Raw genomic sequence first — 470666 nt, forward strand, 5'->3', positions numbered from 1 at the left:
GAGGTATAGTCATACTTTCAGAAACTGTCAATCAAAAACTCCACGATGCGGCAAATGCACCCTTAATCATTCTACTGACACTCGTCCACAATTAGCAGTTAAATCTGTCCATTGTGAGCAGAATCAACAATAAGAAAAAGGAAACTATGTGTATTGAAAACATATCGTCGCTCCTATGCCAAAAGCACAAATGTTTGTTTTGTTTTTTGTTTTTTTTTTTTTGCTAGGGGCTTTACGTCGCACCGACACAGATAGGTCTTATGGCGACGATGGGATAGGAAAGGCCTAGGAATTGGAAGGAAGCGGCCGTGGCCTTAATTAAGGTACAGCCCCAGCATTTGCCTGGTGTGAAAATGGGAAACTACGGAAAACCATTTTCAGGGCTGCCGATAAAGCACGAATGTGACAATGCTCATCCATTACTTCTCTTAAGACTGGTCACGCCTCCCAGCCACATATTGATATGCAGTCCATCAGAACAATTTTCGCTGAGTTCATTTTCCTATGCGGATTCTTCTTCTTCTTCTCTTCTTCTTGATGCTTATGGACTCTTGATACTTTTAACCCAGCCACTACAATATTGAAAGAAAAAAAAAAGAAAACGAGCGCGAGAAAATATACAATTCCATAAAGTCAAACATGTGATAAAGCTGATTCTCACGTAAAAAACAGAAAAACTATTATGAAATGATCAGTATTACTATGAGATACAGAAGTCACTTAGAGCATAGATCGGACGTGTAAAGGAAAATGAACCTTACTAATACGCAGGGTGGTTTTTGCCGACTATGACAAAACACACGAGCGAGCGCGAGGCAAGACAAACTACAATTTTCAGACCACAATACAGAAAAAACATGGCTGCCGTACCACGCCCAAACTGACATAGCGAGGAGTAACCTAATAATGATGAAATGATACTTACCAATGATGCCGCGTAAATTCAGTAGTGTTAAAGAACCTTGATGCAACTGAATGCATGTATTCAATCTATGGCGCTAGAGCGCGCACAATGTCTTCAAAACGCTCGCTGCACCGCGAGCAATCGACAGACTGAGTCGGCAAATCTGCCGCCTGTCGGCGAGCACCGCTGTATCTGTTTCATCCCCTCTGATACAATAGAAACATGCTCCGACTCGGCGGCCGACTCGGCAAAAACCGCTTCGTGTGTCATCAGCCTAATGCGTCCGGCTCCATGGCTAAATGGTTAGCGTGCTGGCCTTTGGCCCAGAGGGTTCCGGGTTCGATTCCCGGCCGGGTTGGAGATTTTAACCTTAAATGGTTAATTTCCTTGGGGGTTTGTGCTGTCCCCAACATCTCTGCCACTCACACACCACACGTAACACTAATCCTCCACCACAATAACACGCAGTTACCTATACATGGCAGGTGCCGCCCACCCTCATCGGAGGGTCTGCCTTACAAGGGCTGCACTCGGCTAGAAATAGCCATACTAAATTATTATTAGCCTAATGCTACTCTCGATCGTTGAAAGATGGCGAATCGCGTGGCCGGGCTTGTTGGAAATGTGGGTTTGTTTTGGTTTATTGTTATCGTATGCAGTCGGTGTAATTTCATGAAAGATGACAGTAAATGTTAGTTTCTTTGTAGAGTATAAGTGTGCGAGTGTATTTATATGAGTCAGCGGACACTTAGGATCTGTAATTATACGAAGTAATGTGAGAATGTATTTGTTTCGATCGTGTTGTGAACCAGTTTTAAGTCTAACTATGGCAATGCCTCTCATACAACAATTCTTAAGTTCTCTACTGAATCTATATATATAAAATGAGAGTTTTGTCTGTACATTGCTCAGAATTTGAAAATAATGGTATTTCTGTATCAGTCATGTCCATAGTAACAAGAAAATGCACTTTTTACATTTCCGTAATTTCTGTCTGTCTGTCTGTCTGTCTGTCTGTCTGTCTGTCTGTCTGTCTGTCTGTCTGTCTGTCTGTCTGTCTGTCTGTCTGTCTGTCTGTCTGTCTGTCTGTCTGTCTGTCTGTCTGTATGTATGTATGTACAGGCATCACGAGAAAACGGTTGAAGATAATTTAATGAAAATCGGTATGTGAAGTCGGGGGATGAGCCTCTACAATCTAGGCTATAAATCATTTTACTCACGCTGAGTGAAATGGTAGTTTAGGGGAAGGCCTAAAATTGAATTCTTAACTATTTATGTTATTAGTGGTCTAATGAAAATCGGTATGTGAAGTCGGGGAATGAGCCTCTACAATCTAGGCTATAAATCATTTTACTCACGCTGAGTGAAATGGTAGTTTAGGGGAAGGCCTAAAATTTAATTCTCAAATATTGTTGTTATTAGTAGTCCTATCTTGATGAAACTCGGTATGCAAAGTCAGGAAATAAGTCGCTATAGTCTAGGCTGTAAATTATTTTATTCACGCTGAGTGAAATGGTAGTTTAGGGGAAGGCCTAAAATGTAATTCTCAAATATTTCTTATTAGAGGTGTAATCGATGAATGCTACATAACTAAGGTTATATAGTATTAAATGTCCTGTTGTTCATGTATTATACATTGTTACCGTACTGTCTATGATCACAAAGATATTCATGAATTTGGATTTTTGTTACTAAGTCCATGTCACCGCAGAGTAACGAGAAAATGGGTAAACAATATTTAATGAAAATCGGTATGTAAAGTCGGAGAATAAGAAACTACAGTTTACGGTATAAAATATTTCACAAATCACAGAGTCGAAAAAAACTAAATGTGTAGGCCTACAATATAGAAAGCTCATAACATTGATCAACAATAACATTACATTGACCATTGTTTGTCGTGATGTGCTTTGTGTCTTCTGTTGCCCCTCATCTCCGGTAGATAGGATTACTGCTGCGTACAGAGTATTTTTTTATTTGATTTACGTCGCACCGACATAGATAGGTTTTATGGCGACGATGGGATAGGAAAGGGCTAGGAGTGTCTTAGGCCTTACCACGGAATACCATCTTCAGCGCTGCCGACAATGAGGTACGACTCCACTATCTCTCAGATGCAAGCTCACAGCTGCGCAACGCTAACCACACGGTCAACTCGCCCAGTCGTACAGAGTGTAACAGCCTGCCTGAATATTGATGGGAAGTAGCTGGGGAGTTAGATAACTTTCTTCTTTAGCATGCCATTCCCCTGGTTTATAAATTTTCTGATACTACTGGTACGTAACACACTGGATCATCATAGCATTCGGGTTATTCAATCCCTACTCTGAGGCACGGATTGGAATGAACAGTGTGCATATTTAGCGAAATAATGGCAGATGAGTGTTCATGGCAATCTACGGCCTGGTCATCCCAGCTCTGGAACTTTGGACTATTAGATTGGCACCGCAATCTAACCGCAGCACTGTTCGTTAAAAGTGATAAAACGTGCGGCTTTCCATTTGATCGAGTATTTTATATGATAGCATTGCTTTTAATCGCTACATTAATACGTTTTGGAATGACATATGTTTATTTCAGTTAGGAAAACCACAAAGTCAGTCTTTCTGAGAATTCCGTAGCGAAGCACGGGTACATCAGCTAGTAAAACATTAAGAGAGAAATGGATTAGGAATATATATACATCGTGATTATTTTGAAGTCGATGACAAAACTGTAGTGTGCATACATCATTTTGAGAATAAGTCTGAGGTTACGGAAGACTTTTTTCTAGCAGCTGCCTATAATCGCTCGTTCATTGCGACGGGAAGTAGATTATGGAATTCTGTGAAAGTGGAGAAAACGTTATTTGACTAATTAAAATTTCTAAATAATCAGCTTGGATTTATCTTTTCTAGTAGAATAGCCTATATGTGATTCTAGTTGATTATATGTGGTGGGTACTTGTTGGCGAAGCGTTTTCATACGTAAAAAGTTATTTTTCCCATGATGCTATATTTATCATGTTAAATTACCGCCGTTTGTATAATAAGTACTGTACGTGATATTTTCGTGTTAGCCAATACCAGTAGCCCGGCTACTTTGGCCGCCATGTTGTTTTATATTGCAGTCTGAGGATTAGAGTTGGTCTTCCTTAAATACATCACACTTTAGGAGTGGGTAAATATGTCGTGCAAACATACATTCCTACATTACGGTACAGTAAGGAAAATGAATGAAAATGAAAACTGTTCTGATAGACTGTATATCAATACAGTATGTGGCTGGGAGGCGTGACCATTCTTAGGGAATAATGGATACGAAAAACATTGTCACATACGTCGTTTTGGCATAGGAGCGATGACATCCTACACTGAGATTCAGATCAATGCAATTTAATCCCATAACTGTACCTCAACAATTCCTATCTCTTCAAGAAGCATATGGAAGTCAGCCGTAAACGAAAAATCAGCCCTATAAAATCACCCCGACCTATTCCAACACCTGGGTATGACCAGTCTGCCTACAGGAATATTTTATTTTCCCCAGCACCCCCGCAGACAACATCTATTCATCCACCCAGCAATAATCATTCAGAAGAACCATCTAATAACATCCAATGCACCACTTTCGATCAGGATATCCAACAAATAATAATCATTACTAAACAAACCTCACACCCTCTCCAACATGGTTGCCCATTTGACAGGTTGTAGGGCGGGGGGCTAGATCTGCGGGTATGTAATATTTTTAATATTTTGGAAGATGAATGACGACTTGTATTCCGCGGTAGAATAACACCCACGGTATCCCCTGCCTGTTGGTGGGGGCGGTACTACAACTTCTACGTAATACCGACGTTTAAATCATTTTCTTGAAAGAAAAACACCTGACTATATTAGATTTTTCCTTTCCCTGAGAGCTTGAAAGAAAAACACCTGACTATATTAGATTTTTCCTTTCCCTGAGAGCTATGGGTGGGGGGGCGGCCCCCGCTTGCCTCCAGGCACGGGCACTCCTGCTCTCCAAGAGGAAATAAAACAGATTTTTACCAAACTTCTAGAAGTATTAGTATTAGGAACGAAAGCACGATGCAAACATCTTGTTAAAACTGTACATGATAAAGTCCTTACCATATTCAACAATGTTTGAAATTCTTCAGTGGAACTGCAGGAGCATATCAGGCAAAAAACATGAACTCCAAGAATTAATTAACGTAGCTTATCCTGGCGTTATACACTGACAGGAAACTTGGCTCAAACCATACAGGCCTAATAAATTTCACATTAAGGACTATAGTCTAGAAAGGCTTGATATAAATTGCCATGAAGGTCTGATGACATTAATACACCGCAAGTCTTTTTACTCACGTACAGATGCTGAATACCAAATACCATAAATATCCTCCAAATTTATAGAAATCCTATCCTCATATCTAATTGTTATTGTCCACCTGCTATTCAAGGGATCAACCAGGAAACTCAATCGTCAAAAGAAAACCAGTGCTTCGCCCCAGTGCGGCATGGGCTTATCAGTTGGATACCGCACCTTCCCAAGACACTGGCCGGCTAGCATGCCAGCAGCGACACCACATTCATTCATCATTCATTCCTTTATTGTCATTTCATTATCCCACGTGGGAGTGGACCATCAGCTCAACTTGGAGCTCTTAGGCCTAGAATTTAGAATTATTTTATTTTTATACATATCTATAGAGATAGTGTGCTGTGTCACACGTTTGGTAGTTTTGAAAGAAACACAAACATAGGCATATACTGTTTACATACATACAATAACATGCTTAAATTTAACTTAAGGTCTTCTACTTTGAGCAAGGATCTTTTGGCACTCATGAAAGAGAGAGAAAAGGAAACATAAACAATCTCCTTCGTGAGGATATAAATAAATATTGCTTCAAGTTAAAATATTTCCAAATCTGTCCGTATTCATAGCCGGGTCATAGTTCTTAGAGAGTAATAAGTCACTTTGTAGTGTTTACTGCTTTCCACAGATGGTGGTGGTATGGCCTTATACCTCTATAGTGTGTGCAGCCATGACAAATTATGGTTGCGATTTAGCCTTTGCCAAAGAACGTGCTACCTGCAGCGTCTCAGCAAACTCGTATTTTTTACGTTGTCTAGGGGCAGAGGCTGGGGTCGGGAATAGGTGATTGGTAGTAGGGGTTGGTGTGTTATGCCTGCCTCTCGTCCGGAGGCCCCGCGTTCGATTCCCGGCCAGGCCAAGGACTTTTACCTGCATCTGAGGGCTGGTTCGAGGTCCGCTCAGCCTACGTGATTAGAATTGAAGAGCTACCGGTATGTGACGGTGAGATAGCGGCCCCGGTCTAGAAAGCCAAGAATAACGATCGAGAGGATTCGTCGTGCTGACCACACGACACCTCGTAATCTGCAGGCCTTCGGGCTGAACAGCGGTCGCTTGGTAGGCCAAGGCCGTTCAGGGTTGTAGTGCCATAGGGTTAGGTTAGGTTGGTGTGTTATGTAGAATTGAGTGGGCGAGTGGGGAGAGGTCAATAGCTTCGAGAGGTTGGGGAAGATTGCAGGAAGTTGCATTTTGAAGGTATCGGAGGAGAGAATTGTTGGGAAAGTATATAGCTCGTTAATTGTTTCAATTCGTGTGTCTTTCCCAAGTCGATAGGCGATACGAAAGGCATGTTCATCAAGTTTAAGAAGCTCAAGGTAATGAATTGGGGAAACAGAAATCCAAGATATGCATATGTTATTACAGGTCGAACAAAGGATTTGTATGTATTTATGATTTGGGAGGCTCTTACTCCCCAGGTCTGATCTATCAACCGGCGGAGGAGGGCGACACCACCACCACCACTACTACTAAAATGTTTTCATTCCTCCCCTGAAGGGGGAGGTGGGCCTGTTAGATGATAACGCCGTCTCTCAGGCCGGGAGATTTGTTACGGTGAAGATATGCTCGGAGAAGGTGAGGAGGTTGGTGGCCGTGGCCTATATTAGGAACTATCGCGGCATTCGCCTTAGAGCAGGGGAATGGAAAAGCAAGGAAAACCATTCTTAGGACAGCTGACGGTTGGGGCCAGCCGTGAGGTCCAGCCCTTTCCCGTCTCCCGAATACAGAAGCGTGGAGCCACGGTAGAGCCGTGGCCACCCCTCCACTGCACGGTTGGCCGGTCGGAGTGCAGAGCTGTTGGACCTCGGGCCAGCCGTGGCCACTTGTGATCCGAGACCCACTCTGCATCCACCGACCCGCTACACCATTGACTGATTTACAAAGGTTTTTCATTCCTCACCCTGAAAGGGTGGGGCGGTCCATCTAGAGGGTTACGCCCTCTCACTGGCCAAGAGATGCGACCGGGTTGGGGAGATGTGATGGAGGAAGGAGGGGAGGTAAAGAATGTGAAGAAGTAGGAGATGGGAGAGGTTTTGGCTTCTTAGCTAAGGGGTTTGCAATGTTATTTCAGTATTATTTACAAAAAGTTGTTTCGACATGTACATTGATATGTAAATAAGCTCTACAGTTTGACAGCACTTGGGATATTAACATAAATTAAAGAGTTTTATTTTTACAATCATGTATGAAGGTCTAAAGTTTAACATAGTACTAATTAGAAAATTTTCCATTGGTTACTTCGCCAAGGTGTTCTCTTTGGAAGACAGAGTGGCAAATATGTGAAGAGTGACATAATATCCCTGGTGCACTCACAAACCTTTGTTTAACAGGATGTAAGTCCATTCGGTGAGTACAAATACTGGAGAGGACGCGATTCTATGATGTAGTTGCTTGAGCTGAGGGGGCTGGGAATGTGTTCAGACAAGGGTTTCTAATGGTGTAAAGTCTAAGTGCGAACTGAGGTCGTAATGGGTGGTTACAAAGTGAAGATTGAATGTTTGATTTGCTGCGGTTTGTAAGTGAGTGAGAACTAAGGGTCTGTTGTAGGGGTGGATATTTAGTAAGGATATTGTGACAAAGCGAATTAGATCCTCGACTGCAGGGGCTTGAAAAAGGGAACGGCTAGGTGATGTAGGTAGATCAACGGTTCTGTTAGGGGCTATAAGTTCTGGTTGATTTGAAAGAGTGCAGGCCGGCGACGGTAGCGGCGAGAATACACTGCGTGATTACCTCCACAGTTATGGCATTGCGGGGGTTGATGCGTGTTGGGACACGTGGGTGTATGATTATTGTAGATGAGACAGCGCTCACACCAGATGGCTTGTGGAGGTGGGGCGCGAGATTGTTCCACTTTTTGGTGGTGGCTATGTATGGAGAGTCCACTGGCAAAGACACGGTCGACATCTTCGGGGGATGGCAGAAGAATTCTCACCATATAGGCGGGACACGTGGAGTTCTTGATTCTGAAGACCTTCTTGACTGGGATGCCTTCCTCGTGGAGTACTGAGATTATTGTTTCTTCTGTAATAAAGAGTTCAACACCTCGTATTACACAGCTGGGAAGGTGGTAGCGTGGTTGTGAAAGGGGAGTTTTGATGGGAGCAGGTGGAAATAGTTGAAAAGCGGTACTTGATCACAGTTGGTGAGCTCCTATTGCCACAGTGCCCCCATTAACTTGAATAATGACTCCCGTTGTTGTCCGCCATATCCTCACAGCGCATATTAAATCTGAGCAAGGTGGAGAAAATGGCGGGAGGAGATCGGAACACGGGGGCAGGGTTGGGGAGTAGAAATTAACGCGTTCCTGAAGAACTAGGTTGGAGCAAACGGGAATGGGGAGTCTTGTGCCGGATACTGATGAACGTCCGAGCGGAGAGTGGGGGGAGTGATGGTGATGATGGTGGGGAGGGGTAGAATTGGGAGGAATGTGCTGATTGATAGCGTCCGTGAAGGCCGTGGCGCACTTGTAATGTCTATCGATGGTGCAGGTTCCGGGTCCAAAACAAGGCGTCGTGGAGCTTGTTCTTCCTCGGAGCAGGCTGTGGAAAAAAACCTTAAACTGGAATTGAACTCTAGTGTTGTACCCCAGCGGAGCTGGTGTCATGGGAAGAAATCTGGCCTGGTAGTCAGGAGATGCAAAACTAGACATTACGGCCGAGTGGTAAGCTGCTGCGGCTGTTTGACTGAATTCAGTGGCGGCGATGGTAGTAGTGGTTGTGGTTGTGGTGGTCTTTGCTGTAGTGGTGACAGGACAATAAGGTGAATAGCGATACATAGCGGAGATTTATTTTACTGGAGTCTGAGGAAATACGTTATTGCTGATGATGGGCTCACCCTGAGGTAGTACCTCTCGAGTAGTGGTTTTTTGAGAGTCCTGCGGCCATCACCACCACCCAGCCCCTGGGAGAGGCCTCCACCACCCGGAATGTGCTGACTAAGACTGCATGCTTAATCTCACATGACCTTACTTGGCAGGCGATTTGAAAAGTGAGGCGGTTGGCTAAGAGTTCACCCTTAACCTCACATGATGTTACACTAGTACGCGTTCAGGCTTAACCTTACAGGCCACGGGTTTGACCCTAGACTTAAGGGCGTTATCCTTACAGACCCAAGTTTGATGCCGAAAAGTGCAAGCTGTACCAACTACTAACGTGATTATAGTCAAGAGTGTAAGCTTAACCTAATAGGTACGGATTCGACTCCAAGCTTAACCTCAGAGGCCTTGGATTCAACCCTAGGCTTATGGGCGTTAGCTTTACAGACCCAAGTTTGATACCCAAGAATGCCAGCTTAACCTAACTCCCAGCGTGATTATGGACAAGAATACTAGCTTAACTTAACAGGCAGGCATTTGACGCAGGCTTAACCTTACCAGGGTGCTACAGTCTCAAGTTTGAGATTCGATCCCAGGCTTAACCGAACTAGACAAGATGAGACAAAGTCCAGGGGCTTTTAGAACTGAACTTGAAACAAGATGGCGGCTACACGTGGGACTAGGGAGTTGGTGTAAAGCTTAATACATGTACATTATTCATAGGGACGTAATGTTGAAAGGCACCCTCAGGGTCTTAGAGCTGAGCTTGATACAAGATGCCGGCACGGGACTATGGAGATAGTGTACGGCGTAATACATATGCTTTATTCATAGCGGTTGTAATATTGGGAAGCATCTTTGAGGCTCGAAGCTAAGCGACTGCGGAGTCATTCCTCCTCCTCATGGACTTAGTAGCGTATGATTATCTCCTCTTCCTCCTAAGTGCAAGCTTAACCTAACAGGTACGGATTGGACTCCAAGCTTAACCTCATAACATTGGGAAGCATCTTTGGGGCTAGAAGCTGAGCGACTGCAAAGTGATTCCTCCTCCTCCTCCTCCTACTTCTCCTCATAGACTTAGTAACGTATGACTTTGAGCCATTCCCTGAATGCCTCAATATATTTAATATGGTACTCTTATCAACGCATCAATTAAGCGCATGCATGAAGCAGGGTACGAACTCTGAAGTTCCGTTATATGCAAGCTGGGAGCGGTACGGCGTGGAATTTCCAGAGGGTAGCTCTCCAGTTTGAATTCAAAGCGAGTCGTTGCCATGGTTACTAGGCACGACACCCGCACTCCAACTTTCATATCCAACTGATTTGTGTGTGGGAGTGGTTAGATTCAAACGAAGGGAACTCCACAACAATATTCCAGGATGACCAACTTCGACTTCGCAGTAATGCATCTCGAGATTTTCAACGGTCATTTCCCCCACAAAGCTAAAATTCCACAGTTACCAACTAAATCTCACCTGCAGTTATAATTATCATTCACTCCTGGATCACAACAATGTCTATTTGAGTTTCTTTTAATAATTTCATTTGAATGAAACGTCGTTGAGAGGGAGAAAGCCAGTCAACCGTCACCCAGCCGGTGTTAGACGGGGAAGCACCTCGCGATACAAAGAGACAGGCAGTTCATTTAAGGAACCCTGGTGGGAAAAGCGTCCTCACTCTTCTGAACTTGGTGGTGCCGATAACACGTAGTGCACGAACGGGAAAATTTCATTGGGTTAACAAAGACCGTTATACGCCTGTGCACGTTTATACTTAATTATATATTAATCTCGAGCAAGACAATTGCCAGGATAGATATCATGTTCTAATTTATTATTCACCGTGTTGATAGACCACGATCTGGTCACGTGAATATTTGACTTATAAATTCAAATTAATTAGAGCCCGAGTGCCACGCGTGAGATTGACGAACACTCAAACTGTGACCGGTGTGTCACAACGGTTCGCGTTCGGGTTATATATATATAAATGATATGAGTAAAGGAGTGGAATCAGAGATAAGGCTTTTTGCGGATGATGTTATTCTCTGTAGAGTAATAAATTAGAAAATTGTAAGCAACTGCAACGAGACATCGAAAATGTTGTGAGATGGACAGTAGGCAATGTTATATTGATAAACGGGGTTAAAAGTGTTGTGAGTTTCAAAAATAGGAAAAGTCCTCTCAGTTTTAATTACTGCGTTGACGGGGTGAAAGTTACTTTTGGGGATCGTTGTAAGTATCTAGGTGTTAATATAAGGAAAGATCATCATTGGGGTAATCACATAAATGGGATTGTAAATAAAGGGTACAGATCTCTGCACATGGTTATGAGGGTGTTTAGGGGTTGTAGTAAGGATGTAAAGGAGAGGGCATATAAGTCTCTGGTAATACCCAACTAGAGTATGGTCCCAGTGTATGCGACCCTCACCAGTATTACCCGATTCAAGAACTGGAAAAAATCCAAAGAAAAGCAGCTCGATTTATTCTGGGTGATTTCCGACAAAAGAGTAGCGTTACAAAAAATGTTGCAAAGTTTGGGCTGGGAAAAATTGAGAGAAAGAAGGGGAGCTGCTCGACTAAGTGGTATGTTCCGAGCTGTCAGCGGAGAGATGGCGTGGAATGACATTAATAGACGAATAAGTTTGAGAGGCGTTTATAAAAGTAGGAAAGATCACAATATGAAGATAAAGTTGGAATTCAAGAGGACAAACTGGGGCAAATATTCATTTATAGGAAGGGGAGTTAGAGATTGGAATAACTTACCAAGGGAGATGTTCAATAAATTTCCAATTTCTTTGAAATCATTTAGGAAAAGGGTAGGAAAACAACAGATAGGGAATCAGCTACCTGAGCGACTGCCCTAAATGCAGATCAGTATTGATTGATTGATTGATTGATTGATTGATTGATTGATTGATTGATTGATTGATTGATTGATTGATTGATTGATTGATTGATTGATTGATTGATTGATTGATTGATTGATTGATTGATATGTGTATCGTGTGCGTCTCGTACGTATTTAGCCGCTACAAAAATAAACTTATGTCGACTGGGTTTGAACCCTTAATCTGATGTCACACATTTCAGACTAAAATCTGTGTGTAGGTTGAGCCAATTACAGCCTAACATCAGGATCGGCATTGTGCAAATTGTACACATTAAGCGGTGAAGAAGTTGGTGCTAATCTACTTGTTTTCTGCAGTAACCCAGGAGACAATAATGGATGAACGTGGTATCAACGCCAGGACCTGCCAACCAACGTGTATCACTGGAATCATGAGCAGCTAATCGGCCTAGACATATGGCTGTGGAAACCGGGATGAATGGCTACTGACTGCGAAAGATAAGAACCTAAATCCAAAGTAAATGGCATGAATTTAGTGTAGGCAAATACATTCAGGTTAGGGAAATTAGTTATTTTTTTATGTTAAAGGTCAGTTATTATGGCTGTCGTTTTGAGTTTACAGGTAACGTTGAAATGTCGTATGGCTTTTAGTGCCGGGATATCCCAGGACGGGTTCGGCTTGCCAGGTGCAGGTCTTTCTATTTGAAGCCCGTAGGTGACCTGCGCGTCGTGATGAGGATGAAATGATGATGAAGACTACACATACACCCAGCCCCTGTGTCATTGGAATTAACTAATTAAGGTTAAAATCCCCGACTCGGTCGGGAATCGAACCCGGGACCCTCTGAACCGAAGGCCAGCACGCTGACCTTTCGGCCAACAAGTCGGACACAGGTAACGTTAAATGTTTGGCAGACGGGCGGTGTGTATGCTTTATGCCCAGATAACTTGTACGTATTTATTTTAGTTAGAAGGGATAGAGGGTCACACCTGAGGATTATTTAGTCTGTTGTTTTTATTTTTGCTTGTATGTATTTTATGTTATTCCACGTTTTCTGTACTTATTTGGGGAAGAGAGTCATTGCTATGAACACAGGCCACCCGCCATCAGCGTTGGTTAAATTCACGTAATTAGCAGCATAATGTTAGTATGCAATATTAATATTATTTCAGCTGTCACGGGAGTCGCTGTTTGAACCTGCCCTTCGTTGAGAAAGTTTAGTTTCATTTTAATTTACAAGAAGGCAAGTCAGGGATGTAACTTGGGGATGAACCCAGGATATTTGAAGTTAAAGGCTTGATATGCCAGAGAGTTGAAATGAGGCCTAGTATTTGTGTTAAGGCAAGATATGCCATTGATAACTGAGGGAGCCTTATATATGTGAGTGCTAATTAGTCAGCTGAGAGATGCAAATAATGCATCGGCTGAGTAGAGAATGTGTTGTTCATTTGTTTGCCTCGAGAATATTTTTTGTAGCAAGCAGAAGACCTGACTACTTGCATCCCGTTAGTCAGTGAACCATTGACAGAGAATATGTTTCTCCTCCTCAGTGAAAGTGAAAATTGCCCTGAGGGTGTCTTCCTTCGCCAGCCAAGCATTTATATTCCTTTACAGCTGATAGTTAAAGAGCCGAGAATACTGACAACTTCGTGTCTGTAAAGACGCAAATCTGGCACAGCCTACAGACAACGACTTCGACTCCCAAGATATCATCATTAGTGTATATATATTGCGTGTTTCTTTCCATAAGGGAGCTATTTTGTGTGTTTAGTATATTCTATGTCTTGTTGTGTAATTTGGGGCATGTCAACTCGTCAGCTGATTTCATTATTATCCAGTTCTGTCTGGATTGTGATTTGTGTGAGCCTGTGAGCTCATGGTCTAGTCAGTGTTAGTATATGAGTGTTGATTATGGAACCACCCTATGCCATAGTGTTTTCGTATATTTGTATCCGCAATTAGACGGACTGTAAATATTTGTATTAGCTATTTACGAATGTATTAGCCTACCGGTTCATCATAGAGACGTTGTTTTACGACGATGCCCACGGGCAATAATATTGGATTTACGGTACACATCCGGAGCAGTCGATTATTCAAATACGATGGCTCAATTACTTTAGTCGTCAAATTTATGTTAGTCGGCAATTTTTGTCGTCAGTTATTTTAGTCGATGATCGCTTATTAAGTCAGCTTTTGAATCGTCAGCTTGTAATCAATTAACTTTTAATTGTTCATATTTTAATTAATCATCGTAACAATAATGACGACTAATCCCGCTGTATATTCATGAGGTTTCCCTGTAATTCAACGGGCCTGAATCCGATTTTGTTTGCCTGTTTATGTTGTAATATTTCTTGTAAGCGTTTTTCGCAATTTAATTTATTTTTTACGACTGATGTGAGGTCGATTTTCAGATATGTTTTTACTATTTCATTTTGCATGGATCATGTTATGTTTTTCTCGGGATTAATAAATCCATTTTACCCCAAAAACGTTTCTCATTTCAAGATATATGTCCATTCTTCCGGTCAATATACTCATTTGTATAAGTTTAGATTAGTTTTTGAGTCGCCCATATTCGTCGAACAGGACCACCGCGTTACCGAACCCTGAGTCTAGTCGGAACCAAAGACAGGAAATGGCACAACTACCTTTTACTATTCCTGAGTGCAAGTTTAACCTAACAGGCACGGATTCGACTCCAAGCGTCACCTTACAGACCCTAGATTCGATTCTAGGCTTAACCTTATAAGGGTGTTACAGACTCAAGTTTGATGCCCAAGAGTGCTACCTATCCGCTAACGTGATTATGGACAAGAGTGCTAGCTTAACCTAACAGGTACGAATTTGATGCCGGGCTAATCTTTGTTAAAACGTCTGCATGGAATAATACTCACCTGCAGCACAGTGCAAAACTGTTTTTTCTAGATAGCTGCACATATGTTCGTTGATGAAGGCAGAAATTGGATTGAGGTAATAGGAGTGATGATTAAAGGATAGGCTTATTGAAATAAATCAATAATGTTTTAGTTTATGATTTGTATTATCACAACTGAGATACAGATTTCAAAAGCGTTTACTACAATCCATAGTAGCGCTAGCTTAATATCTTCACAGATCTTGTATAGAATATATACAGTATATTTATAAAATTATGTATTACATACTAATATATATACAGTCATCTGTAAAGTAAGGCAGCTTAAACTTAGCGTTTAATACAAAGTACATAGATCTACTTTAATATTTACAAAGATTATTCACACACACACACACACACACACACACACACACACACACACTAAGATAAACTGCCTTATGTGAAGTAGTACCTATCAATACTACGATGCCCCCAGGATAGAGTGTTGATAGAATTTGCAATGACAAACCGTTTACAATCTTCATTCTTAAGTGCTTCGTTATTAATTAAATGTGTGTACAACTGATGCTTCTTACTTCTAATTTGCTTATGTAAAATGGGTGGATTATTATGTATACAATTTTAAAGATTTTGTAAACTTAGCTCATTCTGAACTACATTCCTTTTAATACGTTTTAATCTCTTTATTTGTTGTTTATTTAACGGCATTATGCAATATGATTTAGATTTAGTACCTGCAAATGAATCTATGATGTTTCCAGCATATTCGTCTTTCATTTTACCTAGAACGTTTTTGTTGACCAGTGGTAGATTATAGGCATTATTTGGAGGATTGTTACTGGTATCAAACCTACCTCAGTCTGGCTTTATATTGTGCCGCTTTCCCATGGTGTAGATCAGCAATAACCATGACGGAAATAACAAGAATGCAGGCGCGAGGAATCGAGCACGGCCAAGTTCTTCAAACATGGGGCCGGATTAGTCTAACACAGTTATATGTGACAGAATTAATATATACAGTATATTACAAATGAGAAACTGTTACAGTGAGATACGGACTATTGTAGCATTACAATAATCTAATTATGTGTATATTACTTATTCATTATTAATTTGTGTTCCTCTGATGAGGTTGACGTCAGGAAGGGCATCCGGTCATAAAAACCGCCACGACAAATTCATCTCACCTCATACCCGACCCCGTAGGGAAACGGGACAAGGGTTGGACAAACATTATTAATTTGTGTATTCCATATGTTGTACCGTAACTAACTTATTATATCAGACGAAACCAAAGAAAAATAGATAATGAATGCCATAGAAGAGTAAACCATCTAAGTCGGGATAGTACGATGGTGGCGTCACGTAGGCCATAATTATCGAAACTATACTCTTTGAAGATATATTATTTAGTAAACAATTCTTCACTGTATTATTATGGTTATGTCGTAAACCTGAGAATCAAGTAATTATTGTTATTGTTAACTGCAAAATCTTTTGAGATCACAGAATCAAGATTGAAACTAAACAGAAGGATTAAGGATAACTTATAGCAATAAATCGTTGTATACGAAAGTAATAACGTACGAAAAATTTGCTTCAGGCTCATTCTACGAGAGGATCATATATGTTGATTTGTAACCTGGTCCAGATTAACGGTATGGAGTGCTAAAATGCAAATGTGAGCTTTAATCGTCGCAAATCCCGTGGACATGAAGAGGAGACGAAAAGCCAAGTGCAATCTGGACCCTGGTTTCCAAATCAGTAAGTTACTATAAAATAGAGATTTCTTGACTCGTTTCGCTTTATGGCGAGTAGCCTTGATACACTTTCAAGTAATTTGCAACCAGAACAATTTACAGAAATTCAACGTACAGGTGCATTCCGTTATGAATATATAGTCTGTTTATAACGTCTTGAAGAATGATCCTTACTATTTTACTTTTATTTTCTTATTTTTTTAAACGTACAGTCACGCTTGTTTGCTACCCACGTAGAGGAGTCATGGGTTCGATTCCTAGTCAGGTCGGCGATTTTTTGTTGCTCGAAGGTTTGGTGTTTTGAATTTAACGCACAATTATTTACTTAGCATGATACTTAGCAGCCCAAAGGAATGTGTAGCATGTCATGTGTCATGTGTAGCGTGAACATTTCCTTTGGTTCTGAAAAAAAACCTCTAAGTGATGTCAACAATATTGAAAGCCACTATATGTCTCTAGAGTTCAAATCTATAATCACGAAATGTTAAAATCAAAAATTCAGTGTTCCAAACACTGAAAACCAATAGTGCGTTACGCATCAGTTCACACGCTAGGGTATAGGACCCCGCAGTCACTTAGCTTCGAGCCTCAAAGATGCTTCATAATATTACGCCCCTACGAATAAAGCATAGGGCCTATGTATTGCGACTTACACCATCTCCCTAGTCCCGTGCCACCATCTTGTGCCAAGCTCAGCTTCACCCCCCTGAGAGTGCCTTCCAACGTTAAACCCTATGAATAAATCATATGTATGACGCCTTGCACCATATCCATAGTCTTATGTGCAGCCGTCATCTTGTGCCAAGCTCAGCTCCAAAAGCCCCTAAACCATGTCTCATCTTGTCTTGTTAGTTCAAACCTGGGATCGAATCTCAAACTTGAGACTGTAGCGTCCTGGTAAGGTTAAGTCTGGCGTCAAATGCGTGCTTGTTAGGTTAAGCTAGTATTCTTGTCCGTAATCACGCTGGCAGTTAGGTTAAGCTCGTATTCTTGGGTATCAAACTTGGGTCTGTAAAGCTAACGCCCTTAAGACTAGGGTTGAATCCAAGTCCTGTGAGATGAAGCTTGGAATCGAATCCATACCTGTTAGATTAAGATTACACTCTTGACTATAATCACGTTAGCAGTTGGGTCCAGCTTGCACTTGTTGGCGTCAAACTTGGGTCTGTAAGGCTAACGCCCTTAAATCTAGTGTCGAATCCGTTGTCTGTAAGGTTAAGCCTGAACACATAGCCAGTGTAACATCGTGTGAGGTTAAGGGTGAACTCTTAGCCAACCGCCTTACTTTGCAAATCACCCGCCAAGTAAGGTCATGTGATGTTAAGCATGCAGTCTTAGTCGGCATATTCCGGGTGGTCCAGGCCTCTCCCAGGAGCCGGGTTGTGGTGGTGGCGGTAGAACTCTCAAAAACACTACTCTCTCGGATATTCTTCTGTCCACCTAGACAGAACTCTTTTTAATATGGAATGCCCTACGTGCCTGTGTTACGGTGTAGAGAAACCGTTGGACGACGAAGGATAGACACCACTGCAAACTATCCTGTGATAAGCAAAAATGCAGTGCCGACGTATTAGGGGAGAATTACATCTCCACTTGCTATATATGCCCTCCGGTCTAGCATGACAAAAATATGCCTCCCTTTGAAATAGCTAAATAAAATTCAAGAAAATATTCAAAAAATTAACCAGTGTTTCACCCCAGTGTGCCATGGGCTCATCAGTTGTCTTGGGAAGGTGCGGTATCCAACGCTATTCTCCAGCACAAGTCAGCTAGACCTGGAAATGTACGCCAACTCAAATATTCCTAATAACTCATCACACCCCGATTTCCCTCCACTCCCTGCAGCTCGCCGCCCCATTATCTCCGTCAGAACCATTCAAGAAAGACCACAAGGAATTCACTCCTTCCTTCTGGCAACGCCTCCTATCTACAATGCTCCAAAACTTTAACTTCCAACGAAATGAAATTGCAGATAATTGGCCCACCGGTAATGGAATGATAATCAAGGTAAATGGGGAAGAATCTGCGAACAAATTAACACAAACAGTGGGCTCTACCCGGTTAGATTCAGCAGTCCCCTTCATATCACTCTCTCCCAACCACACTCCAAAACCCCACCACTAGCCCAACATAGCCTGTACAGTTGCGTGATTCGTGGTGTCGACCCAGATATCACGCATGACGCGATTCCAACAGAGCTGAAATACGAAGGAGTTCCAGTACGGAAGGTATTATGCATCAAGAACGCATCTAGCCGAATGTTAATGGTAAGGATTCTCCTCCCAATACTGGATGACGTTGACCGCCTACTCAAATCAGGTGTCTCCATCTACCGTCAACAATACAGTGTAGAACCCTCGCGTGCCCCACCACCAGAACCGGTACGATTGCGAGCAGTGCCTCACTTACAACCAACACAGCACCCATCACAGCAAAGCACAGCGGTCAATATGTGCACACTCCACCAATAAATGCCACAACACCCATGCTCCACCCCAGTGTAACACATGCGGCCAGACCCATTCTACTTACTCCCGTTTTTGTAAAGCCTGATCCCCCTCCAGAAACCATCTCGATCTCGTTGCCCCCATCCGCACAGCAGACCCCCACTACTCCAACCAACTCTATGTTTCCCACACCCACCGTTGAAGATATAGTAAGATCCATGACTTCCCACATGAATATCTACCCATACCAACGCCCCTGTGTCCTTTCCCACCTCCAAGCAGCAGTCAACCAAGCACTGAACCAACACTTCCAAACCACGCACGCCGGCCTAAATACTTACTTCTTGTTTAAATTATGGCACAAAATCAAACACGTACCCACGGTTCCCCTCCGATATCCATCGTTTTCCTAAACATCCAAACGTTTCACACCAGAAGACTCCATCTACATATCCCAATCCTTCAACATCCTATCCACACAATCCTACTGAATGAAACTATGCTCCGGCGCACCCACATGGCTTCACCCTCCACCGTCATGATTATCCACATGACATCGGGGGCAGAGAAGCAGTCTTTGCCGTCCGCCTACGCCATCCCCCTATCTACTCTCATTCCTGGAATCGGTCATAACCACGATCTACTTCGGCTACAGAATCCTCCATCTTGTTACAATCTACATCAGACAGTTCCCATGTAATCCATGGCCCACCTACACAGCACCTTTCGCCACTTCTCTTACTGGCCGACCTGAATCTCCACAGTCGAACTAATCGATAAATTCATAACCCTCATACCTAACTCAACCACATCGATTCCTCGCTGATCCCACTCCCTGGACCTTCTCGACCTAGTTCGAAAACAACCCCACATGCCATTATCGCTCATAATTCCCTCATTCACTTGTTAAAAGTTTTATATCTACCAAATATAGGCAGCGACCACCTTCCTATCCTTCTTCAAATACCCACTCATAACCCTCGCCCTACCACACCTCCACCCATTTCTAGACCCAGCTTCTAAAAAGCCGGCCAGCCTACCGAAAACAAATTACCACATCCCTGGATCAGTCCCCACCTTTCCCCACAGAAACGAAATCCCTCGACACATATGCTGAATTTATAAAGAGAATCACCAAAGCAGCCGAATCGCACATTCCCACAACCATGTACTCCCTCTCCAAACTTCGAATCCCACTGCTCTTTCTTTACTTCCAGAAACTCTTTCAATCTTACCTCCTTGAATACTCCAGAACCCGAGACCGCTACTTTCTCCGCTTATACCAACAAACAATCCGAATCTAAAGAACTACCTGTCAGCCTACAAATGACGAACTTAGGCCAACACTTGCACATCCCTGAATTCCCTTCTTGCCCATCCAACTCAATTCTGGCGGCGGCAATCATCATGCAAGGACAAAACAGCTCTCCCAATCATCTCATCATGTACGAAGGAAAGTCTCCAAGTAATACAACGGAAAAACTGGAAATCCTTGCCAACCACTTCCAGAAGAGATTCACCAGCAGTATAGGCATAGACTTTGATGATGTCGACTCCAAACTGTACCAGTCCATCCAAGTCCCACCTCAGCTCAACCTTTCTTCAACCCATACCTTGTCAATACATCCTCCAGACGACCCCATTGCCGAGGCAGTCATAGCAGACGCCCTACGCAAAACACGAGACAAAAAAGCCCCCGGCTCGGACAGAATCAGGTATCGACATATCAAAGAAGCCCACCTGCCTTACTCACACTCGTAGCCCTACTATACAATTACATTTTCATCACAGGCTTTTCCTTGAAAGAAACCAACAGGTTCCTTTTCCCCAAAACCCGGAAAGGACAGGTCTTACAGACCTATCTGCCTTATTACCATATTGGCCAAAATTCTCGATAAGATCTTGGTCCGCCGACTCTATCCATACCTTCACTCGAACCACCTCCTTCCCAAATCCTAATGTGGCTTTCGTCCTAGTGTTTCTATCCACCACCAAATCCTCCGTCTCATCCAAGTCACTACCACAATTTCAACCTCGGTCGGCCAACACTTCTTTTTTTTTATAGGGGCTTTACGTCGCACCGACACAGATAGGTCTTATGGCGACGATGGGATAGGAAAGGCCTAGGAGTTGGAAGGAAGCGGCCGTGGCCTTAATTAAGGTACAGCCCCAGCATTTGCCTGGTGTGAAAATGGGGAACCACGGAAAACCATCTTCAGGGCTGCCGATAGTGGGATTCGAACCTACTATCTCCCGGATGCAAGCTCACAGCCGCGCGCCTCTACGCGCACGGCCAACTCGCCTGGTGCCAACACTTCTCATAACCTTCTATTTTAACAAAACATTCTATTCCGTCTGGCACCCTGCCCTCATATAAAACTTCACCAGTTTACCCTCCCAATTTCCTATGTCAGATTTGGCTCCGCCGCCTACCTAACAAATCGATCAGCTTACATCTCTATTCGAGGACACCATCCAAGTCCTTCCCCATGACGATGAGAGTCCCCACACCAGCCCAGCTCCTACAGTTTGCCGATGACACTGCCATCTTAGCGCAGATTCCCACCGACCAATCAATTAATAAACTTATCCAACCTTTCCTCACATAATTTGTGTCTAGGTGCGGCCGATGGCTTTTAAAACTCAACCCAAACAAAACCCAATCAATTCTCCCCCGACCCCGTAAGAGGCGCTTCGGCTTTTCCTATGATCCCGACCGCCTCCAACTATCTCTCGGAGAAACCCCTATCCACACTCAACCCACACTAAAATACTTAGGTATAACCATTGACCAACACCTTACCTTTCGGCCCCTTTTCCGCATCCCTAAATCCAAGTCCAACAATAGGGCCCAGCTGCTGGAACTAACTGGAGCCTCAACTCCCAGCTTTTCCTGCTCACCTATAAAACCTTCATAAGGCCTGTTATAACATACGGTAATTCGGCATTGGCAGCCATATCCAAACACAACAGAATCCTTTCTCTCCATCTCCTCTCCATGGAACGGCGTCTTGTGCGATCAGGCATTCGTCTACCACCCCGCTTTCACACCCATGACCTCTATGATATATTCCCTTTTCTCAAACTCGACACAAACATCTCCATCCTCTTCCACCGTTTTTTCAAGCAATCCCTTGACCGAAATAAAACCTCTCGTCGCCGAGCTCCTGCAGATCCTACTGAAATCTCCCCTTCGAATTCCTTCCCGGACCCATTACTTTCACACCCTCTCCCAGCCCAGATTGACCGCCCTCTTAGTAAACGCTATACTGGGGTGAATCCTCCCCAATAACAGTGCACTCAATCATCCTTTCATCCTCCGAACCACTGACTACCCACGCTCACATCCCCACTTCCTAACCCCAAAACTGTACCATGGTATATCGAACCTCATCAATACCGCTGGCTCACATCACCAAATTAGAATCTTCTACAGCAAATCAACGCAACCTACTCAACAGCAGAGATGTAGGCCTATGTATGTGTGTATGTGCATATATGTGCAGGTACGGTACAAGGCAGTTTCTTCCCCAACCTCTTTCAACAATCATTAATTACGTGTCGGAGCTGTAAAATATATATTGTGGAACAAAATGCTCTTTATATAGAAAATAATTTACAAATATATAGACTAAGTATACATACCCAGTGCATAATGCAGTAAACAATGTACGTAATAAAAATAATTAAATTAATAAATATGTAAATTCAGCAAGTATGTAAAATAGAAAACACCAAGCTCCTTGCATAAAAAATAATTTAAAAAACCATGTATGTATGTTTGCAAGTAGATTCATATACCGAAAATAACCAAACAAAAATAAAAAGGAATTATACATTGTAACAAATATATATATTACTAGCTGATGTACCCGTGCTTCGCTACGGAATCCTACATTGTACACAGAATTGTAGGTTAGGTAGTGTACACGTTGTGAGCAAGACTGTATTAAATTGCATAGCTCTTAACGTTACCCCAGAAACGCGACGAAGAAATCAACAAACGTCTTTTCTCATATGAAGAGTGCGTTAGGGAATTTCACTGCAATGGTAGGCCCGCTTGCCTACCGTCAGTCACAACCAGGTTGGGGAATTGCATTATGTTGGCAGACACTCACTCTCCACCTGCCTCTTTACATCCTCCAAAATACTGTCTTAGTGGTTTTCCCAACTGAAATGAACATAGGTCATTACAATGACGTCAGTAGGAATAGCGCGAGTAAAAGCAATGATTTCACATGAAATACTCGATCAAATGAAAACCACACATTTTCTCACTTTTAGCAAACAGTAGTTCACTGCTGATCTAAAAGTCCAAAGTTCCAGATCTGGAAAGACCAGGCGGCAGACAGCCGTGATCCGCGAACATTTTTCTTTTTCCGGGAAGGGGGTCGAATAGTGGAGAGTCCCAGGGCAAAAACTATGCCCTTTTACTAATCTGTTTCCTAGGAGTACCCGATGAGTCGGAAAAACTCAATTCACTACCCTGGCGGCGGAAAAAGGAGAAACCCCCTCTTCACTGCTAAGTTTGAATAAAATGATTGTAGAATTTAATAAATGTGAAGAGGAAGAAGCCCTTTTTAAGAAACGGCTATTTTCAGGGTAGAATGTTGAGTTATTTAGTGAATTTGTGGTGCTATAATTTGGAAAATTCCTAACTTGTAATTCTAGACCAGGTCATACTACTACTACTACTACTACTACTACTACTACTACTACTACTACTAAGTGAGCCTCTGCCTTAAGTGTGCACACTGCTCATTCAAAACTGTGCGTCGGAGTAGGGATCAAATAACTGGAATACTATGATGAACCAGTGAGTTACATACCAGCAGTACAGTGTCAGAAAATGTATGAACCAGAGGAATGACATGCTAAAGTTTTCTAACTCCCCAGCTATTTTCCGCCAATATTCAGTCAGGCCGTAATACTCGGTACGCAACAGTAATCCCATCTATCGGAGTTCAGCGGCAGCATAAGAGACAAAGAACATCAAAACAAACAATGGTCAATGTAGTGTTATTGTTGATCAATGTTATACGCTTTCAATATTGTATGCCTTCACATTATTAGTTTTCTTCCGACTCTGAAATACCGCTCTTATCATAGTCGGTACGGTAAAACTGAATAAAACATAAATGGTCAGAAATTGTATTCTCTATAAATTTTGTTATGTAGTACTTTTCGATGGGACCAATAACATAGATATTTACACTGACTGACAGAGCAAATGCAACACCAAGAAGGAGTGGTTCGAAAGGGACGAAAGTTGGGGAAAAAACAGAGACGGCACGGACGAATAACTAATGTTTATTTCAAACCGATATGCAGGTTACACAATGCGCACGGCATCGACTCAGTAGGATGTAGGACCAACGCGAGCGGCGATGCACGCAGAAACACGTCGAGGTACAGAGTCAATAAAAGTGCGGATGGTGTCCTGAGGGATGGTTCTCCATTCTCTGTCAACCATTTGCCACAGTTGGTTGTCCGTACGAGGCTGGGGCAGAGTTTGCAAACGGCGTCCAATGAGATCCCACACGTGTTCGATTGGTGAGATCGGAGAGTACGCTGGCCACGGAAGCATCTGTACACCTCGTAGAGCCTGTTGGGAGATGCGAGCAGTGTGTGGGCGGGCATTATCCTGCTGAAACAGAGCATTGGGCAGCCCCTGAAGGTACGGGAGTGCCACCGGCCGCAGCACATGCTGCACGTAGCGGTGGGCATTTAACGTGCCTTGAATACGCACTAGAGGTGACGTGGAATCATACGCAATAGCGCCCCAAACCATGATGCCGCGTTGTCTAGCGGTAGGGCGCTCCACAGTTACTGCCGGATTTGACCTTTCTCCACGCCGACGCCACACTCGTCTGCGGTGACTATCACTGACAGAACAGAAGCGTGACTCATCGGAGAACACGACGTTCCGCCATTCCCTCATCCAAGTCGCTCTAGCCCGGCACCATGCCAGGCGTGCACGTCTATGCTGTGGAGTCAATGGTAGTCTTCTGAGCGGACGCCGGGACTGCAGGCCTCCTTCAACCAATCGACGGGAAATTGTTCTGGTCGATATTGGAACAGCCAGGGTGTCTTGCACATGCTGAAGAATGGCGGTTGACGTGGCGTGCGGGGCTGCCACCGCTTGGCGGCGGATGCGCCGATCCTCGCGTGCTGACGTCACTCGGGCTGCGCAAGGCCCCTCGCACGTGCCACATGTCCCTGCGCCAACCATCTTCGCCACAGGCGCTGCACAGTGGGCACATCCCTATGGGTATCGGCTGCGATTTGACGAAGCGACCAACCTGCCCTTCTCAGCCCGATCACCATACCCCTCGTAAAGTCGTCTGTCTGCTGGAAATACCTCCGTTGACGGCGGCCTGGCATTGTTAGCTATACATGTGTCCTGTGGCACACGACAACACGTTCTACAATGACTGTCGGCTGAGAAATCACGGTACGAAGTGGGCCATTCGCCAACGCCGTGTCCCATTTATCGTTCGCTACGTGCGCAGCACAGCGGCGCATTTCACATCATGAGCATACCTCAGTGACGTCAGTCTACCCTGCAATTGGCATAAAGTTCTGACCACTCCTTCTTGGTGTTGCATTTGCTCTGTCAGTCAGTGTAAAAAGTAAATTTTTGGCGCCTTCCCCTAAACTACAATGTCATCCAGGGTGAATGAAATTGTTTATAACTTAGACTGTAGTTTTTTATTCCCCGACTCTACATACCGACTTTCATTTAATTCTGTTAACCCATTTTCTTGTGGCTCGACGTTGATATGGACTTGGCAATAAAAATACAAATTCGTGAAAATCTGTGTTATCAAAGCCAGTACAGTAACAATGTATGACATAAATGATTGGAAATTTAATTCTATATAACTTTAGTTATGCAGTATTTATCGATAGGACCAGTAAAAATATAAATATTTGAGCATTATTTTTGAGGCCTTCCCCTAAACTACCATTTCACTCAACGTGAGTAAAATGATTTATAGCCTACATTGTAGTGCCTCATCCCCCGACTTCACATACCGATTTTCGTTATATTCTCTTCAGCCGTTTTCTCCTGATGCGTGTACATACATACATACATACATACATACATACATACATACATACATACATACATACATACATACATACATACATACATACCGACAGACAGACAGACAGACAGACAGACAGAAATTACGGAAAAGTAAAAAGTGCATTTCCTTATTACTCTGGGCATAACCGACACAAAAATACCATTTTTTTTTCAAATTCTGAGGAATGTACAGGCAAAACTCTTATTATATATATATATAGATAAATATATTTGTTACAAAGTGAAAATAATGGGTTGGGGAGGGAATTCGAAGGGGAAATTTCAGTGAGATCTGCAGTAGCTCGTGACGAGATGTTTGTTTCGGTCTAGGGTTTGGTTAAATATATTTATATAATATAATACATAATATTATATACGAGGGTCAAGTCATAAGTCATGGCAACTATTTTTTTCTCGCGAACAGGAGATAACACGGAAAATCTAAGATATGCATTTAGAAATATAGGGCATGAACTTGTGCAAAGTGCCTGAAGACAAATTCTGACTTTAGGAGATTCTCGTAGGAAAGTGACAGAACACAGGTCATTGGGAAAAATTGTTTTATTATGGTATAGACAGTAAATACACAAGACTACGTACAAAGGACAAGTCTCAACTGGTTACAGACCTTCGAAATAATCACGCAAGGTTTCCACTGTGCGCTGCCAGCGGTGGGGCAGGCGCTGAACACAATTCGCTGCATGTGTATCGCTAACGTGTGACACCTCTCTCCGAAATGCTGTTACGATGTCCTCTTTGTTAGCAAACCGTTGTCCGCGTAATGGCTTCTTAAGTTTGGGGATTAGATCATAGTCACATGGGCTCAGAACAGGCGAATAAGGCGGGTGTGAAAGAACCTCCCATCCCCACCGTTGTAAGCGACGCTGAACAATGGCTGCTGTGTGAGCTGTCGCATTATCGTTACCCACCCCGCCACTGTTCTATAGGGCATGGCATGCACACCTAATGCTTCCTGCAGCTCTGCATGGCACTGGCGTGCATTTCTGCCGCGGATAACTGCCATTTTAACATACGATCGTTGCTCCTGCTTGTTGACTTCCATTTTGTGACGCTCCCGCTCACACACTGAACTTGGGGGCATGCTTCGACCCACACCGTTGTTTACATACACCATCTAGTGGCATCATACGCAAGTACATAACGTACGTTTCCAAGTCCATATCTTAGATTTTCCGTGTTGTCTCGGAAAAGCTGGGAGTTGAGGCCCCAGTTAGTTCCAGCAGCTGGGCCCTAGGGTTCGACTTGGATTTAAGGATGCGGAAAAGGGGCCGAAAGGTAAGGTGTTGGTCAATGGTTATACCTAGGTATTTTAGTGTGGGTTGAGTGTGGATAGGAGTTTCTCCGAGAGATAGTTGGAGGCGGTCGGGATCACAGGAAAAGCCGAAGCGCCTCTTACGGGGTCGGAGGAGAATTGATTGGGTTTTGTTTGGGTTGAGTTTTAAAAGCCATCGGCCACACCTAGACACAAATTATGTGAGGAAAGGTTGGATAAGTTTATTAATTGATTGGTCGGTGGGAATCTGCGCTAAGATGGCAGTGTCATCGGCAAACTGTAGGAGCTGGGCTGGTGTGGGGACTCTCATCGTCATGGGGAAGGACTTGGATGGTGTCCTCGAATAGAGATGTAAGCTGATCGATTTGTTAGGTAGGCGGCGGAGCCAATCTGACATAGGAAATCGGGAGGGTAAACTGGTGCAGTTTTATATGAGGGCAGGGTGCCAGATGGAATAGAATGTTTTGTTAAAATAGAAGGTTATTAGAAGTGTTGGCCGACCGAGGTGGAAATTGTTGGTAGTGACTTGGATGAGACGGAGGAGTGGGTGTTGGATAGAAAGACCAGAACGAAAGCCACATTGGGATTTGTGGAGGAGGTGGTTCGAGTGAAGGTATGGATAGAGTCCGCGGGACACACTGCACAACGGGATCACGAACACATACGTCGATCGCTCTGAATACGGACAGCTCCGACCTGTTATAAATATCTGAAGACTCTCCTCATCATTTTTGTTGCCGGCCGGGTGGCTCTACATCTTCTATTCAGCTCCCCGCTGGACTCAATAAAGCATATAGGCCTGACACCGAGTTGGAAGTCGTTCTTCCCAACACCTTGCGCACCTGTATCATTAGCGATGTTCATCCTGCCACATCCGAAGATGACATTTGCTGCGCACTCCGTAGCGCTGGCTTCCCAGTCCACGATGCTTACCAGATGTTGGACGCCTCCACTTCATCACCATCATCGCAGGTTCTTCTTTATCTACCTACATTGGACGACTGGAAGCTCCTCCTTGAGACCGGAGTGACTATTCACGACCAATACTACCAAGTGGAGCCTACTTGTCAACCCATCTTAGCTCAGCTTACAGCAGATCCCACCACAGTGCCCTTCATGAACGCGCCTCAACCCAGGCTACTGCTAGAACCAACATCGCCCTCCTTTCCCCATCATCACACTCCTCCCACTACTACCACCACGACCACTACGACGTCAGCCACTACCCCCTACCATATTCCTGTTACTAACGTTACGTCATGCCATCCTTCGCCTGTAATGATAGCATCCCTCCCTCTTACCCTAACTTCTGCACAAGCTTGTCCTCAGCAATTCCCCGACAACATCCTAGACTCCACCACCGCGTCACCACCAAACGACACCGCAGCAGCCGCCGCAACATTATCGCCACCGTCACAACCACCATCTCTCCACACTATGTCAAGCTTTGTCATCCGGGGCGTAGAACCTACCATCTCGGAACTGGACATTCTCCAGGAACTCAGGCAGCAGGCATCCCCGTTCGTCGTGCGATCAGGATTCACAGCGCCTCCGGCCCTACATATATGGTCCGAATACACCTTCGCACCGCAGATGATGTGGAACAACTTATCAATACTGGTGCCTACATCTTTCGACATTGCTACAAAGTGGAGCCCTCTCGTTCCCCACCCCAACCTCCTCGCCATACTTCTTCCAACACTCTCTTTCGTCGCCCCCTGCCAGCCAGCCCTCCATTTCAACCTAGTCAACCCGTCCGTCCACCCCTACCCCCTACTAATTTATTCTGTCAATCTCCTCCGCAACTTGAACTCCTCAGACTCTTCACCACCTCATTATGTAATATAACCGCAACACTACATCTTCTAACCCTTCAGTTCCATCCTAGCCCTCTCATCTAAACCTTCACTCCTCACACACACACATCCCTTATCAAATTATCGCAGCTTTTCCCACCTTCTTCATTCACGGAGATTCGATTGTTTGAAGCACTGATATTTTCCGTGTTTTTACGGTTGTGAGACATGGACGTCAAGGCTCAAGACAAAGACCAGATCGATGCCTTTGAGATATGGTGTTGGCTTAGAATGCTACGTGTAGCTTGGAGAACTAATGACTCCTTCATTAAAGAGCCAAGTATAGTGAAATATATCTTACACGTGTCAGTGAAAAATGCTTCAGTTCCTTCGATATATATTAAGGAGGGATGGAGAAAACCTGGAGAAGTCTATCACAGGAGGCTAAATAGAAGGCAGAAGACTTGGAAAGACAACAAACAGGTGGCTAGATCAGGCTAGGCAGATAACTGGCCTTCCTCTTCAGAACGTCCTAAGAAAATCTGATGATCAAGTTGGATGGCGACACTTTGTGAAGCATGTAACTATCCAGAGACAAAATAATGGGGTCATGGCACTGAGTAATGAGTAATACGACTGACGATGATGAATACTATGCTCACCCATAAAACTATTTGATTCACAATAAAAGATATGCATAACAGCGACCATTTTCCAATATGTATTCCTATCGGGCGGGGAACTATTCCACAGTGCACGGTCATAGATTGCTTACCTACACAAAATCTTTAAAATATCGATTATAGCAAATTTTACTATTATATACAGGGCAAACTACGAACCATCCACTCATCCACGAAATATAATTACGAACAACGTTTTACACATATTCCTAATTATGTAAACACTAGCCACTCTGTATACACACAAAATCACTCATCAGTTATCAACATGTACGATGATGGGATAATGAGGGCAAAGCCTGGGTTAAGAGAAGAAAAACGTTTCTTAAATATTTACAAAAGAATTTTACAATAAAAAACCACTTAATATATAAGAAACATATCGGAAAAGTAAACAAAGAATTTTAACAATAAGAGACGGGAAGTGGTGGAAATTTATCAATTCAATCCACAGAAACGCTCCTATTGGTGAGATATGGGATATAATAAAACGCATGAGTGATATATCAAGCCCAAAACCATCACTTGTTACAAATAAGAAATGCTTGCATCAATTTTATGAAAATTATACACCGAACTTTGTCCCACTCAAATGCCATTATCCTCTGACTCCCACTGATCATAGATTCAATACTTTATTGAATGCTATTACATGTCTGAATTTGAACATACCAGTCGTAATCGTAAGTCCACTACACCTGGTCCTGTCTATATTACATTTACTATGGTCGACAAACTTTCCTTCCGATCGAAACTAATTCTCATAAAATAATATAATCTAATTGTAAGACAAGCCAAAATACCAAAGAATGAAACAACTTTGAACTCATCCCAGTGCCCAAACCAAACAAAAATCCCCATAACACGATAAATTATAGGGGCATTTTATTAGGCATATGAATTCGGAAAATCTTCCAACGCATTCTCTTAAAACGTTTAATCTAGACCTTGGAATACTATAATTTGATGACAAAACATCAATTTTCTTTTTTACTAGGCCGTAGTACGCAAGACGCCATTAACATGGTTTTAAATGATTTTCTACTAGCTCGAAGTAGGAAGAATAATGCAATTGCGGTATTCTTGGAGGTACAAGAAGCATCCGATGATGTAGATATTCATATTCTACTAATAAAACTACAATCCCTTAAGTTCCCATACAACTTCATAGCAATTACTCGTCAATTATTAATCAATAGAATTTTACAAGTCAAATATCTTCCTGCACATGCAAATAATAGATGTACAAACAAGGTTCTCCCGCAGGGTGACATACTCAGCGGCATGGTTTTTGCGCTCTATACTAGTGATTTCGAGCAGTTGCTTATACCACACGATCGTTTCATACAATATGCCGATGATATTCTCATCTTTTCTAGTCAGGAAACTCTTGAACAATGAAGAACACCCATAGCATTATCCCTTACAAAAGCACACGAATGGCTATCCCAACAGGCTTAAAATTAAATAATGCAAAAAGTATTGCGATGATATTTACTGCCCACAGGCAATAAACAAAACACCGATTAAATGTCTTAATAATTCCATTTCAGCACAAGCCCATTGTATGTACCTCGGTATCATTATACCTCATTTTGAAACAATAAAAATTAAAGCCGAAAAATTAATACAAATAACACGCTCCCTTACAAAGACATAATTGGGGTTATGATCCCGCTACACTACTAACGATATATAAACATACTATCCGTTCCATAACTGATTATGGCAGCACCTTTTTTTTTATATTGCGATCAATACGTGTATTACGCAATTAGATAAAATACAATATCGAGCCCAAAGATTAATAATAGAAGCACTTCAGTCTATTCACATCAATGCTCTTTTAATCATTCCATCATTTTCTCAGAACCTCCTCTCATACTTCGAAGAGAAATGTTAGACACCAAGTATCTACTAAGAAAGATGGGACTTCCCAATCTTACACTCTTACCTAAAATTCAACTCTTAAATGTTTACAAAAACAGCTAATTACTTAAAAGGCACAACGATCCAGCAAATCTCACTGCTTACCGAAGATTATTTAATACCAGAAATAACATATTATTCACCACAATTTACCTACATACTCACACCCATATCAAATAGAGTATTTTAATCCCCATATCGTTACTCAAAGGTATCACCGTACCAACATAATCCCTCGTAACAAGGAAACTATCCTTAAGCAAATTTCTATAATAACTCAATATTCCAGTAAACAATACCTAAACATATTTACGGACGACGCTAATAATGAACATAAAGTCGGAGCTGCATTTGCCGTACCTGTATGGAATTACTCTCAGCAATTATCACTGCCAAGAGAAGCGTCAATTTTCACTGCTGAAGTTTTTGTCATTTGACAAACACTCCTGTATATTAAACAAAGTTATATTACACATGCAATAATCTGCTCGGACTCCTTAGTGTTTTACAATCCCTTACACCCACCATGGATCGGAGGAACTGGCATATTTTAAATATAAAACAACTACTCTACGATTTCAAAGCTCAAGGTAAGGACATCACCTTGGTTTGGATTTTAGGTCACACCGCTACAGCTGGAAATGAACAAGCCTATCAGTTAGCCAAACAAGCATCTATTACGGGTCCCCCATACAGATTCCTTTTGGCAAGAGCGTGAGTACATTAAAACTAAATGGCACAGAATGTGGCGAGAAACAAGTAAAACAAAGGTAACATTTCCAAATAATGTGAGAGTATGGGAAGAAACGAGTAAAAAAATGGGTAAACATTTCCAAATACAGACAACACCAGTACACGAACCCTGGTTTGCAGTTACTAACTATTCTAGAAGGCACATTCCCACTATCATTAGATTAAGAGGTAAAACTTCAGACCTTGTCACGCAAGTTTGTATCATAGTAATCATGGCTGACGGTGGGCGAATGGACACTGCCATTGGTTGAAGGCTAGTCCAGTGAAATGTCGTTCCCATAATTCAATACAGACAGAAGTTATGACCAACTTACGCGATGGAAAGACCTAAGAGTGAGGCAATGTCAAAGAATAACCATATGAAACAAATAAGAGTAAGAATATCTGGCTATGTTGAACTATGGTAGTGACATTTCATAGGGCAAATCTTCAGGCGATGCAGAGTCCATTCGTGCCAACGCCAGCCACGATTATATAACAACGTGATGAAATAGTTGAGACGTTTCGATGCAGTAATTACGATTCTAAACACTTGAAACCATAGATAGCGCTAGTTATGCTTAAATATGAATACGAAATACGAAATATAAAAAAGAAATAGATGCCTAATTATTAGTAGTACGTAGTGTTCCCGACACCGGAAGAAAAAATCACAAGGAAATGTAACCTGAATGATAAACAATGTATAATAGAGAAGAAGAATGTATGTAAATGGAACCAACCTTAATGTAGTGGAGGTTAGGCGACGACACGAAAAAACAACACGATTGAACTTCTCATTCACTAATAATTTGACGTGACGGCCACACCATTCACATACTCTGCTATTTGAAATCAAATTGTGACGTACATAGAATTGAAGTAAATCATTGAAGTTGTTCTTGTAATTCGCTGAAAAACTTGTTACATTAATAACACATCCATCACACGATGCCATGTCAATATAATTAGATATGTTTTCTGTATCAACAATGGCCAGATGCACTGGATGCGCTATGTACGAAGAAAGAAGTAGTAGGCTTTGCTTCTATCAATCCTATCATTTCGTGACCAGTAAGCCAGTGGCGGCCGGTCAGTACGTGCTACCGGGCTCCAGCACGTAGCTTGGAACTGTAAGGAATATTATTTATGTACAGTACAATTATCCTGGTGCCTTTTCGTTGTTTTGAGTACGATATGAATTTGTGTTTTGTGAAAATCAGGACGAGATCTGTCGAACACCTAGCGCCGTTCTCCCGGGGAACAAGGCTCGTGCTCATGTGAAGTGAGCCCTTGCCTGTAGCCTGAAGGAAGCAATACGCAGGCGCAGCCAAGCTTGCAACACTCCCCCTAGCCGGCGGAGTATACCGTAAACCGGGATCAACTTTCACTGATCCCGTTTATAGTTACTTCCTCTCCCGCAAGGGGGTAGAAGTACTCGATGCCTCCTGCTACCCGGAGCGCAGCGAGGGATCCAGTCGGCCGTGCTTATGTTGAACGTGGTAAGCGAATCTGCCACTAGAGGGTAGCATCGTCTGGGTTCGAAAGTAAAGCGTAAGTGGAGGCAATCCATCTCACACATGCTTATTAAAATATCCATCTTCCTTTTGTGTCAAAAATAAGGAATTCGTAGGTGAGTCAAAGAATCTTTGACTGACCCTAAATGTTATCCCGCATTACAATGTAATTTACTCTGGCGAAATGAAATAGCGTATGGCTTTTAGTGCCGGAAGTATCCGAGGACATGTTCGACTCGCCAGATGCAGATCTTTTGGTTTGACGCCCGTAGGCGACCTGAGAGTCGTGATGAGGATGAAATGATGATGACGACAACACGTACACCCAATGATGGTTAAAATTCCAGACCCTGCCGGGAATCGAACCCGGGATCCCTGTGACCAAAGGCCAGCGCGCTAACCATTTAGCCATGAAGCCGGACATATACTCTGGTAATAGGGGAGGTCTCAATGAATCAGTTGGCAGCTCTTTCAGTTGCTTTGTGCGGTTTTTAATCTCGCAGTTATATTACTGGTGCGTGTTTTTTTTCTGTCATTGTGTTAGTGCTAAAGTTTATACGAAGATTTATCAAATTATTTATCCACTGCAGTGTATATAAAGTGAAATTAAATTAGTGTTCTTAGTGGGGATCTATATTCCCACGATTCTATTTGCACTGATGTAAGTTGCGCCATTAGGTTAGTAAAAACAATATTTCTCCAATTATTTATCTCGTAGACAGTTGTCGAAGAATTCATCTGCTTCCAAATTATTGTTGTTTTTGTTTGTTCTGAGTTATAAATTGTGAGAAAAGTTGTATTAGTAGACTAGTAGTAGTAGTAGTAGTAGTAGTAGTAGTAGTAGTAGTAGTAGTAGTAGTAGTAGTAGTAGTAGTAGTACCAAGTTTGAAATATGCGTTGTTCATCATGGCAATATGCAGATTTAAAACAGCGTATTTAGCTTGTTTTTTGTAGCACGTAGGATGATTTTTTCACGAGCCGCCACTGCAGTAAGCGACATAGAATGCCGTGGTGTATTAATGTGAAGAGAAACGTCACTGTGGTCCAGGGCTAAGTCGTGCGAGTCGTCTGCAAGAAAAATAAACATAGTCCAGGGCTAACCTAACCTAACCTAACCTAACCGCGAGTCGTCTGCGAGAAAAATAAATAACCTAACCTAACCTAACCTATGTGAAAACAAATGTAATTGTGGTCCAGGGCTCAGTACCATTTAGTTCCTAAGTACAGTGGTTGGCAGCATCGGCGAGTCGTGCAAGTCGTCTGCGAGAAAAATAAACATAGGGCAGTCATACCGCGCGTAGATATTGCCGATGCAAGCGGTAACCATGGTACTAATGTTGCGTGACATAGACTGAAATTCTAATGATTAAGATTTAATCACGCACTTCACAAACTTCATTTAAGTGAGTCAAACACATGTCCGTACCAACCGGTGTTAGTACAGTAAATCACTTATTCTTGTCATGCCCGACTTACAAGCCTCAACGTTCGAAATTCTTTAAACAATTAATAGACAATCATATACCCCTACCAACCAATAGAGCGTGCTTGGTATCCACTCCTACAGCATCCAAAATTAAAATAATAACAGAATTTTTAGAATTTTAATTTTACCCTATAGTTTTTCATCACATAACCTAGTTTGACAAAAGCTTTGGCCTCTTTAATAGTAAAGAGTCCAAAGGATCTCAGAAGAACTAATACTAAAAGCAATTCCTTTTCCACCCTAGGCATCAATAATATTTACATAACGTCAATCAGATGCACAATAATATTAAAACATTCAAATAAAATAACACAATTTGGAGGTTCTCTCAATGTAAATGTAACAGAGAGCAAAGAAGAGGTGTACAAAGAGATAAACAATTCAAACAACAAATACAGAACATAGCGAATGGGTAAACGCACAAGCAGAGCTCAAAAAGATTCAAGAAGAAGACAACTTGCCACCGTGCACCTTCATAACCAACTACAATATTATACCTGGGGACAACACATGACGGCCTCAGTTCCTAGAAGCGAGCTGGAAGACAGCAGTCAATCACACCCTGCACCTTTCTGAGTTAACTAGTTCTAAGTGATCCTTGATTGGTGTGGAGAGGATGCCAGACCACTTTCTTCCACACTCTATTTAGTCTTTACCCTTTCTTCGTGTTGAATGCAGTAGACGATTTGGCAACTAAGCTACTGTAGTTGTAGTACATCCTATAAGCTGCTAACAGACACCGGGCTGCCGCTGGAGAGTAGTGGTAAGAGGCGAGGTCGTCATGTTTTGTCCCAGAGTTTATCAGACCTGAATGCATATATCGATACGTGATAAAATGACCGCCACATCGGTCTACGTGTAGTCTACGTTTGGGACCATGTTGACATTCAGTTTGGTTTATGGCGCGCACGTGTGTAGTTGACAGAGGTTATCTTGCTACTGGAATTCGCGATTTAATTTTCCACCGAATATTTTTGTATGGTAAATAGTGTTCCAATGTCCTTTTATTCGTTCTTTTATTGGTTATATAGTTATTTTAATGTGTTGTGATGTTTTTAGTATTTAGAGATTATTTCAGTGAGTGGTGTGAAAATGACAAAATTACAGATTGTATCGCATTCGTCTGTGAAGCTCAGAAGAAATGCGTTAAACCATTCACTGTAATAGTGAAGGAAGGTTACGTGTTGTTTGTGAAGGTGGATGATGAGTTAGTTACTAATTTTTCATCTATTTCAGTGAGTTTCAAGGTTTTACGTTCATTCGCAGTTCAAATGTTTCACAAAAATGTGTGTTTGCGTGGAATCTAATGTTGTGAAGACCTCGAATGTGACAGACGAAGTTTGACACTTTGGTAAGTCATCTCACAAGTTATTATGATGATAATATTGGTCTCACTGACACACTTTCTCTTTAGATGAACCTTTTGAAAAATGCACTAGAGTTAGACTGTGAGTTTGTTGCAGAGAGAACTAGTAATTCGCAGTGGCGGATCAGGAAGGCTGGAGATCCACAGGGCTCTGTCATTGGTTCGCTTCTGTTTGCCCTCTCTGTTAATGATATATCCTCTAAAATAAAGTATAATAGATATCACCTTTTTGCAGATGACATCCAAATTTACTGCCACGTTAATATAAAAGATATATCGCACGCAATAAGAGATATAATCCCCGAACTTCAACATCTGAGTGTGCACGTCAATGAAAGCTCTCTCCCCCTTTACCCAAACTCAAACAATTATATTCGGTTCTCAGAAAAGATTAAACGCAGTGTATAATAATCATACCATTCCTCCGGTGACATTAAATGCAACCATAATCCCCTTCAGTAAGGAAGTGAAGAACCTAGGTATAACCCTAACTGAAAATTTGACTGGTCTCCACGTGTAAGAAATACACGTAGAAAGATGTACGCGAGGCTACACCCTCTGAAGCAACATAAGGATATTTTGCCACAAGACGTAAAGATAAAACTTCTACAAACATTGATACTACCAATACTTGACTATTGCGACTTGTCCTCGTTGACGCGACACGTGAACAAACTACGAAATTTCAACGGGCATTAAACTCTGGTCTTCGATTTGCTTTTAAATTGAGTTATGATGCTCACGTAACTCCTAGCTACACAGCTCTTTCCTGGCTGAAACCCGAAAGGTGACGGAAGTTTCGCATACTTACGCTGATTTATCGAACTCTGAAGGGAAATCTACCCAAATACATTTCTTCAAACTTCCGTTTATTATACTCATTCCATAATTGTAACACTAGATCTGGCACTTCCCTTACTAATCCCATCAACAAATCTTCAATGTATAATAGATCCTTCGTTGTGGCTGCGTCACAACTTTGGAATTCAATTCCAGCTGCTATCAGGAACTCCTACGCAACAACAAATTTTAAAATAGCATGCGGAGATTACCTATTGAATACCGCTGATTGTTTCGTGTGATTGGTGACGTCTGATACGTTGTGTGATTGTGGTACGTAGGTTAGTAACATTGACATTTTACTGTACAACTGAAGAACACTTATTTTTATCACTCACAATCAATCACTACCGATCTGCATTTAGGGCAGTCGCCCAGGTGGCAGATTCCTTTATCAATTGTTTTCCTACCCTTTTCTTAAATGATTGCAAAGAAATTGGAAACTTCCCTTGGTAAGTTATTCCAATCCCTAACTCCCCTTCCTATAAATGAATATTTGCCCCAATTTGTCCTCTTGAATTCCAACTTTATCTTCATATTGTGATCTTTCCTTCTTTTAAAGGCACCACTCAAACTTATTCGTCTACTGATATCATTCCACGCCATATCTCCGCTGACAGCTCGGAACATACCACTTAATCGAGCAGCTCGTCTCCCAATTCTTCCCCGCCCAAACTTTGCAACATTTTTTGTAACGCTACTCTTTCGTCGGAAATCACACAGAAAAAATCGAGCTGCTTTTCTTGGGATTATTTCCAGTTCTTGATTCAAGTAACCCTGGTGAGGGGTCCCATATACTGTAATCATACTCTAGTTGGGGTCTTACCAGAGACTTATATGCCCTATTCTTTACATCCTTACTACAATCCCTAAATACCCCCATAACCATATGCAGAGATCTGTACCCTTTATTTACAATCATATTTATGTGATTACCCCAATGAAGGTCTTTCCTTATATTAACACCTAGGTACTTACAATGATCCCAAAAAGGAACTTTCACCCCATTAACGCAGTAATTAAAACTGAGAGAACTTTTCCCATTTGTGAAACTCATAACCCGGCTTTTAACACAGTTTATCATCATACTATTGGCTACTGTACATCTCACAACATTATCAAGGTCATTTTGCAGCTACTAACAATATTGCGACTTATATATAAGAAAATATAAAGGTCCAATAATACTGCCTTGAGGAATTCACCCCTTAATTATTACAGGGATGGATGAAGCTTCGCCTACTCTAATTCTCTGAGTTCTATTTTCTAGAAACATAGCCACCCATTCAGTCACTCTTTTGACAAGTCCAATTGCACTCATGTTTACCAGTAGTCTCCCATGATCTACCCTATAAAATGCTTTAGATAGGTCAATTGCGTTGACCTCATGAATCCAGGATATCTGCTATATCTTGCTGGAATCCCACAAGCTGAGCTTCAGTGGAATAACCTTTCCTAAACCTAAACTGCCTTCTATCAAACCCGTTATTAATTTCGCAAACATGTATAATATAATCAGAAACAATGCTTTCCCAATGTTTGCATCCAAAGCATGTCAAACTGATTGGCCTGTAATTTACAGCTTTATGTCTATCACACTTTCCTTTATACACAGGGGCTACTATAGCAACTCTCCATTCATTTGCTATAGCTCCTTCATGCAAACAATAATCAAGAAAGTCCTTCAGATATGGTACTATATTCCAACCCATTGTCTTTAGTGTACCCCCGAAATCTTATCAATTTCAGCTAATTTTCCAGTTTTCAACTTTTGTATCTTACTGTAAATGTCATTGTTGTCATAGGTAAATTTTAATACTTCTTTAATATTATTCATCTCCTCTATCTGGACATTATCCTTGTAATCAACAATCTTTACATAATGCTGAATGAATACTTCTGCCTTTTGAAGATCCTCGCATACACACTCCCCTTGTTCATTAATGATTCCTGGAATGTCCTTCTTGGAATCTGTTTCTGCTTTAAAGTACCTATATGTACTCTTCCATTTTCACTAAAAATACGTATGACTGCCAATTATGCTTGCCATCATGTTATCTTTAACTGACTTCTTTGAGATTCAATTTCCTAGTAAGTTCCTTCAATTTTTCCTTTCTTCCACTGCCATTTCTAACTCTATTTCTTTCCAACCTGCATCTCCTTCTTAGTCTCTTTATTTCTCTGTTATAATATAGTGGATCTTTACCATTTCTTACCACCTTTAAAGGTACAAACCTATTTCCACATTTCTCAACAATTGTTTCAAACTCATCCCAGAGTTTTAAGTTACAGAATCAAACAGAGGCACTGGTAGTGTTAGGATTTCAGTTAACTGAGAGTACCTGTTGATGAGTTTCAGTGTGGTGTGATTCCAGCTCCATGGCTAAATGGTTAGCATGCTGGCCTTTGGTCACGGGTCCTGGGTTCGATTCTCGGCAGGGTTCGGAATTTTAACCATAATTGGTTAATTTCGCTGACATGGGGGCTGGGTGTATATGTCGTCTTCATCATCATTCCATCCTCATCACGACGCGCAGGTCGCCTACGGGAGTCAATTCAAAAGTCCTGCATCTGGCGAGCCGAGCTTGTCCTCGGACACCCCAGGCACTAAAAGCCATACGCCATTCCACTTTTTTTAGTGTGGAAGTTGTAAACAATGATTAAAACCTGCATTAAGGTTTTAGCAAATGCTTTTTATCAATTACTAGCTGATGTACCCGTGCTTCGCTACGGGATTCTCAGAAAGATTGACTTTGTGGTTTTCCTAACTGAAATCAATATAGGTCATCACAAAAACGTAAGTATGAATGTAGCAATTAAAAGCAATGCTATCATATAAAATACCGTATTCGATCAAATGGAAAGCCGCACGTTTTATCACTTTTAACGAACAGTGTTGCGGTTAGATTGCGGTGCCAATCTAATAGTCCAAAGATCCAGAGCTGGGATGACCAGGCCGCAGATTGCCATGAACACTCATCTGCCATTATTCCGCTAAATATGCACAATGTTCATTCCAATCAGTGCCTCAGAGTAGGGATTGAATAGCCCGAATGCTATGATGATCCAGTGTCTTACGTACCAGTAGTATCAGAAAATTTATAAACCAGGGGAATGGCATGCTAAAGAAGAAAGTTATCTAACTCCCCAGCTACTTCCCATCAATATTCAGGCAGGCTGTTACACTCTGTACGACTGGGCGAGTTGACCGTGTGGTTAGCGGTGCTCAGCTGTGAGCTTGCATCCGAGAGATAGTAGATTCGAACCCCATTGTCGGCAGCGCTGAAGATGGTATTCCGTGGTTTCCCACTTTCACACCAGTCAAATGCTGGGCCTGTACCTTAATTAAGGCCTAAGGCACTCCTAGCCCTTTCCTATCCCATCGTCGCCATAAAACCTATGTATGTCGGTGCGACGTAAATCAAATAAATAATACTCTGTACGCAGCAGTAATCCTATCTACCGGAGATGAGGGGCAACAGAAGACACAAACCACATCACGACAAACAATGGTCAATGTAATGTTATTGTTGATCAATGTTATGAGCTTTCTATTGTGACCGTATCGGCACAAGTAATATTTATTTCAAGTGATATGCTTGGTAGGGAAGCAGGCAGCAAGCTTTCTTTGTGTGGGTGTTGGGAGTAGCATCAGGTTGTGCAATAGGACGCCCGCCAGAGAGGTGCCTCACACGCCCACTGGGTGGCTTAAAGAATCCCCGAACTAGGCACACGTCATAGAAGAAGCAGCAGAAGAACACTGTTTAGCGACTCCATATTGAAAAACAAATGCCAGCGTACAGCGATGCCAGAGCGATCGGGCCAAATTTAATGTGTTTTCGGCGTAAATAAGGCTTGATTAACAAAACTGCATCCGTCAGAGCAGTGTGCAGAATTTTGGTTGAATTATGAAGTCAGGAGTTCTGATAGAAAATACTCTCCAAGCGAAAGGCGTTGGTAAACAACTTATATAACTGCGTTAACGTACGGACGCGATGGCTGAAACCAGATGCCTTTGGGGATTCACTATTTCCCCTCCGATGTTATAAATTAATTACGGCAGATCCGCCGAACATAATCAACTCCGCATGGCATAGCGCACTTGTGCGTAACATAGTCACACAATCTAGCGTATTGCTGATGTCAACAGGCTGATTTATCCAGGAGAGATAAAAATCAGAGTGGGGACTGGGCACGCTTGCCACCCCTATTCCCAGCTTTGCTATACGTTGTTGCAGTTTCTCGGGGGAGTCAGTAGTCGAGAACGAGCTTCAGAAGGTGGAACTACGGGCGGTCCGCGAGCAAGGTCTACCCCTTCTTTGTCTGAATAACTGACACAAAGAATCGGGAGTGAAGTTCTAAAAGTGTTTTCCAGTGTGCAGTGATAGTAGGAAATGTAACTATATGACAAAGATATTTGTGCGACATCCGATCGCGAAGTAAAATCTGAATATTTGTCAGTATGTCGTAGGTAGTGACTGTGAAAAGTTGAGTCGCCGTGGGGATCAAACTCTAGACGGAGAACGCTCATCGCGAGGTTGATGTCTGTAGCAGTAAGGGAGCTCATCTTTCGAGGAGTCTAACTTTGGGATTTGGTAAACTTTGTTCCGAAAGAAAATCAGATCGTGTGAAGAAATACTATCAGTTTAAATCCATGTAACATTGAGAGCAGGATTTCCGGAACAGATTATCACACTAAGTAACGGGGAATGATAAGTACAAGATCTGAATGATTTAGGCAAGGAATTAGGAGAAGGACGGTTGATATAAGTCACGGAAGTAGGAGGCGATAGACTTGGGAAGGAGGAGATCATGAATTTTCAACTCGCCTAATTTGAACGAAATAGAATAGCTGAGATATCCATAATAATTAGCATCACGTAACTTGCATCGGTCTAGAACGATAGAGGAGAAGTTGGATGGTGTCGATTGATCAACAAGTGTGCAAGATTGTGTAAATATAATTGCAGTGATTTGTTTACCAGGAAGATGGATTACTCCAGCAAAGCCATCATACTCCTAGAACCAAGGACTGCACGAGCCAGCGACATGGAGTGAGCACCAATGGCAGGCTCCTGAAACTTCGGACGGGGGCCAGAAAACATCAAAAACTGTTGAGTATTGAGCTATTTTCTTCCAATGTTAGTATTTCCCTTGTAAATAGAGTTAATGTAAAGATAGGGTTAATGATGAGGTAATTGATAGGTTAATTACCTGGAGTGGTCGGATGACCCTTGTTTAATTTGATTTTTGTAAGTAGATATGGGAAGGAAGTGAACCAGGAAGGATGTATAGATTTTGGGACCCCTTTTAGAAGCTGCATGCGCATGCTATCTTATATATTTTGTTATGAGTGCTGAGAAAGATTTGAGGGGGGGGATAAGTAGAAAATTGAACAGGTTAATGCCGTAAATTTCATCTGCGTGACTGCATAATACGAGTAGGGATTAGTAGGTGTCAGGATCATTAACATGTGCCTATACAGAAGTTAATGTGGGATAGTGACAGCACTAAATTCATAAAAGTAGAGGCAGTAGTTTGTTTTGCATGCTAGTGTATAAGTTTGGCTGTAACTGAAGATGTTCGAGAAGATATGTGCGGAGGTTCAAACCTGGCCCCCCTACATATTAGCTAGGCTAATAAAGTACAGATTTTCTAGTTGAGTTTGATCATGTCTGAATATTATTATTATTATTATTATTATTATTATTATTATTATTATTATTATTATTATTATTATTATTATTATTATTATCATTAATTTCTTAATGTAACTGGATCAGTGTTTTATACCGATACATTTCAAGCAACAGGTCAGAGGATTATTATTATTATTATTATTATTATTATTATTATTATTATTATTATTATTATTATTATTATTATTATTTTCTTAAAGTAATTTGATCGGTGATTTTATACCGATATATCTCGAGCAATAGGGTAGTATATGACAGGTACACAATCTCGCCTCAAGGGGGAGAGATTAGGGGACATTGTTCTTTGGGTTAAAGGCTGACGTAACTGTGGTAAAAACGTACGACGGAAGAAATGTATGGTTGAACCCCAGACTCCTGGAGAGTTGACGGGATTTTTGGTATAAGATAGCGGCTTAATTTGAGAAATGATTCTTGGACATAATGATAGTATGAGCTGATTCGAGCAGGTGTACCCTGCATTAGCTCAATTGTATGATTTTGTTGACTCGGTTACTGCCGATATTGAGTGCGTTAAATGCTCTCTCGCCGCTGTGCGAAGGGAACGTTCACAATGGGTGATTTATGGCCCCAGAATGGGAAGGTCCTTGTGAGAGGGCAGCTGAGGGAAGTCGCTTGGCCGAGAAGTGTTTCTTTTAAGACGGTGCAGTCTTCTGTGAGAATAAAGAGAGAATATTTACGTAATTACCACACACGATCCACCAGCCACGATCTAAAGGCAATGTAGGAATTTATGATTGTCCTCTACATGATTAGACTAATTAGGGCTTGATTACAGGACCCTTGATAGAGACGACCAGAGTCTCAGGTTCGAACCTCAATAGAGCACAAAAGGGACCGATAGCTCGCTCAAGTAGCGGGTGCTACGAGATGAAATACAGCCATTTGTATTTTGTGTTGTTGTATAAATATGTGTTTCTTTTTCAGAGTGTAATCTTGTTTTGTAATAAGTACTGTTCTGCGCGAATTTAGACTTCGTGAATTTTCACTGGTAGTTGTTGGAAGTGACGGGTTCGTTGTCGAGCCTGTGTTCGTTTGATTTTTATTTCATTTGTCTTCCAATTGGTGGAAACGCGTAACCTTATTTTCTTTTCCTTGGTTTACGTAAACATATTTTATTTCTCCAGTATACTCTTATTCACGTTTAGATATTTGGTGGCGGTAGATGTAGGCTAAATGACCACTCCGGGGTAGTTGAATTAGTGTAAGTAAATTTTAACTTAATGATATGGGATTCGGTCCCAGGGGATACTGGTCTTTGGAGGAAAATGGTTCGTAATTGTAACTGTAAATAGGTAATCTGTGTTATAATTTGTTTTGTGTAACACTCAACAGTTTTGATATCCAACGGATGATAGACAGACAAAACCGATGGTATGAACGTAGTATGTCTACGAGAATGGTAATCCCTCGGGGATGTATATTTTTCTGTGTATGTCATATCAGGTATCCATCAGATTGTTAGTTCGGATGGAAGTCCTCTTTCATTTGAAATGTTTTAGGAACTGTGGTCATCCACATAAATATTCTTATGGAATGTGGATGAGGTTTAGCTGATGGATGGTAGCACGGATTTTACCGCGGCTAAGTATTTGTATTCAACTTGTCAATTTATATTAGTTTACCAAGAATGTCATAGTGTGTATAGATTTCAACGAGCGCCTTAGTAAATTTGGAAAATTTATTTGTGCTTATTCTTTGCCGAAAAACAAGCATCCAAAAACCTCTTCCGTTCATTGCAGGCCTTTAAGTTAGTTTAAGTTTGATAGCCTCTACATGCCACGAACGGTCTTCGACCCTGAGGAGTCCGTGTTCAGACCTTTGACCTGGCCGTGCTGTATGGCCGATAACTCCTCATGTGAGTGGATTAATGATACAATCCCAATGAGGGGAAATCGGCACAGGCCGAATAGGTCCCTTGACTATCGACTCCCGTGGAGCATGGTCCCATGTGTTCGTGACCCGAAAGGGTTGGTTTTGGTGTCACATGGTCCCATGAGTCATGGGGGACGGTGGGAAAGGTCCCACTATATTGTAGACCTACACATTTAGTTTTCTTACGACTCTGCGATTTGTAAAATATTTTATGCCGTAAACGGTAGTTTCTTATTCTCCGACTATACATACCGATTTTCATTAAATAATGTTTACCCATTTTCCCGTTACTCGACGCTGATATGGACTTAGTAACAAAAATCCAAATTCATGAATATCTTTGTGATCATAGCCAGTACGGTAACAATGTATAAGACATGAATAATAGGAAATTTAATACTATATAACCTTAGTTATGTAGCATTCATCGATTACACCTCTAATAAGAAATATTTGAGAATTACATTTTAGGCCTTCCCCTAAACTACCATTTCACTCAGCGTGAATAAAATAATTTACAGCCTAGACTATAGCGACTTATTTCCTGACTTTGCATACCAATTTTTATCAAGATAGGACTACTAATAACAACAATATTTGAGAATTAAATTTTAGGCCTTCCCCTAAACTACCATTTTTCTCAGCGTGAATACAATTATTGAAAGCCTAGATTGTAGCAATTTATTTCCCAACTTTGCATACCCATTTTCTTTTAAATACGGCCACTAATAACATAAATAGTTGAGAATTCAATTTTAGGCCCTCCCCTAAACTACCATTTCACTCAGCGTGAGTGAAATGATTTATAGCTTAGATTGTAGAGGATCATCCCCCGACTTCACATACCGATTTTCATTAGACCACTAATAACATAAATAGTAGAGAATTCAATTTTAGGCCTTCCCCTAAACTACCATTTCACTCAGCGTGAGTAAAATGATTTATAGCCTAGATTGTAGAGGCTCATCCCCCGACTTCACATACCGATTTTCATTAAATTCTCCTCAACCGTTTTCTCGTGATGCGTGTACATACATACATACATACATACATACATACATACATACATACATACATACATACAGACAGACAGACAGACAGACAGAAATTACGGAAAAGTAAAAAGTGCATTTTCTTGTTACTATGGACATGACCGATACAGAAATACCATTATTTTCAAATTCTGAGCAATGTACAGACAAAACTCTTATTTTATATATATAGATTATAGTAAAACTCTTGAGAAAAGAATAAGTGTAGGTTATTATTTTTGTATAGTTATAGAGTAAATCTACATGATGTATGTAACGTTTCATGACTTTTTCTGGTTATTTTTTAATTTTATGACCCGGATTTCTTATTACCGGTACCGCATCTTGTTTTTTGTTGAGCTTTGCTTTCATTTCTCTTTCTATGTTTTCCATATGTGTTATTTAGGTTAGTTATCCTTGATTTTATAATATAATCGTACATCTCTTTTATATATTTATTAAATTGTAATTTACGTGGTTAAGTGTGTAAGAGAGGCATGAGCCCTAATTTCGCCAATGCTGAAGTCAAATAAATAAATAAATAAATAAATAAATAAATAAATAAATAAATAAATAAATAAATAAATAAATAAATAAATAAATAAATAAATAAATAAATAAATAAATAAATAATGTCTGTGTTAAAATGTTGCAGGCTGAAAATGAATTGCTTGTGGATAGTGACAGGGAAATGATGATGTATTTTAATCAAGTGAACACAGGTGGTTTGAAGTGTCCATCAACGATGGTCATTTCCTTGTATTGTAACTTGTTCAGACTTTTCCAGGTGTTGCTTAATGACAGTTATGAACCAGCATTTCTTAAGTTAGAGAATCAAAGAGAGGCACTGGTAGTGTTACGATTTCAGTTAACTGAGAGTTAGTTGTTGATGAGTTTCATTGTGGTGTGAAGTTGAAAACAATGATTAAAGACTGCATTAAGGTTTTAGCAAATGTTTTTATCAATAATTATAGTAAAGCTCTTGAGGAAAGAAGTGTTTCAAAAGAACTTGCAAAGAAACTTCAGTCTTTCAAGAGAAGTACTTGTGATGCTGAAAATGAAGAACCAAGCAAAAAGCAAATTGGCACAAAGTGTTGAAACTTAGCAGTAAATGATCCTCTTCAAAAGGTAACGTGTCAGTTCAGTTATACTTCTGTCTCTAATTTTCAGTAGTATCATTGAAAATAACCTAATATCCTTATAAATAAACCTTTAATTGTATATTTCAAGTACCGGTACGACTAGGCTGGTGAATATGCATTTGTTGAGAATGTTATTTCAATGTACTGGGTAATTTGTGTTTTTCTTTTAATATATTGTGCATTGATGGGGTTTGCCAACGAATGTTGGTTTAATTTTGTCATCTACAAGTGTATTGGCTCTAAGGTTATGTTACTGAGTTGTGTGCGTATTTAAATTAGTCTTGGTTGCTGAATTTCTTATTTTCTGAGTATGGTATGCCATTTTAGTACTACGGGACTTTTTTTTGTAATGTGTTGTGTGTGCGTTGTTGTGTTTTACCAACGAGTGTTGGTTACATTTCGTCATTTTCAAGTGCTCGGATTGTAGGTTTATGTTGGTGAGTCATGTGCATATTTAAAGTAGTCTTGGCTGCTGAATGTCTCTTTTACTGAGTACGGTATGTCATTTCAACATTATGGATGTTTCGTGTTTTTATTTATTGTAATGTGTTATGCGTTGTTGTTTTACCAGCGAATATTAGTTACGTTTTGTCATTGTCAAATGTACTGGTGCAGGGTTATGGTAGTTGGACGATTACTTGTTTCGATTTTGGTATATTATTTTAAACCGTTTCGTGTTTTCTAACTATGGAAACATTATTTATATTTTATATACCGATCGTTGTAAGTCTCTGTGAGTGGTATGTTCCGAGCTGTCAGCAGAGAAATGGCGTGTAATGACATTAGTAGGCGAATAAGTTTGAGTGGCGTATTTAAAAATAGGAAAGATCACAATATGAAGATAAAGTTGGAATACAAGAGGACAAATTGGGGGCAAATATTCATTTATAGGAAGGGAAGTTAGTGTTTGGAATAACCTGCCAAGGGAGATGTTCAATAAATTTCCAATGTCATTGAAATCATTTAAGAAAAGGCTAGGAAAACAACAGATAGGGAATCTGCCACCTGGGCGACTGCCCTAAATGCAGATCAGTATTATTTGATTTGATTTGATTTATAATTCTTCTTTCCGAGAATTATGAACATTATCGGTGTTAATTATATTAGTTAGGAATTAATGTCCAGCTGCTTCTCACAGCAGACTGTGGCCCAATGTTTCCGCCATGTTCGATTCTGCATTAAGCCCTGATAGGTTGTAGATGGACTTGACACCTTGCGCTCTTGGCTCTACCAAGGTCTGTCTACGGAGGTCAAGTCACGAATGCTACTTATGGAGCCGCCATATTGGGTCTTTAAGCGAGCGTAACCAAAGGCCAATGTATTCGAATTTAGAGGATTTCGGTATCGTACATTGAAATAAAAACAAAATACCAACCCATTTTGATAAAGAATTTAATTGGGCATCTCCTGGCCATGTATATATAATTGTATAACACTTAAATTATATGAATACGTTCACAGCTGTTTGAATAGGAAGATAATTAACAGAGCCTGAAATTCTATTTCTTTTTTCTTTTTTGAGAAACAAGAATCAACAGAAAAGCTCATGTTCTTCTCTTTTATTTCCTTACAACTTGGTCTTACTGTGTTTCTTATTAATATCATCTGTCAAATACGTAATCTTATTGACAGAAACATAGAAATCTGTGCAGCAACTGTGTCATATTATGATTACCGGTACATGAAATACTGAACTTGAAGTACTGTATTTAAAGTACTAAACGACGGTTGTAATAAATTACCTTCAGCGTTTTCTTTATTAAGAGAGTAATTTCCGATACTGGGTTTCTAAAAGGTTACCCCAGTATGTTGACAAACTATGAATGCCCCTTGAGTTGAGTGCATTAAATTATGTATGGTAACTGTTGTTATCCATTCGTGTGGTATTTCTGTCGGTTCTAAGGCAAAAATATTCTGCACGTAAACAGCAAGAGTGATGTTCTTAGCTACTCTTAACTAGTTTATTGATAACCCATGCAGCTATATAGTACAAAATGGTGGTGGTGATTATTGTTTTAAGAGGAAGTACAACTGGACAACCATCCTCTATAAACACTAATCAGAAGAAAACAAATGGAAGGGGACCACAACTTCGAAAAATGAAGGTATCGGCAAAAGAAAGATGAAGGTCACGAAGTGCGTGGAAATGAAAAACTTCCTAGGCCTCGAATGCGCTAATGCCGTCCAGGTCGGAAAAGAACAACTGTTGACCAGGGGAGGTCGGATGGGCTAGAATAGTGAAAGCAATGTCAAGACTCAGCTAAGGGCCTCGTAGTCACAACCCAAAATAGATTTCCCCCGTGGGTGGGGGCAATAGAACAACAACCACGGTATCCCCTGCCTGTCATAAGAGGCGACTGAAAGGGGCGTCACACTCTCCTAACCAGTGAGCGTGAGTTGGCGACCATATAATAATAATAATAATAATAATAATAATAATAATAATAATAATAATAATAATAATAATAATAATAATAATAATAATAATAATAATAATAATAATAATGGTTAAGAAAATTAAAGCCATTGGTAGACACGACTTCGTAAGAAATAGAAATTCAGTCACTATTAAGTTGAGTTAACCTAGGTTAGACTATTTTAAGGATTACATTAGGATATTATGTTAGGCTACGGTACATTAAATTACATTAGTTGCTTAGTGCGAGTGAAGCGAGTGTTGTGATCTTTAAGTATTTGTCGAGCCATATAATGTACTCTATAGAGCATTTAAGATGAATGAAATTTAGCTGTAAATAATAACTACACTACAGTATAAGACTGCTGTTATCAATACAATTGTTGTAATGATCGCCAGCTGGACATAAATTGTTGATTTGAAGTGATAGGCCTATTGTTTGTTGTGATTATAATTGGTAACTGAACAGGAACAAGCATTTCAAATATCTGTGAAACATTTCTACGTTGCATGTAGGGTTAGAATGATAGTCTGTAGTTTACATGAAAAGGAATGGAATGAAATGGCGTTTGGCTTTTAGTGCCAGGAGCGTCTGAGGACAAGTTCGGCTCGCCAGGTGCAGGTCTTTTGATCTGACTCCCGTAGGCGACCTGCGCGTCGTGATGAGGATGAAGACGACAAATACACCCAGCTCCCGTGCCAGCGAAATTGACCAATTATGGTTCAAATTACTGAACCTGCCGAGAATCGAACCTGGGACCCCTGTGACCAGAGGCCAGCACACTAACCATTTAGCCATGAAGCCGGACACATGAAAAGGAAATTTTCATAAACATCAATACTAGTATTACACATTTCCTGTTACTTGTCTTGCTTGTTTTGAAAGACAATTCTCTTTCTTTGGGAGGTTTCCTATTATTTGTCAAAGACTTAGGTGGATTAGGGACTTTGAAAATTGTTGGGGTGGAATTCCACTCGAGTAGTTTCCGTCCATCTGCCCTCTTTAATTCAAATTGCGATTCTTCAAAATGATGCTAGAAGAAAATACACCGGACGAGTTGGCCGTGCGGTTAGAGGCGCGCGGCTGTGAGATTGCATCCGGGAGATAGTGGGTTTGAACCCCACTGTCGGCAGCCCTGAAGATGGTTTTCCGTGGTTTCCCATTTTCACACCAGGCAAATGCTGGGACTGTACTTTAATTAAGGCCACGGCCGCTTCCTTCCAACTCCTAGGCCTTTCCTCTCCCATCGTCGCCATAAGACCTATCTGTGTCGGTGCGACGTAAAGCCACTAGCAAAAAAACAAAAACATAATAAGACCTATAAATATAAAACATCTTCATATAAACATACTGTTATTCAGGAATAATACGAATGTATTTCACTAACCTCGCACAAGAAGCAATTATCTGTAGGTTGCCATTTGTCACGCCTACAGTTTTGTACCCACTGAGCTCTCCTTTGCTTATCTCTCGGGAAGCGAAACACTCTAATTCCGTCAGTTATCTTATTTTGACAATTTGGTGCGGCGTAGTATCCCGTTTTCCTTCAAAATACAAGTAATAACTCACATCATTACATCGGGCGCGCCAACGTAACAACGATATTTGAGACCCAATATGGCCGCCACCGCAAAGGATTGTGGTAGCGTGACCAGACCTCCCTAGACAGACCTTGGGCTCTACCGCTAATGGTGAGTGACATCTAGCGGCAAGTTGAGGTACTGCTATGAGTTGGGACCAATCAAAATGGTCCTGTTTCAATACAAACTAAGATCCCTTGGAAAATAGTGAAACAAAGGAATTTAAACATTTCACCATACCATAAATAACAACTAATTCTATCTTTTCAAAATGAATTACCGGTACAGGTACTATGTTCTATTTCTTGATTACGCTTCTCCATTTGTAATCAAAGTACTAATACCTTATTCGATGTTCGATAAATAGGACAAGAAACTTCGACAAGAAAGAAAGAGTACCGTATCAGCTACAATAATAAGAAAATTTGAAGCTCTCGCTAGTAATAAATAAGACAGATAAACTTTTGCTTAATAACACTCTCAATATGGCTCTTGGCAACCAGGGGCATTCCCTCTATAAAGTAACACCAACCTCACAGATTCGTTACTCTATGGTAAAAGTAGATACCGTACAGTTCGATCGACAACTTATTGTTTACAATAATACTCTGTAGCGAAAGAAAAAATTCAGTACAATCTAAACGAATTACGAATTTACCCGACACCATCTGGGAAGGGAGATGGGTGTGCGTCGTGTATGAGTAACAACACGATTTTATTCAGGCCACCTACCTGTACAGTGGCTGCTTCCTTTTTCTGTTATTTTTGAACAACGTCCGAACTTCCACATTCACACAAAAAGCACGCTATTGAGTACGGTATAGTAGGCCTATTGCAAACAACACTCCTCCTTCCAACGAGCTTCTACTTAGCTTCCTGGCTCCTGCCCCTAAATGATTACAGCATAACAGACAAAAGACTGTTGTGGTACAATAAATAATTCACAAAAACGGTAAAAGAGGGCGGTTAACTCGCACTTTTCCTTCGGAGGAATTGGGTCATGTTTTCTATTCGTTGATTCGTTCTGGGAATACCATAATCACCCACTAAGATCGGCTTACGGTAATAATTACACTGGTCTACAAAGAAAATTATTTTATTTTCTGAGTAGATAAGATGTAAGTGATGTTATGTAATCTGTGGTCACTGATTACAAACATGCAGTCAGAAATTGTCCACACGTCATATATATATATTTTTTTTTTTTTTTTTAAAGCACTTACAAATATTTAGGCTACTTTCATGATTTCCAGGAGCATACGTACTAATAAGTAGCACGAGCATTTCTTCAGGCAAAAGAAGTTCAGTGATTTATTAATAGTGTAATGATAACAAGGACTTGATTAATTTGCAAAATACACTAAGTTAAAAAGCACCTAGTATATTAATTATGAAGAATTTTTGCTTCTTTGATTTTCTGGAGTAACTGGAATTAGGGACGTCACACTGCAAACACCCAAAGTAGTCGGCTATCATCGTTTGTGCTCCTTCTGCTTTTATATATTTATTCAATGATGGAAGCGCAAAACCTGCTTTTCACTTACAGCACTAAGATTGGAGGGAAAGACATTCAAATGGCTGTGTAGGAAATGCACTTTGATACGGTACTCATATTTATTCCTATCATCTGATATGCTGTCAACAAAGTTTCAAACAGGCGAGTTGGCCGTGTGGTTAGGAGCGTGCAGGTGTGAGCTCGCATCCAGGAGATAGTGGGTTCGAACTCCACTGTCGGCAGCCGTGAAGATGGCTTTCTGTGGTTTCCCATTTTCACACCAGGCAAGTGCTGGGGCTGTACCTTAATTAAGACCATGGCCACTTCCTTCTCATTCCTAGGCCTTTCTTGTCCCATCGTCACCATAAGTGCTATCTGTGTCGGTGTAACGTAAAACAAATAGCAAAAAAAAAAAAAAAAAGTTTCAACTAAACCCTTGTGTTGTCTGCTCTTATGAAGCCAAGAAAGTTTCTTACAACATCTTTTTCCAAGGTGTTATTGGTTTCAGAAAATTTTAATCTTTCATTAGAAGCATTATTTGAGGGCCATTGATACTATGGCTTTCAACTCATTTGATGGAAATATTGAGCAGATATAGTTGAGGCAAGCACCATATTTATCCAGAGCCTTCAGAAATTGCTTCATCAAGCCTGTGCCTACTAACTTGATACGCACTGGGGGTAATAGTATTTTATTATGATCAAGAAGAGACTCGTGCTTAATATTCTTTCATAACATATAAACTTCATAACTGATCTGTATTGACAAGATTCATTCTATTTCAAGTGAAGCTAGGGTAGGGTCTGCCTATTCAATAGAAGTTCAACATCAAATTAATAGACCGTATATTTTAATAATTATCTTCACTTGAAATATATCTTAATATTCTTGTCACCAACTTGAAACATCTTCCTAGAGGCCACTGAGTTGACTATTTGAAACTACTGGCAGTGCCAATGCACTATGAGAGACTTAGTCTCTTTTGCAAATGTAAAAGCTTGCCAGGCTATCGGATGATGTAGATATGGGGAACCTGAATTATTTGTCCCGTTTTTGTCTTGTAGTTCATTGGCACTGCTGGTAGCTTCAAATAGCCTACACAGTGGCCTCCACGGTATGCACTACCCATGTGTCTTGGTAGGTGTGCTATTTACCAACTGACGAGCCCAAATTAGCATACTGGGACAAAATGCTGGCAACAGGAATGAGTTTGTCTGAAAATGTATTATGTTCAATAACTGACCCATTATACTGGTATTGATCCCAGCGTATACCCCTGGAAAAATACATAACATTTCTATTTATTGAAGCAAACGCGATGTGATGGTGCAACATGGTGCTTAATGATCTATCCAAAAAGCAATAATTCTTTCCTGAAAAGTAGGCCTACTAAGAGTACGGTATAAGTCAAAAGAGCTGATTTTTCAGGAGAGTCATATGAACCTTTCATTCGTCACCAGAAGCAGCTTTGCACATTGTTATGTAATATCTCCAAATGGTATAAGTTTTAATATTAACTTATATATTTTTGACTTATCTTGTTAGGATTGGTACTTCCACTGACTTGTACTGTTGAGTCCCACTTACATTTATTAAGACAGCTGGGCTTAGTCAAGTTCATTGGATCATCCTGGTTCAACTGTGTGATTGTGAGACAAGAAAGCATGTATGGTAGTACCATCATGCTTTCTCAATACTCTTGAAAGGCTCAGCTTTACTCACTCAAGCCGGAAAGCTTGGTCACTTATCTGAAAATTGGACTCGTCAAACAAGCCAGCAAGGAAGCGATCATCTATAAATTTAGAGAACATTGCCAACTACCTTGCCTCCTCATCCAGGCCCATGAAAGATAAGAAATACAGCAGAAAAATTTGATCTGGGCTCAAGCGGTTAGAACAAGAGGCCTCATGCCATCAACTCATGACCAATTTCCCCAGAGGAAGTACAGCATGGCCAGAAATCCATCCAGAATGGTAAAGCAGCTGGATTTGATAGTGTATGTCCAGAGCTACTGAAGAACTGTGGCCCCGCAACTGTACGCCAGCTGGCGTCCTTCTTTAGTAGTATACTGCACTCGGTTGTGTACCCCCAGTATTCAAGAGAACCAAAATCATCTCGATACTGAAGCCAGGAAAGGATCCTTTTCTACCCCAGAGTTACAAGCCAGTTTTGCTTCTGTGTGTTACATAATAAACTAATGGAAAGGCTAATTCTGAACAGGATAGCTCTTGCAAACCTGGGTTCTGCCCCAAGCGAGACTGTAGTGACCAAGTCCTTGTAAAAATGTTTCTGTCATCCTTGATCTGTCAGTGGCCTATGACACTCTCTGGAGAGAAGGGCTCCTCCTGAAGCTCATCAAGATTGTCCCTTGTCTTAGGGTGATTACTCTCATCAATTATGTATTGAGTAATCGATTATTCCAGGTATTCTCTGAAAATTCCAGGAGTAGATTTCACAAATTGAATAGCGGCTTACCGCAGGGTTCAGTCTTAGCCCCTATACTGTTCAATTTGCACATCCATGATATTCCAGAAACTACAGCACGGAAATTCATTTATGTTGATGATATAAACCTAACAGTACAGAGATCTACGTTCAAGGAGGCAGAGGATATACTGTCTGAAGATCTACAGGTGATGGATGAATACTTTAGGAAATGGAGACTTCACCCAAGTCCTTCAAAGACAGAAGAAGCCGCATTCCATCTCAACAACTTGGATATGGTTCAGAAATCAACTTTTGAAATACAATAGTACAGTACTCCAAAATACCTAGGTGTAACATTAGACAGTTCACTGACATATCAAAGTTACATAGAAAAAACAGCTGCAAAACTTAAGACCCAGAATAATCTGCTGAGTAAGTTGCCTGGAACTTCATGGGGAGCTGATGCCAATACTTTGCGAACTACCGCCTTGGCTATGGTGTACTCTGCAGCTGAGTACTGTGCCGGAATATGGTTAAATAGCCATCACTGCAACCTAATTGATACCCAACTTTGCCAGGCAATGTTTATTGTATCTGGCATGCTGCACTCAACTCCAGTGCAATGGTTGCCTGTCTTTAGTAATATATCTCCCCTTCATATAAGGAGATAACAAGCACTTACCAGCTTATGGTGCAGAACAGTGAAGAATGAGGCCCTTCCTATACATCAAGATATAAAGCAGCACACTACAACTAGGCTGAAATCAAGAAAACCAGCATGGAAGACAGCTTTGGACCTGTTATGTCCTTGGTTCAATTCCAGTAATGCCTGGAAAGAAGAGTGGAGGATATCGTCTCCCCATGGCTTATGTGATATCTCTGACCCTAGCATAAAACTGGCTGGCTTCAATTTGCCCCGTGCTGTCTTGTCAAACCTGAACAGGATCCGATGTTGCGTTGGTAGGACTGGCGCAGCCTTAGATCTATGGGGATAGGTAGATTCTCCCTGCTGTGACTGTGGTGCTCAAGTGCAGTCTATCAAGCACATAGTTCTAGACTTCCCCCCTATGTGCATTTCCTGATTCCATGGAGGAATTCAATGAAGTAACATCGGAAGTGATTATATGGATAAAAAATTTGGTCATTAAAATATAAAAGTGAAGTCCTGATGCTGTCACCAACTTATACATTTTGTATTTTTTTGTATATTTTGATTGTCATGTACATATCATGTGCTAATAATAATAATAATAATAATAATAATAATAATAATAATAATAATAATAATAATAATAATAATAATAATAATAATAATAATAATAATAATAATAATAATAATAATAATAACAATACAAATGAATAAACCAAGATAACCACTGTGCTTTGTTTTCAGAACCTTTAATATTAACAAGAAAATGAATACATAATTTTGTTAATAAATTGATTTCAAAAGTTTTGAATACATAGTAGCACAGCCCTCTGAATAGTTACTTAAATAATTGAACTGCCACAGAATATTAAAGAATGAAATCAAACAGGAATAAAGCATAAAACACAACTAAAATTTAATTTATGTATTTTCAATTTGTACACTTCACTTTCACATTGCACTTTTATTCTTCAGGAAAATCATTCAAAACTGGAAGGGTACCTGGTATGTTTGTTACCTTCAAATTCTTATAGAAGCCTTGAAACATGGGGTTTATTACTGGGAGTAGTTCAAGGAGATCTTTCTTCTTTTCCACACCTTTTCCTTGTAGCAGGCTTCAGGGTTCAATGAAATATCTTCAGTGCTCTGCTGGGTGAGATCCAAAGAATGAAATAGTAAATTTTCATCAAACAAAATCTTAAATTGGATTGAATTTGCCTTCCTTGTGTAACAGAGCCATCGTATGTATGTCCATTTGAAGGAATTCCCTTCAGTATCCTTTTTCCAAACAAAGAGTTTCTATGACCTGAAATTTTACCTTCTTCCCCACTGACCTCACTAATTAGTACCAATTGTTAAGATGGTACTTTGTATATTGGTGTCTGCAATAGGTTATTTTGTTTTTTAATAAGACAATGATGAATATCATATCACTTTTAAATCGAAGCTCAACTGTTGCCGAAGACTTCCTCTAACATGTGCCATAACATCCTCTCCAGCTGTGGATGGCAGTCCAAACAACCTTCCATGAATTCACCAAAGCCCTCAAAAGAATGAAACCAAGAAAATCTCCTGGATGAGATTATGTCACTCTGGAACTTATCAAAGTGGAGGACTATCTTTGAAGACCAGGATTTTCTCCCAAATTCTTGTAAGTTGGAAAATGCAGAAGGTGCCTGTCAACATGAAAAATGCCACAATAGTAACCATTTTCAAGAAAGGGGATTGAGGATCTGTGGCAATCACCGTGGCATTTCCCTGCTATCCATAGCAGGAAAAGTTCTGGCAAGGATTTTGTTGAACCATCTTTAGACTGTCTTGAAATGGTACTGCCTGAGTCTCAATGTGTGTTTCGTACCTCAAGAGGTACCATTGACATGATCTTTTGTACTAGAAAAATCTAAGAGAAATGCAGAGAACAACAGATCCCGCTTTTTTTAGTATTTTACAATCTGGAAAAGGCCTTTGATTCTGTTCCTAGAGAAGCTATATGGATGGTATTACAGCACTTTGGCTGTCCCGACTGATTTGTAGGCTTAATCCAGACTCTTCATGATGGAATGTTTGGACGAGTTCTTCACCTGAATGAGCTATCAGAAGACTTCTCTATCACGAATGGGCTTAAGCAAGGTTGTATGCTTTCCCCCACACTTTTCACCCTGTACTTGGCAGCTATGCTTCACAAGACTTCTACTATCGACCACATAGGTGTGGAAATTAAATTTCCATATGATGGTAGAATGTTCAACCAAACCAGGCTCTGTTCCCAGAGATTGCCTCATAATACTCACATAATGGAGTTTCAATATGCTGATGACAATACAACACCTGCCCATATACCTGAGGAGCTTAAGACATCCATCAACAGTTTTAAATAAACTTATGAACAATTTGGTCTGAGCGTCAACACCCACAAGACACAGCCAGCACCAGGTGGTACCATCCCTGAACTAAATGTTACCATAGCAGGAACACCTCCTGAACTGGTAGACCAATTCACCTACCTTGATAGTATTCTAACTACGCGCTGCAATTCAGAAAAGGATATGCAAAATAGAATACTCTCTGCCCATGCAGCTTACGGCTGCCTCTCCTACAGAGTTTTTTCTTAAATAAGGATCTCGAAATATATACCAAATTAATGGTGTACTGTAGTCTTAAAAACATTACTATATGGATGTGAAACTGTCATGACATAAAGAAACAGGAACGATTCCATCAGCAGAAACTTAGATCCATCATGAAAATCAAATGGGTGACTACGTAGGCAGTGTGGCAGTTCTTGACAAGGTGCATGTGAATAGCATAGAAGCCTTCATCATCACTTATCGGCTTAGATGGGTTGGTCACATCCAGCATGTGAATGATAGCAGACTACCTAAACAACTTCTCTGTGGTGAGATTTCTTTTTTTTGCTAGGGGCTTTACGTCGCACCGGCACAGATAGGTCTTATGGCGACGATGGGATAGGAATGGCCTAGGAGTTGGAAGGAAGCGGCCGTGGCCTTAATTAAGATACAGCCCCAGCATTTGCCTGGTGTGAAAATGGGAAACCACAGAAAACCATTTTGAGGGCTGCCGATAGTAGGATTCGAACCTACTATCTCTCGGATGCAAGCTCACAGCCGCGCGACTCTACGCGCACGGCCAACTCGCCCGGTTGTGGTGAGATTGGTCATAGCAAAAGGCCTCAAGGTGCTCCTTAGAAACATTATAAAGACCAGCTTAAGAAGACTTTAGCACCAACATAAATGCTAACTCCTGGGCAACAACTGCATAAAACCGTCTTCTTTGGCGCAAAGCTACTGCAGAAGGTGTCTCACTGTTTGAGCAGGCACGTCGCAGACTAGAAATTGAAACCCATGAAAAGCAGAAACTACGTTAGATCCAACCATGTCCTCCACCCACCCTTAGATGTGACCTGTGTAGCCACATGTTTCGTGCGAAGATTGGTTTGATCAGTCATCAGCAACATCTCCACAGAACCAACAGACTTTAAGAAGAATTGCAGGAGAAAATATCCTTCGAAATGAGTAGTGGCCAATGACAACAAGAAGTTTTGAAAATAGTTTCACTTGCATTAGTCACCTCTGGCTGTGTGACTGTTTTATAATGTCTTAATTCAGGTGCAGTTGATAAGCATTTTTTTTGTAATATGTGTTTTTGATGACATAATTTGCTTTGTTTAATTATTTATTGTATTTTACCAGGTTGGTTTCACGTATGTCAATCAGTTTTGGAGGGATGAATCATTTTGTTTCCAGAGCTAACTTCATTTAACCCCTTAAGTGTGGAATGTTTTAAAATATTTCCTCTTTCATGCCCAGGATTTAAAAATATATACTGCTGTTTGGAATTTTGCCTTTGTACATTAAGCAGTTTCAGAGAAATGAGTAGTTTTGTTTTCGGGTCTTCACCCCATTTAACACTCTTAGGGATTACTTTTTCCACACCAGGCAAACCTTAATTAAGGCCACGGTTGCTTCCTTTCCAATCCAAGCTCTTTCCTATCCCATTGTCGCCATAAGATCTATCTGTGTCGGTGAGACCATGACGAATATAAGACCAAGTATGAGGACTCAGCCATTATAGCATGGTAGTTTGTGGTCCCACCACTGCAATCACTGCAAGTGATTATGCGGCTGTGAGCTTGCATCCGGGAGATCATGGGTTCGAGCCCCACTGTCGGCAGCCCTGAAGATGGTTTTCCATGGTTTTTCCCATTTTTACACCAGGCAAATGCTGGGGCTGTACCTTAATTAAGGCCACGGCCGCTTCCTTCCAACTCCTAGGCCTTTCCCATCCCATTGTCGCCATAAGACCTATCTGTATCAGTGCGACGTAAAGCAACTAGTGGCAAGCGATTATTTCCAACACATGCTCCTGCAGTTCCAGCAAACCATGTATAGAAAAGTGCGGGAGACGTTGCTGTGCAAGATATTTCAGTGAATAAGTTGAATTTTCTTTGCTTTTGGTTTCTAAACTCAGTTCATTGTGTGTTGTGTACTTCAAACATGTATTGTATGAGGCTTGATTAATTTAATAGTTCAACATGCCGTACTGTTTTGTACCTGGCTGTAAGTCAGGCTATGGTAGAGTAGTTGATGATATGTGATTTTTTCACAACTGAAAAGACTATGTTTCAAGCAACAATGAAGTGTTTTTAACATGTCCTTCGAAAAGTGTGTGTGCCATTCTTTTTCAGGCCGAGAAAGTAATTAATGGAAAAGTGATCTCGAAATCGATCTGGGACGAACATTTCTTTGATTGATTGATTGATTGATTGATTGATTGATTGATTGATTGATTGATTGATTGATTGATTGATTGATTGATTGATTGATTGATTGATTGATTGATTGATTGATTGATTTCATAGAAAAAATTTCAGTTGATCCTTCAGGAGCTGGCTGTTGTCTTCAAAATGTTATTGATATATTCCCCAGACTTGTTTATCATTATCAGAAGAGCCGATTAGTCTTCAGAACTAAGGAAATCTGGCAAGATTTACAATCGCGAACATCCACCAAATCTTCATGAAAGCTTTCGAAAGTTCAGTAACCAACAAATTGAGCTGGTAAGTAGAGTATTATCTATATATTGTTCATGGGTGTTTGTTTTAATATGCTGGGAGTTACATGCTATTTATATGTTTATGTACTCTCCAGTAACCTGTGCTTTCCACAACATGTGATGAAGGCCGGTGCTCTTAATTCCATGTACGATTTTTTTCATTGTACACTACCTTGGTATTTTAATTGTAATCTCTCATTGTTTTTTAAAAGACACTGTATATACTTATCAGTTACGGAGTAATACGTTTCCTCCGGCATCATTCCTAAGACCAGCTGACCGGTACTGTGGACCTTGCCCACTTTAGCACTGCCTGGTGAGGCACGCTTGAACTTGAGGAGTCCTCATACTTGTTCTTATATTCGTCATGCTGAGACATAAAGTAAATTGTTTAAAAAAAAAAAAAAAAAAAACATTTTTTTTGAAACCGTCTGTTATTTAACACCTACGATATAATTTGAAATAATGTGCTCTTTGGTGGCATTATTTGATTCACTTTTCAGTATAAAATTCACAGCATTAAATCCATCATAAATAATAATAACCCTCAATGATACATGCTTACTACTTACATTCACAACTCGCAGGACTGGGCTACAAGGTAACTCAGAGAAGTCCACGAGAGCACTCTGCACGTTCCCCGTTGTGCTGGTTTTTGTTTTTAAAATGTTAGGCAAGAGAAAACAGGTTGGTGTCATTAAAAGGCAAACTTGAAGTTATGAAACGCCTTGATAAAGGTGAAAGTGGAACTAAATTAGCAGGCAAATTCGGTGTTGGAAAAGCAACCATTAGTGACTGGAAGAGAAATTATGACAAAATTGAGAAGTTCTGTCTAACATTATCTGATAAGACAATCGCTGAACAGCATACATCTAAACTGTCTGAATATAAAAATTCAGATGAAGCAGTGTTTGTTTGTTTTTTCCCAGGAAAGGGAAAAAAAGGCAGCTCTATTTTTGGCCCCTTAATTCAGGGAAAAGCTCAGCAGTTGAATAAATTGATGAACAGCGACCCTAATTTTACTGCCAATAGTGGACGGTTAGACCAACAGAGAAGGAGGCATGGTGAAATACCTCAGCTTTCAATTACTGGTGAGTCACTGTCCTCAGATCATCTGGCTGCATTAGCCTATGTTTCAGAATTTGCCAACATTATTTAAAAAGAAAACTACTCACATAGAAGAAGTGTACGGCTGTGATGAAACTGGACTTAATTTTAAGCAATTGCCAAATAAGAGGCTTTCTGCAAAGACAGAACTTGGTTTCAAGAAGAGCAAGGAGTGCAACAGTGTTGGCGTGCAGTAATGCAGCCTGGGAATAACAAGTTACCACTTGTGGTGAATGGCAAATAAAAAATCCGAGAACTTTTAAAAACAGAAATGTCAATTCACTTCATGTGATCTACATGCATGAAATAAAAATATGTGGATGATCCATAAATTATTCAAGGACTGGTTTCATAATCAGTTTGCCCTACAATAAAGAAACTAGTTTGCCACTGAGGGCATTACTTGTTCTTTAAAATGCCCCTGCACACAGCTGTATTTCTGTCACCTAATGTTACTCCATTGCTACAACCAGTGGACCAGCAGGTGCTTCAAAACATAAAATTGGCATGTAACACAATGCTTCTTAGAAGTTTGATTGAGAGTGATGACTAGGAGGCAGACGTTGTTGAAATGTCACCTTTTTCCCCTTTGCATTAGGACATTGCTCAGTACTATAGAAATCTATTCTACAATATAGCAAACGATAATGACACTTTTATTTTACATTATTTTGCATTTTCTGCTCATTTGGGATGATCAGTCATTATTTCAACATTCAATAAGGTTTACTGAGCTCGATAACTGCAGTCGCTTAAGTGCGGCCAGTATCCAGTATTCAGGAGATAGCGGATTCAAACCTCACTATCGGCAGCCTTGAAGATGGTTTTCTGTTGTTTGCCACTTTTATACCAGGCAAATGCTGGGGCCGTACCTTAATTAAGACCAAGCTTTCTTCCCATTCTTAGCCCTTTCCTGTCCCATTGTCATTATAAGACCTACCGGTGTTGGTGCAACATAAAGCAACTTGTAAAGAAAAAAAGAAGGTTTAATGTAAAAAATGTTGAAAATTTTCTAGATCTTTTTAAAAAATTCATGCATCTATCTTTATTGTCCACAAGTGACAACATAAAAATGATAAACTTTTCTTACATATGGTTGAATTTGCTAAATATCTTTCATGACCATGCAAACTGACTGGCAGTTGTTGGTGACTAAGAAAGGGTACCGTAAGCAGGCCCCGATTTCAAGTAGTTAGCGCCCTGGGCAAACAATATTTAGCCGCCTGCCCCTCTGCTTGTTTTCCTGTTCCTCTAGAAAATAAATGTTTACAAATTAAATATTACAGTCTTCAAGATTACAAGTTTTAAATCAGCACATTATGCAAACACAGTTAATTCTCATAATTAAACATATCAAGTCAAATAAAGATAACAGCCAAATGAGGATGAGGCTGTTTTTATTTTTATTTAAAAAGCCGTTGATTCAGTTTGATAGTTTGTAAGTAAATAATTTTAGAAATAAGACACATTTTCTTCATAAAATTTAAATATATAGGTTAAATTCAGGTTTTAAAGTTAGAATAGTTTAAAGTATTTTAAATAGTCTAATAAAATAATTGGAATAATTTGTGGAATGTAAAAGTAATTTTAGGGTAATGAATTTAAGACGTAATTCACACAGGCCATAATTACTCGATCCGCCAGCCGCCGCCTCTTAACCTGTGAGTTAAAATGGACTCACCTGATTCATCAATATCTTAAATTCTGCTGTCTACCATGAAGACCTCTGTCATGCTTCATTTATGAACTGTAATATTGCTATTCCCACCCACAACTAAGCCCAATAACCATTCCATCCTCGCTTTTTGCTTTTCGAAACTTCTCGCACCCTTGCAGTATGAGCCATCTCATCATGATTCAATATGATTGATATGATATTGAAATACAGGAATACTTATTAGGAAGTTAGTTGCTCACTTGGGGATTATTATCACACTTGCAAAGTGGTTCATGCCATTGGCATATAATTGTAAAAATGGTATAAAAGTAATATTATATGAGGCAAAGTTATATGGGAAGCTGGTTGCATGTTGTAATCCTGCTTGCTAAATTTATAAGTCCAATAGCGCACGTGTCAGGGTTGGCGGATATTGCACAAGACAGAAGGCAATGGAATCTTCCACTCTAGACAGAGAAATGTAGAGTTAGGCAACAGAGATACCCAAATTTAAGTTGGCAGAACTTTTGAACCAGCTAATCAAAGGATAGCATGCGAGGAGCTAGGTAAAGCAGGAGCATGGACACCAACATAAAAGTGCTACTATATTAGCTTAAATCTGCAAGGAGTTATTTTAAAAGACAATTTAGACCTTCACATAGTTGGAAAAATTAAGATGAAATATCCTGGTAAACTTCTGTAATTTAAATATGTGGCTACTGAAAGAGGATATTGTGAACTGGTCAGGGGATTCCCAGACGCTGTGCCACGTGGAAAGCAGACGGAGGACGCCAAGCATTTAAGAAGACACTCACTTCGCTACTTACTTTGAAACGGTTCAGTCGTGTAGGTGTGATCGCCGTCGTAGAAACGTGGACCTGAACATTTCTCGACCTAATGAATACTAACTTGCTAACGCAGAACTGAATCCATGAGATTCATTCCCATAAGGGAATCTAGATATTCAAATTTCCATAAATTTGAGACATTAAGTATCAAGTGCTGATAAACCTGTTCGCCAAGCAGCAATAATGTAATTATATGAAGTTGCGGGACCTTTGGAGTGCAACTTATCATGAAATCATGGATTATTGCTGAGATATAATACTTGTCAAACTGTTATGGGAATAGTACATGAATGACAAGATTGTAAATTTTGTGTATAATTGTAATATAACTAATTTGTATTTTCTTTGTGTATGCTCAGTGTCAAACATGTGTGGACAACATGTGTAATGCTGTGCATAGAACGTGTCAAGAACATGGACTTTAAGAAGAGCATTTGTACATACGGTAATGCAGTCGTTATGATGGAGTGAACCCAATACTGGTGGGCCGATCTGATGGCCAAAATGGTGTGTGGCTGAACATGGAATGGAACCGGACTTAGATAAGTACATTCTGATTTTATATAAAACATATATGCATGATCAGTTGTAGTTAAATTTGTACATAATATTTTCTTTCATGTGATGGTTAATTTCATTTTATTTTTCAAAGTAGCAAGGGTTAGCTAGTGATAGATAGTCATTTGCCGTACTAATGCCTTGGGGGAGTGAGTAATTTGTACATATGATTAGCGTGTGTTATGGTCTTCTACAATAATATATAAGCATGTGTTGATTTATGATCTTCTATAATAATATAAGCATGTGATCTTCTGAAATAAAACTCGTGTGTATAAATATAGTGATAAAGATAGGTGGCAGTCAGTACATTTTTGTAATTATCGGGGCATGTTAATTATAGTAACTGGCATGTTGCATGAATATTCCTAATCGTCGAGAAAGTTCATTGATATGATGAGGCGGATATGAACAAGTGACCAATCACATACATTACAGTGAATGTTCAGAGTTTTGTTCATCAATGAGTAACTTTATTTTGACAAGTGAGGTAATTTACATTTTATTTAATATACTTCATCTTGTCATTTGTTTCGAGCTTAGTTTTGGATAAGGCTCTTTAACATTCAAACGCTAGTAGCATGCAATGGACCAATGATATTATGGAACGAGATACTATTAAGAATATTGCAGGCAAGGAAATTAAGTGTTTCTCGATGAATGATGATATGAATCCTGGTGAGAACTGAACCAGTGGATATGTGAATTATATGTTATATATTGTGTATTTGAAATGCTGTATGCAAAGGAACAAATTATAAGCCGGGGAGGCTAAGTTATGTGGAGTACAATTTGAGAGAAACATATGAGTTGCCGAGAACACGGAGATATTAGTTGTGTTGACAGATATACTGCTGTAGGTGCGAAGTAAATTAATGTGCTCTAAAAGTGGCGGATTCGTGCGGATTCCGGAAGCTAATTGTAATTTTCTTCTTCCCCCCCCCCCCCCCCGATTTTCCCACATCTGTGGGGTCGCGGGTGCGAACTGTGCCGCCGCACATGTGGATTTGGCCCTATTTTACGGCCGGATGTACTTCCCCACGCCAACTCTATATGGAGGGATGTAATCACTGTTGTGTGTTTTTGGTAGTTGGTAGTGTAGTATGTTGTCTGAATATGAAGAGGAACGTGTTGGGACAAACGCCTAGTCCCCGAGCCAGAAGAATTAATCAGACGCGTTTAAAATCCCCGACCCGGCCGGGAGACGAACCCGGGACCCTTTGAACCGAAGGCCTCAACACTGATCATTCAGCCAATGAGTCGGACTCCGGAAGCTAATATTAATACACGTTATATATAAAATGCTTAATAAAAGTAAATTCGTTAAAACTCCTGGGGTGTCTGGACTCCTTGGACGACACCACGCCACCGCTACCTCTGTTACTCCCATCCCAACATAATTGCAGCATTTCATATATTCCGAGTACAAGTGAAATGAATGCAAGAATAAACAGTGTGAGTAAAGATGCAACATTCTGGTTTAGAATAAATACGGTAATGTTATAATAATGGTCATGTGATAAGGAATAAAGAAGTGACATTTTATACATATAATGCGGCAAAGAAATACACACACACACGTCGAATACAGGTTTCTCGCCCTTCTTGTCCATGGCTAGATGATGAAACCAAGAGAATGATGGACCACCTTGACTCGTTATTTCGACATTATAAACAAACCTAGATCACACAGACTTCGAATCTTACCGCATCTTAAAACATCGCACAAAGCAGTTAATCAGAAATAAGAAATGTATATATTTCCGGAATTGAGCTAAGAACTTAAATTCTAATCGCGCATGGGACCAACTTAGAGCTCTGGGAATAGGAAAACATCAACAGAGACAGACGACTTCTGACATTCCACTTGACGAACTGAACGATTACTTTAGTAGAATAAATATTCAACCTACCCCAATTTTGCACCGATTCACCGCCCTCCCCTGCAGACAATCCACCATTCACATTTCACAGTGTCACAGAAAATCAGGTTGAAAAGGCTTTGCATTTCATTAAATCAAAGGCTACAGGTGTAAATTATATTCCTATTACTTTTATACATAACATTATGGGTGCTGTCCTGCCTATACTACTAACGCACACACTGAACTACTGTTTACTAAACAGAAATGTCCCTACTGTCTGGAAAACAGCCAATATTATACCGGTATCTAAGAATTTAAACCCACAATCACACTCTGACTATCGTCCTATGTCTATACTCCCTGCGCTTTCTAAAGCCTTTGAACATTTAATATACGAGCAAGTTCTGGAATATCTAAATCAAAATGCTCTTTTGGACACTTTGCAATCTGGATTTAAGAAGGGTCACAGTACCGCGACAGCACTTTTGAAGGTTACTGAAGATATTAGAAACGCTATGGACAAACGACTGATCACTATACTTCTCCTCCTTGACTTCAGTAGCGCCTTTGACACTATAGTAATTCCGACTATGATAAAGAAAATGAAACTGGTAAATTTCGACCTGGCTGCGCTTAAGGTTTTTAGTTCTTTCTTGAGTAATCGTCAACAGCGTGTAATAGTAAACGTCAAGGCCTCTAAATGGAGAATAAAACTTAGCATTGCCCCACAGGGCAGTATTCCTGGGCCTCTAATTTTCTGTATTTATATCAATGACATACCATCTGTGACAGGAAATAACACACACCACCTCTATGCTGACGATCTTCAAATATATCGACATTGCAAGACAAGATATTAACAATGACCTCCGACGACTCAGTACATATGCACAACGAAACTCTCTTATACTAAACTGCACAGAATCTCAGGCAAACATAATTGGATCACAAAAATTACTGAACTGCTCAAGCAATGTCGGAATCCCGCCTATCTTACTGAATGGTAACATTATTCCCTACAGTAAAACGGTTTAAAATCTCGGCGTAATGATGAATGAAACAGTTGATTGGTCTGATTACACGAAAGAAATACATAAAATGATTTTTGGAGTGCCTAACCCTCTTAAACGGCAGAGGGATGTATTTCCATTTGAGCTACAGGCCCAACTCATAGACACTCATTCTCCCCATTATTGATTATTCTGACGTTGTTTTAGTTGACATGACGAGAGAAGAAATCACTTAAACTTCAACGAGCACTGAATTCCTGCCTGCGATTTATTTACAATATCAGGTACGATGTTCATATCACCCCATACTATCAGGCTGTCTCATGGCTGATGTCTGATAAACGTCGGCAGCTACACACTTTAACGATGGTGTTTCGAATGGTAACTGAAAGTCAGCCACTGAATATTTCTTCTAAATTCATCTTTTTATCATCATTTCACAACCTAGATGATGATGATGATGATGATGCTTGTTGTTTTAAGGGGCCTAACATCGAAGGTCATCGGCCCCATTTCACAGCCTAAATACACGTTCTAGATTCATTCTTTCTATTCCACTGCACCCCACAAATAAAGTTAATAGATCATTTGTGGCGGCTATCCCCAGATTATGGAATTCCCTGCCAGCATAGGCCAGAGAAACTAGCTTTTTTTTTTTAAATCACGATTTAAGGTCACCTGCCGAGACTACCTGCTGAGGACAGCTGACTTAATGGTTGAATATGAATGTGTGCGTGCCTGAGGATTAGTCATTTTTAAGAGTTTTTAATAATAATTAGTTTTAATATTTAGTTAGTAGTATATTTAAATTTATTTTAAATTCTATTAATTTATGTAGTTTTAACTATTTTAAGTATCTCAGTATTTTATTTAATATTCTGATTAGTATGTGGTTAAGTATACGAGAGGGCCCGGAACCCTAACTTCGCCACTGTACAGAAGGCACTAATAAATAAATAAATAAATAAATAAATAAATAAATAAATAAATAAATAAATATAGAATGTAAAGCGTATGGGTATATATTTTGTTAGTTGGTAAAGGAAAATTTCACGTCACAACATATGCTACGTAGGGTTTACCTCGTCCTATTAGTTTCCCTCGCGGTTGGGGCCGCGCAGGTGTGAGCTTGCATACGGGAGATAATGGATTCGAACCCCACTGTCGGCAGCCCTGAAAATGACTCCATGTGGTTTCCCATTTTCACACCAAGCAAATGCTGGGGCTGTACCTTAATTAAGGCCACGGCCGCTTCCTTCCCACTCCTAGGCCTTTCCTATCCCACCGTCGCCATAAAACCTGTGTCGGTGCGACGTAAAGCAAATTGTTAATCAGTTTCCCTTGCAAACCTCGGATACAGAATATAGTAGTATAAAGTCACAGGTTCGTGACGCTAATATTCGTATGTTTAATTTTTATTAACGCGCCATAACCAACGACACGGAGCTGTTGCCATTTCAACACCGTTTTAAGGGCCACCGACCCAAGCCGGGATTTGAATCTGCGAACTCGGACTCAGAAGGACAGCGACTCAACCAACTGAGCCACATGAAAAGGAGGCGTTTGTGATTATTGTTATAAATAGATGCCGTTAGTATTTTTACAAAGGTTTTATGAGCATTTATTACGGCGTACGTTTTCCAACTGTCCTTAATGTACGGGGCCGGATAGAAGAACTAGCTGGAAGCTAAAGAGCCTTGCAGGGGTATCGCTTCCTTCTCTGTTCACTTTTCTAAACCAAACTCCATGGCGTAACAGCCCCGAAGGGCCATCGCCTACCAAGCGACCGCTGTTCAGCCCGGAGGCCTGCAGATTACGAGTTGTCGTGTGGTCAGAACGACGAATCCTCTCCTCCGTTATTCTTGGCTTTCTGGACCGGGGCCGCCATCTCACCGTCAGATAGCTCCTCAATTATAAACACGTGGGCTGAGTGTACCTCGAACCAACCCTCAGATCCAGGTAGAAATCCCTGGCCTGCCCGGGAATCGAACCTGTGGCATCCGGTAAGAGGCAAGCACGCTACCCCTACACCACGGGGCCGGCTGGTTACTTTCAGGTCTCCTTATTTTAGAATTTGAATTAAGGCATCCTGCATTCGATTCCCGGCACTGACAGAGTTAAGAAAGGCATGGGATGGGGAAGACACAACCTTGTTTGTGGGTGCAGTACAGTTGGCCTTAAGTCTACCGTAACCGAAATATCTACGACCTGGAAGGTAGTCACCTTCATGGGGTGTGGTACCAAAGTGGTTCCTTTTTTTAAGAAGACAAATTAAATGAAAATTCTACTCCCTCACACACGAAGAACGATATTATCAATTTTACGAACAGTTTCAATAATGCAGCCGGTTTATGTTAAGAGTACAGAAGCTACATGGTAACAATCAAAACCATCAATATCTACTGAAGATCGTCACCGCACTCGGTAGGACCGGCTTTTATTCATATCCACCGGGCGAGTTGGCCGTGCTGTTAGGGGAGCACAGCTGTGTGCTTGCATCCGGGAGATAGTGGGTTCAAATCCCACTGTCGGCAGCACTAAAGATGATTTTCCGTGGTTTCCCATTTTCACACCAGGCAAATACTGGGGCTGTACCTTAATTAAGGCCACGGCCTCTTCCTTCCCACTTTTAGCCCTTTCCTTTCCCATCGTCGCCATAAGACTTACGGTGCGACGTTAAAGCATTGTGGGTGCGCCACTGCATTCACTCACCATTTGAGGTACAAAGTAAGCCCGAAGAATGGTTGGATACTCAAAATGCACCACCATAAATGACGCGGTTATGGTTCAAAACTATAAAGAAAGGTACGGGACGGGATCTAGTGTTTTAAGTAGAATCCATATCAATACAACGTAACTTCCCATTTTAAAAATGTTTCATGCATCGACTGCGATTCAAGCCTGGGCCGTCCTGATGAGAAAATAGAACCATTGGCACTGAGTTATCACGCCTGACAATTACAAAATATTTACCTGCACTTTTGATGGTGCAGTTTGAGATTCCAATCAGTCACCGGGCATTTGACAAAAATATATAGGCCTACATATCGAATTTAGGCACGCATCCGCGATTGTCATGCTACTGTTAGAATTTTAAAAAACTTTTTCATAATTTACCGAGGATGTACATTGTTTTGGCTTCTCAGTGACGAAATGGCCTCTTCAAAAAAATTGCTTATATGGCACAAAATGGGGAACTGACGTACAGCTCAAAATCCTGTCACAGTCCTCCCAACGCTGCAACTTAAACACAGCACATCTCTCAACCACGGTAAAACCCGATGATCCGTAGAACCGATGTGCAAAATCTGACACTATGTTGTAAGCTTGGAGCTGTTTCTGGCCGTGGTCCCAGTTATCTCGGTGGTCACGTTCCGGCCCCCAAAATATTTGGTTATTACCGTTTTCCTGTCCGGCTCCATGGCTAAATGGTTAGCGTGCTGGCCTTTGGCCACAGGGGTCCCGGATTCCATTCCCGGTAGGGTCGGAAATTTTATACTTAATTGGTTAATTTCGCTGGCAGGGGGGCTGAGTGTATGTGTCGTCTTCACCATCATTTCATCCTCATTTACGACGCGCAGGTTGCCTACGGGTGTCAAATCAAAAGATCTGCATCTGGCGAGCCGAACTTGCCCTCGGGCACTCCGGCACTAAAAGCCATACGCCATTTCATTTCATTTTTTTTTTGCCCTTTTCCTCATGTCTTGACATTTGTCAACACACGGTTACATTCCCAATACTGAGACATCTACAGGGAAATATTCCCGCGCATCACAATCCTAAGTGTTTTCCTTTCATTCAAGCAGTACAAATATCAGTGGCGAAACTACTTGGAGTCACCAGATCGTAACAAACGTATCTGCTGTTGTTATTGTCTTAAATCAACAATAATCTCTTTTTGATATGTGCTACATGATGATAGCAGATGATGTGCTTCGCTGATTGCCCCGCTAGATGGCGACCGCAGACTACTTGTTCTGACAGGGAGGCAGTCTCTAACTTGTCTCACCCAGGACTTTTTGTTTTATTTCGCTTCCGTCAGCTTGTGAACGGCGCGGGGTGGTGGAGGAAGGGTAGGTTTATCGCCCGCACTCCTCTCGCCGCAAGGTCTAGACCACAGAGAGGTAAGCCTCCTTGCTATTTGAGAGCGTAGTAACTCCCCGCGCGAAGGTGACAATGAAGTACCCTATTGTTAAGTGTGTGCTTTTCTTTTGAATTAGTAGACAATCCATGCATTATTGGCTGTATTTGTGACAATTCAGACATGGGCTGTTAGTTGTGTAAAACAAGACAATAATATCAGTCAGGCTCTTCATTCATAATCTGACAGCGTTTCATTCATTTTTAGTAGATCCTCAAAAAGAGCTCATCTTCTTGAATACGAATGCGCTACCCGTTGGAGCTTTCACTCGAGAGCAGTCCACACAATATTTTCACACTATGATGATCTAAGACAGGTTTTTGAAGACATTGCAGAGAATGATGATGGTTGGGACAGTGAGTCGTAAAATTCTGCTGTAGGGTTGCTTAACATACTCAAGAAGGCCCAATTCATTTATTTTCTCTGTCTCTATAGAGAATTTTTTGTTTATAGAGACCATCTCGTTGCTCTTCTGCAATATAAAAGCACACCTGAAGTAATTCTGTTTAATACTGAAATTAGAAAAATCACTGTATCCTCAAGGTCCTGCGATCAGAAAATACAGTATCATCTTTTGCGTTGTAAAATGTCGCAAAATAAATAACGAGACACTCGTAAGTGTAGACGACAGGACATTCCAAAAGCTTAAGATTTTAACATACGAAGTTCTTGACACCTTAATTATGCAAATGGAAATACGGTTTGGCGATTTTGAAAGCATCCAGTTTGCGTTATTGGATCCAGCTCAGTTCATAGTTTACAAAGAGAGCTTCCCTGCTATTAAACGGAACAGTCTTATGAACATTTACCGCTTTTTTTAATAGGGAAAGACTAGAAAGTGAGTTGCTTAACATTTATTTCGATATAGAAAATATTTGTCCCCTAAAACTTTTACACTATATTGTCCTCAATGACCTCGAACCAGTGTATGTGGAAATGTCAATATTGATTTCTTTAATATTAACATTTCCTGTGACCACTGAAGGGAGTATGAGCACTCTCAAGAGGATAAAGCGTAATTCAATGAACAATGAAAGACTCGGCAGTCTTAGTACCATTTCTATCGAGAAAATGCTTGTGAAGAAATTGGTGAGTGATCAAGTATTGAAGGACCGAGTGATTGACCATTTTGCAACCAAGACAACTCGACTTTGGAACGACTCTACAAGAAACTTTAAGGTAAGATTTCCTGCCTACCCATTAATTAACGAATAGCTTCGCCACTGACAAATATGGAGAATTTTGATTAGACCTATTGAGCCTTGCCAGTAGATTCTTTGTCGCTACGTTAATTTAACATTAAGGCGTAAGTTTTTAAATTGTTCGTACCGTACGAAAAACAACGGCTGATCGTCGCTCTAGTTTCAGGAAATATTTTGTGGGGGGGGCCTGGCCCCATTCCCCCCCCCCCCCCATGGCTACGCCAGTGCCATATGTTCATCATCATCATCTAAAGGCTTCGCCTTGTCGCTGCAACCATTGATCTCTTCTCTCTGCGATCCTTTTCATCTCTCCATAACCTTGGCATCCCATCATCTCAACTACCTCTTCAATGATCTTCTTCCGTGGTTTCCCTCTGCCTTTCTTTCCCATCACCTTGCCTTCGAACAAGTTCTTTATGAAGTTATTATGCCGGAGAATGTGACCGAAAACTGATGCTTTTCTCCTTTTTATCGCTGTTATTAAATGCCTCTGGGTGTTTATTTCTCTAAGCACTGCTTCATTAGTTTTCTTCTCAATCCAGCTAGTTCTAGTCATCTTCCTCCATAGCCACATTTCCACTGCCTCTAGTCGTTTCACGTCCTCCTTCAAGAGAGTCCATCCTTCACAGCCGTATAGCAGCACACTCCAAATGAACGTTTTGATAAATAATTTCTTTTGTTCAGTATTTAAGGATTTATTAGTTAAGAGCTGCTTCTTCTCCTCAAAGGCTTTCTTACACAGGGAAATCCTTTTTTTTTTATTTCCACAGTGCATCTGTTGTCATCGGTAATAACTGATCCTAAGTAGCAGAACTTGTGCACCTGTTTTATTAAAATATTTCCAATTCTGAGTTGTGTCTCTGGCTTCATTTTAGATTTGCTTACAACCATAACATTAGTTTTATTTACATTAATGTTAAGTTGGAAATCTTTTAAGATGGATGTTAATTTGTTGAGCATGATCTGCATGTTCTTCTCATTGTCAGCCAGAAGTGCAATATCGTCGGCAAATCTAATACAGTGTACAGTTGTTCCATTTATTTTAATGCCAGGTGTTTTGGATTTAAAAATTTTCATGGCCTCTTCAATGTACAGATTAAATAGAAATGGTGATAAGGAACACCCCTGTCTTACTCCTTTCCTGATTCTCACCTTGCATACTTTATCATTACTTTCGATGTTTATTCTTTGATTGATGTAGAGGTTGAGTATTGCTTTTCTGTCTTTCCAGTCCAAATGAATGTCCTTCATAATTTTGAACAGCCTTTTCCAATGAACATTGTCAAAAGCTTTTTCCAGGTCTACAAAAGCTATATATGTATTTCTGTTAAGCTCCAGTCTTCTCTCCAAGATGGTTTTAAGTGCTATAATAGCTTCTCTTGTTCCTACTCCTTTCCTGAACCCAAACTGATCATCATCTAGATTCTGCCATATGTTATACTATTATTATTAGTTATTATACATCGGGACCAGTTTTCACCTTTCTTTTCAGCCTATAAACATCATTCATGCATACACCCTACAAAACATGCATATTAGATTAAGTTAAGGGTGTATGCATGTTATACCTTCCCCAAAGGCTGAAGATGACCTAAAGGGAAGGTTGAAACTAGTCCCAATATATAATAAATAATAATAATAGTATAACACATGGTATCGAATAGGTGGACCTACGCCCATTCTGTTGAAAGTAAGAAGAATCACCAGATGGTTCATTCCAGGCTAGGTGTTAAGTGTCAGACTTTCATAACATGTGTACAACTGTTATACCCCCCTGATGACTGACTCACTCATAATCCTCTGTTTCTTCTACACACTTTCTTTCCATTCTTCAGCTCTATTCTGTTCTTCTATCCTGTAAGTCTTTCATTGCATGGCGTAAGTTGACACCATGCAACTCAAAGTTTTTAACATTATAAGGAAGTGGAGATTATGCAAATCTTATTTAGAATTCCTTTTAAAGGAGAGATGTGTTCATTGCGATGTCTAGGAACCCACCATCCTGCCCCCAGAAGTACATTTACTTTTATAACCTAATAAAGAGTAGCACCTATCATTCACCATTGTTAAAGCAGCTACTTGCATTCCTATTGGCCAGCGTGAAAATAATGTGACATCATTGCCATCAACGATGATAATTAGATGGCGTTACCAACCCTGGCTGAATAAAAGCACAAATATAAACACCACATAAAGGAAACAATGCAAAATACACAGCACCAATAATTTTATATGAAACTTACCTTAATGCAGTGGCGGATAAAGGGCTGCGGCAGCCTCAAGGAATTCACGCACCCTCGCGTCTAGGGGTAAGGAACTCTTTTGCTATTTGCTTTACGTCGCACCGACTATGGGATATAGGAAAGGCCTAGGAATGGGAATGAAGCGGCTGTGGCATTAATTGGGATAGGAAAGGCCTAGGAATGGGAAAGAAGTGGCCGTGGCCTTAATTAAGGTACAGCCCCAGCATTTGTCTGGTGTGAAAATGGGAAACCACGGAAAACCATCTTCAGGGCTGCCGACAGTGGGGTTAAAACCCACTATCTCCCGGATGCAAGCTCACAGCTGCGTGCCCCTAACTGCACGGTCAACTTGCTCGGTAGGAAGGAACTCTTAAATAGGGATTTGCCTGTAGCCTTAGGCGAAATAGAACACGCTCTTATTATCCTACAAAATGCTGGAGACCAAAATCAGAGGGTTCAACTTCAATAATACTTATGTATATCAGCCCAAGTAGGAACACAAAAACTAAGCCAACAGTATACAGATACCAGTTGAACCACACCAAAGGACAGCACAAAGCATTGAAACAGAAAGACTTCCATCTCAAGACTGTTTGAACGATCAACATCTCACAGTTTTTTTACTTTCATCATGTTTTCTAAAAAAAACTTTTTATCTAACATTTCATTTTGTGTCTCTCCTATGTTTTTCATGTATCATACGTCTTACTGAGGACGGCCAAATGGCAGATCAAAACATGTCTATTTATGTGTGAACTTTCGTCTTAATTAGACGTAAAAATATATAGTATTGACTAGGAGGATTAAAATAGTTTTGTACAATTTTGTAAGAAGTTCAACCGTCAATACGGATTCAACAATAAGATTCATAGTCTGTAACGTGTAATTGAGTCTAGTAGCAAGCGGCGTAGGGATGTGGCGATCCCATCGCCCAGTGGGTAACCATTGCAATTAGCCTCTCGAATATTGGCGGGTAAACCATAAAACTTACTGACATGCGGAAATGCATGTCAGGCACCGACCAGCTAGCGCATAATAAAATAGTAAAGCAAGGATCCACGATAGGCCTAGCAAGGCAGTGGTAGCACATTAACGCTTTCAACAATCAAACGAGCCTCGGATCGAATGTAAAACCAATACCAAAAGTGACAAGCCTTTCTGCAGATCTGTCAGGTATGACGGCCAAAACGGCTCCGATGATAGACAAAATATTTTCAAAGAAAAATATAAGAATTGGTACTATTAATGTAGTATCCTTAGAAAAGGATGCAAGAATTCAAGAAATCACATAGCTATGACAGAGAGAAACATACCAACAATGGGACTAAGTGAAAAAAAGGGAATGGTAGTAAGGTGCTGGAGGGGGTATATAAAATGTGGTCAGGAAGAGACAAAAGAAGAAATTATGTTGCCATAATAGTGGCTAAAGAACTGGCCGACAAAGTACTCAATGTGGATTATGTTTGCGACAGAATAATTAAAGTTCAGTTAATGATGGAAGGAAATATCCTTTATATAATCCAGGTTTATGCTCCTCAAATAGGTTGTGAAACAGATGGAAAGGAAGAGTTTCTCACTAAACTGGAGGATGCTGTAACATCTAACAACCTGTGGGGGTTTCTTACCTGTTCCCCTATCGGGCGTGTCCCATGTGGCAGGTAGAGGGGCCTCCGGACTTGCCTGGAAGGTCTGAGGGAAATAAAATACCCTCTCACGGACCAAAAACAGGCATTGCCAGAAAACGTCTTGACGCATTGTGATTGTTACTGGCCCAAGTCAAGGCTTGGAAGTGGAGGCCTCGCCTACACATGCTAGAGAAGCATCCATGGTTCCTCCACATGGGTGATACGGTGGTTCAGGTGAAGTGGGACTGGTGATTGAGGCTCACTGTAGGGTGCTGGAACCAACACATCACTCTGCTCTACGTAGCCTGGACGAGCCGTGGGTTGGGAATGGGGCGATCCCAACCTAGGGGGAAAAGTCAAGGCTATGAACTCAGTCATGATAATGCCAAGTGGAGACCACGTGGGTAGGCCTACTGAAGGAGGAACAAACCTGGCTAGGTTCGGGCCAAGGGCGGACCGCTGGATAGACGACTGAGGGGATGGTCTTTGCTACGAAGAGCCTGAGTTGCGGGAGGATAATGTCTGGCTGTTTGCCTCACCATGGATGGTGAGAATGATGCTCAGGACCCTAGAAGGGTCAAAACCCTTTGATTGAAATAGGGATGCTTATAAAGAACCAATTTAAAAAACTTCGACATCAAGGGAAGCCATGGAAGCTCCAGTAGAGCAGATCCGGGAGCAAGCCCAAGATGAAAAAATGGAGACAGAAGTCCCAATGGAACAGGCTGTCGCCGACTCAAAATAAGAAATGGCAACAGAAGCTCCAGCAGAGCAGACTGCTACCACAAGCAAACCAGGAATGTCCGTAGAGACAGAACTGAAGATTTCTGCATCGAAAATCAACAAATTTCATATCCACAGACCACTTCGCCACAGTGCATATTACAAGGAAAGGAGAGAGCAAGGAAGGAAGCCAAAATAGCAGCTGGAACTTGGACGGAGAAGAAGCCAAGGAACAGGGATCGGCGAGAGGCTATCCCTCCGACAACGCCCAAAGGCCAAGGTCGGGGGAAAGTACGCCATCAAGTTCTGCTACAAAACCACCCGCCAAGAAACAGAAAGAAGAGACGGTCATGTCCTTTTCGGAAAGACTAACTTCAATCAAGGTAGCTATAATACCTAAAACCTTTCCAGATGGGAAACTGGAGGAGGAAGACATGAAGGAACTTTCATCTGATCTGATAGCGCAAATGAAACCGCTGTCAGACGGATGCCTTCCAGGGTTCCTCGAGTCTCCAAGGCTGGGAAGTGGAGCATTGGTACTGATCTGTGCAAATCCAGAAACTGAAAGCTGGCTGGAACAGACAGTGGCCAATTGCAACCCTTGGAAAGGGGAGAATTTGGAGGTGGCAGAGGCCAAGAAGGTGCTGAATACTACAAAGGTCATCACCAAGTTTCCTCCTCCATTTGACAAGTTGAAGGTTGATGATGTGCTTGTCAGTATACATCAGCATGACACCAAACTTCTGACGAAAGTGTGGAGAGTGCTGAATGCAACAACTACTGATAACACAGGAAGGACAATTGTTTTGGTCCTTAATGAAAGGGATTTTGAAGAGCTCAAGAAGAGAGGCCTTAAGGCCAAGCTCGGATTTGGACAGATCAAATTTCAAGTAATTAAGGTAAAAACAAAACCTAGCGTTGGCAAGGATGGTACTGAAAGTTCTTACAGGCCAACCTACATCATAACAAATCAGCTGTTGCCAATTGCATCAGGAAGTTTAAGTCGGAAGCTATCGATGTGGCTCTTGTACAAGAGCCATGGGTAGTTAAGGGCAGAGTAGCAGGACTGGTGGAATCTGGGGGTAAACTAATGCATGATACTACATCGAATATGCCCAGAACATGTTTGCTTGTGAGCAGAAAACTAAAATGCCTTCTGTTGCAGGAACATTGTTCAAAGGACTTAGTGACGGCCAAGATAAAACTTGAAAATTGGGAAGATCCCAGAGAAATAATCATAGGCTCTGCATACTGCGCCCTGGTGTGGGTGTGATAGGCGTCATTCAATTGTAATTAATTATTGAGGAATATATATTTCATTTTCAGAAGCAAGAATATCATACTTTACATATTGTAAGTACAGACCAGGCCGAGATGGTATTGTGCAACCTGCCACAGACTGTTGTCTCCACTAAGATTAAGAAATTCAATGGCCAGCAAAATTTGAATTCTCAGATATTGTGACGAAGGGGAAGAGTAAGGCAGGAGTTATTTCCAAGTCAGTGGAAAGGTTTCAGGCCCAAGGGCGAAATTATAGTGCGACACACCGGATGAGGCCGTGTGCAGAGTTCCTAGAAATGACGTCAGGGAATCTCCAAGGTACTAGCGAGAGATGAACGCAAAGTCGGTACTCAAAGAAAAGAAATATGAAACGTCTCAGTCCCGCGTGATCTTGGACCAATCGTAAAATTCATAGACCAGAAGCAGGTACGACAACTTCGTATTGTAAGAAGCACTGTCAACGTTAACTCCACGGATTAAATTTATAGAAGGAAGTGATTTATAAATTCGAGATAAGGTAAAATTTAGAAAGCTAACCACATAATAAAAGTTATTAAAAGTTATTGATTGAGGGAGATTGACTGGAGAAATTCTGAGAATTCATGGGCACCATCCGTTGATTGGCTGCACGCAAGAGACGCTACAAAAGGGCGCGAAATCCCAGCCTGGAATAAAGGAGCTAAATTCACGATTATATCAATTACCAGCGAACGATATTATTTGAGACTTGGCATAGAGGCTAATATAAAATAATTACATCAGTGGATCCCAAGTTTAAGCCACTGGCTGGGCCACAAATAGTGGTATGAGGATATTGGAACTGCGTGCCCGAAGGTGACCACCGGTGAACTCGGAGGAGAGGGGAGTCGAATATAAATACATGGTCGTGGAGAAGGAAGTATCTGACTTGTGATAAATTGTTCGAGCTGTTACTACGCCAGGATGCGTACTGACTTGTAAAGAATTGTTCGAGCCGTTACTACGCCAGGGTGCAATCTTACTTGTGATAAATTGTTCGTGCTGTTAATACGCCAGGGTGCGTAACTTATTTGTCATAAATTGTTCGTGCTGTTACTACGCCAGTACGTGTGTGTAGTCACTCGTGGAATTGTTTGATATGTGATTAAGTTACGTAGCACAGTGATCCAGGACGTGCATGAGTTCGTATTACAGTCTTGAACAGCATACTAGCAGGAGTTCGAATATATACAGAACTCTTTAAAACAAAACCTACGGATAGAAGTGTGAGATTCCATATCATGAATAGGAAGTACGTTACGTGAGAACGGTCGTGGGTGTTCGACGGAATATCACCAAGTAAGCAGTCAATTAATAACTGATACCTGGTCAGCTACGCGAACGTGAGATGGGAGAAATCGAGTGCGCGCCGGGCCGCTGAAAGTGATACCGAGGTATTACGTGTTCCTAGTGTCCGGGGAAGGAACGAATAATGTATATCTCCATTAAGTGGGCTAGATAAAAAGCCAAGAATGTTAAATTTATATGTTAAAATTAGAGTGCAAATTATTACAAGTGCAAAAGTTATTTGTTTTGTTTTTATAAGATTGAAAATGTGCAATAATAAAAAGTGTCAAGAATTACCTCTTCAAGCTTTCATGGATACCAGTAGGATGCAGTACTAAAACCCGGATGGGACTAGGCTCCTCGTCCGGTTTAGCAAACTACAGGCAGAGATGAGTACCCCTTAATATATATTTGTGGATTGCTATCGTTAGCGGGAGGAAATCATATTCTTTCATTATGGTAACTTGATTGTGAAACGAACCGTTTCCGGTTCGTATAAATTCAGAGATAGATAGACAAAGGGACAAATTAATATGTACATAATTAGATCAAGCACTCTTCATAATTTTGAATATTTAATAGAGTAGAGTAGGGTTGATTTGTTTATTCAAGTGCTTGAATTGTTTGAAATTATATGGAGCACTTTCACGTAAAGATAAGATTAATATTCATTGTAGAAGTGCTCAAATGGGGTTTTCAGTTAACGGAAACTTTATAGATATTAAGGCATGTTGTAAGATTATCCAGACGTAAAGGGTTGCAAAGTGATTTTAATTGTTGTGGGACGGAATGAACTCCATTGAATTGTCTGTAAAAATCGATGATTATTTGTGCCGCGAAGTTTCGCCAGTGGACAGAAATATAATAATCAGTAGAAAATCGGAGTGATAAATGAAGATGGTAATTTGTAAATGCGTGTTTATGGTAATGCTTTGTGAATAATGACACGGCCTAAGTTGATGGAATGATCGCAAGTTAAAGTCATTTCAATGTCGAGATACCATATGGCGTGGAAGACTTTAATTCAGGCTGTAAATTTGATTTTAACCTTAATTGTTGATTTAACGTTTTTGGACTCCATAATAATCATACATATTTGTTTAGAAGTGATAGAGGCACGTGTATAGGATGGTCATGATATGTTGAAAGCCCAGAGTGGTTTGAGCCCATTTTTGAGATCGGAAGTCGTGCGGGACAAAAATCCGGCATGAGGTGAGAATTGAGCCGTACAGTGTTTGATGATGAAATAGATAAATCTCGATGCCTACGTCGATATAATATGCCGATTCGGTGTCACGAGTGGCAGGAGTCCACGCACCGAAGATTAATGAATGAATTAAATGTTTGAAGAGTTCCAGCGAAAAAATGGACTTCAAAACGAAAATGGAAGGAATAATTTAGCACTTGCAGAGATTGGATGTATTTGCCCAACTGCGAGATGCCATGGGATTTGAGATTTGTCTTGGGAGGACATGGTGTTCCAATAAATTAACGACAGTACGAAAATAAGGTTGCGGGTTCGAATACCGTCATTATGTCCCGAGCGATATGAAATCTGATCTTGGTGGTTCATATTTGGGAGTTAATCATCAATCAATCAATCAATCAATCAATCAATCAATCAATCAATCAATCAATCAATCAATCAATCAATCAATCAATACTGATCTGCATTTAGGGCAGTCGCCCAGGTGGCAGATTCCCTATCTGTTGTTTTCCTACCCTTTTCCTAAATGATTTCAAAGAAATTGGAAATTTATTGAACATCTCCCTTGGTAAGTTATTCCAATCTCTAACTGCCCTTCCTATAAATGAATATTTGCCCCAGTTTATCCTCTTGAATTCCAACTTTATCTTCATATTGTGATCTTTCCTACTTTTATAAACACCACTCAAACTTATTCATCTACTAATGTCATTCCACGCCATCTCTCCTCTGACAGCTCGGAATATACCCCTTAGTCGAGCAGCTCTTCTTCTTTCTCTCAATTCTCCCCAACCCAAACTTTGCAACATTTTTGTAACGCTACTCCTTTGTCGGATATCGTCCAGAACAAATTGAGCTGCTTTTCTTTGGATTTTTTTCTAATTCTTGAATCAGGTAATCCTGGTGAGGGTCCCATACACAGGAACCATACTCTAGTTGGGGTCTTACCAGAGACTTATATGCCCTCTCTTTTACATCCTTACTACAACCCCTAAACACTCTCATAACCATGTGCAGAGATCTGTACCCTTTATTTACAATCCCATTTATGTGATTACTCCAATGAAGGTCTTTCCTTATATTAACACATAGATACTTACAATGATCCCCAACAGGAACTTTCACCCCATCAAAGCAGTAATTAAAACTGAGAGGACTTTTTCTATTTGTGAAACTCACAACCTGACTTTTATCCCCGTTTATCAACATACCATTGCCTGCTGTCCATCTCACAACATTTTCGAGGTCACGTTGCAGTTGCTCACAATCTTGTAAATTATTTATTACTCTATACAGAATAACATCATCCGCAAAAAGCCTTACCTCCGATTCCACTCCTTTACGCATATCATTTATATATATACGAAAACATAAAGATCCAATAATACTGCCTTGAGGAATTCCCCTCTTAATTATTACAGGGTCAGATAAAGCTTCACCTACTCTAATTCTCTGAGATCTATTTTCTAGAAATATAGCAACCCATTCAGTCACTCTTTTGTCTAGTCCAATTGCACTCATTTTTTCCAGTAGTCTTCCATGATCCACCCTATCAAATGCTTTAGACAGGTCAATCGCGATACAGTCCATTTGACCTCCAGAATCCATGATATCTGCTATATCTTGCTGGAATCCTACAAGTTGAGCTTCAGTAGAATAACCATTCCTAAAACCGAACTGCCTTCTATCGAACCAGTTATTAATTTCACAAACATGTCTAATATAATCAGAAAGAATGCCTTCCTGAAGCTTACATAAAACGCATGTCAAACTTACTGGCCTGTAATTTTCAGCTTTATGTCTATCACCCTTTCCTTTATATACAGGGGCTACAATAGCAACTCTCCATTCATCTGGTATAGCTCCTCCGACCAAACAATAATCAAATAAGTATCTCAGATATGGTACTATATCCCAACCCATTGTCTTTAGTATATCCCCAGAAATCTGATCAATTCCAGCCGCTTTTCTAATTTTCAACTTTTGTATCTTATTGTAAATGTCATTGTTATCATATGTAAATTTTAATACTTCATTGGCCTTAGTCTCCTCCTCTATCTCAACATTTTCCTTGTAACCAACAATCTTTACATACTGCTGACTGAATACTTCTGCCTTTTGAAGATCCTCACATACACACTCCCCTTGTTCATTAATTATTCCTGGAATGTCCTTTTTGGAACCTGTTTCTGCCTTAAAATACCTATACATACCCTTCCATTTTTCACTAAAATTTGTATGACTGCCAATTATGCTTGCCATCATGTTATCCTTAGCTGCCTTCTTTGCTAGATTCAATTTTCTAGTAAGTTCCTTCAATTTCTCCTTACTTTCACAGCCATTTCTAACTCTATTTCTTTCCAGTCTGCACCTCCTTAGTCTTTTTATTTCTCTATTATAATAAGGTGGTCTTTTACCATTCCTTACCTTCCTTAAAGATACAAACCTGTTTTTGCATTCCTCAACAATTTCTTTAAACCCATCCCAGAGTCTGTTTACATTTTTATTTACCGTTTTCCACCGATCATAGTTACTTTTTAGAAACTGCCTCATGCCTGCTTTATCAGCCATATGGTACTGCCTAATAGTCCTACTTTTAAGACCTTCCTTTTTATCACATTTATTTTTGACTACGACAAAAACAGCTTCATGATCACTAATACCATCTATTACTTCAGTTTCCCTATAGAGCTCATCTGGTTTTATCAGCACTACATTCAGGATATTTTTCCCTCTGGTTGGTTCCATCACTTTCTGAATCAGCTGTCCTTCCCATATGAACTTATTTGCCATTTGTTGGTCATGCTTCCTGTCGTTCGCATTTCCTTCCCAATTGACATCTGGAAAATTCAGATCTCCCGCTACAATCACATTTCTTTCCATGTCGTTTCCCACATAGCCGACTATCCTATCAAATAATTCTGAATCCGCGTCAGTGCTACCCTTTCCCGGTCTGTACACTCCAAATATATCAAGTTGCCTATTATCTTTAGAAATGATCCTTACACCTAGAATTTCATGTGTCTCATCTTTAACTTTTTCGTAGCTTACAAATTCTTCTTTCACCAGAATGAATACTCCCCTTCCCACCATTCCTATACTATCTCTACGATACACACTCCAGTGCCGTGAGAAAATGTCTGCATCCATTATATCATTTCTCAGCCATGATTCAACTCCTATTACAATATCTGGTAAATATATATCTATTAAATTATTTAATTCTATTCCTATCTTTACAATACTTCTACAGTTCAACACTAACAATTTTATGTCATCCCCACTTGATTTCCAGTTCCCTGTTCCCTTATCACTGCTCCCTAGGCCACCCTGTTTCCCTGAATGTACCTCCCTATTACTCTTCCAAACAAATTTCCTAACTTATACGTACCTTGCGGTTTTAAGTGAAGGCCATCAGAGCGCAGATCCCTATCTCCTACCCACCCATTAGGGTCTAGAAATTTCACTCCCAGTTTCCCACATACCCACTCCATAGTCTCATTTAAATCCCCAATCACCCTCCAGTCAGTATCCCTCCTACACAGTATTCCACTAATAACAATCTCCGCTTTCTTAAACTTCACCCGTGCTGCATTTACCAGATCCCACACATCTCCAACTATGTTGGTACTTATATCAGCTTGCCTTACGTTGTTGGTACCAACGTGAAACACTACCACCTTCTCCTTCCTCTCCTCCCTCTCTTCTACTTTCCTCAACATCTGCCTCAACCTAATTCCTGGATAACATTCTACCCTGGTTCCCTTTCCTCCACACACTTTCCCCACGTGTCTAACGATGGAATCCCCCATGACCAGAGCCTCAACCCTACCCACCTCATTTGATACCCTCCCCTCCTGGTCAGCCCTATCTTTCCTGATAGCTGCAGAAGCTACTTCCTCCTCCCTTTTCTCCTTCCCATGACCCTGTTCCACCTGTCTTTTCCTATCCTCTACTCTACATTTCCCTTTCCTACCTTTTCCCTTCCTCCTGCTTCCACACATCTCAGCAACAGTTCCCTGTCCCTCATCTTCCCTCTGTTGTTCTACCTGGAGTGACTCGTACCGATTTCGCACAGACACCTGTCCTGAATTCTGATCCTGAATAGAGCCCTTAGCCTGCAATCTCCTTCCCCTTAGAACATTAGACCACCTGTCTTTTACAACTCTCCCCTTTCCTTCCCCTCCCTCTTGTACACCCACTGTAACCTGTACAGTGTTTGAGGGAGTCCTATCTTCCTTGCTGTCTTCTGTGAGAATCCTAATTATCTCCCTCAAACTCTCCAACTCCTCCCGCATACCCCTCAATGCCTCGCCACACCCAAAGTTCGTACACTCACGCTCCTTAGCCATTCTTATGGAAAAAATTAATATAAAAATAAAATAACTTATTTGCAAAAAATAAAAGAACGGATGTATATATTGTCTGGGATAGTACTCAAAGATCACACAACAATACGGTAATTAATATACGACTACACTACAATACTACTTAGTCGTACTCTATTTTTTATCCTACAACCCCTAACAGGAAAAGAACTGATGTTAATTACTGAATATTGAAAGTAATACACAAGAACTACACAATTCCAAACTGCAATTAAGCCTATCCTAATTACAACAACAGAATTTTAGAAAGAGTTTCTATGGATACCTCTACTACACCAGTATTACACAAATATTTTACAATAATAAAATAAGCACACTAAATTCTAAATTACTCGTATACTACTGTACAGTACACTACAGTAATTTTAAAACTACTTTCAGACATATCCTAATTACGATACCGGTACCGTATGTAACTACTAAGCACAAACAGAAATTAAATTTGCAAGAACTACTGTACTCAAAGATTACCAACAAAGCTAAATGCTTAGACAAATTATATTAGTACTACGTTCTAATAGATACGCACGAAGGATAACACACGAATATAGCGGGCAAGACACGGCACTATCTAAATGTAGGCTACTGTGTCTATACTACAGTGTATCTACACTACAATTTTCAGCTGAAGTTGGTTATATGAACTTTTACCGCTGGTGGATTAGTATTATTTTCCCTACTATGCAGGGCGGAGAATAAAACTGTCCTTAAATGCTGAGAATAAAAGGTTGCCTACTATAATATCTGTCAAAACCACGCCGGGGACTTGAAGTGCAATATTATTGGGATATAGGAATTTGATTATTAACTTTTACTAGATGAATAAACGAAGGTGGAAAGTACAAAGTATGCAGGGAACTATGAGTACAAATTATCGGAATAATGAATCAGCTGACTTTGTATTTATTTACACTATCATGTGCTTGTAGCAACAATCGTCAACAATCCAAGAAACTGTTAAGTACCGTAATTACCATGAATTCTCTTTAACTTCTCTTTAAATCGATGTTTACAGGTTTATCGTGTTCTTTAATGTAATAAATTACCTTCGGGATAGTTTGAATGGATATCTGTACGAAATATTGGAGAAGTAGCGGCGGAAATTATAATGAGTTACAACTCCTTATGATAACATATGTGACTAAGTTCTAAAGATTGAAATGAATATATAAATTTTCGAAATATAATAATAATAATAATAATAATAATAATAATAATAATAATAATAATAATAATAATAATAATAATAATAATAATAATAATAATAATAATAATAATAATAATCCAAGTAAATCACGTCTTAATTGATTAAGTGCCAAACTAGATCGGAATTGTAAAAGGGGTTATGCGTTAAACATAATAATAGTTAACTGCCATGTAACAATTAAAATTAAAATATAGAATTTTCAAATTAATAATAATAATAAATATAATAATTTGAATAATAATAAGAAGAAGAATTGATTAAATTAATTTTGAGAATAATAAGAATGGTGAAAATTGAAACATTGAGTCAGTGATGATTACGGGTTACGATAATCATGATCTCTACTAATACTACTACTACTACTAATGAAATTAAAATATTTTTTTTATGATTTCAGATGATGATGTTGAATGATACTAGGGAAGTCAGCTGGCGAAATAACATAATAAGGTCAAGTTGTAAATAATAAGTTAAGTTTGTTATTTGTAAAGTGATGGCAAATCCCTACATCTGAACCATTAGGTTAGAGTCGCTTTGTCGTTTCCTTCAGTTAACGATTAGCATATCTTGGTTAGGAACCCGGGGAGAGGTTTGTAGTATCCCGGGTTGGTCTCATCTCAATAAAAGTGGAGACGATGACATGATTCATGTGATCATGCCCACTTGGCCAACAGGTAATTGGTCCATGACCATCAATGGTCATTGTGTTAAAAAGGGTCAAACTGACACTTTCAGAAATCAACGGTTCCACCACCCAAATGAATGGGTGGTCAAAAGTGTAAAATATGATGTAAATTTTTCAGGAATGATTTGCCAAATAACTGGCAAATTAAGGGTCAACGAATTTTGTTGTGTGTAAATATTTTATTACTAAAATGCTCCTTTAGCATTTGCAAGGAAACAGTTCCAGGTTCTTGTTCTTGTAGCAGAGTAAACCCTTGGTGACCGTTTATATATCCGTCCCCATTCCTAGGGCGGAGCCTTCATATTTTTCCCTTTGATCTGATGTAATATATTTTTTTATGTTTTTCTTTCTTGATGAGCCTTAATGATTAGAGTGTCCCGTTCAACCCTTTAGTACTAATTGGATGGCGCCCATACATTTAATTGGAGATCTTATATCTTCATAATTTTTGTTATTGTTTATTAGTTGCGATAGATTTGGACCATAACACCCCCTGAGATAAATGCTGGTTGGGACTCGGGCTTTGAGCGAGTACAATACCTCCCATATGACAGAACTAATCTGCCCCCATCAGAAGAAGTTGAGAGCCTAATTTGCAATACAAAGAGGAAAGGCAAACACCTAGTTCTTGGAGCAGATGCAAATTCACACCACACGGCATGGGGCAGCACGAACTGCAATGCAAGAGGCGAGTCTTTACTAGAGTTTATTACTGGAACTGTGTTGACAATACTAAACCTAGGAAACAAGCCTACATTTATAAATAAAAATCGTAGGGAGGTAATAGACAATACACTAAGCGCTACGCATATTGCAAACTTTATTAAAGACTGGCAGGTGCTGGAGGAACCATAATTGGCAGACCATCAGCACATCCAATTTGCAATAGATACAAGACTGTGTGGGATTGAGATGTACAGAGACCCAAAACAAACTAACTGGGGTAGATACAGAGAAGTTCTAGGGAAGGCTGTACAAAAAATTCCAACTAATGTGAGAGGACAAAAATAATTGGATGAGGCAGTGGAACTATTAGAAGAGGCCATTATAGACTCATTTCATCACAACTGTCCTCTCAAAGAAAAGAAAAACACCAAAAAAGTAAGGTGGTGGAACAACAAACTAGCCAAAATGAAAAAAGAGGTTAGGATGTTGTATAGAATATCATCTAGAAATGGTATGTGGGACATATATCATAGGAAACTCACTGAGTATAACCTAGAGATATGGAAAGCAAAAAGAAAATCTTGGAGACTGTTCTGTGAGAAAGTGGAATCACACACTGAAACAGCAAGGCTCCAGAAGGTTTTGAAAGCAACCCATATAAATCAGGTGGGGACACTGGAGAAACCAGATGGGTCATTTACTCAGGCAGGGAAGGACACTCTGGAGATGCTAATGGCGTGTCACTTTCCTGAGGCTGAGGAGATGACAGAAGAAGAAACGGTTGGAACTGAGACTAGAGCTCGAAGAGCAGACTGGAACTGTGCCAACAGAATAATAAAACACAACCATGTAAAATTGGCAATCGACATGTTTCACCGTATAAAGGCTCCGGGGCCAGATGAGATACTTCCGATACTCCTACAGGCAGGGCGGGAGATACTCGTCAATGCCCTAACGGACCTCTTCAGAGCTAGTCTACCTTTAGGGTACATGCCAAAATCATGGTCTGAAGCTAAATCAGTATTCATACCTACGCCTGGTAGGGAAAACTATGCCCAAGCCAAAGCATACAGACCATTATGTTCAACCTCCTTCATGCTGAAAGCAATGGAGAAAATTCTGGATAAATATATCAGAAGAACAGTGCAACTGAACTCAATTTTACATGGAAATCAGTTTGCATATAGACCTGGCAGATCCACTGAAGTAGCACTCCACCAGTTGGTTTGTAAACTAAAGGAAGCCTAGAATATAAAGAAATTGCAGTGGCAGCATTTCTAGATATAGAAGGGGCCTTCAGCAATACAACCTATGACTCTATGATCAAAGCATTGGAAAAGAGCAAGGTGAGTAAAACAGTCGTCAAATGGATTAAATCCATGTTAGACGGAAGGAAGATAAAAGCAACCCTGTTTGAAGAAACGCTGATGGTTAGGACCACCTGAGGCTGTGCTCAGGGAGGAGTTCTTTCGCCTCTGCTGTGGAAACTCATGGTGAACAAAATCATAGCTATGTTCGACGAACAGGGTTTCTATACACAAGGATATGCAGATGACCTAGTGATTGTGGTACGAGGTAAGGTGATGAGTGTTATCCAGGACCTCATGCAAAGATCACTCAACCTTGTGGAGAACTGGTGTCGGGAAGAACAACTATCACTCAACCCGAACAAGATAACTCTGGTCCCTTTTACAAGAAGGAGAAAATTAGAGGGAAAGAGATCACTGAAGCTCTTTGGGCAAGATATGGAAGAACAGGCACTGCACCTAGGTGTAGTGTTAGATAAAAATCTAACCTGGAATCCACATATAGAAAGGAATATAACCCGGGCCAAGAACTTTATATGCATGTAAAAGTGCTTTTGGGAAGACATGGTAATGTGGATATACACAATGATCATTAGACCATTTTGGCCTATGCTGCAATCATCTGGTGCCAGAATGTAAGTCATGGAAAAGTCGGTAGTAGATTGGACAGCCTACAGAGAATGTCATGCATGAGGCTGGGACTATGAGAACTACGCCGATAGAAGCCTTGAATACTTTACTAGACCTTTCATCACTATGCAATTTCATAAAAGGACAGGCTAGAATGAGTTCATATAGATTGGCACAATCAGAGTTCTGGAAAGCACAAAGACCCAATCTAGAATACCGTAAAATTAACAGAGTAATAACAGAGGAAGTTCTACACATGCCTTCTGATCATATGATACCAAAGTAGAGCTTTGAAAAACCGTTTGAGACCCAAATAATAAAAAAACGAAGACTGCGATATCAACAAATGGAATACTGAAAAAGGAGATACAGTGTGGTGGACTGATGGCTCAAAGACTGTGGATGGCATAGGAGGAGGGATCAACGGGGGGAAGACCTGAGAGATCAATCCAGATGAGCCTGGGCAGACACATTACAGTCTTTCAAGCTGAAATGATAGCTATCACAATATGTCTTGAAGAAAATCTGAAAATGAACTATAGGAATAAGAACATTTTCATTTTTACGGACAGCCAGGCGGCCATTAAAGCACTAGAGGCAGTCCTGATAATATCCAGAATTGTCTGGTATTGCCACTCACTTCTCCTGAAGTTCTCAAAGTACAACATTGTCAAAATAATATGGGTTCCAGGGCATGCAGGTATAGAAGAAAATGAAAAGGCAGATAAAATGGCCAGGAAAGGGACAGAAACACATTTAGTAGGTCCAGAACCTGCATGCGGGATTTCCTATGGACAAGCCCGACACTACATAGGAAAAAGGGTACAAAAGAAACAAATGGAAAACTGGAAAAATACTTCAGGATGCAGGCTTGAAAAGGAACTGATAAAAGGACCAAACAAGAAGCATACTAAAGAACTGTTGAAACTCAGCAGAGAAAATATAAGATGGGTAGTAAGACTGTTGACAGGACACTGCCATCTGAAAAAAAAAAAAAAAAAAAAAAAAACCTACATAGAATTGGAGTAATAAGAGACAACATATGTAAGAAATGCAATGAAGCAGAGGAGTCAGCTGAACACATACTTTTCGAATATGAAGCGCTGGGTAGAATCAGACTCTTCACTCTAGGACTACCAGGTGAAGAGAGAGGAAAAAATTCAAGAAGACCCAATAAGAACAGCCTGCAGTGAAGGGAGCAGGTATATATATCTAAGTGGGAATGAAGGAAAAACATTTTAGAGGTCGACGCTAATTACGAACTAATATTTAGAGGCCCCATGAAGAAAAGAAGAAGAAGAACATCTATCAAGACTGTGATTATAGGATACTTCAATGCTAGAGTTGGGAATGACAGAGGAGGATATGAAACAGTTATACAGTAGCAAGTCATGGAGGAGATCATAGAAATGATGAAGGGGAGATGTTAGTAGACATGTGTCTGAGAAATAAATGGATCATTGGTAATGGATGGTATAAGAAAAGAGATAGTCACAAGTTTTCCAGATACAGTTGGAACTTGCAACAGAAATCCATAATTGATTATATAACAATAATGGAAGAAATCAGAAGATGCTTGACAGACGTGAAAGTGATACCAAGCATTAATCTTGACGGTGACCACAGACTATTGGTGGGGACATTGATGAAATTCAGAAGGGGTAAATGTGGGGGGGAAAAGACAGGCAAAAATCAAATGCTGGAAAAATCCAAGAGATATATAGGGAAAAGATTAAACCTCAACTTCCTAAAGATGAGAGGAAGAATAATGAGGAAGAATGGAAAAGGTTCAAACAGGCTTTAGTCAAAGCAGCAGAAGAAACCTGTGGAAGGACATTAACAAAAGTCAGACACAAAGAAACTCCATGGTGGAATGAGAGAATTGCAAATGCAGTCAAGAAGAAGAAGAATGCATGGAGAGAATGGTTCAGAAACAGAAAGGAACATAATAGAATTAAATGGAAACGACTAAGCAGAGCAGCACGGAAAATGATAGTATTGGCTAAAAAGATGTCTTGGGAAAAATTTACAAAAGAGGTAGAAAAGAATTATAAGAATGACAAGAAAATATTATACCTCATATTAGGTAACAGAAGGAAGCAAAAAGAAAATACTTCAAAAGTCATCAACAAAGATGGAAAACCTGTATGGGAAGACAAAAAGGTTTTAAAGTGTTGAAAGAATTAAAATCTATATGAAGGACAAAATGAAACAAATGAACCCAAGGAAATTGATGAAGATAAAATAAATATCACCATTACAGTGCAAGGGGCGAATAAATGATCAGATGAAATAGGAAGAGAAAATCTACAAATGTCAGATGTAGAAAAAGTTGTATTAGAAATGAAAACTGGCAAAGCACCTGGAAGAGATGACATCACAGTGAAAATGATTAAAGCTGCAGGACCTATTGGAATGCAGCGGCTGTATAGAATAATGAAGATAGCATGGACTAACGGAGAGATTCCTGATGATTGGACAAGGGCAATTATTGTACCTATTTTTTTAAAAGTTAATAAAGCACTTTGTGAGAACTACAGAGGAATAGCATTACTGTGTCATTGCATGAAGATTTATGAAAAGATAATCTTACAAAAAATCAAGAACAAGATGGATTCACAAATAAGAGAAGAACAACAAGGATTTAGACTTGGACAATCAACTATTGATGTCATCTTTACAGCTAGACAAGTAGTACAAAAGAAATGGGAATTTGGGAAAGACATTGCAGTTGCATTCATAGAGATACAAAAGGCTTATGACATGGTTAGAAGAGAAGAGAAGAGAAGAGAAGAGAAGAGAAGAGAAGAGAAGAGAAGAGAAGAGAAGAGAAGAGAAGAGATATGGCAAAGGCTGAATAGAATGGAATTAACAAGAGAAATGCAATTCAGAATTAGAAACATATATAAGAAATGTCTGAACTGTGTTCTTTAAGAATTTTTACTCAAGTAGATGCTTTTAAACACCTAGGAAGTAAGCTAACTGGGAAAGGAAACATCGAGGAAGAAATTTCAGAGAAATTTTATTACTGTATATCAGATGTAATTAGAAATTGGAAAGTACCTACTAAAGCAAAAATCATGATATATATATCATACTAGCAAGATACCCGTGCTTCGCTACGGTATTATACTGAAATTTATAATTGAATGCTTATTGTTTTAGATATATAATCCGCCGAAATTCGCGATCTGACTCGTTTTCTGCGAGAATCCTCCAAAATTCCCGATCTGACTCGTTTTCTATTATTTTACAGCACGCTTCCTCCCATTTTTCAATATTCCTTTCCAACAATCGATTTCGTACTTCCCGGGCTAGGCTCAGGTATTTCTCCTGGTCAGTTGGGTCCGTAAATCTTTGCCATCTTTTCCGTTAATCATTTTTAATATGGATAAAATCCTTCAGGAGATCCGGCGTGGTGTCATATTGGGTGATTTGGCGGCACTGAACCCGCGGCCGGACTGCATTCTTAGTCATTACCCGTCCAGGAGCCGTTGCCAGCGCGGTCCGCACATTTGACGATGGTCCGGAACATTATTATTATTATTATTATTATTATTATTATTATTATTATTATTATTATTATTATTATGTGTTGCTGGAATGGCTGATGACAGGGAAAACCGGAGTATCCGGAGAAAAACCTATCCCCCCTCCGTTTTGTCCAGCACGAATGTCACATGGAGTGACCGGGATTTGAACCACGGAACCCAGCTTTGAGAGGCCGGAGCGGTGCCGCCTGAGCAACGGAGGATCCTTATAAGTACATTAATAACAGTAAAATCAATTGGTCTCACCTCCTTCTACACCCCACCGCCGTTAAGTTTATTTACCGCCCCCCCCCCAAAAAAAAATTAAAAGGAGGCTTGTTTCTTTATGTTTAAGGGAGATTCCAAACACCAATGTTCACGTCTATTACCTTCAGTTTTGAGATATAAGTATCACCATAAAAGTAATTTACTTTTTTCACTTCATTGCACACTACTCCCCCCCCCCCCCTAAGTGAACTTTCCCGAAAAAAATACTTGTTTCTTTAATAGTAAAGGATCTTCTAAATACCAATTATCATGACTCTAACTTCTTCAGTTTTTGATTTATGTGTCCTCATGAAAGGAATTCAACTCCTTTACACTCCCGCCCTCCAAGATAGTTTCCCGCCCAAAACGCGTTTTTCTTTGTTTTTAAAGGAGATCCAAATACGAATTTTCACATCTGTAATAACTTTAGTTTTTATTAGATGTATGTATTCTCATACAATTAAGCCAATTAATTTTTCAATTCTTTCACCCCCTCCCCCCCCCCCCGCTTCATTGGATTTTAGAGAATACGTGTATTTTTACTTTTAAAGCAGATTGAAAATATCAAATTTCACGTCTGTAAAATCTGCATTTTTGATATATCAGTAGCCTAATTAAAAGAATTCAACACCAGTTTCAGTCACTTTTACCCCCCCCCCCCCCCTCCACCCAGGTGATATTTCCGAAAACAAAAAATACACGTTTCTTTATGTTTAATAGAGATAAAAAATACCATTTTTCACTTCTGTAACATGTTAAGTTTTTTAGATATACTGTAAAAATTCTCATTTCAAAATTTCACCCCTTTTGAGTTCCCCTTAAGTGGAGTTTCCAAAAACAAATCACCTATGTTTCTTTACATTTACAGGAGATTCCAAACACCCACTTTTTACGTCTGTAACATTTTACGATTCCAAGATATTCTGTAGATATAGTCTTTCAAAAAATTCACCCCAATTTGTCACTCCTGTTTAACCGCCATTAATTGGATTTTCCAAAAACTAAAAAATACGTGTTTCTTTATTTTTAAAGGAGATCCCATATACAAATTTTCAGTTCTGTAATATCTTTCGTTTCTGAGATATATGTATTCTCATTAAAGGCATTCAACCCATTTTTCCCCCCTTTTACACCCCTCCTATTGCAATTCACAGGAAACAAAAAAAATATGTGTTCCTTTATTTTTAGAGGAGATTCTAACTACCAAATTTTACATCTGTAAATTTTAAAGTTTTAAGATGTAGACACACTCATTTTAAAAAATTCACCCCCCCCTTTTCACCCCCAATATTTGGATTTTCCAAAAACAAAAAAATACGTGTTTCCTTACTTTTAAAGTAGATCCCAAATACCAATTTTCAAGTCTGTAATATCTTCAGGTTCTGAAATATAAGTAGACTCATGAAAAGCATTCGACCCCTTCTTCAACCTTTTCTTCCCTTCTTATTAGGATTTTCCGAAAACAAAATATAAGTGTTTCTTTATTTTTAAAAGAGATTCTAAATACCAATTTTCACATCTATAACCTTTAAAAGTTTTGAGATATAGATACACTCATTTTAAAATATTACCCCCTTTTCACCCCCTCCCTTAATTGGATTTTCCAGAAACAAACAATACGTGTTTCTTTATTTTTAAAGGAGATCCCAAACACCGATTTTCAGGTCTGTAATATCTTCAGTTTCTGAGATATACGTAGCCTCATTAAAGGCATTCAACCCTTTTTCCACCCCTTTTCACTCCTCCTATTGCGATTTTCCGAAAACAAAAAAATACGTGTTTCTTTATTTTTAATGAAGATTCTAAATACCAATTTTTACATCTGCAAACTTTAAAAGTTTGGAGATATAGATTCACTCATTTTAAAAATTCACCCCCTTTTCACCCTCCCATTAATTGGATTTTCCAAAATCAAAAAAATACGTGTTTCTTTATTTTTAAAAGAGATCAAAAGTACCAATTTTCAGGTATGTAAAATGTTCAGTTTCTGAGATATAAGTACCGGTATGCTCATTAAAGGCATTCAACCACTATTTCACCCTTTTTCACCCCTCCCATTGGAATTTTCCGAAAACAAAAAAAATGTGTTTCCTTATTTCTAAAGGAGATTCTAAATACCAATTTTTACATCTGTAAACCTTTAAAGTGTTGAGATATAGATACACTCATTTTAAAATTTCACCCCCTTTTTCACCCCCTTAGAGACGGAATATCCAAAAATCCTCTCTTAGCGAGCACCTACATCTTATTATGAATGTATCCTCAAAATTTCATTTCTTTATGTCAAGTAGTTTTCGCTCGGCGATGATCCGTCAGTCAGTCAGGACAAGTTACTTTATATATATATAGATTATTTGCCAATATTGACCTATGGATCAGAATGTTGGACTTGGACAAAAAAATATCTGAGTAGATTACAAGAGACAGAGATGCGCTTTCTACAAGGGATCTTGGGTAAAACAAGGAGGGACAACATAAGAAATGAAACCATACAGACCGGGCGAGTTGGCAGTGCGCATAGAGGCGCGCGGCTGTGAGCTTGCATCCGGGAGATAGGGGGTTCGAATCCCACTGTCGGCAGCCCTGAAGATGGTTTTCCGTGGTTTCCCATTTTCACACCAGGCAAATGCTGGGGCTGTACCTAAATTAAGGCCATGGCCGCTTCCTTCCAACTCCTAGGCCATTCCTATCCCATCGTCGTCATAAGACCTATCTGTGTCGGTGCGACGTAAAGCCCCTAGCAAAAAAAAAAAAAAAGAAACCATACAGAACACGCTACAGATCAACCCTCTAAAAGAAATAGGCTGAAATGGTTCGGCCACGTCAAAAGAATGGGACAAGAAAGATTACCAAGAAGAGCTCTGGAACGGACAGAATCTGGAAAAAGACCAATTGGAAGACCACGAACAAGATGAAGGGATCAGGTGGAGGATGACGTAAATCGGAGAGGACTACAGTGGCTGACAGTGATGAACGATAGAATGTGGGAGAAAAGAGAAGATTGGAAGAGGCTCTCTGAACGACCTGCATAAGCAGAAACGTATTAGGAAGAAGAAGAGCAAGCGGAAAATTTAAGACAATGTCCAAAACGCAACGTGTCGTGGATATAGGATTATTTTTAAGAGATGCCACATAGCTCAGTTCAATGTGTTGTTTGTCCAAAAGAAGTAAAACATGTCAGCAGAAATACTTCTGGGATGATCCGGCACTTAAAAGCACATATCACTGAAGGGTAATTGTTGCAGAGAGCATGTCCATCCCAGTATGCATCACAAGAAGTTACACTTTGACAACCGTTGCTAAGTAAATACAAAGTATGTTACAAGTGTGGATATAAAAAATAATAACACTTGTAACATACTTTGTATTTACGTACATTTCAATACGGACCTAACATGAGAATTATAACGTGTAATTGCTAAGTATCCAAGTAGGTGTACATCCTATCTACAGTTATTAACAAATTATACAGAGCTAAAGCTGATTCACCCACCTCCGCGCGACGGCACCTTCCAACAAAGTAAAATATTGTTGCTTTGTACACAAAGTGATGAGTTCCAACACTTCTGATGACAGCATTCACCGTGACATTCGGTGCTTCTCCGTGATTCATGCCGGCAAAACGTATTCGCCCATCAATGATATTTTCCTGTTTGCACAGACGTGATTTCTCGCCTTCCCGCTTCTTTCTTTTCTTGCTGTGGTTATCAATATAGATTTAGCAGAATTTGGGTCAAATTCAGTGATATGTGCTTTTAAGTGCCAAATCATCCCAGAAGTATTTCTGCTGACATCTTTTACTTCTTTTGGACAAACAACACATTGAACTGAGCTATGTGGCATCTCTTAAAAATAATCCTATATCCACGACTTACGTTGCGTTTTGGACATTGTCTTAAATTTGCCGCTTACTCTTCTTCCTAATATGTTTCTGCTTATGCAGGTCATTCACAGAGCCTCTTCCAATCTTCTCTTTTCTCCCACATTCTATCGTTCATCACTGTCAGCCACTGTAGTCCTCTCCGATTTACGTCACACGGCCCCTTCCTTCCCGCGTCTAGCCCTCTCCTATCCCAATGTCGCCATAAGACCTATCTGTGTCAGAGTGAGGTAATAGCAAATTGTAAATAATTGTCTAGTAGTTACCAATAAAAGTACACACTAATAATAATATAATAGATTATTCCCCCCACCCACCATCGCTGATGCCCCTCCGACTTCTGGCCAGGATGTAATAGTGTCGAGGATAGTAACAAAAGTATGTTCCTGCAATGGTAAAAATTACTTGCATATATACAAATAATGTTGTCGCAACATTGTAAGAACAACTTGTTGCAACGCGTCGTCTTTGTACTGTACATTCAAATGAAGTTCTGGAGCAGTCTGTATATTGGAGAGGCATTTGCAATGAATCGTCACACATACACAGATTTTGGCTATCCCTAAACTGCAGATACAGTTTGAAGGGATTATAAGCTCAAAATATACAGAAGTGCACAGCAAACACAGGACGAGGCAGTATCACCTAGCTCAGTAATCTAACACAGCCTTCTTGAGGTTTCTGGCCGATAACAAGCAAACCGCTAGGTCGCCGAGCGCCCAAAAGCTTGAGCAAAGCTCGAACTCTGACGTCATCTGTTCGAGCAGCTCAAGCACATTGCTACCCGAGACTATGCCGGTTAAAACTGAAAGGGAGATTTGCCAATATATCACTAATTAGTGTCCATGCCCCAATAGAGGTTGCCCAAGAGGAAGAGAAAGAACAGTTCTATGAAAAAATGGACCAAATATATGACAAGTTGCCCAAGTATGATGTTAAAGTTGTCCTAGGAGATTACAGTGCCAAAGTAGGCAAAGGGAAAGAAAACCACCCAGTGGCAGGATATCACAGTGAACACCAAGAACCCAATGAGAATGGATTGAAATTGATTGATTTTGCCTTTAGCAAGGAGTTGGTGATTAAGAGCACATGTTTTCCCCATAAGGAGATCCATAAAGAAACATGGATATCACCGGATGGCCTGACAAAGAACCAGATAGACCATGTGGTGATAGATGCGCGACATGCATCCAATATTATGGATGTGAGAAACATGCGTGGTGCAGACAGTGATTCAGATCACATACTGGTGAGGATCAAGTTCCAAGAAAGACTAGCAATTAAACCCAGGGACAGAGCTGAGCAGAGCAAGGTCTATAATGTAGAACTGTTAAGAGATGAGAAGAAGGAGGAAGAGTATAGAGACCTGCTGCAAAGAAAACTACAGATGGGTAGAAACGGGAATGTGGACATCAATACAACGTGGGAAGAAACCAAGCTAGCAATAAATACAACAGCGCAGGAAGTACTTGGAAGAGAAGGAAACAGAATAGAAATAAATGGTATGACGAAGAAGTGGGTAAGGCTCTGGAAGAGAGAAATCTAGCCCAACAAAGAACGCTACAGAGACCCACTCAAAATAATATGTCAGTTTTTAAAGAGAAATGGAGAATAGCAAAGACATTGACAAGGAATAAGAAAAGAATACAAGAAAGGGAGAGAGTGAAAGAAATGCAGAAGGATTTTGAAAACAAACAAGGTAGAAAATTCTTCCATGGGGTTGGGCAAGTAAAGAAGGGATATCAACCTAGAGTGAATATGCTTAAGGATGAGTCAGATAGACTGATTGTTGGGAAAGAACGAATTCTGGTAAAATGGGCAAAACATTTCGAAACATTACTTTATGTCAGACCAATAAATGAAGAAAGAGAAGGATCAGGTAGTATGGAAACTTCAGAGAGAGATGAGGAGGGGGAATGTGGAGATGAATCTGAGGGTGAAGAGAGGAATGATGAGAATGAAGACGATATCAGATCACCATCGATTGAAGAAATAAGAGAAATTATAAAACAATTGAAGAACAGTAAAGCCCCAGGGAATGACCTCATAATGGCAGAAATGGTAAAACAGGGAGAAGAAGTGTTGGTGAGGAGAATTAAAAGGAAAGAGGTAAAAGGAGAACTGAACGCTACCAAATACATGTCCTATACATAAGAAGGGGTCACGGATGTAATGCAAGAATTATCGAGGTATATCCTTACTGAATATAGTGCACAAAAGCCTCTCTACATCATAACAAAGAGAGTTAGTAGTAGAGCAGAAAGAATTATAGGAAGTACCAAGCTGGTTTCAGACCTGGAAGATCGATGATGGACCTTATTTTCACCATGAGAATGACTCTGGAAAAGACATACGAAATCAACGTTCGACTAGGACATCTTTGTATAAATTTTAAACACCTACTATGGCAAAGTAAAGAGATCTACATTATGGGAAACAATGAAGAAGTTTAAATTCCCACAGAAATTAATAAAATTGACTAAGATGACCCTGGAGAACAGCAGAAGTCAGGTAAAAGTGCAGGGAAGTCTGTCAAGATCTTTCAGAACCGAACAAGGCCTAAGGCAAGGAGATCCCTTATCACCAGTATTATTTAATCTAGTGCTGGAGAAAGCTGCAAGATCAATAACTACTAATCCAGATGGTAATATTTACAATAGACTGATCCAAGTTTTGGCTTATGCAGATGATGTGATGATTTCTGCTATAAGTAACGAGGCACTTACAACTGCCTTGAGGGAGCTGAAGGATGCGGCTGTGACTATGGGTTTGGAGATAAGTGAGGCTAAATCTAAATATATGGTAACGGAGAGAAGTCAAAGGAACACTGAAAAACTCCAAGTGGATGATTTACACCTTTGAAGCAGTAGATAGCTTCACATATCTTGGTTCAGTAAAAACATCAGAAAATAAAGTTGAGACAAATATTGTAAATCGTATCAAGGCTGCCAACAGATCCTACAGAGCACTGTAACCTCTTCTGAGAAGTAAAAAACTTCAGCAGAAAATTAAAACTGACTCTCTACAAAACAATAATTAAACCAGTAGGCTTGCTTATGTATGGGAGTGAGGCATGGGTATTGACTGAGCTCACAGAGAGGAGATTAAATGTGTGGGAAAGGAAAGTACTGAGGAAGATATTTGGACCAGTGAAGGAGGGAGATCTATGGAGAATCAGAACAAATAAAGAAATAAGATTACTGTATAAGGAGCCGCACTTGGTGACCTCAGTCAAAATGAGACGAATTGGATAGCTGGGGCATGTGCAACGTATGGAGGAGGGTGGTCAAGGAGGCCAAGGTCCTTAAAGGACAGTAGAGCCATGGAGTAAGTAAGTCAGTAAGTTGTTTCAAATATATACTTTTTTGTTACAATTTTTCTCGTAAATTTTACGTTTGCACATTGTACAAAATACTAAACTTGTGTAAATTTATATTAATAAAAGTTATCATGAATATGAATGTTATTCATTTAAGTGACTTACCTACTCTACAGTCCTTCCTTTGGTACAATTGCAGGTCTCCAGAAAGCGTCGTCCTTTGTTACTGAACATTCATTTTCTTCAAGAGCACAATGAATGCATTCCTGTTCATTTCATTTTGTCATCCATCAAGTGCTTACAATTCTTGTTTTAATCTTGTGCATTTTCATAGAGGTTGAACCCACTGTTTCTTCATTTATTCCTCGTCTTCATCAAAGATTATAGCTGTCCCTAACAGTTTGTCATGGTACACTTACCTACAGAGTTTTCTGCACAGAATTAAGTGTGAGAACAGACGTGAAAAATTAATATCGGAAAGGACGTATGCAGAAAGCACCATCATGTCCTGGAGATTCGGCTCAGATGAACACTTTAAATAACTCGTGAACCGTTTAATATACTGACATTCTGTTCTCACTTCCATTAATCATGTTAAGGGGCTCATAGTTGAACAAGCAGTACTTTTCCGGGATTTTGACAAAATTTATCGGCGCACACGTTTCCAATCAGATCCATATCTCAGCATCGGCAAGTCCTCATTTCCGCGTTGGACCCAGCAACAAAGGAAACTATCGAATCAGAGACTCACCTTTTGAACTGAAATATCACGGAATGGTTTTTAAAAAGATTTATAAACAATCAATCAATCAATCAATCAATCAATCAATCAATCAATCAATCAATCAATCAATACTGATCTGCATTTAGGGCAGTCGCCCAGGTGGCAGATTCGCTATCTGTTGTTTCCTAGCCTTTCATTAAATGATTTCAAAGAAATTGGAAATTTATTGAACATCTCCCTTGGTAAGTTATTCCAATCCCTAACTCCCCTTCCTATAAACTAATATTTGCCCCAATGTGTCCTCTTGCATTCCAACTTTATCTTCATATTGTGATCTTTCCTACTTTTAAAGACATCACTCAAACCCATTCGTCTACCAATGTCATTCCACCCCATCCCTCTACTGACAGCTCGAAAGATACCACTTAGTCGAGAGATGGCGTGAAATGACACTAGTAGACGAATAAGTTTGAGTGATATCTTTACAAGTAGTCCTATTTAGGAGTCTCATACACTTTCCTCTTTGATTAATTTTAATAGATTTACATGTGATTGGACCTCAAGAGGACTTAGAACATTTAAAAAAAATTATTGTTCACATTTTGTAATCTATTTTAAATGTCTCATTGTATTTTAATGATTTTTAACTTGTGTCTCACCATTTTAAATTGTGACTTTTGTTTTTGATGTATATTTATTTAGCACTCTAGCTGATGATGTCCCCGAGGGGATGAAACATCTTCTAGATTGTCCGACTCGTTGGCTGAACGGTCAGCGTACTGGCCTTCGGGTCAGAGGGTCCCGGGTTCGATTCCCGGACGGGTCGGGGATTTTAACCTTAATTGGTTAATTCCTACGGCACGGGGGCTGGGTGTATGTGTTGTCTTCATCATTATTTCATCCTTATCACGACGCACAGGTCACCTACGGGAGGCAAATAGAAAGACCTGCACCTTGGCGAGCCGAACCCGTCTTGGGATATCCCGGCACTAAAAGCCATACGGCATTTCATTTCATTTCATTTCATCTACTAGATTAATGTATTTAACATGTACTGAATAGGCAGACCGCTAAATAGAATATTTGAGTACATATTCTTAAATATTTTGCTACTTGATTTTCATACGAGAATGCTATTTCACCCCATAACTGCCTATGATAAACTATCAAGCTCACACTCGTAGTAACCATGAGGTTGCACAGATCACAACACAGGAGAATCTGTCTTCGTCTTGAGATTCTCGCGAGAGTTTCAAGATCTGTGAGATCAGTCTCGAGAGAGTGATAGAGAGAGAGAGAGAGAGAGAGAGCATTGTCCATCACTACCTCATCCATTCTACAGTTTTTTCAACTGATCATAAGGATATTAAAACATCACAGGGTTATTAAAAAAAATGTTAACTCTTAATGGTAGAAACAATTTATTCACAAACTTTTTCTTCTCTTGTAGATAGACATATGCACTGAGTGACGCCATATTGTAGATTCCATCGAAATCAACCACACGGTGCAGTTTGGAAACCAGGATTCTGCAATCTAGTGTGGCGAATCTTGCAAAAGGACCACATCCAATCCACCCAAGTTTCAATAGCAAATGTGTGTTCACGCGTAATGCTGCCAGATTTCTGTCAAAATGATGAATATCCAGCCAGATACTGTGAATGTGATGATTCAGTAATGAAGCCACTTTCCATGCAAGTGGACATGTTAACTGACATAACACTATCTGTTGGGTTAAGGAAAATCCATGTGTCATTCAGCAGCACAAATGTAATTCCTCAAAGGTCAATATATGGTACACTGTGACCTTCGCTGGGGTAATTGGGCCCCATTATTTTGACACCCCAGTAGTGAAGTTAAATGTCTACCGAACAGTGTTACAGCAATACGCCAATAATGAACTTCCAGATCTGATTGAAAGGGTATTTCCAACAAGATGGCGCACTGTCATATCATGCCCCAGTTGTCTTGACTGCACATTTTCAGATAGACGGAAAGGTTGAATGGACGATTGAGGTAGCCTCCTCAATTGCCTGACATGACACTTTGTGCTTTTTGGTCATGGCCATGGGGAAAGACTGCAGGTATAGCAGACCAGTTCATGTCTGATCTTGAGGAGAGAATATCGAGTGTGGTATTGAAATCTCGTTCCTGGTAAGTAAGAATGGGAATTGAGAGCACATCTCAAGAATTGCGAGAACTTCTCAATGCTTTTCTCACTAAAGCATGCCTCATGACACTCTCAGGAACATGATTCTAATGTCACGGTTATACGACACCCTGAGAACAACATGCTTTGACATCTTGCCCAATGGGACAACAGGCTAAGTCATGAACGGAAGTTTAGCCTTGTATTTACAGTTAATAATACAGAAACAAGCTAGAAGGTCTGCAACTCAACCCATGAGGAAAAATCTGTCATTGTATTTAAGCCTAATCATTTGCCTGGCGTGAATGCAGTACAGTACTTTTATTGAATATTGATGGCTACCAAGAGGAAATCGTGGGCTTATGTATGTTTCACAGATGTTTAAGAAAATAAACTGCAATTTTGTGTTTGTTCCTGGTGTATTTGTTTCAAATGCATGATTCGCCATTTGAAGAGCCATGAGATATTTGACGGGAGTCCAGGCATCGGTTAGTGGCTCTTCTACCTTGTCCCAGCAGGCTGCTAGCACAGGTTAGACTATTTGAGTTATTTAGTTTCAAAACCAGGCACATCCATTTTTTCGGATATGAAATTTATGGTACTGTATTTAACATTTCGAATTATGGTTCTACACATTCTCCTAAAATTGTGATCTCAAATTCTAGAGCTATTACTCAAACCCGTTACCAACATATTCACAAATTTTTATATTTTACCAATTTTTAGGCCTACTATTGAATATTCCTTTTGTGCTGTATCTGGTTTTGAAACACAAGGATTCATACGGTAGGATACATTTTTTCTGGGGGTGAAAGATCTTTTTAAGTACTGTATACGTCAAGCATTGAGAATTTCTCGTGATTCTCAAGATGTGCGCTTGCATTTCCCATCCCTACTAAGATTTGGTATCGTGTTAATGCCTAGTGTCAAAGTGTGTAAGTTTTGTATGTAAATCAAGTTATTTCTTTCATATTTTCAAAACAAAGTGTAAGTTTATGATACTTTTATTACATCATGTATTTAGAATTACGTTATTAACAATCTAACAAGTTTATGAAAGACAACAAAGACTTGACTCCATAATACCTCAGAACTCAGTGACAGCAAGATCACGTGGCCTGATTCTTCAAGTCAACATATTGTACGAATCAATGTTAATCATACCCACTGCATAGATATGTGTATAAATCTATAAAGCATATTATTTTCAATAGATTTTATACAGGGGGGAGGGGAGGGGGAAGGGGGGAAGTGGGAGTCTGTTTGAACAAGTGTGAAGCAGACATTTGATTCGGTGACGTCTGTGCTAGAAATACATACTAAGCAATTCCCATTATGTATGTACTAGACATACTTCATAACAAATATTACGTCGTCATAAGTCGGACTACCGGTATCTGATGTTGAACTGATGTTTAATGCTGAAACATAAAACTGCAAACTATCGAACTCTTTCCAGATGTCTTCACATCTTGTTTTCAGCTGATTTGCAACATCCAGTTTTTTAGCATCATGCAATCCTCTCGGTTTATCTATTATGGAAGGTTCATGTATGGTATGCACCAAAACATACAGTACTCATTTTCACGCAGTGCGCATGCGCATGTGTGAGCATCTGCGTGCTGTTACATCGCCAGGATGAATTGTTAATTGTGTAAAGAATGTTGTGCTCTGTGATTGGAAGTGACAATGGGTCTCGCAACGGAGGAAAAAGTGTTTATAGTGGAGTATTATTTTTGCTCGTACGGAATGGTTACCAAGGTGGGCCAAGTTCAAAGTTAGTGGCGGAACAATATCGTGAACACTTCAATTAGCCAGCACCTAGCAACACAGTTATGCTATCTATTGTTAAAAAATTTCGTCGTATGGGTAGTGTATTGTGTCAACGCAAAGGAAGGTCTGGTAGGCCAGTAACTGTGTCAACAAATGAAAAACATGGACCTGTCCTCTATCAGGTGTTGCAGTTTCCAAAGCAAAGTCTTCAGTGAACAGCCCTGAAATTAAACATCAACCCAATGTCACTTCGACGATTGTTTAAAGACATAGGTGGATTTCCATACTGAATACAGGTTGGGCAACGATTGACGGAGCATGATAGGCATGTCAAGGTGGAATATTGTGCACGATTTTTGGCTATGGTGTATGAGGATCCAGATTTCTTGTTCAACGTGTGGTTCTCCGATGAAAGTCACATTCACTTGGATGGTTTTATCAATCGCCAAACAACTCGCTTTCTTGGTTTCGAGAGGCCAGACACTATAGTCCAGAACCCGCTACATAGCGTGCGTGTGACGATTTGATGTGCGCTAGGTCCGTATTTCATAGAGAATGATGATGGTGCACCTCTTACTGTTAACCAGGAATGCTATAGGAACATGGTGATCAGGCCATTTATTCAGGATCTCAGAAAGTTTTGTTGTGCCAGGAACATGCACATGAATAGACAGTGGTTCCAACAAGACAGGGCGAGCTGCCACGCCACTCGACAGACTATGGCTTTGCTGCAAGAAACCTTTCCAGGACAAGTAATTTCCTGCGGGGATGAGTTCCCCTACCCACCACATTCCCCCAATCTTACAGCACCTGATGCTTACGTGTGGGGAATGTTAAAGGAGAAATTTTCAATTGTCCAGATCCACCCAAAACTGTGCCTGCATTACATCAGAAGATCATCTCGTTCTTCGGGACTCTGAAGCAACCTATGTTCCAGAATATGTTGGAAAATCTGCATGATCGTTATGAACACTGCCTACAGCGCAATGGAGCACATTTTGAACATTTACACTATCATCTCGATAAGTAAAGTAATGACAATAAGACTAACATAATTTCCAGTACAGTATATTTTGGCGCATACTGTACCTGGTCCAGCCTTATGCCTCATTTCAGAAGGGTTACAAATTGCTTTAAGGGGTCATCAAACCTATACCTTGGCTTCGTCTTTAATGTAACGTGGAAATGACCACTTTTCTCGCTTTTCTTTAGAATCAATCTTTCATTTCTTTAATCCTGCCCAATTTCTTAAAATACTTGGCGAGCATCTTGTAGTCCTTTACAACCTATTCTTTGTCTAGATATTTTACAGTCCCCACAGACTGACAGATCTCTCAGTATTCCTCGGGTGTAATGATGTCAGAGCACTTATGATGAGACTTTCCTAAAATACAAAAAAACGGTGTGTCTGTGGGTAAAAAAAGAATCTCCTCTCACACGAAAGATGACAACAATCATGGAAATGTTAGCACATGCTTTGTTTAGAAGCCAATAAACTAGAGCGTGGATAGCATGCATGTTCTTGTTTTGGCTTCCATATCCCTCTGCAAACATCCTTATACAGGTGTCCAAATTATCAAAACTGACTTCATCTAGATACGAAGTAACAGATAATGACATGACATTCGCCCCTCTTCCAGCCTCAGTCTCATTCCATAGATAAAATTTTGGATTCTGAATACTGAGACATTGGTAACCCAGTGTGTAAAATGATATTTGGTGCGAATAGTACACTTCACCAATTGATAATTTAGGCAGTGGTTGTACCTGTTGCAAATCAAAGCAGAAGGACATTATGTCATCAGGGTGTTCCCTCATAAGTTTGTGAAAGGCCTTTGATAGAATTTTATGTAGTTCCCGATCATGTTGTCTTTAACTTTTTGCAACTCTAATTCACATTCTACTTTGTTTCAAGGGTTCTCCTATGGGTACGTAGCCCTCCATGGTGATCGAAAGTGCATGGGCATGCAACCAAGACCACACTGTAAATGATGACATAGAAATAGAGGTAACAGCCAGAAAAAGAATGGGATAACAGGCTGGAAAACACATCATAAACATAATACGTTTTGAACCGTTTGCCGTGGTGCACATAATACGATTTGATCTGAATCATGTTTTTCAGCCCTAAATTCCTATGGGAAAGAATACGAAATGACCTGATCCAACTCAACAGTGTTAAGGAGCATTTCATAATTAGTGGGGAACCCCATCAATGCGTATTCTGGCTTCGAGTGCATTTAATATATTTTAAAATGATGTTCTTCATATGAATTGCCATTATTAAATGTAAAAGTAACAAAATCTTTCTTTTTCTTTGAATCTTTTTTTAGCATGGTGTTAAGCTTAGTTATTATTATTTTTTTATGATACGTTCAACAAAGCTTCTATTGTATCCATTATTCAGTGCTATAGTGTTGCTGATGATGTTGTTGTTTCTTCCTTGTAATTTGTATTGGATAATGGGATATTGGTTGCTCTGTACATCATGCTGCAAAAGCCACTTATTTTTTGAACAACACACCAATGTTTCCACAATGATGTTCATTGATCGGAAGTATTGTGTACAATCAAGGTCCATTTTAAGGAATAAGAGAAGTTTCCCCAAAGACAACATGTTCATCTTTTAAAATCAACACGAGAGGAGTTTCAACAATTATACAGCAAATTTTAACAAGGACTGAAGTAAGAAGATTTTATCATAGGCACTTTTCAGATTGCTTCTTAAGTAATGTTTTCATGCACACATACTCATCATTTCATTTTTTCAATCATAGATCTTAATGTTATTCCAATGTTTTTGTTAGTTGTATTTGGCTGATGATAACCACAATAGGTTAAAATATGTACCAAAGAAAATATGACCAAATTTATATCTTAAATTGCGAGTGCTGGTCTATTAAGTATTGAATGGTGGACCCATAAATAAAAATTCTTAAGAAATGAAACCAAGAGTTTGTAAGTCAATGTAGAATCATCATGAGTTTATTGTTTCCAAAGTGCCAACCAGGCAAAGAAGAGAACAAATCTTTTATCTCAATCTTAAAATCAAAATAGCAGAATTTAGAAAAGACACCTTATTTTTAAAACAATGTTTACTAAATGATTTTCCTTCCAAATTTCTAAAGTCCAATCATAAAAAGACTAAGAACACAAACTGGGCAAGAAAAACATAAGCAAAAGTTAATTTCATACAACTAAAGAGTAAAATAAAATTCTTACATATCAAGAAATCCATATAAAATGTCAAATTATACAACGTACATCAAAGTGGTCCCCTCCTCTTAGCCCCATTAGAATGGGACTCATTTCTAAACCATGTTAATCAAAATTTTTTGACATTTTTTCCAACATACTTTAACTTTCCATCCTCCTATCAAAACCCTCACCGAATAAACTTTAAATGAAACAGAACAATCTGGCTTAAGCAAGGGTCCCAGACATAATTGTAGTTTTTCTAATTCAAATAATTTAATAACCGCTGTAGCCAAAACAAAACTCACCATTAGTAAATTACCAATAGATAAACAAGATGAATTAAGATACGAAACTAAGATACAACTTAACAACATAATCAAAATCTGAAGATTACAATATCTCTAATGGACAGATAATAGAATCTCAAATTGAAGATAAAGAACAATAACATTGTAATCACCAAAGCCAATAAAGGGAATACCACATTCCTAATGAACAAAGATGATTATGTCAGAAAAAAAGGAACAATTTTTCTCAGACATCAATGCTAATAACAAGAAAGGATCCCACCAATATCATCCAAAAAAATCTGAAACAGTTTCTCAAGAATTCATCTCTTCTTATCAACGAACATGAAATCCAGATTAATGAACCTGAAACCCAGTCTCCCTACAGCAAAACATTACTTATATACATACATTATCATTATAGACTGTTATGCCTTTCAGCGTTCAGTGTGCAAACCTCTGTGAATTTACTAAACGTCACCACAATCCTCGATTTGCAACTAGTGTTGTGGCCTCATTTAGTTCTATACCACTTATCTTTAAATCGTTAGAAACCGAGTCTAACCATCGTCGTCTTGGTCTACCTCTACTTCTCTTACCCTCCATAACAGAGTCCATTATTCTCCTAGGTAACCTATCCTCCTCCATTCGCCTCACATGATCCCACCGCGGAAGCCGGTTTATGCGAACAGCTTCATCCATCGAGTTTATTCCTAAATTAGCCTTTATCTCCTCATTCTGAGTACCTCCTGCCATTGTTCCCACCTGTTTGTACCAGCAATCATTCTTGCTACTTTCATGTCTATTACTTCTAACTTATGAATAAGATATCCTGAGTCCACCCAGCTTTCGCTCCCGTAAAGCAAAGTTGGTCTGGAGACAGACCGATGTAAAGATAGTTTCGTCTGGGAGCTGACTTCCTTCTTACAGAATACTGTTGATCGCAACTACGAGCTCACTGCATTAGCTTTACTACACCTTGATTCAATCTCACTTACTATATTACCATCCTGGGAGAACACACAACCTAAATACTTGAAATTATCGACTTGTTTGTATCACCAATCTGGCATTCAATTCATTGAAAGACATTGCAATCACACCAATCATCAATTTTAGAAATAGTGCAACATACAGAACTTAATTTATTCAGAAATTTTTAACAAAACATTATCACTTTCAAGAGCATTCAATTAAAAACTCGATAGAATTTTGTACTATTTCCAAAAAACTTAAAATTACAGCCTTATCACACTTTATACTCCTTTTAACATTTCCAATGTGTATTCTAGATTTCCTACAAATGGTTGAAATAGTTATTAATGACCTAAATAAACACAGAAATATTAACAGATTAGAAACAGAGAAATTCTCAAATATTTTAAACTTCATCTTGGATAAAAATTATTTAACTTTTAACTATATGAAAAAAAAACAAAAACAACTACTCAACATCATCAAACATGACTCCCTTCATCCCAGCACTCAAAACAGGGCTGTCTTTTACAGCACAATTTACAGAACCACCAATATCCCACTATTCGATAAAAATGATAAAATCAAACAACATATACAATATAGCGTTGAATAATGGATACAATAGAAGCTTTATTTATATCATCAATAAAATAAAGCTGAATACCAAGCTAAAAAAGGATCCAAACAGAAAGAAAGATTTTGTTACTTTTACATTTAATAATAGCAACTCATAACAGATTTCCAACTTATTTAAAAAAAAAAAAAAAAACAGAACATCAACATCGCATCAGGACAAGTAACAATAATTCAAAGCTTTTCTAAAATACACACGCATTAAACTACATTAATAAACATTTCAATTCTAGCATTTATAAATTCAAATGCCCCCAATGTGACTTAAGATACCTATGCCAAATTGGAAGGAATCTTTTAATTTGGTATAAAGAGTATGTAAATGCCAAAAAAACATAAGTTTTCAGCTATGAGTGATCATATGGCTGACTTCAATCACTCATTTTCATTCATAGAATTGGATCTGGACATCATTTGCTTAGCTAATAAAAGGTATTCTACTAAATACACTCGTGTCCATAAGTTAAGGGATCTTGGAGATCCATGGAAAAACATGGAGCACGGTGATAATGTGTGCATTAAAAGGTTCCCTGGCAACAATTTGACTCATGATATGGTGTTACTGATGCCTTTGCTGGCAGGACCTAGTGTTTACAGTGCACTATGTCATCTGGTATGGGTAGAGCAATTTTGTTACTTTCATTGATCTGTCTCTGTCTTATCCTTGGCTTTGACCATATGAAAGTGACTGAGGTATGAGCGATGCTAGTAATGCCATTCCTTATGCAGCCAGTCCCTGCTATGAATGGTGTGAAAATGTTGCTCATAGGGTCGCTTGGTGCATGCATTTCAGTGGGCTTGGCAGACTGATATGTAATAGCAACTTCTGGCTCGGTGAGGAAAGCAACGGGAAACTACTTCACTCCTCATTTCCCTAGTACGCCTCTTCAGTGATGCATAGGCCATCTATGACACCTGATGGCAGAGCTGTTGAGGATCCAACCAGCCTTAGGGCTGAAGACTGAACATACATACATGGTGTTACTGATACCAGACACACAGAAAAATCAGACATGGCCAGTGGGTGGCAATGTGCATGGTGTCCCTCTGCCGACAGTATACAGAATAAATACAAAGTATGTTACAAGTGTTTATTTATATATCCACATATTCAATACAAAGAGATCTTTTTAGAAATTAAATATTATTATAAAATGTTAAGGGACATGTTTCGCCCATATTAAGGGCATCATCAGCCTCAAATTCAAACCTGTATGGTGAAAAATCAGGATCCTGATTGCTCTTACAAGCCATAAAAAGAGGATATCATTATAGGTGTCAGTCTAAACATACAAAATATTAGAATGTCCTTGGCTAAAATTGCAGTATCAAGCTGCATGTCATAAGTTCACATGAATATACTTTCCGGAGCGTTGAAAAACTTGTTGGGGTAGGGCAGTAAACAGCTCAGTCTTTATAATGAAACAGAAATGTGCCTCCTTGAAGATGATAAGAAAAAGCAAAGCTGATACACTGTTACAGATGTCAATATCGTATGTTGCGATAAGACAACAGATCTCTTAAATGGCTGTTCAGCTGCCTATAGTCTATTTAACTGGCTGAAGGAGTGAAAGTCGAATGTGTTATGATAAGATAACAGTCTTCCTTACGTAATTGTGGGAGCAAGGAAAAAGCATTCGGTTGTCTATAGATGTATTTATCTTATTTGAAGGACGAAAGTTGAAGGTTTATCGACGTTGATAGAGCTCTTTGGTGTGAAGTCTGTAACAAGAGGAGAGTGAATGCTTAGGAAGGTATTTTTGAAGAGAATGTGGGTTTAAAGAAAGGTAAAACATGGAAAATGTATAAAAACACTTACCCTTTCATCTGTGAAGATGTAAATCAGTTATGGAAAGGTTAGTTGAAGAAAAATAACGTTATGTGTAGGTTCATTTATTTCTTTGACTGTTAATGCAGTTGCTATGGTAGCGTTGAATGACTGACACTTGTACTTCTGGTATTGTATCGATGTGAGATTGGCGGAGGAGGGTGTGGTTGAGGGGAGGGGGTAGGCGGAGCGTTAAGTTTATGTGTTGTTGGTTGCAAGAGATTTACATGGTCGGACAGGGAGGGAGTCGTGTTGGGTTGCGGGAGAATTGTGGGGGCGGGCATGAAGGGAGTCAAGTTAGTTAACGTAGTGGAGGTTCTAGAAGATGTTAACTTAAGATTTTTAAGAATGTAGTTATGTTTTGAATTTAGAGTTTGCAATAATTTGGGTAAACTTTCGTATAATGGATTCTTGACTTCAATTAAATCATTGAGGTATAGATTTTTGTTGTAGTGTTGGTCCAAAAATATATAGATGGTTTCAAGTTCATTCATCAACTTTCCTTTGTCTACTCTTTTAATAATTGTGAGGTCTCTTTCTATTGTTGTGAAGTGATGTCCTGTTTCTTTCATATGGGAGCTCATTGCTGAAAATTTATTGTGCTTAATGGCATTATAGTGTTCTAAGTATCTAGTTTGAAAACTCCGGCCTGTTTGACCAATATAAGAGGCGTTGCATTGCGTGCATGTGAGCCTGTATATGCCTGATCCTGAGTAAATGTTTTTGCTTGAATTGACTGTGTTGTGATTAAAAAATAATTTTTGGTTAGTGTTTGTTGTTCTAAAAGCTATACTGGTATTTTTGTTTTTTATTGGGTTCAAGATCTGGTGAACATTTGGATTGTTGTAGGTGAAGGTAACGAATTTGGATTTTTTGGGTTTGTCAGGGATGAGGTTTGTTGTTAATATGAATTTGACCTTATTTATTAAACGGTTAATCATTTCAGGTTTATATCCATTGATTTTTGCTAAATCCTTCATATAATTTAGTTCTGTTTGAAGGTTCTTGGGTGTTAGAGGGATTTTTAAAGCTCTGTAAATTAAACTGTGAAATGTGGCCAATTTATGGGAGTTAGGATGTAAAGAAGTATTTTTGATTGTTAATGGGGTGTGAGTAGGTTTTCTGTAATTTTAAAATCGAAGTTGCCATTAATATGAGTTACTGTGAGATCTAGGAAATTTAAGGATCCACTGACTTCATCTTCCTTGGTGAATTTAATATTTTGGTCTAGGTTGTTTAAATAATTTAAAATATCGGTACTGTTAATGAGATCTTTATTGATTATTACGAATGTGTCGTCTACATACCTAAGCCATAAGCTAAGGCCTTTTATTTTATTTATTATTTTATGATGTTCTAAAGAATCTAAAATAGATGTCAGCTAAGATGCCTGATAAGGGATCACCCTCTAACACCCAAGAACATTCAAACAGAACTAAATTATATAAAGGATTTAGCAAAAATCAATGGATATAAACCTGAAATGATTAACCGTTTAATAAATAAGGTCAAATTCAAATTAACAACAAACCTCATCCCTGACAAACCCAAAAAATCCAAATTCGTTACCTTCACCTACAACAATCCAAATGTTCACCAGATCTTGAACCCAATAAAAAACAAAAATACCAGTATAGCTTTTAGAACAACAAACACTAACCAAAAATTATTTTTTACTCACAACACAGTCAATTCAAGCAAAAACATTTACTCAGGATCAGGCATATACAGGCTCACATGCACGCAATGCACCGCCTCTTATATTGGTCAAACAGGCCGGAGTTTTCAAACTAGATACTTAGAACACTATAATGCCATTAAGCACAATAAATTTTCAGCAATGAGCTCCCATATGAAAGAAACAGGACATCACTTCACAACAATAGAAAGAGACCTCACAATTATTAAAAGAGTAGACAAAGGAAAGTTGATGAATGAACTTGAAACCATCTATATATTTTTGGACCAACACTACAACAAAAATCTATACCTCAATGATTTAATTGAAGTCAAGAATCCATTATACGAAAGTTTACCCAAATTATTGCAAACTCTAAATTCAAAACATAACTACATTCTTAAAAATCTTAAGTTAACATCTTCTAGAACCTCCACTACTTTAACTAACTTGACTCCCTTCATGCCCGCCCCCACAATTCTCCCGCAACCCAACACGACTCCCTCCCTGTCCGACCATGTAAATCTCTTGCAACCAACAACACATAAACTTAACGCTCCGCCTACCCCCTCCCCTCAACCACACCCTCCTCCGCCAATCTCACATCGATACAATACCAGAAGTACAAGTGTCAGTCATTCAACGCTACCATAGCAACTGCATTAACAGTCAAAGAAATAAATGAACCTACACATAACGTTATTTTTCTTCAACTAACCTTTCCATAACTGATTTACATCTTCACAGATGAAAGGGTAAGTGTTTTTATACATTTTCCATGTTTTACCTTTCTTTAAACCCACATTCTCTTCAAAAATACCTTCCTAAGCATTCACTCTCCTCTTGTTACAGACTTCACACCAAAGAGCTCTATCAACGTCGATAAACCTTCAACTTTCGTCCTTCAAATAAGATAAATACATCTATAGACAACCGAATGCTTTTTCCTTGCTCCCACAATTACGTAAGGAAGACTGTTATCTTATCATAACACATTCGACTTTCACTCCTTCAGCCAGTTAAATAGACTATAGGCAGCTGAACAGCCATTTAAGAGATCTGTTGTCTTATCGCAACATACGATATTGACATCTGTAACAGTGTATCAGCTTTGCTTTTTCTTATCATCTTCAAGGAGGCACATTTCTGTTTCATTATAAAGACTGAGCTGTTTACTGCCCTACCCCAACAAGTTTTTCAACGCTCCGGAAAGTATATTCATGTGAACTTATGACATGCAGCTTTGTACTGCAATTTTAGCCAAGGACATTCTAATATTTTGTATGTTTAGACTGACACCTATAATGATATCCTCTTTTTATGGCTTGTAAGAGCAATCAGGATCCTGATTTTTCACCATACAGGTTTGAATTTGAGGCTGATGATGCCCTTAATATGAGCGAAACATGTCCCTTAACATTTTATAATAATATTTAATTTCTAAAAAGATCTCTTTGTATTGAATAGGTGGATATATAAATAAACACTTGTAACATACTTTGTATTTACGTACATTTCAATACGGACCTAACATGAGAATTATAACATGTAGTGTACAGAATGTCGAAACGGGGTGTGATGACCTTGCATGGCAATAAGTCACAAGAAGCACAATGGCTCGCTATACTCTGGATCACACCGTCAAGCATGGCTTATGGTAACGCATCCCACTGCTGGACAAGTGAACCTTGGAGGTCAACAGTGGTCCGTGGTAGCTGTGCGAGGGCAGTAATCCTTCGGCCTAAAGTGTCCCATGCATGTTCGATCGGATTTTAAGTTCGGGGCATGAGATGACCAATCTGGACGTATGATGTCCTCATGTTGCAGACACTCGTCCACCAGCCCTGTGTGGGTGGGCATTATCGTTCCATCATACATATGCACCACGACATAGTCGCACATACTGTTGCACGATATCATTTCTATAGAAGCACCAATCACAGTATCCCTAAGAAACACATGCAGTGGGGTATGGGCTCCAAACTAGTAATGGGCAGTCTGAGACGGGGTCACGAGACTAGCACAGACACTTTTTCTCATGAGAAATTTTGAGAGATCTCGAGTGGTGTTCCTGCACTGTGTGGCAAGCAGCGGGTCGTAGGCCTACAGATAGACGGTGATGAATGTTGTTTGTGCCGAGTATGCAAATAGCCAACCACGAGCCTTTTCCATTCTGTAAATACGTTTCAACAGGCGATTAGGAAGTTCGTTTCTTTAATTTCTACCGAGGTTTATTTTGACATAATATAACATAATTATAAAGGATACGCATTCTGGCAATGCATGCTGCAGTAAGTACACAAATGAGTACCGGTAGGCTAAGTACAGAAACCGACGGCTACTGTAGCTACACCTACCTGGATATTAGAGGCGTGCATGTCCGGCCCCGTGGTGTATGGGGCAATGCGTCTGCCTGTCACCCGGCGGCCCCGGGTTCGATTCCCGGCCAGGCCAGGGGTTTTTAATTGTACATTATTAATATCCCTGGCCTGGGGACGGGTGTATGTGTCATCCTTAATTTTCCTTTCGTCACATTCAACACTTTACACTTCCGCAATTTCCAAATACATGCAGGTTCATAACTAGGGGCAAAAGATCTTCTTAGATCGACGCCCCGAATAAATAGCATTTTTTTAAAAAGGAGTGAATTATTCGAACTCGAGACTGGGCAAAATGCGCCTTGTTGCATGTGCAACCACCATTACGCATGAGTGGAACGTGTAATCTAAAACGCCTGAGTTTACTCCAATTCTTTCGACAGGTAGGTGTACATCGTTATCAGACCCCACATTCAATATCATATGACCGCTGCTTGTGTTTACCAATTTTGGTGATGAAGGCAATAATTCCTTACTAGGTTATAGAGTATTTGTGTCATAATTAGGTACTTCAGTATATGACGGTGCAATGTGTAATTGTTCGCGATAACTTTAAGATGATGTCCGAAATGCAACATAAGTTGTGGATGTAGGTTATTTTGAAAATATGCCACATAACACAACCCGCTGTGTTGTTTATTCAAAAGAAGTAAATTACATCAGTAGAAATACTTCTGGGATGATCCAGCACTTAAAAAGCACATATCACTGATTTCCCATGGATCTCGAAGATCCCTTAACTTATGGACATAAGTCTATATTGCTATATTGGAGGATGTTTATATACACCTTGATCAAACAATCTCAATTTTAATATGAACAGGATTTCCACAAACAAACAACAAAAAACAAAAAAAAACAAGATATTTTTCAAAGAGTTAAATAAAGATTTTTTTTTTTTTTTTTTTTTGCTAGTTGCTTTACCACCGACACAGAAAGGTCTTATGGCGATGATAGGACAGGAAAGACCTAGGAATGGGAAGGAAACGGCCATGGCCTTAATTAAGGTACAGCCCCAGCATTTGCCTGGTGTGAAAATGGGAAACCACGGAAAACCATCTTCAGGGCTGCTGACATTTGGGTTCGAACGCACTATCTCCCGGATGTGAGCTCACAGATGCCCGGTTAAATAATAAAGATTAATTAGTCATCAAAAAAACCAATAAAGCAATTATAAAATGGGGCCAGTTATCCATCACTCACCTCCCAACCACTTTAACTTTTTTTTTTTTTTTTATTTTTTTTTTTTACAATTGGCTTTACGGTGTATCAAGAGAGATACGTGTTATGGCGATGATTGAAGACTACGAACAGGAAGGAAATGGTGTCGTGGCCTTTTGCCTGGTGTGAAAATGGGAAGGCACAGAAAACCATCTTCAGAACTGTCAACAGTTGGGTTCGAATCGACTATCTCCCACAATTGTTTTCACATAAGCTTAGTGGACAGTGAACCAGTCTTTAGATCCAGGTCAAAATTCCTGACCTGGCTAATAAATCAAATCCACAGCCTCTTGGTAAGAAGCAAGCTTGCTACCTCTACACCAAATGCATTATAAATTCGACACACACTGACAAAAAAAATCTTCACCACCCAAAATTTCTCTCTCCCTGTGGAACAATTAAGTATTATTTAACTACACACCACAACTTTAATTCTGGAAAAAAATAAAAAATCAGGATACAGAAACATACTGAGGGACAACAGAGAGTTCCACAGTTGATAACTCCAGTCAAGTGCTGGTCATGAGCTACAATTCATCACAGATTCTAGATGATGGTACCACGCCTGCTACAATATATAATTGTATGTATGTACACATGATTCACGTTAATGATTGATAGAAAATATGTTGCATATCATAATACTCCTCTAGGAAATCAATAACTTGTTACGAGAATACTACAAAGTTGACTGTGCAACATTACATGTCAGAAAGCTTTAGTCAGCAATAAAATTCAGTGTTCTTCAACTCTCAAGGGGATAACTTCTGAAGAGATTACGATGACATCAAGGTATTTTTGGTTAATAATACCTAATATTGAACTTAGTTCTGTGTGTAAACTAATACTACTTTCATTGTTTAGGCCTGCGTGAAGTCAAGGCAACCTTTAAATTTTGAGAAGTTGTATAGCGATTTTGTTGGAAAATGAAAACCTACAACCTGTTTTCCAGTCAGTGACCGGGTCACGGATGTAATGAATCATATATAGGCTATTATTACGATGGGGTTGCCACTCCCAAGGTGATATATTAATGAATGATAGATGCTACGAAATGAGAATGGAGAGTGTTGCTGGAATGAAAGATGACAGGGAAAACCGGAGTACCCGGAAATAAACCTGTCCCGCCTCTGCTTTGTCCAGCACAAATCTCACATGGAATGACTGGGATTTGAACCACGGTATCCAGTGGTGAGAGGCTGACGCGCTGCCATCTGAGCCATGGAGGCTTTAGCGATTTTGATTATATATTGTAAAAAACATATATTAGATAAATTCCATAGTTTTTTTTACAAATTTTAAGTTTGTTTTATGATGATAACTTATGGAATCCCAAACTACCTTGGAACACTTGGGTCTCTTTTTCTACCAATTTTCCCGCACCCCAGCTGGGTCATGGGTGAAAACTGTCTTGTACATGTAGATTTGGCTCGTTTTACAACTGGATGCTCTTCCTTACACCAACCCTATGTGGAGGGATGTGTTTACTGTTGTGTGAGTGTGTGGTGGTTGGTAGTCCAGTGTGGCATGCTGTACGAGAATATGAAGACTAGTACAAACACCTAATCCTGAACTCAAAAGAATTAATCGGACACTATTAGAATTCTCAAAACAGCTGGGATTGAACCCAGGGCCCTCTGAACCAAAGGTCTCAATGCTGACCATTCAGCAAAGGAGATGTAGTTGGAACACTTTGATATCAGCTTTAACACTTCATTTGAAGGGAGATTTTTTATAACATCAGGAATATACAGACATGCATTTTATAAGAAGCTTTGAATATTCACTGTATAGGCTATATTTCTGTACAAACATTACCTTATAAAGCTACAATTATTCAAGTGGTATAGCGATCTTAATGCCTTCTTATACACACTGCTGGAAAAAAAATAACATTGCAACACCCTAAGAAGTGATGTCTAATTGAACATGGGTTCAATAGATGCATGCTGGAGGATTGTTGTTAAACTGACAAACATTTCAAGGCCACCAGCCAACAGATAGTGTGGTACCATTTCCTTCATTCCGCAATGTCAGCCATGCACCAGCCATGCATTTGCGCATGGAAAATTGAATGTTGTTTACGTGTGTTTCATTCAAGCTATAGCCATGCCTCTAAGATTGTTGTACATCCCTGTTGTTGCAATTATAGCAGTTTGAAAAGGGTCACATAGTGGTCTTTGTGAGGAGGGATGCACATTGGTGGATTTTTGCATACATATATCATCATGAAGCTGTAATGCGGTGATGTTATCCATAGTGATCAGTTGAACAGATTTGCTCATAGACCAGGTTCAAGATGGCCGCAGTGTACAGATGTACGTCAAGATCAACTTATTAGGCATCACTGACAGACTGTAACTGTAACGCATTTGCAGCGGAGATCTGAGTGAATGTTGCCAAGCATGTGCACATGTACCATTAGGAACCATCTACTTTTAACAGGACTAACCAACATATCTTTGGCTCGGCTTTCAATTCTGTCACAACACCGTTGTATACATACTCTGTAGTGCTGGCAAGGATTACCTGGCAAATGGAATGGCAAGTGATGGCTGTTTACGTATGTGATGTACTCCTTCACCTTTTCTTTTTTTATTTAATAGTTATGGTTTTACAATTTTAACTCAAAGCAATAACCAACCCCTGGGTAACATTTGAGTAGAGGATTGCTGGTCAGAGCAAAGAAAAACAGAGACTTTATCCTGGGCATTCCTGCGATAGTTGAGAAGGTCTGGCAACTACCTTGAAACAAGGCAGGTAACGGGACTCTGGTGAAGTGTGACAGGCCTAGCAAGCTGGTAGTGGATATGATATTGCTTTCAAGACTAGAAGAAGAAGAAGCCTTGGAACACTGAGAAATCCCAAACATGACCCAAGTTCTCCCTCTGATAGTGATACTAATAACGGCTCACTGTTCAACGTTCTATCAGGATTTGGGAGGAGAGCAAACAAATTCCAATTTGTGACACACATCCTAATAGGAATCTTGAACATCTTAACTTTGACAGGGAAAGTTGAAGAATGTATCGATGGTTGCAAACCAAGAATATAGACATACTACTGTAGGACTGCGTGGATAGGTTAAGGATACAAAGAGCTCAGGGATGGATATTACTTATATAGATCTAGAAGAATCCTAGCTAAGAATGGAGTACGACTCTTAATAAATTGCAGAATTAAGGAGTGTGTGATTCTGATAGGTTTATTCAGGTGTGGCATGGGGCTACATCTATTTGCAATTTCTAAGTGATGTTGAGGTTAGAATTACCACAATAGAGTAAGGTTAAACATACCAGACACTCCGCAGGATACCAAACACAACACTATCAACTAATTCATAGTTCATGCCATGGAAGCAAAGTAATATCAGCATTGTAAACATAAGGAAAGATTGAATAGCATCAAACTTAAATGTCGTTCTGGGCCGAAGTCCCAGGAGGTTTCAGAGGATAGTGCCAAGATAAGGGTCTCGTAGATAAATAAACCCAAATTTAACTACAACAGTTTATTGTCAGAAATTGCTTAACCTCAAATATGAACATCATGAAAAAAATGGTAAAGATCATCGGAAATTATTGACAGGATACTGAGAGAGAAACATATGAAAAATTCTGTTACATTTCATTTTACACAAATTCTCCCAAGATAACAAAACTCAACTTGTGAAAATTTCATAAAGGTAAATACATTAGTGAGGTTAATGGCGAGACTTACTTTTTTTTTAAATATCGACGGGTATCAAAGATACTAATACAACCACCGTGGGCAAAAGATCAAGGTTTTTAACCTAGAAGTAATATTTTTGTTTAAATAATCAGGTACAAAGAGATCACTAGTTCATTATGAACACAATTTAGCAAAATATTTAATAACATTAGGCTTTCATACAAAAGGCTAAGTCTCCTTCTTCAATAAGATAAATAGACGATTATACAGGATAATTGTAAACATACTTATATTATTCACAGTAAAGAAACTTAACATAATGCAACGACCACCATCCATGGCAAAATTAGAAGAAAAACAGTAACGTTTGTTTGCAATTGAAAGCCATTACATACAAACACCACAGCCAGTTCCACCAACCTCAGAAGGCCAAGCGTGGAATTCATCTCAAAGAACATTCACACTGAAACCAGTATTGGGTATTTTGCATATTGATGCCACACACAAACAGCATCAGACACACCTGGTTGAATCACAATTTCAAATAGAAGAAAAGAAATGATATAAGTTAGACCAGAATAGAGTGGAATTACACAGGTTAAGCCCGGATCATTGGCCTCCTCCAAGTTAGGTGAAGATAGTAGAACATCATGAAGTCTTTTGCAAATATGATTATGAAAGGGGAAGAAAGTAATCAGATACAAACAGCCCGTAACGTAGAAGAAACCAGCTCTTAACAGGCTAAAGTGATAAGAGATCTCTCCCCAAAAACCTTGAAATTCTCATGTTGACAAAAAGACATCTGGTGAGAAGAATGTGGAGATAAGAAGAAACATTTCCATAGACTGAAGAAAGCAGACTACTCTCTACTCTTACACCAGCACTATAGTACAGGCAACAAGAAGGTGGTAGAGGCAGGTATATATATGGTTCCTATGGCAGGCAAGTATGACATAGGTAGGGGCGAGAGGGGATTTTTTTTTTCCAGAAATCATGAGAGTGAGATGGCAATGATGTAATGACATACAGGAATCAGCAGATGTCAGATTAGTAGAATGCAGGCCAATGTACATGAAGGAGAAAAAAATGATGAGTTGCAGGTACGCAATTTAGAAGAATGGTGGTGCAAGGTAAGAATAATATTACGAAGGCCATCCAATAAATAAGTTTCCCTATTTTTTTTTCTCTGCAAACCAGATGTTTTAAAATTAAGTTGCTACTGTAGGAACTTTCATTGGGGTATGGTGGCTGCGCTTGACCATCAGCAGCATGTGCTTGCTCTGCATTCGCCAGTACGGCACCAGCTGCCATGGAGCTACCACTTGAAGCGTCGACTGTTGAGCTGGCGACACAAGTGATACAATCTTGCCACATTAAACACAAGGAGACATTCTAACAACTTTATTTTCTCAGTGGACATTATTCTTGTCTTAAAGGCCATTTTTCGAGAGTCTCCCAATTAACCATACATTAGGATTGTGGCAGACAACATGCTTCGAACACTTTGGAATTATTGTTGATCTAACTATCTACATTATCTCATTCTCCAAACCATTACAGCTTATAAATTAGGTCGCCAGACAACTATAGATCATTTTTAAATAAGAATGAACCAAGTTCTTGGCTACAGTATTACTCACAGTTATTTCGATTTCACAATGTGTTAAAAGTGCCTTTTGTACAGAAGACTTGACCTAGAAAGAATAGGACTACGATATTAGAAACATCAAGAGGTTTTGTCTAATATCCTTTTGAATACTGTCGATAGATGTTGTCAGACAACAAACATTTTAATTAACATCCAGATGACTTTTATCTTAAATCTCTTTATTCGGTGACTGTATATAGTGTCCTAATGTAGTGTTTATTTTGTATCAACTGTTAATGTATCATTATGTGTTAAAAACTGATTTATAAGACAGAGGGTAGGGTACCTGACCTCGTAATAATTTTGATAGGAGCCAACATCAGATATTTTAATGAATTAATTTTAAGACTGCTTCAAGAACTCCATTAAATAATTGTTCACCTGTCAGTAATGAGATCAACACATTGTATTTTTAACTCATACTATTTTAGCTATTAAGATGGTTCAATTTGAGAATATCGGGATCCTGATAACATTTGATTTTGAGGAGGAATATTAGACTGAACATGACCACTACTAGGGCAAAACATGTCCCAATTTGAGTGTCATGTATAAGTTGTAAACATTCTTAAGAATGTATTGTATTGAATAGGTTGACCATTTTAATAAACTTAATTGTTTTAAGATAATAAGTTGTATGTTCCGAGTTGTCAGTGGAGAGATGGCGTGGAATGACATCAGTAGACAAATAAGGTTGAGTAGTGTCTTTAAAAGTAGGAAATACCACAATATGAAGATAAAGTTGGAATTCAAGAGGACAAATTGGGGGAAATATTTGTTTATAGGAAGGAGAGTTAGGGATTGAAATAACTTACCAAGGGAGATGTTCAATAAATTTCCAATTTTTTTGCGATCATTTAAAAAAGGCTAGGAAAACAACAGATAGGGAATCTGCAAACTGGGCGACTGCCCTAAATACTGATCAGTAGTGATTGATTGGGAAAAGAAAAAGGACAGAATGTTTCCTTGGCAGTAAATATTTTTGATGTGAAGAATATTGCAGCTCTAGAAGTGTTGAAGAGGGAAGGTGTTGATATTTCTATAGGCACAATTCAGTTCTTGAAGATGATTGGTAGGTGGTGGGCAATATCCAATGTTCAGCATCCAATGAAGGGAAAATATACCAGATGATGACTCAAATCACATTACTAGGCCTGATGAACCTAAACTTACTTTCCTAGAAAGTTTGAAAGTTTACACTGACGTTTGACACGTCGCATGGTGCAGGGAAACTGAGTAATGAAACTCGCCTTGCTTTGACCCATACTTCGACAGCATTAGTTCAGTTGTGCAGGTACATTTTTAGTCATTTTAACTGGTCATATGTACTTACAGCACAGTTACAGACAGAGTTTGGAAGGAAGGTTTGGAACCTATAGAAGGTTAAGTGGGTGTGCTTATAATGTTCGAGTTGAATAGATTCTTGAATCGGGGAGAAAATTGAAAGTGCTGAGCGTACAAAAAATGCAATTTGGTAAACTTGGTGAACTCACTCTCGATGATTTTTCAACTGAACTACACAACGTCCAGAGACAAGATGGAGTTAGCATTAAGTGACAGAATGTGTCACAATGCCACCCCACTCACAGACGATTCTCATTTGTATTGCCAGATATACTAGTATGAAGGTCACTGAAAAGCTTAAGAAATATAACTGTTCTGATTGTGTTGAGATGCTACAGAAAAGAAAAAAAAAAGTGATGATACACTGTTATGGTGATCAAATGCTCTCATATTTTAGGCAGGTAAACAGAGGTAGCTTGAAGTGCCCATCACCTTTCATGATTTCTATGTGTTGCAAAATATTCATGCTCTTTCAGGTCCTCATAAGTAGTGCTTATGAAGCAGAATTAGTAAACCAAAGGGATGCAATAATTGCTTTAGGAGCTGAAGACTTCAAAAGTAGTGTTAAGAATGGTAGTGATGAGTGCAAGTGTGGTGTTCCTTTGACCAGAATTATGAAGTAGCGTGTGAAAATTCTGGCTAATATTTTTATTAGCAATTATACAAAAGGTCTTAAATGAAAAGATCTCCCAAGAAACTTGAAAAGCAGGGTGCCAAGAGAAAGACTGATGAAACAACTCTCAGGCTGAAACAGCACATTAGGAAAGATTTGAAACTCAGCAGCAAGTAAATTTAAGGTAATAAATTAATTTTGAGTCGTTAACTAATGTTTATTTTCTGGAGTAGAAACTTCCTTTAAAATCATTTGTTGGATATGCACAGTGCTAGTGTAAATAAGTTTGAAGGAAAATTGGTTTTTTTTCTTTGCTTGGTGTTATGTGGCTTAGTGTGTAAGTTGTTTGTTGGATGTGTGCAGAACTAGTTTTGTCCGACTGCAATATTTTGGTGAAGGTTAAATAATGAGCTAATAGATATGTTATGCTAGTGTTAAGAGAAGGAAAACTATTTTTTTTTTTTTTTTTTTTTTTTTTTGTGTTGTGTTGCACAGTCTAATTTTCTTGAATATGTATTTAAATTTAAATGAAGTTGTACTTATAACTTGCTGTTTGTTGTAAAGCTTTCAAAGCCTGCTGTATGTGACATACTCTCCTAGATAAAGCACAATGAAAATTACCACTTATTTTACAATTCAAATATTGCACGTTTGATAATCATGGGTAAACATTTCCTTACTACAAATTTCTTAAGACTATTATTAGGTTATTTGTCGCCATGTCAACTTTGGCCCAGTATAGCAGCCATGTATTATCTGCATTGTGGTCTGAGTATTGAAGTTGGTCTGGATCACGGGTCTACATGGATGGGGACCATGAAACCCAGAAGATGACCGACTGACTACTGGACCTCTGTATGAGAAGTCTAGTGATTGGGTATACACGGTATTAGAAGCAAGAGAGTCACAAGATCACGAGATGGAAAATGCTATTGGTGGACAAACTACTTCAGGGAAGATTGTTGAAGTTTACATGCGATATATAGTGTGTCCCTTTATAGTGATCACAGACTGTTCACTGGGTCCTTTAGATATGTATTAATCCCGAAAAAGTAAGGTTGGCCTAAAAGAAGAAACTCAGGGTCTGGAGTCTTCAAGAGAAAGTAGACCCCCTTCCTAGATAATATCAAACAGAACCCACCACAAACAGAGGTGTCAACAGTACAAGAAAAGCAGAGAAAGTGGAGGAACTTCAAAGAATGTTTGATTTAACCAACTGAAGAAATATGTGGAAAGAACAGTGTCAAAGAAAAAAATGGAAATAGACAACCTGGCGGAGTGAAAGAACAAGGAAGGCAATACTAACTCTGGGAGGTCACCATGTGATTTTCTAGAAAAGTGTTCAAATTTTGAGGATTTGCCCTTCATTAAAAAATATTTTAGCCCTGTTTGAGCATTTTTGCCAATGGGCCTTGTTTTTTTTCAAAACTTAACGTTTAAAATCTAAAGAATATTTTTTATTCTTGCAGGTATTTCCGACTTGTCTCCGTGGCGGAGTCACTAGCGCATTGACGCTGGGAAGTGAAGGTTGAGTTTTGAGTCCAACCTTGGTCAGTACTTATTTTCCTTTTACTCATCCCTTATTTTCTTTTTTCAATGATTTATTTGCTGTGGTCTCTTTTGTTTTAGAACTATTTGCAATATTTAAAATCATTATGATGTTCATTCGCCCTGCGCTGAGTCTTAACGCAGCAACGCAGGAGCCCTTAACCTCTGTTCCACTCTGCTCCAACACCAAGCTAAACGTTCTGTATCCTAAACTCGATCGGGAATTCTTGTGAGTAACACTATAGTACACTCTTCGTCGCACAAGTACAGCATAACCGGCTTCGGTAAGTCAGAGGTATTGATTTATGCTTATGTAGATTCAGTATTAGGTGTGTGCGGTTTTCTACAGTCAACAGTAAAATGGGATCGACGCCACCTAATTCTACAATATTTACAAATGACGAAGACTATGAATTTGGCGTCCTTTGAGTTTAATCATGGCAGGACATTACAGACGTATTGCACGTATGCACGGACTATAAAATCGTGCAAACTTATCCTTGAAGATTTTAACTCAAATATCACACACAAAGCAACACTTATCAGAAACAGTTTTGCAGAGGCCATTATCAAGGTATTGCAAACAAATTGGATTTTGTGAAAGATAATGAACTGTTTGAAGAATTTTGAAATGAATTTCATTTTATGGGTCCGTATTGAACTTTGATTACACCAAATAAAAATAATAAGAGAGTTATTCCACCTTTTGAATACAAATTAAATCGTGTTTATTAAATAAACATTTAATGGGACTAGTTTCGACCTATTTAAAGGTCATCTTCAGCCATATCGCGTGCAGAAAAAAGTATTTGATACATATTTGTTCAATTCACATTTTACTAAGGCAATACTTTGCATATATGCTCAATATTACATCTCATCAAGATTAAGAATGATTTTAAAGTGTAATCTATGCTTCGCAGTGATAAGAAGAATATCATAAGACTTCTCCTCTACCACAACAATATGCATATATGTGCATTTACACATCTTATCGAGACTGTGAATTTTGAATTGTATCCACGTTCTTGAATACTACGAAGAATATTATAAGACTTCTTCTCATATATTCTTACAGCTAAGTGAACTAATTTCTTAAAACAAATGTGTTTTCAGGAAATTCTATAAACAATTTTTCTAAGTCTCTAACTTCTATGTTTTAAGACCATCTTTAAAACAACTGTGTTCTGCACGCGATATGACTGAAGATGTCCTTTAAATAGGTCAAAACTAGTCCCATTAAATGTTTATTTACTAAACACTATTTAATTTGTATTGAAAAGGTGGAATAACTCATATTTTTATTCTGTTTGAGGAAGGCAATGACCATTTCCAGCGAGAAGAACATTTGGAAAACACATATTCTAACAAATGGCAATAGCCTAGAAGCAGACCCATCATCTATGAAACTGATATATAAGATTATGAAGTCTGCAGGCGGACAATCAGGAATCACCTACTTTCATTCCTTTGGATGTAAAATTCAAAATAATCATGATCAAAGACCATCCTAATTGGTCTCAAAACTATTTCATCAGCATGGGGGAGCTGCACTTCAGAAAAAAGTCACATGAACAGATGGGTTGCAGAAATTTCAAAAGGTGGCAGCTGCAGAGAAATATATGTGATGATCGAGAAAAGGACCCTTAATCGATATCATGAGGCACGGGAGCAAAGAAAGCCAATGACTATGAAAATGCTACAGACACGGGGGCATCATAAGTTGCAGTCTAGCATCAAAGTCAAGAATTTCACTTCACAGCATCCGATACGTGGGTTAAGAAATTCATGGTGAAATAATAAATACAACATTAAGTAACGCGTTACATCAAATCAAAATGAGGTTTGAACTTAGATGCAATTTCGAAAGAAGCAGAAAGTTTTCAAAAATGTGTTTCAATGAAAATAGCCTCTGGAAAATATAAGAAAGATTTTGTGATTAATACTGATCAGACGGGTTGCAAGTACAGGGTAGATACCGTATATAAAGGATGTTATCTACCCAAGGAAGGAAAGTAACAGAAATTTACTTGGGAGATTTTAATAAGGTTACACATAGCTATAACGGCACAGTATGCTGTAAAACTATCCGGGAAACTTCTTCCCAAGATATTTCTCTGCATTCAAGAACCAAAGAACATGTTTGGCCCTTATATAGCCGTCAATGTAGAGAAATTATCCGTAGAATATAGCAAAGTTTTTGCAACCGCTTTAAAATTCAATATTCAACAGTAGATCACTTTAGAAGTTTTCTTGAAAATGAAGTAATGCAATTTGTGGGAAAATAATTTTTAATGATTTTGGATTCATGGAGAGGACAAACAGATCCATACTTAACTGAAAAGCTTTATGACAGAAGATGGCAGGTGCACGGTAGACGTAGAAATCATCTCACTGTATTGCACTCAGTTTTGCCAACCATGTGATATCTACTTTTTTTAGATAAGTACTGTAATAAAAAAACTGTCTATTGAATACTTTGCTTATCATATGAAATAAAGGTGTAAGCATACTCTGTTTTGTTTTTGCAGGTAAAAGGCCTTGTTGAAAAAGCTACAAAACATGGTCCATGGTCTATTAGAGGAAAAAGATGCTATCAAAATCCATTCCCTGATACATCAACTTTCATCTAATGCTTTTGTAGACATGATATTATTTCAGTGTAGAAAAGTTAAGGAAAAAAGAACAGTGTTCAAAAATGTGAACATCATCTGTTTTCAGCATGAAGTAATTACATCAAAGTGTTATTCTTGCTCTGCACCTGCATTTATTAAATGTGTTTGATGTTGCAAAATGCTTTGTTTCCAATGCTTCTATGAAAAATACCACCCAAATAAGTGTAATAGTGGGAGTTCAGACTATTCATTGTCACATGAACAGTGAAAATGCGACAAATAATGTAAACAATGTAAATATTTATTAATATTGTTAGTAGAAAAAACAACAAATAATAAAGTACTTGATGTAACTTAGCAAATGAAATATTGTACCAAACACATACAACTAAAAGAAAAAATTACAAGAAATAAAAAATTAAGGTTGGATTCAAACTGAAACTTCAACTTCCAATGGCAATGCGCTAGCAACTACGCCACGGAGACAAGCCAGAAATATGTACAGGAATAAGACTACAAAATTTAAAGGATGGATTTTTAACATTACATTTTGAACAAAATAAGGCCCATTGGCAAAAATGCTTGAAGAGGGCTAAAATATTCTTTCATGAAGGACAAATCCTCAAAATTTGAACTATTTCTACAAAACCAAATGGCGACCTCCCCTTGTAAGTTAAAAAAAAATCGGGATGTATTTTAGGAACCACAGTGTCCAAAATAAAGAAGCAAGCAGAAATGAAAATGAAGCAAACTGTGAGAGAAGAGAGGGAGAAGTGTTTGAATGGATGGAATGAGAAAACAACTGACAGTGTCTTCTCCAGGCCGTGGAACAAGCATCTGGTAAAGAGATGGTCTCCACCAGTTGAGGGAGAAGTGTTACAAATATGACAAAAAACTGTGGATAACCTTCCCAGATATTAAAAAAGACATTGCATGCTGTATACAGATCCAGAGTTTGGATGGCATTGAGGAACAATGATATTGTAGACACTATGGTGGAGAGGATTGATATCTACGCAAATGTCAACAGTCACGTCGGAACAAAGTTAGGAATGATAGACAACTTCCAAATAAAGAAGGGGATTACAATAAGGTGGATCGTCACCACCTCTTTTCTTCACAGTAATGAATGAGATCTAACGAAGAGTTAGTGTCATCATCAGTACAGACAAGATGTGATGTAGATGATATGTGTGTGTGGCTATTTAAAACACCAAGTTCAAGAACAGGTTAAGCCGTAGAGTGGGGCTCGCTTCAGGTGACGCAGTTGGAGCGAGCCCGCTGGTGGACGCGTGTTGTGTGAAGCACAGAAAGTTTTTATTTCTATTTCCGTTACGAAACAAGCAATAGGTTTGAAACTTTCTCCATGTGTTCCGAGAGTTGCTGCCATCTGAAAAAAAATTTCTTTTTCATCTTCGTGCAACTAAGCAGTTCTCATCTGGGAAACCCCTTGTTATCTGCTACATAGCTGTGTAGCACAAGAACAACCTATGTGGCACTTGGCTATTGCTGGTGCGAGAAGCTTAGTCAGTGTGCTGCGTAGAACGTAGTATTGCGTGTCTCGGTGTGAATATTTTCAGCTCTCATAAGTTGTTTTGTTGGTATATTAATCTCTCTTGTGATTTATTGTTTTAAATCTACATGTAACTTTTCCTATTTGTTGTGAACATGTCCAAAAGAACCGTAGATCTTCCAAGTGATGATATATGGGATATTCTTGAACTCAGTGAGGAAGATAGTTGCAGTGATTCTAGTTTAGGTAGTAACGGCGAAGCTATCCCGCTCCAAGCACGAGTGCTTCCGTCAGAGTAGGCCTACAGCCTAGATGCCACGGACAGGTGCCGAGTTCGAGCTCTGATGAGAGTAGAGAGTCAGAAAGCGAGAGTGATTTGCCTCCTACTCCACCTAGAGATTGGGATGCAAGGGGATGTAGGAGATCCCGATTTCCAGCTACATACAAAAGGGGAATCAGGACGAACTTATAAATAAAAAAGAACCGGACGAAATACTTGAGCATTTCATTGATGATGAACTGTGCAAACTTAATGCAGAACAAGGTAATCTGTACGCTTGGCAGTCAATAAAAGCTAGTATAGGAATGGCTAAAATGAAAAGCAGCAGAGAGAGGGATTGGGGTTCCTACTAACAAGGAAGAAATAAAACTTTTATTTGGGATTTTTTTCTTCAGGATATAATTCAAAAGCTGAAGCTACCTCATTATTTGCCATGTAATAGGTTGTTCGCTACGGCCGTGTTTCATGAGACCATGTCTGAGAAACGTTTTCCCTTCTTCTGAAATTTTTATATTTCTCCAATAATGAGGCTTACGATTGGCAAGTATCCTCGAACTCTACAAACTGAAGCCAGTTTTAGACATTCTTATATCAAAATTTAAAACTTCCCATTTGCCAGATCTATTGATGAAAGTTTACTCCTTTGGAAACGTCGCTTGGGATGGAAAATGTACGTTCCAAAGAAGAAAGCTCATTTCCAGATGGAATCCTTTAAATTATGTGAGGCTAAAACAGGATATGTGTGGAATATCCTGTGGTACACAGGCAAGGAAACTGAGCTAGTAAATGAGGTCTATGGGGTGAATATTTCTCAGTATACCAAGCCCTCGAAAGATGTTTGCTCTAGCTGAACCTCTTCTAAATAAGGGATATCTCATAGCTCAGGATAATTATTACAGTAGCCCAGAACTCTTCGATCAGCTCAATTGAGTTTCAGACAGAGTATCGGTACTGTAAAATCTAACAAATAATCTTCCGAAGGACGTCATAGGAAGAAATTTGAAAAAGGGGGAGGTGTCTTTCGCCTATAAATACAAACTCATGGCCTTGAAGTGGAAAGACAAGAGAGATGTCTGCACGCCGAGTAGCATTCACGATGCAAAAATGCGCATTGTTCTAAACAAGACAGGAGAAACCAGAGACAAGCTGGTCGTATGTACTTATCGGACCAATGTATTTTGACATACAGTACGGCGAGAAAAAGAATGAAGTATTACCACATGATTTTTAGACACCTATCGGACGTAACAATGTTCAATGTTTTCATGACATACAATAAACACGGTGTAAGTTCACTCAGCTGGAGTTTTGTATTGAAATTGTGCAGAAATTATTTCAGAAATATGTGAAAGCTACCCCTAATGCAGCTTGCCAATTCGATCATGAGACACGCACACGTTGACTGGTCAACTCAATTCTTGGGAAGGCATTTTCCAGATTTCTATCCAGCCTCAAAATCAAGACTGCATGCAAGTAAGAGACGTGTTGTTTGTATGGCGAAAGGCCAGCGGTGGGACACCCTGTATTGTTGTGTAGTATGCAATGTCGCTTTGTGCCCCTCTCCTTGCTTCAGGCTTCACCATACAGCTGAAGTATGGGCATTGCAAATATGTCAGTACCTCTCAGGTTCTATGCTCAGGGAATTTGAGAAGCTTGTAGTGTACACACTGTGACCTATGTTCAATCTGAGTGCCGACAACTATCAGGACCATCCTGAAAGAGGTATTTTTTTAAATTCTCCAGTCATTTGTGATAGCTATTGAGTGTAAATAGTGTTGAACAGTATAGTGTAATTTTGTATAATGTGGTGACAAAATTGTTATGAATGAACTCGTGGATTACTTGTTGCCCTCTACAATGGCAAGTTATAGGCCTAAGTGGCGAGTACATTTTTCTATTTTATTTCAGGAAAATGTGATATTTGAGTGAATTTGTCTATTATTTGGAGTATTTGATAATTTTTAATTTGTGTGTTATGCATTTCAATGATCAATTAATATGAGAAACACAAATAATACTCCAAATCAAAGTAAATATGAAATGGCACATGCGCAGTTTTTGCATCAACATTGGATTAATTAAAACTTTATTTTATTTGTAAACAGTAATGCAATTTACACTGCAACGTATAATTTTATGCAAAATTTGACATAATACAATATTTAAGGGGGTGCAGGTTGGCAAAATCTATTTCTTTTTAAAGAAAAATTTTACTGAAAATGATTCCCCCACTATGCAGGAATTTATCGTTTAATGGATTAATGTCTGGACAGCAACAGCGAAGGACTATGGCTTCATTTTTAGTCAAGAAAACAGTAAAGCGATGATTATGCAACCAATTCTAATGTATGGGTGAAACTTGGATGATGAGAACAAAAGAAGTGAGTAGGGTCCAAGCAGCTGAGATGAAATTCGGTTGGAGTATGGATGGAAAAACTAGATGCAACAAAACAAGAAATACTGGTTATTAGAAACATGGTACAAGTTTGTAGATTAAAGGATACCATAGTCATCCAGGCTCAGGTGGTATGGTCACATGCAAAGAATGTACTCGAATTACGAAGGAAAATGTTAGATTTACAACTTGAAGACATGAGACCAAGAGGAAGGCTTATAATGAAGTACAGTGACATGGTAAGGTCCACGGGATTATAGGTGGAGACTAGATCACTATTGAAACTAAAGAGAGATACAAGGATGAAAAAATAGGCAGAAGAGCTTCGTATGCAACCCGTTAAATGTATGAAACAGCACTGAGTATGTGTGTTTGAAATTGTGAATAATATGGAGTCTGTTTTTGAAGAATTCCTGAACTGGGTTTTATTCTTTTTCATTTCCTTTTGCAAATAAGCATTGTAATGACGATTTGTGCATGTGCTACAACAGATTAAATGAAAATCTGATCTTCACACTTTCTTGGGCTTTCCACAGCACTACATTCAGTCACTGCTTTGTTCTTTGAACATATTATATTGTAGTTGTATTAAAGTCTACTTTATTTTTGAAGTGGGAAGTTAGCTTATTGTCAGTCATGATTATTTTGATAAAAACAGCTCGAGTCCCACACTTTGCGAGAGAAATGTTCACAAGATGTGGTTTGCACATACGCACCTTGCATTTCTTTTTCCCCTGCCAGAGTATATAAAGAGAAAATACTCAAGTTGTATTAGATAAGAGACCAGTTTAACCTATCCATAATAAATGTGTGCAGGTGTGGGTGAGGTAAAGGCTACCATAACAACTGACTTTCCAAATTGTTGAGTACACCTCAAGATTGTTAATTAGCCGTATCACGATCTTAATTTTTTTAAAGGAAGTTTGTCTTCTTGAAGCTCAAAGTCTCTTTCAATTTCTGAATGGTAACAGGAGGGCAAAAGAATGAGCTTCAAAGTCCTAATACTTAAGACACTTCTTAAAACCATGAATAAAAATAGAGTATAAAAGTCTCAATGTACAATACCTGAAATACATGCAGGAACCTCTGAACTGACAGCATCATCTATAATGCTACAAGTGTCTTATAAAGTCACCAAAGTAAGTACTTTCAACCCGTTAGGTGGGCGATGCGGCGAGATCCGCGGCTACAAGTCGCTTGCTCGGTGGGGAACGTGGATATATCCACCAATTCAATTTTTTTTTCTCAGATGCCTGCCTGCAGAAGTTTATTTCCTTTTCAGCAGCGTATTCCGGATGAGCCTGCCCTCTGATGTGAATTTTTTCAACTATGTTCTCCCCATACCAATGTGTCATCCATGAGTTGCAACATAAAGAACGCAGCTGAGTCCGGGCAAGAACGACCTTAGGCCTAATAGCTCCGCGCTGAAGCTTTAGCTCATCGCCTAATCATCCCTTGGATGTAATAATATTGCTGTAGAAGGAATTTCTAGAGATTATAAGACTCAACAGACTTCTCTCATGACATTTTAGAACTGTGACCTGATTTATTATCCCCCATCTTGAGTTCTTCCTTCATGACTGGAGTGTGTGTTTATCGCGAGTTACACAACATTTTATTATACCAATGTAAATGGTCCATTATTGGACATTATAAATTTTCCAGCTAACTCATTCCTGGTTGCCAGCGTTTCGCCCTCGTGTGCTAGGCTGGGTTCATCAGTTGGTACCTAGCACACCTACCAAGACGCATGGCTAGTGCATACCATGAAGGCCACTGCGTAGGCCAATTGTAGCCACCGGCAGTGCCAATGCACTATGAGACACTGTCTCACTACTAAAAATTGATGCCTGCTTGGCCATCAGATAATACAGATGTTGATTCCCATAGGGAAACTGTAATATTTGTTCCGAATGAGTAAATTTATAATACCAATATAAATGGTCCGTTATTGGATATTATAAATTTCCAGCTAACTCATTCCTGGTTGCCAGCGTTTCGCCCTCGTGTGCTACGCTGGGCTCGTCAGTTGGTACCTAGCACACCTACCAAGACGCATGGCTAGTGCATTGGCACTGCCGGTGGCTACAATTGGCCTACGCAGTGGCCTCTATGGTATGCACTAGCCATGCGTCTTGGTAGGTGTGCTAGGTACCAACTGATGAGCCCAGCCTAGCACACGAGGGCGAAACGCTGGCAACCAGGAATAAGTTAACTGGAAAATTTATAATGTCCAATAACGGACCATATATATTGGTATTATAAATTTACTCATTCAGAACAAATATTACAGATTCCCTATGGGAATCAACACCTGTATTATCTGATGGCCAAGCAAGCATCAATTTTTAGTAGTGAGACAGAGTGTCTCATAGTGCATTGGCACTGCCGGTGGCTACAATTGGCCTACGCAGTGGCCTCCATAGTATGCACTAGCCATGCGTCTTGGTAGGTGTGCTAGGTACCAACTGATGAGCCCAGCCTAGCACACGAGGGCGAAACGCTGGCAACCAGGAATAAGTTAGCTGGAAAATTATAATGTCCAATAACGGACCATTTATATTGGTATTATAAATTTACTCATTCGGAACAAATATTACAGATTCCCTATGGGAATCAACATCTGTATTATTATACAACATTTTATTATCGTACGCATCCATAATACAGTCATATTTCATGACTTCCATACAAACTGCTGAGACCAGGGTTCTATTCGATCCTTTTTCTTATATTTTCACCGCTAAAATATCTGTTACGAATTACCGGCCCCCACTGTTAGGCTCGTTTCACTCTACACGGTTTCGACCGTACGGCAAAAAAAACGTACGGCTCTTTGCCGTGGGAAGCTCGGTGCATGTCTTGATGCTAGTCATACAAGAGAGTCATTTTAATAATAGGATGATTTCTTAAATTTAGTAGTTTGTGGCTGAACATTAAACTGTGAAATTGTATCATAAGTATATATTTGTGAATCTGTATTATGTAATATATATATATATAAAATATACTGAAAATACACTGAAGTTACCAAACACATTTTTTTCTTTGTCTTAAATTAGATCAAAATCTGGTTTCATTTCTAAGTAAACTTCACGCCAGGCATTTCTTGGTCGCAATCCGATCTTTATAAATGCAGTAGGAAATCTTTCTTTTATTTTTTAAAATTTTCAATACAATTATTAGTGGGAATACGCACAAAATGTAGTTTGTCGCGGCTAACCGATTTATATAGCGCCATACCAAGTAGTGGAGACTTTGCATGTCCTGTGAGGAAGGGTGGCAGGGGTATATTTTATTGCCAAGGTCATGGACACTGAGGTATGATTCACTCGCTTGCCATGCGCATTCGTCTATGTGGCAATCTCTTTAGTGTGGTGTTTAGTTTGGTGTATATACCTACTCCCACCCCCCCATGCTATACACCACAAACCCGGGTACGTTTTGTTGTTTGTACATTTCGCTCCCCCCCCCAACACACACATCCAATACCCAATCGCACTATTGTATAACTGTCTAGAGTTATGTCCCAGTATGGACCAGAGTAATAAGAATATCAGAATCTACGTCAGCTATTTCACAAAACCAACGATAAATCCTACAAATCAATGCACTGAACATTTTAACAACAAAGTAAAACAATAAAACAATAATGTTATTGGCTTTATGGCCCACTAACTACTTTTTCGGTTTTCGGAGACGCCGAGGTGCTGGAATTTAGCCCCGCAGGAGTACTTTTACGTGCCAGTAAATCTACAGACACGAGGCTGCCGTATTTGAGCACTTTCAAATACCACCGGACTGAGCCAGGATCGAACCTGCCAAGTTGGGGTCAGAAAGCCAGCGCCTCAACTGTCTGAGCCACTCAGCCCGGCAAACAATAAAACACTACGACACTAATGCGTATATAAGTTGTCTAGATACCCTCGCGTTATCTCCTCTGCAGCTGCTCGAGAACTGCCATACGATTAAAAAACCGCACAGTGTGAAAGCACGTATTTAGCTGTGTGCGCCACTGAGTCAACGGCAGCCGTCCATTCCAGTAGCAAGACACGGCTGCTACACGGCACGGCTGCCGTGCGGTGTAATGTGAAAGGTCTAATTCTCTTCTTTACGCCACTAATGGAATGTCGCCGTACGGTTCTTTTGCCATACGGTCGAAATCGTGTAGTGTGAAAGGAGCCTTAGAGGAGATGATTTACGGGTCATGATAAACGAAATGTTGGAATTTGATGGGAAGAATTGTGATATTAGTGAAGTAAGTTCTGCCAAAGGGAATTCGTGACACGAACATACCTGGAATAAGTACTGCAAGCTCGAACGTACAGGGTTCGGGCCCAGGTGATGCGAATGTTCAGCAGTCGAAAAAGAGACAACACGTGTTCGATTCCAGTTCAAGTAGCGATCATGACAGTGACAGTTGTAACAATAATACTGATTACAATCCAACCATTGCAAGTTCTTCGTCAACTTGTACTGAAAATAGACAAAGAAATTCCCGCTTTGATCCCAATTTCCACAGTGATGTAAAGAGAGTGTTTTTAGGTAAAACAAAACTGAGTGAAATATTTTAATTACTTTTTAATGACGAGATATGCCAGAACATAGCTGAACAAACAAAAGATGCCGAGCAGGAAATCGCAGATGAAACCAAGTTTAGTAAGACGAAAGGAAGGAATCGAGATCAAGACCATGACCGGACAAATAAGAACGAAATAAAGCTTCTTATGACCATACTGTTGCCGCAGGGGATTGTAGGGAAACCTAAATTAGGACACTATTTCTCTCAATCGCTTATTCACTACGCCTACTTTCTATGAGCTGATGACACAGAGGAGATTTTTTCCTCGCCAGATTGAGTGGCCTGGCCAGCCTCCTGACCCCAACTTAGCAGGTTCGATTCTGGCTCAGACCGGTGGTATTTGAAGGTGCTCAAATACGTTGGCCTCTTTTCAGTAGATTTCCTGGCATGCAAAAGAACTCCTGTGGGACTAAATTCCGGCACCTCAGTGTCTCCAAAAACCATAAAAGTAGTTAGTGGGACGTGAAGTCAATATTATTATTATTAATTATTATTATTATATTTTCCTCCACAGCTTCTTACATATCTCTGACAATGAGGTAAATAATGCACAACTTCCTCCCAAAATATACGAGATAAATCCAGTATTTGACCACCTGCTAGCAACATTTTCGGAAGCTTATACCCCTGATGGCAAAATGTCAATTGATGACAACCTCTTGCTATGGAAAGGGTGGCTTGGGTGGAAAGTTTACATAATAAGAAAACGATCGCGTTTCGGAGTGGAATTATATAAATTATGCGTAGGCGAGACAGGTTATATAACATGACCTCCTTCCGTGTGTATCATAATGAACAGCTGTAAAAGACTGTAAATACTGCAAATATTACCTGTATTGTAGAGTAATATAGTCCGTTTATGTCACTTATGAATTGTAGGGAGGCGATATAAAATTGATCCCTCGAAAGCGCTAACCAACAAAACAGAAAATTTTGTGAGTATTATAATTTTTAAGTACATGTAAACTTTGTAAATCTACAATTTACATATGCAGAAACATTTATTTACAGGCAGAGATTGATAGTAAACTGCCTAAAATATTCAGGTGAAAGTTACTCTATAAACAAAAAACCAGAGCTTTGCTGTTAGGAAGAAGCAATCTCGATTTCACAGTGTGAAAGCACTTAGTACGTTTTTTCACAAAGTATTGAAAAATTAAAATAATCAAATTTTTCAACAATTAAATACATTTTATTCAAGTAAATATTTCTCTTTTGCCCCTTCAATAGTTCATTTTAGTCTAAGATTGTTTTTAATCAAGTAATTAAATATTTTCTTCAATCAGGGAAATCGCTCCCCCTCTGGGAGTGAGCTAGTGTGTACAGAGCTCCCCGCTTAAGGGGTTAAATAGCTATTTACATTGGATGTAAATTTTCAGTCAATTCAATTCATATTTGCTACAGGGTTTTGTACTGTATATGACAAACTTTTTGTAATGAGATTAACATACATTAGTTTGGTGCCAGTTGATCTTGCTCTAGGCTGCTCTCTTACTTTTTGAGTTTAGTAATCTACTTCCCTCTGGTAGCTGACTGGTTCAGGGTATGATACACTACAATATTCTGAAGGCCAACATCATGTAGATTTTAGTTAAGAACAATTCTATAATAATAACATATTTTAATTAAAACTGAAAGACATACAAAATCATGTCCATCCTCAAATAAAGATTAAGCATGCTGTATTAAAAAAAAAAAAACTACTTTTTTAACATAACACTAACTTATCAAAAGGTTCTTGGTGAAGCAAGGATGGGAAAGCTTAGGAATTTGAGGGTGTGGCCTCGAGTATGATACAACCTCAGCATTTCCCTGGAGTGAATATCGGAAACCCATGGAAACTCGTCTTCAGTGCTGCCAATGGTGAGAATTGAACCCACCATCTCCTGAATGCAAACTCTCAGTTACATTAACTGAACCACACAGCCAACTTGCTCAGTATTTACTTTATTTTAAATATTTTATGGTGCTGTAAGAGTCTGATATCCATTGTGGATTTTCTCTCTCGCAGATTGAAATAATCATTCTATGCTTCCTTTGCCAGTGTATAATAACACAAAGACGGCCATTTATGACCGACATCAATCGTACAAGCAACTGTTAATGGTGAAAACATGAGCTGGACATCCACTTCAACAATTCGCCAACAGCTAGCAATTATTCTTTCCCAAAAATATGTGATACAAGATGCTATATTTCACTTCGCACACAACAGTGAGAAAAGCTGGCTTGGGTATTTATTACACAGAACTAGTGGAATATTCAATATAGAAATTTCTTTTTAAACATTTTGTAGTTTTGCTTGCCTCCATCTTTTACAATCTTAATACTATGACCATAAATTGTAAACTTCTGAAAGGCAAGATTTTTCAGCATTAAGAATATTGCTGTAAACAGAAATCTGGCTACTGTAATATGAAAAGGAAGAAATTTCTGTTCTGAGGTACCAAATAATTCATGTCGGGTGTCGTTCATTTTGTACTGCTCCAGTGGTACAGGAAACATTCAGAACAGAACAGAATAAAATATTTTCAAACAAAATCACAACAGTTCACCTTTCAGTCAAGATGAAAGATTTTTTAAGAATCCTCTCTCGTCTAGGAACAACATTTCAGAGTTCTGACAACTTCTCTCAAACATCATCTTACCCTTCTACCTCATTCTTTCTTCAAATTAATTCAATTCTGCCATTATCTGTCAAATCTGAATAAGACATTTTTTTTCCAAATGTTTGGGATTAGGTTTTGCACGAGGTTTGGATGATCATATCATTCACACATTAGAATTTGTTTCCATAAATGACCATCAGATAGTCTTTCCTTGCAGTTGATTCTGTTAACAACATGAAACCAAATCAGAGGAACAGGTTCCACAAACACATTGCACAACTGCTGTGAGAATCGGGCAATGTGAAACAAGAATGGTACTAGAGCTGGCATTATGAGATGTCACAATTCAAAATTTGGAGAAAGCTAGGAAAGGAAGTACTGTATTTACGCGAATAATCCCCGCACCCTAACTTTAGGAAGGCTGATTTTGGAGGGGAAAAGAAACATTGACTCATTTTTTTTTTTTTAATTTTAAATATGCAAGTATTATTCGCGTAAATATGGTATGTTTTTACCGACTTAATAATTAGTTTTATACCAGTTTTTTGCATTTATGGGCCTGTACTAGTTGAAGATCATACAAAAGTTCTGTAAGAGACAAGAAAATAAAGAACGAGGTGAGGTTGTACATCTTTGACCCATGCAAGTGTTTACTGTAAACTTGCCGTGCATATCCTGTCTTTTATACTTTTCACTATGTTCAGCAGGCATTAGAATTATTTTTTGGCATTTAATTACAGTCATGTTTATATTGTAAAAAAAATAAAATATATATCCTTCAGAATGTAGAAGTTTTTGTTGATCTGTTAACTTCTATTACTTAATCAGTTAATACATTTGGAGAATATAATAGTTGATCACTTTTCTTTTTTGCTTTACATCACACTGACACGGACAGATCTTACGGTGACGATGGAACAGGAAAGGGCTAGGAGTTGGAAGGAAATGGCCGTGGTCAATTAAGGTACAGCCCCAGCATTTGGTTGGTGTGAAAATGGGAAATCACGGAAAACCATCTTCAGGGCTGCTGACAGTAGAGTTTGAACCCAATATCACCTGAATGCAAGTTGACAGCCAAGTGACCCAAACCCTGCAGTCACTCGCTCAGTAATAGTAGCATACTGTACACAGCAGTAGATTTTAAATTCGTACATTAAAGCTTTACTGAGCATGGCATGGTATCAGTCTGCTATTTGCAAATTCCTTATTTTGCTGATAGCAAATTACAAGGGAAAACTGTTCTCTTCAGTATTTCAAGCAGAAGTTACACTTAAATGGAAACCCTGTGACCTTACCACTTCCAATTTTGATGAAACTGCATAATAATGTGAGCACTGAGGTAAAAGTAACATCCATGAAGAAGTTTGTTTCTCGAGTTATTGACACGAAAACCTTGAACTCCTTCCAGTACATAGGCAATCTGAAAGCACATTTTGGTAAAATATAAGGCATAAATTAAATTTAAACATTATGTCAGCTCATTTCCTGTTGGAACATGCATCTTATCTGAGCAAAATAATAATAATTTTATAAAATCTATATATTTAAAACACCAGGCTGATTTTTGTTACCGCAAGTTTGAGAGAGCAGCTGACCAAATGCGTAAAGCATTCTGACGAAAGCTCTTGGCCTGTAAATTTGCAGTGTGTCTTTGAGAACAAAGATTTCTTACTGTATATTTTTAAATTATTGAAGATTTTATTTTACAATCCGCTTTACATTGCATCGACACAGATGGGTCTTATGGCAACGATAATCATTAAAGAAAAAGGCAGCTTTCTGATTGGCCAAAACGCTCGCCGATACTTCAAGGGCACCTGGACTGTGGAAGCACTGAGTGCTGAGAGATACGAGAGGGGAGGTGGAAGGGAGCAAGCACGCATGCACAGACGTATTACTCGTCAGCTGTTCCAGTCTGTATTGTGCTTCAATGAGTCACTTAGTCAAGAAGAAGCTATTCAGTGCAATGTTACTGTCTCTTTGTAGCTCTCCCTATATTTGGTAGCTCGGAGTGATGTTGAAGAATTCTAAAAGTCCTTTTCTTCATGATGTAATTTTAACACTAAGGTGTGAACTTCTTCCACCCCGGTAGTTAGGAAAGTGAGCCGATCCTCCGTATCATAATTTACTGTCATGGAAACCCGAAGGATTTGAACTTTACAATGAGCAAACTGCTAATGAGCCAATTTTCAATTCCGATTTGGCCAACATTGTGCAAAGCAGGAGCCCAGTGCACTGTACATTCAAAATAGTCAGAGCTATAATCCCTGAAGATGAATTTCATCGGATAGAACACTTCCATTTTCTTGTAAGTGGCACCAATTTCCAATTCGCTTGGCATTTTGTAACACCAATAAAGCGCAAGGGGAAACACTGGAACATGCAGGTTTCAATTTACCTCAACCACTTTTCAGCCATGGCATATGCAATGTCAAGAGTGCAAATTTTTTATGTCCTTCAAGTTGCAATGCAGCCAAAAAATAATTGTACAAAGAATGTCTCATAAATGGAAATTGTTCACTAAATATTTACCCCATGTTTTGGATGGGTTTTGACTAGTTAATAACAATAATAATAATAATAATAATAATAATAATAATAATAATAATAATTAAAAAAATGAACGTGTAAAACTGAAATTTAATGTAATGAGGGCATTTTGTGTTAGTGTAGTGGTGGAACACAATGTTCAATGTGCAGTTTATTACTGTACCAGGAACGCACCATGAAGGCATTTTAATCACAGTTAAAAACATTGCATAGAATCTTCCTGATACATGAAAACTAATGTCTAGAATATTTGAATACTGAACATAAGAAGCAACAGGAAAAAAGCATGCTGTTTGAGAGGTACAGTTGATATTTGGATGAAGAGAGCTGATTGTAAATAAGCGAATGATTTTCTATGATTAAAAATCTGTCAAGATTTTGTTACCATGAAGTTCCCTCATCACATATTTCCACTTTAGAGAATTTATACTAATTATTATTATTATTATTTTGTTTTGGTAAGATTCACATTCTGAAAGGAAATAATTTGAGATAACGTTGGAACGTAATTTTTGTCTTATATTTTACCACAAAGGTGCTCTAGGATTTAAATATTTTTCTTTCAATAACATGAGATAGAAAAAGCACCAAAATGAACAACTTCACAGATGTTACTTTTACTTCAATGCATGTATTATTACCAAGTTTCATATGTGAGGAGTGTGTTCAAAAGGTGCCATTTCCACCCAATGAAAATTCTAGAATAACGCAAAGAAATGGTATAATAAAAGACACCTGGAACGTACCCTTGATTGGGTATGGTAATCATTTTAAGGAATTACAAATTTCTGGTCAGGATTGCTTATGGCATTCGATAGTATTCAAATACTACTATGCATGTGGAAACAATACCAAAAAAAATTTTTTGAAGTGGAAACAGCATCTTTTGAAGACATTCCTCAAATGTCAGAAGTGGAGAAAGTCACAGGGTTTCTTTGTTAGCAATTGTTTCCTTTCCATAGTGAACCACACTACTTTCTTTTAGTCATCTGAGCAATACTGGTATCAATAGCTGTATCATTTCAGTTACATGTCCTCCACTCTGCCAGATACACAAATGTAAACAGAGCAGTTACTAAAGCTGAGTGTATCAGTTCTCAAGTTATTGGAACCAGTTATAGCCAGTTCCATCACTGACACATTCCTACCTTCTACGATTGTATGCATTTAAAGTATTGCTTAATCATATTCAGGACAAAAACAGATGCACACAAAAAATTGAACAATTGGAAGTCACACTGCCACCTCATTCAATCCACAAAATACTTCACAATTGCAATTTCGTTATCTAGTTGCATTTAAATTATAAAAAATATGAGATTGCACACTTTCCTTTACTCTTAAATGCCAATTATCAATAATGGCAGAATGCGGGAAAACGAACGTAAACAACAAATGATTTCACATACGTAAAGATTCATCAGTATTTTAGTCAATTACAAGCAAACTAATAACATAATTTGCATCAGGTACATAATCTACCCTTCTTTAACCTCTTAACTGGAGAATTTACACTGAGAAACACACATTCGTAGCAGCAAATACATTTTGACTGAAAACAAGTTAATTTGTCATGTCCATTATCATGATGTGAGCGATATGTTACCTTGTCACACCCATTACTCTTCTTCAAATGACTAAGGAACTCGTCCCACCCATTATGCACTCCTACGAACAACGAAGGTACTTGTCCCACCCATTATGCGTGCATTACTTCGCTGAAGAAGAGTTATCTAGTCCTGCCTGTTTTGACATAAATATGTCTTATAGCTGGTGGTCAATTTGAATTTGTCTTACAACAATATAGCAAGAAAAACAGTGAAAAATAAAATTAAAGTACTGTACTGTGCATGATGTTATAAAAAGAATTTTAAGACAATCTTCAAAATCATTTTCCTTCAACAAATATATATAATGGTACAGATGCAACCTTACTGTGAATTTCACCACTTGTGTTATATTTTCTATCCAAAGAGCCATCATCTAATTTATCTGAATCAATGAGATGAAAATCCAAACCAGCATGCTTAGCAATTATGTACGGAAGAAAATGAAATTAAATATTGCCGCGCAGTGTGGCGCAGCAAGTCTGGAATCTACTGACATCTATGAATCGATCATAGAACTAAAATCCCGCAACAAAAAGGGACGAGATAATACATCCCACCCAGCAGCAGATAACTGTTTTAGAAGGCTTGAGGCAAGTTAACTCGTCATTATCGAATTGAGTAACAACTATTGGTAGACAAATTAAGTCATCATGCCCGGTTAAGAGGTTAAGGAATGATAAATAAATATTATTCAGAAGCACTCTGAACATTTAATCAGAACAGGAACTCCACAATTAAACAGATTCACATATTTGGCTGATACATACTGAAGCCATTGCACACCAAATGATAGAGACATATGTTGAACAAGGCTGCATATTGGTATAAAAGGATAGAAAAAAGAAAGGAAAGTAACTTTAAAAAGGCTACTATTAACCAAGGAAAGTAAATAAAAGATAAACATCATTGCAAAATTAATGTCCTTTGGCCATGGGGTCCCCAAAGCTTGTCAGACATAATATACTGTATTTCATTTTTTACAGTCTCTGGGTATATACTTTACTACTGTAGTATTGTATTTTTTTGACAATACTCACATTTAATAAATTTGGGTAACTAGTTTTAATAACAAAACAAGATATGTTTCAACATTAATTCTCATGTTATACTATAATGGAAGGCATTAACAATTTACCTTTTTTCACACTACTAAGGTATGAACTCCTCCTGAACAATTTTGACTTTATACTGTATACTTCAATCCAACAACATTGTTTACTTACATTTATTAACATACATATTAACAATTATTACACTGTACAGTGCCAATAAAATAAACAATTTATAAAATTATTTTTCAGGTTAGGAACATAATACAAAGGGAAAAAATTATAGACAAAAATAACACTTTACAAAACTTTTAACAGTATTAGCCAGGTTTGTTCGACACCTCTCGACTGTGCATTAATAACTGCACAGGACGGACCTATACTAAGAATATACAGGACATATAGAGCATATAGAAAAAACTTCTCAACATTTACACTATACAAAATAAAACAGACTTTCCTTGATATAAAGTTCGTTTATGTTCTCAGATGTGCCACTGGATGGTCCGCCAAGAGCATAACTTCTCGATGCTTACAGGGTTAGGGCACGCTGAATCCCATTTGTTCACTGAATATAGGAGCATCATGAGAAGTGCCTTGTAGAAGACAACTGCTGAAAAATGTAGTATTATTAGAACATGCAAGTAAAAATACGAAGGGAAAATATAATGAAATAAATTCTAACCTATAACACATTCTAAGTAATGAGTCTAGACATTATAAATAATACGATTAACAAAGACTGAAAGCATTGCAATACACCTGATGGAAAGCTAGTGACAAAGAAGGATGAAGACAGCAAAAATGAGACTTGTGTCTATGTGTGTGTGTGTGAGTGAGACATGAACTATGAAATTACAAATGAAAGGAAAGACACCAAGGAACACCTAGCTTCCAGTGACCAAGAGAATGAGAGATACTGATTATGATTATTAGAGGTTTAATTTCTAAGCCACGCCTTTATCTTTTCTAAAGACTTATTTTGATTTCCAAGTACAGTATGTAAAAATACTGTAGAGTATTTGTGTGGGTATTAAGTTTACTTCACAAGTCATATTTTAGAAGAGTAATGGAGTAATCATATTTAGTAGTCCTATCTGTGCTTAACTTCAGTATATAAAAATAATTTTGTCATATTTAAGGAATTTTCATATTAAATGAAATAATTACAAAAAGCTAAAACAGATGTGATCAATAGTGGAGAGCAAGTTGGATGAAAACCAATGTACTTCAGATCACGGAGATTCTGTCAGGAACAGATTTTCAGTATCCGCCAAGTAATTGAAAAATCCTACGAGAGGAATAGGCAGTTACATTTATGTTTCACAAATCACGAGAAGGCATATAACAAGTAACGAGGTATTATGGGAATAGCGGAAGGTTATTACAGGCAATCAAAGGCACTTAAAAGGTATGGTCAAATGTTCCACCTTTACAATTCTAAATTTTTTAAATTTTGTTATTTAAATAACATTAAAAAATAACGGAACATGTTTCATCTATCTTGTAGACATCACCAGCCGAAAAGTTTTAAGATTAAGAACAAAGGACAAGGACAAAAAGATATTAAAATAATTCGGACTACTGAATGCGTCAGGTAAAATGTTGAATATGCTGGAATGTTCTGAGCACAACACTTGAATACTGTTAAAAATGAAAATTAAAATATTGAACACATGAGATGGTTCAATAAAATAGGTAATAGAATCCTTCTTAACGTGATAATGCTGTGTTGGACAGTTTGCCGATGCGTCGGTAGAAACTTTGTTGATGTGGGGCACAATGTTTAGTTCCAGTAGAAAGAAGATAATTGTTAAACGTATGTTAAACATGAGTGAGGGTTCCAGTAAAATAATATTGAGTTAGTCTTGTTGGCGTGAGGAAAAATGAACAAACCACAATCAACCAAAGGAAATATAAACAACCAATCCTGAACAGGCAACAAAACGGGACCGAATAATACGCCGTAAAAGATACAAATATCAGTTTACCCAATATCACTTTTACAATCAGCGCAGAAAGGCTATTAGATCTGTTTTAAATTCCAATGCTGAAAATTGTAAAATTCCTTCGGATGAAATACTCCATTATTTCTCTGAATTCTTGGGCAATTGATAGGGAACAAATTGACATTTTATTTAATGACAATATAAGCCCAGATGAAATCAACTTTGCTGTTAATCATATAGCCGTAGACATATCACCCGGTCCAGACCACGTCCTCATCAGAATTATCAGACAGTATTGCAGTTGACATAATATCTCACATTGCCAAACGTATGTTGAAAATTAGGATTGTACCTTCTATCTTCAAAAAGGCAGGATTGTTCTAATCCATAAAGGTGGAAATACACTCAATATTAAGGACTGGAGACATATCACAATCTGTTCAATAGTAAGAATAATTGAGCGGGTCCTTGACAGGCGTCTCCATGAACATTTTGTCCTAAACCCCAATCAACGAGGATTTACCAATGCCTCTGGAACACATGTCAGCACTGCGATACTCAATTCTCTTCTCCATGAGGCCAAAAACAATCAAGCCAACCTGACTACTATATTCTTAGATACATAGAAAGCCTTTGACAACGTTGGTCATGCTCATTTAAATGAGACATTGAAGTCGTTACCAATTCCAACCAAACTTGTGAATTTAATCATAAATCTGCAAACAGGAAATGTCACACGAAGTCAGACACAGGGAAGCAAAACAAGACATCTCTTGATAAGCAGGGGAGTTATGCAAGGATCTCCCCTGTCGTCAATCCCGTTTAATCTCGCCATCAATCATATTCCGGACGACCCTAGCGAAACATCGATATCTACCCAATATGGCTTTCAACTAAGTCCAGATCATGAAGCTCTAACAGTATTAAGTTTTGCTGATGATGTAGTTGTTCGAAAAGATTCTGAGTCAGCTTTAGTACTTGCTCATGCGGCCACACATCAATTACAAGAAATTGGACTTAACATGAATATTGGAAAATGTAAACGAATATGCACCAAACATGGTCACCTATCAGAAAAAAACTATTCTCGACAGATGAAAAACAGATACCATGTCTGAAGAAAGAAGAATCTATTATGTCTTTGGTTGTAAATTTTTTCAATGAAATTACTTTCCAGTCCGTCGAGGTCCTAAGCAAGCTCAAAACCACCCTAGAGCACCTCATTTCTTCACCGCTTTTGCATTCCGAACAAATATTTGTAATCATAAACACTTCAATCTGTCCCACTTTGGTATATAAATTTCAGAGAGTACCACCACAAAAGATTCCAGTCAAATTTACAAATGATGCTGATATTATGGTGAGGGGAGCATTAAAGAAAATTTTCCAACTTCCCATGAATGTCCCGAATGATGATGATATGATACACACTGAAATGAAATAGGTTTGGGTTTATTTTGTGTATCATGGGAAATATATCTGCAACATATTAATGAATACAAAATTTTGAAATCTTCCAATAACGTTTTCTTTCACTCAACGAGAAACTTATGTCAAGAAATCAGCATGAGCCTTGCTGCATTGAATGTAGCAGAAACAGAATGTATTTGAGACAAAGGGCATGGTTTTGTAGATACAAAGAAAGTTTGACTCAAATTGAGAAGAGCTTTTGACAACTGGAGCAAGAAAGAGCATAAAAGCAAAGATGTAGTCCTGAAATGAAATGGCGTATGACTTTTAGTGCTGAAAGTGTCCGAGGACAAGTTCGTCTTGCCAGATGTAGGTCCTTTCTTATTTGACCTGTGCGTCGTGATGAGGATGAAATGATGATGAAGACTACACATACACCCAGCCCCTGTGCCAGCGAAATTAACCAATTATGGTTAAAATTCCCGACCCTCCCGGGAACTGAACCCGGGACCCCTGTGACCAAAGGCCAGCACACTAACCATTTAGCCATGGATCCTATTTAAACAGTATACTCCACCAAATACATGGATTTGTGATCGTAAAGGATTGTCTTGCAGTGAATGGCATGGTGCAATAAAAATGAATGCCAATGTCTCTGCTGTGCGTACTGTACCTGGCAGATCCCAGGGCAACAGCCTCTGTCGGCATTGCCACACAGAGTTCGAAACTCTTTCACATGTCCTGACAGCCTGTCCACATGGTGAATTACTATGCACCTCACGCCATAATGTAGCCAGATCAATGATAGCTAACACTTGGAGAGGACAAGGTTATAAAGTCTATGAAGAAGTACACGGTCTCTCCAAGAGAGGAAGCAACCAATGCATTGACATTATTGCTTTTAAGCCATCCTGTTCTGAAGGTTTCATCATCAATCCAACAATTAGATATGAGACCAACAAAAACCAGCCAAAAGGGATCGATGCGGGGGGGGGAATGAAGAAACGGAGGACTTCTATAAGCAAAAGTATATGCTCTCATCCATCTCTAATCAGCTTGATGTTCGGTGCTCAAGGAAACATACCAGCAATACCATTGGGCTGAATAGATATTTCATCTATAACATCATGATTATCACACTCAAGAAGTCCATCATGATCTTCAAGAAGCATGCTTGTGGACCTCAAATAAATGTTTGACGTGCCTCACTCTTTTGCCTACACTTATCATAATTGTTGTTAAGGTACTCTTTGTCCTTGGGCAACCTGCAGCTGTTGCAGGAAGATTGTATTAATTTATTATTTATTTATTTACAGAGTTTACGCCCACATTGGAGCACTTAAATCAGACTACAACAAATTTGTCTTTTCTTCTCCCAAAAAGTCTTGAGTCTGGTTGACCTCGCTGCCCTCTATGCATCCGTTATAACATATTGTTTCCTCTGTACACTGGTCAGAGGAAGCCTGATGCATTTATTCTTCAAAATACTTTTCTCGCCTCTGTTTTCTATGGTTTGCATGGTAATATTCAACTCTTCCAAATCACTTTGGACTTCTTTAAACCAATTGTTTTTTGATTTACTATTCCAAAAGTAATTAAATAATTGTTTTAAAACTATGTTATCACTTAGTCGAAATATATGACAGAAAAAGGCAATTCTTCTTTTTCTCATCGAGTCTGTGATGGACTCACTTTCCCGATAGATAACCTCATTCGGCAACAATCTCCACTGTCCATCCACTTGATGTTTCTTGTTTATGATCGTCCTGAGTATCCTTCGAACAACTCGTAAGCGTTCTGTTGTTGATCTAGTATTGATTTTAAATAATGTTTCACAAGCATAAGTTGCTTCTGGTTTAATAACAGAATTATAATGCCTAAATTTAGCATTAATCGAAAGACATTTCTTTTTGTATGTAGGCCAAGTTATCCGTTGTGCCTGCTTCAGTTTATATATTCTACTCTCTATTGATGGTTTTTCATTGCAATTCCAAGTGAGATTTTCACCCAAATATTTAAATGTACTTACAATTTCAATTCGTTTATTATTATTATTATTTAATAATAGCTCTGAATTTAAAGTTCTGAAAGTAGGCATTATTTTTGTTTTATCATACGAAATTTGCAATCCAACTTTTTTCGCTACATTTGCAAGTTCTTCCAATTGAACTTTAGCCTCTTCGAAACCATTTGCCAGTATCGCAAGCTCATCCGTGAATGCCAAGCAATTTAGTTTGATATTTTTTTTCCAATTTTGACTTTTGGAGGACATACCTTAGTCCACTCTCGCATGACCTTGTCCAATACACAATTGAACAATAATGGCGAAAGTCCATCTCCCTGGTGGAGGCCTGTTGTAATTGCAAATGATTTAGATAACTCATTTCTGAATCTAACTTTAGATTGAGTATTCTTAAGAGTCATACCAATCAGGCTAATAAGTTTGGAATGCAGACCAAATTCCTGAAGGACATTCAACAGTGATTCACGATGTATACTATCATACGCCTTTTGAAAATCAACAAACGTAATAACTAAATTTTTGTTTCTAGATCTATGTTGTTTCATAATCCATTTTAAACTGATGATTTGGTCAGGGCAGCTTCTTCCTGGACGAAATCCACCTTGATATTCCCCTAGTTCACAGTCAAGATGTCCCTGTATTCTGTTATAGATAATCTTAGATTAAATCTTATATGTAATATCCAATAATGATACTCCCCGATAATTATTTGGATCAGATCTATTGCCCTTTTTATGCAATGGTTGAATTATTGCCATATTCCACTCTTCAGGCATTGTAGCAGTATTCCAAATATCTGTAAGATGTTTATGTAGATTCTGAACGGTTTGGTCATTAGCATTCTTCCATACCTCTGTGACGATTTAGTTCTCTCCCGGTGCTTTATAATTTTTAAGAGAATCAATTGCAGCTCGTACTTCATTCTTCATACTTCATTCTAAAGGTATCCTATTTTTTGGATGTGTGTCATATTGCAGATATTCTGAAGGTTCCTCACTGTTAAGCAAGTTCTCAAAGTATCTAGCTAAAATTTCCGCATTATCTTGATTAGTATGTGCCTGTTTTCCATTAGTATCTCTCATTAGGAGTGTTGGGGGAGTATAATTAGTTTGGTATTGCCGAAATGTTTTATAGTAATCTCTTGTCTTATGTTGAGTAAATGCTTCGTCAATAGCGTGTAACATCTCCGTGTGATAATTTCTCTTAACCCTTCGGATGATTTTAGCCGTATGTCGTCTAGCAGTAACAAGTTCTTCGCATGACTGTTCTGTTTTCCGTTGTTGATCAATCAACCATGCCTTGTGTCGGTGTTGCATCGCTGCATCGCACTCCTCATTCCACCAAGCATGTTTTTTCCTCTTTTTAACGGGAGCGTTTTCCTCAGCAATGGTTTTTAGCTTGTTAATTACCGTTCCCAAATCATCACTTAGATAGGTTTTAGATTGTTCATAATATAATTTATTATTAATGAGATAGGTAGGGTCATATGTTTTCTTCCTGTTACACTTGGAGAGAATGCGTTTCTTTTTTGGAGTTAATTTTATTTTAATTTTGGACAAATAATAATCTGAATCTATGTCCACTCCACGGAGGACCCTCACATCGTAAATTTCCTTATGATAGTTCTTATCCATAGCTACATGATCAATTTGGAACTCCCCTAATTTAACATTAGGGCACTTCCAAGTCATCAGTTTATGTGGTCGTCGTTTGAATCATGTGGTTTCCAAAAGTAGCCCATGATCAATACAAAGATCGATCAATCTCTGACCATTCCTGTTAGTTAGATGATGAGCTGGCCACTTACCTACAACATTACGAAACTTTTTCTCACGGCCTATTTTAGCATTGAAATCGCTAAGCATGATTTTAATATGGTTATCGGAAATGGATGATAATAGTTGGTCTAGTTCTTCCCAAAATTTGTCTGTGTCTTCCCTGTTGGTCCTGTTTTTTTCATTCGTTGGAGCATGGACGTTATCAGTGTGTACGTTTTATTCTCTACTTTGATTGTCATCAATGCCGTTCGGGGGGAGGTGGAAGAAAAATCTTCAATTGAATCCAAGATACTAGTATGAACCAAAAAGCCGACTCCAAACTGAGGAACACTCTTTAGTACTCTTTCACCTGGGGGACCCTTGTATAGGCGATATCCCCCTGACTCAAGGGGGTCTTGATCCGTATTACGCAATTCTTGAAGAGCAGTTATTAGTATCTTATGTTGATCTAAGACGCCTGTGAGATGTTTTAATTTGCCCACTTTCATTAATGAATTTATGTTCACTGTAGCGAAATATGAGAACTGTCCTGATTTATTAAATTTAAGTTTCCTCTTGATCGGATGGGTCTGCATGTTGTTTAATGGGTTGCAGGCGCTCCGACTCGCCTGGGTCGGCCATGTGACACCCCACCGTATCCGAAGTGTCTTTGTTTGGATCTGATGATCGTGTGTATCCAAACCGGTGGATATTTCATTAGAAGACTAATCATAATAGGCCGATTGTCTGATCAATGATCAGGGGTTACAATGCCAGATGTGATCTGGCAAGGTGATGAATGGTGAATGATGGGTGATGAAAGATGAATTGTGAAGAAGGCTTTTTGCCTTATTTCATCCTAGTTGTTCAGGACTGGGAGTAGGCATTTCCTCCATACCCCGCGAACGTTACGGTTTTCCCGCCAATACTCGGGTAGCTGATTGCAGTGGTTTCCCACTGGGCGATGGGGTCGCCACATCCCTACACCAGATTGTATTATTATTATTATTATTTAAAAAAATACAAAATAACTCAATGGCCAATCACTTGTCTCTTGTCAGTTGAGCAGTAGACCTACCACACAGTAAACCTGATCACTGTTTTCACTTTAATTGTCTTGCGCTAGTGTGTCGTCATTCCAAGTGTCGTCATCTTCACTGCCATCTCATCAGCCATGCACTGCAATCGACCTTCATGCCATTCGTAAATCTCTGGCAATACGGTACCGGGAATTGAACTCAGGTTCCCGAGAACGGCAGCTACAGTAATTGTGCTAACCATTTTGCTGGCAGACATTAACTAAAAAAAAAAAAAAAAAAAAAAAAACACACACACACATGACTAATGTGTGAAGATAGCTGAACCTTTATCTTCTAGAAACATCTTCCTGTGCTATTTGTGTCCATCTAGAAATTGGATTTCAGCGATTTCTACAAGCGGTAAAAATGGTACATGCAACTGCCTTCCATTGGGGGCCTTCTAAAAAAGAGGTGCACCACCCCAGGATGAGGAAACTAGTTTAGTTAAGAAATATTCACAGTTGTTGCTAGGCCTATTAATATAGGCAGGCAGTGACTTTTCTCCCCCTCTGTACACACCTCTTCTAGATGGTTGATTTAAGCGAAAGCCACTGTGCTATAACTCTGATAGTAAAGTAATTACTCTGTGGTGACAGAGTTTTATCATTAGTATTGAAATCACTTATGTATCTCCTATTGACACTGAATGGCATTACAAATGACCCCTACGTTCTGGAATGAACTAAACTGATATATAAGCTTAAATTTATATATTCATATTTATTACAAATTTCAAAATTTATGCACTATTTACATAAGTATTTTTCAGTTTTCAACATTAGGCAATCTGATTTGCAGGAAAAAACGTGTAGTTGATATTCAACCACACCAATTCAAATAAATTAACCATTCAGAAACAAAAAAGTAAATTTTTAAACACTTCCCTGTCACAAAGAATTAAATACTTGTGCAATAAGTCTAAATATGAAATAATTCAAATTTTAAATATACTGGAATTTCCTTGCACTGCTTTCCAATTAAGCCCTCGACGCCAACCTCCATGCATGGTATAGACCCCCACAGGCCTAACTTCATTTTGTTCTACCTTGTTAAGTTTTAAAGTTGTCGAGATTGAAAGAGTACTGCCTTCTTTGTATGTACAAATCAGCCCAAATCAGCATTTCTTTTTTCTTTTCTAAAGTGTTTGAAATAGTCTGACCTCTTTCCGGTTGAGACTGCTGCATTCCAGCGGATATATGTTTCCTTATGTAGACTGATAGTATAAATCGCCATCTCTTTACTGAACTGAATGTTGACATCATCTGGTGAGGATTCCTATAATTCTTTCAACGCCTTGAAAACTCTTACGAATCATATTTACTTAACTCGCTGTCACTTTTAAATACGGTACAATACTGGGTGCCGCAGAAGCATGGCACGGTACAGTTTGAATGAAAGAGAAACAAATTTAATAAAGGAAAGAGAGGACATGGCGCAAGTGGCCAAGTAATGGACAACAAAACACATCAAATTATATGCCCTCTTTCTCATGAACTAATCGTCCCATTAACCAGGGATTTGTGCTACATAAATCTTTTAACAATTGTTCCCACATCTTCTGCTCAGAGTTCCTAAAGCAATGATTACTCTAGTTTTCGTTGCACTGTGAATCAACCCAGGCAAATATAAGAACGCCACTTTCATTCCGTACAAAATGTGGAAGGTCTCTTCTCCATTACGACACTAAGATAAAGTTAATGAATCTAAGTACATTCTTTTGTTCTCCACTGTAAACAATAAATCTCTGCATTCTCTTACTGTTCACATCCAAATCAGCTCCGTCTGCTGGGTAAAGCAGCACTCAAATGTTCCCTGTCGCCGAGGTGTTAGTAACCTTAATAAATGGCTAAACGGCTAAAAATTAATTCATTAAGATGACCTAAATGATTCCCACTAGAAAAGATACTTTTAGATTCTATTAACCTGTGTTGTGGTGCCTCTAACACAGCAACTGTAATTGTTTGCACTAAGAATTGCTCGAAGAGCCTCAAAGATTAAGGTACTATTCCAGCGTAAGTTAATTAAAAAGGAGAATACAAATTTATGATTACTTACTTTTGATAACATTTGCATACACATCCATTCACTAATAAGGCATTTCAAAGTATTATACATATGTGAATGAATGCTACAATTCGAACATCTCGTCAGTTTCCTTTTCCAGTCTCTGTAACGAAGAGCGCACCTTTCGTCCCTGGGTCATTACGACAGGATGCGGGGCACTCAACATGTCATTGTGAGTCCCATGTGTAGATTGTGCAGTCAGCTGCTGTCGTAACCGTGATTTAGGTGGTCTACAACGTGAAACTGTTAAGTCATCATCATCTGCACGGAATCTGGTCCAACAAAAAAAAAAGAGAAGCAAAGATATACTGAGAAGTCAAATGATAAATTATAAAGCTAAGAATAAATTTCTATATCAAACACATTAACATCTACAATTAATTACACAAAGTCTCACAATCATTACATATCTTGGTGTTGAAATAATTATAGAATACAGTAGAACCTTGTTAATTCGAAGTTGTTGGGACTAAAAAATCGGACTTCAAAGTACATGATTTCGAATTAACCGCCAATTCGTAATTCACAAGCGCCAACCCTTGCCGCGTTACAAAATATTCTAAGGCCCGTTACTGCATCATGCAGTTATCCTTGATTCACAGTTTAAACATTTCGAACGCCATGAAAAAAAAAAAATTTCAAAATGTATCCAAGAAGGTGCATTTACAGTATTCAAATAATGCACTTGGATAACTCACTGACAAACATAAACTCACGCAACAAAAGAAAGAAAAAAAAAAAGCACAATTCAAAAGGAAGGAGAAATCTATGCTGGCTCCCATGTGCAAGTGCTTTATTCATAGGATTACTGTACTGTATGCATCTTAGATTCCTGTACTTACACAGAAAGTACCTGATGCCCTTAAAACATTGTGGCTAATCAAGCTTTCCAATGACTATCCTTATACGATTTACCGCCATGGCACTTCTCTCGTACTTCAGAAATGTAAATACTTGCCACGTTACAAAGTATTCTAAGACACATTAACGCATGCAATCCATTAAAAGAAAGCAATAATGCAGTTTTATTGGCAATGACAATATTGTTCGATGCCTACGAATTGATTATATGAGCCAAGCTTTCTCGTCAACTGTCGGCATCACCAGTGTTTGCGGATTCTGTTTTTTCCGGACACTGCCTCCTGCATGATATTACGGCATTCTTTAAAAGGTTGAATACAAAAAAATTCCGATTTCATTCAACTTAGCAATTAAGAAGCACACTGTAGACATACCGAAGCGAGTAAGTGCGGAAAGCTACCCGTCCACGTTCCGGAACACGCGTTCTATCATGATGCGGATAAATTTTGAATTTAAATTACTCTAACATACTACTGTTTTAAAATGTAAAGGCAGTTTCGAATTAAAAGTCTGAATTTCGGTAATGGGTCCGACACTGTACTTTGAATTACGAATTAAACAAGTTAAATAACATGCAAAACCGTATCTTATGTTTCCGGAAACGAGAGCTTCTTGGAATTAAGCGAGATTTTGAATTAACCGATTTTGAATTATCGAGGTTCTACTGTATCTCATTTCTCCAAACCAGGTTTTGCAATAACTGTCCAAATACACTACAAGCAACATCGGGAAAGTAAATACGGAGGGCGAGTGATTTATTAATGTTGTGAGGAGACAATAAGCACATATCACAGAGAATTTAAATCACATAAATCCAATAGGAACATCAGCAGTACAAGCAACATTAATACCCATTGCCTCTTCTGCTCCTGCCGAGCAACACTTACCTTCTGCCATTGTTTTTTTGAACAATTTTCCATACTACACAGTGCAAATATACAGTAAAACCTCGATAATTTGAAATCGGTTAATTCAAAATCTCACCTAATTCGAAGCATCTCTCATTCCCAGAAACATGAGGTACGGTTTTGCATGTTATTTAAATCGCTTAATTCAAAAGACAGATAATTCGTAATTCGAAGAACAATGTCGGTCTCGTTACCGAAATTCAGACTTTTAATTTGAAACTGCCTTTACATTTTGAAAAAAATAGTATTTTACAGAGTAATTTAAATTCAAAATTTCTCCGCGTCATAAAAGAACGTGTCTTCCGGAACGTGAGGGGGTAAATTTGCGCACATACACCTACTTCGGCGTGTCTACAGTGTGCTTCATATCTGCTATTTTCGAGCGGAATCGTAATTATTTTGTATTTGGCGTTTTTAGGAACGCCACAATTCACAATATCACGTAGCAGGCAGTGTGCGGAAAGGTAGAATCCACGAACACTGGCGATGCAGACAGTTGGCAAAAAAGCATGGCTTATAGCCTATAATCAATTTGTACGCACCAAATAATATTGTCAATGCCGATGCAACTGCTTTGTTTGTTTGTTTTATTTTTTAAAATGCTGAGGCCAAACGGGCTTAAGGTTTTAAAGAAGAGAATTGCCAGCCAGCAAATGTACTGTGTTGCTATGCAGTGCACACTGCACACGGAATCGAGAGACTTCCTTCCCCTGTCATAGGAAAGTTCAAAAAGCCACGATGTTTTAAGGACGTCGGGCACTTTCCATGCCAGTACAAGGCATACAAGGCATCTAAAAATGCAGTCGGTACAGTAATCCAAAAGATAAGGCATTCGCATAGGAGAGCCAGCATAATTTTTCCTCGTCTTTGAATCGTGTTTTTCTTCCTTTCATTGCGTGAGGTTATGATTGTCATTGTTTTATACAAGAGCATTATTTGAATAACGTTAATGCACCTTGTTGGATAAATTTCTGAAATAGTGTTTTTCCATGGCATTTGAAAAGTTTAAACTAGGAATCAAAGTTATTGCATGCATTAATGGGTCTTAGAAGTGCCATGGAGGTAAATCGTACAAGTATAGTCACTGTACTGTTGTAATGTGGATGGAAGCGAGAGACTTTCTCCCCTTGTCATAGGAATGTTCGATAAGCTGAGATGTTTTAAGGGCATCGGCTACATTCCGTGTAAGCACAAGGCATCTAAAATGCATACAACACAATAATCCAATGAACAAAGCACCTGCACAGGGGAGCCAGTATAGATTTCTCCTTTTCTTTGAATCCTGTTTTCTTTCTTTTGATTTCACTGCGTGAGGTTATGTTTGCCGGTGAGTTATCCAAGTGCATTATTTCAACACCGTAAATGCACCTTGTTGGATACATTTGGAAATAGTTTTTTCCATGACATTTGAGAGCTTTAAACTGTGAATCAAGGTTAATTGCATGTAGTAACGGGTCTTAGAATATATTGTGAGGCCGCAAGGGTTGGCATTTCCAAAGTACGTGTTGGCGGTTAATTCAAAATCAGGTAATTTGAAGTCCGATTTTTGTGTCCGAACGACTTTGAATTAATGAGGTTTTACTGTACTCTTGAACAACCTTTATCAACCACTGAAGCAAAATCTTGAAGATATGAAACAGTATTAAAATAAATAGGCCTAATAGTGTATGTTTACATGGTTCTAAAATATAATGAAGATATAAATATTAATGACACTGCTAATAATGTGACGTATCATTTCAATCATTTTCCCCGAGTTATGAACACGAGATAAGAATTACAAAAATTTCAAACTTACTCACTATTTCCTTGCGATTTTTTTACTTGGCTTTTGGTATTAGCAATTGATGTATCAATTTTTACAAGGAAGTCACTGATACTACTTTCCTCTTCTTGACTACTGTCAGGAGTCCCAGGAGAATGAACACTATTTACATCAAAAAGAAGCTGATTATTGCTGGAGTTCATGGCAAGGTCCAAAGGTACAGGAATCAGTAACATTTCACGCAGGAAGAGACTATCACTTGCCCATAGACGGTTCACTCGTCTGATCTGCTCCATCTAGAAAGAATATCAGACATATTTAAAAATAATGAACTGCAACATTATAAATATGACCACTTCTATCAAACAGTCTAAGTCAGTGGCTCCCAAATAGGGGGGCACGAGAGATGTACATGAAGGCACAGACAACTTACTCAGAAGAAATACAGAAATGTGGAAAGTGACCCCAGGTGTGCCTTATCCAATTTTACATTGAATGCTGAGGAGGTCCTTAAAGAAAAACAATGTCATAAATTGCACTAATTTTTTCTATTCTTATTTAATTAAGAGACAGAAATTTGCTGCTTAGAGTGAAAACCATTGTTCTTGTACATTTGAATTCATCATTATCATTCTCCAATCAATGATCAGACCACGTGTTCCGTATTGGTCTCGGTTCAACTTTTAACAGAACTTTTAACAGATCTTTCTGCAATGGGAACATATTGTAGGGTTTGTTTCGGTACCTTCCCTCTGTCCAATCTCCTAAAATGTCTTCCAGTTTTGCCTTCAAGTGTCTATGTACTGAAGTAGAGGTTCAAATCTCTAAGGGGGGGGGGGGGGGGGTGGAAATTAAATTTCGGGTAAACTCATGTTAGTGAAAATAATTTTGTTACATACTTACACTTTGTTAACAAATTATTATTTTTATATATTTCACTTTATACTCTTGTTCAGCCAAATACCCTAGTTTTGCAAAAATTAGTAAATGAACTATTGTAAAATTAGAAATACACTCATTTAAGTGAATACAGTAGAGTCTCGCTCATCCGACCTTCGCTTATCCAACATTCTGTGTCATCCGACACTGGTAGACTTTATTTGAACTTTTGGTGGAGACTAAATTTGAGGACACCCGATGTGGAGGGTGCGACCGTGGGACAAGCACTGGCCTGACCGCTGGCGGTAGGACCGTCTTTTTTCTCTACGACAGGTGCAGCGAGTCTTCAGTCATTGTTCATTGTATATTGGTTGGGTGAGGACGTTATAGTTTTCATATCCTCTGTGAGTAAGGTGAGTAAACGGAAGAAAGCGACTGTTTCCACAGAAGACAAGTTGAGTGCATTAAAGAGACCGGACAAAGGGAAAACTCTTCAAAAAGTGGCTTCAGACTGTGGTGTTGGACACGTTACAGTGGGAGACTGGAAGAAAAAAGAGGCAAGAAATTGAAAAGTGGTGCTCTACCAGAGCAACAAGTGATGCACTGAAAATTAGAAATATGAAAAAATGTGAGTACGAAAAAGTAAGTGAAGCACTATTTCTTTGGTTCACCCAACACCAAGGAAAGGGCCTTCCAATAACTGGCCTCATTCTGCAAGAAAAGGCTGTGTATTTCCAGAAGGAGATTAATGAAGGGGACCATAATTTTACTGCCAGTGCTGGGTGGCTTGATCAATGGAAAAAACAGTATGGCATTAGGCAGCTTAATATCTGTGGAGAAAAACTGTCAGCTAAATCCGATGAGGTTATGAAATTTAAAAAGGAATTTCAAGAAATAATTCTTGCTGAAGGATTAACCAGTGATCAGATTGTTAAATGTGATAAGACTGGGCTAAATTTCAAGATGCTGCCATAAAAAACTCTCGCAGCCCAAGCCGAGACGTCTGCACCTAGCTACAAGCGTAGTAAGGAAAGAGTTGCTGTTCTTGCCTGTAGTAATGTTACTGGGAACTTAAAAGCAAAACTGCTCATGATCAGTAAAGCAAAGAAGCCTAGGGCATTTAAAAACATTTCTGTTAACGCTTTTCCAGTCCATTACATGAATGAGAATGCTGCCTGGATATCTACTGACATCTTTAAAGACTGGTTTTTTACACAGTTTGTTCCAGATGTAGAAAAATTTCTACCTTTGAACAATCTCCCTAGAAAAGCTCTTCTACTAGACAACACTCCATCACACCCAAATGAAGAGCAACTTAGAAGTGGTGACATCAAAGTGATGTTCCTCCCTCCTAACGTGATGTCATTATGCCAACCAATGGACCAAGGTGTGCTGGAAACATTGAAGAGGAAATATCGGCAGAAACTCCTTTCATCCCTGATGAGAGGAAATGGACAATGGCAACGACATGATAGAAAAGTTAAAACGAATCTACATGAAAGAATGAATAGCTGAATAGCCCAGTCTTGGGAAGAAGTTGAAACGACAACATTAGCAAATTCTTGGAACATATTGTTGAGCGAGGTTGAACATCGAGAGCAGGTGGTCTGTGGCAGTTCTGGATCTTCTATACCGCAATTGTGCGCTTTACAGCCAGTCCAAGAAGTAAGATATTCCTTCTTTAATTATTAACAATGTGTCCAGTTAATAAAATTCAGCTTGAAAACCCCTGAATGGTAATAAAAAGAGATATCTCACACAAAAACATGAATGCTTAAAACCAAAGCATCATTTCACAGAAGAGAGTCAGGTTGGTACAGATATTCCATTAACTTATTAACATTTAACAAACATTACATTTTGTACTGAAATGTAAATTCAGAGGAAGCAAAGCAAAAAGCAAAGTCATCTCCGTACAGGCCATGAAGGCCTTTGGAGGGGTGGAAAGTAAAGACTTCCACTATCCACTACCCATAACCTCGGCAATGAATGGGGTAGAGGGGTTAGCTCTAAGTCTGGCCGCTTTTGCCTCCAGGAATTAACTTGGTACTCATTTTTGGTGCGGCTGAGTGAACCTCAGGGCCATGAGCACCTCTGGAAGTGGAAATCTCGTTTCTTAAATTTTAGGACTTCCTGGCGGGGATTCGAACCCACGTCCTGGGCGAACCGAGCACGCCTTTACCGTCTCGGCCAGACAGCCCCTAAATTCAGAGGAAGGGAGATGATAATCACACGTAGCCCACACCATGTATAACCTGGTAGGCTTAATTTCTAATATCATTGAGCTGGTGTAGTTATTAATGATTTTATTTTATATCATGTCAGAAACATACACAAGTTTTAAATTAAATATGAGGAAAGAACATAAAACAGTGATGAAGAGCCACATTAAACAATGTGAGCCCAAAACCTTGCGACATCAAGTGCATTTGGCTTCGCTTTAACCAGGTCTTCTGTTGTGCAACTGAATGGGCATGAACTACATTGCAGCAAATGGGCTGTGGTCTGCTCTTCTCCACATACACACAAGGTATTGTCCACTTTGAAACTTCTGGTTGACCCTGCGCTGCCTAACACCAGAGTGCTCTCCAATTCACCCAATCTGTACATGGCCAGGAGGGAGTTCCTGTTTTGGGGTCATCCATTGCTGATACTCATATGTTAACTCCTGGTGCACCATTCTTGAATTCTTGCTTGCTGTGCTGTTCCTGCAAGTGTTTCAGTTACTCTCAAGAAGCTTTTCCTAGACTTAAGGGCACTGGTGTGGTGGCTCATATCCAAACAAAGGGTGGGCTTCAAATGTCACTTTCTCTTTTCTTTCTTGGCTGCCACTTCATGGTGGACATCGGGGGGGGCTATCCCTGCAAGACAATACACCTTTTCCAAAGGTGTAGACCTCAAACATCCAGTAATAATGCAACAGGTCTCGTTGAGTGCTATATCAACTGCATTGGCATGGCAAGATTTGTACCACACCGGGCATGTCTATTCAGCTGTGGAATAGCAGAGTAAAAGGGCAGATGCCCTCACTTTGGTTGTGCTCCCCAAGATGTTCCAGCTGGTTTCCGCACAATATTGTTTCTAGCAGCCACTTTCTTCTTGATGATCAAACAATGTTTTCTGTAGGTTAAGGCACGATTCAGAGTGACTCGGAGGTACTTCAGGGTAGGACAGTGCTATAATGCTATGCCTTGCCAAGTGACCTTCAGAGTTCAGGAAGTTTCTCTGTTGTTTAGAAGGAAAACACAGGTTTGAGTCTTAGTTGTGTTTGGTGATAGTTGATTCTTCTTGTAATAGCCAGCAAGAGTGTCTAGAGCTTTGGATGTTTGTTCAATCGTCTCAAAGTTATCCCCCTGAGAAGTGATGATACAATCATCAGCATAGATGAAACTATTCGTCCCGGCGGGAAGAGGCTGATCATTGGTGTAAATACTGAAAAGCATTCGTGCCAACATGCTTCCCCGAGGTAGTCCGTTCATCTGTATCCTCCACCTGCTTCTTTTTCCCTGGAACTCAACGAAGAAACTTTGATTCGATTTTGAAGTAGGTTTCTAATGGCACAAGTGAGATGAAAGTCCTTTGTCACTCTATATACCTTTTCTAGAGAATTCGGTAATTAACAGTATCATATGCTGCCGAAAGATCTATAAATGTAGCTCCTGTTATTTTACAGCTTTCAAAACCATCTTCTGTGTGGTTGAGTTATTAATGATGTGTCCAGTTAACAAAATTCAGTTTAAAAACGTTTGAATGGTGATGTGAAAGAGATATTTCACACAATAACAAGAATGCTTTAAAAACCAAAGCACCATTTCATAGAAGAGAGGTAGGTATTATACTGATATTCCATTAACTTATTAATATGTAACAAACATGACATTTTGCATTGAAATAAAAATTCAAAGGAAGGGGGATCATAATCACAGGTAGCCTACACCATGTATAACCGGACAGGCCTAATTTCTAATATGATTGTGCTACTGTAGTTATTAATGATCTGTCCAGTTAATAAAATTCTGATATTGTGATATTCTGCATCACAAGTCATCATTACGAAGATGCTCAACTTCGTCACCGATTAATGCAATAATCTTCGAAGCCATCTATTTAAATGCTGGAATAAATATGTCACCTCTGGTCTTGGACCGCTCCAACTCATTCTTTTAATAACCTTTTTTTCTTTGCGCTTCTTTTTTTGGTTTTCGTACAGGTATCTCAAATGGAACCTCTTATTTCGTGCGTGTGCGCGCACACGCACACACACACACACACACACACACACACACACACACACACACACACACAAGAGTACAGGAGAAATGTGACTAATGAATAACATTATGCACGGCACCATTCAGAAGAACAAAATAATGTTAATGCTACACATAGTTTACTTGATCATTAACCTTAACGCCACGTTAGTTCATGAACTTGTTATAGGGTTCTGTGAAATGCGATTTCCACAAAGCCATGTTAAAATCTTAACAAGGTGTCAACTAATGTGCCATTGGAAATTCTAAGTTCCCATAGAGGGAATTAGATATTTTTCGACCTGAAAAGCCATACATCTAATTTTTGATCTGATCTTTGATATGCTCTACTGGTATAAAAATATCTAATTCCCTCTATGGGAATTTAGAATTTCCATTCGGAATTGCTAGGCGGGCATTAATTCCATTGTGGAGTTTTATCTCCCGTATGCAGTCATCAGACTGTGCCTCTTATAATGGGCTTCTAATAAGTTCACCTGCATACACCCCAGCGTCAGTGAGCAGGGTCTGACACATCCCACTCTGATGAGTCTAGTGTCAGACCTAAGACGAAACGCTGGTTATTAGAGCAAACGCCTGAAAAGCCATACATCTAATTTTTGATCTAATGTGCCATTGTCAGATTTTTAACAGTGGTTAATGAAACTGGCCCTAAAAGGATTAGTCTGAAGAGTCTTGTCTTTAAGGATAAGCCTTCCCCTTGAATCAACTCCACTGAAATGGTCTGGTTCAGGTGCCTTTCTGAGTTTCAGTTAAAGAGCCCAACAAAATTCTTGATATGATGGTAGCAATGCCATCCATCGCTGAGGGGGCTGTTGTGGCATTTCTGAAGAACTCCTCAGCTGTCATAGAGTTTATGATTTAAAGGAGTGGAGAAATGTTGCTCACAGTGCACCAGGATGTCCTATCATTAAAGGTGGTAGCATTGTCAGTTGATTTCAAGAGTTCTTGTGGTGTGTGTTACTGTAGTCACGTCCTGGAGTGGCCAAGTAGTCCTGAGAGTCAGAATACCAGTTGCAATGGAATGGGAGTGGGCATCTCAGACATGTTCTGAGTCATGGTCCTCCTTGTGCTTAGGAGCCAAGAACTATACAATCCACAACACATTAGAGAATTCCTCATTGAGACTATGTGTATGTAAGGGTAGCATCCTGCTTCACAGAATTTTCACCAAGCACGCACTGAACGTTTAAAGAAAGCCTCGGACCTATGGGAATAACACAGTCTCACTCCCATTTGATAGGCGAGGGACTCCTCGAAAACAACATGGCGAATTAAATCGAATTTAACGGGGAGCTATCAGTATTAATGGGGCTTATGGAAGGAAGGCATCAAGGATGAAATGAAGAAGTACTTCAACATGCTGTTAAATGGAGATGGGGGCAACACCACCACCACCACCACCACCACCACCACCACCAATGAGTGTAGTGTAGATGAAGCAAAAAACAACAAATACCCATTAACATGGCTTGAGGTAGAAACAGCAATAAAGAGCATGCGAAATGGAAAGTCCCCAGGCTTTGATGATCTCAGCTCACACATGAAAAAGGCAGCTGGAATACTGGGCTTGAATTGGCTATATAGAGTGTTATCAGTGATTTGGGAAAGTAACAAAAAAGTAAAGGAGTCATCATCCCACTGTTCAAAAAGGGCAACCGATGGAAATGTGAAAATTACAGAGGCATCACACTGTTGTCACACTCACTGAAGCTGCTGGAAAAGATCATAGAAACAAGACTTAGGAAGATAGTGGAACCTTTGCTCAAGGAAGAACACGGGTTCAGGAAAGTTCGAAGTACTGTGGATCTTATCTTTGCAGTAAAGATGCTGACAGAAAAGTACTGGGAATACGGAAGAAATCTTGTGATGGCATTTGTGGACATTGAAAAAGCATATGATAGTGTTCCTCGAAACAAGATATGGGAATGTCCGGAAGACCTAAAGGTGCCCAAGTACTTAATTGACAAAGTCAAGATGCTATACCAGAACTGCTACAGCTGTGTCCAGATAGGCAACGGACGATCAAAATAGTTTGAAACAAAGAGAGGTGTCCAACAAGGAAGTCCTCTGTCACCACTCCTGTTCATAATAGTAATGGACAAGGTCATCAAATCTATCAAGAAAATGGACAGTGAACCAAACGCCCTGGTATTTGCTGATGATGTGCTTTTATTGGGAGAGACAGAAGCTGAAGTTCAGAAGAAAGTTAATGAATGGAACAACACATTCAAAAATTTTGGACTGAAGATGAGCAAAACAAAGACAGTGGAAATGATCATCAACAGGGAAGGAAAAGGCTCAAATATATTTCTGGAAGGAGCAAAAATCGAATCAGCCTCCCACTTCAAGTACCTCGGAAGCACTGTAAGATCAGATGTGGAGGAGAGAGGATACAAATGGGAGGATGTACTGGATCAGAAGATGTATGAAGACAAAAGGACACCCGGGAAACTGGAGTTGGGAAATGATGATGATGATGATGATGATGATGGAAGGAAGAAAGAAAGAAAAAAAGAAAGAAAGACCTGGCTGAGTCAGTGAAGAGCATGCACCTGGATGTGTTAGGAGTTAATGATATTTGGGTACAGGGAGATAAGCAGGAAGAGATAGGAGATTTTAAAGTTCTCTTCACGGGCATTAAAAAGGGAAGGGTAGAGTGGGGTGTAGGACTGTTCATCAGGATTATTACTGAATGCTACAGTTTCTGCCAGACACATAAAAGAGCAAATGAAGTCGGTAAATTTGGCAGGTGGAGGAATTAGGATGAGAATTGTCTCAGTGTATTCACCAAGCGAGGGTGCAGCAGATAAATTTGACAAGTTTTATGAAGCATTGAGTGACACTGTAGTCAGCGTCAACAGCAAGGATAAGATAGTGCTAATGGGCTATCTAAATGTGAGAGATGGAAATAGAACTGAAGGATTGGTAAATGGGGAGAAGATATGCAAGCTAATATCAATGGCAAGCATTTGCTGGACATCTGTTCTACTATGGGGATTAACAGTTATGAATACATTCTACAAGCATACTGTAAGGCAATTCACCTCTACACATGGGAGAGTAGGCGTACCAGATCCATAACAGACTATATCTTAACAGACTTTGAATTCAGGAAATCTGTTAGTAACGTGTGGGTTTTCCAAGGATTTTTCAATGATATAGACCACTATCTGATCAGCAGGGAACTAAGTACCTTTAGGCCTAGGATAGAGAAAATTAATTGTAGATACCATTCCATAAGATGCACCCTGATATTTTGGTGAAAATTTAAGGAAAAATAATATTTCACTGTATTTTCAAACATTTTAGAGAAATAATTTGTGTACAAACAAATTAATGGTAGGCAGTGCAATACTGTCACTGTTGCAAATCACAAGTAGATATATTTTCCTAATGCCCCTATTACCATGTAATTTTGCATATTCCATAACTTTTAATTTAAATGCTAAGTCTTAACGAAACCTCTTCTGAACAACTGACATTGTGTATGGTAATTACTGGAACTTGCTACCAATTGCAAAGTGAAAGATTTTCTTTCTACCCTTTCTTGAAGGTTAACTATAACTGTAGTCAAGATGGCAACTCTGCATTTGTCTGGTACAATAAGGAGGCGAGCAGGGAAGGAGTTGTCAGCAATCTTGTTAGGAATTCCCTGGCAACTCGCATTCCTGTCAAATGTAGATATGCCATAACTGCTGTTTCTTAATTGCGGTAATAAAAGGGGTCACTGTTGAGAGTATTGTGAGGAATATTTTGAGCATTGGTGTAAAATTACGCATACTCAGTGCCTAAATATGATAGACCTTTGCATCATGATGCAAGTGTGATAAACAGTTATAAATTGAAAACAATACCTTCTCACCCATGGGTAACTAATGCAAATATTGAGCGCAAATAATATTTTTTTTACAATTATTATTATTATTATTATTATTATTATTATTATTATTATTATGTATGGCTGTGAAGTGTAACATCCAGCTAGTATTATTTACGTAGTCAAATGATCGTATTGTGTGTGAGGTTATGTCATGAAACATGCACTGTATATAGACATTTATATCAATTCAGTTAATGTAAATACCTGTAAATTAAGATTATAATTTATTCTTACCTGTATACATAAATTATAATCCATAATTGTGAAACACACTAACTTCCAGAATGGCAATAGGCACGGGAATGATTGAGAATATTCTGTACACTATTTCTATGTATTGAGCACTCTAGAGTTTTCGAGAAGATATTTTTTGTAATGTATCTTTCTGGAAGCCTGGCCAGCATATATATATATATATATATATATACAGTACATGGAGACGATCTTGACAGGAAGTTAGTTATACAGTTACTGTTACGTGAGTTGTTGGAAGAGAGTTATTGTGTAGCAAGCTGTGGACATGCTTCCAGGAAGCAGTCAACTGTTTTGTGTTCCAAGGTTGTATTCTCGATGTGCAGCGATTGGCAGTTGTCTTTAAATGGCGGTTTGCGATGAAGTGTTTTATTTGTGCCAACAGCGATTAAGGTTATGTGTGTGTGTAATTTGTACATAAATGTGAATAAAATAATTGTACCAACTGACATCTCGTGCGCATCTTTGTGGATACGTTAATCATAAGATGCAGCCGTTTTGTAAAAAAAAAAAAAAAAAGAAAATGGTAGATGAAAGAAACAGAGGCGAAACAAATAATCGTTGAATCCAAGAGGAAGTCTTGGCAAGATTTTGGTTATAACCTGGAAAGGCTAGGTCAAGTGGCAGGGAAACCTTTCTGGACAGTAATAAAGAACCTTAGAAAGGGAGAGAAAAAGGAAATTAATAGTGTTTCGTGAAAATATTCTCAACATAGAAGGAAATCTTTCTGTTGTTGTTCCAGACAATGAAGCTCATGGAAAGCAAGACAACAGTGTAGGTGAAATTACGCTTGAAGTGGAATAAAGTAGCAGGAATAGATTAAATTAGACCTGAAATGTTAAAATACAGTGGGAAGACAGGGATGAAATGGCTCCACAGAGTAATAAGATTAAGATGGAATGTTTTTTTCTCTTTTGCTAGTGGTATAATGTCACACTGACACATCTAAGGTTTTTGGCGACACAAGGATGAGAAAGAATTAGTATTGGGAAGAAAGCAGCTGTGGCCTTAATTAAGGTACAGCCCCAGCATTTGCCTGGAGTCAAAATGGAAAAACGCGAAAAATCTTGAGGGCTGCCAACAGTGGGATTCGAGCCCATTATCTCCCAAATGCTGCATGGAATGTTATTAAAGTACCTTCTGAATAGAGGAAAGAAGTAACTGCACTTATTTATAAGCAAGGGAATAGGAAGGATTGCAACAGTTATAGAGGTATTTCACTGACCAGTATTGTAGTGATTATTTGGACTTGAAAGACTGTGGGGAATTTTATATTGTGATGGTTACAGCATCCGCCATGCCAAGTCGCTACGCACCGGGGGCGTCATCGTTTCAGCCCCACCCTCCTTACGCTCGAGCGCGCCAATCACGAGCAACACTTTGTGCTAGGCTGGCCCTCTCGCCTCCGTCCGCGGTCCCACAGCAGAGGACGACTGAAATTACTCGACTATTAATCTGGAGTCTTCCATCTTGCGAGGTTCCTAGATACATCTAGCATCCGGACTGTTCCAGAAGGGTTGGCGCAGCTATATAAGAGAGGAGTGACTGCCTGGAGTTAGAGTTAGACGGAGTGAGTGTGTGAGGAGCGAGACTGAGTTCGCTGGTGTGAGTTAGCGAAGAGCACAGTCAGTGACAGCCTGGGCTGAGAGTGCAGCCTGATGGAGTATCTGCCTGTTGGAGCCGAGGACGACTCGTTCCTGTTTCCTTGACGTCGCGTGTGTGAGTCTCTTGGGCCGGCTGCTGGAGAAGAATCTTGGGTGTTCTGGAGCAGCGAAAAGGGAACACTGGGTGATGACGTGTGCGGAGTTCGACGGATTGAGTGAACAGTGGATACTACCCCGACCTGCGAGACTGATGTGTAGGCTGTGGACCGTAACAGTGCTAACGTGTGTGACAGTGGCTGAGAGAGTGTACTGTTTCCCTGATGACTCTGGTGTGTGTCACTGTAGATGGAATATGAGAAACTAAGAGAAAGAGCGCGAACTGTGTAAGTGTACTTGTGTAAGTTGTAAGCTCAGCTATCGTGTGTGTGTGTAAATCTGTAATTGTAGTGCTTAGTTAATAAATATTAGAAATAGGTCGCTACCAGGTTCTGTACTCATTTATTTACTTATTTACCTCGCCAACACGCTACAATATGTTCATGTATTAATTTGATATGTTCATGTATTTATTGGTTTGTTTGTATTTTCTGTCTGGGAATATTTGGAATTGTTTGATTAAGAAACCGCTTCAAAAATGATGTAATTATTGTGAAAAATTAATCTTAAAAATGTTTAAAGGTAAGATGAAATATCTGTGAGACATACTGTAGCACATGCGCTAGATCGGGTAGGATGCTTCCAGGAGTTTCCGGTTGCAACATTTTTGAAATTTCTCGATGCTACTCGATGTTCTTTATCAGCATTAATTGCTGGGCCCTGATTGGTCATAATAAAACTATTTGTGATTGGCGGGCGAATGAAAATAACGGAAGCTCATTGGTTGTTTTATGATTTCCCAATTTCCGGAGAGGAGCTCTTTGCTAGAGCCAAGTTCTTCCAAGCCGTCTTGTAATTTTGACCACTGAAGGGAGAGGTTGCCTTCTCCAGGTGATGGGTCTTCTTGGCCCCTCCAACAGGTAAGCACTTTGCTTTGTCATTTTTCGGCTAGTAATCGTCAAATGTAGTGTTCCGTTTAATTTCTGTTTTTGCCGGAGCTTACCCGTTTTCCCTTCAGTCGCCAAATTTTCTTAATATGACTTAGCCTTTATGGCAAGTCACGTCATATTTGTAAGGAGACAGTTACCATTTTTTTTGTTTTCGTAAATTGTGTGTTCAACGCCTATTGATGTAATTGTAAACTATAAATTTCCCCTTTGGGGCAGTCTTATAGTTCTGCATCATCTTAGAGTATTCATATTTAGGATGTCAGGAAGTCGTAAAAATTTAAGAAACGAGATTTCCACTTCCGGAGGTGCATATGGGCCCTGAGGTTCACTCAGCCTACACCAAAAATGAGTACCAGGTTAATTTCTGGGGGCAAAGGTGGCAGGGCGTAGAGCTAACCACTCTACCCCATCATGTGCCGAGGTTAACAATGGTGGCCGCCTTTACCTTCCACTCCTCCAAGGGCCTTCCGACGATGGGACAGGAAAGGCCTAGGAATGGGAAAGAAGTGGCCATGGCCTTAATTAAGGTACAGCCCCAGCATTTGCCTGGTGTGAAAATGGGAAACGACGGAAAACCATTTTTAGGGCTGCCGACAGTGGGGTTCGAACCCACTATCTCCCGGATGCGAGCTCACAACCGCGTGCTCCTAACCGCATGGCCAACTCACCCGGTCCTCGAAAGACTATTATAGATGTGTAAGTATGCTATGCGCCAGTTAGCTGCGAAGTAGTGCACCCACACCTTCAAGGTGAGAACCACAGGGTTTGAGTCCTACTCTTTGCATTACTTTTTTGAAAACTTTTAGTGCTGGTTTCATCAAACTCCGTTAAGGATTTAATATCATGTTAAACTACTTTAACGGTATTGATAACAGAACGGCCGATTCACCAACCTTCATTAACAGTAATGCGCCGTTAAACTCTCTGGTAATTTAACCTACAACTTTCATCCCGTTCAGCTGCGTAACTTTGTGTTAAAATAAAAATGGCTGGAAGAGATTTGGTGTTTTGTGCTCAGGTACTCTATTTAGATTGCCTTCAAAATGCTCAAAGAGAGGAAGTTTCACAGAGAAGTAATGACATACAGTACTTGAACTCATAGAAAAGCAGTTTTAATAAAATAATGTTATTTGCTTTACGTCCCACTAACTACTCTTACAGTTTTTGGAGTGGTATAGGCAGTGTTGCCAACTTATATTTTCAAGATCCGCTAAATACTACTAAAAATCCGCTAAAATTCCGCCACGAAATCTGATCTCAAATAATGAGCAATAATAATAATAATAATAATAATAATAATAATAATAATAATAATAATAATAATAATAACAACAACAATAATAATGTGAGGAAAATTCTCAGCCCCCGAAAAACAGAAGATGGATGTAGACTGAGGTCACGCAAAGTGACAGAAGAGCTTTCCAACATTGCAGCAGACATCCGCAAAAGACGCCTGAAATTCTATGGGCGCGTCCGCAGACTGACACACACGATTCTCACCTACATAGAACATCTAAAAAATATTCCATAGGTACTGGAAGTGAAGAAGAATCTGGAAAAGGCCCAGATGAACTCAAATGACACCGCGGACAGAAACCTCCATAGGAAAAAAATTAATGGATGGAAAGTGCAACCAGAGAACGAGAAAGAAGACTGGAGCAAAGTGGACAGAAGAACGAAAAAGGATCCACGGAGAAAGGATGAGAGCTGTTTGGCAACTCAGAAAACAGAATCGTTAGAGCTTTGCGTGATCCACTGGATCCATACGCACATAATAATAATAATAATAATAATAATAATAATAATAATAATAATAATAATAATAATAATATAATAATAGTAATAGTAGGAAATGTCTGTTCTCATCTGATCTGCGAGTTCCACTGGGATTAACCCCCTGCCTGCGAGCTAAAACTTGTAGGCGTTTTACTGCCGGGTGCAAACTAGGTGAATCCCCACCTCAAAGGCCACACACAGAACAGGCCAGTTCATTAAACGGTCTTCCTTCATAGCATAAATACTCCCCTCACAGTTTCATTATCTGTCGTCATTCGTCAACTAAGAGATAAGTAACCTTTCCCCACGCATTACAAATTTATGATACCACGATCACATAACATCAAATCCAAATAACATGTTTTCCTCATGCAACTGCTAGCTACTGACAAGAAATACGGAATAGCTCAGAGACAGACTGGAGTATAAATTTTTTTAAAAAAGTAAAATGGATAAAACACTAAATCCCGCTATAATAAATCTAGAATTCCGCCAAAAAATCTGCTGTCCGCTAAATGGTATATTTCTCCGCCGACAGTCTTCTAATTCCGCCAAATTTAGCGGAACATCTGCTAAGTTGGCAACACTGGGTATAGGTCATCTAACCCTGTCGTGAGGAAAGTACTCGAAGAGACGCAATGCCTGATTGCACTGTGATATTATGCAATGAGGTTGTTCGGATCATTATGGGAGATACCAATGTCATAATCTGTACGAGAGATAGGAACATAAACTAATATTCCATTAACATTCATATTTTTAAAAACATTTGATTTGGTATACATATTCAAAGGAAGGGAGATCATATTCACATGTAGGCTACACCATGTATGAAAAGGTAGCCCTAACTTATGATGTGATTGCACAGCTGTAGTTATTAATAGAGGGGAATTTGCCTATTTTATTCCTGTGTTCAGAAATTTAGGTTTTTGAGATATAAATCCGTTTTAGGGTCTTTTTAGCTATATTTTGTTGGTTTAATTGTGCCTATAAATGCCTATTTCAGGTGTTAGTGAGTATTTGGAGTATAAATGCCTATTTGATGCCTTTTAACTGTATTTTTAAAAGGCCGACTTTCTTTCAGTGCACTATATTGCAGCTAGTGTGCTCGACAGAATTATCTTCTCTTTTTTTCCAATATTTTACCCCACGAACAAAAATGGGAATTCTGAGAAGTCACCACAAAGAGTTCTAGGGAAATTTCCATCTGGAGAAACAAGGAACAATTTGACCTCAAAGCCTTCAACCCCTCCAACCTCCTAGACCCTAAGACATATGCGAGAACTAGTCAACATCTAACTATGTTGCACAACCCATATGCCCTGTACCTCCCTTTTGATGCGAACTGTTGTACGCATATGCTTTATGTTCAGAATGTGTTGTGATTTATTGTGAAGTGGAGGAAGAAAAGGAAGTGTGTTTGTGGCAATGCCCAAAGAAAAATCGTCGAAGTCCTACTGGCTGAAGCAGTGGATCACAGGAGATCCCAATTTCACTTCGGATGGAAGGGTAGGCTGTCAAGCTTGCAGTAAGGAGATAAGTTCGTTTGTTCCCTTCATCCTTTTTTTTTTTTTTTTTTTTGTGATTGAGAACTAAGATCGCATTTCATTGTAGCATATATAGGCCTATTCATTTTATGTATTGTGGCAAGTTGTTTTGCTGTAATACTGTATTAGTCGTGAACTTTCAATTATTCTTTTGAAAATGAAAAATGAAAACCTACAACCTGTTTTCCAGTCATTGACGTGTCAGGGATGTGATGAATGAAACATATACAGGCTGTTATTACAATGGGGTTGCCACTCTCTGGAGAGTGTTGCTGGAATGAAAGATGACAGGGAAAACCGGAGTACCCGGAGAAAAGCCTGTCCTGCCTCCGCTTTGTCCAGCACAAATGTCACATGGAGTGACCAGGATTTGAACCATGGTATCCAGCGGTGAGAGGCCAACGCGCTGCCGTCTGAGCCACGGAGGCTCAATTATTCTTTTACATTGCTAAAATGTAAATCATTAAATTACTGAAGGAGGAGTTAGAATGCCGGTGGTCTCATCACAGAATGGAGGAACTGTGATTCATTTCCTGTGAAAATAAAGATTTACAACTGAAATGCAATTTTTAAAACTCCCTTTAAAAAATTGTGAACAGAGCTTGATAACTGCAGTCGCTTAAGTGCGGCCAGTATCTAGTATTCAGGAGATAGTGGGTTCGAACCCCAGTGTCCGCAGCCCTGAAGATGGTTTTCCATGGTTTCCCCATTTTCACACCAGGCAAATGCTGGGGCTGTACCTTACCTGAGGCCACGGCCACTTCCTAACCACTCCTAGCCCTTTCCTGTCCCATCATCGCCATAAGACCTACCTGCAACTTGCAAAAAAAAAAAGTGAATTCTATTACACTTCTGCTAATCCTTTGCGAAACGCAGGTTACAGATCCAATGTAGCCCAGCTAGGACGATGCCACAGCGGGTTTTACAAGGTTGCCAAGACTATATTTACAAGACCAGGCCAGCGAAAAGACCGTTGGTCTGGATTGATGAGGCCCGATTAGTACCATTGTGCTTGGTAGGGGGGGAAGCAAAGAGTCTGAGGGGCGTAAGCTCCCAGGTTAACAAGCCTCTAGCATCCCCTCAAGAGTCATACTAAATTGTGACAAAAAACAGGTTATGGGCGCACGTCACAACAATTTCAAATTACGCGGTTTTTAATTTTCAACGAGGGTAGCGGCCTTGTGGGCACACGATGCAGGATCTATTGCAGGCAACAGAAAATAGTCTTCACGACAGCTGACCTGGCTCACCAAAGCTGGCGAATAGAAACAAATAAAATGTTCACAAATCTGAGATTTCCATTGGCTCTGTTTTCATTCTTCTTGTTTCGGAATTTGGCCGCCTATGGACCGCATTGAACCTAAGGCTTTCTCTTCTTCTCCACCTCCTCCTCCCAAAACCTCTTCATCCTTTCACTTCTAATCTTCCTTTCTTTCTCAGATATGACCAATATGGGTCTACATTTTGGTGGTTTCTCTTGGAACGTTTTGATGCTGTACACTCTGTTTCTAAATTCTTTTCTGTTGTGAATCTAATCCATCGTAAGTCCACTTTCTATTGCATCTCTTTTTACCTCTTCTACCCACTTCATCGCAGCTTTCTGTCCAGTGATGTACTAAAATATTTTCTTAGTTAGCCATTCTTTCAATATGCCTATACAATTTCAGCCTTCGCTTTCACATGGTGACAGTGATTTTTTCGGTGTGTTTGTAGAGATCATCATTTTTTCTATTCCTCCACTCCCCATCAGCATTTTTCTGTGGTCCTAAAATTTTCCTTAAGATTCCCCTCTCCTTTTTTTCGAGATCTTGAAGCTCACCCTTTTTATTCATTGTCAGGCTCTCATAAGCGTAGGGACCCTCTGGCTTTACCACTGTGCTGTAGTGTAAGTTTCGCTTTCGTTCTTCTATATAAGTAAGAATACTGCTAGGGCCAGCTTGGTGGGTCCTTGGCAAGCATAAAGGACGGATCTCACCTCTGCGCTACTTCGGTATTGTTTCATGTCTTTTTTATTATATTTTACACCCGGTAAACTCGACAAGATACTGCCAAATTATAACTGAAAATCCTTGAGGACATATTTCCATGTAAATGACTAATTCCCTTGTTCCTACTTTAAAGTTTTGAACTTCTAAACGCATCATATCTAATAGTCTTTTTTTTATGCAACATTTTACTAGTTGCTTTACGTCGCACCGACACAGATAGGTTTTTTTTTGCTAGTTGCTTAACGTCGCACCGACACAGATAGGTCTTATGGCGACGATGGGACAGAGAAGGGCTAGGAGTGGGAAGGAAGCGGCCGTGGCCTTAATTAATGTACAGCCCCAGCATTTGTCTGGTGTGAAAATACAGATAGGTTTTATGGTGACGATGGGACAGGGAAGGGCTAGGAGTGGGAAGGAAGCGGCCATGGCCTTAATGAAGGTACAGCCCCAGCATTTGCCTGGTGTGAAAATGGGAAACCAAGGAAAACCATTTTCAGGGCTGCCGATAGTGGGGTTCGAACCTACTATCTCCCGAATACTGGATACTGGCCGCACTTAAGCGACTGCAGCTATCGAGCTCGGTTTTATGAAACAAATGCATGATATATACTAAGCATTATTGCCAATTAGCCCAACTGTAGAAATTTAAGATATAGCGACAATGTAATTTATGTCAATTTTATTACTTTGCAGATCAAATGTGAGAAAAATACCACATAGATCAACTTAGAAATACTATGATGCATCTGATAAGAGTACATAAATCTGTATCAACGTAGCCTTTCTACCAGTCCACTTTGGGTAGCGACCAACAACCATTTTCTTCAGACCTATGCATTGCAATGTTGGGAGCTAATATGCCCCTGCATAAACTGGAGCATCTTCAATTTTCAACAAGGTGCCGGGAACAATCACCAAGTTGGAGAAGAGTGGCATGTCTCTGGTGGAGTCATTTAGGATTGTGGAAGAAGCCAGGGGAAGTTTTGTTCGAAATCTGGGAAGGCAGCCACTATCAGCGAAATAAAACCAGATTAAGTGACTTCACTGAAGTTTTGTCCAATCACTTCATGTGATGTTGAGAGATCTTTCTCTCAGTACAAAAACATTATGCATGAGAGAACAAGATTGTTACCGGAAAACATTGAAACGTTGCGTAAATTCCTTTTATAGTAATTGAGTGTGTTATTAAAATATAAGTAATTTTTTCATGCCTATTTTGTTGCCTATTTTACACGTTAGTACCTATTTAAATGCCTATTTTGGCTGATTTAAGAGCCTATATGCCTCCCTAATTTAACTGTTTTAAGTGCCTATAATTCCCGTCTCTAGTTATCAATGTGTACAGTTAATAAAATTTAGCTTAAAATCCTCTGAATGGCGGTACGAAAGAGATCTCACACAATAACAAGAATGCCTTAAAATTAATGCTTTAATACGACATTAATACCTCATGATACCGAAAGTGGATTCCAACAAGGCAGTTATTGTTTATCACCATCATGGATGACATAATGAAGAACATCAAGAAAACCTCTGGTGAACTAAATGCAATGGCCTTCGCTGATGATGTTATGATCTGGGGAGAAACTCAGAAAGAAGTACAATTGAGACTCAATGAATAGAAGGTTAAATTCCAGGAGTTCAATCTCAAGATAAGCGAACTCAAAACAGTAGTGATGGCAATAAACAGAGGACGACCAGCAAACATCATGCTAAGAGACCATTCACTAGAAAGTGTGGAAAGCTTTACATACCTCGGCAGTGTAATATCTTGAGATACACTAGCAACAAAGGAAGTGGCAAATAGAGTGCAGAAGAGCTCTTACTTTTACCAGCAAGTACAAACAGTCCTCTGGGATCCCAAAGTACCAACAAAATCAAAGCTGGTGATGTTCAATCAGTACTTCATACCAATCTTAACCTATGGTATTGAAACCTGCACCCTCACTAAGACTCATCAAGGTTGCAGGCATCTGAGATGAAGTTCCTTAGGTCCACAATTCAAAAAACCAAACTGGACAAGTTAAAGAATGATGCAGTCAGGAAGGAAGCTGGGATTGAGGCATCAATGTTAGATCAGGTCAGCATGTCCAGACTGAGGTGGTTTGGGTATGTAATGAGAATGGAGCCAACAAGGACAGCATATGCTAACTTTGAGAGACATGTGGCAGGGAAACTGATGGTGGGAAGACCAAGAACCCATTGGATGGACATTGTAAAGTTGGACATTGCAGATCGGGAAAGGTCACTGGAGGATGTCATTAACAACAGAATGTATCTCAATAAGACAGAATGGAAGAGGCTCGCCAACAGTACTTGGAAAACTGGAACTGTAAAATGATGACAATGATGAATACCTCAGGATAAAGAAATTACAGTGGCTTGACGTGATATTCTGTATCACAGTCGTCAGGCTCCGGCAAAGAAGCAGGGAATTGGAAATAATAATAATAATAATGATAATAATAATAATAATAATAATAATAATAATAATAATAATAATAATGCAATGAAAATTACATGTGGTCAGCATTCCATTTTGAGTATGTTTAGGTCCAAATATGTTGCATTTTAAACGATTTTGTGGGTAATATTGATAATTACCATACTCATATGAAGTAGGAGGATGTATTTATGATGGCCATTTTTGTTTCCAGAGGTGTTATGGGATAGACTGGTCACTTTGACTTTACAGCAAAGCATGGAACTTAACAGCAGATGAGGAAAGCATGGAAGTTACAATGCAAAGCATTTTTGTTTATGTTAATGATATAAGGCAATATATTTTCATAATAGGTTATGGTATGGTGTTGAGAAGAACAATGATCTGGGGACAAGCGAGGGGGGTAGCGGCTTTAGGCCTCTAATTTGCAGTGCAAGCAACAGGTTAGGGCAGGCCCTGGATTAGGGCATTGGTCTGGATTGGTTAAGATAGGATCTTGACAAGAACACTAGTCTGGACTGGTTTGGATAGGATATGGACAAGGACATTCGTGTGGATAAGCTAGTCATGTGGGAACCAGTAAAGGGGAGTCTGGGGGCATAAGCCCGTCATATGGGGATAAGCAGTCGAAACTAGACCTGAGGCAGCTTTGCGGCTCTAACCTGGGCGCGCTTATGCCGCCAGACCCACTTTGCTTGAGCCCAAATCATTGCTCTTCTCAACAGCAGCTTGTAAACTTAAAAAGAAGGCTTACCAGAAATGGCACCAAACAAGGGCTGATGCAGACAGGGAATTGTACATAGATGAAAGAAACAGAGTGAAACAAATAGTTGTTGAATCCAAAAAGAAGTCGTGGGAAGATTTTGGTAATAACCTGGAAAGGCTTGGTCAAGCAACAGGGAAACCTTTCTGAACAGTAATAAAGAATCTTAGAAAGGGAGGGAAAAGGATATATATATATATATATATATACAGGATGGGGCAGAGTGGACTCCCTAGTTTCAATAAATCACTGAAGAGCGTGCACGTGAGTAAGCGGAGTGGGAGTAGTAGCATTTGGTGGAGGGAAAGACGCCATTTTAGTAGTCACCATGCCGTGGACTGGCGAGCATCGTGGTTTTGTAGTCTAAACGTTTTTTAAAAATAACGATAGTGTGGTGGCGACGCAGAGGGCATTTCGTAGGTGGTTTGGTAGCAAAATTTTCGTTACTGGGCAGCTGAAAACCCACGCAATCTTCACCAAAGACCTCTTCATTCACCAAAAGTGACTGTGGTGTGCTGTGTCCTCCATAGGCATTATTGGCCCCTACTTTTTTGAATCGGAAGATGTAACCGTTAGTGTGAACGCTGTGCGCTGTTGTGAGATGTTGGAGAACTTTTTCTTCCCCAAAATGGAAGAGTATGGTGAGGAAATGGAAATGGAAGCCTTTTGGTTTCAACAGGATGGTGCCACGGCTCAAACCGCACGTCACTCTCGCGAACTTCTGCAAGAACAGTTTCCCGGCCGCGTGATCTCATTACGAGGGGATGTTTCATGGCCCCCTCAATCCCCCGATTTAAGCCTATGCGATTATTTTCTTTGGGGTTACCTCAAATCTGAGGTTTATAAAGTTCGACCAAGGACCGTGGAAGCCCTTAAGGAAGCAATTGCTGATGTCATCGCTGGAATAACGCCAGATATGCTGCGCAGAGTTTGTGAAAACTTTATTGAACGGCTGAATATGTGCGTCGCTTAGAACCAAATGAAAAAAATGGCATTGTATGTAGATTTCAGAAATAAAAAGCTTTTGTAATAATCTTGTACGGTTTTTATACAGTTAACCCATCAAATCAGGGAGCCCACTCTGCCCCACCCTGTATATATATATATATATACACAACTTGCTTAACGTCGCACCGTCGAACTTTATAAACCTCAGATTTGAGGTAACCCCAAAGAAAATAATCGCATGGGCTTAAATCGGGGGATCGAGGGGGCCATGAAACATCCCCTCGTAATGAGATCACGCGGCCGGGAAACTGTTCTTACAGCGACGATGGGACAGGAAAGGGCTAGGAGTCGGAAGGAAGCAGCCGTGGCCTTAATTGAGGTACAGCCCCAGCATTTGCCTTGTATGAAAATGGAAAACCATCTTCAGGGCTGCCGACAGTGGGGCTCGAACCCACTATCTCCCGAATACTGGCCGCACTTAAGCAACTGCAGCTATGAGCTCGGTGAAGGAAAAGGAAATGAGGAAGTGGAAAGGATGGTAAATGAACTCCATTGTCAAAAAGCAGCAGGAATGAAATGGCATCATAGAGTAGTAAGATTAGCATGGAGTGTTGGTAAGGTACCTTCGCTTTTTCCCATCTTTACACACAAATGTTCCTAGGCATTCCCTTGCTGTTTCTACTACAGCATACTTGTATGTCAACCATTCTCTTTCTACATCCTGAACCTGCTTACTGTCTACTGTTCGAAACTTCTCACTAATCATATCCATGAACTTCTAATTTCCTCGTCCTGGAGATTTTGTACCCTTATTCATTTGCAGACAAATTTCACTTTCTCTATCCTAGGCCTAGAGATACTTAGTTCACTATAGATCATACAGTTGTCTGCATCACTGAAAAATCCCCAGAAAACTCGTACATTCCTAACAGACTTCCTGAATTCGAAGTTGGTTAAGATATAATCTATTATGGATATGGTACCCCTAGCCTCTCATGTGTAGCGGTGAATTACCGAATAGCCTTATGCTTAAGAATGTATTTGTAACTGCTAAACCAATCCTAGCACAGAAGACCAGCAAACGCTTACCATTCCCATTAGCTTCCATATCTTCCCCACATTTACCAATCACCCTTTCGTATCCTTCAGTTCCATTTCCAATCTTGCATTGAAATCGCTCATTAGCACTATCCTATCCCTGCTGTTGACCTTGATTACGATGTCACTCAATTTTTCTTAAAACTTGTCAACTTTATCCTCATCCGCACCCTCACATGGTGAATACACCGAGACATTTCTCGTCCTAATTCCTCCAACTGCCAAATCTAATCACATCATTAGCTCAGGCAACTACGTGCGTACTAGCGCAACCGATCCCAAAGTGAAGATTGTAATGGAACCACGTCCAATGCAAGCGACCCCGAGCAGCGATTATAGACTAAAAGCGACAGATCCCACTCGAATGGGATTTGCTGCGTGTAGTCGCCTGTACTCCACAATTCCTGTAAGCATCCGGTTGTCATCATATGCAACATTACTATTATCAATACTATATTTGTCATGGATGTAGATAGTGAAAAGTTGATAAGTGCGGTTTGTGAAAGAACACCACTATGGAATATGAAAGATAAACACTATCATTCTCGAGATATATAACGCGAACTATGGTCAAAGTGCGTGTTGATAATGGTAAGAATTTGTAAGCTACGAAAAAGTTAAAGATGAGACACATGAAATTCTAGGTGTAAGGCTCATTTCTAAAGATAATAGGCAACTTGATATATTTGGAGTGTACAGATCGGGAAAGGGTAGCACTGATGCGGATTCGGAATTACTTGATAGGATAGTCAGCTATGTGGGAAACGACATGGAAAGAAATGTGATTGTAGCGGGAGATCTAAATTTGCCAGATGTCAATTGGGAAGGAAATGCGAACAACAGGAAGCATGACCAACAAATGGCAAATAAGTTAATATGGGAAGGACAGCTGATTCAGAAAGTGATGAAACCAACCAGAGGGAAAAATATTTTGGATGTGGTGCTGATAAAACCAGATGAGCTCTATAGGGAAACTGAAGTAATAGATGGTATTAGTGATCATGAAGCTGTTTTTGTGGTAGTTAAAAATAAATGTGATAGAAAGGAAGGTCTTAAAAGTAGGACTGTTAGGCAGTACCATATGGCTGATAAAGCAGGTATGAGGCAGTTTCTAAAAAGTAACTTTTTTTTTTTTTTTTTTTTTTTTTTTGCTAGGGGCTTTACGTCGCACCGACACAGATAGGTCTTATGGCGACGATGAGATAGGAGAGGCCTAGGAGTTGGAAGGAAGCGGCCGTGGCCTTAATTAAGGTACAGCCCCAGCATTTGCCTGGTGTGAAAATGGGAAACCACGGAAAACCGTAACTATGATCGGTGGAAAACGGTAAATAAAAAGGTAAACAGACTCTGGGATGGGTTTAAAGAAATTGTTGAGGAATGCGAAAACAGGTTTGTACCTTTAAGGGTGGTAAGGAATGGTAAAGACCCACCTTATTATAATAGAGAAATAAAGAGACTAAGAAGGAGGTGCAGACTGGAAAGAAATAGAGTTAGAAATGGCTGTGGAAGTAAGGAGAAATTGAAGGAACTTACTAGAAAATTGAATCTAGCAAAGAAGGCAGCTAAGGATAACATGATGGCAAGCATAATTGGCAGTCATACAAATTTTAGTGAAAAATGGAAGGGTATGTATAGGTATTTTAAGGCAGAAACAGGTTCCAAGAAGGACATTCCAGGAATAATTAATGAACAAGGGGAGTGTGTATGTGAGGATCTTCAAAAGGCAGAAGTATTCAGTCTGCAGTATGTAAAGATTGTTGGTTACAAGGATAATGTCGAGATAGAGGAAGAGACTAAGGCCAAAGAAGTAATAAAATTTACGTATGATAACAATGTCATTTACAATAAGATACAAAAGTTCAAAACTAGAAAAGCGGCTGGAATTGATCAGATTTCTGGGGATATACTAAAGACAATGGGTTGGGATATAGTGCCATATCTGAAGTACTTATTTGATTATTGTTTGGTCGGAGGAGCTATACCAGATGAATGGAGAGTTGCTATAGTAGCCCCTGTGTATAAAGGAAAGGGTGATAGACATAAAGCTGAAAATTACAGGCCAGTAAGTTTGACATGCATTGTATGTAAGCTTTGGGAAGGCATTCTTTCTGATTATATTAGACATGTTTGTGAAATTAATAACTGGTTCGATAGAAGGCAATTCGGTTTTAGGAAAGGTTATTCCACTGAAGCTCAACTTGTAGGATTCCAGCAAGATATAGCAGATATCTTGGATTCTGGAGGTCAAATGGACTGTATCGCGATTGACATGTCTAAAGCATTTGATAGGGTGGATCATGGGAGACTACTGGCAAAAATGAGTGCAATTGGACTAGACAAAAGAGTGACTGAAGGGGTTGCTATATTTCTAGAAAATAGATCTCAGAGAGTTAGAGTAGGTGAAGCTTTGTCTGACCCTGTAATAGTTGAGAGGGGAGTTCCTCAGGGCAGTGTTATCGGACCTTTATGTTTTCTTATATATATATATAAATGATATGAGTAAAGGAGTGGAATCGGAGCTAAGGCTTTTTGCGGATGATGTTATTCTCTATAGAGTGATAAATAAGTTACAAGATTGTGAGCAACTGCAACGTGACCTCGAAAATATTGTGAGATGGACAGCAGGCAATGGTATGTTGATAAATGGGGCTAAAAGTCAGGTTGTGAGTTTTACAAATAGGAAAAGTCCTCTCAGTTTTAATTACTGCGTTGATGGGGTGAAAGTTCCTTTTGGGGATCATTGTAAGTATCTAGGTGTTAATATAAGGAAAGATCTTCACTGGGGTAATCACATAAATGGGATTGTAAATAAAGGGTACCGATCTCTGCACATGGTTATGAGGGTGTTTAGGGGTTGTAGTTAGGATGTAAAGGAGAGTGCATATAAGTCTCTGGTAAGACCCCAACTAGAGTATGGTTCCAGTGTATGGGACCCTCACCAGGATTACCTGATTCAAGAACTGGAAAAAATCCAAAGAAAAGCAGCTCGATTTGTTCTGGGTGATTTCTGACAAAAGAGTAGCGTTACAAAAATGTTGCAATGTTTGGGTTGGGAAGAATTGAGAGAAAGAAGAAGAGCTGCTCGACTAAGTGGTATGTTCCGAGCTGTCAGCGGAGAGATGGCGTGGAATGACATTAGTAGACGAATAGGTTTGAATGGCGTCTATAAAAGTAGGAAAGATCACAATATGAAGATGAAGTTGGAATTGAAGAGGACAAACTGGGGCAAATATTCATTTATAGGAAGGGGAGTTAGGGATTGGAATAACTTACCAAGGGAGATGTTCAATAAATTTCCAATTTCTTTGAAATCATTTCGGAAAAGGCTAGGAAAGCAACAGATAGGGAATCTGCCACCTGGGCGACTGCCCTAAATGCAGATCAGTATTGATTGAATTGACTGAAGTACTCTTATTAAATTATTATTCATTTATTTGTATAATATGCTGGACTGAGTAGCTGAGAGGGTAGAGCACTGGCCTTCTGAGCCCAACTTCACAGGTTCAAACCTGGCTCAGTCCTGTAGTATTTCAAGTTGTTCAAATAAATCAGCCTCGTGTTGGTAGATTTACTGGCACATAAAAGAACTCGTACAGGACAAAATTCCCATACCTGGGTGTCTCCAAAAACCATTAAAATGTAGTTAGCAGTACATGAAACAAATAATTTTATTCTAATTTATATAATTTCAATACGGGAACATATGCAGTTCCTGTTTTAATGAAAAATAAATGAAAAATGCAAATTTAAGTGGAAAAAATACCTAAGAGAGTATGATTGAAAACAACATTTAGAGACTTTTCAAATTAGATTTAAAGGTTTTATATTTCTGTTTAACACTTTTTACTTTTTTTCTTATGGATTGTGTGCTTTTCTCTTGTTTTTGTATGTTACACTGATAAATTAAATTGCATACTTAATTCGATCTTTGATTCTTTAATAAATATAAATAAATATAAAAAATAAAAATAAATAAATATCAACTTTTTTTAATAACTAGTATTCATATCACTTACCTTAGAGTCACAGTTAAACGTTCCAGAGGTGTTATTGTCTACCTGAAGTTTGATGTTTTGGCTATTTTTGGCTCTTTGCATTCAAAATATAGTAAAAGGTTTCTGGACGCATCCGATAATAATCAAAGAATTTCTGGGGGTATTTGTCCAGATCATTGTGCAGATGATGGAATTCTCCCATTGCTTCCTTTTAGCTAGTATTGGGTTTACCCAGCACCGACGTCTTCTTTTGCGATTTTTCCTCCGACGCCTCGTCAGGTAGGGACTCTCCAGAATGTAAACTAAATCCTCATCAACCTCTCGCAGAATATTTAATACGTTTAAGAACTTGACAACGTCTACAACGGAAACACACACACAGCTGTACGGAGTACAGATGCCGCTCGGAGTCGCTTGCAGTGGACGAGCCCAGTCATGTGTAATCGCATGAATCAACGTTGCCTGTAGTTGCCTCATCTCGTAATCGTGTGTAGTTGCTTCCAGAGGACGAGCAGCCTAACAGAAACTATGTTGCGTGCAATGGTATTCCTGATAAACAGCCCTACCCCATACTTTGCCCTTCCAACACCCATCAAGTACACTTTATAATCTATCTCTTCCTCGTTATCTACCCTTACCCAAATATCACTTACTCCTAGCACATCCAGATGCATCCTCTTTGCTTACTCAGTTCTACTTTCTTTCTTCCATAAGCTCCATTAACATTGATAGCTCCCATCGAATTCCATTTAGTTCGCCAAGTTGTTTCCAAAGAGTCCCTCGCCGGTCAAATGCGAGTGGAACTCCGTTACTTCCATAGGTCCGAGGATTGTTTAAAATGTTCTGAGCTTGGTAAATTCATGAAGCAGGATGCTACCCTACTTATACATAGTCCAATTGAGGATCTCTCCTCAAACGCATTAGAGACCACCGGTGGATTGTATAGTCCTACCCGCCTGAGCACAAAGAAAGCCATGACTCAGAATATGTCCGAGGTGCCCACTCCCATTCTATAGCAACTGGTATCCTGACTCTCAGGACCACTTAGAGATCGGACCAACTAGGAAGACATCTGGGCGGGCATGCGCATTTTGGACGATCCAGAGTAGTGCACCCCCTCCTAACACAGCTCCTGCTACAAGGACAGTTCAGTGCATAAGTTTACACTCGGTTGTCGCGAGCTGCTTCCTGATTTCTCGTTGTGTAGTGACTGCGGTTAGTGGTGGTGTATGTTAAGCCTATCTGTGACAGTATGGAAGGCTTTAAAAGTAACCTGAATCGTAAGGTACTAAAGAGTCAGACTCGTGCAGCAATCTCGAACGTTATAGACTTTATGGAAGGGAGGCAATGGAAGAAAAGTTTGTGATAGATTGTAAGAAAGTGTAGGAAAGAGTAGCAGCAGCTGTTGGAGTGTCAGAAAGTTCTGTGACACATGTTAAAACCAAAAAATGAACAGCGATAGAATTAGGTAAACCTATGGATAGTCTGTTTGAAACACCAAACAAAAAAATAAAAAAAGAACGTGCACAAAGAATGTTTCTTGACTGGACGACTTTGACGAATGTGCCGTACATCGTATTGTTAACAATTATTTAGTTGAAAAAAGTTTACCTACAGTTTCAAAAATTCGTGCCTAAATAGAGAAAGGCTTTAAGTTCAAAGGATCCAATACCAGTGTCAGCAAATCATTCAATCATTAGGATATTGTTGAAAAAACACTAACAAGCGCATCCTGAGGGGGAAAAAAAAGACATAAAATCAACAGATTTGTGTTTATTTCAAAAAAAAAAAAAAAACGCCCAGTATCGGCCGGAGGATAGGCCTATAGTTAGAGCCCTGCGCGGATATACAAAATAATATCCGCATCCGCACTTCCTTCATCCGCACCCGCGAATGGTTATCCGCAAAATGGTTATCCGCGGATAATTTAAATATTTAACTACCGGTATAGTATATTACACCCCAGGCATTAAAACGGATAGATCTGTTAACATAATACAACAGGCCTGACACCTGGCACCAGAACCCCGACAGTCGCAGGTTTATGAGATAATTTGTCTTGCGACAACTACCGACGTATTGACCTTTGTTCCTTCCTTCCATTAATTCCTGGCAGGAGCCAGTTAGGCTTAGGTCAGATTTACGGATTTATGGTCTCAAGGCTCTTTATATATCACTATTCTAACATAGTCGACAAATTTGACCATATCGGTCCTTAATTGGTCCGTATTGACTAGTAATAACAATGTACAACGGGTGATTGTTTGGTCCGGCCTGTCAATATAATAATTTGTATCCGCCAAGACACTAATTTTGTGGATATCTGCATCCGTGCTGGGCTGTACCTACAGTTTACACGGATGAAACCTATATATCTCCAGCAAAGGCTGATTTGATAATTCAATATCCAGTATATTAGCATCCATGTCAAAAGGAAAAAAGACTTATGGTTGTACATGCGCTGGCGGGGGAATGGTTTCCATTAAATGTTATAATTCCCATGGTTTTTTTTTTGCTTTACGTCGCACCGACACAAATATGTCTTACAGCGACGATGGGATATGAAAGGCCCAGGAATCGGAAGGAAGCGGCCGTGGCCTTAAGGTACAACCCCGGCATTTGCCTGGTGTGAAAATGGGAAACCACGGAAAACCATCTTCAGGGCTGCCGACAGTGGGGCTCGAACCCACTATTTCCCGATTACTGGATACTGGCCGCACTTAAGCAACTGCAGCTATTGAGCTCGGTATTCTCATGTTTTGGTTCGTATTGAAATGTAGTCAAATAAATATTAAAATTTATTTATCTCAATCTGAATTCAGTAAAATCTCTACTTATGTATTGAATATGTGGAATAAATAAATTTTAATATTTATTTGATTACATTTCAATACGGACCAAAACATGAGAATTATAACATGTAATGTAAAAGCCAACCAGGTATACCATATGTTAAATATCTCAATCTGAATTCAGTAAAATCTCTATTTATGTATTGGATAGGTGGAAAAAATAAATTTTAATATTTATTTGGAATGGTTTCCATTGACAACTGTCTGCTAATCTGGAAATCTGGCAGCAAGAGTGGTGACTACCGCGATGACATGAATAGTGACAATTTTTTTAAAGTGGGTGAAAGATATGCTTATTCTTTATCTTCCACCTCGCAGTGTTCTCGTGATTGACAACACGTCATATCACAATAAGGAAGTAGATCGTGCTCCAACGTCCAGCTCACGGAAAGTGACAATGATCTGGCTAGTGAACAGGAACATTCTACACCACGAGACGATGCACAAACACGAGCTTTATGAGCTTATCAAATTGCACAAGCCGGCATACAAAACATACGTTCTAGTTGAACTCGTGGAACAGTACGGACACTCGGTCCTTCAAATACACCATATCATCCTGAATTAAATAATAGTGAAATAATGTGGGCAGAAGTGAAGAACTGGGTAGCTTCTCACAACTTCACCTTTACTATTGATGATGTAGAGAAACTCGCTAGACAGAAATTCATGTCAATATCCGCCGAAGGCTGGAAGCGTAAATGTGAACAGACAAAGAAGGTGGAGAAAGACCTCATGAGGGATGAGGAACCTCCTGAAGACATAATAGAGTCCTTTGGTATCCAGCTGGGAGCCGACGACACGTCATTGGGTGAAGACGACAGAAGTTATGACAGAGGACTCAGTGGAACTGAAGAGCTGTAGAGAACAGTATAAAACAAGGATGTGCTCATTTTCTGAATATAGTGTCATTATTTTATTATTTGAAGTGTTGTCCGGCTCCATGTCTAAATGGTTGGCGTGCTGGCCTTTGGTCACGGGGCCCTGGGTTCGATTCCCGGCAGCGTCGGGAATTTTAACCATCATTTGTTAATTTCGCTGGCACGGGGGCTGGGTGTATGTGTCGCCTTCATCATCATTTCATCCTCATCATGACACACAGGTCCCCTACAGGAGTCAAATCAAAAGACCTGCCACCTGGCGAGCTGAACATGTCCTCGGACACTCCCGGCACTAAAAGCCAAACACCATTTCATTTCAAGTGTTAAGTACGTTATTTTTGTATACATACGTTGTTGCCTTTTACTCAGCATATGTAGACTCTTTATGGTGTTTCTTTTTATTAATTATATTCTGTTTCTGTACCTGAGAACCATATCGTTATAGGCTATATATCATATCCTTAAATCACATTTCTCATTTTACAAGAAAGCAACAAAATCTTGGCTTTAAGGAGCTAGGGACAAATGATCATATAGTCTAACCCTGCTTTATCACCTTGTAGCAAAAATTATTATTATTATTATTAATATTATATATATAATTCGCTGGGGCCATCAAGGACCACGTTAAGTCTTGTTGCATTTGACACTGAACTTGGCCTTCTTTAGAGCCCAAATTTCCCTCATTCTTTGTGAGTGGGCCTGCTTACGCTCCTCTGTCCAAGGGACACCGTGTCTTCTCTTGGGTTGCTCGTCTCGGTTTAGCCCGTTCGTCAATATTTTCTTGCGCAAGAGATCTCTGTTAAGGGTGTCTTCAGCTGAGATATGTAGCATTTGCAGGTCTTCTTTGGTATTTCTAAACCAGGGAATTGTGGTTTTGGGGTTTGAATCAAAAAAGTGAAAGATTTCTTTAGTTAACTTTCTTCCGTCCATTCTTTTCAGATGACCGTAAAATCGTGCCCGTCTTTTTCTGATTGTGTCTGTAATTTTCTCTATTTTGGTGTAGACTTCCTTGTTGGATCTCTTTTGATGGATTCCATTTCTGTACTTTGATCCCAAGATTCCTCTCACAATTTTGCGTTCTCTTTTGTCCAGTTCTTCAAGGAGTCCTTTGTTGGCATTTAGAGACAGGGTTTCGGCTGCATATAGAACTACTGGCTTCAGAACTGTTTCATAGTAACGTAGCTTGGTGTTTTGGGAAAGGCATTTTTTGTTGCAGATTGTGCGGGATGTTTGGTAGGCTATTTCCAGTTTGCGTACTCGCTCCTGAAGTGCTTCTTTGTCCAGTCCATTTTTCATGATGATCTCGCCCAGGTATTTGAATTTGTCTACTCGGGTGATGTCCCCGTATTTTGTATGGAGTTTTGGTGGAGCCTCTTTGATGTTAGTCATTACATCTGTTTTCTCAAACGATATCTGCAAACCAGTTTGTTCGGCAATTTCCTTTAAAATTTCAACTTGAGCTCTAGCGGTTTCTATGTCGTTTGAGAGAACAGCAATATCATCGGCAAATGCTAAGAAGTCTGTTGCGATCCCCTTGGATTTGGTTCCTATTCTCAATGGACTGTAGTTGGTTTCCTGTAATCTCACCCGCCAGGTTCTGATGATCTTTTCAAGAACACAGTTGAAGAGTATAGGGGATAGCCCATCACCTTGTCGGACTCCTGTTTTGATGTCAAAGGAATGCGAGAGACATCCGTGGAACTTCACCTTGGATTTTGTATCGGTCAGGGTGGCTCTAATTAATGCCAGCAGTTTCAAATCAACTCCAAATTCATTTAAGATGTTTAGCAGGACTTCCCGGTCAATGGATTCGTATGCTTTCTTGAAGTCCACAAAGACAGACACATACTGCTTGGACCTTAGTGTACAATATCTGATGATCGTTTTGAGATTTTGGATCTGTTCAGCTGTTGAGCGACCTTTTCTGAACCCTCCTTGGTATTCACCTATTTGATGTTCGACTTGTGCTTCCAAATGCTCCAGGATGGCAAGTGATAGAATTTTGTAAGTCACGGGTAGCAAAGATATTCCTCTGTAGTTGTTGATGTTCTTCATGCTGCCTTTTTTGTGTAATGGATGGATCAAAGCTATTTTCCAATCTTCAGGTAGGGTCTCCTTGTTCCAAATTTCTTCTATTTGCTTTTGCAAGATATCAAGTGATTCCTCTGGGGCATATTTCCATAGTTCTGCTACTACTGAGTCTTCCCCCGGCGCTTTGTTATTTTTGAGACGGGCAATGTGGCGCTTGATTTCATCTCTGTCGGGTGGTCTGGAATCTGGGTACCTGAGTAGGGGTTCCTTGGTCTCAATGGCGCTTTGCGGTTTAGAGCAATTAAGTAAATTCTTGAAGTAATCTGCCAGAATGCTGCAATTTTCTTCATTTGACGTCGCCAGTGTGCCGTCCTTTCGCTCAAAGCATAGAGATGGTGGTTTATAGCCAGCGAGTTTGCGTTTGAAGGCTCTGTAGTACTCTCTGCTTTCATTCTTCCTAAAGTTTTGTTCTATCTTTTCAATGAGAGATTTTTCGTATTTACGTTTCTCAGTCCTGAACACCCTAGCTGCTTGGGCACGTTGGGTTTTGTAGGTTTCCCAATCATTTTCTGATTTCGTAGAATAGTACTGTTTCCACGCATTGAGTCTTTCTTGGAGGACTGATTCGCAAGTACCATTCCACCAGGCATGCTTTTTGCTTCTCTTGATTTCTGCAACGTCTTTTGGGGCCTCAACAAGGAGACTTTTGGCGTTAAAGTCACGATCATTTGGTCTAGCCTTCTCCTGGAACTCCTCGACCTTTTGCCGAAGTTTATCATTGTCGAAGCGTGTGATCTGTTTGGTTGTCTTCCTTGTGTTTGCGGGAATTGATTTGAATTTGATAAGAGACATATAATGATCTGAGGCCACATTGATACCTTTCTTTACCTTGACATTCATAATCTCAGGGCTGTTTCTCCTGGAGATTACAACATGATCAATTTGGAACTCTCCGAGAGCTTGGACGGGAGAACGCCAAGTCATTTGCTTTCTGGGTAGATGGCGAAAATGGGTCGACATGACCTGTAGGTTTTGATTTTCGCAAATGGACACCAGTCTTTTGCCGTTGGGATTGGTTCTTTTGTGAGCAGGGTAATTTCCTATAACTTTATTGTACTTCTGTTCATGACCTAGTTGGGCATTGAAGTCACCCAAAAGAAGTTTGACATGGTGTTTGGGTGTTTTGTTTAATTTTTCATCCAGTAGGTCCCAGAAATTATCAACTTCGTCTGGATCAGACTTGTTCGTATCGCTTGTAGGAGCATGTGCGTTAACTAGGGCGTAGGTTTTGTTCGCGCATTTTATTGTGAGTATAGACAATCTGTCATTCACAGGTTCGAAATTTGCAACCAATTTAAGGATCTTGGTTCTACAAGCAAACGCGGTTCCAAGCATCACAGCACCATTGAGGATTCCTCTTTGCGCTTTGCTCTTGAAAAATCGGTAGCCTTCGGATTCAAAAATCTCTTCATCTGGGTACCTTGTTTCCTGTAGGGCCATTATGGATATCTGATTTTCGTGAAGAGCTTTGGTGAGGGTTTTCAGCTTGCCAGTTTGTGTAAGTGAATTTACGTTGAAAGTTGCTAGAAAGGTTTTAGATTTTGGCCTGAGTTTTTGACTCTTCGGGGTACACCGAGACGCTCCGACTCGTCTCTTGCATGATGTCGAGTCTCCCCCAGAATCCAAATGAGACTCGTGCGCCGTGGCGTTCACGACGAGGGATTTATCCGAAGATTTACCCCCTGGGGTATGTTTCTTGAAATGTTGTGCCATCATGCTTTTTGACTTGACTTTGCTTTGGATGGGTACCCATCCTTTTACAACTAGGGTTGTTGGCCCTAGAGGTTGCCTCAAGATGTTTTCTGGCTTCTGGTCATTTACCAGTCTTCGCCGTAACCCTGGCAAGGGACCATTTTTTTTTTTTCACGGTGGTATTTTATTTCCCTACTACCCTCCGACTCTGCTGGCGGCAGAGCCAGCGAGCTTCCCCAATTCCAATGGGACGCGCCCGATGGAGGTAATCGGTAAATCCCCACACGGATTATTATTATTATTATTATTATTATTATCGACTCATTTTACATGACGTGGCTCAGGTTATGAAGCCTGCTGTTATACCAAACCATATTCTACTCTGTATATCTACATCTAATTATAATTTAAAACGATGGCTACGCAAATTGATATACGAAAAAGATTTTGGCAGCTACTATAATAAAAGGTTAAATTACGTTCTAACTCCTTAAATCTATACATCATCTGTAACACTTCTAAAAACATTCATTTCGGCGAGGTATGTCGAATTTACAGCTGGAAGGGAATTTCACTAACTGAAAATCTGCGGAGGGTTACATGTCAGTTATAACAAATATTCGGGTCAACTGTACGTCGCCACAACACCGAGCAAGAAGAGGAAGTCAGCGTTCTCGCTTCCACGGCTCTGCTTTCTCATAATACCAATATAAATGGTCCGTTATTGGACATTATAAATTTTCCAGCTAGCTCATTCTTGGTTGCCAGCGTTTCGCCCTCGTGTGCTAGGGTGAGCTCATCAGTTGGTACCTAGCACACCTACCAATACGTTGGCTAGTGCATATCGTGGAGGCCACTGCGTAGGCTAACTGGAGCCACCGGCAGTGCCAATGCACTAAGAGACTTTGTCTCATCACTAAAAATTGATGCCTGCTTGGCCATCAGATGATATAGATGTTGATTCCCATACGGAATCTGAAATATTTGTCCTGAATGAGCAAATTTATAATACCAATTGGTATGAACCATAGACAAATACCTCATCCAGTACCCATTGGCTTGAGCAACTTGGCGGAGCCGACATGGCATTGACTTTATAAGCTTCAATCTCGTTAAGGGTGATCTCTTCCCATGAGCATTCAAAGAGAAACCTTTTTTTTTTTTTTTTTTTTTTTTTTTTTAGCAATTTTGCTTTATGTCGCACCGACAAAGGTAAGTCTTATGGCAAGAAATGGAATAGCAAAGGCCTAGGAGTGGAAAGGAAGCAGCCGTGGCCTTAATTAAGGTACAGTCCCAACATCTGCCTGGTGTGAAAATGGGAAGCCCACTTCAGGGCTGCCGACAGTGGGGTTCGAACCCACTCTTTCCCAGATGCAAGCTCACAGCTGTGTGCCCCTAACCACACGGCCAACTCGCCCGGCCAAAACTTAGTTGTGACACCTTATGTCGTCATGTAAAACTTGCCTTAATTACAGGCAAGTGTTAAATGAAACAAGTTTCATAATGATAGATCCGTACTGAACTGTGATTACAATAGAGTAAATTAATGTATTTTTAGGGTCCACCTTTTCAATACAAAATGTAAAGTTTAAATTACATAAATGATTAGGGACTAGTTTCGACCTAGTACTAGGTCATCGTCAGCCTAAAGCAAAATTTAAAGCACAAATACCGAAGAAATTAAACAATGTAAAGACGCATAAGGTCTCGTAAAAGTACATACCATGTGAGAAATTGTGCAGCACTACCCACTATGTTAAAAAATAACTCTATGAAAGAGATTCATAAAAAGTCCAGTGCGCATTAAAAAGATGTTATAGAAAGGAATCCTTGAGTTGCTGGATCAGGAGATTAGAATATGCTGGCTTTTTTAAGATGCTGGTATCCAATTGAAGAACCACTTAGCCAAAGTCACAATCTGACACTAAAAACTGGGATGAGATTAAAATTAAATTTGACAATAAACTAGGTTCTAACATTTTGAGTATGCTCATCATCGAGACTATTTCAAGTATTAATTTATATACACAGAACTGTTCAGTTTTTAATGTGAATTTGTATATATTTGTTTAATTTGTTTTATGTCAATTGTGTGCATGTACATTTGTTTAGTTATTAGATGTTTTACATTAAGGCTGAAGATGGCCAGCCCCGGCCGAAACTAGTCCCTAATTAATGTAATTTAGAATATTGCATAATATAGCATTGAAAGGTGGACCATTACTACATTAATTTAATAATTATATTGTACTTACAATTCAATACGGATGAGAACAATGAAGTTTATAACCTATGATTGACTGACAAGGTAAGAGCAAAGCTGCATATAGAGGTGCTTTCTCTTTGTTCCAAGGCCACAGGCAAAACAATTATTGCAGCCTAAAATGCCATTATGTTAGAAATAATGTCAACTTGGTATACATACTGTACAGTACAGTGTGCTACATAAATCATATTTTAGACTATGCTTACAGCAAAAAAGAAATTAGTAAAATAATTTTTAAAATGACACACAAACATGGATTACAATAAATGGTGATAAAAGTGTTTCCCTTGCTGTACTTCATCACTAGTTTATACTTTTTTTTTCTTTTAACAGATGTCAAACTCAACTGTGCAAGCATGCACATGTGTGCATTCTCTCATATACCATCTGCTTTCTTTACATGGTTCATGACAAAGGCAATGACATGGTTAATCAATTTTGTTTCCAGGTACTGAATTATTTCCATGCATTTATATGAACAATTTGACACATAGGTTATTGCACACTTTCTCATACAATTAGATAAATCACCGATGTTTGACGTCATTCAGCAAAACAATAATTATTACCGTACTGCAGATATGGGGCACATCTCCCCAGACACCATCAATAGTTAAAACAATGTTAAATACATATTTTGAAGTTCAGTTACCTGTATACCCATTCAGGTGCACCTTTAATAATAATAATAATAATAATAATATTACAGTTCAGTCGCAAAACATCCACAGAGATTGTCATGTCACATCAGTGCCTAAGTACTACAAAGAGCATTTTACCCATTTGAACGTTGCTATAAAGAAACCCAAAACTGGTACACATTTATTAAAACATGTGACTTAAGTTACAGCTTGTCAGCAAAGCAAACAGAATACATCATTAACATGCAATTTGAGGGCTTTATGATAAGTAGGCAATACGCATGCTAACAGAGGATTTATTGTGATACTAAACACATACTCTATTGGAGTAGTGATAACATCTACAAAAGTTGAAATCGCAGATTTGAGTGAAATGCATGAAACCAAAAAGGTACTTAGAAAGGATGTTTTTAAAATACCTTTCTTTTTTTTTTTTTGTTTGTTTAAATAACCTAGGCCTATTGTACTAAATCAACCCTCTCAATATGTCGAAATATCTTTTTCACTTTTTGTATACTGATAATACAGTATTAGCAGATTTCATGACCATAAAATAAAAAATGTATATGTCCACCTGAATGATCTTATCTTTGCGCCAAGTTGTTATCGCAGCTTATCCGTAATTCACAATAATGGCTCAGAAAAACCCCAATTCATAACTGTGTCTTTAAAATAACTTATGCGGCAACCGATTGTAAGGAAATTGTAAATTAATCGGGAAATATCTGAGAGAATGGGGTCATGCTCTTTAAACAAATATATATGAAAACCTGACACACGTGAAGGATTACATTAATCAAGAATGGAGTTTGAATACTAGAAATCAGTGCCTTTATGAGTGACACTTCAGTAAGCATCAAATATTAACATTAAAAGCACATGAAATGCAAAGGACTAGTCATAACGAAGACATGCATACTTACTGTCACCCCGTATTTGAGTGCAATCCCTTGTAATGTATCACCTTCAGAAATAACGTGTTTTATGAAATGTTCCTGGCGCTTAAAATGATTACATGTGCTACCATATTTTTTTAGAGCCTTCGTTGAATCTCTTATACTTTGAGTTTCTTCTCTCGGGTTGTCTGCCATACTTTAAAGCTCCCGAATTGCACAATGGTGCCAACCAAGGATTATTTATATACAGAGAAAAATCTATCCACTGTGTTCCGGGAGGGGCCTCCTTCATGATCCCTCGCAAATGCTACATGCTGTGCTCGATATCGGAATTCCGAAAGATAAGATTACAAAGCGAGCACTCATTGGCCTCACAAAAGCTTTCAGTTTCACTTCAGTGTTTTACCACATCACAAGACAACCAAAGAGAATGTGCAGCATACCATACTCTTTGGGGAACACTACCACCCCACACCAAAGAGAATCTGCCCCAAACCAGTGACCAGTAAGCACCATTCGTAGCGAAGGGCACTAAATTTGACTGCAGTCACTGACAAGAGCACCACACTGGCACATTCATTCCAACAGATTCTGAAAAGCAAGATCAAGAGTAATGTTCGAATGGTGCAAAGAGAACTTGAATTTGAGCTGAACGTGCTCGAAGAAATTCCAAGCAGTGTTGCCAATTCGGCGGTTCACTGCTATATAGATCTGAAGGTTTTTAATGTTAAGGTGGCGGGTGAAAATCAACGACAACAGCTAGTGGATATTCTGTCGGGTTCTAATTTCTGAATAGCTGAGATCTAGCCGGAAATACCATTGCTATTAAATCTACCTACATATTCTCTTTGGTCTGAGCGTATGTGGACTAACCCAAGGTTGATATAAACCTCCCGGAGGTCTGTATAGGTCAACGTCTAGCTCGTTGGTATAGGTAAATATTCCAGAATTTTGCGAGTGTATGGGACCCTTAACACTTAACCATGTAAGTTACATGATACACACATAGGAGAAATGTACTATTCTCTTATAAAATCAAAGATTACATACCGGTAGTGAATCTGTGAAAACAACAACCCTTAAATATATTTAAGTAAGCAAGACTTCGTATTTTTTTTTAATTAGCTAGTTGCTTTACGTCACACCGACACAGATAGTTCTTATGGCGACGATGAGACAGAAAAGGCCTAGGAAATGGGAAGGAAGCGGCCGTGGCCTTAATTAAGGTACAGCCCCAGCATTTGCCTGGTGTGAAAATGAGAAACCACGGAAAACCATATTCAGGGCTGCCGAAAGTGGGGTTCGAACCCATTATCTCCCGGATGCGAGCTCACAGCTGCGCGCTCCTAAGCGCACGGCCAACTCGACCGGTACTTTGTATTTTAATGCTAATAAAATGTCTGCATGATGACGAATCATGGTGTCATTTCTCATTTTGTTGTTAATAGGAAACTGGAGTCGTTCCGGAAAAAATCGCCTGTCTAGCTCTTTTTGGCTGTACTACAGATCAAGAAAGGGGATCCGCTATCCACAGGTCAGCGTAAAGTAGTCTATGCATGGTAAGTCGCCGGCCAGACTTTGCTCTTCAGGCAGCGCCGTCTAGAATGTCAAAGCGTCTGGAAGTGTGGAATAATTGCCGATTTTGCATGTTCTTTCCCCCCGGGTGGAACCAGACACAATAATACATAACTATTTGTACATCACATGCCAGTAACAATTCAGGTTTCCGTGAGATAATAAGTTATCCCAAATCCGACCCGAAGTTTAAGGACCCGTTGTTAGAGATATCTGGCGAATTTTTCTACCTTGTGTATTTCATAGTCTATAAGCCTGCAATAATAACCATGCCAGTTTCACATTTAAGAGATCTTTGTGCTGCCATGCAGCGAGGCTGAGGAGTTAATGTTTCAATGGCATTTTGGTATAACTTTTCTCTCTTTTTATTCTATAGGAAATTAATGCAAACTATGATATATTAGTATTCATCGCATTCATTACGAGCAGTTTATATTCAACCACGCCCCATTTCCAATAAATATACGGATTTGGGATTTGGAGAAAATTTGCGGGAGAAAATTTGCTAAAGGGACCATACCAAACACAGTTGGCAACGATGATTCCGAGTGACAGAAGCAAAGTGGATGTGGTTAACAGAAGAAAGCTCGTAAACAACCGGCACATTCCTATCACGGACAGTTAAGCCACATTTAATTTTATTAAAAAAGTATTATTTGGAAAATACGTCATACGAAATACTATGGCTGAGGATGTTAAGCCAGAAGTTATTAAGAGGACTCAAGATTCTTTGGGGAAATACATCAAAAGGCCACCGCTTACCGAAAAGCTTCTGAAGAAACCACCTTTCCGATTTCTGCACGATATTGTGACAAGTGTAAGTAGAAAATAGTTTTTTTTAAAAGCATTTATATTATCAGCGTGTAACATTGAAATTAATTTTATTGAATACCACGCAAGTTTGTTTGTTTACAATTCCAGTAAAGTGACAATTATGCCCAAAATGTTACGCAAATTGTAACCACTTTTCCGCTCGTAGTCGCTTATAGAGATTGTGCTTAATAAGGGCAGAAAACAAGATTTTGTTTCAAAGACTGTTCTCAGAGATATACCAAAGAATTTATTTATTTATTTATTTTTATTTTTTTGCTAGGGGCTTTACGTCGCACCGACACAGATAGGTCTTATGGCGACGATGGGATAGGGAAGGCCTAGGAGTTGGAAGGAAGCGGCCGTGGCCTTAATTAAGGTACAGCCCCAGCATTTGCCTGGTGTGAAATTGGGAAACCACGGAAAACCATTTTCAGGGCTGCCGATAGTGGGATTCGAACCTACTATCTCCCGGATGCAAGCTCACAGCCGCGCGCTTCAACGCGCACGGCCAACTCGCCCGGTCAAAGAAATATTAGTAACCACTTAGCTTTTTTGCCTCCTTCAATACTTTCTGTCATTACAATATTGTAGAGGATTGTATGATACAGTATTTTTGTACCGTAGGTAGTTCCTCGTGTCCGCCTCTGTGGTGTAGTGGTTAGCGTGATTAGCTGCCACCCCCGGAGGTCCGGGTTCGATTCCCGGCTCTGCCACGAAATTTGAAAAGTGGTACGAGGGCTGGAATGGGGTCCACTCAGCCTCGGGAGGTCAACTGAGTAGAGGTGGGTTCGACTCCCACCTCAGCCATCCTGGAAGTGGTTTTCCATGGTTTCCCACTTCTCCTCCAGGCAAATGCCGGGATGGTACCTAACTTACCTCGGCCGCTTCCTTCCCTCTTCCTTGCCTGTCCCATCCAATCATCCCATCCCTCCACAAGGCCCCTGTTCAGCTTAGCAGGTGAGGCCGCCTGGGCGAGGTACTGGCCATTCTCCCCAGTTGTATCCCCCAACCCAAAGTCCAGGTGGGATCCCTCGCTTAGTCCGAGGGAAAAACCGACCCTGGAGGATAAACAGATTAAGAAGAAGAAGAAGAAGGTAGTTCCTCGTACATGAATAAGTTATCTTGTAGAATTTAAGATCACTTAGAAGTAAACTGTGGAGACTGTTATTGCCATATATCACACTTTGTGAATCCTTGCAGAACAGATCATTCATCTCATTGCATGCTCTTACTTTGCTGTCCTGTATTCAGGGGCGTAGCCAAGGAGGCATTACTGGGAGTTAGAAACCTGCCCCTCCCCCCTCCCACCATGGAATTTTTACCAAAGAAAATAAACAGAAACTGACAATAAACAAGTGAAAGTTGACTCAATGGGTTGGCTCTTTTGAACATTCACAGAGACATAATTGTAAAACCAGCAGATCTCTTAAATCTATTATATAAGGAGCCTCGAAAATTGGATTTTAGATTGTAATCTTAACATACCTTCCACTGTAAAACTATTCATCTTTATCGTATTGTTCTTTTTCTGTAATTTAATGTAAGATTTTGTAGTATACTGGTATTGCAATCTGAATATAATCATAATTTATTAGTAACAGTGTCAGGGTGCGACGTGTAGTTAACCTCCTTGTGGTGTACCCTGGGCAACGGACTGCTTATGCAGGACGGCTGATAGTCTACACAAATAGGCGACCGAACTAGATCCTGGATCTCTCACAGTCATCAAAGTTACATCAGAAGATGAAACCTACCAAAGACACTTATCAGAGCCAACTGACAAGGAAGCTTGGAACCAGCGCTCACGTTCTACAGATAAATGCAGAAGGCCTGTCAAAGGACAAATGTCAATACCTTAGTAAACTAGCTGATGACCTGAAAATTGACATCCTAACAATACAAGAAACTCATTTGACAGAGGAAAATGTGGAAAGCAGAGGTAAGATTGCAGGATACAAAATTATAGCTAGTCTTTTCTCACCTGTCCATGGATCCATCAGGTATTCCATAAATAACATTTGCAACATTTCAGAAGTGAACTTTCAAAGATTTAAAGATATCGAAATAATCACTGCCAAACTAGATCATTACCGGGCAATTTGACCATGCGGTTAGGGACGCACAGCTGTGAGCTTGCATCTGGGAGATAGTGGGTTCGAATCCCACTGTCGGCGGCCCTGAAGACGGTTTTCCATGATTTCCCCATTTTCACACCAGGCAAATGCTGGGGGTGTACCTTAATTAAGGCCACGGCTGCTTCCTTCCAACTCCTAGACTTTTCCTATCCCATCGTCGCCATAAGACCTATCTGTGTCGGTGCGACGTAAAGCCGCTAGCAAAAAAAGAAAAAAACTAGATCATTTGACTATCGCATCAGTTTCCTTGTACATACGTAGGAGACTTTAACACTCGTCACACATCTTGGGGCTACCCAGACTATGATGAAAATGGAGAAAAACTGGCTATGTGGTGTGATGTGGAAAGCTGTATCTGTATCTAAGTTTTGATGCTAAAGCAGAGAAAACATTTCATTCTGCTTGATGGCAATCTGACACCAACTCTGATCTGGTTATTGTTTCCACAGATGAAAGAAAATTCTCCCTAGACCACACAAGAAAAGTCCTTCAACATTTTCTAAGAAGCCAACACAGACCCACTCTTATCAATATAGGTTTTGAAATACCAGTTATCAGATCCATACATAAACCAAGATGGAACTTTAAGAAGGCAAACTGGGACTAGTACAGATCAGAAGTAGATAGTAATCTGAGATGATTTCCCCGAAGGCAGAAAATTACAAGAGGTTCCTAGGCGTTGCCATCGATGCAGCTAAGCGAAATATCCCCTGGGTATTCAGGAAGCAGTATATTCCATGCTGGAATAAAACTACCCAAAAAATGTGTGATAGTTATCAGAAAACTGGTGATCCTGAAATGGGAAAAGGGATATTAGAATATCTGAGTAAAGGAAGAAAAGAGAAATGGAGAGATCTAACTTCTCAGCTGAGCTTTACTCACTCTAGCAGAAAAGCATGGACCCTCCTTAGGAAACTTGGTGCTACTACAAACATAGGCCTACGCAAAGAGGAGCCAGAAATAACACCAAATAAAATGGCACTACATGTCAAATCAAGAGCTGACAAAATTCCAGTAGACCCCACTACGAAGAAACACATTGAGAGAGAGATGAAGAAATTGAACAACAGCCTCCAAAATGACTCTACCCTTGCTAATTAATTCAGCCAAGAAGAAATTGAGAAAGCCATCAACATGCTAAAAATGAGGAAGGTCGCAGGTTCAGGTGGAATTTTCCCTGAATTCATAAGATATCTTGTGAAGCATGGGAAAATATGGCTCAAGAACTTCTTCAGTGACGTATTAGAGACTGGAATCATTCTCCCAGATTTCAAGATGGTTCACACCATGGCAATTTTCAAACCAGGAAAACCAGCAGATAATCCCTCAAGCTACTGTCCTATTGCACTACTGAGTGTTTGCTACAAATTGCTGGAACGCCTCATTCTCAACCAAATTCAGAAAATAATAAATGACATAACACCAACATACCAGCCAGGTTTCAGAATCAAACAAAGCTGCTGTGAACAAGTATTAACATCAGATATTGAGGCAGGATTACAGAAGAAGCTAAAGATATCCGTCGCTTTTGTTGACCTGACAGCGGCATATGACACAGTATGGTTGGATGGACTCCTATTCAATATTGAAAAGCATACACACTGCCAAAAACTTATAGCCCTTCTGAAGAACATGCTGACAAATTGGTACTTCAAGGTCACCATAAGGCAAAAGACAAGCATGTTACAGTAAAAAATGGACTACCTCAAGGGTCTGTATTAGCCCCACTACTTTTCAGCTTTTACACCAGTGACATGCCTGACACCATCAGCAAGAAATTCTGCTATGCTGACTACTTAGCCATCGCTGTCCAAACTGTCACATTAGAAGAGAGGGAAAGCGTTCTCTTCAATGACTTGGGAACCTTGAATGCATACTACACGAAGTGGAGACTTTGCCCAAATCTGGTTAAGACAGAAGTATGCTCATTCCATCTATGCAACCAAATAGTTCACCAAAAGCTCAATGTTGTGTTCTGCCAACAAACAATTAAACATATTTCAACCCCAAGTACCTTGGCATCAGCTTAGACCGTTCTTTAACATACAAAAAACACCTGGAAAATACAAGTCAGAAACTTAAGTAAAAAAAAACATCATGAAGAAGCTAGCTGGTATGACATGGGGAGCTGATGCATCCTCACTGCACACTACTGCCCTCACCATGGTTTATCCAGTGGCTGAATATTGTGCCCCGGTATGGCAACATAGCGCTCATCCTAGGAAGATTGACGTCCATTTGAATGAATGTATGAGAACCGTAATGGGCACACTAAAATCCATCCCAATCCCGTGGCTACTTACTATCAGTAACATACCACCTCCGGAACTGAGACGACAGGAAGCAACTATACGCGAGTGGAAAAAGTTACACCATCCTGATCATACAGAATCTCCCAATCCATGAGGTCCTTGGTGACCTACCCCCTTCTCATCTTAAATCAAGAAACCCTATATGGCATGACATAACTGGCTTCAATATCCAGGCATCAAACCTGGAGCTCTGCACATGTGAAACACCAAGGCATCCAAGACCCCACAACTGGACTCCCAGGATTTCACCTGAAGAGACACCAATGGTCTAAACTCAACCATTTAAGAACAGGTCACGCTAGATGTAATGCCATGCTACATAAATGGGGACTTTCAGAATCCCCTGCCTGTGACTGTGGAGCTCCTTTCCAGTCAGTGCAGCATATTATTGAGGAGTGCCCTCTGAGGAAGTATGATGGACCAGCCCAAGATGTCATCAGTGCTACACCCCCCCTTCTTAGAATGGCTACAGCAACTGGATATTGATTTGTAAATGTTAACGCTACCAACATTCTTGTCCTTGTATATATTGTAAATTTTCTTTTTCTTTTGTATAGGTATTTGCCATACGATAAATTAAACAATAAGTAACAGTGTCCTTATAATAACACTCATGCTTGTGCGCACCACACACGCACAAGCACACAACCCCTCCTATCGTTCAATCGTGGCTATGCTACTGCCTGTGTTCAACTGTTTGGCTTCTTTTTCCCCTCTCACTACATACAGTTACGACTTGGTAGAATACACCTTAGGTTCAAGGTCACAACATAATAATAATAATAATAATAATAGTGGGAATGTGCCCATTGGGCATAAGAGTTCATTACAAATTATCTAAAGAGAATTGTGTGATATTGTTCTGTTAGCACACTTATGTTTTTCACACCCTTTTCCCGCATAAATTGCAAATGCACTCGTACGCTGCCTCGTGGAAAGACTTCAGTCTTCGAGTTTGATGTTGGAAACCATGCATTGCGAATCATTTCAATGCCTCAGCTCTCATTCTGCTTCCATCCAGTCTTTGGTTTGCATAGCTGTAGTGATGTAAAAAATCTTCCTCTAGCCTATAGGCCTATTCTTCCATTTCATTTGCAATTCTTGCATGAGTTCTGTGTATGTAGCTGTAGATGGCAAGAGTAACTGCAACCTCAGGTCCCCTACTAGAAATGTTTCCCTCATCATTACATAAGAGTAGCAAGACTGCATATAATTTGAGAGCCCTAGAACCTTTTTCAGGTATCTCACTTTTAGATTTTCAACTTTTCCTTAATTGCTTTTTCAGTAGGTGTTCCCATATTAATTCTAGTCCATAAGTGAGCATGGGTATTACTTTCACCTTGAATAATATCGTTGCCATGGTTACCAACATTGTCGATATATGTCCGATGTCGCTTATATTTTTTATGGCAGCAGCTAGTCCTTCCTTTAGGCCCAATATGAATTGTAAAGGCTGATGCAGTGAGGTCACATTATATAATCTACTTTTAAAAATCTGTGTGCAGAGATGTACATTGTTTGTCTCTATTGAAATTAACCCATGTTAATGGATCAAACTTCCTTTTGTTGGAACACTATATCTTTTAAATATTTCTCGTAAGAGTGAACGTGCAATATCATTTTTTTTTTTAAATCTATGCACATACAGTCAGAGCCTGGTGTAATTTAATAGTCCTGGTATTGATTCCACATTCCATCATTCTCACGTTATGTACATGATTGCTTTAATACAGGGACATTCTTTTATCTATGCAAGGGATTGTCACTCACCCAGTTGCCTGTGCTGCAAGCTTGTCTTCTGCCAAGCACTTCACCATAAGGCAGCCAGCCTGGCACTGAGTCATAGAGTGTTTTTGCATAAGATTTCCTGTACTTTATGAAAGTATTATGTATATACACACGCTCACGTAATGAAAATGGCATTGGAACAACACACTGAGTATGAAACACGTGAGCATTTGACTAAACTGAACCTTACGCTGATAAAGCTCTCTGAAGACTGCAAAAGACGGAAAGTTCTGGTGCTGAGAAGCGCATTACGGCAAAGTGCTTGGCGGGAGACAAGCTTGCAGTGCAGGCAACCAGGCGAGTGACAATCCCCTGCATCGATAAAATAATGTCCCTGTAGTTTCTTATATGTATTGAGTAAAATATAGGAAATTAAGGTGGAACACCGTTGTATCTCTTCAATCTTTTTTTCAATTATGATACATAGCCTGTATGGTATGAAGAGATACTGAATCAAATTGGTAAGAGGAGAACTGTTCGGCAGAATTTGACCAGAAGGAGAGACAGTATGATAGGGCACATCTTAAGACACGCAGGTTTTGTTCAGTTAGTTTTTGAGGGAAGTGTAAGTAGTTGGCAGAGTTATAGTGCTGTTAAAACAACGTGCATGTTCTGACAGCTCCCAGCATGGTAGTAAGGGGTGGCAGTTACTGTGGCAATCAGTACACGCTTCCCGTTTAAGCCAATACCAGCTGGATAAGCTCTCTCCCTTTTCCTACCCTCTCTGTCTTAAAGCTCCGTGAGGAGGTCAATCCAAGTTCCACGTTGCCAATTGGTATACCATAGCCAATGTGGCCAGACTCAGTGCCTGCTTGAAATCAGATAAATATTTATAGTGCTATTGTGTTTGTGTTAATAATAAGTGTATTGTTATCAAGACTGGCATTTTAGTGAAGTGTAAATTTTACATAGTATAATATTAATAAAATGTAATTCCAGATTTTTCTTGAAAATTGGTAATGCAATTTTCCCAATTTTAGCATTGTCAGCAAAATTGGAAACTGCCTTGAAAAGTTAATACTTGAATTGAAGTACAACATTGTTACCAGCACCCTTCTAATTATGATAATTATTTTTGGTTTCTTAATAATTACTTCTTGTTCTTTTTCTTCTTTGCTTCCTTCTCATTAGGGTGGAAGGGCTTCGATTTTTGGAATTTTTGACAAAGCATGTGAGGTTTTAGAAATTAATAATCATGACCTAAGGTTTTGTTTTTGCTTCGGATTTCAATAAAAAGAGGTCCCATAACTATTGATCGCAAGTTTAAAGGCGCTCAAAACAGCAAGGTGAAAGATGGACTTTTACCTATCACAACTCACGTTTCAGTTTTAGCTGGCATCTTAAATTGAGCCGACGCCTATGGCAAGGTTCGAGCGATTTCCCTTCTTTATCTATGCAAAAAATCTAGATATTTCTCCCATCCTCGCCCGGATTTGAACCCAGAATGTTCAGCAGGCCAGTCAAGGTACCATTCTGCTGCTGAAGTGTACCTAAAAATGAAATCAGTCATCCGGAGGTAGACTGTGAGGGAGAGAAATTATGAGTATGTCTTACGATATTTGAGCTGGTAAAATTACTGCTGAACCACCTTGGAATAATAGCAACAATATTTAATGTTTTTCTAACGCTTTCATGATCCCCGTACATGGATAATATTTTCCGCAGCGCCTAGCACAGAGTGAGAGGCTTTCATTGTAGTTGTAGTAACTCCAGCCGGATCATGTGGCAACACAGCACTCCCGCTCCTTTGCTCGGCGCTACGTGCTGCAAGCTGTCAGAAAATGCACATTGTTTTAATAGAACTATAAACCAGGGTATGAATATGATAAACAGATTAGAGTAGATGTAGGATGTAGTATTACATACAAATAGCGCAGGTTAGGATGGCATGGACGGCTGCATCAAAGCAGTCTACAGACTGATGACCTAAACAACAACAACAACAACAGCCTGTATGCTTTTACTCTGTATAATAAATCATAGTTTACTGAGGGTTCTGTCGTGGTTTTTGCTATCATTTCCCTTAAAAGTGAAACATAATGGTCTTTATCAAGAGGAAGGTGGTGGTTATTAAGATTCATTCTGAAAAGCATATGAGAGTTACAAGTTAAGCTTTGCTGTAATTGTGCAAGTATTTAGTCCTTGAAGAATCGGTGGATCTCTCTGCTTTCTTAAATATATAAATGATTCGAGTAAAGGGCTGGAATCACAGATTAGGCTTTTTGTGAATAATCATCATCATTATCTAAAGGCTTCGCCTTGTTGCTGCAACCATTGATCTCTTCTCTCTGCGGTCCTTTTTATCTCTCCATAACCTGGCATCCCATCATCTTAACTACCTCTTCAACTATCTTTCTCCATGGTTTCCGTCTGCCTTTCTTTCCCATCACCTTGTCTTCAAACAAGTTCTTTATGAAGTCATTATGCTGGAGAATGTGACAAAAAACTGACACTTTTCTCCTTTTTATCGTTCTTATTAAATGTCTCTGGGTGTTTATTTCTCTATTTGTGAATAATGTAGTAATAAATAAGTTACAGGATTGTGAGAGACTGCAAATAGACCTAGACTAAATTGTGAGATGGACAGCATACAAGAGTGATAGGGGCCTATGATTGTAAATGGAGTGAAAAGTCAGGTTTTAGAGGAGAACCCTTCTCAGTTTTAGTTACAATTATTGTGTTGACGTGATAATAGTAACTCATAGGGATCACTGTGTAAGTACTTAGATGTTAATATGTCGCTTAAGTGTGGCCAGTATCCAGTAATCGGGAGATAGTGGGTTCGAGCCCCACTGTCGGCAGTCCTGAAGATGGTTTTCCGTGGTTTCCCATTTTCACACCAGGCAAATGCCGGGGCTGTACCTTAATTAAGGCCACGGCCGCTTCCTTCCACTTCCTAGGCCTTTCCTCTCCCATCGTCGCCACAAGACATATCTGTGTCGATGCGACGTGAAACAAAATAGCAAAAAAAGATGTTAATATAAGGAAAGATCACATAAACGGGGTAGTAAATAAAGGTTTCAGATAACTTCATGGTTATGAGGGTGTTTAGGGGTTGTAAAAGAGAGTGTGTATATAAGTCACTGGTAGTCCCCAAATTAGAGCAGAGGTGCAGAAATTTTCTCTTAGCCAGCTCAAAAGTTTAGAAGCCAGGAAGAATCCTCCAACCTGATACCTACAAACAATCAAGTTGCGCTACTTAGCGTTGACCTGGGTATTACTTTTTTCTAATCTTAACATTTAATGAAAATGAAAACCTACAACCTGTTTTCCAGTCTTTGACTGGGTCAGGGATGTAATGAATGATTCATATATAGGCTTTTAGTACGATGGGGTTGCCACTCCCAAAGTGATACAATTTAATGACTGATAGATGCTATGAAATGAGAATAGAGAGTGTTGCTAGAATGAAACATGACAGGGAAAACCGGAGTACCTGGAGAAAAACCTGTCCTGCCTCCGCTTTGTCCAGTACGAATCTCACATGGAGTGACTGGGATTTGAACCACGGTATCCAGCGGTGAGAGGCCGACGCGCTGCCGTCTGTGCCACGGAGGCTTTCTTAACATTTAAATCACCCAGAAATATTAAATTAAAGAGCTGTAGTAGGGCTATTAGTTGTAAAGTTTACTGTCAGTTTTGTTTTACAAAATTCAGAAGACACTGAGTATAGACTTACAGAATAATGACCTAACCCTTGCATGGTTATTTGCGACCATGGATGTACCTTGTGGTCTTGCTGCTAAAAAAAACATTGTCAACAGCCCTTGAAGGATAAAATTCATTTACTGCAGGTACACATGATACACATCATCAAATCACACAAAATGTTTGTTTTTAATGACGAACTAAAACTGTCTTGTATAAGGTTCACCTGACTAAATCCTCACTCACACAATGCTGTACAGACTGGAAGAACACACATAATAGCTGTCCCAAAATAGGGAATCTGTTACTGCTTGGAAAGTGCCACTAATGGAGGTGTTTGTTACAAATTTGTCTTCTTTTCGGCCAGGGGTATTTCTGAGTAATTCAAGTGATGCTATTGTACTTTATACACATAGTTCAGTAGTGATGAGAAATAGCTGCTCCCTCTGAAACAGTAAGAGAGAAATTCTTCAGTATTTCTAAAAAATCCAGAATTAAGTGCAATATATGAACAAATTTAAAATCCGTGAGTTTTCTTAGGAGACTATTTCCCATTGGAGCTGCGTTATCTTTACTTGAAATCACATTTTCCAAGTGCAGAATGACACATTTCCAGTTAGTCACTAGAACTGATACACAACCAACCTTGCTGCCCACCCATCTTGCACTGTGCAAATATTGTAATTTCCATACTCTTGTCTCAGTTCTGTCTTTTGAGAGACTGCTGGTGGAATTTGTAGAGCGACTTCAGCCCATCAAAAAATTCTTCTTCTTCTTCTTCTTCATGAGGCCTCTAAATATTATCTCCTAATTAGCATCGACCTCTAAGATCTTTTGCTACCATGTTTTTCCTTCATTCCCATGTAGATATATCTGCTCCCTTCACAAAGCTGCAGGTTGTTGTTCTTGGCTCTTCTTGGATTTTTTCTCTCTCTTCACCTGGTAGTCCTAGAGTGGAGAGTCTGTTTCTACCCAGCGCCTCACATTCGAAAAGTATGTGTTCGGCTGATTCCTCTGCTTCATTGTATTTCCTACATATGTTGTCTCTTATTACTCCAATTCTATGTAGGTAAGTCCATCAACATAGTTAACTTTTTTTTTTCTTTTACAGAACTTAATCCATTTAATTGAAACCTATGTAGTGCACAGAAAAAATATGTTTCACCTTTTGCCTAATGTTACGAATTAACCTTTCAAGTGGTACATTTCTTTTCCATAAGGTATTCTGGGAAGTAACATATAGTGAGATACTCTTTTTAGTATAGTATTTTTATCAGGTTCAAAAAGTACAGAATATATATCAAGCTGTCAAAAATGATCATAGTACGAAGGAGGTGTCTGGCAATGGGAACTTGCGGTGGGATACTTTTAATTGGTCAGGTATTTTCATCAGGTTTAAAAAAAACAGTCTCACTTTCAAGCTATTAAAATTATTACAGTGCCATGGGCAAGGAAAGAGAATCTGGCTCAGTGAGGAAAGCAACGGGAAACCTACAATAACGTAAGAGACTCGTATACAGACACATCGCTTCCTGCTATTCAAGTGGTCTAGAATAGGTTTCAATTTGTAGAGTTTCTTTGGACCACATGTGGCTTCATCGTATGCTTCGTTATCGACAAAGTGTAAGAATTTTAAGAAGGAGATGAAATCTTCTTTCAGAGAACAGCTCCAAAAATATTTGGGTCTCTAATATCTGTCTACGAGGAAAGTAGCTCTTGTTGTCAGGTAGCTGATGAATGCCTTGCAAGAGAAAGAATGCAAGTAAGGTCTTAATTTCATCTTTATTCGTATCAGTCCACTGATTCACTCTCAAATATACTTTCAAGGTTGGTGTGCTTTCTAAAAACTGTTGACCATACCAGTTGGTTTCCCTACTTATTAGTTCCATTAATTCAGGAGTGAAAAACATTTGAAAATATTCTAGCAGATTATTTACGTCTTCAGTTTGTACATTTAGTCCAGGTTGCACCATAAATGTAAATCTCAGCCGTTCAGATCCTACCTTTGTCCATACACCGAGCTGAATATCACCGCTAGTGCTACCGTCACGTTCACTTGAGTCACGTGCACCATTGCACCCGCTATCTCCGGACATTTCAACATTAGTCTCACCATCAGATGACACATCACTCACCGAATTGTCACAGTTCTTCTTCTGGCAGACGTTTCTGAGCTCCGCTTGCACCTGCCATTATGCACTATCTATCAATCTCAGCAGCCTGGCGGCCGGTACTGGCTGGCTGCCAGCTGGGCACGGAACAAAAGCATTTCGCCCAGTCACATGGTTTTAGGAGAGTGCTGCTGTAGGCAAAGTTCGAAACTAACATACATTCACAAAGGAAAGTGATCTCAGATCCTACGATGGAATAAGTCGCCATACCCATCTCCAAAAGACATTTACAATGTGATGACAGAATATTCCGTCATGGCCACTTAAGAAGCCATGCAGCTATGACGATTTATTCCGTCATTACCGCTTGAAAGGTTAAGCCATTATGTGCACCAAGCAGAGAAGTACCACCTGTTCCAGTGTTAACTACCATTGAACCAGACAACCATTCTCACATGCCATGTTTTTCAAGTTCCTTTTCAAGTGTTTCCATGTACCAAGCTGCACATCAACTTTCTAGAGATGTGAGTGATAGGAACATTTCTTCGATTTTGAAGTTCCTTACGAATCTCACATAGGGAATTAGTTCATGCACAGATCCACTGTCTTCTGATCCACTGATCTGCGACTGCGTACGATTCTTTCGGTGTGCCATGGCTCACTGTATGTCTCGCTGCAGCAAAAGCTCAGCTCTCCGCCAGTGTCCAGTGTGCCGATAAGGAGCTGTGTGTATCTTGTGTCTCACTGAGCCGTGCTCGTTCACGATTCTTCCGATGTGCCATGATTCACTGTCTCGCTGCAGCAGAAGCTCGGCTCCCCGTCAACGTTCAGTGAGTGCGCCACTCAGCACTGTCCGCTGGGAGTAAGCCGAATCGTGTGCCGTGAGCTCGCTGTTCCTGTGAATCGATTCACTCGGACACTTAAATGAATCGATACACTGCTTCAAATCATGCATTCAGTAGCCAATACTACAACACATAGATACGTACTGTGATCCTCGTGAGGTGCATTCACCCCATCAACACAGTAGTTATAACTGACAGGACTTTTCCTCTTGGTGAAGTTTACAACCTGACTTTTCACCCAACTTACTGTCGTACCATTGTCTGCTGTCCATCATACAAAATTGTCAAGATCTTTTTGCAGTCGCTCATAATCCTGCAATGTATTTACTACTCTATATAGTATAATATCATTTGCAAAAAACCTTATCTGTTGTCCCAGCTTATTGCTCATATCGTCCCTGCTCTGGCAAACTAGCAAAACTGACAAACTAAGGAATCTGTAGTTCTGAAGTTCTGGTCTAGATTTTGTTATTTATATACTGTCTACCCTCTGACAAAGTCTCACATCTGCAGCTCATTCTGTATGCCTAACACATAAAACCAATAATTAAATATAAAAATTGATTTGACATGAGTAATCACAACTTCTTTCAGCTCTCCTAACCTTTTGACAATTTTCAGATTCGTTAGTTTGCCAGAGCAGGGACGATATGATTTACATAAATTAGAAAACATAACGATCCAGTAATACTGCCTTATGGACCCCACTCTTAATCATTACACTGTCGGATAATGCTTCACCTACTGTAATTCTACGAGTTCTATTTTCTAAAAATGTATCCACTCATTCAACCAATCTTTTGTCTAGTTCAATAGCCCGCCCCCCCTCCATTTTTGTCAGCAGTCTCTCATGATCTACCTTTAAAGAAGCCTTTGATAGGTAAATAGAGATAGTCCATTTGACTTCTTGAACCTGAAATATCTGTTATATCCTGCTGGATTTATACAAATTGAGCCTCACTGGAATAACCTTTCATAAACCTGAACTGCCTTTTATCAAATTTTTTCAAACATGTCTGGTGTAATTGGAAATAATACCTTCCCAGAGCTTACAAGCAACACATTTCAACCTGACTGACCTGTAAGTATCTATTTTGTGTTTATCAGTGGCGTTACTGTAGCTATTGTTTGATATAGCTCCTTCAAAGAAACAATAATCATATATCAGATATGGCACTATAACCCCAACAATCTTATCACTCTCAGCTGCTTTTCTGGCTTTCACCTTCTATATCTTTTTTTAAAGATCAGAATTATCATAGATAAATTTTGCTGCTTTACTAATATGAGTCACCTCCACATGTGTTAATGCACTATGGCTATGGAACTAAGCTCTGCATTAGGGAGACGCGTGGGTTCGAACCCCACCATCGGCTGTCCTGAGAACGGTTTTATCATTTCCCACTTTTACTTCCATGCAAATGCTGTTCATAGATCACAGCTAATTCCTTACATCTTCTTACCCAGTTTTATTTGCCATATTTCATTTCACCTTCATTAGCTCCTCAGCTGAGATTGGCATAAAAAAGGGCATCCAGCCATAAAATCTTGCCATATAAATTCATCTCACTTCATCCCTGACCCCATATCAAGAAACGGGACTAAGGGAGTAGATATACACTAGTAGTAGTAATCTCCTCTATTTGGACATTACCCTTATATCCAACTACAGGGTGTTTTTTTAGCTCGTTTCGCTGCACCACTCAGAGCATGGTGCAGCTGGCGCAGTGACACAACCTTCATTTCTATCGCATTTAATTTTAACTACGACAAAAGCAGCTGCATGATCACTTATACCATCTGTCACTTGATTTTCTGTATTGAGCTCATTTGGTTTTATCAGCACCACACCTAGAATATTTTTCACTTTAGTTAGTTCCATCACTTTCTGATTCAGCTGTCCTTCCCAGATTAACTTATTTGCCATTTACCACGTGTCTGACAATAGAGTCGGCCGTGACCAGAACCTCAACTCCACTCACTTTTTGAGATCCCTCACTTTCTAGTCTCCATTAACTTCACTAGTGGCTACAGAACCTACTTCCTCCTCCCTTCTCTCCCTCTCATGACCTTGTTGCATCTTCCTCTTCCTCTTGCTTCCTGTCTTCGCATTACGTTCCCAGTTAACATTTGGCGATTTGAGATCACCTACTACAATCATGATTTAACTCCTATTAGAGTATCATATATATTATTATTATTATTATTATTATTATTATTATTATTATTATTATTATTATTATTATTATTATTATTATTATTATTATTATTACTACAACTTCCCCCATGCAGAGGCTGCCACAAGGACAAAGTATGTTGACTGCACAGTATTTTGTCTTCTAAGTTACTGTTGACTTTGCTAGTGTGCCAGGTAGAAGATTCACCAAAAGGCTCAGGAATAGATTTGCAATACGGTTCTTCAGATGTTATATAGATGATTGCGGAGTATGGTCACTGAACCTCGTTTTGCGGCGATAGCGATGTCGTGAAGTCGTGTCCGGCTGAGACCGACAGAATCCCATAGCTGTATAAGAAATTTATGGATTGTGCCCCGAGCTCCGATCATGAGTCCATGGACGGAAATATTGTCTAGGTGATATTTATCTTTATAGTAGTTTACAGTTGGCTGATAAATTGACTTCTTTTCGGCGTCCCCCTCTTCGGCCTGGCCAACATGCGACTTGAAGCGTATTGTGGGATCTAAGATTAGTCCTTGCTTGCTAGCTGGTTGAAAGGCTATCATGTCAATACGTCTGTTACTCCCGTCGGTAGCTAGGCCAGAGACCTCTGCGTGCACCGTGAAACCGTGATCCCTCAGCGAGGTCGCAATCATGTGTCGTATTGTATGATGGTGGGAATTTCTCAATACCTCCCCGTGAGGGCAGGCTCCCAGGACATGGGCAAGAGTTTCATGCTCTCTGTGGCAACGCCGACAGAGGGTGTTGTCCTGGGACCTTCCTGGCACAGAGTGAACGGCGCACACATTCGCTGTCATCTTGATGGCCTCTCTCCATTTCGCACAGGATAAGCCTCGGTGATCTCTTATCCATTTGTTCCCTGGCGTGTATTCCTCGAAGAGTCCAACGCCCTTTCCTTTATGCGGCAACTTCGTCCATGACTGAACTTCTCTGTCTCGTAGTATCTGTCGGACCTTCCTTATGTTGGGAAGATGGCTATTTTTGGACATAACTCGATCATTCATTTCTATGCCTAGATCTTGCAAACAAATTGTACGTTCTTGTTCCAAGTTTCTAGTTGCATTAATGTAGCCGTTATTTGCAAGCGATAATTTATTACAGATGTTAATATGCTTTAGTTTGGCTTCCCAAGTGGCGCGAAACAAACCAAGGCCTTTATACTTCCTTTCGGTGTATACCATGTGATCCGGAACGTCTGCTGGTAGTTGTAATAATTCTTTAGTTCCACTCTTTAATATTTTATCCACGTCTGATAGAAAAGATTGAGATATCTCATTTAGGGGAGTAACTTGGAGTGGATAAATAAGAGTAGGTGATATTGAACTGTTTAAAATTGAAAATTTCTGATCAGATTGCAGCAATGGTGAGCTAACAAGGGTGTCAATCTTGTTTCGTGTCTTGTCAAGTACGGCTTATGGATTCAGTTTAATTTCATTGATGAAATTCACACCTAAGTAACGAATCACACTTCCGTTGTGCTGTGATTTAATTTCACAGTCGTCATTAATGATGATATTCTCCTCCGTTAGCCGACCTTTCTTGATAGAAAGACAAGCTGATTTTGAAGCGCTGATGTCCAGGCCGAGTTCCTTAAATCTTTCTATGGCGATCCTGGCTAGTTCGGCAGCAGATTCAGTGTTTTTCCCAAATATTACCGTATCGTCGGCGAAACACATTATAGTGAGGTTAGGCTCCTCGTTTGCAATCGAGTAACCGTAATTCCTTGCTAAAGAATCTTCAGAAAGTTCTTCCACAATATGATTGGTAGCGATGTTAAATAATGCCGGTGACAAAGGGGAGCCTTGAAGCACACCGCGATTCATTTTGATGGGTTTTGTTCCCTGTTTTCGTGTCTATATCTGTGTTACGTTTCCCTCTTGTAGAACAATTATCAGTCTCGTCAGTTTTTCGGGAACTCCGACCGACTCCAGTGTGCTCTGGAGGTGCGCATGTCCGACGTTATCAAAAGCTTTGCGAACGTTGTGAAATATAATGCATGCATCGTTCTTTTCTTGCCTAGTGTGCTGTAAAGCGGCTTCCAAAATTGAGGTATTTATGTAAGTACCGGGTGTATTGGTGAAGCCCCTTTGATTGTCATGAAACCCAATGTAGTTCCGAAGCTGTTTATCAAGAACTCTCTCGATGACTCGTCTAATAACTGAGCATATAGTAATTGGACGCCAGTTACTGGGATCGTTTACGTCGCCTCCTTTATGAACCAGAATTGTACGGGCTTTCTTGAAAGTCGATGGTACTAACCCTGTTGTTAGCATTCTAGTGGCGATGATTGTGATTATCTCTAAAATCGTGCTGTTTTCAATAGCTCGGACGATTACGTGGTCAGGACTATCTTAATTTTCTGTGTTGCCTGAATAATGTCTTCTTTAGATATGACCGGATTGTATAGGTCGTTAGTCTCCATGATTTCACTCTCAGTGCATTTTTGAGGGTATTCTGGTCTTTTGTGGTCGTTAGGCCTAGAAAATATGTCCAAAAAGAATGTGTGCAATACGTCTTCTTTCAGGCTGCAAATTGGTTGTTCGTTTGTAAACACATTGCGTATGGCTTTTCGCTGCTGATTGTAATAGTAGAACTGAGTGGATTCATACATGTACTTCCTTCTTCTCTTATCTCTTGTCCTTTTCGTTGATCTTTCAGGGTTTGAAGAGGTCCTATATGAACGTTGGGCAGAATTTAGTTGGCCATTCTTTCTCAGTTCGTAATATTTCTGGGCAGGGTGTTTCGGCCTGGGAAGAATATGTGGTACTGAAGCTAAGAATTGGACAAAGTCATTAACGGCCTCGTCAAAGTGGTCGTCTGTTAGGTTTTCAGAAAACTTTGATTTCCATTTAATCATTTATTTCTTTAAAATACTTCTTTCTATGTTGTTCCCCACATAACTCTTATCCAATAATTTTGCAACAGTGTCGCCCCTTCCAGGTCTGTACTCCCAAAAAAAAACTTCAAGTTGCCTATTTAAAAATGAGCCTTACACCTAGAATTTCTTGTTTATCATCCTTAACATTTTCATAGCTTAAAAATTCTTTTTTCACCAGTATGAATCCTTTCCTATGTATTGTTCCTATCCTATCTTTACAATACATATTCCAGTTCTGTTAGAAAATGTCCACATCCATAATATCACTTCTTAGCTATGATTCAACTCATATTAGAATATCTTGTAGATATATATCTATTAAATTACTTCATTTTATTCCTTTCTTTAGAATACTTCTACAGTTTAACAGTAACAACTTTGGATCATCCTTACTTGACTTCCAGCTCCCTATAACCCTTATCACTGCTTCCTCGTCCACTCCTATTTCCTTGAATAATGCTTCTAAACAAACCCCCTAATTTATACATATGATTGTGGTTCAGGTGAAGGCCATCTCAGTGAAGATGTCTATCTCCTACGCAGCCATTAGGATCTACAAATCTCACTCCCAATTTCCAATATACCCACTCCATAGCCTCATTTAAAATCCTGGATCACCCTCCAGGCTGTATCTCTCCTTTATAGTACCTTACTTATAAAAATGCCTGCACCCTCAAAATTCTCTCACACAGTCATAACCAGATCCCACACATGCCCAACTATGTTAGTACCTATTCTTGCTCGCCTTTTTTGTTGGTAACGTTGTGAAGAATTTTCACCTTCTCTTTATTCTCCTCCTTCCCTTCTACTTTCCTTAACATCTGTCTGAACTTAATTCCTTGATAGCACTGTACGCTAGTTCCCTTTCCTCCTCACACTTTCCCCATGTGCCTGACGATAAGAGTCGGCCATGACCAGATCCGCAAATCCACCCACTTCATGAGATCCCTTCTGTCTCTAGTCTCTTATTAACTTCCCTTATGGCTACAGAACCTACTTCCTCATCCCTTCTCTCCCTTTCATGACCCTGTTGCACCTTCCTCTTCCTATCCTCTACTCTAAGTTTCCCTTTCCTCTTGCCTCGCCCCTCCTTTGTAACACTTCCCTGTTTCCCCATCTTCCCTCTGCTGTTCTACCTGCACTAACACACTCCAATACCTCACAGGTACCTGTCCTGTATTTGCTCCCTGAGAAGAAGCTTTAACCCTCATGTTCCTATTCCATAAAGCATTAGCCCAGTTACCTTCTACAACTTCTCCCCTTTCCTCCCCCCCCCCCCCCCCTTCTTGCCCACCTACCGTTCCGTGTACATTGAGAGCAGCCAACCTTCATTCCTGTCCTCTGTTAAAATCATCTTGGAGTGTGTTACTTGTAAACACTTGGGCCGTGTTTTCCATTTGAGCAGTACCACACTGTCACCATAGTATGCAGCATGCTCATTACAGTTTTTATATTTCCACACTGCCAGCAATCCCAGCAACTTAACAGTAAATATGTTTACTTCAAGCAGTTTGATGTATATTGATCAGTATGATGTATATCAATATCTTTAGCAGAGGGATTGTTGTATCTTCAGTATGATAATAATTATGATAATCATAATATGGCCTTAGCTGTCATGTGCATGTATTTTATTTTGATGCCACTTAGGCAGAGGAAGTAGGTTCTGCAGCCATAAGGGAAGTTAACAGAGACTAGAAAATTATTTTGATAAACGATAGCTTGCTCATTCCCTCAACTTAAATCATCATCATCATCATCATTTCCTGTTATCCAGCTGTAGCCGGGTAGGGGCAAATATGATTCCTCTCCAATTTCTTCGGTCTTTCCACCACTCCTCCTCCAACACTGTGTCCCAGTCCAGGTTTCTTAGTATTCTCCCCAAACCCTTTCATTCATATAGAAGCAGGAGTCCAGGTTATAACAGGTCACAGGAGTTTGAATTATTGATTTGATCTGTTCCAAAATTAATATTATTTTAATCATTTAATGCGTTCATTAATTTCCTGTGTAATTTAGACTGCGGTATATATTGTTGTTCAGGGATGAATGATATTTGTTTCCTTGAATAAAAGGTAGCTCCTCTGAGCTTTAAACTGTACACGATTACACAAGCGTCTCGTTTTCCTTGCAACGGAAGACCGTACAAGGAGCAACATTGCGCATAAACTGCTCGTATGCACCATCTATTGAGATAGAATGGAAGCTCCTTATGTCAGCATGTTCTATAAGCCATGACTTTACAAACTATGTCAGTTCCTGAGATGGACATTGAGCCTATCAATAATTATGCTTTGCCGAAGTAGTAACGTACAGCTCGTGCAGTGTATTGAGGATAATTTAAAACCAATGGATTGTGAATTCTTTATTCTTTTCTTCCATCTGTACGAAGAAATTTAAAAATTTTGTTAGAGATATCAAAGCTGGAAATGAATGTTATGTTAGGAGAAGTACTGATAGCTATAGTTAGTGAAAGTAGTGAAATTGAAAGTGCATTTTTAGGGTATAATGAAACTAGTACCAGAATTTTTGTAAGTGTTTCGAGTGCGAAGAGTGAAATAGATTATGCGCAGGAGGAATTGACAGCCTTAGAAGAAGACTAACTCATGGAATGTGACTGTGATACATCAGCTGACAGTTCCATTCAGGGGGCATGGCATGAATTGTACACCATATGTTGGGTAGAAAATTCTGTTCGCTGGGGCGTTGGGAGCACAGAAGGATTTTGATAGCATACAAGGCTGTGTTTTGAGGGCAAGGTCGCGTGCTGTCTTTCCAACTTGTATAGTTTTAGAAATGTGTTATTTTCTGACAGCTAAGCAATTTAATTACCACCTGTAGTCTAGTTGTCACACTATTTAAATACTGGCTTGAGGGGTTAATTGGGATTCGTACATAATCTCAATCATTATTTAATTTTTATAACCGGGCGAGTTGGCCGTGCACGTAGAGGCGTGCGGCTGTGAGCTTGCATCCGGGAGATAGTAGGTTCGAATCCCACTATCGGCAGCCCTGAAGATGGTTTTCCGTGGTTTCCCATTTTCACACCAGGCAAATGCTGGGGCTGTACCTTAATTACGGCCACGGCCGATTCCTTCCAACTCCTCGGCCTTTCCTATCCCATCGTCGCCATAAGACCTATCTGTGTCGGTGCGACGTAAAGCCCCTAGCAAAAAAAAAAAAAAAAAAAATTTATAAATCTCATGTGGAGATGTTGGAACGGCAATTTTTTAAATATATTTTAAACATTTACCTAGTGTTCCCATTCTAAGAAACCTACAAGTAGGCCTAGTAGGATATAAAATAATTGTTTATGTAGCATCTATCATTAGTACCTGTTCAGATGTCTATTTCAGATGATTGCATGTTTCAAAATTTTACGTGCAGATATTCAACACCGACAATGAATAAGAACGTCTTCTTCTTCTTCCTCCTCCTCCGCTTCTTCTCTTTCTTCTTCTTCTTCTTCTTCTTCATTTCCCGTTTCCAGTCTTCTGGATCAGGTTGTGAATCAAGGACCTCTACAGTTCTCTATCTCTCCACTACTCCCTTCCTTCCTCCAATATCTCTTCTACTTTTACCCATCTCTTCCGTACACTCTCCTTCACCATACCCATCCACCTCTTTCTGGGCCTTCGGCGTTGTCTTCTTATTTTCTCTGTAAATACTCCCTTTGGAACTCAATCTTCTTCCATTCTCATTATGTGCCCATACCATTTCAGCTTGCTTGGTCTCTGTCTTGTTTTGCAGTTTAGGGAATCCAATTCTTTCTCTGATTTCGAAATTTCTGATCTTATTCCCTCGTGTTTTTATAACTGATTTTATAACTGTTAAATTGGATACTGTTAAAACCAGTTCAGTTGCTGTATATACCTGATTGGTGAATAAATTGGATTACTTATGAACCTGCAGTTCCTTACTTTGAAGACCTTGAAATGATCAATCTACTGGAGCAGGCTCAGGGTACAACACCCTCTCTTTTTTCGCTTCAACCTGCAGAAAGTTCAAAGTGTCAAACATGGTTATAAGCTCCATAGTACAGCTGTGTTAATGAGATTGATTAATATTTTAAGGAATTATATGCATGATTTTAATTTTTAGTGTCATAAGTTATATTTCATATTCTTCTGTTTTTAAAATTCAATTTAACTCTGTCACTTTCAGTCACATGTAAGTTACTTTATTAGACTTTCAAACCTTCAGGCAATTTAGGATATAATTTTCTTCATTTTTTTTAGTTGCTATGTTTTTGATGGAAGCTAAAGAAGAAATAAAATAAAATGTAGTTTTAGTGTCTTCAAATTATGTTCCTAGATAACTTGTGTGAATTGCTGATGGAGGGATTATGTCCTGAAATCAGCAATGTAATGAGTAGTGAGGCTTTAGAAAATGGCACCCGGAATGAGACTATTAATTCTGGAATTAATAAAGGGTTATAGGATTACAACCATCATACTCTCAGTTGTATGTTTTTCTTATCATTTTGTGTTGTTTTTGCTGTTTTCTTTCAATGATAAATGTTACAGGATGAGTTTATTGTGATCTTTACATGTGAATTTTTATCTATATGGTTGATGTAATGTTATTTGAGCTCTGTTTACTGTTTCTGACCTTTGGTCTTTCCTCATTCCATTTCTTTCTGCCCTAATTATTCAGGTTATTCGGGACACTGGCTTCCTTCAAGGCCTTCTGACTGATGAAGAGTTGAATCATGAAAATATAAAGGACAGAGAAAGTAAAGTTGCATTTCTGCAGAAGGTCATTGATGCTGTCAGTAAGTAATGATAGTTATGTTTTTTTTTAAGTCAGTCTGGCACCATGTAAGGTCTTGGTGAAGAACAAGCTCACTGTTAGTGAATTTGTATAAATGAGAAACAGAATAGGAAAAAAATTCTGTAAACTTCCATGTATGAATTTTCAGTTCAAAGAAAACACATTAATTATAACATAATTCAGAAATTCTCAACTGACCATTATCCTTATACTGATTTATTGCATTAATATTATCAAATAATTTTGCATGCTTGAACCATTCACTCATGCTTCAGTACTTTTACTTTCTTTTTTATTGTTGTTGTTGATGTGGTTAAATATTCATTTGCATGTATATTGGGTGTCTTGTGACAAAACTAATGAATGATAAGGTAGTTGATCAAGAAGAGAACATGTTGAAAAGGCTGGGAAGTGAGACACCCTTGACCTTGAAAACTTGATACTGTTGAGATCAAGAGAGTACAAGGATTCAAGTAAAGGACTTGGACTGGAAAGATGACAATGGAGGGGTTGCTGACATTGGTAGTGGATGCAAAGTCAGACTCTGTATAGTGCTCAGGTAGCCATCCATGTCTCTCCCGTGGAGTGCTGCAGGAAGATTAAGGAAAATTTCACAATTCGCATTTTGTTGCATTTCTATTTATGCGTAAAACTGATTTTATTCCACATTAGAATTACTGTAGGCTTGGATTCAGTACAAGATTAAAAAATTTGCATTTATCGCAAATGTGATTTTTTTCAGGTACCTACATATAGCCTAGGTATATTTATTTTGATCTAGAACATGTTTTTTCCCCTAAGGGACATCAACAGCAAGAATATTTCACAAAATACATCAGATTTAAAGTCACATTAATGGATTGGTAAAACTTCTGTTACAATACACTATCATATACAAGGACATTTAAAATACTATAAAATATATGATAATGTATTTTAACTCATGTCTTACCAATCTATAAATGTGATTTGTATCTAATGTATTTTGTGAAATATTCTTGCTGATGATGTCCCATAGGGGAAAAAACATCTTCTAGATCAAAATAAATATATATGTATTGAATAGGTGGCTTAAATACAATATTTAAGTATATTCTTAAATATTTGCTACTTGGCTTTATATTTCAAGGATCTAGTTCCAAGATGAGTCGTGGACAGAGAGACATGGCATCAAGGCCATATGATTTATGGTGTAGGCAGCCGGCCAGAACTTGTAATGCAGTGCTGTGTGGCGAGGAGCAGCCTTGAAGTGAATAGATGTGCAGTATTGCAAGCTGTCCACTTCATGGCCGTATCGATGAGTTTAATCAACAAATTAATCTAAAAAGCCACCTAATCGATACTTTATTTCTTTTGCCTTTGGCAAACTTAAAAATACATTAACAAACACAGTACATGTTTCGACCACTTAGTGGTCATCTTCAGCTGTATATAAAAAATCTTAGATGATAACATTTAAAAGCAAGCACATTGGATCTTAAAACTATATCCCATGGGAATCCAAAAACTATTGTTCTAGATGCTTTAAATGAATTGGAATATGGGGGGGGGGGGGGGTTGGGGTAAGGAGATTTATGTGAATGATACTTAAATTACAGTATCGTTTACAATTGTGTTTAAAAAACTTAAATGATGAAAAACATATTTAAAACTAGCAAGATACCCGTGCTTCGCTACGGTATTATACTGAAATATGTAATTGAATGCTTAACATTTTATATATAATCCTCCGAAATTCGCGATCTGACTCGTTTTCTGAGAGAATCCGCCAAAATTCGCGATCTGACTCGTTTTCTGAGAGATTACGGGAAAGTTCCTCAAATTTTTCAATCTTTCTTTCCAGCAATCGATTTTGTACTTCCCGGGCTATATCCAGGTATTCCACGCTGTCAGTTGGGTCCCTAAATCTTTGCCATCCTTTCCTATAAGCATTTTTAGTGTGGATCAAATCCTGAAGGAGATACGGCGTGGTGTCGTCTTGGGTGCCTTGGCGGTACTGAACCCGCGGCCGGACTGTATTCGTAGTAATTACCAGGCCAGGACCCGTTTCCAGCGCGGCCCGCACAATTTGACGACGGTCCAGAACATTATTATTATTATTATTATTATTATTATTATTATTATTATTATTATTATTATTAGATGTTCTGGACCCCACAGCAAGATGCAAGATTGACATACTTCCGCGCATTATTGACCTTATTATAGAGGTGAACAATTTGACGGTCAATCTCATTCCTATCGTTTATTTCAAATGTGTTTAAATTTTTATTTATATGCCAGGAGAGTCTACTGTAATCTATGAACGTTCTCCAAAGGAAAAATGGCTGTTGAAATCGAACCCAGGAAAGATTTAAAATGATCGGTTTATGATCAGAATAAGTACATCGAAAATCCACAGCCTTTTTCCAGTCATTCGATAGGGTCAGGAATGGAATGAATAAAGCCCCATCTAGCGGCGACAATAGGAATTGTGCCGGCTGCCGAAGCACTCCTCTGGGGGCAATGATCGATGAATGACAAATGAAATGAAATATTGGACAGTACTGCTGGAATGAATGATGAAAGGGAAAACCGGAGTATCCGGAGAGAAACCCGTTCCGCCTCCGTTTTGTCCAGCACGAATGTCACATGGAGTGAAAGGGATTTGAACCACGGAACCCAGCTGTGAGAGGCCGGCGCCCTGCCGCCTGAGCAACGGAGGCTCCTGATAAGAACATTATGAACAGTAAAATCAATTGGTCTCACCTCCTTTTACACCCCACCGCCGTTAAGTTTATTTATACCCCCCCCCCAAAAAAAAATTAAAAGACGGCGTGTTTCTTTATGTTCAAAGGAGATTCCAAACTCCAATGTTCACGTCTATTACCTTCAGTTTTGAGATATAAGAATCCCGATAAAAATAATTCACTTTTTTCACTTCCTTTCACAATCCCCCCCCCCGCCACCTAAGTGAATTATCCGGCAAAAAAAAACTTGTTTCTTTAATAGTAAAGGATCTTCTAAATACCAATCATCACGACTCTAACTTCTTCAGCTTTTGATTTATATGTCCTCGTGAAAGGAATTCAACTCCTTTTCACTCCCGCCTCGCAAGATGGTCCCCCCCCCCCCCAAAAAAAACGCGTTTTTCTTTGTTTGTAAAGGAAATCCAAATACCAATTTTCACGTCTGTAACAACTTTATTTTTATTAGATATATGTATTCTTATACAATTAAGTCAATTAATTTATCAATTCTTTCAGCCGCCCCCCCCCCCCTCCACCCAAGTATTATTTTCGAAAACTAAAAATACACGTTCCTTTATTTTTAATGGAGATAAAAGATACCATTTTTCACTTCTGTAACATGTTAAGTTTTTTATATGTACTGTAGAAATTCTAATTTTAAAATTTCATCCCTTTTTATTTCCCCTCAAAGGGAGTTTCCAAAAACAAATCACCTATGTTTCTTTACATTTAGAGGAAATTCCAAATACCCACTTTTTACGTCTGTTACATTTTACGTTTCTCACATATTCTGTAGATATAGTCTTTCGAAAAAATCACCCCAATATGTCACTCCTGTTTAACCGCCATTAATTGGATTTTCCAAAAACAAAAAATACGTGCTTCTTTATTTTTAAAGGAGATCCCATATACACATTTTCAGTTCTGTGATATTTTCAGTTTCTGAGATATGTGTATCCTCATTACACCCCTCCCATTGGGATTTACAGAAAACAAAAAAATACGTGTTCCTTTATTTTTAAGGGAGATTCTAAATACCAATTTTTACATCTGTAAACTTTTAAAGTTTTAAGATGACGACACACTCATTTTAAAAGTTCATCCCCCCTTTTTACCCCCCATTATTTGGATTTTCCCAACACGAAAAAATACCTGCTTCTTTATCTTTAAAGTAGATCCCAAATACCAATTTTCAGGTCTGTAATATCTTCAGGTTCAGAAATATAAGTAGCCTCATTAAAGGCATTCAACCCCTTTTTTACCCTTCCCATTGGGATTTTTCGAAAACAACAAAATACGTGTTTCTTTATTTTTAAAGGAGATTCTAAATACCAATTTTTACATATATAAACTTTAAAAGTTTCGAGATATAGATACACTCATTTTAAAAATTCACCCCCTTTTCACCCCCCCCGATTAATTGGATTTTCCAAAAACAAAGAAGTACGTGTATCTTTATTTCTAAAGGAGATCCCAAACATCAATTTTCAGGTCTGTAATATCTGCAGGTTCTGAAACATAAGTATCATCCTTAAAGGCATTCAACCCATTTTTCACCCCTTTTCATTCCTCCAATTAAGATTTTCTGAAAACAAAAAAATACGTGTTTCTTTATTTTTAATGAAGTTTCTAAGTACCAATTTTTACATCTGTAAACTTTAAAAGTTTTGAGATATAGATGCACTCCTTTTAAAAATTCACCCCCCTTTTCACCCTCCCATTAATTGGACTTTCCAAAAACAAAAACATGCGTGTTTCTTTATTTTTAAAACAGATCTAATGTACCAATTTTCAGGTCTGTAATATCTTCAGTTTCTGATATATAACTACCGGTGTCCTGATTAAAGGCATTCAACCCCTTTTTCACCGTTTTTCACCCCTACTATTGGGATTTTCTGAAAACAAAAAAATACGTGTTTCCTTATTTTTAAAGAATATTCTAAATACCAATTTTTACATCTGTAAACTTATAAAGTTTTGAGATATAGATACATACATTTTAAAATTTCAACCCCCCTTTTCACCCCCTTAGCGCAGGAATATCCAAAAATCCTCTCTTAGCGAGCACCTACATCTTAATATGAATCTATGCCCAAAATTTCATTTCTTTATGTCCAGTAGTTTTGGCTCGGCGATGATGAATCAGTCAGTCAGTCAGTCAGGACAAGTTATTTTATATATATAGATATTTAAAAGCGTCTATGGTAAAATTCTTTTTGATAAAATTAGGTGGCGTGAATAAAAAGTTCGTGTTTGTAATAATCTTCAGGCATTTGTGAGAAAATAATAACTTAATTAAAATTCGTGTCTGTGGTGCTGTTGAACACTTTGTTTTAAATAAACATACTTTAAAATATTCTAAAGTGTCTATGGTAAGGCACTTATTCAAAAACACTTGTGCTTGAATGAAAGTTTGTCAGATGCACCAGTCTTCAGGTATTTATTGTTTACATTTAATAACTTCCTTGAGTGATATTCTTGTGGTTAAAAGGCCGTGTTGACTGTTTAACTTCCGAGAATTGCTCTTCAGAATGTGATAAAAGGAAATTATGTTAGTCGTTTAACTTGTTAAAACCCTGTGGTGGCTTCTGTTATACAAAATGGTAATCTGATTCGGGCAGCTTGCCTTGCGATCTGTAACCAGCAGGAGATCGTAATATATTAAAATATAACATATCATCATCATCCTAAACCATCTCCAGTTTCCCGGGTGTGGTATATGAGCCTCCTCCATCTCATCCTGTCCTTGTACCATTCTTCCTCCACCAACTTGTCCCAATCATGACCTCTCAGCATTACATCGCTCTTAACTAAATCTATCCATTTCCTTCGTGGCCTTCCCACGGGTCGTCTTCTTTCTACCTTTCTGTCAAATTCCTTCCTTGCAGTTCTGTTTACTGGCATCCTCTTCATGTGACCAAACCACTTCAGTCTTGATATCTGAATCTTATTTAGGAGAGAATTTTCTATTCCTACTTCTTCTCTAATTTTCTCATTCCTAATCTTGTCTTTCCTGGTTTTCTGGATCATAGTGCGTAGGAATTTCATTTCAGCAGCCTGAAGTTTGGAATTATCTCTATTGGTCAGTGTTGTAGTTTCGAGACTGTATGTAAGAATTGGTGTATAATAGGACTTGTACAATGTCATTTTTGTTTTCATGGGTATTTGCTCATCCCACAGCAGGTGTCTTACCTGGTGGTAGAATTGTGTTGCCTTATTGATTCGATTGTTCACCTCATGTTTTGCTAGGTTGTCATTTGATATAACGCTACCCAAGTATTTGAAAACTGGAACGCTGTCCAGTTGAGCTTCATTTAACATGACTATTGGTTCTGCTCCTTCCCCATACACTTTCATCACCACCGTCTTGGTCTTGCTGATGTTTAAACCATATTTCTTAAACTCCTCATTCCAGCTTTGTATTCTCTCTCCCAATTCATTTTCTGAGTCACTCCAGATCGCAACATCATCTGCAAATGTGAAGGCTTTGATATCTCCATGTTCTTTCCTTTTAATAGATTTCATTACTACATCCATTACAATAATAAATAGAAGTGGTGACAATGAGCTGCCCTGCTGCACTCCTCTCTTTGTTTCAAACCAGTCCGACAAACCACATCCTACTTGAATACAGCTTCTGTTCCCACTATACAACATTTTCACTTTGTCTATGAGGCTATCTCGCACTTGAAGTTCTTTCATGCATTGCCAAATTCTTTCCCTTGGTACACTATCGTATGCTTTCTCAATGTCCAAAAATATTAGGAAAAAAGGCTTGTTCTTCTCCCAGTATTTTTCCATTAGCATCCTAATTGCAAATATAAGGTCTGTAGTTGACCTTCCTGGTCTGAAACCATACTGCTCTTCTTCCAAAATTGGTTCAACAATATCTCTGATTCTGGTCTCTATTATTTTTTCCAATATTTTCAGGACATGAGACAGTAGTGTGATACCACGGTAATTAGTACATTTTCGTCGGCTTCCTTTCTTGAACAGAGGTACAATGATGCCCATCTTCCAGTCCTCAGGAATAGTATTTTCCTCCCATTTCTTGTTGAGCAGTCTATAGAGCCATTGGATTCCTGGAATTCCCGCTGCTTTCAGCATATCTGCATATATGATAAAAGTAAAAAGCTCCGAATTCTAAATAGATAGCGGGAAGATATTTGTATTCGTGATTGCGTGGCCTTGACTTACCTTATCTGGCAAATGTTTAATCCGCGTTGCCTTGGAGAACTGCCTTCGTGCACGACCTAGTGTGATAGCGGTGTGACATGGTCTGATTGTTCGTGGAATATTCCGGAGAAAGGGGAAGTAGAGTTGTGTCGTCATCTAGTACGTCTTGTGAGGGGGGAGGGATTACTGGTTGTGTTTCAGTGACGTCGTGTTCGAGTATTTCATTTGTTTGTCTTGTTTGTTTACTGTTTACCATTTCCACGTATTTACTGAATTGCTCGTATAGGAGGTTTTTTTCATTCGTTTCGTTTAGATTCCGTTCCCTGTTCTCTAGTTTATCGAGAGTAATGTGGATGTTTTCTAGGTTATTCATTAAACTTCCTTTATTAATCCTACTGATAATTTGGAGATCTTGTCTGATGTTAGTGAAATTGTGATTTGCTTCCTTCATATGAGCTCCCATAGCAGAGTATCTTCTGTATTTCTCTGCATTAACATGTTCCTGGTATCTAATTAAAAAGCTCCTCCCAGATTGCCCCACGTATGTTTTTTTGCACTGGGTACATGTCAATCTGTAAATGCCAGATTCCTAAAATTCGTCATCTTTAAGTTTATTGACTTTATTGTGATTAAATAATCTGTGTTTTGTATTGTTGTTGGTTGAGAAAGCTATTTTGGAATTGTGCTTCTTAAACAAATTCGTGATTTCATAAATCCTCGGGTTATTAAAGGTGAATTTGACGTATTTCTTTGCATTCTCCGATTGTTGCTTTAGTTTAATTTGTTGTTGATATTTGCACTTAGTAATGATTTTGTTAATGAATTTCAAACTGAAACCATTTTGTAAGGCTTGTTGACGAATGAAAGATAGTTCCTTCTTTCTGTCCGTATCTGTTAACAGGATTTCAAAGGCCCTGTTGACGAAACTGTAGTAGGCGGATTTCTTTTGTGAAGTGGGATGTAAAGAATCGCTTTTAATTGTAGTCGGTGTAAAGTGGGTTTTCTGTGTATTTTAAACTGGAAATGGTTGTTTATCCGAATTGTTTGAATATCTAGAAAATTGAGTGTACCTTCTTCTTCTTCTTCTTCTTCAGCTGTAAATTTAATGTTTGGGTCTAAGGTATTCAAGGTATTTAGAATACTTTGACTGTCATTAAGTTCTTTGTTTATAATGACAAAAGTATCGTCAACAAAGCGTACCCAGAAATCTAGTCCTTTAATGTAGCCTACTATCTGAGTGTATTCCGAGTGATCGAGGTATATGTTAGCTAAAATTCCAGAGGCCGGTGCTCCCATAGGTAGTCCGTCTTGCTGATAAATTTTTTAAAAGAAAAGAAATTATGGTTCAATACGAATTCCAGGATAGTTATGAAGTTTTCTATTTCAGGTTTACTGATGCGTTTATGGTCTAATAAATTAGTTTTTATAATCTTGATAGTGTCTTTTATAGGAATGTTCGTATACATGTCTTTAATGTCGAAAGAACTTGTTACGTGAGAACAAGTTAATTTGAAATCTTTAGCAGCCTTACAAAACTCTTTAGAGTTTTTTATCGAGGTTTTAGTATAAAAAAACATAGTTTTGGGACAAAAAACTTATGAATAAATTGAGAGGCTTTGTACGTAGGACTTTTCCGAAAATTAATTACTGGTCTAATAGGTACGTCCTTTTTATGTAATTTAGGCATAGCTCTTGCCTTAGGAAGTCCAGGGTTCATATTTATGAGTTTATGGACTTCTTGGTCATTTAAAAGGAAGGTGCAGTGCTTCAGTATTCCTTTCAAATTCCTTTGGATGTTTAGGGTGGGGTCTTTCTCAGTTACCTTAAACTTGTTACTATTGAAAAAAGTTTCTGTTTTCTTAATGTATTTGGTTTCATTTAATATTACCACTGTTCCTCCTTTGTCGGCTTTTGTTATAACTACGTCATTTTGCCTAATTTTACGCTGAAGATCCTTCTCAACTTTTGAAATGGCGGAATTAGTTAATAATCCTTTAATTACGGAGGGAATCTTTTTCTTTGCTTCGTACCGTACATCATTTTGAATGTCGACTGGAAGAGTTTGTATGGCCGTTTCTGTTTCTGCTAACGTTTGTATTAATTCTAGTTTGTTGTTGATACTTTGCCAATTATGATTTGGACCTTTGCCTAATATTTGTAGTTCTTGTTCTGTAAAAGTCGTGTTAGACAAATTTTTTACGGGGGGTGGGAGTTTTTCACAATTGAAAGGTGTTTTAGGTTGAGGCTTATATTGTTTAGTTAGGGCATTGCTTTTTAGGTTTTCTAACTTCTTATTCAATGTCGCCTGTTTCTAGTTCATTAGACTCTCTACTTTATCTCTACAGTATTTTTGTACAGAATCCCATTCTAACGTTACCAAATTTATTGACGCTGAAAGGTGCGCTAGGTAAAGGTTCCCGATTAAGGAAAGATTTCTTCCTATACATAAATTTGATTTCTCTTTTAAGCCATAGACGGTTAACTGTTTTCTGGGTTGAAATTTGGAATACTGAGTGTATACTGTTTCTTTGTGTCCCTTTTAAGAAATTAGGAACCAGGTTGTTAATCAAACATTCTTTCAGGAATGTTATATATTTCACTAACATCAGACAAGATCTCCAAATTATCAGTAGGATTAATAAAGGAAGTTTAATGAATAACCTAGAAAACATCCACATTACTCTTGATAAACTAGAGAACAGGGAACGGAATCTAAACGAAACGAACGAAAAAAACCTCCTATATGAGCAATTCAGTAAATACGTGGAAATGGTAAACAGTAAACAAACAAGACAAACAAATGAAATACTCGAACACGACGTAACTGAAACACAACCAGTAATCCCTCCCCCCCTCACAAGACGTACTAGATGACGACACAACTCTACTTTCCCTTTCTCCGGAATATTCCACGAACAATCAGACCATGTCACACCGCTATCACACTAGGTCGTGCACGAAGGCAGTTCTCCAAGGCAACGCGGATTAAACGTTTGCCAGATTAAGGTAAGTCAAGGCCACGCAATCACGAATACAAATATCTTCCCGCTATCTATTTAGAATTCGGAGCTTTTACTTTTATCATATGTTATATTGTAATATATTACGATCTCCTGCTGGTTACAGATCGCGAGGCAAGCTGCCCGAATCAGATCGCCATTTTGTATAACAGAAGCCACCACAGGGTTTTAACAAGTTAAACGACTAACATAATTTCCTTTTATCACATTCTGAAGAGCAATTCTCGCAAGTTAAACAGTCAACACGGCCTTTTAACCACAAGAATATCACTCAAGGAAGTTATTAAATATAAACAATAAATACCTGAAGACAGGTGCATCTGACAAACTTTCATTCAAGCACAAGTGTTTTTGAATAAGTGCCTTACCATAGACACTTTAGAATATTTTAAAGTATGTTTATTTAAAACAAAGTGTTCAACAGCACCACAGAGGCGGATTTTAATTAAGTTATTATTTTCTCACAAATGCCTGAAGATTATTACAAACACGAACTTTTTATTCACGCCACCTAATTTATCAAAAAGAATTTTACCATAGACGCTTTTAAATATTTTAAATATGTTTTTCATCATTTAAGTTTTTTAAACACAATTGTAAACGATACTGTAATTTAAGTATCATTCACATAAATCTCCTTACCCCAACCCCCCCCCCCCATATTTCAATTCATTTAAAGCATCTAGAACAATAATTTTTGGATTCCCATGGGATATAGTTTTTTAAGATCCAATGTGCTTGCTTTTAAATGTTATCATCTAAGATTTTTTTTATATACAGCTGAAGATGACCACTAAATGGTCGAAACATGTACTGTGTTTGTTAATGTATTTTTAAGTTTGCCAAAGGCAAAAGAAATAAAGTATCGATTAGGTGGCTTTTAGATTAATTTGTTGATTAAACTCATCGATACGGCCATGAAGTGGACAGCTTGCAATACGAATGCTAACCAAGCAGGAAATAGTACGAACATCTATCTTAAACTAAAGATGAAACTTGCAAAAGTAAGCACAGATATAACATTCCTGAAAGAATGTTTGATTAACAACCTGGTTCCTAATTTCTTAAAAGGGACACAAAGAAACAGTATACGCTCAGTATTCCAAATTTCAACCCAGAAAACAGTTAACCGTCTATGGCTTAAAAGAGAAATCAAATTTATGTATAGGAAGAAATCTTTCCTTAATCGGGAACTTTACCTAGCGCACCTTTCAGCGTCAATAAATTTGGTAACGTTAGAATGGGATTCTGTACAAAAATACTGTAGAGATAAAGTAGAGAGTCTAATGAACAAGAAACAGGCGACATTGAATAAGAAGTTAGAAAACCTAAAAAGCAATGCCCTAACTAAACAATATAAGCCTCAACCTAAAACACCTTTCAGTTGTGAAAAACTCCCACCCCCTGTAAAAAATTTGTCTAACACGACTAACTAGAGAACAGGGAACGGAATCTAAACGAAACAAACGAAAAAAACATCCTATACGAGCAATTCAGTAAATTACATAAAATCAGCTTCATGGTCCGTATCGCACTTCAATCAAGATCTTGTCAATCTTATGTTAATTTTAAGGACACTTCCTCTAAAGCATTACTTTGTCAATTTTATATATTTTTCATCTAAACAGTGTTATGTGGCTGAAGATGTTGATAATATACGAAACATGTACCACTTTTGACCATTAAAAATTGCCTTAAGCAATCATTGTATCGACTAGGTGGAAAATAAATTAAATACTTAATTGTGAATCAATTCAGTAAATACGTGGAAATGGTAAACAGTAAACAAACAAGACAAACAAATGAAATACTCGAACACGACGTAACTGAAACACAACCAGTAATCCCCCCCCCTCACAAGACGTACTAGATGACGACACAACTCTACTTTCCCTTTCTCCGGAATATTCCACGAACAATCAGACCATGTCACACCGCTATCACACTAGGTCGTGCACGAAAGCAGTTCTCCAAGGCAACGCGGATTAAACATTTGCCAGATAAGGTAAGTCAAGGCCACGCAATCACGAATACAAATATCTTCCCGCTATCTATTTAGAATTCGGAGCTTTTTACTTTTATCATATGTTATATTTTAATATATTACGATCTCCTGCTGGTTACAGATCGCGAGGCAAGCTGCCCGAATCAGATCGCCATTTTGTATAACAGAAGCCACCACAGGGTTTTAACAAGTTAAACGACTAACATAATTTCCTTTTATCACATTCTGAAGAGCAATTCTCAGAAGTTAAACAGTCAACACGGCCTTTTAACCACAAGAATATCACTCAAGGAAGTTATTAAATATAAACAATAAATACCTGAAGACTGGTGCATCTGACAAACTTTCATTCAAGCACAAGTGTTTTTGAATAAATGCCTTACCATAGACACTTTAGAATATTTTAAAGTATGTTTATTTAAAACAAAGTGTTCAACAGCACCACAGAGGCGGATTTTAATTAAGTTATTATTTTCTCACAAATGCCTGAAGATTATTACAAACATGAACTTTTTATTCACGCCACCTAATTTTATCAAAAAGAATTTTACCATAGACACTTTTAAATATTTTAAATATGTTTTTCATCATTTAAGTTTTTTAAACACAATTGTAAACGATACTGTAATTTAAGTATCATTCACATAAATCTCCTTACCCCAACCCCCCCCCCCATATTTCAATTCATTTAAAGCATCTAGAACAATAATTTTTGGATTCCCATGGGATATAGTTTTAAGATCCAATGTGCTTGCTTTTAAATGTTATCATCTAAGATTTTTTTATATACAGCTGAAGATGACCACTAAATGGTCGAAACATGTACTGTGTTTGTTAATGTATTTTTAAGTTTGCCAAAGGCAAAAGAAATAAAGTATCGATTAGGTGGCTTTTTAGATTAATTTGTTGATTAAACTCATCGATACGGCCATGAAGTGGACAGCTTGCAATACGAATGCTAATCAAGCAGGAAATAGTACGAACATCTATCTTAAACTAAAGATGAAACTTGCAAAAGTAAGCACAGATATAACATTCCTGAAAGAATGTTTGATTAACAACCTGGTTCCTAATTTCTTAAAAGGGACACAAAGAAACAGTATACGCTCAGTATTCCAAATTTCAACCCAGAAAACAGTTAACCGTCTATGGCTTAAAAGAGAAATCAAATTTATGTATAGGAAGAAATCTTTCCTTAATCGGGAACTTTACCTAGCGCACCTTTCAGCGTCAATAAATTTGGTACCGTTAGAATGGGATTCTGTACAAAAATACTGTAGAGATAAAGTAGAGAGTCTAATGAACAAGAAACAGGCGACATTGAATAAGAAGTTAGAAAACCTAAAAAGCATTGCCCTAACTAAACAATATAAGCCTCAACCTAAAACACCTTTCAATTGTGAAAAACTCCCACCCCCTGTAAAAAATTTGTCTAACACGACTTTTACAGAACAAGAACTACAAATATTAGGCAAAGGTCCAAATCATAATTGGCAAAGTATCAACAACAAACTAGAATTAATACAAACGTTAGCAGAAACAGAAACGGCCATACAAACTCTTCCAGTCGACATTCAAAATGATGTACGGTACGAAGCAAAGAAAAAGATTCCCTCCGTAATTAAAGGATTATTAACTAATTCCGCCATTTCAAAAGTTGAGAAGGATCTTCAGCGTAAAATTAGGCAAAATGACGTAGTTATAACAAAAGCCGACAAAGGAGGAACCGTGGTAATATTAAATGAAACCAAATACATTAAGAAAACAGAAACTTTTTTCAATAGTAACAAGTTTAAGGTAATTGAGAAAGACCCCACCCTAAAAATCCAAAGGAATTTGAAAGGAATACTGAAGCACTGCACCTTCCTTTTAAATGACCAAGAAGTCCATAAACTCATAAATATGATCCCTGGACTTCCTAAGGCAAGAGCTATGCCTAAATTACATAAAAAGGACGTACCTATTAGACCAGTAATTAATTTTTGGAAAAGTCCTACGTACAAAGCCTCTCAATTTATTCATAAGTTTTTGTCCCAAAACTATGTTTTTTATACTAAAACCACGATAAAAAACTCTAAAGAGTTTTGTAAGGCTGCTAAAGATTTCAAATTAACTTGTTCTCACGTAACAAGTTCTTTCGACATTAAAGACATGTATACGAACATTCCTATAAAAGACACTATCAAGATTATAAAAACTAATTTATTAGACCATAAACGCATCAGTAAACCTGAAATAGAAAACTTCATAACTATCCTGGAATTCGTATTGAACCATAATTTCTTTTCTTTTAATAATAAAATTTATCAGCAAGACAGACTACCTATGGGAGCACCGGCCTCTGGAATTTTAGCTAACATATACCTCGATCACTCGGAATACACTCAGATAGTAGGCTACATTAAAGGACTAGATTTCTGGGTACGCTTTGTTGACGATACTTTTGTCATTATAAACAAAGAACTTAATGACAGTCGAAGTATTCTAAATACCTTGAATACTTTAGACCCAAACATTAAATTTACAGCGGAAGAAGAAGAAGAAGAAGGTACACTCAATTTTCTAGATATTCAAACAATCCGGATAAACAACCATTTCCAGTTTAAAATACACAGAAAACCCACTTTTACACCAACTACAATTAAAAGCGATTCTTTACATCCCACTTCACAAAAGAAATCCGCCTACTACAGTTTCGTCAACAGGGCCTTTGAAATCCCGTTAACAGATACGGACAGAAAGAAGTAACTCTTTTATTCGTCAACAAGCCTTACATAATGGTTTCAGTTTGAAATTCATTAACAAAATCATTACTAAGTGCAAATATCAACAACAAATTAAACTAAAGCAACAATCGGAGAATGCAAAGAAATACGTCAAATTCACCTTTAATAACCCGAGGATTTATAAAATCACGAATTTGTTTAAGAAGCACAATACCAAAATAGCTTTCCCAACCAACAACAATACAAAACACAAATTTTTTAATCACAATAAAGTCAATAAACTTAAAGATGACGAATTCCAGGAATCTGGCATTTACAGATTGACATGTACCCAGTGCAAAAAAACATACGTGGGGCAATCTGGGAGGAGCTTTTTAATTAGATACCAGGAACATGTTAATGCAGAGAAATACAGAAGATACTCTGCTATGGGAGCTCATATGAAGGAAGCAAATCACAATTTCACTAACATCAGACAAGGTCTCCGAATTATCAGTAGGATTAATAAAGGAAGTTTAATGAATAACCTAGAAAACATCCACATTACTCTCGATAAACTAGAGAACAGGGAACGGAATCTAAACGAAACGAACGAAGAAAACCTCCTATACGAGCAATTCAGTAAATACGTGGAAATGGTAAACAGTAAACAAACAAGACAAACAAATGAAATACTCGAACACGTCGTCACTGAAACACAACCAGTAATCCCTCCCCCCTCACAAGACGTACTAGATGACGACACAACTCTACTTTCCCTTTCTCCGGAATATTCCACGAACAATCAGACCATGTCACACCGCTATCACACTAGGTCGTGCACGAAGGCAGTTCTCCAAGGCAACGCGGATTAAACGTTTGCCAGATAAGGTAAGTCAAGGCCACGCAATCACGAATACAAATATCTTCCCGCTATCTATTTAGAATTCGGAGCTTTTTACTTTTATCATATGTTATATTTTAATATATTACGATCTCCTGCTGGTTACAGATCGCGAGGCAAGCTGCCCGAATCAGATCGCCATTTTGTATAACAGAAGCCACCACAGGGTTTTAACAAGTTAAACGACTAACATAATTTCCTTTTATCACATTCTGAAGAGCAATTCTCGCAAGTTAAACAGTCAACACGGCCTTTTAACCACAAGAATATCACTCAAGGAAGTTATTAAATATAAACAATAAATGCCTGAAGACTGGTGCATCTGACAAACTTTCATTCAAGCACAAGTGTTTTTGAATAAGTGCCTTACCATAGACACTTTAGAATATTAGATTATTAAAATCAATCAAAGGCATTTATGTTGACAATTGGGCTTCAGTGAGAATTGATGGTAGAATGAGTTCTTGGTTCAGGGTACTTACAGGAGTTAGACAAGGCTGTAATCTTTCACCTTTGCTGTTTGTAGTTTACATGGATCATATGCTGATAGGTATAAAATGGCAGGGAGGGATTCAGTTAGGTGGAAATGTAGTAAGCAGCCTGGCCTATGCTGACGACTTGGTCTTAATGGCAGACTGTGCCGAAAGCCTGCAGTCTAACATCTTGGAACTTGAAAATAGGTGCAATGAGTATGGTATGAAAATTAGCCTCTCGAAGACTAAATTGATGTCAGTAGGTAAGAAATCCAACAGAATTGAATGTCAGATTGGTGATACAAAGCTAGAACAGGTCGATAATTTCAAGTATTTAGGTTGTGTGTTTTCCCAGGATGGTAATATAGTAAGTGAGATTGAATCAAGGTGTTGTAAAGCTAATGCAGTGAGCTCGCAGTTGCGATCAGCAGTATTCTGTAAGAAGGAAGTCAGCTCCCAGACAAAACTATCTTTACATCGGTCTGTTTTCAGACCAACGTTGCTTTATGGGAGCAAAAGCTGGGTGGACTCACGATATCTTATTCATAAGTTAGAAGTAACAGACATGAAAGTAGCAAGAATGATTGCTGGTACAAACAGGTGGGAACAATGGCAGGAGGGAACTCGGAATGAGGAGATAAAGGCTAATTTAGGAATGAACTCGATGGATGAAGCTGTACGCATAAACCGGCTTTGGTGGTGGGGTCATGTGGGGCGAATGGAGGAGGATAGGTTACCTAGGAGAATAATGGACTCTGTTATGGAGGGTAAGAGAAGTAGAATGAGACCATGACAACGATGGTTAGACTCTATTTCTAACGATTTAAAGATAAGAGGTATAGAACTAAATGAGGCCACAACACTAGTTGCAAATCGAGGATTGTGGCGACGTTTAGTAAATTCTCAGAGGCTTGCAGACTGAACGCTGAAAGGCATAACAGTCTATAATGATAATGTATGTATATATGTATGTTATTTAAAACAAAGTGTTCAACAGCACCACAGACGCGGATTTTAATTAATTAAGTTATTATTTTCTCACAAATGCCTGAAGATTATTACAAACACGAACTTTTTATTCACGCCACCTAATTTTATCAAAAAGAATTTTACCATAGAAGCTTTTTTTAAATATTTTAAATATGTTTTTCATCATTTAAGTTTTTTTAAACACAATTGTAAACGATACTGTAATTTAAGTATCATTCACATAAATCTCCTTACCCCAACCCCCCCCCCCCCCCTGCCGGGCTGAGTGGCTCAGACGGTTAAGGCGCTGGCCTTCTAACCCCAACTTGGCAGGTTCGATCCTGGCTCAGTCCGGTGGTATTTGAAGGTGCTCAAATACGACAGCCCCGTGTCGGTAGATTTACTGGCACGTAAAAGAACTCCTGCGGGACTAAATTCCGGCACCTCGACGTCTCCGAAGACCGTAAAAGTAGTTAGTGGGACGTAAAGCAAATAACATTATTATTCCAACCCCCCCCCCCCATCTTCCAATTCATTTAAAGCATCTAGAACAGTAGTTTTTGGATTCCCATGGGATATAGTTTTAAAATCCAATGTGCTTGCTTTTAAATGTTATCATCTAAGATTTTTTATATACAGCTGAAGATGACCTCTAAGTGGTCGAAACATGTACTGTGTTTGTTAATGTATTTTTAAGTTTGCCAAAGGCAAAAGAAATAAAGTATCGATTAGGTGGCTTTTTAGATTATTTGTTGTAGATGTGCGGTGACGAAGAGAAGTGCTGTGTGTGACATACGGGCCTTGGTGCATGAGCTTGTATAGCAGAGCCAGTAGGTGTGGCTATAGTAATAAACTAATGTTGTGAAGATTAGACAACAGTTACAGTAAAACAAAACAAAAAATCACACTAAATGTAATCGCGTATAAGTGAGGAATACAGTAAAGATGCAGTGGTTACAAAAATACTAAAGAATAATAGGGAAGGCATTAATAAATTGATTGCAATAGAATGATGTCATATGAAATGTTGCAGCACTTGTAATGAGTAAATTATTGATAAGATTCAAACAACCGAAGGTACTAGAATAGAAACAATCACAAGATAGGACACTTATACGTGAACAACCAGACGAGAGCATGGATATAAAGCAAATTTTTAACTCAATGAAAAAATATTAAAGTGCCAAATAAAGCTACCAGTAAAGAACATCAGCAAGAAAAAAGTACTCTGACATTTAAATACATTAACAAATTATGTGTATAGAAAACCAGTTAGGCCCTAGTAATATCTAACTTAATCATTTTCACGAAAACCCTCTCAACTCGCAGTTGTCACCTAGATTCTAATGAAGCACGTTTAGTAACATAATTTTAGATAAGGTTTGGGAAACATTCCTCAAAAGGATACCCCACAAAATCTTTCATCACGATTTTGTTCAAAACCCATTTTTGTGGTGTCCCGTGATCATGAAATATCAAGATCCGTCAAAAACTAAATGTAATCGCGTATGAGTGAGGAATACAATAAAGAAGCAGTGGTCAGAAAAAAATTAAAATAATAGGGAAGGCATTAATAAAATTATTGCAATAGAATTATGTCACATGAAATGTCGCAGCACTTGTAATGAGCAACAGATAAGATTCAAATGACCAAAGGTACTAGAATACAAGCAATCGCAAGATGCAAGATTTCATGTGAATTTTTTTTTTTTTTTTTTTTTTTTTTGGTAGGTGCTTTACGTCGCACCGACACAGATATGTCTTATAGCGACGATGGGATAGGCAAGGCCTCGGAGTTGGAAGGAAGCGGCCGTGGCCTTAATTAAGGTACAGCCCCAGCATTTGCCTGGTGTGAAAATGGGAAACCATGGAAAACCATCTTCAGGGCTGCCAATAGTGGGATTCGAACCTACTATCTCCCGGATGCAAGCTCACAGCCGCGCGCCTCTACGCGCACGGCCAACTAGCCCGGTGTGTGAATTTTTTTTTTTTTTTTTTGGCTCAGATACAATACTCCTTTCACTTATACAATAATATGAAGGTATAAATTGAACTGAGACCAAGCAGAATGACAGCGTAGACTCCCCTTGAATGCTGCAATTTAATAAATCTTTGTAGTTATATTTTCAAAAGTTCTAGAATTTAATGTCTTTCCTTTATTTTGTGTGAATGCTTTTCTCTCTCTCTCTCTCTCTCTCTCTCTCTCTCTACAGTAAGCAATAAAGGAGAGAGTTTTTTAGACATACTTTCAACTTGGGGGCTGGTTATACCTTCAAGCTTATGCAGGTAACGTACAGCACTATTGAGCCAAGCTACGAGAACAGAATTTAGGTCGGTCAACTTTCAAATTCACTGAGGAATTGAGAATAATAATGTTATTGGTTTAACGTCCCACTAACTACTTCTATAGTTTTCATAGACTCTGAGGTGCCAGAATTTCGTCCTGCAAGAGTTCTTTTACATACCGGTAAACCTACACAGACATGAGGCTGGCATATTTGAGCACTTACAAATACCACCGGACTGCACTGTGATCAAACCCGTAAACCTGAGCTCAGGAGACAGCACTCTAGCACCCGAGCTAGTCATACACATTCTCCTTCACTTGCTTCATTTAATTTTAAACATTTTCTGCTTTTATTTCGATGTACACATTATTATGACCATATTCTTAAAAGGAGAGAGGGATCTACATCAGACATCATCACGTAGTTGATCTAGGGAGCCGGTGTTACTTGCTCTGCTCGGGACAAGTGTTTGTGACGTGAAAGCAGCAGTCAGGCGGGTTGCATACCGTGGCCGTACTGTACTTGTGCCGCTGGCCTTGAGTGCATACTACGTCATGCACTGCCCCTACTTCTTCCCCTACTTGCTCGCTAAGCTGCTCTCGTTCCTCGAGAGCGGGGAGCAAACTGGCTCCGAAGGCATTTCGCTCTCGATTGACGATGCCTGATCTCATGATATGATTTATTGCTCTTTCCAAAAGTTCAAGATTGACTTGCTATGTAGGACCTATCTGTCCTTCCTTTTGCTTGGATGTTGTTTTCTTCTTTCTTTCTTTCTTTCTTTCTTTCTTTCTTTCTTTCTTTCTTTCTTTCTTTCTTTCTTTCCTCATTAGGCAGTAAGAGAGGGGCATTTTTTTAAACATACACTGATGATGCCCTCATTATGGGTGAAACATGTTCCTATATCTAATATGTTAAGAACTATTTCTTAAATTTAAATAAAAAACTCTTATGTATAGAACAGGTGGAATTTATAATTAGTATTATTATTTGATTTTAAGTACATTTGAATACGGACCATAACATGAGATTTGTAACATGTAATACACTGTATAACAAAAAAAAAAATTGCACCAGGAAGGAATTGTCCAATGGCGATAAAAATCGGTGGATGTGAGGAACAGACATAGAAAAACAAACGATCAAAAGTGCAGAACAATCAAATGATGTATTGCAGAGTTGGAGCGTTACAAATTGAGGACGTCACTAATGTGTTGGTCCACCCCTGGCTGGATGCAAGCTGTCACTCGACGTGGCATAGACTGATAAAGTTCCCGGATGGTGTCGTGCAGAATTTCGTGCCAAAGGGTCTCCAAATGTTGGGCTAAATCGGCGACATTCTGGGATGTTCGCAAACGCCTTTCCATGACGTCCCAAATGTGCTCTATGGGAGAGAGATCCAGCGACCGAGCTGGCCAAGGAAGGATAGGGCAAGCTCGAAGACAGTTCATAGCAACACGTGCCGTGTGCGGCCAGGCGTTATCCTGTTGGAAAGTAAGCCTTGGATGTCACTGAAGGAACGGTAACACACCCAGCCTTAGAATGTCATCAACGTACCGCTGTGCTGTCAGTGTGCCAGGAATGACTACCAGAGGGGTCCAGCTATTAAAGGAGATGGCACCTCAGACCATCACAGTTGTGGGGCTGTGTGCCGTGCGATTGTCAAGCCAGGATGCCCACGCTGGCCTGGACGTCTCCAAACACATCTGCGGTTGTCGTCAGGGCACCGTTGGAAACGGGACTCGTCACTAAAGACTATACGCCACCAGTCAGCGCAGTTCCACGTTGCTCGAGCGTGGCACCACTGTAATCTGGCTTGACGGTGAACAGGCGTGAGCGGTAAGCGGCGTAACGGACGGCGCGAGCACAAATTCCTCTCGCTCAGGCTTCTGTTGATGGTCATGGTGGACACATGTGTGCGGGTCACACGCTGGATCGTTGATAATGAAGACTCCGTTGCTTTGACAGCTGTTCTGACAATCGCTCTGTCTGCCCTTGCTGTTGTAGCCCTCGGTCGACCACTGCCGTCCTGATGCTGATGCCTGCCGTTGCTGACCCACACTTGCCAGCATCGTCTGATCGCTGCATCACTTCGACCCAAATGTCCAGCGATAAATCGATTCGACCAACCAGCTTCTTTCAATCCGATTGCACGACCTCTTTCAAACTCTGATATCTGCTCGTAATGAGCACAAATCCTTCGGCATGGCATTCTTACAGCCGACGTTAAGATAGCACAGTCGAATGCAACAGCTCCATTGAGCATATGCTTCAGATTTGCGCCTTGTATACATCTGATTCATGCTCGGGAGCTCCCGCTATTCATTCATTGGACACGAAACTTTAATCGTTTGCATGTTCGGTCCGAATGTCTTTGCATATGTAATTTCCTTACAATCGGACAATACCTTCCCAGTGCGTCTTTTTTGTTGTTGTTGTTGTTGTTATAGAGTGTATTTTTAGCTTGCAGGTTGATTGAATCTCAAGCTTACCAGTTTAGGGAAACCTAGGAAAGGCACAGGGGCACTAATAAGTCAAACATCATCTACAGATTTTAAAATTTTTTTGCTGTTGACTTAAGTCCTGCAATTGCAGTAATGGGATAAGAGGGGGGTAGGACTGGAATGGAAGGAAACTATTGTTGTCATATAAACGTACACTCACAGCATTTGCCTGGAGTGAAAATTGAGGAAAAAAAAAACATATTCAGATCTGCTGACTGTAGGGTTCGAATCCACCATCTCCCGAATTCAAGCTCACAGCGATGTGACCAAACTGCAAACCAATTTACTCAGTTTCTTGTGACCGGTGCTGGTATAAAAATAACAAAAAATTATTTGGGATGAAATATTTGGATATTTACATGATAAAGAAGGAATGTTGTCATAACAATAGCATGCAATTACTAAATAGAAATAAATGAAAACAAAAAGATAAACATAATTTACTACATTTAATATTAATGTGTCCACAAAGCCGCACATGAAATGCTGTCATTTGGTACAGTTATTTATTCATATCTATTTACAAATTAAACACACACAACCTTAATCACTGTGTCACAAACAAATTTACTCCGAGAACATGAACAAAGCCGCCATCTTAACAATTGCCTATCACAGCACATGGAGATTACAACCTTGAAACACGGTTGTAATAGTTGACTCCCCACTGCCTACATCGGCATGTCAGTTAACCACAACATGTGTTCACCAGTGAAGCTCCTAGCTTCACAATAACTCCTCGTTACCATCAAGACCACCTCCTTATATATGTGCCTGGCCAGGTTTCCAGAAAGATACGTTACAAAAAATACCTTCTCAAAAATTCTAGAGTGCTTAACAACATTGTTATAATGTACAGAATATTCTACCATGATCTAGTGCTGTTCTGGAAGTTACAGTGTGTTTCACAATTTTGTAGTGAATTACAAATTATGTATGCAGGTAAGAATAAATATATACAGGTTCTTACATTAATTGAACTGTTTGTAAATGTCTATATACAGTGCATGTTTCATGACATAACCTCACAAACAACGCGATCATATTGCATGTAAATATGATGTAATAATAATACTAATACTAAATGGATGTAAACACTTCATAGCTATACATTACAAGTAATAATAATAATAATAATAATAATAATAATAATAATAATACGAGCTCGATATTTGCATTTTTTACCCATGGGTGAGGGAATATTATTTTCAACTTATATCTGTTTGCCACACTTGTGTCAATATTAGTTTACTTAAATTTTAAAGGATATGTGTTGTAATAATAACAACAGCAGCAATTTTCAATAAATGAATAATATTTAATTTAATATAATTTACAAGTCCAGCCCCGCGGTGTAGGGGGCAATGCACCCGCCTGTCACCCGGCGGCCCCGGGTTCGATTCCCAGCTGGATCAGGGGTTTTTAATTGTAAACGATTAATATACCTGGCTTGGGGACTGGGTGTTTGTGTCGTTCCTATTGTTCCTTCCCTCACATTCAACACTCTACACTTCCTCCATTCCAATTACACACAGGTTCGTATCACATGGTGCAAGTAGAGGCAAAAGATCTCTATAGGTCGACGCCCCGAACAAATAGTATTTAAATATATATATATATATAATTTACAATAGTAAAATGTAGAAAGCTGTGAATTGACCAATCGCTACAGTTGCCTGAGGTCTCAGTTTTTATTTATGTTTCAAGATTCTCATGTTGTTTTAAGGCTTGAAATGGTTTTTTTTATATTGCTATTTTAACAACCTACAATATGAAATGTGCTGTTTTGTTGTTTTTCTTACAATCACAGAGAAGTGTTTTATATTGGGTTTTACTAGGCGAGTTGGCCGTGCAGTTAGTGGTGCGCAGCTGTGAGCTTGCATCCGGGAGATAGTGGGTTCGAACCCCACTGTTGGCAGCCCTGAAAATGGTTTTCTGTGGTTTTCCATTTTCACACCAGGCAAATGCTGGGGCTGTACCTTAATTAAGGCCACGGCCGCTTCCTTCCCATTCCTAGGCCTTTCCTATCCCATCGTTGCCATAAGACCTATCTGTGTCGGTGCGACATAAAGAAAAACAGGGTTTTATAGTTGTTTGCACGTAACATCTGTTGCTATCTTCGTAGTTATGGCCAAAGAACTTCCCTAACCTCATATTCGAAACTTTTCTTACCTGACTAGCAACTACAAGATTTGTATAAAAATTTACATTGTTGGGAGTTATGTGCATGAACAGTTTAACACTCCATCTTGTTTAACATTATTTATGGTTGTCTTCATCAAAGAAGCTATGTTGTAATATTCTAAATACAAGGAATGTTTACAGAAACAAAGAACGTAAGAATAAATGTAGTGATGCCCGATCAAATAACAAAGATATTAGTTAATCCTCTACACTCTCCCCACCCTGGTCAACCCCTAATGGTATGACCAGGTGAATAGGTCAAACGATTGTCTCTCCATTTGTTGTACGCAGCACGACGATCCTTACCACCCCATCTCTTCCTTCTCGCAGTTTCATTATCCAGGCTCTTCTTTAAGTGTGGCCTGGTCGTATCTCATCATGGATCAGTGCTACACTCCGATTCTGACTCTTGGTGATGTTTGGTGGGGTCGGCGGACTTCATGGAAGCTCCTTAACTGGGTGAGATATTCCTTTATCCATCTTTTCCATAGATCATCTATTGACTTCTGGTGTTTTTGGAACTCCTTTGTCTGGTTTGTTTTATCTGCAGGTTCCAGCCCCGTTGGAATTGCTGTAAGTCGATCCCCGCAGAGAAAATGTGCAGATATTAGTGGTTGGGATTCTCCATCCTCTCCTTGCGTGATTGGCCTATAATTTAAGGTTGCTTCAGTCATGATACGAATAGTATTTAGACTTTCTTCTGAAACTTGAGCCTGATCATTGCCTTAAGCACCACTTTGTCGTGTCCATTATCCTTTTCCACCAACCTGCCCACCAATCATTCCTGGGAACAGAGAACTTCCAAGTGATCCTGTACTTCACCAGGTGTTAATGGGTCTTTGAGGCAGTAAGTGAGCCGCACAGTTCTGTCAATTCCTTATTGGTGGCATGGATTGTGTTTGCATTATCCGTGTAAATAGTATGTGGTATTCCTCGTCTTCCTGTAAACCGTTGCAGTGCAGATAAGAATTTATCAGTAGTCATGACAGAGCAAAGCTCTAGATGGACAGCGCGGGTTGTAGCACAGCTAAAAAATGTGATGTAGCACTTGTTGACAGCTCTCCCCACCCTAACATACAGGGATCCCACAAAGTCTATGCTGGTAACCTCAAAGGCCTTTGATGGTTTCACCCTGTTGTAAGGAAGTGGAGCCTTAAGGGCTTGTCCATGAGTATTTTTAGCCATCTTGCAGGGAAGGCAATTACGCAGTACCTTCTTGATCGATAGGCGTGCGCAAAGGATCCAAAATGTGTCCTGAAGTTCTGAAAGGACAACGCAAACACCGAGGTGATGAACTCAAATGTGAGTGTTCTGTATGATAAGTTGAATGAAGCAGTGTTTTCCATGTAGTAGAACAGGATGCCGTTGACATCTTTGTAAATCTTTGGCATCCACCAAGACGAATCAGCCCGTCTTCCAGGAAAGGATTGAATTGATAAATTTCAAAGTTTCTTGGTGCTAATAGTTCTCCAGAAGATTTGGGACCCATGCTGTCACACGCAGGAGTTTGAGGTATAAGTTGTATCTTGAAGCGATAATGGGAGTTTCAAGCATCATAATCATTACCAATAGGCCTACTGGGTGTTCTGTTTTTTGTGATTCAAATGGAGTGGAAATAAAAGTGGCATCTTGAGGCCATGAATTGGGATGGTCAGTAAGCCATGAAGGCCGTTGCCACCAATTGTTTTGAAGACTTCAGCCGATCGGGAGGTATTTCTCTTGAGAGATGATCAGCTGGGTTATCTCTGCCTAGACAGTGTCTCTGTTGTGATGGTAAGGTGTATATTTCTATCTTAGTGACCCTGTTGTATACAAATGTTTTAGTGACCCTGTTGCATACAGATGTTTTCCATTTGTTTGGATCTTCCCGTATCCACCCCAATGCGACATGGGAGTTGGTCCACAGAGCTGCTGTTTGCCTCTGAAACCCAGTCTCGTGACAGTTATGGCGTAGTAGACTTGATCCAGTTAATGCGGCAAGTAGTTCCCGTTGTGGTATGGTAACTTTCTTTACAGGAACAAGCCTATTCTTACTGCAGACTAATTGTACCTTGGTCCAGCCCCTTGTGTCAGTTCTGGTGTACAGGGCTGCGCCATAAGCCCTTTCTGATGCATCACGAGAATTCTCATCTGTGTCAATGTGGCGAGGAATACATATGTGTGATAAAGACGGAAGTTTTGTGACCCATGCATGCCATCATTGTCCAAGGTCTGGTGGTAAAAGTTCATCCCAGCCGATCCCTCTACACCACGTACCTTGGAATAATATTTTCTCAGTGATGGAGACTGGCAAGACTAGACCAAGTGGGTCATAAAATGTGCCTGTGACATGCAACAAGTTCCTCTTAGTAGTAGGTCCCTTTCCTACCTTGTCTGCCAAAACTTCATGATTAACGGAGAACGAGTCTGTTGTTGTATCCCAACTTACTCCCAATATCTGAACATTGGTGCTGATTTATCGACCCTCAGATGTCTAGATTTCTTGCATGTGAATTGAATTTGATCCTCATTTTGCCAAAGGCAATTGAATATTTCTCATGAGGGATGTAAGCAGTATCAGTCTCATTTTGAGCACCTGCAGCAAAGTCATCCATGTAAGTGCTCTTGATTAAAAGAGATGCAGCCTGGGGAAATATTCGCTCATGGTGCGCAGCAAACTCTTGCAGCTTAGCAGCAAGCAACAATGGACTGCAGGTGAAGCCAAAGGGAAGCCTTGTGAATCAATATATTGTTACTTCGTTGGTTGTTTCATGATCATCTTCACCGTCAACCACTCGATACCAGAAGAATCTGGTTAAATCCCTGTCACGTCGGTCAAGGACAGGCTGCAAAAAAGGTTGGCTTACATCTCCAATGACTGCTACTGGGTACAGTCTAAATCTAAGTAGAATTGATAGGGACTCAGGAAGAAAGTTCGGTCCCATCTCCAGAGCATAGTTTAAGTGAAGGTGAATTTCTTTCGTGTGAAGACCCATCGAAAACAATTCTCCACTCAGCATTCCCATGCCTTTCCTTTTTTACCAGATGATGTGGTAGATAGTAACATGCGTTTGGGTCTTGTGCGGATCCAGGAATTTCTATGTGGCCTTTCTTTATGTAGTCAGGCATCAGTGAAAAGTAGATGTTCCTCAGGTTTTTATTTCTTTTGAGTCATTTCTGCAGGGAATGCGTAACTTTACGGTCATCAATATGATTGACTACCATTGTAGTCACTGTAACCCTTGATTGATTTCCACTGAGTATCCAACCAAGTTTGGAAGGAATCAGTGCTAATGAATGAGAAAGGGCTATTGGAGCAGCATCCATGATTATCCTCCAATAATGGTCACCACCTGTGAGGATCTCAATAGGAAGGTTCTTGTAGTTGTTCCTTGAGTCAGCAAGCTGTAATTTGTAGGTGTGTCCCAATACAGTGACATCCTGCGGTAAAGTCAGGTGATGCATGAAAGAGCAAGTGATTTCCAAGGCAGTAACAGATGTTATGAAATTTGATCACGTACACTTAAGCTTCAAACTAACGAGTCTACGAGGACTGTGGAGACTGATGGCATTTCAAAGGCACTTACAGATAGACACCGATTGTCTATGGTTCCTAATTTCAGTTTGTGACAAAGCTGGACTGATTACTACCATCCAATACACATCTTGTTAGTTTAGCTAGACCTGTTGGACCTGTAACCCACACTCGTGCAGTCTGAAGAGAGTAAAATCAGAAGGTGCAACACCTATCTTGCTGACAGACGTGGTTAACTTCTGATTAGTATCGGCTTTGGTGTTGTCTGTGTTACTGCATATGGATACATGATGGCCCTTCTTGCAATTGGCACACGATGCTCTTCCTTTCTTACTACATTCAGCAGCATTGTGACCCCAATTTAGGCATAGGTAGTAACGATTTTTTGCCCTTAGTTTTCCCTTACGACTGCAAACATCAGCAACAACAGTGCAGTCTTGAGCCCAGTGACTATTTTCCTGATAAAAAACCCAGAAGGGATTCACAGATTTATTATTTCTTCATATCCCCTTTACACCCTTAGCCTTGACGTGTAAAGTTGCCGCAGTGTGTGTCAGATTAGGAACATTAGACTCACCACGAGTCTTCCATGCAATTACGGCACCGTCTACTTCTGCACCAAGAAACTCCATTGATTTTGAGATATCGCCTTCAGGTAAATATTTCTTTTTAACATGGATTATCAACCTCTGACAGATGCCCTCGGGGAAGGCGCGAAGTATTTTCGGGGTTAGTATACGGCCGTAGGCATTAACGTCTTCTCCTAATGTTTGGAGGGCCTGTATACGTCTATTATATTCGATGAATGTTGTGTTGAGAGCTTTGGGAGAGGCAAACTTAATCGGCAACATCTTCCAAGTAATCTTGGTGGGCTTGTATTGTGCAGTTTCTGTCCCCATATCGTGAGCGTAAAATCCTTTTGGTATCCTCATAAGTCAATGCCGTAATGGCAATTCCCTCCCCCAGTATCTTAACTTCTCCCTCAACATAGCCTTTAAGAAACACATTTTTATTAATCCGATCAATTGACGTTTCAAATTGTTCCCAAAAATATTCCCAGATTTCAGCGTCCCATGAAAATGGCTCCAACTTGATGGGAGGTAATTTAATTGAGTGTATAAATAATGAGACAGAAGGCATCTCATCGTGAGTCTGATTCACTGTTGAATTTGCAGTTGTATTAGAAAGCTCATTATCAATACCTCGTGTAGCCCTTTTAATCGTGTGTTTAGCAGTTTCGATACGTTTTTCACAAGTCGATATATCTGTCTCGTATTCATCTTGCGTGAGTTGATCGAGAATTATGTCATCTAACTTTAACATGTGGTCTATAGTCTCTTCAATGCGGCCCTTGTAGATTTGGTATTCATCTAGAGGTCTTCTCGCTGTGAAAGAATTAAACGTATTAGCAAAACGAGTAGTATTGCCTCTTTCTCTGGTGCGTTTTCTCTTCAAGTTATGTAACTTCTCTGCAACAGCCATCATGGAATGTATACAAGATAACGTCTATTTATGAGATAGAGAAAAAGTGACTGAATTATGTAGTGCGTGCAGCAGATTAGTACTGCCTCAAAGATGGCACAGAGTAACCAACTGAACTTACAACCTGTGATATTCAAATGTGACATCACAGTGGTGTCAAGAACACTAGCATGTAATAACCAAAAAATGCATGCATGTGATGGATATCTCATGCTATTCAAACTAGTACATAATTTCCCTCTACGTGAATGTTGAGCATTAGTGGATGTGCAATTTTACAGGAAATAAAGTGATAGTCAAAATAAACTGCTTACGGTATCTGCTGTCTTCTGGTATGATTTGCCACAAGGTCTTCTCACTGGAAATATTGGTTCACTGGCAATGTTATCTTTGTCAAGGAGCACAGTTCACAATACAATATGCACACATACTGTACTAGTTATTTCTTTTTTTCCCGGGTTTCCAGCACCAGATGTTGGGGAATTGCATACATGAACAGTTTAACATGGTTAAGAACGATGATGCAGTCGGATTGATGGAGAAAATTTTTCTTTTAGAGAAAATGAGGGTTACTTTGTTACTTCTGGGCACGAGATTAAAATTGACAAACTCGCTGTATTTATTATGCCAGAGCACAAGCCACTGCCGTGCTTCAGGGAAGAGAAGAGAAGGGTAGGGAGGGAAAGTTGGGTGTATGATGGAGACAGAGATAATGCTCTGCGCGTATGCACAAGTTTCCTTGTTCGACTCACACAGGATTGTCCTTGTCAATACATGCAATATCCACAGTTTTACTAAACAGCCCTAACTGCACACCCAGTACAAGAACACACTGTAATTAAGACACTCTTGTCAGTCAGGGAATGCATCAGATCATTTTTCCTCTCATCTGTTGGTCACAGTAACGTTCATTATTATTTAACATGCTTGAAAATGCAATACTGCTGCCCCACAATTGTGTATTCCTTCACTCACAACATTGTAAACAGAACGAAATACTGAAAGAAGGAAACAATATGCTCTATGGTTTGATAACAATTGATGCTCAATATGCCCCCCTCCTACTCGATGCACAGTTCACAACGGTGTAGTAGTGTCCTTTGGACTCTGTTCAGAATGTGTGGTGTGTCGTGCTTTACCTCTGTCTCCTATTTCCCTTTCCTTCCCTTCCCTCCTCTTACGCACAGCAACATGCAGCGGTTGGCTCTCTGGCATAGCAAATACGGCAAGTTCATCAATTTGAACTGCACACCCGGAAGTAACAAAGTAACCTAATTTTCTCCAAAAGCAAAAGATTCTCTGCCAATCTGATTGCACCACCGTTCTTAACATAACACGAAGAGCATCCCTAATTTATTTGTCTGTATAGTTATGATACATCCTGTATATGACATTAAACCGCATCCACAGACCAAATGTTTGCTGGTATAATTGGTCCCCCTCTACCAAAGGCCAACAGCCTCCTTGGAGGGCAGATGAGCGGGTAGAGGTCCAGGGCACTCTCTTGTCCTTGGGATGGAAAACTATTCCTAAAGGCGGAAGAGCTGCTAGATGGCCAACTGCATAGAATGTAGAAGGCAAGGGGAAACCACTGCATTAAAGATCCATAGGATATCTGAAGAATAAGTATGCAGGATGGTATCTTCTCAAGTTAAATTAGTATCCAGAGGTACAATAATCCTGAACTTGGACCTGTGGGGGGCATGACGCAAGAAGATGCGAAGAAATAATCAAGTCTGTAGAATAGGAGCCTGGATTGTTTGATCACTTAAAAGGACTGGAAAATGTGAAGAAAGAAATGAATAGGCTTGAGATTGACTTACTAGGACTAAGTGAGATGGCCAGTGAGTGATGACTACAGAATTATTTATTCAGGGGATGTAAAAGGAACGGGAGATGTTGCTTTCGTATTTGAAACAAATACAACTAGCATCTCAAGTCCAAAGCGTATGGGGATTAAGCGAAAGAATTATCATGATCACACTAAAGACAGAGCCTGAGAATACAGTATTAATCCAGACTTACATGCCCACACCTGAACACTCTGATGATGAAGAAGTAGAAGATATATGTGAACAGCTGGAATAAGTATTAATAGAAGTTAGAGATGATGACAACCTAATCATCATGGGGGACTGAAATCCTGTAATAGGTGAGTGTAGAGTTGGCAACTGTGTGGAAAAGTATGGCCTTGGAAACAGGAATGAAAGAGGTGACGGGATAATTGAGTTCTGCAAAAGTCATATGTTGGTGATTGCTAATACAAACTTTTAACAACCAAAAAGAAGAAGAAGATGCCCATGCCAGGTAATGGTGACAGATACCAGATAGATTATATAATGATAAATAAAAGACCACTATCGTAACCAAGCTAAATCATGTGAAAGCTATCCAGGTGCAGATGCAGACACGGACCACAATCTGATACTAATTGAGAGCCAACTGCTTTTTAGAAGAAATGTTATAAAACAACCATGTCAAATATGGGATACCAGCAGAGTAAAAAGTGACGAACAAGCTTTAAATTAGTCCAGAGAGAAAATTGATGAAAAATCGACCGTGAGAAGATGTCAGGAAGTAATGTACAGATAAAATGGGACAATACAAAATAGGAAATAACTCAAATGGCTGATGCATGCTTTGGAAGACCGGAAAAGTGTACAAACTTTGGATCACTGGACTGGAGTTAAGGGAATTATAAATTCAAATTTTCACAAGTTTATATAGAAGAAGAAGAAGAAAAAAACAACAAGTTTTTAGCTACCAACTATCATGGTATACATGTTACTGGCAAACTGTGTAGTACCATATGATGTGCAGATGGTATTGCACTGATAACTGAAAATGAAAATAGGTATGGCAAAGGCACTAAATCACATGAACAAATTGCTAAAAGAAAGGTGCATCATGGGAATAAACAAATGAAGATCAAGATAATGACTTGTACAAGGGATAATGACCAAATTGCCAATTTGCTGATGGATGGAGAAAATCTAGATCAAGTAAAGGAATCTAAACGTCTAGGAAGTCTGATTACATCTGACTGAAAATGTATGCGAGAAGTAAATCCCCACATTGTACAGGTGAGGGGAGTTTTCTCAAAACGGAAGTCTCTACCAACACCTAAGACCATCAACATGGAGGTATGAAAACACTTAGTGAAACGTTTTGTATGTAGTGTTATGGGTCAGAAACATGGACCCTACAGAAAGCAGAAGTGCCGAAACTCTAGGCCTTTGAGATGTGGTGCTGGTGTTGACTCTTAAGAGTACCTTAGATTGAGAGTCACAAATGAGAACGTTCTCAAAAGAGTGAATGAGACACGCACCTTAGTTGAAACAAACAAGAGATTAGATACCTTCGTTTGCCACTTGCTTAGTCATTCTGACTTGTGCACCACCTTGTTTGAAGGAAACATGGAAGGTGGGAAGAACCAAAGGAAAACCTAGAGTGCATTTTATAGACAACATTAAAGGTAAGCACACCTATTGCCACTTGAAACTGTTGTGATGTAAATGTTTATATCAGTAAGGACAATGCTGTTAAAAGTGTATTATTTGCCTGCAAATTTAGAATAACCTTATTCTCTTCATTTCATTTTGTGGAATGACTTTTACATTGCTATTGCTACCTCCTCTGCTTCTTTAGTTCTTTCTCCTCCGATCTTCTGTTTCCATGATTAACGAGAAGTTTTTCCAGTCCACAATGACACAGGTATTGTTCATATATGCGATGCCAGTTTACATCTCTCTAATTTCAAGGCCCTTGATAATCTGCTTCTCCCGAACATCACAAGGTCTCCCTCCTGGTCTCTTCCCATGAACATTGCAGTCAAAGTATGCTCGAGATTTCCTGTGTGGAGCCATTCTTTTCATGTGACCATACCATTGCAGTCTCTTCAGTTCTAGGGTTTCCAGAAGGCTTTATTCCAATCTAAGTTGCTGTCGATTATCCAAATTCCTTATTTTGTCCATTTTTGTTTTTTTGTAGACAAGAGCAGAGGCTTGAAGGCGACTCTTTGTTGATCCAGTAAGTGTTGTTGCTTCCAGACCATACATCAGTATGGGTACCGGATATATTTTTTACAAGCTGATCTTTTATCTGGGCTTATTCTCTAATAATAAATAAATAAATAAATAAATAAATAAATAAATAAATAAATAAATAAATAAATAATAAAGAAAATAAATATGTATGCATAGACCTTCAGTATTCAAAATCTTAAGAAATTTCAGACTCCACCGAAAATTAATCAAATTGTTAGAACTCACCTTACCCAACACAGAATCTATAGCAAGTTCAGAGGGGAATTTTCTGAGTCATTCCTCATAAAAATAGGTTGTAGACAGGGGATTGCCTGTCACCACTGCTGTTGAACTGTGCTGTAGAGTATATAATGAAAGAATGGTGCAAGGGTAACCTGAAGAACATCAAAATTGGAAGATCCAAAGACAACATAAGTTCAAATGGCCTGGGATTTGCTGATGACCTTGCTCTCCTGTCCAACAATGTTCAGGAAGCCTGACAATAAGTTAAATCACTACAGGAAATAGTGCAGAATATTGGTTTCAGAATATCCTTCAAAAATACAGAAATCATGTTGACTGACCCACCATTTGTAAATAAGATCACAATAGAACAGGAAGTCAAAATTGTAGACAGATTTAATTATTTGAGAGAAATAACAACATATAACCTCAAAGAAAAGCCAACATGGTATAATAGAATAAATAAACTGAGCAGAGCACAATATATCACCAAGAATGCATACAATACAGAAGGCCACCTGTAGCCACAAAAATACAATGTAAAACAGTTACTTATTTGAAAATAAAATAAGCAAGTGAAACCAGTTTAAAACAACTAACACTGTAGAAATAGACAGAATACTCAAGATTGAAGGAATGGTGGTGATTAATATTTTAAGAGGAAGTACAACTGGATAACCTGATTAACGTCAATCAGAGCGAAGAATGGCTGGAATCCGACACTTTGAAAAATATAGGTATCAGCCAAAGGGCATGAAAATGAAAGACTCCCTAGGCCTTGAATGCTCTAATGCCTTTGGAATGGGAAAATAACAGGATTTGACCAAGGGGGCTCAGATAGGATAGAAGAAAGTGAGAAGTCTGGCACAAGTAATTGGAAGCAATGCCAGGACTCAGCTAAGGGTCCTGTGGTCACTAACCCATGCTGCCAAATTGAGAACTTTTGGAGTTCAAAACTGAAAGACAGATAATTAGAACAACCAAAAAAATGGACACTGGAGACTAGCTCTACAAGAAAATGAAACCGGTAATGAGTACAATCAGGAAGAGATTAATCTCATTCTTTGTACATTACTCTGGACACCAGATAGTATCATCAGGAGAATTATATAAGAGGGGTTGCCGGCAAGAATCCCACTAGCCAGAAAATCACAATTGTGGGCAAACAAGAAAAACCGCATATCTCCGTTCCATAAATAGCTAATTTTTTGTTTTTTTTTGTTTTGTATAAATACTCTGTAGGCATCAGGGATGTTATCAGAACTCATTGAGTGATACCAAATTATATTCTCTGGGTGTAAAGAAGGAAAATGGATTGGACTATTGGGGTTTTTGCAGAATTCAGTACAACACCACTAAGGTAATTGCTTAATAATATTATATTTATATATCATATAAATGTAAATTATTATTTATTAAATAAAGAGGAGGAAAATGTGATATTCAGCATACAATGACAACTCAAAACATTAATCTTCACATCCGTCACTATTGTCATCATTGTCTGTTTCATAATCACAACTGGTTGTAAGTACATCCGCTGATGCAGCTGTGCCAAAGAGGCTTGAGTAATACTCTTTGCTTGCAGGATTTGCGAGGTATTCAGCAAGTTTTAATATGTCCTTAGACTTCGCAGGTTTCACTGCAGTTGGGGATGGGGAAGCTTCTGGTAAGTTGATTGTGTCAGGAGTTTTGAACTTCGGATCTGTGATGATGTGACGACTCCAAGGACCATAGTACGTTTGTTGCGAGTTTGAAGTCACACCGCATAGATCGACCACACTGAAGCCTGAATGCTGGCTTTGTTTTTTTACAAAACAAACTGTTAGTTGCTTTTCTAAAATCCTTGAAATCATGGTGAGTGAATATCTCCCAACCAAATGGAGATGGACGCGTTCAGGCCTTCAGAATCCTTTCATCCCAGTCTTCAGGAAGTTTAGCAATGGTAGTCTTTCTGCGTTGAGCAGAAATAAGTGAAAAGTCCTGGTCATTTGGTAGGTAGCTATGACCACGAACGGGGAAAAAAAAGTATGTAACCCTTTTAAAATTTTGAGAATGTGCACTACACAAAAGTTGAAGTAAACCATTGTTTTTTTTTTTTTTTTTTACCGAGCTCGATAGCTGCAGTTGCTTAAGTGTGGCCAGTGTCCAGTATTCAGGAGATAGTGGGTTCGAACCCCACTGTCGGCAGCCCTGAAGGTGGTTTTCTGTGGTTTCCCATTTTCACACCAGGCAAATGCTGGGGCTGTACCTTAGTTAAGGCCACGGCTGCTTCCTTCCCACTCCTAGCCCCTTCCTGTCCCATCGTCGCCATAAGACCTATCTGTGTCGGTGTGACGTAAAGCAACTTGCAAAAAAAAAAATTTTTTTGTTTTTGTTTTGCCCAGGACAGCTGTCACTTATTAAAAGCAGCTCATCTGTTAACTCGGAGTGTGGGATGTTATTTATGAAATATAACAGCATTGAGATAACCTCATTGGACCATTTGTGTCCATATGAATGTAAAACTTTGGAGAACAGGAGTACAACCTAGAGGAACACGGGCAGTTGTAAACAAAAGTATAGCTTATCAGTGGTCTATCGGGAGTTGAGCAAAGCGCTCTTGTAGCACCTGCCTGAAGCACCACTGACAAGTGGTGTTCTTGCTAGCAGCAGTCCAGACTTGTGGGGTTTTTGCCGAATTGCCGTATGTTTAGAGGCTAATACAGTATGACTTGAGGTGTTTCGACAGAATCGGTTGTGTAATCACGTGCGTAATGCTGAACACTACAAGATGGTGCCTATAACTCGTTTTTCAATTTTTTTGACTAGTGGGGTTCTTGCTGGCAACCCCTCATATAAATTATGGAACAGTAAGAGCAACATTGGATGGATTACAAAAAACAATGAGGATATGAGAGAACTACAAAGTACAATACGACAAACTCAAGATAACTTGCAGACAAATCTGACCACAAACCAGGATCAACAGATGGACAATAGGATAGGTGATTTCAATTTATAATAAATTTTTTAAAAGAATCTATTTCTATTGGATCACCTGTTCAATACAAAATTAATACAAGTCATTTAAGTAATGATGATGATGATGATGATGATGATGATGCTTGTTGTTTGAAGGGCCTAACATGTACTGTAGGTCATCGGCCCCTAAAATTGAAGTCTAAATAGTATGTACAATCATAAAAACTAGAACAACCATTATTGGGTCATTGTCAACTAGTCTTCTTAAAAGATTAAAAAAGACATATTCAAATTAATGAAGCAGAATAACAGCATTGTTGTTTGTCCAACCCTTGTCCTATTTCTCTACAGGGTCGGGTATGAGGTGAGATGAATCTGTTGTGGCGGGATTTTATGACCAGATGCCCTTTGTGGCGTCAACCTCGTCAGTTAATGAAATGAATGGCGTCATATATGATAGTAGGAAGGGAGAGGGTGAATCCCAGTGCCGGCACGTTGCCTGCTCCTGTCGAATAGCACCAAGGGGTCTGCTCAAGGCTTAACGTCCCCATCCGATGAACGAATCACCATCAACAGCGTCATGTCCTCACTCCATATGAGCATTGTGGAGAGGTTTGGAATTTAATCTAGGCTTTTGGCACACAATCTAGTGATTAGAAATTGTATACCACCATCTCTCCTACCCTGCCAGCCAAGATTCTGATGGTGAAAGTTTTTTGACCAATGGGACTTGAGCCGGCTAATCACGGTTGTCAGACCGTTTAGACTTCAACGCCTTAACGATCATGGCCACCAGGTGGGCTAAAGTAACAGCACCTATTATGATCATGTTTATCAACAGTAAAATATGGTTACATGCTAGCCCATCGTAACCCCCTTTAGTATTTCCTGGATGGAAGTAGTGAGTCTCCTGGGAGATCCCAGCCTGAGGGCATGGCGAGCCTCTTCCTGTGTTATTCTCTTCGTCTCATTCCCCTGTGTGCTTTCCGGAACGGGAAACTAGAATCTGCCCTCTCAAACTACATTGTGAATATTCCAGTACTCATCATCTGAGCTGTAAAATGAAGGCTAGTCACGAGCAGTGAATCACTGTAGCAGTGCTGGCTGTCGCCAGTGTCCCAACAGAGTCTGTATGAAGAGTTTTAGTGTCAGAGTGTCAAGCATGTTGGAATACTGACTGGAGTACTGTATGTGTACCAATGTGAAGTAAGTGGTTGAAGCTTGACGGTAGTAATGCTGGTTGTCGTCTGTGTCCCGCTGGAGTCAGAGCATCATCGCTAGAGTTTGTGCTTTTTAGCATTTGCGATAAAAGCAAAATATGTTTATTAACTTCTCATAATTGTATATTAACTGTATTCATTATTCTTTCTCTTCTTTAGAGGCTATAACTGGAGCTAATTTGACTGTCCGTCCAACAAAGATTGTTGCTGGCCATGAAGCTACTAAAACAAATGAGTTATTGCAAGCTATTGGAAGTGCTCTTGATAATAAGGTAGAGAAAATTCTGCTAACTCGTATCTTTAATTACTGACATCTTCACTGTGAGATAGATGAACAAATAATTGTTTTCAGCTGATTCCAGAGAATAGTCCACCCAAGAAGGAAAAAAGTAAAGTTTAAAATAAATCTCAACAATTTGTTTTTATGATAGATAAAGCATGAAATTTTATTAATTTTATTATATGTATTCATTTATTGATGTCTTTCAGTTTTTGATTGTGTGATTAATTGAACCTTTATGTGCAGTCTGAATTCATTTAATATTTCTCAATGATTTTAGGAATTACCGTATATTATCATGAAAAGGTATCAAATTAATTATGGTAAATGTTAATTATAATGCTCTTTCTCTTCGTAGTAAAGCACTTATTTAGGTTATTACCAGTTTATATAAGGTATAATAAGGCGACAAATTTTGTGCTGCAGGCCGTCTAAACACGCGACAAAAAAGGTATAAACATTTCTGTAGACGAAAAGTGCGTGGCTCAATTTCAATAAAATTTGGTATGCAAAGCCAATACTGTACACCCTTTCAAACTGCTATATCATTCTTTTAAAATTTCAAATGTATTCATACGAAGCTGATAGTAAAATATGTCGCGTGTTTACGACGTTCTCGCTAGCAGGCGACCGGGGAGTTCCCCAACGCATGGAGCCACGTGTATAGGAATGCATTATATGACGCAACATGCTGCCCACAGGATTCAGTTTCTGTGTCATACTCACTTGCAAAGGACGTATTTTAGAATAGCAATCGCTGTTCACACTGAGGTGATTTTTAATAATGCCGCTTAGTCACAAGAAACATTGTAAACGATATCGCGAGAAGAAAAAGAATGGTGAGGATTTTGTAAGAAAGGAAAGGGAAAGGCATGCAAGGAGGAAGAGAAGGAAGATGACACCTGCCCAGTTACGCGTACGCCATTAACAGGTACGAGAATCTGTGAAGAAACACAGAGCTCAGAAGAAACTTCAGGGCTTATCAACAGTTACTTCCTGTACTACAAGTCCAACAACACAACCATCAACGTTGACTACAGAGCAGAGTACGCCAACGTCTGCTTAATGCAAACAAACATTGGGGAAAGCTGTAAAGCGTTTGGAGCAGGCTTTACCAGTGATTTCGCGGAAGAACGGGAAGTTGTTTCTGTGTTGAGTGCAAAATTTTGTGTAAGTTCATCTACCTCCGGCAAGCGCGAGAAGTCTTCACTTCCAAATCAAGAAGAATTATTTCTCAATCGGGATGATATCAGTTGGCAATCTTCTCGAGCAAGAGATTTTATCTCCGTAAAAGACAGTTCTGGACAAAAATTAAAACAATAGAAACTATTCATGTGCGTCACAATGCAAGAGGCATATGAACTTTTTAAACAAGAATTCCCATGTCATACAATAGGTCGGTCTTCTTTTCGTGGACTTCGACCAAAGTACATTTCTGTGCAACATCAAACTCCAAGAAATGTGTGCCTGTGCAAGCAGCATGAAAATTTCAGTTTGTTTATTAATGCTTTAAATAAATAAGGATTTAACATTCCTAGCAAATTTATTGAATTTACTTTTTCAATGGCATGTGATGACTGATGAACAGTGTATGACTGGTGAATGTAATACTTGCTATAAAAATATTTTAAAATATTCACCAACAGAGGGAGAACACCGGAGATGAAATAGAGTGGTACCAGTGGCAAAGTGATGCTGAAAATCACGTATCTCAAATTCAAGAATCTGGCACAGTTCAAGAGTGCTTTGATAAACTAGTAAAATCGGGTCCCTTGTTTATGAAACACACATTTATTAAGAGAATGCAAAGCAAAGTGTTTGAAGTACAGAAAATACAAGCGACTGAAAATGCAGTGGTTTTGCAAGTGGATTTAGTAGAGAATTTCACTATTCTTCCACAAGTTGAAATTCAGAGTTGTTATTGGCATCACCAACAAATTACGATGTTTATTGCTATTGCGTGGTTTGCTGGAGGAAATCTTGCTTCATATGCGATTATGTCTGACCATATGGAGCATGACAAATATGCCACACTCCTTTTTAAGCACAGTATTAACAGACATCAAGAAAAACGACAATCACCGCATTGTTTATCTTCTCGGACGGAACGGTGAGCGAGTTCAAGCAAAGGTTCATGTTCGCAAACCTAACGTTTTTAAAGGAAACTTTTGGAATGAATGTAACTTGGAAATTTTTGCGTCTGATCACAGGAAACATGCTGTTGACGGTGTTGGTGGAACACTGAAACGTAATTTGACTGTTGCTGTACATGCAAAAGGAGGCCCTATAAATGTGCATGATGTTGTAGAAGTGGCGAAAAGAAATTCAGCAAACACAAATATTACATTTGTTCCTTCTGAAGATGTTGAAAGGAGTAAACCCCTTCTAGAAAGCCACTTCGCCGATGTATATTTACTACCAGGAACCCATTATATTCATTATGTGGAGGCATAAAAAAAAAAAATACATAGCTCAGGCAAGAAAACATTATTATTCAGAAGCAACTACCATACATCCAGACTACAAGATCGAAGCAGATGACAAAAATCCACCCTGTGATATAACTTTTAAAGTGGGTGACTTCGTCCTTGGAAAATACAGCGGAAAGAAACATTCCAAGTTTTATGTTTGTACCATTACTGAAAGTGATGGTAATGTGTATTTTGTAACCAATTTTCGCAAGTACAACGATGAATCTAAATTGTTTTGTGAACCACCAACGAAAGACGAGTGCTTTTTGAAAGAAAGTGAAATCGAAATAAATTACCAGTGCCTCATTTTACTAGTGGGAAATGTTATTTTGATGAGTCCATACCAGAAGCAGAATGAACAAAATTTTTTTCTTTTTTCATTTTATATTTTCTGATCAGGCTTTCATTCAAAGTGTAAGCTACTAAAGTATTGAATGTTCAGTTATTTTTAAATATTTTAGTTCATTTTACATTCACTGTTATGAGTGTTAAATAAATTTGTGTTAATTCATAAAAGCACATTACTTAGGCCACATGTCAGTAATTATTATTATTATTATTATTATTATTATTATTATTATTATTATTATTATTATTATTATTATTATTATTATTATATAATTATAATTATTTATAATTTATAAATTATTTATAATAATAATAATAATGATAATAATAATAATATTTTTTACGAGGGATTGTGGAAAATCTTCAAAAGACACTTGTGAAGGGTCCGCACTCCACAAGTGTGTGGGATTCTTACCCACTAAAAACCACACACCCTGTTCCCACGATGTGTGTCATCACCCCGGAACTGCTCTCACATTACTTCAGGGTGATATCGTGCTTTGTCTTTCAGACGTCTTCTTTCTTCATTTCTCCTTTACGAACGTTCGTATGCTTCCAAATCCTTCTTCTTCTGACGAAGGACGTCCTCCACATACACTGCCACGCGATCCCAGGATTCCTGGTTTCGTAGCATCACTGTAATAATATTATCTGTTGTCAATTCTCCTAGTTCAGTTTCCACACATCTTCTCTGAATCGTCAAATGGCTGCATCCAAAAAGGTGTGAAATACATCGTCAATGTCATCACAGTATATGCATGCTGCGTCACTCGCTCTGCCCACTTTATGCAGGAATTTCCGGAAATATCCATGTCCTGTTAGAAGCTGCATGAGGTAGTAATTTACTTCACCATGGGCCCTTTCAACCCAGATATCCAAGCGTGGTATCAGTCGCTTGGTCCATTTGCCTCGAGGGTCTCTTTCCCGTCTGAGTTGCCATCGCCTCATCCGTTGACTGAAGGCACACTTCTTTGCACATTTCTTTCCCAGCTCTCCTTGGGTACACCAGATTTCATGTTGCTCCAATGCAACTAGGTCTATTGGGGCTATTGCTGCCACCGTGAGGATTGCAGGTTCGGAAACCGTGTGGTATGGACATGCAATACGTAAAGTTGCTCTCTGTTGCATGACAGCTATCCTTCTCCGATACCAAGCAAATCTCAAGGATTTAGCCCAGATTTCAGAGCCTTATAGGAGCACTGAATGAACTGTCGACATGAGAAGACGTCATTTACTGGATTTCGGACCTTTAATATTTCCCATTAGTCTGCTAAGTGCAGTCATGTATTTTACTGCCTTGTCTGTCGCTCTCAGAATATGATTCCAGAATGTGAGCTTGGAGTCAAGATGATGATGATGATGATGATGATGATGATGATGATGATGATAACTGAAATGGAAAGTGTTACACCACGAACACCTTGACTGAATGCCACCACACTGAAACTCCAGTATGTCCATGCCTGTGAGATTGTTGATTAAAATATAATCCTCATACGACCTAATTGTTATTACAGAAGAATGTCATTCCTAAAGATAGCGGCTGGTGTGTGTACGTGATGGCATTTTGGTGTGTCTAACGTTACTGTCTCTTTTCTGGTAGAGATTGTAACACAGCATGCCTAGAGGACGTGCATGAGCAGCTTATCGCTATCTTTCGGACTTTGTGAAAAGTTGAATCGTTGGCATGAGGGATATAGGAAAATCATTCCGACAGATTGTGCAGACAGTTGGTTGTACTGCAATGACTACAGAACGAGTAGTGACAAGATGGACTCAGGACAACATTGTGGCACGAAGAGCAGGCACGGGTCCTTCCAGAAGGACTACACCATGAGAAGAGCCTAGGATTTATCAGCTGACTCTGACAAACAGACGGATGACAACAGCTGACATACGGGCAGAGGTTACAGGCAAAGTGTCACCATGAACCGTCGCGAACAGATTACTGGAAACTGGGTTGAGATCTCGAGTTGCAATGCATTGTTTAGCCAGGATCAAATATAAAAGGAATTCTCCAAATATTAATACGGTACTATTTCCAAAGGAGCATTTCAGTTAAAATCAAAAAGTACTTTCCCAGATCCGGGCATCCACAAAATGCAGATCAATTAGAATCAGAACAGGCGAACCCAGACACAATCCTCGAATGTCATATGTCAACACCACAAACAATAGGACACTCCCACAGAGTGTATAGTCCGCACACTTTATGTTGGTGCATTTGTGTACGGGGGTGAGGAGTAAGGAGGGAGGTGTCCCGGTATCGGTAGTGCTACCAACCGAAGGAAAATTGAATCGAGAATATGATCGATCGATACGAAGTTTCTAAACCGTTATCATCTTAAGCCAACAACTATGTCACATACACATCATATAACATTATAAAACATTTCTCGATGCGAATCTTGTTCCTAGCATGAATTCTATACTTTGGCTTTGTTGTGTAAACAACAACAGTACTAGTACGTAAAGTGTACGCCAGATGTCGCACAACGATGCTTAAGCGATTCATAGTTTGTGTTTCAAAGGTTGCCAGTACGAATCTCGAAGATCGCCGAGGTCGACCAATTCAGCACTAGGGTGTAAATGCACCAACATAAAGTGTGCGGATAATAAATCATAGCTACCATGGCAACCAGATCACGTGACATAGAAGACAAGAACATGGCGTTCCATATCACATCTGAAGCTAGATACAAGAAACGATTTTCAACTCACTCATCCAAATGGGACCCAAGAAATAACATATAAATAAAGAAGAAAATTAAGTAACTTAAACCACCATCGATTCAATGCAATGAAAAAACAGACCTGCCAAGATAATTCAATTACGAAACAATGCCCACACGGACGACCCATACAATAGATATCTCAAAACAACCTCCAATAACCAGAACTTGCAGTACATGTAATAATAATAATAATAATTTCAATCATTAAACCCACAGGAGAGGTCAAGTTTAAAGCACAATTCGAGCTGAACAAGTTACATTCTCGTTACTAGGATATAAATACATCCTCCAAGGTAATTTTATAAACGTTATAGAAAAATACTACTACTTAAATCACGACAAGCAAAACCCGTATTTAATTTCCAACGACAAGAGAAATCCTCCAAAAGTCCAGGTCAACTTTAAATAAATCTACATGACTCCCAGTCCACCATAACCTTTCGTTTATGAAGGCTACACACAGCTTCAGAAAATTTAGGATTTGCATGTCTCTAGCACACAACAAAATCATTTTCACCCAAATTCCGGCAGCACAATACGTTGACCATACTTGAATCCCTCCTTCGTAGCTCCAAGGAAGACCGACGAATACACCTACAAATAAAAATACAGGAATTTTAAAAAATTCCATTAAAAAAAACTTTCAAAGCACAGTGCCCAAGGATGATTCAATCACCCAAGATCCAGACAAGTTTCCATCTCACACCCTTCTATCAGAATCAAAGAAATTTCGGAGCCCCACAAAATACGCGACGCTTCTCTTACACAGAGAGGAAAAACAGCCGGCAATCACTCCATTGATAAACTTAACCATAATAGGTATTTATTTGATCCTGTATTGACTTGTCTTTAATGAAATCACTCCATTGTCAAGAGCAGTTTAAACTTGATAGGTGACAGTTCTGGAAGTTGCACGACTAACCGCTAGATAGTGCCATTGTACGGTGAATGGAGAACAACCTCTATCATTTAGCACTCAACGTAAATCATATGTACTATTAACAAGAGTCATACAGATTTTAAAACCAGTAGACTGAAATTACAGGAAAATGAAATTGGGCATTAAGGCCAACCACATAACATGTATATTAATGTTTACAGACACAAGATTTCTACCAATGTTTTAAGACAAACATATAAGGTCCAAAACACATTACACCAGTTACCAGTCACTTCCAGAAGCGTTAGACAAATTCTGGCTCCATAAGCCACCTTTAAACAATGCTCATAAGGAGGCTAGATTGAAGTTTGCTGGACCTTACAATGGAGCAAAGTAATATTCAGTGATGAGAAGAAGTTTAATTTGGATGGGCCAGATGGTTTTCAGTATTATTGGCATGATCTCCGTAAATAAGAACAAGTTCGCATGAGTAGAAATGTTAGTGGATGGCAATGTTATGATCTGGGCAGCATTCTGTGCTAAAGGCACTTCTGATATAGCATGGCTGCACCCCAGAATGAAATCTGATGATCATACAGAAATGCTGGAATTTGAATTGGTTCATATGTATGAGAAATTTGACAATGATAATTTAATTTTTCAACACGGTAACGCTGGGGTTCACAGATCTGCCAAGATAAAGAAGTGGTTTTTAGATAAAGAGATTACACTTATGAGCTGGCCATCAAGAAATCCAGATTTAAATCCAATAGAAAATTTATGGGGGATCTTAGCAAAACATGTTTATCACAATGGACGGCATTTTGCGACTGTGGCTGAGCTAAAATCTGAAATTCGAATGGAGTGGACCTCAATCTCAAAAGAAGTGACCGCTGCTCTTATACAATCAATGCCCAAGAGGATTTTTGCAGTTATAAAGAACAAGTTACTCACCCGATGACTTAAACAGCGACTGACCTTCCTTATTACATAAAATCAGTTTCATGGTCCGTATCGCACTTCAATAGATTCACAATTAAGTTATTTATTTATTTTCCACCTAGTCGATACAATGATTGCTTAAGGCAATTTTAAAGGTCAAAAGTGGTACATGTTTCGTATATTATCAACATCTTCAGCCACATAACACTGTTTAGATGAAAAATATATAAAATTGACAAAGTAATGCTTTAGAGGAAGTGTCCTTAAAATTAACATAAGATTGACAAGATTAAAACAAACAAATAACTTCCTCTAAAGCATTACTTTGTCAATTTTATATATTTTTCATCTAAACAGTGTTATGTGGCTGAAGATGTTGATAATATACGAAACATGTACCACTTTTGACCTTTAAAATTGCCTTAAGCAATCATTATATCGACTAGGTGGAAAATAAATAAATTACTTAATTGTGACCTTCCTTATGTCCGATGCTTTAGGGGCACACCAATCGTGCGGAGCTCCCGGTAGGAGCATTATACACTCAGTATGTGCAATAAGAGACATTATCAGTGATTGTAGGGTAAGAAGGCAGTGTAAACAACTAATATCTTTAGATTTCGATCACGCGTTTGACAGAGTGAATCATACCTATTTAATTGCTGTTCTACGTGCAATGGGACTAGACAACCGCTTTATTGATATCCTACAACATGTTCTTCAGGGAGGTTCTACGAAGGTCCAATTTAATGGGTTTTTTTTTACTAAGGCAATTAACATAAAAACAGGAGTACAACAAGGATGTCCGTTATCTATGTTATTATTTGTGTTATCTCTTGAACCACTATTGAGTAATTTAGCATGTTTACACGACTGAGATATTATGGAAATCCTTGCCTTTGCTGATGATGTCACTATCATTGCAGACCGCAGAACAAACGCACAAGATCTTCAAAAAACTATCAGTGACTACTGCAATATATCTGGTGCACAGCTGAACGTTAATAAATCGTGTTTGTTAAAACTAGGAGCAAGCCATATACGTGATAAACCTTTGTTAAACTGGGCAACAGTTCAGAATGAGGTAAAATCTTAGGGCTTAGTTGTTTTAACAGTATTCACCAAATGATCCAGCGTAACTGGGGCAAAACGGTGAATGTGATACGCGGACTGTTACAGCGAGAAAAATACAAGAATTTATCATTACTGCAAAGAATTCAGTACATCAATACATACATAATCAGTAAACTGGGTTGCATGGGTCAAATCCTACCTCTGCCTCGGGTATCCGGTATTAAGATAATGTCTGCTGTAGGATGGTACATATGGCAAGGTTCAATCCTAAGGGTGAATCGTGATACTTTAACTCTGTCAAGATCTACTGGTGGATTAGGACTCAAGAATATCCAGAATCATGTGACAGCCTTATTCCTCAATCGACACATAAAATTCCTTATTGGTGAAGGTCATCCGTATTCTCAAAATTTTCTCCAACAGTGGTGCAGTTTACAGCAGATGCCTAACCCTCCCCCTTTCCATGATGTAGATAAATTCGCCCCTCATGCACGATATTTGAAATATGAAATGAGCTATCTACCACAAACTTTTATGATCAATAACGTGACCTCGAAAAGCATCTATATGTTTCTGCAGCGTAGCCAATATGTAGCTCCCAGGATTCAGCAGTCTATTTTGGTATGCAACTGGAATCGCATCTGGAGGAATATTACGCATCGGGTTCTTCCTCTTGAACTTCAAGCAAAGTGGTATATAGTTGTTCATGACATTGTGCCGACAAATAGTAAACTGTATAACATTCGTATGGCAGAAAGTTCACTATGTACTGTGTGTCGCAGAGGAGAAGACACTCTTCTCCACCATCTGCATGATTGTGCCCGTGTTACGCAAGCTTGGCGATATGTGACGTACATCATCAAACAGACTGCTCGATCCCAACATTTTGAAGTACCACCGGAATGAATTGTCCGCCCCACCTTTGGGACAACTTCAGCTCATTTTACATCTGTGCTCGTGTTAGTGATTGCAGTGTACGTGCATACAGTGTTAAAAACTCCTGGAACTTGGAACTCTCGACACAATAGTTTGTGTCCAGATATTCAAGATGGTATTGGTCAAGTTTTATCGTCACCAAAAGCTAAATATGTGGGGGAATATAGTACGTTATTGTACTCAATCATGGAAGACTTCTATACTGAAAACAACATATTTATTTTTAACGTCTTTTGTAATTCTCCGAAACTTGTGCTACTGTTCCAGCTCGGTAAAGACAAAAAGAGTGTGTTGCTATTTTTATTATTTGTATTTATTTTCATCCTAACGCTTACATAATAATGCTTTCTAACAAACTTCACTAGTGCCAAGTTATCAAAGCAAAAAGAGACCTTTTACTTTTTTACTCTCTATATTTCTACTAAGACACTGTTTGTTAAATTTGTAATGTCATCTATGTCATTATTGGTGATGTATTCTGTATGTGTACCAACTGTGCCGAAGGATTAGGTACAAAAACTATTCATTGTTTTTACCCAAGACCAGGTCGTTAATGGTCATCAATTAATGTCATAGCAATGTAAGAATGTTCAAGAACTGACAAGTGGTAGTGGAAGTGGAACGGACTTACTGTAGACCAGGAGACATGTAAACCTACCAACTGTAAAACTTGTAAGCATGTATTTGTATCAATAAAAAGTTGTTAAAAAAAAAAGTTGGCATTTTAGAATGCGTAAATGAGAGAGACTCTTGTGAATTGACTTAATAATATTTTAAGATACCCCTTTCAGGATAACGTTTTTGTATAATAATAATAATAATAATAATAATAATAATAATAATATATTATAAAGAGAAAAATATTTGTATGTTTGTATATTTGTCTGTAACGCATAAACTCAAAACTACTGAACCGATTTTAAAAATTATTTCACCTCCAGAAAGCTGCATTACCAGTGAGTAACATGGGCTGTATTTTATTTTCAAAGCAATAAGAGATCCCTACGAAAATTGAAATAATGTAACACAAGGTATCAAAAACAGGCGAATATAGGCAAAATATCGAATTTGTCGTGCAAGGACAAGGCAAAGCTCAGTTTAAGCCTCACGACGCGAAGAACAAAACTCGGTAAGGTCCTACGGGCTCCGGAAACCATGTTTTAAGGGCCTAAAGTCAACCGTTATGGAGATATTGCCATCACATTATCCCGCTATAGGAATCACATGAAGAAATGACCAGCCGCAACCATACCGACGTCAGTTCAAGGATTCTACAGAGGAGTACAGACCTGGGGTTCGAAGCAAGCACTGCGTAAATGTAGGCAAGGAGAGATTCTTCTACACATGACTCTATGAAAGAAAAGCACTGTGGTAATAAGCCACTCATAGAGATGGAGGTGGGGTGGGGGTGGCATATGAAAATAATCGAATACGGGGTCGCTGAAACGAACAGTGACACTCTGCAAGTCGTTTAAGTCCAAGTTCATCCCCCATCGGCATGGGGGATGAGAAGGGGTGAAAAATGTCCAAAATGGCCGAGATTATGGATGTATGTGTGTGCATTCATCTTGAGCGGGGGTGAAAAGTGGATGAAGTATAAAAGTAATAGAAAACGACCAATGTATGGGACCCTCACCAGGATTACCTGATTCAAGAACTGGAAAAAAAATTCAAAGAAAAGCAGCTCGATTTGTTCTGAGTGATTTCTGATAAAAGAGTAGCGTTACAAAAATGCTGCAAAGTCTGGGCTGGAAAGAATTGAGAGAAAGAAGGAGAGCTGCTCGACTAAGTGGTATGTTCCGAGCTGTCAGCGGAGAGATGGCGTGGAATGACATTAGTAGACGAATAAGTTTGAGTGGCGTTTATAAAAGTAGGAAAGATCACAATATGAAGATAAAGTTGGAATTCAAGAGGACAAACTGGGGCAAATATTTATTTATAGGAAGGGGAGTTAGGGATTGGAATAACTTACTAAGGGAGATGTTCAATAAATTTCCAATTTCTTTGAAATCATTTAGGAAAAGGCTAGGAAAACAACAGATAGGGAATCTGCCACCTGGACGACTGCCCTAAATGCAGATCAGTATTTATTTTTATTTTTTAATGGAGGTTCAACTTAATACTAGGTCATTGTTGTGATATGTTTACTGTTTACCTTAGTTTATTCTAATTAAAATACATAAGTGCCTTTATATAAATTTCTACATAGGTATATGATCTGTTTGGTTTTTTTTTTCAAGTACAAATGCTAAACATAAAAGTGAATGTATTTTGTATGCTTTGATTGTAAACTGTGCAGGAAAAAATGTGTGCAATACTAAAATAAACTGTTTTCCCCCCTTACAAAACCACGTGCCTTTATACTAATTTCCATCACTGAAGCTTACCACATCTTTTCTCTGATCCACTGACAACAAACCGCATGGTACAAATAGCTACATTTGTTGCCATCTGCATATGACATGTTGCTTTTTGCCATATGCTGTGGAATCACACCTTAAGGTAGCAGATAATGAAATTGAACGTGTCAGATAGCATAATTATGACATTTATAATATTTGGTTTTACTTTGGCTGATTGTCAGATTAATGATTAAAGAAAATAAATGTACTGTTCAAAACTTCACTTTCGCATTAATAGTTATATTTATATTCATAGGCTTAGTAATGGTCAGTCTTTTGATGAACTGTTTTTAAATGATTATATTTAAATAAAATTTTCTAAAACTGTTGCAGCTTAGCAGTGCCGATTATGTTGCTCAAACCCAAAAGAAGGAGAAAGGTTCGAAAGTGAAAGCATCTTCCAGTAAAGATGTAAGTATTAAGTGAAACATTATATGAGTCATCTCTTGCCATATTGTCCCTTCCTTCTTTAGCCATTGCATTGTATATATTGTGGAATCGTGTTTGTATGATTTTGCGGCAACTAAAAATTTGAATGTCATCTGGAAAAATATATGCCAGTAAATGCTAAAATAACAAAATTATGTGCTTATGATAATCATTGTCATTGGCTCTCCACCTCAGCAAGCTAGATAGGCCTCGTCCAATTTGCTTGATCTTTTGTGTGGGACAATCTGATCAAAGTACATTGCATTCTTGGGGACTTGTCAGGGGTATTCTCTTCTCTTGACCCTACTACTTCAGTCTGACCAGTTTAAAAAAAAAAAAAGCTCCCCAACCAAATTGTGGGCGAATTTTCTCATTTGGTATTTTGTTTTCTGGTGGCAAGAAGAGGGAAGCTTGATTTCAACTGCTTGGAGTCTACTGTTTTCCAGTGGTGTCATAGTAGCTGCTTCAAGTTCATCATTCAAGATTGGTACTTGATAAGATACAGTATGGTGTACCCTTGGCTGTTAGGGAGAAAAGAATGAACCCACAGGAGTCAGAGGACAGAGTAGTAGACTTGTGATGCTGCTTGTATTCTGTTGCCAATTTTGTGTTTGATAGTGGTTCTGGAAGAGACATAACTCCCTAAGTGTATGCAAGTGTCGATGATGTCTTGTGCTATACAACATCATGAAGAGCACAAATCATTAACATGACATAATTCAAATTCGACTGAATCAAGTGAAGACAGCAGTGCCATATTGTCGACACTGCCACTAGAGAGGAGGATTAGGATTGTAGCATTACATTTAGTTCAGAGGGTCACAAATATGATTCCCAGCCATGTTGGGATTTTATCTGTATCTTGGTTAATTCATCTGCATGGGTACTGGGTGTTTGCGATTGTTCCAATCCCACAGCACACCATAGTATCAACCATCATAGAAATACACAATAGTGAATACATCCTCCTTACTCCCTGTGGGTGGGGGATGCAGATGAAGAATACATGCACGGTGTCCCCTGCCTGTTGTAAGAGGCGACTATAAGGAACGACCTAGGCACGGAAATGTATTGTGACTTTGAAACTATGAACTGTAACCTTTGTGGATGGGAGGGTCTGAATAAATTCACAGGTAATCCCTGCCTGTTGTAGAAGGCAGCTAAAAGGGTCATGTGGCCATTGGTTCCTCCTCGTAGGTTAGTTGTAGACTGATCAAAATTTGTGTGTGTGCTGCTTGGGTAAGGGCCTCTTACATGTGTGACTACATCGAAAGTCCAGACGGTATCCACAACCCATCAGGTGGGAGCACCATGTACCCGGCAGTAATATCCGTCTGACAATACAGGTCCGCACACAGCCAAATGCCAGAGCATATTACTTTATCAGTTTACTTGTATTTCATTAGTATTGTTATCATGCTCATTGTACTCTGTTGGGTACATGCTGTTATGAATGATATGAGAAAGGGAGCCCTGGTGCTCATTGTCCCAGTCAGCCCACATTAGACATTGTTCAACATTGGAATCCAGAGAATACCTGCTACGACCAAGTGGGTATTGCCTTGGCTGCTTGGTTCGGCTACAGAGGCTCCTGATCGGAGTGGGTGGCATTTGGGGAGGATGTTTCCGGACATGGCGAGAAACAAACATCTAGAGCCTGTCCAACCACCCAAGTCTTTAACTTTTGATTCTCTACAGGATACAACCCCATGGGAACGTCCACAGCATGAAAATTTAGGATCCAGTTTCCCTAGGCCCTTGGTTGCTACCAGAATCGAAGGGAATGATTTCAAGCTGGTAAAATAGATCCTATTCTGTAGACACATCAAAGTTGTCTATGGCGAACTGAAAGATCCCAAGAAAATGCGCAACAGTAGTTTGTTGTTAAAGACACCCACTGCAGTTCAGGCTAATCAGTTGCTGAAGTGTGATCACTTTGGCAAAATTCTGGTCGAAGTGGAAGAGCGCAAATCCTTGAATCTGGTTCATGAGTTATCTTCCACCACAACCTGATCTTGAACACTGACGATGAGCTGATGGAAGATATGAAGAACCGTGGCGTTCCACACGTCCAGCGCATTATGCGCAAAGTCGACGGTGAAGACATTGCCACCGGAGCTTTTATTGTCTACTTTCTGCTGCCTGTGTGACCAGAGAAAGTCAAGATAACAACGTATTGTTGTGATGTGAGACCATACATCCTGCCTCCCACGCGGTGCTATCTTTGCCAAAGTTTCGGACACATTGTATCTTGTTGTTCAAATCCATCTGTGTGTGGTACATGTGGTAGATAAGCTCATGGTGCATCTCCAAAACAGTGCACTAACTCACTAACTGCCATGGTCATCATTCTGTGAAAATAGAAACTGTCCATTCCATCTTAATGAGAAAAAGATCCAGGAGATTAAGACACTGGATAGTCTTTCATTCCAGGAAGCGTGCTGAAAGTTTAATTCCTTGAATGCACCTGCCAAGCCACTAGTTTTCAGCATTATAGCACAGTGTACTAGGTTTGTGGTTTGTTCCAGCAACACCTTCTGGGAAGATCGCTCTGCCCAAGGTGGCAGCTGCTCGTGTGAGCAACACCGCAAAGAGTAAAAGCTAGAAGGTGAGGTCATCCCAGCCTTCGACCACAAAGAAGTGTGGGCCGGCACACAGCAGGGGAGGAAGACGAAGTCTCCCTCCTGCAAGATATTGGTGGAAGCCGTGCCCAAGACGGCAGAGGCGGCATCGTCGACCGGGCCCGGAATCCTTCTCCCAGCTTATTTGAACAAGAGCAGAAGGTGGAGAAGAAGGGAACTTTTCCCAGGCACTCCATCACCCTTCCAATAAAAGGGAAAACATGCCCTCCATCAGCACCGTAGATTCAGCAGCTTCAAAACCTGCACACTCCCGTCGTACAAAGACTCCCCACCGACGGAAAGCATCGAAGAAGCTCAAGGCGCACATCACCTCGTCCAGTGATGAGGGGATGGACATCGAGCATCTATCTCCAGCTCCAGATGGAGATGATGTTAGTGTTTAGGATAAGTAGTGTCTTGCCACTTGAAACCTAAAACCTTAAAAAAAAAATTTTTTTTTAATCCACATTTTGGTACTGTTACAGTGAAATTTTAGTGGTTATGACAGGTGCCTTACTGAACTGCTCCATTTAATCACTCAGTTTGCAACAAGTATAGTTTGTTTTCAAGAAACTAAGTCCGGCTCCATGGCTAAATGGTTAGCATGCTGGCCTTTGGTCACAGGGGTTCCGGGTTCGATTCCCGGCAGGGTCGGGAATTTTAACCATCATTGGTTAATTTCGCTGGCACGGGGGCTGGGTGTATGTGTCGTCTTCATCATCATTTCATCCTCATCACGATGCACAGGTCGCCTACGGGCGTCAAATCAAAAAGACCTGCATCTGGCGAGCCGAACATGTCCTCGGACACTCCCAGCACTAAAAGCCATACGCCATTTCATTTCAAGAAACTAATCTCAGACCAGGTCATCATATGGTCGTGAAAAACTTTAGACTAGGCTCAACAGAATGGCATTATGCTAACTGGGTTTCCGGTGGCAATGGTATTTTCACTCGTTCTGATACCTACAGCAAAGCGGTTCCACTAAGAACCCAGCTGGAGGCAGTGGCGGTACGTGTATCGTTGCCTGTCATAACTAGTTTGTAATGTTTATTTCCCACCAGACCAGCCTCTTAATATCCATGATGTAATTGATCTTATAGATCAGCTCCCTCCTCTTTTCTTTCACTATGTTGACAAAGCAGTGCCTAAAGTGAAAATCAGTACCAAGAAAAACTCTCCATGGATCACAAAAGAGATAGTCAAAATGATACACGAAAGGAACATGCTTAACAAGAAATGGAAACAGGATATAAGTGATCTTACGTGGGACAAATATAAATGCGTGAAGAATACAACCAAGAAACTCGTCCATGATATGAGCTTTTTTTTTTTTTTGTCCCTACTTGTGTCCATTAATAACATGTCACAGAGAAAATATTTGATCTTGTGTTTATTGACTTGTATGAAATGCTTGTTCCTTTTCAAGTTTGTCTTCAACTTCCTTTCACAATCTCATTTTCAGAATTCATGTATAACTTTCAGAACTACTGAATACCTGCAAATTGTCCTGTAGTTTTCACCTTACATGCTGCTACCTTTCCTATCTACTGGCATCTTGTTTTCCTTCCATATTCGTTGTAAATTCTCTGAAGCCAATTAAACACTTCTCATCCTCCTAATGTAATCATTCCAGAGATGCTTCATCTGCCCCTATAGCTTTACCCATCTTTATTTTCGTAGCTGCTCTTTCCATCATTGTTCCATCACTATTATTATTTTCATGTTTTTCTTGCTCACTTGTTTTTCACCTTTATCTTCAATAATACTTCTTCCATTGTTTTAATCTTACCTTCTTTATCTGCATTTTTTTTTTTTTTTTTTTTTACTTGTTTGTCAAATTATGCTATAAGAGAGTTATTACTATTTTCATGGTGGTACTCTTTTGTTCCATTCCCAAAATCTTCCCCTGTTTCAGTGTCTGCTTTCCCAACAACCTGCTTAGCATTATTTCTCCTGTTAATGTATTCATCCCAGATTTTAATTTCTTGTCAAAACATTAAATATAACAAGCGTGTCTTAATATTATTACAACTTTCTTAGCTTCATCAAGCAAACCATGTTTGTTTACATTCATTCTTTCTCTTTGCATGAACTTCGAATGCTTCTCATCCTCCTAATGTAATCAGTTCCATTCAATGAGGCCTTCCGCTATCATCTGCATCAGGTGTGGGTGATACATAACATATTCCCACTAAGAAAGCCATCGTTTCCAGATTGTTAGTACCAATGATTTTTTGGCTTTACTTTATCAACTTTGACACTTTTTCACTCCATGAAGTTCTCAATATTTTATGATAGTACCACATTTCAAATGTTTTCATATGTTTGATTTCTATCTGGTTTAACGCCAGAATTTCACAGCCATATATTGCTACTTTCGAGATGAATGCAACTAGCATTCATTCATTCTTTTTTTTTTAATTTGCTTTGCGTCGCTCTAGGGGCTGCCTGGCCGAGGCAGTAAAGGCGTACTTGGTTCACCCGGAAGGACGTGGGTTTGGATCCCCGTCAGGAAGTCGTAAAATTTAAGAACTGAGATTTCCACTTCCGGGGGTGCGTATGGCCCTGAGGTTCACTCAGCCTACACCAAAAATGAGTACCAGGTTAATTCCTGGGGGCAAAGGAGGCCGGGCGTAGAGCTAACCACTCTACACCATCAAGTGCCGAGGTTATGAATAGTGGAAGCCTTTACCTTCCACCACTCCCAGGGCCTTCATGGCCTGTACGGAGATGACTTTGCTTTGCGTCGCTCTGACACAGATAAGTCTTATGGCGACGATGGGATAGGAAAGGCCTAGAAATGGGAAGGAAGCAGCCATGGCCTTAAGAAGGTACAGCATTTGCCTGGTGTGAAAATGGGAAACCACGAAGAACTATATTCAGGGCTGCCAACATTGGGGTTCGAACCCAGTATCTCTTGGACGCAAGCTCACAGCTGCATATCCCTAACCGCACGGCTAACTTGCCCGGTACTAACATTCTAATTTGAAAATGGAGACTTAGTTTGTTTCTATGCAGTATTATGTATTTCTTGATAAAATTTGTTTTGTCCTGTGCTCTTATACACTTGACTTCTGTGGTACATCTTTCATCTTCAGTTCTTTTCTGTCCAAGGCACGTGAGCATTTTCACTAATTCATTTTGCTTGTTGCTTATTGTTTATTCAAGATTTACTGTCATGTGTGATTTCCATGCATTTAGTTTTGGAGGTGTTGATTCTCATTCCATATTTTTTTACTGTATTTTAAATTCTCAGTATCATTGATTGTAGCATTACAGGCTACCCACTAGAATTGCTTTGTTGTCAACAAACTTTATTATATTTATTACTCCTGATTCCATTGTTCATACATTTCTAAGGCTTCAGTCATCATCAATTTCCCAAAAGCATTGAAGAGAATTGGTGATAGAGGGCAGCCTTATCTCACACGTATCTTGATAGGTAGTAGCTCTGATGATCCTTCTTTAAGGGGTACAACTGCTGTTTGACATCATAAATGAGTGAGATGATCTGGTCCTCTGTTACTATTTTTCTAAGTAAAAAGAAATAATTTGTACCAGCACACTCGGTATCATTATCAATGTACCAGATATAGGTCAATCAAATATAAACAGGATTTTTGTTCCTGAGTATCAACAGTTGGTAGGACTGGACCCACGCTTATAGTATGCTTGGGTGGGGCCGTTTGGAGTGGGGAGAGTTGGCTGTTATGTACTTCCAACCGCTTTGTCAGTGATGCCCATGATGTCGGAACAACAGGTGCACCCCTCACCCCTCCACTGCACAACGTATAATTATAAAATTTCTTGTTCATGAAGGAGTTCAAGCGACGGAAATTTTCCAGAGATTGACTGCACAGTTCGGTAATCAAACATTGTCAAGAAAGCATGTGTATGCCTGGCATAAAGAGTTCAGGGAAGGACAAGAACGTGTGGAAAATCAGCAACATGATCACCGTTCTCGGACCAGCATTATGGATGAAAACATTTGTGTGGTTTGAGACATTCTTGAAGACTATCGAGAGTATCAGAAATTGCAAAACAGGTCTGAATAAGTTATGGGAGCTGTCAAGCGATCATCACAAACAACTCACAGTTCCGTAAAGTGTATTTCAGATGGATCACTCGCCTTTTGACCAAAAATCTGAAGTTGAGGTGTGTGGAGGTCTGTTAGAGGATTACAGCAAGGTTTATGAAAGATGTTGATGCATTTTTGAGTCGGATCATCACCTGCAACAAAACGTGGGTACACCACTACACTCCCAAACCCAAACAAGCCAGTAAGGAGTGGCGGAGGAAAGGGGAGGCAGCCCCAGTGAAAGCCAAGACTTGGCTGTCAGCTGGCAAGGTTCTTTCAACCGTTCTTTTTTTTTTTTTTTTTTTTTTTCCAACCGACGAGGCATTTTGCTCATTGATTTTTTGCATGAGCAACGCATAATCAATGCTGCTTACTATTGCGAGCTGTTGAAGAAGGTGAGGGATGCATATCACCGCAAAAGACGAGACCAACCAATTCGACAGGTACTCTTTCTCCACGATAATGCCAGGCCCCATACTGCAGCTCTAACGGGCTCCAAACTACAGGAAATGCACTGTACTCAACTTGATCATTCTCTTTACATCCTGCACCTATCGCTCTGTGATTTCCATTTGTTTGTACTGCTTAAAGAACCTCTAGGAGGGCAGCGATTTGAAGATGATGGAGTGGAGGAATTTGTGCGCAGTTGACTCCTGACGCAACCAGCTTCATCCTACGATGCTGCGATAAAAAACCTTCCTTCTTGCTGGGAAAAATGTATTTCTAAAGCGCGAAACTATGTGGAAAAGTAAATTATAATTGCCTTTTGTTTTTCAGTAAATGAATTTTGAAAACCTTTTATATTTGATACATTTCCTACTCTGCAATCATTCAGTGAGAATTCTAAGATACTGATAGGATCCTGGGTCACCATAACTTTCTAAAATCCAGACTATGATCACTTGAATAATTATAGAAGGACTCAAACTATCTGCAAATGAAAGAAGAATATGTAATAGCCTGCTGCTAAAGTATGTAATGTATGTATGTATGTATGTATGTATGTATGTATGTATGTATGTATCCAAGAAGAATGGGAGCATTCTGAGCATAATTGCCCACATTTGCAATATTGCAAAATATATTAAGAATGTAAATTATTGCTGTTTCAAGTTTTCCAGCTATTATTAATGTATAATGAAACCTCTTTAATAAATTGTTTAATTTATTTTGTATTCATGCTACATTCACACTCTTAATCATTAACAACAAAGACTGTAAGAGCAGAAGTAAACAAGTGAAGAAGTATTCATCTTCCTTCCTCAAACTGGTGTTGTTAAAAAATGTTAGACCACTGAAATTCTGTTTTGGCCCAATGACCTTATAGGCCCTCTTGAACGCTCTTTATCGGGAGATAGTGGGTTCGAGCCCCACTGTCGGCAGCCCTGAAGATGGTTTTCTGTGGTTTCCCATTTTCACACCAGGCAAATGCCGGGGCTGTGGCTTAATTAAGGCCACGGCCGCTTCCTCCCACTTCCTAGGCCTTTCCTATCCCATCGTCGCCATAAGACATATCTGTGTCGGTGCGACGTAAAGCAAATAGCAAAAAAAAAAAAACACCACTCTTTGTAGGTATGACGTCCTTCTCTGTCTATAATTTGCTATACACTTCCATATAGAATAGTTTGCATCCCATTTGATTTCTCCCCATCATCTGATCCCATTTTTTGTAATCAAAACCGTTATGCTAAAAATGTGATTTAATTGAATTCCCTTTTGTATGTTTAGGATTTAAGTAAAAACAAGACATCAACTACATCAAAAACAACTGGTCAAAGTAGAGGCCCAAGTCAGGAGAGAAGCAAAAACAAAGAACCTTCTAAGAAGAAGATTTCCACAGACAACACTAAACGTTCAAAAGCACAGACTGAAAAGAAGACTGAGGAGGAACAAGGTGCTGCAGCTGATAGTGTGTGAGTTAAAATAGAATTACTAATTTTCTGAGGAATTTTAGCTGCCATCGGATGTAAGAGGTATCCAATTATAAGCTTTCTTTTCAGTAATTTGCAAATTACAGACATTCAAGAATTGATCGTTTTGAAACCTCCCTTATCAGTCCTTGTAATTAATGAGAAAATTAAACACATCATATATAGAATGCTTGTTTTATAACAATGAAACAACACAAACATGAAAATGAAATTTTTTATTCATAATATTTTAGTATCAGACTTCACTCACTCCTGTTTAGAGGCACTCTCACTTATTCCAAGCATCAGCTACCTAGGAAGTAAGTTTGGGTGTTATTGTTTTATTAATATTCCATAACTACTCTTACTGTATCTGTAATTATTACCAAGGAAACTGGAGCTGGTTCAAGTTAATGATGATGATTACTGTTTTATAGATGTCCCTCAAACTAATTCATGGGTGAGCAATAGAAAGGTGATTATTTTCATTCTCCAAATGGACAAATGCTCTGAAAATGTCACGCAACATTACAGTGGCTCGCACAATACAGGGTTGATCTTCCAGCACAACCCACTGCCGTTTTCCAGACTGCAGTGAGATTGAAACCCTTGGACACCTGCTAAGCGCATGCCCCAAAGTTGAATTGCTGGTGAATGCAAGAAGTACTTTACCCTCATCCTTGAGATCATTAGGATGGGAAACCCATGGAGAAGTACACTATGAATCCTCTAAAGGATCTTTTAGACGAGCTGATATTGTCACAGTAAACTGGCGCACCAGGAAAGCTGTTATATTAGATCTAACAATTTGTTTTGAAAGGGATGAGCATCAGACATCTGAGGTCAACGAGGAGAAGAGGTCCATCTACTAACCCTGTCCACCGTACCTCTCTGATCGCTATCATGTTCCACTGAAAAACGGTGTGTTATAGGACTGCTGTTTGGCAGTAGGGGTGCTGTGCTGTTGTTGACCTGGGAAAAGCCTTGAATTGTCTTTAACTTGTCTAAATGACATCGCCTTAAATATTATTAAGGATTCACTTAAAATTCTCTGTCACCATATGTATTTCACATGATAGGGAGTCAGTCCTGATTAAACTATACATACTGATACTTAACAATGCAAGTAATTGCATTCTTGTTTCAGGACCCCCATGGTCACGTACTATGTGTATGCTGATCTCTCTCTTGGGGTATAAATAAAATATTAAAAAATAAGGTTCCTAGAAGGAAACCATAATTTAATTTCACTGATTGCATAATGTTAAAAACATTTAAGCTCATTAAGTCTTTAGGCTTTTTCAGTTATGAAATATCCAGCATTTCGCCCCAGTGTAGCAGCGGGCTCATCAGTTGGAATGCTACACCTTTCCAAGATGCTGGCGCTAGTGCGCCGTTGAGACACCACTGAAAGCCCCCTATGTAGGACAATACAGTGACGGTGCACTAGGGAAAGCTTGTGCGTCCACTTATATAAATGCCTGCCTTTGGCCTGTATGAAAAAATAAGGTTCCTAGAAGAAAACCCTAGTTTACTTTCATCGATTGCATAATGTTAAAAATGAAAAAGCCTAAAGACTTAATGAGCTTAAAATAAAATATTATCTATAAAGCAATGACACTTATCTGAAAGGATATTATTGTAATCAGAAGGAAAGGTGTTCACAATCAACATTTGCACATTGCATCCATAACAAGTGAAAATGCAGTGTGGAAAGTAAGCATAATTCATGCTCATCCTGGTTAACATTGAAATAATGTCAATTTTTTCTCCACAGTTTAATTTTATTTCCATCATCCTTTACAATCCTTTTACACCTATCATAATAATTACACTATTGCTCAGATTGAACGATAGTTCAACTTTCACATTTCTTTGCAAATCTTGTTTTATTACTAACTTTACAGTTTCTGCAGTCAAGCGTTATCATCATCATCATCATCATCATCATCATCATCATCATCATCATCATTGTCGTCGTCATCATCGTACCGTAGTACAGCCTCTCGCTAGTAGTTGCAGAAAAACCTTTTAACACCTGAAAGTAGTGAAATCTTATGGAGACTAGCTGAACTCTGCTATCTCCTCGTAATTTACTGGCATATCACAAGATGTCACTACCGTGTGTTTACTTGATTGAGAATTGTTTCTATATTAGGTGGCCTAACCTGGGCGCATGTCTTTTGTTTTTAAGTTGCCACTACTGTCATTATCTGTCAATCAGACTGCTGCCTACTTACATCATTTTCTACCAATCAATACCCAGCCAGTCCCTTTTTATACAGCAACTTTGAGCTTAATTTATCTGTGTTGATCTGAATGTTCGGAGTGCAACATAAATTGAGATCTCCTCCTGGGAGATGGTGGACAAGGCTGGGGTAGCGGCAAAGTAGCGGTAGTTAGGTAAGGCAGAATCTTTCCTAAAATGTAACTTATCTACTTGTGGCTAAAGGAAGATACCAGCATTCCCCTTTAGCATTTAACTGTTAGGACTGCTGCATTTACCTTAATTTTAATGTAGGGTTTTTATGTAGGTTTTCTAGGCTGTCTACGGACATGCTGCAAACCCCTCATTGGGACTGGTCTATTTTAAGGATGTACCAGTGTGTATCTTTGTTTCCCTTATTCACTTTGCTTTCTGGTGACTATGTTTTCCAACTCTAAATTTCTATCCTGTGTTTCAAAATTTTACTTTAACTTCATTCTGGTCTTAGTCAACGGGTAGTATGGCTTATCCTCTTGTGGCACTGGACCTTCTGTCCCATTAGGTTTTATTGACAAGTCATGTCACAGGATTTCTTGAGGCGTTCAGCATCCCTTTCATTTTTTCTCGGCCTTTTCTATTTATGTTTACTTTCTATTTCTTGGCCGTTTAGTATGAGCTTCGGCTTCTGTGTCTCTGATTCTTTCAATCCGTTATTTGTGTGCGGCTCCCCTATGGAATAAGGATAGCAAGTGTAAGAGCTGTTTAATCTTACAACTACTGAATGCTAAGTGAACTCTTGGCCCATTAGGCTATTGAAAATTGAAATTATAGTTCAACGTTTGAGAACCTTCTAAAATGTATTTTGGTAATTGCGGGTTCGATTCCACTCTTGGTAACTTTGTTCTGCAAGCTCCTGCTTCTTTCTGTTTTTGAACAAAGTAAGGTTCTGGACTCCCTGTGCAGGGGAACTTCATTTTGTTCTCTTTCTTATACCAAAGATTCAAAATTATTGTAAGATCTCTTGGTCTAGTTTAGACTTAGTCTTGTGTAAAGAAAATGGAAGCCTTTTCCTTCCCGGTTGTGAACTAAATAAGCTCTGAGCTTGTCTGTTATTCATTGTTCAAATTTTTTTTGTTATTGTTGTTGTTGCTGGAAAAAGAATATCTACCAAAGATAAGAAAAGAAACGTTTTCAGTAAATATACCTTTTCCAAATTTAATGTTTTGTCCAGCTATCCCTCATGTTTATCCACCACAAGTTCAGTAACTGCCATCTTCATCATCATCATCATCATTATGAAATTAAAAATATGCATGCTCTCTTTGCAGTTTGCTCCTGAATTTACAAGTATTTTGCAAATTTGTATAAAATTAGTGGGGTTTCTTGAAAGTTTATTTTCAAGTAAAATACAAAGTTGTTTATATGTGATTTAAATGTGAACTATTTTATCACAATTAGCAAAATTCGCAGCCACAAAATACCCTAATCCCTTGTTACCACATAATAACAATTTTAGATCTTTCATCTCAGATGCATGTGTTTATGACTGACTTATTTCTTGAAGAAAGTGTTCTTTATTAGAAGGTTATTTCTTACTCAGATGCCTAGGACATGTTAACCCTTAGTATTCATTGCTCCATACAAAAAAAGGTCCTGTCACCTTCTCATAGCCAGATTTATCTTCACCAACTTGAGCATTTAAATACCCAGTTAGAATGGTGTTGTCTTCTTGTACTTGGTCTTCCTTATCGTCAAGAAACATTTCCTTCTTGTCATCATTGCATCCTTTCTGTGGGGCATATACTTCAATTATTGTGAAACTAATATGTCCTAGATGATGATGATTCATTCATTTACGAAGGAGATATCCGTGCTGACCTCATTAACTTTGTGCAGCATCAGTCCCACTCCATTCTTTGCCTCCTTGCTGATACCATGCCAATGCAAATTGTAACCTCTTTTCAGCTTCCTTGAGTTCATCCCCTTCCATTTCATCCCTTAAGGATGAATACCACGTAACTGACATTTTTGGTGAAAGTAACCCTTTGGCACTGTTGGTAATCCTTAACGAGTCCCTCATCTGTTTCAGCAGTGGGAATTTCATAGTTACGCATTGTTGTCCTAAAATTGGAGGTGAAACAATACCGCATAAGTACAGTGACTCATATATTTTTGAAATACCGCATAACTGCATTGTCTCATTTGGTGGGGTTTTGTGAATCGAGAGAATTTCTCTCGCATTTTTATAACTCCCGCCGATTCATGCATAGTGAATTGAAAGTAGCACGCTATTGTTGCCGACAACCAACTCTGAGACCGTCAATCAGTAGCCCAGGTCTACAATTATCGTACTTCGGTGGGAGGAGATGTTTGTCTCGAGTTCCCTGCAGTGCTTGGTTAAAGTAATAATAATAATACTTGTTTTAAAATAATTGTGGTAGTCATTATCCAGAAAAATCAGATGTAAAGCCACTGCTTTACATGGCTTCAGAAGGATAAAAGGAAAATTACTGTTCTGCTCTTGGTCATGAGACGTGTTTCATTGACGAGGAAATACTACTTGAGAACTCTGATGATGTTGACGATAATATGTTCTCGGAACATGAAATAATGGCACAACTTGGATTCTCGTTTGCAAAAGCTTCAATTCCCAGAAGAAATGCAAGTCAACAAAAGTATATCTGGAGCCTATAATTCAGTCAGTAAGTCATCTGTATGAACTGTACAAAGAGAGTTGCCAAGGAACGAATAATGGGACTGTCAGTAGGTACACCTTCGATACCATTCTCTCTGACTTGAACATAGTAATATTCAGGGCAAGGAAAGGTGAATGTGACCTGTGTGTTAGCTACAGAGCTGGCAATGTAAATGAGTACAATTATTTAAAACATATCGCTATGAAGGACAAAGCCAGAAATGAGAAAATGAAGGACAAAAAGGATGCAGAAGCCAGAGCAAGATAATTAAAGTTAGAGACTTAAGAGTGGAATCAGGGATTTTATACAGGTTTATGCACCCCAATCAGGAATGCACATGAATGTTAGGAAGAGTTTCTAGAAGAACTGGAAAGTTTTATTGAAGACAAAGAGGTTGTGATAATGGGAGACATGAATGCACATGTTGGAACAGATAGACAGGGAAAAGAAGAGATATTGGCCCCTATAGTTATGGAAACCAAAATGAAGAGAGAGATTTGGTAATAAATTTTTGTAGAAGGAATGGATTAATTGTTGGCAATATGTGGTTTAGAAAAAAGAACTCACAAAAAATAACTAGATATGGTTGGGGAGATAGAAAGACAAAGACAATGATTGATCTTATTCTGGAGGAGAAGGAGAAACGTAGGCAACTGGAAGATATGACAGCAATGCCAAGAGCATATTTTGAACGAGACCATAAAGTGGTGGTAGCCAAATTAAGACTTGGTAAAATAATGTTAATAGAATAAAGGGGTAGAAAAATAAAGGGATGGAAGTTAAAAGAGAAAGAAATAAGGGAAAAGTTTCAAGAGGATCTGAAGAAAGAAATTTCGAAAGATGACATGAACAGTCTGGAAGAGGAATGGACATGTTTCAGAAATGGATTTGTAAAGTGTGCAGTAAACACCTGTGGAAGACTATCAGGGAAGAAAATGGAAAAGGAGACTCCTTGGTTGATCAGCAGGGTAAAGGAAGCAGTTAAAGAGAAACAAATGGCTTGGAGGAAGTGGATAGGTAGCAATAGTACAGAGAATTGGCAGAAATATAAAGAAGCCAAAAAGGTATGTAAAAAAATAGTACAAGAAGAGAAACGGAAGAGCTGGGAAATTTCACAGAAACTTTATAGGAGGATATAAAGGGAAGTAAATAGGTTTTGTATAGTTTGGTGAAGAATAGTTTACGAAATAGGGAAGATACAAAATTTTTAAAAACTGAAACAGGGCAGATATTGATGCAAAGAGATGACATACTAAAAATCTGGGAAGAATACATCTCAGAATTGCTAAATATTAAATACAGTGAACTAGTAGATGAGGAGCAAGAAAAAACAATGGGGAAGAAAGAAGAACAAGAAAAGGAGATATCGATGTTAGAAATAGAGGAAGCCATACAAAAGACGAAGAGCGGTAAAGCAGCAGGAGTGGATGAGGTAACTACGGATATGATAAAAGCAGCAGGACTAATAGGGCTACAGTGGCTGTATAGATTATTTAGAATAATCTGGAGGAAGAATGAGATCCCACAAGGGTGGGAAAAAGGTTTAATTATCCCGATATTTAAAAAAGGTAATAAAAAGGAATGTAATAACTACAGAGGGATCACCGTTATTGCCCATGTAGCTAAGATATTTGAGTGAGTATTGGAAGGAAGACTGAGAAGGAAGCCAGAAGGAGAAATGGAAGAAGAACAGCATGGTTTTAAGAAAGACAGATCAACGTTTGACCTGATCTTTACATTAAGACATATGATGAAGAAAAAATGGGAGTTTGGAAAAGACATAGTAATGACATTTATTGACATTGAGAAAACTTGTGACACTGTTCTCAGACAGTTGGTATGGGACATATTAAGGAAAAAAGAAGTTAACAGAGTGGAAGTGCAAATGATAAAAGCTATGTACAAAAATTGTGTTGGTAGTGTGAAGACTAGTATAGGAAAAACAAAATGGTTTAAAGTTGAAACTGGTCTCTGAGAGAGAAGTGTACGATCCCCTGTACTATTCATCATAGTCATGGATGAAATTCATAAGAACATTAAACAGAGATTGGGAAGACAGGCAACAAAAGCTATGTTATTTGCAGATAATATAGTGATATGGGGTGAGGATGAAATGGAAGTGCAAAAACAAGTAGATGTATGGAATCAAGAGAGAGAAAAATTTGGGATGAAAGTAAGTACAAAGTAAAACAATAGTGATGAGGAAGGAAGGAAGGAAGGAAGGAAGGAAGGAAGGAAGGAAGGAAGGAAGAGGAAAGATAAAACTGAATGGTAAAATTGTGGAAGTGGTTAAAAGTTTCAAGTACTTGGGAAGTGTGATTACAGAAGATGGAAAGATAATTGAGGAAATTGGGAAAAGAATACAACAAGCAAACAGCTTCTACCAGAGTGTAAGGGGTATTTTATATAACCAAGATGTCCCAAAGAAATGTAAGAAGGTATTGTATTTACTTACTATGAATCCATACTAACCTGTGCAGCTGGATCGTGGACTACAACAAAACAAGAGGAGAGTAGAATACAGGTAGTGGAGATGAAATTCCTGAGAGGTATCGAGGGCAAGACCAGAAAGGATAAAATTAGAAATGAAGAGATAAAGGACAGGAATCTTGAAACTTCAAGACAGGATAGAAACAACAAAGCTAAAGTGGTATGGGCATATGATGAGAATGGGAGAAGAGAGAGTGCCAAAAAAAGCTTTTTCAGAGAAGTTAACAGGAAAGAGACCACGAGGAAGATGCCGAAAGAGGTGGACAGATTCAGTGTAGGAGTGCATAGAGAAGAGGAGAAGAGTGGTGGAGAGACTGGCAGAGATGGAGGTCCTTGATTCACAACCTTATCCAGGAAGCTGGAAATGAAGATGACGATGAAGCCGGAGCATGTGCAGTACTCACCATGGACCTTCGGGCAGTAAAGGTAGCTCTGTTTCTGAGGGCTAACACATTATATTACAAAACAAAGCTTGCAATACATAACTTTACTGTATGTAAATTAGGAACCTATGATGTAATATGTTATTGGTTTGATGAATGTCAAGCTGAGCTGGTGGTTTGTCTTTGCCTCTTCCATAATCAATACAATAAGCAAGCAGTTTGAAAAGTCACAAGTTCCCATTATATTGTATTACGACAGATGCAGCTATCAAATTACAAGTAACAACTCCCATTATTGTTCCGTATTGAAGATGACGTTAGGCATAAAATCTCAAGGATTTAATAAAACCACCTATTCAATACTTTCCATGTTTAATGTGGTTTGAATCTACATGAATTTATGTAGACTTATCAGGTACATGTTTCACCCATTATTTGGGCATCTTCAGCCTGTAGACAACCTTCAGGTCAAGGTTTGGAACCTTTTTAACCATATATAATATAGTATATGAATGTTGTCCAACTCATTGGCTGAACGGTCAGTGTACTGGCCTTTAGTTCAGAGGGTCCCGGGTTCGATTCCCGGCCGTGTCAGGGATTTTAACGTTAATTAGTTAATTCCAATGGCATGGGAGCTGGGTGTATGTGTTGTTTTCATCATCATTTCATCCTCATCATGACGCGCAGGTCGCCTACGGGAGTCAAATAGAAAGACCTGCACCTGGCGAGCCAAACCCGTCCTGGGATATTCTGGCACTAAAAGCCATATGACATTTCATTTCATAGTATATTATATGAACTTTAATAATCTCTTAAGACTAACATGCCAGGATAATAATTTAATAATAATTATTAATAAAATGTGAACAAAACATAAATGTGAGTAACATAAGTTAATGGTGTTTTAACACAATTAAAAGTCAGTCCTATTCTTTTTAACTTTGAAAAATGTACTATACTAAAATGGATCTTCTTCCTCTGAAAGAAGTCTTGGGTAAAGAGGATTTTCATACCAGGGTTCATTTGACCCACCTATATCATTTTCATATTCTTGACGTAACTAATGTCAGAATGTGGTGTCAACCACAAGTGGAGATTTAGAACTGATTGTTATATGTAGGCTGGTCAAGATTGTTGTAAATGAAAATATAAATTTCAATTAACGGTGTTTTTACACAGTGTAAATTTAAAATTTAAGGTTTAAATGACACGCATGTAAAATTGCTAAATAGCACAGGGAACTATTTCAGTGTCTTGAAATGCATGATATTATTACCGGTAACTGACATATTGATATTGAAATATATAATTGTTTCTTAGTGATTGATTGGTGGATGATATCCTGCAATATATCATGGTTTTTATTGCAAAATTTGTCCAACATTGCAAAAGCAATGATAAAATACATCCAAATTTCCAACAAAAATTATGATTTACATAATATTTTGTAAGAAAAAAAAAGACTAAAAAGTTTACCAAAAGTGACTGTAAAATGTTCTCAAAGTGTGCAGTAGATATTAAAAAAACACTTGCACTGCATCTACTTTACAATTTGTAAGAATTCGTGAAAATAAGGGGACCCTAATAATTGAAAGAACAACGATTGTAAACAAAGTCATATACTGAAAGACAGGGATAGAAACACATAATAGGAAAAACAACAACAGTTCGGTGTGGAAAGCAAGAGAAATAGAAAGAAAGCACATAAGCCCTCTGCTCCTGATGAAGGTGGGTAGGAGAAACAAGCTCATCAGGGGCCAAGAAAAATGGGATTGATAAAAGGAGAGAGGATCTATTTCAAGACAGCAGTATATGAAGATACGGAGATTGTCCTTATCCTTTGTTTTCTTTCTATTTCTCCCTCTTGTCACACTGACCTCTTGTTGTTTCTATCATTCTGTATATGTCTTGATTTGCACTTGCTTGTTCCTTTCCATTACCATACTTTATTGACCTGTTTGATTCCTTTCCTCCTTCTGTGTTTGTCCTGTGTTCCTAGCCTTTTACCACTTGTATTTATCTTTTTGTTCCTTTCCTTTTCCTTTGTTTATCCAGCTTTCTTCTTATCCTACACTTGCCGCATCCAGATTGAAGATCTGTTCAGACAACACCTCAATGAGTGTTGAAGCCCACCCTTCTGATGAAATAGGAAAGCAGAAACAAGCTTGTCAAGGGCTGAGAAGAGATAGATGTAAAAGAACTGGTTTAGTGAAGGGAGAGTCGGTCTACTGTATTCCAAGATGACAGAGTATGAAAATGTGTTTTATATTTCACCCCCTTCCCACGATGACCTGTCATTGTATTTTTCCTATTACATGTTCTTTTCAATATTAAAGAAATTATATAAGTATGCTGTAGAGAAATGGGATCTAGGGAAGCTTAAGATTGACGACATGAATTTTGCATACAAATAAAAGACGAATTGAGTTCTAAGAGATCCTTTGGAGACTGTTGAGGAGAAGTGGGGAGTTTGAAGAAGTTGGTGTAGGAAGTACTGGGTAGGCAGGAAGCACAAAAACGAAGAGAATGGATAACTGCAGAAAGAATCAAAAAGATAAAAGGAGGAGGAGGCCAAATTGGACACATCTGAATATGGAAGAAGACAATGTAAAGCACATAGGAATGGAATTAACCGAGAATTTAAAAAAGCTAAAAACAAATACCCGAATGATAAATTTAATTTGACCAGATTCATCTCTGGTGAGATACAGTACTGTTTCTTATAGAATGGGCTAGATCAAGTTTGTTACTTTTATGTACATGTCTCAGTCTTGTATGATGGTATGGAAATGACTGAGGTATGGGCCAAGGTAGTAATGCCATTCCTTATGCAGTCAGTCTGTTGATGAATGGTGTGAAAGTGTTGTTCATAGCGTCAGGTGGTGTATGAATTTCAGTGGGCTTAGCAGACTGATTTGTAACAGCATTTTCTGGTCTGGTGATGAAAGCACAGGGAAACTCGCTTCTCGTTTCCCTAGAATCTTCCACCGCCATTTTAAGATTTCTTGTTTGTTGTGGAGTCCCTTGCTATTCTTATCCATATTGCACATGTAATGCTCGAAGTCTTGGGCAGCTGTCTTGCATGCCTTGGGTAATTGTTAGTTGTTTTTCTCTCCTTCTTTCATTTCTAGGTTTCAGTAGTGTTCTGCCCTGGTCTGAGCTACAGCTTTCTTGGCTTCTGTTATGACAGCTGAAGTGGATCTGTTGAGGTTTCCACCATCTGTGGGATGAGAACTCAACATACATGTAGTCTGTGTTCTAGAATTCTTGGGCACACCCATTATTTTTATTAATACTATTAGGCCTGCGTAAGCTCATGATATTTACTTTGTCATAATAATAATAATAATAATAATAATAATAATAATCATCATCATCATCATCCTAGCATGTTCCCACAGGTGTGTGGTCTGTCCTTCGGATCTTCAGACACCACTTTGTTTAATCATTTGCTTCTTCAAGGTGCAGGCCAAAGGCCTCAGTACTGACCATTCAGCCAACATGCCAATTGCTGGCTCAGCATGGCAAGAACATGTTTTTGCAAGTGAATCAAGTGAAAAGGTTATGCTGGTAGTATTTATATTGATGCCCGAGGAGTGGTATATCATGAATTTATTTCAAGTATGAAGTGAAGACCACTTCACATACCTTGTAGAAGAGCTACACTTCAGAACAAGATGTGAAAAACAGGCTTTATGCTGCCCATATGGCCTTTAGCCGATCATCCCACAGTCTTCAGGAATAAAGACCTTACTATTTGCACAAAACTAATGGTGTACCAGGCTGTAGTCATCTCTACACTTCTCTATGGCTGTGAAACATGAACCTAATACCACCATGACATTGAAAAGGTAGAGTGTTTTCACCAGCAGAAACTACATTTCATCATGAACATCAAGTGGGAGAACTATGCCCCCAGTGTTGAAGTTCTTGAGAAGGCATGTGTTAAGAGTACAGAAGCATTGGTTGTTGGCCATCGCCTTAGATGTACAGTTAACTCATTGATACAGTCATGAAGTTGACAGCCTGCAATTAGATGGACAGGACATGTGCGCCGTATGAATTACACCAGACTACCGTGCCAGATCACCTATGGTAAACTTAGCTCTGGTTCAAGACTGCAGAGTGTCCCCCTGAGATGCTTCAAAGACCAACCGAAACAAACCTTAAAGAGCGTATGCCGTCAATTCAACACTTTGAACAAGAACACCGCAGACATGAAGAAATTAAGTGACAGGAATGCAAACTTCGCCAAATGCAGCCAAGATCTCCCCTGTCCCTAAGCTGCACAGTGTGTGGATGTAGTTTCTACGCAAGAATTGGCCTGTACAGTCACTGGAAGTTTAAACACAAACTGATGTGAATCGAAGTGAGCTATTAGCCAGGGAAACTGTAAACTCGGAACGGAGTAACTGCTGACGATTTCAAAGGTGTGTTAAGTAATTTTATATTGTTATTATTTGATAACTTCATTCAGCGCAATGAATGTGGCTTCATTTGTTGCAAGAAAAATCTAGGTTCTCCATCATGGTAACGCCCTGCTTTTGGTGGCATATACCTCTCTAAACTGAACATCCAAGTCCTTCTGCATCATCGTCGTTCTTTGAATCTTGTGCCAGTTGATCACTACCTGTTTCACAACTCAAGATGTTGACCAAGAGTCACAGGTTCGCCACAGTAGAAGAAGTAAATACATTCACAACTTGCATACTAAGAGTGAGCACCAGAAAATGGCTTGCAGGACTGTTTTAAATACATGGTGATGATACTGGCAAAAATGTGTCTTGTACTAATTTTGAAAATAGTGTTTTATAACTGTAAAATATTGTGCACTAAATATTTTCACAGTTGTGTTTTAAATTTTTTTCTATACTATGAAAATATTTCTGTTTCTGTCTCCATTTCTTTACTATTGCTTCATGCTATGGTAGCCTGAAGAAGAGACTTTCTCCTTATGGCCACTAGGATTGCCAGATTTTCCTTCAGGGCTTATTCCCTTAGCTTTTGAAAATCTCTCTTTCAGGTGCAAGGAAACACTTCCTTAACTTCAACAGAGTTTTCTCTTTCACCAGCATTTCTACTCTGTTGATTACCGTATTGCTTGTGAAGGGCCCTTTCCAAGGTACCGTCAGTTAGTCAGCTGAACCGAGGTGTTCTGAAAAGATATTACTCCTCTGTCACTTCACTGTTTGTCCTGGCTTGTTATAAGCAGAGCCTACTTTCCCATTCTTTGGGCCTGCATTGACTGGATTTAAATCATAAACATTTGACAAAAAACCTGAGTTAAAAAAAAGAAGAAAATATTTCATAGGAAATGTTATTATGTTATGAACTTTTATTCTGTATGTCACACTACTGGTATTAATCTTGTTACTGTTTCAGCTCAGCAGTTGCAGAAGTTACTCCTGAACAGCCTGCAAAACCTAGAGCAAGTACTTCTAAATCAGATACTCCTCTACCCGAAAAGAATAAATCTACCTCTTCTGAGAATGAAAATCCGATATCTGGTCCTTCTCAGCCTGAAAAACATGAAGCAGATGCTTCTCAGTCTGAGAAACTTAAAACTGATTCTACTTTAGCTGGAAAACGCAGGCCTGATTCTGCTCATCGTGAAAAGCTTAAATCTGCCAAGTCTATAAAACCTGACCTTCAGTTTCAACCATCTACATCAGAGGTGGAACCACAGCCAAATATGCAACAAGAGGTGGTATCACATATGAAAGAATTAGATGCTGGGAAATTTCAAGAGGAAGCTGACCAGACTGCTAAGGTTTGCCATTACATTGATTTTATTGTTTATCTTGTATTTCTTTTAGTAGACTCTTAACAGTGACCTGTTGTAATGTAGATTGGATGATGAAAGAGAGAGGATCGAGCGAGTTGGCTGTGTGGTTAGGGGTGTGCAGCTGTAGGCTTGCATTCGGGAGATAGTGGGTTCGAACCCCACGGTTGGCAGCTCTGAAGATTTTCTTCAGTTTCCCATTTTCACATCAGGCAAATACTGAGGCCCTACTTTAATTAAGGCCACAACCGCTTCCTTCCCATTCCTAGCATTTTCCTATCCCATCGTCGCCGTAAGTCCTATCTGTGTTGGTGCGGTGTAAAGCAAAATTGTTTAAAAAAAGAAAAAGAAAAGCTAAGAATTACTGTTACTGGTACCATTATTCACTATCAGAATATTCCTCAAGTTCCCCCTATAACTAAATTACTTTCATTAGTACTGCAATTCATTGCACCATCAGAATATTCCTCTGGTTTTCCTTGCTGTAACTAAAAATTACTTTCGCTTGTACTGTTATTCATTAAGCCATCAGAATGTTCCTTACACTAGGTTCTTCCCATAACTAGAAATGACAGCCACTAATACTCTTACTCATTGTATCCCCAGAATGTTCCTCAGCTGCCCTGCCCCATGAATACAAACAGCCTTTTAGTACTATTATTCACTATGATGTCAGAATATTTCTGGGGTTCTCCCCTACCACCAAATAATGACTGTCGGTAGTTCTGTTATTTGTCTCATCAGCAGCATTTGGCTCAGACTCTTTTTTTAGTTAAAAAAAAAAAGTCACTGTAGTTGGCATCAAACCTTAAATGTTTTGAATAACAGTTAGTAGCTACTCGAATTGTGTGCCGAATTGACATGCCAGGTTCTTGGGCTGTATATGTGTAAACTCCTCTCCGCCCCTTCCCGAAATAATAGTAGGATAATATCGCAGGAGGAGAAAAGCACCAGAAAAAGAAGAAAATCCCAGTGAACCGAGCTCGATAGCTGCAGTCGTTTAAGTGTGGCCAGTATCCAGTATTCGGGAGATAGTAGGTTCGAACCCCACTGTCGGCAGCCCTGAAAATGGTTTTCCGTGGTTTCCCATTTTCACACCAGGAAAATGCTGGGGCTGTACCTTAATTAAGGCCACGGCCGCTTCCTTCCCACTCCTAGCCCTTTCCTGTCCCATCATCGCCATAAGACCTATCTGTGTTGGTGCGACGTAAAGCAACTAGCAAAAAAAAAATAATCCCAGTGATGAAATTAGAAAGATAACCGGTAGTAAACTTTTAAAATTATAGAAACTCATCAAATAAGAAACAAATTCACAAATAAGCAGAGGTAGGGCAATGAGTTAACAATAAAATAAACATAATTAAAATGCACAAGGAAAAACACAGGAAAAATAATAAGGAAACCAATTGGGAGCTTTAAGAAATGCAATCCCTTACTAAACCCAGATAAATCCTGAGGGTGAGGATTATGTGGTTTTCTGTACTGTATCAATTATATTAGTCAGTAGAATCTCAAAAACTTTTGAAGTGTGTTCAATCCCATGAGATATAAATAAATACCACGTTTCTTTTTCGGTTACCATTATTTTAATTAAAATATTTTTCTTCTTTAAAACAATTACATGAAGTTGTTTGATGAAAGTAATCTTTGATTTGAGATAGTTCAGATTAAATCACCAATGAAAGTCAAGCAGATAATAATTTTTAAAAACTGAAAGTACTTCTGATTAATAAGATCTTGTACACCTCATGAAATTATTTAATCATTTCAATAAAATTGGTCTTTCTCTAATAAAAATTCTTTCAAGCATTTGGATGAATACCAAATGTGGGTAATTTGAATTCAATTTTCATCACTAAAATCTGGATTAAAAATTAAAATCTGTCTTTGCGTGGAGTTTCCTTGGTTGTACTAAATTGAGTAAAAGAATAGACCGAGTCCAATATCGAGAAAATAAATGTTTTGGAGAAAGAAATTAAAAGAACCAAACAACTTCCAAGTGAGTCAATATTACCAAAAAATTGAAATGTAATATCGGTCTCAAGAAACACCAATAGATGTCGCTCATCTAAGAAACTCACCACAATAATATTAATTGCGGCTGATACCAGTACGTATCCACTTCAAGATTTGGGCGAATCACCATAAAACACACAAGTTAGTGCAAGAGAAATAGGTTTTTCTCCTAAAACACAGCTTTCATGACTGACCTACATGAAATATCAATAGCAATTCCCTTAATAATCATGATCAGCATCTGTTCCACTTTTTCAATTGAAACAGTCACAGATTAGCTGATATCTGAAGAACGCGAATAACAAAACAGAGATACTCCGCCAACAAGAAAGGAAAGCAACAAAACCACGAAAATACCGGGCAAGTTGGCCGTGCGGTTAGGAGTGTGCAGCTGTGAACTTGCATCTGGGAGATAGTGAGTTTGAGCCCCACTATCAGCAGCCCTGAGGATGTTTTTCTGTGGTTTCCCCATTTTCACACCAGGCAAATGCTGGGACTGTACCTTAATTTTTTTGTTTTGCTATTGGCTTTACATTTAAAGTTAAAAACTTCATTATTGTTCCGTATTGAATAGAGAAATAAGATGTACAATATAATAGGTTAGGATCCACCTTTCAATACTCCGTAATAAGATGGTAAGAAGTAGTTACAACCTGTTTAATGGGACCGGTTTCAACACATTTTAAGTGTCATCATCAGCCAATTTTCGAAGATCTTAAAACAACTAGCACATTGAATACAGGCAAAAAATTAACAATGTATCATAACGTGATTATTATGTTTTGAACATTTACTGAATTGCTACGTTATGATACATTGTTAATTTTTTGCCTGTATTCAATGTGCTAGTTGTTTTAAGATCTTCGAAAATTGGCTGATGATGACACTTAAAATGTGTTGAAACCGGTCCCATTAAACAGGTTGTAACTACTTCTTACCATCTTATTACGGAGTATTGAAAGGTGGATCCTAACCTATTATATTGTACATCTTATTGGCTTTACGTCGCGCTGACACAGATAGGTCTTATGGCGACGATGGAACAGGAAAGGTCTAGTGCTGGGAAGGAAGCAGCTGTGGCCTTAATTAAGGTACAGCCCCAGCATTTGCCTGGTGTGAAAATGGGAAACCATGGAAAACCATTCAGGGCTGCCGACAGTGGGGTTCGAACCCACTATCTCCCGAATACTGGATACTGGCCGCACTTAAGCGATGTACCTTAATTAAGGGCACGGCCACTTCCTTCTAACTCCTAGGCCTTTCCTATCCCATCATCGCCATAAGACCTATCTGCTTCGGTGCAACATAAAGCAAATTGTAAAAAAAAAAAAAAAAAAAAAAACACGAAAGTTACTCTGTTCAACACATGCAAAACAACCCCAAGCATTACAATAAATTACTGACCATCTTTGGCAAAACCTGAAGTATTAGGTTCAGAAAAAAAATTTACTACTACTACTAATAACAAATTAAAGATTTCAAATACTTCAAAATTAGGATCTCACAGAAATGTAGTAGTGCGTTCCATTCATAGAACTGGCAACCCTTTAATACAAAAGTATATTGATTGGTAGATAAATGACAAATTGAGAAATAAAATAAGTTTCTTAATCATTTCTTAAGCGTAAGAAAAAAGGAGAAATTAGGTAATGAAAATTAGAAGCAGGCTGAGTAAGGCAGTAGGGAATAAGTTCAATTCTACTAGAAAATGACGCACTTACTGTATTGACCTACGTAGTAATAAACGGTATTAAACAAGGGAACTCTACCAACCAAATAAAATTAATTGCTAAGGTTGATCAAATCTTAAAAACCCAGAAAATAAGAAGTGGCAAAGGAAACATAAAAAGGTACTTAAAAAGTGGAAGAAGAAAAGAATGAAACATATGAAATCAAAATATGCCAATATGGAAAGGAAGTAAAATACATGGGACAAACAAGGACCGCGTGGCCCATTGCCATGTTGAAAAATATAGAAACCAAAGACCTAGAATGATAATATGAAACCAACATAGAACACCAAATACAATTAAATAATTTATTCCCTAGTACTTACTCCACCTGGAACATGTGATTAATCCATGAGAACAGATGTCCCTCACATGGGACCCAATCTTGAACATGGCAAGCCATAGGCTGCCTTGGAAAAATTCAATTTTCTACATCATGAAAATGTTTCCTCCTTCAAAATAAACCTAAACAGAATTAGTTTAGGTTTATAAACTTATTCTGCCCTCTCAGGCCTCTTCTTTCTCATCTTCATTTTCTTTTTAAGGTAACAAGTTACCTTACTGAAGAACTTGTACATCCACATTTTGCAATGATTGGACATAGACAAACAACTGCCGGTTGACTTATTATTGTTGACAAAGGAGGGAGTGGCACATTCCCCCACTATTGACAGTTAGTTCTCTTTTCAACCAACAGAAATCGTGTGCTGTCCACACACACAACTTAATTTACAAGGATTGTATCATGCAGAAACAAACTTTTAACTTGTATATGAACAAGAACAAATCTCGTGAAATAAAGTCATGAAAATGAAAAGATATAAAAGAGCATTGACACGGATTTTAACACCTCTAGGGCAATTATCGAAAGACATAGATGAGATATTATTATGCAAATGCAAAGGGATAATGCACATTGTCTCAGGATGTCCTTGGGTCATAATAGTGGTATATGATCAACTGATTTAATTCTGTGTAAAGCTGTGAACTTTTCTTTCTTTCTTTCTTTCTTTCTTTCTTTCTTTCTTTCTTTCTTTCTTTCTTTCTTTCTTTCTTTCTTTCTTTCTTTCTTTCTTTCTTTCTTTCTTTCTTTCTTTCAGGGCAGTATAATTAGTATAAGTTCTAAATTAATATTAAAACCTTAAAATTAATACTTTTCTCATGAACAATTTATTGCTTAACTGTTAACACCTATTAACACCATCAACAGCCCTAAAGATGGTTTTCCCTGGTTTCCTATTTTCATACCAGGCAAATGCTGGGGCTGAACCTTAATTAAAGCCATGGCCATTTCCTTCCCAATTCCAGCCCTTTCCCATCCTTGTCTCACCTTCAGTATGTTAATGCAACTTTAAACCACTAGAAAAAAGAAAATAGTCAAGACTTCTGCTAAAGTTGCTACTATGTGGTTCCTGGTTGCTGGGGGAAGTTGTGGTAGAAGAGTACTTGTGTGGTGAGGAGACTGTTGTTATTCTAGTACCAGAGAGACAGTGAAAAGTCATCCTAGCTGTTTGCCTCATAGTCCTTGCAGGTTTGCAGATCTTGGAACTGCACACTGTACATAAATATCTTTGATATTTTGCAGCTGAATTAAATTGAAGCTGTGTTTTATTTTCACCTGATCATGTTGCACTTAGTAATGATTTTATTGATGAATTTCAAACTATAACTGTTAAAAAGGGCTTGCTGGCGAATGTAAGCTAGTTCCTTCTTCCTGTCTTTTTCTGTTAATGGAATTTCAAAGGCCCTATTGACGAAACTATAGTATGATATAGTATGTAGTATGATATAGATGTCCAATAACGGACCATTTATATTGGAAACTATAGTAAGCAGATTTCTTTTGTAAAATAGGGTGAAAGGAGTCGCTTTGTATTGTGGTCGGTGTAAAAGTGGGTTTTCTGTGTATTTTAAAATGCAGCAAGCCCTTTTTAATGGGTATAGTTTGAAATTCATCAATAAAATCGTTACCAAGTGTAAATATCAACAACAAATAAAATTAAATCAGCAGTCGGAGAAAGCAAAGAGGTATGTCACATTCACCTTTAATAACCCGAGTATTTACAAAATAACAAATTTCTTTAAGAAACACAACACTGAAGTAGCATTCTCAACTAACAACAACACGAAACATAGATTCTTCAATCATAACAAAGTCAATAAACTTAAGGAATAAGAATTTCAGGAGTCAGACATTTATAGGTTGGTATGCAATCAGTGTAAAAAACATATGTGGGACAATCAGGAAGAAGCTTTACAATTAGATATCAGGAGCATGTTAATGCAGAGAAGGACAGGAGATTCTCTGGTATGGGAGCTCATATGAAAGAGGCAAGCCATAAATTCACTAACATTAAACAAGATCTTGAAATCATTAATAGGATTAATAAATGAAGTCTTATGAACAACCTAGAAAATATCCACATTATTCTCGACAAATTAGAAAACAAAGAACAGAATTTAAATGAAACGAATGACCAAAATAACCTCCTATATGAGCATATAAGTAAATGCATAGAATAGATAAACAGAAGACAGATAACGCGAACAAATAAAAATAACCAAACACGACATCACGGAAGCACAGTTAGTACTCCCTCCACCTTCGCGAGATGTATTAGATGACGACACGACTTCGCTTACCCTCTCTTCAGCAATCGTACAAACGAGCAAACTGTGACACATCGCTATAACATTAGGTCGTGTACACGAAAACAGTCCCAAGGCGACGGAGTATAAACACCATTCCAGAAAGGTGAGTTAAAGCAATATACCCCTTATTACTGTCTTCTTACTGAGGTCAAACTAAATTAGAACAATTTCGTTTAATGACACATTTTAACATTTTACGAACTTTCTGCTGGTTGCAGATCTTGAGGCAAGCTACCCAAATCTGAGGACCACCATTTCACGCAACTTAATAGAGATATCACCATAGGACCATTGTAAATTAACAGTTCAACACAACCTGTTACTAAAAATAAAAAGAAACTTTCAAGGAAGATAATTATCACAACAGACAATTAATAAGAAACTCAAAGACTCCACATATTGTCAGTTATTGCCTGAGTGTGATATTTTCTCATTTCATATATATATATATATATATATATACCTTGTAAGTTTTTTTTTAATGTTACAAGATTTAATTATTATAGTAGTGTACCTTAACTTATATCATAAAGGAGGTAATAATCCTATATAATCAAATAAACAAATAATTAATAGTGTTGATAAAATTCAGTTTTAGATTCATACTTACGTTATTCATAAGTAGAGCCCGGATTATATGTAATTACATATTCTATTCCCATATATGTAGCTATAAGAAAAGCTAAAAATGTTGACGAATCACACTAAAAGGATCATTTTTCAAGAGTTCAAAGTTACATATTTTTATATATTTTGATGCATAATAAATATTTTGATAAATACAGTATTACATATTTCAAATATTTTAAAGGATAGCACATTTGAAAGAAAACGCAATTCTTTTTTTCATTAATTTTAAATCAATTTAAGTTTTTTAATTAAACATCTAAAAATAGTTTAAAGTGAGGCATTCTGTCAAAGAATCGCATCCCTTGGCTATGTTGACGATGCATGTCTTGGTTGTCTCAAGCTGTGTCTATCAATCTTCCCTTGCACAAACTTTGTCACATTGTTCTCCTCTGAGATTTAGAAATTCTTATTTTGTGATCCCTTCGCCAGTCCTCGATTTAATGCCATATGTCAAAAGCGTCTTTTCTCTTTCTTTCTTTCTTTCTTTCTTTCTTTCTTTCTTCTTTGGTTGCTGTGCATACTTCACTTCCATAAAGGGATACACTCCACATAAAAGTCTTCAGAAACTTTTTTCTAATAAGCATATTTGTGTTTGATGAGATCAAATTTCTGCTCTCTTAATAAGGACCTTCCTTGCTTGAGCAAGTGTACAGTTCTTTGCCAGGCAATTTGAAATGCGCGCCAGAGACTTCATGTGAAGTTGAGAGGTCTTTTTCTACAGTATATATAAGAACATCCTAACAGACAGAAGGCATTCGATGACCGCAGAAAGTTTGGAAAACTATTTAGTTATTAATTGTGCCTCCAAGTGGAATTTAGAGATTGAATAATATCTGCACTTTTAACTTTTTACAGTTTTGTTTCCTTTCCTGTGTACAAGAATGCATCAAAGTTTAAATGTTAAGCTACATATTTAACTGCATATTTTGTCATATTTATATACATATTTCTCATTTTTATGTTGCATATAATCCAGGCTCTGTTCATAAGGAGGAGTTACCGTGATCTTTATGTACTGTAGCATTGCAGCATACATATTATTTTTATTTGTTTATTGATATATCATTCACCTATAGACAGAAAAGAAGAATACTCAGCGGAGACCTTCAAGGGACACTTCATTTAATAGAGATCCATTGTCTGCGATGGATTTTGGAATGGAACAAGTTCCTTTATGTTCCTTTCTTAGACGGATGGCATCTCTGAGCCACCTGCCAGAATGTGGTACTGTGAACACATTTAGCGTAGTTCATTTTTAATCTGAGAAAAAGTATTTTTGGAATAGGAGTACGTAGACTGCTGTTTGTAGTTATGTTGGGTCTGTATTCTATTCTTTAAGTAGAATCTTGCTCATAATTATTGCATTCATGTAATAAGCTTTAGAAAAGCAGTAATTTAGTAATACTTGAAGAAGTATTATACAGTAGTTATACATCATATAAGATATCAAAAGATAAAGTTAAACATAGGCTTTGGCAAATTTACAACCTAACAATGAACAAATAAAATAACATAAAACTTAATGGAGGAGGATAGAGAGGGTGTAAGAAAGGATAGTTTGATTTCCAGTTTAAAGAATTTTCCCACAACCCTTTCACTTATGTTATTTGCTCTATAATTATCTGAACTGTGAAACTCGCTCTTTTTCTTTTCTTTGGCACACCTTCTGCAGTAAACCACCTTATCCACATATCTTTTTATTGATTTATGCAAATTTCTTTTGTGTATGCAAATTTGTCATGCTTTCCTATCCCGCGCACCATTATGTCACTGCTTGAAGATAACCATTTCTGAGGTTACTGAGTATATTGGCTCGTGGATCTACAGTAGTTCCATTGTACATCTCTTGTACCATATGACGTACTAAACTTTTGGCACTAACTGTGTACTATATCAGTTGGAAGGTCATGTACTGGAAGAGAAGAATCACGTGATTTGATGATACACAGTGCTTATTTGTTATGAAATCCTATTTTCCCTCTGAGAGAATCAGGTATAGAGAGGGACCCAGTGTGGATTGAAAACTTCTTGAAGAAGAGTTCAGTAAAACCTTAACAACATAATAACTTGATCAGTGTTTTTTACCAACACAAATATTGGCCTGTAAAAGACATTAATTCGTAGACAGCGATTTCACAGTAGTAGTACTCGATTAATTCTGCGACTTGTTGTGTATTTTATCATGAGAGTTTAAACCTCATGTAAATATGTTGTTTGTGTACCTCCGCCAAGGTAAGTATTGTGATTTTCTATTCGTGGCAGTATTGCACGCTGTCCCAATAACACCTCGTGTTTGAACATACAGTACTGGTCGTTGTACATGTCAGCAGAAGCTATTATTTAGTCGCAATAGAGCCAAGTTATGAATTTCTCTGACTTCACATATTTATTTACTGTATGTATAGGATCATTGATAATAAACCTCTCTTATAACTTCATATTTGACCCCTTCTTTTGTCAAGTGCAATTCTTGTCATTTGGTATCACCCTTTCCTTTTTTTTTTTTTTTTTTTCTTTTTTTTTTTTTTCCCCCTCTCCTTGCTACATAACCCTTCACCTGGCTCCATATGGTCTCAGTCATGTCAAAAGTGCAGTAGAAAGTTGTAAGCCACAGTACACAAAGGCACTCTTTCTGTGCACTTCATCTGTAAAATATATGTCATACTGATCTCTCACTGACTTGACGTGTTTGAGGAGTTTTACCTTGATCAAATTCCTGTCAAGTCAAGCAGTGATATGGTTTCTGCAGTAGCATTGTGGGATTTGTTCCACCTTCACAGATGCATTACAATTACACACTTGAGTTGGAGTTTCATCTGGAGAGACGGAAACCATGGTGAAAGACATCACTTATCGTTTCATCACAATACTATTGAGTCATATTTGTTTAAACATCAGTGCTTCACTTTTTACAGAACCTGTGTATAATAATGATAAGCTCCCTGCCTTTCCCAGTCACTTGTTTCAAGTAAGTTGAAAGTCCAGAGAAAAAGGCTTATTTCTTGGATTTGATGGTGGAATAATCCCATACTTTTGAAGCTTGGTCCTTGTTAAGCTACATTTCATCTAAATAATCAATTTTGCAATTTTCTGCACACTATCATCTCAGATTGTCAGGATCCTTAAACTATAAAATGACTTCTCAGAGAGGTAGAATGTTTTACTTTCACTAAATTTATTAAAACTGCTATGTCTGTGCAGTCTGATTCAAGGTTTTTTTGTTTTTTCTTCTTCTGCAGTTTGTACTTACTAATTCAGCTGACTGCACAGCCCTCCAGATTGTTAGACTCTTGCTCTTCAACAGGAACCTCTCCTAGTGCAGTGTCATTTCCAGAGCAGTTCACTTCACAACACAGCTAAGCCCAGGAACTCGACTTCCACACCATGCTGAATTTTGCATAGCCAGGATTATCTGATTGACACACTCATCACAGATGCAGTCCTGAATAACTTGTGACTGACCCACAACCATCTTGTGACTGCCTCGCTACCATCGTGTTACTGCCTTGCGCTCATCCGCAACTGTCTCAAGATTCACTTGTGTTCTCCAGCTTCGCTCTTTTATAGGCCAGTGGAAGATTCTAGATAAAGAATCTCGCAGTTTCCTCTTCCATATCATTCCGGGTGCCTGTCCATTGTTAGCCAGCTTCCAGTATCTTCGATAGAGCTTGGCCAACTTCCTTATCACATGCCTCAACAGTTGACCAGGTCTATTGTTTTGCTCACTGCTGCGCGCAGGATTGCTTAGCCACAAATTAGTATGATCAGAAATCTGTTTTTCTCCTGTGCTAAACCTGACCTCCTCTCCCTTCCACTACCTGTACTGATTAGCATGAATCCATTTTTTAAGTAATTTTGACAACATATTTTCTTTTTTTCTTTTTCCAGATGTTGTACTCCAAACAACCTATACTATTGCAAAAAAAAAAATGTGTTTTGTTCTGAATCCTCTTCTGCTGGTGCTCCATTTCTTCATGATCATCATCTTTCTAAAAAAAACATATATATGTTTCTGTACATTAGTTCTCCACCTTGCATGATTCAACAAGAGACCCATGAAAAAAGAAAGAAAAAAAACAGACATGATTTTCTATTATCCAACTCATCATCATCATTGTTATAGCTGAAGACTAGTATGGCTATAGTGGCTATAGTAAAGAAGTGCTTTTTGTCACCTTATCTTAAACCCTGTTGGTTTCAAGGCCCATTTCTTCTAATTAATGGTAATATTTCAATCTCATCTGCTAGTTCTATGATCTTTTGTAAATTTGATGACTTTGTTTCCTAACAACCTTGGTATACTATCCTCTACACTTTATCAAGGAAGTTCTTCTGCAGCAACAAGAGTTCATTAATGTTGGTACTCTCAGTAAATAATGATACTCAGAATTTTTGGAAGTTGATAAACAGAAGTACATGTTTATTATCAGAGCGAATAAATATTTTATGAAATGTTTTGATAACAATTTTTACTAACTTTTCGCATGTTGATCAATATTTCTCACTGAGCATGCATTAGCACAAAATAAATAAATAAATAAATAAATAAATGGGATCAGACGCCTTGGTATTAGTTGAAAAAATGAGAAATCTGAATCGTAGCATTTCATACCACACTGTTTGAATGGCATAGCACGGCAGTTTTATCTGGCCAGGCTCTCTGAATTCTCTGAATTTCAATATGGAATCCTTAAAGCTCAAATAGGTACATTACTTAATATAAACTTATCTTTTAGTCTATAGTTGGTTAAACTTGACAGCAGAAGTCATATGATAAATTGAGAATGTGTGCTTTTCAAACTATTTAATCCTATTTCCTTTTTTGTGCTATCCTTTTAATCTGCAAGTTAATCACCGTATTTTGTCATACCACTGGATTTTTGAAAATGATTTGCCATCAGATTTCTGTAATGAAAGGTTATGGGTAGACCGCACTGGTTTCACTTTTATTTTCTCTGCATAGCGTATATTAAAGGATAATGTAAAGGTATCAGTCATATCATTGCCTTTCATTAAAGCCATTTTCCAACTATTATAAACAAATAACATAGTAAGGCATAAAGCCATAAATGTACATTAACTCAGAACATTCATAAGAAGGCTACTTGAGAAGCTCTATTTTCACTAATGTGAAATTGAGCATAGCGTACAGAAGGGCATTGTGTGGAATGACTGAGTTCTTACAAAATCATTTACCTATTTACCTACATAAGAATAGCATACACACCACAAGAAGTGAACCAAATAAACCATCTTCTTTTAATTGCCATCTTCTCACTTTCATCTGTGGTCAATGGAGCACCCAGGCACTGTTCAGAAATTGATTACAGGTTTAAGCCCGGATGCTCTTCCTGTCACATGTGCAGGTCCTGTTGGAAATCCTATCTGAAGTTGCCAGGATCCAAACCCACGACTAGGGTTGGAAGCCAATTGGGTAGCTCACTGTGCTAGCATGTCTTATTGAACAGAGTAAATTATAACAAACTTAACATCCCCAGTACTTGCAAGGTGTGAATAACTTTCAAAATTGTGGGACATGCAGCTTGGAAGGCTAGTCTAAGGTAGCAAACTAATATGATATGTGCTTGTGCAGAGGGCTGTGTTATAGAACAAACGTAGAAGTTCAGAATAAGTCCGAGTAAGGGAAGGAAAATTGCTGGTAAGCATACTCAGTATAGTCCATATCAGTGAGCCATAAACCAGCTTTCATTCCTAATGTTAAAAGAAGCATTCTAATAGTCCAGAAAGGAGGGTCTACGTAGTGCTGTTGAACGGTGTTGCCACATTCGTACAACCCTTTCTCCTCGCTCTCGAGTTTATTCAGACTGCTCTATTCTGTTGTGGCATGCAACAAGATCTAACTGGGACATGAAGGGTTTGGCAACTCCAGGTGGGCAGCAGGCATGTCTTCATGGTGACTGCAGTGGGTCTGCCCATGTTTCCAATGGTAACCCTACCTCTGCTTCCTTTTGTCCATCCAGGCAGGCAGTAAACGGGCCCTCTCACACTAGTCGTCAGATCGCTGCTTCTAATATTACAATTATAGATGAAATAGTGAAAGATTTTTCTTTCAGTTTTTCATTTTTTGTAATGCATTTTCAGAAGATTCAACCCTCTGACCTAATATGAAGTTATACTACTTCTCTATTGTACTCAAAGCAGAATTTTCCAATACTTATCATGACATGTGAGTTTTGAAAGGTTTATACTAATTTAAAGTATGTTTCTCACCAACAACACTCTAACAAAAGCCAAGTAATACAGCTGAGGATGTCATATGCTGATCATGTGGCACTCTTAGTAGCTGCAGGCTATCTGGCTGGACAGCATTCATCTTGGCAGGTCAGGGCCCTAATGGACTGTTGTGCCACAGCATTTCTTGCTTTGTATCTTTATATACATTACATTACATTTTCATTACAGACTGTTTTGTCTTCCAACATGCTGATGGATACATTGTACAAGGTATTACCATTGAAGTTATCAGCACTTGGGCTTAGGAAGAAAGAGGTACCCATAACACAATGGAGTTAGAAGGGACCGTTAAAGGAAAGCCCACGAAAATAGTGTTGACTACCGAGTGTATGATTCGAAGCAGTGTTTTGATTCATTCAAGTGTCCTAGTGAATCGATTCACAGAAACGGTGAGCTCACTGGACATTTCCCAGGAACCAAACTTCTGCTGCAGCGAGACATACAGAGCCATGCACACTCACAGAATTGTATGCTATAACGGACTCTTGCTCTCAGCTCATTTGAAAATAATACCCACCTGCATTAACTGTCCTCTTGTTCCAGAGAGGTTTAAATAATAGATGGATTTATTTGTAGTATTAAAAAGGTAGTCAAAACATAATTCCAAAGTAGCTAGCTAGCAAGTGGGTAGGCTGTTAGGTTATTCTGTTTATTAGTTTTTATAACTTACTTGACATTCGACAATTAATTCAACTTAGTTTTGTAGCCTACTCTATGACTATGAGTCATGCTCATGAACATTCAAATTGTCTGTTTTATACTGGGAAGAACTACTCAGTATTCTTTCAGTTGGTATGTTACATCATTGCACAATATTTCAATAATCGAATCACGAGATCACGCGGACAGTGAGTAAGTGAGCCGACAGATGCAATAGTTTAAATAAAAAGATGTTGAATCAGAACACCAGTGGGCTACTATACATCTCGGGTAGCCAATACTAAATATGACTATTTAAAAAATCGTCTGCTGGTGGAAAAATCCAAAACATATTTTCAAACCTAACCAATCGAGTTGGTTGTGCTGTTAGAGTCACGTAGCTATGAGCTTGCATTCGGGGAATGGTAGATTCAAATCCTACTGTTGGTAGCCGTTAAGATGGTTTTCCGTGGTTTCCCGTTTTCACACCAGGCAAATGCAAGGACTGTACCTTAATTAAGGTCACAGCTGCTTCCTTCCCACTCCTAGCGCTTTCCTATCCCATCGTTGCCATAAGACCTATCTGTGTCAATGCAACTTAAAACAATTTATTTGATTTACATTTACTATGGAGATTACTTATTGTGAACACAGGTATTTTTACACATAATTCTGTATATATAATAGAGTTGTGACTTTCAGAGAACTGTGAAAAACCATACGTTAGTGTATAAAATTTCAGTTATGTCAGTTATTATTATTATTAATCGGTACATAATTTTTGTACTGTAACTTAATAAGGAAGTGCTGATGTACCGGAGATGCAATAGGAACGGTGACTAATGTGCCGTTAATCAGATCACTGTATCAATTCGATAACCTGAACGAAAGTAAATGAATTGATTCAGTAAAAGGAATCAAATATCCCACCACTACATGAGAGACCTGACAGGAATAATGTATCTAAAACTCACGAGCCTGACACGATTAGAAGTTACAGTCATCAAGGGATAACAATTGTTGGATGTATAGACGGAAAATAGGGGAGAGTTTAGTTTCCACAGTTTTATGAATAAACGAATTGCCTCCATGATCCTTTTGCTTGTTTCCCTTCCTCACCTTTCAGATTCATTATATAATATCTTCTAATTATTTCTCTTAGGTTTCTCTCAACTTCCCCAGGCACCAAAGAAGCCAAACAAACAAACAAACAAACAAACCAGTCAGTCAGTCAATCTTGCCAGGCTGAGTAGCTCAGGCAGAAGAAGCTCAAATTGGTGGGTTCAATCCTGGCTCAGTCTGTTGGTATTTGATGGGGCTCAAGTATACCAGCCTCATGTCAGAAGATTTTCTGGCACATAAAAGAACTCCTTTGGGACAAAATTCCAGCACCTCAGCATTGCTGAAAACTGTGAAGGTAGTTAGTAGGATGTTAAACTAATAACATTATTATTCCTTACCATTTTTGGCTCAGTTTGTCAGTTTCCTTGGCAGGCTCAGTTCGCATTTATGTTCCACTACCCAAGTTGATTAATGCCCACAGTTTTATCTAGTGTGGTCATTTCTAAACTGATCTCTAGCTCTTCATTATACCGTATTTACTGTCCTGACATTTTATCCATCTGTCCTTAACAGCAAAAGCCCACCTAAATATCATTCCTATAGCAGCTCGGAAAATAAACGAGGGTTTTTTTCTGAAAGAAATTTGTTCGATGGATAGAAAGAAAAGAGGAGAGAGTTTAGTTTCCACAGTTTTATGAATAAAATAATTGCCTCCTTTATCCTCTTGCTTGTTTCCCTTCCTCACCTTTCAGATTCATTATATAATATGTTCTAATTATTTCTCTTATGTTTCTCTCAACTTCCGCAAGCACTCTATTTTCACCACTTGAAAGAAAAAAAACCCGTGGTTTTTTCAGTTTAAACCAGGTTTAATTAGGTTTAATTTAAAATAATTTGTTTAAATTTAATTTAAACCATTTGTGGCTTCTTTAAATCTTTAAAAACACGTAAACAATTTGGTACATGTTTCAGACATAATTTTTGGCCTTGTTCAGTCATGAAAATGATTAGATATATACATATGATTAATGAAAAACATAGTTGAAATGATGATAAATATGTTAAAAAGCAGGCAAACAATGAAAAATTTCTAAAATGATTCACATAAAAAGGTATTCTTCTTACGACTGGAATGTTCAATGTGAATAAAGTTAGACTAGAAGAATTTGAAGACACTCATTCCTAAACATTCACTTGACATATTGTTTTAACGTTTGAAAGTCATAGTTGTATTGTGTTTCCCTGAAGAATGTCCTTTACATGAATGCATAAAAACATAAAAGGAACTAAGAATTCTCAGATGTAAAAAGAAATTGTGATTGATGCCAACATGCGACTGGTAAGCAGTTTATAAATAAAATTGGGTGGCGCTCCAGATTAAAATCTTCAAGGCAAAGGAAAAAAACTTGAATCAGAAACTAAGAAGAGATAATAGAATGTGGAATAGTAAGCACAAGGGATAAATTGAAAATGTGACATACTCCATGTTACCATGTTGATTAGGTTGCAGTTACGTAATCCTAATCATAGGTTCACTATGTCGAGAGCTACCAGACTGCCAAGGAAATCAGCTACTGGTAATGGAATTTGGAGGGAGGGGAGCAGGAAGCGGCATTGGAGGGGAAATCGCGTGAAACATGCTATGAATTGCAGGAAAAATGTTTTGCTTTCATTTATTAAGAATGTCCATTCTTCAGAAAGCACATTGGTTTGTTCAGAAATTCTATTTAAATTGAAATTGGGGTTGTTATTTTGGTCTATATGCATAAAGATATTTTGATTTATATTAAGCAAGTTGCTCTTCTTTGTTTTATATAAAATTAATAAACCGTTGTCAATAGATGTGAACTGATGGTTGAAGTCTGCCATATGCTTACTCATGGCTGAAAACCTGTTATGCTTTTTGGGATTTACATGTTCTTATAACGAATTTGAAAATTTCTCCCTGTCTCGCAAGTATAGCTAGAATTGCAGTTGATGCATTCGAGTTTGTAAATACCTAAGTTTGAAAATTTATTGCCTTTGTTAATGGTGTGTGTGAATATATTTGAATTTGTATTAGTTCTGAATGCTATATTAAAATTCTGCTTCTTGAATATGTTAGTGATCTGAAAAATGTTATGATTGCTATAGGTATACTTTTTGGTTCTTTGGCAAGAGTTGTAGAAGGTTTATTTTTTAATTTGAGTATTTTGTTTACAAAAGTCTTATTATGAGGGCTAATCAACAAAGACTGAGACTGATATTTTTTACAGATGTTTATTACTCCATTGCAATGTTTACATGATCTCTTTCAAAGTAGTCCCCTCCTACTTCAATGCACATTTTATAGCGACTCTGCCAGTCCTTCAATACATGCTGCAGACCATTCTTTGTCAGGTCCTTGAGAATTGCTTCACTTTTCTTGAGCACTGCTTCAGAGTTCTCAAATCGAATGCCCCTAAGCTTTGCCTTTAGTGATGGGAATAAAAAAGAAAATCACAGAGTGCAAGATCAGGACTATTAGGTGGATGCCATACACAGGTAATGTTGAATCGAGCCAGAAACTGCATGACTTGATTTGCGACGTGAGGCCGTGCATTGTCATGATGAAGTCGCCACCTGGTCCGAGAAAGCTCTGGTCGTGTTTTTTTTTTTTTTTTTTGGCAGTGTGCTTCCTCAGTGTAGCCAATACTGACGTGTAGTATGCTGCTGTAACAGTAGTGTGAGAGGGACCTGCATGCTGGTAAATCATTCCATTACAGTCAAAAAATGTGATTACCATCAGTTTCCCTGCAGATGGAACAACTTTTGCCTTTTTTAGTGTTGGAGAACCTGGCAATTTCCACACTGTGCTGACTTGTTTTTCTTCAAGATCATAATAATGCATCCATGACTCATCACTGGTGATAATCGATTTCAAAAACGCATCTCCTCCATCAGCAAAGAGACGCACCACCTCACGGCTTGTCTCCATTCGCACAGCCTTTTGTTCGGGAGTCAACAGACGTGGCACCCAACGGTCACAAACTCGGGTCATATGGAGATGATTGTGCATAATCGTAAAGACACTGCCATATGAAATTCTCAGCACTTCACTGAGGTTACGTAATGTTATCCGCCGATCCTCCTGGACAATCACAGCATCTGTGTTGATGTTGACTTCAGTCACAGCAGAAGCCGAAACACAAGGCCCACCTTGCTTAACACAGACAAGTTGGCCTTCCTTGAAGTCTTTGAACCACCTAAACACTGTTGCACGAGGTAGTGCATCTTCACTGTACGCTTGCTTCAGCTTTTCTTAAATTTCAGTGGCTATATGGTGATGCGATTGTCTATTATAGCGAAAATATCATCTGCATATCTAGCCCAGAAAACATTGCCTTGAAGTGTTCACTAAGTTGTCCAGATAAATGCCAGCCAAAATACCAGAGGCAGGTTAGCCCATAGGTAGACCATCCTGTTTGTAAATGATGTTATTGGACAAGGAAGCCTTATAGATTTGGTTTACTCTGCCATGTATTAGCCCTAGAGTAAAATGGAACATCAAAATTGATGAGCAGACAGCCAGGTGGTGTCAAATTACAGTAAAATGTCTTCACATTGTAGCTGAGGCCATACGATTATTATTATTATTATTATTATTATTATTATTATTATTATTATTATTATTATTATTATTATTATTATTATTATTATTATTATTATTATTATTATAATAAATACATTAAGACAGAAAATATTATTTTGAACTTGGTCCAGCCCTAAAGAAATCAGATAGTTTGGCTTGCTCCACTTTTCCTGCATTAAGAGTATATACCTCCTTTTGCAAACGTAGTAATGATTTCAAAGCATTTTCATTACAACTTTTCGCACTGATGTAACGCCTACACACATAGACTGCACTTAACACTTCACTCAGTTCAGGTGTTTAAGAATTCAAGTCGTTATCTCCTTCTCCATCACTGTCACTATCGTTGTAGCTGGTCCATCACCACTGTGTTGTTGGCATAGGTACGTCAGCAATAATCTCTTCATCTGGTTGTTGTCCACATACAGCCAGATCATCATCGAAATGCACAAAAGTATCGAATTCTACACACACTGGTAGCGTTAGCTCATTGCCAGACAAAAATTCGTCCCCATAATCATCATTAGAGGCAGCCTCTTCTAGTAAGACACCAGCTTTGCGGAAACAGTTACTGATTGCGGAGGATGACATCTGCTTCCAGTCAGCCGAAATAAGGTTCATTGCTTGTAGCAAATTAAGGGAGAGAGGTTCATTTCCTGCATCACTCAGTGTTATTAAATGTTGAACCAGCATTTTTCTATAATGCACTTTGAAATTTGGAATGATGCCCAAATCAAGCGGTTGTAGAACACTGGTACAGTTAAGAGGGAAAAATTCCACTCGGACATTCTCCAGAACGATTTGAGGTGGATGTGCTGCACATCGATCCATAATAAGAAGGATCTTCTGTTTCTTTTTTATTTTAATGTCCAGTTTTTCAACCACTGTTCCATTAAAAACATAGTCATCTGAGAATTTCTGTTGGATTCATATTTCGTAGGTTTTGTTTTCGCACCCTTAAAACACCTCGGATTCTTCGATTTTCCTATCACAAGTGGAGGAAGTTTGTCAGATCCATCTGCATTGGTGGCGAAAACGACTGTTACACGAATTTTACTTTTCTTCTCTCCATGGCATGGGTCACCTTTTTCAGCTAATGTTTTATTAGGAAGGAGTTTGTAGAACAGGCCGGTCTTATCACAGTTGTAGTTGTTTGGAGGCTGGTAATTGCTTACGATACCCGGCAGAACCTCTTCTTTCCAGTGTTGCACCATGACATCGTCCACAGCTTTTGAGTCACTGCAAATTTTTCTCCCTGTGATTTCATGATGATCTTTAAATTCTTGCAACCACCTGATGAAGCCTTGAAATCAGCAGTGATACTCATCATTTTAGCTAAATCTATCGCCTTTGCCTTCAGCATGTCGCCACTAATTGGTAGAGCTACGACCCGCTTACGCTGGAACAATGTGAAAAGTACTTTCTCCAAATCTACGTACCTTCCGTGGTATAAGCAATTCCTAAGTCTGAAGCAATTTCAGTTTTTGTTTGGTGCGGATTGGCGTGCACTTCTCGTATACATTTTTCTTTTTCATCTAGGGTATAACTTTTCCTGTTCTCCATGGCTAATCAAAAGCAACTGGATGACAAAACAACTGTTCAACAGTAAACACCAGATACCGGCAACGTGGACATTTTTGTTTCCACGAAAGAAATTCTCATATTCAAACAAATTTACTCTATTTTCTTTTATTTCCGCACCGAAACCGCCCACTTTGCTTGTAATGTATCTTAATCTTTGGCGGCAGTGTGAAGGTAAAAATGACGAAGGTAGAGGAGGAGCGAAATTGAGAGCGAAGAGGAATCGCTCGGTTGGCCTTTGTTAAGCCGCCAGTAAGTGAGGGTCAACAATGTCACTCGGCGAAACTCTTTTGTGTTCTGTTTCAGCAACGAAACCCAACCGCTCTACTTCCGCCTACGCCGACCAAGTCGAAACGTCGCAAATACAGTAGTTTCTTTAAAAAAAAGCACGTGCTCATTACCATTACGCAAAACTCAGTTATATTTCACTGGCACTTAATACGTATAACAGCGAATTACGTATAAACGGATTACGTATAAATAAGGTTTAATTAACACGCTTTCAAATTACATTTTGCCGGGACCTAAAGGAAATTACGTACAAATGCGAATTACGCAGAACAGAGATACATATAAAGGAGGTTCAACTGTATTATTATTATTATTGCTATTATTATTATTATTATTATTATTATTATTATTATTATTATTATTATTATTATTATTATTTTGTTGTTGTTGTTGTTGTTGTTGTTGTTGTTGTTGTTCCTTCTCCCCTCCCTCCACATTCCATTACCAGCAGCTGATTTGCTTGGCAGTCTGGTAGCTCTCGACATAGTGATCATATGATTACATAACTGCAACCTGATCAACGTGATAATATGTAGTAAGTCACAAATTCGGTTTATCCTTTTTACTTACTATTCCACATTCTATTACATCTTCTTAGTTTCTGATGCCAACATTTTTTTTTGCCTTATAAATTTTTTAATCTGGGACCCCACACAGTTTTATTTGTCAACTGCCTACTTGTTTCACATTGACATCAGTGACAATTATTTTTAGATCTGAAAATTCTAAGTTTCTTCTAATGTTTTTACACATCTACATAAAGGACATTCTTCAGCAAAGCATAATATGACTATGTCCTTCAAGTGTAAAACAGTACATCAAGTGAATGTTTGGGAATGAGTGTCTCAAGTTCTAATCAGACTTTATTCACATGGAACATTCCAGTCATAAGAAGAATAGTTTTTAATGTGACAATCATTTTAGACATTTTTCATTGTTTGAATGTTCTTAACATATTTTTCATTTCGGCTATGTTTTTCATTAATCATATGTATATTTCTAATAATTTTCATGGGTGAAGAAGGTCAAAAATTACAGCTGAAACATGTACCAAATTTTGTACTTGTTTTTAAAGATTTAAAGGTTTAAGTATTTGAAATGTATTGAATAAGGTGAAACCTCAATTGTTTCCTTTCAAGGAATATTTGTGACATACTATAAAATCAATATGGAACAAAAAAACATCAGATTCATAAATTGTGGTGATACCTCATCAACCTATTTGGTGAGGTCTGCCTCTAAGTCATTTATGATCGAGGAGAATCCATTGTTGGACCTCGTATCCACCTTCCGTCTGTTAAATGTATGACATAGATGTTGATTCCCATAGGAAACCTGAAGTATTTGTCCCAAATGAGTATATTTATAATACCAATATAAATAGTCCGTTGTTGGACATTATAAATTTTCCAGCTAACTCATTCCTGGTTGCCAGCGTTTCACCCCCGTGTGCTTAGTTGGGCTCATCAGTTGGTACTTAGCACACCCACAAGACGCATGGCTAGTGCATACCGTGGAGGCCACTGCGTAGGTTACTTAGAGCCACCGGCAGTGCCAATGCACTATGAGAGACTTTGTCTCATTACCAAAAATTGATGCCTGCTTGGCCATCAGATGACATAGATGTTGATTCTCTTTGAGAGGTACTGTTTCTGCTACTGACACTAGCACCACACAATTTAAAACTACTTATCACTGTCTCATCTCTTCTTGGGCAAATGAAATGGCATATGGCTTTTAGTGCCGGGAGTGTCCGAGGACATGTTTGGCTCGCCAGGTGCAGGTCTTTCGATTTGACTCCCGTAGGCGACCTGCGCGTCGTGATGAGGATGAAATGATGATGAAGACGACACACACACCCAGCCTCCATGCCAGAGAAATTAACAATTAAGGTTAAAATTCCCGACCCTGCTGGGAATCGAACCCATGACCCCTGCGACCAAAGGCCAGTACGCTAACCATTTAGCCATGGAGCCGGACACTTTGTGGGCAAATTTAAATGTACTTCACGAGGTGGTGTTACTAAATCTTCATGTGGCTTAAGACCAGCTTGAGAGCATCAATGAAAGGAAAAAAAACTCGGCCAGGGGAAGGATTTGAACATGTACCTCTGAGCTGACAGGATCATGCCATGGCAAGTACACTACTGTGACTCCGGCTGAATCCCACAATGTGTTTCCGTTTGACGCTGATTTCTCTGTATCGGTAGCTGCTAGGCAATCAGTCATTTATGGAAATGTTCGTTAAGCAGCCATGTGGCATGCGTACAGTGGACTTGGACTCACGTTGCCATGCAAGCCTTCTTTGATTGGTGCTCTCGAGCTGGTCTTAAGCCATGTTCAAACTTACCAACATCACCTCACAAAGCCCATTTGAATTCACCTGCAAAGTGATCTAATTGGCTAACTTCAGCAGCTGATAAAATTACAATGGTGCAATATTTTTAAAAATTATTTATTAGTATGACTAGCTCTCTGACACTCATATACCTCGTTCACTTTGGTTCCAACCACCCTGTGTATTTAGTGGGCAATTGCCTTCAATATCCTTGTTTTGTTTTTTTTCCGGGCCAAGATTTTTTCCTGAAGACAAATATACATTTTTTTCGATAGGTGTCCACTCATTGAAAGCCCTATATTTATTATATAGGTATGAGTTGTTTAGTGTCCAGACAGAACCAACGCAACTGAATTTTTCCCCTTTTCTAGATAATGTCATACTGGAAGTTAGTTCACAATTAAAGCTACTTTGATCAGAATTGCAAATGCAGTGTAGCTGTATTTGGAAACTGGTAGTTTCCTGGTTTACTACTTCGACGAAAGGGGTCCAACACTGGCAAATATATTGGTCTTCTTGTATACCTCTGGTTCTCTTGAAAGTAATGATGTTTCTATGGCACATTTTGTATTCTTTCTTGGAATGTATTATCAAATTTGCAGAACATTAAAAATTTGTGTGCCCAATTTCTCTTTCCTTTTGCATTGTCCAGAATTTCAGGTATCAGTAAACGACTCATTTTCCTTCATTCGTTTCCATGTGAAATTGAGATAGAATGGCTTCTTTTATCACCAGTTCTTTAATTGGCTTGTTTCTTCAAAAATTACATTCATTACATCTTTTTTTCTTCACATAATAAAATATTACTTTGATTTGCAATGTACTTTTCAGAGATGGATGTCTCTTCAATAAGGCATTGTAAGTCGTCAATTTACTTGGAGGAAGTGTATGGTAATAACAATAAATGTGATCAAGATGTTCTTTTAAAAATTTAGATAAAATGCTAAATTTGTTAGATTTCTTTCTGTGGTTGATCATATTCACTAGAACTACTAGCTTCTCTTTGAGAGGTACTGTTTCTGCCACTGACACTAGCACCACCGAGCTCGATAGCTGCAGTCGCTTAAGTGCGTCCAGTATCCAGTATTCGGGAGATAGTAGGTTCGAATCCCACTGTCGGCAGCCCTGAAAATGGTTTTCCGTGGTTTCCCATTTTCACACCAGGCGAATGTTGGGGCTGTACCTTAATTAAGGCCATGGCCGCTTCCTTCCCACTCCTAGCCCTTTCCTGTCCCATCGTCGCCATAAGACCTATCTGTGTCGGTGCGACGTAAAGCAACTAGACACTAGCACCACACACTTTAAAACTACTTACCACTGTCTCATCTATGAAGTCTTTTTATTTGTCCACTATCCTCTCTAATGTTGTTGCAGCTGAGCAATCAAATGAATGGCCATTCTTCTAAATAATCAGATCCACCAAAAGCATTGTCAAGTTGTAATCATCCTGTCGTACATAGTCTTCCGTTGGATAACACCTTCTTAATGTGGATATCATGATATTTAAAATGTTCCAAATATCAACAGTTTTATTCATGTTTAGTGTATATGTATGAAAATACTGCAACACATTTAGTAAGCATGTCAACTAGTAATTAGGTAACTGATTGACTGGTGTTTGAATCCCCCTTCCATGAAGATTACAAGCGCAATTACGGACAAACCAAGTGGTAAACAGTCAATTGCCTTCGCAAGCTTGTTTAGAATCACAAAACGGATCTGTGGACACAGTTTCACAAACAAATTCCTATTCGAGCCGAAAGCCTTCCCACTTGAGTGGCTTTCTGAAAGTATGTAAGACAATGAGATGAAAGTATGTAAGACATTGAGATGGAGAATGTCAGTTTTCTCTACAATGCACAGTGTAGCATTTTTTCAATCTATGGGAACTTTTTCTCTGATGGATCTATATTTAGTTTTGCAACGTCTTTCCGCATTACTGAGTAGTATATACATATACGCATGGAATGTATATCTTATTTAATTAGACCATGCATGTGCGATACATACCGATTACATAAAGAAGAAAACAAACATGTATGTTCAGGTCACTGTTATCAACTACAAATTGCATGTACAGAACTATGCTCAGAGCGTTATATTATGGAAAAAATCAAAATCTACTTATGCTAGGACTTAACATAGTTCATAATGCACAATATACTGTATGCAAAAACAAAAACAAAAGCTGCTAAATTATCACAGTACTGTGCTTAGAGTTTGTGTTAAAATGAGGAAGAGTCATATTTTACTCGTTCTGAATCAGAAGTGTGAGAACAATCTGATGACATCAAAATTTGTATGGTTGGTTCTATTGAACAATTGTGCAACCTCTGATAGCATCATTTCAGAATGTTTAGTTTTGGAAGGTGCACGTATACTTGCTATAAATGGACCAGATTTTATAAGTAGTCTATAAAGTAAATCTGTGTTTGTGTCAACGCTTGATATTTTGCTTGTAAACAATTCTCGATTCTAAAGTACCCCAGGTATATTCAGCAAATTTGTCAGTGTTAACTGGCACACCACCATTCAGGTATTCTAATATCACATGAAATACCTTTATTAGTTTTACATTTACTCAGTTATCTCAGCAAATATTTCAGCATTCCTAAAAATCTTGTGCTGTATTGCCGTCATTCTGTTACCAGCCGCTTGTTTTGGCATATCTAGCAACAATACAAGAGTGCTGCATAATTATTCCTACACATATTTCTTCTTTTCAGCTACCTTTTCCTTATTTGCGTTAACGTACAAGACTCCTTATTTGCGTTGACGTACAAGACTCCAGACTTTAAGGAACAATCTGTTCTTCAATTCTATTTACTTCACTATTGATAACATTGACAGATTCCTTCGCAAAAACAAATTTATTAGGATGACGATATCTCATTGATGAAGGTGCAAGGTTTTTCCAGAATATTGATTTGCACTCATTAGTGACATCATACATTTGTATAGGCACTAGAAAAATATTGAACAAACATTCATCTTTAGACTTCTCATCCGATAATTTCTATCGGTACCCACTTTGTTTTACACAGTCACAGCTCCATTTAATCATAAGTCATATTGTTGTCATCGGACAAGGTTCATAGGACATCTTCAGTTTTACAAATCCACGTTGTAGTGTGTTCAACAAGGGACTGATCTGAAATTTCAGATGACGTTTTTGTGACTTTCACATTTGCAGGATAACATAGTTGCTTCACTTGTTTGATCTTATTGGACGATGTATAAATATTCCAGTTTGCTTGTTTTGCCTTTTTATGCTCCACTCTGTACTGATTTGTCGGAAAAATATATATGAACCATTAGAGCCAAAGCTTGATCTGTTGATAAATTCACTGGACGTGTGAGGGATGAAATTCGGGCTTTCTTGAATTTGGTATGTCTTGTGGAGGAAAGCATTAGAAAGCTCTTCGATGATTGCAGCAGAATTGCGGTTTCCTCTATTTCTTAGTTTGATTGCAATGGGCGCCTGTAGCTCCTCAAAGCTAGTCAACTGAACAAGAAATTTAAGTTTTCATGTTTGCACTTGCGGAGTGCAATCTTTAAATGCCTTCTCTGGCCTACCAGATGTGATTAGACCTGTTGCAGAACTTGAAGGACCAAGCACAGTTCGCACTACATGTCAGGAAAAGTTAATTTGTGTTGTAGCCATGATGCATTATCCTTTAAAAAATGTTCATGATATCTTTCTGATTTTATCCATTTATCTTCCAATTTGCAAGCCTCCATGGCTCAGGCGGCAGTGCGTTGGCCTCTCACCGCTGGGTTCCGTGGTTCAAATCCCGATCACTCCATGTGATGTTTGTGCTGGACAAAGCAGAGGCGGGGCAGGTTTTTCTCTGGGTACTCTGGTTTTACATGTTACAAATTTCATATTTGGTCCGTATTGAAATGTATATCAGTTTAAGATATTACCAAAATTTATTAGGATCAATACAATTGTATTGAATAGGTTGATCCTAATAAATTTTGGTAATATCTTAAACTGCTTCTCTGGTTTTCCCTGTCATATTTCATTCCAGCAACTCTCCACTATCATTTTATCTCATCTGTCAGTCATTAATCATTGCCCCAGAGGAGTGTTACAGGCCTCGGCAGCCGGCACAATTCCTATCCTCGCTGCAAGATGAGAGCTTCATTCATTCCATCCCTAACCCGGTCACTGACTGGAAAACAGGTTGTAGGTTTTCATTCATTTCATCTTCCAATTTTCAGAGAAACCTTCTCATAGTGCACATTAAACTGTTTAATGGATTTTTAGGCAACTCAACAACACCGAATGCATCAATCACATATGCTAACACCACCTCAAACTGTGTTGTTGACGATTGTCCCATCCACACGTCAAAGATATCATGATGTGAAATGTCGGGAGCCATTCTGTGAAAAGAACATTCTAGTGTTAACACACAATTTTGCACAAGTAGTTCTTGTTGGTTTCAGTAGGATAAAAGGTACACTATCGCTTCGTTTGAACATCATCATGGAACAGGCCTACAAGGAGCCGAGCGAACATCCACATTTCTATTCTCAACCACAGACTTGAAATAGACACTGTATTGACAATTCTTTAATCAACAGCACATAAACTTTATCAACAACTATCATAGTAACCAAGGATGCTCCCATGTGATCAACTTTTTACAATGCAGTAACAACATCTAGCAAGTCAGGTCCACAGTATAACAATATTCTACATATTTATTTAAGATGAGCATGCTTACATTTTATGAAGAAATATTTGGTGCACAGTGAGTTTTTAAAATCTTCATTTTACCATTAAGAGAACATTTTAATGACAATAACAGTAATATCCTTTAATACGTGAAGAATGCTATCTTAGAATTTAAGACTATTCATGTATTCAGCTGAGGGTGGCCCAATTCATGGGGCTGAAACTAGTCCTGTGACTCAATTTAAAATGTAATTGCATTTTTAATATAATATTGTATTGATTAGGTGGAAACATCCCTCTCTGTGTATTTTAAATAGAATTAAATGCTGGCATAGATGCCGAATACTCAGATATACTAGTGTGGCATTTCAACATCTCCTCAAGAGGGTCTTTGACAACCATGTACTCAATGTGTAGTAATACCAACACTTATGAATACAAGATTTAGACTACTTAAATGTCTGGAAATACACCACCAGCACTGTCTTAGAAGAAAGAGTACAATGACGGGATTGTCAAATGAACATCAGTGTTTTGGAAGAGGCCCAATTACATAAACATTGAAACATGTTTATTAAACATCAACTTTGATGGGCCATATCTAACATACACATTTCAAAGTAAGTAATGTATTTTCAATTGAGGAATGAACAATGTAATCAAGGAGGGCAGCAAAATTGATGCAAGAATGTTTTAGAGTATAAAGAAATACCATATTTGCTTTGATGACTGGAGGATGTAGCATTTGATCACATAATGTGGCAACATACTGTCCATAAGAACCCACATCATTTTCAACAACAGGAATTAAGGCACAAATTCAAATAAAAATGATCATAGAATAGAGTGAGAAAGTTAGAGAAGAAGTAATCACCAGGTTCCACAACAACAAGAAACTTTGGTGGATTTGATGTGCCAGCACTGCAGCAGAGCTTGAGGTTCTAGTATTGGTTGCTTCGGATATCAAAAAACCCATAATTGGTGACCTCCATTCACAAATCATTATACTCTCCATTGAATAAATGGCTATGATAATGACAATGGATAATTATGCCTGTCCATACTCCCAGATTTCAAGAGATTTCTGAGGAACACTGCTTTCATTTTCCTAACAAAACACGTGTGCACTTGAGTCATGATAAAATAATTTTGTTCATTTATTTTATTTATTTATTTATTTATTTATTTATTTATTTATTTATTTATTTATTTATTTATCTATCTGTCTATCCTGATTTACATTTGTGGTGAAGTTAGGGCTCACGGCCCAGCAGCCGGCATGATTCCTCTCCCCACCGCTAGATGGGGGGCTTCATTCATTCCATCGCTGACCCAGTTGAATGACTGGAAATATTCTATGGAATTTAATCATCTGAATCAATTATAAAATTTTAATTTTAGAACTATTCTTTTGTTTCTAAATCCTATCTGCAATCTTTTAACTTGCATAAAATTGCCTAATTTAGTTTCTACACCTGACCAGCTGTGCACAATTCAGAATTAATAGTGGCTATCTGTGAAGACAAAATTGAAAACTATAGGCCTAGGCCATAATGGGAGACTTGAAAATATTTAATAAGATTGTTCACAAATTTAAAGTATGCTAAGTAAACTACTTTTAATTATCAACTGGGAATTACTCCTGCATAGGAATATAATTAGTCACAAGTTTCATGATAGGTCATGTGCTTGGTTTTCTATGACATAGATTTGAATATCAGTACATTTTTTAGTCACCGAGCTCGATAGCTGCAGTCACATAAATGCGGCCAGTATCCATTATTCGGAAGATAGTGGATTCGAGCCCCACTGTCAGCAGCCCTGAAGATGGTTTTCCGTGGTTTCCCATTTTCACACCAGGAAAATGCTGGGGCTGTATCTTAAATAAGGCCGTGGCCGCTTCATTCCCACTTCTAGCCCTTTCCTGTCCCATCGTCGCCATAAGACCTAACTGTGTCGGTGCAACGTAAAATAACTTGCATTTTCTAGTCCTGCAAAAAGAACTAGCATATGTATTTTCATGATCTATTAACATTCTTCCGTCTCTCAATTATAGTCTTACATCAGTGTTTCTGTTTCAAGAACATAATTTTCTCCTAGAGCAATTATTCTCTCTATCACTTGACTAATAGTTTGATATGAGCCATGTTTGGCATCTACAGTATTTGATCACAGAACATTCTTTCAGTTACAGCATGACTGAAGATTGCACTTGTTACAAAATTGTTTTAAATATCTAGCCAATATTACTGAAATATTAACATCTGTAGAGATAAAATGAGAACATAAACATTGGGTTGTGTGAATAAAAATGAGTCTTATCGAGTGAGCGTGTGCTTGCTGAGTGCCTGAGTGTCTTCCTGCCGATGAGCTTCCACTCCGCATTTGCGGTGAATAAAAATACAGAGCGGAAGCACAGCGTACACTTGAGTGTCTGGAGCAGCCACTCACTGTCACTGATCAAGGTCGTGCACGTGCCATATATATAACACCTTAGACTGTGATAACACTTCGATGACTTCCGGGTAGTTCAATACTTAACATGGCAGACGACAGTGTGGAATTCCAGTCCGCTTTTATCTCCATTTTAAAGAAACATACAATTATGTTTTTGAAGTCACAGTATCGGATAAGAAACACAAGAAAACAAGTGCAATAAATGCAGTTCAATGTGAACTACTCGCTAAAATTAACTTAAACATTTCCGTCCAACAACTGATTGGCTGAATGGTCAGCATTGAGGCTTTCAGTTCAGAGAGTCCCGGCTTGTTTGGGGATTTTAATCGCCTCTGATTAATTCTTCTGGACCGGAGACTGGGTTTTTGTGTTTATCCCATCACTTTCCTCTTCATATTCACACAACACACTACGCTACCAACTATCACAGAAACGCGCACTAATGATTACATTCCTCCATCTAGGATTGGCGTCAGGAAGAGCATCCTGCCGTAAAACAGGGGCAAATGCACATACATACATACATACATACATACATACATACATACATACATACATACATACATACATACATACATACATACATATTTTTAAGGTTATAAACTTCATAGTTGGTTCCGTATTGAATTGAGATTACACGTAAAGTAAATACAAAAAATTATTATTTCCACCTTCTCAATACATATCATCATGCAATGTTTACAATAACATTATAATATTATATGGTGCTAGTTTCGGTCCTGTAAGGACCATCATCAGCCAAGCCAAGACAAGTGTAAATTATATTGCTAAAACAGATTGATGCAGTGAGATGAATGGGGTGAAAATGATATCCATATGTAATGGACAGTTGTATGTGACAAAATTATTTACATAGTGACAATAAAATCTTTAAAAACATAGTAATGTCAACTGTTATCTCAAAATAAAATAAAACAGCTGTAGTTGACGGAGTTGCACATTTAAAATGGTTAAGTCGGATGAAGTCCAGAGTTTCTGTTAGGTTCTAGAAGATGTGGATCAACATTAGCGCAGAGGGAATGTTTGTTCAAAGAGTCCACAGCGAAGGTTAAAAGTTGTCTGAGCTGTAGGATGTATCTTGAGGTAAATTGAATCTTGCTGTGGTACAAAGAAGCAATCCCAATTCAATAGGAACCAAATTGAACCTGAGGAAAAGAGAGTTTGAGTTAACGCGAGAAAAAGTAAAATGAGGAAACGAGGCAGGTGGAGAAAGAACAAACATTGAGGACTCACCTTGCACAATGTGAAACGAGCTTGCCAGTTTGAGTGCAACTACCAGAGTGAGAACGGCTTGAAGCAGAAGGGGAGCGACAGGAGCAGAGGGGAGGGGCATAGAGAGACTTGAGTGGGAAGAGGTGTGGAAATGGGAGGTGATTTAAGGCGGGGTAAGCGGGAAGGAATATGGCGGTGTTTGTGTCGGCGGGGGACCCTTAATTGACTTGAAGAAAGAATTTTGGTTTACTGACTTGCTTTTTCTGAAATAAGTGATGAAAAGGTCAAACAAAATATTAGGTTTTTCAGTTATTTCATTGAGATTGTAATTAGCGTTGAAGTATTGGTCCAAATGGATGTAAAAATTCTCGATTATGGTAAGAAGAGGACCTTTATTAGCTATTTCGAGGATATCCATGTCTGATTCGATGTTCGTAAATTTATGATTATAGTCGACCATATGTTGGCCGATAGCGGAAAATTTGTTGTATTTAACTGCATTAAAGTGTTCCGAGTATCTTATATTAAAGCTTCTACCGGTCTGCCATACATAAGAAATATTAGAACAGGAGTTGCATTTAAGCCTGTATACGCCTGATTTTGTGTACTTATTAACCTTATTAATGTGTGACGTATTATGTAGAATGTGTGAACTGTTGTTGTTGGTTTTAAGGCCCTCTTCTTAACATAATCGAGAATTTTTACATCCATTTGGACCAATACTTCAACACTAATTACATTCTCAATGAAATAACCGAGAAACCTAATATTTTGTTTGACCTTTTCATCACTTATTTCAGAAAAAGCAAGTCAGTAAACCAAAATTCTTTCTTCAAGTCAATTAAGGGTCCTCCGCCGACACAAACACCGCCATCTTCCTTCCCGCTTACCCCGCCTTAAGTCGCCTCCCATTTCCACACCTCTTCCCACTCGAGTCTCTCTGCCCCTCCCCTTTTTTATCTCCTCCCCTCCGCTCCTGTCGCTCCCCTTCTGCTTCAAACCGTTCTCACTCTGATAGTTGCACTCAAACTGGCAAGCTCGTTTCACATTGTGCAAGGTGAGTCCTCAATGTTTGTTCTTTCTCCACCTGCCTCGTTTCCTCATTTTACTTTTTCTCGCGTTAACTCAAACTCTCTTTTCCTCAGGTTCAATTTGGTTCCTATTGAATTGGGATTGCTTCTTTGCAACACAGCAAGATTCAGTTTACCTCAAGATACATCCTACAGCTCAGACAACTTTTAACCTTCGCTGTGGACTCTTTGAACAAACATTCCCTCTGCGCTAATGTTGATCTACATCTTCTAGAATCTAACAGAAACTCTGGACTTCATCCGACTTAACCATTTTAAATGTGCAACTCCATCAACTAGAGCTGTTTTATTTTATTTTGAGATAACAGTTGACATTACTATGTTTTTAAAGATTTTATTGTCACTATTTAAATAATTTTGTCACATACAACTGTCCATTATATATGGATATCATTTTCACCATTCATCTCACTGCATCATTCTGTTTTAGCAATATAATTTACACTTGTCTTGGCTTGGCTGATGATGGTCCTTACAGGACCGAAACTAGTACCATATAATATTGTAATGTTATTGTAAACATTGCATGATGATATGTATTGAGAAGGTGGAAATAATTTTTTGTATTTACTTTACAAATACACATGTTCAACACAATTCGCACCCAGGACCCAACAGAGGTGGGAAAAGCGGTAGAAGGAGAAGAATAATTTCTGTCCAACAACTGTTGGTAAAAAATTACAAAACAAGAAAACAAGACTGAAATATAAAGTAGAATTAAAGTGTATGGGAAACAAATGCATATCATTAAAATAATGGGAGAAGCGGCTGATGAATCTGATGCAGGGGGAGAATAACCCTACCATCGGCCGTCTGTAGGGTAGGAAATCATAGCCTGAATATTACGACATTAATAAATTGAGAAAAATGGTAGGCCTATAACGTAAATAACAAACATTAATTATGATGAAAATAATATATTGACAATTGAATGAAATTTTTAAGTAGTCAAATCTGCAGAACCGAATGAGTTGGCTGTGCGATTAAGGGCACGCAGCTGTGAGCTTGCATCCGGGAGATAGTGGGTTCGATCCCCACTGTCAGCAGCCTTGAAGATGGTTTTCTGTGGTTTCCCATTTTCACACAAATGCTAGGGTTGTACCTTAATTAAGGCCATGGCCGCTCCCTTCCTATTCCTACGCCATTCCTATCCCATCATCGCCATAAGACCTATCTGTGTTGTCATGACGTAAGCAAGTTGTAAGATCTGCAGAAGTTGTCATCCCTTCAACTTCCTACAGAGGCGTCATAACTCTGCAAACATCGGAGTTCTCCAAATTCGGGAGTCATCGACAGAGTCAGGCCGTGATACATCTACACTGGTTGAATTCTTCCTTTCCATTGCAAGTGGCCTGTACACTAATGCTAGGGACCCCTTTTCTGTAAATGCAGTCATTCATGAACATGCGGCTTCTGAATTTGTACATGAATACAGTCTACAGTTCCGACAGCATAAGAGAAACTCAAACGTTCTTGCCACTTAGCCCGTGCTTCCTGCATCTAAGCAACATTTGTTGGAATTTTATCTAATAATCTGGTTTCATTTCTGTTCATGTCAAAACCTGTGAAAATGTTTTTGACACAGTTCTCCGAGATGTCTTCACCAACTCCACTCTGAAACCCAGGGTCACCAACATAACGCAAGAAGATTTACATTTTTTCTTCATTTGTTAGTGCACCACCTCTTGTTTCTTTGGAGCGCCCAAGGAAATGCTCCGCTAACCATTCAGCATGCTCCTTGAAATTCCACAGCCTGTTTCCAGTCATCTGACTGGGTCAGGAATGGAATGAATGAAGCAGTGAGGATAGGAATCGTGCTGGCTGCCAAAGACTGTCGCACTCCTCTGGGGCAATGATTAATGACTGACAGATGAAATATAATGATATTGGAGAGTGCTGCTGGAATGAAAGATGACAGGAAAAACTGGAGTATCCGGAGAAAAACCTGTCCTGCCTCTGCTTTGTCCAGCACAAATCCCACATGGAGTGGCCGAGATTTGAACCACGGAACCCAAGGTGAAAGGCCGGCGCGCTACTGTCTGAGCCACGGAGGCTCTTCAGCATGCTCCTTATTGGACCTGTATAACACGCTGTAATCAAGTTGAGATGATTCTCTGCGAAGTTTATATAATTTTCTTTTCCGATTAACCACCACCATTACCTCTGCCATGCTATTGAACTTGACACTATCACTTGGAGTCACCTACTGAGTTAGCTCAAGGAAACATGAGCAGGCGCTTACCGGAAAGAGTGCCTGCTTTATCTTTATTCACCAGAAATCTGGAGCACCCACTCTGCTACTCGAGCGACTGGAGTGTGTGCTCAAGGTCACAGGTCTGCTGTGAGTGACTGCTTCCGACAGGCGGTTTTTATTCACCTCATTGCGAGTGCCTGCTCTAAATTCGCGAGTAAAGAGTGCGTGCTCATTTTTATTCACACCACCCATTAAGTAACAAAAGAAACCACCTTAATAATCTGCAGTACCAACACACATGTGTATTCTTATTGCTCAAAGTACTTCAGAGGGGGTTTAAGATGAATCTTTTGCCCTTAGTATTTTTATTGTTTAGATAATATGTCTTTTCCCTATGCCCTGTAGTCAAAGTAGTTGTAATTATGAATGAAATAATATTAAGAGTCAAAATGCAGCTCTCTGTTATGGGAGATACAGGAAATGTTATTCATAATAAAAACTGTTTTCCTCGTGACCATCTCGCTGTGTAGCTTTCACACTTTTCTTTTGACTAGTATGCGCTTTGTCCATTCTTGATAGCCTGTATATTTAGGAAGTTGATAATAAATCATATTTCTCTCGAACATTTAAGTGCCTTGTTTAACTTATTTTGACCATCTTCTACGTAAGATCTACAGTGCTTTCCTGTTCTTTGAACTACTGTGTTGATCATCATATGCATTAATTCCTTCTATCTTTTTTTGTGGTGAACTATATGTTTAATGAAGCTATGTTTAAAATGTGCTTTGTTTTGCCTTAAATTCTTTTATTATAATCAGTCTTTATTGTGAGAATAAGTTCCAATGCAAAATGTTACATCTTAAGTGTTCCCTCTCCTTTTAAATAACCAGATATTAAAGTGATGTAGGCCACCATTATGAATATCAATGATCATTCATCATCAATTAAATAGTATTAAGAGTGGAATGCAGCTCTTTTTATCTTGAGAGGTATGTTACTACTATCAGATTTTAACTAGTGCTTGAAATATACTGATTATATGTTGGCATTCGGTGACTATTTTTCATTTGAAATTACAGCAATTTGGAAGTAGTTAGAGCAGTGATACTTATTGGGCTTTTAATCTTTATTTTAGGAACCAGAAGTCATAAGGCCTCGGACTGCACATGAAAATAGAAGAAAATCAGCAAGTATGTGTTTCATTTGAGCACTTTCTAACTGGCACACTAATGTTTGTGTTTCATCACATTTTTTAAACATGCCCCCTTTCAGCAGTGAAAATGGAGGAAAAAGATGGGTCATGGCTGTGGCTTACCAGCAGATTATACTAATTATTTTGTAATACTGACAAGCTATTGGTACAGGTTTTCAAGTTTATTGTTTTGAACTACCCAGATATGTTTCACTGCTGTAGACAGTTTCATGACCAGCTCATCTAAGATGTAAATTCTTGAAGGGATATTTTCACCATAAATGATGTAATATAGCCGACTCCAAAATAAGCATTACAGATTCTATGAAATGAGGATTTTGAAAAATTTAAACATAATCAGCATATAACATCGTGAAAATGTAGGTGACTTTGAAGTCACGATATACTTGTAGTCGTTTATGGTTCATCAACCATGGACAACAGCTGAGTGGCTTAGTAAATGATTCTTAGAGTGAAGATTCCAGTTGCTTTGATATTATGGACACATTCTGAATCATGACCTCCATATGGTAGGACATCTCAGTCCTCTGGTGACCTCTAACCCATCTCAATAGGTCTTTGTGAAAGTAAAGTTCATACTTTCCAAGTATGTTGATAATTTTTAGCACACAAATGATAATGCATCACTCATCTCAGCGAAGCTCCATGGTTCTGCACTGTACTGTGGTTTCTACGGCTGGAAAAATTGTGTTAATCTTCATGGATAAGAATGGCAAAATCCTGGCAAGCACCAAAGAGAATCTAAGATAATGGAAAGAGCACGTTGAGCGACTGTTCTCTGATAACAGAAATTCTGAGTCTGGTATCATGGATGATGTTGGTTGGACATCATTAGGAGCAAAGAGGAGTATGCCTTGAACTCATTGAAGAGTGGCGAAGCTATTGGGCCAGATGACATGCATAGACAAAACATGTCCTGAATTAACATATTTATGTTGTCGTGACGAATAAAATAACTACTGGTATTGTAAAAGTGGAATTTTTTACTAAGGATCTTAAAGATTAGAACATCCAAACACTGATTACAAAAGCTCTACACTGTTATCTGAGCGAAAGTACTCGTGTAACTGCCACACCAACATTCAACGAAATAGGTATGCTTGTGCTAGGTGGAACCATACGCAAGTTTGTTTACATGTTTAGACAGTTCAAAGACAAGGTGTTTCGCATCTTGTCAGTGTAAGTCAAGGAGAGATGTATTTATGGCACACACAGATGATACATAACTTGTTTTGATGTGTGTATTTCTACGTAAGCTGTGCTTGCTATTGATGGGTTTGGCAATAAAAATTGCAATTCGTATATATATATCTGTTGTTATTTCTTGTATGGTAAAAACATATGAAACATGAAAGATAGAAAATTATGTTTTGTGCAACTTTTATTTAATACAGTTTTCAATACAGCTAATTTCAACAGGGAAATTTAACATTTCCTGTTTTGGCTTCCTTTATATTGCTACATCACTGTGTACTGATCACATAATATAATATAGCCTAATGTACATCCTAGCTACCCCAGAACTTAAATACCGAGTTTTGAGAAATTCTTATAAGCCATTTTCACAAGATGTAACAGTCTAACAGGAAAGGTTAAATTTTTCCTAAATTTGATTTTTGTATACCTAATCCAAGATAAAAACAAATTACGATGCAAAATTTTGAAGTATTAAAAAAAATATATGTTTACAGTGATGTAACACATATACAGTTTAAATCAAGAACTACTCAGATATGATGCAACAATATTCTCCTTCCCTTTATCATCTCTCTGATTTCTCATCCCTTATTTCTTTTGTGAGAAAAGGAATGTGTGATTACTTATTGTGTTGATTTGCTTATAAGTACTTACATTAAATGCAAAGTTGTGATAATGTTTTGGAAGGAAATTCTTTCAAAGTCTTCTGTTTTGTTTGCTGTGGCACTTCTCAGGGAACTCAACTCTCTGTAAGTGAATGAACTTGCATTGTATTGTTTGATGATGGCTATATGGTCTTAATGACTGTAAGTTTTCTATTTGTGAACTTCTTGGGTCTTCTCTCAAATACAAAAGATTCCTTCTTACCTTTACTTTCCAACATTCATCTCTCGCATTAATTTACTGGCATATTTTTTATCATCTTTATTTGTTTCCATCGCTCAAAACTTCTACCATTCTAGATCCTGTATTTGAAAGATTTTCCTATTAGTTCTTTCTTATAAATCTGCTTATTAGTAAATGCAATCTTTCATACTTATGTTTTTAAGATTTCCAACAACTGTTCCATCCTTTCAACATTTTCTTTGAAGTCATTTTTAAGATTCAGAATCCATAATTCTACTTTTAAATTTTGATCACACTTTCTGATCCACACTTTTGCTTTTTAGCCTGCCTGCAATCAGCCTACTTCTCCATTGTTGGTAAGCCCGTACACCTGGAAATTTGATGGTTTCATAAATCATATTTCTCTAGTGTCCTAATTGATGATGGTGATCAGATGCCATCAAGTCAACATCGATACCTAGTGATTGGATGGATGGATTGCCTCAGATGGTTTGGTCTTCCACCATATACAGTACCTCAGGTCCTACAGTGACATGTTCATGTTGGATTTCGTGGAGTCTCTCCATTTCAGTGCTGGCCACCCTCGTATCCGAGAGTTCTTCCCCTTCCCAAGCATAATAGTCTTTTCTAATAAATCAGAGCGTTTTATAATGTGTCCAAAATACGACAGCTGTAATCTTGTAATGAATGCCTCAAGAGACAGATCTGGTTTGATCTTTTGAATGAGCTGTGCATTTGTCTTCTTGGCTGCCCAAGGTATATGCAATATCCTTCTCGCTTCCTTATGGTCCAGCTTTCACAATCATATGTCAGTATGGGAAAAACTAATGCCTTCACCATTTTGACTTTAGTGTGCAGAGATACATCTTAACATTTTTTTTTTAATGTCGCACTGACACAGATAGGTCTTATGGCGATGATGGAACCAGAAAAGGTTAGGAGTGGGAAGGAAGCGGCCACGGCCTTAATTAGGTACAGCTCCAGCATTTGCCTGGTGTGAAAATGGGAAACCCATCTTCAGGGCTGCCGAGAGTGGAGTTTGAACCCACTATCTCCCGAATACTGGATACTGGCCACACTTAAGTGACTTTAGCCTTCGAGCTCAGTTCTTAACATTTTAAGAACTTATCCAGGCTTTCGAATTCTGCTCTTCCCCAACAAATAGAAACTATTCACCTCTTTGATTACTTCTTTATCTCTCCATTAAGTTCTTCTAGGGACCACAATGCTTCATCCTTTGTTGTTCCTACTTCTTCTTCCAATATTCTTTCATCTTCTCACTATGTCTCCTTTTCCTCTCCCTGAACTATTTTGAGCCTGTTTTCTTTCCCTTCCAACCTTAGAATCCTTCCATTTTTAACACTTTCTTCCTAAAAATGTATTTCTCTGTTTCTTCTCCTTCTCCTTCTCCTTCTCCTTCTCCTTCTCCTTCTCCTTCTCCTTCTCCTTCTCCTTCTCCTTCTCCTTCTCCTTCTCCTTCTCCTTCTCCTCTATTGTTTCTTTGCAAATCTTTCTTTACTTCATGAATCCAGGTTGTTGTTGACTTCTTGTTCCAAAGATATTTGAAGATCTGTTAAGTTAACCGTTTGTTATCCATTCTGTATAAATGTCCAAAATATATCAATCGTTTCTTCCATATTGTTTATGTTATGTTATGTTTTTATGTTTCAATATATTTCATCATTACTTCTTGATTTCTAGAGTTGTGTAGTTCATAGTGGACCAGGTATTTTCCACCGGGCGAGTTGGCCGTGCGCGTAGAGGCGCGCGGCTGTGAGCTTGCATCCGGGAGATAGTAGGTTCGAATCCCACTATTGGCAGCCCTGAAGATGGTTTTCCGTGGTTTCCCATTTTCACACCAGGCAAATGCTGGGGCTGTACCTTAATTAAGGCCACGGCCGCTTCCTTCCAACTCCTAGGCCTTTCCTATCCCATCGTCGCCATAAGACCTATCTGTGTCGGTGCGACGTAAAGCCCCTAGAAAAAAAAAAAAAAGGTATTTTCCATATAATTCTTCTTTCTAGTACTTCTAAATTATTCAGCTTACAATTCAGTACTAGACATTCACTCGTGTATAGGCATTCCATTTTGACTACCGTATTGTAGTGTTGTATTTTGATGTTTTGAGATAAACACTTTTTGTTGTAGATATTCCTCATTATACCATATGCTCTTTCCATCTTGTGTATCCTTTCTTCTACAGTAGATTTCTCTAAACCGTTTTCTTGAATTGTTTTTCCCAAATATTTGAATTTCTTCACCTTCTTTATTTGACCAGTTCCTGATATTAGAAATTCTGGAGCATTTTTTATATTTATCATAAATTTGGTATTTTCTACAGAAATTCTTAAATCTGTTCTGTTAGCTATCTCTTCAGAGAGATTGACTTGTATTGCTGCATTTATCAGGTTTTCTGAAAGTATGGCAAAATCATCTGCAAATGCTAGACAGCTTATTTCAACACCTCTGTTCTTTCTTCTCAGTGTTACTGGTGATAACTTGTATTCTTTCAGTTTTTCATTCCAAATTATTACTATTTGCCTTACACCTGTATTTATTCTGAATGGTTTAGATATTTCACCCACTAATTTTACTTTTGATATGGTGTCATTTAGGGTTTCATGGATTAGGTTTGCGAATTTGGTTTTAACTCTGAATTCTCAGATTATTTTATATAGAGTTTCCCTATCAACATAGTCAAAAGCCTTTTTTTTTTTTTTTTAAATCTATAAATGTTACTACTCTGTCTTTGTAATTAATTAATCTGTGACAGGCTATGGACTTCATGTTGAATATCTGTTCTGAGCAAGATTGGCCCTTTCTAAATCGACTGTGATATTCACCCAAATTACTGTCAAGAGTCACTTCTACCCTGTTCAGTAATAGTGTTGAAAATACGTTATAAGCCACTGGCAGAAGAGATATATGAAGGCTAATCAACAAAGAGTGAGACAGATTTTTTTTTCACAGATGTTTATTACTCCATTTCAATGTTTACAAAGCAGTCAAAGTAGTCCCCTCCTACTTCAATGCACTTTTTATAGCGTCTCTGCCAGTCCTTCAATACATGCTGCAGACCATTCTTTGTCAGGTCCTTGAGAATCGCCTCACTTTTCTTGAGCACTGCTTCAGAGTTCTCAGATCGAATGCCCCTAAGCTTTGCCTTTAGTGATGGGAATAAAAAGAATCACAGGGTGCAAGATCAGGGCTATAAGGTGGATGTGATACACAGGTAATGTTGAATCGAGCCAGAAACTGCATGACTTGATTTGCGACGTGAGGCCGTGCAAGTTAACACCCAGTCTGAGAAAGCTCTGGTCATTTCTTTGCAATGTGCTTCCTCAGTGTAGCCAATACTGACGTGTAGTAACAGTAGTGTGAGAGGGAACTGCATGCTGGTAAATCATTCCATTACAGTCAAAAAATGTGATCACCATCACTTTCCCTGCAGATGGAAGAACTTTTGCATTTTTTGGCAATTTTCACACTGTGCTGGCTTGTTTTCCTTCAGGATCATAATGATGCTTCAGCTTTTCGTAAGTTTCATTGGCTGTATGGTTTAAACGAAAGCAGAATTTGATTGCGCTCTACTGCTCCTCTCGTGTCACCTCCATTGTCTGGTATGCGAAATGCACGTAGCGTCTACAATATAGAGCATTACTACCAGCCTACCAATACGAGAGTGCTGCCAGCTATCTACATTATACATAAAAACCTGCTCTTTTCAAATATTTATGTTACAGATAGGAAACTGTCACGGAAGCTAAGGAAAAAATCAGTCTCAGTCTTTGTTGATCAGCCCTCGTACCTCCTTTAATTCATTATTTATCATAATGTTTGATGGTAAACCTGTTGTCATGATTTTGGTCGTATTGATATTCAGGTACAGGCCCATGTTCTCACTGTGTTCTCTATCTTTCATTATGATGTCCTCTAGCTCTTCCATACTTTCAGCAACCAAAGTGGTGTCATCTGCATACCTCAAGTTCAATCCACCAGTTAAAACAATGAGGTGACTCATCCAATACAGATTTCCTCATGATGTACTTAGTGTACAGGCTTGTATTACGCCTTTGCTAATGGGGAACCATTCTGTTTCACCATGCTCAGTTTTAACGTCGGCTTTTTGTCCCAAGTATAGGTTATGCATCCGCACAGTGAGATGTTCAGGTCAATCTCTCTGAGTACATTCCACATCTTCTCATGACTTACACTATTAAAGGCCTTTGTGTAATCTATAAAGCACATGTACAGCTCCTTCTGGTGATAGCTTGTGTACTTTCAGTTTTTCATTCCAAATTCTTAATATCTTCTCCAGGACGCAGATGAAGAGGAATGGAGATAAACCATCACCTTGTCTTGCACCTACATCATCAAACATATGTCAATAACAATGTCTCTGGTTCCTCTTCTAAAAACTAGCTTGAGTAGTGGACATTTCACTCTCTGATTGTTGTATAATTTTCGGCATCATCTTGCTGGCATGTTGTATCAGAACTATTGTGTGATAGTTGGAGCAGTGCAACAAATATCTTCTTTCATTTATTGAATGAAAATGAATTGTTTCCAGTCTGTGGATCAAATTGAGGTTTTCCAAATTTCTTGACATATCACAGTTAAAACTTTAACTGGTGTTTCTTCTGTTGCTTGCCATATTTCAGCTACAATTCCATCTGTTCCTGAGTCCTTTCATTGGGCTAATGACTTTAAAGCTATTCTGACTTCATCTTCTAACACACAAGGTTCAAAAAAAAAAGTCAATCTCTTTCAATGAGTTGAGTTGTCAGATTTTATCTCTTGATTATACAAGTCTTCTGTATATTCTTTCCATCTCTGTTTGATTCCTTCACCATCACTAATCTTTTTCCATTAGCATCCTTGACCATTCCAATTCTTGGTCGAAACTTTTTTTTAAAGGCGGATATATGTTGGAAGACCTTTCTCATGTTGCCTTTTGTGTTTTCCTCTTCCAAGTCATTACAGATGTTGTTATAGTATTGCTGCTTATCTTTGCAATCATTTTACTGCAAATCTTTATTCAGCAGAATCATGAGTTCCCTATCCTCCAGAATTTTTCCTTCCTTCTCTCTCTTCTTTTTTTTTTTTTTTTTGCTAGTGGTTTTACGTTGTACTGACACAGATAAGTCTTATGGTGATGATGGGATAGAAAAGGCCTAGGAGTTGGAAGAAACCGGCTGTAGCCTTAATTAAGGCACAGCCCCAGCATTTGCCTGGTGTGAAAATGGGAAACCACAGAAAACCATCTTCAGGGCTGCCGACAGTGGGATTTGAACCCACTATCTCCCGGATACAAGCTCACAGCCGCGCGGCCAACTCGCCCGGTCCTTCCTTCTCTTCACTATTTTGATAGTTTCCGTTGTTATCCAATATGATGTTCCCTTTTTCGCAGCACTCAGCAAGTTTTTGTTACATTCATTCTTATCGATGTCTTTAACTTAACACCAAAGTTCTTCTGGTTCCTGATCAAGGAGATTCAGGATCTAAAAATGATTCTTAATAGATGTTTTAAATAATGTTGGAATGGTTTCAAAGTTTTATCTCAGGTATATTTAAGTTTGACTTGTAACTTACACATCAGCAATTCATAATCTGATCCACAGTCTGCACCTGGCTAAATTTTTGCTGCTGTAATGGAACTTTGCCATCTTCTAGACCCAATTATGTAATTTATCTGGTTCCTGTATTTCCCATCAGGCAATACCCAGATTTACAGGTGGCAGTTTAGTTGCTTGAAACATTTGTTGGCAATAAAAAGGTTATTAAATTCACAGAAACTGATAAGCCGCTCTTCAGCTTTGTTTCGATCACCTAAGCCATAGAGATCCACAACATTTCCCTCTTTCCCAACTTTGGCCTTCCAATCTCCAGTCAGAAGTAACACATCTTGTCTGCACATCTTGTCCACAGCTGCTTGCACTTGATCGTAAAATACATCATCATCATCATCATCATCATCGCCCTCAGTTGTTGGGGCATATACTAGTATTATAGTCATATTGAGAGATTGCCTTTGGAACATTATGGAAATCACTTCATAACTTATGACATCATAACACAAAACAGTTCTAGCAGGTTGATTACAAAAGCCACACTATGCCCTTTCTGTTCCTCATGTCCTGGGTAATATACAGGGCAATTTAAAATGATGGACCCGATTTCTGATTTACTTTGATACATCATCATCCTCCTCCTCCTCCTCCTCCTCACATCCGCACATTCTATGTGCGCATAATTAATATATCCTTACAACTTTGTATTTTCTTTTTCTGAATGGCAGCATCAGTAGCATTTGCTACATCATTGGCATCATCAGTACTCTGAAGGATCTGAAGCTCTTCTTCAGTAGCATATTGAGTGCCTTTCAACCTGAGGGTCACATCTTCCAGCACTGTATCATCATAACTCACATCAGTCGTATTCCATGCAGTTTTCGTGGTAATATTGTAATCTACGAAAATGGTTTACAGTTACCTTCTTTTGTACGCAGTGGAGTCTTTGCTGTTGTGATATAAATGATCATCCACTGCAAACATTCTCCGAACTGCTGCTGCCCAGTATAGGAGCCACAATTGCCCCTAACCTGGGGTACAAAGCCGTTGGTTCCTTTAGGGAGCAGAGTTATTTACACATGCTCAGCACTCAGTGTGTGTCATAATTAGGGAAATTTAATTAGGAAGCAAAATAAGAGCCTTAATTGTCACTTGAGAATAATTTCATCTGAATAAAGCAGTTGTTGTCCAAAAACAACAGCACTTTTGCTAGAAGTTTCTTTTGTGCCAAAATTTCTTTGTTGTAAGACATAAGTCTTTGTGGAACTATTCTTCATACAAACATGAATTCATTCATGCATTTGATTGGTTAACATATTGCATTGAAAGCTTTTGATGTATAAATTCTTGAAAGTTCTTGATATTTTAGCTTTTTCAATAAGTAGCAACTTTTTATCTGTGATCTCCTAAAGCATTTGAATATATAAACATTGTCAGTCTCTCCTTAATAATACCCGGGTGCTCTTCTATCTTCTATCGAAGCAAGTGTATCTCATTAAGATTCTGCCATTAAAGGGAGAGAGAAATTATATGTTTTTGTTGATACATAAGTATTGGAAATCTTATGCACTTCTCTTTTACAGTATCAAGATGGCATGGTGCTAAACCAACAGCCAAGAATCTATAGACTAGAATAAGAAGAATCTTGCAAACAAGAATGTTCTGAGGGACTTAGGTTTAGATAAATATTTGACCCCATAAAATAATTTGTTCCTAACCTCTTTGTTGATATTCAATATTACCTTTTTGCATCTGCACGAAAGCTCTGATTTGAACCATAAGAAAATATATAATAGAATGTGTGAAACAAATTATACTAAACCAGTCTTAAGTGTACTCGAAAATGCATCACATTTTTGTTTCTGCATAGAAGAAATATAATGCCAGACTGAGTGGCTCAGGTGGTTAAGGCGCTAGCGTTCTGAGCCCAAGTTGGCAGGTTTGATCCTGGCTCAGTCCAGTGGTATTTGAAGGTGCTCAAATATGTCAGCCCATGTTGTTAGATTTATCAGCACGTAAAAGAACCCTCGGACAAAATTCTACCACCTCACCTTTGAAAACTGTAAAAGTAGTTAGTAGGACATAAAACCATAACATTATTATTAAGAAACATAATGTTTACTACAGTATTCTGTGACATATAGCAGAAAGGAAAGATGGTAGAGTTAGTTTTGCAGTGGTGGTGGTGGTGTTACCATTTGGGGCTAGTGTTAGTTCTGAGTTAGCAAAGTATCAATCAATCATCGTTAATGATCTGCGTTTAGGGCTGTCACCCAAGTGGCAGATTCCCTATCAATTGTTTACCTAGCTTTTTCTTAAACATTTTCAGAGAACTTGGAAATTTATCAAACATTTCCTTTGATAATTTATTCCAGTCCCTTACTCCTCGTCCTGTAAATAAATATTTGCCCCAATGTGTCCACTTCAGAGTATGAAGAAAAAGTTGGAATTTTAAAACTTTTAAAAGCTCTACTCAAACTTATTCATCTACTATGTCATTCCACACCAACTCTCTGCTAACAACTTGAAACATACCACATAGTTGAGCATCTCTTCTCCTTACTCCCAAGTCTTTCCAGCCCAAAGTTTGCAACATTTTCATAACACTACTTCTTTCACAACTAAGTATTTTTTATTTTCCACCTTGTCGATACATTAGTTGCTTAAGGCAACTTATTGGTTAAAAGTGGTACATGTTTCGTATATTATTAACATCTTCAGCCACATAACACTGTTTAGTTGTGAATCTGTTAAAGTGTGATATGGACCATAAAGCTGATTTTATGTAACACTACTTCTTTGTCGGAAATAACCCAGAACAAATCGTCTGCTTTTCTTTGAATTTTTTCCAGTTCTAAGTACTCCTGGCGAGGGTCCCATACTCTGGAGCCATACTCCAACTGCGGTCTCACCAGTTACTTATACACCCTCTCATTTACATCCTTACTACAACCCATATTTACTCCCATAATCATGTGAAGAGATCTGTAACCTTTCTTAACCACCTTATTAATGTGATTTCCCCAATGAAGATCATTCCTTAAATTAACACCTAGGTACTTACAGTATTTCTCATGAGGTAATATCACCCCATCAACACAATAATTAAAACTGAGAGGACTTTACTTCTTGGTGAAAGTTACAACTTGACTTTTCATCCCATTTACACCCATACCATTGTCTGCTGTGTATCTCATGACATTTAGTCCCTCTGTAGTTGCTCACAGTCCTGCAACTCATTTACTACTCTATACAGTATAACATCATCCACAAATAGCCTTGTCTGTCTTTCCAGTTTGTTACTCATATCATTCATGCATATAAGAAAACATAAATGTCCAATAATACTGCCTTGCAGGATCCCCTTCTTAATCACTGCAGGATCAGATAATGCTTCACCTACTCTGATTTTCTGTTTCTGTTTTCTAGAAATGTGGCCACCCATTCAACCATTCTTTTGTCTAGTTTAGCATCATCTTTCTTTTTCAGTAAAGAAATGTATATCACCGCAATAGGTATAATGCAAAATAATGTCTTAAAGTTCTCATCTGAATTCATCGCACAACATCTCTCTTATCATCAAGTTACTTCCACAAGTTCTAAAAATGACAAAATTTGGGTGACTGATATGAGGTGATAAATGATTCCTTATCACTAGACTGTATGCTTCAAGACCTCTCCCACAATGAATAAATAAAGTGTATGCAAATACAAAATTTATTTAAAGATAAAACATATAAATAATGCACACTTTCCACTAATTATGGTACCACATCTCCTGAACGGTTTGCTAATTAATGGAAGCTAATTTACTGCTAGATTAAAACATAAAATAACAGAAATGCTTAAAATAACATGACCAGTATCTTTGTATCTGTAAGGAGAATTTAGCGTTATTGAAATATCATTTGTAATAATAAGCTGTGCTTGGTTAAACTGCTCACAGTATTAATGATTTTACAATTGCATGAATTGTGATGAAATTTTTCATTACCTAAGTTTTTGCTGTTTCTGCTTTCAAACACAGAATAAACATGACAAAGTAGTGTTATTCTGATTTATTAATTTAAAAGTGAATACAGCATATGTTTATTTTCCAGGGCTTAAATCAGCAAAGGTGCCTAAACCAGAAGGCAGTGCTGTTGATGTTGATGCAAAAGGAGAAATTTCTTCAGGATCTCTTAGAGGATCATTAGGTGGAGCAGAACCTACAATAATTGGGAATCGGTATGTAAAATCCACCTCTGTCTCCTGTGTTCAGGGTATCTTCCTGTTTCCCAACACCTTTAATTTTGCATTAATATGTAAGGTATAAATCTGCAAGTGTACCATTATGTTTACACAGATCAGTGAAGTCTTTCATTGTTATGTTGGCTGAGAAAAATTCTGATTCCTCCCCCCATTTTATTGCCCTCAGTCTGTGTGCCTTCATTTGGTCACTGCTGCCTAGACATTGTACTGTAAGTGCAGTCAGCCAACACATACAGCTACTCTCCATAGAGATAACCCACTCCCACCAAGTTATCCATACTCTCTCCTACTGCAGCAGTTGCCGACATCTTGCTTTTCTCTCTTGTCGAAGCATGTTTGCAGAGGATCACACCACTCAGAATCAGCACAGTCAGTTTTTTTTTAATGTTGTAATTTCCAGTTTGAGTAATCCATTTTCAGAAAGAAATGCAGAAGTAGCTCAATCGTATGTAGGCTTGTTCGGTTTCAGACTGCATGTGTAAGTAGATAAAAGAATTCTCTATATAAAATCATCGTTCTGTCTGTACATTTTGCATATTAATCTGATACTTAGTTTATAAACTAGATGGGGCATGTGATGGCCAATGTTGGGTTTAGTTTGTTGTGACCAGTAAAATGAGATAAAGTTGCAGCATTGTTCACAAATCGGGGACACTACTAGCAATGACCAATTTTTCTACCATCAGATATTTTGCCTGTCTGTAAGTTTGCATGCCTATATGTCCATCTTTCCATCTGTTACATCATCACAGGAAAACAGCTGGGTATAATTTAATTAAACTTAATGTTTAAGAGTAAGGCTGATTAGGATCTTAACTACTCATTTTGCAATTTGTGTTAAAGGGAAGAGGAAGATCTAAACACTAAGAGAGAAAAAAAAAATTGCTTTTGTCTTCCTTAATACTAGCCTAATAGAAATAATGTGTATTACTAAGGCTACAGTAAATGTTATTTACCATCATCTGTCACTTATATAGTGTTCATACAACAAATAATGAAATAACAAGTCTTAGCGCTGGACTAGATGTACTGGAACAGCCAAGGAGGAGTGGAGGGGGTGGGCAGATGCACCTCCTGTCAGGCGCCATTCCTGCGTCCAGGGCGGGTCGCGAAGAAATCCAGACTAGCTCGTTTGTCTAATTTCCAATCAAACTATGTCTTGTTGTCGTGGATTCGGAGAGATTGCAAATAATAATATGCTTGACGGCTATTTCCTTTATCGATAATACCGATGGATGTCTCCACCGTATCAACTAACCTTTCTTGTAAAAATAGTTCCACAAATCTTAAACTAAAGATGATTATGTAACTATAATGCTTACACTAACATATGAATATAAATACCAATAACTTTTCATCATATCCATTTATTAAAAATCTAGTAAATTAAAGAAAAGAATGAAATATTCTTGAAAATAATGACTATCTTCATTTAAAATTGATTAAAATTATCTTCTATCATTTCATCAAAGATCTTTGATTACGTTAAAATTAATAATTGTGTACAATAGAAAATAGGAATCATTCTGAAAAATTCTATCCATATAAATTGAAATCACATCGTTGCTTCATTTTTCATCTGTGTAAAATATAATATTCCTACTTTAGTTAAAGTTATAAAATATTTCCAGATCTTCCTGGGAAATCATTCATTTCAGCATCAATCATTTGCCTTCTTAAATTTATATGTTCTTTTAGTGGCTAGTGGCTTAACGTCGCACCGACACAGATAGGTCTTATGGCGACGATGGGATAGGAAAGGCCTAGGAGTAGGAAGGAAGTGGCCGTGGCCTTAATTAAGGTACAGCCCCAGCATTTGCCAGGTGTGAAAATGGGAAACCATGGAAAACCATCTTCAGGGCTGCCATCAGTGGGATTCGAACCCACTATCTTCCGGAGGCAAGCTCACAGCCGCGCGCCTCTAACCGCACGGCCAACTCGCCCGGTATATGTTCTTTTAATTATTTAGTTATAGGTATTCAGGTCTTAAGTATTTAAATATTCAAGTATTTATAATATCTATGATGAGGATAAATTTATTACTTAGGAACTAGTTTTCATGGATGCATCAGGAAAAAGATAAGTATTAAGTCAATTACATCATGTGCTCTCTTCTAAATTAATATCTACTATCATTATATAGCTCAACTGGATATCACCTCTCATAAATCTTACAAGTTATACTAACTATATAAATGTGTGTCACGAAATCTGTCATCAGGTAATTAATTAAATTCCAACAGCTCACACACTGTCATTTATAAAAACAGGTATTGAGTATTATTTATGAAGACTCTAACAATCATTACCTTCTGCAGTTATATGTGAAAAACTTGTCATATTTGTGTATATGATTAAAATAAGTGCCATGTACTTGTTTATCAAATAATCATCATTAGAGTAGAGATCTGGATTAAATTTTGATTAATATCCTATTCAACTTTCCTTATAATGAGTCATCTTGATAATTTACAGGTGCCTAAACTCTCTCTCTCTCTCTCTCTATATATATATATATATCCTACAGAATATGTTGGATATGGAATATCTAGGAACTATCACTTATCAAGTACAGTACTAACCCTGAATTGCGTCAAGCCTCTTATTTTATTTTATTTTTTTAAATTTATTTTTTTGCTAGGGGCTTTACGTTGCACCGACACAGATAGGTCTTATGGCGACGACCTCTTATTTTATCTTCACAATAAATCTTTTCACATCTTTACCAATGAAACAATTAATATCACTTTCATTATTCTTCTTCATATTCATTCAGTATTCATATATCATTTCCTTCATATCTCATTATCGTATTTCTTCTTTCATTTGCAAATAAGGTTATTCTACTGAAGCCCAACTTGTAGGATTCCAGCAAGATATAGCAGATATCCTGGATTCAGGAGGTCAATTGGACTGTATCGCGATTTACCTGTCTAAGGCATTTGATAGGGTTGATCATGGGAGACTTCTGTCAAAAATGAGTGCAATTGGACTTGACAAAAGAGTGACTGAATGGGTGGCTCTGTTTCTAGAAAATAGAACTCAGAGAATTAGAGTAGGTCCCTGTAATAATTAAGAGGGGAATTCCTCAAGGCAGTATTATTGGACCTTTATGTTTTCTTACATGTATCAGTGATATGTGTAAAGAAGTGGAATTAGAGATAAGGCTTTTTGCAGATGATGTTATTCTATGCAGAGTAATAAATAAGTTACAAGATTGTGAGCAACTGCAAAATGACCTCGATAATGTTGTGAGATGGACAGTAGGCAATGGTATGATGATAAACGGGGATAAAAGTCAGGTTGTGAGTTTCACAAATAGGGAAAGTCTCCTCAGTTTTAATTACTGCCTTGATGGGGTGAAAGTTCCCTTTGGGGATCATTGTAAATACCTAGGCATTAATATAAGGAAAGATCTTCATTGGGGTAATCACATAAATGGGATTGTAAATAAAGGGTACAGATCTCTGCACATGGTTATGAGGGTATTTAGGGGTTGTAGTAAGGATGTAAAGGAGAGAGCATATTTGTCTCTGGTGAGACCCCATCTAGAGTATGGTTCCAGTGTATGGGACCCTCACCAGGATTACTTGATTCAGGAACTGGAAAAGATCCAAACAAAAGCAGCTTGATTTGTTCTGGGCGATTTCCGACAGAATATGTTGGATATGGAATATCTAGGAACTATCACTTATCAAGTACAGTACTAACCCTGAATTGCGTCAAGCCTCTTATTTTATTTTATTTTTTTAAATTTTTTTTTTTTTGCTAGGGGCTTTACGTTGCACCGACACAGATAGGTCTTATGGCGACGACCTCTTATTTTATCTTCACAATAAATCTTTTCACATCTTTACCAATGAAACAATTAATATCACTTTCATTATTCTTCTTCATATTCATTCAGTATTCATATATCATTTCCTTCATATCTCATTATCGTATTTCTTCTTTCATTTGCAAATAAGGTTATTCTACTGAAGCCCAACTTGTAGGATTCCAGCAAGATATAGCAGATATCCTGGATTCAGGAGGTCAATTGGACTGTATCGCGATTTACCTGTCTAAGGCATTTGATAGGGTTGATCATGGGAGACTTCTGTCAAAAATGAGTGCAATTGGACTTGACAAAAGAGTGACTGAATGGGTGGCTCTGTTTCTAGAAAATAGAACTCAGAGAATTAGAGTAGGTCCCTGTAATAATTAAGAGGGGAATTCCTCAAGGCAGTATTATTGGACCTTTATGTTTTCTTACATGTATCAGTGATATGTGTAAAGAAGTGGAATTAGAGATAAGGCTTTTTGCAGATGATGTTATTCTATGCAGAGTAATAAATAAGTTACAAGATTGTGAGCAACTGTAAAATGACCTCGATAATGTTGTGAGATGGACAGTAGGCAATGGTATGATGATAAACGGGGATAAAAGTCAGGTTGTGAGTTTCACAAATAGGGAAAGTCTCCTCAGTTTTAATTACTGCCTTGATGGGGTGAAAGTTCCCTTTGGGGATCATTGTAAATACCTAGGCATTAATATAAGGAAAGATCTTCATTGGGGTAATCACATAAATGGGATTGTAAATAAAGGGTACAGATCTCTGCACATGGTTATGAGGGTATTTAGGGGTTGTAGTAAGGATGTAAAGGAGAGAGCATATTTGTCTCTGGTGAGACCCCATCTAGAGTATGGTTCCAGTGTATGGGACCCTCACCAGGATTACTTGATTCAGGAACTGGAAAAGATCCAAACAAAAGCAGCTTGATTTGTTCTGGGCGATTTCCGACAAAAGAGTAGCGTTACAAAAATGTTGCAAAGTTTGTGCTGGGAAGACTTGGGAGAAAGGAGACGAGCTGCTCGACTGAGTGGTATGTCAAAAACATATCAGATGTAAGGCTTTTCAGCCATTTGCTGTATTAACCAGCGTTTTGTCTTATGTCTGACACTAGACTCATCGGACTGTGCCTCTTATAAGGGCTTCTGATAAGTTCACCTGCATACACCCCAGCGTCAGTGGGTAGGGTCTGACACATCCCACTCTGGTGAGTCTAGTGTTAGACCTAAGACGAAACGCTGGTTTAGAGCAAATGCCTGAAAAGCCTTGCATCTGATTTATTTTTGACATTTTTGACATGCTCTATTGGTGAAAAATATCTAATTCCCTCCATGGGAATTTAGAATTTTCCATTAAGTGGTATGTTCCGAGCTGTCAGTGGAGAGATGGCCTGGGAGGACATCAGTAGATGAATAAGTTTGAGTGGTGTCTTTAAAAGTAGGAAAGATCACTATATGAAGATAAAGCTGGAATTCAAGAGGATGAATTGGGGCAAATATTCGTTTATAGGAAGGGGAGTTAGGGATTGGAATAACTTACCAAGAGAGATGCTCAATAAATTTCCAATTTCTTTGCAATCATTTAAGAAAAGGCTAGGAATACAACAGATAGGGAATCTGCTACCTGGGCAATTGCCCTAAATGCAGATCAGTAGTGATTGATTTCATATACACGTTGACATGACGCATCATAGAATTCTGTAACCATCATCTATCTACTTGATTATTCCATTTCTTCTTAATCCACTTTCTGTTTCACTTTACATTATTCTCATATCCTCATGTAATCCAACTATTATCTGTATATGGCACTGTACTATCTCTATCTTACAAGATATTAACCCTTATTCACTCATAATATTAATCATTATGTCATTATAGATCTTATAATTCACATATGATAACCTCACCATTTGATTAAATGTCATTACGAATGCGCTTACATGTTATATATATATTTCACATATGTACTAGCTAAGGATTGGTTATATTGTATAGATGACTACCTATCATCCCTTCACTTCGACACAAATATATTAACCTGCGAGAATTTACTATTGTTGAAGATCTCACTGCCTCACTATTTGTTCACCACATACACACAAAATATCATTTTATTCCAGACAGATTTATTCTATTTATTGTACTAATGTATGTGACTTATCTTTTTCCATCTGCTCCAACGGAGTTTGCATTAGATGTACTGGGACATCTACAGATCAGACACGGCCGCTACATCCTTCAATGGTCGGTGGGATGTCATGAGATAGGTAGGGTTTCCCTTGCCGTCATCTCAGGTAGGTCTCCTCCAGGCATCAGGCCATCATCTTCTTAGCACATCTTGACAGCCATTTCTTGTGCAAATGCAACAAAAATAAATACAGATGAAGTCAATTTCATCGTCATAGGGATTTCATAGCCTTCTAACATAGTAATTTCTATATCAAGCAGCCCTTGTTGTGGCGGGAATCCCACCTCTGTATTTAACAACCATTGCCAAAGCTGAGCTCACATTAACAAAAAAAGGTGTTTTGTATCCTGATAGGATCTTAAGGGTTACTCCCGAACTGCAAGCTAATGCACTGACAGCAGGTCTCCCAAGTAAATTTGCCAATAATCTTTTGCAAGAAGTGTGCAACACACAGCATCATTACAATATTTATACGGATGGATCCTGGATTAGCAAAGAAAAAGATGGTTGGCTTGTAGGATGTGCTTTTGTAGTGCTACAGAATAACAGTGAAGTGTGTGTTGAAAAATTTAGACTATCTCCATCATGTTCAGTTTTTCAAGCTGAATTGTGCGCTATACACCAGGCAGTTATGTGGATTAAAAAACACACTTGTGCTGCGCAAATATTGAGTGACTCTCAGGCAGCTTTGAGAGCAATCCAAGAAAAATATAACTTTCATCCGGCAGTTGTTAATATAAGGTCACACATATTAGGCTATTGTAACCATATCTGCATGAAATGGATCCGAGGTCATGACGGAGTAGAAGGTAATCAGAGAGCTGCTGATGAACTTGCCAAAGCAGCTACTACTACTACTACTTCTGATGCCTTGTTGATATATGAAAAGTCCCCTATATCTCATGTAGAAAAGGAAGTGAGGGAGTATATACAAGATGTGTGGAACAACCAATGGATCACCAGCACAAACAGCCGGCTAACTAGGGAGTTGTTCTTTCCAAATATTCAAGACAGACTACAAAGTAGGTTATTGCAACCTGAACATATTATAACTCAGTTTCTGACAGGACATGGAAAGTTTGGATCGTACTTTGAGAGGTTTGGAATCAGTATTCAGAAGCCCTACAGCTGTACCTGTGAAATGCCACAAACTGTTCCTCATCTTTTATTTGAGTGTCCAATTTTTAACAGGAGTAGATATGAATTATTATTATTAATAGCTGTAGCTATTAGAACCATAGCTCAACAAAGTCCGCACATCTGTTTTGACTGGATTCACGGTCATTGTGGAATATCTGGAAACGAGAAAGCTGATCTACTGGCGAAAGCAGCGGCTACATCTAATTTGGAAATTTCTTATGACAAAACGTCACCTAGCTACGCTAAAAAAATCATAAAGAAGCATGTAATCCATAAGCGGAACAACATTTGGACTTCTTCCACTAGAGGCCAAGTTACCAGAGAAATATTCTTCACTGAGGTTTTCAACCACCTACAAAGTAACGTGTTGGTGCCAAGCTTTGAAATTACTCAATTTTTGACTGGTCATGGCAAATTTGGTTACTATTTTCATTGATTCAGAATTAATCGTCCTGACGGCTACGTGTGTGTTTGCGGATCCTCACAAACGGTGGATCACCTACTGTTTGAATGTGCTGCATTTGAAAGAAGAAGGCATGACTTGAACTATTATTATTATTATTATTATTATTATTATTATTATTATTATTATTATTATTATTATTATTAATGCATTTAAACTTGTGTAATATAGAATACCAAGCACCTCTCACTATGGTATTTCGGAGAAGATGCTGTTATAAAGTGTTTGTTAAATTTCTCCACCTCATTTATAAGTAATTCAATTGTCATGTATTAACTTAATCTCACTATCTTTAGCCCTAATATACTACTTGTAAAATAGGGTTCGTAATGGGATGTTCAATAATAATAATATATTAAGTGTGATGTTTTTTTAAGTTCAATTCTAATTCTGCTTGCAGATTACCAAGATGTCTGCTCTTAATTCAGCTATTTGTATTATAATTGCTGTTCGATATGTCAATTCAGTTATTTCCTGTACCTTAAATATTTCTTTCTTGGTAGCTATTAATGGTTATCCCTTGTCAATTAGAAGTTGTGACGTAAGCTTTTCTCGCTATCTTCCGTATGAACTTGCCGCTTTATTTTCTGTGGTTTTTAGTTAAGTTATGTGAAGTAAATCATCTTTAAATTTCCTTAAGATTCTCTTCAAGTCTTGATCTGCTTCTAGCGATGTATGTCTATCTCAATACGATCGTTGCCTCAATTTGCTGTTTCAATTTTCAGTTTTTCTTTAATAGTAGTGTTGTAACAATTATAGGCTTTACTTCGTCTTATTCACTGCCGCCTTGATCTTTCCTCCCTCGATCATGACATACATTATATTTTATTGACGTAGATGATTGAGTTTATGTGCAGTATTTATCATGTCATGGCAATTGCGTCCATTTTAGTTCCAATAAACTATCAATTTAGGACAGTGAACTGGCACAATATGAAGTAATTTTCCTGTTGGTGACGGGTACAACAGCTAGTTGATGTATAATTGTAAGAGCTGAATTTTTGTCATTAAACAACAGTGCATAATTCACAGTGAGTTCTCACTGTTCCTTTTTGTTTGTATGTAACTTACCTTTGTTTCAAAGCCCAATGCTCTGAGGAAAAATCCTAACAACTTTGAGGATCAAGACATAATTCTACAAAATATTAATGTTAGAGTTTTTTTGCTGCAAAGAATTTGCACTTACCAGAATATAATTTGTAAAGATTTCTTCTTTAATGAGTATTCCTTCAGTGATTATGTTTAACCTTTAGAGTGCCGAGGAGCACGATCGCGCTCCTCCCGATTCCTGCTAAAATTGTCGGGAGCGCGATTGCGGTCTTCTTGCTAGTGCCTTAATAATAAACACTAATTACTGAGTATTGTTTCGTTGATGGGTCGAAAAACTGGTTGTTGTAGGATAATGAAGGCACAGAATTTTCATTATTGCTGCAGATTGTCACTACGTTTGCTTGTTCGGGTTTTATGCGTGTTTGAAATTGGTGTATATCTTATGAAGTGTCGCTGAGTAGCTAGTGAAAATGGCAGCAAGGTATGATGCTGACGGTAATGTGTTCGCAAACGATGATGAGTTAGTGGAGTATTTGAACACTTCACCCTTTAACCTTTTCGCTGCTAATATTGTGAGTGACTATCCGAACCCTCTGTGCTGAATTATTTTAAAAAAATATAATGCCTCAAAATACATTAAATATATGAAAATTGTGCAAGATATTTCATATGAACTCGCAAAATAATTCCAGAACAGCTTTCAGTTTTATTTTTTCTACAAAAATTAACAACAGAGAAAATCAGGGTTGTCCATGTGAGCCAAAAACACGCTTTCCTATAAAAAGTTCTGTATTCCTCTTTCACAAGTGTTAAATTCTCACCAGATTGCACAATGCTCTTTCAACAATTATGAATGTGAGACATTTTAGCTATTTTACAAATCAGGATTGTCCATAATAGTCAAAGTACTCACTGGTCATCGCCTTGAATAGATCGGTTATGACTAATTATTTCCTAATAAAAAGCAACAAAGAACATTTCATTATATAATAATGTAACAAAAATTAGATTTAAGTCAGGGTTGGCCAAATTAAGAAATGTAGTGAAAACACCAAGTTCTAACATATCAACTCACCTAATTTATACCAATTTGTTTCATAATTTACAGCAGACACTCCAATGTGTCCATCTTCAAAACTTAACTAATGTGTGGTATATTTCAAAGCAGGGGTGAACACAGAGAGCCACGTCATACTTGTGCACATGTACCGGGTTTCTCGCCTCTTCTTTTCGCCAGTTGTTGTGTTGGAGCAGACATGACAGCATCTTGTAGGAAATTTCTTCTTTGGAGTAGGTTGTACAGGGGATGGAAAATGTCTCTCCAACAGTCTGAGTGGTTGGTCACCAGATGTAGGACGTCCTCTTTTACTGGTTTGTCTAGATACATGGTACTTCTGGATGAGTTCCCTTATAGTCTGTAGCTGGAAATCTGCTAGAGATATGTTCTGTCCAGTTTTGACATTGAAGAGGGCATGTGAATTTAGAACAGTGATGTCCAGCTGGTGGAAAAAGAACTTTTGGTACCATTTCATAGACCTCCGCACACACTCGATAGAACTGATCATCATGTGTCACTGGTCAACAGGATCCATGTACTTGTTATAGTCAATAACACAGTGGGGTTTCTCTACAGGCAGTCTTGTCTGTCTATCCGTCTTCCCTGTAGGTCTCATGTTGTCAGTATGTATTGTGATCAGCATACAAACTTCCCTACGATCAAACCACCTGATGGTAATTGTGTTATCTATTGATTTTGATTCAGTTGTCCTTTCTTCAATTTTGTATTAAATTTCTTCATGCCCCTCCTGTTTTTTCTGACGGTACCATATATGTTGATTTTGTTTTTGTGTAGGTGATTGTACAGTTCTGGACTTGAATACCAGTTATCTATCCACAATGTATGTCCTTTCTGCAAGTACCTTTCAATTAGTGTCAAGGCAACTGCACCTGATACCCCAAATTTGCGTTCAGGAATTATTTCTGTAGTTGACCCTGTGTAAACAATAAAATCCAGCACATATCTGGTCTCACAATCGCAGATAATAAATGTCTTTATTCCAAATCTGTGTCTCTTTGATGGGCTAAACTGTATGAATGAAAGCCTTTGAAAAGCGTCAAACTATCATCAATGCAAATGTTTTCAAATGGGGTGAACGTTTCTCTGAACTTGTTTCTGAGATGGTCAATTACAGGCTTTATTTTATGCAGCTGGTCACCTTCAGGCTGGCTGTTGTCATTGAAATGTACCAACCGCAATAGTAAGAGATACCTGTCTCTAGACATGAAATCCGAGAACCATGGGGTCATTATTAGAGGATCAGTTGACCAGTATTCAAGAATTGTAAGTTTCTTCATTCTCGCCGTAAGTATTGTCATGACGAAAAAGAGGTACAGATCTTCAGGTGTGGTTTCCCTCCATTTCTGTAGCCTTGAACTTGGAGACGGTGGCATTGTTTGCGTAACAAATACAAAGTAATTGCTTGTTCCAACTGCTATATGCTCCATAATTTCTCGTAAAAAGAAGCACTGAAACATGTCTAAAGCTGCTGGTTCATCATGAATCACACCAAATGATTTACCCGATGAACTGTCATCAAAACTGTGAATTACAGGATTAAACATATTACCCATGCGCCATTGAAATAAATCAGGTTCGGAACAAATTCTTTTCCTGGTTTGTGGAGATGGTACCTGAGGCTCAGCACTATCACTGTCATCACTGTCACTAGAACTTTAATCGCTACCGAAATCACTGATATCTGAGTACTCATCTTCCGATTCAAGGGTATTTACAGCTTATATAAGTTCAAACTCGGAAAGACTGTGCCGTCCGCTACTTGAAGTCATTTTTACAAACCCTGGACATAGGTGCTTTGCGGGACTGCCAACCTAGGTTTCGCACTGAGCTGAGTGCATTATTTCAGATAGCGTTAAAATGCAGTCTCCGTTTTGACTGACGGTCCATTATGCTGCTTAAAGATGTAGCTTGTTGCCACTCAAGTTTGAAAAACAAAGGAAACTCCAAAGGTATATATTTCCCTTTCATAAATTTAGCTAAAGTTACCAACAAGATATCTCGGGCGCAGCAAGGACGTGATGTAATACCATGCCCATTTCCATTTCACTGGAAAATTTATAATGTCCAATAATGGACCAACTATATTGGTATTATAAATTTACTCATTGGGAACACTTATTTCAGGGAATCAACATCTTTATCATCTGATGGCCAGGTAGGCATCAATTTTTGAAAATGAGACAAAGTCTCTCATAGTGCATTGGCACTGCCGCTGGCTCCAAGTAGCCTACGCAGTGGCCTCCACGGTATGCACTAGCCATGCATTTTGGTTGGTGTGCTATTCACCAACTGATGAGCCCAACTGAGCACACTGGCAACCAGGAATGAGTTAGCTGGAAAATTTATAATGTCCAATTATGGACCAATTTATTGCAATGAAGTTTATGTATATCGTATGACCAACTATATTGGTATTGCAAAGAGCAATGTCGATAGGTAAAATATACAGAAACATGGACTAGCATTTCTTGTTGTGACTAAATTACTGGCGATAGGCAACTACCTAATGAAGGGCTATCATGTGGTAGTGGACACTTTCTTTACTAAGATTATTCTGGCCCAGCATTTGTTTTCTAAGGGCACATACTTCACAGGTACTCTCTGGCGAAACAGGAAGGATATCCCATCAGAACTGAAAGGTAAATTTGCTATTGGTGAGGCTAAGTACTTTAGAAAGGACAAGGTCATGCTAGCTGGCTACCGGGAGAAAAAAATCTAAAAACATCCAGTTTTGCTCTTGTCTACGCATTCCATTGCCGAAAGCAAGACTACCACCAAACCAAGAAAGAACAGACCTCCTAAGGAGATAACAAAACCAACAGTTATACACCAGTGTTGATGGTTCGGATATGATGCTATACACTTGCCTAGATGAGCACAGGACACTCAAGTTTAAGAAGAAGGTTGTTTTTTGCGAGAATGGTGCTGAATGCATATATTATCTATAAGGAAAATTCTTCTACCAAGAAAATGATGAGGTTAAAATTTGCATCTTCCATTATTCTTGAACTCGAAAATGAGTGGCTGTCAGAAAAGAACCTCTGATCTCCAGCAAAACATCCAACAGATCCAAGTCTTCCCAGAGCGCTACTGGAAAAACTTCCGGGACGTAACCTAAAACGATGTGCTGTGTGTAGCAAGAAAGATGGTGGACCAGTCAAGAGATTACATTTACAGTGCGTAAAGTGCAACCGAGAGCTCCACCCATTATGCTTGGGGGTCTACAAGTGTTAAAAATGGTAGTGACTGAAAAAGTGTAAATACGTACATGATTTTCTTGTAGATAGTCTTAAAATAATTTCAATAAATGCTAGGCAGAATATCCCGTGTTTCTTTTACATCTGACTACGAGCAAGTACACATGATAAGACATCCTGACACATCTTTGTTAGGTGAGTATCTACGTATTTCAGGTAACTTTTGTAGGTCTGAACATGAAAAATATAATCTGCTCCATGCTAATTTTTGAGGAAAAAAACATTTTCTTCCCCAAATGTGACCTTAGTTGGTATTATTTGCTGTCAATATCAATATAGTCAAACTTTCTGAGCAATTTGGGATAATAATCAATTATCTGGATTTAGAATTAGGAGAATTATGGTTCATTTTGTTCAGCCTTGCAATTTGGTCATAAAGCGGGTGGCATTCTTAGCATACCCACTGTTAATAGGCGTGGCACTAAAAGGGTTAATAATATTATATACATGTGCATTATCTTGAAAAAACCTGTGACATTGAATTTTTAATTCAGTACCCCAGAGGGTGGGAGCATAGCAGTGGCGTATCCTGGAATCTCCACCAAGGCATGCAACTAGTAACCATGCAGTGACACAATCTATTCAGTAAATTTCAATAGTACTCACCCTAATTACATGTAGGTGAACTCGACTCTGCGATTCTTTTTGCAGAATTCCTTGATGACGTCACCGTAGAAGTCCTCACGTGTTTTCATCTCGGCAAGAAGGTCCTTGTCTATAGACGTCATTCCTAATGCAGAGAGACGACTTTGACCTTGAGAGTTGCGGACGAAAGATTTTATTCGCTTTAGAGCCGAGAAAGAGCGTTCTACAGATGATGATGTAGCGGGAATAGTTGTAATCAGTGTGCACAACTTATAAAGTTCGGGAAGACCGCTGTGGAGACCACTGGTCAATAGGAATTTCTGGATTTGAGCCACAGTCTTATCATTGAAGTGTTCAGAAGTGAACATTGCCCTCAATTCGGATTTAAGTCGTACTATATCAAAATATTTTCCATAAACTTCAATCAATTTACTGAATTGCTCTTCAGGAAAATCGACGGAAAAAAATGAAAATTTCTTACAATCAAGCATTTCAATGAAGTACAGATCTCCTAATGAACAAAAGCGATATTTTAACTGTGCTAGAATAATATCATATATTTCCAGGTAAACCCTCTTATACTCATCTTTAACCAAAAATGAAGTTTCTTCCTTTCTTCTCTTCCTTGGTGGATCACATTTCTCTTCTGTTCTGTCCCAGATGTTAGCAAATCCACTGTTTCGCATTATAGATACTTTAGTTTCTAAAGAGCTCACTTCTCTGGTACAATATGCAATGTCTAGTGTCTTAGATTGAAGGATGTTATATGTAACATCAGTCAATGAAAATATTTCATTAAAAACGTTCAGAAGAAAATTGAACTGAAATTCTACTAACTTCGCAAGAAACCCGCTTGCCTCATTAATTGTATTGTTATCCCAGTTTCCAGGTTCCTCCAAAATGCTTTCGTAAAGCTCTTGGAGAGGAGCACGATATTCCGCGATGGTCTGTACTAAACGGCTAGAATAGTTCCACCTTGTTGGAGCTAGTTTAGGAAACCTTTTCTTGAGGACACTGTCCAGCAGGTTAGTTCTCTTAGAAGAATTACTAAAAAATGTCGCAAAGCCACTCATCGTTGCGAAGAATATACGGCATTCTTTTGTGCATGATACGGCTTGAGAGAGGACTAAATTAAGCTTGTGAGCGTAGCAGTGGGTGAATACAGCCTCAGGAACTACTTCTTTTAATTTAGCCTGCACACCATTCAGCTGACCTGCAAGCACCGCAGCTCCATCGAAAGTCTGCGCAACTAACTTTTCGCGGCAGTCAAAGTTATCCAGACACTCAATCGCAAGTCTCACCAATGCATTCGCTGTCCTATCAGAACTCACATTATAGAAACCAACAAATCTTTCAACAACATCACCATCATGAACGTATCTGAGGACAATAGATAACTGTGAAAAGTTCGAAACATCAGAAGTCTCATCGATCATAATTCCTACGAATTTAGCTTCCCCAACCTGAATCTTTATTTCAGCGGTCATTACGGTGCAGATGCTTTGAATTAAATCGTTCTGGATGAGTGGAGAGAGTCCTGTAAATACACTCGCTGTTGTGAAGTGACTGTCTAATTTTTCATCAAACTCGGCTAACAATTTAATTAGTTCTATGTAATTCCCTCTGTTGTTGGATTCACTAGCCTCGTTGTGACCACGGAATGGTAACTCTTGCTTCCCCAAAAAGCATGTCACCGCGGTCAGCCGTTTCAGAATTTCTCTATTTTTCTTAACGGCTTCGTTATGCCTTAGAACATTTTCCTGCTTCTGCTTATCCAACTGCAAATCTATCCTAGTTTTTCCAAAGGTACCTAAGGATATCCATGCGTGGATATGACAATCTGATTTCTCGTGCCTCGCAATAGCAGTGTGCAGATTGTTTAGATCTGCATATCCACGTTTCTTGCTGTTCCAAGGGGAATTTTCAGCAACAAACAATACGCAAGGCCAACAGAATAATTTGTTTAGTGACTCAGAGCCGCAGAGCCAAACCGTTTTACTATAAGTTTCTGGATTGAACGTGCGAACGAAGTTCTTGTTTTCTGTTTTAAAATTTGCGAGGGAAGGGAGAGGTCTCCCGGCTTTAACTATTTTAATCTTTTCATCAAACGAACGGCCAGCAAATGGCTTTTCAAACAGATTTACAATTATATCCGTTTTAGACTCATCCATCGTTAATACCACATAGGCATAAAATATAACAGAGCACCGAAAACGACGAATTGCACAGGAACAGCACACACAGAATGAACTCACTAATCAGCAAAAAAAACACAATGAATGAACTCACTAGTCAGCCAGAACTCAAGCACTGGAGGTAGGTCTAAGTCACCCCAGTGGCATTGGTCAGTTTCATCACATTGGATTCTCGCTGGGGGTAATCCGTGGGTCCCGTTAGGTGTAAATTTGGACATGACTTTCTCCAAGTTGCTAATAGATGGCAGACGGTAGCACGTGTATGGGGTGACAAAGTCTGGCCAAGTTTCAATTGCAGCGACATCATTCGGAGGGTTTCAGAACTATGTATGCTGCCGAATGCAATCTTAAAATTAAATGCCTTTCATCCTTAACTACTCTGTTTGCTGTCTCTTTCTTCCTAGAGTGGAGTAGACGGCGAGACTACACCAGCACCACACGCAGTCAAGCAACGGAACTAGTACAGTTGCGCGTAACTTTTGAACCTCTGAGAGATGAAATCTTTAATATTTGATTTGAAACAACTTAAAATCGTACATCAGACAGTTCTTTGTATTATCATAACGCATGCAATGAATGCCTTGCATTCAAGGAGAATACGCCCCTGGAGCATAGAATATCCCACAGTATCCTCTGCCTGTTGTATGAGACAACTGAACTATGTGCCTCCACAGAGGCTTTCATCCTTAATAAATTCATATTATTTACAAAATTCTACTCATATCTACTGTGTACACACACACACCCACACCCACACACACACACTCCTCTCTCTTTTTTGAAAAAATACTATAGAATATTGCTATAAGATTTAAATATACATTGCTTTTTTTTTCATTTTGGTACCTAATGAGCATTACTTTGCTGTCAACAAATTCCGGTTCTTGAGTGCATCTTATTTTCATAACGTTTTGCAACTTTACAGTTGTACACACTGCACTAGTGCACAAAGGTTCATATGACATACTTGGCAAAGCACTTGGTTTAATTAATGTAATCTGCAAAGTTGCCGAGTTTGGCATAGCTTGTTTCCACAAGCGACTATTTCATAATCATGATCCCTGCTGTATGGAATACGCAGCAGACAAACTTAAATTTAACCCCACCAGTTTACTACTGATTTCTTTGAATAACTTTCACAGGTAACTTCGAAATCCCTCATATCACTTTCACCCTTCCATCAGAATAACATCAAACTTTTCTCAAATCACATCTGCCCATTTCATGTGATGTAACTCTTCCCTGTTTTGTTATTTATATGTGTTCAATAATTGTCCCAACTTTGATAACTTCAGCCTTTCTTGGAATTTGTGGGAGTATTAGACACTTATAACAGTCTTTAAATTCATTGTTGGGTTCCTTTTTTACTTCAGAAATATATGAGTAAAGATCAAAGTTTGTATACAAAAAAATCAAATGTCATAATATGGGAGTGAAACATTTATAGCAGTGCTTAAACTTGTAGTTGGGTTGTTCTTTTTACTCGAAAACTGTATGAGAAAAAATTGAAGTTCTTATACAAAATCTCGGTCATAATATGTTACTTGGACCTCCCTGGAAATCAAAAATTCAGTTAAGAAAATATTTAGTTTTGTTGAGCTTCTTATCATTGCTATTTCAAACAGGAATAATAATTTTGTTTAAGTGATCCAGCAGTTCCACTTCCTCGTCCCAAGAGTGTTCGTCCAAAGAGTGCCCGGCCACCTCATGCAAGGCCAAAAAGTCGTATAGAAGTTGTGACTGCTGATGAAACTGTGTAAGTACATATATTCTGATAAAATGTGAAAGCTTGCATCCGGGAGATAGTAGGTTCGAATCCCACTATCGGCAGCCCTGAAGATGGTTTTCCGTGGTTTCCCATTTTCACACCAGGCAAATGCTGGGGCTGTACCTTAATTAAGGCCACGGCCGCTTCCTTCCAACTCCCAGGCCTTTCCTATCCCATCGTCGCCATAAGACCTATCTGTGTCGGTGCGACGTAAAGCCCCTAGCAAAAAAAAAAAAAGTGAAATCTGTAGGGATTACTTTATTCAAGATGTCATTAATATATTCATTACTCATTTTTGTATCTCAGAAGATGACTATTATTGTTGTTTCTGTCTTCAAGTAACATATATTTACATGACTACTGTGCAGATTATGCAAAACTGCAATTGCTGTTTTTGAGTGTTTTGCCTTGGATTTGCTTGGAAGGAAAGTTCTGAGTAATAAATATATATATATTTTTTTAAAGGTGGAAATGAAACAAACTGATGAGTATAAGGAAGGTCATGATCAATTGGCTTTTCATTTTCATGACTAGAGTCCATTTTTCCCTGGAATTTTAAAATTCTGTCTGTATAGATTCGGTATGGCTTGGAAATGAAGATCCTGATGCTTTATGACAACATGAAAATCACCAATCAGATTTTCATTTAAAAAAATTCTGCAGAGGTCAAAATCAATGGAAGTGAGTGGCACACTGTCCTCTAACTATAGTGAGTGTGGTAAGACATACCTACCTATCTCAAGTAACGACAGGAGCTAAGCTGATTCTGGGATGGCTCCCACCTTCACCCAATTCCTCTCTTTAATTTTTCTACCCAGTTGATTCTCATAGTGTGACGTTTACTAGCCCTAGTGAGTCTTGCATTTATGCACCTTTCACAACCCTTCACTTTGTTTAGCCAGTACCCACATACTTCTCTATTTCTCCTGTAATCATTTTTTGGAGGGACTGGTAATTCCATAAATTCACCACACTACTAATCTTTTGCAAGTTTCTGTTGACCCATTTCCTCACTCCATTGTCATAGAAAATCCACTCTTCACCTTTGGGCTTCAAGTCATCCATTCCACTTTATATTTTAAGGAGTTTATAGAATACTGGTCCATCCAATACTTCAGCATGATAATGGGTAATGTATACAAGGTTCATGAACAGTCATTTTAGAAATTTTCACCATCTCTCATTTGTTTTAATATCATTACTATTTATTTCATCTTTAGAAACACACCTTCTAAGCTGAAATCCTTGGCTTTGAATTTATTCAATGCCTATGAATTGTTGATTTCCCAAGAAGAGTCACTGTTCACTGATGTTTTTACATTTCCATAGGATAGATGAATAGAAAGACAATGGATCCATGGAATTTAGTAAGATCTCAAAGCATTTGGACTCTAGATAGCAGGTGTAGAGAACAAAAAATTAAAATGTTCATAAAAAATAACACATCAAGGGCTATGGAGATTTCAGACTTCAGTAATTGAGAAAATCACAACCAGAATGAATGAAAAGTACTGGGCAGATAGCAAGAACCAAATGGTACAATCTTCAAAGAGAAAGTAAATGTGGAATTACTGAAGTGGTCCAGTGAGGCCAATAAAGTTATTAATAATAATAGAAGAATAACATTACATTACATCCTGTAAATGTAGCTTTTACTCATCTATATACAAAACTTAGGAAGACCATACAGCTTCCATAACATGTGACCAAACTTTTCTGAAATACTTGTGTCATAGGTCACCTTTCAATTGGTTACTACAAGCTTATTTTCATGCTATATACAGAAGCCTCAAAATGCTCAGAATCTTGTACTCTCACTATATACCTTACGGCTGTGACTACTTTGTTGTACATTTCACTGAAAATCACTAGGTTACTTCGGATAGTTTCAATTCTATGAGTGATATTTTTACATTAGTTATTCAGTATTCATCAACAGTCAAAGGTACATTTTGTCCATTGCAAGTTAGCTTTTCTTCACTTCTGTACCTTATTTCATCAAATTTGTCTTATAAACTACCGTATTGCTCCGAATCCAAGACGGCCCTGAATGCAAGGCGACCCCTAATTTTTCCTTCCAAAAATATAAGTCACGCTTAAAAAGTGCTTTGTAAAATCAAATGAACGCCTTTCTTCTGCAGTACCCATTTTTAGACTGTCTTTGTCTTCATGCCAGTGCCGAACATCGGCTTTAGTTATGCCATAATTATTTTTTTGTGGCTGCACAATTATTCTTTATTTCCACGGGTTTAATAACCATTAACTTAAAATTGGTGTCATAATATTGAAGACAACCTGTTGAAAATTTGCCGGCAATACTTGTTCCATGCCTGGTGGTCATGATTGTTAAAAGCGTTGAAGTCTAAAAACAGTCTGACATCGAGATTAGCCGGTTCGAGTCCCGTTGGTTGAAAAAATTTTCATCATCAGAATGTTGGCCGGCAGGGTAGGGGAGGTGGTGGTGTACAATTTCTAATCACTAGATTGCGTGCCAAAAGCCTGGATTAAATACCAAACCTCTCCACAGTGCTCATATGGAGTGAGGGCATATGACGCTGTTGATGGTGATTCGTCTGTCGGATGGGGATTTTAAGCCTCGAGCAGACCGTTTGGTGCTATTTGACAGGAGTAGGCTACGTGCGCCGGCACAGGGTTTCAACCTTTCCCTTCCTACTATCATATATCACGTCATTCATCTCATTAACTTCTCTGATGGGATTGACATCAGAAAGGGCATCCGGTCATAAAAACCCGCCATGACAGATTCATTTCACCTCACCTTATACCCAACCCTGTAGAGAGTCGGGACAAGGGTTGGACAAACAAACACTTCTTCCACGTGTCTCTACAATACGACGAACCATCAGGAAAAGATTCCTGCTTTCTATAAAACTGTTACTTTTACTCAGTGTCAGGTACAACAGGCTGCCGCTAGACACACATCTCACTTGTCAGCTTCGGCTAACTTCAGCGGCTAACGATGTAAAATAAAAACGTGGATGTTGAGGGTCAACGAACGAGTTTATTGCACCATGGTATGGCCATTCCGTCCTTGTGTTCTTTGCGCACATACCTCACAATTTAATTTTAGCTTCTGTAAAGCGTCCTTGTTGCGGGCCACTGAATGCATTTTCTGTACATTAGGCCATTTTTAAGCTATCTCTGTCTTTACGGTAACACCGAATATTGCCTTTAGTTAGGCCTATGCCATATTTTCTTACAGCTGCACAATTATTCTTCATTTCCACGTGTTTAATAACCATTAACTTAAAATTGGCATCATAATATCGACGAAAACCAGTTGAAAATTTGCCAGCAACACCTATTCCACATATCATACAACGATTTATCATGAAAATATTCCTGCTATCTATAAAATTTAATTTTACTAAGCATCAAGGTACAGTAGACGCATTATAACTTTGCCACTGAGTAGTTATGGCCTTTCTAAGAATTCGAAGGCTTGCATGTTTTGATGCCATTCGGCGGATTAGAAAAATGTTTTTGTATAGATATTAATAGAATGTTATTCTCTCTTCACTGTTTCCTGAGATCCAGTGACATTACACAGAGGCACTGTAACTGGTTGCCGTGGCTAGCGATGTGTTATAAAGACGCGGATGTTGATTTCAATGAGTTTTATGTGTGCGCGTACACAAGGAGTGAAAAGAAGCAACACGGTTACCGTAGTAGCTGCCTGTGATGTTCTTTACTGTTAGGTCGCAAATGCAAGATGACCCTTAATTTTCCACATGAGATTCTGAGGGGAAAAATAATTATCTTGAATTTGGAGAAATACAGTATTGTAGTTGGCCTATGTATCATTTCGCAGTATCTTTGGAAATTTCAGAAAGGGAGTGGTAGGATCATCACTACATTGTCCGGCTCCATGGCTAAATGGTTAGCGTGCTGGCCTTTGGTCACAGGGATCCCGGGTTCAATTCCCGACAGAGTCGGGAATTTTACGGTCGGGAATTTTAACCATCAGTGGTTAATTTCTCTGGCACAGGAACTGGGTGTATGTGTAGTCTTCATCATCATTTCATCCCCATCACAATGCGCAGGTCGCCTACGGGAGTCATATAAAAAGACCTGCACCTGACGAGCCAAACATGTCCTCGGACACTCCTGGCACTAAAAGCCATACGCCATTTCATTTCATCACTACATTAGTTACATGTGCAAACTTCTGCCTCATTAGAACCTCTTCATTGGTCAGACATTACAAATTATTCACTTATATTACAGTAATGTTATAATCATCCATTTCTCAGCCCAGAGGTATGTAAACAGAGCTCACCAATCAGGATCGACCAATAGTTCCTGCATGACCACCATGTCTATTAATTCCTTGGCCTGCGCATTCACGAGATCTCTTGCCTAGCGGAAATGTATGATTTTTCTCTGTTACTACAGGAAGTATTTGTTACAATAATGAAATCTTAAATGCAAGATTGATGCCCAAACATGACTACAGAAATTGCCGTTATATGTTGAGTTGGTGACATTTGTAAGAACGCGTTGAATGTTATGCGTCCTGGTAGGGTGCACGTTGATTTTATCGTAGAAGCATATATGTTGTGAAAACAAAGTATCTGGAAGTAGAAATAATGAGTGTGAAAATGGTGTGGTATGAAAGTGTAATAGTAAATCGTATGTCGTTTCACTTACGTTAGGTGTTGGAACCGTGCACTCTGTGTAGCTGCCTGTTGAGATCTAATGCGTGTTGCTCTGAGATTGTAGTTAATGCAATGTATTTTTAACAAGGTATATATATACCACTGTTTTAGTTATGTGTCCAATTTAACAAGATTATCCAATGCCTATGTTCAACAATAACAAATAGTTTTCTAAAAGTTCAACCCTATTCCAAGACATAAAATAAGAATAATAGGCTTTATAAACTGATACTTTAGTATTTAAGATATATGCCAACAAGGTATTGCATACTAATATTTTAATCACAAGTGTCCAAACCAATAATTCTACATTTTTATATGACTGACCAATAATCAATTAATGTAATTTAAGAACCAATTTTTAATGTATATTACTGAACTTACTACTATTAATTTACACAAATGTATGTATATCTCATTCCACATTGTACAACCCAAATTAGATAGTGATAACATGAAAAATAGCATGTAATTTCATGGATGATGTATATTAGTTAACTACTTACCTTGACACTGTATGCTGGGAAACTTAGGATTGACACATACAATAGCTCAAATTTTCCAAGACATACATACCAACATTTATGATCAGGTGGACTTAATTTAAGTTTTAATCATTATATGTGATGTTTTTGTAAAATATATCTTTTATGCATGTCAACTGAAGATGACCCCCTAGGGGTCGAAACCGGTCTTGACCATATTTACTAGCTGAATGTGAATAAATTTTGTATTGATAAGGTGGTGACTTATATTTATATTGTTTTTGTAAAGTAATATCTATCAATACGGAAATGAAACTTATAAACAACAGTTATTTGCCCAGGATCGAACTCCATTACCACTCCTTCTTGTATTTTGCTTAAATTGCAATTAATTATCCACCAGCAACACCAAGATTGATCCTTCCTCAACGACGGTCGAGAAAATAAACCACACGTTGACAAAAGACGATGCAAAGTTCCATGCCTGCAGCCAGGAGGCACCAGCGCACGGGTCGGCGAGCTCAGGAGACTAGTGCTTATGACATCCATGTGTACTATTAGTAAATGACTGGATGACGTTACAAATTTATTAATAACATGCTGACAGCTCAAGATGACCGAATCATGCATTATAATGTTCCTTTTGACATTTTCAAAGTATGCTGGGTAGCCAAACACATCCAAATATAGTAAAATAGGTCATAGGACCATGCTTTGTTTATATCAGGACACCATTTCTGTGCATGTGTGTAGATTCCTGTTTTCACATTCCTCAATAATCGCTTTGAACCCATCCCATAGCCTGTTTACATTTTTATTTACCATTTTCCACTGATCGTAATTAGTGGATCTTTATAATTCCTGACCACCTTTAAAGGTACACGCATACACAGAAATGGTGTCTCAACATAAACAATCAACACTGCCCTACTCCAGCACTGAAAAGGAGGGAAGGGAATGAAGGGATCGTGTTGAAGGCCACTCCAGTACCAAAAAGGAGGGGAAGGGAGTGAACAGGTAGTACTGAAGGCACAGAGAGAGAGGGGGGGGGGAGAGGGAGAGTGTGGTGGGGTTTTTTTGCTATACATCCATCACCGTGCCCATTTCAATCACAACAGTCTTGTAGTGGGCAGTCTACCTGGAGCAGTGCATTAAGCGAGGAGGTGGAGGATGCCATGGTTCGTTTATATCTGGAGGACACCATTTCTGTGCATGTGTGTACATACATGTTTTCACACTCCTCAACAATTATTGCTATCAACTCATCCCATAGGCTGTTTGGATTTTTATTTATTATTTTCAGCTGATTTTAATTACTTTTTAAACACTCACTCATCCACCTCTTTATCAACCATGTGGTACTGCCTAAAAGTCCTACTTTTACAAGCTTTGTTTCTACCACATCTCTTTTTAGCTGTGACAAAGAACAGTTTTAAGGCTACTTGTATCATCTATAACTTGTGTTTCTGTATGGAGCCTCTCTGGCTTAATAGCATCACGTTTAGAATATTTGCCAATAATTGGTTCCATCACTTTCTGATTCAGCTGTCCTTCCAAGATTAGCTTATTTACCATTTGTTGGTCATGCTTTCTGTCATTTGCAGTACCTTTCCAGTTAATATTTGGTAAATTGAGATATCTGCTAAAACAACATTCCTTTTCTCTGTTGTTTCCCATGTAGCTGATTAGTTTAACAAACAATTATTTTTTCATCAGCATCATTGCCACCCTTTCCAGGTTTGTCATGCTAAAAACATAAAGTTTCCTATTATCTTTAGAGATGAGCCTTACACCTAGAATTTCATGCTTCTCATACTTAACTTTCTCATACTCCATGGCTAAATGGTTAGTGTGCTGACCTTTTGTCCCGGGGGTCTCGGGTTCAATTCCCGGCCGGGTCGGTTATTTTAACCTTCATTAGTTAATTCCGATGGTTCATCATAGGTGAGACCACATCCTCATAGATGCGCAGGTCGCCTATATGGCGTCAACTCAATAGACCTGCTCCAGGCCTCTTCGAAGGCCAAACACCTTAATTAACTTTCTCATAGCTTACATATTCTTGTTTCACCAGCCTACCCTTTCTTTCAGCTTTATCCTGTCTCATTGATAAACAACTCTAGTTCTGTGAGAAAAAATCTTTCTATCCATAATATCACTTTTCAGCCATGATTTAAATCCTCTAACCCTTCTAAACAAGCCCACTAACTTACAAGTATCACTGCAAGGCCGCCTGAGAGCAGATTCCTATTTCCTATCCACCCATGAGGATCTGCAAAACTCACTCCCAGTTTTCAACTTACCCACTTCAATGTCTCAGTTAAATCCCCAATTGCCTTCCATTCAGTATCCCTCCTACTGTAAGTGCTATTTATAATCATTAAAGTAATTTTGCTTGTTGTTAAATGCCCTTTTAACTTCTTATGATCTTAAGACACACCAGAGTACACAATATTCTCTGAAAGAGATCCTTTAACATGCCTATAATCTATTGTTCCTACACTGCAACCCACAATCTTTGGCATTGGAAGCTAATGTGTAGCCAGCTGTAAAACACAGCCAGCTTTACAGTTTAAACATCCGTGCTATCCTGAGTGGCTCAGCTCAGATGACCAAGTTGGCGAACTAGCCTTGTGTTGTTAGATTTACCAGCACATAAATTTATGCCTACGGGTCAAAGTTTCCAACACCTCAGCATCTCCAAAATCCATTGAAAAGTAAATAGTGAAATGTAAAACTATCATCATCATCATTATCATCATCTACTAGGAAGTTAGATAGTCCATTACTTCTAGGAATACTGCAGTTTTATCTGTTAGGAGAGTAAATGTCCCCTTAATAATTTTGCATATTCGTTATATATATAACACATCTAAGAAAAATAAAACTATTTCAGAGAAGGAGAAGGCAAGGTGAAAGTGATAACCGAAACCGATCCTTTCCGAGAACAAGATGAAGATGACAACTTCGTGGTAGTGGAAGCACCACCTGTTCTGTTAGAAGATACGGTAAGAAGTACATGCTATTTTAATTCATTTCAGTATTAATTTATATTTAGTCATTATATATCATTGTCATACCTAGATAAATCGCAGTATGAAATATTTCAGCTTGGAACCCTAGATGATAATGTTCTGTTTCTAAGGTTCAGTATTGTGTAAGTAATATAATTATGATAGGTTTTAAATGTAGTTTTTTTTACCATGAAATACTCCATTTCTGGTACTTTAAAATCCATCATTATGAGTAAATACCACAACATCTCCGCTACAACCATTAAATATTTGAATTATCATGCTTCATTGTATATGTGCTGCGAATCAGTATTTGTCTGACAGCATAGTCTCATATTGGTATTTTCAGGTTCAACAACAATATTCTTTTTCCTATCTTCTTCAGCAATGAAGTATTTTTTTTAAAATACCAGTTATAGAAACATACTGAAAGCAGTGTGTTACTAAAAAAGAACACCATCAATGGAAAGAGACTATGATTCAGTTCAGTACAACTATTATTGTTAATGAAAGCAGAATGGCTTTCCATGCTGTTGCTAATTTAGAGAGAGAGAGAGAGACAAATGTGAAGGAAATTCATCGGATATTTAGTTAACTGTTTCGCTGATTATGAATGCTTAAGTGTAACAGCTGAAAATTTGTGTTTTCAGGAATGTTTGGATTCAACCTTCTTCTAAAATTAGCTCTGTTATTAAAAGTACTAAGGGAGCCTGACTCCTTATAAAGCACCAAAGAATGTTGTTTTTGTTTCTCAAGTCAATAATGATTGTATTCATCATTCATATGGTTCAAATGATTTGTTTTACCATATTGTATTACTAGGGATTGGAAGTTTATACATTTGCATATATTTTTTCCACCATTGTATATATCATCATCATCATTATCAGCATCATCAATGTCCCATATGCTGGTAAATTATGTATGCAAATTACTAATATCTGAACAGAATATGCCACATTTATTGTGCATAAAAATGCATATTTTGTCCTTTTTAATAGGTACATCATTATGCCCTAAAATAACATATTAAAAGGATATTAACATTTTTATTATGCTTATAAATGCATGCCCTGGCATTTTCTACTGATGTGTAATGTGTAATAGGTATGTGTAAAATATTCTGCGAGTGCAAGGAATGTGATTGATGACTGATGATTCATAGATAAGAGGGGTCATTCAGGTAAGGAATGAGCATTTAGCTGCTCAGTATGAAGAAGTAAGAAATATGCTTCAGCAAGGAACAGCAGGATAGCGAGCAGGGAAGCGTGACTCACCAACAATAGTTGATATGCATAGTTGGATGTCATGTGTCTGTGTTGCAATCCCAGTGTTTCCCCACTGTTAGCAGTCTTGACAATGGTCTGTGGTTTCCCATTTTCACACGAGGCGAATGCTGGGGCTGCTACCTTCCCCTTTCCTATCCTTGCGTCGCCAAAAACCTTTGATGTGTTGGTGTGATGTTAAACAAGTAGCAAAATAAAAAAATTCAAATCGCGCATGCATACCAGGACCACAACTTAGGCTAACACAGTACACATACACATAATCGATTATCGACTAACACAAATCACACTCACTCTTCAGCAGCTGACACTGACATTGTAAATTGGTTCACAGTTATCCTCACCATCGCTGTTGCAGCCACGCAGTTCACAGCCTGTGCACAAACAGTCTCACAATCCCCATATGATGTACACTATCCATTCACTCCAACAGTCCTTGTTCACAGGCCCTTGCCAATCAAACATCAAACTCTTGCACACTGCACCAGACTTGATGCTGCTTTACAACAGCTGGACCAAGAGACTCAACTCCTCCGATGACAGACTGACAGAACACACACTCACAGAGACTGACACACAGACTGCCTCCTCAACTCAGGCTGAACCTCAACTGGAGCTGTCACTGTACACAGCAGCATTCTTAGACTGAACTGACTACACTCCTACACTGCATTGAACTCACACTGAACCCTCAAGTCCAACTGAACCGCTGTCTTAAATAGCAAGGCCGGGCCTTCTAGAATGCTTCGATAAATGAAACGCCTTCAGAGTCCTCTTGAATGTGAATGCTCTGGGCGCACCATTGAAATTCTCCTTGTAAAGCTGGAAGTCTCCAATGATGGAATGTGGCAACAGCAATAGGATGGCAGAGGGGCTGGCCGATACACACCTGGCTCTCTCCTGATTAGTTCACTGTATGGCGAGTGGCAAAGCTCTTAATTTGCTGATGTCACTCGCAGCCCAGTCCAGGCTCCGTTGCTCTGCCCAAGGGCTCCCAATAATATGACGGAGCCCACCTCAGATTCATGTTTCAAGATGGCGGCGTGTGCAGAAGTGACGCTGAGTGTTATGCGCAGTATTATTATATTTTTGGTGGTAAAGAGTGCAGTGCAATACTCCAAAAGTGCTACAATCGCTTCAGATAACCCTCCTGGATACCTGGAAAACATAATTCTATTGGAAAAACTATTGGTGAGTGAAAAATGTACTCTTAACGGTTTGACGTGGTGCAGTGCTGAAAGTCTGGGGATGGCAGCCATAGGTCGGCCTCGGCGAAGGGACGAGAGCGGTGTTGTCAGACTGCCTGTAGATAATCAGCCACTGCTGTGCTTGGCACTTGCCCTAAGTGGGGACATCGAACTAAACCTGGGTCCACAACAGTGCACTATTTGCGGAAATAGTGGTAGGAGGAATCAATTATTTGTCCACTGTAATAATTGCTCGCTAAAGGCCATAGAACCTGCGCAAAAGTCTCAGTGTCTGAATTCAGAAAAATAAAGAACGGTTCCCGTACATGGTTATGCTGGAAGTGTGAAATGCCGCTGTTATCAGACTCGTTCTTTACAGTTACCAGTGATACGCCCAGTGACTTAGTGAATAATTCTAAATGTACATATGTAAATAAAAATATATCACTTTTTGCCTTCAATGCGCGCAGTATTATGCGACCTGGACGGTTACAAAATATCCACGCATTGCTTGAAAGCCTTGACCCGACCATCGTATGTGTCAATGAGACGTGGTTGTCCAGCAAAATTTATGACTCAGAAGTGTTCCCTGACTCGCTGATATTGTTCCGTAAGGACTGATCCCACCGCTCTGCAGGGGGAGTTCTAATTGCAGCCAAGCCAGAATGTAATCCAACTCGAGTTCATCACCTGGAGACAGCAGCCGAAGCACTGTGTGTGGAAGTGACGTGCAACAAACGTAAATTCCTTACTGGATCAATTTATCGCGCCCCTAAGTCGTCGCCGGAAATGGACGATGAACTAATCCTCTCTCTCGAGCGTGTGCAACATGTACAACAAAATTACGATGCCATTTATATTGATATAGATGTTGATTCCCATAGGGAATCTGAAATATTTGTCCTGAATGAGCAAATTTATAATCCCAATATAAATGGTCCGTTATTGGACATTATAAATTTTCCAGCTAGCTCATTCTTGGTTGCCAGCGTTTCGCCCTCGTGTGCTAGGGTGGGCTCATCAGTTGGTACCTAGCACACCTACCAATACGCTGGCTAGTGCATACCGTGGAGGCCACTGCGTAGGCTAACTGGAGCCACCGGCAGTGCCAATGCACTAAGAGACTTTGTCTCATCACTAAAAATTGATGCCTGCTTGGCCATCAGATGATATAGATGTTGATTCCCATAGGGAATCTGAAATATTTGTCCTGAATGAGCAAATTTATAATACCAATATAAATGGTCCATTATTGGACATTATAAATTTTCCAGCTAGCTCATTCCTGGTTGCCAGCGTTTCGCCCTCGTGTGCTAGGGTGGGCTCATCAGTTGGTACCTAGCACACCTACCAATACGCTGGCTAGTGCATAGCGTGGAGGCCACTGCGTAGGCTAACTGGAGCCACCGGCAGTGCCAATGCACTAAGAGACTTTGTCTCATCACTAAAAATTGATGCCTGCTTGGCCATCAGATGATATAGATGTTGATTCCCATAGGGAATCTGAAATATTTGTCCTGAATGAGCAAATTTATAATACCAATATAAATGGTCTGTTATTGGACATTATAAATTTTCCAGCTAGCTCATTCTTGGTTGCCAGCGTTTCGCCCTCGTGTGCTAGGGTGGGCTCATCAGTTGGTACCTAGCACACCTACCAATACGCTGGCTAGTGCATACCGTGGAGGCCACTGCGTAGGCTAACTGGAGCCACCGGCAGTGCCAATGCACTAAGAGACTTTGTCTCATCACTAAAAATTGATGCCTGCTTGGCCATCAGATGATATAGATGTTGATTCCCATAGGGAATCTGAAATATTTGTCCTGAATGAGCAAATTTATAATACCAATATAAATGGTCCGTTATTGGACATTATAAATTTTCCAGCTAGCTCATTCTTTAGGTGTGCTAGGTACCAACTGATGAGCCCACCCTAGCACACGAGGGCGAAACGCTGGCAACCAAGAATGAGCTAGCTGGAAAATTTATAATGTCCAATAACGGACCATTTATATTGCCATTTATATTGTCGGTGATTTCAACTTAGAAATTACGTGGTCCAGAAATGCTGCACCTGTTCCAAATAACCCCCTCGCCAATAAATTCCTTTCCGCTTTCTATGATTTATTCCTTCATCAATTAATGTTTGAAGCCACGCGTATTACGCAAACAACACGCTCAACCCTTGATCTTTTCCTAAGTAATATACCACAGTCCGTCCAATCTCTTAATACTATTCCTGGATTCTGTGACCATCAGGCAATTCTCGCTACACTGACCCATATAAAACCATCCCCCAAACTCCATACCAGAACAGTTTATAATTTTTCCCGAACAAACTGGAACGATCTATCCACTTTACTATCCAACCGCCTCCCCGTTCTCACCTCAGATTTCACCGGCAGTACTGACATAAACAAGATATGGAACGACTGGAAGAAAATTTTCTTTCAATGTGTAGAAGAAACCACACCAACAGTAAATATAACCAGCAGACGGAAATCTCCATGGATTACCAAGGAGATAGTGCGAGAAATTCGAAGAAGGGACCGCCTGTACCAGAAATGGAAAAGAAATCCAACCGATTTTGAGTGGGAGAAATACAGGCTGGCTAGGAACAAGGCTGAACAATCTATCAGAGATTCCTACGATTCTTACATCCACAGTCTCAACACCAACTCCAAGGAACTCTGGACTCTTCTCAGAAGTAAAGGTTGCAACAGAGCTCCATCTGTATTTAAACATAACGGTACGGCAGTCTCCACACCACAAGAAATTGCAGACACCTTCAACAGGAAATTTAAAAGTAACTTCTCCGTACCTACTGAGGAAGAGAACATGCTATATTCAAGGACAACATCTACCCCTCTCTTCCCTCTAACCAACCTGTATTTCTCAACGAATGAAGTAAAGGAGAGCCTTCTGAAAACAAGACCTCATGCCGCGACCGGGCCGGACCGAGTGCCAGCAAGAATTCTCAAGAATTGTGCAGTCGCCTTGGCGCCCTCGCTTTGCGCTCTCTTCAACTATTCCATTAATACCGGGTCTGTACCTTTGGAGTGGAAAGAAGCCAACGTAGTGCCAGTTTTCAAAGATGGAGATAAGGAAAATGTAGATGATTACCGCCCAGTTTCTATAACATCAGGGGTCTGTAAATGTACGGAGCGTCTAGTTGCTAAATGTATGTTGGATTTTCTCAAGGAGAGAAACCTGCTGAACTCAAACCAGCACGGCTTCATTCCGGGAAAATCCTGCACAACACTTCTAACAAACGTCATTGATGACTGGCAGTTCTCTTTGGAGCAGACTGATGTCTCACAAATAGACTGTGTGACTCTGGACTGGAGCAAAGCTTTTGACTAGGTGTCACATCAAAGACTTCTGTTAAAACTTAGCAACTACGGCATTCAGGGTAAACTGCTGTCATGGTTGAGGTCATTTTTGGTGGGTCGAACGCAATGTGTTGTGTACGGAGGAGCCAAATCAGACCAAACCACAATTACTTCTGGAGTAATTCAGGGCAGTGTGATAGGGCCCCTCCTGTACACGATTTATGCTCTCGACTTACAGGATTGTGTAAATTCGACCATGGCGCAGTATGCCGATGACACAGTCATTTACAGAGCCATGAAAAACAGTGATGATATTGTACAATTCCAATCGGATCTGGATAGTATAGCTCTGTGGTGTGAGGTAAATAGATTGTATATAAATATTAAGAAGTGTAAATATATAAGACTAAGCAGAGCTAAGCAACCACTCCAGAACCAACCTACTCTATGTGGAATCCAACTGCCGACTTCTAACTCCATCAGACTGCTCGGTATTCACATTACGGACAATCTGAAATGGAATAAACACGTGGAGGAAGTGAGGTGTAAGGCATACCGAGCGCTAGGTTTCGTCCGTAGATGTCTCTCGGGAGGAAGAAGTAAAGCCCTACGAACGGCTTATATTTCCCTTGTGCGGCCCATACTATTATATGGCCTTCCTTCCTGGCATCCAACTACAACGGAAAATATGAGGAAACTAGAAGGTATCCAGTGACGACCAGAACGTTTAATTAACAAACACATCCCCTTAAACACAGCCAGGTCATTGCCACCAGTGAACTCGTTATGTACACAAATGGATGTAGCCTTCCTTAGGAAATCCCTGACAGGTAACACACACCTCTCCCCTTTCCACCGCCTGCAGCTCAATTACCGCTCTGTTAAAAGAGGCCAAGGAGTTACTCTTGTCCCTCCCTTCGCTAGAACAACCTCATATTTAAATGGGTTTTACTCAAGGGCTGCTCGTACGTGGAACCTTATACCATCTGAGGTAAAGCTACTTCCTCTTCCTCACTTCCTCCGCGAAGTAAAGAAAATGTATATGTAAATATAAACCTATATGTGATGTATATAACTTGTATAAATTAGAATTGCAAGAAGGATGGGTGCAAGTACAGGTGTATGTGGGCGAATGTGTATGCGTGTGTGTGTAGGAGTGGGAGTGGTAGTGAATGAGTGTGTATACAGGGGTCTGAGTGAGAGTATAAATGGCTGGGTGTTCTTACTCTAATATTTTCAGAATAAATAAAGATAATTATTATTCTAAGGGTACAGTGTTTGTAGTGTAAATATGTATATTTAAAATTGTCCACATAAGTTTGTATATAAATATTCAGTAGAGTTTATGTACACATGTGGAGATGGAGGCACTTCTGTGTATGTGGGGCTTGCCCTTTCTCCATCTACCACCCCTAAATTGTACATGTACAATTTAAGGAAAATAAATAATAACAATAATAATAATAACCAACAAGAAAAAATACTGGCTGGACAGAAACACGCAGAAAGGAACACAGTGAAAAAATGAAGAGATATTGGGAAGAAAAGAAGAAGAAACATTGTGCAAAATAAGTTCAAACGCGCTCCACAGCTGGGCACAACGAATCAAAAAAAAAAAATTACTCATTATACGTGATGAAGTTTGTATATTTTACCATATTTTCAAAATATATTTTGAGTGGTGGTACTCTTCAAAACAGGTATGTATACAGAGGGGTCTATCACACTCAACACACATCCACTTAGTGGTCTTTTCTTTGTGTGTTGACACACAAATCACCTCCATTTTAGCTTGTGCTTTGATTGTGTCGGAAGTACTGGTTTAGGGAATTGACGTCCAGAAAGTCTCGGGCAATTTCCTCTCGAAGGTGGTGGTCGACCTTATTTTAGTGACTTCCTCTCTATAGCAAATTTCTTTAGCTACTAATCTATAAGGCAGAGTTAGAATTAAAGTAGCTGTGGCATACATAAGAGTTCAGCAGTGCCATTTCAGTCAGGTAAGAAAGCAACTTCACATTGCATTTCAGTGCTTTTCTATCTTAAGTTGAGTTTTCTTGCATCTCAGCTCTGTCAACTGGCCCCATGTTCTCACATTCAGGGGTTTCATTTTATTCTGCCCTGTGGCGTGACCTGTCTTCTCAGTTTCTACCATCATGTCCTCATCTATAGTAGTAAGCATAGTAAGATCCTTTTTGTCATTCCATCTTTGCACTAGCATATCACTGGTGTGTGTACTGGGCGAGTTGGCTGTGCGGTTAGAGGCGCGCGGCTGTTAGCTTGCATTACATGTAACTAATCTCATGTTTAGACCCGTATTGAAATTTGCTATAATTTGCATACAGATTTGTATTTTTTATTTTTCTGTTCCACCTTTTCAATACAATTGATTTTGTGTTTTTAGAAATTCATATTGCTACAACACTACATTAAAAGGGACATGTTTCGCTCGATTTCGAGCATCCTTAGCCTTTGTAATTTATCTCGAGGTTAAGAACTGTCATTGTTAATTTGCTTATAACTAATTTGTACTTAATTATGATTCTAAAAACTAAGTGGTAAAATACGTGAACATAGGCATTTGTAAACACTTTGGACAGTTTAACAATTTAAAATGACAGTGCTAAAATTGGGATATACAGTAGAAGTCAGCTATAGCGAGTACGGCATATAACGAGAACTCCGTTATAGCAACTACCTTTTTCTGTCCCTTCAAAATTCCTATATTAAACTGTGTATCGTTCTTCGGTTACAGCGAGAACCCTATCACTGGCGCATCCGTTATTACGAACGATTAAGCGCGCGCGATTTTTTTCCGTTACCAATATTTATACACCCCAGCGATGATATTGCATGCGATAGATTACCTTCGGCATCGTTTCCTCGCTATGTGCACTAGCGATTTATCTCGTCTACATTCGAAGGGGATGTCGGAGTCGATTAGTAATACCCGCCGACAGCTGTTCCGTAAAGAAAATTCGAAATGAAAGAGAACATATTTTCGTAATAAATGCGTAAATAACGTGTCCGATAACGGTTGTTAACTCGTTAAAAATTAAGGCTGACTAAACTACCGCTTAATTTTGAGGCCAAAATCTGCAATTAAGTAAGAATGGGATAAACCTCGAGATATGGCAGAGTGCTTAATTGATTTCAGAGGTTAGTTTATATTTTGTCGCGTCTGGTTAAATTACGGAAAGGCTATTATGAAAATTTATAAAGCGAGAAAGTTATAGTTTCTTTACTGGCGCTTAAAGTGTGTTTTCATCATACATGTAGTACAGATATGTTAGGATATGCGACACTATTTGAATAACAAAACTGACACGTTTGCCATAAAATGCAATCGATCATCTTCGGTACAGTGTAGTTTTTGCGCTATGTGAATTTGCGAGCTCTCTCGTCAACATTCAAAGGCGATATTGGAGTCGATTAGTAATACCCATCGACTGCTGTTCTCTAAAGAAAATTCGAAATGAAAGAGGATAACACGTTTTCGTAATAAATGCGTAAATAACGTGGCCGATAGCAGTTGTTAACTCGTTAAAAATAAAGACTGAAACAAACGATATCTTTATTTTAATGTAATATACGGAAATTAAGTAAGAATGTGATACACCTCAAGATATGGCAGAGTACATCACTGATTTCAGAGGATATTTCATATCTTCTCGCGTCTAGTTACGGCTATTTACATGTAATTTTTTCGCGTGGAGGTTATTTCTCTACATGCGTTTCAAATATGTTTTCATGATAGGCTACGTATACGGTTAGGTTAGGTGACGCTGTTTGAAGAAGAAAGCTGAGGTGTTTGGCACGGAAATCTCTGGAGTGATACCGTATTTTTCCGAATCCAAGACTTTTTTTCTCAGAATCTCATGCGAAAACTCAAGGGTTGCTGCATTCGTGGCCTAACAGTAAATTAATTGATACCACTAGCAACTACCGCGGTAACCACGCTGCTTCTTTTCACACGCTCACAGAACTCTTTGACAATAAACGACCGCCTCTTTATTACACATCGCTAGCCGCGACAACCGGTTGTGCGGTGCCTGTGTGTTTCTCAAACCTGCAGAATGGCATCAAAACATGCGACCCTTCGAATGCTTAGAAAAGCCATGGCTATTCAGTGGCAGAGTCATAACACGTCTATTGTACTTGACGCTTAGTAAAATTAAGGTTTATAGACAGCAGGAATATTTTCGTGATGGATAGTCGTATTGTAAAGATACGTGGAAAAGGTATTGCCGGCAAATTTTCAATGGGTTCTCGTCGATGTTATGCCAATTTTAAGTTAACGGCTATTAACACTCGGAAATGTATAATAATTGTGCAGCCGCAAGAAAATACGGCATAGGCCTAACTAAAGCCAGTATTTGGCGTAAGCGTGAAGACAAAGAGCTAAAAAAAAAAAAAGTACTGTACAAAAAATGCATTCAGTGGTCCGCAATAAGGACGTTTTAAAGAAGTCGAAGATGAAATTGTGAGGTATGTGCAGGAAAAACGCAAGGGCGGAAGGGCCATACCGTGGCGCAGTGAACTCGTTCGTTGACTTTCAACGTTCGCGATTAGGCCTATACATCGCTAGCTGCTGAATTTGGCCGAACCCGACAAGCGAGGCGTGCGTGTAGCGGTAGCCGGTTATATCTGACGCTGCGTAAAAATAACAGTTTTATAGACAGCAAGAATAATTTCCTGATGGATCGTTGTATTGGTGAGACGCATGGAATAGGTATTGCCGGAAAATTTTCAACGAGTTCTTTTCGGTATTATGATGCCAATGTTAAGTTAATGGATCTTAAACCCGCGAAACTAAGAATAATTGTGTAGCCACAAAAAAAAAAAAAAAAAAAAAAAAGAAATACGGCGTGACGAAAGTCAATGTCCGGCGTCTAAAAATAGTCTAAAAATGCGTAGGCCTAATGTACAACAAGGCATTCATATGATTTTACAAACTTCTTTTTGAGCCTGATTTAAATTTTTTGAAGGGTAAAGTGGGGTTTATCTTGGATTCGGAGAAATACGGTACTATATTTTTTTAAGAATGAAATTAAACATACACTTTCACGTAGTGTCGGATTACGAAAAATAACAAACAAGTAAGCCGTAGTGTGGATATCATTTGCGGAAACACAAGTTTTGAACAAAATGATTGCCGTTTCATACCGATTTTAATGTGCATGAAGGGTTTTCCGACTTTTATACAAAAATCGGATATAACGGCAATCCGTTATAGCGAGTAACATTTTCGCTGTTGTGAATTCTCGCTATAACGGACTTCTACTGTACATTGATTCTAATAACATTAACGTCCAAAACACAGTAATATCTTCACAATAATGAGATTTGGCTAAAATTCTCAAGTTCTTTGTTTTTTAAAATCAATTGTTAGTTGTCTTAGTGTATTAAAATTTGAGACCTAAATTCTGTTCAAAATGTATAGTGTCTAAAGCTTAAAGTCTCAAATGCGTTGGAAATATTATGCATCATGTATTGGTTTGAGGCATGCTTCTGTAATTTATTAGTTGTAAACGGTAAAATGCAACTATTGGTAGTTTCCTCAAACTGGTCTTGATTTGTTAAACTGTCCATTGTGTTTACAAATGCATATGTTCACATATTTTAGCACTTAGTTTTCAGAATCATAATTAAGTACAAATTAGTTATAAGCAAATTAACAGTGACAGGTCTTAACCTTGAGGTAAATTATGAAGGCTGGGGATGCCCGAAACCGAGCAAAACATGTCCCTTTTAATGTAGTGTTGTAGCAATATGAATTTCTAACAACACAAAATCAATTGTATTGAAAAGGTGGAATAGAAAAATAAAAAATAAAAATTTGTATGCAAATGTTAGCTTGCATCCAGGAGATTGTGGGTTTGAATCCCACTGTCGGCAGCCCTGAAGATGGTTTTCCGTGTTTCCCATTTTCACACCAGGAAAATGCTGGCGCTGTACCTTAATTAAAGCCACGGCCGCTTCCTTCCAACTCCTAGGTCTTTCCTATCCCATCGTTGCCAAAGACCTATCTGTGTCGGTGTGACGTAAAGCCCCTAGCAAAAAAATCACTGGTGTGATGGGAAATACATGCCCTTTTGAATTTTCTTCAGAAAGTCTGGCATCCCTTTCCTGTTTTTTCAGACTGTGACTCAAGCTCAGGCTTCGATATTTTCCCTGTGTTGATACTAAAAAAAATCTGAGTTTGCATATCAGTTGTCAACATAGAAGTTGCCTTTACCAATGTAGAATAGAATTTATTGTGTGTATTGTTACACATACTTTACCGTAATCCTACAGTTACAACATCCATAATAAATTAAGTTAATTTAATCAATCAGTTAATAAAAATAACTAAGAAAAATCCTCTCTCCCAGTCACGGACAACCACCAACTTGGAAGTGAGTTTCATGAATGAATGAATGAATGTTCTCATTCAACCCACATGCAATTAATATATATATATATATATATATATAGGCAATTAGACATGTACCTATTTCAGTCAATACAAACCAACAAACAGGCAGACTAACATACAACCAACCTAATCACAAAGAATACAATATGGAGTACTTATTAATGAACTGAAATACTACTGTTTAGAAAACCCCCCTGTCGGCAGTCCTGAAGATGGTTTCCCGTGGTTTCCCATTTTCACACCAGGCAAATGCTGGGGCTGTACCTTAATTAAGGCCATGGCCGCTTCCTTCCCACTCCTAGCCCTTTCCTGTCCCATTGTTGCAATAAGACCTATCTGTGTCGGTGTGATGTAAAGCAACTTGCAGTAGTACTCTTCGTAAAAGTGTGAAAATGTGCTGATTTTCATTTGATCGAGTATTTTGTATAATAACATTGCTTTTAATCGCTACATTCCTACTGACGTTTTTATAATGACCTATGTTTACTTTAGTTAGGAAAACCACAAAGATTGTCCTTCTGAGAATCCCGTAACGAAGCACGGGTACATCAGCTAGTCTACAATACGTAAAGAACATTAACAAAACTGAACAAATATAAAAACAGAACATGATACTAAAATTATAATTATTGTCACTCATACTTATTACTGACTTTGTCTCTATAATGTTCCATACATGTGGATCAAAAGTTGTGATATGTACATACATGGTTACAAAACTTCATTATTATTACACCATACAGAGATCATACTTCAGAGATTAATAATTTTCTGTATATTTTCTTCTACTCAATATAACCAATTTTAAACTGCTTATTTAGTCATCAGTTTGGAGTCTCTTTCTTCCAACTTCGGTTGTCCGAGGCAGGAGAGACGAGACTTGGTTCATCTTGGAATATTAGCATGCATTTATGTATGTGTAGTTTAAATGTCCTATGATATCATTTTAACCATATGTACTCATGCTGATTTCACTGTTTTCAGTTTATTAGCTGCCAAGGTTAAGTCCTTTTGCACCCAACAGCATGTACCATTCTCTCTTTCACCACCTTCATTTTTAAATTTGTTTTCACACCTTGAACAGCATGTACTATTCCCTCATTCACCACTTTCACTTTTTTCTCCCACAAGCTTTTTATAGTTATCAATAATTTTGATAGTTTCCCTGGCTTTCTCCATTCCCTTTTTATTAATTTCACAAGAATATAATATTCAGATTCTCCTTCCACTTTATTTATCTCTCCCATTTCCAAGTATTTAACCTGTAATGCCCTTGTACTTCCACACTGTCTCAAGAAATGTACATTTCCTAACCCCTTCTCACACAATAAACACGTATATGCAACTTCTGCAAATGCCTTATTTTTATAACCTCCCATCAGCTACCATATCATTCCCCTGTATCCTCTGATGGTTATTTTATCATGTATTATTTTCATACCTGGATATATATTCATGAATTCCTCCAGAGTTCTCCTATTATTACCCTCAGCATTTGTATTTCTTTATCTGCTACTCTCTGTGTCACTTTCCTACAGACTTTTCTTTCTCCTAAATCTTTGTCCCAATAGTTTCCCATCCCGATTCCTTCTAGTAATTCCTTTAAGTTGCCTGCCCATTACCCATCTTGGTACCTCATTTAGTATCAGGAAGCTATATCTAGAATTTCTCCCCCTTCTCTTTTTAACCTAAACCAATATTTTATTACTCTCTTAATTATATCCATCTTAAAATGAATATCTGTACACAGTAATCTTGCTCCACTATTCGCTGTACATGTTGGCAAGCCTGTAATTATTTTAATAAATCTACTAGTGACTGAATCAAGCATTGCGATTTTCTTGTCTTTGGCCTATACTTCTGAACCATATTACATTTAATCACAGCATTGAATACATTTCTTTGCACCCTAAAATCAATATTAGGCATCCTGTTATCTAATATGTGTATACTAGCTAGAGCTGCTGAACCAATCATTATTGCCCTCTTGACATGTTCAGACCATTTTCCATTTCCTGATATTTCCTGATAGGTCAGAGTTTGACAGAGCTGTGAGAGACCTAAATAGGAACATGGCACCTGGAATTGATGACATTCCCTCTGAATTACTGACTGCCTTAGGAGAAACCAGCATGGCAAGGTTATTCCATTTAGTGTGTAAGATGTATGAGACAGGAGAAGTGCCATCCGATTTTCGGCAGAATGTTGTTATACCTATTCCCAAGAAAGCCGGTGCTGAAAAGTGTGAAAACTACCACACCATTAATTTAGTATCTCATGCCTGCAACATTTTAAGACCTATTATTTACAGAAGAATGGAAAGACAAGATGAAGCTGAGTTGGGAGAAGATCAATTTGGCTTCAGAAGAAATTTAGGAACATGTGAAGCAATCCTGACTTTACGTCTGATCCTAGAGGATCGAATTTAGAAGGACAAGCCCACGTATATGGCATTCGTAGATCTAGAAAAGGCATTCGATATTGTTGATTGGACCAAGCTATTTAAGATTCTGAAGGTGATTGGGATCAGATACCGAGAACGAAGAATTATCTACAATCTGTATAAAAATCAGTCTGCAGTCATAAGAATCAAGGGCTTTGAAAAAGAAGCAGCTGTCCAAAAAGGAGTGAGGCAAGGCTGCAGTTTGTCCACCCTCCTTTTCACTGTTTACATATAACAGGCAGTAAAGGAAATCAAAGAGGAATTTGGAAAGGGAATCACAATCCAAGGAGAGGAAATCAAGACCTTGAGATTTGCCGATGATGTTGTTATTTTATCTGAGACTGCAGAAGATCTTGAAGCTGCTGAATGGTATGGACGAAGTCTTGGGTAAGGAATACAAGATGAAAATAAATAAGTCCGAAACAAATGGAGTGCAGTCAAATGAAGGCAGATGATGCAGAAAATATTAGATTAGGAAATGAAGTCTGAAAGGAAGTAGTTGAATATTGTTACTTGGATAGTAAAATAACTAACAATGGCAGAAGTAAGGAGGACATAAAATGCAGACTAACACAAGCAAGGAAGAGCTTTCTTAAGAAAATAAATTTGTTCACTTCAAACATTGATATAGGAATTAGAAAGATGTTTCTGAAGACTTTCATCTGGAGCGTGGCATTGTATGGAAGTGAAACATGGACGATACCTAGCTCGGAAAGAAAGATAATAGAAGCTTTTGAAATGTGGTGTTACAGAAGAATGCTGAAGGTGAGATGGATAGATTGAATCACGAATGAAGAGATACTGAATCGAATCGGTGAGAGGAGATCGATTTGGCTAAATTTGATGAGAAGAAGAGAAAGAATGATAGGACACATCTCAAGACATCCAGGACTTGTTCAGTTGGTTTTTGAAGGAAGTGTAGGCAGTAAGAATGGTAGGGGTAGACCAAGGTATGAATATGACAAGCAGATTACAGCAGATGTAGGATGCAATAGTTACATCGAAATGATAAGGTTAGCACAGGATAGGGTGGCATGAAGGGCTGCATCGAACCAGTCTATGGATTGATAACTCAAACAACAACTACAACAACGATATTATAATTCCTAAATATTCTAACTTGTTAACTACTTCCAGATATAGTCCTTCAAGATACCACTTTTCTTTTTTCTTTTTTTTTTTTCTTTTTGCTAATTTATTCCCTTTTTTACACACCAAAACTCTAGTTTTCTATGCGTTAATTTTCGTATTCCATTGCTTACAGTATTTCTCAATACCATCAATACTTTTTGGCACTGCAGCTGGCGTTAGTGTGAACAGGAGTATGTTATCAGCAAAGACAAGACCAGGAATATCCTGGTTTTCTAAACATGGCAGTGCAAATCTCTCCTCACCTTCAAATTCGGAAAGAATACAGAGAATTGTTAAGAAAGATGACATCGGAATGGCAACAGAAGATGGCTGTAGACATAAATAAAAAGTGTAAGGACAATGATAGCAGGAAAGTATGGGATAAAATAAATCAGATAACCAAGAAGAAGTTGAGTTCTGGCAAGATCAATATAAGTCATAGCACACGGGTCCAGTATTTCAAGAAATTACTGAATAAAGAAGACACATGGAGAGCTCATCATGAGGAAATTATTGTTTTGGGGGGGGGGGGGGGCGCTTGGGTGTCACTCTACCTGAATTAGATGAAGCTATTTCGACTCAGGAAACAAGGAACCTATTACAAGGAGTCAAAAAGAGAAAATCAGGAGCTATTTTGGGTATCACATACGAATTTTGGAAAGAGGTTGGAGAGCGAAATGGCATGTTGTAAATTATGACAAGTATATTCAATAAAATCTTCAAGAAAGGGGTATTCCCAAAAGCTTGGAAAGAGGGGATAATATGCCTTATACACAAGAATAAAGGGGACAGATTAAATCCGGGCAACTATAGGGGAATTACCTTATTAGATACATTGGAGAAAGTATATATTGGTATACTAGCAAATAGACTAAGGAACTGGGCTGAGACACATTCAATCCTGTCAAAATTTCAAAGTGGTTTCAGAAGAGAGAGAAGAACACCAGATAATGTTTTTATTGTGAGAACTCTTATTGAAAAATATGTAAAGAAAAAAGGAGGTAAGCTATATATTACATCAATAGGTTTAGAAAAAGCATTTGATACTGTGAACAGTGGGGCAGTTGTTACTAGGTTGAAACAACTTGGAGTTTTCATGTAAAATGATAACAGCGATAGAAATATAAGGCTGAAGTAAAGGGTACAGTGAGAGTGATTGTTAATAAACAATAGAAAAAATTGGTTGTTGGTTATTGTTAATAAACAATAGAAAAAAAATCGGTGACACTTTACACCCCTGTTTCAGTCCCATTTTAGATATAATCTCTCCTACTGCTGCTCCTTCTTTCACTCTCACTGTACCCTTTACTTCAGCATTATATTTCTATTGCTGTTATCATTTTACATGAAAACTCCAAGTTGTTTCAACCTAGTAACAACTGCCCCACTGTTCACAGTATCAAATGCTTTTTCTAAACCTATTGATGTAATATATAGCTTACCTCCTTTTTTCTTTACATATTTTTCAATAAGAGTTCTCACAATAAAAACATTATCTGGTGTTCTTCTCTCTCTTCTGAAACCACTGAAATTTTGACAGGATTGAATGTGTGTCTGCCCAGTTCCTTAGTTTATTTGCTAGTATACCAATATATACTTTCTCCAATGTATCTAATAAGGTAATTCCCCTATAGTTGCCCGGATTTAATCTGTCCCCTTTATTCTTGTATATAAGGCATATTATCCCCTCTTTCCAAGCTTTTGGGAATACCCCTTTCTTGAAGATTTTATTGAATATACTTGTCATAATTTACAACATGCCATTTCGCTCTCCAACCTCTTTCCAAAATTCGTATGTGATACCCAAAATACCTCCTGATTTTCTCTTTTTGACTCCTTGTAATAGGTTCCTTGTTTCCTGAGTCGAAATAGCTTCATCTAATTCAGGTAGAGTGACACCCAAGCGCCCCCCCCCCCCCCCCCAAAACAATAATTTCCTCATGATGAGCTCTCCATGTGTCTTCTTTATTCAGTAATTTCTTGAAATACTGGACCCGTGTGCTATGACTTATATTGATCTTGCCAGAACTCAACTTCTTCTTGGTTATCTGATTTATTTTATCCCATACTTTCCTGCTATTATTGTCCTTACACTTTTTATTTATGTCTACAGCCATCTTCTGTTGCCATTCCGATGTCATCTTCCTTAACAATTCTCTGTATTCTTTCCTTATTTTTACAAAATTTGTTTCAGCTACTTGACCACTATCCATCCTGTATCTTGTAAGTGCCTTCATAACTAGTGACATTTTCTTTGTAGGCCTACATTCTATATTATACCAACCACATTTTATCTACATTTTACGTGGATTTATCCTGATACATTTTCCTGCCATTCCTATTAAATTCTCTATCCTGGTTAGGGTTTCAGCTCTATTCTCTTCTATCAATCTTTGCAATACCTATTTTCCAAATCTCAAAATTCTCTCCGTTGAAGTATTCTCTGAATTAGTTCCCTAATTCTTCTCTCCAATGATACATAGGTATCTTCCTCTGCTTTAAGCTATCGTAAACCATCTCCTGCACTCTTGAATCATTAATTTTATAGATACTGGCATATGATTTGCCTCCGCCCAATCCCTAATGTGTATTTTTGATGACTTGCACACTATCCCTACAGCATACAACTGGGTCAATTGTGCTGCCCCCATTTTCTACTATGTAGGTTAGTTTTCCACTCTCATCTCCGAACCACCATCCATTTAATATCGAAAGCTCCTCTACCACACATAATTCTAGTAGTTTTTCTCCATTTCTGTTACATTTTTTACCCTGGCTATTTTTATTCATTACTAATACCTCGTCCTTATGTTGACTGTAAACTGGCTTCTTGTCCCCTATCCTCGTGTTAAATCTCCCATAATTACTGTATAATACTTTCCTGATCATACATACTTCTCATTCCTCTAATTTCTGGCACTAAATTCTCAAAAAATTCATTCTGCGCAAATGGGGAGCTCAAAGGTGGATTACGGTATGTATAAAAGCTATACATATTTCATTCTTCCAATTGACCCTATCTAATATTCTTATCCTGATTAATTCATTAAACTCAGATTCTAAGAGCTGTATCCTATATTTTAAGTTGTCTTTGATTACCACCAAAATTCTACCCAATATCCTTCCTCTATTGGACCTCCTTGATCCATATTGACTCCATACAATACACCCTTCTACTTTAGGTCTTTCTTGTAATCAGACCAAGTTTCTAAAAGTCCAAGGATGTCCATTTCTTCCAGTAGTTCTGTAAAGCCTTTGTTAGCTATTTTGTTCCATATTCCTTCAATATTAACTCTAGTTATTTCTTAATCCTGTGTTCCACTAAACTCCCTGATTTACTTCAAGTCTTTCTAGATCTTTCTTTTTCCATTATATCACCCTCGGGTGAGCAATAACATCCTTCACAGATAATTATTCTGTGATTTTTACTCTACTACCTGAACCCATCCCCTTCTTCTGAAAAAAGTATTTTAGACTCACTGATTTACTCCCGGATGTATCCTCAGCTGCTCCACACGGCCCCGCAGTTGACATCCGACTCGCCTTGTCGTTCCTTACCCTGTTATTTGACTCCACTGGAGGATCTGACATAGACCGTTGAATCACCTGTCCAGGGTTATCGACACCAGCACTGCACGTAATCTCTGAAATCCCTTGTGTCATCACTCCTAAACCATGCACTTCCGCTGATGGCCCAAACTGCTTACTTCGTTCTTTGAACATATCGCCCAGATCACTGACCCCACATTCTTGCCCAGGTATTTCCTAAGATCAGTATTGAATAGGTTGAAACTTATAAATAACTCATCTCTATGATCTCAGTTCAGTACGGAAACAACAATGAAACTCATATCTTTGAACAGGTATTTCCTGTTACATGCAAGTGGTTTTCTCTTATAAATACCCGTAGATTCAACTTTCTTACTTGTCGTAAATGGAATTGTAGAACTCCCTGCTCGTGGAGGCTTTTCCTGTCCATATCCCTTTTCATCCAAATGTTGTTGTCCTTCAAGTTCCTCGCACTATTCAAAATTTGGCTTGCCATTAGTAAAGAAACAAAATTCTAACAGGTCTTCTTCCCTATTCTTTCCCATCGTATACAAATCATCTATATCCCTTTCAGTACAGTCATTGCCTAAATTATCTCTGATTAACGTTAAGACTGAGTTCATCAAAAAAAAAAAAAATTCATCAATTCTATCGTGGACTCTCCTTCCGTTTCCTCCAGGCCGTAAATAATATTTCTTCTCTTCTCCTCCGTTCTTCTGCTATCCCGCCATTGAAGTACCTGAACTTGTTCTTCTAGCACCTTTATCCTCTGATTTAGTATCACTCTTTCTTCTTTGTCTTATCTTCTCCTTTATTTATGTTAGTTCTTTGGTTATGCTGACCTTCATATCGTTAATTTGTTGGTACCACATCTCAAACTCTTCTGTGGTCTGGTCAGCCTGAGAAGCATCGTGCACAACTTCCTTGATTTTCTCCATGTCCTCCCATGTCAATGGGCCTGCGTTCATCTCGATGCCTCCATTGTACTAATAGAGTAGCCACTATAGCTGCCGCCATCAACAGTTCTGCCAGTCCTGTTCTTTTGTTAACTCCTAATTTGCACTCCATCTTGATCAGCTTGACCCGGCTGTTCCATTGCCCTATCACACTCTTATACTGCTGCACTGTTACGCCCATACTGCTTTCCCTGCACTTCCGGATCATTACCACGCACATTTTCAAGACCTCCTGAACAGAAACTCGTATGTCGAGGAAGATGTGTTTGCTGATTCCACAACAGTCAATTCAAGATCACTTAGGTGAAGTCCCTTCTATTCAAGAAATCGAGAAGACCATTCAACAGCTGAAGAATATTATAAGAGTTACCTTGAATAGTTCTGGTGTATGGTTTAATGGTGTAAAGGTGAATTATTCCAATCCATAACAAGTCTTCCTGTAAACAAATATTTGCAACAATTAGTCCTCCCTAACTACAATTTTATCTTCATATTGTGATGAAGTGAAATGACGTATGGCTTTTAGTGCCAGGAGTGTCCAAGGACATGTCAAGTGACTGTCTTGGGACCTTTATTATTTAATGTATTTATCTCTGATTTACCTAAGTGTGTGTCCTCAACCATAGCCCAGTATGCTGATGACACTGTGATGTACAGGGATATACAATGTGCAGATGATTGTCTGAATTTACAGTCGGACTTGGACAATATAGCGGTGTGGTGTTACGTCAGCGGTCTCAACATTAATGTTGGCAAATGTAAATACATTAGGTTAAGTAGGTCTTACCCAATAGAATGTATATATAACATTAATAATGTAAATATTGAGCGAGTTAAAACCATGCATTTGTTAGGAATAACCATTTCTGACCAACTAAAATGGAACACACAAACAGAGGAAGTAAGATGCAAAGCTGCTAGGGTGCTCTTTGCACAGTGCCTCCGTGGGTGCAAGTCGAATGCTATACGGACAGCTTACCTGACACTAGTGAGACCTATACTAACGTTGTATGGTCTACGTGCCTGGCACCATACCACTGCAGCTAACCTTCACAAACTAGAAGGAATTCAACGTCGTGCTGAATGACTAATTAACAAGAACAGCTGCCTGCCTTCCCTCCTGCCAATCGCTTCCTTGTGTAAACAAAGCGACCATCACCTTCTTACACAAGTCCCTCACAGGGGCCATTCACCTTTCACCATTCCCTCGACTCTCCTTATCCTACAGCTCCGTGCGTAGAGGCAAAGGGGTGTGTCTTATACCCCCTTCTGCGCAAACTGATTCCTACAAACTAGGTTTCTTTGCTTGTTCACCGCAGCTTTGGAACGATCTCCCTGCCAACATTAAATGTAGAAATGTAAATATAGTTAAATGTTATGTTAGGAAGTGCTTGTTGCAAGAAAATGCATGTGAATATGTAGAAGAATGAACCAAGGAGTGAAAGATTGTATAAATGAGAATATGTATACATTAGGGTATACTTTGTTACTTTAGCTGTAAATAGTGTATATGACTGTTTTATGTTAAAAATTAAATAATTGAAAAGGAGGTTCAACCTATTCAATACTTAAGTATTGAATAGGTTGAACCTCAAGTACTGAATAGGTTGAACCTCCTTTTCAATTATTTAATTTTTAACATCAATAATTTCAATACGGAACAATGAAATTTTTATCTTTAAATGACTGTTTTAGTTTAGAATTTAGGTAATTATTTCAAAGCTCAGGGGGCAGTACGTGTAGGGGGCCTGTCCTTTTCCCCTGGCCTTCCGTAGATACTGTAAAGCTTTATGGTAAATAAATAATGAAATGAAATGAAAAGATGTTGGCACAGTTCCGATATGACAAGATAAGGGCACAATTCAAATAGCACCACACTTGCGGCAAACCAGCCATTAAATAAAATTTTCAGGTCTCATGGTACTCCTACCAATCCTCGCACCTTTTTCTCTATTTGTGATAATTACGATCTTCCATTCTTGTCACATGTGGTCGGTAGATTTACTGGCACATAAAAGAACTCCTGCGGGACTAAATTCCGGCACCTCGGCGTCTCCGAAGACCGTGAAAGTAGTTAGTGGGACGTAAAACAAATAACATTATTATGTCACATGTGGCACGCCGTTTTCAAAATACTGATGCTCAACACTGGTGTACTGGCGCCTTCAAAACTGTGGGGTGGTATGCGTCATGTTGGACAAACAAACTTCTTACACAACTTTCTTTATATTTAGCTCTGTCGCCTAACAAAGATGTTTATAATACATTAGTACATACATGTCGTTTTCTTACAATGAAATAAATAATACTGATAATGTATAAATAAATACATAACCACAGAGCGAGTTGGCCATGTGGTTAGGGGCGCGCAGCTGTGAGCTTGCATCCGGGAGGTAGTGGGTTTGAATCACAGTTCGGCAACCCTGAAGATCGTTTTCCATGGTTTCCCATTTTCACACCAGGCGAATGCTGGGCTGTACCTTAATTAATGCCACGGCCGCTTTTTTCCCATTCCTGGGCCTTTCCTGCCCCATCGTCGCCATAAGACCTATCTGCGTCAGTGCGACATAAAGAAAATAACAAAAAAACTTATAACTTGGTGTGAATAATGCTGTAAATACAAAAATTGACTTCTTCACATGGGGTTAGAATGCTGTATGATTACAATTTTGGGTGTCTCACTAAGAGTCATTGATCATCATCCTTTTAATTAATGTAAATTATAATCTACCATTTTCTTAAATTTTGCTATATGCTCTGGTGCATTTAAATGACCATTCTCCTTTTACTTAACCTTCTCCTATTTGTTCATCTTTAGTTATTGTCTCTTACTTGTGATATATATATATAATATATATATTTAATTTATTCTTGGTAATTTAATTAATCCCGATTTAGTAAGCCGAGAATAATGGCCGAGAGGATCCATCGTTCTGACCACATGACACCTCGTAATCTGCAGGCCTTTGGCCTGAGCAACGGTTATTTGGTAGGAGGCCATGGCTCTTTGGGGCTGTTGCGGCGCCACGAGTTTTTTGAATTTAATTAATTTCTTTCTCCGAATTCTTTCAATGTAAGTTATTTGAAATGTTAACTTCAAAACCATTTGAGTTATATGCTACGGATCAAATATTTGTGGGTGTAGAATAGATTGAAGATCATAATTTTTAAATTTTATTATTATTATTATTATTATTATTATTATTATTATTATTATTATTATTATTATTATTATTATTATTATTATTTTCCTCTAGCATAATGGTCACTTATATGTAGCAATCATGAAAAGATAGCAACCATTTGTAATGCTTGAGATTTGATGTTTCATATTGGGTATCTATTTATCTTTTATTCCAGTCTGTTATTGGTTTAGCCATGTCATGTTTCAGAAGTTGTGGGTGTAGTCAATGATGTTGTGTAAGTGGCAGTTGTATTATGTGTTAAAAGAAGTTTAAGAGAATAAAAAACATGGTGAATAGTTTCTGGTCAAGTATCTTCCGTCATGAGAAATTTTAATTGTTTTAAATTAAAACTGAGTTGTTTTATCAAGTAAAGTTTTAAAGGAAAATTAATTTCATATTTTATTAATTTCAATGACAATTAGTGTAAAAGTTGACTGAGCTGAATCTCATCATACCAGATATAACTAGTTGAGTTGAGCGCTCGTTTTCAGCTCGGAAACAGATATACACATACTGAATGTGTAGACAAGGTCAGGATCATAGTACTGTAATTGTAATCCCAGTTTTCAAGAAAGGCGATACGAAAATATTGAAGAACTACAGGGGAGTTACTCTGCTATCCCATGTTGCTAAGATAATATAATAATAATAATTATATTAATAATAATAATAATAATAATAATAATAATAATAATAATTTCGTACGGCTATTTATAGCCGGGTGCAGCCCTTGTAAGGCAGATCCTCCGATGAGGGTGAACGACATCTGCCATGTGTAGGTAACTGCATGTTATTGTGGTGGAGTTTAGTGTTATGTGTGGTGTGCCAGTTGCAGGGATGTTGGGGACAGCACAAACATCCAGCCCCCAGTCCATTGGAGTTAACCAATGGAGGTTAAAATCCCCGATCCGGCCGGGAATCGAACCCGGGACCCTCTAAACTAAAGGCCAGTACGCTGACCATTCAGCCAACGAGTCGGACATGTTGCTAAGAAAATGGAGAGGATACTGGAAAGTAGGATAAGGTTGAGGGTTAAAAATCAGATATAGAAAAATCAGTTTGGTTTCAGAAGTGGAAGATCAACAATAGAGCCCATTTTCATTGTGAGACAACTAATGGAAAAGCAATGGGAGTATGGGAATGATATAGTGATGACATTCATTGACATTGAAAAGGCATATGACAGTGTTCCCAGGACTAAAGTTTGGGACAGTCTGGTGCAAAAAAGAATTGGACAGGGAGTAATAAAAATGATCATGGCTGTGTACAAGGAATGTTGTAGTTGCATGCAAACACAAGTTGGTAGGACAAGCTGGTTCAATATCGCTAGTGGGCTGAGACAGGGAAGTGTTCTATCGCCAGTCCTGTTCACAATAGTAATGGATCATCATGAGAACAGCAAAAACAGCATATGGAGGAAGAGAAATGAACATGTTGTTATTTGCAGATGATATTGTGATTTGGGAAGAAGAGGACATGAATGTTCAAGAACAGTAATATGTGGTGAATGGGAAGATTGAAGAATGTGGATTGAAAATAAGTGTAGAAAAGAGTAAAACTCTTTTTATGACTAGAGGGGAGAAAGAAGGGAAAGGTTAGATTAGACTTGCAGACAAGCCCGTGGAAGTACTGGAAATGTTCAAACACCTGGGGAGTGAATTAATAGAGAATGCTCGACTGGATGCTGAAATTAATAAGAGGATTCAAGCTGGAAGCTGTTTTTATCACAGTGTAAGAAACATGTTATGGGACAGAGATGTGCCAATGGAAGCAAAGGAAACTACGTACAAGATGTATTACATGCCCATAACAACTCACAGAGCAGAAACTTGGACATTGACAAAGAAGGATGAGAGTCGAATACAGGCAGCCAAAATGTTCTTGAGGTGTGTGATACAGAAGACTAGAAGAGACAAAATAAGAAATGAGAAAATCCGGGAAGAAATTGGAGTGTAAAAAATGAATGATAGAATAGAGAAGAGCTGACTATGATGGTTTGGGCACATAAAGCGAATGAGTGATGAAAGAATACCAAAAAAGGTGGTGGAAATGCAAATGCAAGGAAGGAGAGGCTGTGGACGACCACGATTGGGATGGAAGGATATAATTCAACACAGTATTAGAGAAAGAAACCTAGACTGGGACACAGTGGGTGGTGAAAAGACCGAAGAAAGTGAAGAGGAACCATATTTGCCCCTACCCGGCTACAGCTCGATAATGGGAAATGATGATGATGAATGAGTACTGTAATTGTAAAAGATATGCATCAGGAACTAAGGCTCAAGGCTTCTTTTTATTTATTTATTTATTTATTTATTTAATTTTTTATTTACTAATTTATTTATTGATTGATTGATTGATTGATTGATTGATTGATTGATTGATTGATTGATTGTTCTCACTCACTCACTCACTCACTCACCCTAGGAAACAAAATCTATTTTCAAACGGTTGGCTGGCGCGAAGAAAAGGAAATGGTAGAAACACAAAACTATTACAATTAAGAGCTTAAAATAGTATTTTCAGTACATCGTTAACTTCCTTTTTTTCTTTGTAAACAAAATTCCCAGACCGAAAGGGGAAAATTTAGTTTCTTTGTTAAATTTTTATGGTATCAAGGACGTCCCACTGAGCTTCTGCAAGTCATCTCATCATAATTATCCACAAGATTGAATATACATCAGGGACTTTAAAACAGTAATAAATGTGGAAAATATTACCACGAAGGGGTGAAGGAAAATTCTGAAACGTATCTGAGAAGGGAAGAATCAACATAAAATGCTCCACAAAGACCAAGGTCTTTCATAGAAAATGAGACACACTACATAGTTCAATAAACCAATCATCATCACCATCACTATGGCAACCCCAGAAACAAACAACTGAACTGCAAACCCCGGAACAATACCCAACAATAAGAAAATTGACATGCAGTCAAACAATAGAGAATCTAGCAGATCCCATTACACAAAAGAATGAAAAATGAAATGGCGTATGGCTTTTAGTGCCGGGAGTGTCTGAGGACATGCTCGCCAGGTGAATGTCTTTCGATTTAACTCCCATAGACGACCTGTGCGTTGTGATGAGGATGAAATGGTGATGAAAACAACACATACACCCAGCCCCCGTGCCAGAGAAATTAACCAATGCTTGTTAAAATTCCCGACCCTGCCGGGAATCGAACCCGGGAAACCCTGTAGCCAAAGGCCAGCACGCTAACTATTTAGCCGTGGAGCTGAACAAACAAAATAATTACAAGTTAATTAAAATAAGAAAAGTGTAACAGAAAACTAATATAATTAAATGGGATCTGGTTATTATTAAAAAATACTACTTGCGGAAACCCACGTGGTAGTCATAATTTTACTATTAGATATTACATAATAGTTAAAAGCACCTGCTGACAATGATGATAATAACAATAATGTAACTAAACTCCATAGCCCGGGAAATGGTTTGACCAAATAACAATAACAATAAATTTCAAAAAGATACAAGGAGAAGCCCCACAAAATTTAATTTAAGAAGGAAACATTACAATAGTTGAATAAGAACGTTATTTTCAGAAGCTACGCGAAATAGAAGGGTGACCATGAGAAGCAGATGTCTTGTTCAAGAAGTTAATTTGAAGTCTATGACGAAAAGGGCGAGGTGAAAATACATAAGGTCAACTTACAGTTCTGGAAAATCGATGTACAATCCCATTTGGTATCAAAGCATAATCACATGCTTAAAACATACTGACCATAGGCATGGGTTTAGAAGATTATAAAGGAAAAAACTATCCACTGAAACTCCAATTGAAGAGATACTGAGGATGACAGGAAAAAACACAAATTTAGGATGATAACACCCTAATCAAGAGAGCTCATCCAGGATCCATTTAGGGAGGAAAGGCCTGCACTAAATGCGGGCACCACATACAACCTTTCTTCATGATGGTGAAGCACACAATGGCTGGCAATCGCCGGCTGACTGCGACCGCTTAGCTAAACAAAGTAACCCCGCTCTCATTGGCCAGAACACATCAGAAGATTGTCTTGCTGCCGACTAGCAACTAGTGCTTCAAGCACAGAAATGAAGTAATTCATAAATGAAAAGCGACAGGTCATAGAGAAGGTAATTGAAGAAGAATAACAGGAAAATAAATTTCCCAGGTGACACTAATTTCAAAGGCGGAATGCCATATCGAAAATGTTAATGGTGGGATAATAGAATAAACTCGGCTATAATCAGAATTCCTATGACAAGTTCATAGAAAGTTTTTTTATTCAAAGAGAGAAGACTTGAATTAATTTACAAATGAAGTTGCAACCTTCAAAAACATACTCCTAATATTTAATTTATATTTTAACTTGCATGAATGTAGTATGTAGCTATCATTTGCATTCAAGAGATAGTGGGTTGGAACCCCACTGTCGGCAGCCATGAAGATGGTTTTCCGTGGTTTCTCATTTTCACACCAAGAAAATGCTGGGGCTGTACCTTTGTTAAGGCCACAGTCGCTTCCTTCCTACCCCTTGCCCTTTCGTATCCCATTGTCGCCATTGTGTCAGTGCGACATAAAGTAAATTGTAAGAATAAAAGATAAAAATTATAGTACTTTAATAAAAATAACTGCTGTAATGTATGACCCCATTTTAATATTATCTTTCAGTTTTTCATGAATATTGAATACTCCTGTAAGAAATGTATCTGTATACACTGTGTGAAATTATTATGTGACTTAAAAGATTATAGTAAAATCATAGAAAACCTAAATTTTCTAAAGCCTCATTATCAGGCTTAGGATACGCCACTTTTTTTTTCTTGGAGAAATTGAATTATTAATTTTAAAACTATAAGCATGGAAAAACCATGGGTCCTGGACCTGTCTTAATTTCTCCACGGGTCTGATTGAGCACAACTTTGAAAACCTTCTGGGCAAATTTAGTACAACAGAAAGGTAAGTAGTTATTTCCTGTGTTGCTGGATTTCATAATGTTCATTATCTGACCCGTTTTTGGTGCTCACTTCCTTGATTCTTTTCTCTTGGCATTTATCTTATTATTTGTTTTGACTGTGACCCTTTCTTCAGTTTGATCTTCTAAGGTTTCTTGTTTTTTGAGTACCTTAAAAGGTTATTTCAGTTAGGAGTTTCTGTAGTTTGGGTTACATGCTTGAGTGCTACATTGTAATCATTGCAACTTTGTTGATATTTCCGTGTTAAGGTTCAGATTGATTGATTGATTGGCACACTCTTTATGTGAAATACATTTAATTTTTACACCAGAGTTTTCTGTCCTAATGTAGTGAGAACTGCTTATATCTATATCTGTTTCTTTCATGATAACAACGTTCTCTTTCTAGCCCTTTGCCCCAACATCAACTCAAGCTTTGCAGCCTGGAGAGAACAGTCAACATGGTCACTTGGTTGCACAGATACTTGAAACACAAAAAGAACTAGAAGATGATGCACAACGCTCTCTGCCGCATGACTCACAGAACAAGAAAATGGATATTGTGAGTAAATTATGTATATTCTGCCATTTGATAGAAATGATCACATAATGTATTAAAAGATAATGTCTTAGAGAATCTAAGGCAACTGTGATGTCACTTGCCATAATTTTCATTGCTTTAATCTGTCATCGTCATCATTATCACCACAGCATAGTGAGTCCTTGTAACAATAACCATCATGTTAGTCAAAGTTTTAGCATGTCTGGAGTTGAAGTGAGAATCCACTGAGGCTGAGCTCACCCTGTGTTGGTTCTTCACACTATTCTTAAATTTAAGGCAAAGCCAGGAATTAAATGCAGATCAACTGAGTGGGAAGCTACTATGCTAACCTCTAGGCCACTCTATACTGTATGTGGAGCAGAAGAGATACCTTTTTGGTGATTTTTAAATTTCTAGGAACTCTGTAAGATGTTTTTTGTATAATTCTATATTGATTTTGAAGTACTTCTTGTTTTAAAGTGTGATCTGTAAGTATGCAGTTCCCTTCATGTCATGATTATGTGCTGCAGTTTTTTCCTTGAAAAATATTAACACTATCTATTTTCTTGTCAAAATAAAAGTATTAAAAATTTAAACCCGTAGCAGAGATAGACAGTATAGCTTCTGAAAGATGTTTTACTTGGATCCGAGTTGTTTTTCTTCTATCTTTCTTCAAATTATGATGGTATTTCCTATCATATGAATGGTTGTTTAATGTCTCCAGTATTTTGTAACAGTATAGAAACATCTAAAAAAGCACTTTTGCTCTGCCACAATGTTTAAGATTTCCATTATAAGTTACTCTGAATGTGCACACAATGAATCTTATATTAATGTACATCATTTATATTTGAATGGTGTTGGCTGTTGTAAGTTATTTTGGATTGTGTTAAAATTCATGCAAGTTGTCCTTATTTATCCATATTATTGATGCTTGTGACTGTTTTGTTCCCTAATTCATGTGTTTATTACAGTAAAACCTCGATAATTCAAAGTGATCGGGACCAAAAAATCGGACTTCGAATTATGTAACTTTGAATAAAACAAATTTCTGCATAACAAAAAGTATTGAAAATATGTAAGTTAGTGTTGTATTCATGACTCAAACCCAGATACCTCCAATCCTAAAGACAAATAGAGCAGAAATTGTAAGAAAAGCAATTTTCCCCATTTATTTCAGTCAAGAATACAAGAATAAAAGAAAGCTGCAAAAATTGGGTATATGGTACAGAGACTTGTGTAATAATAAAGAATCCAGGGTTCATCAGTCTTAAAATGTACATACCTAAATAGACTGGCCCGCTCTTCTCCAGTGTTTAGAACACACCTGTCCATTATTTTGATTACTTTCTCGTAAATACGAAACGATAAACTGAAGGAACAAAACTATTGTTGATCACCTGGTATCAGCAGAAAGGATGTGCGATTATAGCGAATTCCATTAGTCATGAAACAATTTACAGGCAGTGTCTACAATCACACAAAGAATACAGTAATAAAAAGGGGACGCTTGAAGAACTTTGAAACTGACGAGTTATGCACGGTTGACAGGCTAGAAATTGAGTTAAGTGTGCCACTAAATCATTTCCAGTCTGTGGTGCTTCATATCTCATATTTATGAAGAAAAATAAATCCTGCAGTTATCTATGAACTACTCACATAACTATTGTAAGTTGGTTATAGTCTAGGATGCAATCATATTTACATCCTGATACAATGCACACACGATATTCTATTTGACTTCATTTGAAACCATCGATACCTTGATGTTCAAAACACACTAAAACAAATTAAAACACGAAAAAATTATGTATGACAGGGTGGCCAATATAAAATTTTTCTAACATGGTAGCTAACATAGAAATTTAGTTCCAACAGTAATGCATTTCAGTATCTTCCTCGTTGGGTAAACACTGAAAAGACAATGTCATTCTTTTCTGAAATATGAGGCAATGGTGTGCTGCTTAAGTGCATTTCCGTAAGTTGTCAAAATAAAATCTTCTGTTTCGTCCATTGCATTCACAACATTTTCTGAGGCATTGCTGGTAGAGATGACACTGTCCAGAATCAATAAGGCTAGTAAAAAAAGATGTCGGAGAGACTACAAAATAGGAAAAGGTTGCGAGGAAAAATGGTTCATGGACAGGCGACTGGATTTCGTCAGTGATGATGATGATGATGATGATGATGATGATGATGATGATGATGATGATGATGATGATGATGATAGGAAGGAGGAAAAAGGACAGAGTAAGAAATGCAAATGTCAGGAAGGAAATCAGAGTGGGAAAGCTTTACAATAGAATGGAGAAAAATAAACTTAAATAGTTTGGACATATTAAGAGGATAGGAGAAGGGTGGACATTAGAGACCCAGATACAAGAAACGAGGGCAAGAGGTGGTGGTGGTGGTGGTGGTGGTGTGAAAACGATCAAGAATAGTATAATTAGAAGAAACCTGGATTGGAACACAGTTGGTGGTTGAATGGATAAGATGGAAATTTGATATAACTATCCCAACCTAGTGGGAGCTGTACGAGGGAAATTGTTGGTGTTGATGATTATCTTAACATGACATTATACTTTGTCATTATGTCATTTGCTACCATAAACATGCATAAATGCAACATAAACGCCTCATATGTGCACTACTGATAGTTTTGGCAAGTTAAGCAAGCACCATCATATCAGCATGGTAGGAGTAGAAGGGTTACAGAATTGAAAGGAGGAAAAATAAAAATCATCTACTTCAGTGGTATGTGGTCAACAGCGACAGAAGAAATGTTTTACCGTAAGAAAAATATCCATAATTTCTGTAGCAAGCACAAAAACATTCTCCCTAACTGTCCAAATAATAGAGAGCGTGTATGTTTGCAAGTACTTTTTCTTTTCATTACCCAGCTTGATTTCTTGCCTGTATTTCATATTTGTTTGACCTTCTCACAGGAGAAAAGTATAGCAAACTGATCCCTTCTCTACTTCAGTTCTCAAGTATTATTAGCATTTTATGTTGGATTATGATTTTTGCAACAGTCCCTGGAGAGCATTGAAAATGTCTTAGATAATTGTTTCAGTGGTGCAAAATTTTGTAAAATATTAGAAACGTCTTCTTCTGGTAACCGTTTTTACTGTTACCTGAAATTTTTGTGTTTGTTGAAAAAAAAACTTCTGCACCTTAAACTCAGTATAATTTTATTCTCTATTTATGTAGTTCTTAAAAATAGTGTATAGTATTTTGGTTGGGTTAAGTAGCTCAGATGGTAGAGGACTAGCCTTCTGAGCTCAAGTTGGCAGGTTTGATCCCGGCTTAGTCTGGTGGTACTTGAAGGTGCTCAAATAAGTCAGCCTTGAGTTGGTAAACTTACTGCCATGTAAAAGAACTCCTACAGGACAAAATTATGACACCTCAGTATCTCCGAGAACCTTATAAGTACCTAGTGAGAAATAAAACCAATAATATTTATTATTATTATAGCCTTTGTTATTTTGACTCTAGCAAATAGTTTTCATTTCGCTATCCAAGTTATTTATTTGGATCCTGATTTTTCTAGGAATGGGATGATGCTGGACGACAGCGAGAAAGAGAAATTGTTAGTAAAGAAGTTGAACGCTTAAGAACTTCTATTCAAACATTAACACGAGCAGCAAATCCTCTTGGTAAGCTAATGGACTTTTTGCAAGAGGATGTGGATACAATGCAGCGTGAATTAAGAAATTGGAGGATCATGAATAATGACCTTCGGAAACAACTCCTTGAAGAAGAGAGGTAAGGTTATCATACCTGTTTTTAAATATAGAAACAGTATGTTTTTAGTTTTGTACCAGAAAAAATATATTTATAAACATTTCTTCATTTAGGGATTAAATACTTTGGAATCCTTAGCCCCTATAAACTTACAGTTTTTATTAGCGTAATGAATTGTGGATGGATTTGGTAAGGTATGTATGAACTTGAAATATACTCCATTCTCCCACTTTTGTGGCCTGCTCAACTTCAGCTCCACTAGACATAATATATTGTGGGTTTTACCTGTTTAAAAAAAGCAAACTGCAGGAAAACTGTACATTTAGAAGACTTTGCTCCGCTTCTTACAAATATTATATGTTGTCAGCTAGGAGTCGGGAAATACTATAGAAAATCACATGAAGTACTCTTTAATACTTTGCTACAAATTTAGTTCTTCCAAAAAACCAGTATCGTGCATACATTTTATACTACACGTGGAGACAAATAGGCGATAGCTCTATAGCGATAGCGATATCTCTCTCTCTCCTGAACAGAATCCTCCCTCCCCCTTCCCCTACCTCCCCTAGACAGGTCAGCGACGTGAAATCTGTCCAGGCATAGATACTGGAGAGAGACATGTGAAACCAGAGCTGTATTTAAGTATAAAAAATCTTCCCCGAATCTGTTGAAATGTCAATAATCGATTTCCGGTAGGGTTAAACCTTTGATCTATGAAGATGAAAATATTTTCAAATATGTTTAAGCGGACACCTTTGTTTTTGATGTCGTAGTACTTTTAGCATCGAGGTGTTCTTGATATCTGATGTTAAAAGTTCTACCATGAAAAAAACCAGCTATACGTCAGGAGGCATAGCACGAGCTGTGAAGGTTCAGGAGCCTAACAGGGATAGTACCAACCAGGACTACAGTAAAAGGAAACAGTATTCCTTCCTTATATGGCAGGTATAACTGACAGATTAGGGCGCATTCTTAGGAAGTACAATATAATTCCAGTTTTCACCACAGACCGGAAGCTCAAATCACTGTTTTGACCAGTCAAAGAAAAACCACATCTTGAAACACCAGGCGTGTATGAAGTTCCATGTGGTTGTGGTTGCTCATATATTGGCATGACAAAAAGGCTTGTTATCACCAGGGTGAAAGAACTCATCAGGTCGGTAAAGAATGTCGTTCTTTCATCCTCCACGGAGAATGCTATAAGCCAGTCTGCCATAGCAGAACATTTCTACAGTACGGACCATGAAATTCTCTTTGACCAGGCGAAGGTCAATGCAGCTGTAAAATACTTCTATGCTCAACTTGTAAGGGAAGCCATAGAGATAGAGCTGCACCCAAATAACATCAACAGGGAAGACGGCTTCAAGTTATCAAATACTTGGAGACCTGTGCTGCAGAAATACATGCATAACATCACTATGGCACATCAGGACGCACTCAAGAAACTGTCGACAGAGAGCAGTGAATCAGTAACTTCCCTCCCAACCACCACAGCACAGTGCGACGATCTTGAGTCCAGTTAGTGGGGTAGGCCGTTGATAGTACAGTCATGACTTCCATGTTCCTTCGAAGGATTTCTTTGCTCACTGTCGGAGGCAGAACTTTACATGCCCTGATGAAGGCCAATGCAATTTGGTGGAAAGCTCAGCTTTATTAAATAAATATATATAGTGGCTTTAATCCAGTTACACATTTATTTCTTTATGTTAATACAATGAGCCACGAAAACCTTCGATCATTAATAAGTTATGAATTTGTCTATTTCTGTATTATGGTGTAATAATAAAGGAAAAAGAAACAATTACTATAATAATAAAGGAAAAAGAAACAATTACTAGAAACTAAATTGATCTTTCTTTCATTCATTATCTTCATGAAACCTACTCAGCCCCAAATACCATTAGACAAGATTCCCTTCATCCAGGAGCTCATAAAAGGGCAACATATTTCAGTCTGGTCTACCAAGCATTCAGTATTCCACTTTCCCAATAAAAACTTTAAGAAAGAAATCAACACCACTTATTCAAATGCAGACAGTAACAGTTTCAAAAGATGTTTCGTAGATAGAATCATTAATAAAATATAAAATAAACATTCCCAGTACACTTATAAGGGACTCTTAAAATGAAAAGAAAAAAAAAAAATTGTACTTCCAACAATGATAAAATATATCAAATCACTAATCTTTTCAAAAAGAAAAATTTCACCAGATAGCTTTCAGGACTAATAATACTAATTCCATATTATTTCACAATACAGGTAGAATTAACGTTACTAATAAATTCCAAATTCTGAAGTTTATAAATTGAATTGCGCTCATTGCAAAGCCAGCTATGTAGTCCAGACTGGTAGAACTTTTAACATCATACCGTATTTCACGGCATAATCGTCGCACTTTTTATACCAAAATTTTCGAAAAAAATTGTAGGGTGCGACCATTATACGATGAATATTTAATACCAGTATTTGTATTACTCAAAAAATGTATTTATAACTAAATTGTATTTGATACAAATTTAAGATGCACGTAATACTCGCGTTTATACATCAAAATAATTAAAATAGTCTAAAACAAAATTCATAATTTTCCGCAACAATTCGGCGAACGTTTTTCCAACCTGAAAATAAAAATGAACGTATTAAGTTAATTTGTCATTAATTTGAGTATTAAAGTTAAAATATTACACTTGCAAAAAATTATCGCTTTGTTGTGAAATGCGGACTTACCGGTACGCAATTTATTCCAAATCTTAGGTGTCGCTATCGCAGGTTTCGCTATCTGATGCGCCGTCCTCGCCTCTGTTAATACCAGTATCAGATTCTTCGTCTCCCTGCCACACTGCGTCATCTTCGGAACCGTCTAGTGCATTCGAAATCCCAGTCCTTTTGAAGCTCTTGGAGACTAGTTCAGGTGGTATAAGATCCCAACTCTTCTTCACCCACGAGCATAACAAGTCCAAGGGTGGACGCCTGATATTTCCGGCGGGCGTCAATTGCTGATCGCCGCTCATCATCCACTCGTTGTAAAATCGACGTAAGTGGTCTTTAAAGGGTTTATTAACACATACGTCTAGTGGCTGCAAAGCAGATGTTAGGCCACCAGGAATGACTATCTGTCGTGTCTTATTTGTAGTGAGAATTTGCTTCACTTCGTTCATGAGGTGACCTCGGAAACTGTCTAAAACAAGCAGAGCTGGTTGTTTTAGTAGTGCACCAGGTCTTCTATTCCACACAGTTTTAACCCAGTCCAGCATGAGTTCTACGTCCATCCAACCCTTTGGTTGCACATGTACATGAATTCCACGGGGAAACTGTATATTCTTAGGCATCGTTTTCCTCTTGAAAATGATGTAAGGCGGCAACTTTCTCCCGTCAGCTGTAATGGCTAGCATTGCCGTGCATCGCAACTTCTCACTACCGCTGGTTTTCATTAATACACTCCGTGGTCCTTTTAGTGCAATAGTGCTGTTGCGAGGCATATCAAAAAAGATTGGAGTCTGATCGGCATTACCGATTTGAGAAAGCAAGTACGAAGTTTCCTTGCGCAAACGTATGACAAATCGGTGAAAATTTACAATCTTGTCCGTGTAATCAGCAGGCAACTTTTGGCTTAGTGTTGTTCTCCTTCGCACTGACAGATTGTGTCGTCGCATGAACCCCTTAATCCACCCACGAGTCGCCTTAAACTGAGTTACCGGTATGTTGTGTTTGTGCGCTACCTCCTGTCCCTTAATTTGTAACATTTCATATGATACACTGCAGCCATTGTTACGTATTTCACTGACGTACCTAAACACTTCTTCGTCAATTATAGGAAACTTCTCTGTTTGAGGACCTCTAAACGCGCGTCTAGAAGGGTTTGTGCTTTTTAGCTTGTTTTTTACTTTCCGCCAGTCACGCACCAACTTTTCACTCACAGAAAATTTTCTTTCTGCAGCTCTGTTCCCGTGCTGTTCAGCGAAGGCAATTACGCTTAGCTTGAACCCCGCAGAATAGTTTCTATATTTACCCATAATCGCTTATAAATGCTTCACACGTTAATGTTTTGCGACCGGGCGAGTTGGCCGTGCGCGTAGAGGCGCGCAGCTGTGAGCTTGCATCCGGGAGATAGTAGGTTCAAATCCCACTATCGGCAGCCCTGAAAATGGTTTTCCGTGGTTTCCCATTTTCACACCAGGCAAATGCTGGGGCTGTACCTTAATTAAGGCCACGGCCGCTTCCTTCCAACTCCTAGGCCTTTCCTATCCCATCGTCGCCATAAGACCTATCTGTGTCGGTGCGACGTAAAGCCCCTAGCAAAAAAAAAAAAAAATGTTTTGCGATATAAATGACATTCCGTAATTGTTCACTATTAAAACAAATTATTTCTGCAAACACCCAAAACACAAATTAAAAACTTAAATTCTCACGCACACATGTCTACAGTAATCACGTAAATCTGAAACAAATAAATGCATCTGTGATCTGTCCATTCCAGAGCAGCCAATACTGTTAGGCAGCAAGGAAGCATGCAACAATTTATCAGTTTAGCTCGTTGGTTGCGACACACTACTGCGCTTGCGCAAAGCTCGCAAACTGGAGCTCTAGCTAGCGCGGTGTAGATCTACTGTATAGTTGACTGTATTCCGAGACGTCAGTAACAAACATTAATTTTTTTCAATTTCTTTTAAACATACGGTAATTAGGTTAATATTTCTTCCCAGTTATTGATGATTTTACATTACATTACTGACGAGTTTATAAAATAAAACTTTAATAGCATTGGATAATAATTATCTTGACTGCTTGGATAAAAGTTTTCATCCCATGCCCGGACACGTATGACGTAGTAATAAGATAAGAGTCTAGCGATGACAACTGAGACATCGTAAATAATTCGGCTGAATAATTCCGTGGAAATCTGCGTTATCGTCTTGGATTTCACTTCGTGCGCAATAACACAGGAGCCGGCCCCATGGTGTAGGGGTAGCGTGCTTGCCTCTTACATGGAGGCCTCGGGTTCAATTCATGGCCGGGTCAGGGAATTTTACGTGTATCTGAGGGCTGGTTCGAGGTCCATTCAACCTACCTAGCCGGTATTTCCTGGCGACGTTGCCGATAAGCGATAACTTACAGCCTTACGTATTTCAAATGGGAACTCATAATATGTAGGTGGTGAATAAATAGTACACTGTCTCGCGACCACGTTGTCAAACTGCCGATAGCCTACCGGTAAGCATAATATGTAGGTGGTGAATAAATAGTGCACTGTCTCACGACCACGTTGTCAAACTGCCGATAGCCTACCGGTAAGCATAATATGTAGGTGGTGAATAAATAGTACACTGTCTCGCGACCACGTTGTCAAACTGCCGATAGTCTACCGGTAAGCCATGCGTTGTACATATACCGGTATTATTTATTTATACGTTGTGCAACATGTCGCAAACGTGACTGTGTTGCCAAATTGCCCATAAACCATACACATATTTAAATTGCGCATTCATGTGCAACTTACGTTGCAGTTCCATTTACCTTTTAACCAGATTAGTGAACAAAATTTGGACGTGCGACGATTATGTAATTAAAGGTTTAAAGTCCGATTTTTGTATTGAAAATAAAGGATGCGACGATTACGCGGTGGCGACGATTATGCCATGAAATACGGTATATCAAGAACACCTCAATGCTAAAAGGTATAATAGTTTTTCTGCCATGAGCGCCCACAGGACAGACTTTAATAATCAAGGGTTATGAATTTAATAATTCATTTTCTACCATATGTCAAGATCTTAGTATACTATGCATAAAAAACAAAGGCGTCCTATTAAACATTTTTGAAAATATTTGCATCCACATAGATTAAAGGTTTAACCCTACAGGAAACCTAAATGAAATCTCAGAAAAACATAATATTCTTTTGGACGAATTATTCAAAATTATTAACAAACAAGATGCCTCCCATAATGTAAGAAACGTCATCACTCCTGCTTCTCCAAGCTCCAAACTTGCCCCACTTACTCCAGTCACTCCTTCTATTCCCCGTCTGCCCCGCATCAATGAGGCTGCTTCTCAGACTTCAAGTTCATACAGCGTTCTGACAGGCACAGCATCAGGCCATAGTCCACCCAACAGGGCCAGCAGGGAGTAAGTAGTTCATTTGCGTCACTCTAATCTTCTTCCTTTTTTAACTTTCAAGGCCTAAAAATGTATGTACTTTTTGTTTCCTATCTTATAGACCCCCTCACTCAAAATTGACTATTACATCAGTAGTCATTGCACCTTTCAATTTCAAGAATTGCAAGGTTCTCAAGACTCCATTTGACGTCCACTGTCATTATGAGAGTATTCCCCGCCACCAGAAATTTACATTGTTATAATTATTTAACTTAAGCCTGTCCAACAACTGACTTCTTCAAGACATTTTACACGAACATTGGGACCATTATTTTAATTGAAACTGCTATAAAGTTTGTTATGATATAGAGCAGGGATTGGCAAACTTTTAAAAATTGTACCCCTAAGTCATGACTAGTTTTCCATTGTACCCCCACCATATTTTTTTTCACAATTGAGTTTGAAAGTTAATGACATAAAAATAGTAGTAATATTACAAATTTGACAAAGTATTTATATGTAAATAATTAAAATGTGTTTTGGTATCATTAAGATCAGTTTAAAAAAGTTTTATCATTAAAGTTTCAATCAGACCTTTTAAAAATGTTAAAGGTATTAACAATTAAATACAAATTTAAATAAATTATTATAAAGTTAAACATTGTTATTAATTGATGAATTGTCTTTCAATTGGAAGGATGTGCCTGGATATCTTGACACAGTTTCCCGATGTCCACTTGACCAGGCAAGACTTTCAAGTGGAGGTTCAGCTCTATATTTAGCCTATTGCAGTACTTATTTTTCAGGTTCACCATGGATGAAAAGCTACTCTCACATAGGTGCATTGTTGAGGGCATCTTGAACTTTATAGCACATCAGGCTATGTTAGGAAAATCAACTTGTCTCTGCAACCAGAAGTTTGTCAAAGATGTTTCCTTGAAACTGCTTGGATTGTTTCATCACAGGACAAAGATTTCTTCCTATTCTTTTCTTGAAAAGTAATGTTTATGTTCACCTTGGCAAAAGGGTCGCAAATCCAGAACTCGGTGTCTATATTCTCAGGAAAGTACTCGCCAAAATCTTCAGTCAATCCTGAATAACGTTCTTTTATGTCATAATGGAATCATGAAGCTCAATTTAATTTCCATCCACAAAATTTCCTAAGAACGGATAGAATGAAAGTTTTCTATTCACAGTTTCGTTAAAGGCAATCTGAAGTTTCTTTTTTGTCCTGAACCATGAAGATTGTTTTGTGTTTATCCTGCAGTTGTGTATTCAACTCACTGAGCTGCTAAAAGATATCAGCTAAGAAAGCTAGTCTGCATAACCACTGTTCATCTGTAAGCCTATCACTAAAATCACACTTACTACCAGGAAGAAAAACTTGCATTGTTTGAATTAAGACAAGAAGTTCAAGACAGTTCCCTTTGGAAAGCCATCTTACCTCAGTATGGAAGAGAAGATGTTTATGTTCGCTCCCCATTTCTTCACATAAGATCGCAAATAATCTGGAATTGGCTGCTTTTGATTTTATGAAATTAACTATTTTCACTGCTTCTGTCAACACTATTTTGATAGACACTTCTTCGCCACTAGAGCCTCTCTGTGAAGACTACAGTGAACGAATTTTACCTCTGGAGCAACTTTATCAGGGAAATCACAACAGTATGTTTTCCAGTCATTGCTTTTGCACCGCCAGTACACACACCAATGCACTTTTCCCAGTCAACATCATGCTGCCTTAGATAACCATCAAGAGTGTCAAATAAATTTTGTGCTGTTGTTCGTTCTGCCGGCCCCGTGGTGTAGGGGTAGCGTGCCTGCCTCTTACCCAGAAGCCCCTGGTTCGATTCCCGGCCAGGTCAGGGATTTTTACCTGGACCTGAGGGCTGGTTCGAGGTCGACTCAATCTACGTGATTAGAATTGAGGAGCTATCTGACGCTGAGATGACGGCCCCGGTCTAGAAAGCCAAGAATAACGGCCGAGAGAATTCATCATGCTGACCACACAACACCTCGTAATATGCAGGCCTTCGGGCTGAGCAGCGGTCACTTGGTAGGCCAAGACCCTTCAAGGGCTGTAGTGCCATGGGATTTGGTTTTGTTTGTTCATTCTAGAAGCTCCTTGCAGAAAATGATATCTTCTGCCACTGCAGGGGTAGAATTAATATATATAGAATATATAACAAATGCTATCAGTTGTGCCATATTTGTGCAATCTGTAGTTTCAACCAGCTGTATAGCAAAGTATTTTGTGAACTTGAGATTGGTTACGAGATGTTCTCTTAAAAACTACCCATACTTGAAATTCTGTGAGAAACTGTCATTGCACAAGTGAATAACACCCAACTGATTTGCCTGTTTTTCACCAGTAACATTCGACACCATGTCTTTAGCTGCAGCGTTGCCTACGTTATAATACAAGGCCTGGAAATAGAGCCCGTAAAAACGCTATGGAAGTGGTTACACTGAAGTTCAATGCCGGGCCGCTAGGATCGCTATCTTGCCCCCTGTCTACCAGGCTCGCGCCTTTAAACGTGTTCATTAACTGAGTTGGTTGTGAATGTATTATGTATTTGTCTGATGTTAAGCATTTGCAGTTCCAGTCATGGTTTATTCACGAGAAATTAAAGGTAGTGGAATTTCGTTTCACAGGTTTCCAGTGAATGTTCAATATTCAAAACATTATACAGAGGAAGTATTACGCATGAGATACGACTTCAAGCTGATCGAAGTAGGCCTCTGTTCCCAAGTTTTGATCCGAGTTACGTCGTAATAATCGGGCGATCCCAAAATTTGTCACTGGACTTTTTTAAACTATGCTACCGTGACCGGCTATCATTTGAGAGGCATCTTCAAACTCAGAAATCTTAAATTAGGAAACCAACGAGGAAAATAATTTGCCCAACAAATTTCACGAAAATGAATGTAGCAAGAACTAAAAATATTGTATTTTTTGTATTTTCCCCTGAAACAATCTCTGGTTTGTAAAGTATGGAGGTGGTTTTGTCCCGAGAGCATAAAATACAGTTTAAAATAAGCCATTTGTTTTATGGAGCATTTTATTAAATTGTTCAATGCGCATAACATCTGCAGCACCTCACATGGGACATATTCAGGAACGAGAACAAATGAGCATCTTTTAACCGGGCGAGTTGGTCGTACGGTTTGGGGCGCGCGGCTGTGAGCTTGCATCCGGAAGATGGTTCGAATCCCACTGTCGGCAGCCCTGAAGATGGTTTTGGTTTCCCATTTTGACACCAGGCAAATGCTGGGGCTGTACCTTAATTAAGGCCACGGCCGCTTCCTTCCAACTCCTAGGCCTTTCCTATCCCATCGTCGCCATAATACCTATCTGTGTCGGTGCGATGTAAAGTCAGTAGCAAAAAAAAAAAAAGCATCTTTTAGTACTGAAGATAAACTCCTTAGTTGGTTAATTAATGATTTCCTGTCATATATTAAGAAACTTAAAAATGCATTCAGAGAAAGTAAAAAAGAATCATGAGAGAAATGTATCAGGCATAGATCTTGACTACCCAGTCCACTGTGGCCTGCCTAAAATACCTCATAAGTATACATTTGCATTATGCGTTGATGAGGAACCTAACGAGCTATGACATCGAGCTCTTCTTCAGCTACCTCTTTTTCTACTATGAACATTTCTGTGACCTCTGTTAGACAACATTGCTTTGAGCCACTCACGTAGTAGAGAGAAAGTTTTGAAACTTGATAAGAAGCCCCTCAGAAGGAAAGTTTTGAAACTTCAATGACATATCCAAGCCAATGCAGCACCGCTCTATAAATAAAGTACTGTCAATACTCGCAAAAACATTCAGTTCTTTTTATTTAGGATATACTTTAATTGACATATACGGCCATGCGAATACAAGGGGGCAAGACCGCGATCCTAACGGCTGAATGGTGAATTAGGAAGCAACCCGTTTCCACGAGTGCATTTCAAGGCCTTGTATTATAGCATAGGCAACGAGCCGCAGGCAGTAAATATGACTCGCCATCAGTGTGTGGTCTTCCAGCCCTACATCTTCTTAAGCTTATTTTGAATGATGCTTCAAGACCCTTTCTATTCACAGATGAAAATTAGGCAATCTGTTGTTTACCACACCTTATATGAACTTACTTTCGTTCAAAAAATTAAAGCGACTTATTCTTCAGGTTCTTGTGTTTCATATGAAAATGTCTTTTTAATAAAGATAGCTTCATTGAATTGTTGGGAAGGATCTCATGGCAAACAATGCAAAGGACACATACACATGATCATACCTTCTGACCGTATGTTGAGATTTCTGTTCATGATCCTTCTTCTTTAAAGGGGCCTAACATCTAGGTCATTGGCCCAATTTCTATTCAGAAAACATACTCCTATGAGAGAAGGATTCAGTTTCCAGTGGCTCTGCAACATTTTTCACAATATCTTCATCAGAAGTAGCCTGACTATCTCTTTTGAGTCTTTGATTTTTAATGAGTTGTGCCATAAATCATTTCTTCATCTTGGTTGATGTGAGAAAATACAGACAAACACACAAAGTAAAATTCTGAACTCACAACTATATTTTCAGCCACTCAGTTAACAAATCATGACTAGACTGCTTCGATTTGCGAGCAAGGAAATAAAACATTCTTTTTATACATTAATCCAAGGTGGCAAATTATGTTAGATTGGAACCTTGAAACCCCAACAACAAGCCAGACATATACACGGTAAGCAAGTACAGGCTGGGAAGTGTTTTATATGATAGCCATATTATGGAACTTACGACAAGCCAATATTTATTGAAAACTTTACAAAGCTTTTTATATGATCTGGTTATATATAGTATTTTAAAGTGTTTTATGTTTTGTGAATGTAGTGTTTTCGTTCAAGGTTTTTTAAATATTATGTACATATTTTTAATAAGTTGCTAATTTTTAACTGTACGGCTGAGGATGATCTTGAGAAGGTCAAAACCGGTACCAGAAACATGAAATGTAATTTTTAGTCAGTTCATTCAGTATTGTATAGAAAGATGGATGATTCCTCTTCTATTCTCCAAAATAAAATAATGCCACATATTACATTATCTTCTTACAAACATTAGAAAGGGAATACTATTACCTATTACCTATTTAAAACAAATTGAAGCCACTGATATTCTTAGCAATGTATATTTTGTTGCATTTACTTATTTATACTGTAATTGTAATTAATACTAATTAATATTGAAAAGAAAAGATCAATAATAGAAAAGAAATAATACGTTATTTAAGTTGAATATGAATGATTCACAGAGTCATGTTTTAAAGTAAAAATGCAGAATCCCCCCATGCAGCTAATATGATGGTAAACCTGTAGTAGTGTAGTAGAAATACAGTACTACTGTAGTGTTGTGTCAGATAATAATATGTTCTTCAGATAATCAAAGAAAAAAGTTTATATTTTATACCTCAAAACTGATCTCAACGTTTGATTCTTTTGTCATTTTGTCACTTTCTCAGTAAGAATTATTGTTCCCGTACCGCCTGGAAAACATTCACGTTTGAGAATTGCTGATATGGAGTAACATTAGTGATTTGCAGGATATTTCTTCAAGGTATCACCACATCGTTTAGCCTACGGGCTTTTTAACATGAATGTTAATGTTTAATGTTTACCTGGGTATTTTAATTTCTTTAGGGAATGTTGTGTGTTAATACTAGTACATTTAGTAACCTTAATTCAATGTGTTTTTGACATGTCAAAACTTATAAGGTTTAAAAGATGTTCCCCTTTTCAGCTGAAAGTTTAAGATTAATTTATCAATTATATATAAATTATTCCACATTAAGTAGCTGGAAAATTTTCCGAATTATGGGATAATGTCTTAGTAATTTAATTTCACTGTTTGTATGTTTTGAAAAGGTGGACTATTTATTACATATATAAATCATTCGAATAGTAGTCGTCAATACAGAATCAAATATGAAATATATTTATGTAATTCTAAGTTCCATTTTGAATCCCAGTACATGATACACAGTAGAGTGCTGTGAACTATGCTGAACTAAGGAGTTATTCGATATCTGTTTCTTGTGGAACAGCAGGTAAACGCTTGCTTAATGATTCAATGATTATGAGTTTGAGCTTTGTTCAAGTTACCTTTTGTTATTTAGTGGTATAAATAATATAAATGTTAGATTTGGAATATTACAGCTGCTTAATATCAGTGTTAGTTTCTTTTTCCTTTATTATTACATTATAATATTCTGTAATGAAATAAAATGACGCATGCACTTGTAGATGTGCAGTAGAAGCACTGTCAACTATATGGTGTTTAAGGAGGAGTCATTTGATATCTGCTTCTCATAGAACAGCAGGAAAATGCTCACTTAATGATTCAAAGGTTTGAGCTTAGTTCAAATTATCATTTTTATTCTGTTATAATTTTTAAACAATATAAATATAAATAATATAATTTGGATTGTTACAATGCAGCTTCATAGTATTAGTGTTAGGTTCTTCTTCTTTTATTATTACATTATACTATCCTGCCACCATCATCTCATTTTACAGTTCCAGTTTCCCAGGTACTGTTAGCAAGCTTGTTCCACTCTGGCTTACTGAGATACGTTCTGTTATTAATGACGCCCTCTAGTGTCCTTCCCCAGTCTGCAAGGTCCATCTTTCCCTGCGGGTGAGGGACGCAGATGTAGAATACAACCCCCGTATCCCCTACCTGTCGTAAAAGAGGCGACTGAAAGGGGCGACCTAGGCGCAAACATGGATTGCGGTTTGGTATTATGTGTTAGACCCCCTGTGGATAGGAGGGGCTGAATACATTCGCAGGTAATCCCTGCCTGTCGTAGAGGGTGACTAAAAGGATCATGTGGCCATCGGTCCCCTCTTTTTATATATATATATATATATATATATATATATATATATTTTTTTAAGGGTGGTTGTAGACTGATTCAAAATTCTTGATGTGCATGCTACTTGGAGATGGGCCTCTTATGTGTGCAATTACACCCGAAAGCCCGATCGTGACCACCCAGAAATCCTGTGGGTGGGAGCGCCATGTACCCGTGTAGCTGTATCCACCTGACAACACAGGTCCCTGCACAGCCGAATGCCAGGAGGACATCATCATCATCATCATCATCATCATCATCCTTTCCCTTTATCCAGCTGTAGCCAGGTAGGGGCAAATATGGTTCCTCTCCACTTTCTTCGGTCTTTCCACCACTCCTCCTCCAACACTGTGTCCCAGTCCAGGTTTCTTTCTATAATGCTGCGTTGGATGGTATCCTTCCATCTCAATAGTGGTCGTCCATGGCCTCTCCTTCCTTGGATTTGCATTTCCATCACCTTTTTTGGCATTCTTTCGTCGCTCATTCGCTTTATGTGCCCAAACCATCTTAGTTGGCTCTTCTCTATTCTATCATTAATTTTTTCCACTCCAATTTCTTCCCGGATTTTCTCATTCCTTATTTTGTCTCTTCTACTCTTCTGTATCATACTCCTCTTCTGTATCATACTCCTCAAGAACTTCATTTTAGCTCCCTGTATTCGACTCTCATCCTTCTTTGTCATTGTCTAAGTTTCTGCTCTGTAAGTTGTTATGGGTACGTAATACATCTTGTACATAGTATAGGACATATTATTATTATTATTATTATTATTATTGTTATTATTATTATTATTATTATTAGGTTCGTTACGACCCCTGAGGATCACGAGTGACTTGTTCGGTACGTCTTCTTTCTTCCCAATACCTCTTCATTCTCTCACTCCTCCTCTTTCTCTCGGCTTCCGTGATCTGAATCTGGATCCTGGTGTCTGTCCATCTGTGACCTCCATGAGCTTTTTGTATTTGGACCTATCCTGTACTGTCATCAGTGGATATTTTTCCTTTATGCCAATAGTCTCCCAATCTTCTCTGACTTCCTTCATCCACTTATTTCCAGTTAAGCAGGTTAGGACATATTATTATTAATTTTTCTTATTTTTTTCTCTGTATTTATTACTCTGTAAATGCTATGGGGTACATGCTATCGCGGGTGATTGGAGGAAGGGAGTCCTAGTGTTCATTGCCTCTGTCATTCCATATGAGGCATCGCCAACATCGGACCCCTGGCAATACCTGCTACGACCAGGTGGGTATTGCCTTGGCTGCTTGGTTTGGCTACAGAGATCCCTGGGTGGCATTCAGGGAGGGTGATTTTGGGCATGGCTTCGAAACGTCTTCAGCCTGCCCAAGGTGGTCCCTCACCAAAGTCTTTAACTTTTGATTCCTTCAGGGGTTCAATCCCCCCCCGGGAACAAGCGCAGCGTGAAGGAATGGGTCCAGTTTCCCTAGGTTTCTGGTTGCTAGCAGAACTGATGGGAGTGACTTCAAGCTGGTAAAGTCTATTTTGTTTAGTAGGCACATAGCAGGCAAACTGAAAGATTGGGGGAATAATAATAATAATAATAATAATAATAATAATAATAATAATAATAATAATAATCATCATCATCATCATATGGCCTCAGCTACCGTGTGCAGACATTTCAGTTTGATGCCATCTGCTTGTCTGCTCGTCAATTTCGACGTTCCGTTTTACTCCAGGCCCACTAGATGTCAGACCAAGTAAACTGAAACTCTCTTGGGTGTCTATGGCTGAGATTTAATTAATTTTGTCAGGTAAACATCAAATGTGTCACCAGAGATCTTTTACATGCCGACATCGTACGACATGGAGTGTCGATTGGAATTTTTTCCGCCCTTCAAAAATCCGACTACCTCTGCCGGTTTTGAACCTGCTATCTTGGGATCCGGAGGCAGACACTCTACCACTGATCCACAGAGGGAGCTATTGGGGGGAAAAAATGCGCAACAGTAGTTTCTTGCTAAAGACGCACACTGCCGTGCAAGCTGATCATTTACTTAAGTGCGACCACTTTGGTGATATTCCCGTCAAAGTGGAGGAGCATAAGACCTTTAATCTGGTTCGTGGAGTTATCTTCCAGCGAGATCTCATCTTGAACACTGACGATTAGTTGATGGAGGACATTGCCACAGGTGCGTTCATTGTCTCCTTCAAATTGTCAGTGTTAGCAGAAAAAGTAAAGGTAACAACCTATCGCCGCGATGTGAGGCCATACATCCAGCCTCCCATGCGCTGCTATCAATGTCAGAGGTTCGGGCATTTGGTATCTTGTTGCTTGAATCCGTCTGTATGTGGTACATGTGGCAGAGGAAATCACGGCACGGAAGAGTGCACAACTCCTTACAGGTGCACTAACTGCCCTGGTTTTCATTCACCTCGAGATCGGAACTGTCCGGTATATCCCGGTGAGAAGAAGATCCAGGAGATCAAGACCCTGGATGGTCTTTCCTACTAGGAAGCGCGCTGTAAGTTCAATTCTATGAATGCTCCGCCAAGACACTAGACTACACGAAAGTAGTACAGAGTCTTCCAGGTTCGTCGTTTACATCTTTTCAATCTGTTATGATCACTGCGCCCAAGGCAGCTGTTGCTTCTGTGAGCAAAACCGCTAAGAGTAAAAGCTCGAAGGGGGGGACCACCCCACCTTCAACCACAAACAAACAGCCGGCACAGCAGCGGGGGAAAGGCCAAGTCTCCTCCCAGCAAGAGGTCTGCAAAATCCATGCCTAAGCCGGCGGGGGCGGCATCATCAACCAGGGCTTGGTAAATATCTCCCAGCCTGTCTAAAGTGGAAAAGAAGACAGAGAAGAGGAACGCCCTTACCGGGTGCTCTTGCACTTCTCCTGAGAAAGGGAAATTATGCCCTCTATCTGGAGGGTATGAATCAGTGCCAGCAGGTATGCTTACTCCAAAACCTGCGCGCTCCCCTCGCAAGAGGACATCCCGCCCCTCAAAAGCGTCGAAGTTCTGGGCGTCAGTCCCCTCGTCCGTCGACAGCGGGATTGATGTCGAGCTCTCATGGATGTAGATGTTGATGTGAGTGCTTAGGTTTTAAGTATAACCTAACGCTCATCCTCTCTTAGTTCACACTATGTCACTGTTACAGTGGAATTGTAACAGTTATGATAGGCATCTTTCTGAGCTGCACCAGTTAATTAGTGAGTATTCAACATGTTTAGTCTGCATTCAGTAAACTAACCTCAGACCTGGTCATCATATGGTCTTGAAAAATTTCCGACTATACTCGACAGAACGACATTATGCTAACCGGTCTTCCGGTGGTGTTGGCAGTTTTGGCTGTTCCGATACCTATAGCGACGAGGTTCCACTAAGAATCTCGCTGGAGGCTGTAGCAGTTCGAGTTCCGCTGCCTGTCATAGCAACAGTGTGTAATGTTTATTATCCACCAGGCCAGCCTCTTAATATAAATTATGGAACTGATCTTATACATCAGCCTCCACCTCCATTCCTCCTATTGAGCAATTTTAATGCCCATCACCCTATATCAAGCTCTGAAATGCCTTGCCCCAGGGGAAGGGAGTTGGAAACTTTATTAAGAGAGCTGGATTTATGTATTTTGAATACAGGTGAACCAACTCACTTCAGCATACGTTGCAGCACATACTCTCGCATAGACGTGAGTCTATTCAGCCGAACGCTGGTTCCCCTGTTTCAGTGGAATACACACAATGATCTCTGTGACAGTGACCCTTTTCCCATTGTTTTTATTTTGTTGAAACAGAAATCCATCGAGGCTCCTTTTTGATGGATACTTAAACATGCTGATTGGCCAAAGTTCACATCACTAGCTGTCTTTAACGACGTGACCAGGCAGAGCATAGACAGCGATATCAATTACATAACACAAGTTATTCTTGTTCCTGCTGAGGAGTCCGCTCCATCGTTTTCAGGGACTCCTCACCAAAAACTCGTTCCTTGGTGGGACGAAGAAATTGCAGCAGCTATCAAAGAATGCCATCGCGCTCATGGTTATGGTCATTATCATAAATATATTGTTGCAAAACCGGAACCGTGGTTAAAGTGGGTTTGCGACAATATACTTATGATAATGATGATAATGAACCTTTGAATGAACCAGCTGTAAAACCTTCAACCTAATGTTCATCCATAAAGTTTGAGAAGCCCCAATTCATGCTGTGATCAATCTCTAGTCAAACAGTTGGAGAAACTCCTATTCATGCTATGATCAATCTCTAGCCAATACGTACACATCTGCATAAACCTTCATCCAGACGTTTCAGACGTTTTCTAGTCATTGTAAAATAAAATATTTTATTGCTTCCTTGTTCACAAATTCTAGATTTTAGTTAATGTACATATTGTAAACTATGTAAATATCACTTAAAACACAACTTTGTAATAAGCATAAGATTTGATATTAATTTAAGTTTAGTATTAAGTTCCAATGTTAATAGATTTAAGACTTGACCTTAAGATTAGTATTAGGCTGAAGATGCCCAAAACGAGGGCGAAACATGTCCCTAACTAGTGTTTATATTTTATGTAGAATTTAATCACTACAAAATATAATTGTATTGAATAGGTGGACACAGTAATTTTATTCAAGAAAGAATTTCGCTTGATGTGTCTGGCTCCGGAAATTACCATTGTGATTTCCTCGATGTGAAGCAGGAGGCAGAACGTTATCACCTCAATTTTGCCTTTCAAGCTTCAAACTTCAAGCCGTTTACGGAGTGGGAACTCTGCAACACCTTAGTGAGGATAGTCTGTTATATCTCCTTCGTGTGTTCAACCAAATCTGGATAGAAGGTGAGTTTCCATCTCAGTGGCCAGAGGGCATAGTAATTCTTGCCCTCAAGCCTGACAAAAATCCTAAGTATGCAGGAAGTTACAGACCTATTTGTCTTACTAACTGTTTGTGTAAGCTATTTGAGAGGATGGTAAATTGCCAACTTGTGTGGTGTCTGGAGAAACAAAGACTTTTGTCTGAGTACCAATGTGGTTTTCAAGCCACTCGCTCAACCACTGACCACTTGGTATGCCTGGAGAGTTCTGTCCAGGATGCGTTTCTTCGCAAACAGCATTTTGTGGCTGTTTTCTTTGACTTAGAAAAGGCCTATGACACCACATGGCGATATGGTATACTTTCAGTCCTGCATCAGTGGAAATTCCTAGGTAACTTGCTGGTATTTATTGTGAAATTTTTGTCTCTTCGTCTATTCTGTGTCCAAGTAGGGAGGGCATATTCGCAATACCACATTCAAGGAAACGGAGTCCCACAAGGATCGGTTCTCAGTGTCACTCTGTTTGCGATTTCCATAAAGGGTACTGTCACTGCTGCTGGTTCAGCAGTAATACCATCACAGTATGTGGATGATTTTGCTCTGCATTATAGCTCGCATAATATGGCAGTCGCAGAGTGACAACTACAGCAAGCTATTAGAAGAGTGGAACAGTGGACTTTAGAATATGGCTTTCAATTTTCAACCGCAAAGACCTCTGTTGTGCACTTTTGCTGGAAGCGAACTCTTCACTTGCATCCTGAGCTTTATTTAGGAAATGTCACTCTTCCCATAGTTGACACTTGCTGATTTGTTGGGCTCCTTTTCAGTAGCATATTATCAAGGGAGCCACATGTGCGGCATTTAACAGTGTAATGCACTAAGAAGTTGAATATTTTGAAGTTTCTTAGCCATACTAATTGCGGGGCTGACCGCATGGTGCTCCTAAGATTTTATAGGGCACATATTTTATCCAGGTTAGACTACGGCAGTGCAGCATATGGATCAGCAAGGCAAAGTGTCCTTGCAAAACTGAATAGCATCCACCACAGCGGGGTTAGTTTGGAAACGGGATATCTCCTACAAGCCCCATTGCTAGCCTGCTCGCTGAATCTGAGGCGCCAGAAAATGCTTCTGTCCTATGCTGCAAGTTTGCGACAGATTCCACTTCACTCAAGCTATCCTTGCGTATTCCACAATGTAAACCGTTGGCTGTATGCTGCTTATCATCGAGCAATGCTGCCAGTTGGAATACGCTTGGATAGCAGTCCCGGATTGTTTGATGTACCTTTGGTTCCCTGCCTTGTCAGACAACCAAGTGGGGTACCTCTGTTGATAATACAACAACCTGAAATAATCCTGGATCTGCACACTGGCCTGAAGGAAACCACGGACCCTTCCATTTATCGAAGGCTCTTCCTGTCCAAGTTCAGTCGTCGTTTACACGGATGGTTCAAGGGCAGAAACGAAGGTGGGCTGTGCGTTCGTTGTTGACAATGATAGGTTTTTTTGCTCTCCCAGAAACCTGTAGTGGGTACACAGCAGAGCTTTATGCTATCTGTGAAGCTCTGCGGTACGCACTGTCCGATGAGTGCCGACACTTTCTGCTGTGTACTGACTCCTTGAGCTCGCTATAGTCTATTGATACCTGTTTTCCTCGGCACCCTCTGGTGCAGCAGATGCAGGACCTGGTGGCCGGGTGTTCGGATGCCGGCACCAGAATCACGTTTATGTGGCTCCCAAGCCACATGTGTGTAGAGGGAAACGAGTTAGCAGAAAGGCTGCCAAGGAGGCAATTACATTGTCCCCGTAGCCTTACAAGGTTGCAGCAAGTGATATTCGCTTTCAGCTGAGAGCGATAAAAGGTACAACGAAGGTATGGAGGAGTCCCCTTTGGGCTTCTCGGAGGGAAGCAGTGGTATTATGTCGTCTTTGGATCAGCCACAGTATAGTAATGCACTCCTATTTACTTAAAGGAGAACCCCCTCCGGTGTGTACTTGCGGCGATCATCTTGCCATGGTACACATCCTTACGGAGTGTGTGGACCTGGTCAATCTGCACCGCAGTCTAAAACTCCCGAGTGCCATCGCCCTCATCCTGCGTCATCCATTTTATGAGGGATAGGGGTTTGTTTTATTGTATATAAATGTAGTGTTGTGTATTAGGTTTATTAATTTGACTCTGTTTTAGTTTGTGTTTGTCTATTTTAATGTGTTTTTTAAATAGCCATTTACATGATATATTATTGAATTTTAAGGCAATGTCTTATTCTACCATTATCTATCATCTTTCATTTTACCGAAAATAAGACATTGCGAATTAGATCCACTGATTATTTTAAATTCACCATCGTTATTCATCTTCATTTGTTTTAAATTGTAGTCAGTGGATACATTTTAAAACTGTAATTATCATATCATGTCATCCATCTCGTACTATTAGGAGCCAATGACCTTAGATGTTAGGCCCCTTTAAACAACAAGCATCATCATCATCAGGTCCATCTTTACGATGTCCACGCAGAGGGTTTTTGGTCTTCCTACCATCTGTTTTCCTGCCATATGCCTCTCAAGGTTAACATAAGCTGCCCTTGTGGGCTCCATCCTCATTACATGCCCGAACCACCTCAGTTTGGATATGCTCATGCCATCTAACAATGTCTCAATCCCAGCTTCTTTTCTCACAGTTTTGTTTTTGGAATTGTTTATCTGAGATGCCCGTAACCTTGTTGGGTCCTTCTTAGAGAGGGTGTACATTGCAATACCATAGGTTAAAATTGGTATGAAGTATTGATTGAAACTTTATTTCTGATGGTACTTTGGTATCCCAGAAGAGTGTTCTTACTTACTTTGAGTGGCTTGGAAGGTTGAGGCACTGGCCTTCTGACCCCAACTTGCCAGGTTCAATCCTGGCTCAGTCCAGTGGTATTTGAACGTGCTCAACTACGTTAGCCTTGTGTCGGTAGATTTAATGGCACATAAAAGAACTTCTGCGGGACAAAATTCCGGCACCTCGGCATCTCCGAAAACCGTAAAAGTAGTTAGTGGGAAGTTAAGCAAATAACATTATTATTATTATTATTATTATTATTATTATTATTATTATTATTATTATTATTATTATTATTATTAATCTGTATTCCATTTGCCATCTCATTTGTGGCTAGCATGTCTCAAGAAATTACACTGCTGAGATATGGAAAGTTTTCCACACTTTACAGTGTATAGTTTCCTAGCATGATGTTCACTTGTTGTCCCTCCCTGTTTATTGCCATCACTGTTGTTTTGGCTTTGCTTATCTTGAAATTGAATTCCTGGAACTTGACCTTCCATTCATTGCGTCTCAAATGTACTTGTTCCTCATTTTCTCCCAAGATCATGATGTCATCCATGATCAATGATGGGGATAGTACACTGCCTTGCTGGACTCCATTTTTAGTCTGGAACAGGATGAATGTCCATTCCCAAATTGCACACAGCTGGTACAGTGCTCATTCAGCATCTGAACTTTCTTCATCAGTCCCTCTGGCATATCTTCTGTCTTGCAATGCTGGCGTATGCCTTCTCAATATCCAGGGAAACCTTGAGTAGATCTTTGATTTTCTTCCGATATTTCTTGATTAACATATGAACACTGAAGATTATGTCTGTTGTGGACCCATTAGGCCTGAAGCCATATACTGTTCCTCTTCTAACTGTGGCTCTAAGATAACTAGCAATCTTCTCTCTAAGATCTTCTCGAGAATTTTAAGCCTTTGAGAAAGAAGTGTTATTCTTTGGTGGTTGGAGCATTTTACAGCTATTTCCTTTTTTAAACAGGGGAAAATGACACCCTTGCTCCAAGCAGCTGGTACAGTATCATGTCCTCCTTCTACACTGCATTGTAAACCCTGAACTCCTGCTGTATTAATCATGTCCCTGTTGACTTCTTCAATTTCTTGGGATTTCGCATGCAGGATCTTCTTAAGTGCTGCTTCTGTTTCTGTGCATTTAATGTGGGAGGTCCTGTGTGTAGATTTCAACAGCTAGATCTTTTGTCCTCTGATCTGCTTCTGACCTGTTCAGTAGGTGATCAAAATGATTCCTCAGAACCTCTCTGATGTCCTCTTCTTTCCTGCCCAAGTTTCCACTGGGATCCTCAACTGCCTTAATGGTTTTGATTGCATTCTTTTTATTTTTGATCACTCTAGACAATAGTTTCATATTGGGCTCTGCTGTTTGTAAAGTTCTCCCAGCACTTTATCTTCACCTCTTTTACTATTCTTTTAACTCCTGGTTTCTTGTTCTGGTAAACTTGCGTAAGGTCTCTGACGTTCCCCTCATCCCTTATCTCTTCTGGCTTGGATTTCTCTCTGTCTCATTCTTTTTGTGCTGTATTCCTTTCCTTTATTGAGGAACTCACTCTTCCACTCCACCAGTGCATCCCTTTTTCTCTTACTCTCACACTAGTCTTCCCCCAAATCTCAACAGCTTCCTTTATCAACATGTTTTAAAATCTGTTCCACTCTACCTCATTACTCTCCACTTCTTCTGTAGGCAATTGTCCTCTTAAACGGTCCAGATAGTTCTTTTTCCAATCTGTTACAGTTCCCATACTAATCTTAAGTAATTTCCTAGTTGTTATCTTTGGTGCATTATTGTCTTTCAGATCTGCTACTTACAACCAGTGGTCGTTATTGAGGTTGCCACTTGGAATCATCTCGACATCAGTCACAAGTCTACTTCTTTCTTTATCTGTAATGACGTAGTCAGTGACCTTGCTCTGTCCATCCCAACTGTATTGGGTCACTTGTCACTGTTTTGTTGAACCAACTGTTTTTTACTACCAAGCAGTTTCTAATGCAGAAGTCTAACAGATGTTCCCCTTCTGAATTCCTTCTCCCAAGATCGTGAGCACATCACCTTCTTGTAGCCATTCCTGTCTGTCCCGAGCTGTGCCTTGAGGTCCCCGATGATGATTGCACTCCCTTCACTGATAGTTTCTTCTAGGTCTGGTGAGGCATACAACTGCACCAATGTCAACTTCCCTTTTCCAGTCGAGTATTGGATAGTTCTTCCTCAACTCCTTCTTCTCTTTACTTTTCAGTTTTGTTTCACTCTTTCCTAGGATTGATATTTTCCTTTTCTCCATGATGTCCATCGACTCTCTACATTTTCCAGTCAAGCTCATTACATTGATTGTTCCTATTCGAGTGCGTTTTCTTTTCGTAGGTTGTTGCACACTCGCAAAAGCTGGCCTATTATCAGGCTGTAAGCCATCATACCTGATATGGATCTGTGGGTACTGTTGTTTACTCTGAATTCTCTGCTTACATCCAAGGCTCATATAAGTTTTGAAAGCAATTGCAATTACTCTCCAACTGGCTTGCTAGGCTTAACATTAGAGAAGATTTTCTGTCAGGGTTATCTCCCTTAGTCTTTAGCAGTCCCCTGCTACATCTGCAAGACAGCAGCTTCCTCTGCCCATAGCTGTTCATACTCCCCTAATTCATCAGGTTTTTTAGCTGCCACCCAACCTTGGCCAAACAGTCGCAGGTAGTATTATCTGCTGTGTTCAGTTCAATGCAGTGCTTGTTGAACATGGATATTCAAAGTGAAGTCGAGAGTAAAATAATAAAATTAATAAAATGCATTGAAAGAAAATAGTGCTGGAAAGAGTGAAGTATAGGAAGATTTTATGTTACTGATGACAACAGACAGAAAACAAAATTTGTGCAATGCAATATAGGACATTGCCTCTTACGAAGTTCAAATACCAAGCAAGGCATAATTGCACTTGTTCTCCTTGAAGTCAGGTAAGTGCTTCATGCAGTCGAGTTATTCCTAACTCTATAAAACGTAAAATAACAGAGGCTTTTGTAAAATATGTGTGCCTTTTAATGTTTTGTCAGGCACAGGGTTTCAAATAGTAGCACACGAATTAACGTAGGAAATGTCATTGGTAAAGTAAAAGTGTGTGAGATGCTACCACATTGGACAGCTGTTTCCTGACAACTTCATGAAGTGCCCGGTGATATACGTTGCTCTATAATACTGGACACTCATGACACAATGCAGTGTTATTCTTGTGCTGCAACTACAGACATGTGGATGGATGATTACAAAAAAAATCATTTTATTTCCCTTATGGTTCACAACGTTAATGAGTGGGCAGTGAAAAACAGAGTTCTTTTAACCTGCCACTTCCCTAATACTCTGAAGTCTGGTGAAAACATCATGAAAGAATTTACCACCCAATGTGCTGCGTTAGGAATTCAGATGCCAGATTTACAAAGGGTTACGTTTGTAGCAGATCAAGGTGCAATATTAGGAAGCCCTAAACGGTTCACGAAGGCTTTCCATGATTACCTTATGCAAGACATTGTTTAAATATAGTTTTGCGGCACACATTCCAAGATGATTTTCTTAATTCACAGGCACAGAACGTACAATACATAATTAAGGAAACACAGAAAGCTGTATCCTATTTCCATCGTACAGGTTTAGTTAGTGGTGTTGACTACATTGTATGTCAGGATGTAGAAACAGGATGTGGAATACTAAGCTAAAATCTGTACATAACCATTATGGTAAAATGATTGAACCGGGCGAGTTGGCCGTGCGCGTAGAGGCGCGTGGCTGTGAGCTTGCATCCGGGAGATAGTAGGTTCGAATCCCACTATCGGCAGCCCTGAAGATGGTTTTCCGTGGTTTCCCATTTTCACACCAGGCAAATGCTGGGGCTGTACCTTAATTAAGGCCACGGCCGCTTCCTTCCAACTCCTAGGCCTTTCCCATCCCATCGTCGCCATAAGACCTATCTGTGTCGGTGCGACATAAAACCCCTAGGAAAAAAAAAAAAATGATTGAGGTCTTATCAGCTGCAACTGCAGGCAAAAAAGTCATAGTAGAAATAGTGAGAAATAAGTCATTAAAGAACTCATGAATGACTGAAACTTAATTCCTAGAGCTTCTGAAAGAAACCATGGATGATTTAGAGTGAGACAGCAGTCCATCAATACAAAACGTGCTCTTTTGGTTCCATCATCTTGTTCTGGGAATCGCACCTGGACGCGGATGAGGAGCTAGAACGCTATCCTGAGATACGGCAGTGGTCAATCTCAATTATTACAACTACATTATTTACAAAACAGTACCAAATCTCTCTTTTGTTTAACTCAAAAGGGAAAGGTGCAGACTGTTAGTGAATGCACTATGCCAGTAATTGACCACTCAGCCAGTCCAAGCAAGCCCAGCCTGCAAAGGAAGCCAAGCCCTGTTAGCTGAGCTGCCTTGATGTGGCCCTCGTGATGTAACAAGCCCAGCCTCACTCCGTAGTGCTTTCACACGATGCAAGCCTAACTTAGCTGGCATACGAGCCCAGCCGAACCTGAGACTGATTACTGCTCATCTCTTATGGTTATAAGTTTGGGGGAATAGTGAATGAAAATTCAGATTGTGCAGTATAAGCAGAGATTACAGCTCGGGATATAAAGTGATGACTAGGGGCCGGATGTTGTTGAAATTTTATCTTTTTTCCCTTTGAATTAGAATGTTGCTCAGTAGTTTAGAAATTCATTCTGCTATATAGAAAATAACACTTTTTATTTTGCATATTTTTCTTGATATGGGAAGATACATCATTATTTCAAGTTTCAAGAATGTTTTAGGTCTACATATAGAATTTTGAATAATTTTTAGATCATTTGATTTTTAAAATTTATGCATGTAATCCTTGTCAGACTAATAAAAGTCATTTTAAGATGACATCATTGACAAGTTCGCTGCTCAAAGAACCAAGGAATTTATTTATTGTACAGTAGACGTTACCGAATGTGAGTACTATTTGCTTTCTTAGTTAATTTTATAGTTACATTGTGCTTTTTAGAGTTAGATCATGAAAATGACACAGTGGATGATTTGTAGGCCATTATCTTTCCAAAGCATCACCCCGATATCAGATTTTCTCCTAGCTAGATTATCCAACACACCTATTCAAAATGTTCACGTTTACTGCACACGCTTGTTGGGCTGCACCAAACTTACACCCAATGAGCTACAATACATATTTGAGGTTATACAAATTTACAATACATATTTACAGGGTATAGTCATATGTGGCATTTATAATAAAGGATAATTAAAATGTATTAAGATAATAATTGAAGGTTTTACAAGAGTTAGGTTATGAGTAGAATGGTGTACATATGACACCTATCTGTATTGATAATTTTTACTAAAATATGTTCATTCTCATGGGTTTACAAGAGGATATTGTCAGAGTTTGTAATAATGTTCTAATTTCTGATTACAGGAAAACAGAACTATCTATTGAGCCCCTGAAAGCTCGTCTTAAGGAGTTAAATGAAAAAATTGATCTGAAGTTGGATGAAATTAGTTCTGTGAAGGCGAGGATTATGGAGAATGAAGATAGCATACATAAGAATGCAATTGCAACGGTTGATATGGACCCAGAATTGGAAGAAAAACTGAAGAAATTGGCACTGAAGTACATTGGTTGAAATGTTCTCATTTTATTTTATTTTTTTATAAAGTAGGAAGAAATGAGGATTTGACGAATTAAGATTTTCCATAATAGAAATATGTTGCAGGATAAGAGGATGGCTGATAAGAGATATTTTAAAATAAATATCCCAGTCTGCTTTTGCTATAATTTTATTTTGCCATTTCTACAGATTTGATGAAAGTAGTTTTAACAAGCAGTAAGTTACTTTGAGGTCAGAACATTTATATCTGGAATATTTGTGATCTTTAAATATAATCCTGAATCATCAAGTTTAGAAATTGGCCTTATGCCATGTGAATTTAGTACAATATTGTTGCCCTATTTCATTGAAACTTCCCACTGTCCATTATGAGGAGTATCCTTTTGAACTTGACCTCATAGCTTGTTGACATTTGCTGTTAAGATTTCTTTCTTTCAATCACAGGAATCAAAATGCGCCTATTTGTATATTTAACATACCTTGGTTGCTAAAACAAGGAATTGTCTTATTATCATCATCATCATCATTATAATTTAGTACTTTGAGTAAGTGTAAACTTTCTGATAAGAGTTTTAAAATGCTGGCATACTGGATATCAGTGTTTCCAGTGTAACCTATTATTGGTTAATATTATTTAATTTTATAGGTCAAAATGCTAATGCAAAATGAGTGATGGAAGCTTGCAAGGAAATTCTTTTAGGTTTTACAGTTCTCTAACTATCTGGAAGGGTAACTTGGTATTAGTAAATGAAACAGCAACATAAGAGATTTTGTTATCACTTGGTTTCTGGTTTATTTTTTAACTATATTAAATTATTAGGATGGACTCCAAATGAAAACCAGCGACATATCTGTATAGACATGTAGTCGAGATGGTGAAGGCTCACATTTATTCACAAGAGAAAGGGCTAAAATATATAGGTACAAATAGGGTGTTCCCACTCTCATCCCCAGCACACTGAACTGCTGAATTGGGCTTACTGAAAACCTCCTAAATAGTAGGCTGAAATGTCTAATGGTACAGAGTTAAAACAAGTTGCTTTATGTCGAACTGACACAGTTAGGTCGTATGGTAACGATGGGATAAGAAAGGGCTAGGAATGGGAAGGAAGTGGCCATGGCCTTAATTACAGTACAGCCTCAGCATTTGCCTGGTGTGAGAATGGAAAACCATTTTCAGGGCTGCCGACAGTGGGGTTCAAACCCACTATCTCCTGAATGCAAGTTCACAGCTGCGCGCCCTTAAGCGCATGGCCAATTTGCTTGGTCTGATGGTACATCTCCGCTCTTTATCAGCTAACCAGCGTCATGTGTAACAAATTATAGTCTGCTCTTCTCAATACAGTAAGTTTTGAGCTGATCTATTGATTACTATACCAGTAACCACTTGGGAAGACCCTTGGCCGCACAGAGAGAGAAGAGACGACAGTGTCTGTCTTATTCATTCCATGACTGCGATGTTGCCGACCCTCCATCCCTCGCTACATGCCGAATGGAGGTGCATTTCTATTTGTATTCAGTATTCTGTTGAAAGGATTGTGAGCACCTATTTTCCTCGCAAAAACATTTGTAAAGTAACCTGGAAGTCACCTGATGGAAACATCCAGAACCAAATAGACCACATATTAGTGGATGCTAAACACAGAAATATTATTGAGAATGTAAAATTTCAAAGAGGTGCAGAAATAGGATCAGATCACTATCTCGTGGTGACGACTATCCGTGAAAGAATAGAATGCAATAGAAGCAAGAGAAGAGAAGCAGACCAGAGAATTAATCCAGATCTAATGGGAGAAGATAATATTAAGGAATGATACGTTCTTGAAATTAGAAACAAGTTTTCCGCATTAGAAGATGAGGAAGATGATGTAGATGAACTATGGTCCAAACTCAAGACCGGAGTCCAACATGCTGCAGAAGAGGTGCTGAAACCGTTGGTGAATAGGAGGAGGAGCAGAGGATGGTTTAACGACAGATGCAAAGGTGCTGTCAAGAAGAGAAGAGCGACCAAAATGTCGTGGCTGACAAAGAAGATGAAAGAATGAGGTTGGAATACATGGATGCAACCAGAGAAGCAAGAAAAATTCTCCAAACAGAAAAGCGTGAGTATATAAACAGAAAGATAACCCTAGCAGAAGAGGACAAAACGTTAGGTAATGCAAGAGACTTTCACAGAACAGTCAGATACTTCAAGAAAGGATATACTGCAAGGGTAGATATCATCAAAGATCAAGCAGGACAAATGATAACAGATGAGACGAAAGCTATGGAAGAATGGAAAAAGTATTTCGAAAATCTCCTGAATGTGGAGGAAAACATCAATAATGCTACAAGAACAGAAGAAGATGCAGAAGAGGAAGAAGAAGAAATATACAGAGAAAACAGAGCGACAATACAAACAGGGGAGAATGAATTGCCTAGCAGGGAAGAAGTAGGAGAAATCGTAAAGATGCTGAAGAAAGGGAAGGCACCAGGAACAGATGGAATACTTGCAGAGAAATACTTGAAAGAGGGAAGAGATATCTTACAAGATAGAATGCACCACCTGATATGTGTAATTTGGAGGAAAGAAAGGATTCCGGCAGAATGGAAACAGTTTATCATCTGCCCGATATTTAAGAAAGGAGACCCAATGAGTTACAGCAATTACAGAGGAATCACCTTATTATGTACAGCATATAAAATCTTGAGCATGTTTTTTTTTTTTTTTTGAATTAAAAACAGGCTTTCGCCTAGTTACAATGTTCCAATAAAATAAACACTCACAAACTATTTATAGCTAGACACTAACTACTTACTACTTAACTACTTCTAAATCTACTTTGTAGCATCTTGCACATGGGCGATCGCCAGCTCCACATGCAACACACCACCTAACTAAACTAACTACTTTACTACATGAATATACTACTTAACTACTTCTAAATCTACTTTGTAGCATCTTGCACATGGGCGGATCGCCAGCAACACATGCAACACACCACCTAATTAAACTAACTACTTTACTACATGAATATATACTAAATCTATCCTAAATCTGTCTGGCCGCGACATCACCCCTGGTGAGGAACTGCTACCACCCTTCCCTGGGATGTCACGACCAGACATGTCTCATGAGGCTCGGAAACCGATACCTCATAGACCCCTTAAGCTGTCAATGTTATTTCCTCACCACTCCTTCCTGTAACAACCCACATGTGTGCGGATGAGCATGTTATTACTAAAACGATTAACACCATACGTAGAGGAAGTACTTGGATTCCAGCAAGCAGGGTTCAGAAAGGGAAAATCAACCATTGACCGGCTGCATATAATAAGGCAAAATATTATCAAAGAGCTGGGAATTTTGCAGAGATGCACACTGTCTATTTGTGGACTTCCAAAAAGCATATGATAGTGTGAACAGGCAAGCAATATGGCAGGAACTGGAAAGGGCACAAGTTCCCAGGAAACTAATAAAACTAACACAAGCATGTATACAAGAAGCAACATGCTCAGTGCAAGTGAATGGAAAGAGGTCGGAGAAGTTCGAAGTGAGGACTGGAGTGCAACAGGGAGACTGCCTCTCCCCCCTTCTGTTTAATCTGGTACTAGAAAAAGCACTGAGGAAAGTAACAAACCTAGGGACAGGAATTCAACTGGGTAGAAGAATTAACACTCTGGCATACACGGATGATGTAGTCCTGATAGCACAGAATGAGCAAGATCTTGTTAAAATGACAAGGGTTTTAAGGGAAGAAGCAATTAGTGTGGGCTTAAAGATGAATATGGAAAAGACCAAATACCTTGTAGTGAGCAGAGAAAACAATAAAAAAACCCTTAGATGTGGATGGAGAAATCTTTGAAGGAGTAAGAGCATTTAAATATCTTGGGGCATTACCGGTACTCAGTGAGGGGAATGAGATAGACCAAGAAATAATGGCTAGAATTCAAGCAGGAAACAGGTCAAGGTTTGCAGTCGGAAAGCTGCTCAAGTCCCAGCTTCTATCGAGACAAACAAAGATAAGGATCTACCAGACTGTAATACAAGCCGTGGTCCTATACGGAGCAGAGACTTGGACTCTGACCCAAAAGACAGAAAGAAAACTCATAACATTTGAGAATGCTGTGCTGAGACAGATTTTTGGACCAGTGAAGGACAGAGGGGAATGGAGGAAAAGGAAAAACCTAGAACTTCAGGAATTGTACAAATTTTTAGACATTGTGGCAGTGATTAAAGAGAGGAGGATGAAATGGTACGGACACGTAATGCGTCGAGAAGGTCAGATAACCAGGCAGGTGGTGGAAGAAAACATCAGAGGCAAAAGACCAAAGGGAAGACCATGATTGAGATGGATAGGTGGGGTCAGAGAGGATATGAGCTGAATGGGACTAACTGAAAAAGAATACATGGATCGAAAAAGGTGGGGGAGGCTAATTGGCAAGGCCAAAAACTGACTACGGTTTGCATGGCCAACCTAGTAAGTAGTAAGTAAGTTGAAATACTTAAATTTGATATGATTATTGGTTGTGGGGGGTATTTTTTTTTTTTCATTAATAAAGATAAACATAAGGTAATGCAGTAAGAATGCATGTTCAGTAAGCATCACAAGTTTTCTTGAAGGCAAGATTGAGCAATTCGAACTCGGTCCGTGGTGAGTTTCGGTGTCTACTCTGTGTTGGACCTCTCCCAACCTACTTCAGATACCGAATTGGTATCTTGTTAAGGCTAACTTTAATTATAATAATAATAATAATAATAATAATAATAATAATAATAATAATAATAATAATAATAATCATTAAGCATGTACAATAAACAATATGAAGTAATAAGCATCTTCCTCTTCACAAGGACATTCTCTATCCAATAAATAAATAAATAAATAAATAAATAAATAAATAAATGGTATGAGTAAAAATAATAATAATAATATGCCATGATAATCACCGCTAGACTTTGACCTGAAGATAAGTTTGCTCTCGGGCACAAAGCCTGTTCCTACGGACCCAGCGTGACATATACTGGTAATCATCCTTAAGTCCTTACCCATAAGAACATTCTTGCCCCATCATTCATCACCCGACACCAACTTAAAGTATAGTTCTGATTAATATAAGTCTCTACCATGTAATATATTGTTGCAGTCCCTTCCTCACGAATTTCCTGCATTTTTTGTAGGAATTTCACCCGCGCAGCTGTAATGTCACTTTGTTCCATTAAGAACTTCCTTCCATCATTACACCTTTTGAATTTAAAACCAACTGATTTTAAAATCCTGTAAATTGAAGTCATATTGTAGCCTGCATCATCTCGCATCTCAGCAGCCAACATTTTTTGCTGTAGGAAATTCACCCCAATCGTACATCGCAAAACTTTTACGGCATAGAATGCATTCCAGTTACTTTATTAATACGACAAGGATTCTTACCTGGAGACCTTAAAACGACATTTCTGTAGCTCAGAAGCAAAGATTTTGCTTGATTAACAATCCTCTTGACAGGTCTCACCCCTACTTCACAAGCACGCACTACGTGCTACTGCACTTTAACATCGTCCACTGGCCCACCAGCTTCATTCTCAAGCAGGAAGTAGCTATGCACCATATAAATTATCCCTCGCACTTGTCTGTGCAATACTGCACACTTTTTATCTTCTTATGCCATCTCACAGTTAATAAATAATAACATCACAACACTGCAAACAACAAAAAATGAACTTAAAACTGACAAAGTGGAAAAGCATCACGGAAACTTCAACCAGCACCTTACAAGAGTGGTCACCAGGGCAATACCAATACACGCTATTGGATGAAGATCATGTGATTTGGCATGGCGCACACCAGGCCAAGTGCCTTCCAAAATGGTGACTGCTATAGCATTCTTTGCCTACAATACCTGAGCTTACATGTTTTATTAGATATAAGACAGACAAGGAGGAGAAGAAAAGAATCTTACTCTTTTTCTTTTTTGCAGCCAAGAGGTAAATTAAGAACATTGGGTAACTAGATGTTGCTCTCGATATAATCTATCCATTGTAATTTGAGTACACTGAGTATCTGTCCCTTTCTTTAGTGAGTGTTCATTTGGGAGACAGCGGATTAGAACCCCATTGTCGACAGCCCTGAAGAGGGATTTTTGTTTTTCCTATCCTATCATCACCATAAGACCTATCTACATCGGTGCAACATAAAGCAGATTGTAAAAAAAAAAAAAAAAAAGTTTTAGAAGTACTTTATTGTAATTATACAAACCTTATGTAGGAAAGGTACCCTGAAACTAAAAATAAGATTCTGTCCACTATTTGACTGGAAAAAGGTTCTAAAACTGAAGGAATACTCTCGATGCATTCTAGCTTGAAACCTTTACTTACTTACTTACTATCTATCTATCTATCTAATCTATCTATCTAATCTATCTAATCTATCTAATCTATCTATCTATCTATCTATGTATTTATTTATTTATTTTGTCCAGCTGTTTGCTTGGATAGTAAACTAATATGAATGTTGGATAATTGTAATTCATGCAGACTGTATTTAAATGAAGGAATATTTTAACTGTGGGTTATTAACATCAGTGTTTTAATGTTAATAATGTGAGTGTTAGTTTTTAGGATTAATTCTATTTATTGAGATTAATTCGAAATTATTCTAGTTCTGTAATCTGACAGGGTTCTTAATATTGTTCACTAAGTGAAAGAAAACAATTTAAAGGTGTTTGATGGTAATGGTGCAAGTTATTACTTTGATAAGTAACCCTGATTTATCAGACATTCTATCAGTAACTTCCATCAAGTAAAGGGAGAACAGAAACTGGACCAAAATAGTAGTTGTTGTCCTAATATTAAGCGAAGTTTCTAAATGGAACATGAGGTGATCCTTACCCTCTTGGTTTTTGTGACTTGTAACTTCAGAAATGAATTACTTTGTAATTTATTGCATAGAAAGTGTGTAATATTCCTCAGTCCTGTATATTAATGCTGTAACAAACCAATAATTTAGATTGTACTTTCTGATCTTCAGTTTAGAGTGACCAGATCAAGATTCTCAAATTAAGACTTTTTCTAGCATTTCTCTTTGAAATTATTTTACAATGTAAAGATGATCCTAGGTTATAAATCTAGAGAAGATATAAAGGTATTAACAAATTAACAGAACCCACTAATTGTACATATATTTACATGAAATGATCTCTGAAGGGACCTAAAATTTGGTTATATAAAAAAAAAATATTCTCACAGATTATTTGTATTAATATCAAAACATTGTTTAGCAAAAGCTTTCACTGTCCTAATAAGATAAAGAAGGTAGATTTCAAATGAAGCATTTTATCTGTTGAGTGTATTTCATGGACATGTTTGATAGTTAATTGTAGACCTTAATGTTAATTTCAAGAATCATCTTGAAAAACATGTTTTTAAAATAATAATGGGTTTATTTCAGTCATCGTCATCATCATTTTGTCTTTTTCAGCTGATACTGGGTGGGGGCAAATATGGTTCCTCTCCATTTCATCCTTTCTCTCCAGCATTCCTTATCCAACATCATGTTCCAGTCCAGGTTCCATTGCCCTGTTTTGTTCTTCACAGAGTCCATCCATCGTAATCTTGGTCTCCCTCTTCTTCTCTTTCTTGTCATCTATCATTCCAGTGCTTGTCTTGACAGTCTTTCTTCTTTCATCTGCTTGACATGTCCAAACCACATCAGTCTGCTCTGTTCTAGTTTGTCATTAGTTTAGTTTTTTCGCCAGTCTTCATTTCTCACTCTACGCCTCCTTGTCTTCTATAGCATACTCCCGTATTTCTTTTCAGTTGCCTATACTTTACTTTCATCTCTCCAAGTCATTGTCCAGGTTTCTGCTGCATATGTTATTATAGGTTAATAATATCACTCGTACATTACTTTTATACCCTTCATTGGTATATATTTATTCCATATTAATCCACATACCTGGTGGTAAAAGGCACTCCCCAGTTGAATCCTATTAATTTCCATATCCAGTTTTCCATTTTCTGTCAGTTCACTTCCCAAGTATTTGAAGTGTTCTACTATTTCCAGTTCCTTGTCTCCAATTTTCATACTTCCTTTCCCTTCTGTACTTCCTCTACTCATCACTAGGGCCCGGATGTTTATGATATGTCATATTTTATTTCTTCATATTATTTCCATGGAAAATACAAGTTAAGCATGTTTTTATCTACTGTGACTAAAATTATACAATTTTCATGGGTCTTATAAAGTAATATTTTGGCTCTTTTATTGTTTTTTTTGTCATTTTCTGGTAATTTTTTATTCTATGGTCATATATCTTCATGAATTTTTGTGTTTTTGTCATATTTTTATCTTTTTATTCCATTTTTGCAAACCTGCTTTCATTCGTCTCAAAGATGATTTTTTACCCATCTCCTAGTTGTTGTCTGTAATTTCTTAGAAATATATATTTATGTGAATTAGGAGGGTAAGGTGTATAGAAAGAGACAGATGCATATAAAGTGACAGAATAGTGAGCCTCAGTTGAACTCTAATGTTTTGACTATTTCAAATATGGCCCAGTAACATTCTGCCATGTTGAGTGGTCTTTTTCCTGTTACAAGTCAATGTTGCATGAAAATAGAAGATCGTTCCTACTTGAAAACTTTAAAATACAAGGGGCGTACTATATTGTTTTAATCTTTATTTTTTGTACATCCGGGTATGGTTCACATTTCACTTTTGAAGGTGGTGACATGTAACTAGTGTCTTGTTCCACCGTTCGGTAGCAGCACACGCACAGTGGCCAAGGAATGCAACTGTCAAGGACAGCGCTATACGACTTGATTCCTATGGAAAAAAGGCGTGACCACTGCAGAAATTCATTGGCGCTCGGTGGCAGTCTGTGGAGAACATGCACCGTCATGGAAAACAGTTTACAACTGGATGGAAGGTTGGAAAACAGGGCGCACATCGATGGACAAGGGAACCAGTTCTGGAAGGAATGTGACAGTGTCAACACCAGCCAACATTGCCCAGGTCGAACAGGCCATCCAAGGAAACAATTGCATCACATTTACGGAAATGGAGACAGCCATAGGAATTAGCCGAAACATCCTGCAGCAGATAGTGCGCAGCCACTTACAGTTGGGGAAGGTGTCATCCACTGGGTGCTTAGACTCTTGTCTGCAGACGAAAAGCAGAGGCATGTGGTCGTGTGCAGAGAACTTTTGCAACGCCATGATCAAGATCCAGCCGACTTCATGGCTAGGCTTGTGATTGGTAATGAGACATGGCTCCATTACCATGAGCCACAAACAAAACAACAATCGATGCAATGGAAGCATAGGAGAAATGTCGCACAGTGTTCGGGAACATGAAGAAACCTCTGACTGGTCACCGTTTTGCGGATTTTACAGAATTGGACACAGCTGTCAAGGCATACGTAGATGCTTTGAAAAGTTCTCGGAATGTACTAGAACTGAGTATCTTACCTCAATGGAACTGCTTTTATTTTTCAACATAGTCTCCCTGTAGACTAATGCATTTGGTCCAGCGATGTTCCAATGCCTTGATGCCATCTCGAAAATGAGATTCCTCCAGGTCTGCAAAATACCTCTCCAATTCGGCTGTCAGTTCTTCCCTTGTAGAAAATCTCCGTCCACCGAGGAAAATTTTCAGCTTGGGGAATAGATGAAAGTCTGATGGTGCCAAATCAGGTGAATAAGGTGGATGTGGCAACTATTCGTACCCCAGTTCATGAAGTTTTGCCATGGTAATAACACTTGTGTGCAGCGGAGCGTTGTCCTGATGAAAGATGACACTGTAGTTGGTCTAGGAGGTTTGCATAGTATTGCCCCGTAATTGTTTGGCCAGTAGAAAGATAATCTATCAGCAGAATGCCTTTTGCATCCCAGAAAACTGAGGCCATGACCTTTCCGGCCGAACGCACTGCCTTTGCTTTCTTTGGTGGTGGTGAATCAGCTTGTTTCCACAGCTTTGACTGCTGTTTTGTCTCTGAGGTATAGTAGTGGACCCAAGTTTCATCTGTAGTCACAAACCAGCGCAAAAAATCTTGTTGGTTGCACTGAAAACGGGCCAGACTTTGTACGGACATTTCCATTCTGGTGCGTTTATTGTCCAATGTCAAGAGCCGCGGCACCCATCTTGCGGATAATTTTTTCATACCCAATTCTTCGGTTAAAATATAATATACCCATTCAGAAGACATCCCTACAGCTTCAGCAATCTCCCGCACTTTCAATCGACGATCCTCCATGACCATTTTATGCACTTTTGCAATAAATTCTGGGGTAGTAACACTTTTTGGCCGTCCACTACGCGGATCATCATCCAAGCTCTCCCGACCAAATTTAAACTCGCTGGTCCACTTGGCAACAGTTGAAAATGAAGGAGCAGAGTCCCCCAGTGTGTTCTAAAAGTCGGCATGAATTTCCTTTGCTTTCATACCTTTCTTTACAAAGTATTTAATCACTGCTCGAATCTCAGTTTTTTCCATTTTCACAAATCACTACGCGGGAACAACAACAAAGAGTCGTCACTACCACACTCCTGCAGCTAGAGCACTGACACACCACGTGTTCACTCACAAAGGATGTGTGATTATTGCGCGGAACCTCATTGCTCTAGCACTGACATCTAGCGGTGATTCCGAGAACTTTTCAAACCGTCCTCGTAGTTACGCAGCACTCCGAAAGAATGGTTTCAGGAAGGTCTGGAGAGACTGACACATCGATGGCAAAAGTGCATACAGTTACAAGGAGATTATGTTGAGCAGGTAGACGTAACAACTGATATGTAATGTACTTCATTTGGGTAGAAAAAAATAAAGTGTAAAACAATATAGTATAATCTATCAGCTTCATTGTCCGTATTGATAGTTTGAGCACACAAGTGTAAAGAATGAAAGTTTTCCACCTAATCAATACTTTATTATATAAAGTGTCTAAAATATTTCAATCACATTAGAACACAGTACCAGTTTCGACCTGTTAATTAGGTCATCGTCAGCTGCTGATGAGCCAACTCAAACCGCTTCCACTATTCACCAAGACTCAGTGCACCCTCAGTCCCACAAACGAGCGATATACAATAACTTAGTTCATCGGGCTCTCAACATACCTATGACCAAGAAGGATTTAAAAAATGAATTGAACACAATCCGTGTTGCAAAATTTAACAGGTTTAACAGTCATTTCATAGAAAGGATTATCAACAAACACAAACATCATCCTGTAATTACACTCAAGAATGAAGTATCTAATTCCCTTACATTTTCCACCTTCACATTTAACATCAAAATTTACAAGGTTACCAATATTTTTAAGAAAAAAGGCGCAAAAATAGCTTTCAAAACCAACAATGAACATTTTACACAACACGTCACATATCAATAAGACCAACAGATTCTTAAAAACAGGAGTCTATAGGATCAAATGCAACACCTGTAATATTTTGTACGTGGGACAAATGGGGAGAAATTTCAATATAAGATACCATGATCACACTGTCATAAGATATAATAAATTTTCAGCTATCAGCCAACACATGCATGACTATAACAATAAATTCACCAGTATTGAGCAGGACATGGACATCTTAAAATAGCAAATAAGGGTCCTGTACTTAATATAATGGAAAACTACTATATACACTTAGATCAGTATTTTAATGCAAAATTATAATCTCATTGAAATTTCAGAGAAATGCAACATCTTATTTGACCCGCTTATTACTATTCTTAGAAATAATAATCCAGCTAACCACAAATCGATTCTAAGTTTAATTAAAGGTACTTTTTCAAAGAAATTACCCCTACCCCCGCACCCTTCAGCCCCACCTTAAGTTAACTCCTCCTCCCTATTCCCTCCCATCCCATGCCAAATCCACCCGGCCTAACCCGCTAGTCCCTGTCCCTTCCCCACCCCCTCCCACACATGTCCATTTCCTCACACACCAGTTGCACACTGCTAACTACGCTTCACATACTGCCACGCAAGGTGAGTATCCCTCACTTGTTTTTTCATACCACCTTCTTTTTTCCAAGCTTTGCATTAGTTCTGGTTTCTCTTATTTCAATAGGTCCTAATTGCTCTGCAATGGACCGAGACTTCCATCTATTCAAACCACTACATGCAGTGTGTATTTATAATCTTAGAAGACATTCAATCGACATGTTTATATTAGTCCACACAGTTGCATTACTTAATCCTTGCAAGCCATATCAGCATTATTAGGACTCTTAATGGAAGACATATCTGAAATACTTCTGTACTAAGAGTTAAATTCTACCCAGTGACACATGTCCACTAGTTGAAGCAGTGTATAATTGAGCCACAACATAGATGGTAAAACTTACAGAATTTACTAGAGAAATACTTGTATATTATTCGTACTTTGACATTTTAGCATTATTTGTTGTAATTACTTTAGGTACTTTTATCTTAATGTGTTCATTTATTGCCACATAACAATATTTTAACATCTGTAACATACCCAGAACCATAGCACTTGGTCCAATTCAACCACTCATCATGGCACATATTATAATTGTTCATACAACTCATATCATTAGTTTTATGTTGTCCAATAATAAAATACGTGATGTTTTATGTTATTTCGACTAAAATGTGTATATATTTGACTATGGCTGATGATGACCCAGAGTAGAGTCGAAACTAGTTCCAAGTGACTTAATGTAATATAAATATATGCATTGCAAAAAGAATATATTGAATAGGTGAGGGAAAAAAAAAAGAATAAATGAAATGAAATGGCGTATGGCTTTTAGTGCCGAGAGTGTCCGAGGACATGTTCGGCTCACCAGATGCAGGTCTTTTGATTTGACTCCCGTAGGCGACTTGCACGTCGTGATGAGGATTAAATGATGAAGACGACACGTACACCCAGCCCCCATGTCAGCAAAATTAACCATGGGTGGTTAAAATTCCAGACCCTGCCGGGAATTGAACCCGGGACCCCTGTGACCAAAGGCCAGCACGCTAACCATGTAGCCAAGGAGCCGGACAAGAAAAAATTATATGTAATCTCAGTTCAATACGGATCAATCATAAATGAAATTTATTACCCTTGATATTATCTAGTTCACTCCGACTTTAGCTGTACCAATAATGAAGTAAAATGTCACTGATTTATTTTCTAGGGACATTTTGACATTTTTTCTTTTGTTGTCTTATTGTTTTGCTGTATTCATGCACTGAGACTATCTGGTACCTTGTGTCATTGTGATGTCTATAGCAGTAACTAACTATTTGGACCTGGTTTGCGATACATGCTGTATGACCTGAAGTAAGGTATTAACCTAACATTTAACCTGGAGGAAGGTAGGGAGGGTGGGCAGGGGGTGAGAGAGGAAGAATGGGAGTAGAAAAGTTTTTGTCCAGCTTGACTCACTTAACTTTTACAACCAAATTCTAATATAGATCAGCAATGCATTGCTTGTAAAGGAAGGTATAATAAAGTGTGATACAGTATGTATAAATACTTTATTTTTTCCCAATGTATTTCAATTCTTAGGATCCTTACATAATACAAGATCATAAAAATATAAATATTATATTTAGCACCAGGAACAGCATCTGTAACAGCAGGTGGATCTGGAGTACATTTTCTTGAAGATAACTTCATTTCACTACACACCTGAAGCCATCAACTGCAGCTGCAATAAAATTCAGGAACATTGGTAAAATAGTTAAATCCTCTTTAAACATTGTCACCAGTGTGGCCCAATAGTGAAACTAGACATGAACCAGGACATATTTCTCACTCCATAACCTCTCAAACGGTACTCCCCAAAACACTTCACTTCACAGAATTTCTTTATCTTCACAAGATATGATGAACCCTTTATTTAAACTACTCAGATTGGTACATTTATTTGGGATTTTTATGTGAGAAATGAATTTTTTGAGTGTTGTCTGCTGTCCCTAATAGGGTATATAAGCCTTTTTCAGCTGTACCAGTGAGTACATTGATTTTTGTGTGTTGTTTCCCTTTAAACTGATAACACAGAGATTTCCTAGTCAATCGCATGAAGTAAGTTATGCACAATGTAAAAATAAATACTGAGCTTCACTGCAATGTGTGCACTGACAGATATCCAGACAGACATCAGTCCTCTTGATGGTGAGTATGTGTGAATCTCTGTAATCAACTGGTGTAATTAATATTCTAGCAGGTATTGCTATAGATCAATACATTAGCTCCTGGGATACTGGAGGAAAGTGACATGAGCAGTGGTGGATCCAGAACACATTTAAGGGGGAGGCTGAGCCTCATATCTCAATTTCTTTTCATAAATGGTCCACTATAAATTTTCTTCTTTGAAAGAGGCAATTGAGACCAAAGATCATGTCTCAATATCTGTTCAGAAACTAGTCTACTATATGCAGCACATTTTTTCTTTGAAAAGGACAATTTTTAAATTTTTATAATGTGAAGTATTGTATTTAGATGCTGATTCCTCCACGCAGTGCCCCTGGATAGTAGTGTTGGCTACTGAATGCATGATTCGAAGCAGTGTATCGATTCATTCAAGTGTCCGAGTGAATCGATTCACAGGAACGGCGAGCTCATGGCACACGATTCAGCTTACTCCCAGCGGACAGTGCTGAGTGGCGCACTCACTGGACGTTGACGGGGAGCCGAGCTTCCGCTGCAGCGAGACATTGAATCATGGCACATCGAAAGAATCGTGAACGAACGCGGCTCAGTGAGACACATGATACACACGGCTCCTTATCGGCTCACTGGACATGCGGAGAGCCGAGCTTCCGCTGCATCGAGACATACAGTGAGCCATGGCACACGGAAAGAATCGTGAACGAGCCGGCTCAGTGAGACACAAGATACGCACGGCTCTTTATCGGCTCACTGCAGCCAGACATGCAGTGAGCCACGCTACACTGAAACAATCGTATGCTATAATGGACTCTCGAGCTCAGCTCATTTAAAAATAATACCCATTTGCATTCACTGTCCTCTTCTTACAGGGAGGTTTAAATAATAGATGGATTTATTTGCAGTGTTAAAAAGGTAGTCACAACATAATTCTGAAGTAGCTAGTAAGTAGGTAGGCTATTAGGTTATACTATTTATTAGTTTAATGAATCTTAGTATTATAACTTAATTGACATTTGACAATTAAACTCGACTCTAGCCTGCCCTATGACTATGAGTCATGCTCATGACCACTCAAAAGTACCTGTTTTATACGGAGAAGAACGGCTCAGTATTTTCTCAGTTCATATGTCACATCGTTGCACAAGACTTCAATCATATGTGGACAGACGCAATAACAGTATGTTGAATCAGAAAACCAGCGGGCTACTGTACATCTCGGGTAGCCTATACAAAATATGACGATTTAAAAAAATCCTCGGCTGATAGAAAAATACATATTTTCAAAAATGACTGAGCGAGTTGTCGTGCGGTTAATATCGCGTGGCTATGCGCTTGCATTCGGGGGATGGTGGGTTCGAATCCCACCGTCGGCAGCCGTTAAGATGGTTTTCCGTAGTTTCCCCATTTTTACACCAGGAAATGCTGGGACTGTACCTTAATTCAGGCCATGGCTGCTACCTTCCTAATCCTAACCTTTCCCACCCTGCGTCGCCGGAAACCTTCGATGTATTAAAGTAACTAGCATTTTTTCTAAGAAAGGAGTTCATAGTATGAAGACCAGATGGCAGCTGCGAGCACTGAATGCTGTTGGTGCTGTCTCAGCACATACTACACAGATGCAGTAGGAGCGGTGACCAATGAGCCGTGAATCGGATCACTGTATCGATTCAGTAACGTGAACGGAATCAAATGAATCAATTCAGTAAAATGAATCGAATGTCCCATCACTACTGGATAGGTGGATAGGTATCTATTGCATATACTGAACTGAACGTCAGCTCTTGGTTGCCAGACTATCACTTGTGACCTGGCTAATGGTACATGAAACTAATGATACTAGTTCTTTCAAGATCCAATCTGCAAAGCCCTTGTGGACTGTTCTGAGAGTCCTTCAAATCAACATCAAAGGAATCAGTAAATCTAAAAGTGACTACCTTTCCAAGCTGGCATTGGGAAATAATGTTGATGTGATCTGCATTCAGGAAACTCATGGCTCTGATCAATATCAGCTTCGTTCAAGAGGAAACATCCATGGATACAAGTTACTGCGAGCTACTTACTACCAATCTTATGGAACTGCAACCTTTGTTCCAATTTCCATCACCTGCTCTTATTTTAATCTCAGCTAATTCTGATGCAGACATTTTCAACATCATGACAAAAGTTAATGAGTTATCAATTATAAACATTTATAAACCTCCAGGAATCCAGTGGCCTGACATTGTTCTTCAAACAATCTCTCACCCATCCATCTATGTAAGCGATTTCAATAGTCATCATTCTCAAGGGGAGGGGGATTAGTGTGGAGAAAAACTTCTAGAGTGGGCAGAGCTTTGTAACATGCAGCTTATTTTCAAATCAAAAGACAAACGTACATTCATATCAGGAAGATGGGACTCTGAAACCAATCCTGACTTGTGCTTTGTTTCAAATGATTATCAGGGATCCAGCTTACCTCTGTTTTATAACGTTCTTAAGAACTTTCCACGTAGTAAACATTGACCTGTCCTTCTGGAAATCGGAATGCAGATTCCCATTATAAGATCTTCACCACTCCCTTGTTGAAACTTAAGTAAAGCTAACTGGGAGACCTACTCAGCTGATCTCGCTAGTACCATACGATGGATTCCACCTGAGGTAAATAACTCTAGGTTTGTGAAAGCCTGTGCTAGCATGTGCTAAAACACAATTTCCCGTGGAGTGAGAAAGGAATTTATTCCAGGTTGGGATGAGGCTTATGAAGAACTTTATGAGGATTTCCAGAGGAATGGTGAAAAATATGTAGCTGGCAAGCTCCTTCATAAACTCGATGCAGCTAGGCAAAACAGATGGAAGGAAACCATGGATACATTGGAATTTAGCCGCTCGAGTAGAAAAGCTTGAGTCTTCTAAAGAGAGTAGGAAGAATACCTCACAGTTCCCAGCTGAAATCAGAGATTTCACCCAATCATGTTGCCAGCTGCATTGTCAGTTTGTCTAAATCAAAGCCTAACAAATATCACAACAGGGTTATAAAAAACAAACTGTTACATTCGAGAAAGCTACTTCTTGCAACATTTCCGTTCCTTTTACTGATCAATAGCTTTAGCTTGCCCTAAACGAATTGAAAAATGGAAAAGCCCTGGGTTTTGAAGGTATATACCCAGAATTTTTTAAGCACTGTGAAAAAAAATGTAAGGAACTGGCTAGTGCAGTTTTTCTCAAACATACTTCGAACAAGAAAACTCTCTTCAGAGTTTAAGCAAACTACGACTAGCTATCTTCAAAACCTGGTAAACTTGCGGACTCTGTCGAAAGCTATAGACCAATTGCCTTAATGAGTGTCTGTTTCAAGCCCTTCATTCCTATCGAATAGGCTGCTTTTCGACTTCAGAGTAGTTGGGAAGATCAACTGCTTGCTTGCTCTGACAGCACATATTGAGACAGGTTTTGAAAAGCGATTGAAGAGTGGATCAGTGTTTATTGATCTAACAGCTGCCTGCAATATGGTGTGCAGAGAAGGTATTGTGTAATTCTTTAAACTGACAAAGTGTAATCAAACGTTACGTCTGATTAACAGTATGCTCTCAAATAGAATTATCCAGGTAGTCGTGCATACAAATCACAACAAAATAAAGGTTCTTAACAATGGTCTACCTCAAGGGTCTGTTCTTTCTCCATTACTGTTTAACCTGTATATTGCAGACATACTCGTCACAAACTCCCGTCAGTTTGCTTATGCCGACGATCTGGCAATAATTACTCAGCATGTGGATGCTAATGTGATAGAGAGAACTTTAAATGCAGACCTGGATGTTCTGTACAAATACTTCAAAACATGGTGCTTTCAACTAAGCCTTAGTAAAATGGAAACCTGTTTCTTGCACTTAAATAACAGGCAAGCGGACATCACCTTGAAAGTGTCACTTAATGGAAGTCTTTTCTCTCACAATACCAACCCCAAATACCTTGGAGTTACTCTTGACCGAACACTATCGTACAAGAAACATCTCACCAACCTAGCAGCCAAATTAAGGATACACATCATCCACAAACATGCTGGCTCCACGTTGGGAGCTTCTGCATCTACTTCGTGTACTTCAGCTATGGCGCTGGTGCTTTCCACAGCTGAGTACTATTCTTCAGTTTGGGTAAACAGCTCTCATGTTAAAAAGGCAGACATGGTCCTGAATGAAACAATGCGTGTTATTAGAAGCACGGTAAAATCTACTCCTATTTTCTGGTTGCCTGTGCTGAACCACAAAGAACCACCTAGAATTACAAGACTGAATAACTTGATTGGAGAATAAAACAAGATATTGGCCAATCCTGACTACCCATCTATGAAGATGTTAACATCAAATCAAGATCTCCTCCTATTCAAACAAAAAATGGCATTAATCTGCTTAATCATATTTATTTATTTAAACAAAGGAATCTCTTTCAGTATGTACTATATGTACTGAACACAACCTAATATGTTGAAAGTTCATTTCAAGAACAAGGACATCCTAATACTGTATTTGTCCGGTTTTTAATTTTTCCTTTCACTGTTTTGTTCACAGCTATTTTCTGTCACTTCTGAAGTATTTAACATAACACATTATAACAACTTGCCTTTACCACCGTGACACCATGACTGAACAAATCAACCAACTGCCTCAAAAGTAATAAGTACAGACTGGTGACTGAGGACTGATCATCTAACTGGAAACACTCTCTGAACACAGAAAATGAAACACAAGGTCAAATTCTGTCACAGTATGGAGGCTGAAGAAAGAAGGCCAAGCCTGTAATTCATGTAAACCGCTTTGGCAGTACATATACTAAAATGGAAAAGCTTTTGTTATAAATAGTTCGGATAACTTATCTTGTTATGAAATTGACCCATGCACTGGCTGGGTACTTTTCTGAATATTTACCTACTTTTGGAATTATGTGTGAATTGAATTTTTGTAGATTTCTTTATTGTGGCATTGATTTATATTTAATGAACTATTTTGTAGTTTTAGAGTTATTGTTGTGTGTTTAATTTTTTCTAGTTTTAGATTATTTTGTTTTGAGTGGAACTTTGTCCTTGTGGCAGCTCAGATTGTCTTTACTTTTCAAGTAAAATAATAAAAATAAGTGTTAACTGTACATGTGTCACGCTATTGAGATGATGTACACAATTCCAGCTGTCATTGGGACTGTTACCAATCAGCCTAGTGAACCCGAAAACTGTGAATTCAACACTAATCTTGGTAATTTGGAACATTTTCTTTTTTACCCTTCTGACCCCCATGCTGATAATGGCTGAACCTGAACTTAAGTGGCATTGAGAGAGTCCCAATTCATCTCAGCGATCCTGAAAAGTGTGAATTTGAGCCTAATATTGATTGTTTTTGATTATTTTTACATGTCATTCCCTCCTAACTGTCAACCGTAAGAGTGCTAGGGGTGTCTTACCCAAACAGTTTTTTTTTTTTTTTTTTTCCCTAGATACTAAGTGATATGTGTACCAAGTTTGGTTGAGAGATATGCTGGAATATATAAACGTACATCCTTAATCTCAGTCATTTTGGACATTTTCTTTTCGACCCCTTCTTAACACCCCCTCCCATATCGATGGAGACTTAAATGGCATACAAAGTGTCACTATTCATCTCAGTGACTCCGAAAAGTATGGATTCAACAGTAATTTGGGTTGTTTTCGATTAGGTTTACATGTCACTCCCTCCCAAACCTCAACCATAGGAGTGCTAGAGGTATCATGTGTGCCAAGTTTGGTTGAGAGCTGTGCTGGAACATACACACATACACAGTCATTTGGAACATTTTCTTTTTTTCACCCCTTCTCACCCCCATGCCCATGGAGACTTAAACGGCATCTGGAGTGCAGTGGCATATGCTGGGATCAAGACATGGGCTAGACTTACATTACCCCTTTCTGATATTGGTAGTTGGTTTAGTGAACGCAAGCCTTAAGCATTTTGAGCTGCAGCCAATGGAGTAGCCTGCTGTGTTGTCAAGACCATTTCACAGGCTACTGCCCTGGCATTTGCTACTATCAATACTCAACTCCTGATCAGTGCAGATGGTAGCCTAAGGTTTAGCAAATTGAAGTCCGGCTTTGTGGCAAAATGGATAGAATGCTTGCCTTTGGTCCTATGGGCCTGGTTCAATTCTCAGAACCAACCCTCTCATACTCTTAATTCCCCTGGCTTGGAGACTCTACATCCTTATTACAAAATCATAATAAATCAGAACTTGGAACATTTAAAAAATCCCTGTAGCCTTACTTATGTTTTCTATCATTGTTCCTTATGGTCACCATGAATTGTTAACACAATATCACCAATAATATAAGCTAACATCAAGAATGCAAGAAACATAACTTCAAGAAACAGACCTGGCCTTGCATGTCAGTACAGTGATTGCGCCTATGAGTTTTGCTCATCATTTCCACTTTATTTTTATCTAATATCTAAAAGACTGGAGCCTCCGTGGCTCAGACGGCAGCGCGTTGGCCTCTCACTGCTGGATACCGTGGTTCAAATCCCGATCACTCCATGTGAGATTTGTGCTGGACAAAGCGGAGGCGGAACAGGTTTTTTCCGGGTACTCTGGTTTTCCCTGTCATCATTCATTCCAGCAACACTCTCCATTCTCATTTCATAGCATCTATTAATCATTAATAAATCACTTTGGGAGTGGCGACCCCATTGTACTAATAGCCTATATGTGATTCATTCTTTACATCCCTGACCCGGTCAGTGACTGGAAAACAGGTTGTAGGTTTACATTTCATCTAAAAGACTAAGAAATAGTTTAAAACACATTCAAGATGTGTACAATATTTCATTTGCACAGTTGTTTTTCATATATCAATGTTTATCATTTATAGCAAAATTTCTGATGTTTTAAGGGGCCTAACATCGAAGGTCATCGGCCCAATGCAAAATTTCAGAGAGCAAAATAGTTTAATTAATTGTTTTACTGAAGATGGCCCAAACATAAGGCCAAAATGCATATGGATTATAAAAATGATGAAGTGTGCAATGAGCATGTGCGAGGATCTTTCAAAGTTGTGCCCATCAGCAACAAGATGGAGGAAAAACAGCTCCGCTGGTATGGTCACATCAGAAGAAGAAATGAACACCATTTAGTACAGAAATCTCTTTCCATCAAAGAGCAGAAGAGAGGAAGAGGGTATCTGTCAGAAGGGAACATGGAAACGAACTGCTGAGGCTGCCTTAAGGAAAAGTGCCATCAGATCTGATACAAGGACATCAGACATACTCTCTCCAAGTCAGATGAGCTAACCGTGAGTGAGCTTGGGAGTGCCAGTTTTATGGGTACATATACAGCCAGGAAAGAAGAAGAAAAATAACAACAAAAACAACAACAGGAGGATATATAAGAATTGATAAATATTATGCAATAAGCAGCTGTCAATTACAGATGGATAATGAAGTTTATATCATGTGATGTAAGATTTTTAGCACACATTTATACCAGAAAGTCCCAGAAAACAAAGTGCAATATAATATTCTTTCCCAATGTATTAGTTTCAAAAGCATAAATACATTGGGCATGATTCAACAATTGGAGAGCCGTGAGATATGTCAAAACAGTCAAGCCTCAACTAGTAGCTCTTCTACTTTGTAGGCTACGTTTGTTCCTTAAACTACACTCCATTCTTTGTTCCTTTTTTAGTTATATTTTTACATTTAAATACAAAGATTTTATTTTAATAAAGAACAAGGGAAAGCATAATTCAAAGAAATGAATGAACTGCAAATATTATTTTGTTTCATTTTGAAGAGGATTTTGTAAATAAGCAATTATGTTAGATTAACAAAGATCCAATATATGGTACTTTGAAGGAAAGGACTCTTCAAAAGATTCTGCACATGTGTTACGACATGTAAACTGAAAATGTGATCCTTTGAAACAACCTTAGATCCGCACTTTGAGACAGAGAAATCTTTAGAACCTATTGTGATTTGCAGATGCGCACAGAGACCGTGACACTATTAACTTTAATTCAAGAGGGTTTATGACATTCTCAAGATTTTGGCTGCTAGTCTTCTCTCAAGTAAGAGGAATTACCATTCCTACTTAAATGCAAGAGATCAAGGTCAGTAGATTTGTTAACATATTAAGGAAACCTTAACCAGGGCAATGTCCAGCTCCATTGCCTTGGGTCACAGGGGCAATATTACCACACTCTGGTATTTCTTACAAACCGATAGTAGTTGACAGGATATCAAACTACATAGCATTATTAATTCGTCTTTAGAGTACTACCTTCATTATAGGGGTAGTTCAGGTTAAAAATGGATTTTTAACTGAAGATTTGAATGATAATTATTTTTGTCCATTCCATTCGACTCAATAATTGTGTAGTTATTCAGGTATTTCTCTGATGGCACTATTGTCACTAGCAGTAAGGCTGAGTCAGGCATCAATGCTTCGATCTTCGTGCATATGCAAGTGTCTTTTCTACTTCTGTTATGTTAATACTAATATAAATGGTCCGTCATTGGACCTGTTACGTTAGTACGAGAAAAGTTTGCTGGTGACATCATGGTTTCTAGATATAAACCATATTAATTTGAGCCCACTGCAAGTAGAAGCAGTAAATAAAAAATGACTTCCCAGAACTGGAGTAGAAGAAAATCTAATTTAGAATGGTGCGAGTGTAGTTTGTGTGTTAACATGCCTACCAAGAATGAATGTGTGTGTGCATGAAGGGATGTAATCACTATTACATGTTTCTGTGGTGATTGGTAATGTGGTGTGTTGTCAGAATATGAAGAGGAAAGTGTTGGGACAAACACAAACACCCAGTCCCTGAGTCAGAAGAATTAATCTAACACGATTAACATCACCGAACCGACCAGGAATCGAACACAGGCCCCTCTGAACCCAAGGCTTCAACACTGACCTTTCAGCCAATGAGTCGGACGATGTAAGTCCCTTATAAAACCTTTAAAACAATCTTCATTGACTTTGTTGTGTGGCTATTATTATTAGCATATGGTAATGTACACAAAACAATATAAGTTACATGATCAGTAAGCTCACATATACATAATTACAAAATATTCACATTATAACAGCGAAAGTGATCATGCAAGCAAAAGGGTTCAAAGAGTTAGATTTAAATTCTCTAGTCATCGTATGGCCTCAGTGGAAGCCACCACAAAGTCCTGAATGGATCCAACAAATGCCCTTCCAATGCATTTGGTGACAATATGGTCTATAGTCTGCTGAACTGCACCACAGTTACAGGCTGGGGAAGATCTCGTACCCCATTTAAATATCATTGATCCAAATCTCCCATGGTTAGTACGGACTCTGTTGAGGGCTACCCATGTCTTACGGGGCAAATCAAAGCCAGCTGGAAGATTCTTATAATTGAACAATGTCTGCCATAGAGTTGGAGCTTCACTGATTGTTGCCAATCAGTTTTTGGATTGAAATCCCTCCTAAGAAGTTCCTGTGCTGTTTCAATGGGAGGATATCTTGATTTGAGGCAGCTGATTTTGACATTAACATCTTCATGGACGGGGAGATTAGGATTGGTCAATATCTTGTTGTATTCTCTAACCGTTGTGTGGCTGAAGACGATACAATCTTGTAAAGGTTCAATGTTGATACAAGTCTGATGGTGTATGGAAGATTATGAAAACAAATTGGTTTCTATAAATGTTGAACAGGGGAAGCTGACAGAAAAGGACCTGACTCTTTATATTGATTGTTTCATAAAAGACATTAAAAATAGTAATAATAATAATACTGCTATTTGCTTTATGTCCCACAAATTACTTTACGGTTTTCAGAGACGCCAAGGTGCCAAAATTTAGTCCTGCAGGAGTTCTTTTACGTGCCAGTAAATCTACAGACACGAGGCTGATGTATTTGAGCACCTTCAAATACCACCGGACTGAGCCAGGATCGAACCTGCCAAATTGGTCCAAGAGCCACTCTGAGCCACTCAGCCCGGCAGGCATTAAGCAAGGGGAATCCATTAAATATTTAGGCGTTTCATTCAATGAAGAGATAAAATTTGATTGTGAATCATTCATATTAAATCTTACAAATGACCGTGAAAATGCCTATGCTACGTCCAGACCAGAAGCTAAACGTAGTTAATCAGTACATTTGGCTAAAATTTATGTATCTGTTGTAAATAGCACCAATTCAATAAATTCCAGCAAAATATTTAGAAGACATAGATAAAATAATTTGTAGCTCTGTCAAGGAAATGCTGCTTTTACCATCAGATGTACCCAATAGCATGTTATATACCTGTAAGAAGTTCAGAGATTTGGGTCTGGTACAAGCGTCGTAGCAGGCTTACCTTCAAAACTGTAATATTATTATTAGTTTATTGATCTGTAATAATCTCCCATGTGAATACTTTAAGGGCTCTAGAAGAAGAACTTAAATGATCATGTAATCATCTGGATCTCCCTTATCCAACGGAGTATCATAAATCAGCTGCTAGGAACCTAAGGAAAGACTTTGTCAGAGGGAGTATGACATTTGGAAAGCATTGCCTGTAAAGGGAAAAGGGTTCAAATTATACAGTCTGAATAGGTTCCTGTATGAAAATGAATGGCAATGTTGTGGCAATAAAAATAGTTCCTGGTTGGTCCTTGGATGGTTCCCGGTGCAGATATGGATGCCCTGAGAATGAAACCCTCGCTCATGTTCAAGGGCAATGTTACCATGGTTTATTACTTAGAAACGCTTGACACCATCAAGTAAGGAAGCAGCAGCACTGAAAGACAAATCATGGGAAGTTGAGGAGGAAGTATCCTGTATTGCAACAAACGGCTCCACTAGATAATAATAATGTTATTTGCTTTACGTCCCACTAACTACTTTTTAAGGTCTTCGGAGATGCCGAGGTGCCGGAATTTAGTCCCGCAGGAGTTCTTTTACGTGCCAGTAAATCTATCGACACGTGGCTGTCGTATTTGAGCACCTTCAAATACCACCGGACTGAGCCAGGATCGAACCTGCCAAGTTGGGGTTAGAAGGCCAGCGCCTTAACCGTCTGAGCCACTCAGCCCGGCGCTCCACTACATGAATAGACATCTTGGCATATTGAAAGGTCACCAGAAATGGATTTATCAAAAACCCAACCAAATGGGAAGAAATCAGCCAGACGAATTAAATGTTGGAAAGAAGAACATAAATGAGCCAAAAATATAATCTGAAACATCTAGAAGTAATAGGACTTCTAATAGAATCTTGCGGTGTTATTTTGAAATTCTTTGAATCGTTTCGGGAAAAAAACACAATCTTTAAAAGAGACTAAAAAGTCACAGTGGTGCTGAAGAAATCGTGCCAAATTTTAGTCCATCACCTACATAGATGAAAATCTGTATATTGTAAAAATATATATATTTTGAGAGTATACTGAGTCTGATTCGACTGTCTCCAATGGGAGAAGTTTTTGAAAAATGTACTACAAAAGAGAACAGGTTCAATGACAATAGTCAAACAACAAATCAAGGAGAATCATATTGCCTGTAACCTGAAATTCATAGACTTGTGTCTTACAATGAGTCCATTAAATTATGTTTGTGTTTTATACAACTATACCTTATAGCTGATTGAACGAGTTCTTTAATTGTTGAATAAAATGTAGGTTAGGTTTTTTTTTTTAAGTTGTATGTGGTACAGAAATTTCTAAATATCTCGAAACCGATCCCACATAAATAAAGTACTGATATAACTGCTATGGCCTCGATATTATGTTTCCTATTCTTCGGTTCTCATTCCCAAACACATTTGTAATTGTTCACACATTCTTGTAACAGTTCAATATTGATAGAAGTCTAATGATGAACTGAAGGTCTGTTTTTTAATATTAATTAGTGGAGCATGAACATGTGTTATAGGAATGAAATAGCAATTGCAAGGATTGCCAAAACACACACACTTTGAAAGACATTTTCCTCACAACTTGATTTTGTACTTTTATTTCTACATTCACCTGAAGTACTACCTTCTTTGGAGATTTAAAAAAAAAAAGTGTCTAAATCAGGTGGGGTCACCCTCACTGCAGGAGTCAACTTTATGGAGTGTTTCCAATCTGAGTTCACATTGTATACTTTATTATTTACCGCCATCACCAAAATCCGGAAATGTCTCTATCGGTTGTATGCCAATTTCTGCAAATTCCATTTCTTGATAATCCTGGCTTGTGTGCTGGATTCAGTTTCCTCTACCATTTTCTTTCTTTGATAAGATGAGGCTAATGGGCACTTTGGCTTTAATCCTTTAGTTTCTCCCTTTAAATACAACTTTGGGTAGGCAGTATTTTTCAACAATCTCTGAAATTCCTGAGTTGATATCAACTTTTGTTTTAGAAAAGAAGATTCTTCAAAATTATTCATATCAAAATGCTTAGAATAAACCACACTGTATTTCAAATACATTTATAAACACAACACTGTTAAGGCATTTTGTTTAGATATTAAAATACACCACTGAACTACTTCACTTTAAAACAATAATAATATTACATACAAATAGCGCACATGTGTAACGAGTATTTTCACTTCTGTTATTTTAGTAGCACTGCATTGCTTGTTAGTTATAGGTTCAGAGTTTACCTCTAGTTATATCATGCAGAACTACACTCCAACTTCAAAACGTAGGTCACTCATAACAAACAATGAAGGAAAATCGGCAATCTTATTTTTCTGAGGACTTTAACAGTGTGTGCTTTAGAACTGAAGGACACTACCGTAACCTTCAACATATCTGATGGACTTATTCCATTAAACGGAACAAAAATGAAATATGTACAATAAAAATATCACTTATTTCACAATCACATTTCAAACTGAAGGAGCTAATGAACGGAAATTTTTATATGAACACTTCGACATATTCTGAGTGATGGCCTTCCTTGTGCCCAGGCATAATACAGTGTTTTCCTCTAATATGAACTAATAAACTATAACATTTGCTGACATAAATTTATATAAATGCAGATAAATTCTAAACGGATGTGGAGATGGCACTTCACAAAAACAGACTTATCGAAACACACCAAGTAGAACTATTCCAACAAATCTCAATTTCACAGCTGAAGTAAATCACATATATTGTTCAATATTAGGATGTATTCTATTGACCTTAATGAAAATGCTAATTAAAGAACACTTATCAACTGACAGGTAAGCTTTTTGACAAGCAACCACGTGTCAAAAATAAAATGCTTTTGTGCAAAGCCTTACACACCCAGATGAACATCTTTGTTCAAATAATGCCCACTGCAAGCATGAAACACACAAAAAGATGCTATTCATAATGTTAATCAAGATTATCCAGAGCTCATTCTCCTATCTCTTGGTGGAATGGATAAATCAACAGACTAAACAACTAAATAAAAATGAAGTAGGTTTTCCAGTATTGCATACCTACATTCAGTGCAGCTGGAGTTGGGAAATGATGGCATTGTGTTGTTTCTTAAAATACATTCAAGCCATCCCGCTACTTTTCAATAATGACAATACCATCCCAGAACTTTTTAACATGATTTGTTTGTTTCAAAATTTATATTGCAATTTCCCCTACATCAGTAGAAATCTGCTTCTGCACACCACCACTCCACTTGATGGTTCTGACTTTGAATATTACAGGAATGATTACGAAAACAAGGTCGTCGTCATGCAGATTACCGAAATACAGTATTACGTTAATTGTAGGATTAAACAACTAAATAAAAATTAAGTAGGTTTTCCAGTATTGCATTATTCAGTGCTGGAGCTGGGAAATGATGGCATTGTGTTATTTCTTAAAATACATTCAAGTATGGCTTGCACAGAAGCCTGGTACAGGTCTTTCAACTTGACTCCATGGGTAACCTGTGTTTCTGGGTGTGTGATGATGATGATTTAGGGAGACTGTGAATCCCAGTGTCGGCACATAGTCTACTCCTGTCAAATAACCCCAATGGGCCTGCTCAAGACATAATGTCTCCATCTGATCACTATCAACAGCGTCATATACCCCCACCCAGTCCATATGAACAATGCAGAGAGCTTACTTGCCAACTTTACAAAACCAAAAATCAGGAGATTTTGATATGAAAATCAGGAAAAATCAGAGGATGCAATTGGTTAAAACTGCTTATTCTACATATCTTGTGCAATACATTAGTATGGTAAACACTTATTATCTCAAAACCCAACTGTTGCTATTTGAGGCTATAAGGCTAAAACTTGCACATCTCTGTCCTCTCACAGGAAGTATGTGAGTGAGATGATCGGTCTCTGTTAAGCCTTCCGAAAATAGTATGAACTCCTGCTCCACGCGTGTGAATCGGTCGTGCACTTAGATGCCATTACTTAGCAAATGCATAGATTAATATATTACATCATGCACCTGCATGATTATGCAAAGCACAATGTTATATTTATCAAGTAATAAAATAAAATTTGCCTGAATTGTCTCTAAGTGGCTCCTAAAATATCTACAAAAGTCTAGTCACTATCTTTGAAATTCTGTCACTAAATTACTAAAAGATACTCCAAATCTATTGACCAGTGTTTAGAATTGACTAGACTGATGTGAACAAACACGAACATAGCATGTGAGAATGAGGGATTGACAATCGATATACAGGTTTCAATAAACATTGCACATTGCGCACATTTCTCGTATTAATGAAAGTCTATATTTCATTTGAAAGCGGCCAATGAGCAAAGGACTTCCGGCCACTGGCGTACAAAGGTGAAATGGCGGGTATGAAAACAAATGTTTGAAGTTCACTACAAAAAAGGCTAAAATTGGGAGAAATAATAGAATAACTGGGAGGCAGGTAAAACTGTCGAAAATCGGCAGTCTCCCGCCTAAATCGGGAACGTTGGCAGGTATGAGAGAGGTTTAGAATGGAAGCCAGACTTTTGAAACGCAATCTAATGATTAGAAATTGCACACCACCTCCTACCCTACTAGCCAATTGTCTGATGGTGAAAATTTCTTCCAACAATGAGACTTGAACTGGCTTAGCACGGTGTCAGACCATACAGACTTGAGGCCTTAATGAACATGGCCACCAGGCGAGCAAGATTCAATATAACAGTCAATCAATATAGAAAGGGCAATCGAGTCAATGTTATGTGTCAGCTGGGAAAGAGATTAAACCATCCCACCACTTTTTTTTTTTCTAGGGGCTTTACGTCGCACCGACGCAGATAGGTCTTATGGCGACGATGGGATAGGAAAGGCCTAGGAGTTGGAAGGAAGCGGCCGTGGCCTTAATTAAGGTACAGCCCCAGCATTTGCCTGGTGTGAAAATGGGAAACCATGGAAAACCATTTTAAGGGCTGCCGATAGTGGGATTCGAACCTACTATCTCCCGGATGCAAGCTCACAGCCGCACGCCTCTACGCGCACGGCCAACTCGCCCGGTTCACCACTTTTTAATCCCACTTCAAGTACTATCTAGACTAACAATAAGCAGTTACTTTGGGTATCTAATACTGCTTTACCTACCAAATAATACACAGTACATATAATCTTATTCATGAAATGTTCTACTATAATTATAAATTTTGTTCTTTAAAGTAGATTATTGTTATTGTTCATATTAGCAATTTTGGATATGTCTGGTCATCAGGCTCATGTACTGATAACTTGTGTTCATGTGGTGTCTTTGATAGCCTGTGTAATTGTATTTGCACACAGGATAAATATAGCTACCCTGGGACTTGAAATAGGGCACTATTCATGTACTTGTATGAAATGTGGTGAAAACGCACATTAAGGATTGTTGCTATTAGCACCAAAATTTAAATTTTGGAATTTATGAATGAAAGCATTAGCATCAAAATTAAAATTTTGGAATTTATGAATGAAAGCACATACTATGACATTGATAAGATACATCTAAACAGAAGGTAAGTGTTACTGCAGAAATTTATAAAAGAAACAAGTTAGCTTAAAGTTTTAAGTTACTATTAATCTTAAGCCATAAGTCACTGGACCTCTCGTTTTACATGAAACCCAAACCGAAAGGAAGTGAATTTCAATTTTAAAATCCCACACTGGTCAGGATTTGAAATGTGGCCACCTTGATGAGATGCCAGTGCCAATGCCACTTGACTAACATGTCTCATCCTATGCACTAGAAATCTGTCGCTTAAGTGCAGCCAGTATCTGGTATTCGGGAGACAGTGGGTTCGAACCCCACTGTCAGCAGCCCTGAAGATGGTTTTCCGTGGTTTCCCATTTTTACACCAGGCAAATGCTGGGGCTGTACCTTACTTAAGGCCATGGCCACTTCCTTCCCACTCCTAGCCCTTTCCTGTCCCATCACCACCATAAGACCTATCTGTGCCAGTGCGACGTAATGCAACTTGTAAAAAAAAAATAAAAAAATAAAAAATAAATCTGTACCCTGCTAAACAAGGACAACACAAAAAATTCAGGCAGAAGAAATGTAATTCATCAGAACTATGAAACAGAAGACAAGGCGAAATAAAGTCAGAAAGGTAGTAATAATGGTACCATCTATCATGTCCTGACTGCATCTGCAAATTATGTGAACGACATTGTGACAGATAAAATGCAGCGTTTTGCAAAATGAGATAAATTTCCCTAAGAGAACTTTGTAGTGAATGAGGCAGTCTGTCCTGAACTGATTTTATGATTAATAAATGTAGTAAACAGGAATGAAACTGATATAGGAAAATACCAGCTTTTCCAGCTTTGGTATGGATGCGTAACGAGTGTGAACAGTACCAGACCAGCAAGGAAATACACAGCTGGCCATTAAAATTCCAGCACCATGAAGGACGTGAGTCATCACAACCAGATTTATTGGAAAGAATACCCATCATCTACAACTGAGATTTTACAGTCTGTTGGAATTTATTCAGGATAAATAAAATTACAAATACCTGAAAAAGAAAACATTTAATAACAATATTATTTCATTAAAAAACAGAATGACATGGTTAGTTCTTGACAGATCATCATCAGATGCTATCAAATCACACACATTATTATCATTAGTATTTATTTATTTATTTATTTATTTATTTATTTATTTATTTATGAGTTGATTAATATTATGAACAAGTGTGAAAACATTTATGTTCAAATTTCTGTGTATACCTTTCTGAACGTAAATAATGATGTACTCCTCCAATTCTTCCCCTCTCCTCGCTAGTTCAGCTAGGACTGCAATGCGTCATCCCTGGCATCATACCAGCTGGCTTATTTACCGGTAACTTTCCGTTATGTCCTGCTCCAGTGATGCCATTGGCTTTTTCAGAACTGCATTTGTAGTCTATTATTACTAATATTATTTCCATATTTTAAATTGTTTTAGAAATGATTTAGGGGATTTTAAATGAGCATTAGTGAATTAATAAATGATATAATTTAATGGAAGTTGAGTTATTTTGCTTTACTGATATGTGATTTAATTTAATAGAGTGAATAGCGGGGTAGTTTTTACTTGCATGTGATCGTTGTGGTTATTCTGGTAGTTTTTTCTGTGATGTGTATTTGTATTGCCTCCTTTATATTTAGTGATTTTCTATTATTTTAGGATCTGTGCTGATGTCTGTGAAATGGTGGGCTTTGTCCTATATGTATTCACAGAAGGCTGAGTGTCTGTTGTGTCTAATTTAATTTTTGTTTTTATTGTACCTGGTGTGGAAATTATGTTTTGTTTGGGCAACATATGTGGCATTACAATCTGAATCTTGGCAGATGAGTTCATATATTCCTAATTTGGACTGCACTAGTACACTAGTATCCAAAAGTTAAGCATAAGTTACGAGTAAGCAGGGCAACAGGAAATAGACTGCAAATCGTATGACATATGCACCCAGCAACCTTACGTGTTTGCTCCTGTATAGGAAAGGAATGTTCTCTGCTTTGACTAGCGGCGTAACCGCAAGGTAAACACAGCCAGTGCCTGCGCCCCATATTACCTCAGTCATGTTTGCCATGTTATAGTGTGCGGAGTGTAGCCTCGTGGTGAATGTGACAACATAATGGCACAACGACGCCATTTGGACCCTGCACAGAAAAAGTGCCCCCCTTTATTAAATACGGTCATTCAGTTAGTTTCAAAGGAGTAAATTCTCTGTCATGTGAGTACAGCCATAATCAAAGAGCAGGGATAACAGGTGAAATTTTTCACTCATGGGTGCTTGTATTGGAATGAAAAATGAAAGCCCCAGAAGGAAACATTCTACTTCTAGTAGACAAACTCTTCCGGTATCAATATTCCAAGGCAGATGGAATTCATTAATGTTATGATGTTACCACCTAACTGTATGTCTATACTGCATTAGGGGATAATCCGTGCAACCAAAGTACGTTATCAATCAAGATTAATCCAGCTCATTTTCACAAGACTTCCTGGTGGTACGAGTACAAACATGACCATTCTAAAAGCCACGGAAATGTTCACGACGGCTGCTGGCAGAAGTCTGGTATTTCATCTGTGAACAAAAACCTGCTGATGTAGAAGAACTGGACCCAGGACTTGGAGAAAAGTATCTGAGAGAAATCCCACCTCAGTAAACATAACTGCAGATGATTTCATAGCCATCAACAATGGATGATCATGGAAAACTATATTACGGAGGAGGATATAATTCACAATGATGCAAGATGGTGAAGACGACGAAGATATTAATGCTGGTGCAAGTGGAAGAAAAATCTGTCTGTTGCCGAGGCTGTTAAGTGTTTCTAGTGAATTATGGCATTTTCTGGGGGAACAGAACAATGCTCCCGATAAAGAACTGTGCAAGTAGTCTTATCACTGACTACCTAGAAGAGTCTATTGTAAAATGTTCAGTGCAAAAGAAAATTGCAATTTTTTTCTCTTTAAATGAAACAAATTAAATTACAGTCGATATAAAATTCAGGATTTCTGACAAGGTATGCGTAAGTAAAAGGTATACTTGTATAATTTCATGTCTAGAATGGTTTATTCTTGTGTTTTCTTGTGTACTTAAGCAATTTCATGTCTAGAATGGTTTGTTGTTGTGTATGTTCAGTTGAACGAAATTTCAATACAATAAAAGTAATTTCATGGACCCCAGCATTCCATTATATTGACATTTGCTTCTATTAGGAAGGAGTACACAGAAAATTTAACAAAAATGCTTTTACACTTGTTCATAATATTCAACATTTTGTAAATTAATAAAAATACATTTTAAAATTATACATTAAATAAATAATAATGAAAATATGAGTGATTTGATAGAATCTGAAGATGTTCTTTCCAGAATGAAAAATGTCATTCCATTTTCAATTAAATTATATTTTTTAGGTATAATCCATTATTGAATGTTTCCTTTTTCAGGTATTTTCCAATTTTAGTTATCCTATATTACCTTTGACAGACTGAAAGACCTCACAGTTATAAATTAACTATGCTGAAACTGGAAAGAAATGGCTTGCACTATAACAAGCAAAAATATAGAAAAAATATTACCCATCATACACAGTTGAGATGACTACTGTTGTAGTTCAAGAGGACATATAGCATGTAGGGAAATCAGTACTGTGTGGCTGCACCAAGGGCAGCAATACCTGCTGCAGTACCACACGGCATTGAGAAGAAGAGGCTTTGGATCTATATCTCGTACTACTTCCATGGATGCCCACAGTTGTGCCTATGGGTGTGGCAGGCTAGTCCAGTCATCGTCTGACCATGGACCACACGTTTTCAATGGGCGAGAGATCCAGTGAACATGTAGGACACACATTGTTCTGTTGGTATAGGCTGGCCCTGAAGGTAGGGGATAACTGGTTCCAAAACCTCCATGATGTATCTATTGCAGGTTGAGTGTACCAGCGATGCAAACTAGGTGCAAGTGGGACTGGAATCAGATGGCACCTCATGCCATTTACTCCAGGTGTCAAATTTGTACAATGATGCAGTTTTGACCAGGCGTGGCACAATGCTGCTAGACATGGATGCATCATCGTGGTGCTGCAAGCATAAGTGGGATTCACTGGAGAAGACAACGGCATGTCGTTCATCCCTCCAGGTTCAACATTCCGAGCAGCAATGCAGTCGCAAGTGCCTGTGGTTAGAAGTCACTGGAAGCTGTAGTAATGGATGCTTGGATAAGATGCCCTGCTGCTGTAGATGGTGAAACTGCGTGTATGGACTCAGATTTAAGTGCCACATACCTGAAATCCCGAGCAATGGTGTTTGATGTGGCTGAACAGTATGTAATTGCCATGTACACCAGATGTCAATCCTCATCCTAGTAGATGCAAGAGAACAAGCCTGTTCGTATGGTTGCTGTGTTCTTCAACAGTTAACTCCAACTGTGTCCAGTTCCGTGGTGTAGGGGGCAACGCGCCCGCCCGTCACCCGGCGGCCCCGGGTTCAATTCCTGGCCAGGTTAGGGGTTTTTAATTGTAAATTATTAATATCCCTGGCCTGGGAACTAGGTGTTTGCCATCCTTAATGTTCCTTTCCTCACATTCAACACTTTACACTTCTGCAATTACACTTACACGCAGGTTCCTCTCATATGGCAAAAGTAATGGCGAAAGATCTGCAGAGGTCGACGCCACGAAAACATATTTAAAAAAAACTACAACTGTGCACACAAATGGTGGGGAAACATGATACCACTACCTCTGTGTCCTTCCGACCTCCACTTATATACCGCTTACCAGGGTAGCTATTAGAGCGAATGCCGGGCCACTTGGCCGAATATCTCACATGACTGTCCTATCCTGCTTTATGCATTCCTACGATGTGGTATCTATCAGGTACATACTTTTTGGTATTGCAGTTTTAATGGCTTGGAGTGTATGTTACCCGAGAAGTGTTGTAAGGAAAAATGTAGAAGTCCAGAAAATGATGGCTGGAAACCATGAGATTTGATTTTTAAGAAAAAGGAAGGATAAAGCGGGAAAATAAACAAAATGGTGATGGGAAGAAGTTGTGAGCACCTGGAAAATGAATGAGCAATTTTTTGCCATATTCTTTTGTGTAGTGATGATGATAATCATTATTAATAATCTTGACCGTAATGGCCAGTATTAGGGTCTGTATTGACTTAATCACAGTAAATAGAGAGTGGATAATCTACATAGTCAATACTATGTATTAAAAATTTATTTACATTTCACACTTACATTATATCTAGTACATGTTTCGAGAATATGTTCATTCTCTTCTTAAGCAAAATAGGTTAAAATTTTTATATTACAATAAGACCTAACGAAACACTGGGTCACAATTTTAGCTTTCTTAGTGGGGCCCCCCCTGTTTCATTAAGTCTTATTTTAATATACAAATTTTAACGTATTTAGCTGAAGAAGAGAATGAACATATTCTCGAAATATGTACTAGATATAATTTAAATGCAAAATGTAATAAATTTTTAATACATAGTATTGACTAGGCAGATTATCCACTCTATTTACCAATGATAATCATAACAAAATAAAAAAGAACAACTTGCAAGCCAATATCTTTACATGTCTTGTAAAACCAATACAAAAATGTAAGCTCTCATACATGAATGATACCGGTAATTATTCTGTAAATAGATCTGCATTTTAAATGAACTGAAAAAAATTATTTTAATGATTTGAAAACATTACTACCAACAGTTATGTCAGATAACTATTTCTAGATAAAAATTCAACTTAAGTGATATGAAATTTTCATTAAAGAAGTGGTATACAATGTGCAAAGAAATAGTAATGTGTTATAGTGGGAGCCATTTCTCTTCAGTTTTGACTTATTTACTTCATAGCAGGTATAATGTGTTATTTAATGCTTTAATTTTCAGGTACTTTCTAAATTTATTTTATCCTGAGTTAGTTTTTTACAGCCATTGAAATAGTAATTATGAATGATAAATGGAAAAGAAAAAAAACCTTCAGGTAAACTATACAGAACTCTTAAGATCATTTCTACTAAGTACTACATGAAGATTTGAACTTTGGGGCATTTGCATACTGAAAGGTTCTATGTTCCATTCTATGACAACACCTCAATTCCATCAGTATAATTGCCATGCATTCATTTTAATTTTAAAGCATTAGCTGTATATATATAATTCGCTGGGGCCATCAAGGACCACGTTAAGTCTTGTTGCATTTGACACTGAACTTGGCCTTTTTTAGAGCCCAAATTTCCCTCATTTCAATATTTTCTTGAGGAAGAGATCTCTGTTAAGGGCGTCTTCAGCTGAGATATGTAGCATTTGAAGGTCTTCTTTGGTATTTCTAAACCAGGGAATTGTGGTTTTGGGGTTTGAATCAAAAAAGTGAAATATTTCTTTAGGTAACTTTCTTCCGTCCATTCTTTTCAGATGACCGTAAAATCGTGCCCGTCTTTTTCTGATTGTGTCGGTAATTTTCTCTATTTTGCTGTAGACTTCCTTGTTGGATCTCTTTTGATGGACTCCATTTCTGTACTTTGATCCCAAGATTCCTCTCACAATTTTGCGTTCTCTTTTCTCCAGTTCTTCAAGGAGTCCTTTGTTGGCATTTAGAGACAGGGTTTCGGCTGCATATAGAACTACTGGCTTCAGAACTGTTTCATAGTGACGTATCTTGGTGTTTTGGGAAAGGCATTTTTTGTTGTAGATTGTGCGGGATGTTTGGTAGGCTATTTCCAGTTTGCGTACTTGCTCCTGAAGTGCTTCTTTGTCCAGTCCATTTTTTATGATGATATCACCCAGGTATTTGAATTTGTCTACTCGGGTGATGTCCCCGTATTTTGTATGGAGTTTTGGTGGAGCCTCTTTGATGTTAGTCATTACTTCTGTTTTCTCAAACGATATCTGCAAACCAGTTTGTTCGGCAATATCCTTTAAAATTTCAACTTGAGCTCTAGCGGTTTCTATGTCGTTTGAGAGAACAGCAATATCATCGGCAAATGCTAAGCAGTCTGTTGCGATCCCCTTAGATTTGGTTCCTATTCTCAATGGACTGTAGTTGGTTTCCTGTAATCTCACCCGCCAGGTTCTGATGATCTTTTCAAGAACACAGTTGAAGAGTATCGGGGATAGCCCATCACCTTGTCGGACTCCTGTTTTGATGCCAAAGGAATGCGAGAGACATCCGTGGAACTTCACCTTGGATTTTGTATTGGTCAGGGTGGCTCTAATTAATGCCAGCAGTTTCAAATCAACTCCAAATTCATTTAAGATGTTTAGCAGGACTTCCCGGTCAATGGAGTCGTACGCTTTCTTGAAGTCCACAAAGACAGACACATACTGCTTGGACCTTAGTGTACAATATCTGATGATCGTTTTGAGATTTTGGATCTGTTCAGATGTTGAGCGACCTTTTCTGAACCCTCCTTGGTATTCACCTATTTGATGTTCGACTTGTGCTTCCAAACGCTCCAGGATGGCAAGTGATAGAATTTTGTAAGTCACGGGTAGCAAAGATATTCCTCTGTAGTTGTTGATGTTCTTCATGCTGCCTTTTTTGTGTAATGGATGGATCCAAGCTATTTTCCAATCTTCGGGTAGGGTCTCCTTGTTCCAAATTTCTTCTATTTGCCTTTGCAAGATATCAAGTGATTCCTCTGGGGCATATTTCCATAGTTCTGCTACTACTGAGTCTTCCCCCAGCGCTTTGTTATTTTTGAGACAGGCAATGTGGCGCTTGATTTCATCTCTGTCGGGTGGTCTGGAATCTGGTTACCTGAGTAAGGGTCCCTTGGTTTCAATGGGGCTTTGCGGTTTAGAGCAATTAAGTAAATTCTTGAAGTAGTCTGCCAGAATGCTGCAATTTTCTTCATTTGACGTCGCCAGTGAGCCGTCCTTTCGCTCAAAGCATAGAGATGGTGGTTTATAGCCAGTGAGTTTGCGTTTGAAGGCTCTGTAGTACTCTCTGCTTTCATTCTTCCTAAAGTTTTGTTCTATATTTTCAATGAGAGATTTTTCGTATTTACGTTTCTCAGTTCTGAACACCCTAGCTGCTTGGGCACGCTGGGTTTTGTAGGTTTCCCAATCATTTTCTGATTTCGTAGAGTAGTACCGTTTCCACGCATTGAGTTTTTCTTGGAGGACTGACTCGCAGGCACCATTCCACCAGGCATGCTTTTTGCTTCTCTTGATTTCTGCAACGTCTTTGGCGGCCTCAACAAGGAGACTTTTGGCGTTGTTAAAGTCACAGTCATTTGGTCTAGCCTTCTTCTGGAACTTCTCGGCCCTTTGCCGAAGTTTATCATTGTCGAAGCGTGTGATCTGTTTGGTTGTCTTCCTTGTGTTTGCGGGAATTGGTTTGAATTTGATAAGAGACATATAATGATCTGAGGCCACATTGATGCCTTTCTTTACCTTGACATTCATAATCTCAGGGCTGTTTCTCCTGGAGATTGCAACATGATCAATTTGGAACTCTCCGAGAGCTTGGACGGGAGAACGCCAAGTCATTTGCTTTCTGGGTAGATGGCGAAAGTGGGTCGACATGACCTGCAGGTTGTGATTTTCGCAAATGGACACCAGTCTTTTGTCGTTGGGATTGGTTCTTTTGTGAGCAGGGTAATTTCCTATAACTTTCTTGTACTTCTGTTCACGACCTAGTTGGGCATTGAAGTCACCCAAAAGAAGCTTGACATGGTGTTTGGGGATTTTGTTTAATTTTTCATCCAGTAGGTCCCAGAAATTATCAACTTCGTCTGGATCAGACTTGTTCTTATCGTTTGTAGGAGCACGTGCGTTAACTAGGGCGTAGGTTTTGTTCGCGCATTTAATTGTGAGTATGGACAATCTGTCATTCACAGGTTCGAAATTTGCAACCGATTTAAGGATCTTGGTTCTAACAGCAAACGCGGTTTCAAGCATCACAGCTCCATTGAGGATTCCTTTTTGCGCTTTGCTCTTGAAAAATCGGTAGCCTTCGGATTCAAAAATCTCTTCATCTGGGTACCTTGTTTCCTGTAGGGCCATTATGGATATCTGATTTTCGTGAAGAGCTTTGGTGAGGGTTTTCAGCTTGCCAGTTTGTGTAAGTGAATTTATGTTGAAAGTTGCTAGAAAGGTTTTAGATTTTGGCCTGAGTTTTTGACTCTTCGGGGTACACCGAGACGCTCCGACTCGTCTCTTGCATGATGTCGAGTCTCCCCCAGAATTCGAACGAGACTCGTGCACCGTGGCATTCACGACGAAGGATTTATCCAAAGATTAACCCCCTGGGGTATGTTTCTTGAAATGTTGTGCCATCATGCTTTTTTACTTGACTTTGCTTTGGACGGGTACCCATCCTTTTACAACTAGGGTTGTTAGCCCTAGAGGTTGCCTCAAGATGTTTTCTGGCTTCTGGTCATTTACCAGTCTTCGCCGTAACCCTGGCAAGGGACCAGTTTTTTTTTCACGGTGGTATTTTATTTCCCTACTACCCTCTGACTCTGCTGGCGGCAGAGCCAGCGAGCTTCCCCAATTCCAATGGGACGCGCCCGATGGAGGTAACCGGTAAATCCCCACACGGGAGCTGTATATATATTAACAAAATTAACTTTTTTTTCCTCACGGTACTGTTGCATAGGGCTTGTTTTATGTTCTTTGTCATTTTTGGCAACGTCAAGAATCTGAGGAAGATTCTGCTACCTTCCATTATTACAAAAGACATTAAAATTTTGGATCATGAAATGTTTCTTCTATATGTGTGCTATGAATTGTATGTTTCCTTTACTTGTAATTTATAGCAATATGTGGCAATGACCAAAGGGGTACTTTTAGCACATACTTTAACTCCATTCTAAAAGGGATCTACATGTATGTATACGGAATAGTGATGGGCAGTTTGGAGAGAGAGGGGATCTCGAGATTTCTCGAGACTAATGTAATGACTAGGGCTTGGATGTTTAGGAAAAGTCATGTTTTTTTCTTTGTGTCTATTTTCTTGCATGTTTGGATTTGGGTGAAAATCAGGTGATTATCTGTTTTTTTTTCTAGGGGCTTTACGTCGCACCGACACAGATAGGTCTTATGGCGACGATGGGATATGAAAGGCTCAGGAGTTGGAAGGAAGCGGCCGTGGCCTTAATTAAGGTACAGCCCCAGCATTTGCCTGGTGTGAAAATGGGAAACCACGGAAAACCATTTTCAGAGGTGATTATCGTCACAATTAAGTGATTTTTATTTGTCATATAAATGCATATTTTGGCTATTTTTTGTCATAAGGTCATATTTTGAGCTATTTTCATATAAACGTCATATTTTTGACACTTTGACGACACCTGTAGCTATGAAAAATTACCTTCAACTTACTAAATACGAACTAGTATTCACAAAACTGTTTCTCGGTATCACGTCTGCAGCTACTACAAGTAGAATACTCTGCCTCTTCTATCAAGATTGCGCAGGATTGTTTTCTAACAGTTTGTCAGAAAGTCTGCATATATTAAGTCTAATTTTGGAATTATATCGAGTGCAATTCCTCGTTTAGAAGCTGCTAGCTTAGAAATTCGTGCACGTATTGAAATTTTGAGAAGTGTTGAACTTCCAGTACATCAATCACATGGAATAGTTAGCGACAGTGTAAAACGGAAACTTTAAAACGTGCTTAATCGAAATGACACTTTTCACTATGTGTGCAAGATTAATAATGTTCTTAGACGAGAAGGTACCAGTACATTTCATGATGAAGCATACTTGACAGCAGTGATCTAACATTATTTAAATATGCACTAATAACGTCTTGTGTCATAGAAAGGAGCTTCTCTTCTTACAATAATGTGTTAAGTGATAATCGGGTTTTTCGCACTTTATGCTTTGAGTATGAATCTTGTCAGACACTCAATTCCATCCGCGGAGAAGAATGAAAAAGGTATGCGAGTTTGCACTATGTGCCCTGCTGCCCTACCATAATGTATTGAAAGACATCTATTTAATTTTGTGGTGCTCAATTTAAACGTTAACGCATTTGAATAATATTAGTGAAATCAAGATTTAAACGTTCAAAAATATTTAAAAATCTATTGATTTCTATTTTTCTCGTATTTCAAACCACCAATGTAGGGTGCAAACATGTCTTGACTTTTAAAATTTTTTGTGATATGATAATCTTAGCGAACTTAGAACTTTATAGGTATGTATTCACAAATGCTTGATAAGTGAATACTCAGATTTTTTTAGCTAGTTGCTTTACGTCGCATCGACACAAATATGTTTTATGGTGACCCAGAAAATTAATATGAAAGTAAGAATAAATTTAGTTAAATATGTATCAAAGGAACTGCCATTTCGATTGATAACTTATTTTAAAATTACCATGTTTAGATTAATCATTTTCGGGTCATATTTTATCACTTTTGAGGTCATATTTCGTCACTTTTCAGGTCATATTTCGCCACTTTTGAGGTCATATATGCTTGCTTATTTGGGCTATTTTTAGGTCTTGAACATCCGAGCCCTAGTAATGACCCATTGCTCACAAGAAGTGTCATGAGATTTTAAGAGCATTCATTGTACCTGCACTGTGTGGCGAGCAGCATGCAGCGGGGCTACGGCTAGGCAGAGGTGAATGTTGTTTGTGCTGAGTACGCGAGTAGTTAACCATAGGCCTTCTCCATTCTGCAAATACATGTCAAGTAACTAGGCCACTCAACTTTAGCATGCATCTATTATTGATGCGGTATTGCATAATGTACAAAGGATATGCCTTGTGGCAATTTATGTAGTGGTAATACTCTTATTCAAGGTTACCTAATAAATCAATGATTTGTACTAAAATATTAATTACATCACAATTAGAGGCCATGTTTGGTAGGTTTCTCCGCTGTTTGCTATTCGCATTACGTCATACTGACTCAGTTAAGTATTATGTCGATGATGGGATTGGACTGGGACGGAAGTGATCATGACCTTAGTTAAGGTACAACTCCAAGATTTACCTGGTGCGAAAACGGGAAACCATCTTCAAGGCTGCTGACAGGGGGTTTCATTCCACTATCTCTGCAATGCAAGCTAACAACTACACACTTCAAAGAATTGTTGAATAACAATTCAGGACTCAGGCAGCATGTTTTAACATAATTTATTGGCATACATGTAATGATTGTGTTCTTTCACCCAAGAAATGCCAAGGGTATACCAACTATCAAGCTTTGGGGCATCGCCTAAACTCATGGTTACCGGGATGCCACACAGATTGTAGCATGGGAGAATCTGTTTCAAGGGATTCTCAAAATCCATCACATCAGTCTCGAGAGTTGTGAGATCCTTGGTGGTTGGATCTTCAACAGTTCAACCATCAGGTTTCGTAGGTAACCTAAGCATCACTGAAGAAGCGTACTAGAAAAATGAGGAGTGAGGTAGCTCCCCACTGCTTTCCACACTGAGCCAGAAGGTGCTGTAACATATAGTTTGCCAAGTCCACTGAAATGCATACATTAAGTGACCCTATGAGCAACACACCATTTATCACAGGGACTAGCTGCATAAGGAATGGTATTACAAGTATTGTTCATACGTCAGTCACTTTCATGTTGTCAAAGCCAAGGATGAGACTGAGACAGATCAATGAACAAAACAAACTTGATCTAGCTCATGCTAGGAGAGACAGCACACAGTATTCACTAGAGGCGAAGTCCCTGGAAGGTGTCTGTGTTTGTGTGAGCTAATCTCAAAAACCACCAAACAGATTTTGATGTAATTTTCACCACGTAGAGAACTGAGCCAAGCAGTGAACTAAGTCGAGGGAAAAGCAGCCATCTGAGCACTTTCTTGGCTTACGGTGGCTAAACCGTTAATGATAGACCCCAAGTATGTGCGGACACCCTTTACAGTATATAATTTGCATGGACTGTTTCGGAATTATCATTGTTTTAGTGAAAGTGCAGGAAAGGTTTAGATATTGGATGGAAAGAAAGGAGTAGGTTAACAGTCAGA

General features: G+C 38.7%; 2 protein-coding genes across 3 annotated transcripts; one reads left to right on the plus strand and one right to left on the minus strand.

The window, feature by feature from the left end:
* Positions 1-146538: 146538 nt before the first annotated feature.
* On the minus strand, positions 146539-198746 carry LOC136857843 (lysM and putative peptidoglycan-binding domain-containing protein 2). 2 transcript variants are annotated; one of them, XM_067136818.2, is made up of 4 exons: positions 198343-198746; positions 160534-160796; positions 156958-157238; positions 146539-147294 (listed from the first exon to the last, which is right to left on the minus strand). In XM_067136818.2, the coding sequence occupies exons 1-3, from the start codon at positions 198508-198510 to the stop codon at positions 157031-157033; spliced, it is 639 nt and encodes a 212-aa protein (XP_066992919.1). In that variant the 5' UTR covers positions 198511-198746; the 3' UTR covers positions 146539-147294; positions 156958-157030. The 2 variants fall into 2 exon arrangements, with proteins under 2 accessions (XP_066992919.1, XP_066992918.1); XM_067136817.2 differs by having other exon boundaries at positions 146539-147297.
* A 1741-nt stretch (positions 198747-200487) lies between these two features.
* Positions 200488-429294, plus strand: IFT54 (intraflagellar transport 54). The gene is made up of 13 exons (XM_067136819.2): positions 200488-200707; positions 223275-223392; positions 260953-261065; positions 273195-273272; positions 281721-281905; positions 295060-295447; positions 331060-331114; positions 342851-342977; positions 360438-360548; positions 368621-368732; positions 397573-397725; positions 401255-401469; positions 427507-429294. The coding sequence occupies exons 1-13, from the start codon at positions 200573-200575 to the stop codon at positions 427712-427714; spliced, it is 1998 nt and encodes a 665-aa protein (XP_066992920.2). The 5' UTR covers positions 200488-200572; the 3' UTR covers positions 427715-429294.
* The last annotated feature ends 41372 nt before the right edge of the window (positions 429295-470666 follow it).

The sequence above is a fragment of the Anabrus simplex genome, chromosome 1 (genome assembly GCF_040414725.1).
Source record: "Anabrus simplex isolate iqAnaSimp1 chromosome 1, ASM4041472v1, whole genome shotgun sequence".
Taxonomy (NCBI): Eukaryota; Metazoa; Arthropoda; class Insecta; order Orthoptera; family Tettigoniidae; genus Anabrus; species Anabrus simplex.

What these genes read in the sequence shown, in the direction of transcription:
- LOC136857843 (XM_067136818.2), bottom strand. Translation starts at nt 198,510, where the DNA reads ATGGCAGACAACCCGAGAGAAGAAACTCAAAGTATAAGAGATTCAACG. An exon ending in CACTCAAATACGGGGTGACA is followed by an intron (nt 160,797 to 198,342) that starts GTAAGTATGCAT and finishes TATTCTTTCTAG; the next exon opens with ATGGAGCAGATCAGACGAGT. An exon ending in AAATCGCAAGGAAATAGTGA is followed by an intron (nt 157,239 to 160,533) that starts GTAAGTTTGAAA and finishes TTGTTGGACCAG; the next exon opens with ATTCCGTGCAGATGATGATG.
- IFT54 (XM_067136819.2), top strand. Translation starts at nt 200,573, where the DNA reads ATGGCTGAGGATGTTAAGCCAGAAGTTATTAAGAGGACTCAAGATTCT. An exon ending in CTGTTCTGTTAGAAGATACG is followed by an intron (nt 368,733 to 397,572) that starts GTAAGAAGTACA and finishes TTCTCTTTCTAG; the next exon opens with CCCTTTGCCCCAACATCAAC. An exon ending in CAACTCCTTGAAGAAGAGAG is followed by an intron (nt 401,470 to 427,506) that starts GTAAGGTTATCA and finishes TTCTGATTACAG; the next exon opens with GAAAACAGAACTATCTATTG.